The sequence below is a fragment of the Ctenopharyngodon idella genome, chromosome 13, assembly GCF_019924925.1.
Source record: "Ctenopharyngodon idella isolate HZGC_01 chromosome 13, HZGC01, whole genome shotgun sequence".
NCBI lineage: Eukaryota > Metazoa > Chordata > Actinopteri > Cypriniformes > Xenocyprididae > Ctenopharyngodon > Ctenopharyngodon idella.
The window spans coordinates 30522477-31099192 of record NC_067232.1 but is presented as its reverse complement, the minus strand read 5'-3'; the positions used below and the strand labels follow the sequence as shown (position 1 = coordinate 31099192).

At 38.7% G+C, this 576716-nt stretch overlaps 16 protein-coding genes, 3 long non-coding RNA genes and 2 pseudogenes across 57 annotated transcripts; 8 read left to right on the top strand and 13 right to left on the bottom strand.

Annotated features, from left to right (window-relative positions):
- Positions 1-10621: 10621 nt before the first annotated feature.
- On the bottom strand, positions 10622-20668 carry prokr1b (prokineticin receptor 1b). The gene is made up of 3 exons (XM_051918174.1): positions 20518-20668; positions 18428-19003; positions 10622-13175 (listed from the first exon to the last, which is right to left on the bottom strand). The coding sequence occupies exons 2-3, from the start codon at positions 18895-18897 to the stop codon at positions 12458-12460; spliced, it is 1188 nt and encodes a 395-aa protein (XP_051774134.1). The 5' UTR covers positions 18898-19003; positions 20518-20668; the 3' UTR covers positions 10622-12457.
- Positions 20669-41287: 20619 nt separating this feature from the next.
- LOC127525199 (filensin) lies at positions 41288-62704 on the top strand. Its single transcript, XM_051917575.1, has 8 exons — positions 41288-41727; positions 43561-43621; positions 44439-44534; positions 51996-52082; positions 55194-55307; positions 57105-57325; positions 57830-57921; positions 60861-62704. Exons 1-8 carry the CDS (start codon positions 41339-41341, stop codon positions 61793-61795), a joined length of 1995 nt encoding a protein of 664 aa, XP_051773535.1. The 5' UTR covers positions 41288-41338; the 3' UTR covers positions 61796-62704.
- Positions 62705-64630: 1926 nt separating this feature from the next.
- On the bottom strand, positions 64631-126112 carry pcsk2 (proprotein convertase subtilisin/kexin type 2). The gene is made up of 12 exons (XM_051917574.1): positions 125689-126112; positions 122133-122237; positions 113302-113415; positions 112797-112905; positions 111449-111486; positions 102677-102753; positions 96910-96998; positions 93384-93559; positions 88464-88679; positions 81873-81973; positions 76527-76754; positions 64631-65800 (listed from the first exon to the last, which is right to left on the bottom strand). Exons 1-12 carry the CDS (start codon positions 125869-125871, stop codon positions 65311-65313), a joined length of 1926 nt encoding a protein of 641 aa, XP_051773534.1. The 5' UTR covers positions 125872-126112; the 3' UTR covers positions 64631-65310.
- Positions 126113-177683: 51571 nt separating this feature from the next.
- Positions 177684-183547, top strand: LOC127524489 (uncharacterized). The gene is made up of 2 exons (XM_051916009.1): positions 177684-178093; positions 180350-183547. Exons 1-2 carry the CDS (start codon positions 177803-177805, stop codon positions 181859-181861), a joined length of 1803 nt encoding a protein of 600 aa, XP_051771969.1. The 5' UTR covers positions 177684-177802; the 3' UTR covers positions 181862-183547.
- Positions 182457-197519, bottom strand: LOC127524491 (otoraplin-like). Of its 2 annotated transcripts, none has more exons than XM_051916012.1 (4): positions 197256-197519; positions 196521-196660; positions 196315-196434; positions 182457-182559 (listed from the first exon to the last, which is right to left on the bottom strand). In XM_051916012.1, exons 1-4 carry the CDS (start codon positions 197380-197382, stop codon positions 182509-182511), a joined length of 438 nt encoding a protein of 145 aa, XP_051771972.1. In that variant the 5' UTR covers positions 197383-197519; the 3' UTR covers positions 182457-182508. The 2 variants fall into 2 exon arrangements, with proteins under 2 accessions (XP_051771972.1, XP_051771973.1); XM_051916013.1 differs by lacking the exon at positions 182457-182559 and adding an exon at positions 195905-196233 and having other exon boundaries at positions 196324-196434; positions 197256-197508.
- A 2461-nt stretch (positions 197520-199980) lies between these two features.
- gtpbp2a (GTP binding protein 2a) lies at positions 199981-221083 on the top strand. Its single transcript, XM_051916010.1, has 12 exons — positions 199981-200347; positions 201671-201697; positions 202080-202264; positions 203388-203496; positions 203593-203790; positions 207350-207524; positions 214606-214825; positions 214953-215088; positions 215419-215477; positions 215557-215728; positions 216975-217139; positions 219278-221083. Exons 1-12 carry the CDS (start codon positions 200171-200173, stop codon positions 219440-219442), a joined length of 1788 nt encoding a protein of 595 aa, XP_051771970.1. The 5' UTR covers positions 199981-200170; the 3' UTR covers positions 219443-221083.
- Positions 204266-214599, bottom strand: LOC127524492 (uncharacterized). Its single transcript, XR_007933064.1, has 2 exons — positions 209492-214599; positions 204266-204605 (listed from the first exon to the last, which is right to left on the bottom strand). It is a non-coding gene; the product is annotated as an uncharacterized LOC127524492 (long non-coding RNA).
- Positions 221084-222723: 1640 nt separating the features above from the next.
- Positions 222724-236514, bottom strand: polh (polymerase (DNA directed), eta). Of its 3 annotated transcripts, none has more exons than XM_051916007.1 (10): positions 235710-235968; positions 234745-234879; positions 232820-233046; positions 230747-230916; positions 229060-229163; positions 228850-228969; positions 228349-228472; positions 228210-228275; positions 227660-227832; positions 222724-224299 (listed from the first exon to the last, which is right to left on the bottom strand). In XM_051916007.1, exons 1-10 carry the CDS (start codon positions 235844-235846, stop codon positions 223612-223614), a joined length of 1944 nt encoding a protein of 647 aa, XP_051771967.1. In that variant the 5' UTR covers positions 235847-235968; the 3' UTR covers positions 222724-223611. The 3 variants fall into 3 exon arrangements, with proteins under 3 accessions (XP_051771967.1, XP_051771966.1, XP_051771968.1); XM_051916006.1 differs by having other exon boundaries at positions 230747-230919; positions 235710-235966; XM_051916008.1 differs by lacking the exons at positions 234745-234879; positions 235710-235968 and adding an exon at positions 236358-236514 and having other exon boundaries at positions 230747-230919.
- Positions 236515-244311: 7797 nt separating this feature from the next.
- On the top strand, positions 244312-349965 carry gsta.1 (glutathione S-transferase, alpha tandem duplicate 1). 19 transcript variants are annotated; one of them, XM_051918154.1, is made up of 7 exons: positions 304390-304613; positions 304770-304981; positions 305172-305223; positions 306170-306302; positions 306430-306571; positions 306669-306794; positions 307526-307927. In XM_051918154.1, exons 2-7 carry the CDS (start codon positions 304895-304897, stop codon positions 307655-307657), a joined length of 672 nt encoding a protein of 223 aa, XP_051774114.1. In that variant the 5' UTR covers positions 304390-304613; positions 304770-304894; the 3' UTR covers positions 307658-307927. The 19 variants fall into 19 exon arrangements, with proteins under 19 accessions (XP_051774129.1, XP_051774124.1, XP_051774111.1 ...); XM_051918162.1 differs by lacking the exons at positions 306170-306302; positions 306430-306571; positions 306669-306794; positions 307526-307927 and adding exons at positions 347747-347879; positions 347988-348129; positions 348227-348352; positions 349818-349965 and having other exon boundaries at positions 304392-304613; XM_051918156.1 differs by lacking the exons at positions 306430-306571; positions 306669-306794; positions 307526-307927 and adding exons at positions 347988-348129; positions 348227-348352; positions 349818-349965 and having other exon boundaries at positions 304395-304613.
- Positions 265878-289476, bottom strand: LOC127525547 (uncharacterized). Its single transcript, XR_007933364.1, has 3 exons — positions 289327-289476; positions 268866-269002; positions 265878-268702 (listed from the first exon to the last, which is right to left on the bottom strand). It is a non-coding gene; the product is annotated as an uncharacterized LOC127525547 (long non-coding RNA).
- LOC127525540 (NACHT, LRR and PYD domains-containing protein 3-like) lies at positions 308657-331615 on the bottom strand (annotated as a pseudogene).
- Positions 332285-338820, bottom strand: LOC127525548 (uncharacterized). Its single transcript, XR_007933365.1, has 3 exons — positions 338553-338820; positions 335813-335990; positions 332285-332412 (listed from the first exon to the last, which is right to left on the bottom strand). It is a non-coding gene; the product is annotated as an uncharacterized LOC127525548 (long non-coding RNA).
- Positions 349966-350024: 59 nt separating the features above from the next.
- tmem14a (transmembrane protein 14A) lies at positions 350025-352435 on the bottom strand. Of its 2 annotated transcripts, none has more exons than XM_051918170.1 (5): positions 352272-352435; positions 352077-352166; positions 350800-350901; positions 350626-350713; positions 350025-350174 (listed from the first exon to the last, which is right to left on the bottom strand). In XM_051918170.1, exons 2-5 carry the CDS (start codon positions 352150-352152, stop codon positions 350141-350143), a joined length of 300 nt encoding a protein of 99 aa, XP_051774130.1. In that variant the 5' UTR covers positions 352153-352166; positions 352272-352435; the 3' UTR covers positions 350025-350140. The 2 variants fall into 2 exon arrangements, with proteins under 2 accessions (XP_051774130.1, XP_051774131.1); XM_051918171.1 differs by having other exon boundaries at positions 352266-352420.
- A 4217-nt stretch (positions 352436-356652) lies between these two features.
- si:dkey-286j15.1 (uncharacterized protein LOC796378 homolog) lies at positions 356653-374345 on the top strand. The gene is made up of 11 exons (XM_051918149.1): positions 356653-356970; positions 360251-360321; positions 360403-360518; positions 363929-364063; positions 364176-364315; positions 364407-364491; positions 368613-368772; positions 371449-371639; positions 371814-371967; positions 373404-373531; positions 373766-374345. Exons 2-11 carry the CDS (start codon positions 360255-360257, stop codon positions 374075-374077), a joined length of 1488 nt encoding a protein of 495 aa, XP_051774109.1. The 5' UTR covers positions 356653-356970; positions 360251-360254; the 3' UTR covers positions 374078-374345.
- Positions 374346-374455: 110 nt separating this feature from the next.
- LOC127525366 (heat shock protein 30-like) lies at positions 374456-375043 on the top strand (annotated as a pseudogene).
- Positions 375044-375709: 666 nt separating this feature from the next.
- On the bottom strand, positions 375710-473372 carry nrxn1b (neurexin 1b). 17 transcript variants are annotated; one of them, XM_051917745.1, is made up of 22 exons: positions 472896-473372; positions 465460-465541; positions 464078-464915; positions 457563-457592; positions 448694-448998; positions 448081-448104; positions 445631-445792; positions 443590-444031; positions 439918-440301; positions 436807-437010; positions 432103-432129; positions 424840-424962; positions 421874-422255; positions 419328-419518; positions 418930-419103; positions 414473-414592; positions 401315-401496; positions 390112-390283; positions 382504-382593; positions 381120-381442; positions 378380-378467; positions 375710-377081 (listed from the first exon to the last, which is right to left on the bottom strand). In XM_051917745.1, exons 3-22 carry the CDS (start codon positions 464772-464774, stop codon positions 376777-376779), a joined length of 4425 nt encoding a protein of 1474 aa, XP_051773705.1. In that variant the 5' UTR covers positions 464775-464915; positions 465460-465541; positions 472896-473372; the 3' UTR covers positions 375710-376776. The 17 variants fall into 17 exon arrangements, with proteins under 17 accessions (XP_051773705.1, XP_051773704.1, XP_051773707.1 ...); XM_051917744.1 differs by having other exon boundaries at positions 464078-465541; XM_051917747.1 differs by having other exon boundaries at positions 378389-378467; positions 464078-465541.
- Positions 473373-478685: 5313 nt separating this feature from the next.
- Positions 478686-488817, bottom strand: LOC127525243 (cytochrome c oxidase assembly protein COX15 homolog). Its single transcript, XM_051917654.1, has 9 exons — positions 488588-488817; positions 486662-486843; positions 484540-484662; positions 484223-484409; positions 483794-483961; positions 483624-483705; positions 482278-482432; positions 482089-482202; positions 478686-479271 (listed from the first exon to the last, which is right to left on the bottom strand). The coding sequence occupies exons 1-9, from the start codon at positions 488660-488662 to the stop codon at positions 479140-479142; spliced, it is 1218 nt and encodes a 405-aa protein (XP_051773614.1). The 5' UTR covers positions 488663-488817; the 3' UTR covers positions 478686-479139.
- A 3895-nt stretch (positions 488818-492712) lies between these two features.
- On the bottom strand, positions 492713-516252 carry abcc2 (ATP-binding cassette, sub-family C (CFTR/MRP), member 2). The gene is given in 33 exon segments (XM_051917218.1): positions 492713-493004; positions 493482-493676; positions 494423-494589; positions 494930-495088; positions 496352-496495; positions 496987-497088; positions 497173-497299; positions 497382-497581; positions 497729-497884; positions 499204-499358; positions 500388-500607; positions 500708-500807; positions 501657-501810; positions 502219-502402; positions 502959-503126; positions 503902-504078; positions 504175-504301; positions 504440-504506; positions 506021-506105; positions 506257-506403; positions 506608-506745; positions 506871-506936; positions 507042-507296; positions 508135-508312; positions 508842-509017; positions 511117-511339; positions 511542-511597; positions 511686-511808; positions 512843-512983; positions 513095-513151; positions 513153-513239; positions 513753-513923; positions 515928-516252. Coding segments are annotated over 33 exon segments (4683 nt in total). The 5' UTR covers positions 515970-516252; the 3' UTR covers positions 492713-492868.
- A 7830-nt stretch (positions 516253-524082) lies between these two features.
- On the bottom strand, positions 524083-534770 carry cutc (cutC copper transporter homolog (E. coli)). Its single transcript, XM_051918028.1, has 9 exons — positions 534594-534770; positions 533312-533381; positions 533106-533165; positions 531207-531416; positions 529335-529370; positions 529093-529226; positions 525927-525954; positions 525742-525847; positions 524083-524389 (listed from the first exon to the last, which is right to left on the bottom strand). The coding sequence occupies exons 2-9, from the start codon at positions 533379-533381 to the stop codon at positions 524278-524280; spliced, it is 756 nt and encodes a 251-aa protein (XP_051773988.1). The 5' UTR covers positions 534594-534770; the 3' UTR covers positions 524083-524277.
- Positions 534771-537549: 2779 nt separating this feature from the next.
- Positions 537550-550434, top strand: fbxo28 (F-box protein 28). The gene is made up of 5 exons (XM_051917351.1): positions 537550-537801; positions 540640-540749; positions 542182-542320; positions 546583-546778; positions 549226-550434. Exons 1-5 carry the CDS (start codon positions 537613-537615, stop codon positions 549696-549698), a joined length of 1107 nt encoding a protein of 368 aa, XP_051773311.1. The 5' UTR covers positions 537550-537612; the 3' UTR covers positions 549699-550434.
- Positions 550435-562337: 11903 nt separating this feature from the next.
- Positions 562338-571746, top strand: degs1 (delta(4)-desaturase, sphingolipid 1). The gene is made up of 3 exons (XM_051917352.1): positions 562338-562596; positions 567352-568094; positions 570863-571746. Exons 1-3 carry the CDS (start codon positions 562515-562517, stop codon positions 571007-571009), a joined length of 972 nt encoding a protein of 323 aa, XP_051773312.1. The 5' UTR covers positions 562338-562514; the 3' UTR covers positions 571010-571746.
- Positions 571747-576716: the final 4970 nt, after the last annotated feature.

The following is a 576716-nucleotide window of genomic DNA, read 5'->3' as shown; positions in this document are numbered from 1 at the left end:
GTTATATAATCATCATCATCATCATCATTATAACAATGAAGAGGGATCCAGCAACACTTGTGGTGAAGGGAACTTGCTTGTATAAAATATCATATCATAAATAAACAATAATAGATGCTTTTATTTAAAGCGATTTACAGTACATATGAGGAAAAATCACAAGAAGTTTTTCATAGTGCCAACAATTTTCATAGTACACAATGACAAGTTTAAAGTATAAGCTACATTAGAACACATGCTACAGCAGAACTGAAATGCAGAACAAAGACAAAGATTTTTTTTTCTCTTTTTTTTAAGATAAATAAACAGGAGTGATAGTAAGTGCCCTTGTCTGATGTTGTAGATTAGTGAAGTGCTTGTGCTTCTTGAAGGTTGTGATGGTCTCAGCAGACAATGTGGAAGTTGGCAGCTCATTCCACCATAAAGGAATATACAGGGTGAACGTTTTGGAATGCGACTTTATGACTTGTTGTGAAGGAACAACCAGGTGGTTAAGAAACCGTACAATTGTAAGAGTGGAGAATGCATTTCCAGTGGCAATCCTGAAGCCAGCATCAAAAAATTTGACTCCGGGAGGATCTGGTAGCCAGTGGAGTGAGATCAGGAGAGGTGTGACATGAGCCCTCCTTGATTGATTGAAGACCAGATGTGCTGGCGCATTCTGGATTCATGTTGTAATGCATGAGCCTGCACAACCATTCATAATAAAGCTCAGCAGGTCATCAAACACTACTCCCAGGTTCCTTGCTGTCTTGGTTGGTATTAGTGTCATCATAGAGCCCAGCTGAACAATGATAATGTGGCTGGCGTACAGAGATTAAAAGGGGCTCTGTATTTGTGAGGTTGAGCTGAAGCTGAGGTTGTGTTTATGGAGAAAAGGAGGGTACCAAGCACCGAACCTTGAGGCACCCCAGTGATTAGCTGGTGTGACTCACACACCCCTCCTTTCCTGGAAACCTTGAAAGATCTGCCTGTGAGGTAAGAATAAAGCCACCAAAGTACAGTACATGTGATGCCGAAGTCAGAGAGGGTGAACAGGAGCAATTACCTCACTTGCAATGTTTTATAGGAGTGACCAGGTCGCTGCTAAGCTCCTTTTCCATTTCCATGGTTACAGTAATTTGGTGGTTCACTCTTTAAGGATTGCGAGTAGTGCAGTTCTTCACCTGAAATTCAGCTGTTACCATGATTTCATTTTTAAAAACTTCGCTTTACAATCTTTTGCTTACCTTTTTCCTCGCCAACATTTTATTTTTAAGCACCAGCATTTTTGATCATATTCATGAAACTTTCATGTCCCCCAGAATATTTTGTTGCATGAATATAACAGAGCCTCTGCTTTTAAACAATTCTTCATTCATTCATTCTTAAAAAAAAAAAAAAAAAAAAAAAAAAAAAACTTCATTCTTTTTTTAGCAGCACTTAAATGTGCTTAAAAACAACAGTTCGAACAAAAAGCTGAGAAAATCACTTTTTTTTTTTTCAAAAACTTTGACAAAAGACATTTGAATTTTGTCTTGGCAGTTTTGATTTATATGCTGTTGAATGTTATATCACGTTAGCTTACTTAAACATAAACAACTTATATCTGCTCCTTGCAGATGTTCTTGGATCCAGAAATGCTGTACTATTTCAAAAGATCCATAACAGCGCCCCCTACCATATAACAGTGAAAACACAGACTGCCAAAAAAACTTGAAGAGTTGTGTCATAAATGACAGAAAATCTAGTCAATGACTGGGAAAGAGTTAAGAGTTGCCTAACAATCCCAGAGCGTGGTAGGTCTGTCCGGATTTATACATTTTGGCTAAAAATCAGTTTTTCTTTAGAGAAAATCAGGAGGATTTTTACTTCCAAACCCCCTCCATATAAAATTCACCCATCCTTCTCATCTCCCTGTGAGAGCCTGTGTGAAGTTTTTCAGTGGGAACTTACTCAGCAGTGGATCTAGAAAAAGCAGGTAAGATAATTAAGACAAGACTCATTCATAATTCAAGGTTTCTGCAGGTTTCTGTGACACCCATAGCATAACCAGCTTTTAAATCTGACATAATTCTGTTGCTATGTGAGTCAGTGCATGACTGGATCACTGCGGTTTAGGACTGCTTTCAAACAGACCCCCCAAAACATACTTATTTTTGTGTAAATTAGCATTTTGACTAAAAGCATGAAAGACTAATAGGAGTAATATGAGTTGCCCATGACAATAACAAATCCTCAGTTCTGAGATTTACACAATTATCTCAGACATGACTAGCATAACGAGCTGCAAATCTCATTAGTCTAAAAACAGTAAATAAGCATCTCTAAATGAATCAGGGATGTTGTTACATTCAATGCCAGACGACTCTTAAAAAGGTCAATCCTTGTTAGCTTGAAATGAGAAGGTAAAAATAATAATGTCTGTTTAGCATTCATACATTTGTCTATAGCAGAAGTGATTTACTATAGCAATAAGCCATGACAGGCAATGATTTGACTGTGGGGTTGTTGCTATGCATGATGAGAAGTGGAAAAACTGTGGTAAAATCACAGTATTGCATGGCTTCGAATGGTTTATTGGCTTTAAAAAATGGTGCCAACATGCTAAAATACATCAGTGTTCCATTAATATATTAATCATGATGATCAAAATAAACTATTTTCTAGTAATATACTTCTATAGTCTGAAGGCCCGTCTACACCAAGGGTGATAACTATAACAATAATTATAACTTTAAAGTTTTAATAATCGTTCTAATTCTCGGAGAATAGGGAAATCCACATCCACAGCTATGGGACGGGCAGTATTACAGATACATGTATTTGAAATACAAAATACTATTCTCATGTCTTTGTGTCCATCTCTGGTTATAATGATAACAACAAAACACAATATTGTTGGAATCACTTTCAGAACAATTTTTTTCCAGCTGATGAAGGATAAAAACACTGACAGCCAATAAGAATCCACTGTCTTCAAAGAGCTTGAAGTGGCAGACTACAAAATTTGTGTCATCGATAGCAACCTGAATTGTAACAAAGCACTGTTGGCCAGAGGAGAACTGGCACCCCGACTAAGCCTGGTTTCTCCCAAGGTTTTTTTCTCCATTTTAACACCAATTTGCCACTTGTCTGCCACCTGATGTCACCTGATGGAGTTTGGGTTCCTTGCCGCTGTCGCCTCTGGCTTGCTTAGTTGGGGACACTTGACTTGACATTTGATATTCAACAGTGCTTTGATCTGCCTGCATTGACACTATTCTTTAAGAGCTGCTGTGCAGCCAAACAATGTACCAGTTATCAATGTAAAGCTGCTTTGACACAATCTACATTGTAAAAAGCGCTATATAAATAAAGGTGACTTGACTTGACTTGACTCATGTCAAAAGTGATAAGACAATTTTTTTTTGTTTTTAGTTCCCTTTCTAAAGGGAACTCAACTCTGCGTTAACCGCTATGGGGAACCGTCACTCGTGACAGGTGTCCGAAATGCCAAAGAATCACATCACTCCAATCCTATTGGCCGGCGACAGCCTATGACGTAAACATGGCGCGAACCCGGAAGTATAAAGGGGGCGCCCGAGGAAGCAGTCAACATCTTCTCGTCTTTCGGGACTGTCTTGTCTTTGCCATCAATCTCATCTCCGGTAAAGAATTACTTTCTATCATGACTGACAAACGTTTCAGGAAGTGTGCTGATCCTTGTCCCAGGTTTCTAACACCAGAGGACTCACACGACCTGTGTGTTTTTTGTTTGGGCAAGGAGCACGCGCGGACAGTGCTCGAGGGCGCTGTCTGCGTTAATTGTGAGCGTCTTCCTATGAGGACGCTCCGTTCTCGTCTGGCCCTCTTCTCGAGGGAAGAGGCGTCGGCACCTTTGCCCGGTGGTTCCGGCCCTGCTCGTGCTGAGGCTGAGCGGCGGCTGAAATCATGGGGCTCACAGGTGGAGCTCGCTGAGAAATTTGAGAAGGGCGTAAACCTTTCTCAAACCGAGGCGGCTGACGAGGACGCGCTCCTGAATGACGATGACGTCTTGTCTTTGACGTCTTCGGATCCAGGAGCGAGTGCTCTTCTGGCTGCAAGCCCCAGAGAGCAGGAGATGGCCGTGGAGGGAGAAGCGGGCGAGCCCACGGCTCCCTCCAGGCCGCCCTGCCCGGCGTATATGGAGTTATTGGAGGTTATGGAGCGCGCCTCGGGCAGGCTGCAGCTGCCTTGGGAGCGCGTTAGGAGGGAGCCTGTTCGCGGCAGGCTTGACGAACGGTTCCTTTCGGACCATAACCCAGTAACTCCAGTGAGCCTTCCATTCCTCCCTGATCTGCATTCTGAGATCGAGAAGGCATGGAAGAACCCACACTCGGCCCGAATTCATCGATATCAGCGGGCTAATTTCGCTGATGTTGAGGGATTGGGCCAGCATGGGTATGTGTCGATGCCACCTGTTGATGAGATGTTTGCGAACTATCTTGCTACAGGGAGCGCACCGACACTGAGAGCTCCGGTCCTGCCATCCAAAGCACTGAAAATGACATCACGTTTGAATGGCAGGGCTTACGCCGCTGCGGGTCAGGCTGGTGCAGCATTGCACACGATGGCAGTGTTGCAAGCCTACCAGGCTGACCTGCTTAAGGATCTGGATCAGGGGCAGGGTCTGTCCCCTGAGGCAGTGGCAGAGCTGCGCCGCACCACGGATCTTGCTCATGGTGGCCACAGAGCGACATCTGTGGTTGAACTGTGTGGACATCGCGGAGAAAGAGAAGAACTTTCTCCTCGATGCCCCGGTATCGCCTACTGAGCTTTTCGGTACCTCCGTCGAGGCGGTGGTCGAAAAATTCAGGGAGGCGAGGGCGCGCTCTGCAGCATTTAGATCTTGTATCCCGCTCAGATCCAGCTCTGGGCCCAAACAGCCGGGAGGTCCGGGCCCGTCTCGAGTCGAGGCTCAGAGACAGGCCCAGAAATCCAATGTCGCCGCTTGTGCGCCTCCTCCTCCTCCTCCTCGGAGTAAGTCGCAGAGACGGCGGGATGCTAGGAGGAAGAAGCAGGACCTGAGGGAGGTGATCGATCAGAGGCGCCAGCAGTACCGCTGATCGATCTCCTCTCTCTCGCGGGGCATTTCTTTTGTTTGCCCTCGCTCTCTCTTCTTCCTCCACCTCCCGGGAGCATTTCAGACATCTATGTGCTCAGGCTTTTGACAGTCAGGCTGACGGTTGGGCCCATGATGAATATTTTTCTGAAGGCCCACCTTCTGGCTTGATAGTGAAAAGTACTTTTAGGCTTAAAGAACTTTGGATTTTATCCTTCTTCATTCTAAGAAAGGAAGGGGAATCTTCATTCTATGAGCCGCAGGAGGTAAGATGGGTCTAATTTTTATGTTTTTAGACCTTATTATCCTGTATAGTTTCCTGAGCATATAGTCAGTAATTGTGAAGGGGTTTATTTTGGGCAAAATAACTGAATCAATAGGCTGGCTAGTTTCTTGCAGGCCTTGTTTTTGGCCGCTAGGTTTAGCTCCCTGTGTTAAGTGCAGCTTTTCAGCTACATGAGCCCCTTGATATTATTCAAGTTGAGTGTACGATTCTTAATGATTTTAGCTCTCGTTCTCAAGGGTTCATCACAGATCTTAGTTCTGCTGTGAAACATTTATCCTGTTGGATGGCATGTTTTACAAAGCTTGTTTACTTTGGGTTCTTAGCCGCAGCCCTACATATCTTCGATTATGTGAGCTTACTTAGTGCTGCCACAGGTTATCACCTGTCTCTGGATTGTAGGCTTGGGTTAGCTTCTATCTAAGTGCGTGGTGTTTTTTGTACTCCCTGGTTAGGGTTTGTGCTTCACTGAGTGCATCACCTGTTGGACTGCACACTCAGGTTGAGTGTAGACGGCCTTATTCTGCTTAGAATAGATTTGGTCTTTGTTCACTCCCGGTTGATCCTGACCACAGCAACTGTTTTACATTTACTGTTAGATTGTTGGCTCTTTTGTTAGTAGCCTCTCTTCCAGGTACAGCTTGTCCTGGGCGCTGTTGGTTCGCAATCATGAGTTTGCTCACATATCTTAGCACTGCCTCAGGCTTATGCGCATGTCGTTTGAGGTAGTAGGCCTTGTGGGCCTCCCTTAGGCCATGGTAGCATATGTTTTTTGTACCATGTACATTTGCCCGTTGGATTGTGCAGGCTTAGCTCGGGTTGTGTAGCTAGTTACCCACAACTAACTTGTTGGGTCTAGAGCTGGTCCCCTTGGAGCTTGGTCCCTATTATGACCACTGGTTGGCGCCACATGGTGTTAAAAGTAGTAGGCCCTTTCAGGTCTCCTTTTTAATTCTCATGTTGGCACGACTGAGTTGGTTATTTTGCACTCATTCCATGGTTGAGTCTTTATTTTTCTGACTTTCACCGCCATCGGCCATGCCCACCTCTGTAAGAGTAGGCCCTAGGTCAGGCCTCTCTTAAGTGCGTACTCTTCCAAATGTTGGTTTTTTACGAGTACTTGGCCTGCTGGCTGGTTTAGTCATTTAGTTGCCATTGGCTGGTGCCATATGTTCTTAGGTTGTAGGCCCCGGTAGGGCCGTCCTTTAGTTTGCATGTTGGCTCAGTTTGCTTTGGTTTCTATTTGACTCATCACCATGGATGGGTCTTGATCGCCACTAGCTGACGCCACGTGTTTCGAGTCGTAGGCCTTTGTAGGCCTCCTATGTATCATGTTGGAGCTCGGCTTTGTACTCCTCTCGCTTAGAGAGTAAAAGGTGCTTTTACTGAGTACTTTTTCTGAGTGGCTTGCCTCTCAGGGTAAGTTCTTGTGTTAAAACCAGCTATTTGTGTGGTTTTATGCATTTACTTCCTTGAGCTTGGTCTCCTTTAGCTCTAGTTGAGCTAAGTAGTTACCATTGTTGTTTACTTGGTTCTATTTTTGCTCCTAGAACTTTAGTGGCTGCTAGCTGACGCCGCGTGTGACGGGTAGGCCCTTGGGGCCTCCTTGACTAACATGCTGGCTTACACCTTTTTTGTGTTTTCTTTAATAGTTTTTACTGAAAACAGTAAAAGGGCATTTATGTCGCTGGCTGGCCAGGGCTCCGGCTGACTCATTAACCTCCTTCGTAGTCGGTTTGTCTTGCCTGGAGCTTGATAACACTGCCACGAGCTGATGCCACGTGCCTGCTGAGGTTATAGGCCCATGGGGCCTTCTTTAGCGCTTGATGGCGTACGCTGTACTCCTCTTGCTTAAAAAGTAAAAGGTTCTTTACTGAGTACACTGCTCGCTGGATTGTGTTGGGATAGACTGTTTGTGGGCACCCACAGTAGCCTTATTGTATGGTTGGTCGTGCGCTACGGCACATTTGTTCTAGGCGAGTGGCTTCTTGCCACCCTAATACCACCATCTGTTTTACGTCTCTGGTGTGATTCTAGTTCTTCTTCAGAACTTCATTTATGTTGTAGGCTCTTTCCGGCCTCCATAATTATGTGCCTACAGTATGGTCTATCTGTTAGGTTGAGCTTCGTACTTCCCTTTGGGTTGACCTTGTAATTGTGCTTAGCTCCCTAAGCTGGTCATTGGTTGTAGACTTCTGTGAAGTCTCCCGCTGAGACCAGCCCCCTAGGCTGGTTTGTGTTCCCCTGTTCCAGGGTTTTTTTCTAGCGCACAGCCTCCTCAGGTGCGTTTGTCAGACACTAAGTAGATCCCAGGATGAGCGGGTTTTTACTCCCCTCAATACAAGGGTTTATAGCACTCAGCTGAGTTCTGCTCTCCGGGATGCCCATCTCTGCGAGTGGGTTTGAGTTGCTCACTGCTCTTTCGCAGTCGCTCTTACTTGCTCTCTTCTCTGAAGAATGCGCTATGGAGATTCTGTATGACAGACAGGGCTGGCCCAGACTAAATCTGGCCTGCGCCAAGTTGGTACAGTCTCCCTGGTGGCGTCGAGGGTGACTCTGTTCCCCTCTTGTGACTGGCCGGGGTTCCCTTTGGTTTCCTGGCCACATTCCCTTTAAGGGACCACTTTCCACGGAATGCTGGTCCCAGATGCCCTAGGCATCCTTGGAAGGCTTTCTACGGAGAGCCTCTTTAGGCTCAGCTTGGGCTGATGGCCGTAGGGAATGCTATCACTGACAGCCTTGCGTGACCCGAGGGGGAGTTGCTCCCAGCGTTTCTCTGGAAACTGCTGTGCGTTTGTCTAATCATTTTGGCATGCACTCTCCTTAGCATGGCGGCGTGGGTATATCGTTCCCCATAGCGGTTAACGCAGAGTTGAGTTCCCTTTCGAAAGGGAACGTCTCAGGTTACGTATGTAACCATGGTTCCCTGAGAACAGGGAACGAGACTCTGCGTTCCCATGCCATGCTTCGGGCTGCCTGCTGGACAGTCCCTCAAGACGAGCAGGTGTTGACTGCTTCCTCAGGCGCCCCCTTTATACTTCCGGGTTCGCGCCATGTTTACGTCATAGGCTGTCGCCGGCCAATAGGATTGGAGTGATGTGATTCTTTGGCATTTCGGACACCTGTCACGAGTGAAGGTTCCCCATAGCGGTTAACGCAGAGTCTCGTTCCCTGTTCTCAGGGAACCGTGGTTACATACGTAACCTGAGACGTTTTATGGACATCGACATCTTTGATGTTACTTAAGTCATTGTCGCTATGGTCCCTGGTAAGGGGCTTGAATCCCGTTGCACATTCAGTATTTGAGACACTACTGTAAGTTGCTGTCTGAACTGGACATTCAAATAAATGCAACTGTGAATCCCAAAAACTGACCGTGTGAATGTAACCTTGGTGCAGGCCCAGCATCAAGGGGGTTTGGGTGGGGGTTGATGATCTTAAGTCTCCCTCCTTCCTCTCCAGCAAAGCCTGGTGAGAGAACAAACGGGACCCTTTCCCCGGAATGGGGATCAAACCAGTTCTCAGGTGGTCGCATTTGTCGGCCACATATGTCATCATGGATGTCTCATTTTGCAAAAGCAACCATTATAAAATTGACAGTTATTCCTCATGAAGTGTAAAGTGTTTTAATTTCTTTGGAATGTGAAGGTTTCTTGAATGAAATAAGGCAGCCTCAATGACGTATGTGGCTGACAAATACGACCTCCAGAGGAAGCAGCCTCTGAAATGAGACACAGCTAATGTCATTGTGTGTTCAGCAAATTAGCATTAATCCCCAATAATTCAAGCATTTTATGATTATGAACAAGTTTTAGAGGGGTCTGTGACTGCTGGTCTGAAGACCTGTTTTGACAGCTGCTTGCTTAATCCTGAGACAGGTTCAGCAAGGTTTAAGCCAGCAATCTGATGATAAAAATCTTTTCTGTTTTAACAAACAATACTGAATAATAACAGTATTGAATGCCTCAAAACTCTTTATGACAAATCTATAATATACATGATGAACAAACGGTTGTTCTTGTGTGTGTGTGATTCAGGTAAACCTATGTTATGAGGACAAAATGTCCCCAAAGAGATGGCTATATCCAAAATCGTTGTCCTTGTGGGGACATTTTTTTGTCCCAATAAGGAAAACAGCTTGTAAATAATACTAATTAATTAGGGTTAGAGGATAGAATATACAGTTTGTACAGTACAAAAAATCATTATATACCTTTTACCCATCACTGGAATTACCAATGGCAGTCCTGGCATAAGACACGACAACAGAAACAGAAAAATCTTTTAACAATTTAGTGGTTCCATATAATGTAAACATATACAGAAAGAACTACTAGTTTAGGAGAAAATTGTTCCTTTTGTATGGAAGGGAATCAGTGCTCAGATGAAACAACGTTGTATTTTTGTGTATCAAAACTGCAGCAGAACATGACAGCCAGTGATCGGCATGCTTTTTATTGTATGTAAAAAACCCAAAAAAAAACAAAACAAAAAAAAAAAACAGTAGCGTTGACATTTTTATTATACCTCCTTTCATGTTTCAAAAGAAAAAAAGGCTGAGTTCAGAGCTACATGAGGGGTAAATGGTGGCTTTTACTGGACTGAACAAACATAGTCAGAGAAGAGATGATTGTACTGCATTGTAGAGAAACCTTTTTTGGTCACTTTGGTCACCTTATGTTGATTTTGTATTACAAAACTGCTGCTATTGAGGTGGATACGGGTAAGGCTAGGACAGGTTTGGAGGTATGGGCAGGTTTATGGGTGAGTTAAAGGGTCAACAGTGTAATTGCAGAAATTAAGATGTAAGAAATAGATGTAGCTAATTACAGAAATTAATTACAGCTGTACATGCAGGCATTTTTATGAATGTAAAAACATGAATGTACAATACGTGCACTGCATCAAATCATTTTCATATATAAAGACACTTAATATAAAGTGTGTCCCCTTTTCCTAAATAAATAAAAATCATTAAAGATACAGTTATTTTGTTGAAGTTACATTAAAATTCACTACTACTGTATATTCCAAGTCAATAATAAACAATGACCACAATTCATATTATGATTCATGTTTTGAGTTCAGTATCGACAGAATCTGTAAATTATGTATGAATTGTCCTTGGACTTTAGATAAATAGAGTCCCTGCTTCAAGAGCAAAGAGAAATATAACTCACAGGTTATGTGAGATCGAATGTCCCGACATTACCACTAAACTGATCGATATTGTTTCTTGAATTATGACTGTAAAATTATAGGACATGACACATGGCTTGGTTCTCAGGTTCAACTTTATTTGGCTAGAATGCATGCAGACACTGTATTAACAACACAAAAGACAGCAAATGTCCACATTTCCAGAGCTAGGGAAAAATGAAATTCTTCCAAAAATAAAACATCCACATTTTCAAATAATCTATAATACATAATAGTAAATTACTGAGTGGTGGTTCGATGAGGCCTTAATTGTATTTGTAGAAATACTGCTGAAAAATATTATATTTAGGGTTTTTTCATCAATAGAGCAAAACAGTAAAAATCCCACTCATTTTCTCCATAGAGAAATTGATTTTTAATAACATGATATGAACCTTTTGAATGATTAAAACAAGTTTAAATTTTCATGTAAATAACTACACTACCCATAATTCAGAAAAAACCCTGTTACCATGACAACATAGATAAATAAAAAGGTCAGCATACCCAGCAAATGTCACAAAGAATTGTGAATGGTGTCCAGTCTCCTTATACATGCTTATATATTTGTATTTAAATATTTAGCTATAAACGTAAATAAATAAATAAAAAAACTAACATTTTGCATTAAAACCTTTATGTATAATGCATTATAAAGGTATTCATAATGTATGTTATAATGCATTATATTTTTTCATAAATAGTTAATCAAAGTTAAAATGCATTATAATATAAATTGCAGATTCCTTGTATCTAAAATTGGTTGTTTGTCATGTATATTAATGCATTATACTTTCTAAAGGTGTATAAAAGTATTGTAACTGTGGTTAAAATTATTCATGAGACCATACAATGCATCATAATGTATTAAAAATACTTTTATAATGCATCATACTGTATACTGTATAAAGGCTTTAGGTAAAGTGTTACCAAAAAACAAACAATATATTGTTCTATACTTATAATCAATAACTATACGTCAGTAGTTTTACATTTTACCATTCTCTTTGATTCACTTAAAGGATTAGTTCACTTCGAAATGAAAATTAGCCCAAGCTTTACTCTCCCTCACCCATCCCTTTATAATGGCAGTGAACAGGGGGCATGAGTATGAAAGTGCATCCATCCACATCCATCCATCATAAACATACTCCACACGGCTCTGGGGGTTAATAAAGGCCTTCTGAAGTGAAGCGATGCATTTGTGTAAGAAAAATATCCATATTTAACAAGTTATGAAGTAAAATATCTAGCTTCCTCCAGACCGCCTTCCATATTCAACTTGCTCAAAAAGTTCAAAAAGCTTACGCTACATCCTACGCCTTCCCTATTCAACTTAAGGAAAAAGCTTAATTGACGTGACACCAGTTCCATTTTTTTCGTACATTGAATATGGAAGGCGTTCTGGCAAAAGCTAGATATTTTACTTCATAACTTGTTAAATATGGATTTTTTTCTTAGACAAACGAATCACTTCACTTTAGAAGCCGTATAGAGTACGTTTTGCTTTGGATGAATGCACTTTCTTGAGCTTCATACTCGTTGGTCCAATTCACTGCCATTATAAAACTCGGATGCGTCAGGATATGCATTAATATAACTCAGATTGTGTTCATCAGAAAGAAGAAAGTCATATACACCTAGGATGGCTTGAGGGTGAGTAAAGCTTGGGCTAATTTTCATTTGAAAGTGAACTAATCCTTTAAGTCATTCAGAATGCTTTATGGGTTGAGAAGTTAATTTACTCATAAACTAAATTTGTGCAAAAATCTGAAATGATTGGTTATACGTACAAAGAATGAAAATGGCACATTTGACAGGAAAAAACTAACTCTTTTTACTAAAACCACTAGAGCATAACATCAGTCACAAGACTTTCATCTGCAGAACAATGCCAGTATAATCAGGACTCTTTAATCATCTGTAATATGAGTGACATGAAAACCACTCAGTTCGGCTCCCTTCTTACATTCGGTGAGGTTGGGATTCACGTCTGTCTCCTCTACGGTCTTCCTGGAGGTGTAGGTGGATTTCCAGCGCAGAAGAACGATCCTTTTGAAATATTTCACAGTGTTGTTCTTTACACTGACAAAGCAGAATGTGTTGATCATACTGTTGCTCATGGCGATGCACTCGATGATGTAGAAAGCCACCAGGGAGTTCCGCTCTCGGGAGATGAGCGTCGGGTGGAAATCTCGCAGGATGGTGTAGCCGTAGTACGGAGCCCAGCAGAGGATGTACGCCGTGAGAATGCCGATGAGCACCATGACCGTCTTTCTCCGGCAGCGCAGGCGTTTGCGGATCTGCTCCGTTTGGAAACCCGGCACGCTCTTGAACCAGAGTTCACGGGAAATGCGCAGGTAGCACAGGGCCATGGTGAGCACCGGCCCGACGAACTCCACGGCAAAGATGAACAGGAAATATGAGCGGTAGTACAGCTGCTGGTCCACCGTCCAAATCTGGGCGCAGAAGGTTTTGCTGCGGTTGGCCCCGTTAGGGACTTTGGTCGCAGACGCGAAGTATGCAGAAGGTATGGAAATGAGCACTGGGACGATCCACACCCCGGTTATGAGACAGTATGCGGTCTGGTGCTTCATTCTGGGCCTCAAGGGATGAACGATGGCCATATACCTAAACACAACAAAGATGATATTAGTCAATTATACGGGGAAAATTCTCATGCAAAAACATGCATTTTATTCACTAACCACCCACAATCCTGTTTAACCAGGTTCGGCTCTCTGCACTGGTATAGTGCTGTGCCATGCAAGAATCACAAGAAGATTTTGTTTAAAAATAGAGATCACAATTCTCCCAAGACTCTGAATAGGCAACTAAACAAAATTACATTATTTACTAGAGGTTCTTACAAAATGTTTATTGCTGTAGTCTATTTAAAACATATATTTAATTAATTTAAATTAATTATTTTTTTTAAAGGGGACTTATAATGCCCCTTTTACAAGATGTAATATAAGTCTCTGGTGTCTCCAGAATGTGTCTGTGAAGTTTCAGCTCAAAATACCCCACAGATCATTTATTATAGCTTGTCAAATTTGCTCCTATTTGGGTGTGAGCAAAAACACGCCGTTTTTATGTGTGTCCCTTTAAATGCAAATGAGCTGCTGCTCCCCGCCCCCTTTCCAGAAGAGGGCGGAGCTTTAACAGCTCACGCTTCGGTTGCTCAACAACAACAAAGCTGGAGAATCTCACGCAGCCAAAATGAGGATTGTCAGTAACGGTGTTCAGCCTTACATTGTTCAAACCGGAGTCGACACTGATGGAGAGACTCAGGAAGAAGTTACAACTTTTAGAATGAAACTGGACGTTTCTGAACTGTTAGTGGATACATTTATGTAGTTGCTGTGGAGTTGATTCAACTCATCAACTAGCATGTGCCGTCATGTTAATCTTTTGTGCAAAACCAGCGTTGAATTGACCCTCGTTTGTGAAGCAGTCCGGTGTAAAATGACGGCATGTCAACAACACTCTACTACAACAACTCTTCCTCTTCTCTAAAGCAGCCCAACATGGCTTCATCTTCTTTGTTGTGTGTTCTTAGGGGTGGGGTTTATGTAAATACAAGGGTTTGTGATGTCACTAACCCGGGAAGAAGCTTTTTGTAGTCTCTACCAGCTGTTTGGTGTAGTCCATAAACAGATTTCTGTAAAAGAAAATATCTCCCTTTGCATTGAACTTTGAGCGTCGTAACTTTGCAGATGTTGTTTATGCTCAAACAGAAACATTACACACTAACTAAAGTTAAAAAAGTGAAATCATAATCAACCACCCCTTTAAAAAATATCGGTTCAAGTGGATGGAAAGGATGGAAACCCCAAGATGCACATAAATTCTAAAAATGCACATAAAAAAACGTATGCGGATATTTTTTCTTTTATGCGATATGAAAACATGCGCATAATCTACGATGGAAACATTGTTACTGAATAAATTCTTTGATGTGCATCAAAAAAAAAAGACACGTGACTTTGCGTTGAAACGGCTTAACTGGACCAACCAGAAGACCGATCTCGTTGCACAGCATCTGAAATGCTGTTTCATCGTTATCTGTCGTTAAATTGGTTCAGTATAATTCCCTCCCAGAAGCACCTCACACGATTGCGTTCACAAACACCAGGCATCTGAATGCAACAGAACATGACAGCGTTTACTGCGTTTCGTCTGCACACTCTGAGGCGCAAGTAATGTTTATATGAAAATTATTATAAGCAGTGGCTTCTACTGCAGCATCTTCCATTTTTCGTAGTGATATATAACACCAGTGTATCAGAAAATTATGATTTTGTTCTCTTCGACTCACTTGATGGAAACAGTGCTTTATTTATAAATGTTTTATGTAATATTCCAAATTTCTGCACAAGTACTTCTGTGATAATTTGAATTATTGAAAGACAAAAATAACGATACTGTGTGGTTGAGAAGACTGTTCGTGAAGCTGTTTCTTATATTTATACATGACAACTGCTCTCTCTGTATCAGAACACAGATCTGAATGTTCGCTGTGATCGGACTTGGCAAAGGATTAAGAGATACGAATCGCCGTCATTTAGGAACAAGATCATGTGGGTGTTTGAACTGAGACTGTGATCTTTTAATGATTAATCGTGCAGCTCTGCCTCCTTTTTCTATGAATTTGCACAATTATGGATTGTGCCCTCACCAATGTTAGTAAATGTCAGTGATACCAGTAAAGTATACTAGCTTGTGGACAGAATTTTCAATTTTGAGTGAACTATCATTTTTTTCACACTGAATTGTGAATGGTCTCGTCTTTCTGGAAAACATTATTTTAACAACTTTACTCTGCACAGTGACTGAGTTGAGCCTTGTGTGAAAACCTAAAGCTCTCTAACACACATATATGTATTAATATTACAGTATTTATAATAAATGATTTAACTGTGCACATCATTATTTTTTAAATTCATGTTCCTTATAATCTTGAATCAGTATATGTTCCCCTCCCTCTTGCAGTGACATCTCTTCTCTTCTCTGAGGGCGGGGCAACCTGTCACTCACATGAGATCCACCAATAGCAAACCACAACCATCCAATCAATTCCTCACTGACAAAATCAAGCCCCGCCCTACGTTTGTTCTTGTTCTAGAAGCCGTTTCACTTGGATATATCTCACAATAGGGAAGAAAAGACGAGCTCAACTTCCCTTTCTAGCCAACTTTAACACACTTCTTTTGCTGATCTGTTGCTTCCTTCAGGAAATGCTCATCTAGTACAGCATGTTCTATTTGTGTTATTTAAGGATTTTTACCAGTAGATCAGAAGCTTGTAAGCCATACATAATTGAATTTTGCTTAATTATGTTCTGTCATTACAGACAAGTCAAACATCAAGACAAATTTAATCACGAGTGGTTTTCATGTGGCCTTTATCAGAATTAAAAAAACACTGTGATGAGGCTCAAACAAACTCAGTCCCGTCAGAATTTAACTGTGTAAAATGACATCTTTAGATGAAGTGTTAGGGGAAACTTCAAAAGCTATTTTTAACTGCGGTAGACATAATACAGGAACCGAAATGTACTCTTGATTCTCTTCTTTTAGCAAAATTGCCATTCTCTGATATAGGACAAAACTGATCATTAATATTGTCAATGTTTCCGCCTGCTTTATTCCATTTTGAGCTGTTAGGAGGGAGCGTATTACAGCTTATGTAAAGGACACATAATTGTTGTTTCATCAAGCCATTTTTTATACATTCATTGGAAAAGGATGTTAAATAATACCCGCATAGAGACAACATTTTAAACAATTTCTTGCCCGAGGGATTCACTCACCCAAACAGTCTCCCATATGTCACCATTAGCACTGTCTCTACATTTTTTAAATGTATTGTGAGATTTTGTTGAATAAAACAGGGTTCAGACTTCATATTCTAAATGGATGAGACGTGTTTGAAGCTGGTAAACACACTTTCAGTAACACTTTCTATGAAGCCTTTATTCAAAATTCATTATAAAGGTATTCTTATGGCATTATAATGCATGCATAATTCCTTATAAAGCCTTTTTGATGTTTACATGAAGACTTTGTATTTGCCACCTTACAGTAAGATGTAGTAATATACTCTGCAAATCTTAATCAATGTCAAGATGTGAAACTTATAATACATTATGGGAACTATAATCCACTGTAACCTAAAATGATATAATGTGTTCAATGTGTTTTATAACTGTTATTATGAATATTAAGGTTTTTATAATGTATCCATTATAATGCTTTCAGAATATATTATAAATACAGGCTTCATAGAAAATTCATCTACAAATGAAACTTACATCACCATTTACTCATGTTTATGTTGTTCCAAACATGTATAGTACATTTTGTTAGGGCAAGATTATGAGTGAATAACAGCTTCAATTTCTGTCTCTTTATCACACAAAGCTATTGTACGACATCAGAAGACTGCACTAACCCTAACACTTAATGGGTTTGAGTAGGACAAACTTAAATTAAACAAATTAGTTCAGTTAGATTAACTGTTATGAGTATTAAGACCTTTCTTTTTCTTTTGAGTTCACAGAACTGACATATTTCAAGTAAACTGAACTGTTTCATTGTTTTGAGTTGTATGAACTCATTTCTTTTAATTTAAACTAACTTAAGTTTAACTGAAACTGAGCTGGGATTTCTATTTCCCAGCATGCTTTGCCCATGGCACTCGAAAGGGAGAGTAAATGTTAAAATTAAGTGTTATAGAATGTTATAGAATTGTTATAGAATTTTTTGTGCGAGATTAATGGTAAGGGAGATTTAGTAGTGATTTTTTTTGTTTTGTTTTTTTGTTATGCTAATTTAGAAGAGTTCCTGTTAATGTGGGTTTTTGGAGATTTTCCATCATGATGACAAGTGGTGCATGTGGCTTGGGTTGAGCAGGTAAGTTACATGTTTTAAGTTGCTGTACTCATTTAATAAGTGCTATACCATGCTATTGTTAACATGTTAGCAAATTAGCAAGTTGGCGTTTTCTGAATTAGTTTGTTATAGCTAGCAAAATATTTACGTTGAGAAATCTAACTTAAACTTTGTTTTTTAACTCAAAAAATTCTCATTCAACTTTCTGTTCTGACAACTTATTAGGGTTTACAGTGAAGTAAATAACTCATTTGATTTGCAAGAACTCAAAATAAAAAGTGAATTAACTAAATCTTTCATGTTAATTGCAATCAAAATGTATGAGTTAGCTAACTCAGTACTTTAAGTTAGGAGCAATTGATATGGATGAGCACTACAAACTCAAAACTTGATAATTCTGCTTACTTAAAATTGGGAACATCATAACTCAAAAAAAAAAAAAAAAAAAAAATTAAACTGATTACCTCAATTTTTTTGTGTTAGCCCAACTTATTCATGTTTACAGTGAATACTTGTATGTACTATTTTATCACACAAAGCTTTTTATGCTGCTTTTGAAGTGTTATACTTATAAAGTCTTATATAATGATTCTTCAAAATCATAATACAGCTGTTTCATTGTTCGTCTGCCTTAAACAGCTTAGAGTTTGAATGAATTATTTTAATTGCCAGATATTGTTTATTGTGATTATTAGGCTGGGACCTTATTGCCTTTATATTTGGGTTTTTACTTTGGTTTTTACTTTGTTCTCAATACAGGATAATTAATGACAAATTATTAAATCCTACTGAACAATTGGAAAGCTTTTGTTGCAGAATATTAAATATTTTCTCAGAGTTTCCCATATAAGCAATACTTAAAGTGTTTTTTTTTTTTTTTTCAGGAGCATCAATGCATAATGCATGAATCTGAAAGGCAGGAAGTATGCAGCCCTGGGCTTGATTTACTGCAGCAGGAGAGAGAGACAATATCTAAATCACACCAACCTGTCAACAGCGATGGCCAGTAAGGCATTGGTAGACACATACAGAGACACGGTCCTGAGGTAGTTGACAGAGGCACACAACACTTTCCCGTGGTCCCAGGAGAGCTGTTTGACCACGTAGTAATCCACCAAGAAAGGGCAGCAGACCACGGCCACTATGAAGTCGGAGATTGCCAGGTTAGCGATCAGCAGGTTGGTGAGGTTCCTGAGTTTTTTGTATCGGGCCAGAGTGGCTATAAACACGAAGTTGCCGAAGCCGCACACCAGCATAATACAGACCAGGACCGCTCCGATGACAATGGTGGCCACGAAGTAGGCCAGTCCCTGTGTGGTATCTGGCATCTCATCTGCAGGAACGCCATAGTCCATGTCGTAGAAGTCCGTGTAACTGTCATGGACGTCAAGAACGGGCACTTGACTGTGAGGGTTCACGTACACGGCTGCCACGTGAGAGATGTTTGCATCCTCCATGGCAGGAAAACGAGAGGAGTGAGTGAGCTCTTGTAATTTCTGTCGGGTTTCTCGTGTCGTAAAGATTCTCTAGCAGTCGGTGGTCATGATCCAGGCTTGTTCTTGTCTTTTGAAATGTTTCAGATTTCATTTTCAGTAGGAGAAAGCAGCCACACATGAAACACAAAACATAAACACAGTTAACCAAACACTGTGGTAAACAATATTACCTCTATCTGAGTTTAAAGAGTATTTCACCTAAACATTAAAATCATGAAAATCCTTACATCTGCCCTAGATCTCTTTCATGTGTTCATCAAAAAAGAAGTAATGTTTGATTCAAGAACAAATCACAAAACCATTTGACTCACAGCGGTTCTCGAGTAAATGTCTCACTGTGGAAATTTAACAGTGAATACAGTGAACTTAGATTTCAGAAGACTTGCAATATAGCTTTTAAGAATGTTTTATAGTGCTTTTAGTTAATTGAAAGGTTAATTTCCCTTTCACTGAACAGCAACCAGAGTATTATTCAAAATAGTGCCTTTTTTGTTCAAAGAAAGAAAGAAGTCATACAGAGTGGGAACAATTGGGTGAATAATGACAGAATGTTAATTTTGGGATAAGCTGTTCTTTTAAATAATGAACAAATTTTCATGTTAAAGGAGTCCTGTGGATAAATACAGCTCCAGTACTGCAATACTCTCTCCTGCTGTTAAATAATGTGCATGTCGCAGTGTGTCTGTACAATTACTTTACAGCAAAGTGATGAAAAAAGTGGACGAATGTGAAAACGTTCACTTTGAGAGAAACATGAATGGATGATATTGAAAAGCATACAAACCTCTTACGACCTTAAGATCTTAAGGCAACAAAGCAGTAAGAGAATGATGCGTCTTTGCTAAGCAAAAGCATTTAGATTGTAAAATATGCCATTTTAGAAAAAAAAAAAAAAATCTCCTTTGTTGTTCAAACAGTTTGAAGTGGACAGTTTGACCATACATTATACATTCAAGGTTTGATTATAAATGTGTGGTGCATATTTCAAAATAATTTCACTTTTCAAACATTCCTGGCGTCACCACAACATGTAATATCCTATTCTATTTAAATAAGTTTTGCTTCTATGAAACATGTATTAACAATGCATTAAAAGGGTATTCATGATGCCTTATGATACATAATGTAAAGCTTTAAATATATATCATAAATAATTGTAATCAGTCATAATACATTATATACATATAAATAATAAATAGAATAATGCAATATACATTATTCGAACTGTATATGGAACTGTACTATTTTATCATGACTGATTTATTATAACCATGCAGAGGTATCATAATGCAATGCAACTGTGCTTACAATTATTGTTTGTTTTCTTGAAATGAAAAAAATCAATAATTCTGTCTGCTGGCCGTTTACTTAATTACATTAGAACAAGATTGTAAAAAGTTCGTAAAGTAGAATAACAATAACAGACATCAATAATGACAGATATTTCAAACGTTCAGTAAGTATTTACCACTTTTATCCATTATTTGGGCTGTCACCTCATGTTTTATAATATGTATAATATAAATATGACCCTGTGCGAAACGACGAAGTTTTCTCATCTCATGTTGTGTATAAACTTACCGACTTGTAAGAGTTGAGAGATGTGTCATCGTCGCTCGTGCGTGATGCTGCCTGCCTCATCTGTGCACTGCGCGCGATCATGTGTGCAGCTCCGCTCGAGTCCTTCACACGGATGAGCATCTTCTCTCTCCCTCTTGTGGCAAATGTGAAAGTCTGATCATTGACGTCTTCAGTCCTCAAGCGCGGATTCATTGCGCCGGTGTGACGCGCTGTTTTGAGAAAGTGTCACGTACTTCTAAGAGTCTCTACAATACGGCAGCTTACATCAGTACATCAGTCAATATATATATATTAACAGACACATAGCTATATTAATAGCCTATATAATATATTTAATATATAGTAAAATATAAAATTGTAGGTGTTATTTATTAAAATTAATTAGTTTATTTGTTTGTTCCCTGATTTTTAATTAGGCTACTATAATGTATTTTGATTTTAAAATACTTTTTTTTTTTTTAGTCCTCCACTTTTTTAGTCCTCCACTAGACTAGGAACTGCTGGTGGTCAGTGTTGGGGGTAACGCATTAAAAGTAACGTGAGTTACGTAATCAGATTACCTTTTCAAGTAACTAGTAAAGTAATGCATTTCTTTTAAATTCACAACAGAATATCTGAGTTGAATATGATGGATACTGAAGATCTACATTAAATGTGAACATGTGAACATGCATTTACTCATCTCACTTGCACAAAAACATATTCAGTATTCCTCAAAATTAATAAAAACAGTGAAATAAAAAATCAGAATATTACGCAAACCTGCACTAATGTGCACTAATTTAATATTTGTTATATTAGACAAGGGAACAACTGTTTGGATACATTTATAGTCAGAAAACTAATCATTGTTATCAATCGTTCTTCAAACAGCTGTGGTAAGTCGGATCAGTCTACAAACACGGTGAGTCATGTCATCCTCTCCCAGCATTGCTACCTGTTCCATTTGCCACATGTTTACCATAGCTCTCTCTGTCAGTGATGAGGGATTTACATGTCATAAATGTAGGGAAATAGTCAGGCTGACAGAGAGAATCTCAGAATTAGAGACACGCATCCAAACTTTAATCGAGGATAGTAAGAATGCAAGGGCTTCAGATACTGTTTTGGATGCGACTAGCTTAGTGAACTCTGTACATTGTTCGGTTCCGGCTGTAGAGCCCGCACAGCAGGGCACTTGGGTAACGGTGAGGCGGCCTAGCCGCGAAAAACACCACTCTTCCGTTCCAATAAGAACATCAAACAGGTTCTCCCCACTCAGTGATACACCCACTGAGAATCCTGTTGAAAGTGCCCTAGTTATTGGCGATTCTATTACACGGAACGTGAAAATAGAGACACCAGCCACCATAGTCACATGTTTGCCGGGAGCCAGAGCACCTGACATCAAAGCAAATTTAAAAGTGCTGGCTAATGCTAATCGTAAATACTCTAAGATTATTATTCACGTCGGCACTAATGATGTTCGACTTCGCCAGTCGGAGATCACTAAAATTAACATTAAAGAGGTGTGTGAACTCGCAAGTACAATGTCAGGAGAAGTAATTTGCTCTGGCCCCCTTCCTGTTCGTCGGAGTGATGAGATAGTTAGCAGATTATCATCACTCAATGGCTGGCTGTCTAAGTGGTGTCCGCAAAATAATATAGGTTTCATAGATAATTGGAAAAGTTTTTGGGGCAGACCTGACCTGTTAAAAAGAGATGGTATTCATCCCTCCCGGGATGGTGCTGCTCTTCTCTCTAGTAATATGGCACATAGTCTTAGAACTGAAACATGACAAACTGGGGCCCAGGTCAGAAAGCAGCAGACAAACTGGCTAAACCGACCGTCTGCTAGCTGCCTCACGTTACAGAAGTCAGAAAATTCAGATAACTCTCAACACATAGAAACTCTTACACCTAGATATTTTCAAATAGAGACTGTGTCTGTACCCCGAATTAGTAAAAACAAAAAACTTCCAAACCCATTTAATGGTAAAAATTTAATTGATGTTCAACAAATAAAAAATAGAGATAATAATGCTAAACAAATGATAAAACTCGGGTTGTTAAATATTAGATCCCTTTCTTCAAAATCACTTATTGTTAATGATATTATCAAAGATAATAATCTAGATGTGCTGTGTTTGACAGAAACTTGGCTAAAACCGGACGATTACATTACTTTAAATGAGTCTAGTCCTCAAGGTTATGATTATCGACACAATGCCTGTCAGAAAGGCAAAGGGGGAGGTGTTGCTGTAATCTATAGTAATATTTACAGTATTAGTCAGAAGTCTTTCAAATATAATTCCTTCGAAACTATGGTACTTTACGTAACATTATGTAAGTTGACATTTGTGCTGGCTACTGTATACAGGCCACCAGGACACAATACAGACTTTATCAAAGAATTTGCTGACTTTCTATCAGAGTTAGTACTAGCTGCAGGTAAAGTCCTTGTTGTTGGTGATTTTAATATTCATGTAGATAATAAAAAAGACGCATTAGGATTGGCATTTGCAGATATTCTAAACTCTATTGGTGTTAGACAACATGTGTCAGGACCCACTCATTGTCATAATCATACTTTAGATCTAATATTGTCACATGGAATCGATATTGATGCTGTTGAAATTCTGCAGCAGAGTGACGACATCTCAGATCATTATCTAGTCTCGTGTATACTACATTTAGTCAAGGCGGCTAAACTGCCTCCATGCCATAAATATGGTAGAACCATCACTTCTACCACTAAAGATTGCTTTATAAATAATCTTCCTGATCATTTTCATCGCCTTAGCATACCAGACAGCTTAGAAGACCTCGATGTTGCAACAGAAACTATTGCCTCTGTCTTTTCCAGCACATTAGACTCAGTTGCTCCTTTGCGTTTAAAAAAGATTAAGGAAATTAATCCAATGCCATGGTACAATGACCACACTCGGGCCCTAAAGTTAGCAGCCAGAAAAATGGAGCGCAGCTGGAAGAAATCAAAACTAGAAGTATTTCGTATTTCGTGGAGAGAGAGAATGATTGAGTACAGAAAGGCCTTAAAATCTGCTAGATCTGCCTATTTTTCAAAACTCTTAGAAGAAAATAAACACAACCCTAGGTATTTATTTGATACAGTGGCTAAATTAACAAGAAATAAAGCTTCAACTTCTGATGTTTCCAAAGAGCACAGCAGTAATGACTTTATGAACTTCTTTACTTGCAAGATTGATAATATTAGAGAAAAAATAATAACCATGCAACCGTCTACTACAGTATCGTGTCAGATAGTGCATTGTAGTGTCCCTGAGGAAAAATTCAATTCATTTACTGCTTTAGGAGAGGAAGAATTGTCTAAACTTGTTAAATCATCAAAATCAACAACATGTATGTTAGACCCTATACCGACTAAGCTATTGAAAGAAATGCTTCCAGAGGTCATAGACCCTCTTCTCAATATCGTCAATTCATCTTTATCATTAGGATACGTACCAAAAACTTTTAAGCTGGCTATTATTAAACCTCTTATTAAAAAACCACAACTTGATCCTAGAGAATTAGTCAATTACAGGCCGATCTCAAATCTCACTTTTCTGTCAAAAATACTAGAAAAGGCAGTATCATCACAGCTATGTTCCTTTTTAGAAAGAAATGGTATCTGTGAGGATTTCCAGTCAGGATTTAGACCGTACCATAGTACTGAGACTGCTCTCATTAGAGTTACTAATGATTTGCTCTTATCATCAGATCGTGGTTGTATCTCTCTATTAGTGTTACTGGATCTTAGTGCAGCATTTGACACTATTGATCACAATATTCTTTTAAATAGACTCGAAAATTATGTTGGCATTAGTGGAATTGCATTGTCATGGTTCAAATCATACTTATCTGACCGTTATCAGTTTGTAGTAGTAAACGAAGACATGTCATATCGATCACAAGTTCAATATGGAGTACCACAAGGCTCAGTACTAGGACCGTTACTGTTCACTCTGTACATGCTACCCTTGGGAGATATCATTAGGAAGCATGGCGTTAGTTTTCACTGTTACGCTGATGATACTCAGCTCTATATTTCTTCGCGCCCTGACGAAACTTACCAATTCAAAAAATTAACGGAGTGCATAGCTGATATAAAAAATTGGATGACCAGTAATTTCCTACTACTAAATTCAGAAAAAACAGAGATTCTAATTTTTGGACCAAAAACTTCTTCACGTAATAACCTAGAATATTGTCTAACACTTGATGGCTGCTCTGTTAAGTCTTCGTCGTCAGTTAGGAACCTGGGTGTGCTCTTTGATACCAATCTTTCATTTGAAGGCCATGTTACTAGCATCTGTAAAACCGCATTCTTCCATCTTAAAAATATATCTAAACTACGACATATGCTCTCAATGAAAAATGCAGAACAGTTAGTTCATGCGTTCATGACCTCAAGGCTAGATTACTGTAACGCTCTACTGGGTGGTTGTTCTGCTCGCCTGATAAATAAACTACAGCTCGTACAAAATGCAGCAGCTAGAGTTCTTACTAGAACCAGGAAGTATGACCATATTAGCCCAGTTCTGTCAACACTGCATTGGCTTCCTGTTAAACATCGTATAGATTTTAAAATCTTGCTAATTACTTACAAAGCACTAAATGGTTTAGCTCCCCAGTACCTGAGCGAGCTCCTAATTCATTATAGTCCTTCAAGTAAAGCTGCTTTGACACAATCTACATTGTAAAAAGCGCTATATAAATAAAGGTGACTTGACTTGACTTGACTTACTGATTGAATCTCGTTTTTCTTGATTTACCGCGAGTACCATCTTTTACCACGACTAATATCTAAGATCTTACAGCAGTGTGCAACAAGTGTCTCAAAGCAACTGTCGAGCAATGTTATAATATCATTTTCAACACACTCAAATGTATCTAATATGATAAACAGCACTGCTTTACTTCACATACACTTGACCGGAAGAAGCACAAGCGGCGACTGTGGCATAATAAAAGTCCCGCTGCTCTCGAACCTCTCCTATGAATCAGCGTTCAATCTCGGCATCATCACGCTATGCCTTTGTTCTAAATAGGTGACCTCTAGTGGTGAAAAACTACATAGTGTGCCTTTAATCTCACTTATTAACCAATGATGATGATCCAATTCAACCGTAAGCAAAAAATGACTTTAAATAAATATCACATTTGTGTTTCTTTTTTTTTTTGTTTTTATTGCTGAAGTAAAAGTTTCTTCTCCTGCATTCTATTCTTCTGCAGTACTGAATGGCAGCACAGCTGAAAGGTTTGTTTGAGCTGCGCCCTCTACTGTACAGATGTTAATTTGCATTTCTTTCAGCCTGAGGCTTATTCATTTCACTTTTGGTGTGAAAGGGCCTTCACATTTGCCAAAAATAGAGCTTAAAAAACAAACAAGCAAGCCCAACACAGGTGAGAAAAAGTAACACAAAAGTAACATTACTTTCCATAAAAAGTAAAGCAATTAGTTACTTTTTAGGAAGTAATGCAATATTATAGTGCATTAGGGGCTGTTTACATGACACCACATTCAACTAAAAACTGAAAACTTTTGATGCGTTTTGGCCGTTCATTTGCACGACAATGGCGTTTTGGCCTGAAAATGCAAAATTTTGAAAACAGTTTCAAAGTGCAAGTTTTTGAAAATGATACCGTTAACATCTCCGTGTAAACTGCAAAAATGTGGGCTGTGTTCAGCCCTGACAAAACGTTGCAAAACGTTTTTTAAACAGAAACGGTGGTGCGTTGAACACCCCGTACTGATGACGCAAGAGTTGCAACTATGGCAGCTGAGAAGGCCATTCTTTGTGTTCTTTTTGAAGAATTTTCGGAGCCTGATGAAATCGGTATAAATACGTGTTTATACTGCAAAATACGCTCGATGTTACAGTCACTGCCATTGCTGTCCAGAATAAAAGAGAACACCCCAATCGAGTGAAGGGATTTGTGGAAACTGTGGTTTCTAATTATTGTGATCCAACATTTGTCTTTATGTTTATGAAAGTTTATGAAAGTATCCACAATACAATAGCAAAATATATAAGTATAGTATTTTTATGTTACATTAATCAGTGTCTAGCACACCTTCCTAAGGAAAGGATATGGACCAGAAGACATTGCAATTACTAAATGATATTTAGACAGACGTAAAGAAGTTCCAGATCTGTACTTGTGCTCTTATTATTTAAGTTATTTTGCCATTAATGTAAATAAACATGTGCAAACAATATACTTACTCTTGTGAATTTATTTTGATGTTAATTACATTTACGAGCTATTTCTTTAATACCACGTGGTTTATATGCATGTTGATGCTGATTGGGCTGACATTTATGACACACCCACCAAACAAGAGAAAATGTATCTCAAACCCGTTGCACACCGTTTCCAGGAAACATGTCGTTCAACCCGGAAACCGTAGCAAAACGTTGCGCACCGGTTTGAGCTTGAATGTGCCCGTTGATCTGTGAAAATGGTGACGTCATGCACATGCGTATTACATGTTTAGTCTATACACCTTATTTGTCAATGCGGAATTAAGGTATTTCTGTGAATGTGTGAGACTTCCGATGTATTAGCCGCTATAGGGAAATAACGAGGAGAATATCAAAGTGCAGTAAACTGTAAAAAAAAAGGTGGATAGGCATGCGCGAGGCGAGTAAACTTTTTTTAGAAAGTGACATCACCAACTACTTGTCTGGCATGCGCAATACAGCGATTTTAGACATTTCGCAGACCCATGTGAACGGGGATAGTTTTGATAATGTTGTCATCTGTACAAAGAAAAAACATTTCAGTTTTTAGTACATCGTTGTAGTGTAAACGTACCTTTGGTTTTAAAAGTAACTTTCCCCAACACTGATGGCTGTGGAACAAAATATATTTCAATGCATTATTGTTCTCTCCCAAAATGTTTTGCATTCCCCCGAGAAATTTGCATTTGCTCGCAAAAGCATTAACATATAATTTTTCCTCCCATCTCATTTTTTTTTTAATCACCATTTAATCGTCCCTTTAGAAGCTCCTTAGGGAATCATGTAACTTGTTGATTCAAAATTGTTCTAATACATTTAATAATAATAATAATAATTAATAATAATTTGTTATATTTATATAGCACTTTTCTGGGTACTCAAAGCGCTTTACATAAGGAAGGGGGAATCTCCTCAACCACCACCATGTGCAGCATCCACCTGGATGATGCGACGGCAGCCATATTGCGCCTGAACGCCCACCACACCCCAGCTTATTGGTGGAGAAGAGACAGAGTGATGAAGCCAATCAGTGTAAATGCGTAACATTTAAATGTTTGAATAAAGGTTGTGACTAACCATTCAGTTCTTGTGAGATTGATTAAATAAATAGTCAGAGCCACTTCAACCACCTCAGCTGAAGTAGACAAACAATGGCTTGTGTCACGGTTCTCCTCTTACTTTCAACTTAACGGCTCAGCTTAAACAACAGTGTCATGTGTGAGACAACAGTCACTCCATCAGCTCCTCAGCTGTGTAAATTAAAGACAAAGACTGCAGACGGTATAGCAGGACTGTCTAATGAGCAGAGGGACTGAGGCTGTTTTTCCAGGTAATGAGAAATTGATCTGTGAATATCACCACCACATCATTCTTTCATTAAACGCATTTACACTGTTAGAGAGCAGACAACTGCTGTTTCTGGAACCACATCGACTCCTTGTTGCTAAAGATGTTTTGACACATTCTGTTGATATATTTTCATTGTTGAGTTTTTTTGTTCTAAGAAACTTAAGATACAATGAAGCATCTGATTTATTAAAAAGCTATAGCTAGCAGGATAAACAATATTTTCTCCACCTGAGAGACAATATTTTCAGTAAAAAGACTTACTTGTTGCAAAATAAATAAATAAATGCATGCAACAACAACAAAAAAATGCTTTGTCAGGACAGACAAGCTGAACAAATTTTGCACACAGAAAGCTGGTGTACAAATCTAGCTCGTTAGGTGATGCCCCTAGTTGTGCCAAGTTCTTAAAGTGATATGCATATGCTAATGTGCTCAGGGTATTTCCTGAGTCAGAGTGATGCTTTCATTATAAGAATCGTGAGGAATGCTTCAGTTAAAGAGGACAGTAGGAGGAATAGGTTTGGTTAAGATCATTAAGGGAATCCTTGTGGAAAAAGAAGAACACTTCGGCATACTTTTAAAAAAGAATACTTATTACAGAAATAATATACTTTATAAGAATATAGCAGTAGGCTAACTGACTGCATGTTAATTGCAATTGAATGAAAATCCAGCGTTAGCATCAGTTCTGGCAGATCACGTCAGTCAAGCTCGCATCAGCTGACTCCCAGGTCACTCACGTCTACCTATAGGAATACGACACCTATCACAACATGCATATATAAGCTCCTCAGTATTATCAGCAGCTATTGCATTCTCAGGAGCTAATTACGCTCCTCCATCCCCAGCTCCTCCTCTCTTCAGTCAGGATTGGCCTTATGATTCCCCTGAATCAAACTAATTCTTGAAATATGTGTACATGTTAAATTATTGACATTAATTATATCAGCATATTGGTTCTGTTCTGTTTAGCCTAGGGGGTGTTATTGCTGCTCTCCCTGCTCTTATCCATGCTAGGCTGCATTGATGCGCAGGGAGTTCTTGCCCAGAACAGAACCATACCGCCAATGCAAACTCTATGTATTTTAGTTTACATTTATATTAAATACAATTAACTGAACGTTACAGTGCTTTTTATATAATTGTAATATTTTGCCTTCAATTTTTTGCCATGTCCCTTCCCTTCTTTATTTATTAAAGGAATATTCTGGGTTCAGTACAAGTAAGCTCAATCAACAGCACATGCACATAATGTTGATTACCACAAAAATTTATTCTGACTTGTCCCTATTCTTTTATGAAAGCAAAAATCTGGGTTACAGTTCCAAAGGAGGTTAATAGGGCCAATTTTGCAATGTTGTTGCCATGATAACATAACGCCTAAAACCACCCAAAATAGCCATAAAAATGACCAAAACTTTAAATTGGTGCCATTTACGTCCATTGTAAGTTTCTCACTATACCTTGTGTGCCGCAAACGCTGTCGATTGATCTTAACTGGAAATGATCCCGAAGTATTCCATGTGCTCCATTGTTTTTAAGTTGGTATTAGTTGGTTTGTGTCTCACTAAGACATCCCATCCTGCTTGATAACATTATAAAAACAGCATGGAAATAGATCATAAGTGTTATTTCTGGCTCGTAATCCTTTAATCATTCATTCATACAATTCTACCCTATCACAGTGCTGCTTTAGCTTTAAAAGTTCGTGATGGCCTACATTTAGCTGCGTTCATTGAGCTGTCATGGCAACTGCCACCAGTCTCGCCCCGTGCCGACCCCCCCCGGTCAGGCTCGCATCCCAGTGAATTCTCTCGATGGGATCTGACGGTTCGATGGGATTCTATCAATAAAGCTCTATCAAGCCCTTGTGCAGGAGTCACACCAAAGAACCATACGTTTTCCTTCGATTTATGCTCTCTCAGTCTTTCTGAAATTTGTATGATAAAAAGGTAAACATAATCTAAATCAATTTCAAGCTGGCATCTCAAACAAACTTGGTCATAAACTGTCCCATCCCTCAATGACTAATCATAGAATAACTGACTCAATTTTAAAGAACCCTTGATGCCAAAAAGGTTCAATGTCTTAAATGATTGCATAATACTTTCATGTTTAATGGGTTATTTAAATTTAAAATGAATCATTCAAAATGAATAAATTAAAACTAAATCCATAAAATTATCCCATGATGGAACCCTTAAAAGATTCGCCTGCACCTTTTCTTCTAAGAGTGGCAGGTGGTACAGTAAAATATTCTTATCACTTTTTGAGTGTGCGCTCCCATGTGGAATTCTATGCAGATTGTGGTTTATATTTGCAGTCTTGAGGATTGAGGTAGACTGCGTGACCTAAATGGCAGCGCTGCAACCCAGTGGGTGAGTGCTAGAATGTCAGCAGGCATTACGCTTACAGGGTCAGATCACAGATCAAGTACCTTCAGAGGCCAACGTGAGCTACACGGAGCAAATGATAACTGAGAATAAAAGATATGGAAAAGGGATGAAGTCATTGCTGGAGTTGCCCACTGCAGATGAATGTAAAAACAAAGCCATAATTGTTCACATCTTTAAAGGGGTCCTTGATTATGATTTCAATTTTAACTTTAGTTAGTGTGTAATGTTGCTGTTTGAGCATAAACAACATCTGCAAAGTTACGACGCTCAAAGTTCAATGCAAAGGGAGATATTTTCTTTTAATAGAAATCGCTTTTTAAGGACTACAACAAACAGCTGGTAGGGACTACAACAAGCTTCTTCGTGGGTTAGTGACATCACAAACCCTAAAATTTACATAAACCCCGCCCCCAAGAACACGCAACAAAGGGGGTGAGTCCATGTTGGGCTGCTTTAGAGAAGAGGAAGAGTTGTTGTAGTAGAGTGTTGTCGCCATGCTGTCATTTTACACCGGACTTCTTCACAAACGAGGGTCAATTCAACGCTGGATTTGCACAAAAGATTAACATGACGACACATGCTAGTCGATGAGTTGAATCAACTCCACAGCAACTACATAAATTTATCCACTAACAGTTCAGAAACGTCTAGTTTCATTCTAAAAGTTGTAACTTCTTCCTGAGTCTCTCCATCAGTGTCGACTCCGGTTTGAACAATGTAAGGCTGAACACCGTTACTGATAATCCTCATTTTGGCTGCGTGAGATTCTCCAGCTTTGTTGTTGTTGAGCAACCGAAGCGTGAGCTATTAAAGCTCCGCCCTCTTCTGGAAAGGGGGCGGGGAGCAGCAGCTCATTTGCATTTAAAGGGACACACATAAAAACGGCGTGTTTTTGCTCACAACCAAATAGGGGCAAATTTGACAAGCTATAATAAATGATCTGTGGGGTATTTTGAGCTGAAACTTCACAGACACATTCTGGGGACATCAGAGACTGATATTACATCTTGTAAAAGGAGCATTATAGGTCCCCTTTAAATATTTTAAGTCAGGTTAGGTTTTATTGACATTGACAATAATACTTTAAATATGAGGCCATTTGGGCACAGAATATATGCTTTATTGTTTTGTTAACAAACAAAAAGTTTGCAGAGTGCAAAAAGCTGGCAAAGTGAAGTTTTTTTTTTTTTTTTTTTTCTTCAGGTAGCGATCAAACACATGTAGCATGCAAACCTTCTCTGTTCTGGTTATTAAAGTTACGTTATTAGAGTTATGTTCTTTCAGAGCTGCGTGTGAACCTGGAGAGGCTAGTTTTGCTTTGATTTTCTATGCTTGTATCGATCCTTCTCTTCTGAAGAGGACTGAGCAGTAGATCTGTCCAGTCAATTATTCTTGTGGTATTTTTAACAAAATATTAATTTAGATGTAAAGTTTTAGTCATTTTTATGACAGTTTTATAGCAATGCAGTTGTAAAATTGACCCCATTCACTTCCACTGTAAGTGCCTCACTGTAACCCAGATTTTTTCATTTTTCAGGAAAAGGAAGGACAAATTAATTATTGTAGTAATCAGCATTATGCCACATTGAGCTTAACTTTTATTGAACCCAGAATATTCCTTTAATAATAATTTATGACTCTGACAACTGCCTGACTCTAATATGTCCTGTGATTAATGCTGGAAAACCTGTAGTATAGGGCCATTCGTATATACAATGCGAGCAGACATTTTTCATATTTTAGTGAGATTTGTCAGTTCCCTAGTTATAGGATTAAGAAGGACATGAGGCCTCAATATGTCATGTCGATGTTTGCAGGATTTCTCTTAATGTAATATGTAATTTGAGGCGTGCAAAATATAGGCTGGTGTCAAAACAAATGGATTAAATTGCACTAACAAAGGGATTTATCAATCCTGAAAGTCGTTTCAGAAACAGAAACTGCGGCTGCAAATTAATATCATGGAAAGACAGATATTTATCTGCAAAATGGACACTTTGAGACTCTGTTCAAAGGCGTATTGAACTGCATTGCTACATCAACTGCTGTCAGGATTGTATTCATTTCTGTGGACTCTTAAGGCCCATTCACATCAAGAACGATAACTATAAAGATAACCATAACGATAACTTTATTTGCGTCCATACCAACAAAGGATAACGGTCTATTTATTCTAATCTCGCGCGCTGCGGTTACAAAGTGTGTACAACATGTCAAAAAAAAGAAAGTGTTTTTGCTGTTCTTGTTGCATTTACACATTTTAACCAGCAGATGTATAACATGTGTTTAACATAGCATGCTATGTTTCGAGTGAATAGCTAGTGTAATCGATCTAATCTAATAGTGAATTTAGCTGACAAAGTCAATATAGTGGAATAAATACAACACCTAGTCTTTTTCACTGCAACTTTAAAGGAAGCAAGACAATGTTGTCGAAACTAGCGCTGGATACCTGAGGTAATTGTTACTCTGTTTGCTAGCCTGGCATAATGATCTCATCTCTGTTAATACTTCTCACCATTTATTCAGAGAGTATGACCGGTTGTTTTCCATATCCATTTTCTTTAAAGTATCCTTGAAAAGGGGATTTGACTTGTCAAACAGTGGTGGATTTTTCTAGACCTCGGCTGAGAAGTTTTTCCTTTGAGTTTTCTGCGTACAGATGACACCATTGTCAAAACAATCCCCATTCATACGAATCCATGAAAATGACTAAAATTGCAGTATTCTGCTGGCAGGCCATTAGATGGCGATGCAACACTATAGACTGAACATGTAATGCACATGTGCATGACGTCATCGTTTTCACAGATTTGCGTTTTTGTTGTTTACTCGAGACCATTTTCAAAAACTTGCACTTTAAAACCCGTTTTCAAAAGTTTGTGTTTTCAGGCCACCAAAACGCCGTTGTCGTGTAAATGAACGGCCAAAATGCATAAAAATTGTTCCGTTTTTAGTTGAAAACGGTGTCGTGTAAATGGCCCCTTAGTTTCTGTTTCCTTAGTTACTGATTAGTCACTCATTGCCTTCACCTGTATCTAGTTCAGTTCCCTTGTTTGCCACTAATATATATACTCCTTAGTTACATGTCTAGTTTGTCGGTTATCATTAACATTTAGTTTGTATGTATCTCTTGAGTTTTTGATTTATGAATAAAGACTGTTATTTGATTATCTATAGTCTCAGGCGTGTATGACAGCTTCCTTCAAAATGAAGAAGATCATAAATGACCGATTTTGAATGATCTACATAGGCAGAAACTAACAGAAATAATGCTCAAAGAAGACTCTGGTTATGTAACGCTAAGATCCCAATGAAGAAGAAGGCGATGATGGTGATAAAACTCACAAGGTTTATTAATGTAATCCAAACTGATAGCCAACATGCGAAACACAGTGTCTAAACACAAACGATACCGGACAACTTAACAGAACACAGGCAGGAACTTGAATACACAGTGATGATTAACTAAAATACAAACAGCTGTGATGATGAATGTTAGTGTCCATGGTAACTGATGAGTGGCGGGAAACTAGAACAAAGGAACACATGTAACTAATAACAACAAACGGAAAGTCCATGAAAACCAAAACAAACTGAACGTGACTGTGACCACCCAACCCCCACCACCCGCAAGCCGCGTCCTCACGTCATAACAAAAAATGACACATAGGGAGGGATGAAGGAGGCTCTGGAGAGGGACGAGGAGATGGCGAAACGATGCAACGATGCTGGTGTGAACGAGGATGGCGGCGAGACTGAAGGGAAGGAGGAACCCGCTGCAGCAGAATGGGTGGAAGGTCGTGGCACTGTGGATGACGCATAGGTCCGTAGCGGAAGTGGTGTGACGACTGACCAAGGGGGAGCCGGTGGGACGAGGGAACCCGGTGGAGTCACTAGGCCAAGGGTCTCCGGTGGAGCCGATGGTGGGAGGAGCCACAGGCCAAGATAGAGCAAAGTGATCAGAGGCCGGAGGCGGAGCCGTAGGATCCCTTTGCAAGGGCGCTGCTGGTGGTTGCATGACCTGCAGCTCAACATCATAGCAGGGACTCCCTGGAGACGGCACAGGGCTGCAAACATCCGGTAGCGATGGGGCTGGAGGACTATGCAGATAGCCACAATTATTCGGTCCTTAAAATTCTCTATAAGCAATAAAGATTCAAATACTGGGTGGGATAGGGTGGGAGTTGTCAAGTCGCCATCAAAGTCCATCAGCCAGTTCTCTGTCTCTGTTCCCTCAGCCGTTGGTGTCGCACATGCGATTCCTCCATGGTCGATGGTGTTGAAGATAGCTCTGGGTCTGGCTGTTCTCTGGATCGGGGCGTGACGCTCTCCAAACACCTAATAACGGCCTCCTTCCAGTCAAGTTCTTTGGTGTCTGGGAGGTCGACGGGATGATGGAAGTTTGCCCCGATCCAGAAAAGTAACTTCAGGGCCTCGTCGTCGTAGGGGCAGGTGAGTGCAAGACAACAAAATCTCTCAGAAAAAAAATGTAAAAGTTCTGACTCTCCCGAGCCACAGCAGCAAATTGAGCTAATATCAATATAAAATTGACATAACAATAAGCAAATTGCCAGTGATATTCTGGAATCTATGCTTGCGTTCACACACATTCCGTTAAGATCCTGTAAAGACACGTGACATCAGGATGTGATGTGTAATGTCTCCGCAGCGTCTTAAGTTTGCTTATGATCTGCGATTTCTCTCTCAAGTAACCACACTTGTGCATTTTTTTTCTGATTCGATCATAAACTAGCGCATTGTGTACCGTTCCACTTAACTGGCGAATGATCTCATGATCTCAGCTTCAGTGTCACCACTAGGACACACAGCTGGTCCTGCCTTTTGTTCACAAAGGGGGGATTTCGGGACTGATCTCAGCAATGTTACTAGGTCCCCATCCCGGGATCGATTCCGGAATCAATCCCGGGATGTGTTTGCATTCACAAAGAAGGCACTTTGGCAATTTTATGGCAATTTTCTAGGATCAACGCACTGTGCGAAAGGAGCTTTAGTGTCCATGGTAACTGATGAGTGGTGGGAAACTAGAAAAAAGGAACACATGTGACTAATGACAACAAACAGAAAGTCCATGAAAATCAAAACAAACTGAACGTGACTGTAGAGTCTTTTGTTATAGCCCTAATCTTGAATATTTCTACTAACATCATTGCACTTCAGTATGGGATTTAGCCAAATAGAAGACATCTTTGAAGGCAGCATATATAAGCATACTTAGTACATACAAAAGCCACCTTGAAATATGGCTCTCCAACATTTACTTATGTGGCTATCTGCACAGTTATTCATAGTAAATTAACTGCATATGTTCATGCACATACAATTATCATTTATTTAGGGTGTTATTAGACCAGAGCCTAACCATCAAGGAGTTATATGTGCATCTAGTGTTGCTCTGTGGAAGTGCTCTGAATGTGTTTATTCACTCTTTGAAAAATGCTGTCTGTTCAGCTGTCATGTTTCTGCAAAGTTCTGCATATCACTGTGAAAGCTAAACGCAGCCAACACCAGAATATTCCTCATTGTGGAATATTAATTCCAAATGACAAAACCCCCATTGATCTCCCAGTAAAGATTCAATAGCCAGGCACACACACACACAACACACAATATGTACAAGGAAGAGAATGTACAAACATCGAATACAGCTCTGTTCATTCGACACACTCATACACCATCCTCCCATTTGCTTTTAGCCAGTCACGTCTCTCTCACAGTCAAAAGAGAGCGTGTTCATTTAGAAAGCTGTTCCCCCCCCATAAAGTAAAGGAGAGGGGAGCTCTGCCAGCTTATGCTTTGGGCAATCACTTGAGGATACTCCAGTGTGATAATAATTCATCATGACAGAGAGTAGCTCCATCTCCAATCATGGCATGGCAGAGACCCCAAAGCCCTGATGTGGATGACTCACCTTCACCTGAACGGGGCCACAGAGCCCTGGTGTGCCAGACAGATTGCAGATAGTTACCAGCTGATTAGCTCCAAACGCCTTTTAACAAAAGTGGATTAAAAATGACTGGGTGAACAGTTATAAAACACTTACACTAGTGGTCAAAAGTTTTTTCAATGCAACTCTTCAACTGATGCCCATCAAGTCTGCATTTATTTAATCAAAAATACAATAGAAACAGTAATATTATGAAATATTTTTACAATTTAAAAAAATATATTTTCTATTTAAATATAGAATATAGGTATGCAAAGTTTCAAATATCAAAGTGCAGATAAATGGAGTTTTTGTCTCCCAAAAGAAAGAATCCATTCTGAACTGATTCTGAACTGCTGAAACGAGTCGTCAGTAATTCCAGTTTCACTTCCTGCTGAACCTACGCAGGTTTGTAACTAATTTGCATAATGCCAGTCTATGCTTATTGGCTGCCAGCGAACAGCGTCAGCTTTGCCCCGCCCTCAAACACTGTAGTTGTAGCTGAGACTGGAAGAGTTAGATTCGTGTTGTTCAAGACAGTGTTTTCTGCTGCCAAAACAAATACATTTTGATCCACTTCAAATCCATTTCGACGCCAAAGGATGAGACTTGTGCTGGAATTGATACGGACGCCATCATCACTGTTCATATCACTGTTTATCAAGTGCTGAGGAAGAGCTGAAATTCAGATATGCTAATGAGTGTTTGGTTTCTGCCCAATTACAACAGACTGGGCCATCTGACCAATCAGAGCAGAGCAGATCTCAAAAAGGTGGAGTTTAGAGAGACTGAATCTTTGATCGAACCATTTCAGACACTGTGAGAAAAGAGCTGATGCTTCAATGGAAATAATGAGAAAATTAAAGTGTTTTTTGACCTTGGATGCATGTGAACCTGTTGTAGGAGATTCCAAAACTAAACTAGAAACCTTTAAAATAGCACAATAGGGGCACTTTAATCTATTCCTGTGAATTTTCAGCAGCCATTACTCCAGTCTTCAGTGTCACATTTGTCACATTAAGTAGAGACACCCTGAAAGGGGTTTGAGATTTTAATCATCAATATCTAATCTGATGAAAAATATTTATTTGCAATCTGCAACAATATTGTGAACTTTTATAAAAATACGAACAGTAATAACACAATAGCAAAACAGACGTGTTTAACTTTTACATGCATCGCTATGCAAAAAACTGCATGAAAGATCCATGACTGACCAATAAACATGATACTTGTTTTCTCTCCAGTACAGTAGGTAGTGTAAATTTAATGAAATAAAATATGCAGTGTGGAAATGAGGATGACAGGATGATTGACATGCCAGTTTATGGTGACAATGTACATAATTATGCGATAGCACAATGTAGTTCATCCCAAAACTTGAGTACTCTGAACTTCTGCTACACACTCAAAAGTATCCACATTTTCACCTCAAAAAGAGCACTTTTATGGAATTTGAATGTAGCATAGATCTCTGAGTGTGTTTCCATAGTTACCCATTAAGTTCACCTGTTTCTTGTTTAATCCCTCGTTTACTCTGTGTATATATAGGCTTGTGTGAGTCTTCCTTTGCCCATTATTGTCTTTGTTTTGCCAAAGCTGTTTTAGTGCTGTTTTCCCACTGTTGTACTTTCATCATCTCCTCGTCTTGGATTATGTTCTTGTTTTTGTTTAAGAAATTGCTGCATAAAGATCCATGCCTAAACTACTCCTTACCTGCAGTGTTACACATGTGATCCTTCAGAATAGATATTTAATGTTGAAAACAGTTGTGCTGCTTCATATTTTTGTGGAAACCATGATGACTCTACCATTCAAAAAATTAGATTTTACAGAAAAAAAGAAAGAAAAAATAAATGAATACAGCCAAATGTGGGATCTACTTAAGTTTATAACCTTAGGAACTACTTAGAAAAGTCTACATCCATTCAACCTTCAGATCCCTTTTAAAACTGCCCAAGTATTCATAGTACAGATGGTTTGCTGTATATCCTTCAGGCTTGAAACTTATTTTCAAACCTAAATGTTTGAACTACATAAGGATTAAAACACTCAAGGCTGTGTGTTACATTGATTTTACCATGAGCAAGGACATTTAAAACACCCCTTACCCATCACTTTCCATCAACCTATTTTTAAGCAAATTTTGGGATATTGCCCAAAAAAAAAAAAAAAAAAAAAAAAAAACTGTCAGCAAAATTATTTGGTTTAATTCCCTCCCTCATAACAATGTTTAGTGTGTTTCATCTGTATGCTCTGATGCAGAAAAAAAGAGCCACAGTTTCTTCCCAGATTGCAGCAACTTCCATTTTTATTGCTGATAATTTGCACTAATTTCCAAAGAAGATACGTTTTGTTTCTTTGAACACATGGCATGGAAACATTGCTTTATTCGCAAATGTTTAATGTGATATTCCAGTTTTGAGGATAAGTTAAATTTGTAACTTTGGATAAAAAACATTGCTACTGTAACACATTCTTATAGCTTATAACTTTCATAAAGCTCACCTCCTATTGGTCACCATCTTGACTTTTAAAAGAGCCAAAACATCCGGATAGATTGGGTGAACTATCTTAAAGGGATAGTTCACCCAAAAATGAATATTATCCCATGATTTACTCGTCAGGTCAGAGATTACTCTTTTGGTGTAAGTTGATTTGTGTAGGCCGTCTGCCGGAAGCTATAGATATTTTGGTTTATAAAACCAAATTATTTAAATATGGATTTTTTTCTTACAAAATCCCATCACTTCGCTTCAGAAGGCATTTATTAACCTCCTGGAGTCGTATGGATTACTTCTATGATGGATGGATGTGCTTTTTTGGACTTCAAAATCAGGAGCATCATTCACTGCCATTATGAAGCTTGGAAGAGCCAGGATATTTAGGGCCCGAGCACCGATGGTGTGAGGACCCTATTGTAATTGCTATTACATGTTTGATAATAGTCCTGAAGACATTTACATGGCAATATTCAGTTATAGTCAAAGTGCCACCTGCTGGCAGCAGGAATTGTGGTGCATCAAAATGACAAAACTTCTCCTCTATTTATCCGCTTAAATGAATATCGCCCACTGTTCACTGTTTTCCTAAGGCCACCAGGTGGCGGTGAGCCCGGGTGTGAGGGCCCTTTCATCTCTGCTTGCAGCTTTAATTTTTTAATATAACTCAAAATGTGTTCATCTTAAAAAAGATAGTCATATACACCTCATGTGATAATTTTCATTTTTGGGTGAACTATCCCTTTAAGTGTTAAGACATGACTTCCTGTTTCACAGGACACACAGGCCAAATTCCTATAGTCATCCATTAAAATTTGGACAATTGCAGCTGCTAGTTGGGTCTTAGGGTCAGAAAGACTCCAAAACTATGATCAGACCTCACCTATATAGCCACAACCTGTTTGGGAAGGTTGCAGTAAAAAGCCTTTGGTGACATCAAACAGCATCTCATGCACCTAACGCCATGAGTTGTGCTGCAGGTTTGTTGTCTGTCTTTTTAAATTCTAACGCCAGGCATTACTGGACCTTTCAGTGGGACTGGGTTAAATGGTCAGATGAGAACAAAATAAAGCTTTTTGGAAAAACACCAGATGTGGGTTTGGCGTACATAGCCATGTATAAAAGTACAGCATGTGAAGTATGTAAAGTGGCGTATGGTGCTGGATCGTTAATGCTGTGGGCCTCATTTTATTCCAAAGACCCTGGAAAACTTGTTAGGACACACGGTATCATAAACTCCATAAGTACCAGCAGATATTAAATCAACACCTGACTGACCCTGTCAGGAAGCTTAAACTTGGCGGCGGTCGGATCTTCCAGCATGACAGTGATCCGAAGCACATCTCAAAATAACAGCAGAAGAGTTCACTGACCACAGAATGAAGGTTTTGCCATGGACATAGCAGTCCCTGACCCAAACCCCATAAAAAATCTGTGGGATGAGCTGAAGAAAAAAGTCCACAAGCATGGACCTCTGAATCTGAAGGATCTGGAGAGATTGTGTATGAAGGGATGGTCTCAGATCTCTTGCTATATGTTCATCGACCATTTTATGAATTATAGGAGAAGATAGAGCTGTTATCTTGGCAAATGAAGGTTGTACAAAGTATTAAATTAAGGGTTGCCAATAATTGTGGAATACATATATAAGATAAAAATTTTTTATTATTATTATTTCAACTATCTGACTTTAATCAATTTTGTGAATATTTTGAATGAAAGACTAAGAGGAGAAATTGCAAAAACAAAATTTTCACAGTCCGTTTTGCTCATATTTACCAAGATGCCAATATTTTGTGGAGCCCACTGTAGGCTACTGAGTCTTTGAATGAAATTAATTTTAGAGTGGCAATAATTTACAATCTTATTTCCATGCAATAAGATATCAATTTCATGAGGTTTATCAGTGGGTACACCAATGGATGTATTGACATGACGTGTAGTAAAGTACTGGCTGTGTGTGTGCCATTGCCAGACTGTAGTCGAAAAGTTTTGTTTTTTCGTGTGCCCTAAAACAGCAGGCCCTGCAATTTTTCATTGTCAAACAGAGGGCTGTGGAAGCGTGTCATTGTGATCATAGACAGAGCTGCTGATCTGGAAACAAAAGCAGAACTCAAAAGATCATTCAACACGGCAAAGCCCTCGACAATGATGGTGCTTTTGCTGGCCTTATGCACACAGGACTGCACTGGAAGAATCCATTGGGACACCATGTGAAACACCAGTGTTTTAGCTATTTGGCCCCGTGGCCCGAACGGGCAGAGTTTAGTCTAGCATGAGACAGCGGAGGGTGAGCACCCTAGTTTTCACACACTAAAGGTACTGAGGGGTAAAGCACTTAGTTGAAGATTGTCGAGGTGGAACCATCACGCACACGGTATGTTGAAGACCAGCATCCTGCGTGAGGTGCGCAAGGAGAAGTACGAGCGCTCCGATGTCGTCGAGGAGCCCAGCAGCCCAGAGACAGAGTCGGCTCCGGCCGGCGGGCCCTCTACAGCGACTGTCCCGGGCTGGGAGAGCCTGCAGGAGCTGAACAGCCGTTTTGCGCGTTACATCAACCGGGCACGCGTGCTGGAGCAGCGCAATGCTGTGTTCCGCAAGCAGCTGGAGACCCTTCAGCGCATGGAGGAGGTGGCCGGACTGGAGGAGGCCTTCAGCGAGCAGATCGGCGTCAACAGGCAGCGCATCCGAGAACTGCTGTCTGACCGGGCCAAGCTGGAGAGAGAGCTGAAAGATGCCGAACGCATGCTGGATGAGTACAACAACAGGTCAGAAAATGTGACAGATGAAGAGCGTATAAGGTTGTGGTTAACTGTTAAAGACTTTTTGATGACTGATAACCAGAAGGGTAGTGGGAATAATGCAAAAATGTGCCAATTAATAGATTTAAGACAAGAAAATTATTAAATCTGTTCATTGACTACTACATTGGTACACTCTAAAAAATGCTGGGTTAAAAACAATCCAAGTTGGATTGAAAATGGTAAAAAAAAACCAAGCGGTCGGGTTTTAGAGTGTAGTATCTGAAACCAAGACAAGGGAGAGTTAAGGCCCGTTCACCCCAAGAATGATAACTATAAAGATAACTATACTAGCGGCCATATAATCCGATGATATTCTTCTGTTTATTATAAGCATGTGCTGCAGTTTTATCGTCTGTCTCTTTAAATGCTCAAGCTCTTTAAAGCAGGATGGATTCTAATCAATGTTTTTAGCGTTCATCAACTGGGAAAAAATGTCATTGTGAAAGTGATTCCAAAGATATCGTTTGTCTGTGTCGTTATCGTTATAGTTGTGGTGGGGACTCTGCTGATTTTTAGAACCATGTCTTTATCATTATTGTTAAAGTTATTGTCCTTGGTGTGAACGGGCCTTTGGCATGGTTATTGACCAATGCCAATAATATCAAAATGACCAAATATCAAGATAAAGGGATATAAAGAATCAAAATCTACAGTCGACTTTATGAAACTGATAAAAAAAAGGATGCCAGAATACACTCTATGAGAAATATATTGTCAATTGACTTACTCATGTGGTAACATCTACATAAACTGATCTATTCAAGCCATTAATATTATTATTAACAATACAAAATATTAAACTGATTGTTTTTTAGCAAGTATGACAGTCAAACAGACCTTTGACTAAACAGCATAAACTCCACATTGCAGTGTATTCTGGTCAGGAACAAACTCCTTAAACAGAAAGAGACTGTCTGACTGACACGTACATTCAAAGACGTTTTAAGGACCGTTTAGGGGCTGGTTTACCTGAAATAGATTATATAATATTAACAGAGAAGAGAAGAAACACTATTTAAGAAAAAATAACACAGCAAAATACAGATTAATTACCAGACATAACCTCAGAAAACAAAATATAACATAAAGTTATGATTTTCAGATTGTTAGTTTACATGCTACTAAGTGCCTTAAAACTCAGATTTGATTCCGCTAACCTAACTTTGGAAAACCGTGGGTCCCACTTTATATCAAGTGCCTTAAAATACTAATAAGTGCATCATTTGATACAATGCACTTATTGTGTACATGCATGTTTTTGCATTGTACACAAGTATACTTACATTTAAAAATACATTTAATATCTGTAATTACACTGTAAGTCCACCTTAACCCATCCTTTAACCTATGCATACCAGCAAACCTGTCCTAACCTTACCTGTATCCACCTCAAGTGTTTTACAATATAAAATCAACACAATAAGCACATTGTACATAACATTTTTTTATGTAAGTACATAGTACTTAAAGACACCTAATATAATTTGTGACCAAATTTTGTAATTAATTTTTCCTCAAAGATGCTCAGTGATTCAATAAGAAAACTTTGTTTCCAGAGTGGCAATAATTAACTTTTTAGTAATAAAAATAAATGAGAATCAGTCATGTTTGCATGCTTCATAACACCCAAGAAACCTCTGAACTATGGACAATAGAAATGACATCAGACTCCACTGATGAAAGCAGAACAGAGCAGATCAATAACACTCCCTGGTTAGAAAGAGCCTTGAAATAAAACCGTGAACATACATGATTGCTGTGATGGACTGTACTTGAAATACTCTCTGTTGTCCACAGATACAGAAATGAGTGTGCATACCAAGAGCAGATGCGGCACACGCTGGAACAGCTCAATAAGGTACAAATATACTGTGCCATTCTCTGACCTGCAATTTCTCAGGCGATTATAAAGCAATAATCTCCAGTGATATAACCACAGGAGAGGGCTGTTCACAGGCACAAGGTGAAGTGCTTCAAACCCCCTTAGCAGCAGTAAAATCAATGAAACACAGACTCAAGTGACTTGTAATTTTTTTATACATGCAATACTGTAAGCTACTCAGGATGCTTTGCAACAAGCCTAAGGTCAGAAACATGATCTATACCAGTTCTTGCAAATCCAAAGGCTTTTAGTTGTCTAAACTTGAATTTGTGCATTGTTACAGTTTGTTTTGTAGCACATTGCATTCTCGGCAATAACAAATGGGGTCTTTTAGCAGACATTAATTTAAAACAGAGTGTTACTGACAGACTGGGAAAGATCAAACTGCAACAATGTCAAATATAGGAAAAAGAAGGTTTTTGAACATGGTAACACTTTATTTTACAGTGTCATTGTTACATATGTTACATGTAGTTACTAATAACAGTAAACTTTGCATAATTACATGCAACCAACCCTAAACCAAACCAAACCCTAATCTTACCCCTATAGTAAGTGCATGTAGTTACTTAATATTCCTCAGTAGTTAAGTGTATAATTACAGTGTAACAAAGACACATTAAAATAAAGTGTATCCTAGGAATCTTAAAGAGGAACATGCTAGAAACCATTTCATTGAAAATCAGGGAGAGAGATGTCTTGCTGAACCAGATGTTTCCACCACCACTGTTCTCTGCACAACGTTTTCCAGAGAAAGTTTCAATTATGAGTCCATTTGCTCTTGTGTTTGCAGGAAGCCGACACAGTGCTATTGAGGAATCTTGAGTATCAAATCCAACTGCAGTTCCTTCAAGACGACGTCAATTCTACCAAAGAGAGGCACAAAAAGGTAGGAGGCAACTATAACCCTTATTTCTACTTCTGTCTTTTCAAGTAGCTTCTTGAAAGTTCTTCTGCAAAAAATGTCAGTTGCCAGCAGAAGTGTACAGAGAATGACACACCATGGTACAGTAAATGCACCTACTAATAGCATTTGAAACAAATGATGTTTTAAAGCGCACACCAGTGGATGTTTCCAGCACATCAAACTGAAATGACAACAATTATTCCTTTACAAAAGATCACACCATCTCTCACGCACAATTTGTCTTGCACAATAGTGAGTCAACATGAAATCAAAAATGACCTTTTTTTCTGCATGTTTTTCTACTTCAAAATGTCACGTTTAATTCAATTTGTTACTTGGTTTTTCTTTGTAATTGTAATTTGTAATTTGCAATTTCTGAGTGAAAACTGTTTACACCAGATTTCTTTCAGTGCACTAGATGAAACCAAGTATTACATTTTTGTTCTCATTGAATATCTTGTTTCACAGAAATGCAATGTATTATTAATGCTGTTGAAAGGGTTTTCTTTTTTTGTGCTGAGCTTACATTTGTTCTCTCAGAGAGCAGAATTTGGCACTGGACCATCTTTTAAATGTGATGTCAGCAGTGTTTTTCAGAGCCGTACAGTGACAGTCCATTGTGTGGCTGTGCATTGTTTAATCAGCAGTGCTGTACATCACATTCAGCATCTGAATGCCAGAATATTCTCATCAACATGTAGATTATTTCAGAAACTTTGACAGAGCAGCCAGAAGCACACATAAACATGACACAGCAGCCAAAATGCTGCTTTTAGCAGTGATTGAAGTCTCAATGGTATTATTGTTTAATATACTGTAAATGTATAATTCTGTAATAATCTTAATGCTTGTCAATAAGCTTAATGCTGTCCAGTGACCCCAAATAGTATTTGTACGCTTAAGACAGATTAAAAGTATGAATATCAGTAATATTCTCCATCTGACATTTATTTGAAAGACTCCATGAAATAGCTTGACGAGTGCAGTTTTCTTTCTTGTGTTGGCATATTTCCTATTGAAACAGGAAGTTGGGTTTGGGTTTATAAGTAAGTATTACTGTTTTATAAACATATTTATAAAGAATTATTAAGACCTATACTATATTATAAGAACAGTTATAGTTACATTTATATTATTTTTATAATTACTTATAAGTCATGCATTTTCCTTTTCAATGCATGTTCATAATTCATTATACACTGATTTATAAGTATTAATTAGTCAGTCATATGGTTCCATGAATGTATTTATAAAGATGCAGCTGGCATTGCCCTAATGTTATATTATAGTTACAATGACTTTTTATTCAGATTTATTTCTGTCAAATTAGTGAATATATTGTTATTAATAGCCATGTTGTGTTCTTATAAATACTTTTTGTGAGTAATAATAGTTACTAATCTCTATAAATGCATCATTGTTGGCTTTAAGTAAAGTGAAAACATAAATCAAATGTTAAGAAATCACGAATATGTGCTTATTTTACATTTTAAGTTGCTTACTTGTAAATGTAACTAATGAACAACAATTCCTGTAATAAAAAAAGAAAAAGAAATCATTAATACAAACAGTTAATACAAAGTAACTTTTTTTAATGTTACATACTTGCAAAACATTGCAACAATATTTAAGTATAAAATATTTAACAATATTTAAAGTATAATTCCAAACTGCTATAAGCAATACCATGTGAATGGCTGAGGAGATATAGATTTTAACAAATCAAAATTACAATTCATCACCTCTAATGCAAACTTTAGCCATTAAAGACATGATAACTAGTTGATACAGCAAACAACTATTTTATATTTGATCATTTATAAATCAGTGTATAATGGATTATGAGCATGCACATTGAAAAAGCAAATGCATGGCTTATAATTATAAAAAATAATGTAAATGTATCTATAACTGTTCTTATAATGCAGTATAGATCTTAATGAGTCTTTATAAATATATTTGTAGGATAGTAATACTTACTTATAAATAAGTATAAATATGACTATAAATCATTATAAGCATGGTCTTCATAGAAAGTGTTACCAAAATGTTTTTTACTACATTATATAGATGTTAGCCTCAAAGCTAATAGACTGAAAGCCACAAAAAGCTACCAGATAAGATGACACAAGTGCACCATTCAACTACAACAAAGAAGTTTTAAATGACAAAACAGTAGATATACTGCTATACAAAATGTAGACATACAGTAAAGACATTATTCACAAATCTGATTTACATGCTGTTGGACTGACACTCGGCACTGTCATTTTAAAGTTGATGAATTTGGATCTGTTTGTTGTCAGTAGTTATTTTACATCCAAAGTTGTGAATTTAACTAATGCCTAAAATTAGAATTCCATCCCATGTGTTCAAGAGAAAACCATCACTTCCTGGGAAATTGGCACAAAATATTAATAATGAAAATGTAAGTTGCTGCAATCAGGCTCTTTTTTCCTTCATCATAAATGAGTTGGTCTCAGAGCGTCAGATGAAACACAATAAACTGTCATGTTCTCTTGCGTTCGGATGCTGGTGTTTGAGAACACAACCGTGTGAGACGCTTCTGGAGGGAATTAAACCAAATCATTCTGATGACAGACTTTGACATTTTAGAACCACCAAACCAACATTTGAGATGCTGTGATGTGATTGGTCCACTGGTGTGCAAACACATCCTCTGCTGAGGCAAAGTTTTTTGTTGTGCATCGAGGGATTTATTTGATAAATGTGTTTCCATCATAGTTTCTGCGTGTCTCTTCTTTTTGGATAAAACATGTATCTGACTCAATTGGGTGCATACATAAGTCTAAGCGCCTGTAAGTTGCGTTTCCATCCAGCGTTTTTATGCAAAAGTTTGCACATGACGTCATGTGGTGGCAAGGGATGCAGATAGGATTGCAGGAAGTGATTTTCTTCATAGGGAAGCACTATGAAATGCCTATGTTTTGCGTCGTTTATTGTCGCTCTAATCGATCAAGCCGAGAAACCACAAGGAGCTTTTATCATGTACCAAAAGTTGTTAATCAAGGGGAAAAATGCAAGAAATTGACTGAAAAAACGCAGGAAAAAGTGGCTTGTAATCCTGCGTCTGCGGTCGGGAGGAGCCGATAATGCTTGTGTGTGCAGTGACCACTTTGTCAAAAGTTAATACAACCTGCATATGAAACCACTAACAAAAAAGTAGTATTCCTCCATAGCTTTGTATGCTTACATTTATTTTCTGGAGTAGGATGATGTCTGTGTCCAGCTGCATAAAGCACCTTAAGTGTAATTTTCCTTAGTATAACATATGTTTTGGAAAACTTCACCTTAAAATTTCTGTCATTAATTACTCATCCTCATGTCGTTCCACACCCGTAAGACCTTCGTTAGGTTCAGCGCTTCCAGGTTCTTCTTTTCCCTGTCATTCTCCTACACTGTTTACATTGTACACACAGTGCAGTGCTTCTGTGTTTATGTCCGAATGCCGGCTCAGTATTGGCTAAAGCTGATCACGTGATCAGTACAACGCATGAGTGTGATGATGACGCAGGAGCCGGCCAATAATGAGTCGGCGTTCTGACGTAGAACCTGGAAGTGCTGGACGTAAACAACATATGAGAATGACACAGAAGAGAAGATATTGTTGAATATAGTGCGCACAAAAAGTATTCTCGTCTCTTCATAACATTAAGGTTAAACCACTGCAGTCACATGACTGTTTTAACGATGTCTTTAGTACCTTTCTGGACCTTAAAAGTGTTGATTATATTGCTGTCTATGGGCGAGTCATATACCTCTCAGATTTCATCAATAATATCTTAATTTGTGTTCTGAAGATGAACGAATGCCTTACGGGTGTGGAACGACATGAGGGTGAGTAATTAATGACAGAAATTTCATTTTTGGGTGAACTAACCCTTTAAGTGTTTCACGGAGTGAGCAGATTCAGTCTTCAGTCTTCATGATCGGCCACTTCATATGATAAACATTTTAATTTAAGCATTTATTCACATAAACATTGATCACATTACATATGTACCATACGTACAAATAACGTGTCCATGGCAACAATCGAATTTTATTACAGCAAAACCTGGGTCGCTGTTGTGAAACACTTAGCGGTTTAAGGGATTATATCAAATATATAAATGCAACACCCTTAAGCCATTCCCATAGGTAAGGGGAAATCACGCCTTAAGTCTCATACTTAAGGGAACAACTTGAGGTGCTTTATGCAACCGGGCACTGGAGAAGTTGCTTACAGCCTTGATTACAGGCAAATATTCCAATTCAGTAGAAAAATCGCTCCTCTTTATAACGTAAGGATCACGTCCAACATATGTTGTGATTTTCTGTTTATACCTCTCTTGTAATTGTGTCTAAACCAGTACATTAAGAACTCCATCTTTCCTTCATCTTGTTCATTCTGCTTTTCACTTCCTGCCCTCCACCTGAATTTTGCACGTCATCAGAATCATGTGATTGCAAACAAGCTATATCCCAAAATTTGCATAAAAATAGGTGGATATGGAAACATAGCTAGTGTTGTCAGTATTTGTCAGTTGCCAATGTATAGTAATTATATAAGCATCAGCAAGATGCCAAATGATTTTCTCATATGCAGGGCTTGACATGAACTTTTTTTGCTCACCAGCCACTGTGGCTAGTGGTTTTCCAAAGTTACTAGCCTTTTGACATCAATACCATGGGGAGAAACTGCCATATAGATATTTTTATTATCTCATAATTTGGCAGCAGGTATATTAGCTAATTCACTGATCCATTATTCTGTTACACATGCGTTAAAACATAACTGACTGGGTTTACGTGAATACTCGCTAAGACCCGCATTTTGACATTATTTTGTGTGTATTTGACTGTTTAAGTGCAATAAGCAGCGAAAAAGAACTCAGTTTAATACTGAGAGGAGGCTTAATGCTCGGTCACTTTGGATGTGAGCGCAAAATCTGCGGGAATGAGTAAAATTCTGCACAATATGCACAATCTCATGCTGAAATTCAAGCCCTGTAACTCCAACAATATTCATCCGGAGCAAATGAAACGAGTGAGTGAGGGGAGGAGGGTTTGTGTGTCGACTTGCTGTCGGAGAGATGAGAGAGAGAAAGAGCAGCTGGTATCGTGTAACTATTCTACGGAAAATGAGTATTGGAAGCGTTTCAGATGTTTCAGTATCGATATGTTTCGAAAAATTGATATTTTTGACAACATTGCTCTTAGTTTATTATTTCAAATGCCTTTTAAAAATGTATTTTTAGGCTATATATAAATTAAAATTTAACCCGCCAAAGTGGCTAGTAGTGACTGCGTTACACACCACTGCTGAAATACACTCGTATTTGGCAGGTTGACAGGTGTTAATGTCAAGCCCTGCTCATATGACAACTGAGAGTACAGTAGATGTCATTGTGGAAAGTGAGGATGGGAAACCAGAAGCTGTTCGTTCTCCTGCTCATGTCTGTCAAGACATCTCATGAGGCGCATGAGAGAACATAAATGACAGATGCTTTTTGCGCAGTCATGCATACTGTGTCTAAAGCCACTGACTCGTTTAATCATTCACTGTTTGCTACACATGAATATCATATGAGGAAAGAGTGAGTAAAATGTGCAAGTGTGTTTGGATGCAGTTTCAGACAATATTGCAAACTTTGTTTGCCATCACATATGCGTCACATCAACTACTTGTGATCTGAATGTTCAAATTAAGATGCATTGCAAAATATTCGGTTTTAATCCAAATCTCAATTGTACGGAGCCCCAGACATGACATGCAGGAAAAAAATAGTAGGCATCTGCATGATTTATAAATCGAGGGAATGAAATAGTAAATCGTGTGCATGTTTTAGTAAATCGAGAGAACGCTTTAGTAAGTCGTGCACACAATTTGGTAAATTGAGGGAACAAATTAGTAAATTGCCATTTAATTTTTTTACTTGCATGTTATGTGCGGGGCTCCGTACAATTGGACTAGGTTTGCACCAGACTGTCTTCCAAAAACAAACAAACAAAAAAACTACCCTATAGGTCATTTTTTCAAGCACCTTATTACGACCTATATTTACGTTTTAAAGTCATGCGCCCTCTTTCCATTTAGCAAAACTCATTTTTTTATTACCGACTACACCTACCCCAACACTAAACCTACCCTTAGTGATTTATTGAGCATATACACTATGAGCATATGCATTCCCTGGGATCGAAATATGACGCAGATAAAAAGGGTACAATGCATTAAAATGAAAGTGTCCTGTTGTCGATAGGGGCGCAACTTTAGCAAACGCTCCTATGGGTCGTATTTCATAGAAGTGACAAACAACCTACAGTATATGGGCGTATTGGTTGGAGGACATGTTGCAACTTGCACACATTGAATATTATATGGTTTTTCCAACACAACTTCATGGTAATTCGTAACTAATTTAATTTTTTGGAGAACTGGTGGCTAATTCAAATGAATTCATATGAACCCTTTCTGCCAAAATTAATAATTAAATTGTACATAGAAATATTATTATAAATAATAGTGATGCTAATAATAAATAAAATGTAACATAAATGTACACATTCACAAATAAACATGTCCATATAAAAAAATAATCTCTATTATATTTGTGGTCTGTACATATAATATTATGACTATTTAAAATCAAGCATGACACAGGTGATCCTGGTTAAACCAAAGCGTCTTTCCAAACCTTTTAGTTATATTTATTAATGTAAGGAGGAGAGTCTTTATCTTCTCAAAATATGTAATCATGGGTTTCCAAGCTCTAAAAAAATAAATAAATTAATTAATTAATCCATTCATTAAAATCACCATGAAATCAAAATTCACTTTTTTGCAGTATTGCAGTAATTATTATAAATCATTATACATCATTATTGTTTTAAATTCATGTTCCTCGTAATCTTCCCCTCCCTCTTGCAGCATCTCTTCTCTTCTCTGATGATGAGGGCGGGGCAACCTGTCACTCACACTAGATCCACCAATAGCAAACCACAACCATCTAATCAATTCCCCACAGACAAAATCAAGCCCCGCCCTACATTTGTTCTTGTTCCAGAAGCATTTCACTCGATATACGTCACAATAGGGAAGAAAAGACTAGCGCAGCTTCCATTTCAAGTCAACTTTAAACATTTAATTTTAATTGAGTAATGTAGCATAGTGGTTCTCAACTGGTTTTGAGACCCTATCATTGGGACAGAAGCACTTAACTAGATGCTTTGATAGTTTGTTTTTCAATCACATGTAATTTATATCTATATATCATTTTCTTCATATTGTTCAAGGGAAACAATACCAGGTGTTAAAGGATGTGCATCCTCTAACACCTGGTATCTCCTCCTGTAATGAAATTGACCTTTCAACAGTCTCTCTCACTCATGATGTCCACCTACATTGATCCCTGTCCATGTGTTTGTTTTCCTCCACAGAACCTTGCTGAAATCCAGACGTATCTAAACATCCTGCATCAGATCAACCAGACTATTCCCCTCATGGCGAACGCGTCCGTCTCAGAGGTAGGGTGACCTTGTGGCTCACAGCGCCTCAGGCCCGTTCTGACTCTCTGCGTGTCACATGGAATAAGAATTGTGCGGCAGCGGTGCCAGTGAAATTAGCGTGGCGCTCTGAATGTGCCCTGAGTGATCAGGCTCCCTGAGCGATGACACCCTTTATCTTCCTTTATCGCCGTTCTTCTGCGCTCGAGAGCAGCAGGGCTTCTCACTGTCTTCCTCACAGACATGAGACGCACACGTTTACTGCAGTCTGTCTGTTGTGTTCATTGTAGAACCCATTTTTTGCTTTTTGGTTTGTTTTTTAATTGTATTTGTTCATATTAGTTTTAGAAAAGAAAAGGGCAAACTTTTAAGGAGTCTCTATTAGTGGTCAAGTTACTCTCAGATTGTCTCAAAGCAGCTTCACATTAATAAACAAGAAAATAACAGTGTTGATGTTGCAGAATTCATCAATTATGAAAAATTTCAATTTCAGCTGTAAAGCAGCTGAGCAGAACACAGCAGTGTTGTTATTCAGCTCAAATCAGTAATGTTGATTCAGTTCAGATCAATAAGTGTCGATGCTGCAAAGTAAATCAATTATGAAAGAAACTTATTGTCTTCTGTAGAACTGCTTATAGCTGAATTACTGTCATTATCCAGATCATTTTAGTTCAAATTTGTTCTCATCTGATACTGTCATTGCAGATTAATCGATAATATTACTGAATATTAATTGTCTATAAATGATCTGAATATTAGTGGCCGATACAATAATTAGGGAGTGAAATGACCAGTGCAACACCAGTATGTGATTTATGCTGCTTACACAATTTAATTGCAGCAGTTGAGATGTAAACATATATGCTGAATTTAAATTAACTTTTTTTGTTATAAAATATTTACTTAATAATTGAAAACTCAAACTGTTAGATTTTTTAAACCACCTCAAGGGGGAAAAATTGGTCAGATAAATTTGTACCTGTGATTTTTCTTTGTTCTTTCTTTTTTTTTTTTTTTTTTTTTTGGTCCTGCAGAAAAAAAGAATAGGTTACACTTTATTTCAGTTGTTCACTTTAGATATTCTACTACCTATAAGTAACTTGACAACATTTCAACCAGCAGTCATTGGAGTATGATGTAGTAGACTGGTTGGGGTTTGGGTTAGTAGAATAAGTTGACATGTAGTTGCAAAGTAAAATGTCTAAAGTGGAATAAATAGTTACTGAAGAATAGATAAATGATAAATATCGCGATATAATTTTCCTCGATAACAATAACAAGAGATTGATAAATATTTTCGATATAATGTTTACATGGCAAAAGCGAAACGGACCATTTTCTTCTCAGCTCAAAGTTCAAACGGCAGCGCAAGCTTACTAGAACAGATGTGTTTACATCCGTGTCGCAATGGCTAAAAGCTGTCTACATTGGACGCGACAAAGCACCCGTTGCAAGGCATTTGTCCTTTGTGTCATTACATCATAAATAGAACGAGGCATCTGTTTACTGTCGAAGATTTGTTGCTCGCGCCGCATCCAGTGTAGACAGCGTCACTGATTATAATGGACTCTATTAACTTCTGTCATGTCGCATCGCACCGCTCGCGTTCAGTGTAGACACGGTGTTACTCTATGATCGGTCTCAGTGACTGTCATGCAACCACTAAACAGCGCTGTGAGATCCAATGAGAAGCGCTTGAATTCAGCAAAAAACACAAATGTCTCGTTGATTTAAACTAGTTCAAAGCCAGATGAAACAGGAGAAACACTGCGCAACGATACAGTCAGAAGGCTTTTCAATCTACAAATCACCATCATTTACTATGGATTTACTCTAGTAACACTAACTGCACCATGGTATTGTGGCAGAAATGTGAGATATTCATATTGAATATTATTGATATATTTATATTGAGTGATGATTATCGATATCGACTGATATGAAAAATGTTCTTGTGATAATTTTTTTGGCCATATTGCCCAGCCCTAAATCACACCGTCTTGTATTCTCTCGTGAGTATAACTGTTTGTACAGTATTAGTACACACTAAATGATGACATGTTCTGAGCCAAATGTGAATGGTGCATGCCTTTGCAAAGCACACTGCTAAAGTGGGTTGCTATGTCCTGATATGGTTGCTAAGCTGTTTTAAGTTTGTGTGTATGTGTTGTTGTGTGGCTGATATGGTGTTGTTGACGGTTGTTTACTGGCCCGAGTCAAAAGGTCCCTCTTTCATTGAAAGCCTGTGGAATAGTTTTGGTTGTTTTATAGTCTGACAGGTCAAAGTCTGATTGCTTAGAAAAGAAATAGCACAAAAAAGCCCAAATATTTTGAAGTATCATGTCTGTTGCTGGGTATGTTATGAGCTAAAATTGAGCCTAATACTTAGTTTTAGGTGTTTGTTCAAATGAATAACACTTAATAATAGCAATAATAGCAATGCTTGCCTTAGCAAACATAAAATACAAGCATTTAAGCTAATATCTTGTTCATTGTGGTAATGGGTGCTGCGACTGGGTGACAAACTATTAAAACCAATTTCCCTTTCATGTCCTTGACATCTCCTTGTTTTTTAAAGGACAAACACAACCATGAAAACCTGTAATAGCTTTATTAGGAAAATTAAATCTGGATTCTGCAGGTTTATTGCTTATGATTTGTAAGTAGGAGTTATAAAAAGTGGAGTCTGAGTTGTCAGTTTAGGCAGTTTTAAGAGATTAAATGTAATAACAATTGCACTTTCATTAGTTGGTGGTACAGCAATGAATAATATATATATATATATATATATATATATATATATATATATATATATATATATATAAGATATCATTCCCTTAAAATTGTCTTAAATGTCTTATTACTTGTCAGTTAGTGATTTACCTTTTTCTTTTTAGTGAATACTTTAATAATTGAATCCTCCATGTGGTAATCATTCTTCTCTTAATAAAGACTCGTGGGCATGTTTGACCTTCAGCGTCTCAGCCCTTTTAGAAAAGTCAGTGTCGGGATTTGAAGGTGTACAGTGACATGAGTCAAAGAGAAACATGTTCGACCTATATGTGATCAGATTACAAGCGTACTTTGATCATAACTACACTAAAAAGGGTGTCACCTGCTGCTTTTCTGCAGGATCAGGAGCGGCTGATCGCTCAAAGGCGGGTGCCGGCCCTGCGGAGCCAGCTGGAGGAGTACAAGAGCGCCATCTGTCAGCTGCAGGCTCAGAAGCAGCGACTGCAGACCGAGGTAGGAGAGAGATGGATTCAGAGACACAGCAATAACCATAACACCATCAGAGAATGCTCTAAGCATTAAGTGAACTTCAACAAAGATACAATGCTTCAGTTGTTGGGCGGTGATACAGTAGGCAATATAATCAAATTAATGATGGACAGAATTTTAAACCCTTTAATTAATTTTCTATTCAAACATGTAGGAGACTTCACCCAAAAACGAAAAAAAAAGAAAAGGCATCAGTTACTCACTGTCATGTCATTCCAAACCCATAAGACTTTCGCAACACAAATGAAGTAATTTTAAATTAATCTGAGAGATTTCTGAGTCTACGCAACTACCACTTTGACACATCAAAAAGTTCATAAAGAGATCGTAAAACTAATCCATATATGAATTAAGCCGATACCGATAACGATACAGATAGTTTGGGGATTCTGCCTTTTATACCTTCTTTTAAATGAATGATAATTTCATTATAATTAATAATTAATCTTTATATTTTTAATTATTATGTTTTGAAAGAAATGCAAATAAAACCTTTATTCTCTCCATTTCATCAACTTGTATCAGTTATAAACAAACACATTACTCAAATTAATAATTAACACACATTAACTACATTCTGAAGATTAAATTAACATTTCTTACCTTTCTGAATTTTATTAATTCATATAATTACTATTAATATTGAACATCAAACTGGTTTCTTAGCATTTTCTTTACACAAAGCACAAATGCAGTGCATTTTCCTGCCCTCTTTAGATTGACATGATATATCGGCCCTGACTATCAGCTGTTTTTAAACTATCGGCCAATAATCGGTATCAATTATTGGTCAATATATTGGTGCATCCCTAATATATATATATATATAGAATAAAGAATATATATATATATATAAAGAAATTTATCATTTTATTCAGCAAGAATACATTAAATTGATCAAAAGTGACAGTATAAACATAATGTTACAAAAGTTGTCAAATAAATACTATTCATCAAAGAATCCTGAAAAAAGAATCCTGAAAAAAAAAAAAAAAAAAAAAAAAAAAACATTTCCACAAAAATTTGAAACAGCATAACTGTTTTCAACATTGATAATAATCATAAATGTTTCTTGAGCAGCAAATCATCATATTAGAATGATTTCTGAAGGATCATGTGACACTGAAGACTGGAGTAATGATGCTGAAAATTCAGCTTTGATCACAGGAATAAATTACACTTTACTATATATTCACACAGAAAACAGTTCATTTAAATTGTAAAAATATTGCACAATATTGCTGTTTTTACTGTATTTTGACAAAATAAATGCAGCCTTGGTGAGCAGAAGAGACTTCTTTCAAAACAATAAACAAATCGGTAACACTTTATTTTAGGGTCTTTTAACTAGTTGCTTACTAGCATGCATGTTACTGTAATATTGGCTGTTTATTAGTAATTACTAAGCAGATATTAATGTCTTATTCTGCATGACCATATTCTACATTCTTAATCCTACCGAATATCTAAACTTAACAACTGACTTACTAACTATTAATAAGCAGTAAATTAGGAATTTATTGAGGGAAAATTCGTAGTTAACAGTGAATCTTACAAACCAGAAATCTTACAAACCTAAACTTTTGAACAGTAGTTTGTATATAAGGTACATTAGTCACTATCAAGTCTGCATCCCATCCCTATAGAGGCATACTTTATCTTTCTTCTACATGTCTTACTCTCACTAAACATTTGTAAACTAGACTGTGTAACATCACACGTCCCTTTCATGAGTTATCAGGGTCCTATGTGTTTTTCTAGACCTCTGCGTTGGAACAAACCATCAAGACCACACAAGAGAGCTACGACGACGAGATCCAGCTGTACAACGAACAAATCGAGACTCTCAGGAAGGAGATCGAAGAGGCTGAGAGATCACTGGAGAAATACACCAATAAGTGTCGACAGCTGGCCATATACCAGAGCTCTCTGGAGAACGAACTCGAGCGGTACACGAGGATCATCGAGAATGAGGACAACAGGTTAGTCTTACACTCATATGAGGCTCATGAAAACATCCTGAAATGACAGTCATGCTCCACACAGTTTTATATTTGACACCTGTACATATAAAATCTGTGATTTATGTGTAATTCTGTCACATTATCTTATTATGACGATTAAGCACCAGTGTTTCTTATTACTGTACTGGCCAAAAAAAGTCATCTTCATAGTATTAGTTGCACAAATGCATGAAGACTTAATTATTTAAAGCAAAAAAAAAAAAAAGGATTCTTATTTGTGTCAGGGCAGGCTAGCTGCCACATAGTGGCAGTATAACTACATCGTCATTTTACCCTATAATCTCAGCAAGATGTTTTTTCTTCTTAACCTGTAATTAAAGCCTATTATAGATATTTTAGCTAAATGTATTCAAGCATCATTCATTAACACACTCTGTGTTTGATAAGCTTTGTATATTTTCAGATGTTTTAGAATCTTTTAATATGGCTGCTTAATTGTATTTCTCCCTCTCACTGGCACAGATTGAATTCAGCGATAATTGGGACACCTATTACTCTCCTCACAACCAATTATAAATGCACCCACAGTCCTAGCATGAACAGGAAAGGAAAAGGTGAGAGTCTGGTGGTGGGGGTGGGACAGTTACGTAACATGACTGCATCATTGTGATAGTCTTTACAGGCAACAAATTAACAGCCAGCAGCTGCTGGCCTGAATGAAGATTTACGCCCACTCAGCTGTCAATCAAGCCCACTCTGTCTCACTCAGTCTCTCTCAGGCTAGCTGAATCTAGAAGCATAATAAAATTGCCTTTAAGATCTTTGCATTGGCCCTGTTAACAATGATAAATGACAATGACCTTTATGTCTGCGCTCATGGTACCGTAGCGAGTAACTGCTGTTTGTTAAGAGCCACAACACGTAAGAAGAAAGAAAATGGTTTATGTCACACTTTGCCCATGTGTTTGAATGTATAATGTTTTTGTTTCCGGGTAAATCTTACTATGCAGTACATTTGTCGGTATCAATTTTTATATTTGTATAAAATATTACCATTTTCATATTTAAAATTCACAGTTTTAAATAAAAAATAAATAAATGAAAAGACACCACACAGTCTCTAAAAAAATAAATTCCACTTTATATTAAGTGGCCTTAACTACTATGTACTTACATTTAAATTAATCATTTGATACAATGCACTTATTGTGTACATACATGTTTTTACATTGTACTTATATTTTAAAAACACCTGCATGTAATTACATCTGTAATTACATTTATAATTACACTATTGACCCATCCCTTACACCTTACCCCTACCCTTAAACCTACCCATACCACCAAAGCTTTCCCTAACCTTACCCATATCCCACCTCAATAGCAGCACAAGTGTTTTGCAATTCAAAATGAACCCAATAAGTACATTGTACTTATTTTTTGATGTAAGTACATAGTAGTTAAGGCCACTTAATATAAAGTGTGACCGTAATGTGTTTTCCATGTGTTTCTCTAATGTTTCTAATGATTGTTATGATTAGAAATGATTATCTCTAATGATTATTTTGGTAATAATCAATTGTAGGCTCGCCCTAAGTCCTCAATATCGCTTTCCATCCAGTTAGTTCCCTTTAACTAGTCTTGTGTAGCCAGAACTTTGCCTACTGACGTAAGGTTTGGGCTCTATAGCTGCTGATATTGGCCAAGGACCGCCCACTGTAAAGTATGGAAGCTTGTTTCCACCACTGAATAAAAAATAAAAAGGTAATTGCAACTTTTTATCTCACAATTCTGACCTTTCCTCTCACAATTGCGAGTTTACATCTTGCAATTCTGACGTTTTTTTCTCAGAATTGTGTGATGTAAACTCACAATTGCAAGTTATAAAGTCAGAATTTCGTGACATAAAGTCACAATTGCATGTTATAAAGTCAGAATTGTGAGATATGAACTCGCAATTGCAGGTTATAAAGTCAGAATTGTGTGATTATAAAGTTGCAATTGTGTGTTATAAAGCCAGAATTGCAAGATATAAACTCACAATTCTGACTTGATATCTCGCAACTGCGAGTTTATATCACGCAATTCTGAGAAACAAAGTCAGAATTGCGAGACGTAAACTCACAATTGTGAGAAAAAAAGTCTGAATTGTGAGATAAAAAGTCGCATATATATATATTTATTATTCTGTGGCAGAAACAAGCTTCCATAGCAAAGTAACCATTCGTAGTTTTGCTATAACAGACTCTTAGTACTTTCATGTTTACCTATGCCGCAGATATCCCTTCTCAGTGAGGTACTTGACCCGATTTTCCATTGTAGATGTGAGACGATGCGCAAATAATAAAATAAAATCACCTGGAAATCCAAAATGTCAGCCATGAAAATAGTACTTTTATGTATCCCATAGGTAAATGTGTTAACACATCTCTTTTAAATTAAACTAGGTGCCTTCAACAAAATGCTTGAATGTCTTTTAAAGCCGTGCACTTCACAAACCTATTTAAATTCAGCATTTAGTTGCTCATCTAAAGTGTTCATTGCTGCAGTCCCGGAACTTGTAAACATGTCTTTTTGTTTCCTGGTGGACCGTTAAATATCGTTGCACACTAGGTTTACAGAAAACCTGTAGAAGTCGGCCAATCAGACTTAGAGTTTTGCTTTCGCAAAAGTGTTTTCAGTTTAAGCCCAAAGTAGACTTTAGTTCTGACGTTTCATCCTTGTTCATTGTCTGCACTATTTCTCTCCAGAAGTTATCACAGATAAAATGTCTTTGTACTTGTTTAAACTAGAGTTTCAGGTATCGCTCAATCCCCTCACACAAGCGCTCATCAATGTGGCCATCTATTGTTGTTATGTCGTTGTTGTTGTTACTCATTGGTTTCTTTTTCGACTGAGGAAACAATGGGCCTGGGCAGTGTTTTCACCTTGTGGACAAACTAATTATTGTAACATTAAGGTGCACATGTGAGCTGAGTGTACAGAGCACGAGCGGTTAGAAAAATCTAACTGCGTGTGGTTAGATGTGTTCTAACTTGTTAAGTGGGAGTCTCTTCAAATAGATGCTCCACCATAAGACCTGAAAGAGAAAACTGGCAGTAGAAGAAGACAGTATACATTAATGCCTGCTATAACACCCCCATGAGGCAGTGTTGAGAATACAATCGAGAAAGAGCTATCAATCTGTCAATCCTTTCCGTGTCCGGGCTGGGTGAGGTTTCCCATGTTGAGTCAAATTAAGCTGCAGGCTCCACTCTTGGTGGTGTCCTTCCATCAATTCCTTTAAGTTTCAGCTTTGCAACCATACTCCCCCCGGAACCCAATTGTATTCATACCATTGCAAAAATATGAGTTGTAGCTACAATTGTTTGAGAGTATGTTTCATGCCTCAGATTGGCCAGAGCATATTTCCAAAAGACTGATATGCACCTTGATTGAAATACTTTAGTAATTGTTTAAGTTTCAGAGTTCACACAGTATTTGCATAACAAGACTGACCCTCAGATTACACCAACATTTCTTCAAAATCACATCTGTTATTTGCTTTTGTTAGATATCACCCAAGCCATCCAAGACATCACCAACGTAAAGCCTCGTCAGAAGCACTTGGCTAAGAAAGTGTTTAAAAAGAAAGAGATCACTTCCAAAGGAGCTAGTGGACTTGAGGAGAAGGCAGCAGAGGAATTTGAGGAGGAAGAGAAAGAACAAGTGATTGAGGAGCAGGGGGCGAGAAGAGAGGAGCATGATCCTCGTGAGGATGTGCCTGATGGTGCACAGATCAGCAAGGCCTTCGACACACTCTGCAATATGATACGTGATCGCATGAGACGGGTGAGGAGACCCGAGCCGATCGCTGACTTCTTCACCAAGGGACGCTACGTACTAGTGACAGGTGACTCTAGCTACCTGGACCCCTGCTTCTGTTCGACCACCCCTTCTGCCAGTCACGTCTATGTTACAATCCAAGATGACATGATGCCTTACGATCCTTACTGGAAAGGTACACCTTCACCTCCCCCTACCCCCCTATCTGGACCAACACCCCTAACCCCTTCCACACCTTCGGAACCAGAGAAGGGAAAAGACGATGAAGACAGGGAGAAGGGTGGAAATGGTGCGAAGGAAAAGTCCAAAAATGGAGAGCCTCATCCAAAGGTGAAAGAACCAGAACCAAGCCCCAGTCCACCACCAGGCCCTCATGACAACAAAGGCCCCAGTCCTCCTCCAGGCCCCAGGCAGCCCTCACCCCAACGTGGCGGCAGGAACAAGTCCCCAGAGGATCCCAAAAGTTTCCGAGGCCCTCCACCCATGCCATCGCACAGTTCCATCCCCCCTGACTCCATGAGTTATGAGAAGGTCGAAGTAGTGGAGTCAGTGGAGAAGCTCTCGCCTGACAAAAAAGTGAAAGGCTATGAAGAGACAACCACAGTGGTGGAGACCATGATCGAGAAGACTAGTAGAAAGAAACATGCTGATAGATCTTCTTGAGCGATGCCCGCCAATGAAACATTCCGAAAGTTCTATCCATTCTTGCCTCGGACCTGCTCCGGTTTTGCCTCCTGCCTGCCATTGACGAGATTCCTAGTGCTGCTGTTAACTTCCTGCACCATTGCCTTTGGCCTTTACTGTCTGAAAACTTGGGAAGCCAAAAATGAATTGCCCCATCTCCCCCCTCACACAAAAGATGATTAAGAACCGTGACATGGAGAACCTTACTTGGCCGTTCCAATTGGATTCACAGGCTCTGTTCCAAAACCTTGTGAGCTGCCTTTGCAGCAGCAACTGGTATTGAACTTCATAAATGGTTGACTTGAAATGCTCTACCTAGGCAGCTACCTGTGCACAGGTGAATCTGTGCTTTAAAAAAAAAAGATTTCAAAAGAGTTTGGTGTTACCATGTTGCAAAGCTAACAACACAATGCTCACAAAACCGAACCATAAAAATTTATGGCTTACAAATACTAGGTTAAATAGTACATTTTTAGTTTTATATTTTAGATTTTGCATTTCCTCTTGCTTCATTCACCATCTTGGATGGATATTTTTTACTCTGGGATTGCCTTCTCTGCAAAAGATACTTGCAATGCTGCAATTTTTTGAAGTCCTGGTATCATAAAAGGCAGCGAGCGAAAAGCTGCCTACCTTTTGGAACAGCAATTGCATCTGGTCTTAAAATGCTGCCTAGGCAGGTAGTATCCTAAGTTCTGGAACACAGTCATACATCTACCCCATTAACATGTACACTATCACCCTCTTTTGCTCTTACCCTGAAGTCAAACTACAGCAAATGTTTAGAGTTTTATTTGCTATTATTTTGTTCAATTAAGGATGCCAGCATTGCCCACCACAGTCTTGATGTGTAATAACTGCACCACAAATAAACATCGAAACCACAAATCTCACCTTGTGTTGTCTGTTAGTTGAGTCATTACATGGCACTGTCACTGTTCTTAGAATCAATGCAATGTTGTAGAAACCATTGGATTTTAAGGTGCAGTTTTACACTGAAACAAATAAAATGATTTTCACTCACTCAAGATTACTTAGTCATATGAGTGTTCTAGGAAAAGTTGTTTTATTCTACATAAGGTCACTGCCATGTTGAGATCATGGCATTCTACTCACTCTCGGCACCTCAGTTTAACCCCCTACTTTATTCTGTAGAATAAATCAATTATGGGTGACGAATAAGTTTGTGAAAACAGTATTTCTTCACTGCTATTTATAACTTTGTATGATGCTGCATCCACACCACCAAGACCACTATCATATTAATTTTAAATGAATGAGAGCCGACAAAAATGACAATGCAGCTTAAACATATAAAAATTTTGATTACACTTTATTTCGATGGTCCATTTTAGAGATTCTACTAACTATAAGTAACTTTGCAACTACATGTCAACTAACTTTCATTATGGTATTAGTAGACTGTCTGCTTTATATCTGCTAACACTTAATTGTAATGTTCACCCAACAGACATCGAAATATAGTGTTACCAAAATGTTTAGTCAGAAACACTGGAGTATCTGTATACTATTAACAACAGACCTTAACAGGGTTCAGTTAGTTCAAAATCAGCAGTCTATCTCTTTCACTCCTCTGTGTGAGGTTGCTCCTCTGCGTGAGCCAGTTGCAAAATGAAACTCATCCATTTTTCATTAAACTGACCTTGCGGGATACAGACGTGACCTCTGCATAATCTACTATCCAAGGTCCAGAGAGCAAGAGAGAGAAAATACTGAAGTATCACATTCAGAATTCAAAGGAGGCCTCTGACTTGGGCACAATGCACTTTTTTTGCCAGAGATGATCATACCAGTTTACAAAATGGCTAGTTTTAAATTCAGATAAGCCAGGTACAATGCCTATAAACACACCTGTGACTACAAATGTACATTAAAGGGTTAGTTCAACCAAAAATGAAAATTCTGTCATTAATTACTCTCCCTCATGTCGTTCCACACCCGTAAGACCTTAGTTCATCTTCGGAAAACACAAATTAAGATATTTTTGATGAAATCCATGGGTTTCTGAACCACACATAGGCAGCAACGTCATTGTACCTTTTAAGGTCCAGAAAGGCATTAAAGACACCGGTAAAATAGTCCATGTGACTTCAGTGGTTCAACCATGTCAACCACCAAGGAGACTGACAGGGGAGAGAAGAAATTGTTGAATAAAGCTGTTATTTTTGTTTTGTTTTTGCACACAAAAAGTATTCTCGTCGCTTCATAACATTAAGGTTGAACCACTGTAGTCACGTGGACTATTTTAACGATGTCTTTACTGTGGAATGACATGAGGGTGAGTAATTAATGACAGAAATTTCATTTTTGGGAGAACTAACACTTTAACATAGCAACTTGCTTCACTGCTTGGCAACCAAAAACAGCCTACAGTTAGGAAAATGAAATATATTACCTAGGAGAAGAATTGTTTATTCTGATTATAAACAATAAATGTACCTACTTATGTGTATCTATTTATTTTACATTACTTATAATTCTTACTGAATGAGTCATGTTCAAAGATTTTGTTGTAAGCCTCTTGGGAACCACAAACCACAGTTTGGAAGTTAGACTCCAACTCTAAAACATTGCACCCCAGATCACCCAACCCAATGGGGAAATTATTGTCTTAATCACTCAGGTGCTTTAACAAACAGCTAAATAGATTTATTATATACAGACAATGCTATGAAATATGCTTTGTTTGGCCATAAGCAGTATAATGACTCACATTCCATCTCTTCATAATAAAAACTAATCTTCTCCTCGCAAAATATATTTAATATATTACAGAAAGAAATATCACTGCTCTGTTTGCAAGATACTAAACTTTAAGGAGAACAACACAAAATGATTTACAGTCACAAACTGTACAGCAGAGGTGGGGGAAAGCAGGGTAAACAAGAACATAATAAAGTGTAGATATATTTGGTTTATATACATTTCTGTAAAGAGTAAAAAAAAAAAAGAACATCGAAAGTAAGATGTAATATTTTTTTTTTCGTTGGGACATACAGCGGTGGCAAAACATACATTTGGACACTTGAGTCACACTTTAAAGTTTGAATGTCACTGGGTTAAAAAACAAAATATCAAACCAAGACAAATGATGCTGGAGGTTTTCTGATATATTTTTGCAACGACTTTAAACAAACTGCTGTTGAGAGATGATTTACTAAATGTACAAACTTTACTGTTGTTATTTGAAACCTGACAAACTTCTATTTGTGAAGTATTTTGCTTGTAAAATGTGCTTGTGCTGTCTTTCTTTACAAAAACTGACACTTGCATTGATATTTTGTGCAATGACATTTTTAAGTGTGTCTTAAGTGTCCGAATAGTTTTCAGGGCCACTGTATCATTCAGAGAATACACTTTAATATGAGAGACTCACATCAGACATTCATCAAATAATTACAAGAAAAAAGAGAAAGCCGAGAGAGAATGGGCTAGGAATATATGCTAATACACAGAGGATATCATGCACATGGCTAGTTATTTTTACTCAAAAGGCTTTTCAAGCTTCTCTCCACAGCTTCGTCTAATTCCTCCTCAAGCTCTTCTTTTTTGGACATGGCCAGTTTGGACTGGTAGTCCCTCACCACTTGGTCTATGTAAGGGGCACTTTGTGTTCCGTGCAGCATGACGGTCCACTCTTTCAGCAAGCCGCTCTGCGGGGTTTCTCCCTGGAAACCCACCTCCAGCAACCAGGTTCCACGAGGGTCCTCACCCCACGTGTGGGTGGTCATGAAGGGCCATTTGTCGAAGCCCACCTTGGCGTCGTCGTCCCGGGGTCGGCGGCTCAGCAGGATGGACTTGGTCCCCATGGGTGAAGTCATGTTGATGTTGAGGTCTCCGCGGCGACTGGCGTTGACGGTGATGACGGCCTGCACGTGCTCCAGATACCGTACGAAATTGTCCTTTCCCTGGCAGGCATCGGTTGTGATGCTCAGCACCAGTTTGTTTCCCGACTGTATTTTACTGCACAAAGAAAGAGAGCAAGAGAGTGAGATATTATAAAACTTGCATTTAATACTGCTAGAAAGCCAGAGGCAAAAGAAAAAATTGTATGCTATGATCGACGATGGAAGATACTGTCTAACTGGCTCGTTTACAGACAACAGATGACATTTTATCAGGTGCACTATATGTTAACCACTGCTGTATCACCAGCACCATGCTAACAGGGGTTGATATACATGCTATAATTCCACGGAGGACCTTTAGGCGAGCTCTAAGCATTTAAACTGGGACAAATGTTATGTTCTTCCATAATCACTTCTCTGGAACAATGGAACGTCCTTACTGATAAATATTTCTTTAGGGGAAAAGGCAGCGTGGAAAATTTCCGCAGATTTCTGTAGGATTCAAACTTGACAAAGTTCTACATCTCAACCCTTGTATGTTACGCATTTTATAAACAATTCTGGTTTTGATTTGATTATCAATTGATTCTACTATCGATAAGAGTGTAGTACTCTCAGCTCTATGTGAATTTTGAAAAATTAAAAACCCATTTACTTCCCTAATCTGACATATTTCATAGTCTAAATGAATATTTAATGAGGGAAACATGTAGGATACAATAGTTGTTTTTATCCATTGGGAATTGGTTGCTGAAAGGTGGGTGTTACATACCGGAATAAGGAGGGTTTAAAAATAAGATGACATTGTGATAAGGAAATATGTTTTATTTGGATAAAACATTGCAAAGGTGTTTAAATAACACCAAGAACATGCAGGACGAGAGGACGTTGTTTGTTTATTGTATATGATTAAAGTTTGTAAAACGTTTTCCGGTTCTCGCCTTCTTCTTCCCTTATTAACAAACCTCATTACACTGGTGCCGAAACCCGGGAGGAAGAAGGGACATTCTGTCGGAGAGCCCTCTCTGCTGAGAGGGATTGCGGTGTTGAGGGGGTCGGGCAGCATGATGGAGCGGTGACCGCCAGTGGCTGGCCGAGGCGGTGGTGCTGGACTGATGGAACAACAGGTAGGATGGGGAGCTCGCTGCCATGCTCCTGGGGCGAGGAAGGAATTGCCGTCGTTCACCGGAGGCCAGGACTGCTGCTGTCCGCCATGATAGGGGAGGAGCAGGAAGACCAAGGGAATGGGGAGCTCACTGCTGGGCGTCCGTAGTCAGAGGACCCATCGCTGGCCATTAGGCAGCAGGGGAGTATCGAGTCGTCCAACAAGGAGTGTCCAGTATCATCGCATTGCACCGCGAGCGAGAGTCTCTCAGCAGCTGGTCGAGGGCCGAGCAGCAGTGTGTCTGGGAACCGGATCAAGATTTTTTTCCCTCTCTCGTCTCTGTCTATACTCGTGCTTCTGTCTCCTTTTCCCTCGCCTTGTCTGTCCTTAACCCCCCGCCTCGTCTGTCCTTAACACCAGGTGCTGCAGCCGCCATGACTGGCTGAGAGCAGTCCCATGGGTACCCCCGGCCTGCAAGGATCAATGGGGGTTCACGAGTATAGTAAAAGTTATGCATATTTGGTGTGCTGTCCAGGGGTGGGCCGAACCCAGAGTACTACCCCCGGATTTGGTAAAAAGAGATAGAACTAGAAGTGAGGAGATGGGCTGGAGAAGAGATGCTGATGAACTCTCAGATGAACAGCGGTAAGTCTGTTGTATTTATACCTCTTGTCATTGGTTGAGTTGATTAACTGAATGTTCTCCACTTCTGCTAATTAGGTTAATTATCTGAACCTGTCATCTCGAACTTTGTTAATAAAACATCATTATGTGTCAAGCAGGGCGGGGCTGAGAGCCGTGAGAATGGAGTGATTCCAGTGGTGTGATTGTTAATGAGTGTCACCTGCGCACCACACCGGCTTCGTATCTCTCACGGAGGAGCTCTGGGAGCATAAAAGGAGGAACGAAGACAAGAGAGGACCAGGCCTGGATTTTACATTGTGTTTTGTTTATGTATTTGTTTTACTTTCATTTTGTTGTTTGTTTATTTTATATGATTAAAGTTTGTGAAATGTTCGCTGGTTCCCACCTTCTTCTTCCCTTCTCAACAAAAAAACAGGGGATCTAACAAGATAATTAATCAGACACAGCTGGGACAAATGAACTCAATAAGGGTAAACATAGAAACAAAGCAGTGGTGGGAAACTGAACAAAGGAGCTGATCAAAATACAAAAAGTCCAAAACAGACAGACATGTGACAATTATCTCCCCCTCCTGGAAGGCGTGTCCTCGCACCTAATAAGAGTCCAACCAGGGAGGGAGAAGTCCTGGAGGTGACAGGCTATGAGCAGGGCAGTGCCGGCAGGTCAGATAGCCTCCAGGGTGCTCGGGAGGACAGGGCGGAGCCAGGAGCTTGGGAGGCCATGGCGGATCAGGCAGTTCAAGGGACCATGGCGGTGCAGCCTCCGTGGCCTTGGCCCGGACCCCAGACTTGGCCACTATGACTGACTCAGGGACTGGAGCGGAGTCTGGAGCTGACTCGGGGACTGAAGCGGAGTCTGGAGCTGACTCGGGGACTGGAGCGGAGCCTGGAGAAGACTCTGGGACTGGAGTGGAATCTGGAGAAGACTCTGGGACTGGAGCGGAGTCTGGAGAAGATTCGGGGACTGGAGCCATCACCGGACTCTGGTCAGGGGCTGAAGCCATCACCGGACTCTGGTCAGGGGCTGGAGCAGACACTGGAGTGGATTCAGGGGCTGGAGAAGACACTGGAGCGGACCAAGGGGCTGGAACTATCTCTGGGCTTCAGGACATCCCCTCATACTCGACCAAAATGCCTAAGGGCACAAGTGTGGTGGCCATAATGGCAGAGGGCTCAGGAGTGGTGGTGGCCATCTTGACCGAGGGCTCAGGCGTGGCGGAGGCCATCTTGACTGCTGGATTGAGGACTTGGATGGTTTTGGGTCCTGCAGATGGATGGAGGCAGGCTGACTTCAGCGCTGACCTGACTGATATAATTGCTGGGTCTGCCACTTTGGCCCACAGGTCAACGCTGTAAGAGACCCATTTAAGTGCTCGGGGGAACGCCAGGGGACAGAAATGGACCGATCCATTGGAGCGGTATGTGGAGGGAACTGGCGTGGGGTGAGCTGGTGAGGCCACGTGTGTTTTTGATGGGGCTGGATGAGGAAGATACTTTTCTTTCTTAACTTCTTCAACTTCAAAATTAGAACCATTTAAATAGAGAATAAGATTAATAGACTCGACTAGAGAGAAATAACAAGCAGGTTCACTATACCAAATTGTATCCTCATCCAGTCCCATTTGAAAACACACACAGAAAGAGGTGTCAGGCCAGCTCACCTGATGGGAAAGCTCAAGGAACTCCTCCACATTCCTCTCCAAAGAACGACCATTCTGCCTAGTGATGAGCGCTTTCGAACACTGCTTCATGAAGCTACGAAACCTTTACGATTCTTTGTTTTGAATCAATGGTTCGGAGCGTGTTTCAAAGTGCCAAAGTCACGTGATTTCAGTTCATTATGTCATAACTGTTTCGAAACGTTCAGAAATTTCAATGGTTCACTGCTGGGGGTGATCTCTGTGAACCCATGAATCATGCGAATTCACTGAGAACATTGAACAAGTGTCTGTCTATTACCTGAGTATTAAGTGTCTAAAAGTGTCTATTACCTGATCTCTGATGAGTTTTACACAACTGTAGACGTCTTAATGAGGTATTTGTATAATTTAAAGGAATAATAGTAGTTAATAGTCTTTGTTTAGCTGACCCATCCATAGAATAAACAAAACAAGCTCTGAAAATTGATAAAAGAATACATATTATACAGACACTTAATATTTAATGGTATTAGATGATTAGTTAATTCCATCTTATAGATTATACTTTCAATAAAACATTTGCAATGAATTTGTAAAAGCTGTTTTTATGCATGTTTGGCATGAGTTTTTGTGGCATTTACACGGTTCTGACCAGCAGGGGTCACCAGCGTGTGGTGTTTCGAACGCTTCGAAACAGTGAATCATTTTGCGAAGCAATTGGTTCAATTGATTTGAAGCTTTGAAAAGCTTCGTTTCTCTCATCACTAATTCTGCCTCAGGTTCCAGAGGTGGTCCTCAGCTAGGATCATGTCTTGTGCTGCAAGATCCATTTCTGTTGGTCTGTCCTTCTGTCACGGTCGCTGGTTGCAGTACAAAGGAATATAATAAGGATCTTGATGCAGCAGCTTCTTTATTCAAACAAACTCAAAACTCTGTAAAATACTCAGAACCAGGAACAGAACAACCAACTTTACAATGATGAGGACAGACAGAGAACTGAGAGAAACACAGGGTTTAAATACAAGAACAAACAGAGGAGCTAACAAGATAATTAATCAGACACAGCTGGGACAAATGAACTCAATGAGGGTAACCATAGAAACAAAGCAGTGGCGGGAAACTGAACAAAGGAGCTGATCAAAATACAAAAAGTCCAAAACAGACAGACATGTGACACTTGTATGTTCAAGTGTACTTCTTTTTCACAAGGGTTAAGAAAGAAAAAAAAGGTTAGTTTATATTTCACACTGATTTCCCAATAAATCAGTGCAGGAGAAAGTCAGTAGATTCTATCTGGGCTTTGCTATTAGATCACATTAATGTTCCCAGTGACATTTACAGAGTTAATATTAATTCAGCAACATTAGCTAATAAACAAGTATAAATGTGAAGACTATAATGTGAAAACCATATCTGGCTATAATGGATAGGCAACAGGCTTAGACAAATGTGTTATGCTACAACTACAGAAATGTCAAATAAATAAACACCAAAATTAGTATCTGTGCAAGAGCTAGAGCTCTAATGCAAAGCTTCTGTTTTCATTTCAGAAATAACCTTACAGTTCTACCACAAGCAGCAAAACTGGGCCATGGGGAAAAAAAATGATTATATGTTCCTCTATTTTCAATGGCACACCATCGTGGTGCCAACAATTGGTTTGGCCAGATGATGTTTTTTTTTCGCCTCCATAAGGCTTTCTTTGTTGTGGCGTGAGCACAAAGGCCCGCCACTGCTGACTGGCTGTTTTGTGCCTCTGCGATGATAACGGCGGAGGACTTGAGTGAGCGGCCGTAAAGTGGATGTAATGGCATTATCAGAGGCAGGTCTCCCAGCCTGGCCCATTACGGCACTCAGATTAGTGGGTGTGTTTGTGTGCGCATCAGTCTTTGAGAGGCTAGTGTTTCCCGGGAAACTAGTTAATAGAAATATCCGAAGGCCACACAAGAGGACACAAGGGTCTGGATGTGTTTGGTGCATAAAGGCGAGACAACAGTTATTAAAAGAGCCACAGGAAACTAAGGAAATGTAAGATCCGTTGCGAGGCAGTGTGTTTGTGAAGACCTATTTAGCACATAAATGTCATACAGCTAGGAACAAATGTGAAGACTTTCATGTTAATCAGGTTGTTGGCAACTATTTCATTTGTAATTATGAACATCATTCATAAATCGTAAATGTAACTATTTTTACGTTAATTAAATGCAGCAATTTACATAAGAACATACATAGAACACAGTTCATTAATGGAAGCTTGTTTCCACCACAGAATAAAAAAGGGGAATTGCGATTTTTATTTCTGAGTTTACATCTTGCAATTCTATTTTATTATTTTTTTTCTACCACATTATAAAAACATAAAAAATATAATTGACTTTTTATCTTGCACTTCTGATTTTTTTTTCTCATAATTGCAAAATTATATCTTAGAATTCTGAGTTTATATCTCTCACAATAGAGTATGTGTACCAAATTTTGTTTCAAAATTTAGGGTACCTTAACTTGGCAGTGATCTGACAACATGCAAATGTAATAAATGGCTTTGCTTATAACAGTAGACACATCAGCGAACAGAGAACTCTGTCTGGGACAACAAATTGAGCCATGACCTGAAGCCAGTGTGAGTTATAAAGAAAAATGCTGTTGGTAGCTATAGCTGACACTGAGACAGCACTGTGGGACTTTGGGGGAGATCATTGATGAACGTTGTTATAGATAGAACAGCTCACAAACAAGAAGTAACATGAACTGATGCTTTGTTTTTAATTACCATTCTGGAAAAAAAGGTGGTACACTGTGTGTCAATTGCTGCCTGTGAATTTTTTTTTTTTTTTTCTGCATAGCTTCGTGGGAGCACTGCGACAACTACTGTAATCAGCGTGCCGGCAAAACAACATTCCGTATGTGGAAAATGCAGACAGATTATCTACCATATATTTGTACTTGTTTTTCAACTATAGTCCTAGTATGCAATGCAGTTTTATGTCTTCATCATTTTTTGTCACCTCTATCTATCTATCTATCTGGCCCTGTTTACACCTGGTATTAAGATGCTTTTTGGTCGATTGGATCACAAGTAGATGAGGGAGACACTTTTCCATTTACACCTGGTATTTTAATCCTTTTTTTTTTTTTTTTTTTTTTGTCCACTTTCAACCTGTCCTGAATTCTTTGAGGGAGTTTTTCCAGATCTTATCTCTTAAAATAAGCTCAAAATAAGCAATTTAAACATGAATGCGCCCGGAGATGATGAAAAAATATACAGAGAGCATTAGCTTTTGTTTCCACGGTGAACGCTGTAAGTGCGAGTTAGAAATTAGGAATGGTGAGAGAACATTGTGCTTGGTACATTTTTCATCTTCAAACTAAACTTGGGTCTTCAGCTGACAAAGTTTAAATCCCGTCTGGCTAGCGCGCTTCAAATAATGGTTACGTATTAGGTCAGTAGGCGGAGAGTAGGTGGTCTTTTGTGGCTGTTCGAACGGATTCGACCACATGAGCATTCACACTACGAAAGCAATCCGTTTTTGACTACCTCTGGAAGTGATCGAAAGTGGACAAGCTCAAAACATTTTAGACCTGTGTTTAGACCCATTTACACCTGTATTTAGCATCTACTTGTGATCCGTTTAACCAAAAACACATCTTAATACCAGGTGTTAACAGGGCCTCTGTCCGTTTGTCTGCCTGTCTGTCTATCTATCTATCTATCTATCTGTAGAGGAAACTGGCATTGAGATAAAGGAAAATGCTAAGGGATAGCATTTCTTGCTGTTGGTTTAAATATACTTATAAACTATAAATTATATTGGTTATAATGAATGAAAGTACTGAAGATAAAGGTTCTGAAAGTTCTGAAAGGTATATAAAATTGTTTTATTAAATATAGATGTTGCTAAATCTTCTAATAGCCTAGACAATCATACATTTGGGGAACTCGAGCTAAATCAATTAAAACCTGATATTTTCTGACTAGAGTGACACTTGTTGTTTTGTTCTGTAGTTAGTATCATATACTGTACGCTTGGAGGGATTCATTAGCCAGTGCGGATGGGGGTCTTATCACACAGCAAATGCTCTGCATGCTTCTACTCATTACCCTTCACTCACATCTTTCCCTCTACCGCTGCTTAATTGCTGTTCTTGAATTGTGCCTCGGCCAGAACTTCCACCAACCCTGTGTTATGGGTATGATATGAGTGTTGACGCTTTGTCGATGGGGGTTTTGACAAGGACACCTACATAAATAAGAGCACACACATACACAGAGACAAATCTCTCTGCGCCAGAGGAGCTCAGTGTAATTGCGGCTGTTGCCATAGCTTGCAATGCCCAGCAGTGAGTGGGAGAGGACTAATTATAGCAGATGTGAGAATGAGAGGCAGAGAGTAGCAGAGTGAGTGTGGAGAGTCAGGAGGGCTGACACATGCAATATGCCATCACACAGAGTACGGAGGGGGTCAGACCTGAGCCGGACAATCGGACAATCAAGCTACAGCTATCACACATACACAGAGACACACACATTTTTAATACATTTAAATTAATATTATTACATTTAAATGTAAATGTAATAATATTAACACTATAAATACAATATGCAGTTCTTCACCTCTGATCTTTAGAAAAACGGCGAGTGGCGAGTGGAATTTGCATGTCGAGACACTCCCCCATACATACGGGTATATAAGATGGCGTCACACATCTACTCAGCCAGTGGGTTGCAGTGGAGCCAGTGGGTTGCATAGCGATCACTCTTACAATCATGAATCAACGAGTGCGCTACTGAGATCGTTCTACGCTGGTAGAGAGGGCGCATTCAGTGGGTTTAGCCATTCTAAAAGAGTAGTGCACAGTTAAGTGCAGCGAAATTCCCATTGGTGCTTCAGTGCAAAGAGCAGATTCCCCTAAAAGAGCAAGCACGCTCAGCAAGCGTCTTTTTAAAGATGCCTTTCTGTCCGTGTGTTTCTGGATGCGGTCATCTCCTGTCTTCATTTGACGGCCATGATCACTGCATGTCTGGGGCAAAAGCATGCTGAGATGGCATTCATGGATGGATCCATGTCGATACTGCAGTCGCGACTCTCCTTCATTGTGAAGGTTGGAGTCCCCTTTGCTGTTACTCAGTATGCAGCCTCTGCACAATGCAGAGCCACGGGCATGGTTAACATACTGAGATCTGAGAGTTAAAGTGGGAGAATTCCCGCTGGGCCAGTCCCTATGGACCTCCCGCTCCTCTGCAGTGTCGTGTGCCATCAACCTGGCTGCTAAGGCTTACAGTGTCACTGGACAGGCATCTCCGCCTTGCATGTGATGACTAGATGATGTCCATCCTATAATCTCTGTGGTCCTTTCTGGTTTGCAGAGAGCTCCCTTTGAGCTGCTGGAGTCAGTTGAGCTTAAGATCCTGTCTCTAAAGACAGCACTCCTTACTGCGCTCACTTCCATCCAGAGGGTGGGGCACACGCAGGCATTTTCGGTCAGCAAATCATGCCTTGAGTTTGGGCCGGCTTCTTCTCACATCATCCTGAGACCCGAGCCTGGATACTTGCCTAAAGTTCCCACCACTCCCTTCCAGGACTGGGTGGTGAACTTGCAAGCGCTGCCCCTGGAGGAGGCATAACCAGCCCTGGCATTACTGTGTCCCGTTTGTGCCCTGCGAGTTTACATGGACCGCACGCAGAGCTTCAGAAGTTCTGAGCAGCTCTTTGTCTGCTTTGGAGGTCAGCAGAAGGGAAAGGCTGTCTCCAAACAGAGGTTGGCCCACTGGACAGCGGATGCCATTGCCTTGGCCTACCAATCCCAAAGCGAGCTGTGCCCCCTAGGAGTGAGGGCTCACTCCACTCAGAGTGTTGCCTCCTCCTGGGCGTTAGTGCACAGTGCCTCTTTGGCAGACATCTAATATCTTTGTTAGATTCTACAATCTCCGGGTGGAGCTGGTTTCTTCCCGTGTGTTGGGTACAAACAGGTAATGTGCGGGAAGGCTGGCTCGGTGTCTTGCTTGCAGCACCATTCCCCTCTAAGGGGGGACACAAGAGCTTTGGCTCTCCAGGTGAGTTCCCCACTTGGTGAACCCTGGATTGAGTTTCCTCCAAGCATCCTTCGGCAGTCAGATGCGGCGGAGGCGTCTGATGGCAGGCCCAGTACTCAAGTACATACCTGCTCGGTCAGCCCCTGTACTGGGCTAGATGCCCCATGTGTTGTGATTCCCCCTTGGTTATTCCATATGTGTATTCTTCCATGGTATGGTTTACCTGTCAGTAAACCCATGTCTTTCCCTTGGCAGATTTTGCTCTGCCCCGCCTCCATCCCTCTCTAGGCAGGATGTATCACAGAGGTCTTTCCATATGTAGCACTGCACCACGCGTCAGTCCATATGTGTGTTTACACGTTTCTCCTCAAGAAATAACAATGTAATGGAACAGCTGCTACAACTGTCTCCCTTTCATCCCGTTGGGGTGGAGGACTATCATTCTGGGCTTATGTGGGGCGCTGGGTAGGTAACGACTCAACGGGAGTAGTTGCCAATTGGGCACGCTACAGCTTGCCAGCATCTGCATCTCTATTAGTCATAACACAGTTCAGTGGTTGTGGCGTTTACCATAGAGACCCCATTTGTCAGTCGACATAACGTTGTAGTGACTGACAGATAGTGATCTTCTTGGTTACTGATGTAGCCTTTGTTCCCTGATGGAGGAAACAGAGACGTTATGTCCCCCCTGCCACAACCCTGAACAACCACTGAATGGTGGGGCCCTCGTCTTGGCTTCTCAGCATGAAAAATAATTTTTATTACACTTTATTTTGATAGTCCACTTTCGACATTCTACTAATTAACTTTGCAATTACATGTCAACTACCAGTCATTAGACTATTAGTGACTGTAGTAGACTGTTAGGTTAGGGTTAGTGTTAGGGTTCGGTTTAGTATAATAAGTTGACATGTCTTTTTGCAATATTTGCATTTATTTACATGTATGCATTTAAAAGACACTTTTATCCAAAGCGACTTAAAAAAGAGGAAATAAGTAATTAGTCAGAGAGCTAACAATATTTGTAATAAACAATGCCAGAAAACTACATTATGGAGGAAAGCTAGCAAAGAGGAGATATGAATTTACAGGTCAGAGTTTACAAAAACTGACTAATGTGTGTTCTTATATTATTACAAAATGTTTGTCTTCATAATCTTTTATCAAAATGTAATAAATTGCGCCGACTTTGTGGCCTTTCCTTTCCGGCTGACGTCACTAGTCCCTTTTATTTTTTAAACATTTGGCTCACTTCTGGAAAGAAATGCTCACAATCCAGCCATTTCCCACCCTATATTCTTCCTTCATCATCCTGTTCACTTGGAAATATTACTGTCAGATTGCTGAAGTAAAATGGTTGCAAACAGCATTACATGTTGTAGTCTTATTGGTTGCTTTTCTGGTGTATTTTCTGTACTCACTGTATCTCCTGCACAGATCCAGCTACACAGTGGAATCGTTCCGGAACAGTTTTCCACTCACGGGCGAGTTTGACCATTCCTCCGGCATCTAACACGCCATAGCCGAACAGATGGTTGAACTCCAGGCCCACACCGTTCCTCCTCCACTGATGCACCTCGTCATGCAGTTTGTTCCTCTTAGAGGTGAGTACTGTCAGATGCTGCAGGTCCCTCCAGGTCAAGTTTGGACTACAGGAAAACACACACACACACACACACATAAAAATAAAGGAAATAAAGTCTGTATAAATAAAAAAAACTGCTATGATAATGGCTGCTTGTCATAAACTTGAATCATTCAAGCCTCCTTTAAAATAAATGTGCTCTGTTGAGTCAATGACTTCCTGTAAAGAGCACATAGCAACGGAACAACAAAACCCTTACAGTCGCATATGGTTTCTCAAGAGTCCTTGATTCAAGATGAAGAGCAATGTGCACAGAGCGGTAGAGGAAGCGGATGTTGACTACACTGTTTTACTGACTACTCTCTGACTATTAATCCAAGAGATGGGCAGTTAAGACTAAAATCTGGTATGAGTGAATGGTTTATATTTTATAATTACACAGCTCTCTGGAACACTTCACCCTGATCAATCACAGCATTCAGCGGCAAAACATTTCTGAATAACCACCGCTTACCCCTGCTGTATAACTGACCGCTCATCTGGGCAACCAGTCTTACAAAATGATCACTGAGTATAGTAAAAATAGGCTTGGAGGTCTTTAGCATTACTGTTATGGTAATGTTGTATTGTCTAAGTGAAAAAGAAAAAGAAAAAACGTAGGACAGGACTTGATTCTGTGCATCGATTGTTGACTGGATGATGAAATGTGAGCGTGACATTCAAAAGTATATGCATATGAGCGTGAGCTTGCAAGGGTGGAATTAAAATGGAGTAAATGACTGGAGAATCCAACATACGCCACCAGAGAGAATTATGACAGTTAACCAGATCCAATTATGACATTTTGATTAAACATTACGAAGTCAAACAAAAAAAAAAAAAAGAAACACATACATCGATGAGTGGTTCAGAATAAGATCTATAACATGCATTTAGAAAATGGATAGTGTGAACTGTCATTTCATGTCGACAGTAAAATAGAGGAAAACAAGTAACTTAGACTGCAGATTAATAATAATACATAAATGAATGCAATATTGTTGCAGTCTAGTTTGTGTCTAGTTCATATGGTAATTGACTACTTTTCTTGCCCGAACCTTTATGCTACAAGTAATATAACAAATACTCCAATCAATATTTTACACATGTGTGTTTATTCCTTTGGTAAGTATTGATTGAAATGGATTTTATTTATGCTACCTCCCTGACCCTAGAACAGGGTCGTAACACAGTGTATCATGAAACCTCCCAGCCCTATACTGTACAAAACCCTTCAACCATAGTTCTGGTGCTGCTCAAGTATACAGTACAAACACATGCAAATGAACCTACAGTTTACAATGCGTATTTGCTTTTGGCTGAACAAAGAGGCCGCTCTCTTGCCACCTACATCATTATTTAGTACTGAGCAAACACAAAGACTTTACTCAGGAAAGGCCGTGTCAACAGTTATTAACACCAGTCCTAACATCCTACTAAAATGTGTGAATGGAAGCAGAAACAATGTGGCAAAACTGCCACTTTGATTTTTAGCTCTGACTTTCGACAACTAGCCTTGACTCGTCTAGACTGAATACTGGGGCAAAACTCTAGGCAAAATGTGTGTAGTGTATTATAGCCTTAAGCAGTAGCAATTTATATCTCTGTAGTCAACTACAATTGTTGTAGTATGTTCGTTCTCACAGCTCTGCCTGTTCCCCCTCCAAAGTGCAGTTCTTCATTTGTATTTGTAACTTGCTCCTCATCTCTAGTACCCTATTAGTTCTCTTTTTGGATTCTGGTTGTTTCTCATTTCTGCTCACTTGTGGCAATTACTTTATCTGTGATTCCTGCCGGTCTCATTGAGAAGAGCTCTGTCTGTTTCTGACCTAGATCCTGCTTTCTGTTATTGGCTTGTTTCTAATTAGAATTTACCTGTTTTTTTTTTTTTTTTTTTTTTTTCTTTTTCTTTAAAATTTATCAATTAATTAATTTGTAGCAGTAAATGAAGAGATGTCATATCGCTCACAAGTTCAGTATGGAGTACCACAAGGCTCTGTACTAGGACTGTTGCTTTTCACTCTGTACATGCTACCCTTGGGAGATATCATTAGGAAGCATGGTGTTCGTTTTCACTGTTATGCTGATGATATTCAGCTGTATTTTTCTTCGCGTCCTGATGAAACTTACCAATTCACAAAATTAACGGAATGCATAGTTGGTATAAAAAAAATTGGATGACTAGTAATTTCCTACTACTTAATTGTGGAAAAAAAAAAATAGGTTTTAATTATTGGACCAAGACCCCCATCACATAATAACTCTAACACTTGATGGCTGCTCTGTTAAGTCTTCGTCGTCAGTTAGGAACCTGGGTGTGCTCTTTGATACCAATCATTTGTAAAACCAAATTTTTCCATCTTAAAATAAATCTAAATTACGACATATGCTCTCAATGTCAGATGCAGAAAAATTAATTCATGCGTTCATATCCTCAAAGCTAGATTACTGTAAAGCTCTACTGAGTGGTTGCCCTGCACACTTAATAAACAAACTATAGCTGGTCCAAAATGCAGCAGCTAGAGTTCTTACTAGAACCAGGAAGTATGACCATATTAGCCCGGTTCTTTTAACACTGCATTGGTTCCCTATTAAACATTGCTTGCTAATTACTTGCAAAGCACTAAATGGTTTAGCTCCCCAGTACTTGAGTGAGCTCTTAACGCATTATAGTCCTCTGTGTGTATTGTGGTCTCAAAATTCTGGCCAGTTCATAATACCTAGAATATTAAAATCGACTGCAGGAGGTAGATCCTTCTCCTTTTTAGCACCCAAACTCTGGAACAGTCTTCCTAGCATTGTTCGGGAAGCAGACATACTCTGTCAATTTAAATCTAGACTAAAAACACATCTCTTTAACCTGGCATACACATAACACATTATTAATTTCTATTACTCAAATCAGTCAAATGATTGTTAGGCTTCTTAAATTAGGTCAATTGAAACTGGGAACATTTCCTATAACACCCGATGTACTTGTTACATCGTAAGAAGAATGGCATCTACGCTAATACTACTAGTCTGTCGGTCTCATCTTTATCCCAAGGTTACCATAGTCAGCCAGATCTGGGTCATATGCAGATCAGATGGTGGACCTGCATCTAGACCTCACCACAGCCCTGAATGTCAGCAGAGACCGTGTCTACTAGAACAATCCCCTGTGAGGATATACACTGTTCCTGGTTGTCAGAAAACTGCATCAATGCTTAAGCGTCTTAGGAAACAATTTTAGGAAAGAGTTCATGGCAAGGTTTTTTTAAAAAAAAAAAAGTTGCCAGCCAGCATCAGCAGTTTTTATGTTTTTCACGAAACTTTCACAATATTTTATTGTATGAATATCTGAACATACAATATTTCAAAAGAAAGAACAGATACTCTGTTTTAAACAACAACACAATCAACAAACATTTTATTCTAGCTTCATTCATTCATGCGTTAGACATTTCATTCAATAACATAAGGCAGTTTGGATTTAAGTGCTCTTAAATGTCTGATGATCGTGTTATTTTACATGTGCCTCAGCAATGCTTCTATCGCTTGTTTCTGCTTCTTCTTCACTTATTTTTCGATCAGAAGATGTGTAATAGCACCCCCTACCGTATAACAGTGGAAACATGGATTGCTGGAAAATTCCGGGGAAAGAATTAATAACTGCAGGAGAGTGAGAGAAGGCAGCCAACCCACTGATACGAAATTTGAGTTCCACACCTTTCTAATGAGCCTGAAGTACCAGATGCAGGCCAAATATGATTTGTTTCCTGGCATTCAGCGAAACATAGGGTAATTGTTGGCTTAAACCAAAAGCAACTTTCAATTTCTTTTTCATGAGGCAATCAGCAACATTTATGCCAGTCTCATTCCTCATCAACAGCTGAAAGTATGAAGTGCCTCATCCGAGGGTCTCAGAAATGAACAGTGATACCTATTTTCCACCAACAGGGTAACAGTGCTGGCGCCAGAGCCCAATCTCATCCTGTACCACACATTTATGCTGAAGAAAAGCGTTTTGTATTTTTGTCATGTTGCACAGTGCTCCAGCTACTATATTTTTTTCTGTTTATTTCAACTACAATGAACTTTTATCATTTGTGTGAATTAATTTCTTAATTTTATTTGCCTTAAATTTAAATAACTGTTACAACAAAACTGTTCTAGACTGGCCATCTGTCCAGGGAGTTTGGAGAATGGAAGGATGGATGTTACAACAAAAGCAGCTTATTAACTCTTTCCCCGCCATTGACAGAATTTTCCAGCAATCCATGTTTTCACTGTTATACGGTAGGGGGCGCTGTTACGCATTTTTGAAACAGTACAGAATGTTCTGATTCAAAAACAAGCGAAGAAGAAGCAGAAACAAGCAATAGAAGCATTGCTGACACGCATGTAAAACAGCATATAAAAAATCAAAACTTTACTGAATAAAATGTTGAACCCATGATGAGGAAATGACTGTAAAGCTTTGAGGGTGTTGATGGACTCGATCTACTCCATCTGTGTTTTGATCATCGTTCCGAATCCCATCCAGATGTAATCTTTGATAAAAACACAATTTTCCCAGCTTCTTGTTTGAAATGTTGCTTTTTTATTAAACGTACCCACATTCAAGTGTTGATAAAAAAGAATGCATGAAGCTAGAATATATTTTTTGTTTGTTTGTTTGTTTGTTTAAAAGCAGAGGCTCTGTTCTTTCTTTTGATATATTGCATGTTCAGATATTCATACAACAAAACATTATGGGGCCATGAAAGTTTTATGAAAATGATAAAAAATGGCTGGCAACTTTTTTTAAGGATGCTGTTGGGGAAAGATTTAAGGAACGTGATGCAGAATGTTTATTTGTTGGCAGGTTATGCAGTAACATCATCATTCAACTCTCAATTAATTGTGAATGCAGGTTTGGCTATGGCATCAGCACCATTTTGGTGTTAAAAGGGTATCAATCATGCATGAGGCAAGGCTTTTTAAAGCCAGAGTTGTGCTTGCAGTGCTGCGCTCTGACACAAACCTCGTCAGCAGTAATCTACGATCTCAGCTGGAGTCTGCCAGCACCGTGTGTTCGCGAGCTGCCTTATTGTTTCATAAATCTTTCATAGTGGCTCACTACTCATCAGAGCTGTACGCTGGAAAACAAAAGTGTACATACTTGGCCTCCAACGCCAAGGCAAACACGCCAGCAGCCTCAGGGGCAGCAGCAGATGTGCCTGAATGACGCAGTGTGCAGTTTCCATACAGATCCGTGGTGGCCTGGAGACAGAGACAGACAAAGAGAAAGTCTTAATTAAACATTAGTGCCAATGATATCCTAATTGCACTTTCCTTTGAAATTCTAATTCGGGTACTAAATTTGAATTGAATTAGAGGTAGCAAACAGGATGCATAATTCTAGTTTAAATTTAAAATTTAAGAATGCAGAAATTCAAATGAATTTAACTACTTTTTCACTGATTTTAATAATGTTATATATAAAATATATAATAATATATTATATTAATTATTATACTATAATAATTAAAATTTTAATATAGGCTAAATTACTCATAATCATCTTAATCATCATTATAATTTTCATTCGAAATTGAATACTTTCCTACTATATAGTAGTGAAAAACAGTATGCGACAAGAGTCATATGTCCGAATTCATGGTATTTATAAAACAGTAGGCGAAAAAATACCTACTACTTCCGGCAAGATTTTGAAATGTGCATTCGATGGACACTTTACTGTCTTATGGAATGGAAGTGAAGCGACCCAACTGACGCTGGTAGATCACAGGACAATGACAGCATGGGGAATGTAGTATGTAGTACGTCTGAATTTCATTCATACTACATACTACTTCATATATATACCGTTTCCATAAAAGGGTGTATGTGGTCTGCAACAACGCTTAGGTAGGTGGTACGTGTCAAAGTAACATCCACATGGATGGCAGGAGCCAAGGTTTCTCAGCAGAACATTGCCCAAAGCATCACACTGCCTCCGCCGGCTTGACTTCTTCCCGTAGTGCATCCTGGTTCCATTTGTTCTCCAGGTAAACGACGCACACGCGCCCGGCCATCCACGTGATGTAAAAGAAAACGTGATTCATCAGACAAGGACACCTTCTTCCATTGCTCCGTGGTCCAGTTCTGATGCTCACGTGCCCACTGTTGGCTCTTTCGGCGGTGGACAGTGGTCAGCATGGGCACCCTGACTGGTCTGCAGCTATGCAGCTCCATACGCAACAAACTGCGATGCACTGTGTATTCTGACACCTTTCTATCAGAGCCAGCATTAACTTTGAGCTACAGCAGTTTGAGCTACAGTAGTTCGTCTGTTGGATCGGACCACATGGGCCAGCCTTCGCTCCCCACGTGCATCAATGAGCATTGGCCGCCCATGACCCTGTCGCCGGTTCACCACTGTTCCTTCCTTGGACCACTTTTGATAGATACTGACCACTGCAGACCGGGAACACCCCACAAGAGCTGCAGTTTCGGAGATGCTCTGACCCAGTCGTCTAGCAATCACGATTTGGCCCTTGTCAAACTCACTCAAATCCTTACACTTTCCCATTTTTCCTGCTTCTAACACATCAACTTTGAGGACAAAATGTTCACTTGCTGCCTAATATATCCACCCACTAACAGGTGCCGTGATGAAGAGATAATCAGTGTGATTCACTTCACCTGTCAGTGCTCATAATGTCATGCCTGATCGGTGTACATAATATACACATACAAATAAAGCAGGTTTGTTACTGTAACTATTTCTTTAAGGAAGGAAAATCAAGTCATTTGTTTGCTGTTAATGGTGTAATATTTCATACTTGTGGGGATTCGATGCTTACATTACGAAGCAATTGACTTGATAAGTCCCATCTGGATTTCTTTTATAAATAATTTTGTCATTAAGGAGGTGTATTATTTTTCTTCTTTAACATGCTACCTTTGGCAGCTTTAGGAAAAAATATACACAAGATTTATTAACCAACATTTTTCTCAGACAATATGGTATTTATTAAAATATATTTACACAGATTAGACCCACATCAAATAAAACACTAAATGATTCCCTTTTTGCTTTCATCTCATTGCTTTTAGTAAGGTTTGCTTGCATCAGTCCAAATTGGTCACAAGTACAAACATCCATCCATCAAATATGGATATTTCTTTCATCTCCTGCCTTTGATAGATCATGAAATGCTGGGCAACTCCAATGTCTACATCACCTCAAAGTGTTGTGTTGGCGAATAAAGCTTTGAGATTTTTCAGGGTATTCCTAATTGCACTCAGCCGAACCAAGAGTTTCATTACAAGTTCTGTTTGTGGTGAACAGAGTTGGAAGAATTCAGAAATTTAATATTTGGCTTCTGTTCAGTTGATGAGCTGGAATGTGAATCACCAACAACTAAAAGGATGATGAATTTGAATTTGAATGACTGGAATTTTCTGAATTGCATTTAAACAAATTTAACAGTCACACAACAGAGGAATTTCAATAGTCCAACAAAACAAGAAATGGGTGGTGCATCACTAGTATCGCAGAAACTACATACTTCCCCTTTAAACGGTATGGTGCATCGGGTTAAAGACACCATGGCTGATGTCAATTTTAATGGATGCTAGAAGTATTTTTTTAAATTAAGAATTAAAAATAAATATAATATAATACATATTAGGAGCCTATTATAAATGAAATATTAGTAAGAAATAATTCTAATAGAGATAAGTATAATAAATACATATTAATATTAAATATAAATAAATATTAATAACTACCCTTAAAAAATTGAAATAATGCAAATTGTTGCACATTTAAAATTGCAACGCAACTGTTTAGTGATAATTCCCCTTTTTAATTAAAAATGAAGAACTTGCCATTACTTTTGGTTTTATTATTATCGCTCATTGCTGAATCAGAGTGAAGCGATAAACTGAAACACCAAACCACAGCAACCCTGATCGCCCTGACTGAATCCAGACTGACACGAGGCAATTCCCGCTTTTCCATTGACAGGATCACCTCTGACAGACTAACCACAGTCTTCATCTCAGATCCTTTCTTTGCGTCTGCAGATATACTCTGATTAGGTTCCTAGCTGAATGCATCCCTCCGATTCCATTTTCAAGTCATTGTTCAGACACAAAATGCATGAAACAATTAACTCCCTGTCATTTTATCACTGTCATACTCTGTATTTTCACACAGCGCAATAAGGGATTGCATTTCAAAGGGAAACTTTAAAGCACCTATGAATTGCACACTCTTGAGCACCAAATTGAATCTTGTTGTAAAAACGTCCAGACAGGATCAGACTCAACATCACACAACGAGGACAGATATATCCCACACTTCATTGCCTTTCATTACATATTTTAACTTGTTTTTTGTGATAAAAATAATAAAATAATAGATAAGAATATAGAGATAATAAAATGGTAATGAAAGAATAAGAAAGAAATAATAAATGGTAATACTGTTGTAATAAATGTCATTATAATAAAACTCATAATAATATGTTGGAATTATACTTCCATTATAATAAAAATCATAAAGGTATTCAGAACGTACATTATAATGCATTTCATCTTTTCATAAATAATTGCAACCCAAGTTAAAATGTATTATAATATTTGCAGATTCCTTGTATCTGAAATTGGTTGTCATGTGTTTTAATGCATTATACTTTCTAAAGGTATAACAATGAATATTTATGTACTATAATGTATTATAACTCTGGGTTATCTAGATATCATACAAAGCATTATAAGGTGCATTACAAAGTGTAATACTTTTATAATGCATTATACAACGATCAGGCATAACATTATGACCACCTTCCTAATATTGTGTTGGTCCACCTTTTGCTGCCAAAACAGCCCTGACCCGTCGAGGCATGGACTCCACTAGACCCCTGAAGGTGTGCTGTGGTATCTGGACCAAGATGTTAGCAGCAGATCCTTTAAGTCCTGTAAGTTGTGAGGTGGAGCCTCCATGTATCGGACTTGTTTGTTGAGCACATCCCACAGATGCTCGATTGGATTGAGATCTGGGGAATTTAGAGGCCAAGTCAACACCTCAAACTCGTTGTTGTGGTCCTCAAACCATTCCTGAACCATTTTTGCTTTGTGGCAGGAGCATTATCCTGCTGAAAGAGGCCACAGCCACCAGGGAATACCGTTTCCATGAAAGGGTGTACATGGTCTGCAACAATGCTTAGGTAGGTGGTACGTGTCAAAGTAACATCCACATGGATGGCAGGAGCCAAGGTTTCCCAGCAGAACATTGCCCAAAGCATCACACTGCCTCCGCCGGCTTGCCTTCTTCCCATAGTGCATCCTGGTGCCATGTGTTCCCCAGGTAAGTGACGCACACGCACACGGCCATCCACGTGATTGTAGCGTCTGGATAGATCCGGCGTAGTCAATCAACTTTGGAAATTTCAGAATGCTTTTAGCCTGCTGAACTGTGTTTGTGAATCTCACATCGGCCCCGGCCAGGTCTGACAAAGACGAGCATTTTGGCACTTTCATGGACCCTCTGAGGTTAAACAGAGAACCCCATTTCCTAGCTCTTGAAACATCAAAGGGCCCCTCATGTGGACTAAGTGCCAGATCACATTCCGACACACACCACACACACACAGACACACAAACATGCATTGAAGACTGTATGTGTAAAATATATAATTAGATATAAATGTAACCGCCGTTGTATTGTCAAATTGCATATAGTTATTCCCACTGTATAAGCTTAGCTAGGATTGTAGTGATACTAGTGTCATTTCTAACGGTTACATTTGACTGTAAACTATAACTTCTTTTATATGCTTCTCTTATGGCAAGTTTAGTCTCATTGTAAAGCTTTCGTTGTACTCTAATTGAAAATGTATGTCACATGACTGTAAAATGCATTCTTCTATTTTTAATGGTACTTTGAAGAAAATGTACTCAGATCTGACACTTCATAAACCATGCAAATTAGGTCATAAATGGAGACAAAGGAAGAGTTTGCCCGCCAAAATCGCACCCTCATCATTGGCTGATGTACCCCAGGAGGCGTTCTGGTCTGTTGTCCTTAAAACACAATGACACGCATCTCTCATTTGTCTCTCGATTGTCTCTCGCCATTTCACACCCGTCTCTCCCGGATGTCTCAGCGACCGCGCTTCCATCACGCGCCCCCTCTCTTCAGGACGACCATCTTTTGGCAACAAGTTTCTTTGTCAAACCCTCTTCATCCGTCGCCCTAAGTCTTCACTCTTCATCGCCTAGGAGACGGACTCTTTTTCTTTATTTTCCGGTTATCTTACTCTTAAGTTAAACCCTTGTTTGAAAATCCCGCCGAAGAACACCTTCTCGGAAAAGGACCAATTGCTTCAGCCGCACGCAACGAAACTCCTGCAGAAACACGAAACGACCACAGCACCTGAACCTATGCAAGTATAGAACCATTCTTTCCAAAGCGTTTTAAGCTCGATGTGTAAGCTGAGTTTCCTTGCTGGCTCTCAAAGGTTTTAACTGTTAGTAAGTTGCCATTCCTTTGATCACCTCTGTTTTCTTGACTTTACTTTCGTTTTCTATATATGTGTATTGTTTGTGTATGTTTAGTAGTATAGTCTCTGTATCCGTAGTTTCATATATTAAATACATTATATTCATGCTCGATTGTTTTTTTTGCTCATGCAACAAACCCAGGTCACTTTAACGTTTCGATCCAGTATCCTTGCTTTACGCATTGATGCTAGAATAGGAAGTCTTTCTCGTGGCCAGAGAAAAACCTTTCTTTTATAATCGGCTATGAAGAGCTAACGGTTTGCTGGACAAACTAGTTTCTCTAAATTATTATCAAGCCAGAACTAATCATATATGTAATTGATTATAATTCGTTGTAATTAATTCACAATATATGTATAATTCCCTCTCGGGTCGGTATATGTATTATAATTAATCATAAAGCTTTATGATTTATTATATTCATATATTTCACCCATAAATTAATTAAATACCTGTACAGATTCGCTACATGATGTAAAAGAAAATGTGATTCATCAGACCAGGCCACCTTCTTCCATTGCTCCGTGGTCCAGTTCTGATGCTCACATGTCCACTGTTGGCTCTTTCGGCGGTGGACAGGGGTCAGCATGGGCACCCTGACTGGTCTGCGGCTATGCAGCTCCATACGCAACAAACTGTGATGCACTGTGTATTCTGACACCTTTCTATCAGAACCAGCATTAACTTCTTGAGCAATTTGAGCTACAGTAGCTCGTCTGTTGGATCGGACCACACGGGCCAGCCTTCGCTCCCCACATGCATCAATGAGCCTCGGCCGCCCATGGCCCTGACCCAGTTGTCTAGCCATCACAATTTGGCCCTTGTCAAACTCGCTCAAATCCTTACGCTTGCCCATTTTTCCTGCTTCTAATACAACTTTGAGGACAAAATGTTCACTTGCTACCTAATATATCCACCCACTAACAGGTGCTGTGATGAAGAGATAATCAGTGTTCTTCACTTCACCTGTCAGTGCTCATACTGTTATGCCTGATCGGTGTATATAAAGACTTTAAGTAAATAAATGTTTTTTAGATTTAAAGAAAAAAAAATGTGTTTGGAAAAATAGCTTTTTTATTGTTTAGCAAGTCATTTTTGAGGATTGAGTTGGTGCTCCTCACTTCAAAAACCAAATCCCGTAGGAATCTGATAGGCACACACACACACACAAACAAACAAACACGCACACACTCACCACGCCAGCTTCAGGGTTTCGTTTACGTCCATTGCTGAAGGTGGAGGCAAGAGTGGAGGAGCAGCTTTCATCATAGAGCGCCGTGCGTCCGTCATTGATGGCTGAGTTAATAGAGATGGTCCACATGCTGGAGGCGTATCCGTCGCAGTTACAGTCGTCATAGCTACCACCGTCTCCGGAGGCCCACACATAGATGCTGCCTTTCCCACCTCGGCCCTGTTGGACACACAAATCGGTGCGATTACGACTCGTACTCATGCCTGCTACAGCTCAATAAGGGGCAGTCGACTCTCTTTGATATTTTTCTTTAAGAGCTTTTGAGATTCACTCCATTTATCATAAAAATTACACTCACATAACCAGAAGTAATTGAACAGAGACATCAGAGAGGCGTTTCAAGACCTTTTAAAGACTACAAGCTCTCTTCTGAGTGTCGATGATTCAGGCAGAGGCATTGTGTTTAAGGTTCTTGTCTGAACATATAATTTTGATGCTTTTAGCTGAATGCAAGAGCGTTCTTTTCTTTAGGCTTTGAATTTTATAGTGGCAGGCACCTGACAGGAGGAAATTTGTACAGTGCAATTGTGATCTTAAAAGGGTGCTTGATTATTGTTATTTGAACAGTACGTGGTTATTTTACCATGCTAACAAATCGAGGACCGATTATGGTCCTTTGAGACCTCTGGACACCAGCAGCTTTGGAGTAAACAAATAAGAAAATAAGATGGTGTCTTTACATTCTGCAATCGCTACAGAAAATCTCTGAATTTTGACTTCATTTTCTGATAATTGAGGCTTTATATCAAAATGACTCATTCAGCTTCTAATAACCCCAATGTGACTTGTCAAGGGACTAATAAAGCTGAATTTATGTAGTTTGCAATATCTGCTAATATGAGAAATGAAGTCTCAACTGTGTAATACAATAAAGTCACAATCAGACTCCACGTTTAATACATTGCAATTGTAAAAACAATTTAGACTTCATCAACATCTAAGCTACAGTATGCTAAGGTGTTATTAGAGCTGAGGAAGCGTCAGGGACCAACTAACTGGAAAAAACTTGCTTCTTGCAAGTTTCGTGACACTTTGAAAGCGAAATGTCCAGTGAGTGCTGTTAAAAGTGTGTTCAGTTTTACCCGAAACAGATGAACGTGAATCTGACAAAGTTTTAGTACGTAAATAACGTAGCGCCTACGCTAAACCCTACACTAAACATAACTGATAGAGTTATCAAAAGCAAACATGAGAATAAAAAAGGCCTTTTCTGAAGCAACCATGACATTTTAGCTTGATTCTACAAGTCTTTAAGCTGTTGTATCATGACTGTACCAGGTGAGCTCCTGAGCAAGTTTACTATGCCAGAAAAGCCAAACCTGTGGAGTTGGTGATGTGATGCAAATGTCAAAAACTATTCGTTTACAAATCATGCACTACGGTAGAAGTATTTTGAGGCCATAACATGGTATTGTGCAAGTAAGCATGCAACAATGAATATTTATTAGTTGACAATCTGCTCCTGTAATCATAATTTGTGTAAAAAGGAAGAAAAATATATTGTTGTTGGTGTTTAATTGCCATTAGTGTTCATTTCAGCTGGAAACTGCAGTGGATTGTATGTATAGGTAAGTTTTGGAGTTTTGCAAAAAAAAGAAAGAAAAAAAAAGTTGTAGGTAGAGGCATGTTTTTCCAATGAGCCTAAGTTGAGTTGCATTGTGCCAACATCGAGCACTGTTTGTCTATCAAAATCAATTTTACATTTGCACTGCCTTGTTTTTGGGTGTCAGACATCTAAGTGCACTGGCCCCATTGGTCTGGACCATGATCCGGCCTTTTTACACATGATTAAATTAATATTCTGGTGCTCATTTTAGTGAACATAACCTCTCCATCTCTGTATTTCTTTCTTATTTCTCTTCCTCTCACAGTCTTTATGAATGGAGACCCACCAGCTGAACTCTGGAACAATTAACTAAAACAAACGATTGAGCTTTAAGCACTGCTGGTTTTGTAACAAGCTCTGTTTAGTGTGAGACAGAGAAAATTCCTTCCGGACAAATGAAGGAACATTTGGTCAAAGAGCAGGAACAGAAGCGTCTGTGCAGCTATTCACAGAATGCAGTGTCATGACATTGACTTCATTATGGAAATATGGTTATGGGTGGTTTCTAGCACATTGCTGTGTGGTTTCTTCTAAGTCCCTATGATATTCTGGTCTCTAGATGTGACTCAGGGTCCCTCCTTTAATGCCAAAAAGCACTTTTTTTCAGAAAATGACCGATTGTCTCACTAGAGAAAACCCTTATTCGTCGGCTGGGATCGTGTGGAACCCTTTAAAGCTGCCTAAATATAGATTTTGGACTGTCAAAAATGGACTACGGTGATCCCCGTTCACTTGCATTATGGGGGAAAAACAAAATCATATACATCTTGGCCTGGGGGTGAGTAAAGAATCTAAAAACTTTCATTTTTGATTTAGCTATTCCTTTAAATTTAGTTGCATTATATGTGTAATACTCGTTATGTATTTAATTATTTTAACTACACTGAAACAAATTTATTAATTAATGAATTTGGCAGTTAATTACAAAGAGCAAGCAAATAAAACAATGAATTAAATATGAAATATTAAAGCAGAAAGACTGAAACAGTGTTTTCTTGTAAAATGTACTGCAATAATCTGTTTTATTTACAACTTAAAAAAAAAAAAAAACAATGACAGTGTATTTACTGGTCTGGTCGATCAAAGATCAGCTGGTTAAAGGAATGTTCTGGCTTTTTTCCCCCCTAAGCTCTATTGACAGCATTTGTGGCATGATGATTACCACAGAAAATCATTTGGACCTTAATTTCAGAGGGTTTAAAAGCAGAATAAGTAGGCTGTCCTTTAGGTAGGCACACAGACATGGATTCTAGAGTTTTCTCTGTGTAAACAGTCTCTTTCTTGTATAATTACATGGATTTTGTGCATAATCGTGCCGTGTTTCAAGGTCATGACACAGAGGTTTAAAGACTGGATATATCACTGAAAAAAGAAATTGTTATAGAAATGTTCACAATTAATTACGAAGAAATGGCAAATAAAACATTGAATTAAGTTTTGAGGAATTAAGTTGAGTTTTGAGGTAGAAAGGCAGAAAGAGTATTTTCTTGTAAAACACACTCCAATAATCTTTATGTTTATTGCAATACCCCATTGCACTTGCTGTATAGTAACCACAATTTTTGACTGACAAGACATTATGCTTATATTAAACCCAGAGCATTCCTTTAAGCTGCGACAGCAGCATCAAAACCAAAATGCTGAACTGTATCTGGCATTTCATTAGCACTCTCTGTGGCATCCTACATATAAATACAAACGAAGTGTTTGCCATCTGACCCTTAAAATAATTAAACAGCGTTCAGTATTACTCCCAGGCTCAACCTCAGTCCTCTCTAACTGCAATCAGAACGCCGGGGGGACAGACGGAGTCTTCACCCATCACTGCTATTCTTGTCCAATCTGATTTCAATTGCAAAAGGGCTGGTCAAAACACACAGAGATTACTTAGTGCGATGCCTCGTCTTGACAGGTGGGTCACCCTCATAAATCCTGCTCAGCAGAAGAACGCTCAGCTCCATTTATACCCATTAGCTGAGGCAATTTGTGAAGGCACCAGTCACAGACAGAGGATGTGCAACTAAATGACACGTATAGTGTGAAGTAACGACAATTTGCAAGGTTGACAAATTACATACTGTATGTTAGAGAACTTCTGGAGGGGTGGATGAACAAAAAAAAAAAATACTGTACTTTATTTTACAGATCTGTTCCATATGTACATACTATGTACTTATTATAGTGATTGCAATAACTGTGTAATAACTAGGTAGTAACCCTGAACCTACCCCTAAACCTAACCTTAACCCATGTAGTTGCCTTATGTTACCCAGTACTTTCTTAGGTAAGAATGCTGTATGTACACGTAAGTGCAAGTACTGTAAAATAAATCATAATTTTAATGATAAAGACAGTAAAAATTCTATGGTAAAAACTTTTTAATTTGTTAATGGTAAGTTCCCTTACTCTATACGGTGAAAAACCGTAATAGATATAATGAGAACTTTGATGTAAAAAGTTTTTGGAAGTGACAAAGAACAAGTCACCTTATAATTTACAATGAAAAACCATAAATTGACATTCCCAAAATTCTCTGTGTGACACTTCACATTTGACAGGTTTTCATTGAAATATTTCTGTTTCTGCTTAGTTTTTTTCTTATCAGTTATGTACGGTTTTATGTTACATATTATGTTGTTGATGAATGTTTATTACATTATTTTAGTGCCATGTGTGTTACCGTGATGGTGTTTTATATTTCTGTGTAACTTTACTTTACTGTAAATTTAAGTTCAATCTTGGTAATATGTATTGCTAATGATATATTACTATATATATAGGAAAACGCAGCTGTGATTACCAAATTTTTTAATATATATTACTTTAAAGTTTTGGTATGCACAGCTGCGTTTTTTTTTTTTTTTTTTCACTTAGATAACATTTGCATAATATTTTCATATTTTGAATTGTGATTCCTGGGATATTTGGATATATGGGGATATTTCCTTATGGAAATGCAAATTCTATTAGTTAATCTTGTTTTATATTGAAGCTGAATCTCTGAATACACTGATATTTTCAGAACTGCACAATTATTTGCCACGGTGGCTGGTGTTACAGTTGATCTAAAGTGGCAGAGGACTCTGAACTCCAGGTTTTTATCTGATTGGACCAGATGTTACAATTCTGTACCTGTCTATTTTTCTTCTCTTTTTTTTTTTCTCTCCACAGCACCAGGTGATTCATGAGGGAATCACTTTGGCTATGCTGCAAGAAAACTCTGTTGCTTTTAAACAGGACTGCATTAGCTTAGGTACCTTATTGACTCCATCTGCCATGGCCTGCAGGGTGAGCTCACGAGGGCCGTCCACCGTTTTGCCGTCATCGGTGGGACCCCAGCTGGCACTGTAGATGTCAATAACCTGTGGCATGTGGCTGATGGAAGAGGCCTCAATGATGTCCGTCATGAAGGGTTGGTCCAGCATACGAATACCTGCAAAAATGGCAAGACTGAGAACATGGGAACAACAGGAAAAGCCTTGATGCCACTCCAGCCATCATGATAATTGGAGGGGTAAGAGGGTATGAGATTCATTGGTGACATATGGAAGAGAAAGCAGAAGATAATTGCCTTGGTTCTGCATCAAGCACTTCACAAGTATTAACCTTAACTTTGCTTCTGTCTCTCTCTCTCTCTCTCTCTCTCTCTTCTGACTAACTGCAAAGTTCTTTTTTATTTTTCACTTAGGGGTAAAAAGAAGTTCACTCTGCTGAGACCGACATTTAGATGAATATGTAAAATATGTGCTCGCTTTCCTCTCAATAACAAATAAACATAACAAAAATGCCAGCAGTGAGAAAATAGCAGATCAGAAAGCATCTGATCATAGCAATGTGGATATGTTCACACCAGCTCTGCAATTCAGAACTCCAGTCACATCACGTTCATTTATACAGCGTTTTATACAATAAATCGCTTTAAATCAAGCAGCTTTACAGTATTAAACATGAAAAACAGTGTCAGTGTCGCTTTCAATTAGAATTACAGCTTCCGTTTCTACTATAAAGCGGCTCACCAGTGTGTTCATGATTTTACTCCCGTCTGACCTCGATGAACAGAAGAAATGAACCAGAGAAGATTTACACCTCAAAGAAAGCAGATCCTCAGAGCCACACCCACCTATTACGTAATCGCCATGGACAAATTGACCGTTCACAAAGACCCGTCGACTTTAGTTACTGTTGCTATGTCTGACAAGCCATGCCGATCTCTCGCCACACGTTCTCACGCAGTGAAAAATAAAGGGGGCACTGACAATGTGTCGACAGACAAGACAAAGCAGGTTACTTTTGATATGAAACAAAGTCTCAAATTTCAAATTTTGTCAGTTTTAAAGAAATTTAAACAATAAATACCATTTTGTGGCTCTTTAATGTGTCGTGACAGATCGCTGTAGCTCCTCAGTTCAAGCAGCTTGTGAACCAATCATCTCTTCCTACTAGTTCATTTATAGCATCAAATGAACATCATAAGGAATGTTGTTTCAATCATGGAAAGACGTCAGTACACACCATTTTTCAAGTTCAAGTCCACCTACGTTAATCTGCTAACTCCCCTGACTGCTTTGTCGGCATTATGATTGGTTAGATCACCTGTCAATCAAACTCCTGGCGAAGGGTCAATTGTAGCTCCGGCTGGTAAACCCCTTTTCCTTTTCTGGAAAGTTCATTTTGGCAAGCTGTTTCGAACTCAAAACGTTTTGTCCTGATTTTGTTCGAAATTACATCACACCAGTTTGTTCTTCGATTTCGCTTGAGATATTAAAGCTGGGCAACCAGCATGATCATTCTGGTGAAGCTGATTGACCAAGGCAGTCTTGCTAGTTAAGCAGTCTGATGGGAACACCAGCATCCTGTGATGGGGACCAACAATGCAACTTATGCTGGTAACCAGCAGAGCTTTTCAACAGGCAAAATGAGAAACACAGCCTCTGTCTTTTCATATATATCTGCACACATTTAAGCCTGAAGCTCTGTATGAGTGCACTCTAAAAATACCACTGCTGTGTAAAATAAGATATCAAACACACGTGAGACCAACTGGCCTCTTCCTGGAAGGTGATTAGAAAACCTTCCAAGAGCTGAAGTGGTGAGACTAGATACACACAATGTGTGTGTGCTTTTGTGAGAGACAAAAGCTAAACAGAAGATATTCTCTGGCTATTAGTTACTCTCCTTTACTTTTGTGACCTTTTGAAAAGGAAAAAAATCAATGTGCTGCAGAGCGTAAATTATGTTTTTATTGACGCTGATGTTTGTGCTGGGTGCTGGATATTGTGAAAGAGGGGAAGGGTAGAAGTTATCAATTTGATCAAGGTCTGATTTTCAATTAGGCTAAGAAACAAAGGGATCATTCATCATAGTCATTCAAAGTAATTTATCATATTTATTGACTGCACAGAACAAACCTGATAAAACAAAAGTGCATATAAATATTTTAAATAAAACATTGTCTTGAATCTTGATAGTGTCTAAACACATTAATATGAATACTGTTTCTTAATTTGATTGGCTTCCTGATTGTAATTTGAAACATGCATTCATGTAAAGCTGCATTGAAACTTTTCACTTATTGTGAAAAGCGCTATACAAATAAAATAATTGATATTTCAATTGAATTGAATTTGTATATACTGAATTTGTAAATTTGTATGCACCATGTGCTATGGAATTTATGTTCTTTATATTATTAGGCTTGTTTGAGAAGAAACTTTTTCTGAAGCTTCTGAACTATCCCTTTAAGAGACTGCTCCTGAAGCCCCAAAACATAGAAAAAGAAACAAAACCACCAGCCTTGGGAGACCTGGGACCACTGGACTTGGGAACACCAGACTTGGGTGATCTGGGACCACCAGATTTGGGAACACTGGACTTGGAGCCACCAGACTTGGGTCCACTGAACGTGGGATCATTGAACGGGGGAAAACTGGACTGGAGAGACTCGGGACCACCGGACTTGGGACCACTAGACTTGGGACCACCAGGTTCGGGAACACTGGACTTGGAACCACCAGACTTGGAACCTCCAGATTTGGGATTACTGAACTTGGGATCATTGAACGGGGGAAAACCGGACTGGAGAGACTTGAGACCACTAGACTTGGGAGACCTGAGACCACCAGACTTGAGGCCACTGGATTTGGGACCATCGGACCTGGGATCCCCGACCTGGGGACCACCAGTCTTGGGATATCTGGGGCCACTGAACTGGAAATGCTGAATGGAATCCGGGCTAACATCAACAACCTCCAACATAAACTGTGATCCACTGAGATGTAGGGCGCTGTCAAAGTATACTGCTTCAGACTCCATTCAATGCCATTGATAGGCACCACTGATACCCCATTGATGCCATTGATACCCCTTTTCTGGTTCCTCCCTTGACAGCAACGCCTACTTTCAACTACTTCCTAGGCGATTTGCTTAACATCTCAAATGAGACATTGTTAGGAACTTTGGTAGCACTTTAATTCAATAGCACTTTAATTCGACATTCTACTAACTATAAGTAACTTTGTCAACGAGCAATCATTAGACTATTAGTAGACTGTCCGCTTAATGTCTGCTAATGCTTTATTTTGATGGCCCCCAAACAGACATTGTACTACAAGTAACTTTGCAAGTACATCAGATTATTCTACCAAACCTAACCTAACAGTCTACTAATACTCTAATGAGAGTTTGTTGACATGTAGTTGCAAAGTTAGTTAGTAAAATGTCTAAGGTGGAACTTTCTAAAGTAACTGGAACTTCAAAGTTATTATGAGGTCATCAGAAACGTACCTGCTACCTTGGAGTTGTAGGCCACGCCCACCCCACAGATGTTGTTGTTAGAAACTGCAGATACCTCACCAGCACACCTGGTTCCATGACTGAAAGAAAAAGGATGTCTAGAGTTATATATTTCACAATGATTTACGTGATATAACAATTAAATAAAAAACTATTAAATATCCCTGTTGTGTAAGTGTTGCTCATACTGGGGGGATGTGGAGCAGCAGCTCACTTGCATTTAAAGATACATGCATTAAAAAAAACAAGATGTTTTTGCTTTCACTTATACACTATCTTGTATAAAGGGGCATAATAGGTCCCCTTTAAAAGTAAATGAAGTCATTGATGTTGAACCTTGCTCTACTTAAATAACAACACGTAAATATACCAGACAAGCTTCTAAAAGGGTCTCTAGAACAGAGAATCCTCAGGAAGATCCCCGGCATGAAGCACAGCAATGAGTCCCTCCTCTCTTCCACTCAGACAGACAGCGCTTCTATTTATATAGTATAAGCGTCTGATTATGCTGTGAGTCTGCAGCTCAGATAATATTACTGCTGCTCTCACCACACGCCCCAGCATGCTTCACACCCGCAACGAACGCTGGAAAAACAGAAGAGGCACTTGTCGTCTTTCTATTAGATTGTATCTGTCCTTGATGCACACTGTAAAAAATATTAATTATGACAAGGTTTAACCTTAATATCTTTCTACAAAATCAATGCAGGTTACATCATTTTCTGTGGTAACCATGGACCTGCACAACTAAATATTTTCAAAATCGGCTAGTCTGCGGGTTGCCTGAAAGACTAATCGGTTTTAAGAAAGCCCTGTATAAGGCTAGTTTCAGGGTCACCTGACCTCGATCTGACATGTTTTTACAGGGGTGTTTATCAAATCTTGCATCTAAAGTCTAATCATAATTGTGGCAATATTTTAGGTTTCAATACAGAAAATGTATAACGTTTTATAATCAACGATTATATTAGTATGGGTTCTCAACAAGAAAGGCTCATATATATTAACACAAAACATGGCATACAAAAGACGGTATATACTGTGATTTGATTGACAGTTGTCATTTAACTACAAATGTAAGAATTTTCTATAAAAGCACAGCAGCTAGTAGCCAGATTCATGCTGTAAATTTGCATTTTTTACTTTGTGTGTGGTACAGTAATAGTCTTTGAAGGTGTGATAGTGTGATGGGGGTCTTTGAGCAGTGCAGCACGGCAACAGAAGGCTTGCCAATCTTCAATGACCTTCCTCCCGTAGGGCACCTTCTGTCCAAACATACATATGCAGGAGAAATATCTCACCACACACTCATGAAAGCGTAGGCTGCCTGCTGTACAAATCTCCACAATAAACAGCTCTGCATCAAAGCCAAGAAAACTTCTTAGAACATACTCTGTTGTTTTTTATATATTTCAGTTTCGAACAGGTTCATACACTATATTGCCAAAAGTATTGGGACACCCCTCCAAATCATTGAATTCAGGTGTTCCAATCACTTCCATGGCCACAGGTGTATAAAATCAAGCACCTAGGCATGCAGACTGCTTCTACAAACATTTGTGAAAGAATGGGTCGCTCTCAGGAGCTCAGTGAATTCAAGCGTGGTAACGTGATAGGTTGCCACCTGTGCAATAAGTCCATTTGTGAAATTTCCTTACTACTAAATATTCCACGGTCAACTGTTAGTGGTATCATAACAAAGTGGAAGCAATTGGGAACAACAGCAACTCAGCCATGAAGTGGTAGACCACGTAAAATCACAGAGCGGGGTCAGCGCATGCTGAGACGCACAGTGTGCAGAAGTCGCCAACTTTCTGCAGAGTCAATAGCTACAGACCTCCAAGCTTCATGTGGCCTTCAGATTAGCTCAAGAACAGTGCGTAGAGAGCTTCAAGGAATGGGTTTCCATGGCCGAGCAGCTGCATCCAAGCCTTACATCACCAAGTGCAATGCAAAGCGTCGGATGCAGTGGTGTAAAGCACGCCGCCACTGGACTCTAGAGCAGTGGAGACGTGTTCTCTGGAGTGACGAATCACGCTTCTCTGTCTGGCAATCCTATGGACGAGTCTGGGTTTGGCGGTTGCCAGGAGAACGGTACTTGCCTGACTGCATTGTGCCAAGTGTAAAGTTTGGTGGAGGGGGGATTATGGTGTGGGGTTGTTTTTCAGGGGTTGGACTTGGCCCCTTAGTTCCAGTGAAAGGAACTCTTAATGCTTCAGCATACCAAGACATTTTGGACAATTTCATGCTTCCAACTTTGTGGGAACAGTTTGGGGATGGCCCCTTCCTGTTCCAACATGACTGCGCACCAGTGCACAAAGCAAGGTCCATAAAGACATGGATGAGCGAGTTTGGTGTGGAGGAACTTGACTGGCCTGCACAGAGTCCTGACCTCAACCAGATAGAACACCTCTGGGATGAATTAGAGCGGAGACTGCGAGTCAGGCCTTCTCACCAACATCACTGCCTGACCTCACAAATGCGCTTCTAGAAGAATGGTCAAAAATTCCCATAAACACACTCCTAAACATTGTGGAAAGCCTTCCCAGAAGAGTTGAAGCTGTAATAGCTGCAAAGGGTGGGCCAACTCCATATTAAACCCTACAGATTAAAAATGGGACGTCATTAAAGTTCATGTGCGCATAAAGGCAGGCATCCCAAAACTTTTTCCAATATAGTGTAGCTAGGATTTCAGGGTCTCTTGAGATTATATTGCTCTGGGCCCTCATCTGTTTAATAAGGTTCATTAGGCTAGTGGGTAACACTTTACAGTAAGGGTACATGAATAATCATGTACTAATACCTTAATTAATACTTTATTAATACTGAATTCAACATGAGCTAATGATTATTGAAGGCATGAACTAATCATGAACCAAAAAAAGAAAGCACTTTAACTCCCAAGCACATATGTGAATACAAATGCTTTTAGCTGCAAGCTCACTTTTGTGTGCCACTGCGTTACAAAAAGCTCAATTTTGTGTGCCACTGTGTTACGACTTTGTGTGGAACTGCGTTACGAAAAGCTCCATTTTGTGTGCCACTGTGTTACAAAAAGCTAAATTTTGTGTGCCATTATAAAAAAAGCTAAATTTTGTGTGCCACTGCGTTACAAAAAGCTCAATTTTGTGTTACTGTGTTACGAAAAGCTTGATTTTGTGTGCCACTGCATTATGAAAAGCTTGATTTTGTGTGTCACTGCATTATGAAAAGCTTGATTTTGTGTGTCACTGCGTTACGAAAAGCTTGATTTTGTGTGGAACTGCATTATGAAATCTTGATTTTTTTTGTGTCACTGCACTACGAAAAGCTTGATTTTGTGTGTCACTGCATTACAGAAAGCTCAATTTAGTGTCACTGCGTTACAAAAAGCTTGATTTTGTGTCACTGCGTTACAAAAGCTTGATTTTGTGTGCCACTGCATTACGAAAGCTTGATTTTGTATGCCACTGTGTTACGAAAAGCTTGATTTTGTGTGCCACTGCATTACGAAAGGTTGATTTTGTGTGCCACTGCATTACGAAAGCTTGATTTTGTGTGCCACTGTGTTACAAAAAGCTTGATTTTGTGTGCCACTGCATTACGAAAGCTTGATTTTGTGTGCAACTGTGTTACGAAAAGCTTGATTTTGTGTGCCACTGTGTTACAAAAAGCTTGATTTTGTGTCACTGCGTTACAAAAGCTTGATTTTGTGCCACTGCATTACGAAAGCTGGATTTTGTGCCACTGCATTACGAAAAGCTGGATTTTGTGTCACTGCATTACGAAAAGCTTGATTTTGTGTCACTGCATACGAAAAGCTTGATTTTGTGTGCCATTGCATTATAAAAAGCTTGATTTTCTGTGCCAATGCATTACGAAAGCTTGATTTTGTGTGCCACTGCATTACGAAAAGCTTGATTTTCTGTGCCACTGCATTACGAAAGCTTGATTTTGTGTGCCATTGCGTTACGAAAAGCTTGACTTTGTGTGTCACTCTTACAAAAGCTTGATTTTGTGTGCAACTGCATTACGAAAGCTTGATTTTGTGTCACTGCATTACGAAAAGCTTGATTTTGTGTCACTGTGTTACAAAAAGCTTGATTTTGTGTGCCACTGCGTTACAAAAAGCTCAATTTTGTGTCACTGCTTTACGAAAAGCTTGATTTTGTGTGCCACTGCGTTACGAAAAGCTCAATTTTGTGTCACTGCGTTATGAAAAGCTTGATTTTGTGTGCCACTGCGTTACAAAAAGCTCAATTCTGTGTCACTGCTTCACAAAAAGCTTTATTTTGTGTGCCACTGCATTACGAAAAGTTCAATTTTGTGTCGCTGCGTTATGAAAAGCTTGATTTTGTGTGCCACTGCTTCACGAAAAGCTTGGTTTTGTGTGGAACTCCATTATAAAATGTACAGAGCACACACACGTATGTTACCACTGTGTTTTTGTGTGCCACTGCATTAGGAAAAGCTTGATTTTGTGTCACTGCATTATGAAAAGCTTGATTTTGTGTGCCACTGCATTACGAAAAGCTTGATTTTATGTGCCACTGCATTACGAAAGCTTGATTTTGTGTGCCACTGCGTTACAAAAACTTGATTTCGTGTGCAACTGTGTTACGAAAAGCTTGATTTTGTGTCACTGCGTTACAAAAAGCTTGATTTTGTGCCACTGCATTACGAAAAGCTTGATTTTGTGTGCCACTGCATTATGAAAAGCTCAATTTTGTGTGGAACTCCATTACAAAATGTACAGAGCACACACACGTATGTTACACTGGACCGTATTGAATGGTGAGATTTTTGCTTCTTTTTTGTCCAAACAACTCCCTCCCTCACATAGACATCTCTCATTTGTTCTGTTTCAGAATGCACAGCAGAGAGGAGGATCAAATGATTTATTCAGAGAGACTGGAGGAAAACATTGATTCAAGTATTAAAACCACTTGCATCACATAGAGCATTAATGAATGTTTATTGTAATGTAAAATCTATTTTCTAAGAATCCTTGATAAGTCCTACTGGAGCTAGCAATGCTAAAACACAACACAAAATGATGGCACAATTTTCCTCTTAATCTTCACCTCTAGGTGGTTTTGGTCAGTCCTACATTGCTCTGATAAGAGTGTAGAAGGAAAGACTCTGTGGAAAGTGCGCTGTGGCACGACTGCTGTGTTAATGCAGCTGGGCTGAGAGCCAGTGAGAGATGACTTAATGGGGTTACGTGTAAGGAAAATCAATACAGAGAGGCAAGGAGTCCTTCATCCAACCACTGCTAAGAAACGCAGTTGCAGGTCAATGCACTGCCTGCCTACTAGGGGTGAGCGTCAGGAGCAAAATCTTTTATGAGTAGTTTTATATCTTGTATAGTATGCAGTGTACACAACCATTCAAAATTTGGGGTCAGTAAGATTTCTCTCTTTCAAGAGATTAATACTTTTTTCAGCAAAGATACATTCAGTTAAGAAAAATTGACAGTAAAGGCATTTATAATGTTACAATAGATTTCTATTTTAAAATAAATATTGCTCTTTTGAACTTTCTATTCATAAAGGAATCCTGAAGATACCTGTGGCATTCGCGTCTATAAGCTTCGCATTGTGTCCACTCTGTATTTTCACATTTCTGCATGATTCTTGCTACTTTCACATGAAAATAACAAATCTGTGCTGGCCACTGATATCCATTCTAACAACTACAGAGGTACACATCAAAATACTGTCATACTGAAAACCAACTGTGAGAAACGGAGGCGAGCCGCTGACACGGAGCTCATTACCTGTTAAACCAGTCATCCGTGTAGCGAGGGTAAGGGAACGGGTCGTTGCTACTGAAGTCAAAGCTGGCTTCTGCGTTCTGGAATATCAACAAGAAATAAAGTATCCGTCATCAAGCTTTACAGACTTATGAATTAGTGCCAATTATGTCAAAACAAACAATGAGCTTCATTTCAATAATTAGTCATTCATTATTTAGAAACCATCGCTGGAATTCCCATTGTGCTCATCCCTCTGTGTGTTTTGAGTTGGCCCTCATTAAGCATTCGTCTAGCTATTTGTTAATTAACTATCCACCCACTCTCAGAGGTAATATATTTAAACATTGCGGGAAACACAACACTGACACCTAAATTATGAGAGGAACTTCATTCTGGTGTGGTGAAAACTTGCAGAGAAATGAAGTATAAGATGAGGAAGAAAAGGTTGGTGTGGGTGGTATGACCAAAATCTAATAGGAGTCATTTTGTCAGTTATGATATATATCATGATATACAGGAAATTCAATGAACAAAAAATGTGTAATTATTTGTTTTATTTTTGAAAGAAGTCTCTTCTGCTCACCAAGGCTGCATATATTTAATGAAAAATACAGTAAAAACAGTGAGATATGTGAAATATTACTACAATTTAAAACAGCTGTTTTCTATGTAAATATGCTGTAAAATGTAATTTATTCCTGTGATCAAAGCTGAATTTTCAGCATCATTACTGCAGTCTTCAGTGTCACATTATCCTTCAGAAATCATTATTAATGGTGCGAAATTATTAATAGTGGTTCTTATTATAACAATGCTGAAAAAAGTTTTTGCTACTTAATAGTTTTGTGGAAAAAAATTCAGGAATCTTTGATGAATATTTTTGAACAAATGCCCTCTTCAGAGCAGAACCAGGCAGAACCGTCTGGAGAACCTTCCTCGTGCTCATCAATGGTCGGTCGCTCTATCGCTCTGGTCTTAACGGCTTTTCTCACCATGGTCCTGCCAACCATACACGCTCTTTCATTATCCACAGCATTCATTACCCGGAGAAGCCTGAGCGTGGTCTTCATTAGGCCAGAGTTGAAAAGATGGTTCACTTGGGTAGTCAAAGGCTCCAGGCTGATGAGGATGCAGCCTGGCATTTACCAGCGTGACTCAGTGGGAGACAAAAGGGAGGCCTTTCGTTCCCGAGACCCGACTTAATGACGTGTTTGGAGCAGGTAACTGGGAGGATGGAATGGCTTGGAGGAGGTTTTCATAAGGATGACACTGGACCCTCAAAAATGAGATTCACTGGTTCATCCAAATTCAACTGGTCTCCTAGTGGAACCATTGGTGAGTTATATGGTTATGACAAAATGACTTCAGTGCAGTTATTGTTCTGACCATAAACTCATTGTTAACTATTAAGAAAAGCCAAATGCATGCAATGTGAAATCCCTTCTTGACTGGTAGAGAGTTAAGTCACAAATTCAAGTCACAAATAATTCTCAAGTCCCTACAATCAAGTCTCAAATCACAGTACCAAATAACAGAAACAAGTATTTAATTTATATTTGCCACAACATATGTATTTTCCCCACAGAAATGAAGTTTCTTAATTATACATTTATTATAATAATAAGTAATGCTTTATAAATGCCACACTTCCTGCTGCCAGCAGGTGGCGCTATGACTAACTGAATATTGGCATGTAGATGTCTTCAGGCCAGGACTCTTATCAAACGTGTGAAGTTTAACATCGTTAAGGTCTTTAGATTAGATTGATCAAATATGATGTTGCTCTGATTAAATCTCTAGGAGGAGTTTGTTAAAGTACAACGTCTGGAAATGGCAAAAACTGCAACTAATTTGCAAAGAAAATTCAAAATATCTCACATCCTGTTGGGTTTTCAGATTTTGCTCCAAGAGACTTTTTTGTAGGTATTGAGCTGTTACATGTGTCTACAGAATTTTATATTTGTATGTGAAATGTAGCGCGAAGGGCACTTCATTGAAATTTTGTAGGTGGCGCTATCAAGCCATTTTGCCACACCAAATTCTGAAACCCATATCAGACGTAAATTTTCACCACTTCTGATGTGTGTGCAAAGTTTTTGAGCATGTTTAGTTTAAAACTTGCCCCCATATATAGAATTTGGGGGTCAAAATTGGAATATTTAATTAAACATTTGCGAATAAAGCATCATTTCCATCCAATGTGTTCAAGAGAACAAAATCGTCACTTCCTGGGAAATTGGTGCAAAATATCAGTAATAAAAATGTAAGTTTCTGCAATATGGCTCTTTTTTCCTCCATCATAAATAAGTTGCGTCTTAGAGCGGCAGACGAAACACATGACAGACTTTGACTTTGGCGTTTCAGAACCACCAAACCAGTGTTTGATATGCTGTAATGAGATTGGTCCGCCGGTTAGTCCAGTTATCCAATCACAGCCTCTGCTGAGGCAAAGTCATGTAAGTTTTTTTGTTGCGCTTTGAGGAATTTATTCAGTTAATGTGTTTCCATCGTAGTTTATGTGCCTGTCTTCTTATTAAATAGAAAATGTATCCACCTCAATTGAGTGCATACGTTTTTATGTGCTTCTTGGCGTTTCCATCCAGGTTTTTTTTTTTTTTTTTTTTTTTTAATGCAATATCCCAAAATTCACATAAAAATAGGTGGATGGAAACATAGCTAGTGTTACTGCCATATAAAAAAGTCTACTTTCTCAGAGTGTGCGCTCAGAGAAAGTAGAGCACGATAATGGACAGCAGTCCCCGAGCTAACGGCTCCCAAAGCCCCAGCACACAGTGAGGGTAGGAAGAACAGGAACAAATGACACATCAGTTTGCTGTGCTCTAAAGCAGTGCGTCTGTCTCCATAATCCATCAGTGCAATCATGGAGATTCAGATTCTGCCGTTCATGTCGGCCTTCACTTCAGCTCTCCCAGAGGGGAGGAAATATTCTTCTCTCTGCTGCCCAAGAGAGTTCATTAATGGAGAGCAAGACGAAAACATGAAATTGCATCAGTGCTTCAAAACATCATCAGTTATACTGAATTGCAATGTGTGTGTGTGTGTGTGTGTGTGTGTGTGTGTGTGTGGCAAAATCACTGTAACACACAGCCTCAAGTATTTTTGTCTTGCTTTTGGGTAAAGATATCTAAACATCAATCAATATCTAAAAAATCGAGATCAATTTACTTAAGAAGCAAAGTGACTTAAGATATTAAGTTTTGTTTATGTATCTGCCAGTGGGATCAGAAAAATAAACTTAATTCAAAGAGAAAAAAGTTTATTTTTCTGATCCCATTGGCAGATATTTTGCAAATAAATTCAATAAATTCTTATTTTAAGAATAAATTAACTTAATTTTGATACGTTTTTCAGAATCAAGATGTAATTTTACTTCTTAAATAAGATTTCAAATCTCGATTTAAGATTTTTAGATATTTGTAAATGTAAACAAGACAAACAAACCGAGGAAGAACATAAATTGTCTTGCATTGTATAAAATAAGATTAATGTTCACTAAATAGTTCCACTCATGCTATATCTGTGAGGTCAAAGTTTAAAAACGCTAAAAATCTCTTGCGTGTGTATGACATCATTTTATTCACCATGGAAACCGAATACCAGAGAGGAAAGCACACTGAAAGATAGACATAAAGCACACTAAATTCAGCAGCAGCTGAGAGTGTTGCGGTCTGTTCTTTGGCAAGTCTCCATTTGGCTGCCGCCTGGAGACCGCAGTTAGCAAGCGATGAATTAAATCCAGTCCCCTGTCAAAAAAATCCTTCAAACGATTATGCTAATTCACCCCTCATCCCACATTAGTCCTTATTAGGCAAATTATCCTGAATCTATTTTTAACTTTACACACTTCAGGCACACACAAACAATTGTTTACATTCTGTCTTTCAGCGGGTATAGTTCTGTTGCACTCTGTGTATAAAAACACAGAGCTTATGTGAGTAACGGGGAGTTCTGGAAGGAATTGATGCTAAATAAAACAGTAGCAGGGGAGGACATGGTGAATTATGCTTCAGCTGGGCCCGGTTGGAGACATCAGACGAGCGGAGCGTGCAGCAGCATCATCCCCCACCGCAGTTAAACCCAGGTTATTTTTGGGTTAAAACTCATCTGTGGTGCACATTCACGGCTCCTGCGGCTCACAGAGCTCAGCAGGTCTCAAAACAATAACAGCTCTATTTCACTGGCAGAGGAGCATTTGCAAAATATTCTGCAGGGTTGGAAATCTGGTTCCGACTCCCACAAGAACTTCCGCAATAAATACTGTATATACTAAACAAAAAATCTATTTTCAACTGGTCAGTCAAACAGATAGTCCTGTCCCAATCTCACACCATTGGGTCAATGCTGCTGTGACAGGTTCCCTTTTTAGGGAAATTCGAAATGCGTCATTGCGTTGACACTATGGGAACATCTGTTCTGGATTTGGAAGCTTGATCTGCGATTTCTTCCAGTCTGGACAAGTACCTTCCTTCCATTAAGTCTAGCTTCGAGGAGTTGGACTTAGAGGTTTCCAGTCGGGTGCAGCTGTTGGGCAGCCTTCATATTCTAAATCTTATGAACAGATGCTCAAGGTTGTGATTCGAGCGGTGGCTAAGTTAAGCACCAAGTGGCCTGATCAAAAAAGGGAAGCACCTCGTAGTAAACTGGATGAGCGTTTCCTTATGAGTGGAGGAGCTTGCAGCTATCTCTCTCCCTCTACTGCATCATTTTTTGAAAAAGGTAGCCTTGCCTTCCGGGCCATGCTGTATAATATCAGCACTGGTTGGCAAGGCCTATGAAGAGGCAGGTCAGGCTGGTGGTTCTCTGCACACCATGGCGGTGTTACAGGCCTACCAAGCTGACCTGCTGAAGGAACTGGATACCGGCGAGGGCCTTAGCACTAACATGGCTAAAGAGCTCCGCAGAGCCACAGACTTGTCTCTTCGGACTTTCAAACAGATGGCCCACGCTATCGGCCGTTCAATGGCAGCCATGGTAGCTATAGATAGGCACCTGTGGCTAAACCTGTAGGGGATCAAGGAAAGAGAGAAAGGCCCTGTCCCAAAAGGGACTCTAAACACTCGTGGTCTTCCTACGAGTCTGCACTTTCGTGATGTAACACCACTTTGACTGTCGGGAAGAAGTCTGCTGTGGCTCAGGAAAAGTGTGCATCAAGGGCTCATATCGACCGCAAAGGAAACACCCTTCTGAAACCTCAAATGACAAATGGGACACCCTATGGTCTCATGGACTTAACTGACATGCGCACATGGCAGCCACTGTAAGTCCACAAGACAGAAAGTGCATATGAAATGTGCCATTTGGGACACCTCAGACCTATCTGCAGACAACAGGTTCCTTCATAGGATCTTTCTATTGTTTGGAAGGGTTGTCAGATGCTCCCTTTGGACCTCTGGAGTCAGCCTCAGAGAAGCTTCTGACTCTCAAGGTAGCTCTGCTAGTAGCAATAAAAGACTATAGGACACTTGCAGGCCCTTTCAGTAGCCTACTCCTGTCTTGATTTTGCCCCTGGACTGGTCAAGGTGATATTGCACCTAAATCTTATGAACAGATGCTCAAGGTTGTGATTCGAGTGGTGGCTAAGGTAAGCATCAAGTTGCCCAATCAAAAGAGGGAAGCTCCTCGTAGTAAGCTGGATGAGCATTTCCTTATGAGTGGTCAGGCCCAGCCACCGAAACGGAACCTCCCTTTCTTTCCCCAACCTCAAAAATCAGATCGCAAGATTGTGGAAATCCCCTTATTATGCCCATGTGGCTAAACCTGTAGGGGATCAAGGAAAAAGAGAAAGGCCCTGTCCCAAATAGGACTCTAAACACCCGTGGTCTTCCTACGAGTCTCCACTCTCGTGATGTAACGCCGCTTTGACTGTTGGGAAGAAGTCTGCTGTGGCTCAGCAAAAGCGCATATCGAGGGCGCATATCGACCGCAAAGGGAACACCCTTCTGAAACCTCAAATGACAAATGGGACACCCTACCGTCTCATGGACTTAACTGACATGCTCACACGACAGCCACTGTAAGTCCACAAGACTGAAAGTGCATATGAAGTGTGCTATTTGGGACACCTCAGACCTATCTGCAGACAACAGGTTCCTTCATGGGATCTTTCTATTGTTTGGAAGGGTTGTCGGATGCTCCCTTTGGACCTTTGGAGTCAGCCTCAGAGAAGCTTCTGACTCTCAAGGTAGCTCTGCTAGTAGCAATAAAAGAGTATAGGACACTTGCAGGCCCTTTTTAGTAGCCTACTCCTGCCTTGATTTTGCCCCTGGACTGGCCAATGTGATGTTGCACCTAAGGCCGGTCCAAAGGTGCTTTCATCGCCATTTCATCCTGTTATTCTTCAAGATTCCTCCCATCCACTGTTTGACTCATTGGAGCAGGAGAGGTTGCACAGTACGGGTCCTTAGGATTTATGTCTACCACTCAGGCCATTGGCATAAAACCGATCAACTCTTTGTCTGCTTCGGGGGGCACAACCGAGGCTCCACCGCTACCAAACAGACTATATTGCATTGGGTTTCGGATGTAATTTCTCTTGTCTACGAGGTGTGCGGTATCACTTCTCCTCTAGGTGTCAGAGCCCATTCTACTCAGAGTGTGGCTGCTTTAAAGGCATTGTCAAGAGGTGCGCCTTTGCAGGATGTTCGTGCCGCAGCAAGCAGGTCCTCTCCGCACACATTCATTAGTTTTCATAGTATGGATGTTTTATAGGCATCCTCCCAGTATGGAGGCATGGGTATTATGTTCCCATGGCATCAACACAATGATGCAGCATCAAAGTTCCCATGAAAGGGAACATCTCAGGCTTACATACTATATCTAGCCTGGGTCCCTGAGAAGGAAAGAAGATGCTGTGTCACGTTACCATACTTCAAGTAGATCTGCAAGGCTTCTTCAGACAAATGAATCTGGTGATGTCGTTTGCAGGGGCCATTTTATGGATGTAGTCACATACTACGCAACATCACCTGACTTCATCCAATGGCTTGTGTTTACACATGATTCAGACATCGGAGCACACTGATAACATTCCCAAAGTGTCAATGTAATATTTTGAACATTTCATATTTGATAATTTTGAACATGGTTTTTCTATTAAAAAAAAAAAAAAAAAATGATGTATGGATAATTAAGTAACCCTAAGCTGTTTCAGTCCAGTAAGTGTTCATTTTGAAATATTACTAACAATATAAATGTTATTCTTAGGTTTACTTTATAAAAATCAGAAAAGATTTCACAACAAAAAGACACGTGCACCACGAGCTGAATGTGGATGTTTGTACAATTATACTAAAAGGTTTTTTACTTGCTAAAAATAAGTCTAAACTATCAATCAGATGACATAAGGTATGTAGTAGATTCAGTGCAACAGGTTTTTCAGGAATGTTTTGATCATATTGATCATTTAGAAATTTCCATATCAATTATGATATAGTAGGCTTTACAGGGTTAAGATTCATTCAAAAGAAATGGTTCATAAAAGTCATTTGTTCATGAATGTGTTTGTTGCTGCGTGCAACTAGTAAAGACAACAAAAGGAAAATGCATTAATTATTTATAGTTGTTGTATTACTTTATGGCACCAAATCATTCTTTCATCACATTCAATTCAGACTGACAAGCTCACAACTCTAAACATCATAACTAAAACATCATTGCCTTTGCCTTGACACAGTCACTCACTATAAGTGCAGGAAACACTGTATGAGTGTTTTAGCATATCCAGCGTTTTTTTATTGAAAGTCACGAAGGACTGGCAGAATGAAAATAGTGCATCTCTTCTGAGAGACACAGGGTGAAGTAAAGGTGGAAAGAGATCTGTGTATGCAAGTAAGGCACTGATGTATGATGTGTGGCAGCATTTCTTAATTGCCAAGGTGCAGCAAAATCCCATCTCAGCGGGGAAGCGAACTCAACCATTAGCTGCATATTTAATTGCGCACAGGATGCAAATGTGTCATCTGTTTGAAGAAAAGAATGCCTGTCTTTGCAAACCTTTTCAACAGGGATCATTGCCATACATTAGATTTAGTCCACTGTCTACATGCTGTACTGCTTCATAAGCCGTTTGAACATTAAACATTAATTAGGCTGAGAAAAGGAAAACAACACATTATTTTGCCACAAAGGGGTTTGCTTGGTTAGCGCTCGCTCCACATAAACCGATTAGTTAATCTGCCTCTAAATGAGTTCTAGACGTGTGAGAGGAACTCAAGACTGTGTGCAGCATGACTAAAGTTTCAAAATATCAGAATCATTTAATATCACTGTATATATGATAATACAATTATTTTTGCTGAGCATTCAATTAAAATAGTTTATCTATTAAATAACCATGCGGCAATGATTGTTTTTGGACAGTTCAGTAAAATAAATACTTCACAGATGAAAAGTAACACATTACAACAAGGATTCATTAGTTAACAGTAGTTAACTGCATTAGTTAACATGAACTAACAATGAAAAAACTTCATTTATTAAGCATTTATTAATCTTAGTTAATATTAATTTCAACATTAACCAATGCATTAAAATCCAAAAGTTGTATCTGTTAATGTTATTTCATGTACTTGAGCTAACATGAACTAACAATGAACAGCTGTATTTTATTAACTAATTTTAATAAAAATTAATAAGTACTATAAAAAATGTATTGCTCATTGTTAGCTCATGTTAGTTAATTGCATTACAAATCGGACCTTATTGTAAAATCTTTCAAATATATTGTATAAATATTTAATATAAGGATCAAATGAAGAAAAAAAAAGTACTTACGTAATTTGAGGCGAGATCTGGATGTAGATAATCAATACCTGCAAGGTGATGTCAAAACGGTACGTTACTGGGCATTCAGTCTTACATAATGAAATTCACTAACAATACTGAACATTATCAAGCCTTCATTATCAACCCTATTATGCTATTTTAAAGGCTCATCATTTTGTTTTGGAGTCTCCTTAAAATAAGTTTACATGCATCCAAGGTCAAAAAACACTGCATTTTTCTCATAATATTGCAGCATCAGCAACACTACATCAAAGTGGATTTGCTTTGGCAGCAGAAAACAGCATCTTCTCGACATGAACAACATGAAACAAATTCTTCCAGTCTCAGATACAACTACAGTGTTTGAGGGCGGGTTTTCAGCCAATGAAGACCATAGGCTGGCATTATGCAAATTAGTTACAAACCTATGAAGGTTCATGTAGGAAGTGAAACTGGAATCACTGACGACTCGTTTCAGACAGTTTAGAATCGCTTCTTTCTTTTAGGAGACGATAGATATGTTTCCATTACAGATTTGCGCAGAACTTTTGCGATATTTTCTGAATATCAATAAAAAAAACTATTGCGAAATGACACGTTTCCATTAACTGATGTTATGCGACTAAAACTTTTTTTTTTCCTCTCGCAATAAGCCATTCCAAAAATCATGGCAACAGATGTTGGTAGGTTTACGCCTATCCCAGCCACTGCACTAGCCATTATGTTTAATCAAAGGAGACATAGGCATGTTATCCAAGCATTTATGAGAAGGAAAGCCCCTTATATTTCGGAGTGACCACGTATGAGGTGTTTCTGGGTGTTTCTCCCTCCTATCTGCTGCGAGGTTTTGATAAATTAAAATTGTGGCATTTCTTTGTTGTTTAGAATCCAGTAGTCTCGGAATACTTTTGTCTTTTATGAGTTTAATGAAGAACTCTCGTCTTCTGTCCAAACATACCGCTCCCTTTTTGAAGAATGACCGACTTTTACATACGGTGGGTGACCTGTAAATGCAAAAAAACTGTTTCCATTGCAGTTTTGCAAAGTATTTTTACCTTTTTTGAATGGCCTGAAAAAAAAACCTCCTCATACAAGTGTAAAAACTTTTTTGTGATATATCAGAGTTTTTGCGAAATTGACGTGTTTCCATTGGGCGTATTTTCAATTCGCAATTTCAATTTGCGCAATTTAAAGGGTAATGGAAATGCGGCTAATAACTCCATTTATCTGCACAGACCTTTTACACTCACAAACAGCTGCTATATTACACACTACATGAAAGGATATATCCAATAAAGCATAAAAGTGGCACTTTAAGTCATATATAACTGGTCTATGGTGGACAGACTTAACTCACCGTCGTCCATGATGGCGATGGTCACACCTTTGCCGGTGAAGCCCAAGTTCCAGGCTTCTGCCACGTTGAGGTCCAGCCCTGGGGTTCCATCCGCTTGGCCTGTATTTATCTAATCAAACAATACAGAAAGCGTCACACGAGCTGAGCATCCAATGCACTGAAAATTAGATGTTGTGAGGGAGGAGGCGAGGTAGGGAAAATAAATGTCACACAGATATTACACTTCGCTGAAACCCTGCTGTGGAGTGTTTATAACTGACAAACTAAATTAAAGAACGTTCTCCTTGGCAAAGCAGACAGGGATGCCTGTCACGATAAGCCCTGGAGAAATAAAGAAGATATCAATGTATTTTGACTCTGGCTCGTGCACCAATGTTGACGGTGATGGCTAATGAGGAAAATCATTTAAATAAAGAGTCATCAGCAATCACGACTAATACAATACAATCAGTTCCAATGCTGAAGGTCAAATGAAATGAAGACATTACGAACAATAATTACTTACAAGATACCACTGCTTGGTGAAAAGCGGGTCACTTATATTGACGTCAAAGTTACTGATATCTCTGTAGCCCCTCTTTTGACGGCCAAACCCCTCCTGAGGAAACACATTTTTCACCTGAAAAACAAAGCAAAGGCAACTTACATTGGATTTCAAGCTTCAGACTCACACCTCTTTGCTTGAATACCGTGTTACAGCCCACGAATACTTGTAGCAATAAGGTAGCAGAGTATAATCATAATATAGCATGGCCCTATGCACCTTTTTGCTTATAGTAACACTTTATAATAAGGTTTCATGTGTTAACTTTAGTTAACTACATTAACTTGAACTAACACTGTTTTCGACAGAGCTGCTTTATAGCTGAATCAACTTTGTTTCATAATTGACAACAACATCAACATTGTTATTGAACAGAACTGAATCAACTCTTAACTGAACTGATCTGAATAAAGACACTATTACCTTTTTAGAGCTGCTTTACAGCAGAATTTGAAATTGTCTCATATTTGATTCTGTTATTTTCCTTTATATTACTGCTTTGAAAATCTGTATTTTATAAAGCACTAAAAATAAAGGTGACCTGACGACATAAACAACACTTTTACGGCATTAATTAAAGGGGTGGTTGATTATGATTTAACTTTTTTTATCTTTAGTTAGTGTGTAATGTTGCTTTTAGAGCATAACAACATCTGCAAAGTTACAACATTCAAAGTTCAATGCAAAAGAAGATTTTTTCTTTTACAGAAATCGTTTTTTAAGGACTACAACAAACTACTGGTAGGGACTACAACCAGCTTCTTCCTGGGTTAGTGACATCACTAATCCTAAAATTTACATAAACCCCACCCCTAAGAACACACAACAAAGGGGGTGAGTCCATGTTGGGCTGCTTTAGAGAAGAGGAAGAGTTGTTGTAGTAGAGTGTTGTTGTCATGCCGTCATTTTACGCCGGACTGCTTCACAAACGAGGGTCAATTCAACACTGGATTTGCACAAAAGATTAACATGACGGCACATGCTAGTGGATGAGTTGAATCAACTCCACAGCAACTACATAAATTTATCCACTAACCATTCAGAAATGTCCAGTTTCATTCTAAAAGTTGTAACTTCTTCCTGAGTCTCTCCATCAGTGTCGACTCCAGTTTGAACAATGTAAGGCTGAACACCGTTACTGACAATCCTCATTTTGGCTGTGTGAGATTCACCAGCTTTGTTGTTGTTGAGCAACCGAAGCGTGAGCTGTTAAAGCTCCGCCCTCTTCTGCAAAGGGGGCCGGGAGCAGCAGCTCATTTGCATTTAAAGGGACACACACAAAAAAGGCGTGTTTTTGCTCACACCCAAATAGGGGCAAATTTGACAAGCTATAATAAATGATCTGTGGGGGATTTTGAGCTGAAACTTCACAGACACATTCTGGGGACACCAGAGACTGATATTACATCTTGTAAAAGGGGCATTATAGGACAATGTTAAATGTTATTTTCAATATTTACTAATACATTTTTTAAATCTCTGTGAACAAACATGAACAAACAATGAACAATTATATATTTATTAAAAACTAAAAAGATAAAAAACTCTTAAAAAATATATTGTTCTTTGTTAATGTTAGCTAATGCATTTAAGTAATGTTTACAAATGAGATCATATTGTAAATGTTACTGCTTTTATAAAACAGTGATTTTAGTCACACTTTATATTAGGTGTCTTTAAATATTGCATTGATTTTGTATTGCAAAACACTTGTGCTGTTATTGAGGTAGATAAGGGTAAAGTTAGGACAGGTTTGGTGGTATGGGTAGGATAAGGGAAGGGTCAACCGTGTAATTCTAGATGTAATTGCATGCAAGTTAAACAACATCTTCTGGTGATCATCCATGAAGTCTTATCAGTAGACACAAACAGCAGAGTAGAGCCCAATATTCGCAGCTTGTAGAGTTTCAAAGTGCAGGATTACTCATGGTTGGATCGCTGTCCTTTAAACCAGCACACTAAAGAAGCTTCACAGCGAGACCCTTTACCTCAACAGCAGCAGAAACCCCCGAAGCCCGTCACTACCAAAGCGTGACGTCAGCCATGCCTCACAGACAAAGAAACCCCCAATTACGCTCTTACATCTGCATGTGCGCACGCTCCCAAAATAAAGACAAAACAGATCAAAGTCTGCACTCTGTTTCAAAGAGCGCTTTGATGGCGGCTCAAACCGGCCCTCTAGACAACACAAAGCATCAAATGAGCATTTTTCATTTTCATGGCCATTTTGCTTGCTAATTTACATTGTGATCTTGATTGTATTGGCAAGTGTAAAGACACACAGATTAGAGAACATTTTAATGCTCAAAACACTGCAAACTGATGACATCTGAATTATTTTCATGAGCAGTTGGGATTCTCAACCTTATATGAGAGTGTACTACGAAACATATAGTTCTGGTTCTGCATTCTGATCTGAAACAGAATTACAGTTGTGCTAAAATACACAATATTCTAACAGCTATTACGTTATACACCTGCTTCCTTTGTAATTGTCTGCAATCACTGCAAAAATAAAATATTTGTATTTACTTATAGCTAATACCTAATAAAATAGCGTTTTCAAGAAAAATATTAAGGGCACATATTTTGTAGTAACATTTTGTGAAAAATCTGTTCACATTCATGTTGGAATAAATCTCTTAATCCAGCACAATATGCAGCAAATTTGCTACTTTGCACCTATTAAATTTCATTACCAAAACAAAAAAGCTATCAGCTGTCTGCAAGGGTACGATTAACTCTCAGTCGTGCAAATACTTTACAGCAGCATTCTTGCTAGAGACCCATGAGAGGTCAGAGCTCTTTGACCCCATTGATCCACTGCGACAGTAAATCAACACATGCAACTCCCAGTCATTTAAATAAATTAATTCAGACAACATATCACCCGTATTTGGTGTCTCTGCAAATAAGGGACACGGTAAGATACACAAAACATATACACAAGAGTCCAGCATATTATTTAGAAAAATTGGGCCATTTTTTGAATTGGAATCTTCCCATTTGGAAAGATCTTCACAGATACAGAGCCATGTGGTAGTACAAATATGACAATTCTGAACAATATAAAATTATTTCTAATGCATTATAGAAAAATATGACTTGAGGTTGTGCTTAATGTCTGTAATAGCTCAATAGAGATGATTAAATGTAATAATGCAGACTACAAAAAACAATACAGACTTAGTCTGATCGACATGACAAGTAAAGGTAGAAATGTAGAAAACATTTTAATTTAGCAGCCTTATCAAGTAACTTGTTAAATTTCTATAAAGAATTCAACTGATGTGCTGTTGTCACATTTTGTCTGAGTTTGAGTTTTGTTTGAGTTGTATTCTTAGTTGATTTTGCACTGTTTTCTTGTGACAGTGTTTTGTTTCCATGGTTATTCATTGATTGTTTAATGCACTGAACCTGTCACTCGTTTCATTCATTGGTTTGTGTAGTATATATTGAGCCTGTTTTCTGACAGTCTTTGTTCTGTCTTCATCACATTAAGTTGCTTGTTCTGTTCATGTTTCCTGAGAGCCTTTGTTTTATTTTGAGTTTGTAAAAGACATTGCTTCAGCTGACAGAAGTCAATCAGAATTTAGTGTCTGAATTATCGTTGCCATTAGTTTTACTGTTTTGAATCTTTTGTTTTTTAACTCAATGGACTGTATGCACGGAGCTTAGAACTTCCGCGATAACATAAGCCAGCTCGAAAACTTCAGGTGAGATGTCACTTGTGTTGAGCATCAGTTGTGTAATACTTAGTACTCAGAATATAGTCACTTAAATAGTCAGGCATAGCATTGATTTAGTTATTCAAACGTAAGACGGCATAAAAAATAAATAAATAAAGACGTACCTCAGTGTTCCTCCTCGGCTAAATTCAATTCGACCATCAGTTTTTGATGAGAAAAAAAAAAAACCGTCAAATTAAATATTTACTGTGCACTTTAGTTAGATTAATTGAATAAAATGTGTTTTCACAAGTGTGCCAAAATCATTGATCTTGCGCTGCACTGACTAACAGCTGCTGTGATTATAATGGGAAAGCGCGGTGCATAATTCATTCTGTGTAATTCATTCACAAGAAAAGTTATTGTTTTTCATAAGATTTTGTGAGTACTTCATACTTCACATTGACTAAATGTATTTTTAAATCTAGCTATTTTATAATGTTTAATATTTTGTCAAAACCGAAACCATTAGAGGAAATGGCTGATATATGCACAAATTAATGCTACTTTGCCGCCACCTGCTGGTCATAGTGGTAATTATTGTCTTTTTATTTTTAAATAAGTGTTTTCTATCAAATGTTGAATTTCCTACATCTTTAAACATTCGGTTTTACAATGGGGACCATTTTAGAAGGATGAACAAGTAATGTTTGTGGTCATCACATTAAAAATAACATTTGAAGTGCTGGGGGAAAAAAATGTGTGTGTGTGTGTCTAATTACAGACACGGCATTTTTTAAACAGTCCCAATAGCTTTGTCTTTATTGCAATCAATAAAACTGGTTTATTGGCAAATTAGGTAAATGTGATAACTGCATTAAAAATATGAATACAACATTAAAAAGTCAACCACTGATGGTTTCGTGTCGATGTACAGCGAGTACAGAATGAACAGCTAACAGTTCACCGGAAATGCCCGAGCTGGCTTAACGACAACCAGGAAGTAACCGCGCATATAGTCAATTTGTTATGAATAGTCTTATTAAATATGCAAGTTCCAGATAAAAAGTTAAAATAATAAAAGGAAATGAAGAACATTTCATTTGTAAAGTATTTAATTCACTGGTTTATCCACAAATTTGCAGTACAACATCATTAAATGTATAAAACTTGTTCCTCATATTTCCAGGAGAAATGTACATCATGATATTACTGTTATAAAAAATTACTCATGCTGCGATGCATGTGCTTCTTTCTGTAAAAGATGACAAGAAAATCTAGCTCTACCAGGAACTAGATTCAAGGACATGATAATTGAGTTGAACGAATTTGAGCTGAAGGTGGGAAAGTGACAGGTACAAGGATTAAATTGGCTTCACGGGTTTATGGCTCGATTCGGTCTATTGTAAAAATTCACATAATTTGCAGAACAATTTCTACACTACCGTATATGGGTTTTGGAGGACACATTACCTTTCATTTACCAATTTCGCAATCAGTTGCATTGTGTTTTACCATCGGTGATCCCAAAAAACATCAGAATGATTTATTATGTTTCCTGATTAAGGGAACAGACATATGTTCTTAACCCTGTCTGTTTCTCTGCTCTGTGTATGTGGCGTTTCCTGTGGGACTGCGCTCAGAACAGCCTGTCTTATCTCCTCGCATCTGACATACTCGTGACTCAGATGTTGCTGCATCTCAAAATGGCACCGCACGCTTCATATGTGCATCACCCTGAACACTTTCCTTTCCCTTTGCAGCCAGATCTTCATATGCAATTATATTTTAATCATTTGCATATATTCATTTAGAAGACTGCTTTATCCGAAGTGACTTTCAAATGAGAAAAATACAAGTTGTAATGATTAATCCAAGAGAGAAAATAAGTAGTGCAGCTTTGCATTCCCTAAAGAAAATAAAGAAAAGTGTTTCCGTGGTAGCAAAAGTAAGAGGGTCTTTGCATAAATATCCTTCTAAATTTTATCCATGAAGTTCTAAAGAACACATTCTTATTTAAAAGTGTCTTTAAAGGTGAAGTGTGTAATAATTTCTCCACTAGCATTGTTAATCAAAACCCCAATGGTACCAGTGGTCCTGTGTATTAAATTGAACATGACATAAAAATTGACCTTGTTTCATTAGCACAAGTTCCTGGTCTTAGTGTGCACAGTTCAGTACACTCTTAAAAATAAAGCTTCCAAAAGGGGGTTTTACATAGTAGAACCATTTTGGGTTCCATAAGCTGAACCCAAAACTGTTCCTTTCAGTAAACCTTTCTCCACTTTTTGTGCAATGAAAAGGTTCCATAGATGTTAAAGGTTCTTCATAGAACCATACAAGCCTATGAAGAACCTTTATTTTTAAATGTGTAGCTCATGTCCTCTTTGCAATCCTTTATTTAAATGTAATAACTTGCTTTGGATTAAGAAAAATGATCCACCCGTGTTGACTTTCAGCAGCAAAATGAAGAATGCTGTTATGCAACATCTGAACAGGACAGAAAGGGAGAGACTGTCCAAATGAAGAGCAAAGCAAATATTAGCAGTGCGTCAGTGTAAACAACCTGAGAGAGAGTGTGAATGAGCAGAGCACAAAAACAAGAAACAGATCAATACACAGCGCTCTGTGACAACACTTGAGCTGAAAATGATTGTGGCGATGGAGAAACCTCTCCTTCATTCTTCTGTATCGATTCTGAAGGGCCTTCCAGGGTCATTCGAAGACTCTTCTCTTGAATATGAATGAGAGAGATTGAGGTAAAACCTAAAGTTAAGGTAATTCCATCATAAACTGTGATGCTTTTGCTCCAGGATTCGGATTTACTCACTAGACATTAGTTTTGAACAATGTTGGGTCACCACTTCAACAAAAATGTCCTTAAAATCAAACACTGAATTTTAATTTCACAACAAACCCAACAATACACAAAATCAATGCAAGGAGGATGTGCATTTGGGTTTCTAAATGCCTCTTGAATTTCATGCAATTCACATCCCAAAACATGCTGTGGTTGGCACAAACCAACACAATGTTTATTCCCATTGCAATAAACCTGTGTTTAATGTAGTCTGGGTCATATTTTCCTTTACTTTGTGTAGTTTTGTTCACGGCTATACGGATGTCTGTCTACACCAAGAAAGTCAAAATATTACTGAAAATCACTTAATACACCTAAACATATGGATTTATATAGCTAATTGCTAATTAAGATAACAATTGCAAGTTACCATTTTTTACAATGTATTTGGCTAAATTCTACCAAGTAACAGATCATATTCACCAAAATACAGTAGAATTTGGACACAAAACCTTTGACGGCAACAGCATTTTTCTTCTCCTTTGTAAAAGCTGATAAGCCTTTTTTATAGCATAATTTTATAGTCAGTTGTATTTTTTTATTATTTACATTGCAATTGTTTTTTTCCCCCTGCTGTCCATGACCTGATGTCCATTTTTAGGTTGTGGCCATCAGTAGAGACCCTCTGAGCCAAAGCACATCACAGTCTGTTAATGAGATGCGTGTTATTTGTCAAGATGATGAATGGATTGAATGTGATGGGACTGTCATTTCTGAATTTATTACCCTGGTCAATGGAACGGCCTTTAATTGAATCAAAACTCTAAGTGGGGAAGTTTTCACAGATATCATCCATGTGATAGAAGGAAACAGGCATAGAAAAATAGAGGCATTAGTGACTGGTGAGCTTTTTCTTTCTAGTTTAAAGTGAATTAAATGAAACATAAAAGTCAGGCTGCATCCAAAATCGCATAATTCCCATTATTTCTAATTTGACATGAAATACGTCAGATTAGGCAGGAAAAATGACTGTTTATGTGAATCAAGTTGAAATCAGTTTGTTTGCCTGATGTCCAGAGAAGCTTTGACTGGCAACGGCTTAATTTAATGCATCTTCATGCTTTGAAGATCTTTGCAAAGCTCAATATGTCGATGAAAGGCTGTTGATGGTTGGGAAACATTTTATGCCAGTGGATGAGTTAACACACTCCAGTCGGAGCGATGCTTTTGAGAGGTTCAGCCCTGATGAACAGACTAATAAATAATTCAACTCCTCAAGCCCGATTGAAACCCACAATTGAACATTAATAGCTGTTTAGTTATTAAAAGTGCAGAAACTGAACAGATCCTCTCATGTGAGTGCAAATCGGTGCTGCACCGCCTCACAGGATTATGGAGGATGATTATAGGCTTAAATCTTACAGATTGAAATCTTCCCATTTTCTGTCTCAAAAATACATCTATGGTTCATTTAGAGCAGAATTATTTCCTTATGAAATAGTAGTCTCTGCTCCAACAGAAAGTGTAGTCTGTACTAACAAAACTGTGTTTAAATGGTACCGTCACAGCTGAATATTTCACTGTTTCGTGTTTGTAAAATAACTGGTACTTATTGGATGTTCACACTATAGCATAAAAACAAAACAAACATGTCTCCTCCTATCTAAGCTGGCAGCTGTTGGTCAGAATATGCTGAGCCTGACTTTATGTCCCAAATCAATCAACTTTGATCAGCTTTTTAAAGTGCAATTCATCTTATGCTGATATCAAAACATACGTTTTATATATATATATATATATATATATATATATATTCATCTTATGCTGTACATTTATTAATGTGAGAGAGGCTGTGCTACATGTGATATATATACTGATATTGTCATGACACAGTATAGCACGACCTTGACACATGACATTATGGCATAATTTTAAATAATAAAATTCAGATGCCACCTTTCTTGCCCTAGACATGTAAACTAATGTTAACAGTTAGCCTCAATGGGTCTGTGCAGCAATATACACAGTAACAAGTGTTTCCCGTCAGAGCTGTTACTATATTGTGTATTTTAGCACTGCATTGACCAATCAGTATCCAGGATTATAACAAAGCATTTTTATAAATAATAACGTAACCTCATTCAAACTGCATGATGTCATAATACCCGATAAAACAGCACTTAAATATCAAGCTGAAAACTTGATTGACATGTTAGCCTTTAACAAGTACAACAAACAATTTATCTGGCATCAGATTAGCCATTGTTTTCCAATGACTGGCTGGTTTCTATGGGAACAAACACACTGTGAGATTGTGGTCTTACCCGATGATCCTTCGCCAGGCGGTGGATGTGGTGAAGGCTGCGTTTCCTTCGAGTTTTAGGGATTTCCCGTGGGTAGAAGTGAAAAAGCCCCTCACCAAAAGGAAGCTGAAATGAAACACACCTCTATTAGAAGGACTGTAAAGAGTCATGTGGAATAAAACAAACCCAATAGATGCACTTGAGTATGATTGATTTAATGTAATGTTAATGTTCTGTTTTCAAAGGTCAAAATACAGAGTTTCTGGTTAAATGACAATATTTCATCTCACTGTGTTGTTCATGTGAATTCATAAACTGACACTCATACACTTATCAGCATGAAACTGTTTTGAAATGGGCCTAGAAAAGATGCTGAGATTGTTTGTGCATGCAATGTTTGCTAATATTAGATAAAGTAAGGTGTTTATGGGTCGAAATCAATGCCACTAATGCTCCCCACAGCAATGATCATAGTGATGTGTATTACTATATAGTATAAACTGACACTCTTTGAACATTATAAGCAAGAACTTTATTGGCTTACACTGATCTACAAAACCTGGTCTGACACCAACTAATAAATATTCACTGTAAATCCTAATAAGTTAACATTGAGGAAATATGTTAGATTATTTTTCATGATAATAAACTCCAAGAACTCATACAGTTTGTTTGCAGAATATGTTAAAATGTTTGCTACAAATCAGATCCAGTTACATCCTTCTAAATGTAAAAATCCACTCTGAATAGTGAGGGGACGGGAAGGACATGTCCCCTGCACTTTACATAAAATGTAAATTCGTCCCTCACACTTTTTACGTGTTTACTTAGAGGCCAATGTGAATAAATCTAGATTTAAATTCAAAGAGACAAGATAGATTTATTATTATCCAAAAGGAGGCGATCTGAACATTATGGAGCGCTAACACTCTTGTGTAATGCATGTTTCATTTATATTTGAAGCCAGAGGGTGCTCTCTCACTGAAAGTCCAAAACAGATTCATAGAAGTAATAACTTATGACGTTCCAGGAAATCCCTTATATGAACAAAGGCATCCAGCTTTTCATTGTAGCAGCAGCTGAATAAAAAGCCGAAACTTTTTGACTGATGAAACGTGACGATTCAAACACACAATTGCGACGATATATGGTTTATGTGTGTTTTTCAAGCCATCTCAAGGTATTTAGTGACAATCAAGTACAGTATATGAATAATGCAGTGTTAATTGACAGCCTTTTACTGTGTTTGAAAGAAGTCTCTTCTGCTCAACAAGGCTACATTTATTTAATCAAAAATGCAGTAAATTTTGTAATATTGTAATACAGTAATAATAGTAAAAACAGTGAAATATTATTACAGTTTAAAATAACTGTTTTCTATGTGAATATATGTTAAAATGTCATTATTCCTGTGAGCAAAGCTGAATTTTCAGCATCATTACTCCAGTCTTCAGTGTCACATGATCCTTCAGAAATCATTCTAATATGATGATTTGTTGCCCAAGAAACATTTATGATTATTAAACAGTTTTTCAGGATTCTTTGATGAATAGAAATTTCAATGAACAGCATTTATTCATTATATTTATTAAATCTATTAAAGCATTTATTAAATAGAAATCTTTTATAACATTATAAATGTCTTCACTATCACTTTTGATCAATTTAAAGAAATTTAATGCATGCTTGATAAATAACAGTATTAATTTCTCTCTCTTTTTTAATCTTACCACAGATGTTCTAATGGCATCATTGTTTCCACCAAAATATGAAGGAATAAGTTACATTACACAATAAATTCACATAGAAAAATGTTTTAAATTGTAATAATATTTCACAATATTGCTGTTTTTACTGCATTTGTTATTAAATAAATACAGCCTTGGTGAGCAGAAGAGACAAAAACATTTTCCAAAAACATTAAATGTTTCCAAACTTTTGACTGGTACTGTATATTGGTACTGTATATTTTCTGCCTTATTCTGTGATAATCTGAGGACTTAATGCACAAGTGTTTGTAGTACATAAATCAATCGTAAAATTGACATAAAGTAAAAAAAAAAATTATTGATATCATTGGTTATTGTTCAGCAGTGTATTTAATTTCTTACCGAATTAAAAGCAAGAGATAAAAAAAAAAAAAAAAAAAAATTGTCAACTGGTATTACACCTGACATTTCTGTCCCCCTCACCTCTGAAATGATGGCTACACCCCTGCTGCTCTGAAACCATTACATCTAAACTATATTTTGGCAGCTGCGTTGTATTTTTCATTTTAACTCAGCTATCTAGTGTATATTACACTATAATTTATCTTTTATTGAATTGTTCCTCTTCCCACAACATCTTTGGGCTGTAATTGTTTATTTCAATCTTGTTCTTAAGTGATTTACAAGCTAAGTTGTGATTGTGAAATTCTGATCAAGGAATTGAAGTAAAATAAAGTGAGTGACAATCTCCAGAACCTCCAGTAAAACAAAGAGAGGCTTCATCCCAGAGTCCAAACATTGTTTATCAATTTCATCATTCAAAGGGAACGTATATTGGTCCAGACAATGAGTGCATGAATTAGAAGGACAAAATCTCTCTCTCTCTCTCTCTCTCTCTCTCTCTCTCAAAAAAAAAAAAAAAAAAAAAATTATAATAAGGTGTTATTCCAATGCATGTCCACACGTGAGCCTCAGTTCCACACCAGTGATGTTTTGACATTTCACAAGGCTGATTTGTCAAGCTAATCAAGTCCTCTGTTCTGTGATAAATGGCCCTTTATGGAGATGGAATAAATAAACATTGGGATGTCAGATGAAAGACATGTTTACTATTTACACTAGAGTAATTCTCAGTCATTTTCTTACTGCTCCTGATAACATTATAGAATAACATAAGCATAATCAAAATGACAAGCTAAGCTATTTTCAGCAAATTTGAGGGGTTGATGTTTTGTTTATATGTGAATATTCCTCTTGTGCTGCAAACAAGAAATTATGTGATTCAGTTGCGTAATGTTTTGACAATCGCCTGCATAATTGTATATCTACAATCTCCACTAGTCAAAAATATCTGCAGAATTTCTATTGGAATCATAATTTGGAAACCAATCCTAATAGGATCAAATACATGCCCTCCAGGAATTAAATAAACCCCTACTGGATAAATTGAAATTCTTTTCAAGTTTTATTATTTCCACATTTTTATTTTAAGTTAGGATTGGCAGTTCCAGTAGGAATCCTGTACATGCTCCTTTAGGGTTTCTGAAGGAAAATGAATTCCAACTAGTAAAGCCTAATGATCCATATGACCATTAAAAAACAATAAACTGTAGTCTGCATGACTTTGTAAATTGATGTACCTCTCAACTTCTGAGTCTATATTTTGCAGAATGAATGTAGCACTTAATTATTGTTGTTGTGTTTCTGCTGTAAACAAGAACACCTTGTACTCAGATTTACATGATGATTTATGTGCTTCTATATTATTGCATAATTATTTTAAAAAAACTGCCTTTGTGCCTGAAGCAAACATGCATGCATCAAATTGGCAGTTTTGAAGCCATTCTGAGGTGCATATTGTTACTTGCCTTCCTTGCACTCCCAAAGCCATGCTCCAGGGCAAGTTGATGAGCATCTTCATTCGTCCCCTCGTGCAACTGGACCAGAAAATGATTGGTAAAGATGAGCTCCTCGTCTGCTGCAGCTATGAGCGCCCATGCACTGAGCAGTATGAGAGCCACCGCTGTCCCATCTCCAAAGAATCCACGCATCGTGTGTTATTTCTTCGCCGTGCTGTCTGTGAGTGAACGCTGTCAAACGGAGATCGCTGTGAACGCTGGACCGCTTCAGCAAGGCTCGTCAGGACGCATCTCCTCAGTCATCGATGGATGAGGTGCGCGGAGTCGGACCGTTCGTCGAGCGAGCTCCGTGTTTGTGTGTGGGACCGAATCTGCATTTTCAGCCTCCCTTTAATCTATAATTCATCGGCATAAACGTGTGGCTCTTTTGCATGTGACGTTCCACGGAAAGATGCCCAATAAGCTGAAGCGGGTGTGGCTGATCGCCTCTCTCCCTCCCTCAGTAGAGTGGATGAAGTGCTGTACTTTCAGCACCCTGGAGAATTCCTCCATCCGACTCGGGGTAGTTTACTTTACCCAGCTCGGATTCATAAGGAATCCCAACAGAAAATCATTTTGACGCGTTCCTCAGTTTGTAAACAAGACTTCAGCTCGTATTTCTGTTAAAGCGCATAAATTAGCTGATCATTTGAAATGTAAATGTGTCTATATGTTTGATTTTACATGTAAACAGTCCTGGTAGCCTATTCTAAAAGTTATCTCGGTTACCCTACAAGGTCATCATTCAGCTACTCACTTTGTTCCACCAATTCCAAACCTTTTGTTTGTTTTTCACATTAAAATGAATGAGGTCAGTTCCTGTCAAGCTCCATAAAAAATAATAAGCAAAACCACAAAAGGAGTAGTGAAGTATTGTGAAGTTACATGATTTCAGTTCTCAGATCAATTAGCCTAATCTCGCGTGTCTCAGTAAAGTGCCATTTTAATTTGAGGGCAAGATTTTCAGTGTTTTCTAGTAGGCTATACTTCAGAAATGATGTGTATTGAAACACTTCAAAGTAAATGATTGAAACCACTACATATGGTGAATTCGGGTAAAGTGGGCCACTTTTTGTTTAATGTGTAATTTAGTTTAGTTTTTTTATTTTTAGGGTAGGGTGGGGGACAGTGTCATTTTTTTTTTTTTCTGTGAAACAAAAGCTAAATGTGTCCAGAATAGCTATCATAGTTTTAGTGACATTGACATAAATTATAAACCAAGTATTAAAAATGTCCAGAGTTTTCATGTTATTAGATTTTTATCAAAATTTTTTAATTTGTACCAGTTTGCCCCACATGCTCCCAGTCTGACAAAGCAAGTTGCTTTATACATTTACAGCAAAATCAGAGTACAGGCAGTTTTAGCTTAAAATTAAAAATAAAATAATATTTAATCAATAATTATGATTTACAAAATTATAATATCTTATTTGAAAAAATATTGTTAGCTGATGCTAACTGGCTAGCTAACTAGCTACCTGATGCTAACTTGAGGTAATTTTTTAAAATAAGGTCCAAATATTTTTTATTAAACCACCTAGTTAATTACATTAGACTATGTTTGAAAAAAAAAAAAATGTCATTCTGAAAATATAATTATATTTTCCTTAAATAACACGTACTCCCTATCTACATGCCTTACTATTCTCATATCATATATAACTGTGATGTTCTACAAAACAACAAGCTTTAAAACGCTTTTTTCTTACTGCTGAAAATTAGATAATTTACAGTGAAATCCATTTTATTTCAGGTAAGTCACCAGTGTAAGCCTCACTGTACTCTACATCACTCTTGTTAATGTAGTCCATAGTTGCAACAAAAATGTATCCTGAATTTATCTAGTGGTTATTTTGGGAAAAACAGTAGGGGGCGTTTTCCCCCACTCTACCCTTCTTTTGTTAACTCTAAGGTCTATAATAGTTTTATTTGAATTCAGTTTATATAATGTGTTATTTGCAAGGTATAGACCTTCTGCGCCAGAGAAATATAATGTTAGCCATGAAATAGAATGCAGCAATCTTGAGAGTGTTGTGTTTGAACTTCCGTTTTTTGCGGTAGCTCTGTATATTTATATGGCATTGTTGTTGAAGAGTAATTAGCTGGTGAAGTGGATTTACTTATTGTAGAGTTAACAAAAGTTATCATAAGCATTGTAATGTTTGCAGCAGATGTCATAACAAATGTCAGTATACGGGGAAGATTTTAAAAAGAGCAGTTCATTCATAAATCCGTAAGATCTTACCTTCATACTGTGGAAATACAAACCAGAAGACAGAACACAATGAGCGCAGCGCTGAAAAGGGACGGGGCTAAATAACATTTTGAGATCATGCACTTCAGACAAATATCTTTTCAGGTAAAGTGGGCCATCCCTGATTTAACAAAAAATTATCTTGTATCTTAATTAGAAATGGTGAAAAAACACATAACACATATTATCAAACAAATGTATTAAACTATTCTGAAACAAAACAGGAACTGCCTTTTTTACATTTAAGTTCAATTTCAATTTCCATTCAACAAAAATTCTTAATTCCTTGTCACAATTATTGTGAACAATATGACCAGGAATGTGTTACAAGGGTTTGATTTCATGTTGACATTCAAGATTTTATACCAGTGCTGGCTTGTCTTCTTTTTTACATGCAAATGAGGAACATCTTCATTCAGACTGAAACGCTTCAGTATGTGAGTTTCCATAGAGGAGCACAATTATGAAGGCAATGAGGGGCTAAACGTCCATCATCTTCACTGCGGTGTTTTCCGACTCCTTTCAGAGCTGAAGGCTTCTTTTCACAGAACGCCCATTACTAACACCAATTAAATCCAAACATGAGGTCAGGGAGTGATGCATGTACAAACAGATGTTGTACTTAGCTGTCATCTGTAGAGTACATGCTACAGACCCAGGAAAAACTTCTGTGTGAAACTGTTCTGTGATTGAACGTAGATGTGATGCTGTATAGTCACTCGTTATTGGAGTTTCTATTGAAGTGACCTTTTCAGTCTGTGTCTCTGAATAGGCTCTCGGTGTGAATGTGTCTGAATATCGTTGTGTGTTCGGCAGAAGCGCTGTGGCCTTGTGCTGGAAGGACAACTGTCTAACAGCTTAGAAATTAATCAAGGTCTGTGTTTAGGTAGTTAACATGCTATTTCACTGTCTTCAAAGGGGAAAAAAACATTGTTTTTATTCTTCTTTATATTTTAATACTCCACTGGACAGCCAAAAAAAAATAAATAAATAAAAAATAAAAAAAATACAGGTTTTGTCCATAAACATAAAAAGTACCTTTTCAAATGTGTTTTATCTATTTAGTAATGTGAAATAAAATGTGGAAATTATCCTAAAAACTATTCAAAAAAAAAAAAAAAAATTAAAAACTTCCTTGTTAGTCCAATAAAAGCTTTTAATGACACCAGACGAAAGACTGATCCAGTCATAGATTGGTGAAACTCCGCCTCCGCAGAAGAAATCAATGCCTACTTCATCAGTGCAGCGTTAGCCCCGCCCACTGGCGTGTTAGTGAGATGAGGAGGAGAGAAGAGCAATACAGGACTAAAATAATATTACCTTTCAAAGGATCCTAATGCAAGGAATATGGTTATTTATTTGCAACAATGTGAATGTCTCAGCTGAGCTTTATTTATTTGTATTCGGTGCATTTCACTGTGGATCAATCGCAATTCGGCGCAGGCTTTTACGCAAACAGACTTTTACGATATGGACTCGACAGTAATGCAACAACAGTGTTAATTAACTGTGTTAATTCTAATGCCTGATCTGATATTAATGATTCATGTACAGTCAGATGTTCTTGAGTTACAGTGAAGAGATCACTGCTTTCATGCGCTCAACATCATGTCTGTGATCGACTACAATGTTCTAATGTCATAGATCTAAATGTAATGCAGCACTTTTCACGATTAGTTAACCTTGAGAGCTGTAATAGTAAAAACATGCTAAAAGTTTTCAAGAGAGCTATTTTCATATGCAAAGACATTAGCCAGTCACAGCAGTGGGCGTTTACACTGAAGTCTCACAGCAGACACGTCGCTTAAAACAGAGCGTTCAAATCAGAGGGCTAAAATCAGCGTAGGAAAAATGCCTTTTATTTCTAAATTAGCATGATTGTTGATGTAAAAAGCATACTAACATTATAAGTGCACACCAGGAAACATTATAAAATAATAAAACAACGCAGTTCATGACCCCTTTAATTAAATATATTGGCATTAAAGGTAGAGTAGGCAATTAGAGAGGCTAGCAATAGCAAGCTAGCTTTGAAAGCATGAGATCCCACCCTCTCTTCAGAGCATCTCCAAAGCCACGCATCCTTCAAAACACATGAACACCTACAGCCTGAGCAGAGTCTGCAGAGACGGCGTTAAATTACCTCATGTCTCAAAGCACATAACATTACAATAATAATGAACGTAAACAACTTACAAAGCTCTTACTTTTACCACCTGACTGCTACAGATGCATTTCACCGTTGATAGTGTTGACAGAAAAACACATAAATCCGAGTCTGAGGACGTGAACAGCTGTGGGTTGCCGTCTTGTAATTACGGTTACGACATGACGTGAACACAGCATAAGCTCGTCATTTTGGTTCAGGAGGAACTGTAAAAGGCGACTGCTGTTTGTCTTAGGCAAAGCGCTGATGACGTGTGATGTCTGCATGTGGAGATATCCAAATACGTATGTTGACAGGCAGACCAAATGCAATGATTGGACAAACATTTTTTTGGTCCTGAGACTTCCACAGCAGATATATGCACATGTTTTAATATTTAGAGCACTTATATTATTGATTTCTCTCAGAATGTGAAGAGAGTTTCAACCAGAATAATAAAAAATGTTTATGAAAAAAAATGCCTACCCTACCTTTAACTATTCATTGCTCATGAATTTGCATTTGACCGTAAAATGTAAAAAATGTAAAAAAAATTGACTAAAAGTGGAGTAAAACGTAATGATGACCAGACACAGCATTTAAAAACATACACTCTTCCTTATACAGATATATCAGTTTTAACCTTAAGGTTTGATGTTGAAAAAGTCAACCTATTTACTTGTTTTTGCCAACACCTGATTTGTCACCACACTGGACTAATGCGTCTACATATCTCATAATGACATATACTCCAGTTAACTCATAACTGGTTAAATGGTTAACCCTCTTTTGCTCTGGCTGAAGGATAACAGTATAGTGAGACAAGAGAGATCGCTCAAACATCCTCAGATAGCATAATTTTGTGGAAAATTAATAGAAATGCTCATTCTTTCTAAAGAAATATGACGTAAACATATGATGTTTTATTAATATGTTTCTAAATGTGTAAGTCTTTGGACTTAAAAGCCTTAATGGAGTTGTTTTGTGCATTCCTGTGATCACAAATAAATTAAGGCAGGTATGTGTTCTCTTTTTATATCAAATAATGATAAATACCAGTTTGATTCAGAATTATTGATGCACACTCCTGACACAAATTAATAAATTCTCTCACTGCAACATTTAATCGTTGGTCAAATATTGATGCTGGAGTCTTAAAGGGATAGTTCACCCAAAAATGAAAATGACCCCATGATTCACTCACCCTCAAGCCATCCTAGGTGTATATGACTATCTTGTTTCAGATGAACACAGTCAGAGTAATATTAATTAATGCCCTGGCTCTCCCAAGCTTTATAATGGCTGTGAATAGAAGATGAGATTTTGAAGCCAAAAAAAAGTGCATCTATCCATCATAAAAGATATCCACATAATAAAAAATAAATAGATATGATGCCACTTTTACATTAACCCTTGTGCATCAGTTAAAAAACATTAAACAGGTCAATAGAGGACAAAAATGTCAGTGCCAAAAAAGCTGCCATAAAAATTTGAAGCTTGGGAGCACAAACTTAAGTTTGGACTCATTTTAAAGAAGACCCTTGGCAGATTACTAATGAAGTAAAAAAAAGTGAAACCAAAAAAAGTTATAGCGGTTTAAGTTTATGAAAATGATTTATGAACATTATTTTATATAAAATATATATTTTATGAAGCATGTTGAACTCTAAAACATAAATCTAAACAAGTTGTGTTCCAAATTTGAGGTTGATATCTCAAAAAATGAGCTTTCAGTAAGATTTTATTTGGGTGCAGTACCAAATTTTCCCCATTAGATGCCAGCAAAACTCACAGTGGTTGGATTTGTGATTTGCAGTAGAGTTTTTCTAAAAAAAAAAAAAAAAGGCTCCATCTGGTAAAAAAAAATAATAAAATTAAAATTTTGAAGCCTTGCCAACAGAATGAAAGCCTATTAACAATAATTGCATCATTTTATAGTAAAATGGCCCTGGGATTAAAAATCACAGTTTTAATGTGTTTCAATGGGGACATTTTTGTCCTTAAGGTCCTGAGAGGAACTATTTTGTGTACCTAGTATAAAATAGATTTATTAAAGAAAATGTAGGTGAAATAATAAAATTCCAATAAAAATGCACATGTGCCAAAATGTATGCATTTGGCATTAACATGTTAAAAAAGGTCTCATTTTGGTCTCATTTTAAAGAAGACCCTTGTCAGATTATTGTTGAAGTAAAAAAAAAAAAAAAAAAAAAGTTAAATAAAGTGAAACAAAAAAAAGTTTTAGAGGTTTAAGTTTATGAAAATGATTTATGAACATTATTTTATATAAAATATATATTTTATGAAACATGTTAAAACATGTTGAACTCTAAAATTGCTATAGAATAAAAGCCATTAATCTAGTTGTGTTCCAAATTTAAGATTGATATCTCAAAAAATGAGCTTTCAGTAAGATTTTGTTTGGGTGCAGTACCAAATTTGCCCCATTAGATGCCAGCAAAACTCCACTGGTGCACACAGTGGTTGGATTTGTCATTTGCAGCAGAGTTTTTCTCTCTCAAATATTACAAGCACACACATGCACACACACACACACACACACACACACACACACACACACACACAATTTTTACACACATACAAACCACACTCTGCATCCATACCAACACACCCACACAATTATAGCTGCATAATTTATCTAATTGGTTCTATAATATGTATAAGCAGAAAACAGGAATAAAGTGAGTATTTGCTTTATAGGCCAAACCTGAGAAAATGGCACCATCTGGTAAAAAATAGAAAAAAAATAAATTTTGAAGCCTTGCCAACAGAATGAAAGCCTATTAACAAAGATACCATAATTTTATAGTTAAATGGCCCTAGGATTAAAAATTTCTGTTTAAATTGGTTTCAATGGAGACATTTTTGTACTTAAGGTCCTGAGAGGCGCTATTTTGTTTATCTAGTGCAAAATGGGGGTGAAATAGTAAAATTCTAATAAAAAATAATAATAAAAATACACACCTGTGCCAAAATGTATGCAGTTGGCATTAACACAGGCAAAACGATCAAAAAAAAACAAAACTGAAAAAGACAAAAATGACCATAAGGTCGCACAGGAGCTAATGCCTGTTCATTGATTGTTTTGTTCATGTTCACTGCATTAGGAGGCTTTTTGCTAATGATCCCCTTTCATTCACAATCTCACAGCATACGCACCTTCCAGCTCATTACCGTACACTGTTGCTCCAGGTATTATGTTGGTAAATCATGCATGTGTCCTCGCATTACAGTAACAGTAGGAACAACCAGGCAATTGTAAATCAGTCTGAAAGGCGGGGTGCTAATCTTGATGAGCGTGTTTGCGTGCACTTGAACAAATCCTCGCACACCTGCAATTTACAGGGGAGAGATAATCATTTGTGCTTGTTTGAGTTCTTCTGTCCTTGTTCGTAGAGAGGAAAAAATAAGGCTATTTTAAGGAATTTTGTTTAAGAGTCCATCAGCATGAGAACTCCAAAGAGTCAGGAGTTAATAGCAATAATAGAATCATTATTACAATATTATTTTATTAATTATATTATAATTACTATAAACATTTATAATTGTAAATACAGAAAATTTCCATTAACTGCATTGCATCAACGGCCATATCATTGAGAATCTTTTATATTGTTTATTGTTTATCTTTATTACTGTTCAAGGCAGTAGACACAATAAGAGGTATTTGTCGTCCCAATATTCAAAATAGTTCTCTGTGATTATGGGTTCTTTGCCTTGATGTCCACTTTATTACCAATTTATTTAAGAAGTATTTAAAACTTATTTAAAACAAACTATTTAAATTTTAAGGCGGTACAACAATTTTGGGAGAAAAGTACTTAACTGTCATGAAAATAATGTCACAATGTCTTAACAAAAATTGCTTACAAAGTGGTAATGGCCCTAAAAACAGAATTGACTTTTTTATTATTATTATTATTCATTTATTTAATTTATAAAGCACATTTAAAAACAACCCAAGATTGACCAATTTGCTGTACACAAAATATTAGAAGACAAAAATTAATGAATACACATTAACAATCAGTGCTGTACAATGGTAAACTCACACTAAACACATTATAAATCGAGCTGTAAACTGCTGTTTAAATAGGTGAGTTTTAAAAACCTACTCTCTATCAAAGATTGCCGATCATAAAAAATTGTTGAAGAGCTAAAGTTAGTCGTCTTGCCAAACACAACGGCACCATCTTTTATCTATAAATAAATCAGAGTTTATTTTGTTCTTTAGATTTTGAAGTGAAGAAGCTTTGGGCAGTTCAAGCCTTGCATGCGGGCTTCCATCTGACCGCTCCCAGGAATCAGCCATCAACTCCGGCATTCTGACAGTGCTGGAAGTGAAGCGGAAAAGCTATGTCAGCACTGACCTTTCACTGTATCAGATCCACTCACCTGGTCACTGTGACCTTTTAAACATAACAACATATCGATCTGATGTTTTCACTGAGAATGCATCGTTTGATATTCTAGAGAGCTTTGTTTTATTTTGCATGCGGTTTCTTTAAATCTTTCCTAGACATGGCAGAGGAATCACTGAGAAGAAGCCTGATGTCAGATGTACAGCAACATTGCCAAACAGCATCCAAATAAAAACTTGTGAAATGTAATCACTTTATGTTGCCTGGGAAACAAGCAAGATGTCTTTAACATCTGGAAAGACTGAAGCTTGTATTTTCTCCTGTGGTTCCAAAGGCTCTTCTTTGGAGACGTCTGCTTCTTTCTCTGTCCCTGAATGGTAGATTAAGTGAGAGGTGAGGGTTCAGACTGATCTCTGTTTACACACTGCCACTTAATCACAGCCATTACATCCACACTGATTGTAGGTTCGCATGTGCATCAAGGCCTTCGCTGCTGCTCAGAGACTTTGCATCTTTCTTTGGGTCTACTGTTTCTCTCACTGTCTCTCTCCAGTGGGGATCCTAGGGTTTTTAACTTTCACAATGCATTTAAAAACTGCCAACACCTTTTGCATTCCCTGGTCAGCTTTGACTGGCTGGAACACAAGCTTATAAAACATACTTATCATTAATAAATGCATTTGTGAATTAAAAATATCAGTTTCAGATATTACAGTGTTATTACTAGGTTATTACTACATTTACCCTTTTTAATAATTTAAAAAATGTGAAATTGTTTGAAATTTCAATGTTTAAACTATAGCAAAACCATCGTGATGCAAGAAAAATATATGTTTTCCAATATTCATGAAAAACTGTATTTGAATATATCATTATATGAAAGTTTACAGGAACATGTAAGAATAATGCCAGTATCAACGTCGTTAAAATCAATGGATTCATTAAATTTCTTTGAACTTATAACTGCTTACAAACAGTCCAAATTTATGAAACATACATACTGTTTTTCTAAAAAAAACAACAACATATTATTCTAAAAAAAAAAAACTCTGAAATGTAAATGTATATAATTTTACTTAAATATATTAATTTTACGTGCATAACTTTTTGATGATATGAGATGATAAAATTTTCTTTGGCTGTAGTTCATTGGATATAGTTTATTTTTTATGTCACTTACATCTTTTGTACGTCTGTAGTGTATTTGAATGTGCGTATTCATGTTTACCAACAAAATTCAGTCCTAAAAGTGTGTAAGAGATATGGGAAAGAGACTGAGGAGCCATTTATACAGCACATGTTTTTAACTGAAAATGGAAAAGTTTTTATGTGTTTTGGCCGTTCATTTACATGTCAACAATCTTTTGGGGACCTGAAAACACAAACTTTTGAAATCGGGATTCAAAGTGCAAGTTTTTGATAATGATACCGTTGTCATCTCTGTGTAAACTATGAAAATGTGAATTTTGTGAAAACGGTGATGTTTTTACCAAGTGATATTGCCAACTACTGGCTTGGCTGCATAATACAGCGTTTTTAATAGTTTTTGTAGATCGTTTTGACATTGTCATTTGTACACATAAAACGTAAAGGAAAAACGTTTCCGTTTTTGTACATGGTTTATGTGTAAACTTACCCTAAATATATATTTACAAAATTATTTTTGAGACAAAAACCCCCACTTTTAAAAGTCATAATGCATAAAACCATGTGTAAAGCCTCAGTTGACACCTGGGTCAAAACTGAGCCGGAACGCAAGTGGTGTTACAATGTACAATTTTTTAATGTTTATAGCTAAAATACTTTGAGAAAATCGGAAAAAATAAATGATGTAAATTTTGATAGTTTAGATAGAGTTTTTTCTTGTACTAAAAACTATGATTTTTTTTTACATTTTTTATGTGCCTCTTCCGAGTCAGAACTGACCGGAATGCAAGTGGACGGTTAATGGCGGCGCTAAAGAAGGTCCAAACTAATATTACATGCCATTATGAATCTATGTTCTTGAAAATCAATAAAATAGCCATCACAATATTATCATGCACTTGTTTTGTGATCATCCGCCCCGTAGTGTGTTGTCCAGTGGCACCTTATGTCTTTTCTAGCTGCCAACTGGAAAACAACTTTGCATCACTCCTCTAGAGCCATATCACAAGATTGCATGACCATTCAGACTGAAGAAAGCACCTGTTAAAAAGTTTGTAGAGGCAGACAGTGACTGACGATTTGCCATGTGACACAACACTGGCTGAGGTAGATTAAATTAAATCCATCCGTCTCGCTTCCCTCTCTCAGGAAACTAAATTGTCCTGCCACAGTGTCAGAGCTATTTATATTTTCCGCATCAGGTCAGGAATCAAATGACAGATGAGTCCCTCGCATTGCTAACTCAGTGATTTGCTGCATGTGTTTAGCGCCCGCTGAGGTATACGCTTCCATCACAAACCGATGTCGTTTTGATGTGAGGACACTGACACGTCTCTCACATCACGAATATATCATGACGGCCTATACTGAAATAACATCATTTAAAGTTCAGCATTATATAAGTTGTTCCTGTCCAGTTTCTATCACAGTTGTGACTTTATTCAAAGCAGACATTATGCATGTATTATAATGCATGATAAATGCAGGCTTCATCTGCTGTTATAAAGCATTGCACTCGTAAAAGGTATAACCACAGATATTAACATATTTTTTAATGAAATCCAAGAGCTCTCTGACTCCTCAATACACAGCAATTTAATTACCACCTCCAGCAAGAGCCGGCCAATAATGAACTGGAACACGAAACACGGAAGCGCTGCACCCCGTTCACTACATCAGCTGCATAGGAGACTGACATGGGAGAGAAGAAATTGTTGAATGAAGTTTTTTATTTTGTTTTTGCACACAAAAAGTATTCTCGTCTCTTTGAACCACTGCAGTCACATGACTGTTTTAACGATGTCTTTAGTACCTTTCTGGACCTTGAAAGTGTTGATTATATTTCTGTCTATGGATGAGTCATATACCTCTCAGATTTCATCAAAAATATATTAATTTGTGTTCTGAAGATGAACGAAGGTCTTACAGGTGTGGAACGACATGAGGGTGAGTAATTAATGACAGAATTTTCATTTTTGGGTGAACTAACCCTTTAATTGTCTTGAGTTGAATTCTTAAATTAATTTAAAATAATCTACTTTTCTGCTATTTTTGAAAGAAAGAAAGAAAGCGACAGAGAGGAAAATTCCCAGAAAATGATGCCCCATTGTTATTCTTTGCATGCTCTGCGTGCAAATTTAAGATAATTGATGAAAAGAAAACGGGATTAATGCATAATCAGACTAATTCGCAGCACTCACTTCACGTCTTGTTTAGCGCTGAGCACTTGTGGCTCTAAAGAATGAACCGCTGATGGACAGAGAAGGAAATGAGTGATTCAGAGTCAGCTGGAGTTCCTCAGGACACAATTCATATTTAGGAAAAATCTAGGCTAATCAAAGGAAATTGCCTTGATAAATAAGACAATCAGAGTGAAGATTTTTAAAACCACCAAGAGAAGGGTTGAATAACGTTGCTGTGATCCTACAGAGAGAAAGTAACCTATGGCATATTTCATTCCTTCAGTAGGCCAATAAAATTGCAGATTTTTAATGTATTCTCAGAGTTTTGGAGCCAATATACATCAGTTGATCACGCTGCAAATGCCTTATATGATCACAAGCTCTTTTACTCTGTCTGCAGCTATAAAATTGATTTCATGATCATATGTTGTCTTTGTAAGTCAGAAAGTGAGATGAATTCTGACCCTTTCACATATGCTGTGAATGCATTATATTGTGCTCTCATTCAGCACAGGCTTCACTGCAGTCACTGAAGGGTAATGCTGGTCATAACTCTGAGACAGCATGGGTGGAACGACTCAAAGGCGAAGTGTCCTTCGAGCTCCATCTGTGTTGTGCACGGATGAAAGAATACGACACATTAGGGCTGCTCTTTGAAAATGACTCCTTTAAAAGTAGGTGAAATGTGACCACCATGGACAGGCTCACTCCGTCAAGATCAAACTGACACCTGAGAATATGCTCCAAGAAAATAATCTCATTCAGTGGCAAGCAGATAAAAAACAAAACAAAACAGTAATATCCTGTTAGGTGGATGATAAGATGCTTGCTAAAATGAAAGCACCTTAAATTAAAAGGACCCAAAGACTGCACCCATGATTCACATGTTGCAAAACCATTTCACATGAAGGAAATCGTGTTTACAGTAATGCATTCACAAATTAAGTCTATGGGGCAAGGCATTTTGGAGGGTTCAAAAAGCAAAAACAGTGCGTCATACAAAAATATATTATTCGAGCAACTTATAACTGAAAAAAATATATATATCATATCAGCCTTAACTGTAAAAAAAAAGTTTTTTTAAAGTTGTAAATAAAACAAATATTATTGGACAACATTATACAAGAAAATGCAATTTCAGTCTTTCTACCGCAAAAAATAATGTTTTATTTAGTGTGTTACTTGCCATTTCTTTGTCAAGTCAAGTCACCTTTATTTCTATAGCACTTTATACAACAGAAATTGCTTCAAAGCAGTTTCACAGTAATAAACTGAAAAAGAGCAGAATCAATTTCATCAAATATGAGATAAATTCAAATTCTGTTCTAAAGCAGCTCTACTGAAGACTATATTTATATTCATATGTCATTATTCAGCTTCATCCGATAATGTCAGCGCAGTCAAATCTAATTATTTGTGAAATTTAGTAGTAATTTCTGACTGAAAATTGTTTCAAAGTAACAAATAACACAAAAAATGTATTTGCATTATTCTAATTAAAAATATGTATTTTTTTCTATACAATTTATATACATGCCAAAGCCAGCTCTTACTCAAAATTGTTTGACATGCCGTCAGTGATTATAATGGCTTCAGAAACCGAACGCACATCTGTATACTGTATCAGCGTAGACAGCGTCAGTGATTATAATGACTTCAGAAACCGAACGCACATCTGTATACTGTATCAGCGTAGACAGCGTCAGTGATTATAATGACTTCAGAAACCGAACGCACATCTGTATACTGTATCAGCGTAGACAGTGTTAGTGATTATAATGACTTCAGAAACTGAACGCACATCTGTATACTGTATCAGCGTAGACAGCGTCAGTGATTATAATGGCTTCAGAAACTGAACGCACATCTGTATACTGTATCAGCGTAGACAGCGTCAGTGATTATAATGACTTCAGAAACCGAACGCACATCTGTATACTGTATCAGCGTAGATGACGTCAGTCATTATAATGACTTCAGAAACCGAACGCACATCTGTATACTGTATCAGCGTAGATGACGTCAGTCATTATAATGACTTCAGAAACTGAACGCACATCTGTATACTGTATCAGCGTAGATGACGTCAGTCATTATAATGGCTTCAGAAACTGAACGCACATCTGTATACTGTATCAGCGTAGAAAGCGTCAATGATTATAATGGCTTCAGAAACTGAACGCACATCTGTATACTGTATCAGCGTAGACAGCGTCAGTGATTATAATGACTTCAGAAACCGAACGCACATCTGTATACTGTATCAGCGTAGATGACGTCAGTCATTATAATGACTTCAGAAACCGAACGCACATCTGTATACTGTATCAGCGTAGATGACGTCAGTCATTATAATGACTTCAGAAACCGAACGCACATCTGTATACTGTATCAGCGTAGATGACGTCAGTCATTATAATGGCTTCAGAAACTGAACGCACATCTGTATACTGTATCAGCGTAGAAAGCGTCAATGATTATAATGGCTTCAGAAACTGAACGCACATCTGTATACTGTATCAGCGTAGATGACGTCAGTCATTATAATGACTTCAGAAACCGAACGCACATCTGTATACTGTATCAGCGTAGATGACGTCAGTCATTATAATGACTTCAGAAACTGAACACATCTGTATACTGTATCAGCGTAGACGGCGTCAGTGATTATAATGACTTCAGAAACCGAACGCACATCTGTATACTGTATCAGCGTAGATGACGTCAGTCATTATAATGGCTTCAGAAACTGAACGCACATCTGTATACTGTATCAGCGTAGACAGCGTCAGTGATTATAATGACTTCAGAAACTGAACGCACATCTGTATACTGTATCAGCGTAGACAGCGTCAGTGATTATAATGACTTCAGAAACTGAACGCACATCTGTATACTGTATCAGCGTAGACAGCGTCAGTGATTATAATGGCTTCAGAAACTGAACACACATCTGTATACTGTATCAGCATAGACAGCGTCAGTGATTATAATGACTTCAGAAACTGAACGCACATCTGTATACTGTATCAGCGTAGATGACGTCAGTCCTTATAATGACTTCAGAAACTGAACGCACATCTGTATACTGTATCAGCGTAGATGACGTCAGTCCTTATAATGACTTCAGAAACTGAACGCACATCTGTATACTGTATCAGCGTAGACAGCGTCAGTGATTATAATGGCTTCAGAAACTGAACACACATCTGTATACTGTATCAGCATAGACAGCGTCAGTGATTATAATGACTTCAGAAACTGAACGCACATCTGTATACTGTATCAGCGTAGATGACGTCAGTCCTTATAATGACTTCAGAAACCGAACGCACATCTGTATACTGTATCAGCGTAGATGACGTCAGTCATTATAATGGCTTCAGAAACTGAACGCACATCTGTATACTGTATCAGCGTAGAAAGCGTCAATGATTATAATGGCTTCAGAAACTGAACGCACATCTGTATACTGTATCAGCGTAGACGCCGTCAGTGATTATAATGGCTTCAGAAACTAAACGCACATCTGTATACTGTATCAGCGTAGACGGCGTCAGTGATTATAATGGCTTCAGAAACTGAACGCACATCTGTATACTGTATCAGCGTAGACAGCGTCAGTGATTATAATGACTTCAGAAACTGAACGCGCATCTGTATACTGTATCAGCGTAGACAGCGTCAATGATTATAATGGCTTCAGAAACTGAACGCACATCTGTATGCTGTATCAGCATAGACAGCGTCAGTGATTATAATGACTTCAGAAACTGAACGCACATCTGTATACTGTATCAGCGTAGACAGCGTCAGTGATTATAATGACTTCAGAAACTGAACGCACATCTGTATGCTGTATCAGCGTAGACAGCGTCAGTGATTATAATGACTTCAGAAACTGAACGCACATCTGTATGCTGTATCAGCATAGACAGCGTCAATGATTATAATGACTTCAGAAACTGAACGCACATCTGTATACTGTATCAGCGTAGACAGCGTCAGTGATTATAATGGCTTCAGAAACTGAAAGCACATCTGTATACTGTATCAGCGTAGACAGCGTCAATGATTTATAATGGCTTCAGAAACTGAACGCACATCTGTATGCTGAATCAGCATAGACAGCATCAGTGATTATAATGACTTCAGAAACTGAAAGCACATCTGTATACTGTATCAGCGTAGACAGCGTCAATGATTATAATGACTTCAGAAACTGAACGCACATCTGTATGCTGTATCAGCATAGACAGCATCAGTGATTATAATGGCTTCAGAAACTGAACGCACATCTGTATACTGTATCAGCGTAGACAGCGTCAGTGATTATAATGACTTCAGAAACTGAACGCACATCTGTATGCTGTATCAGCGTAGACAGCGTCAGTGATTATAATGACTTCAGAAACTGAACGCACATCTGTATGCTGTATCAGCATAGACAGCGTCAGTGATTATAATGACTTCAGAAACTGAACGCACATCTGTATACTGTGTCAGCGTGGACAGCGTCAATGATTATAATGGCTTCAGAAACTGAACGCACATCTGTATACTGTATCAGCATAGACAGCGTCAGTGATTATAATGACTTCAGAAACTGAACGCACATCTGTATACTGTGACACTGTCATGTCATGACCCTTTTGACGCTAAATAATAAACACAGAACATGCTGACTGATTTGATCATTTTTTAGCATTACTGAAATTAAGATGGTGAACTAATGCTTGGGTTTATGAGAGAAATCATTTGCAAAGTCAGACATCTGACCTGTGGTTTGGGTCAAAGTCGACGATCTCATTCACGCAAGTGCTACAACTCACCAGAGCCATGTGTGCTTGTGTGTGTGGGTGATGTTCTTTTCCACCTTCAAATTACATTAGCAGAAACGGTAATGATACCTCACTGTTCTCAGCCTGCGCTGTACTTAGCCTATCACAGAGGCAACACCTGACCCAGCACAAGAACACACTCCATTAGAAAAGCAAACACGGTTTTTTACAGACAACCCAAAGGCACAAAGCTTAAGTAGGTTTCCACTTCTCCCCACCGCAGTACACAGACACTGGATGTTTGTTCAGCCGGCACTGATAAGCCTGTTTATAAAACAATGGACAAAAAGAACCGAGCCAGAAATGAAAAGTGTGTAATATATAGTACCAGTCAAAAGTTTCGAAACATTACTATTTTCAAATTTTATTTTTAAAAAGTCTCTTCTTCTCATCAAGTCTGCATTTATTTGATCAAAAATACCGTAAAAACAGTAATATTGTGAAATGTTTTTACAATTTAAAATAACTGATTTCTATGTGAATATATTGTAAAATGTAATTTATTCCTGAGATCAAAGCTGAATTTTCAGCATCATTACTCCAGTCTTCAGTGTCACATGATCCTTCAGAAATCATTCTGATAGTAAATATTTATATTCTTAGAAAAGATTTCTATTTTGAATAAATGTTGTTCTTTTTAATTTTTATTCATCATCCTGAATCCTGAATCCTGAAAAAAGTGTCCAAACTTTTGACCGATACTGCATATAAGTAAATGATAACATGATCATCAGGTTTTACACAAACCTGTGGAGTCCATGCCAGCTCCAGTTTGGCTGTCATTAAAGCAAAATGATGATGACGGCGTAAGGTCAGAGGTCAAGCCTGCAGGTCTGTGAAGAAGCAACAGTGACACTGAGGCGTTCTGACAGGAGGAGCTCTTAGCAGAGAGGTGTGAGGCTGTCAGATTAAAAACTCTCCATCTGGATGGATGGTGTCCCTGTACGACCTCTTTCATGATCGCTGACATGTGCTACACTGCAGATCTAAGCAAATGTAGTTGGTCATCAAGTTATGCAGTTGCATACTTTAATACATACATAAATGTAGGGCGGGGCTTGAATTTGTCTGTGGGGAATTGATTGGATGGTTGTGGTATGCTATTGGTGGATCTCATGTGAGTGACAGGTTGCCCCTGCCCTCGTCATCAGAGAAGAGAAGAGATGCTGCAAGAGGGAGGGGAAGTTATTCTGACTCAAAATTATGAGGAACATAGTTTATTCATTATTATCAAAAGTTAAGACAACAGTTCTAAGACAACTGCATATCACTACCTGAATAAATGTGCAAGGTAATAAGTTCATATGACAATTTTATTTGACATTATGTTTTAAAGACATCATATAGTACATAATATGAAGTATACTAGCTGTTCCAAATGAGTATTGTCATACATAAAACCATATTCATGAAACGTGAGCAGAATAAACAATGGCTATATAGGGAAAAACCAGCAAACAGCAACAGCCTACAGAAATATAAATAACATTTTTAAATACTGTATAGTCATCAATAATTTTTACACATTCGTAATTCTCTCATTGTGTAACAAGACTGACTCATATGCCAAATCGAATGAACAACATGCTCCCTCTCGTTCGGTCGCTGTAGGTCAGCAGATCCTCATTAGCCAATATGAAATGTTAAGGAAATTGTCTGGGATGTTACTAATACTAATACAACACGCGGTCCAGCTGCGGCACAAGGAAAGACAATTTCATTATTGAGCTGAATCCTGTTGGTATGCTCAGCAACTGATGAAAGACGCTGGTTCAATACCCTCTTCAGAATCCAAGCTTAATCAGACATCTGCCTGAATAAATAACGCTCTCATAAAGGCACTCAAAACAAACCGTGCATTAAACACAACCTGAGCTATAAAACCACAGAGCAAAAGGTGCCTAGATGTCCTTATTTAAAAGAATATTGCTCTCGTCCAGCAAGTAGGCACACAAGCAACTCAATCAATGAAAAGCCCATTAAGCTTAACAAACCTGCAGGATCTATAAACTCTCTATTGACTCTTGAAAATAAATAAAAGCACAACTGGGGTAACAGATAGGAGACATTTACTCATGCATGAATTTGTGATCGTTTGAGGGGTGTTCATGTGCGTAGGCACTAAACATAACCCTGGAGCTTGTCAGGGGTGCATTTCCTGTACAGCGATGTAACTCACTGTTTAACCACCATAGAAACTAACCAGCTAGTCACGAGGGTTTCCCGAAACCGGTCGCACCTCTGCCGTTTGAACCATGTTACTTCAACAATATAGGACTGTCGATAATGACGTCACATGCAGGTGGTGAAGTAATAACTTCTGATAATTAATCGATTCGAGATCCCAATTAATGCATTTAATATTTATATAGTTAATTTACTTAACAGAAAGCTGTTAATCACGTTAACATGCAGTATTTGCAGTATTGCAGTATTTGATACATATATTGACAGAGAACCTGCCCTCGAAAAAGCAGTGGCTGTAGTTAAAGTCGTGATGAAAGGGAAGTTGAGCTTGTCTTTTTTTCTCTATTGTTACGTTAAGAACAAATGTAGGGCGGGTCTTGACTTTGTCCGTGGGGAATTGACTGGATGTTTGGATGGTTGTGGTTTGCTATTGGTGGATCACTTCTCCTGGGCCAGGCTCTATGGGAATAGAAACAGGAGAATGGTGAGGTTTAAGGTGAGACACTTGGAAAGATGAATGTATCCTGTAGTGTGAGGGGAGTTGGAGCTGATACGTGATGGGGTTGATCTGTCTGATGATGGTGAAGGGGCCAATATATCAGGAACTAAGCTTCTTGCAGGGCAGGTGCATCCTGATGTCCCGGGCTGACAGCCAGACCTTCTGACCAGGTTGGTAGGAGGAGGCTATAGATTGACAAAGGTCAGCTGTCAATGAAGGAGAAGGAGTGTTAGAAGGGGGAAGATCCGTGATGAAGTCCACTCCTAGGTGTGAGTATGGCCGGTTGGGAATGGGCAGTGGGTGGAGTTTGCCAGTAGGTAGGTGCTCTGGTGGACAGAATACAAAATTCTGGTGGACGGCCCGGCAGAGCGGTGATGGAGGCATTGGAGGAGGTGGCTTTGAAGACCACTGAATGGGACTCACGATCAGTTCTTTAGACAGGATGGGCTTGGGTTCTTTGTTGACTACTTCTGGAGTGTGCAGGCAGGAGAGGGCACCAGCCTTAACATTCTTTGTACCTGGACGATAAGAAATGGAGAAATTAAATTGAGTAAAAAAATAGAGATGCACTGATACTAAATTTCTCCCCTGATACGATAGCCAATTATTCAGAGTGATATCTGCCAATACCAATAATGATACAGATAGTTTGGGGGTTCTGCCTTTTATATCTTTTTTTTTTTTAAATTAATGATAATTTCATTATAATTAATAATTAATCATTATATTTTTAATTATTATATTTTGAAAGAAATGCAAATAAAAACTTTATTCTCTCCATTTCATCGACTTGTTTCAGAGTAACTGGTATCAGTTATAAACAAACACATTACTCAAATTAATATTAACATTCCTTAACAATTCTGAAGATTAAATTAATATTTCTTAACTTTCTGAATGTTATTAATTAATATAATTACTATTAATACTGAACATCAAACTGGTTTCCTAGCATTTTCTTTACACAAAGTACAAATTCAGTGCATTTTCCTGCCCTTTTCTGACTATCAGCTGTTTTTAAACTACCGATCATTGACAGATATATCAGTGCATCTCTAGTAAAAAAAAAATAAAGCCCAACGTGTCTGGCGAGGATTGAGTCTTTTTGTTTCTCTCAAGTATTCAAGGTTTTTGTGATCAGTTAGTAACATGAAGGGATGTTGTGCACTCTCCAGCCAATGCCTCCACTCTTCTAGGGCCAGCTTGATGGCGAGGACTTCCTGGTGTCCGATGTCATAGTTCATCTCCATCGGTTTTTTGGAGAAGAAGGCACATTGATGGAGTCTGGGTGGGGTCCCCTGCTGCTGAGACAACACCACTCCTACCCCGGTAGTGGATGCATCCACCCTCACAATGAATGGTTTATCTGGGTCTGGGTGGATGAGGAACAGTGCGCTGGTGAAGGGCTCTTTCAGTTGATGGAAAGCTTCGGTAGCAGATGGTGACCAGGACAGAGACTTGGGCTTGTTCTTCAACAGACTGGTAAGCAAGACAGGTGATGGAGCTGTAGTTGTGGATGAATCATCTGTTTAATGAAGTTGTGTAACTTTTTTTTTTTTTTTTTGAATCTTTAATTGTCTATCTGTGTTGTTTATATTGTGTAATGGTGGCAAATGAGTTTCCCCTTACAGGGATTAATTGTCAGGGAAAAATACGGATTCAGTTGCAGGGAACAGAAAAGTTTATTTAGCTCTCACTAAGCACAGGGAAAAAACAACAGGAACACAAAAGAGAGGAAGTCCAAATCAAAGTCCACAGGACCAGGGAAGAGCCTCTCAGCAGGGACAGATCATAGCACCATCCGTGACGCAGCGTGGAAGTCACACCAACTAGAGAGTTGTCCATGACGCCATCTCACTAAGTTCCCCGATGAGAGCGTTGAGCATGCAGAGAGGGGCTGGAGCGGTGCATCCGAGTCTCAACAGGTAAAGAGATAGCCAGGGAAGGTAGCAGAACAAATAAAGTCTGGCAGGATGAGAAGGAGCAGTTCAAAACAAAAAAAACAAAACAAAACAGCACTTGGAGCCTAAAAAGACACAACACGGCAAGACAAGGCAAACAAGAAAGGATGGTCAAGAGCGAAGCGTTTGCACAACATACAACAACGGTCTGACAACAAGAGGATCTAAAATAGGGGAAAGCTAATGAGGAATGAGTGGCAACAGGTGTGACAGAGAACACAAATGAGGAAAAGGATAACGAGTGGGAGGGGAAAACGCCACACTGACAGCTGAGCACAAGGAGCGCTGTCAAAACAAAACTAATGTGCTCAGAGACAACAAAACATGGATCAGACCGAAGTCATGACAGTCCACCACCGTCAGAATCACAGTGTTAGCTCTCGACGGGGGAAGACCAGTGACGAAATCAAGGGCCAGGTGTGACCATGGATGAGGAGGATGGGCAAAGGCTGTAACAGACCAACAGGAGACTGGTTAGACGTCTTATTTTGAGCGCACACTGAGCAAGCCAACACGAACTGCCTGACATCTCAGGCCATGGATGGCCACCAAAATCGCTGACGGATGGCAGCCAGCGACCTTCGAACCTCAGGATGACAGGCTACTCTGGATTCATGCCCCCACCAAAGGACCTCAGGACGCAGCACAGCTGGCACAAACAACCGACCCCCTGGGCACCCCCTCGGGACATCCCAGGAAAGGGACCCTACCACCACCTCCCTTGAGAGAATGGCTTCGGGGGTCGCCACCTCCCCGGGATCCTCGAACAACTGAGAAAGGGCGTGTTACGACACGAGCTGCCTCTAATATAACAAACCAAAATATATTGCTACTACAGCCATCTAGGGGTTTTTAATTTTGTAGTTATCGGTTGTAACAACACACAACTTTCCCTACATGGTAAAAAAAATAACACGTGAGAGTCAGTCCTAACCAAGATGCAGTAATGCAAGGGTGTGTGTCAGCTAGCAGCTACCCAGGAAGAGGTCACTCACCTTCATTTTTCCCCAACCTCACTCTGGGCCCGGCGACATGCAGCATAGATCCCGTGTTCTCAGTCCAGCCCAAGCATGGATACGGTTTTCGTTCAAGTTTTCTTTTTTTTCCCTTTTTTTTTAATGTTAAAAACACTGTGATAGTCATAGTCCCAAAACAAAAATAAATCATTAGCTAACACAAGGAGGATACATGATTTGAGGTGAGAGCTTTAATCCACGTGTGTACACACAGGCAGCGTTTTTTTGTTTTTGAGTCTAAAACCCCGCCTCTTATACGTGGCAACCTCATCATTCACAGGTGAGTGACGTCATCTGGGCTCTTACTTTTTGTGTTAGTCAGCACTATCCCTGCTTAAATACCTAACAGGGCGTCAGGCTTAACATTTTTGGAGCCTGGCTGATACGAGAGGGAGAAGTTAAACCGCCGAAAGAGGCGAAGACGCCCCACTTGCATGGGCTCAGGGTCTGCTGAAGGAGACGAGGAGGTGGAAGCAGCACTGGAGGCACCCTCCTCAAACATCCAGGGAGATTAAGCTGTCCACCACTGGCGTCAACGTTGAAGACGCCCCTCCACACGAAGCGCCATCTCCACAATGGTGTCAAAATCATGAGGCAGCTCGTGAGTGACAATCTCATCCTGGATGTCAGCGTCCAACCCCTCCCGAAACCTTGCACGTAAAGCCGCCTCGTTCCAGTCACAGGTGGCTGCAAGAGTTCTGAACTGGATTGAGTAATCAGTAACTGAACGTCTGCCCTGACTCAACCGCGCCAACTGGGAGGCTGCCTCATTGCCTTGAGCAAAGCGGTCAAATAGCTTGATCATCTCAGCTCTGAAGTCCTTGAATGTTGCACAGAATAGAGCATGAGCGTCCCACACAGCCGTTGCCCAGTCACGGGCCCTTCCTTTCAAGAGGGTGATAACAAATGCTACCTGGGACTCCTCTGTAACATAGCGGCGAGGCTGGAGTGCGAAGACAAGAGAGCACTGGGACAGGAAGGCCCAGCAGGAGTTGGGATCCCCATCGTAGGGCGGCGGATTATTGGCATGGGGTTCAGGCTCAGCATGAGATGGAGAATGGCCAAATGTGGCAGCTGACCTGCTGGCCAAAGCTTCCCATTGGAGTTCTTGTGTCTGTAGACTGAGGTCTGCTACTTGAGCTGTCAGGCACTCAACCTCCCTTGAAGTGGCAGTTAACTGACTGGAATGCTGTCCCAGAAGAATTCCCTGTTGATTTACTGCAGTTCTGACTTGGTCTGCACCTGCTGAATCTATCTTTTGGTCAGACCGTTCTGTCAGGGAAAAATACCGATTCAGTTGCAGGGAACAGAAAAGTTTATTTAGCTCTCACTGAGCACAGGGAAAAAAAACAACAGGAACACAAAAGAGAGGAAGTCCAAATCAAAGTCCACAGGACCAGGGAAGAGCCTCTCAGCAGGGACAGATCATAGCGCCATCCGTGACGCAGCGTGGAAGTCACACCAACTAGAGAGTTGTCCGTGACACAGCGTCGAAGTCTCACTAAGTTCCCCGATGAGAGCATTGAGCATGCAGAAAGGGGCTGGAGCAGTGCATCCGAGTATCAACAGGTAAAGAGATAGCCAGGGCATGTAGCAGAACAAATAAAGTCTGGCAGGATGAGAAGGAGCAGTTCAAAACAAAACAGCACTTGGAGCCTAAAAAGACACAACACGGCAAGACAAGGCAAACAAGAAAGGATGGTCAAGAGCGAAGCGTTTGCACAACATACAACAACGGTCTGACAAAAGACTGAGCACAAGAGGATCTAAAATAGGGGAAAGCTAATGAGGAATGAGTGGCAACATGTGTGACAGAGAACACAAATGAGGAAAATGATAACGAGTGGGAGGGGAAAACGCCACACTGACAGCTGAGCACAAGAAGCGCTGTCAAAACAAAACTAATGTGCTCAGAGACAACAAAACATGGCAGATCAGACCGAAGTCATGACATTAGTAAAGTTTTCTAATCTAATCATCTAATCTAAGGAAAAGTTTGCGAAGCCTAGGAAGTGTTGGAGTTCCTTGATGGTGGTTGGAGTGGGCCAGCTCTTGATGGCCTCCACCTTCCCCTTGTCCATCTGGATATTATTGCTGCTGATGTTGTAACCAAGGAACTGCACTGAAGGTTGATGGAATGAACACTTATCTTCTTTAAAGAAAAGGTGGAACTCTCTCAGGCGTTTCAAGACCTCCGCAACATGGTGGCGATGTTCGGCCATGATCCGGGAGTAGACGAGGATGTCATCAATGTAGACAAGTAAACCGGTGGAGATATTCCCAGAGCACCTCATGCATAAAATCCTGGAATACAGAGGGGGCATTTACCAGTCCATACACCATAACAAGGTACTTGTAGTGGCCATTAGGGGTCCCCCTCATGTATCCAGATGAGGTTATACGCGCTGCTGAGGTCTAACTTGGTGAATACAGTGGCTTTGCGGAGGTGTTCAAGTGCCGCTGGGATGATAGGAAGTGGATATTGAAACCTTACTTTCATCTTGTTTAAAGCATGGTTATCAATATAAGGCCACAAGCCTCCATTCTTCTTGGCCACGAAGAAGAAACTCGATGCAGCAGGGGATGTAGAAGGGTGAATGTAGCCTTGTTGTAATGCCTCTTCTATATACTCCTCCATGGCCTTCTGCTCTGGAAGTGACAGGGGATAAATCTTCCCACAGGAAACTGGCTCACCTGGAATCAGATCGATGGCACAGTCCTTTGGCTGGTGTGAAGGCAGCAGAGAGGCTTTCTTTGTGCAAAATACATCACTGAAGGGGGCATAACAGGCTGGAATGTTGACCGACTGCTTCTCAATGGGGCTCTTGATGGAGGTGGAGTTCACCGGAAGAATCTCTGTCTGAGATGGAGCAGGATGAGGAACTTGTGGAAAGCAGTCTTTTTGCCCCACTTCAGGACTTCGCCAGTCTTCCAAGAGATGATGGGATCATGCTGCACATCAGCGGTGGAGTTCTCCAGAACCAGGAGATGGAGTGATTCCACATGCAGCTGTCCAACTTGTAGCATTAAGTCGTACGTGTTTCTTGCATAAAGGTTTTCCAGTTACTGACTGGACCTGGTAGATGATTTTAGTTGCAGTCGTCAGGTGGTTGAGCTGGCGGCAGAGGCTTCCAGAGATGTAATTCCTGGCTGACCCAGAATCGAGGAGGGCATGAACTGGAATAGACACACCAGATTCAGTAAGCATTACAATCGTAGTGAGTGGTCGTAAATTAACAACTGGAGTATGGAGAACACTCACCATAGGGTGTGGAGGACGAACTGGGCATGCGGAGATGACATGCCCATTAGCATCACAGTAAAGACAGAGGTCAGCTGCCTCTGCGGCTCAATGAGGGTCAGTCTTGTAGAATCAATTTGAATGGGTTCATTGCCTGGTTCTGGAGTGCTGATGGCCTCAGGCTGGCGGAGGAGGTAGGAGGATTGTTGGCCCTGGTGTTCTTCGAGACACGACTGCATACGGGTGGCGACTCTGATAGACAGCTGGATGAAACGCTCAAGGCCGATGGAATCATTGTATGCAGCGAGATGCAGCCAGGGTTGAGAGGAGGGAGCGCTCATTCCATCCCCTGGCTGCTGCGAGAGTTCTGAACTTGAGAGCATAATCATTAATTGACATTTTTACCTGACGGATATAATAAAGTTTCTTACCCACTGATGAATCTCCCATATGCTTCTCCTGGAATGGATTCAGCAAGCTCATGATGCTGTCAGACTGTAGCAGGTCCGGTCTTCTGTTACAGAAGTATACTCAGACGCAGAGATGGCAGTTGACAGGAGGTTTTATTGACAACTGAGCAGATCATGGAATGCAGGTAAGTTGGCAAGTCTGGTTGGTAATTCTTTTTCTTACAGGACTAGGAGATTGTGGATTGATGGAAGGGATGATCATTGGATGCACACACTTCGCTGGATGAACGGTGAGTATACTTATCTTGGGTCAGGGTGTGTCACCAGTTCTTCTCTGTCATTTGTTATGGTCCTGTCATTTTCTGCATTCCGTGATCTGAGCAATCAGCGTTGCCTTGCAGCACTGTGTGCACAATCACTAGCTGATCTTCCACACCTGCCCTATTTATTCCCAGCTGTGTCTGCCCCTTGTTGTCAGTTGATCAATATGTTGCGTCGTGTGGATGTTTCTTGTCTGTGCTCTCATTCTTGTGTTTTTTGCTTTTGTGACTTACCTGCTTGATTACTGTTGTGCTCAGGACCCTAAGACGAGGAGTTTGTAGCAGGGCATTATCACTTGCTGGACTCAGGCTCGTCATCTCTTGGTAGTCCTGCTTGCGTTTCCTCTCAGTGGTCTCCTCAGTCTGTGTGTTCGCTTATGGTGTGTGGAGAACACGGGACCCACCATACAGAGCTTCTACATCTTCACTGTGTCACATTGACTGTTCACGTTTGTTCCTCAAGTTTTCCTAATAAACTTTTCACGTTAGTTCACTGCATTTGAGTCCTCCATTAATCTGACATCCCTGACAATACTTGCAGGTATAAACAGAAGACTTGAGGAAGGGGAAGACACTGGTGAGGATCGGAGGAGGGAACGCTGGAGAATACACAGGAGGTAACGCTGGAAATAATCTTTGGAGAAACGCTGGAGAAACAAGGTAAGAGTCCACTTCATAAGAACAAGACCGGACAATGAGCTGAAGCGAGGTGTGTGCTTAAATGGCAGAGATGATGATGGTGCAGAAAAGGTTAGGTTGCATGGTTAGTTTTCAGGAGAGGGAGTGTGTTGTGATTGGCTGGTGCAGGAGCCTGGCAGATCTGTGACAGCTATATTCCATAGAAAAATACAAGAACTGTCCATTTTGACTTCATGGTTAAGTAACCGCTATCGTAAAGTCAACTGAATAGCTGTTGTGTGTTGTTATTTTTCAGTGGAGCACAAAAGCACAAAACGTTGGTGATTTTTTCACGCAGCTTTTATCCATACAACACGAGGTCATGGTGACCAGGGGCTGTCAAGCTCCAAAACGACAAGAAAACATTAAAATAGTCTGTGCTGCTGTATGACTCATTCTGAAGTCATACAAATCCAGATTCTCCATTTGTGTTCCTTAGATTAAAAAAATAATAATAATAACAACATATAGTTCTGGATTGACATGAGTGGGTGAGTAAATAATGACAACTTTCATTTTTGGCTAAAATATTATTTGAAATTTTTTTAACAAGAGTGATTCCCACTTGCATATATCCACAACAGTCTCATTTGGAACAGTTTTACTGTATTGCTTCTACCATCCATCCACATAAAGGGCACTTGTGTGGGTCATGCATGTTTGTAAAGTGTTAACCAGAGTCTGACTCAACGCTCTCAATCTTTCCACTGGATTCTTTTCCTCTAATTACTCCTCTTCAAGTGAGCAGAAAAATTAAATATCAGTCACAGCCGTGAGCACGCAATTCGGCATCAGCACTTAATTGCTTTACTTAGGCTTGTTCTTCTTGCTATGTTTAATTGGTTGTCATGACAAACTTCACATGCAGCAGCGAGGGAGGGAAATCGGAAAAGCCACCGTGACAAAAGAAGATTAGAATAGCCAAGAGAACTGACGCTCCCACGTCAGCCAGCCAGTGCTGAAGTCCTCGTGTTTTTCTTTAAGCTTGTTGTTGGATTGTTATGTTTTGGTTCAGCTAAATTCAAGGATAATGCAGCTGTGCTTGTGGACCTTCTGACACTCGTCACTAGTGAAGAATGGCTCTCATTGTGACTGATGTTCTGCTGTGAAGCAGACAAACACCACCTGATGTTTCCGCAGTGTGTTAAAAGTTAACCGTGGTATTTAGGGTCACAATATGAACGTTTCAGTAAACTTTAAAAAACCTATAATAGCCTGCTTTATAACATAATAAATAATATTTTTTTTAAATAGCATATGTTACATGAATATAAATATTGAATTAAAATAATGGAATTCATCGTTTTTGTATTTGTTTGTACATTAATTAAACAATGAGAAGCGAGTGCTTTTATTTTTTCTTTCTTGTCAGAATTGTTGTTTGACAGCAGAATAGACAGAAGCAGATATATTAGACTGCATTTGCTCCTGATGCACAGGTCCAATATTTTGACACAAATCTGATTTTATCTGGTTTACAGTCAACATATCAGACTGTGTTTACTTTAATAACTTGGCCAAACAATTAATAACATTTATGATGCACATGCTCTTCTCTTGGAAAAAAAATCCACATGCAAAAGCACAAAAGCAGCCACCTGTCAGTTTAACAGCACTTGAATAGTAAATTGTGTTGTTTTAATACCAAATTTATCATAATATGTTAATATTAATATATTTGTTCTGACTTGGTAATGAAGGACTGGTACTAAGCATAGCCAATCATACTTTATTTAAATGTAACTATGTTTATTATGCTTTTCATCCTTTAAGGTGAAGTTTGTTTTCTGCTCCAGTAGCATAACTACAAGAAATAGCAAACAAAAAAAATGCTATTTCTTGTAGTTATGCTTCTATATAAACACAACTGCAGATGACCCCAATTGCGGCAGTTTACTGAAGGTGTGGAATATTACAAATGAGTAAACAGATCAGCAGATGACGACTGTAGAACGTCCAGATTACATACTGCACACATTAATACTGTATAGAACTATATACTTAAAGAACTATATATATATATATATATATATATATATATATAACTATATACATTTCTACTATATACTTTTTTAGAGTTTTTTTAGCTCAAGAGAGTATGCGATTTGGGACGCAGCCAAAAACTGCCGCAGGCAGCGTTTGTGTATGAAGGCCCCTCCCGAAACTGATTTCGGACAGACTTCTGTGGCAGTTTAATGATCTTCAACAAAACAGAAAGAGCTTTGGTGATAACTAAGCAACTATTTAATTACTACAATAGAGATTTATTTTAATCCAAAAATCTTACATATTGTTCCTTTAATGAAAATGACTGCCTATTTTTAAATTGGTTGCAGTAATGTATATTATAAGTGATCTTGATTTGATTCATCCTGATGTTTTCATATCCGTCTAACAGAGTGCTTTGGGGACTTTAAACGAGCGTGTTTTACGGAGAGAGTCCTCATGCTCTGAATCAGATTCAGGGTCTCCATAAGCATTTTAAAACAGATGAATGTGATGAACGCATTAGTGAGACATGTGAAATCCCCTCAGAATGAATGACTCACCTGTGTTCTCTTCTCTTCTGTACATCATGAGATGTCAGTACTTTAGATTCATGTGCTGCTAATGCAAACCCTGCAGTCATGATTCATTCTCACACAGAACAGAGAATAAGAGAGTGAAAAATGAAAAGAGAGAATTGAAAATAGAAAGAAAGTATATGAGAAACTTTTGAGGAAACAAAAGCAAAAGCTTAGTTTAATTAACACTTGGCTATAAATTAAAAGAGCATACAGTGTGACAACTGAACAGCTTATCCTAAATGTTAATTAACTGCAGCTACTTGTCATTTCTCAGGGCCTCTATTTGCTTTAAAGATATCAGGACTTCTGATGTCCCCTTAATGCAATGTTCACTTAAAGAGATGTTTCTGTCATTTTCTCACCCTCATGTTGTTCAAAACGTGTATTATTTTTCCGTTAATGTAACACAAAGTTATTTAGCCGACTGTCTGAGCTGCTTTACCACATTTGTCTATAATAAGTCCTCTAAAACCATACAGTTTTGTGTGATAAACTTTATTCACTGATTTAACCTCATACATTCATTCATTACTCGTGTTGGATGATATGTACTATATAGCAAATCTCAACAACTTGATTGCTTGTATCGTTGCAAAATGTAACTATATTATCGTCCAGCTCTAATCTGCTAAATGCAACTATAAGACATGAAGATATCAAGATATTGTAAACATGAACATCATGATTTTCTGTAACGCTGATGTGAAACAGTGTATTGTGAAAAGCGCTATACAAATAAATTGGGGGAAAAAGTGAAATTTGATAAATAAATGAGAGCTGTATTATAGCTCTAGGTGGGTGAGCATGTAAAGGTAATTATTAAATTAGTTAATTCAATCATTAGTTAAAGGTGCAGTAAGCGATTTCTGAGAAATGCTGTTGAAAGTGGATTGAACCGAGCACCAAAACACTCTTGTAGCCAATCAGCAGTAAGGGGGGAGGTGCCTGTGTTGCATAGCGTGTTCGTGAATTTGGGGGCGGAGCTATCAAGATAGGGGCGTGTTTGTTCTGGTGATTTCAAATATCAACAGCATTTCTCAGAAATCACTTACTGCACCTTTAATGAAACCTAATGATATATTTAAATAAAAATTATTTGTAAAAATTTGCCTCTTTTTTTATATTACACTCCTAAAAAAAATACATGTACTTCAACATAAGTATTTTCACAATGTTGCAGAAATGTTGTTAGCACATCCCCTTGCAACATTTTAGAAACCTCATTACCGCAACTTGGTACTACAAAATATCGCCATGTAAATCTTTTCAAGTAAAGTGTTTATACAAATAGCATAACATAATAGAATAGGTTAACATGCTTTAATGTTCAAAAACATTATTTTTCACATACTGTACATTATTGCAGCTCCTCTATTCCCAGTCTGTCTGAAACGCACTGATTTCTACAAAGCCTCGCCTTCCGAAAAGCTCAGAGTGCTCTGATTGGCCAGCTGACCCAGTACGTTCTGATTGGCCAAACACTTCCAGTATGTGACAGAAATGTAACGGCTCTTACGATAACCGCGAGTTTCAGCTTCCAAGGCCACGAGAGTGATTAGACAGCTCCATCTAGTTCAACACACCTAATGTTGTTGGTTTTAACGTGTCATTCTGAAAATGCCGAACCAACTTTGCAAGCATGACTTGAGCAGAAGGTTTGACAGTGGTCAGTAGTCTTTGTATACAGCTGGTGTTTTACTCTCCCAGGTACAGGAAACTGTCCTCTGTATAATGTGTTGAGAACAAGCAAACCTTCGCTCAAAAACAGCTTTATTAATAAATGTCTGCTCTTAACCTCTGATTTCTAATTTGATCCATTTTTGGAAGGCCAAAAAAGGCATCACCTTCTTGCTTTGCGTATGCCTTTGAGCGGCATTATGCTTGTATATCACATTGTGACATGGATGTTTGAGGAAGTAATATCCGGACTTAAATCAAGGTGTTTTAGGCAAATCTGGATCAGTGTTCTCTCCGTTAGATAACCTTTATGTGAGACTATGAACTTTGCAACTTTGCAGATGGTATACATGCACAAACAGATACATTGAAGGAAAAGGAAAATATTAAAAAGCATCATATGACTCCTTTAAAATGTCCCACGAATGTTGCACTTTGGCTTGGTTTTGTTTTTTCACAGCAAATATATTTTATATTGATGTTTTAAATGTACCTAAAAGCCTAGAGTACCAAGGGAGTGTTTTGTTTGAGATTCTTTATTGGCATTGATGGTTCCACGAAGAACCTTTAACATCTATTGAACCTTTTCTTTCTGCAAAAGGTTCTTTAAATTTTAAAAAATGTTCTTCACACTAAGAAATAAAAGGTTCTTCTATGACATCACTTCAAAAAAACCCTTTTGGAACCTTTATTTATCTGAACATTCTACTTTGGTTACACTTTTTTCAAGGCTATAGGTATGGTTTCTAGAATGAAACCATTTTACTGCAGCGTGATCTAACTGCAACCAAAATGGAGCATCGTGAAACATTTAGTGTTCTCTAGGAGCATATTTAAATGATTTAATGTCATATTTATGATGGCGTTAGCGTGGCGAGATATCAGTCTTATTTGTCACAGTCGTTGTCTTGGCCTTCAGTTCATGTCACTGTGGAACAAACGAGCCCTGTTTGCAATGCAAATCTCTGGCAAAACCCACAAATCAATATAATGTGGTGTCTGATGTGAGAGAGAGCAACTGTTTTGCAGTCCATTCAGATTTCACAGGTATGATACTTGCTCTCTTTGTCACTCCTGCAGAGAAACAGTGGCCACATGCTTTATTTTGGCAAAAGCTTAACGACGAGTGACTTAACGAAACGGAAGAAATTATTTCACTCGCAAAACTGCCTGTAATGACTTTACCCTGACGACCGTGGTGTTTTGCATTGGTGGAGGAGAGCAGTTAAGTGGCGTATGGCACCGTCTCGGAAGTAGTCAAGCCTGCCATTACCTGTTTCTGGCCCATTTCTCTCAATGACCATAGTGCATTTAAGCCATGACGCTTTCTCAAACACAGCGGTTACTATGGTGATGACCACAGCATGGTCAAGGAGCACAGGATCTCATCAGGTGTAAGTAACATTGTTTTAGAAAATAACACCCATAATATATCCAATAAAGCCTTTTTTCCATGTCTGTATCTCTATTTGTCTCTCCCACTCTCCTATAAACACACACTCATTTTGTATCCTTCTTCCCGCCATAAAAAAGCTTTAGTAGGCTCCTGCAAGCCCCAAAACATCGTTGTTTCTTTTTAATGGACATTGCTGGGTCATTCGATGCTCACGGTCACATAATGATTTGAGTGCTGCATACTGATGATTGTTTTTCAGAGGACAGTTTTCCTGCTCTTTCAAAACGTATTTATACTGGAGATCTGGAAAATGTTACATTTCAACATACAGTTGCAAGAAAAAGTATGTGAACCACTTGCAGAATCTGTGAAAATGTGCAAAATTTTAACAAAATAAGAGAGATCATACAAAATGCATGTTATTTTTTATTTAGTACTGTCCTGAGTAAGATATTTTACATAAAAGATGTTTACATATAATCCACAAGACAAAAAAATTAGCTGAATTTATTAAAATAACCCCATTCATAAGTATGTGAACCACTGATTCTTAATACTGTGTGTGGTTACCTGGATGATCTACGACTGTTTTTTTGTTGTGTGATGGTTGTTCATGAGTCCCTTGTTTGTTCTGAGCAGTTAAATTGAGCTCTGTTCTTCAGAAAAATCCTCCAGCTCCTGCAGATTCTTCAGTTTTCCAGCATCTTTTGCATATTTGAACCCTTTACAGCAGTGACTGAATGATTTTGAGATCTGTCTTTTCACACTGAGGACAACTGAGGGACTCAAACACAACTATTAAAAAAGGTTCAAACATTCACTGATGCTCCAGAAGGAAACATGATGCATTGAGAGTCGGGGGGTGAAAACTTTTGAACAGGATGAAGAGGTCCAAATTTTTCTTATTTTGCTTGAATATCATTTTTTTTCATTTAGTACTGCCCTTCGGAAGCAACAGAAGATACTTGCATGTTTCCCGGAAGACAAATTAAATACTATTTGCCTTGATCTTCAAATTCCAAAAGTTTTCACCCCCCGACTCTTAATGCATCGTGTTTTTTTCTGGAGCATCAGTGAATGTTTGAACCTTTTTAATTTTTTCTGAAGAACAGAGCTCAGTTTAACTGCTCAGAACAAACAAGAGACTCATGAACAAGAATCACAAAACAAAAAAACAGTCGTAAATCATCCAGGTAACCACACACAGTATTAAGAATCAATGGTTCACAAACTTATGAATGGGGTTATTTTAATAAATTCAGCTATGTTTTTTTTTTTTTTTTTTTGTCTTGTGGATTATATGTAAACATCTTTTATGTAAAATATCTTACAGTACTAAATAAAAAATAACATGCATTTTGTATTATCTCCCTTATTTTGTTAAAATTATTAACATTTTCACAGATTCTGCAAGTGGTTCACATACTTTTTCTTGCAACTGTAGTATCAGTGTTGTCACATGATTTGTCTCCTAAAATGCTTTCGCCCTCTGGTACAATGAATGTACTATATTTCATTTGAATAATTTTTTTTGGGAATATTTTGTAATTTTGGGGGATTTCATTATACTACACAATATTCAACAAAACATGAAAACCCAACTTTGTGTGTGTGTGTGTGTCTGTTTTGCACTCTTGATTTTGTCAAATTTAACCCTTTCATTGCTGTTTTAGCAAGTGGGACAAAGGTCAATAAGTTTTGTACCATTCTGATAAAGAAAAAAAAGTTTAAAAATTAAATGCTAAAATGTCAGATCCAAATGGACCCAATAGTATCAGAGGGCTAGAAGAGATAAAGATTGACACAATAGTTGACAACAAAGCTTCATGCCACTTTACGGCATCTGACATCTGACATGAACTGTCCCTTTAATGTTGTTTCTTATGCACAAATAGCTGCAGTGACGCAGTGACTTTATCAATCAGCGACCGGCTCTTTTATTTAGAAGGCAGGACTTATTGCACGGTGCACTTTCTCCCATTCATAAGTAATATAAATGCTCCATCTTTGTATATATAAAGTCTTTGATACGCCTCGTGTAAGCTGGTCAGGTGCGCAGGTGGAAGTTGATTAGGGTTGGCAGCGATCAGTACCTCAGAGAAAGGGGTCCTTCTTAAACCTCAGTGCTGAGGAAATGCCTGAGACAAAGGCTTGCATGATAGGCCTGCTGTGAGAAATGAGCTGTTCCTGCTGGAATAACACCTCCACTTGTCATCCTGCAAACAAGCCGGAAAGTTTTGGCGCTAGAGCAATCGCTTTAAATGGTAGTGTCTTCAATGCTCATCAACTTCTGTCTTTGTGCAGAGAAAAGCTTCTACCAGCCTAATCCAGCCTGTTTAGGTGTATGATGTGATTTTTCCAAGAAAAGGACACGTTCCTGGATCAAGTGCCAGGTCTGAAGTGCCTAAAGTTCATTCACTGACCTTCTGATGCATATTGCACATGCTGTGCGATGTAATTTACAAGGGCCAGGTTGTTACAATAAAGGTCACTGGATTTGCCAAAGCTCAAATATTTTCCAGGTTAGCAGTTGGCTACGCCTCACCAGAATTGTAGTCGAGGTCAACTTAACCTGAGTAGGTTGAGTCAGAGTCAAAACCAAGACCAGAAGAGGGTCATGTCCGAGTCACGACCTAGTCCAAATGCTTCCAAGTCCATGAATGTCCATGATATGGTCTTGGTCTCAGACCTAATCTGGTTTCAAGTACTACAACTAGGGCCTAAAACTAACTTTTTGCCACACCTGCCAATGGCCAGTGACTTAAGAAAATTTACCGGCCATGCAAAAACAGGCAGTTATGACACAAAAATTTTAGATATCAGTGAAAATTCACAATTCTCTATTTCAATTCCGATACCACAGCTAAAACTACCAGCCTAACTAATATTCATTGAAAATGTTATTAAAGACAAGTAAACAGTCAGTAATAAAATAAGAACAAATAATCCAATTACAAGCAATAGCACAAATAAATACAATAGAACAATGATACAAATGAAATAAACTGTGCTTTTTAGATAGTACACTATAAAAAAAAAAACGCTGGGTTGTTTCAATCCATGTCTGGGTCAAATATGGACAAATCCCAATCACTGGTTTAAAATTTAATTAAAAAATTTAAACCAACTGTTGGGTTTGTCCATATTTGGCCCAAACATACAGGTGCTGGTCATATAATTAGAACATCGTAAAAAAGTTCATTTTTTTATTGTAAATTATTTTAAAAAATGAAACTTTCATATATTCTAGATTCCCTACATGTAAAGTAAAACATTTCAAAAGGTTTTTTTTTTTTTTAATTTGTTGATTAGAGCGTACAGCTAATGAAAGTCCAAAATCCAGTATCTCAAAATATTAGAATATTTACATTTGAGTTTCATTAAATGACCATCCCTACAGTATAAATTCCGGGTATCTTTTGTTCTTTGAAACCACACTAATGGGGAAGACTGCTGACTTGGCAATGGTCCAGGAGACAATCATTGACACCCTCCACAAAGAGAGTAAGTCACAGAAGGTCATTACTGAATGGGGTGGCTGTTTACAGAGTGATGTATCAAAGCATATTAAATGCAAAGTTGACTGGAAGGAAGAAATTGGGTAGGCAAAGGTGCACAAGCAACAGGGATGACCGCAAGCTTGAGAATACTGTCAAGTAAAGCCGATTCAAACACTTGGGAGAGCTTCACAATGAGTAGAATGAAGCCGGAGTCAGCGCATCAAGAGTCACCACACTCAGACATCTTCAGGAAAAGGACTACCAAGCCACTTCTGAACCAGAGACAACGTCAGAAGCATCTTACCTGAGCTAAGGAGAAAAAGAACTGGACAGTGAACAGTGGTCAAAAGTCCTCTTTTCAGATAAAAGTAAATTTTGCATTTCATGTTGAAATCATGGTCCCAGAGTCTGAAGGAAGACTGGAGAGGCACAGAATCCAAGCTGCTTGAAGTCTAGTGTGAAGTTTCTGAAGTCAATAATGATTTGGGGGGGCCGTGACGTCTGCTGGTGTTGGTCCATTGTGTTTTATCAAGTGCAAAGTCAATGCAGCCATCTTCCAGGAGATTTTGGAGCACTTTATGCTTCCATCTGCTGACAAGCTTTATGGAGATGCTGATTTCCTTTTCCAGCAGGACTTTAGCACCTGCCCACAGTGCAAAAACCACTTCCAAGTGGTTTGCTGACCATGATATTACTGTGCTTTATTGGCCAGCCAATATGCCTGACCTGAATCTATGGGATATTTTCAAGAGAAAGATGAGAAACAGTCGATCCAACAATATACAGATGATCTGAAGGCTCAATAGTGCCTCAGCAGTGCCACAGGCTGATCACTTCCATGCCACACTTCACTGATGCAGTAATTTGTGCTAGGAGCAAGTCATTTGCTGTAATATGTCCTGCCGATCAAGTATTGAGTGCACAAAAGAACATACTTTAAAGAACTTGAACTTTTCTGTTTTGCAAATCCATTTTTTGATTGATCTTAGGAAATATTCTAATATTTTGAAATACTGGATTTTGGACTTTCATGAGCTGTACGCTCTAATCATCAAAATTTAAAAAAAAAAAACTTTTGAAATGTTTTACTTTACATGTAGGGAATCTAGAATATATGAAAGTTTCATTTTTAAAAATAATTTATAATAAAAAAATGAACTTTTTGATGAAATTCTAATTATATGACCAGCACCTGTAGATTGAAACAACCCAGCATTGTTTAGAGTGTAGTTTTAAGAATTTTTTCAGTAGTTTTCAGGTACAGAAATTGTATAGTAGGCTAATTAAATGTAAAATAAGACAGCATAGTCTTAAATCCAGGAAAGAAGACAATTTTAGGGACTGAGCAAGGACAGTTTGATTTTTAGCGCGCACGTATCTGATCGAGTGCGAGAGTGAAGGAAATCCAACTGCGAGTTGAGAGATTTGTGCTCGCGCAACACTTGGATGTGCTCTCGACGTTTGCCATTAAAATAACATCATAGAAACGGCCTTAAATATACTATAAAAAAGTTAAGATCGTTTCTGATAGCTGCAATCGATTTTTTATTGGTTAAAATCAATGGAGAATATCTCGTCATTTTCCGTGGGTGCTCAACCATTTCCGTGGGTGCTCCAAAGGGATCGGCGCCTATGTCTCACCAGAAGATGATTAAATAACTCTGAAAACAGCATTACCATATTCACTTATTACAAACCAGTTTGGCTTTATTTACTTTGGTACATGTACAAAGGTTGTTGAAGTCTGTTTGAAGTCACCGTTATGGTGATTAGTGTTCCCTTTAGTTAGGCAATTGGCTATCGACTTTGGTTGAATTAATTATCTTTCAGCAGTTGATGAAAGTACATGCTATCACTATTGTCTACAATATTTCATGCTCCTGACTGCAATGACATACTGTTTACTATGTACACTTTTTGTCATCAGTGACTGACAGCTGGATTATGACACATGTGAGTTCCCAAATGATCATGAAAATCTTTAAAAACAGTAACTTTCCGTTTTGAACTTTCAACGGGACAGTTAATAACAACTTGATAATGAAAGAGCTCTTATAACCCCTGTTATTGAACAAACTCCTTATGTTTCTCCTTTTTTAGGCAATGTTCTTGGTTTTCATATCTCTAAATGTTTTTGTTTTGCAATGTACACAAGCTCTTTTTAACTGATTTGTGTACAGATCTTTTGAAAGAGGAAACAATTCCTTTGATGCCTTGAATTTTTTCCCCCCAGTTTACCAGTGACATTGATTAATAATGTAATCATAACTAAAACTATTTCAGCAGAGGGAGCAAAAGAAATTACAAAGTTACAATCATATAATTCAATAAATCATATGTTTTAACTTTATATTGTTCTTGTGTTAAATATAGAAATATGCAAGCAAAAACTATGCTTGTCCTCAAAACACTGCTTGCATACAGATAGCTGGCCTCAACATATTCAACCCTGCAAGACCGTTCTGGTGAACCAGCTTCACCAGCTCTGTTTTGCTTGAGAACTGCATGAATATGCTGGTCCACCAGCTCTATACCAGCATAAACTATGCTGGTTTATGCTGGATTTTTCAGCAGGGTATTCACTGGCGAGTCGACATCTGCCATGAGCCTGACCTTTTTTCTTCTGGAAGATTCACATCACTTGCTCTGATCCATCCATTGATTCCCATGCCTGCCGAAATAGGATTTACAGCCCCGCTTCTGACCTTATGTTTTTCTGTTTTCAAACCGCAGACTCCCGCCAGGTCATTGTTATCGGCTAGATCTCATCACTTTACACACAGAGACTCTCTAGATTAAGCTAGATCTAGATAGAGACTAGAAGCAACTGGCAATTACTTCCCAATTGCAGACATGCCAGCTACATTGTCGCACCACGGTCCATTATTGTTAGTGTAATAGTGTTTGAAAAATATGTGTGGCAGTTTTGTGGCAGTACTGTTTGACTATGTTTTTTTCACTTAATGTTCATTCGAAGTTATCTGGTCTTTCATAACGTTCTGAAAACATTCAGATATAACATTTTCATAATGTAATAGGAACATTATCAAAACATTCTCAGAATATATTTTTGTTAGCTGGGTAATAGTCCTGACACACTATAGTGTGTGTGCATACAAGTCCCTTTGGTAAGAAAGTGTGCATGTTAAGACAGAAACTAAAAATGTGCTGGTGAATCCAAGGATAATGTCGACTATAGACCCAGGGATTTGCTAGTATTTTCCCAGCCCAAGTACAATCAAAGACTCAAATAGCAGAGTCCAGTGAATAGCATATTTACATCAGCCCGACTGTAATAGATGCTTTCTGATGAGATTCAGATTGATTTTCTTTGTGAGCTCCTCAGTTGTGGACGATGCAGGCTGAAGGAGCACAGCTGCTGCCCTCATTTTCACAAACACACACATCGAGGTCTAGCCGTCACTCCGTCACTCCGCTGTGCACAACGGACCCCTCCGTATCCATGGAAACCCTCCAATGCTGATGCTGGCCAACTGGTGATCGACTTCGGGTTGAAGGAGATGTGGCGTGCTGTGATGGGATATTGGGTAAATCAACTCAGATACAGGGACGGACAGGGCTGTATCACACAGAATGTGAACAGGGTACGGCTCTCGTTTCAGAGAAATCGACAAAAACCCAAATACGAGATGCTCTCTTAACAAGAAATGATGCATTTGTTGCGTATATCAAGCATGTGGAACTTTGAGGATTGGGAAACAGGATCTGGCAGCAGCAATGCTGTCATGTTACGACTGTATTAAATGATATACTTGAGAAAAACTAATGTATTTAGCCATAACTGCTACTGAAAAGCATCATTTGGGTTTTTTGAAGGTGGTTAAAAGAGTTGTTTTCTCATGTAGATGCAAACCATTAAATACTAAACAAGTTAGCGCCCTCTAGAGGCTGAATAGGTGAACAACACAACATTTACACAGAAATCATAGCTGGGTCATTCTGAAATGACATTTTGAAAAGGTCATTTTTACATTTAAGTACAGGGTTCATAGCATTCTGTCTGAGAAATAATGTTCAAGATAATTGTGGCATCTCAAGGTAAACTAAAATTACATTTTAACGTGTTGGAATAAAATTGCATTTTAATTTGACATTACAAGCCCAAAGTTTTTGGTTACCAGCAAGAGAATTTAATGCTGATATTTGTGCAGATGTTCATTTTGAATCAGTTGTTTACTATAGAGTCTCCTACTGCCAAACATAGCATGATAAAAATAATGATGATTAAAAGGTTGACACAAGTCTTTTTAGTGATTCATTATGCCAACTAAAACAACGTATAGAGAGGGAATACTGACAAAATGCTAGTTTTCATTTACATAATTTGGAGTTGTTTCATAGACAGAGTCTGACCCAAAGCTTTTAAGTAAAGTGATACACATCAGTTGTCCTGAAAGGATAGAGTGAATAAGTAAGTTAGTCTCTACACTAACATTATAAAACATGGTGGAAGAATGTCAAAATCAGCCAAGAATCAAAGAACAAGTCAGTTAATAACTTTCATAAAAATCCTCGTTACAGTCACTCGGTTGAATATGACTTCAGGCAGATTGAGACGATGTTAATAATTATATGCACTGAGCAGACATAGATCTGACACCCCAGCATGAATGACGCGGGTGGGAAATTGAAAATTCAGTGTTAATCAACATGGAGGGGAAATGTAATAATGATCCAGTACGCTCCTGTGGTAGGTCTCTTAAATAAACCATGAAATGTCAGGCCATGTATAAGCAGCCTTGAGGGCAGACGATGCCTCTGCATTAATCTCTGCGGTGTGTGAAAGCAAGGGCTTGTGACTCATATCAAGATGTCACTTGACACCCATAAAATCAGCTACCTAAAAGTTATTGCTTTTACAAACCACGTCAGCATGTTTACTCCTCTCATGCACTGGCAGTATTTTCAGTCGCACATGATGAAAAGTCTATTTGCCAGACGGGGTTCCAGATAACACAATTTTTATTTCATTATTATGTCATTATTAGCAGTGTTGGGGGTAACGCATTACAAGTAGTGTGAGTTATGTAATCAGGTAGCTGTATGTATAAAGCCGCTCAGAGTCAAAATTCTAAGAATTATGTAATTTTACTCTTATTCCTAGACTTAAGAATAAGTATGATTCATAAAGGTTCCTAAGTGTCAAGACTAGGTCTCAGCTCCTAAATTATTTAGGAGAGCTGGAGAGGGATCTTAACCTAGTTAGGAGTAACAAGATGGCAGCAGAGAGGAGGAGACACACGCTCTCCAATAAAGATATGATGTATTGGGGTTATATGAATGCATGGAGTTGATAAAACGATATAAACTTGATTGACAATTCTTTTTGTAACTGAGCTAATAAGAAATAAATTTAAAGTAATAACTTTAAATAAATGTAATAAATATTACTTAAACAATAATTAATACGTTTTAATAATTTTTGCATGTGTTCATAATTTCTTTGTATGACAGCCTGGCCAAAAATAATTTGAAATCATTTTAAATAATTTGAAATTTCATTTCATTATCACACATTAAACAATTGACTCCACGATATGCTTATATTTTGTAACACATTTTTAAAAATATTTGAATTAAGGTTGAAGATGTCAATTTTCATATGGCTGGACATCACATTTGGCCACTACTCTATGGCAGTTCATTGACTTTCCAACTGACCATCAAAGCAAGCTGCTTTTATGTTGATAGTGGACTTCCCTGGAGTTGTTGGAGCCATTGAAGGAACTCATGACACATCATTACTCCAACTGTAAATGAGGAGACATAAATCAATAGAAAAAGATTCCACACCATCAATACTAATTTGTGATAATTTTGCACAATGCAAAAGCTATTTTTAAAAATAAATGTAAACATTAAAATGTTTCAGTGTACTTTTTTTTTTTATAATAACATTAAATTATTGGTGTTGTGCTGCTGTGACTTCACCCTTACAGGCTTGCTATTGGCTGATTCAGAGGTTGAGGGCGGCCATTTTGAGTTTACATCATTGTAGTCCTTAGTTCACAACACTTAAGTCAGCACTTAAAGTCTTAGACTTTACTAAAAGTTGCTTTTAGCTTCTTTATAAAAGTCTCCTACTCTTAGAAAAGTCTTACTTTCTACTAAGAATTTTTTGACACTGAAGTCAATACTTAAGACTACTTCTGAGAAGTTTTATACATACGGCCCAGATTTTTTTTTTTCAAGTAACTAGTAAAGTAACACATTACTTTTAAATTTACAACTAAATATCTGAGTTACTTTTTTCCCCCATTTATTGACTGACACCTCTCCTGTCCTCATGTTCAGAGAAATGAAGGTCAGAGGTGTTATGTGCGCTGTGTGAACATGATGGGTATTGTAGTTCTAGACTAAATGTGACCATACATTTACTCATTGGCTGAATCCCAAATGGCACCCTAAACACTTGCAGTCTTCCTACGAGTCTGCACTTTCGTGACGTAATGCCGCTTTGACTGCCGGGTAAAGTCCTCTGCGTAGTTTGCAAACTTGCGGGCTCAGCTGAAGTGCGCATCAAGGGCGCATAGCGGCCGCAAAGGGGTGCTCATGAGCACCCTTCTGAAACCTAAAATGATGAATGGGATACCCTATGGTCTTGTGGACTTAACGGACATGCGCACATGGCAGCTATTGTAAGTCCACAAGACCGAAAGTGCATAGAGGTGTGCCATTTGGGATTCAGCCATTTACTACTTCCCCTGCGTCCTGTTCTTCTGTGTTCCAGAATGGCAGCACAGCTGAAAGGTTTGTTTGAACTGCGCCCTCTGCCGTACAGAAGTGAATTTGCATTTCTTTCAGCCTGAGGCTAATTCATTTCATTTTTTGTGTGAAAGGGCCTTTACATTTGCCAAAAATAGAACTTTTTTGTTGTTATAAAAACAAACAAACAAACAGCCCAGCCCAGATGAGAAAAAGTAACGCAAAAGTAACATAACACATTACTTTCCATAAAAAGTAACTAAGTAACGCAAGTAATGTCATTGTGTACTACATCACGGAAGTTAACATTTTTTGTTGTAGTCAAATGCATATGTCTGTCACACTGGAAGCACGTTATTTTAGTTTCTAAAGGTTTAAATAAGGATATTTGTCTTACACAAACGCATCAATTCACTTCAGAAGGCCTTTATTTAACCCCGGAGCTGCGTGGAGTACTTTTTATGATAGATAGATGCAGTTTTTTGGGCTCCCATTATAAAGCTTGAATGAGCCAGGATATATTTAATATAACTCTGATTGTGTTCATCTAAAAGAAGAAAGTCATGTGCACCTAGGCTGGCTTGAGGGAGAATTATTCATTTTTGGGTGAACGTCTAGTGTGACGTCGTTTTGGAAAAAAATCAGGCCAAAACGTTTTGAGAGTTCGAAACCTCTTGCCTGAGAAACGTTTGCTCCAAACACCTTCAAACTACCATTGGTTCGTGGTGATGATATAATAGGTGGGTGTGGCTCTGAGGCTCCAGCCGGTTAAAATCAGACGTGAGCAAAAGCACTGAGAGCTGCTTTATTTCAGGTTTGATGTCAGGAACATGAGGGTGAGCAAATGATGGTAGAATTTCCATTTTTGCTTGAACAACTATACATTTAAAGTTTAAATACAGTAAATAAAAAAACAGGTCATTTTTGGACTTTCACAGCATCTTTATCTCTGTTCCTTCTGCTGCGGACAAATTATGTTCCACATACAAAACATGAAGTAAGGTTATGGTTGCCTACACAGCAGTAAGTAATTGAAAGGCTTGACACTGGAAAACAAAAGCGCCATTCAAGACTGCAAATTGAATTTGGTAATATCCATTAATGTCACTACAGCAAGAGGGAGAGAGGGAGAGAATGCTCTTCAAGGTAATTACCTTCAATTTTCTGCTATTAAACTCCATCAGAATGGACAGAGCACACTGCAGAGATTAATCCACACACATACAGACCGCTGCCCTCTGCTGTTTCCAAATATAACACGGGTTGTTCCAGGAAAATCTTTATTTACGCATATTTATGCGGACTGCTGACATCTACGAACTAATGAACTAGTGAGCATCTAGGAGTACATAATGATAACGTTTAGAATAATAAGAATAGATGCATCCCAAATTTGAAACTAAAGGGATATTTTGCTATATTGCTTAGCATCGGGTTAAAGTCACCATGAAATCAAAATTGACTTTTATTTTTCTATGGAATATTGCAGTGTTTATTATAAATGATTTATCAGTGCACATGATTATTGTTTTAAATTCCTGTTCCTCGTAATATTGAATCAGAATATCTTCTCCTCCCTCTTGCAGTGTCTCTTATCTTCTCTGATGACGAGGGCGGGGCAATCTGTCACTCACATGAGATCCACCAATAGCAAACCACAACCATCCAATCAATTCCCCACAGACAAAATCAAGCCCCACCCTACATTTGTCCAGAAGCCGTTTCACTTGGATATATGTCAAAAGACTAGTGCAACTTCCCTTTCATTCTGATTTTAAGTTTATAAAATGAGTTACATAAATGATTTGAACAATTCTGTTACTTAATGGACCTTTCATAAGTGATCTGTTAAAGAGGTCATTCAGATACACGGGGCTCTCAGGAGTTTTCATGCATCTTGTTTACTGTGGCGAGAAGTTGTGTACATAGTCAAAAGGTACATATTAAAAACTTTATACTGCTGGTACAACTTTTGAGTTTTACTTGAGTGGCTGCCTATTCCAGGCAATGCCATTTAGTCACATCATTCATTTTAATTTAATCAAATACTTTCTGATTATTTAAAACCAGGTACAACTCATTCAACTCTTGCTCAATAGCCTACTGAATTTCAAGGACAGAAAATTAAAGGTCCACTATGAAAGGCTACAAGCTAGTTTTCAGATGTTAAGTAAAATATTTTGATAAAATGCAAAAAGAAATCTTATATAAAGCAAAGAAGAACAGTATAGTTCAGCAGTTCTCAACCAGGGGTCAAAATGACTTTAAATGACTTAAAATGAGCTAAAACAACTAGGTTTTAATTTCCCCCCTCAACAACTTTTTCTTTTCTTTGAAAAATAGTCTTGGATAACATTGTTGGGTAGCCTAATAACAAAAGTGTGATTTCTAGACTTTGAAAAGCCATGTAAAGGAATAAAATCTTAAAGGGGCCATAAAATCCTTTTTAATGTTTTCCTTTAATGTATCTGTTTGTGCATGTATACATCTGCAAAGTTACAAAGTTCATAGTCTCGCACAAAGGGATTTATTCTATCTAACAGAGAACACTGATCCAGACCAGCCTTGATTGAAGTCCAGATATTACTTCCTCAAACGTCCACGTCACAATGTGAAACATTAGCATAATGCTGCTCAAAGGTGTGTGCAAAGAAAGAAGGCGAGGCTTCGGTGAATTGTTAGTTAGATACTTTATTTATCCCAGTGGGAAATTCAAAATTTCCAGCAGTATACACAACCAATACATCATACAATGTTATTAAAGTATAAAAAATAATAAATTTAAATAAAAAAAAATAAAAAAAGTCCTGTGCAAATCACATTTTATGCTACCTAATGTACAGTGTATAGTACAGTTCAGATGAGTGACAAATGTCTGCCTTGAGTGGAATTAAAGAGCCGCATGGCATGGGGGAGGAACGACCTCCTCAGTCTGTCTGTGGAGCAGGGTAGTGACAGCAACCTGTCACTAAAGCTGCTCCTCTGCCTTGAGATGACACTGTGCAGTGGATGCAATGGATTGTCCATGATTGACAGAAGTTTGCTCAGCGCCCGTCACTCTGCCACAGTTGTTAGGCTGTCCAGCTCTGTGCCCACGACAATGCCCGCCTTCCTCACCAGCTTGTCCAGACGTGATGCGTCCTTTTTCTTGATGTCGCTTCCCCAGCACACCACCGAATAGAAAAGGACACTCGCCACCACAGTCTGAGAGAACATCTGCAGAAGCTTTTTGCAGATGTTGAAGGATGCCAGCCTTCTGAGGAAGTACAAGCGGCTCTGTCCTTTCCTGCACAGAGCATCCTTGTTAGCAGTCCAGTCCAGTTTCTCATCTAACTGCACACCCAGGTATTTGTAAGTCTTTACCAGCTCCACACAGTCGCTGTTGATGGTCACAGGCTCCGGTTGAGGCCTGGGCCTTCTGAAGTCCACCACCATCTCCCTGGTCTTGGTGGTGTTAAGGTGCAGGTGGTTGAGGTCGCACCACGTAACAAAGTCCTGGATCAGTTTCCTGTACTCCTCCTCTTGTCCAATAATCTTAGCGTAAATTGAAGTGCTGTCGTCATCTCGCAGAGACGCTGTGTGTTTGGACGCCAAAACAAAACCGCTTCTGCTTTCAGAGGTTAATCAGAGGTTAAGGTTTATTAATAAAGCTGTTGTTGAGCAAAGGTTTGCTTGTTCTCAACACATTATACAGAGTACAGCTTCCTGAAACTGGGAGAGTAAAACACCAGCTGTATACAAAGACTACTGACCACTGTCAAACCTTCTGCTCAAGTCATGCTTGCAAAGTTGGTTTTAATTTACCAGCATATTCAGAATCTGACTGGGGCTCGAACTGACATGGCAAAACCAATGACATTATTATTAAAGGGATAGTTCACCCAAAAATAAAAATTTGATGTTTATCTGCTTACCCCCAGGGCATCCAAGATGTAGGTGACTTTGTTTCTTCAGTAGAACACAAATGATGATTTTTAACTCCAACCGCTGGAGATTTATGATATAAATACTGTTCAGTTTCTTGCACAAACCGATCGTTTCATGTCTTAGGACGTCAATGTGTCGTCACGAGCTGCAGGGTTTAATTTAGATTTGTCTGTGCTTGTTTTTTTGACTCTTATAGATGGAGTTACCATTGACATGCATTATACAACTGACAGACTGCAACGATTGGAGTTAAAAATCATCATTTGTGTTCTACTGAAGAAACAAAGTCACCTACATCTTGGATGCCCTGGGGGTAAGCAGATAAACATCAAATTTTAATTTTTGGTTGAACTATCCCTTTAACTGTGTTTACAAATAGAGGGTTATGCATATTTACCGTCTTATTTTTTGTCAGTGTTTATTAAAAAAGTGAAGTTATTAAACGTAATTTCGGGAGGAGTACGCCCATCTAATCTTCCAATTAATACCAAGGTATAAAACCAGCATCTTACCTCTTCCTGTTGTTAGTTCTTTCGGCATCCCTCCTCCTCCCATTCTCCTCATTTTTGTACAGTTTTGCCTGTAATCGGGGGCAATCGGAGCTCGAGTAGAATATCCTCTCCGAGCCCCTCTATAGCAGACAGCAAGCCAAATCTTTTTACCACTTATGCTAAGATTATATGGGCACACAAACTCGTGAACATCCACTATGATGAGCGGCTGGTAGTTATCCAGATAAATTTAAAAGTTTCTACAATACTTAAACAACCAGAATAAGCATTGATGTCCTCGTCACTTTAATTTAACCATCAAATCTCGACTTGAAGTATGACCATATTTGTATAGCACTTCACAATACAAAACATTTCCAAACCGCCTTATAAAGTCATAATGTTATAATGACTTTGTACTAAACTGAGGGCCAGTGATTAATATGTTAAGTAAAGTTCTTTTTGTGTAATAGTTCATTTGCTGTTGTTATTTAGTCAGGCGTCAGTCACTTGCCTATTGTTAGGACCTAGAAGGTGCAAAGGACCCAGGCGTTGACGCAGTTTAGTTTCAGTTATGATCGCCATTATTATTACTATCGTGAGACGGTGACGATAATGCCAATTCTTCCACGATATTGAGTAATCGCATGTGTGCGTGCTTCAAAGAGTCAGTTTGTTTCTTCATTATACTGTGTGTTTTACATTTGATCTTGAATTTGTCTTTCAAGACGTGCTTATCGCATCTGCTGTAGCACGTGTCTGTAAGCTAATCTCTAGCCAATCTTATAATCGGTGTTGGGGAGTAGTTAACTACATGTAGTGACGCTACTAGTTTAACTACATTTTTCAGTAGCTTGTCAGTAGTTCAGCTACTTTTAAAACAGTGTAGCTTTTCTAGTAGTTAACTACTTTTTCCAGCAAGTAGCGGTGTAGCGCGACCAAAAGCTACAAGCTACATTGCGTTTTGCGTTCTGACCATAGACTGTGGTTCTGACGAGCCTGCAGAGCACTGAAGCAGCACAGCGTCTTCAGATCACGAACTAAAATCGTGCATTACCGCCATCTATTGTTATATCACGCATCTTGCGGCTTTACAGTTCATCGAGAAGAGATCGTCTGATGATTATGTAAAGGACAGGAGTGGGTTCACACTGCACGAATCGATTAGTAAAGGTTACGCTTAATTTATAAACAAGTGATTCGAAGACTTCAAGCACATACAGGTGAATGATAGCCTTTTTAAATTGATTGTCCTGCTTTATTGCAGTCTATATCAAATGTATACGACTCCAACATTCTGAATGTATTATATATAAAGCGTGCAAAGAGCACTTCCTTTATAATGACTAAAAAGTTATAACTCATCTCAGTTATAGCTGTGTACACTGCACAATGAGTCTCTTATATCCTGTCTACACTTTGTTAATGGGAGGCTTCGCAAGCGTGCAGACTCAGTGCTGAACAAAAACTCTGGCGTTTCTTCTGGTGAGCGAATTCTAACTAACTTAAACACCCCTGATTTGGCCATTGTGTTCAAGAGGTCAACAGCTATGTCTGTGATTGGCTACGTTGCTCACCGCTGCAAAATCATGTTGTAAATAGAAACATTTGACATTCTCCAGAGTGCAAACACAAATACGCACTGGAGCGTTTGCCAAATCTGTTTCGCCAATATGATATTATACAGTATTAACTGAGGGTGCTTAAGTGCGTAGAACCGGGCCTGCATTGGTGTGACATTTGTAGCAATTTTGCGCTTTGACAGTCAGTGTGAGATATATAGGCTACATTTGAGTATTCTTTTGATAAAGATTACAAAATAAAACAGTACGCTTTGAAATCATAATTGTAGTGCACTGCGTTGTTTTAAACCCCAAACATCTTACTTAAACATTCTTCATTAACAGTTATCCAGTTATTTGTAATAGACTATGTCATTTAAAAAAAAAAAATTAAAAAAAAAATCAAAGTAGTTTCAATGTAGCTAGCTACTTTTTGATAATAACTTGTAATGTAGCTAACTACTTTTTCAGAAGGGTAGCATGACTGTAGTTTAACTACTTTAATTTATGAGTAGCTTGTAGCTTGTCAAACTACAGTTTCAGAGTAGTTTCCCCAACACTGCTTATAATACGATCGCTGTAAAGACTTATTTTCAGTATTAATGTCATAACAAATGCGGATTGTATTCATTTGCATGTTGATGTTTTATTAGTGTGTACATATTTTATTATTGTTGTTTCTCTCTCTAGAACTACACACTTAATTAAATACAGTTCAAGTTTGCAATGAGTGGTCTATGAGTGGTGTGTGCATCTAGCTTCTCCTAAACGGACATCACTTAATTGTTCTGATCGGACAATCTTTGGTGGTTGCCACTGGGTATTAATTAGCACCTAAGAGCTGAACAATTCTTTACAGACTTAGTGCTTTTAACAAGTTTTAGGGCTGGGCAATATGACAATATACAGTGCCCGGCCAAAAGAAAAAAGTCGCTGTTTGGATTTAAATAGGCTGCTATTCTTAAGAGTCTATGACTGGATCATTATTGCAGTGATTACTATGTTTCTATCATGTTATATGTTTGGGAACAGTTCTTCTAACCCTAATTGATGGAGTGTGCAATACAGCATTGTCAATACAAGATCTTGATCAAACATTGATTAAACATTATAAACAGGGGTGCACATAAGTGGTACGCAGGTGCGCATGCGTGGTAAAAATAAACGATGCGCACCAGAAAACATGGAGGGAAGCGCTTTTGAGTACCAACATTTTTGAAGGCCAGTTAACAGGGACACGTTTACTTACTGGAATAGGATTTTTCTCTGTCTCTGGTAAGATAGCAATCATGATGATAAGTGTGTTCTTTAATTATTAGGTGTGCAACGGATTGCAGTTAATTCGTGATCTGTACGGATAAGGTCAACAGGTTCGGCACGCACGTGATTCGCGGATTAACTGCTAAATTTAACCATCATAGAGTGAAAGTTTATCATTTGGGCGTGTTTTGTCTCGCTAATTAACACATTCAAATGATTTTAAAAGCGGAAGAAGAGGCAAAAATCGGGACTCGCGAGCTGTTATCTGTGCGCACAGCCTCACACCCCCAAAACGCGCACACGCAATCAGACAGCGCTCGAACACCGAATTAATTCCTCTTTCGCATTTACTTGCACTTGAACGGACGCATACACACAAAATTATGTCAAAAATACCTGTCTTGGCAAGTATTCTCGGTTATGTCATAAGTGAACAGTTGAGAAAGAAACCAGATGTGTGTCAGTTATTTGGTCCGTGCTTTCTTAAAGTGACAGCAGCCTAATATTCTTGCTGTTGTCTGTGTCATTAATGTTAGTAAAATAAAAAAAATCATTATCATCATCTACCATGTTCGAGAGAATGGAAGATAGTGAGGAGAGCAGTCAGGAGGAAAGTGATGAGGACTGCTTTTAGTATAAGTGTGTCGCATAAAGTGTGAGTACCAAGCAACATCTCCAGGTGCTCCCTTGAGAACAAGACCAAAAAAGTTATGCACACCCCTGATTATAAAACAATAAAACAACACATTTCATGACCCCTTTAAAACAAGTACAGAATTGTGAAACTCTGTGAAGCTCATGTGGTTCTTCTTCTTTTGTATCAAACTTGGAACAGATGCAGAAGTGAAACTGGTGTTCCTCACTACCTTGAAACACAACACAGTTTCTTAGAGTTCCACAAAAACACTGGGTGGTACACAAAAGTTCATAGACTTCAGCATCTTCCTCTCTGTTAGTTGTAGTGTGTATTTGAGCTTGGTCAGATAATATTCAGAGCCTTGGGTGATTTTCTCTGATTCGCTTTCATAACCTCCTGAGCTTTAGGATGAGCACATTTTATTGGTGTTCTGTGCTGAGATTAAATTGTTATAGATGTTTGTGTGTGCTCTCCTGTTGGGTGTGCCCCACCTGAAATAAAGAGCCAGAGATGCCACTTGTTTGTTTGTGTATCTGTTCTCTACCAACAAAAATAGTCACAAATGAACCCAAATCATTGAGGGTGTCACCAAAAAAACACACATTTGGGAACAGAGTGAGTATGATTTCTCTAATGCAGTGGTTCTCAAACCTGTCCTGTAGTACCACCAGCTCTTCACATTTTGTATGTCTCCGTAGATCTGACACACCCATTTCAGTCATTTTGCTCAGAGAAACACACTCTGAGTGAGAGAAAACTAAGAAGCTTTCAAAAAACCTGCTCCTCGCTCCAGATGCAGAAGTGAAACAACATGTATTAGAAAACTGAAGTGTAAATTGCAAACACTGCATTTATACTACTGAGCAACAGCTGTATTTGTTTTATTTTAAATACAATCTTCTGTACATGTGATAGCTCTAAAATTAGTCCCATATGCATGATGAAGCTAAGGTCCCATCATATTCCTCATTTCTTCTCATTTGTTAATTTCAGTCACACCCACAACAACATCTCTGACTGGGTATTTAAAGCAGCTGTGTTTCTAGTGTCTCATTAACACAAGACCAGCTTCACACCATGTTTGTTCTGGGTCTGCTCACCTGTATTGTGCTGAGAGCATTCAGTGCTCAGGCAAAAGTGGTCACAAGCTTTGATGAGTGCAGAGATTTTTTCTACAAAGGCACAGAACCAGGAGGAATGGATCAGAATGCCAAGAAAATCTGCCAGATGTACGAACAAGGAGGCTCTTATTATGCTACACTATACTACTCACTCCCTCACAGGATTCCTCTCTACAGTGCCTACACATTTGACCCTTCATGCTCAAGCACCACTGGAAGGACAGACAACTGGCACATCGAGCCTCAGGTGAATGACTCTGAGCTTAAGACAAAAGACTTTGGTAACACTTTACAACACTGGTGCACTAATATGCATTAATTCATGCTTAACTAATGCACAGATAATCATGTTTTCATGTATGACTCATGAAGAACTAAATCATTAATTAATGATTACTGCATCAGCAACTAATAAAGTTTCTATATGATTAATAGATTAATTAATATATGAATTGTTATTAATTAAATGTGTCATAATGTATTAATTCCTTAATAATATATTTTATTAACTAATAGTGTAAGTTAATGTGTTAATTACCACAGTGGTTTGAAGCCATGTACTTCAACTTCCAGTTGTCTGCTTTAATTAATCATTAACTAATGATTTGCAAATGGGAGAGGGGTCGTTACTTTACTTGTAGAGGCACATGAGTATTAACTAATTGTTAAGTAATATGTCATTACGGTTTTGACATCTACACTATGCCATGGATTTCAATTTCCAACTATCTACAACCGTGACTCAACTGTACCAGATGAACTGCCGCATCCAGAACCTTGTTGTTCATGGCACAGGAATGTGTCAGGTTAAGCTTGAGGTCTAGGATTCAAAGGTGGAACACTGAGAACATGTGGCCGGACACTGCTATTTTGTAACACAAGACCGGACAAAGAGAATAGAACCCATTATAATCAGTGATAGTGATACTACACTGGATGCTGGCACGACGCAACACAACACAACAAAACGTCACTTCTGTTATGAAGGACAAATGGACTTGCAATGGTCCGTCATGTCCAATGTAAACAGCTGTTGTGGCATGACTCCATAATGGTCACATCCAGTTCAAACACAGTGCAACATCAATCTGTAGTTCAGATTCTGATGTGCTGATATTTGTGTGCATGTGCAACTGTCAAAACCCATTAATTACATATTACTTAACAATTAGTTAATACTCATGTGCCTCTACAAGTAAAGTCATAACATAATGATACATTTTCAACTCATTAGTTAATGATTAATTAAAGCAGACAACTGAAAGTTGAAGTATATGGCTTCAACCCATTGTGGTAATTAACACATTCATTTACACTTTTTGTTAATAAAATATGTTATTAAGGAATTAATACATTATGACATATTTAATTAATAACAATTCATATATTACTTAATCTATTAGTCATATAGACTTTTTATTAGTTGCTGATGCAGTAATCATTAATTAATGGTTTAGTTCTTCATGAGTCATACCTTAAAACATGATTATCTGTGCATTAGTTAAGCATTAATTAATGCATATTAGTGCACCCGTATTGTAAAGTGTTACCACGACTTTCATTAGCAGTTTAAGCTCTGCATTCCATAAGAAGCAGTTCAGTTAATTAACTTATTGGTCTTCGTTCTGTTTTGTCATTGCATATAGTATAAAAAAAATTTATTTTAAAATTGTTTTGTTCACAATCCATTATACACTGATTTATAAATGATCAAATATAAAACAGTTCCAGAGACACTTGTTTGCTGTACCAATTAGTTATTAATTATGTATTTAATGGCTAATGTTTGCATTAGAGGTCATGAAAGGTAATTTTGATTTGTTAAAATCTATATCTTCTCAGCCATATGCATGGTATTGCTTATATGTATATGTATAATGAGCACATCTTCATGATTTCTTAACATTTTCTTTAGGAAAATTGCATCCTGTGTTTTTACTTTACTTAAAGCCAACAATGATGCATTTATAGAGATTAGTAACTATTATTACTCACAGTAAGTATTTATAAGAACACAACACAGCTAAGCAGCAATGCAGGTTACGTCTTTATAAATACATTCATGGAACCATATGACTGACTAATTAATACTTATAAATCAGTGTATAATGGATTATGAGCATGAGCATTGAAAAAGCAAATGCATGACTTATAATTAATTATATAAATAATATAAATGTAACTATAACTGTTCTTATAATGCAGTATAGGTCTTAATAAGTCTTTATAAATATGTTTATAAAATAGTAATACTTGCTTATAAATAAGTATAAATGGAGCTATAATTCATTATAAGCATGGTCTTCATAGAAAGTGTTACCGAATATTCTTATACACTAATTGTACAATAAACATTGAAAATGTCCACTGAAATACAATGTAGACAGTAAGAACAGAACCTTTTTCCCCTATGAAATTTAAAAGAAAAAGAAAAAAACACAAGTCTTTTCTTACAAGTGGTAAAATGTCAAAATAACCATCTAACATAATATTTCTTCTGTAGATTTCCCAACCTCGATCCCAAACTGACTATATGGTCCTTGAGAAGGCATCTAATGAAAACGTTATTAAAAGAAATCAAGCCATCAGCAGCGACTACATCGACACCGGATATGATCGTGGACACCTGAACCCCAACAGCTTCCAATGCAATGAAGGCCGTGAGGCAACATTCACACTGACCAATGCAGCACCTATGGATGCGTGTTTCAACCGTGTCCACTGGAAGAATTGGGAGAGCACTTTGAGGACTTTTTTAAAATCCAAGCTTGTTATTGATGGTTTTGCTACAGCCTACATTGTCACTGGTACGGTACCTGATGTGAATCTACGAATACCACAAAGGGGAACCTCTGGAGAACCTGAAAGGGTGACGGTGCCCTCTCACATCTGGACGGCTGTCTGTTATAAGCACCCTCATGACAGAGAGTCTTTCTCATTCGGCTATATGGGGAAAAACCAGCCGGAAGTTGACATAAGCCTGATGAGCATCTCAAACCTGAATGATCGACTCAGTGAACTCTATAGTGAGCGGTTAAAAACTTATCAGTCAATTAAAATTTTTGTTGATGATTGTTTTGGTGACAATAATAAATTAAACATGGTCCAGGTTGCATTTCAGAAATTAATTAATCTAGCAGTGAACCAAGGGGTCCAAATGAGCTCAGGCATAGAAAACATGTATCGCGCAGTGAAAAGGACCGTCAGCAGTGACAGCATACCTGAAAAGAGAGTCAAGGTGAGTGAGATGACAGTAAAATTAGCCTTTGACAGCATGAGCACTTACCACAATGTAGTAGAGGATCTGAAGACTTTTGCTGGAAGTGCTTGCCTTATAACTCATGCAAAGCCACTGTTAAAGAAAATTGTGCATGATGAGCTCAGAAAAAGGGAGGTATCTGAGGGGAGAGATGCTGTCGAATGCCTGTTGGTCCCAGAGAAGCAGAAGACTGCAGCTGATGGATCGCCCTGCTCAAGTGTCAATGACTTTAGTTACAGCTGCCAATGTAACTCAGGAAGTCAAACTAAGCCCTGTTGCTCCTCTCCCTGCCTGTACCAGGACAATCTCAATTCCTACAGGTGTTACTCAGGCCAGAGGCAGATAGAGTGCTCACCCCGGTACTCACTTGTCACGGCTATTGGAGACAGATGTTTGGATGATCACCCCTGCGGCACATACGGCAAAGACTACTACTGGTGCTGGACCAGTTATGATCTAATTTTTGGCTTCAAGTGGGATTACTGCAGCCCTCCGCTGTGGAGAAGTAAGGCTAAAAATGGGAAGTACTGCCGCAGCAACCATGCCTGTGCCAAATATGGTTCAGGATATAGGTGGTGCTACACGGATGATAAAAACAATTATGATAAATGCTGTACTTCTGATGACTGCTTCTCCACTGTGACTGATAAAACATGCAGGTCTAATCACTCATGTGGCTACCATGGCAAAACATACCTGTGGTGCTACACAGATTATAAAAACAACTGGGATTATTGTTGCACAGATTGTAACTAGTTTACAAAGTTTATTACAATTATTACTAACACAGAACTTTCTAAAGTTGATTGTGATTGTAATTGGAGCCCTTACTACCCTAGAAACTCTCTAACATAAAAAAGACTCCTATGTGCTTCTAAAATTAACAGCAGCCTTAAAAGTTCTCTAAGTTACACAACTGCGGCACCAGATGGCAGTATAGAGCCGAATATAACTGATGGGGAATATATCCATCTTACTGTAGTAGTGTCATACTGGCCCAGATTGCATGTGTTTGGGACAGAGTGAAGACTGTTCTTTGTGGTCATTATAATTTGTGCAGTATTGTGTGCGTTATTAACAAGTAACTTGTAACTGTTGTAACACACTGCTAAATCACTAAGCAGTCATTACACAATAAATGGGAAACTGTCCCGTTTCAAACATTGAAACAACGCTGGAAGGAAATAACAGAATACAAACCGACGTTAAAAAAATAACCCAAGTGTATTTACACTCAAATAATGTGCGCACCATACAACAATAATCATAAATATCTCCAACACGGTGTGTGTGTGTGTGTGTGTGTGTGTGTGTGTGTGTGTGTGTGTGTGTGTGTGTGTGTAAAATGTCTCTCAGTTCATTGTGTGCTATCTGTAAAGTTCAAAATAGGTCTCACCGGCTGATTATACTCTGGGAGCAGTATCCTGCGTGAGTCCGGCTGCCTTTAATGTCCTCTGGAGAGAGCAATAAAAAAGGGAAAAAAAGAAAAACGTGAAAAAGATATACTCCACAAAGAAATGGTAAAGCACTCCAAAAACAGCCAGAAGGAAGTAGAAGCCAAGAGGCGAAACTCTGATGCTTTTTTGGTAACAACCACTAGGTGGCACTTCGGTAGCGCGGTAGCCATTTTGGGGTGAAAATGCCAACTGGACAACAACACAGATACACAGAAACAGACAGAATGGCAACGAAAGAGAAGTCAAAGTGGAATAAAAGATTAAGTCATCAGTAAATTTTATGACACCTAGTAAATGTTGTATTGTCTTATATATGTTTTATGTTACCAGTTGTGGAATCCAACCATTTAGTACACATTTGAAGTAGTTTTTGCCTACTTTATTGAATATTTCCATTTCATGCAACTTAACACATTTACTATTACTATTACTCCACTCAGACTGAAATATATATTGTACGATTTTAACCCCTTGGATCACGCTATAAACATGATGATCTTATAGAACATGATGCATTGCTGTGTCTGTTATCCCATAACTCCCACTTTTGGACACAGTGACTGTGTTTTGTTGTTGTTGTTGTTTTGTTTTGTTTACATAGTCTTGCTTTAACGGACATTAATAAAAGACAATACTGCAAAAACAGTTTACTGTCAAGCTGTTATTTTCCTGTAATTTGTCCAACATTCCCAACTTTTATGATGCATCATGCATGTAGGCTACTTAATTTAATTTCATATGCTGGTATTAATTCAGTGTTTATAATGCTAATACTTGAACTTCAAAAAAAATTCAAGCCAAACTGACATTGTTTCTAGAGAGCAAAAGTTTTGTGAAAAAAGGGGTAGACTTAAACACAAAGTCTGTAAAATAAACTGTTAAAAGAATTTGTTGATCACTAGTCTAGTGATTGTACGTTATTGATGGCTGTGTTGTCATCATTCAGGTTGGATTTCAGCTTTAATGTACTTTTTTTTTTTTTTTTTTAAACAAAGAAGCTGATATTGCCATAGAAGCTAGTGGACTGCCAAGCAGTGGCGGAGCCAGGATTTTTTCATAGGGGTGGCCAGGCAGGGGCCAGCAACCAGTCTGGGGTGGCACAGAAATCTTCATTATTTCAACATAAAAATGAGTCTGACTATAATGTACTGGACTGTGCCTACAACACAACTGAATACAGTTAATTTGTACTTAATGGTAATTGAATTAGATCATGGAATGCTGAGTGAATTGGACTATTAAAAATAAATAAATAAATAAAATAAAATCATTCCTCACATCCAGGCATATTAATAAAGGAGCTCACACTATAGCTAAATTTCAACTTGCTCAGTCGGCTTGTTCTGGTTCTCAAAACCCCCATAGCTTGTTCTCCATTGTTGCATCTTCATGGATGAGACATGCAGATAACTACATACTGTAGTTCAAAGATTATTCAACCTTCATTGAATTTTATGTATGATCAATGAACTTCAACAATTCTGAGTTTGTCTGTTTCAAAAAACGAACCAAAAAAGTAAACACAATGTTTAACTTTCTATATTGTCAAAATAAATAATTGCAACAGTTCTGTCATACCTAAATTAAACTCAGTACAAAGAAAAATAAGTGTTCTCTTTTGAATTCCCATTTGCTAACGCCGAAGCGGAAGTCAACAGCACATAAATGCCAGAATGTAAAATTAATTATTTTTTGCATTTAAATGTGATAATTTTTTTGTTTGTACTTTTAACGCAAAAGTAGCATCTTCTAGTACAAATGCACAATTCTCACATTTATTTATGCAAAATTACATATCAGCTTGAGCCTTATATTGTGACCTCATATAGAATATTTTAGTCCAGAGACATGTGATGCATATATATCAAATAGGCCTACATACATTCATGCACAGTTTTAATGCAGCTTTAATCGCCTTTTGGTTATTTCATGACTTAATTGACGACACAACTACGACGTTGCATGCTCGTAGTTTCTTTTGTGCTTTATTTATAGTGAGTATACAGAGTATACCTAATAGGCTATACAGCACACCATATTTGTGCGTGGTTGAAAAGTGCGCAGTCTTGCAACCCACCAGTTGAGAAACATTGACGTAAGCTATATATAATGTTCTCCATTCACTGTTGTTCTGCTAAAGCTCATTCGGCACCTGTATCATATCTGCATGCGTTTGACTTGCGCCTGGCACTGAGGCGAAGTTAGAGTGTGCGTCTGAAAAGTCTCCCGTTTTTTGTGGTCTTAAAGAGACGGTTCTGTGTTTAAATAAACACAATTTTTGTCAAAAAAAAAAAAAAAGGAGACAGAAACAGCAGTTGTGAACGGAGTGGCCAAAGGGGTGGCCAAGCTTAGGCCACCCCCTGGCTCCGCCCCTACTGCCGAGTCGCTTTCACCCAAAATGGCGGAAGCGTAGGGCTGCTGCTGAGTGCTGGTGTTGCAATGGAACGTTCTATTGGCTTTCACTTTTCCATTGTAGAAGAGTGAAGCCGCCAATGTCCCAATATGGCGTTGACATCTTGTGCTGATTTGGGACTGAGTCTGCACAGTTACTGCAGAACAACTCATAATGTCGGTGTGAAATAAACATTTCTGGAAATGTAGAAATTAAAGTTAAAGCTCCAATCTTTTCCCAAAAATCCCAAAAAAAGTCAGTTGGTGCTTTAGTGACTACTTCGCTCAGAGAAGCTGTCAATCACAGCTGTCAATCATGATGACACACCTCTGAGATCGAAGTAAAAGAAATAAAAGAGTAAGAAGTGACAATGAAGAAAGATCTGAAAGCGAGGACGAGGAGCCAGAGCAAATTCCACTTGAAAGCCATGAAAAATCTATAGTAATACTTAGATTTAATGAGAAAGCTCAAAATTATATGAAGAAGATTAACGCATTTGTGTTAACTACAGCTCTGGCAAATTGGTGATATTAGAAATGCAAGAATCCTTAGAGATGGCAATTTACAGATTAGATGTGCAAGTGAGGAGCAAGTTGAAAAAGCACTTCGAGTTAGAGAGATTGGGAAAATAAAGATAGAAAATTCATGGTGGGCGGGAAAGAGAAATGTAGGTGGATGTAAAAGGGTAATAACAGGAGTGCCAATAAGTGTTGGTATGGAGGAGTTAAAGAGGGATGTCAAAGGAGGGGCAATAATAAATGCTCAAAGATTGAAAACAACAAAAGAAGAAAGAAGGAGGACACTGAATCAATACTGATTGAATTTGATGGAGAAAATTTGCCAAAGAAGGTTTTGAGCTACCCAGTGAGAATGTATATACCTAAACCTTTGAGATTCTTTAACTGTCAAAGATTTGGTCATACAGCAAAAAATTGTAGAGAACAGAGAAGATGTGCGAGGTGTGGCGGGGACCATGAGTTTGGAAAGTGTGGAGGAGGAGTACAACCAAAATGTTGCAATTGTGGAGGAGCTCATAATGTGGCCTATGTGCGATGTGAGATGATGAAAAGGGAGAATAATTTCCAAAAAATAAAAACAGAAAGAAGGATCACTTATGCAGAAGCTGCAAGGGTTGCAAAAGAGCAGAATAGTAACATGATTGTTCATGAAGAAATGAGGGCACAAGAACAACAAAAATGTACAAATGACATGATTTACGTGGAAAAAAGGGACTTGGTAACATTCATAGCAGGGATAATTAACAGTACAGCTGAAGTAAAATAAAAAAAATGATAAAATACAGCTGGTAGTGAAAGCAGCAGTGAAGCACCTATGGTTGGTAGGACTTAAGTGAGGGAGAACCGCACAAATCAGTCAAGTCTGGAAACACCATGGAATGGTTGATTTTAATAATGGCAATCCTCTTAGAATGGAATGCAAGGAGCCTAATGGCAAATGGACAGGAATTCAATTCAATTCAATTCAATTCACATTTATTTGTATAGCGCTTTTCACAATACATATCGTTTCAAAGCAGCTTTACAGAGAATGCATGTCGACATTACAATTTAGAGAATCTGGTATCGTAGGTGACTGTCCTATGTATGTGGTTTCGGAAATGTACATATAATCATGCAGTTAGCTAACAATGTAATAATTTAGGCAATTTAATTTACAATCACTGTTAACAGATTAATTGAAGGTAGAAGCAATGAGCTCCTGGAAATAATGATTACATATTAATAATTAGGATATATAGAAATTTGGGAATGTGCAATTCAAACAGTTTATTAATAAATTGACTGAAAAAATAAAATATAAGTCAAAAAGACACATATCTTGCAACATATGATACAGTATTGGCACTTTTCCACTGCGTGGTACTACTCAGCTTGGCTTGGTATGCAGTTAGCACCGCTTCAAAGTGGGCGGGATTATAGACTGATTGTTATAGTTGCACCACCTCTACTGCTGTGAATCAGCTCCTCGGCTACCAATGAGTCTGCACCTCATCTACTGACCACAATACAGCCATTTCTTTTTTTCAAGTTGCGTGCAACAGTCGTTTAAAGCAAGTTGTTTCGTGAACAAATTATACTGCAGTGGCTGTTACTGACTATTTAATTGTAGCGGGTTTGGTGTCTTGTGTTTCAAATCCAATGACGCTGCAGTGACGATTCTCTCTGACCAATCATTGATCTGCGGTGTTTAATGTCACAATTAGTATTGGTTCGGCTTGCTTGGAGCCTCCACCGTGGTGGTACTATTCAAGTGAGCAGTACCGTTCCGTACCAGACCATACCATGCAGTGGAAACGTGCCATATAAGAAGGCACAGGCAACAGAGGAGAACAATACCTCAGGCGAAAAGGGCATGCTGGAGAAATGTTTGTGACAAAATAAGAAGAACTACTCCTGTTGGAGAAATATGGGGAATGATTAAAAGAATGGGGGGTGACAGAAGGGAATACGAATTCCCAGTTATAGCTACTGAGGAGGAAGTGGCAGTGTCAAGTATGATCCCAGTCTGTCCTCCCATGCGATTGGCCGCATGGTGTGCCCATCCAAATAAAGTCCCGCCCCTGCCTGCAGCTGAAGATTTGGCTCTCCCCGACGGGAGTCGGCTCTTCTCGTTCGCTACAAAAGAATCGGCACTTAGAGCCAGCTTGTTCGCGAACGACATATCACTACGCCATTCCAGAGTCTAGTCCTATCATGGCCACCATTCCAGCGTATCGTCCCATCATGCCCTCCATTCCAGAGTCTAGTTTCATCCCATCATGCCCGCCATTCCAGAGTCTAGTTCCGTCATGGCCGCATTCCAGAGTCTAGTTCCGTCATGGTCGCCATTACAGAGTCTTGTCCCATCATGGTCCCCATTCCCGAGTCTCGTCCCATCATCGCTGCCATTTCAGAGTCTCGTCCCATCATCGCTGCCATTCCAGAGTCTCGTCCCATCATGGCCGTCGCACCTGAGCCCTCAGCCAAGATGGCTGCTGCATCTGCACCCTCAGCCCATAAGCCCACTTCAGCTCCTAAGCTCAGCACCGCCATGGTCGCCTGCACCGCCATGGGCCCCTGAGCTGCCCGCACCGCCGGCTCTGCCCTGGCCCCCTGAACTGCCAACTCTACCTTGGCTCCCGGAACTGCCAGCTCCACCCTGGCCCCCTGAGCTGCCTGTGCTGCCTTAGCTTCCTGAACTGCCAGAACCTCCCTGACTTCCTGTAGAACCGGTACTGCCCTGGAGGCCTCCTCTTTGGACTAAGCCACCCCTCCTTGGCATCCAGGGTGCCCACCCCTAGGAAGTTTATCGACGTGAGGACATGCCTTTCGTGGAGGGGGGAGTAATGTCACGTTTTGAGTTTGATCTGTTCTGTTCTGTTCATGTCTGTGTTTCTAGATAGGGTTTTCCTGTTTAATTAGTTCAGTTCAGTTCTCCTTCGTTGTCTCCTTGTTTGTTTCTATAGCCACTGATTGTGTTAGTTTAGTTCAGGTGTGTCTAGTTAATTTACCTTGTTTATCATCCCATTAGCTCCTGTTTGTCCTTGTATTTATACCCTGTATTTCTTTCAGTTCTCTGTCAGTCCTAATGTTTTATGTTGGTTGTCCTCTTCCTAGCCTTGTTCATGTCTCCTTAGATTCTGTATTTGTGAAGTTTTGGAGTTTGTTTAACAAATAACTGCTGCACCTTAGTCTTGCGTTATCTCTGCTGCAACCAGCATGACAATTATATGTTTGGCAGCAGTTCTTCTAACCCTAACTGATGGACTGTGTAGCTTTTCATTTCTTAAACAACCATGTTGAAAGTATCATGGTCATATTCCAGGATGACAATGTCAAGATTCATCAGGCTCAAATTTTGAAAGATTTACCTAACTAAGATTGAGATTTTAATCTAACAGCTGGGGGCTCATCCAGGATATTCCCAAGAAACACAGGACTGAGAGGTTATCCTTCATCACAGGTAAGTTGTTTTTAATGATTTCCTTTGGTGGTAGGATTGATTGATCTCATAATAGGTAGTGTTATCCTTGGATGGAGCTCTGATAGAGTTAGTCCATGAAGATTTGTCTGTAAGGGTACTGTTTAAACGCACAGCTACCTGACAAAAATTTTGGTTATCCCTCCAGTGCGAGGAAGATCCGTGCAGATCCGCTCTGATGGATATCCGTTTAGATCCGCTCTGACGGAAAACAAAGTGTTGATGTGAATATTCCGTTTGACGAATTAATAAAATTGGCTGAATAATTATATTTAAAGAATTATAAAGAGACCCCTTTGGTGTGGTGTGGCAAATTAAAAATCTAAATTATGATTAAGTGAAGGGTCAAAAGATATCAAGACCAATACACGATGAGACGCCCCGAACTTGGATTTTTTAATAATAATTGTGGATATTGGACTGAACCCTATTTATCAAATTTAAAGGGGTGGACTCAGGGAAAAATACAATTGGATCCTTTCCCCGAAGAGGGCTCTTTTAAGCCAGGGGATATGGAAAGTGCAAATTCGATGATTAATGGGGGCTGGAGAGACCCAGAGTGGAATTATAAGCACATGAAAGTAGAGGTCTGCATTCCCACGGCTCTCTCGCGGGAACCGAGGGACCCGATAAGATTTCTTGCTGCGTGGGATTAAATTTGAATGAAAGGCGGATTGCAGTCGGTAATTATAGTGTACTGTAGGTGGGAGCGGGTATAATTTTAGGCGGGAGCGGGTGCGTGCGGAATAGAAACTTGCGGGAGCTGGTGGGAGCGGGATGAAAAAAACAGTCCCACGCAGACCTCTACATGAAAGAGTCGTACAATAAATGGAAAGAAATGAAAACATATTGGGATAAAGGTCCAGAGAGGCCAAAATTAAAAAAGGGAAAAAAGGGGTACCCATACCAGCCCAATGCCCCAGCATCCCCATCAAATATTTGTCAATATAAGGCTCCTACAGTAGAGGAACTGAAACAACCTCTCATTCCACCAAAATTAGCTGATATCATAGAAAAGGGATACACTCTGCAATTTGCTCACAGACCGCCCCGTTTCAACGGCGTGATAATGTCTGCAGTTCACGATCTAAACGCCCCGTTTCTGAGAACGGAAATTCAGAATCTGCTGACAAAAGCAGCGGTAGAGGTAGTGCGTCCCGAAGAGCGCGAGAGTGGTTTTTACAGTCGTTATTTTCTGGTTCCCAAGAAAGACGGCAGGCTGCGCCCTATTCTGGACCTGCGCCAACTGAATCGAGCCCTGGCAAAGCGCTCATTCAGAATGATTACATTAAAATAAATCCTCTCGCTCGTCAGACCCAGGGATTGGTTTGCTTCTGTGGATCTAAAAGATGCATATTTCCATATCCAGATAGTCCCTCGACACAAGCGCTTTCTGAGATTTGCATTCGAGGGAATCGCGTATCAGTTTACCGTCCTTCCCTTCGGTCTGTCTTTAGCTCCATGCACGTTCACAAAGTGCATGAATGCTGTTCTCTCCCCTCTACGTCTGAACGGAGTGCGTGTTCTAAACTATCTGGATGACTGGCTGCTCACGGCTCATTCAGAGAATGTGCTGGATAGTCACAAGCATATGCTTATCAACCACCTGCAGTGTTTGGGGCTTACGATCAATTTTCAGAAAAGCAAACTCCAACCCACACAGCGTATTTCGTTCCTGGGGGTAAGCCTCGACTCTCTCTCTATGCAAGCCCGCCTGACTCCGGAGAGCGCGCAGACGGTCACGAACTCACTCGCAGTGTTCAGGGAAGGGAAATTTTTACCGTTAAAACGCTTTCAGAGAGCACTTGGGCTGATGGCGGCAGCCTCAGCAATGTGTCGCTTGGGTATGCTACACATGCGCCCACTCCAGATTTGGCTGAAAGCCCTGTGTTCCGGCGCGTGCTTGGCATTCGGGATCAATGCGCGTATTGGTGACTCGCAATTGTCTGGAGGCGACAGCCCCTTGGATGAGCGACACGCTATACAGACGGGGCGTGATGATGGGGCAGGTAAGCAGACGCAAAACTGTCACGACGGATGCATCATGCACGGGCTGGGGTTCCCTTTGCGATGGCAGCCCAGCTTTCGGTGTTTGGACAGACAAGGAGAAAGCGTGGCACATAAATTGCATAGAACTGAAGGCAGTTCACCTGGCCCTGGAGCATTTTTACACTCAAGTCCACAACCATCACGTTTTCATTCATTCGGACAACATGGCAGCTGGTAGCGTATATAAATCACCAAGGCAGCATCAGCTCGCGCCCCCTTTTGAAGCTTGCGACAGTTCTTATGGGCAGACCAGCACCTTTTATCTATTCGAGCTGTCCATGTCCCCGGCCATTTGAACTGCGGAGCGGACATGCTGTCGAGACAGGGTGTTCTCCAAGGAGAATGGAGATTACACCATCAAACAGTGAGTATGATTTGGAACATATTCGGACCAGTGGAGGTGAACCTCTTCGCGTCAGCAAAGAACACTCACTGCCCACTATTTTACTCCCTAAGGGAACAGTCCACGCTGGGAGTGGATGCGCTCGCTCAACGCTGGCCGAAAGCGCGCAAGTATGCATTTCCACCAGTAAAAATCCTGCATCAAGTGCTGTGCAAAATCAGGGAGGAGAGGGAAACCGTGCTGTTAGTTGTGCCGAAATGGCCCACTCAGCCCTGGTTCCCGGACTTGCTAGAACTGTTAACGGGACCCCCCTGAATAGTCCCGTTAAGGAAGGACCTACTGTCTCAAACGAGGGGCTCGATCTGGCACCCAAATCCAGAATTGTGGGATCTGCACATCTGGCCGCTCAGCGGAGTCAGCCAGTAGCTGCACTCCCTCAGCACGTGCTGAATACTATTGCTGAAGCGAGAGCCCCTTCTACGAGGCGTCTGTACGCTCATAAATGGAAGGTTTTTGAGAACGGGTGTACCTCAAACATGGAAGACCCTGTAAACTGCCCAATTTTAGTTATACCATCTTTTCTTGCAAGAGCGCTTAGACGGTGGCTGCGCGCCTTCTACGCTCAAAGTGTATGTTGCTGCTATTTCAGCTTTCCATGAGGAAATTTACAATCGACCCGTTGGCAGGTACGATCTAGTGGCAAAATTTTTACGTGGAACGAGACGAATGAACCCTTCTCGCCCACCCACTATCCCACTTGGGATTTAACTTTGGTACTGAAAGCTTTGTTGTGCCCACCATTCCAGCCACTGCAGTCGGTTTCATTAAAAATGCTCTCCTATAAGACGACGCTTTTGCTAGCACTCGCTTCAGTTAAACGAGTGGGCGATATACACGCTCTTTCAGTCAACGAGTCCTGCATGGATTTTGGCCCAGGTGACTGCAAGGTTGTTCTCAAACCGAGAGAGGGTTATGTCCCTAAAGTGCTCTCAACACCGTTCAGAGCCCAGGTTATAACTCTCTCAGCTTTTGTCTCTAATGAGCCTGCGGCAGGGGAAACACCCCTCCGCAACCACTCTGTCCTGTACGCACTCTGCGTGTCTATGTTGAACGCACTAGACAGCTAAGACTTTCAGAGAAGCTCTTCGTCTGTTTTGGCGGCCGCACTAGAGGATTGCCTGTCTCAAAACAGAGGCTTTCCCATTGTATTGTGGATGCAATAGCTCTAGCTTACAGTTCACAGAATGTAGAGTGCCCTGTAAGTCTCTGAGCACACTCTACAAGGAGTATCGCTTCATCATGGGCATGGACAAACGGTATACCCATTGAGGACATTTGTTCTGCAGCAGGATGGGCTTCATCGAACACTTTTGCCAGATTTTACAATCTGGATGTTTCTTCGATAGCCTCTTGAATTCTGTCTGTACAGGAGAGCTAGGTTTAATATGTAGCCTATTTAGCTTGCTGTATACTGCTATACACCAAGTGATATGCTGCTTCGGAGTACAGAGCTTGCATGTATACACGCTCCGCCCTCCGCTCATGGGTGCGGTGTTAGTTTGTACTAATGAACCGGTATTAACCGCTTCTTTTAGCAAGTCAATTTATTATTCAATAAGCGCCGCATTTCATCGCTTTTTTGTCTCTTAATAAGCGGTCACTGACCCCTTTTCATCAGCGAGATATGGTTGTGGTTTACAACATTCACAAGCTCCCTGATACTGCTCAGAGCGGCTGAGTAAGGCCCGCCTCCTCCTCCCCCTTTCGATGCGGTGTTTCAACTAGGTTCGCTAACTTACACGTCACAATTGGGCGGCCTAATCAATCCATAATGGTTGACCTCAGAGAGGCTGGTGTTCAACTAGGTCCGATGGTCTTACGCCTATGTGCTTAATGCAAATTACTTGAATGCCTATGCAACTTCACTGCAATGACTGTTATATGACACAGTATTCGCAAACATGTTTATGGCTGTCCGCTCTGCCTACGCTGGACGCCCTTCATAGTAACACGGCGTGATTTGACACGTTCCCCAATGCGTCAGCATCTGATGCGACGTAGAGAGACCGATATTGAAAGGGTAAGTCTTTGGTTACTGGCGTAACCTCGGTTCCCTGAAATGAGGGAACGAGACGTCGCGATCATGCCGTGTTACTTGTTCTCAGGATTTTTCATCACTTGCTTATTCAGTCGAAAGATTCTGACGTAATGGCACCAAGCGTTGCCTTATATAGAGGGGTGGTGCCGCCCCACATTAGCACGCTTGAACGCCATTGGCTATTGCAGTGCAATAGCGCGATTCAATCAGGCTTCAGTATTTCTAGGAGAAAGGTGTTTCCCCAGTGCGTCAGCATCTGACGTGACGTCTTGTTCCCTCATTTCAGGGAACCGAGGTTACGCCAGTAACCAAAGACGTTTTCCTGCGATACGACCAGAGCTGAAGTTTTGGTGCATGTGGCTTGCTTTGCTGTGATCTACCAGCACAAATACGTTCGCAAGAGATTGCATTTCAGCGGAGAATTCAAATGTCACAAAAGTGCTGTTCATTCACCTCTGCGTTAGAACACGCGAGCCGTGTGTAGGTTTCCCTCAGCACAGCTAGCACATGTGTGTTGTTTGTATTTTGCCTGCAATGTGGTCAGTTTAACAACACTAGCCACGTGGATCATAGTTCATATACAGAATAAAGTATCTGTGTTTAAAGTTTCTATAGACATATTTCACATATTCTCCTGCACCAAACATGAACCAGCATGGTGTATGCACACACCTATTTCAGTCTTCTTCAAATGAAATGTGCAAACTGGACACTGATACAGTGGTGTAGCCTATGACACGATTATAGACAAAAGACTGATTTAGATCGAAAATTCAAAGAAAAATGGACAAAAAATAAACTACGTCTTTATTCTTTCTGTGTTAAACTATGTGTTGTTTATCATGAGACTGCAGTGCTCATAAACGTAATGAACGTATTATTAGCCCTTTTAAATATTCTTTCGCATTTCTCCCTTGTGCTTGGGAGTTTGTTGTCATTTTCTCCATGCTCATATATTAATATTCATTATTCTGTATAATGAGTGTGTTGTATGTCTGTGTTTCATTGGTTGTTCTCTTCCCTCTTCCCCCCCTCTACGCTCCCACTTTTCCAGAGCTTTACATGCCCATTTTCACAGTTTTAAGCTTTGAGGTATGAACGACCATACTAAAACAGGGGTTTATCATACAAGCGTATGATTTGATGCTCAAGCTATCCTGGAGATTGTTGTTTGACCTATGTCTATAAATATGACCCTTCTTCCTGAATAAGTCTGAGAATGCTTTGTACCACACTTGATCTGTGACTGCTTGGTCATTCTCCTGAGATCTCACACATCACAGGGGTTGAGGCGCCTGTTTCTAAACTGATGGCTGAGACTACAAATATTCTACCTATGATTGAGATTTTAATCTAACAAAATGGTTGGGAGGGAGCATAAAGAATCTTTTTAACACATGAATTGGCACCTCTGAGTCCAGACCTTAACCTCAGTGTAAGTCTTTGGGATGTGCTGGAGTAGACTTAACAGAGTGCTTGACTCTTGCATTGTCAATACAAAATCTTGACTAAATACTGATGCACCTCTTGATGTAAATAAATGTTGCATTGTGAACATTGACAATGCAAGAGTCAAGCACACTAGTCTACTCCACAGTGATTCCCAACTTCTTTTTACCCCTAAAGAAGAACGAAATAAAGGAACTTCGCTGTGAGTATATCAGGGCCTTAAAGGATTAGTCCACTTTCAAATAAACTTTTCCTGATAATTTACTCACCCCCATGTCATCCAAGATGTTCATGTCTTTCTTTCTTCAGTCGAAAAGAAATTAAGGTTTTTGATGAAAACATTCCAGGATTATTCTCCTTTAATGGACTTCAATGGCCTCCAAACGGTTGAAGGTCAAAATTACAGTTTCAGTGCAGCTTCAAAAGGGCTTTAAACGATACCAGACGAGGAATAAGGGTCTTATCTAGCAAAACGATCGGTCATTTTCGAAAAAAATACAATTGTATATGCTTTATATAAACAAACGTTCGCCTTCTAAGTGCCTCCGCCAAAACCGCATTTCCCTATTCAATTTACGGAACGAACGGAGCGCCAGTTACATTTTTTAAGCCCTTTGAAGCTGCACTGAAACTGTCATTTGGACCTTAAACCGTTTGGTGTCCATTAAAGTCCATTATATGGAGAAAAATCCTGGAATATTTTCATCAAAAACCTTAATTTTTTTTTTCAACTGAAGAAAGAAAGACATGGAAAGGGAAAAGAGGAAATAAGAAATGATCTTAAACAAACCCTGACTGCATCACAGCACAGTAGGTGGCGATATGCACACAGGAGGATGCAATGCGCCTAAAAACCAAGAAGAAGACTGGGAATAGAGGAGCTACAACATACACATACAATGTACTGTATGTGAATTTTTTTTTTTTTTTTTAAACATTAAAGCATGTTAACCTATTCCATTATACCCAATAATCAAAATAACAAACTTTTAAAATAGCATCATATGACTCCTTTATAAGGTCAAGGGCATTTTTGTAAAGAATATGTATTTTTCTTATGCCAATCTGTTAAATATTTTACTGGATAGAAATTGTGAGTAAAAATGTTTTTAAAGATCCTTCTCCTTAATACTTATTGTGAACAACTGGAAAAGTCATGTAAATCCATTGGTTAAAAAGAGTGAGTTCCCTAAAGAACATTCATTCATAAATTCATTCATAATTAGTGAATTATTTTACTTTATATAAACAAGGAGTGACCATAGATTAAAATAAGCTTTGAATACACTAGAGGGCCTTCAAATATTGTTGTGGAGAAATATTGTTGTGCTATCTTTAAGCACAGAAGAAGTCCATGTCCTACAGAGAGAGAAATATAATGCATTATCAGAATAAAAAGTATAATGTGAATTTTTTTTCAAGATCAGTGGATTAAATTACCGGACTTACCGTCGTTGGGATCTCAACAGTGTTCTTCTCAAAAACATGTGTCTCATTGACATAGTTACTGGGGAAATATCCCATGACACCCATCTGGTCTACATAGCGGTCACCGTAAACCTGCAAAAGCAAAGCTGCCATGATTTATGTGCTCGCACAGATCAGCTAGACACAAATGTCAAATGGAGAATAAATGTTAGACGCACACTTCCAGACCAGAAGACTCCAGCTCCCTCTACAGGCTTGAGTTTAGAATACACATAGATCATCTGGCCTCTTCTCAGGTTTATGTACCTGCAGTCTGAAGCCACATAGTCTTCAAGAGCTTTAGCCATTGAAATAACATCTATGAGGCAGACACATATAACAATGTGTTTAAAATAACTGAACAGTTATAATTTAAGGGGGTAGTTATAGCACATTTTATCATGGCTATAAAACAAACAAAAAAATAATATTTTCACCATTATTCACTTTTAAAAAATAAAGGTTCGTTATTTGCATCAATGGTTCCATGAAGAACCTCTCCATTCCACAAAAAGCTCTTTATAGTGGAAAAAAGGCTCTTTAGTTTATTAAAATATTCTTCACACTAAGAAAAAACATGGTTCTTTTAAGAACAGTTTACTGAAAGGTTCTTTAAGGAAACAAAAATTGTTCTTCTATGGCATAAACCCCCTTTTGGAACCTTTATTTTTAAGAGTTTTGCACAGGAGAGAAGATAGTTTGTTGAAAACATGTTGACCAACACTGGGGAATGTTGTCACTATGAAACCTGCCACTTCACAACAAAATGTGAGCTTCAAATCAAAAACACAAAAATGGTTTTACACAACAGTGATTGTAATTAACAACTAGCTGATAATTGATTTCAAACTCAAAATACTGAATTATAAACACATTGCTTCTCCATATCAGTGTCATAAATAGTGGAAACTCACATGAACAGTCCTTGTCTGCACAGATCTTGATGTTTGCCAGTTTCTCCATGCGAACAGCATGTGCCATCCTGTGACACCCGAGTCCGACACAGATGAAAAGGAACATCAGGCCGTGTGTTTTGTCCATCTTCAAATAATTGTACAGGAGGAATCTCTTCTTACTGCCACATTCCCCAGTGAACAGCAGCACTGAGAGACTTACAGAAGCAGTGAAGCACAACCAATCAGAAGAGAGTCCAGCCGCACATTCCAGCTTCAGGGAAAAACAACCTGTTTCCGGAGTCACACTCACCAGCTAAAACTCTCTTGAAGCCACTGACTCTCATTTCTGTTTCACATGAACTGCAGTGTTGTACTATGGTAGAGCACTTTCTAATAACTTCTCATTATTATCTATATTATTATTTTGAAAAATCTTCATCCAGTAATCAGAAATGACTGGAAAAGTCACGGGAATTCTCATCTAGTCACAGACAAAGCATGAAATAAGGTTATGGTTGTCTATACAGAGCAGTAATTGAAAGACTTGACACTGAAAAACAAAAGTAAAGACTAACTCTAAAAGTGTAACTCAACACTTACATATAACTTTTACATACAAGTCATTAACATAATGCTTTAGATACACTGATCAGGCATAACGTTATTGTGTTGGTCCCCCTTTTGCTGCCAAAACAGCCCTGACCCGTCGAGGCATGGACTCCACTAGACCCCTGAAGGTGTGCTATGGTATCTGCACCAAGATGTTAGCAGCAGATCCTTTAAGTCCTGTAAGTTGCGAGGTGGAGCCTCCATGGATCGGACTTGTTTGTTCAACACATCCCACAGATGCTCGATTGGATTGAGATCTGGGGAATTTGGAGGCCAAGTCAACACCTCAAACTCGTTGTTGTGCTCCTCAAACCATTCCTGAACCATTTTTGCATCGTGGCAGGACACATTATCCTGCTGAAAGAGGCCACAGCCACCAGGGAATACCGTTTCCATGAAAGGGTGTACATGGTCTGCAACAATGCTTAGGTAGGTGGTTCATGTCAAAGTAACATCCACATGGATGGCAGGACCCAAGGTTTCCCAGCAGAACATTGCCCAAAGCATCACACTACCTCCGCCAGCTTGACTTCTTCCCATAGTGCATCCTGGTGCCATGTGTTCCCCAGGTAAGCGACACACACGCACCCGGCCATCCACGTGATGTAATCATCAGACCAGGACACCTTCTTCCATTGCTCCATGGTCCAGTTCTGATGATCACTGTTGGCTCTTTCGGTGGTGGACAGGGGTCAGCATGGGCACCCTGACTGGTCTGTGTCTATGCAGCTCCATACGCAACAAACTGCGATGCACTGTGTATTCTGACACCTTTCTATCAGAACTAGCATTAACTTCTGGAGCAGTTTGAGCTACAGTAGTTCGTCTGTTGGATCGGACCCGGGCCAGCCTTCGCTCCCCACGTGCATCAATGAGCCTTGACCGCCCATGACCCTGTCGCCGGTTCACCACTGTTCCTTCCTTGGAGCACTTTTGATAGATACTGACCACTGCAGACCGGGAACACCCCACAAGAGCTGCAGTTTTGGAGATGCTCTGACCCAGTCGTCTAGCCATCACAATTTGGCCCTTGTCAAACTCACTCAAATCCTTACGCTTGGCCATTTTTCCTGCTTCTAACACATCAACTTTGAGAACAAAATGTTCACTTGCTGCCTAATATATCCACCCACTAACAGATGCCGTGATGAAGAGATAATCAGTGTTATTCACTTCACTGTCACTGATCATAATGTCATGCCTGATCGGTGTTAAACTACACGTCAATGTCTGTGACGCTTGATTACTGGAAAAAACAAATGCCAATCAGCCAATCAAATTCGAGAACTGACACTGTATAACTCATTGTATAACATCTTGTAGAAAATATATATGTTATAATAATATTTAATAAAAGACAAAACAACCAAAAAAAAAAAAAAAAATGTTAAAAATATGTAGCTTATTACCTGGAAAGAAAACTTTTTTCTTTAGTCATTTCCATATTTTCCAACTCTGAGAATGTTTCCTATTCCTCTTACTGCAGAGAGGCGGCGCTGTTTCGCCGTTTAATTGGCGATCACTTAATCAAAGACTATAAACTTAATTTAATTCACTCAGTTTTTGAACTCTGTCCACATTTTAACAGTTTTTAACGACTTTAAATGTTACAAAACTAATTATCCTACAAAACACTTTCAGAAAGGTAAATAATAATAAAAAAAAAGGTAATGTAGACAGTGTCAAAATATCTATCTTCAAAGTAAATTTAAAGCCAAATATCCCTGGAGAAAATGTTTGATTATTTTTTTGACTCATGTTATTGATCATCGTGTTTTAAATAACAAAACTGATGCAACAGCAGTGCAAAGTTTCGTTTCACTCTCTGTTATGTGTGACACAATACAAATGGTAGATAATTCATGTAAAGTTACATAGTGATTGCAGCATGCCTAAATCATGAATATTCAGTGACTCAAATTATAACAATACTTCCTTCTTCCTTTACAGAATCATTTCTGGTGTTCTCGCGGGATCTATTCTACTCTATTTGATTCTATTCAATTCTATATAAACCATGTCAGAGTTTCAAATAGCTTTAATTTTATTCAATACAGAAACAAATGAGAAAATATATATTATTTCCCTTCGCATGACGTAATGAATAGAAAGTTTCATGACGCACTTCCGCAAACTTAAACCGGACGTCGAGTTGTTTTTGTTTAGTGTGTGGGGGGGTTGAGCCCTACCGGCTCGAGCTTATATGGGATGTTTTACTGGCTCTCTTCGTATTTCTATCTATCTGAAGCAGGTGAATGCAGCGGGGCGAATGGCGTAGGACAGACTCGGTAGTTTATCAGGTTATTTCGGGGTTTTGAACAGGGATGGATACGCGGGTGTCGGAGCTTTTCGGGACCGCTGCCACACAAAAGTCCAGCTCTCAGGCGGCGACTAATGGTGCTGCCAGCAGAAAAACCGCCAAAAATGGCAGCAAAAAGTCCAAAAACCGGTCAGCCCGGTATCCAAAAGCAAGCAATAATCCGCCTTATCTACCTCCAGAGGTGAGCCGACATAAAGTTAAACACATCTGCCTGTTTTAAAGCAGCTGCCTCACTAACATTACTTCAGCTCTTCTGCTTTTATTATATTTTCTCTCAGTATTTCCTTCGAACAAGGTTTTATATTTTGTATATATGGTTTTGTGACTTCACTGATTATTTATTTATTTATTATTTTGTTTACAAAAATACAGTGTTGCAAGCATTACGTGATGAAATATTGAAGACATAAATAGATGGAACCATAAAGTGTGCAGCCATTACAGTATGTCAATAATATATCAACCTATTCGAGATATTAAAAGTTTATTAGTTTTATTACTGTAAAATATATTAATAATAATAACTCAGGTGGTACAATGTGATACAATTAGCCTCTCCAGCAAAAATAGCTTAGCATGTTGATACACTATATAAACATTATAATCTGAATAAACAATCTGATAACGTAAAAAATATGCTTTTCAGTAAAATATAAAGAAATGTAATGGTTTGCTTTCCTCATAAATATTCATATTAACTTTTTACAGTAAAATTTCATGTGCTTTTAATTTTAAACAAAATACAGGCATCTTTTCTAAATATCCATGTGTTGTGACAAATAAATCTTTTAAGGTACATTTATTTTAGTCGGTCAGCTCATGAAAGTGCATTTATGTATAATAATTACATAAGAATTTGTCACACTGCAGAAAAAATTAATTGGAAACTTTACTGTCAGTGTTTGGCTGATAATGAAGGCGAGTTTCTGTAGAAAGAAATAAACACGACTATCATTAAATAAGAAAGAAAAAGAGGCGTTGAGCTGTTGTTATGACATCTGAAGTACTACAACAGCTGTGTTTGTAAATATGAGAAATACAGGCAGGAAAAGATGATGTACGACTGATTCATTGTTGTTTTTATACTAGAAGTGAATCAGATGACTAATGTAGTCATTAGCTGGGCTTGTTGAACAGGATTGTTGTAATTATAATGGAATGAAGTGAGCTATGCTTGTGATATGCACTAAACTCTACTTTTTTGTTGTTTTTTTGTCTATTATGAGTTTTGTTTTTAAGTTTGTAATAGCAAAGCTCACTTTATCGTATCTGACATGCCATGAAAATGCAGTAAGAAAATGTTTTTTCCATCATAATCACAGTATAAAAGCAGCAAGACATGTATAGGAAGAGACTATTCTGAATGAGCCGACATATTCGTTGACCTTGTTCGCACGGCTCTTTTCTCTACAGATGTAGGCTGAAGTCTTTGTGCTTTTGAATACTGAACTGTGTGACTTTTGAGCTTCATTCAGCATTAACTCTGCCCTGTCTTTTGTTTCAGGCTGAAGAGGGAAACATTGAGTACAAGGTAAACTCTCTGCAAGCTCACATCTCTGTGTTGTACATCACCGAACACAACAGAGTGCTTCAGATGGATATTTGTTTAATGATCTTTTGTATTGCTTGTATTTCATGCATAGGTTACCCACAATTGATTGTCAGTAAACGCTCAGAGAGTCACTTCTGTAAACGTAAGCGGGCGGCAGTAGATTAGCAGAGCTTTTTATACACTACAGCTGTTGTTCATTTAAATGTCTGCAAACAAAGCAGCATCACATTTAGTCACACGGACACTCCCATCATTACCTTTGTGTTCCTGAACTCAACGAATACTCCCATTTCTAAATTCAGCCACACAGTGTTGTTGCTGCTGTTGTTATTTTTAGCTTTGGCTGTGTTGTGTGATCTAGCTGAAGCTGGTGAACCCCACTCAGTACCGCTTCGAGCACCTGGCCACACAGATGAAGTGGAGGCTGCAGGAGGGCCGCGGCGAGGCTGTGTATCAGATCGGCGTGGAGGACAACGGCTTGCTGGTGGGCCTGTCAGAGGAAGACATGAAAGCCTCTCTCAAAACTCTCCGCAGGATGGCTGAGAAGTGCGAGCATAAACACACAACACACACACACACACTGCCATAACACGTTTAGTTCATTATGCATGATAATAAAATGTATTATTTTGTCTTATAAATATATCAAATCCTAGCTCTGTATTTGGGTGAATCTCAGAAAAATGCATAGGTCATATTTTACTTCAAAACAAATGCTGTGTTCAAAATCACCCCCTATACCCTCATACACTATGCATTAGTCCACTAATATAGTTCACTTGAAGGAGTGAATGAAAACAAGTGAGAGAATTCGGACACTGAGGGCTTCCGCTTTTACATAGTTTGTGCTGCTGTTTAATAAGTATTAGAAACTTAGCAAACTGGCAGCTCCGGTAGTAATGAAAAGATTTATCTTGAACTCTGTCATGAAAACTAGCATGTATAAACCTTAAACAATTTAATAATCAAGTAAAAATGAATTTATACTTGTATGATATTACGCTGTAGCCACATTGGGAAGTGGAGAGATGGATGATTCAGCTGCGGGGCCATCCTCTGGTCAGACGCGGAAATTCATTTGGCGCGCAGCGCGACTCTCACATTGCATTATGGGTATTCTCTAGCCAAAAAAAATTCATTCATTCAGATGAATTAAACATTTTTAAATAGACTGCAGCAATTAACATTTTCTCAGAACCTCTAGTAAATTATTTTGTTTAGTTGTGTGTTCAGAATCATAGGAGAATCTTATACTTTTTTATTTCTCTATTTTAAACAAAAAAAAAAAAACTGATTTTTTTTTTTTTATTTATCCAGAATCGTGCAGCTCTAATGTTTTAACAAACATACTAAAGCACATGTAAAGTACTTGATTATAATTTAAACTGTAGCGTGTTATTCGATATTACATTTAAAGTTAATATATTTTAAATGTACTAAATTGCAACTTCATTACAAATGTGGAATTAAATATATTAAAGTACATGGCATACAAGTTTCATTAGAAATGCCATGATTAAAGTATATGAAAACATTACATTCAGTTCGCACTTAAGTATATTCTTTTAAAGTATATTATTACTGTAATAAGTTCTCTTTTTAAAAGTATGTGCGGACATGTTCTTGGCAGGTTTTGTGAGGTAATGTTGTGTGTTTGTGGTCTGTCCAGGGTGGGTGCAGACATCACAGTTCTCAGAGAGAGGGAGGTCGATTACGACTCTGACGAGCCACACAGAATAGCCGAGGTCCTGGTCAGAAAAGTGCCAGATGATCAGCAGGTAAACGTCGGAGATGCGTGTTATCCGTGTCATATGCGTCTGATGTGTTTGACTGTCTAAAGTGTATGTTAATGGCATTATTTGACGCGTCTCCAGTTCTTGGACCTGCGGGTCGCTGTGCTGGGTAATGTGGACTCGGGGAAGTCCACTCTGCTCGGTGTCCTTACGCAGGGAGAGCTGGACAACGGGAGAGGGAGAGCGCGACTCAATCTCTTCAGACACCTGCATGAGATCCAGACAGGACGAACGTCTAGCATCAGCATCGAGATATTGGGCTTTGACAGCAAAGGAGTGGTGAGTTTAACAACCTTAAAGCAGTTTTAATTCAAGTTGGCTTAGGGAAAATGGTCAGCTTGATTGGCTGAAGAGTGTAAACACTGGAGGTTTCCAGTGACCACACATCAATTGAAATCTGTTAGTATGTCAACTTGTGATGTTGCTTGACAACTGTGAACAACGCAGCTCAGAATGTGCCTAACAGCACTTCTTAATGACAAGTTTTTTCTTGCCTGGACTTGTTTGGGACGTGTCCCGATTTGCAGTAGTTCTTGCCTCTCTTATAAATGCTTTACATATTACATTTATTCTGCCCAGCCGTAACTTCACAACTTCACAACTTCGTAAGGCATATTATGGATTATCATCAGCACATAACACGCATTTAAAGGATTAGATTGTAACAATCAGCCTATCCTTTAAGTTAAAAAGGGGGTCAGATTAAACTGTGTGAGGTTGGGAGTGTTTAAAAAGATGAGGCGAACAACAGTAATAAAGTGAATAAATGAAGTGTATTTACAATATTCACATGAAACAACACAATAAAACTAGAAAAACATATATTTGCTCCATACCATAATAAAACACTTCTTAAGAATCCCAAAGTGTTGTCAGTACAAATGTGAAAGTGTCCACCGGTGTATAAACAATCCACAGAAGTGATAGTCTGTGTGATAGTACCTTTCTGGAAAGGTAAGGTAAGGTACTCCACAGTCCAGTAAGTGATGATCATTAGTTGTGTTTGTGACCCTCAGTTGACTGCCATGCTGCCTCCTTTTATTCTGGTCTACTTCCTGCTTCCTGTCATGTGATCACTCACATGACAGGCAGACCTAGTATCATTTAAAGACATACACACATTAAAACAGATAAGAGGAATAAAATGGCTAAGACAACATGTACACCTATAAAAAACCCCAATAGTCATAAAACTATTATAAAATATTGAGCAGGGTTAAACATGTCATATGTGGCAGTGTCACAACTTCACCCAAAAGACATATCAAGATATTTTTAATGAAACCTGAGAGGTTTCTGTCCCTTCATTGTCCAGGTACCCAAAACTTAAAGGGTTAGTTCACCCAAAAATGAAAATTCTGTCATTTATTACTCACCCTCATGTCGTTCTACACCCGTAAGACCTTCGTTCATCTTTGGAACACAGATTTTTGATGAAATCTGTCTGCTGTCTGACTCCTCCATAGACAGCAATTTAACAACCACTTTCAAGGTCCAGAAAGGTACTAAAGACATCGTTAAAACAGTCATGTGACTGCAGTGGTACGGTGGTTACAGTGGTAACTACTTTATTCAACAATATCTTCTCTTCTGTGTCATTCTCTTATGCTGTTTACATCCAGAGCTTCCAGGCTCTACGTCAGAACGCCGACGCTGTTCACATGAGCAGCACGACGCATGCGTGTGATGATGACGCAGGAGCCGGCCAATAATGAGTCGGCGTTCTGACGTAGAACCTAGAAGCAGTGGACATATTTTTGTTTTGATTTTGTGCACAAAAAGTATTCTCGTCGCTTCATAACATTAAAGTCCCCCTGAAATCAAAATTTAAGTTTTTTTTTAGCTTTTAGTATGAATATGTTCACCTTAAGGTTATGAATGAGCTGGTGTGCTCCACAACAATGACAAAATTCACATTTAGGAGGTATAAGCATTCAAAACTTACAGTCTCTCACTTCCGCTAAAATGGATCACGGATTTTCATGACATCATTGCAGACTTCAGTTTCTCATCAAATCATCTGTCCAATCAAATGCTGTCTAGAATCTGAAGTCCCGCCTCCCCCTACACTCTTCCAGACGCTGAAGCTGACATCAGTCATTTGCTCACACATTTACTGGTTTCTACATGATGAATGGCACATAGTGCACTATGTAGAGAATAGGAAACGATTCAGACGGTGTAAATATGCTTTCCTTTGACACGAATGAAGTCCGTTTTCGCGTTAGTGTCACATGAACCACCGCAACGCGAGCAGTCTGTTCCGGTCCAGAGACACGAGAGCACAGAGCGGATCATATGCGCGAGTCGGCACAGACCACAAAAGGTATCGGACCCATTTGAATTCTGCACAGAATGCTGTATATTAAAGCGATAAAAAAGGACATTAGGAGGAGAAATGGTTAGAGATTAGAAGGAAACTGAGGTTTTACAGAGTCTAACGGCTCTGGCCGAGCTGTAACATAAACTAAACGCTATTGGCTGAGCGTTCCAACGCTCTTCAGTGGGCCTTTAAGGTTAAACCACTGCAGTCACATGACTGTTTTAACGATGTCTTTAGTACCTTTCTGGACCTTGAAAGTGTTGATTATATTGCTGTCTATGGACGAGTCATATACCTCTCAGATTTCATTAAAAAATATCTTAATTTGTGTTCTGAAGATGAACAAATGCCTTACGGGTGTGGAACAACATGAGGGTAATTAATGACAGAAATTTCATTTTTGGGTGAACTAACCCTTTAAAAAGTTTACAAATGCATCGTAAAAAATAAAAAAAACATATGGTTAAACATGGGGTTAATCACGGAAGTGTTTAACCCTAACCTAACATGTAGTTGCAAAGTTAAAAGCCTAAAAATTAAATCTGTTCATCATATAAAGCAATCGTTTTCTCACAACTGGAATTAAACCTCTCGATTTATATGGATTTGTTTTATGACGCCTTTATAACCTTTTTAGATCTTTTAACGTGACCCTGTTATGCCTTTCTGATATTTCCTTTCATGTAGTGTGTATTAGAGCTGTTTGTGAGTGTAAAAGGTCTGGAAAGTTAAAAGATCAGATAAATGTTAAAAAGAAGATAAAGAAGTTTTTCATCTCCTAAAAGAAAGAAGCGATTCTGAACTGCCTGAAATGAGGCAGTTCAGTAACTCCAGTCTCACTTCCTGCTGAACCTCTGTAGGTTTGTAATTCATTTGCATAATGCCAGCCTCTGGTCTTCATTGGCTGAACAGCGTCTCTTTGCCCCGCCCTCAATCACTGTAGACTGGAAGAGTTTGGTCCGTGTTGTTCATGTCAAGAAGACGCTGTTTTCTGCTGTCAAAGCAAATCCACTTTGATGAGATTGATACAGTAAAACCGACGCCATTTTTACTGTTCATATCACTGTGTATCAAGTGCTGAGATTCAGATATGCTAATGAGACTGGGCCATCTGACCAATCAGAGCAGAGCAGCTCTCAGAAAGGTGGGGTTTATATAGACTGAATTCTTGATCGAACCGAGAGAAAAGAGCTGATGCTGCAGAGGATATTATGAGTTACTTAAAGTGTTTTTGACCTGGGGTGCATGTAAACCTGTTGTAGGAGACTCCAAAACTTAAATTAAAAAAATTAGGAACCTTTAAAATAGCATAATAGGGGCTTTTTAAGTTTTGGTTACATGAACTGTCAATGGAGGAACAGAAACCTCTCAGGTTTATTTATAAATATCCGGATTTTTTCTTTTGAAGATTAACAAAAGTCTTATGGGTTTAGAATGACATGAGGGTCAGAAATGATGACAGATTTTTCATTGAAAGGTTTTTGGTGTTACTAGCCTTTGGTGTCTTTTATCTAGGTGGTGAACTACAGTGAGTCCCGAACAGCAGAGGAAATCTGTGAGAGTGCCTCAAAAATGATCACCTTCATAGATCTGGCCGGCCACCACAAATATCTGAAGACCACCATCTTTGGCTTAACCAGCTACTGTCCAGACTTTGCCATGCTTGTCGTCAGTGCCAACACGGGCATTGGTAAGCATTTACAGCACGTTTGGGATTGCATAACAGTTTATGCAATTGGACTGCCGCTTGCTTTAACCTGTTTATCTTAGATTAGTGCCAGCGAAGCAGACTCTGTTAAATGTCAAATCACGCAGGGCAAGTGACACAAATAAACCTCGTAATGTTTGGACACGTCAATCCTTTTTTGGCATGGAGTGGTAAATCAGCTGTTCTCCTGGCCACTCAATAATCCTACCATATGATCTTATGTAACGCAGAGCAACACTCTTAAGTGTCGCCCCCCATTCCTTCTGTCTTCCACACCCCAAAATACCCCAGTGCTGCTCTGGTCCAGGACCAAAGGGGGTCTTGAATGAAAGATGTGTCAGTCTAGTTGTGACTGCAGGCCACAGTGATCAGGCTCAGGTGTCATTTCACTCTCACCCCCTATAAAATCTAAGCCATATGTGAAACGCAGTTGTGTTCCAAATTTGAAGTTGAGATCCCAAAAAATGTAGGTTCCTGTTATGAGATGTTGTTTAAGGCACTTAATAGCCGCTGGGTGACAAACACACTCCGTTGAAATTGTTTCTGACGTGTTCTCCTGATTTATCTACCTTATTTATGATGGTTACTAAAATATGTGATAGGGAAGAAGGCAATAAAATAAGCGCGTCAGGTGTCCCGAGTGACAGTTAACAGGTTAAAATAATTTCTCCTGTCCAGGTAATATGCAGAGACCGCTGTAAGTAAGACATTTGTAGGTTACTTACCCTTAAAAGTAGTGGTCGACCAATATTTTTTTGATGGCCGAGGCTGATATCTTAGAGAGCAAGTGGGCCGATGTATATGATATTACACTATTTAATTTAAATTACTTAATATTTACTCAATTAGAAATAATTTAAAAATGAATTGCATGAAAAAAAACGATTTGATAAACTAAACAGATTTATACTTTAGATGTTCACTTCTTGATTCTCTAATTTTTTTTTTTTTTCAGAATTAAAGAAATTGTTATAAAAATTAATTAAAAGGAAGTAAACACTGTGACCAACAGTGTGCTCGGTAATCTGGTTAGTCTGTGTGCACTGGAATCATATTTTCTCAATTAAAGACCAGGTGATGTTTTTCTTTTTCTTTTCATACAGTACACAGTGAATTTGACATAAATATAATGTAGCGGACGACTGGATAATGGCGCAGAAAAGTTTGAAATCAAGGATTTAAAGTGACCGCTGAACTGTTACACACAGAGTTTACGCATTTTCCAAATGCACACTTCAGAAGATCTCACAGCAAAATAAACAATGTTTGTGAAATTAAATGTTTATTAGACTTATTTAAGTGATATAAATGCATATATGCTGAGTGCTGATGATAGGTGACTAAGTAGGATAGCATTTGTTTTTCTATTACTAATAATTATACTTTTTTGTATACCGCTGTGCTTACTTTATTTGCTAAACAGTTCTGTCTTGTGATTTATTAGACGGAACTGTTAAACAGAGACAGTACACTAATGAAGATGGAGAATGGGAGATAAGACGCTCAGGAGCTGACTTTCTCAGTGCTGTCAAAATAAAAGTCCTGCTTCCGACACATTGACCAAACAGAAAATCTTACCTGCCGATAATTTAAAAATGCCAAATTTCTGCCAAAGTATCGGTCGACTCCAACTTAAAGTGTAACTTTGCTGATTTTTAACCCGTTTTTTATTGTTACAGTGTCAGTAGTATATGTAAATGAACAATGTGTTACCTCATTCTTCATGTTACCTGGACTGAGAAATTCACGTTTATTTATCAGCAAAAGTCTTTTGACAGCTACAAATTATACTTCTGCATGTTTGTATCCCTGCCATGAACAGTTGGATCGACAGTGTTATTAACAGAACAGTTATAGTGGGTTTATCACTGAAAATTGGATCATACTTTGTCTACTCTTTAAACAGCATTATAGTAAAAAAATAAACACTATGGCAACAGCTTTCTTACCTGTACGTGAAGGCATTTCGCTTCGGGCAGAACTGACAGAACAGCCATTTCTTTCAGTTTTTTTCCCTCTGTTTGGCCTAAAACATGATTTTTGTGAGCATCCAGCTTGAAATGTTGACTACAAACACAGAGGTTTTTCAGATTGTCCGTTGCAGCATTCTCTCCATATTTACAATAATCTCTGCCTACAACATACTGGATCCTTCACTGAAACCGAAAGTAACTCGCTCCCACTAAATGTTTACTCTTTGAATTCAATAAAGTCGACATCATTATGACTAAGTTTGCTAAGTAGTAGGTTTGAAGGTTTGAACACGGATGTGTTACTTTGGCAATGCTAATGCACAGAAATTGAACCTTTAAAGATAGATATTTTCAAACATCAGTGTTAAAATCAGGATGTATGGTCTACGAACACTGCAGTCAGAAAAACAACATACCACACAATACCAAATATACTTCACAGAAACATCATGTTCTAACTTAGCACGATGGAGGAACATGGTGTTGCAGAACTTATGTCCTAACCACGCTAGGACGTTTTGTCCATCATTTGGTTTCCATTTCCGCAGTGTAGATCCATTCACCCTGAAATAACATTGGCCCAAAACCCTGCTGTCCATAACTGCCTGTTAAACATCAAATATTTTCTGATAGGCTGTGATTGTGTCACATCATGGAGCATTTTCATGTGCAAATGAAAAGCTAAATTTTCAAAGCCGACCAGTTTAGTTTTTAGGAGTGATATTTTGCAAATTTTGTGCAAATTTGTGAGGCGTCTACAGGAGGTGTGCCTATGTTGTGGTCCTGGAACATATGCTGACATATCACTATGTTGTTTTGTTTGGGGAAGGTAGTGTGTCAGAAATAGGAGAAGATATTTGGGCAAGTGGGTTATGCACGTCTTTCAAGGAGAACACGAAGCCCTGTCTGCAACTCGACACCAACCACCTAAATTATGCAACAGCACACAGACGATGGTGTACAGTGTCTCCTGCACCTCCCTGAGTTTGACTTTTCCATAAGCAAATCCATGCAAACCGAGACACAGCCAGTTCTCCAATCATTAACTGCAGATGACGGGTGAACTTTGGACAGATTTGTCTGCCCTGCTGCCACACAGGCAGATCTCTCTTTGTGTGACAGCTGGACGTGACCTGCTCTGCGTATTTTCATGCTCTTGAGTGTGTGTGAATCAGCTGATGTGGGCACGTCAAAACAAGTGATGCTCAACACCTTTGGCTGTCAGATGACCTGCAAAAGCTTATCACACACCTAAATAAGTAACCCTGGGTCACATTCTGATGAGTGTTGCATTGGCCTGAACCATCTGCTGAAAGGTGGAGAGTGCAGTTTCTGCACCATCAAACAGTAGACCAAAAATAACCACTTAATTATTACTTGGAAAACCAAGAGTCCCACCCCAAAATTACACCATTGGTTGAGCCGATGATATGTCATGTCAACACAAAAAAACATATTTAAATTCTGCTCAGAATTGCACACTTCACCTTTATTTATAGATCTAATCTTTATCTATGAAGCTACTATCTCAGATATACATGTGCTTCTCTTTCACTTTAGTGTAGCTGGGATTGTTGGCTGCATGAAATATGATTACGTTTTTTGTATTTGAATAAAGGCGATGTGTGTAAATTCTAAACTAGTGACCCTAAACGATATTAAAATATTAATACAAGTTTTTGCATGCGGATTTTTAGAGTATGAGTTAAGTAAATTCACTTATGAAATTAAGTAAAATCAACTTAACTAAGTTAAATGTGGGCTATGTATTTTTTCAAAAACACTGTTTGAAAGTTAGTCAGGCCGACACCAACAACAAACGTCTAACCAATCAGCATTAGGGGGCGTAGCTATAGCAGTCGAGGAGACAGAACGAGCAAGAGGGAGGAAAAAAAAAAAACCCAGGAAGAGAGTTGATGAGACACAATACAAAAGAGCTCAAAAGAATATCACTGGAATGAAGGTTTATGACTGGGCAAGCGCTTTAGGACCCGTGTTTATATTAGAAAAGCTTTCCAGCGCTGGAGAGAGCTAAGTGGGAAGGCCTGAAAACAGATGAGGAGGCTGCTTTGATTCCTTCTCATGTGAGTAACACTGGGTTTTGATTGTCTGGAGCTGCTGTGCTGTTTGCGACTAACAATGAACACTTTGTATTTACTCTTGTGTACTGTACGTTCAGTTTTTGTGCTTCCTTGTCGTTCGTTCATCATCTGCGCTTTATTTTTCGTGAAGCATTTTGTTGCGCGTCAGCTGTGATAAACAAACATTCACTCTCGTATTGCGTGTGTAACAGCGGCCAGATAGTGAGAGTTGAGCATGTAAACTACTGCACACTGTTGACCGCTAGAGATTGAGGTGTTTAGCGTGTTTAATGCACTCGCTTCGCCTGCCAGCAGCGCTCGGGCCGGGGTTCGAGGGTCAGAGCAGGGTGATTAGTATTGGAGTGTGAGTTTTGGAGGCGGAGCAATGAAGAGAGGGGTGGGTTTGTTTGGGTTGATTTCAAATATCAACAATGTCCAAACAGTGTTGTTGAAAATCTACTTATCCCACCTTTAAGTAAAATTATCAAAGAAAATAAGTAACTTTAACTTGACCAGTAAAAGTTTAAGTAACTTCTACTTAGTTGAAGTTTACTTACAGTACTTTGTTTCAAGTAAATTTTACTCAAACAGTATAACACTGAACTAAGGCATATTTAGAAACATCTAAGTAAATAATACAATAGATATTGTGTAGACAACACATCTACACAGAACGTGGCACTCACCCGAACATAGAGATCTTAATACTTGGTACACAATGCACAGTGACGGTAACATTCAGTGGATGGTTTTTGAGTATGAATGTGTCATTTTGAGTAGAAAATGAACTCCAGATGTCACAAAATGGCAAGTTACTAAACCTAACAACAAAAGCAATAATAAAACAGTGTAAATACAGCTGGAAAACAGAGGAAAAAAGCAACCTTATTAATTATTTGTGCCACAGTGCATGATGGGAGCACCAGTATTGGAAAATTTTCAGAGTAAGTTTTACTTAATTCTGTAACATTGATATTTCTGCAAGCTTGAATTGAGTACTAATATAGAATTTATTTTGTTTTTTTAACTATCTTTTTCATGTAGAAATTACATTTGTTTTTTCTGTAGTATTTACTTCACCACAGAATCATTTTTATCAGTGTGTATGTCGTGCACTTACAGTGTACTTACTCAAAGTACTGAGTAATTTAAGGTAACTGCACGGGTAGATTCAGGGTTTTTACCTAGTTATTACCCAGTAATTGTAATTACTATAATAAGTACATAGTATGCTCATGCAGAACAGGACTCTTAAATAAAGTGTTACCAAAATATTAATAATAATATTTTTCATACAAGTTCCATATACTTCCCACAAGATGATGATGGTGTGTCACTTCCACCTTGACCTGGTCAAATTACAGTATGTCTCATTCAGGAACATCTATTTATGCATCATAATGTACACCAGCCTTGACCTCCATCTTTGTTTACATGTTGCTGCCGTTTTTGCATGCATAACATGCTGCGCTGGAGCTCCATCACACTCAGAGCCCTCCTTCTGTCAATGCCTACACACTCGCTCATAATGATATCTTAACAACCCACAGACGAGAGGCACACAAGCTCCCCTGATAATGCCCCGTTGACATTCACAGCAGCTGTTTCTGTTGCACGTTGATTCTTGGTTTGTGAGAATTAGTTAATGGCTGACATTTTTTAAAGACAAGTCACCTTTATGTGTTTTACATAATATGGATTGTTTCAAAGCAGCTTCATAGTAATAAACAGGAAAATAACAGAATTAATTAATGATGCAAACTTCATCAAATATGAGACTAATTCAAAATCTGCTCTAAATCAGCTCTAAAAAGACCATAGTGTCATTATCCAGATCAGTTCGGTCTAAGTCCTCATCCTTTGGAAGCACATCAGAATGGATTTGTTTTGGCAGCAGAAAACACGAATGACACAAACCAAACTCTTCCAGTCTCAGATACAACTACAGTGCTTGAGGGAGGGGCAAAGTAGAAGAGAGAGACATTAACACTCGCCAAATGCGGGTGGATTTCAGCAGTGGTGTGTGACACAGTCAATTTTTCAGTTGTAGTCTTTTAAAAGGCATCTGAAATAAACCATAAGTTCAATGTAGTGTTGTCAAAAATATCGATTTTTCGATACATATCGATACTGAAACATCTGAAACGCTTCCAATACTCATTTTCTGCAGAATAGATACACAATACCAGCTGCTCTCTCTCTCTCATCTCTCCGACAGCAAGTCGACACACAAACCACCTCGTTTCATTTGCTCCGAATGAATATTGTTGGTGTTACAGGGCTTGAATTTCAGCGTGGGTTTGAGCGTATTGTGCGTAATTTTACTAAATTTTGTTCTCACATCCAAAGTGCGCACACATTAAGTCGCCTCTCAGTACTAAATTGAGTTTTTCGCTGCTTATTGCGCTTAAACAGTCAAATACACACAAAATAATGTCAAAATGCCAGTCTTGGTGAGTATTCACATGAACACAGTCAGTTATGTTTTAAGTGAATGTAAACGGTTGAGAAAGAAAACATGTAACAGTGTAATGGATCCGTGTGTCAGCTCTTAAAGTGACAGCAGCCTCATAAACCTGATGCCATATTATAAGATAATATTAAAAATGTCTATATGGCAGTTTTTCCCCATGGTGTCGATGTCAGAATTGTGGCCAGTGAAAATGTTGAGTGACTAGTAACTTTGGAAAACCACTAGCCACAGTGACAGAAAAGTTAATGTCAAGCCTTTGTGACGACTCGTTTCAGGCATTTCAGAATTGCTTCTTTCTTTTGGGAAACAAAAACTCCATTTATCACAAACAGCTGCTATATTACACACTACATGAAAGTTAATATTCAAAAAGGCATAATAGTACATTAAAGTACGTAAACCTAAGAGTCTGAAAATATGCGACTTGGTTCCTTGTTTTCCGAACCTTTTGTGTTATCCACACAAACTATTGGCTACTCTTTAATCGCCCCATGTAAGAAGTCTGAGGTTTCGCATACTCTCTCTTTTTTTCCCAGCGGGTACGACACGTGAGCACTTGGGTCTGGCCATGGCGTTGAAGGTGCCCATCTTCATTGTCGTGAGTAAGGTGGACCTGTGCGCCAAGAGCACCGTGGAGCGTACGGTCCGACAGCTGGAGCGGATTCTCAAACAGCCTGGCTGTAACAAAGTGCCCATGCTGGTGTCCTCGACAGACGACGCCGTCACTGCCGCCCAGAAGTTTGCACAGTCACCTAGGTACATCTAAACCCCTAAAACCACAGCAAAGCTTGACAATGAGAATCGCAAAAGATGAAAGAAGAACATGGCTTTAAACCTCTTGATCACAATCTGTTGTCTTCCCTCTTCACTTCTTCTCTTGCAGCATCACACCCATTTTCACCCTGTCCAGCGTGTCTGGAGAGAGTCTTGATTTGCTGAAGGTCTTCTTTAATATTCTACCTCCCCTCAGCAACAGCAAGGAGCAAGAGGAGCTCATGCAGCAGCTCACTGAGTTTCAGGTACAGTTTACACTTAATACAAGCTCAGATGTCATCACGAATGGTCTTAAATTGTTCTTAAAGGATTTTATTCTTAAAATTGTCATCATTCCACACCTGTATTACTGACTTTCTTCTGTTGAACACAAAGGGGGAAGTTAGACACATTGTCAAACCCCTAAAATTCATTTTTGGTCTAATATTTTATATTGCATCACTACTTATTTCCATTCAGTGATCACTGACTGTCTGCTTTTCTTTTGATTTTTGTATTCTCTGACTATATAGAGATAATCCACCCAAAAGACAGACAGATGAATAGTTGTCTAACTCTGTTTTGTGATCCTGTAGGTTGATGAGATCTATACAGTGCCAGATGTGGGGACAGTCGTTGGTGGGACTCTTTACAGGTACATCTTCCTCTCTCCTCTATTGACTGTGGTGTCCAAATAGACACCGTTAGTGGCTAATGACTGTGTCCATGTGCAGTGGCATCTGCCGCGAGGGCGAGCAGCTGGTGGTTGGACCCACGGATGACGGGAAGTTTCGGGAGCTGACAGTCTGCAGTATCCAGAGGAATCGCTCTGGATGTAGGGTGCTCAGAGCTGGACAGGCAGCTACTTTGGCACTGGGCGATTTCGACCGTTCGTTGTTACGAAAGGTGAGCATTTCTATTGGTGGATGCAGAAGGTCTAGAAGGATTGTGAAAATTAAACTTCCTCTCTGTGAACTTCTTCAAACTGAATCTGAGCTGTTACACTAGGGGTGCATCAATAAGTATTTAAGAGGACCGGTTATGCTTTTTTTACAAAGTCTTGATGTTGTTTTTGTCTCTACTAGAACAGGTTTTCCTGCTTGAATGTTCATTATTTTCCTCATATTCTCTATTGTTCAGCTCCTCTCTTCCCAGTCTGTCAGTAACTCTCTGTTTAGTTCCTGTCTCTGTGAAGCCCCTCCTTCTGAAAAGCACACTGTGCTCTGATTGGTCGGCTGGAACAGTGTGTTGTGATTGGTCAAGTGCTTCGAGCGTGTTTGGGAAATGTCCCGCCCCTTACCATAGCCGCCAGTTTCAACACACTACTAGCTAACTCAACCAGGCCCCGCCCCTTTATTCTGCGTATGAATTATTTAAATGAGGAATATTGTGACGTCTTCCATTTCTTTTTCGATTGACTACCAGAAATTCTCTCTCTGACACAAGCAGCTCTTGAAAATAAAGGGAAAAAATGTGTAAAACACCAACTGTCTTTATAAATACTACTTGGAGAAAGCGTAAGAATAAAGGGATGATCAAGTGCTGTAATAAACACCTCTCTGAGACCTGATGCCACACCTACAGTTTCTGTTTTTGTTCATTCAGCAGCATTTTAATTGTAGGTGATATTTTATTATTATTATTATTATTATTATTATTTAAATCAGTCTTCACCTGCAAGTTTGAAGTTAATCCCTAACTGAGATTTAAATCAGAGTTTAAAGTAATGGAGCAGCAGGATTAAAGTCAGTCCATCTTAAATGTAAATTAAAACCAGAATCATAATCATGGTTTAAATGTAAGTGCTAATTGCCCTATTGTGGCGTATTTCCAAGTAAAACGGCTTCTAGAACAAGAACAAATGTAGGACGGGGCTTGATTTTGTCCGTGGCGAATTGATTGGATGGTTGTGTTTTGCTGTTGGTGGATCTCATGTGAGTGACAGGTTGCCCCGCCCTCATCATCAAAGAGAAGAGAAATTTAAACAAATTTTAAAGTTCGGTGCTACAGAATTAATAGATAAACCTTGATTAAATCTAGGTTTAAACTTAATCCTTATTGGCGCATCCCACCCTAGGATGAGTGTTTAATTGTTAATTCAGTACTGCAGCCGGTGTAAATTGTTTTGGTGTTGTTGGTTGTTCTCTGGCAGGGTATGGTGATGGTTAGTCCAGAGATGAACCCCACTATCTGCTGGCGCTTTGAGGCAGAGATCGTTTTGCTGTTCCATGCCAAAACTTTCCATAAGGGCTTCCAGGTGACTGTTCATGTGGGCAATGTTAGACAGACGGCCACAGTTGAGGCTCTGCAAGGAAAGGTGAGTAATCTTTATCTGTCTGATAGATAGCTAGATAACCAGTTAACTATAGGGGCTTTCACAACGGAGGAACATTTTTTTTTTTTTATAGTTCCTATAACTACTGCTGAAAGTAACCACTTTTGACGTGTTCACACCACAGCATCTGGGAATGATTTTAGTCTTTTGGGGGGACTAAATTATCTCCTACTTCAGAGTAGGGTCTAACCCAGCACAATGTGAGCTACATGCCATACGAAACACCGGCGTCTGAGAATTTTTAAAAAGCTGTGTAAACACACAGTTTATATATACTTACTCCACAAGCTAACATACAGAAATGTAATGGTAACAGCGTTGTGTTCTTTTTCTCAGCCTCGATGATATGTAGCACTGCAAGTTGTCATAGATTGTGTCTCTTAGCCCTCCTTTTTGCTCTTTCAATCACATAACATACATCTACACTCCATCTCCATTATCACGAAACACACAACAAACACAACTCTGATCACGACGTCCTCCATTCTCAAGTTGTTTAAAAGATGTCGCTGTCTGTTGGTCTATCTCGCTAAACAGAAAGACTGCAAGCAGTCTGCATTTCCTTTTATTTTATCTGTCTAGCTTTACAGACACTGTAAAAAACTCTCAGACTCGCTGGTGGCTTATATTAATAGATAGTTAGCTAGTTAGAAAGATGCTAGCCAGCTGTTGGTTGGTCTTTCTAGGGCTGGAGGATATATCTGCAATACACCAGTAGAAATTTTGCAGTATCACCTCAATTACGGTTAAGTTCATGTGATGTATGGCTGCTTACATCCTCTGACTCGTAATTATGCATTTCTATGGCAACACTATCAGCACCAACATGAATCTGCAGCAGTCAGGTGGTACAAATTGGATGTCTCTGAAAAGTCGAGTTTACAAGTTGTAATTACAAGGACGTGAATGCTTTTTAAAGGTCAGAATCTCATAACTGCAGTGATTCCAACATGGCGTGAATTAACCTATAGAGTGCAACAGTCAGTTTCAGGAAGTAAAAACTTCTCCATAGGGAACTTGATTTTTAACAATACCTTATAAACTTTTAAAGACGGACCTACTGTGAGCTAGAGGTTGTTAATTGATGGAAAGATCGATTAAAGTCTTCAGCCTGCATTATTTCAGCTTATTTTTTACAATAATCATGTTTAACAGCATTTATGGTGGAAAAACTACTGCTGTACAGAAAATTCCACCAATCAGAGTCGCAACATGCAAAACAGCCCAAAAGATCTTGTTAGCTCCGCCCACTCCCTTGAAGCACTGTGAATAACGTAATCGAGTCGATCTCTCTACGTTTTCAAAATACTTAAATATTTGTATGTGTTTCTCCATTGTTTTTAGTTCGATTATGCTGTTTGCAATGCTTCATGGGATTGTAGTTCTTTCACTCACTGAAGTACACAGTAGATTTTCCGAAACTTTGATTTGAAGCAAAAAAGTATGTAATGCTGTGATTCTCCACATATCTGGTTGGTTTGGTTCATGGCTTAAAACACTTTAATGAAGACTTTTTTTTTTTTTTAATTAAAAAATCCCTTTGGGAAAAATGAATGGAAAAAATATTTACGGAACCAGTGCAGTTGAAAAAGTGTGCCGGGACTAATGCGCTTTATTATGTGAGTAATATAGATCTTGACTGAACAACTTTTGTAGCTTCAATAAAGATTAAACTATATTTAATTTATCCAGTGAAGACTATCCAGTGATACTTTACATTAGATTACTTTATTCAGTTTCTGTAGTTTGTGAGTGTATATAAAGCACTCTTTATTTCAGCTGTATCTTTGTTCAGTTGTATTTTATTTGTCCTATTACTAGTCATTAGTTTCTTTGTTTTTGTTTTAATACTGGCGTGTACTTGTCTTTAATAAGACTGAGAACTTTTTACTTGTATTAGTTAGGCTAGTATTAGTTTTTGCCGTGATATTAAAATAATCACGAATTGTAAAATTTGAATGTCATCTAAAATGTTCCAGCAAAAGTAACTATATTGTGATGGTGAAATAAAGTTTTGGTCACATTGCTCACCACTAGATGAAAGCAAAGATCAGTGTCTGTATCAGTAAGAGGTTCACTAGTGTTTCATGTGATCTTGTGCTTCATCCGTTCTCCTTCAGGACGAGCTCCGCACCGGTGAGAAAGCTGTGGTTCGCTTCAGGTTCATCAAACACCCGGAGTATCTGAAGGTGGGCGCCAAGCTGCTCTTCAGAGAGGGAGTTACCAAAGGCATCGGGCAGGTGACCAAACTACAGCCGGCGTCACAGTACCAGCACCAACCGTGACGCGCATCCACCGCTTTCTTCTGTTCCCGTTCCGTTTGCTCGAGCCTTAGACACCAACCTCACGCCGAGACGAGCAGCTGTTCTCATTCGAGAGGATTCGCCTTTTCATGTCATAGTTTTATCCACTTGTAGTGCGAAAGCACAGATGTCTTTATATCAAACGATGCACTGCAAAATGATCTTCTTCCTCCTTTTCCAGTACAATCATCTAAACATTATTTAGTCAAAATACATTTACTGGAGAAGTAAAATGATATTAACTCTTGTTTTCTGAAGCAAATGAAGTGCTTAAAGCAAGAACAAAAATAACAGAAATTAAGATTACTTTTGGCAGATATTTGTTCTTGTTTTAAACTCAATTTTGATTATTTTTTTCAGTAAACAAGACTTTGTATCTTGATTTAAGAATGTTTAGATATTTGTGCTGGAAAACAAGACAGAAACACTGAGGAAGAAGATAATTTTTTGCAGTGTGTCTGCACAGCATTCAGCTCATATCTTTCTTTTTAGTATTCAGACGGCACTGAATAACACAGTTCATGACACATTCACTGAAGCAGTCATTACTCAGTAACCAAAGGACACAGATTGTGTATTAAATGTGGCTGCCAAAGATTTTCATTTTGTTTTAAGAGGACATTTTTATAACTGATGTCAATGAAGAATGGTTTCTTCTCATGGCAGCTAGAGTTTGAAATCATCACCTGACCAGGAAACTCTGCTGTATCAAATGCCAGAAACTGTCTCTGATATCTTTTTATTTATTTTATCGTTTTGTAACGAGGTTTTTTACCGAAGCGGCGCCATCCGTCTTGAACAGCACAGCCTTTAGATCTCTGCTAGATATAAATACGCTGCTTAACCACCAAGTGTCCCTCCGTTCTCTCGCCATCACCGCCTCTGAAAGCATCAGAAGCGACTCTGCCTTGAAGTGACAGAATGGCACGTGTCCGCCTGCACTCCAGTGCTTTAGTAGCTCAGGAAAGCTGTAGTTCTTCAGAAAGTTCACGCAGATGATGCTGAACTGGAGAATTATATACACATCATTATTTTGACAAATTATGCAAAGGAATCTTTTATCTCTACTGTCTCCCTTAGGTCCTAGAGTTTATTACACCTGTGTTTCCCACATGAACACTTGGTTTGGTGCTAACGCTTTTGATTGACATGTTTTTAGATGTTGGGAGGGGGTGGATGAGGGTTGTTAGAAAAACGTTCTTGCCTAAAATCTGTCCTGTAAGCATTGCATGCGTGTACTGAATACTGAACAGCATATCAGGACACATGTTGTGTGTAACGTTCACTCTTTCAGGTTTCTACTCTTTCACTGTTCTGTGTTGCCTGTGCAATTTTAGGAGAAAAAAATGTATTTGAACCAAAAAATTAAGTTTTTGGAAATTTATAAAGAATGTCGTAGGATGTTTTAGTTACTTAGATTTGTAATAATTTCCATTCTAATATGCATTATTTTGAGTGACGTCTAATTTTTACACCAAATGTCACTTTTCTGGCTTCGGATTCTAGAAGTTTTTTTGAGATATTTTAAAATATTTTAGCCTTACTTTTTGGTGAATTGGAGTATTTATGTACAGATTTGTTTGTATATTGTGATGTACATAAATAAAAGTTTATTATAGTTTATGATTGACAATGATTTTATTGTTTCAGCTTGTAGTTGAGGTGATGCAAGACACTGAAATGACTGGGAAATCCCAGCTTGTTTTCTATCGACTCTTACTGTCCCAGTGTAGACAGTCATGCTGAAATATAAATGGATAACGCCGCAAAAGATGCATTTCTTATTTTGTATTTTTGTCTTGTTTCCAGTTCAAATATCTAAAAATTCTTAAATCCAGATGCTTTTACTACACAAGTAAAATGACATAAGATATGTTTTCTAAGATACTATTTTTCTTACCTCATTGGCAGATAATTTAGCTTGTTTTAAGCAAAAAAACACTTCATTTTGATTTTTTTTTTTTTTCCTCCAGAAAACAAGAAAAAAATGTAATTTTACTTATAGTGAAACTCGAAGGGGACTGTTCATGATTTACAAAAAAAGAAAAGAAATGTCTGTATCGTAACACTTTTTCTGCCACATAGTTACAAAAAGTGAAATTCACTTCAGGCCTTATCTGTCAGAAAGCAGCAACATCTGTCAAGACTGTCACTATCTCACACTGGGCCGCTGCAGTGAGGTCTAGAAACACTGTAAATACATCTCTTACTTCAGGAAAGGATCACAGCATGTAAAAAAATATGTCTTAGATATACAGGTGATTATATAATTGCACATAGCTGAAAATCATGAATTCCTGTTGTCCGAATTAGTGTCAGTTCTGTTACTGCCAAACTCTGTTACCAAGGTAGAGTAACAGTGTTGACAGTCATACACAGAGAAACACACACTCCCTCACACACACATACATGACTGTCAACACTGTTGCTCCACCTTGGTAACAGAGTTTGACTAACAGAATTGACACTGACTAATTTGGACAACAGGAAATTATTCAGCTATAAGACACTTTACAGAAAATATTATACTGTTATGACCTGCGACATCTTGAGATCCATGACAATGAGTAATAATTAAAAATATAACCATTTGAAAAAAAATAATGACACAAAGTGTAACTGGCAATTATATAATCACCTATACATATTCCAGAGGAAACTGATTACCTTCGATGTCTTGGACTTTTCATATTGGCAACAATTACCACTGTATTAGACTGACTGTAAAATATTACCAAGGTGTTGTATGTCATCATTTCTTATGACAAAACATCTGGTCACACTTTATATTACGTGTCTCTGTACTAACAAAGTACAAAATCTAGGTGCTTATTGTGTTGATGTATTGTAAAACACTTGGTGGATACGGGTAAGTTAGGACAGGTTTGGTGGTATGGGTAGGTTTAAGGGTAGGTTAACAGTGTCATAGATGTGATTACAGAAATTAATCACAGATGTAATTACATGCAGGGTTTTTTTTTTTAAATGTAAGAACAATGTAAAAACGTACACAATAAGTGAATTGTGTCAATGATTAATTGTAATGTTAGTACATAGTAGTTAAAGAGACTTAATTTAAAGTGGCACCAAAATTTCAGTGGTAATGCGTCGCCCTCTAGTGGTGTGAAGTGAATAACGTGTAAACCATCCAGGCAGTCCTCGCAGCACCCAAAACACCTCAGAAGCTGCAGGAGCACACATTATTTCAGAATGTCACTGTATTTTAAAAGGGATGCACAATAAACAAAACGTCATACCGGAAGGATCATGGCATGGCTTTTTAATTATTTTGAAATTTTGAGATTCAGTTATAATGTTGGCAAAGTTTTTTTTTTTTTTTTTCCCCACAAAAAAAGTCATAATAATAAAACATGATTTTCAACAAATGCTCTTTTTGAAATGAGGACAAATATATATTTTATAGTTCAATGACATATGTATGAAAGCCCATTTTTGCCACATAAGAAAAAAAAAAAAAAAATGCCTTAGTAAACAAGTCAAAATTATGGCATAAAAATAGTCATAGTATGTCCATTTCGACTTTTTATTGCTTTGGTGGCTTTATAAAGTGTTTGCAACTGCCTGGATGGTTTTGGTATTATTCACTTCACACCACTAGAGGGTGAAGCATTACCACTGAATGTTTGGTGCCACTTTATATAAAGTGTTTTTAACTACCATCTCTAACAACGTTACAATTAATCAAAATTACCCAAATTAATAATTGATCTGTATGGTGGTACAAATGGCAGTTCTCCCTGTGGTATCAAAAATGGTATCGAATATCCATATTTTTCAAGGTATCGTATCGAAGTTGGAAATTCCAGTATTCCAGTATTAAATTCCACTATTAATAACACATTAAATTAAAAACATCTTAAATTACAATTTACAAATCATGATTTTTTTTTTTTTTTTTTTTTTTTGTGTAGCAAAAATGGGCTTCCATACATGTAAACAAAAAATGAGTTGTTTATATTACAACCTAGTGCACTTCAATGTTTAGTGGGAGGAAATGGCTTTTTTACAATATTCTGTATAACAACGTATTTATTATTTACATTAAGACAGGAAACGTATTTGAAAAGGCACAAATATCATTTAAAAAGCTTGTCACAGTAAAGTGCTTGATCAGACTGCTGTTGAACACATCATGTCTTTTTAAAGAAGGAGTCCAATGTGCCGGTGTTTCCCTGCACTCTGGCTCTCTTGGCCTGCGGGCCGCTCTGAGTCTTCGTTCTGCTCTTCCCGCGGGACGACTGAGGAGCTCCGGCCAGAACTGGACTGTCACTGGAGACCGAGGAACTGAATGATTTCTGCAAGTCCAGAGCGAAGTGATAATCCGTATGCTCAGGCATTTCCCAGACCAGCACCTTCTTCCCGCAGCGTTCACAGACATGAAGATCCTCGGAGGAGCTCGGCTCGCTCGCCTCCGCTGGAGCACAGCAGCTCTCGTCTTCAGTCATCGACCCGTTTCCATCAGAGAGCGAGTTTGTGACCTGAAGGTTTTTCTCCAGGCTCTTTCTTTGGAAGAAGGAAGAGATTCCAGTGGCTTTCTGAGAACTGCACCGGCTGGATGTGTTTTCCACAGGAGTGGGTGACGCGTCTTCATCTTTACTAGCTTCCTCCAGTCGCCGTTTGTTCTTTTCAGCTGCTTTCTCGAACAGAGACCGGATGGCCCCTGGACTCTTGGGGGTCGGCTGTGTTTTAGGGGTTTGCGTAGAGGACTGCGTTGAGCTTGCGTCGCTGCACAGGAAGCTTGCTATTCCTCCTGATGAGGATGAAGGTATGTCACTGAACTTACTGGCTGACAAATAAAGGCAAGTCAAGGCCGGAGACCTAGGAGAAAACAATGAAGCCTTAGTGAAGTAACTCAACTGCTGTAACAACATCAAGATCACGGGTATGATGCCCGTACGCATGTACTGGTAATATGTAGAGCAGGGCTATTCAACTGGCGGCCCATGGGCCAAATCCGGCCCGAGGGCACCCCAACCTCCCTCCTCCACTTTTTCTGGCGGTGCAGCTAAATTTGGTTAGATATGTGGCCGCAGTGGCGCCTGCAGCTGTACGGCTATATACTCACTGTTCATACCATGCACGCTCCTCCGTTTTCCGTGCAAATATTTCAGCAGTTATGATGTGTCGCGTATTTCTGTCGACTGAAACAGCGGTACCGATCATTCATGAATTAATCATTCTTTTGTCTCGATTCTTTCTTTTCCCTGAATTGTCCAAACACGCTTGCATAACGATCTGAAACGATTTGAATTCATTCGGACCGCTCTGTCACTGAATCATCTGAAGTTGTTTCTCAGTCAGTAACAACAAATACAGAACAAATAGCGCTGTTTTCATTTGAACTACGCAGTACGGCCCAGTGGATAACGGAACGAAAGCTTAAAGGAGCCGCTTTTATTCCCGGTCACCATTATTAAACAGCGTTGCGACATCCACTGAGAAGCGTTTCAATTCGAGACACACCTCTCGGTTACAAAATCACTCGATGATTAGGCCTGTCATGATGACTACTTTTTGTTGTGCAATATATTGCCCCAGAAATAATTGCGATATGCGATATTGTCATTTTAAGACCATTTTATGCCACTGAATATATCATCATAATATAGCCGCATAATAATGCAAGTAGGCCTACACACTTTCAAATGACAACGAACTGAATTGAAGAGTCAAAAAAAATAATGTTAAATAAATAATAAATAAACCTTTGCTAACAAAAACTGCAAAATAACAAGTATAAAAAAACACTTGCAAATGCACAAAAGGCACTTACATGGAGATTTTCCATCTACAGGTTTTTCCCTGACCTTATTTTCTCAGTAAAGTAAGGGTGCACGCTATTGTCAGATGTCCATATGAACAAAGACACAGATTTAGGAGTCAGGTATGGCCTGTTGAGGCATCTGTTTTTCTAGAGGCGTGTTTGAAAAACTTCTTTTAACTTGAGCGCCGCATTTTGGCGCCGCGTCATGCACGAGATGCTACGAAAGATGCGAGTGCAACAGTCAAACAAACATGTTTCCATGGAAAAACGGCGCAGTGGGATGCAAAAACGCGTTTTCTATGAAAACGAACTAGACACTCACGCCTCTGCCGTGTCCTGTGTGAAACTAGCTGTGAGCGTGCACCATTTCGCGCTGTCATGTTTATATTTACACCAGTGGATTGCGGAAACTGAGTGCATTTGCACTTATTCTTCCAAACCGTCTGTAGTTGTCAGGAAAACACTATAACGACTCGAATGGCGCATTTTTCCGCCTGTTGATGTCAGCTCTGTGTATGAAGGAGCTGAGCCCCGCTTTGCCTCAGAGAGCGGACGAGATGACAGAGGCAGCATGATCGGCAAAATGTCGGTGACATTTATTTTTGTGTAAACACAATGGGCAATATATCGCATCACCAAAAATTATCAAGGTCATGTCCATATATCGTGCGATAAGTCGATATATTGACTATCACGACAGGCCTTTCGATGATTAAACTAGTTTTAAATGTTTCGGATGAAACACCCTCAACATTCCCAACAAGACTGAATTTGGGCTGGACTGAAGATTATTAAATCCGGCCCTCGAATGAAACTACTTAAATAGCCCTGATGTAGAGTTTGAATGTATTGGAAGATGCAGTGCAAACATTGCCACCATGAAAATAGGGTGTTCTGGGTGTTTGATTAGTGGCTCAAGTGAAGATCTGCGCTCCTGATGAGACTTGAGTTCCTCCTTCAAAGTCTATGGGACTTTTTCAGCCATTTTTGAAAAATCTGTCTGATCCCTTAGAGATTTTCCCAAACTGAGGTTTGTGAAGGACCAGCAGTGGGTTCGTGAGTTCATGAAAAGCTAATAATTAGCAGATTTACAGAAAGTACTACAAATACATACAAATTTAAATGTCAGTTGGTTTCATTCTCCTTCATAACTCCTTGTCTACACCGGATGCGAGCAGCGCAACGCGTCAAAAAGACAACAGAACCCATTATAATCAGTGATACTGTCTACACTAGATACGGCACAACAAATTCCCGACAGTAAACAGATTCCCCGTTCCATTTCTGACGTAGTCCAAGTGCTTCGCAATGGTCAGTTTGTCGCGTTCAGTGTAGACAGCTTTTAGGTGTTGCGATATGATGCGACAACGACGGTCGTGTCTAGTGAAGGCATGGTGTTAAGAGATTTAAATGTCAGTTGGTTTTGTACTATTAAAAAAAAAAAACAATGTAAATGTCGGTCGTTTTTGTTCTATTAAGTATGGAGCCCCTAAAGGGACATAAGAACAAAATGAGATGGGAGGAAAAATATTTGGCAATGCTTTTGCGTTCCACCGAGAAACTTGGCATTCGCTTGCAAAGAACACAGAAGTTTTGCGAGCTAACAAACATTTGTGAGAGAATGCAAAAGCATTGCCAAATAATTTTCCTCCCATATCACTTTTTTCCACCACCATGTCCCTTTAGGGGCTCCATAATTAAGAGATTTAAACGTTGGTCAGTTTTAGGTCAAAGAGGTTCGGCTGAAGATCTTAGCAAGCATCTGAATAAACTCTATTTGAATTTAAATTAATTTCCAAAGCCAGAAGTATACATCGGCCGACATGATTTTCGTCATCAGGAGGGTCCGCAGACGCATCAGCGCGTACAACAGCACATGCACAAGATTAATGTTAAGACAAAAGAGTCCACCAGGTGGCAACACGCAGTTGTGATGTATTGTGCAGTAGTTGAAGAAGAGCGATACAAAACAACACGCTGTTCCAAGAACAGTAAACAAAGCAGCATATCCTTCTCCATCGTAATTGTTTTAGTTCTTGTCCTAAACTTTGCATGGAGTGGCTACATTTCTTCTTCTATCCTTCCGAGTAAATGTCCTGTAAATGACACAGCTCAGTGCTGCCCTCTGACGTCTGGTAGAGTATAGAAAAGCAATTGTACTGCATGTGTCGAACATGTCTATCCGCGGTTGAGCATACTTTAAAAGCTGTGCGGACGCGAGAGAGCAGAACGAAGTATGCTTTTTATTTGTTTATTTTGACCTTGTGTCATTAGCGACGTGAATATGAGAACGCAAAAACACAAAGATTTTAATAGCATCAAAATGACCTTTTTATCTACATATTATTTTTTTTAATCTAATTGGCTGCACTGGTTGTTTGTTTGAACTGATGGTTCCTCGTATTGCTACTCACCACGCCTCCTGGTGACTTCCTGCAGTATTGAGGCTCTTGATGATAGCCAAGCTGTCTGATGTCATCTTCGTAGCATCATAGCGCGCAAGAGCACAGCAGCGAGAGAAACTGCTGGCTCTATCATCTCCAGCCTGCCGGACGCCCACGGTCAGCTGTTTGGCCACTCTCCCATTCTGCAGAGAAAGACAATAAATAATAGGGCTGGGACAATAAATCGATTCTGAGATTTTCCAAATGCATCGCGATTCTCTTTGTAATCGATTCGCTTAGTTTTTAACAGCAGATGGCGCTCTAGACCAGTTTTTAACCACACGCTTAAATGCTCACAAAGAAGAGCGCTAATAATAATGGGAATAAGCAAAGCATTATAATTCCTCTAATAATGGGAATAAGCAAATCTTCCAGCTATTTGGGGTTGGCAAGCAATACAGCAACTAACTGAATGTGCAGTCACTGGTGTGCATTTAACAGCATTTTACATTTTCATGTTCGAACGTCATCCAATCAGAATTGAGTTGGAATTACTGATTTGCTTTGTAAAATGACTCACCATGTCTCTGTCTTTGTTCAGTCTTTCCTCTAATTCAAGGGCGAGCTGATGAAGCCAGTGCTGCACCTACAGTCACACAAGAGCGTGAGCATCACGAGCAGGAACCCACAGACACCAATCTCAGATTTGCCAAATTCACCTGCTGTTTTGTAGCCAAACACGTTTTCCCTGGAAAGTTTTTGCTGCAGCCGATGGATTTGGGAAGCTGTCGAGGCTTCACCGGCTCAAACTCAATCCCTCTGCACAAGTCATACAGCCATGACCTGAAGGACAAATGAAGTTCCCACACTTTTTGATCAATGAATTTCCATGACTTTTCCAACAATCCTTTGTGATTATTGCAAAAGGTTTTTTAGAATCATTACACAGAGATAAAATGAGCATTCAAAGAGCAATTTCTAAAAGAAATGGTCTGAAATTGCGTCAACCCAAAATATTAGACCGAAAATGAATTTTTGCTTTTAGCCAAAACAGCTCTGCGGTGCGAAATCATTGGCCGAAACAGTGACGTTCAATCAGAGCTTCTCCAATGGCGCGTTTTGTGTCATGAAGATTATATTTATTTACTTGAATTTTTCAGGCCTGAATCTTTTAAGGACAACTTTTTCTGAATGTGTGAAGCCGTCGTGTTGGTTCTCACCCAGTCTTCTCTCCAAAGTGCTGCTCCAGCTGGACCTTGGTGAATTGAGTGAGATCTCCCATGTTTTCCACCCCCAGAGTCTCTGTAATGGATGTTCCCAGCTTCCCTCCCAGATTACGACTGAAGATCAGGAACACATCATGCATGTTATCACCGTTATGGGACACAAAGGGAATCATATAATATCATGGTACAGGTGGATCTACTTACATTTTACTGATGGGAAGGGTGCTAAAGAGTTGTGGAACAGATCCCAGCGGCAAAACTGTTTGGCGATTGGGTTTGTTCAAACCACATGCCAGTTTGGCTAACACCTATGAAATAAAAAAAAAGAGAAAAAAACTATTTTGATTGACTGAACCAGTGTTGAATGTACCAGTGAGACTTCAAGGAAAGGACACAGAAATTCCTCACTGTTGCATTCTGGGATGCATCTGGACACATTAGCATGTACATGTAATTGTATGTGTTTCTGAGTACCTCCAAATGTGGTTTTAATGATTGGATTACAAAACATTTTGGACCATATTTACAAATGTTACTGCTAGGGCTAGGCTGAAAATCAAATAATCAATTTTAATCGATCTTCATTTTGATGAACCAATATTGATTTTTTTAATTCTAAAATCAATCTTTTAGTCTGTGCTGTTTTCAGTCGATGTGTGAACAAAACATTATCTGTAGCTCCTGCCATCCAATAATCATGATAAGTTTTGTGCTTTGATTCTTTTGATATCAAACAGTCTCATTGTTTTTTTTAAATTTGTCAGTTTTATTACAAAATTCAAACAATAAATGCCATTTGGACTCTCTGTTTATGTGACAGATCGCTGTAGCCACATGTGAACTGATCATCTCTTCCTCTTTACTACTAATTACAGCAGCAAATAAACATGAATGAACATCAGAAGATACAGAACAACTTACTGAATCATATGATCCATCAATCAGTGTTTCAACCACGGAAAGACGTCAATAAAACAGTTTGAGAACAATGTGATCCAGTAACGTCACATTTACCTCAGAAAAGACATTCAATCACCATAAACTATAGTCAGCTGGCAAAATAACTCCAGAGGTGCATTTTGTGCACTAGATTACACATTCATTATATTTCATTTTTACTTAACCTGTTAGTGATGTCTCATTTAATGTATGTTTGAATAAATCTGTCATAAGTTTTTATTAAAGCCACCATTTAAATGTTCATATTTCAACAACGAATTGGAGTAGAATCATAATTATATAATTAAATATAAAAGCTGCTTTATGAGCAATTTAAATATTTGTATACAGCCTAGTTTTAGATTGATGATTATTATATATGTAAAAATAAGTAGTAATTGTATTTAATAGTTTGGACTCTTGTTAATTTTAACCTTTTTAGTAATATACAGATTGCCAAGGCGACAATTCTATTTTTCATTTAAAGTTTTTCAACTAATGTTTGAGTTTTATTTTAGCTTTACTTCAATTAACAGAAATGTTTTTAATAGTTTTAGTTAATGATAATAACCCTGTATAGTTTACAGCTTTAGTTGAGAGATTTTTTTTTTTTCTAATAAAAATTGAGATACCGTACCTGATATATATCCAAATGAATCGCATCGAGATCGGAATTGAATCTAGAGCTTATGAATCATAACTGAAACGTGAAATCTGTGTCAAAACCCAGACCTAGTTTCTGCTATTCAGTGCTGACCAGGGGTGCATTTCCCAAAAGCAACTGCGGTCACAAGTACCATTGTTACCAATAGAATTCAACGAAACTTGCGACCATAGTTGCTTTTAGCAAACTCTTTTAGCATTTTAGCATCCCCGATCATCTGAATGGGAAGTTGTAAACAATTCCTGAATGTAAATGTGAAAGGTAGTTTGTGGTTTTCATCAGGCAGACCTTGTTGTGTGAGATCCCGGCGGAGCAGCGGAACCCAGTGTGTTGCTCCACGGCGGCCCTCATCTCCTCCACTATAAGAGCCCCGACCGCCAGACGCAGCTCCGCACAGACAGACTGAGAGCTGGAGGACAGAAGCTCCAGCCACTGCAGCAGACCTCCAACCCGCTGACCTTCTGCACAAACACCATCACACTGATCCAGTGCATGCAGACTTACACTCAGTTTTCAGCATTTTACAACTATGTTTCCATCCAAAGTTGTGAATTTAAAGGTACACTATGTAACTTTTTTTTGTTCAAAATTGACAAAATGCAACTTGCTGTGTACCACCTGGGGTATTCTGGAATGTATATCACATTATATTGATAACTCAGCAGAAAAAAAGAAAAACTTCCATTCTATTTTGTATTACACAGTCACTAACAGTGAACACACTGGAATGTATAAAATGCATATTGTGTAACTGAACACTTTTAACTAAAGATGTAGATGCCAAAAAAATCATATAAATATAAATTGCATGCAAAATTTATAAAGCTAGCTGAAATAGTCAGGATGTAATAAAAAAAATTAAGTGCATTAAGTAAACATTCATAAAACTGAAATAGTATTGTAATGAGTGGAATAGAGGCGTGGCCCCTTTAAGAATAACCGTTCTCTACTGAACTGTCTACATCGCATGTGCGCCACGAATACTGCATGTATGCGGGTATATTCCGTTTTTTTGTTGCTCATTTAAGTTGTTTTTATTTAATAAGTAAAGCTGTTGACAGTGGGACGTTTGTGGAAGACAGCTATACGAGTTCATCTTGAGGTTGGAATCAACCACGAACTGTGAAAATGGTTCTGTGAGTCTGACTGTCCCCTGCTGTAGCTCGAGTCCGCTCCGAGACCGCAACGCGAGCACTGCCTCAACTACACAAAATTCTTCCACAATGAGAGAAAGCTGCAGTCTTATATTTTCTACCATGCTCACTCCTGCTTACTTCTGATAAAACGGCCTTATGTATATGACGGGCAACTGTTAGCTTTGTAGACAATGAGTCGGTGACATCTGCGGGAGCAGAGGAGGAGGTCGTTTGACACACAGAGGGATTTGATGAAATTTTGACGTAATTTTAAATCCTTTTAAAACATGATTTAAAAAAAAAAAATTAATTATCGATAGTAGAGGTTGGAATATCGATACACTATCACGATAGTTAGCTGTATCGATATTTCTGCACAGCCCTATTGTTGTAGATGTGCTGCAATTTATTTAGGAAGTACCGTGTCTATTAATGGGTAAAGCTACAGTAACATCTTCAACTAGTCAGCTTGAGATCTTTTCCATTTAAACTGGTTATATCTCTAGTAGTAGTAGTGAATGTTTTATGAGCAGCAGAATAATCTTTTTTTAGTTTTGAGAAAGAATCATATTCATCAACACAGTCACACAGAGCCGAATCACAACCAAAACAATGTCCTTCCGCAAAATACATGCAGTTTTGTTTTTTTTAACCGCTAGAGGGCCAAAAGTTACATAGTGTACCTTTAACTTATGTGCAGAACTGGAATATAGCATAAAACTTTTTCAAATAAAAGAGTTTCCATCCTATGGGTTCAAGAGAACAAAATTGTCACTTCCTGGGAAAACAGTGCAAAATATCAGTAATAAAAATGGAAGTTGCTGCAGTCAGGCTCTTTTTTCCTTAATCATAAATGAGTTCGACTCAGAGCAACAGACAAAACACAACTGTCATGTTCTCTTGTGTTCGGATGCTGGTGTTTGAGAACACAATTGTGTGAGACGCTTCTGGAGGGAATTAAACCAAATCATTCTGATGACAGACTCTGACTTTCAGAATCACCAAACCAACATTTGAGATGCTGTGATGTGATTGGTCCGCTGGTTAGTCCAGTTATCCAATCACAGCCTCTGCTGAGGCAAAATCACCAGAGTTGAATTTATGTGCATCTTACTGTTTCCATCCAGCATTTTTTTATGTGATATCCCAAAATTTTCATAAAAATGGGTAGATGGAAAACATACAGATTAGGTGGATGGATTTGCTGTCATTTTCAAACACACACCTTTATCTAGCACCGTATTCTCACTCTGGTCATCAGTGCCGGTCTGTGGAAAGCCTTGAACGTAGGTTGTTTTCAGCTGCTCTGGTGTGATGTCCCAGACACTCATGTGTTTCAGTCTGTCCTCCACACTGGCCGTGAGGTCCATGTACGCCTCGTCGATGCTGGCTCTCTCTATGACAGCGAAGCGTGACATCACCTCGATCACCTCCACACTGGCCTCCCTGTAACTGATACAGAGAAACTAGTGTTCATCTTGTTAATGGACTCTATGACGAAACAATGTCATGTCATGTCTATGACGTGAAACAAACGTTGATGACCTTTTTTTCCCATGACTAAGACGAGACGACAGCAACGTCATTAAACGATATTGACTATATCAACATGGAATATCATTGACGAAAAAAGACGAGACTTAAATGTAGTTAAATAAAAATTTTACCAAAACCTCTCTTTGTTCAACAAATATGTGTTGAGACAAAATATTACAGACTGCTGTGCAAACCTCTACGATCTTTCATGTTTGCGGTTGCCAGATGTCAACGTTTTAAATCCCCCAATCAGAGCTTTTCTATTGAAAGGATCAGTTCTTCCCGGTGTTTTACTTAATCTTTGTAATCTGGCACCATGCTGCCTGTCAACCTCTCTCTACACTGTGAAAGAAGCACCGCTGATGATCGGAAAACACAGACAAACAAGTAAGCTGGAGTTCAGCGATCTCATGTGAGATGTTCTGCTTAAATGAAAGTGTCGTTCGGTCAGTCTGTGTTGGTTCATGAGCCGCTTGTGCTGTTTGCTGCGAATCTGCGATTGAACCTTCTCTGTGATGAACTGTAATAAATCCAAACATGATCTCGACTATATTTGCGATTGCTGAATAAATGCACTTACGCAACCTCTGTGTGACAATACAGTCTTTTTGCTGTTGTTTTAATAGAAAAACATTAATGTCATTTGGAATTACTATTAGGAATTTCACTTTTTGAGAAAAGCTTCTTGTTTTAACAGTTTTCATAATGTAGACAGAGAGTGTGTTAATGTATATGATAAACAGCCTATAATAAATCAGTACACTAGATGAAGTACAACAAACCATGCATGAGTCATATTCTCTTGATTTATGCTTATGGTGAGAGTGCAATAATTCTGATCAAATGACAACAATCGTTGCGATTATAATTTTGAGCAAAATAATCATTATTATCAGTTTAACCATTATGCAGCATGACAAAAATGTGACTAAGTTTCCATTGACTAATACTAGACTAAAATGTCCAGACATATACCCCCGGTTTCACAAACAAGGCTTAAGCTAGTCCCAGACTAAAATGCATGTTTGAGCTTTTTTAACTGAAAGCAACTTGTACTGACATATCTCAAAATATGTCAGAGCCATTTTTTGTCTCAAGATGCACAACGGTAATGTTTTTTTTTCTAGTGTACGTTTATAAAAGCTACTTAAATACCCTAATTGAAATAAGGCTTAATTCTGGCTTAGCCTAAGCCCTGTCTGTGAAACCGGCCCTTAGTTGAATAAAACTTGCAAAAGCAGGACATGGTTCATTAAATATGATAAAAACTAAAAAGTACATTTGATACAGGACTAAGACTAAACTTAAAAATAGCTGACAAAATCAGCTTTATTACTAATTTAATCAAAAAAATACAAATGCACTTTTATACAGGCAGAGAGCTGAATACACCTTTGTTGTGAAAGACATATGTTAGGGTTAGTCATTACATCAAAACCCTCTGTTGTAAATGGTTACAGGGTTTTAGAAAAATATATGAAACCAACATGAATAGAAAGACTCCATATCTAATTTGTGGCATTTTTAAAATATTTGAAATGCATATGTCGTTTCCTCATTTTGAATATGCTACATAAAGACTGAACAGCATAAAATGAAGAGATGTGCACTTACTGGGTGAGATCAGCCTTCCCATGTGACTCTCGGACTCGTGTCACCTCTAGATCAGGGCACAGCTTCTTGGCATCGTCTGCCCACATATTCCTGGTGACCCCGTGTGCCCTGGCTTCATAACTCACTGCTATAATGCTAATAGCAAACACATCATTGGGCTTTAAATTACCATGAAATCAAATTACACAATCAAACAAAATAATATGTAGGGCTAATTTACTTGAGGTTCTGACAAAATGTTTTATTTATTGTTCAAAATTAATTTATAAATGTCTAAACTGTTATAGAGGAGTCTAATATTTTTTTATTATTATTATTAATTTAAAGAATTCATCAAGTAAAAAAAAAAAAAAAAACAAATGAAATTAATGAATGAAATACATTTTAACAGTCACTGGTCGCCACCTACTGGCATAACAATATAACAGATACAATGTTTATTTAAAGCTTAGTTTCAAAGGTCGTCTACTCATTTTGATCGCGGCTACCGCAGCGTCTGTATAAAGTTTACTTTCACATAAAAATACAGATATATATATATATATATATATATATATATATATATATGAGGCCCCCTCATTTTTAGATGGGCCCCCCCAAACATAAAATTCTGGCTACGCCACTGATTAATCCTAAGGTCTCTGAGACCAAAAACAGATGACCTATGAATAACGGCAATGAAATCTCTCCTTCAAGTTGTTTAAATTTGTTTAGTGGCACTTTAGTGTATTTTGGTGTATTATAGAAATAATAACGGTATTTAAAGGGAAAACATTGAAGAAAATAATATCTGTAGTTACTCATAGCATTGCAGTCTCTGGGACCCCAAACATAAACATACAGTCAACATCAACAGAACATCACAGTTAGACTTAAAAAATGACATTATTTTGACAGTAAATGTGTGACTGTAACACTGGCTCTCTAAAGAATGAAAGCGATATGTCATACTGTTCATGTCTCACCCTCCGCCTTTCCATGTCTTGTATTGAGCAACAACGCAGGGCTTGTTCTTGAGTTCGGGATTGATTCTTTGCTCCACTTGCACATAGAAACAATCCATGTCCACCAGCGCGACCACTCTTTCCTTCCCAAAATCCATCAGCACAATAACTGAAAGTCACTTATGAAACAAAACTTCGCGGCCACATCCGCGCTCTTCTTCGCTCTCTGTTGAGTAACGCGCGCGCTGCGCTGAGTGCGCGCACTGCCCTCTAGAGGATGATAGCGCAATAACTTTGGTGTCTAATAAAAATAGACATTTATAATCCAAATAAAGGTAAATACACAACAGAGCAAATACAAATAAAGACACTAAACATAAAATCCATTTGTATTACCAGATTTATTTTATTATTAATCATGCATGAATAGATTGAAACTGACCAAAGCAAATTATTTTTGAGTATAATTTAACTTGGGAAATAAACTACTTTGATATATTATATTATATTATATTATATTATATTATAGCACAGTATGTATTATATAATATGACTTTGATATAAATATATATATATAAATTATATGCTGTTTCCTCATTTTGAATATGCTACTGAACAGCATAAAATCATAAAGACTGAACGGCATAAAATGAAGAGATGTGCACTTACTGGGTGAGATCAGCCTTCCCATGTGACTCTCGGACTCGTGTCACCTCTAGATCAGGGCACAGCTTCTTGGCATCGTCTGCCCACATATTCCTGGTGACCCCGTGTGCCCTGGCTTCATAACTCACTGCTATAATGCTAATAACAAACACATCATTGGGCTTTAAATTACCACGAAATCAAAGTTCATCAATTATTATTTTATTGCAGTAATTACTATAAATGATTTATCCGTGGCCCACACATCATTATTGTGTTAAATTCATGTTGCTGGTAATCTTGAGTCAGAATATCTTCCCCTCCCTCTTGCATATATATATATATATATATATATATATATATATATATATATATATATATATATATATATATCTGTGCTATAAAATAAATGTCTTTACAACTTTGATGCAGAGTAGGGTATAACTGAATATATATTTCTGTATATATATATATATATATATATATATATATATATTTCTTCACATTTTGAAATTAAAAGTTTATATGTAATATGTTGAATCAAAATATTTCTTTTTTAAAGCTACTTTTTGTCTACTAAATTATCTTCTCGTTTAACACAATAATGACTTTAAATCAACTTTTGATGTTAATTTCTCAGCCAAAACTGATTTGTGATTAATTCTGTTAATTAATTGACACATCATGTAATTTATTAGATTAAAAAATTAATTGCTTGACAGCCCTACTTTAAAGTCACCATGAAATCAGAATAGACAATTTTGGTTATTATTCTGGAGCCCGTCCACACGGAGACACGTTTAGATGTATGCGTAAAAATTTTGTATCATATCGGCGTTTTGTCCAGACAGATCTAGCGTTTTGGGAGCCTGAAACCGCTATTTTTTGAAACCTGGTCCCAGAGTGGATAAATCTGAAAATGACACCCTTGCGTTTTGTGTGTACAGCCAATCTGTATATTCTGTGAAATGATGATCATCACCCCATGCCTCGAAGCCACGTCTCGACGTTAGTCACGGGCAGGGCGGGATTTCTGCTGAACTGGTTTGGGGGAAAAAAAGTCACGCACCCAAGGCTGAGTTCCACTCCACTTTTAGACACACATTCGCAAACTTCCCTAAACACTTCTCCTCGGGGGAATCCCTGCCGCCATTTTGAAGTGCGTTCCACTTCGTGAAGTGAACAAGGGAAGTTTATATGGACAGACCCTCATCCCCTCGATTTTGACTGAGGGAGTGAGTCTACTCTGATGTACACTTCAAGCAGCTCTACATCCCACAATTCAACTTAATTTTGACATCACAGCAGATCGCGCTTAACTGAAGTGTATGATATATTGATTAGGAATTAATCACATAATAGTGTATAATATATTAATTATGTTAAAATTTAATCACATAACACTTGTAGTTACCTTATATTCACAGTCAAAGTTTATACTATTGATATACTACTGTCTCATTTAGCTCATAGGATTTTATATATTTTCTCCAACAACTTATAAGCATAAAGAAAGTTGCATAAAACAAATTCATAAGTAGAAAAATGGTTTAAATAATAAATCAGCTCCATAGTGAATTCCAAGTGATCAAGGCCTTAGTGCGTTTCACTTAAACCTTATGCACGAGTTCCGCCAGTAGTGGGCACTCATGCAAAGTAAGCAATGACGCACATCCGAATCCATGAGACGGAAGGAAGTTAGCGAGTGGAGGGCATTATAATTTGGAGTGGAATGCAGCCCTAGCGAGACACCGCTACACATGCTCAAAGTCTTCTTCTCCGTTTTTACTGTATCTCTGTGGCAGAATTACAGCGCCACATGCTGGTCTGGCATGTATACTACATCGTTTTGAGTCATTTTCAGTGGTTTATTGTGTACGCAGATATTTCTTAAGATGACGCCATGTTTATGGAATTTTTTTAGAACGAGGGGAAAAATGTCTATATAGCTTTTATTTATTGACTACATCAAGTTAAACCAAATTAAAATGAGAAATGTTGCTTTGGCAAATAGCTGAAAAAAAAGTTTCTGTGGAGTTAGTTTATAAATTAAAGAAATTGTGCACATATTTATATTTTGGCACCCATAATTTTCATGTAAAGCCATGGTTTGACAATACAAATTATATTTTAGATAGTTATTGTATTTTGACGAGTCATAATTATAATTTGACTAGTCATATGTGTCACAGAATCACCAGGCTGTCTTCTGAAGCTATCTTGGGAAACTGGTGAGATAAGGAAACGGAGTGATCGTTGTCATCCTTCCTGTTTTCCTTCACTTCCTCTTCATCCACAGAAAAATCAAGAAATGTTGCTATGTGTTCTACAACCATCGAAAGTCCTACCAATCAGTTATCTGTTGACATCCCAGAATGCTACTCCCAGTATCAAGATGTCTTCTGTCCCAAGAGAGTCTCCCAGTTACCACCTCATCGGCCATGGGACTGCGCGATTGATCTCCTTCCAGGTGAACCAGTACCCAGAGGAAAAATATACCCCTTGACCATACCTGAGCATAAAGCCATGAAGGAGTACATCCGGGAGGCGCTACAACAGGGCTACATTCAACCATCAACCTCCCCTACTGCTTCTAGCTTCTTTTTTGTGGCGAAGAAGGACGGAAGCTTGCGGCCATGCATAGATTACTGAGCTCTCAACAAAATCAAAGTCAAATTCAGATATCCCCTTCCTCTCATCCCAGCGGCTCTGGAACAGCTCCAAGGTGCTCGGATCTTCGCAAAGTTGGACCTCTGCAGCGCGAATAACCTTATCTGGATACGTGAGGGGGATGAGTGGAAGACAGCCTTTGTGACCCCTACTGGCCACTTTGAATATTCCTTTATGCTGTATGGCCTGGTCAACGCCCCCTCCGTATTCCAGGACTTCATGCATGAGGTGCTCCAGGAGTTTCTCCATTGATCTGTCCTGGTATACATCGACACCTTGATCTACTCCCAGAGCCTAGCCGAACATCGCCGACATGTTGCGGAGGTCCTCCAACGTCTTCCAACTTTGTAAATTCATCCTCTTCCTCAAAGCCAAGAAGTGCCAATTCCATCAGTCTGAGATCCAGTTCCTTGGTTACATCATCAGCGAGAACGGTATCACCATGGACAAGAGGAAGGTGGAAGCTATCCGCAACTGGCCCATTCCCAAAACTGTGAAAGAACTTCAAAGATTCCTTGGTTTCGCTAACTTCTATCGCCGCTTCATCCTCCACTACAGCTCCATCGTCAATCCACTCACATCCCTTCTTCATGGTCTCTGTCCTGGCCTCCTGAAGCCGACTCTGCCTTTAACATCCCTGGTCACATCTAGAAGTGGATTTTATTACGGATCTCCCACCTTCACAATGTGACACTTGCATTCTGGTGATTGTGGACCGGTTCTCTAAATCAGTCTTCTTCCCCTCAAGGGTTTACCCACAGCTATGGAAACCGCTGAACTTCTGTTCAACCATGTATTCAGATACTTTGGAATACCTGAGGACATTGTATCTGACAGAGGCCCCCAGTTCATCTCCAGAGTATGGAAAGCCTTCATGAAGCTCCTAGATGTGACCGTAAGTCTGTCTTCAGGTTACCGTCCTCAGCTCTTCCAGCTGCTCTTCTCTCTAGTAATATGGCACATAATCTTAGAGCTGAAACATGACAAACTATGGCCCAGGTCAGGAAGCAGACAGACTGGCTAAACTGACCGTCTGCTAGCTGTCTCAGGTCACAGAAGTCAGATAAATCCCAACACCCACAGACTCTTTCACCTAGATATTATCACATAGAGACTGTGTCTGTACCCTGAATTAGTAAATACAAAAAACTCCCAAACCCATTTAAGGGTAAAAATGTAATTGATGTTCAACAAATAAAATACAGAGATAATACTGATAAACAAATGATAAAGCTTGGGGTGCTGAATATTAGATCCCTTTCTCCAAAAGCACTTATTGTAAATGATATTATCACAGATAATAATCTATATTTGCTGTGTTTACAGAAACCTGGCTAAAACCAGATGATTACATTACTTCAAATGAGTCTAGCCCTCAAGGTTACTACACAAACCGCGTCGGAAAGGCAAAGGGGGAGGTGTTCCTGTAATTTATAGTAATATCTTCAGCATTACTCAAAAGTCTTTCAAATATAATTCCTTCGAAGTGATGGTGCTTTATGTAACATTATGTAATATAAGTGACAAATCCCATTTGACATTTGTGCTGGCTACTGTATACAGGCCACCAGGCCACCATACAGACTTTGCTGAGAATTTGCTGATTTTCTATCAGAGTTAGTACTGACTGCGGATAAAGTCCTAATTGTTGGTGATTTTAATATCCATGTAGATAATGAAAAAGACGCATTGGGATTGGCATTTATAGATATTCTAAACTCTATTGGTGTTAGACAACACGTGTCAGGATCCACTCATTGTCAAAATAATACTTTAGATCTAATATTGTCACATGGAATCGATATTGATGCAGCTGAAATTCTGCAGCAGAGCGATGACATCTCAGATCATTATCTAGTCTTGTGTATACTACATTTAGCCAAGGCTGCAAAACCGCCTCACTGCCACAAATACGGTAGAGCTATCACTTCTACCACTAAAGATTGCTTTATAAAAAATCTTCCTGATCAGTTTCATCGCCTTAGCATACCAGATAGCTTAGAAGAACTCGATGTTGCAACAGAAACTATTGACTCTCTCTTTTTCCAGCACATTAGACTCAGTTGCTCCTTTGCTCTTAAAGAAGATTAAGGAAATTAGTCCAACGCCGTGGTACAACGAGCACACTCTGGCCCTTAAGAGAGCATCCAGAAAAATGGAGCGCAGCTGGAAGAAAACAAAACTAGAAGTTTTTCGCATTTCATGGAGAGAGAGAGAATGATTGAGTACAGAAAGGCCTTAAAAACTGCTAGAGCTGCTTATTTTTCAAATCTTTAAGTAGAAAATAAACACAACCCTAAGTATTTATTTGATACAGTGGCTAAATTAACAAGAAATAAAGCTTCCAAACAGCATAGCAGTAATGACTTTATGAACTTTATGAAGATTGACAATATTAGAGAGAAAATTATAACCATGCAACCACCTACTACAGTATCGCGTCAGACAGTGCATTGTAGTGTCCCTGAGGAAAATTCCATTCATTCGCTGCTATAGGAGAGGAAGAATTGTCTTAAATTGTTAAATCATAGAAATCAACAACATGTATGTTAGAACCTATACCAATTAAGCTATTGAAAGAGATGCTTCCAAAGGTCATAGATCCTCTTCTTAATATCATTAATTCAACTTTATCACTAGGATACGTACCGAAAATACTAGAAAAGGTAGTATCATCGCAACTATGTTCCTTTTTTAGAAAGAAACGGTATCTGTGAGGATTTCCAGTCAGGATTTAGACCATAGTACTGAGACTGCTCTCATTAGAGTTTGCTCTTATCATCAGATCGTGGTTGTATCGCTCTATTAGAGTTACTAGATCTCAGTGCTGCTTTTGACACTATTGACCACAATATTCTTTTGAATAGACTCGAAAATTATATTGGCATTAGTGGAATTGTATTGGCATGGTTCAAATCATACTTATTTGACGTCTGTAGTAGTAAACGAAGAGATGTCATATCGATCACAAGTTCAATATGGAGTACCGCAAGGCTCAGTACTAGGACCGTTGCTGTTCACTCTGTACATGCTACCCTTGAGAGATATCATTAGGAAGCATGGCGTTAGTTTTCACTGTTACGCTGATGATACTCAGCTCTATATTTCTTCGTGCCCTGACAAAACGTAACAATTCAAAAAATTAATGGAATGCATAGCTGATATAAAAAAATTGGATGACTAATAATTTCTTACTACTAAATTCAGAAAAAACAGAGATTCTAATTATTGGATCAAAAACTTCTGCACATAATAATCTAGAATACTGTCTAACACTTGATGGATGTTCTGTTAAGTCTTTGTCGTCAGTTAGGAACCTGGGTGTGCTCTTTGATACCAATCTAATCTTTCATTTGAAAGCCACATTTCTAGCGTCTGTAAAACTGCATTTTTCCATCTTATATCTAAACTATGACATATGCTCTCAATGACAAATGCAGAACAGTTAGTTCATGCATTCATGACCTCAAGGCTAGATTACTGTAACGCTCTACTGGGTGGTTGTTCTGCTCGCCTGTTAAACAAACTACAGCTGGTCCAAAATGCAGCAGCTAGAGTTCTTACTAGAACCAGGAAGCATGACCATATTAGCCCGGTTCTGTCAACACTGCATTGGCTCCCTATTAAATATCGTACAGATTTTAAAATCTTGCTAATTACTTATAAAGCACTAAATGGTTTAGCTCCCCAGTACCTGAGCAAGCTCTTAATGCATTATAGTCCTTCACGTCTATTGCGATCTCAGAATTCAGGCCAGTTGATAATACCTAGAATATCAAAAATCAACCACAGGCGGTAGATCCTTTTCCTTTTAGCTAAACTTTGGAACAGTCTTCCTAGCATTGTTCGGGAAGCAGACACACTCTGTCAGTTTAAATCTAGACTAAAAACACATCTCTTTAACCTGGCATACACATAACACACTATCTACTTCTATAGTTCAAATCATGTAAATTGTTAGGTCAAGTGGGAACCGGGAACACTTCCCATAACACTTGATGTACTTGCTACATCATAAGAAGAATGGCGTCTACGCTAATATTAGTCTCTCTGTTTATCCCGCTGCTGTAGTCTGCCAGATCTAGGCCGTATCCAGTTGAGATGAAGGACCTGCACCTAGACACGACGAAAACGCAACCCTGATGTGTCAACTAAACTATCCCCTGCAAAGGCCTCCTTCCCTTTCCTTTCCCTATGTATAGATAAAACATTATAAAAATTATTCCAGTTCGCATAGATCTGCGGACACGACTAGTTTTTCTGTATTATGCAGCCCAAGGAATCTGGTGATATCACTTTGTAAAAAAAGACCAAGCTTCTGCGCACATACACATTCAAATGCGCAAACCTATAGACTAAACATGTAAATGAACGGCAAGAATGCATTAAAGGTATTCGGTTTTCAGTTAAAAAGGTGTCATTTAAGCGGTCCCTAAGTTAATAATCAACAATATTTACAACAAAAGTGATTCAATCAAAAACCTACTTTAGCTCGATAACAATATTTTCTTAGAGCTGCTGTAAAGCCAAAACAATCTCTATCCATTAATTTTCCTATTATCACTGTGAAGCTGCTTTGAAACAATCTGTATTGTGAAAAGCGCTATGTATATATGAAGATGACTTGACTTAACTTGACTTAATCACAGAAATTAATTACAGCTGTAATTACATGCAAGTATAGCAGTCAACATTTGAAATGGATCAAAACCTTTCATCAAAGTTGTCCCAAAACCTTCTTCTTAGGACAACTTTGATTAACTTTTTTGATCCACTTCAAATGTTGACTACTGTATTTTAAATGTAAGTACAATGTAAAAATGTATGCTCACAATAAGTGCAAATGATTCATTTAAATATTAGTACATAGTACTTGACACTTTTCAACATGTTTTAGTAGGCTATAATTATGACTAGCCATATTAGTAGTGAAGTGTGGGGCATAAAATTATAAAACGTCTAGCAATAGTATTTCATGTCATAAACTAGCATGATATAGCATTTTTTTTTTTTAAATCTAAATTAGTCTTTACATGCACAAATTAACGTTTTACCATCACTGCTGGAGCATTTTTACTTTATTTTTCATTCATTCGATCAGCAGACGCTTGTCTGAAAAGCTTGAACTGTAGAAAACTGATCCATGAAATGGAGTAATTATGTATTACTTATATCTTGAGTGTGGATTATTGATATCAGCATTTGTATTTATTATTTGTGTAGACGGGTGTGTTAGTGGCATGGTGGATGAAAGTTTGTGCCCTTTGTCCCGAATGCCCATTTAGCACCACCCACAAATTTCACAACACCCTGAATAGTCAATATAAAATACACTACACAATGGACACATTGCTGCACAGCAAAGAGTTTTGAAGTGTCGCTTTATTTTGTGAAAATGTCTGAGAAAGTTGTGCTGCATTACTTCAATGGAAGAGGGAAAATGGAGTCGATCCGATGGCTTTTGGCCGCAGCTGGAGTCGAGGTTTGTTGCATAAAGTCTAGAAAATTTTACACATCTATACAAATAAGAAAAAAGTGGAAAGCGATTGATACTTTACATATATGTAACTTTTCCTAAGGATGTGTAATAAAAATAGTTTGTATATGACAAACAATCACAAAACTTTAGAAATTAAATGTTGTAATGAGATCTTGAGATGAATTTGCTTTTTTCACCTTGACTTTATTTTGGTGTTGTGTTCACAGTTTAAGGAGGAGTTTTTGACCAAAAGGGAGCATTATGTTAAATTGCTAGATGGTATGTTAACTATTCATTAAATTCCTCATCAATCATCTCTTCTTGTTTTATGAACCTATATATTAATGTGATTCCTATGTTTATTGTAGATGGAGCCCTGATGTTTCAGCAGGTGCCTTTGGTTGAAATAGATGGGATGCAGCTTGTGCAGTCGAAGGGCTATCTTGAATTACATCGCTGGAAAATACAACCTCTATGGAAAAGACCTTAAAGAACGGGCTTTGTATATATCAACTTTTAATAATACTTTTTTTTTGTAACTTATGAAACTAGACTCCAGTAATCAATTATTTTAAATAAGATTCCTTGTTTTTCCACCACACCTGAGCAATTATCACTGTATTTTTGTCCTGAAGGATTGACATGTATACAGAGGGTACCCTCGATCTAATGGATATTATCATGCTGTGGGCTATTGAGACACCCGAAAACAAACAGAAACAGCTCAGTAATATAGAGCAAAAGGCAAAAGAGCGCTTCCTTCCTGTGTTTGAAAAGGTACTGAAAGCTCTGACTTTTCATTCCTGCCATTATGAAGCATGATTCTCCACATTGGATAAATGAAATCATTCAATTTCTGGTATGACTTTTTTAGGGTCTTGCAAACTCTGATTTCCTGGTGGGAAACCAGTTGAGCCGCGCTGACGTTCACCTTCTGGAAGCCACTTTGACACTGCAGGAGATATTCCCTACAATACTGTCAACCTTTCCCAAAATCCAGGTGCTGTTCCACACTTTCCCATACAGACCATCAACCACAAAACTGACTTAACTTGCTTAATACTTTACAATTTTTGGTCACAGTTTATATTAAGTGTCTTTAACTACTATGTTCTTACATCAGAAAAAAGTAATTATTATGTACTTACTGTGTTGATGTTGTATTGAAAACACTTGTGCTGTTGTTGAGCTGATACGGGTAAGATTAGGACAGGTTTGCTGGTATGGGTAGGTTTAAGGGTGAGTTAAGAGTTTAACAGTGTCATTATGTGTCAAAGAAATTACTTACAGCTGTAATTACATGCAAGTATTTTAATTATAAGTACAATGTAAAAACATATGTTCACAATAAGTGCAAATCATTAATTTAAATGTTAGTACATAGTACTTAAACACACTTTTTCAACATGTTTTAGTAGGCTATTACAACTTATTAAAAAAAAAACTCTTTAAACATTGGTGTACGAACAAACAGTCAGAATAGAGTGATGTTAAGTTTAATTGAACAATCAATTTTATTTTTAAAGTGCCCCTATTATGGATTTTTGAAAATTACCTTTCATGTAGTGTGTAACATAGGTCTAAGTGAATGAAAACATCCTGCCAAGTTTTAAATCTGAAAGTGCACCGTATATAAAGTTATTGTCTCTCAAAAGTAAGAGTCGACTCAGAGTCAATTAAACGAGTCGTTTGTAAAACAAATATTAAGCCGTTTCGTTGTGATGTCACAACGAAACATTAGCATATTGCCCGCCCACTTATTGTGCGCGCAGACGCCAGGGAAAACTTGAAACGCGAACCTTGTGCTGCGTGTTCCCGTCATTTTACTGACGACTGCTACTTCAACCTAAATGTGTTCAATGAGGGATTCACAGGCCGGTTGTTATTGAAGGATGGGTCAGTACCCAGTGTATTTGGACCAGCTCTTTCCTTCTCCGAATCACAACCTGTAAGTACGATTAATAATTGTTGCCACATTTGACAGCAGGGACGTGCACAGACATTTTGGGGGGCAGGGGCTCAAGTGGAAAAAAGGGAACTTCTCATAATTATTTATTTAAAAAAATAATAAACCCTTAAATATATTAAGACAATTTTGACTTCCTTACCAATTTATTTTAATTTCCTTACACTCACGCAATTGTTTTATACTCCACAGGTTTCTACAAAATAATCAGTTCACACAGAGACCATGGTCTTCTTTAGTATTCGCTAGGTTTATCACAAGAGAAGTCAACAGCAACTATTTTCAAGTAGCTATATATTTAGAATAAATGACTGCACCAAGGAGAGGGACATAGTTTCACTAATAATTTGTTTATTTTGCACAAATCAATAAATTGTTTTAATTCTTTCGGTGTTATTGGAATACTTCTTTCATGTAGTGGACAATTTTAAGATTGTGGTCCATTTTTGCTTCCATGTCTTTTACTCTAATGGAAAGAAAACTTAACCCTAACCCTACACATTTAGATGGAGTTTGTTTTAAGCCTACTACCCTCCATCTGTTTAATCTGTAGATTTCTTCTAAATTAACCAAAACAGGCTAATCTGCATATTTAAACACATCAAGAGGTTTTTACCCTGTAACGTTACAAGTATATAATATATATTATAACAAATGCCTGCAGAGGGCGCCAAACGCCTGCTGATTTTTGTTGTTACACAGCACAGCACGATCAAATCCAACCACCATAATTAAAAATATATTATTAGTTAAATAATAATATTCGGACACTTTTTTTATAGAAATGCTACAGCCACTGTAATTTCTTCAACAAGAATATGTGGACATCAAACATGCAAAGACAGAGCGAGGGTTTAAACTTTTATTGATGTATTATCCTGTGTAAGCGTAGATTTAAGAATAGCATTATGTAATGCGGTATTAAATAGTTTTAATTGGAATAATGCGGTTCATGGATGCTCGTCCGTGGAATTCTCCTCTTCTGGTATTGATAGCCCTACAGATTATCTTTACCATGGTTCAAAACGCAATGCATGGCACATTAAAATAATTCACATGTTTGAGAACATACATAGGCTACCTGAAAGAAATGCACGGGATGGATCCATCTGGGGCTTTTTTCTTTTTCGCTTCTTATCGCCAGACAGCAGTTGCATTTTCCCGGGCATAGTTGTCACAAGTTTTCAGCCAGCAGCAAACACGAGGTGGGGTGGGGCGGGGCGCGCATGGGTGCGGGAATGAATGGCGTGGCGAGGAGGGAGAGCATCTGAAGCCGACCTGATATAGTTTTTTTTTCTTCTCTTTTTTTTTTTTTTCTCAGTAGCCTAAATATATTTGTTTGACATGGAAGCTGTGCGCAAACAGTAATATATGTTCATTTATTTTAAAAAAAAAAAAAAAAAAAAAAAAGCACCCCAGAAAAAAAGGCACTTTCTCTCGAGGAAGAAAAAGGGCAGGGGCTCAAGCCCCTTTTATTTCTATGTGTGCACGTGCCTGTTTGACAGACTGACTGTTTTGTGGGAAAGAATGTAATTATAATTCTCACAGAGAAAATAATTTAAATTAGTTAAGTTTTTAAGGAGCCAAGATATAAAACTGCCCCCAAACAAAAAGCCTCACCTGTTCTGATGTGCAATCCAACTGAAACAGCACAAGTCTATATGTCCTCTAAGTAAAAAAAAATCAATAGAAATCTTCTGGACAAATATGCGATTAGCAAGGACTAAAATCCAGTGTCTAACATCCACACGGTTCTGAGTTTCAGTTCAATGGCCTAAGTAGAAGAACGTTACTGGACTGAAACCCTTATACGGTTCAGTCCGAACATGTCAGTGACGTCTCCGCATCCAAATTCCGAGCCAGAATCACCACATTTTCTGTAGCATGCACAAATACGTATTTAGCCTGTGTGTATGTCGGTCTCCGGCTAACCAGCTAACAGCAATATCTATTCACTCGCAATTTGTCAAATGTTTTTCGTTGTAATTACTTGGAGTTATGATAAAGAATAGAGCAATACGTTGGTGTACAACTGCAGTGCTTTATCAATACATTTCTGCGTTGGGCTAAGGCATATACCATGACTGTTTGAGTGTTTACCACCGAGCTGTGGGCTAGGTTCGCTAACATAAACGCAAAACAACTTAATTCCTCTCTGAGTCCTTATTTTTAGAACAGAGCGGAGCGCTATCATTATTATATAATATAATGTAAGTGATGCAAGCACTGTATACTGTACTCCGTGTTAACCAGCAGAAGTCATCTGACCAATCACCGCAGATTAGCGTCGCGCAAACAAGGGGTTCGGCAAAATGAATCGTTGAGCGAATCTGGAAGTCGTTGAGCAAATAAGGTAAAAATAAATGCATATTATAAGACAATTAAAGTGTTTTCTGACCTTGCATGCTTTTAAACCTGTTCAAATGCCATAATTTTACTTTAATAATAAAAAAAAAACACAGTACTGATTGTCGGATATACAGTAGGGAGTGAGAGAGTAATCTGGTTCAGTTTAGTGAAGCAGTGTGTTGCCTGACCAATTCAGTCCATGAATCAAACCGATAATTCCTGTGATCTGCCTAATAAAAAATGTTTATCTTTTTTATCAATATTATTATGAATTTCATATAACCTTTCATTTGTTTCTCAGGCGTTTCAGGAAAGAATGAAGGCCTTACCAAGAATCAGCAAGTTCCTGCAGCCCGGCAGTGCAAGAAAACCTCCACGTGATGAAGATTTGATACCAACCTTGAAGGAAGTGTTGAGCCACTACTATAAGTAGAAGGACTGCCAAAAACAAATTTTTTATTAAATCTGAGATGCTAAAATGGACCAATTTATTTGGAAAGTACAAGATACAGTTTGGATAAAGTGATAATATTGTGATATGAACATTGCAGCTGTTCAGTGCACGTTGTCAGGAAGTGTGTGTCTGTCCATGAGCTCTTAGAAGATCAAAAGTTGCAAAACCATCAGAAGGTAAAACACAGTCAGATTGACCATCAGAATAAACTCTCAGACAGATCATCATCTTTATCATGCCACATCTGTACCTGTCAATCTGATTTAACATATCATGGTCAGAATCATGGCCTAAAACTAACTTTTTTGCCACACCTGCCAATAAATATTTTTTTACCCGCCATGAAACTGGTACAGAAAATTTTATAAAGTAATCAAATGTATAATAACACTGCATAGTCTTCACTGTATAAATTAAACAGTTTAATCCTTATTAAATTACAAAAGTTATTCAGTCAATAGCAGTGAGTGATTTTTCTGTCTTTTGTTGTTTAACATTAAGGACACAGACGGCAGCAGGTTTATTAGGCTGCTGTCACATTAAAAACTAATGCACGGATCCAATATACCGATACACATGCGTTTTCTTTCTCAGCTGTTTATGTTCACTTAAGACATAACTGACTATGTTTATGAAGATACTCGCCAATACGGGCATTTTCAAGTGAAAGAAGACGAGAAAGAGAGCTCAATTCAGTATTTGCGTGCTGTCTGAGATGCAGATTTCTGGGAGCGCGCTTCAGATTTTTGCACACAGAAAACTTCCCACACAGTGAGTAATGAAATGAATTCCATTTCGCATCTTCTTGCGTTTGAATATTTCAATTGGCATGCCTGAGAAAATAAATCTGCATTGTTAAGCCTTTTGGTCTTTTATTTAAAAAATTCACAAAAATCTAACCTTTCATTGAAGTAAAATAATTGAAAATGGGGGGAAATCTATCTGTGAAATAAATGTTTTTCTCTAATACACGTTGTCCACAATTAATGGCACCATTTTATTCAATACTTTTTGCAACCTCCTTTTACCAAGATAACAGCTCTGAGTCTACTCCTATAATGCCTGATGTGTCACCAGCTCCATTCACCATGCCTGTCTCCTCAGCACTACACTTCCCAGAATCCTCCCTGCTCACCACCTGCACACACTCCACCAGCACACACTCTTCAATCTACTCACCTGGTTATTCTCCCGCTCTCTGCCACCTGCTATAATAAAATTTCTTGATCTTTCCAGTCAGGTACCTTGGAATGAGGAAACCTTAAAAAAAACTTTCAGCAACACTTTCTATGAAGACCATGCTTATAATGAATTATAGCTCCATTTATACTTATTTATAAGCAACTATTACTATTTTATAAACATATTTATAAGACCTATACTACATTATAAGGACAGTTATAGTTACATTTATATTATTTTTATAATTACTTATAAGTCATGCATTTTCCTTTTCAATGCATGTTCATAATTTATTATACACTGATTGATAGTATTAATTAGTCAGTCATATGGTTCCATGAATGTATTTATAAAGATGCAGCTGGCATTGCTATAATGTTATATTATAGTTACAATGACTTTTTATTCAAATTTATTTCTGTCAAATTAGTGAATATATTGTTATTAATAGCCGTGTTGTGTTCTTATAAATACTTTTTGTGAGTAATAATAGTTACTAATCTCTATAAATGCATCATTGTTGGCTTTAAGTAAAGTGAAAACATAAATCAAATGTTAAGAAATCACGAATATGTGCTTATTTTACATTTTAAGTTGCTTACTTGTAAATGTAACTAATGAACAACAATTCCTGTAAAAAAAAAAAGAAAAAGAAATCAATACAAACAGTTGCAAAAAAAAAGTATCTTTTTTAATATTACATACTAGCAAAACACTGCAACAATATTTTTAAAGTATAATTCCAAACTGCTATAAGCAATACCATGTGAATGGCTAAGGAGATATAGATTTTAACAAATCAAAATTACCATTCATCACCTCTAATGCAAACTTTAGCCATTAAAGACATAATAACTAGTTGATACAGCAAACAAGTGCCTCTGGAACTATTTTATATTTGATTATTTATAAGTCAGTATATTATGGCTTATGAGCATGCACATTGAAAAAGCAAATGCATGGCTTATAATTATAAAAAATAATGTAAATGTAACTATAACTGTTCTTATAATGCAGTATATATCTCATTGAGTCTTTATAAATATATTTATAGAACAGTAATACGTGCTTATAAATAAGTATAAATATGACTATAAATCATTATAAGCATGGTCTTCATAGAAAGTGTTACCAAACTTTTTTTCTGGAGCGGCTTAGATGATCATCTTTATCAATGGATGTCGACGTCAGCTACCACCTTTCCCCTGGAGGGCTATCTTGATTACGCTCTGTTGCTTAGTGGTTCGTCCTTCACTGTGGGTGAAGCCAACGCCAGCTTCCCTCCTCTCGTTATTCAACGGCAGCTTTCAGCACCATCACGGAAAGTGCTCAGGTTTTTCCTCAGGCTAGGAAAGCTGTTTCAAACAGCGTGGACCTGCAGGCAAAGCTAACAGACCCACCTATAATGGCCGTCAAGACAGCTCTTCAGAAGATTTCAATCTTCGGTCCTCATTTTCAGAATCTGTCCCTGAGAGAGAAAGTCACCAGTCTGTTCCATTGAGAAATCTTCCCCAGTCAGTTTCAGTGAGTCCTTTTCCCAGTCTGTTCCAGTCTTCCCTCGGACTCGGAAGGCAGTTTCTAACAGCCCTGACCTAACAGCTAAAGTTTGGTCAGAAAGGCTCTAAGGAAGTTCTCCATTGCTCAGCCTTCATGTCCAAAACCCACCATTCCAGAGACTGTTCCTGAGTCTGTTTACGTGAGAGAATTTCCTGAGTCCATTCCTGTGTATGAAATCTCCGAGTCCATTCCAGTGAGTGAAATCCTCGAATCCGCTCAAGAGAGTGAAATCTCTGAGTTCGTTGTAGTGTGTGAAAACTCCAAGTCCGCTCCAGTCACCATGAACCAGCAGATTCAGGATATAACTACTGCATGCTTCCATCTAATACTCCTCACTCAGGATGACTGGCTTCTTGAAACCCACACTGCAAACTTTTTGGAACTTGGCCCTCAGACCCATTACTCTGACCAAGACTTTATTTCCTTTTTTCATGCGGGGTTAAATGAACAGTTAAGAGACAGAATCTCTATTTTGACTTAGGATTGTCAACTTTGTGTTTTTGGCTAATGGTTCGACACTCCAGAGTCCAGTGCAGGCTCCAGCCCCTGTGCTCGTCCCAGTCCCAGAGCTCAACCCAGGGCTTGTCCCAATCCCCCAAACTCAGCCCAGTGCTCGTACCAGTCCCAGAGCTCAGCCCAGTGCTCGCTTCAATCCCAGAGCTCAGCCCAGTGCCTGCTCTCGTCCTCAAGCTTACCCATGAGCCAGTCCAGAGCCAGCTTCAGATCTGACATCGGACCTGACAGGTGAAGGCTGAGATAGGACAGCGCCCGTCTCTAACCCCTCTGTCAGATCCATTTGCGAACCCCACGACCTGAGACGCCGCTCTGCCTCAGCAGAAGCGGAACACGAGCCGCGAGGAACGCGAGCCGAGCCACTCTGCTCAAAGAGGGCTCGGCGAGAGCACGATGCTCACAGGCAGCCCCTTCGAGAGCTGCCTGGGCGTGCTGCGCTCCCAAACAAACAACACACATTTGTTGTGTATCCCCACCGTAATAAAGCGAGGGCAGGGATGAACACACTTCCTGAAATGTTGTTCGCTCGCCATGGTGTGTGTGTGTATATATATATATATATATGAAGAGTTTGGTTCCAAAACGCTATAACTCCATTTTGATTAATTTGAGTAAAGAGCTGTTTTCTTTACCAAGAAAGTGGCAAGATGAAAACCACTATGAAGTGCACCCAAAAGTTGTACATATGCCACAAATGTGGTTTGAGGATGACTGTAGTCGACTAATTTCATGTAAATTCAAGGCGAGGTGTTTGTCAGATCTCAAACGAACTTACCGATCGGCGAGATTTGCTGCTTGAAGTCGGAGGAGGAGTTGAATACGGAGCGCTGAAGCCGTACACTTTCTGCTGCCCGTAGTAACATGCAAACTTTGCTGTCTTTATTGCAGATGAAGCTGTTTATATGTATTTGTCAGTATTTGTGAAATAAACGCACGTTTCCGACATTTACGTGCAGAAAAAAACTTTTCATTCAATGTTTAATGTGTATATATATATATATATTCTGATTTGTCATATCAAACTTTTGGTTAAGATTAAGCTTACAATAGGTTATTTTTTATTTCTTTACATTTGTTCTGCCATGTCTGTGTAAATCAGTTGAGGCAGCATACTGAACTACTTGGTTATTCTTCACATTATTTCAACATAGCCAGGCTGCTATTTTAACAGTTATCGAATTTTTTGATAATGTATAATTTTGTATTACAATTAAACTAGGCCTGATAGTTTTATTCCTTTTTTTGCTATAATTGACACACACACACACACACACACACACACAATGGTATGCTCTCCTTGTGTCATGGCGACATCATGTGGTCAACATGTGAATCGTGACGTGTAATGACTGGAACTCACTGAGATAACTTTAGTCATAAAGTCTGCCTGGGCAGAAACGGCTTGCGAGAGTACGGTTTAATGTAATAAACTAGCACGATGTAGCATTTTTTAATCTAATTTATTGTCCCGATCATGCCCATTTAGCACCACCCACAAATTATGCAACACCATGAATAGTCAACATAAAATAAAACTAAAAAAAAAAAAAAAAAAAAAAACCTGCATAGTGCACACACACTGTCTGCTGCACAGTAAAGAGTTTTGAAGTGTCGCTTTATTTTGTGAAAATGTCTGAGAAAGTTGTGCTGCATTACTTCAATGGAAGAGGGAAAATGGAGTCGATCCGATGGCTTTTGGCCGCAGCTGGAGTCGAGGTTTGTTGCATAAAGTCTAGAAAATTTTCCACGTTTAAATGCAAAAAAGAAAAAAGTGGAAAGCGATTTACACTTTACATACTATATGTAACTTTTCCTAAGGAAAAGTTAATAAAAATAATTTGTATATGACAAACAATAACTTTATAAACTTAATGTTGTAATGAGATCTCGAGATCAATTCGCTTTTTCGCCTTGTTGTGTTCACAGTTTGAGGAGGTGTTTTTGACCAAAAGGGAGCATTATATTAAACTGCTGAATGGTAAGTTGACTTCATTAACCCTCATCAATCCCCAGATAGCAAACAGACGTCGATCAGCGTCTATTTTTGGTTGTAACGGTCAGTATCAGTCGTTGATCAAATTTCAATGTTGAATCAACGTTCACTATTTGGTCGGTAGGCTACATCAGACCGTTATCAGGCCTATGTCGAAAATAAAGCATCGATTCAACGTCGAAATTGACTCATCAACAGATACCGCCGACGTATTTGGTCTAATATTGAAACTTCGGTAGGTAACGTTATCGGAGATCTGCGGTGATCCTTTGAACTCTCAGTGAAAAGTGTAAGCATAAATGTATTATTATTATTAGGCATATTATTGTTATCATTAGCTATTTACATGAATAAGCGAGAGCCGTGAAAAGATATTTGGTTTCATTTCTTTGACATGTTCTAGGCTGTATGTGCGCCGCGATTTAGCTCCGAGCCTCCGACCGACCACATAAAACTGATGATTCATTGTAGTTGGCCAGCTACAATGAATCATCAGTTTTATCCCATCATGTTTGCAATGTCAATAATAAGATGTAGTGTCATTTCGTGACATGGTCTATCTGTAGTCACGATTTAGCTCTGAATTTAGCTCTGCTTTTAGCCCATCCGGTGAAATCGAGGCAATCAGTGGTTTAATTTTAACAGCTATAGATCATGATCAACTAAACCATCCCCTGTCAATAGCCCTGTATCTGACCATCTATGAGTATAGCCAAAATAGTCTTAAAATTGTTTACAAGTAGTTTTCGCCCATGCAGCTTGTGGGATGCATGACATTATCAAATGCAAGTAAACATTTGAAAAAGAATTATTTTTACTGTACAACCTATTATAATTTGTTATGAAAGACACAAATATCTTTTTTTCTTTAGATCAGTGGTTCCCAAACCTGTCCTGGAGGACCCCCAGCCCTGCGCATTTTGTATGTCTCCCTCATCTGTCACACCTGATTCAGCTCATCAGCTCATTAGTAGAGACTGCAAGACCTGAAGTGGGTGTGTCAAATAAGGGAGACAAAGGCTGCACCCAAAAACCTAGGTAGCTGACTTGCTGCCTCGCTGCCTTATTAAGCAATGACTTGTAAGGCAGCGTTTGTGCACGAAGGCACCTCATGAAACGGATTTCGGACAGACTCCTGAGGCAGCGTAAGAGTTCAGTGATCTACAGCAATATAGCGCGAGCTTTGGTGAGAACTAAACAAATATTTAATTACTACAGTAGTAATTTCTCGCTAGAAATTACATCAAATTTGGAAAATGTTGGTTAAAAATGTACATTTACTCAAACTGGTCAGCAAACGCAACTTTCGGACACCATCTTTATTTTTCTAGCTCAACTGTCACAGAATGGAAAGCACAGGATTGTGGGATATCAAAGGCAGCTAAGGATACATCTATGCTGCCTTCAAAAATCGATCAGATGAAGGGATCTTAGGAGACGTGAAAGTGAAGCTAACATTGAATTCGGACGTGCCTTGATGCACTTCATCATTTAAAAGGAAAAGTTTAGGACAGCATGATATGTCAGTTTCCAGAATGTCCTTCAGAGTAGTAGATACCCATCTCCAAAAATTAACTTCAGGACAATCCCAAAAAATATACTTGTATGTGCCTGCCTACCAAACCTCCCAAACTGAAATTACAATTGGAAGATGAGGAAAGCTTCATTAAATAATGTTTTCTAGGGGCAAGATACATTAATTTTGTAAATTTGTAGTGATTTATTTCATGGTTAGGGTTTTTTGAAACAAGTTTAAAGTCCCCTGTGGTGAAAATCAAGTTTTTAATGTTGTTTATATGTCTATCTGGTGTTTTTAACATGCTTTAAGACAAACCATGTGCAAATTCATAAGTAAACACCATTGCTGAGTATTTTCTCCTTAAAACTGCAGTAAACCAAAGACACTCTCAAACCCACGGTTTGAAATCGCTGGTGTTTCTAATGTCACAAACTACCTTGTAACCAGTCTAGAGGTGTGATGACTAGGCATAATCATGTTGCGATTAATTGCTGAAGCTTTTATCATGGTATACAGTATTATCACGATATTGAAATAAGTTGCAAAAAAAAAGTGTTGTCATAGTGTACCAAGTTTAAGAACTCTTTTTGTAATAACAAAAAAAAAAAACTCTGAATGTTTAAATACAATAATACAACACACAAAAAATATATTAAGTACAGATCAAACAGATTAAAGTGCAAAAGAATTAGGCTATAAACAGGTAACACTTTACAATAAGGTCTCATTATTTAATGCATTAACTAAGATTGAGCAATAGCTACATTTGTTACAGAAAGTATTATTTTTTGTTAATGTTAGTTAAGAAATACAACTGATCATTGTTAGTTTTATCTCAGGTCCATTAAATAAGTTCTTTTGATTTTAGTAATGTTATTAAACAGTAACTAAGAAATTAACATTAACTAAGAATAATTAATGCTTTATAAGTATTTTTCATTGTCAGTTTGGTAATAATGAATTAACATGTTAACTAATGAAGCCGTATGTCTCAAAGTTTTACTGAACAATAACAAATAATCAGAACATTTCTAATCATTAGGGCATGTTGTAGTCCAGATTAAAATATAAAAATGTTTAAGTTTGAAAATAAATAGCCTATTAAGTCTTTAAGTATTAAGTATTTGGTGCTGTGATGAACAACATTGAGATTACAAATAAATGAATGGCTGTTTGAAGCATTTAAAAAAAAAACGTAACTAGCTCAGTTGCTTTGTTTGCGGGGTTTCCGGGGTAACCGCTGCACTTCTGCTGTTCCATCAGCGCCCTCTGCTGTCAGAGAGTGAACGTGCACATTAAATTCAGCGCGTCTCCTTCACTCGTTCCGCCATGTGCTTCTCATGCATGTTGGGTGCGTGTCCCTTTGACGCAGAATACAGCGGTGTTGTGCATTTTATACAGTTGATGGGGAAAGTGTTTTTAAATGCATTATAAAAATTTTATTAATCGGCAATAAATTACTATTTACGATATTTTGAAGTGCCCACGATAACAATATTGTGCATATTCATTATCGTGATATATCGCATTACCGAATATCGGCACAAGTCTAAACCAATCACGTCAATGTGCCGGCGGGCTTTAGCATAGCATTAACTGACCGCGCAAGGGAGATTTGGGTAGATTTAGCCATATGGCGGCTGTATGATGCATACTACGATGTTATAATGAAGTATATGCCTTTCTCCACTGACGTTCTGAGTTGTTCAAAGTGTTTGTAAGGATATTGATTGTTAGCATGGTTTGTGTAACATTAGCTACACATCATTAGCTGTTTGGTAACGTAGTCAAGCAAAACGCTAATCATATTAATTACTGTTATGTGTCCGACGTTGTAAAAAGAGATACTAGTGTGCAGCGTTTACCTCAGTAAGTTGACCAAGTGCATCTCGTCTGAGCTCGTGCGAGTGAGTGGAGGCGGGGCTAATTATCATATTCATATTAAATGAGGCAAGGGTGTACAGTTACATTCAAGCTGTTTTAAGGCATTAAGAATTTTTTTTCACAGGAAAAAAATGTTTAAATATGTCATTTTGGTGATCAAAGATGAGTTTTAAGGGATAAAATTGTTCATTACAGGGTGACTTTAAAATTGGCCCATATTGAATCCCAACAGATATCATTATCTTTTATTTCTGTACCATATAGATCTCTGTACCAGACGTCTAAAATTGGTAACTGATTATAAGCAGCTTCCAAGAACAAGTAGAATGAAGATACTTTACACCTTGTACTTTTATTCACTGTCAAAATTTAGTGCATAGTAAGACAAGAGATATTGGAACTCTTTAGGTCATTATGATATGAAAATATGAGTTTTTGACTTGGTGAGGCAAGTTTATTTGTAATAACAAAACCATTCAAAGTGCTTTACATAAAACATAAAATGGCGATATATAAAATGAGCAATTATAAAAAGTATCCAGCAGTATTAAAAGGGCAAATAGCTCAGATGTGCAATGCAGCAAGTTTGCAACTCCTAAAACATTTTCTCAGTGACTTAACTGGAATATTCTCTACACCTTCCACTGTCACAGGTGCTCAGTTTTGCTACAATAATACTAGATATAATACAGTTAATGCATAATTAGAGTCGATATTCTGATCTTTTTTTTTCAAGCGCATTTTACCAATGCCAAACCTAATCAATCTTATTAACTACTATTAATTTTGTATATAATCTACATACAGTACCGGTCAAAAGTTTGGAAACAGCTATTTTTAATATTTTTGAGAGAAGTCTCTTCTGTTCATCAAGACTGCATTTATTTGATAAAAGATACAGAAAAAGATAAAATAATGGTTTTCTATTTTAATATACTTTAAAATATAATTTATTCCTGTGATCAAAACTGAATTTTCAGCATCATTACTCCAGTCTTCAGTGCCTTCAGAAATCATTCTAATATGATGATTTATTATCAATGTTGGTGTCACGTAGTGTTGCAGGAAGGCAGACGAGGAAGACGAGTACAATCCAACACGTAGTTTAATATATTAAAGATCCAACAGACAGGCGAGCAGGCAGCAACACATACAAATAACAATGAACTGAACTCAGGCAGGAAGTTAAATACACAAAGGTAAATGACGAACAGCTGTGAGGATCGATAGTGTCCATAGTGACTGATGAGTGGCGGCAATGTGGAACAGGGAACACAAGTGACAACAAACTGAAAGTCCTAGAACTGAACATAATGGTGACAGTTGGAAACAGTTGTGCTGCTTAATATTGTTTTTATAACCTGTGATACTTTTTTTAGTGTTCTTTGATGAATAAAAAGTTTAAAAACAACAGCATTTATTAAAAATAGAAATCTTTTGTAACAATATAAACTACCGTTCAAAAGTTTGGGGTCAGTAATTTTTTTTCTTTCTTTTTTTTAAAGAAATTAATACTTTTATTTAGCAAGGATGTGTTAAATTGATAAAAAAGTGATAGAAAAGACTTATATTGTTAGAAAAGATTTCTATTTTGAATAGATGCTGTTCTTTTTAACTTTTTATTCATCAATGAATCCTGAAAAAACTATCACAGGTTATAAAAACAATATTAAGCAGCACAACTGTTTCCAACATTGATCATCATATTAGAATGATTTCTGAAGGATCATGTGACACTGAAGACTGGAGTATTGATGATGAAAATTCAGCTTTGATCACAGGAATAAATTATCTTTTAAAGTATATAAAAATAGAAAACCATTATTTTAAATTTTAAAATTATTTTAAAATAAACTTTTGACCGGTACTGTATAATCTAGTGATATTCAATAATTAACAAGGGCTGGACCCTGCTGACCAAATCAGCATTTCTCTTCCAATGGTCACAGTTTAATGTTCAAATTTCAATAGTGACTTTTCAGTGTGGTTAAATCTCTTTTTTGGCCCATTTTATCTGTGAAAGAAAACCTGCTTAATAATTATGCACACCTGAATAAAGGTGCCCTTGTAAACAATTATATCACTTATAAATTATTATATACAAAATGAACGGTAGAACGGTATTTAGATTGATTTGGAACTGATAAAATGTACTTTGGGGGGGGGAGTATGATCAGACTATAGACTCATAATATGTACGCACTTAAAATATGCACTTTTTCACGTGTCTATTAAAAAAAAAAAAAAAAAAAAAAAGCAATGTTTAAAATATTTGAATTTTCATATAAATGTCAATAATAATAATTATAAAATAAATCTAAAATATTCCTAAACTTCGACAAAAAGTAATCTTTAAATGTTATAATAGAGATTTTATAATGTATAGTTATGATACCACAAAAAGCGAAACACGTAGAGAACTGTTAGGGTGTGAAAAAGGCGAGAGCTAATAGGTGATCCTCTGCTGCCATCTACTAGTTACAGTGGTAATTACTGGTCATTTTCGAGTGTTTGTTTTCCACCAGGTCATAGAAATGTTCACTAAATAGCACAGGGCATACTTTACATGTTATCTCCATGAATAAAGAAATGTAAATTTTACATAAAAGGTTGCCATTTTATATGAAAATGTACAAAAGATATTAACAGTTTGAGGCAAATAAATAAAAAACTGAAATTTTGGGTTACATCTTACTCACCTTTTTCATCCCTGATGAGTTTATTACAAAAGCAAGGACCTTACATTTTAATTGCAAAGGAAAAACCAACTTATCTGTTATATTCTTCTGTTCTCTATTTTCAAGGGTAAAAATTTTTTAAAAATCATCTACTGACCCATATGTCTTTATTATGTGACTCGATCCTTTTGTGTTCCACAAATCTCAGTCACAGTTAGAAAAGAAGCAGCGATAGTGAACTGTGACTCAGGCTGTCAGTCTTTTAATGTTCTGCCTTACATCTGCTTTTGTGCCCCAATGAAAATAACACAAAAGAATATGACCTGTTTTATTCTTGAGTAAATATTGCTTTTAATTTGTAACTTGAGACTATTTATAAAAGCCTGCCCTGTAATTTACTTTTATACCTCTTTGTGTGTATTTGAGTGTAAATACCTTTTCTACGTTAGTCTTGTATAGAAGGTTTGTATGCTCTAACGATGTAGGCTATATGTAACTGTATTTTGTAATTATTAAAGCAATGTGTGATTATTTTGTAAACAGACTAATTTATCTTTTAGTATTAAGTATTTGAGATTTTTAAAACAAGTAGAAAATATGTTTATTGTTAATAGATGAAATCAACATCAACGTTGGGTTAGATCGATTTCAAGTTGATTCTAGAACATTGTTTCACTCAACTGAAATCAACATCGCTTCAATGTTAGCTAAGCAAACCAGTTGCGTCGATTTTCTGTTAGTTTTGAATGGCGCGTCTGACGTTGATTCAACATTACCCCGATGATCAAAACGATGCCGGATCAGCGTCAGAGATCAACGACGTTTCGATGTCACTCATGAGAAACGTCGTTTCTATGTTAATTCTATGTCAGTTTGCTATCTGGGTCATCTCTTCTTGTTTTATGAACCTATATATTAATGTGATTCTATGTTTATTGTAGATGGAGCCCTGATGTTTCAGCAGGTGCCTTTGGTTGAAATAGATGGGATGCAGCTTGTGCAGTCGAGGGCTATCATGAATTACATCGCTGGAAAATACAACCTCTATGGAAAAGACCTTAAAGAACGGGCTTTGTATGTATACACTTTTAATTAAACTTTTTTTCGTAACTGTTGTGAAACTAGACTCCTGTAATCAGTTATTTTAAATAAGATTCCTTGTTTTTCCACCACACCTGAGCAATTATCACTGTATTTTTGTCCTGAAGGATTGACATGTATACAGAGGGTATCATCGATCTATTGGATATTATCATGCTGTGGACTATCGAGACACCCGAAAACAAGCAGAAACAGCTCAGTAATATAGAGCAAAAGGCAAAAGAGCGCTTCCTTCCTGTGTTTGAAAAGGTACTGAAAGCTCTGACTTTTCATTCCTGCCATTATGAAGCATGATTCTCCACATTGGAAAAATGAAATCATGCAATTTCTGGTATGACTTTTTTAGGGTCTTGCAAACTCTGATTTCCTGGTGGGAAACCAGTTGAGCCGCGCTGACGTTCACCTTCTGGAAGCCACTCTGACGCTGCAGGAGATATTCCCTACAATACTGTCAACCTTTCCCAAAATCCAGGTGCTGTTCCACACTTTCCCACACAGACCATCAACCACAAAACTGACTTAACTTGCTTAATACTTTACCATTTTTGGTCACACTTTATATTAAGTGTCTTTAACTACTATGATACTATGATCAAAAAAGTAATTATTATGTACTTACTGTGTTGATGTTGTATTGAAACACTTGTGCTGTTGTTGAGCTGATACGGGTAAGATTAGGACAGGTTTGCTGGTATGGGCAGGTTTAAGGGTGAGTTAAGAGTTTAACAGTGTCACTATTGATGTAGTTACAGAAAATAATTACAGCTGTAATTGCATGCAGGTATTTTAAATATAAGTACAATGTACAATATGTTCACAAAAACTGCAAATCATTAATTTAAATGTTAGTACATAGTACTTAAAGACACTTTTTCGACATGTTTTAGTAGGCTATTACAATTTATTACAAAAGACTCTTTAAACATTGGTGTACAAACAAACAGACAGAATAGAGTGATGTTAAGTTTCATTAAACATTCAAATTTATATTTAATACAAATAAAAAACACAGTACTGATTGTCGGATATACAGTAGGGAGTGAGAGAGTAATCTGGTTCAGTTTAGTGAAGCAGTGTGTTGCCTGACCAATTCAGTCCATGAATCAAACCGATAATTCCTGTGATCGGCCTAATAAAACATGTTTTTCTTTTTTAGCATCATGATTGTTAATTTCATATAACCTTTCATTTGTTTCTCAGGCGTTTCAGGAAAGAATGAAGGCCTTACCAAGAATCAGCAAGTTCCTGCAGCCCGGCAGTGCAAGAAAACCTCCACGTGATGAAGATTTGATACCAACCTTGAAGGAAGTGTTGAGCCACTATTATAAGTAGAAGGACTGCCAAAAACAAATTGTTTAAAACATTTAGATGATGTTAATTACTAATTTATTTACAAGCTTTTTTATTAAATCTGAGATTCTAAAATGGACTGATTTATTTGGAAAGTACAAGATACAGTTTAGATAAAGTAATAATATTGTGATATGAACATTGCAGCTGTTCAGTACATGTTGTCAGGAAGTGTGTGTGTGTCTGTCCATGAGCTCTTAGAAGATCAAAAGTTGCAAAACCATCAGAAGGTAAAACACAGTCAGATTGACCATCAGAATAAACTGTCCATCTGTCCAAACTGACCATTTGCTCCTGTCAATCCGATTTAACATATACAGTCATGGTCAGAATTATGGCCTAAAAATTTTTTTTGCCGCACCTGCCCAATGGCCAGTGACTTAAAAAATTTACCAGCAATTTTCTACCAGCCATGAAACTGTTACTGATATTTAATAAAGCAATCAAATGTAAAATAACACTGCACTGTATAAATTAAACATAGTTATATAATAATAATCCTTATTAAAGTTACAAAAGTTATTCAGTCAATAGCAGTGAATGATTTTTCTTTGTCTTTTGTTGTTTGATTAAAGAGTTAGTTCACCCAAAAATGAAATTTCTGTCATTAATTACTCACCCTCATGTCGTCTCCACACCCGTAAGACCTCCATTTATCTTCTAAACAAAAATTAAGATATTTTTGATGAAATCAGAGGTTTCTGGACCACACATAGGCAGCAACGCCATTGCACCTTTTGAGGTCCAGAAAGTTATTAAAGACATCGTTAAAATAGTCCACGTGACTACACTGGTTCAACCTTAATGTTATGAAGCGAAGAGAATATTTTTTGTGTTCAAAAATAAATCAAAAATAATGATTTTATTCTACAATTTCTTCACTCCCTGTCATTCTCATACGGTGTTTATGTTGCAGTGCCAACTCATTATTGGCTAGCTCCTGCGTCGGCATCACATGCATGTATCATGTGGATCACGTGAACAGCGTCGACCAATTCACCAGCGTTCTGACATAAACACGAAGCGCTGCTTCATTACGCCAACAGCGTATGACAGCAGTTAAAATTGTTGAATAAAGTTATCTTTGTTTAGTTTTTGCGCACAAAAAGTATTCCCGCCACTTCATAACATTAAGGTTGAACCACTGCAGTCACGTCAACTGTTTTAACAATGTCTTTAATACTTTTCTGGACCTCAAAAGGTGCAATGACGTTGCTGCCTATATGTGGTTCAGATACCCTCGGATTTCATCAAAAATATCTTTATTTGTGTTCAGAAGATGAACGAAGGTCTTACGGTTTTGGGATGACATCAGGGTGAGTACTTAATGACAGAAATGTCATTTTTTGGTGAACTAACCCTTTAACATTAAGGACACAGATGGCAGTAGGTTTATTAGGTTGCTGTCCCTTTAAGACCTAATGCACGGATCCAATATACACATTTTCTTTCTCAGCTGTTTATGTTCACTTAAGACATAACTGACTATGTTTATGAAGATATTTGCTAATGCGGGCATTTTCAAGCACAAGAAGACATGAAAGAGCTCAATTCAGTATTCGTGCGCTGAGACGCGGATTTCTGGGCGCACGTTTCGGATGTTTATGCACAGAAAACTTCCCACACAGCATGTAATGAATTGAGTTCCCTTTCGTGTCTTCTTGCGCTTGAATATTTCAATTGGCAAAGCTTAAACTTTCATGACGATGCAGCGCTGGTCTGTCAACTGTCACGAGTGTCATTCACATTTGTTCACATTCATGTTCTCACAACATTGCATTGTTAGAATTCATAAAAATGGTACCGGCCAGCTGGCCAGCCAGATCTTTTATTTTTTTTAAAAATCACAAAAATCGAACCTTACTTTGAAGAAGTACCTACATCAGTTCATCCTAGTCTACATCGATGACATCATGCTGTGCTCCTGGAGCCTGGCCGAACATCGCCGGCACGTCTCAGCGGTCCTCCAATGCCTACGAGTATTCCACCTGTATCTCAAGGCAGAGAAATGCCAGTTCCATCAGTCCAGTTATTTGGCTACAACATCAGTAAAGATGGTATCCAGATGGATGAGGGGAAGGTTGCTCCTATCCGTGACTGGCCCATACCCACCACAGTCAAAGAATTACAGTTTCTCCAGCTTCTACTGTCGGTTCGTCCGCAACTTCAGCTCCATCATTCATCCACTCACCAACCTTCTGAAACGGCAGCCCCAAGTGAAATCAGAAATTGGGAGCTTCTTACTTCTACATTGTTTTTGTTAGTGAACTTGTAAGGAACCCCGCATCGGCCCAAAAAACGGAATCCGACGGCCTGGGCGAAGGTTAACGCGTGTATGTCTTTTCAGCACCTCTGTGAAGTTCACTCAATTTCACTCGCTTAATCTGACTCCAATTTTAATTGATTATTTCTCTTAGGTTGTGTTTCCAATTAGAAATTAATCATTGGTTATGCATTAATTTAGATTTTTGATTATTCTGATTACCTTATATCTTCAATTATTCGTTCACTGCGGTCCCGGTATCGCTTTAGAAAAGTCACTTCGGCCGACTGAATGCTCTTCTCGGACACAAACTCGTCAGTTCTGACCTTAAACATTGGATGCAGGGTAAATATCTACCTTTAAGTCGGTCGCGCTCTGCTTACTCGTAACAAAAAGCATAGTTTTTATATATTTACGAAAACTGGAACTTATTTAAGGCAGCGATAGTCAGAAATCGAAATGGACTTAATTGATGTGCCCTATGCTCCATCTATTAAACCTTCCGTATGATCAATCCTGAACACAGATTTGCGGTAATACCTTCGCTTTAATCTACTAGAAGTAATGAATCAAAAATAATACAGAATAAACCAAATATAACATTTTATTTGTCAAGTAAAAATGTATCATGCCAATTACATTACAGTTAGACAATTAGAAGCCAATTCAGAAATAATAAATGCATAACATCAATTACTCAAAGAAATATACACAGAGTGATGTGTGAATGTCTTCAGACATTCACCCATCTCTGCACGGAGGCTTATGGCCACAGATGATCCCCCCCGACTGCTTTGCACTTTACCTTATATACAGACCAGAACAAAAGGGTTGTAAATATTTATTACACCAACACTTGTTTTGGGGGGAGAAAGGAGGACAGAATTCTCCTTAGTTTTCAATCTTCTTCATAATACCAGTGACTGCTGTGAAATTGAGACCATTTTACCAATCGCACCGAGACATTTAAAATGATACCAAATATGAAAGGAATAAACAATAGGTAAACAAAACTTAAGTAATGTAAGCAAAGTGGTAAGAAATGTAAGCAAAGTGGTACATTACGTATTTTCACAAAAGAAAGGCAGACTGCCACATGCAGTGCCTCATTTGGATGTGCTTGAAGTCTTGGAGCTCGACTTCCCTACATTTCTCCTACAAATGGGCCTTAAGCTTGTTTGGAGGTTCTAGCAGGGGAGTGCAGCTACTTCTATACCAACGATGCTCGTCCCCCGGGAGAACACGTCCTCTTCAACCGAGCGCGGAGCTTCGGGAGGGACACATATGGAGCGGTGAAGGAGGAAGGGGACACCTGCCTAGCCAGCCAGATCAGCCGAATCAACCCAACAATCAATGGGGTGACAAATTTCGCAGCCAGATCGCCCTCACATCCGCAGAGATATATCTAACTGCAGAACCACACGTCACAGCAGTTTGAGGAAAGTTAGGGTGGTGCTGACGATCACATATCCCGGCAAAACCACTAACCTCACCCTTCACTATAACCTCTACCTTAAGCCCACCCCACCACTAAACCTGCCCTTAATGACACTATAAGCTCCACCATAACACCGGTCTGAGACTGCTGGCCTAGCGCTGCTGTCATCAAATTGCTGTGACGTGTGGCTCTGTGGTTCTGCAGTTGGTTATTATTGCATCCAAAAGCAAGCACACTTTCACACAGTATATATACAGCAGACACGACCGGCTTCAGGCTGCATCAAATATGTATGTATAAAACACAATATGAATACAAATTCTGCTTATTTGTTTATTATACTTTTTTTTTAAACTAAGACAGTCTGTATTTCCCAGAATGCTTAGCTGCTATGCAAACACACAGCACTGCTATTGCCGTACTTAAGGATTACGTAAACTGAAAATCACGATGACTAAGCATAAAAGTGGATATTCGTAGTTTCTGTGATGTTATGCTGCACTGTAAAAAGTAATACGTTATATCTACTCCATAAAATTTTGGCAATAGATTACAAGCAATATTATTAATTAAATTCAACAAATAGAACTGAGTTAGAATTAATCAAATGAATTCCTTAGATGTCAACCATTTAAAACGAGTAAAATTTAAACAAAAATATCTGAATAACAGACAGACGTCAAAGATGAATTAAGAACTCTTTATTTTTTATTGCCAACATTGATGATAACAAGCAGAATCACTGAAGCAAAGAGAAACACAAGAATTAACAAAGGTTTAGATGTTGATTTTATTGAAAATGTCACTATCATGGTGATCAGTGTTTTATTTAGTTGGCCAGTTTGACTCTGCTTTTTATGTCAGTTTGTGGGGTTTTGTAATTGTGTTTGCTAATTTTACACATTTTAAATGGTTGACTTTTAAGGAATTAATTTGATTAATTCTAACTCAATTTTTATATGTTGAATTTAATTAATAATATTGCTTGTAATCTGTTGCTACAATTTTATTGAGTAGATAGAGCGTATTACTTTTTACAGTGTGCGTTCCTTCTAGGAAATAACATCTGGAACACCAGTCAAAGTCTGACATTCAGCGTGTAAACTCAGGGTATATCTATCAACCTCGACCACAGCGAGACATGTCATTTGACATAATGTGAACGTGATGTGTGATTACTGGAACTGAAAGGTCTGAAGTGGGACATTTAATTTGACATATTCCCAGGTCCATGCTCATCTGGAACGCAGCATTAGTTTATAAATTAAACAAATTGTGCACATATTTTGGCATGCGTAATTTTCATGTAATGCTTTGGTTTGACCATACAAATTATATTTTAGATAGTTACAGTTGTATTTTGATGAGCCATGGATATAATTTAATCATATGAGAAGTGCCTGGGGCATAAAGTTATAAAACGGCTTGCAATAGTGCTGTTTAATGTCATAAAGTATACATGCACAAATGAACGTTTTACCATTGGTGCTCAAGCATTTTTACTTTATTTTTCATTCATTTGATCAGCAGATGCTTATCTGAAAAGCTTGAGCTGTAGAAAACTGATCCATGAAACGGTGGAATTATGTGTTATTTACTTAATACCTCGACTGGGGTTATTGATATCAGCATTTGTATTCACAAGATATTGTGTAGACGTGCGTGTTAGTAGGACAGTGGGTGTAAGTTTGTGCCCTTTGTCCTGATCATGCCCATTTAGCACCACCCACAAATTATGCAACACCATGAATAGTCAACATAAAATAAAACTAAAAAAAAAAAAAAAAACCTGCATAGCTCACACACTGCTGCACAGCAAAGAGTTTTGAAGTGTCACTTTATTTTGTGAAAATGTCTGGGAAAGTTGTGCTGCATTACTTCAATGGAAGAGGGAAAATGGAGTCGATCCGATGGCTTTTGGCCTGCAGCTGGAGTCGAGGTTTGTTGCATAAAGTCTAGTAAATTTTCCACGTCTGTACAAAAAAAGAAAAAAAAGTAGCAATCGATTTACACTTTACATATATGTAACTTTTCCTAAGGATGTGTAATAAAAATAGTTTGTATATGACAAACAATCACAAAACTTTAGAAATTAAATGTTGTAATGAGATCTTGAGATGAATTTGCTTTTTTCACCTTGACTTTATTTTGGTGTTGTGTTCACAGTTTGAGGAGGTGTTTATGACCAAAAGGGAGCATTATGTTAAATTGCTAGATGGTATGTTAACTATTCATTAAATTCCTCATCAATCATCTCTTCTTGTTTTATGAACCTATATTAATGTGATTTCCTATGTTTATTGTAGATGGAGCCCTGATGTTTCAGCAGGTGCCTTTGGTTGAAATAGATGGGATGCAGCTTGTGCAGTCGAGGGCTATCATGAATTACATCGCTGGAAAATACAACCTCTATGGAAAAGACCTTAAAGAACGGGCTTTGTATGTATACACTTTTAATGCAGACTGTTTCATAACCGTTATGAAACTAGACTTCTGTAATCAGTTATTTTAAATAAGATTCAGTTGCCTTGTTTTTCCACCACACCTGAGCAATTTTCACTGTATTTTTGTCCTGAAGGATTGACATGTATACAGAGGGTACCAGCGATCTAATGGATATTATCATAATGTATTATTTTACATCCGAAAACAAGCAGAAACAGCTCAGTAATATAGAGCAAAAGGCAAAAGAGCGCTTCCTTCCTGTGTTTGAAAAGGTACTGAAAGCTCTGACTTTTCATTCCTCCCATTATGAAGCATGATTCTCCACACTGGATAAATGAAATCATTCAATTTCTGGTATGACTTTTTTAGGGTCTTGCAAACTCTGATTTCCTGGTGGGAAACCAGTTGAGCCGCGCTGACGTTCACCTTCTGGAAGCCACTCTGATGCTGCAAGAGATATTCCCTACAATACTGTCAACCTTTCCCAAAATCCAGGTGCTGTTCCACACTTTCCCACACAGACCATCAACCCCAAAACTGACTTAACTTGCTTAATACTTTACAATTTTTGGTCACATTTTATATTAAGTGTCTTGTTAAAGATGTATGTGCGTGGATGCACTGGCTTGCCAACATCTAATCCTCAACCTCGATCAGAAGGTTTATAGGCGAAAGTTCAAGAGTTCCAATAGTCCAGCAGTTTGGGTTTGATACAGTTTGTGTGTGTGGTTTCTGAAATAAAATAACAATAATAAATTAAATAAACTTCTCAAATATCAAGTGCAATGCTTGCAAATATACATCACAAATAAAGCAACGCTGAATTGGGAATACAGACTGAAATTAAACTAATGCCCACTAGGCGGAGCTCTTGCTCCAGTAATAGAACAACTGCTGCCTCATGATATCGTGCTGAACACAATCAAAGACTATAGAATAACACAAGACGTGTCACTCGTATTGTTTTGAATGGGAGAAAGTGTAACGCGCAATATGGCGGAATAAGTCCCGCCTTCAAAATAAGAGCCAATCACCGACCTGTAAAGTCATCGCGTCACTGCAGCGGCCGTTAGAAGCACCGGTTTCTATAGAAACAGTCAGATGCGCGCCTCCGAAATAAGGCACAAGAGACGCGCATTTAGGTCTGCGCATGCGCATTAGCTTGATCCAGCCTAAATACTGTTTTTTGTCATGATTTGAGCGTTTGGAAAAAAAATTTATGAGACAGTTGTTGTCACATTTCATTGGTGATTTCAAATATGAAATTTAATCGAAAGCTTGGCAAACAGCTTTGGAGAATTTGATGTTTCCCCATTCAAAGAGATAGGAGCTGCATGATGCCCAGGATGCCCGAGAGGCGTTTCAAAGATGGCCGCCGAGTGAAATGACTTGTCTTAAAGGGACTTTGACACAATCAAATAGGCCTACTCGTTAAACATCACGTAAACAACACAATCGAACTGTAATACAAATATAATATCAGCACAAATATTCCAGCGATCCATTTCAGCATCATTAGTATAGGTATTTGCAGGAAACACAGAACTTTATCACGTATTTGTCCGTCTGTTAATCGAAACTCTTCTTAGCACGTGCATATCACAGCAAAACAATATAGCATTGAATATGCATACAAACGTCTGTATACATACACATTCACAAGGCAATGTATATTAATGTAAACTTACGTTGTCAAGAACGCACACACACCTAACAAACTATGATCTCTCTCGTTGCAGCGGCAGAACAGTCTTTTTACTGAACTTGTTTGGGCATGTCCACGACTCCGCCCACATGAGATGTCACGAACGAATTCAAAATAAGAGTCAACAGGGATTTTATACATGTCTTTAACTACTGTGTTCTTACATCAAAAAAGTAATTGTTATGTACTTACTGTGTTGATGTTGATGAACACTTGCTGTTGTTGAGCTGATACGGGTAAGATTAGGACAGGTTTGCTGGTATGGGCAGGTTTAAGGGTGGGTTAAGAGTTTAACAGTGTCACTATTGATGTAATTACAGAAAATAATTACAGCTGTAATTGCATGCAGGTATTGTAAATGTAAGTGCAATGTAAATACATATGTTCACAATAAGTGCAAATGATTCATTTAAATGTTAGTACATAGTACTTAAAGACACTTTTTGACATGTTTTAGTAGGCTATTACAATGTATTACAAAAAAAAAAACCTCTTTAAACATTGGCATACAGTCATTTTTGTTTGAGAATAGAGTGATGTTAAGTTTCATTAAACATTCCAATTTATTTTTAATACAAATAAAAAACACAGTACTAAATGTCGGATATACAGTAGGGAGTGAGAGAGTAATCTGGTTCAGTTTAGTGAAGCAGTGAGTTGTCTGACCAAAGTCCATGAATCAAACTGATCATTTCTGTTATCGGCCTAATAAAAATGTTTTTCATTTTCAGCATTATGATTATGAATTTCATATAACCTTTCATTTGTTTCTCAGGCGTTCCAGGAAAGAATGAAGGCCTTACCAAGAATCAGCAAGTTCCTGCAGCCCGGCAGTGCAAGAAAACCTCCGACTGATGAGGTGTACGTGAAAACAGTGAAGGAGGTGTTTAGCCACATCTTTAAGTAGAAGGACCACTTCAAAACATTTAGATGATGTTAATCAGTAATTAATTTACAAGCTTTCTTATCAAACCTGAGATGGACAGATTTATTTGGAAAGTACAAGATACAGTTTAGATAAAGTAATAATATTGTGATATGAACATTGCAGCTGTTCAGTACATGTTGTCAGGAAGTGTGTGTCTGTCCATGAGCTCTTAGAAGATCAAAAGTTGCAAAACCATCAGAAGGTAAAACACAGTCAGATTGACCATCAGAATAAACTCTCAGACAGATCATCATCTTTATCATGCCACATCTGTACCTGTCAATCTGATTTAACATATACAGTCAAGGTCAGAATCATGGCCTAAAACTAACTTTTTGCCACACCTGCCAATAAATATTTTTAATACCAGCCATAAATATTTTTTATCAGCCATGAAACTGGTACAGAAAATGTAATAAAGTAATCAAATGTATAATTACACAAATTTGTAATGTACTTAAATCACAAATAAAGTGTACTTATAACACAAATAAAGTATACTTATAACACAAAGTATATTTATAACACAAATAAAATATACTTATAACACAAATAAAGTACACTTTAATATCACTAATCAAGCATGTAATTAGTCCCTACACAGGCATATACTTAAAGTGTACTAAGTATACTTGAAGTTGTACCAATTTAGCACACAAAAGCACACTAAATATACTTAAAGTTGTGTTTTTATACAACTTAATTACAACTAAAATATACTTAGTACAAAATTAGTTGTTTCAAAATAGCACACTTTAAGTTAACTAATCATTAACACACTTGAAATATACTGATAATTATTCTGGCTGCAAGTTTACTTAGCATACTTTTTTCACTAGGGTACCTTCTCTACATAAGCCAGCACTCCTTAGTTCACCTTCGTCTGGTCTCATCGTTCTATACAGAACCTCTACTTGACAACATACCTTTGCAACGAAGTGTCACGTCCTTCGTCGTCTTCATTCATCTGTGTATCATCATCATCATTGTGTTTGCCTGATAGGTTAATGGCTACCACCTGTACAAATTCACCTGTGAGCACTGTCCACACACTGATCGGTGTGTGTCCTGAGGATTCCAATATAAAACTGCAGAGAGAGCGCTGAGAAAGCAGAGCAACATTGCAGCATTTGAGGTTGTTCTGCTCTCCAATCCCAGACGAGTTAGTGCTTGTCGCGTTCTTTGTTGGTTGGTCACAATATGTGTCATAGCGTTTATTTGAGTTTGTTATTTATGATCAGATAAGAGATTATGGGTAACGTAGGGTGGAGGATATCCATAACTTTTCTCCTGTTTAATAGTTAGTTAGGGAGTGAGGGAAGTTATGTTGTTTTGTTTTCTTTCTTTTATGAATATTTAAGTTAATGTTTATTCCCCTTTTAGGTAGAGGTATTTTTGTTTTCTTTTGTTCGGGACCTTCTCCCGAGGTAATGTTTTTGTTTGTATTTTTGGGGGTTTATTCGTAATGCTTTACTTCATGTCAATGTTTTCTTTTGAACCCCTTCTTAATTTGAAAATAAAAGGCAGACATGCCATTTCAAATTGAAACCTGTTTGTTTGTGACTCTGGGGTTGGAGAGGTGGAGATCCTCAAAGTTTCTCCACTGTTTATTGTTTATCTCCACCCTATTATTTACAGCTTCTGGCCATCAAACTTGCCTTACAAGAATGGAGGCATTGGCTAGAGGGAGCCCACCAAATGTTTACTGTATTAACTGATCACAAGAATCTTGAATACCTCCGGGAAGCCAAGAGACTTAACCCCCGACAAGCCTGGTGGGCCTTATTTTTCACCAGATTCAATTTTACCATATCCTATTGCCCTGGTTCCAAAAACACAAATGCTGACACCCTGTTTCGATTGTTGACGAAGTTCCAGAGTCTCCTGAGTCAATCGTTCCCTCTAGTCTCATTGTCGGCCCCATCCAACTGACCTTAGATGAGCAGCTTATCAATGCTCCCAAGGCCACCAGAACTCCTGGAGCTGGTTCCTTGCCTGGGCCGAGTATGCGCCGAACTCCCAGACCACTGGATTAACACCGTTCCAATGTGTACTCGGTTTCCAGCCCCTGTTGTTTCCATGGTCCGGAAACCATCAGACATGCGCAGATGTCAATAACTGGTTCCGAGTGATAGAATCTGAGACTCAGCACACCATCAGGTATTAATATTAAGATAATTAGATTTTTATTTAAGAACACTATCATATATACAGTGTTTCCCGTGGGACTTTGTAAGACTGTGGTAGGTGTACCTCTGTCCCTATAGAGGGGTCTGGGTGCATGGTCCCCCAGAAGAAAATTTTGTACGTTTTAAAAATAAATTAATTAATCTAGTGCACTTTGAGTATTCAAAATTAAGAGCTTCAATCCATGTTCGGTGTGCAAACTGAACAAAGAAAATGTCTTGTAGCTGAACTTTAAAGGGGACTCTATAGGGCTTGTGCACTAGAGATGTGCGGATCAGGTCTAACATCACCCAAATTCACTGTTACAAATAAATCATCCACCCGCCAACCGCCCGAACCTATGATATTCTTTGATTTAGATATCTGCACCTGATCATCAATACAATTATTCAAATTCTCAGTGTTAAGCATGATGATATGGTAACATCACACTGAAGTAGGCTGCTTTTAAATGAATATTTAAAATAAAAGTTCTTCTTTGGCAAAATTACATTTCCTTAGTAGCCTATAAACACAGGTTTTACTCCCTTCAAACTTAAATTGTCACTGTTTTATTACATCATTGTTAAAAAAAAAACACTCTTGTCTAAATAATTTCTGTTAAGCTTGTGTATATTTTTAGTTAAAGTTTTTAAGCATTATCTTATGTGGGGGTTTTCCTTTGTGTTTTATATAATGACCAGTAGGAGGTGCTCTAGGCATATGCTTTCCTTGATTGGTTTCCCCTGAATATAAATACAGGTGCTGGTCATATAATTAGAATATCATCAAAAAGTTGATTTATTTCACTAATTCCATTCAAAAAGTGAAACCTGTATATTATATTCATTCATTACACACAGACTGATATATTTCAAATGTTTATTTCTTTTAATTTTGATGATTATAACTGACAACTAAGGAAAATCCCAAATTCAGTATCTCAGAAAATTAGAATATTACTTAAGACCAATACAAAGAAAGGATTTTTAGAAATCTTGGCCAACTGAAAAGTATGAACATGAAAAGTATGAGCATGTACAACACTCAATACTTAGTTGGGGCTCCTTTTGCCTGAATTACTTCAGCAATGCGGCGTGGCATGGAGTCGATCAGTCTGTGGCACTGCTCAGGTGTTATAAGAGCCCAGGTTGCTCTGATAGTGGCCTTCAGCTCTTCTGCATTGTTGGGTCTGGCATATCGCATCTTCCTCTTCACAATACCCCATAGATTTTCTATGGGGTTAAGGTCAGGCGAGCTTGCTGGCCAATTAAGAACAGGGATACCATGGTCCTTAAACCAGGTACTGGTAGCTTTGGCACTGTGTGCAGGTGCCAAGTCCTGTTGGAAAATGAAATCTGCATGTCCATAAAGTTGGTCAGCAGCAGGAAGCATGAAGTGCTCTAAAACTTCCTGGTATACGGCTGCGTTGACCTTGGACCTCAGAAAACACAGTGGACCAACACCAGCAGATGACATGGCACCCCAAACCATCACTGACTGTGGAAACTTTACACTGGACCTCAAGCAAAGTGGATTGTGTGCCTCTCCTCTCTTCCTCCAGACTCTGGGACCCTGATTTCCAAAGGAAATTCAATATTTACTTTCATCAGAGAACATAACTTTGGACCACTCAGCAGCAGTCCAGTCCTTTTTGTCTTTAGCCCAGGCGAGACGCTTCTGACACTGTCTGTTGTTCAAGAGTGGCTTGACACAAGGAATGCGACAGCTGAAACCCATGTCTTGCATATGTCTGTGCGTAGTGGTTCTTGAAGCACTGACTCCAGCTGCAGTCCACTCTTTGTGAATCTACCCCACATTTTTGAATGGGTTTTGTTTCACAATCCTCTCCAGGGTGCGGTTATCCCTATTGCTTGTACACTTTTTTCTACCACATCTTTTCCTTCCCTTCACCTCTCTATTAAGGTGCTTGGACACAGAGCTCTGTGAACAGCCAGCCTCTTTTGCAATGACCTTTTGTGTCTTGCCCTCCTTGTGCAAGGTGTCAATGGTCGTCTTTTGGACAACTGTCAAGTCAGCAGTCTTCCCCATGATTGTGCAGCCTACAGAACTAGACTGAGAGACCATTTAAAGGCCTTTGCAGGTGTTTTGAGTTAATTAGCTGATTAGAGTGTGGCACCTTGAACCTTATTCTTCAATATTGAACCTTTTCACAATATTCTAATTTTCTGAGATACTGAATTTGGGATTTTCCTTAGTTTTCAGTTATAATCATCAAAATTAAAAGAAATAAACATTTGAAATATATCAGTCTGTGTGTAATGAATGAATATAATATACAAGTTTCACTTTTTGAATGGAATTAGTGAAATAAATCAACTTTTTGATGATATTCTAATTATATGACCAGCACCTGTATGTTGTTGTTGAAAACGAAAGTAAAAGAGTGACACGCATTCCTTGCGTTTTATGCTGGGTACACACTAAAAGATTTCTGAAAACTTATAAGATTTTCAAAGTGTGAGAGACCACAAAACAAGAGGACCAAAAAACCTTAGATTTAACCGTTTTGCTCCTATAGTGTGTGGTGTGCCATGATGTGACAAACACAGCACACCACACACCAACAGATTTTCAACCAGAGTCCCGACTGTGAAATCTCTCGAGACTTGCAGAATAAACATGACGGACGACAGGCAGGAAGAAATTGCGTTGATAGTGTTTGGAATGATTTTGGTATGTTTTACAGGACACTTTGTATAAACACTCGTGCTGTTGCCACAAATCGTCAAGCTGATCCTCTATCTCTCCAAATCCATTTAACTTTGTGCTGTGACATGACTGCGTTTATGCTTTCGTCCTCTGTCAGCTCGCTTTTTGATTGGATATTGTTTCGTTTCACGTCATAATCTCCAGAGCATGCTCCCAGTCTGAGACAAATTTTGAGAATCCTACAAGATTCCTATAATCATAGACTAAAATCTGTAGTCTTTGATCGCTAGTTTGACGTTCACAGACAGCCGATTAATGACTGTTGCGATCAAGTTTTGCAGTGTGACTCCTCCTACGACGAATGTCAAATTGTCTTCGTTTTTCAAGACAAGCCGTGATCAAATTTAACGCTAGAGATGTCTTTGTTAGCCACCATTTCAGTCCGCGTGTAATGCAGCTCACTGTCACCGAATGTGTGTGGGTTGATGATTTAATACTCTGGACAAGGTTTCATGCACGCATCCATTTTTAACGTGTCTTGACTGTCGTACAGTCTGCCGTAAATGACAGCGGAGATCCCACAGTGTGACATGAGGATCATGAACGTACAGTCCGACAAGCAACAATCGTAAAGGACTGTTATAAATCGCACAGTGTGCAACCGGCTTTAGATGTCTGGTAAAGATTCAGAGATCTGGAAAATATCTGCTGTGTAAATACATCTGATAAACATCTTAGAAAGCAGTTTTACATACATTCTAAACCATAAACATCTTACAGACATCTTCACTCTAAAAAATACATGTTGCAGATGTAAATGCAGACATCAAATAGACGTCTCTGAGATGTTCCTGTGCTATCAGGGACTCCAATCACTGCACTGTATTCTGCATGAGATCACATTACACCAGAGAATTCAAATTTCACGAAAGGCTGATTCAGGTCTGGTCTGCATTTCTCAAAAGCATACAGTGAGCTAAGTTGATCGTAGAGACCATTGGTGGGAAATGCATCTCTGACGTCTGTTCAACTCAGCGCTGTTGTCTTTTAGAGATATGGTCACAGGGGTGTGTTGTTTGCGTTCCCCCGCGTGCATTTGGCTACTTACACACATAAGGAAAATATGTATGTAAAAAGCATTTCACATATACACACAAGCACAAGAGCGTATTCTGCACCGTTATGAGTTTAACAACACTCGCAGCACAGATCACAGTTCATATCCAGACAAGCGCGTTTCAAGTTTGATAAATAAAAGCTTGATAGTTTAATGTCTATAGGCTAAATGAAGAAACTAGGAAAATAAAAACTGCTCTAAAGAGAACTAACGTCTCCCACCACCACCCCACATTAATGCTTTAAAATTATTTTGGTGGGTCTTGAGATCAACCCCGATCAACCCCGACCTCTGCGCGTCATTTGACATAACTTCCAAGATGTCGGCAAGTCCGCTTCCAATCAGCATAAACGTAAAAACAAACTTTAACATTAGACATTAAGTTTATGTAACGATACCCTCGTTTTTGCTTTTCGTCAGCTGTTTTCAAAGCGATTTTATGTTTTGTTTTGTTTTATTCTGTTTTTGCCATAATTTTTAACAATTTATTTAAGTCCACTTAAAAGACATGATTTACAGGGACAAAAATATTATAGATGCAGTCAAATACATGTACAACATCATGGACCAGTGGAATACAGCAGATCATCACAATATTAAGCATATCTCTCTGTTTTTATGGGTATAAGTAACAATGGCTCTGCCATATATGGCGGCTGCCTATAATAGCAGACAGAGCACAGTACTTTGCTAGCCGCTTAGCCCTCTTTTTGGGCATCCCAAGCTCTTGAAGCCCTCTTACAACAAGCCTATGTGTGTGTCCTAAGCTGACAAATATAAAAACAAGTAGTCGGGCCTGATAACCTATCTCTAAGATGGTGTTTAGGAGTGGTTGCTATTTAACTACCTTAGTCATAAAGGCTTCCTTTATACTAGAGTCAAAGGTGCATGCAACCTATTCAAGATATACGGCAATGTTTCAGTAATCTGTTCTGTAGTGTGATGCAAACAATAAGGGACCTGAGTTGTAGAGAACCAGATGGAAAGGTTATGTCTTGTAGGAAGTGTTATGTTATAAATGCCACGGGACAAAGACTTGCTGTGATTTCTGATTATTTATTTAGTGCGCACACACATAGAGTTTTTCTCATTGGCCCGGTGCACTCCCTAGAATTGCCCGGTCCGCAACCAGTACCGGAACCAAAGTTGTTATCGGACATAACATTACATCTTCCCCCCTTCAAAAGTAAATAACTTTCCTTTGAAATCTTTTCTCCCAATTGGCACTTGTACCAAAAATAACATTTTCATAACAACATCACAACAAATGCACCACAGAATTTTCACAATGAACTTTTTTTTTTTTTTAAACCCCATTCAACAAATTTCAATTAACCTTTCAGTAGGTCTAACAGTGCGTTTTGGTCTGCAATACTTCCCAGGTGAAGCAGTAAGGTCCTTTGTCAGATCAGAGTCAGTGTGGTCCACAGGACTGTTGTCAGTTTGTTCACTTGTGGAAATGTCAGACACATCTTTGTCATTTGACTGCGACTCAGCTTCTTGAACAGTCACTTGTGGTCTTAAGTCCCCTCTGTTCCTTCTTAGAATTGCACCACACTCGGTCTGAATCTCGTATGACTGGTTCACATAGCAGTCTTTCCCTGAGACCATTATCAGGAATCCCACAGACTATTCTGTCCCTCACTAGTGAATCTCTTAAATCTCCAAAGTCACAAGTCTTACTCAGTGTGTGCAATTCAGCAAGGTATTGATCAAAAGTCATTCCTTGTTTCTGATCAGCAGAGAAAAATTTGTATCTCTCAAATGTGACATTCTTGCTTGGCACAAAGTATTCTTCAAACTTTGTCATGAGAACAGTCATGTTTTAAATTTGCCTCGTCAAGTTGAAAGCTATTATATATGTCCAGTGCATCCTCACCTATGACATGCAGAGAGATCGATGCTTTTAACCTCTCATCATCTCCACCTGCACCACTAGCAGCAAGATAGATGTTGAATCTCTGCTTGAAACGTTTCCAGTTTTCAGCCAGATTACCGACGAGCTGCATAGGCGATGGGGGATTTAACTTCTCCATGACGGGAAAACACTCTGAGTTCTCTTACTTTGTGTCAACTATGTCTTTTCGACCTGCTTTTTCGCTGCGCTGCTGTACTTGGCTTTCCTGCACTCTGCCCGCATGCGTTCGTCTCTTTGGCCGCTCACCGTGGGTCTGGTCTTGCTGGCTATTTTACACAAACTCTCCAGTGTTCGCCAGTCCCTATTTCTGACACCATGTTATGTTATAAATGCCACGGGACAAAGACTTGCTGTGATTTCTGATTATTTATTTAGTGCGCACACACATAGGCTGCATCCGAAACCACCTGCTTCTCTACTATATAGTAGGGGGAAAGCAGTAGGCGAGCGAATAAGTATGTCCGAATCCTTAGTATTCATAAAAGAGTAGGCGAGAGTTACCTGGGTGATGTCTAATTCTCGCGAGATTCGGACGTGCGTCTACTTAAAGTGCGTCCGAATATGCCTACTTACCTACTATATAGTAAGAGAAAACAGTACGTGAAACGAGTAGTATGTCCGAAAACCTTAGTATTCACAAAAGAGTAGTCGAGAAGTTCCCGGATGGCCTACTGCTCCCGCCCAGATTCTGAAGTGTGCATCCGATGGACACTCTTCTATCCCAGAAGGCCACGGGAGAGGATACGTCATAATCGAACACGGAGGAGAAAAGCGGCGCGGATGCTGTCAAATGTGAGTATTGAAAACTAAAAACATGGTTACTTGTGTTAAAATCGCATTTGTTGAACTACTGTAGAGTAAACTGCTGAATCTGTTGAAGGTGTAAAGATGCTAGACAGTATAGTATAGTTGTGACTTTGCTGTAAAAACACGTTTTATTGTGTATAGCTAACAGTATAGCTTCAGTAAGCACACGTTCATCTCCAAAGTGGATTTACATGAATTCTAAACCATATACATCATAAAGTTGATTACTAAATGTTTATTTAACATCTGACAGGAAAATATTCGAAGAAGGGAAAAAGAAAACCAGCGGGCATTGAACAGCGTGAACAGAGTAAATAATGACTGAATTTATGTTTGGGTGAATTAACCCTTTATGCCCCCAAATAGGAATTGTATGAAATGTATGTATGCATTTATATTATAGTAGTACCTTGAAAAAGTAAACTTTAAGAAATAAGCAGCTTTATTGAGCGTTTGTACCCGAGACACTAACAAAAAGAGATTTACAAAAATCACTTTTACATTTATTTACAGTTATGCTTTTGGCAGATGCTGTTATCCAAAGTGACATACAGTGTTCTTATAACAGGGATGATCCCCGTGGAGTAACCTGGAGTAAAGTGTCTTGATCAAGGACACACTGGTGGAGACGCTGCAGAGATCGAACCAGCAACCTTCTGCTTACCAGCTCAGTGGTTTAGCCCACTACACCACAAAAGTAATAAAACTACAACAGAAATTAGCATTTAATTGATGAAAAATATTAAATGAAATGTGGAAAGAAACAGAATGCTGACATGAATTGTAAAACATTTTCATCATGCTCATGGAGAGCAAACGAATGTTTGGAGCAGACACAGCGGCAGCCAGATTGTCCTGCACATCTTCTTCCACTCTTGCTTCAAGGTTGTGGGGTTCAGGGGTCCATCATCATCATCATCTTCCTCATCCTCTGGATCAACGATGTCCCCATTGAGAAGAGCAGCAGTGAGGGACACGATCGATGGCAAAGACAGGCGAAGGTGTTCAACGGTGGTCAGCTGATTCATCAAAATAAAGCCGCAGAATGGGCAGAGCCGTGTTGAGATGGCAGTAGGACTGTAAATAGGTGATTGTTGGTTGTTGACTTATATATGTATTTATTTATTGTGATGGTTACTTTTATTCATTCTTTTACTCATTTATGTTTTCTATTGTTGTTAGTAAATAAAATATATTTATTTTATTAATTCATGCATTAATTCATTGCTCGACTGCAAATTGAGGTTTATTCACCTTGGCTGTATTTGTTTATTGCGTGTTCATGCACAGCTATGTCATATGACAAAACAAATTACATATTGCTTGTTTTACTAATACATCAGTTTCAGTAAAAAAAAGTAATATAATTAAGTATTGGTCAGCATTTATCATTATTATTGTGTGTAAGTGTTGGGGTGTAGCAATGCAACTCATTCTGGGGTAATCTTATCTTTAGTAGTAATACTTACATTTTTTTCTGAGTGTAAAATCATCAGTCTTCTCCAAAGGTGAGATCTTCGAGCAGCTGCCTGACACTGAGGAAAACCATTCTAGGTAGGGTTTGTCGTGTTACTGGTGCTATGAGGTTTTATTGCACCTGTCACTCATATCTTTTTATTATTATTATTATTATTGCAGAACTACAAGATCAGGGTAAATACCATGGTTGTATCTTTAACAATGAACAATAATAATGACAAAAATCAAATATTATGGGTTTGTGTACATCATAGTATGAGATTATATACACAGAAAAAAAGCACAATGACAAGGTTAAATATCTGAATAATTGATCATAAAGCTTTTTTATTTATATGAGGGATGAAACAACAGTTAAATTCAACAAGAAAAAGGAAAACAGGAGATTTAAGCCACTTTTGCTTGTGGATGAAAATGTTTGTATTTAAAATAAAGAAGTTAACAACATATTCAAGAATTCACGATTTTGGGTTTTCATCGTAAAAAAAATATCTTTAAGGATAAAATTGTTGGTCACATTAGTAGGGTTAAAAAAAAAAAAACCCTACTTAATTAACCCCAAATGTTTTGGTTATACTACAATCACAAAATAAATGGGCAGCTGGTTCTTCAAGACCACAAAATGAGCACGTTTAATCAATATCAAGATATTTACAGATAGATGAATTATACCTGTCACTCATATCTTTTAAGTTGTTGCGCTTGTGATAACGTCGTAGGTCACATGATAACGTCAACATGGCGGATGATTTCCAGATCGCATTCATACTCAACGAGATCAGGCTATATAGTACCTACTCTTTTAGCGCTCGTTAAGTAAGTACTATTCAAATTAAGTAGCCTACCTACTCAAGTGAGTATGCGGTTTCGGATGCAGCCATAGAGTTTTTCTCACTGGCCCTGGTGCACTTTCTAGAATTGCCCGGTCCGCAACCAGTACCGGAACTAAAGTTGTTATCGGACATAACATCACAGGAAGAACTTGTAATCTGGCTTTTACTGTGAAAATGGCAATGTCCTTACTGAGTGCAGTATTCTTAAGAAATGAATGAGACAGAGTGATCAGCAGAGGGAAGATGTGCAAGTTTTCCCTGAAGTTTCAGTCCAGCCCAGTGCTGTTTATGATGATGTTGGTTTAAGTCCAACACACACACACACACACACACACAAAAGCTCTCATTGTGTCATGGCGACATCATGTGGTCAACATGTGAAAATGATGTGATGACTGGAACTCACTGAGGTAGTCATAAGTGCCTGGGGCATAAAACGTCTCGGTTACGTATGTAACCCTCGTTCCCTGAAGGAGGGAACGGAGACGTACGTCAGTAGTGACCGACGAATTGGGATATCGCTAGAGAGCCCTATCAGCTTCGAATGAACTACAACAGGCCAATGAAGTTGGCGTGCGATATTTGCATAATGCGCACCGCCCCCGCCAGGTGGTATAAATAGGGAAGCAGATGCAATCGCACTCTGTTTTTCGCTGAGGAGACAACCTAGTCTGCACTACAGCGAGGGTACAGCAACTGTGGCGACAGGACGTACGTCTCCGATCCCTCCTTCAGGGAACGAGGGTTACATACGTAACCGAGACGTTCCCTTTCAGTCGGTCACGTTCAACGTACGTCAGCAGTGACCGACGAATTGGGATCCCAAATAAAGCGCCACAGTATGAACCCCTTCCAGTGCCCAGCGCAAGCTCTAGCCACCCGGCGCACCAGTGGGACGGGGAAGGGGGCGAGCTGACGCCGAGAGAGTCTACTGCTGTTCCGATATACCCACTAAGTAAACGCATATGGAGTCCCTGGAATAGGCTCCACCTGGGTAGGGGGAGACTCATCTGACAGGTGACAGCAGAGCTGGCTCTGCTAAGGGAAAGACACGGGCTCACCGTGGGGAGTTGACCGTGGACAAATACACACATGGGACCACTCACGTGGAGGGGTCACGACATGTGGAACCCAGCCAAACGTCAACGTCAGAGACGGAGGTTTGGCCTGGCATCAGACACTCCGCAATGTCCGAGCCGAAGGGGGAGGCGGAGGAACTCGACAGGGTTCGCCAAGCGGGGAACTCGACTGGAGTAAAAAGGATGCACGTATCCGGCCCAGGGGGCGGGAGTGGCATTGCAAGCCGACACTAGAACGGGCTCTTTGCGTCTACCGGCTGGTGGAAGCGAGTACACGGGAAGATACCGGTTCTACACGAAGGCTATATAATATCTAGCGAACGTGTTAGGTGTCGCTCAGCCCCCAGCTCTACAGATATCTGTCAGCGAGGCGGCGTGCGCCAGCGCCCAGGAAGAGGCCACTCCTCTGGTGGAGTGGGCTCTCAACCCGAGCGGGCAAGACACGCCCTGGGATTCATACGCCAGGGCAATGGCGTCCACTATCCAGTGGGCCATCCTCTGCTTGGAGACAGCCTTTCCCTTCTGCTGGCCTCCGTAACAGACAAAGAGCTGATCTGAGGTCCTAAAGCTTCGCGTTCTGTCCACGTACAGGCGCAGAGCGCGGACGGAACAGAGCAAAGCTAGGGCTGGGTCTGCCTCCTCCGAAGGCAGCGCTTGCAGGTTCACTACCTGATCTCGAAAGGGAGTGGTAGGAACCTTGGGCACAAATCCAGGCTGGGGTCTCAGGATAACGTGAGAGTCACCGGGCCCGAATTCCAGGCACGATTCGTCAACCGAAAATGCGTGCAGGTCCCCTACCCTCTTGAGCGAGGCCAATGCAACCAGGAGGACGGTCTTTAGGGACAGTACTTTTAACTCAGCTGATTGCAAAGGCTCGAAGGGACGACCCCGGAGAGATGTAAGAACCAGGGTCAGATCCCAAGAGGGTACAGAGGGGGGCCGGGGAGGATTCAGTCTCCTCGCCCCCCTCAAGAACCTGACGATCTTCCCTAGCGATTTACCATCAACTGCATAGTGATGTGTGGCGATAGCGGCAACATACACCTTGAGGGTGGAGAGAGACAGCCTTCGCTCCAAGCCCTCTTGCAGAAAGGAAAGCACGGCTCTGACCAAACATGATCGGGGTCCTCTTGGTGAGAGGAGCACCAATCGACGAACAGGTTCCACTTCAGCGCATAGAGGTTCCTCGTAGAAGGAGCTCTAGCGGAAGTGATAGTGTCTGCGACCGCTTGCGGGAGATCACTCAGAACCTCCGTGTCCCATCCAGGGACCACACATGGAGTTTCCACAGGTCGGGACGCGGGTGCCAGAGGGTGCCCCGTCTCTGAGTCAGGAGGTCCTTCCTCAGAGGAATGGGCCAGGGAGGTGCTGTCGCGAGGAGCGTGAGGTCTGAGAACCAGGTCCGAGTGGGCCAGTATGGAGCCACTAACAAGACCTGCTCCTCGTCCTCCCTGACTTTGCACAGGAGCTGTGCGAGAAGGCTCACTGGGGGAAACGCATATTTGCGTAGGCCCCGGGGCCAGCTGATTGCCAGGGCATCCGTGCCGAGCGTGCCGCCGGTCAGGGAATAGAACAACTGGCAGTGGGCAGTCTCTGGGGAGGCGAACAGATCTATCTGTGCCTCGCCGAAGCGCTGCCAGATCAGCTGGACCACCTGGGGATGGAGTCTCCATTCGCCCGGAGACGGAGGCTGCCGTGAGAGCTCGTCGGCTGCACGGTTGAGCGTCTGGGACGTGAATGGCACGAAGCGACCTCAGATGCTTCTGACTCCATAGCAAGAGATGGTGGGCGAGTTGCGACATACGGCGGGAGCGTAGACCACCCTGATGGTTGATGTACGCAACGGCTGCAGTGCTGTCCGAGCAGACCAGTACGTGCTTGTCTGTCAACAGCTCCTGCTCCTGTGCCAGTGTTGAAGCGGCCTCATATGAAGCAATCCGAGCAGCGTGACTGCGTTTGCGGATGCCATATGCCCCAGGAGCCTCTGAAAGAGTTTCAGTGGGGCCGCCGTCCTGCGCTTGAGCGTACTCAGGCAGGTCAACACTGACTGGACGGTCCGGGCGACTGAATCCAGTTCCATACTGAGATAAGAGATCCTCTGCCCGGGGGAGAGTTTGCTCTTGTCCCAGTTGACCCGAAGACCCAACCGGCTGAGGTGAGCTAACACCATGTCCCTGTGTTCGCACAACTGCTCCCGCGAGCTGGCCAGGATGAGCCAGTCGTCAAGGTAGTTGAGGATGCGAACGCCCTGTTCCTTGAGCGGAACAATGGCCGGACCACCATGGTGGACATTGTCTGGCCAGGGGCCTGCGCTATGACTTACATCATGCGTAGCTCAACCCCGACTCAGAACTAGCCATATGCAATGAGTGCTTTGGCCTTCCACAGACTTGCCGGGGGCCAAGACCCATGCAGGGCAGAGGTGGTGTGCCCGTAGCACTGCCACCCCACCACAGAGGATAGTGAGAGAGAAAAAACTTTTAATGCAGATTATGACCCTTTTGGCATTCCATATTTGGCACCAAAAAAGGCTTCCAAACTGCCAAGTTTTTCATGCACGTCCAGGGCTAAGACAGGGGGCGGGGCAAGGCGAGTATGCGTCGCACCACGACCCCAGGGGCCCGGGAAAGCATCTGAATCTGATTCAGCATGAGCACATCACAACCATGGGACGCTTAGCCTCATCTTCATGTCCAGAGCCCAACAACCCTCTCTCCAATGTAGCAGTCGACATCTGATCCTCTGCTGGAGCCCTGACTAAGATGCTAGGTCCCCCATGAGAAGGACCAGCAATCCACCCAGAAGCTACCAGCCATGTGGGAGAGTGAACGTGGTCGTCTAACTGAACGACACACGGCGCTGAGCGCCGACGTGGCCATGTTTTTACCAAACATAAACCACCCACGAACACAGTCACAGCATGTTTGCGATGCATTAGAGGAGTGGGGGGCCCACGGAGATTGGCTCGGCAGGTATTGCCCCACTGTGATCCTCTGGTCACCCTGGCTTATTCACCAAAAGTAGTACTTTTCTGATTCAGAAAGAGAAACTAGATCGGGGACTCCACCTCATTTGAGGCACTCGAGTCTTGACCACGCATCTAGAGCGCCAAACAACGCGCTGGGTTGCCATGGCAACGCGCGCTGTCAGCCGGCAGCTCGACGGCACACGGCGCGCTGAGCGCTCAAGCCCTTACGAGAAAGGCAAGACGAACAACGCGCCGACGTGGGCATGCTCTCTTTTTTTTGTTTTACAAGAGAATATGAACCATCCACAAACACAGTCTCAGCACGCTAAGCAGACATGAGAGAAAGTGATTGTGGCCGTCAGTGAGGATAGGAAACGACCGCCTCCAGAAACGCAGACAGAATGACGTCTTGAAAAAGACGCAGTGTCTGTCTGTGAAGCTCTTTTAGAAGCTCTTGTTCTTTGTGCCGAAGCACACAGGGAACAGCCGCAATGTGACTGCAGGTACACCACTCCCTGAGTCACACACACAGAGGAACCGGCCCAAATCGCAAACCAAACGGGGCAAATAATGCTGTGAAAACAGCAGTTGAGAGCTGTATAACAGCTCGAGAAGCTCACTCTGGGAAAGCTTGCGGCCTCGCTGTAAGGTGCCATAAAGCCAGCACTGTAGAACAAAAGCTCTTCAAAGGCTTGCGAAGTCACTCTCACACTAATAGCAGGAACACACAGGTTGGCTCCGAAGCGAAAGATAGAGTGCGATTGTATCTGCTCCCCTATTTATACCACCTGGCGGGGGCGGTGCGCATTATGCAAATATCGCACGCCAACTTCATTGGCCTGTTGTAGTTCACTCGAAGCTGATAGGACTCTCTAGCGATATCCCAATTCGTCAGTCACTACTGACGTACGTTGAACGTGACCGACTGAAAGGGAACGGCTTGGATAGTACTGTTTAATGTCATAAACTAGCATGCCGTAGCATTTTTAAAATCTAAATTAGTCTATATGTGCGCAAATTAATGTTTTACTGTCAGTGCTCGAGCATTTTTACTTTATTTTTCATTCATTCGATCAGCAGATGCTTGTCTTAAAAGCTTGAGGTGTAGAAAACTGATCCAGAAAACGGTGTAATTATGTGTTACTTGTACCTCGAGAGGAGGTTATTGATAGGGATGGGCGATACCACTTATTTTGTTTTCGATACGATACAGATACTTTCAAGGCCAATATCGCCGATATCGATACCGATATGATACCTCTAATATGAATTTATAGATTTTAACATTTATTCAATTATTGAATTACTAAGAGTAAAATGGGTTATGATACCCACCTAACATTATATTTGAAAGGCATTTTAACATTCAATATGCCTTAATTGCAGTTTATTAGTTTATATTTTTGTTTACACATAGTTAAAATGTTTACTTGGTCAACCAAATCTACAAATAAGCCTACTATATGCCTAGCTGAACTATGGTCACTTTAGTAATAGTTCATTTTCATAAGCTGCCAGTGACAGGCTGTTGCACCCATTCAATGCAACATTTGTATTCTGACAGAACATCAATATGAACTTTCAATGTAAATAAATGTAATTGCACAAAGTATGTAGGCTACTATTTCATTTTGTTTATTGTGAAATAACTAATAATAATAATATTATATTTTTCTGTCTGCTGTTAAGCATTGTTCTGGGCTGCGTTTCCCTAAAGCATCAATGCTTTTGGGAAATTATACTTTCTTACGATACTAAACGCAACCCTGTTTGAATGTAGTGTCGGCAGTGACTTGCAGTATTTACGTGTTCAGATGAGCGGGAAAATACTTCTTCTACAAATTATTCGCTAACATCTGCCCATCCCTAGTTATTGATATCAGCATTTTGTAGACATGCGTGTTCATGGGACGGTGGGTGTAAGCTTGTGCCCTTTGTTCCGATTACGCCCATTTAGCACAACCCACGAATTACGCAACCATGAATAGCCGTCAACATAAAAAGACGGCATAGTGCACACACACTGTCTGCTGCACAGCAAAGAGTTTTGAAGTGTCGCTTTATTTTGTGAAAATGTCTGGGAAAGTTGTGCTGCATTACTTCAATGGAAGAGGGAAAATGGAGTCGATCCGATGGCTTTTGGCCGCAGCTGGAGTCGAGGTTTGTTGCATAAAGTCTAGAAAAGATTTCCACGTCTGCACAATAAATAAATAAATGCAGTTGCAAAAAGTGAAAAGCGATTGATACTTTACATATATGTATATTTTTCCTAAGGATGTGTAAAAAAAAAAAAAAATCTTTTGTATGCATATGACAAACAATCAGATCAACACGTTTTTCACCTTGACTTTATTTTGGTGTTGTGTTCACAGTTTGAGGAGGAGTTTTTGACCAAAAGGGAGCATTATGTTAAACTGCTAGATGGTATGTTAACTATTCATTAAATTCCTCATCAATCATCTCTTCTTGTTTTATGAACCTATATATTAATGTGATTCCTATGTTTACTGTAGATGGAGCCCTGATGTTTCAGCAGGTGCCTTTGGTTGAAATAGATGGGATGCAGCTTGTGCAGTCGAGGGCTATCATGAATTACATCGCTGGAAAATACAACCTCTATGGAAAAGACCTTAAAGAACGGGCTTTGTATGTATCAACTTTTAATTAAACTTTTTTTCGTAACTGTTGTGAAACTAGACTCCTGTAATCAGTTATTTTAAATAAGATTCCTTGTTTTTCCACCACACCTGAGCAATTATCACTGTATTTTTGTCCTGAAGGATTGACATGTATACAGAGGGTACCATCGATCTAATGGATACTATCATGCTGTGGACTATCGAGACACCCGAAAACAAGCAGAAACAGCTCAGTAATATAGAGCAAAAGGCAAAAGAGCGCTTCCTTCCTGTGTTTGAAAAGGTACTGAAAGCTCTGACTTTTCATTCCTGCCATTATGAAGCATGATTCTCCACATTGGATAAATGAAATCATTCAATTTCTGGTATGACTTTTTTAGGGTCTTGCAAACTCTGATTTCCTGGTGGGAAACCAGTTGAGCCGCGCTGACGTTCACCTTCTGGAAGCCACTCTGACGCTGCAGGAGATATTACCTACAATACTGTCAACCTTTCCCAAAATCCAGGTGCTGTTCCACACTTTCCCATACAGACCATCAACCACAAAATTGGACTTACCTTTGGTTTGGTTCCGATTGGGTGAAAAAGTTCACAGTTTGCAAAAGTAGTTTTTGGACAAAATTGTTTTAAAAACATTTTGTTCATCTTTAGTCAGGGATTCCAATGATATAAGGCAATTGAGTCTATGACAAATGGTCTAGGAGTTGTAAGCAGTTAAGCATTTTTGATTGCTGTAGTGCCACCTATTGGCCGATCGGGGTCATACTTTGTCAGTCTCTCTCCAAATTGAGACCTATCATCTGGCCAAGTTTCAAGTCTCTAGGCCTTACGGTTTGGTCTGCACGATCAGTTTTACGGTGGTAAAAGTACAATAGGGTTTCAGCACTACGTATGGAGCCAGATCAGCCTCAAAAATAATACATTTACAAAACAAAATTCATAAATGCACAGCAAAATTCACATTTACAAAATCAGATTCGTAAATTCAAAACACAATTCATAAATACACAAGTAAAAGCATAAATATTTCCCCAAATGCTCACACAAATGCATCTTAAATAAATGTAAAATGTTTACACAAATATGTATATATCTGAGATAGATATATTATGTAGATATATTTTACTAACAATTACAATAAGGTTATAGTGCTACACGCTTGAACCCCTAATAAAAAGGGCCTAAAAAAGGCCTATAAATAAAAAAAAATTATAGGGTCTCAGCACTTGATGCTTGAGCTACAGTTTACAAAATCTTTATCAAGCCTGCAAACATCTACATCAGACAGGGAAAAGACTGCTTTTTGCATTTTCGGGTTATTTATTGTGGAAATGTAGTGATTTTTTTTATTTATTTTTTTTTAACCTTTTTAAAGTGTAACAGCTCTTTCAGCTGATCTCTGAAAAAGTTTCCATGCTTCTTTAGAATCATAAGGTGCACATGCTCACCTCATTTCGTGAAGTTCTAAAAAGAGCAGACCATTTTTCGGTCATTTAAATATAATTTCCACAGGATAATATAGCCATTTTTTCACCTTTATAACAGTTAAAGCGCCACCAATGGCCCGATGTCCATAAAGGTTTTCATGCTTCTTTAGAATCACGTGACCCATGTGCACACCCGATTTTGTGAAGATGTATGCAAATCAAGCAGGAAGCGGGCCACTTTCAGCCATTTCATGGGATTTGCTTTAGAAATTCAGCATTTTTACAGCTTTTTTTTTTTTCCGTTTTAGCCCCACCTTTGGTCTGATGTCCATAAAAGTTTCCATGCTTCTTTAGAATCATATGACATGTGTGCACACCCAATTTTGTGAAGTTATACGCAAATCAGGCAGGAAGAGGGCCACTTTCAGCCATTTCATGGGATTTGCCATTGAACAGCATTTTTACATCTTTTTAACACTTACAGCCAAACCTAAGGGCCGATCTCCATAAAAGTATGCATGCTTCTTTAGAATCATGTGCCGCATGTGCTCATGTAATGATGTGAAGTTCTGAGTTTTCATTTAGGAACGATAGGCTTTTGGTTAGACTTGGCCATGCCTGTTTCTCAGACGATACTGCTATAGCTATCCAAAGGCCAAAGTTCAAGATTTTTTGATAATTACTGACCTAGAGAGTCCCGAGAATTGTGCCACAGTGGTTTTACGATTCGATGGACAGCGGTGGTCCTAGAGGCAAAGTTGCTCAGAATGAGGAGTTCTACTGTGGTACAAATGTCATGGGCGTGCGTGAAAAAAATCGCTCGATACATGATGCTTTATGCACTTGAAAAATGCAAAGGCGCCCCCCGGTGGCCGATTTCTTTTGAATTTCTCACAGGCCTCTGGGGTCATGATTCAAACAGTCCCAGCGAGTTTCGATCCGATTGGCCTACGTTAACCTTGTCTGAGAGCTGCTCAAAATTCAGTGGCCGATAGCGGACATGTTTTTCGAGATGCATCAACATCCTCATAGGCAGTCGTGGCCCCTCAGACAAAGACGCTGCACGCCAATTTTCCAGTAGATCAGACTAACAGTGAAGTAGTTATGTTTTTTCCTGTTATAGCACCACCAAGTGGCCAGTTGCTGCGGCCTTTTTCATGCAACCACAGAATGAGCTCTTACATATGTGTGCTAAGTTTGTTGAAAATATCTCATTCCGTTTTGGCGGTCCTTAGGGACCGTGAATTGGAATTTCAACTTTTTTTTGATAACTTGACAATCAGACTCCAGAGAATCTCGCTGCACTGGTTTGGTTCCAATCGGATCAAAAACCTATGACTAGTTCGCAAAAGTAGGTTTTTCAAAAAAATCCAAAATACCCAAACATTTCACAATGAGCGAATCCGTGCCAAGGATTCCAACTATATAAGACACTTGAGCCTACGCCTAACGGTTCAGGAGTTATGAGCCATTTCATACTTTTGACCACTGTAGTGCCCCCGTTAGGCCGATCGGGGCGAGACTTGGTGATGTTGTAGGCGGTATGAGTACTACCAGCCCTCAAAGTTTCAGGTCTTACAGTTTGGTCTGCCCCATCACTTTTAGGGGAGAATGCAGATCCTTGGAAAATTTAACGATTACAAAAGAGTTTCAGCGCTACGTGCTTGAACCCCTAATTAAGTATACCCATTTTTGAACATGTTTTAGTAGGCTATTACAATTTATTACAAAAAACATTGGTGTATGAACAAACAGTCAATAGAATAGAGTGATGTTAAGTTTCATTAAACATTCAAATTTATATTTAATACAAATAAAAAACACAGTACTGATTGTCGGATATACAGTAGGGAGTGAGAGAGTAATCTGGTTCAGTTTAGTGAAGCAGTGTGTTGCCTGACCAATTCAGTCCATGAATCAAACCGATAATTCCTGTGATCGGCCTAATAAAACATGTTTTTCTTTTTTAGCATCATGATTATTAATTTTATATAACCTTTCATTTGTTTCTCAGGCGTTTCAGGAACGAATGAAGGCTTTACCAAGAATCAGCAAGTTCCTGCAGCCCGGCAGTGCAAGAAAACCTCCGACTAATGAGGAGGTGATGAAAACCGTGAAGGAGGTGTTGAGCCACCTCTTTAAGTAGAAGGACCATGGAAAACCAATTCTTCAAAAGATTTCAATGATGTTAATCACTAATTAATTTACAAGCTTACTTATTAAAACTAAAATGGACAGATTTTTTTGGAATGTACAAGATACAGTTTGAATAAAGTAATAATATTGTGATATAAACATTGCAGCTGTTCAGTACATGTTGTCAGGAAGTGTGTGTGTGTCTGACAGAAACTCTCAGACAGATCATCGTCATCATCATGCCACATCTGCACCTGTCAGTCTGATTTAACATATAGTCATGGTCAGAATCAGAACCTAAAACTAACTTTTTGCCACACCTGCCCATAGCCGATGACTTAAGAAAATTTACCAGCCATAAATATTTTTTACCAGCCATGAAACTGGTACAGAGATTTAATAAAGTAATTGGTAACACTTTAGAATACTGATTCTTCATTAATGACTAACTACACAGGAACAAATGAGTAATGCATTATTAACACTCTAGTAACTACTATTAACTAACAAGAAACTAATGAATTAGTAAGTAATAGTGCTCAGTTGAATGTGGTAGTTCACTATTAGCTAATCAGTAACTACTGTTTTTTCATACCTCCCAGAGAACTACTAAGAACTACTATATACAAGTTCATAATTAACATGAATGATGCATAATGTATAATTAATTCTAAAGTAAAGGTCATGGTAACACACTAGCAATGACTGAAGTATTACCAAATCCTTCAGAAGGAATTACTAATATTTGGATCAGTATTCTAAAGTGAGAAACATGATAACTCTCTAGTAACTACTGAAGTCGTTGTAAACTTTTGAGGGTTTTGTACAGTTTTGTACAATAGTTCCTTCTGATGTATTTGGTAACACTTAAGTAATTACTAGTGGGTTACCACGATCTTCACTTTAGAATTAATTATACATTATGCATTATTCACATTAATTAAAAACCTGTATATAGTAGTTATTCATTAAGGAAGGATCAGTATTCTAAAGTGTTACGAAATAAATCAAATGTAAAATAACACTGCATAATCTTCACTGTATGACTTAAACAGTTAAATCCTTATTAAAGTTACAAAAGTTATTCAGTCAAGATCAGTGAGTGATTTTTCTTTGTCTTTTGTTGTTTGATTAATATTAAGGACACAGATTGCAACAGGTTTATTAGGCTGCTGTCACTTTAAAAGCTAATGAACAGATCTACATGTGTTTTCAATATACACGTGTTTTCTTTCTCAACTGTTTATGTTCCCTTAAGACATATGACTACGTTTACGAAGATACTCACCAATACAGGCATTTTCAAGCACAAGAAGATGTGAAAGAGCTCAGTTCAGTATTTGCATGCTGTCTGAGACGCAGATTTCTGGGTTCACACTTCAGATGTTTGCGCACAGAAAACTTCCCACACAGCGAGTAACGAATTGAGTTCCCTTTCGCATCTTCTTGCGCTTGAATATTTCAATTGGCAAGGCTTAAACTTTTGTGATGATACAGCGCTGGCCTGTTAACTGTCCCGAGTGTCGTTCATGTTCATGTTCTCACAACATTGCATTTTTAAAATTCATAAAAATGTTAATGGCCGGCTGGCCAGCCAGAAATTTCTTTATGAAGTAAATGTTTTTCTCTAATACATGTTGTCCACAATTAATGGCACCCTTTTATTCAATACTTTTTGCAACCTCTTTTTGCCAAGATAAAAGCGCTGAATCTACTCCTATAATGCCTGATGAGTTTGGAGTTCAGAGACCATTCCTCCATACAGAAAATCTCCAAATCCTTCAGATTGCCAGGTCTATGTTGGTGCTTCTCCTCTTCAGTTTTCTATAGGGATCAGGTCAGGGACTGGGTTGGTCATGGCAGAAGCTTCATTTTGTGCTCAGTGACATAGCATTTTTTAAATCTAAATTAGTCTATACATGCACAGATGAACGTTTTACCATCGGTGCTCAAGATTTTTACTTTCTTTTTCATTTATTTGATCAGCAGACGCTTGTCTGAAAAGCTTAAGCTGTAGAAAACTGTTCCAGGAAACGGTGTAATTATATATTTACTCAATAACTCGAGTGGGGTTATTGAAATCAGCATTTGCATTCACAAGATTATTTGTGTAGGCAGGTGTGTTAGGTAGTGTCGGTAGGTGAAAGTTTGTGCCCTTTGTCATGATGCCCATTTAGCACCACCCATGAAGTACAAAACATCATGAATAGTCAGTATAAACCACACTACACAGTGCACACACTAGCTACATAGCAAAGAGTTTTTAAGAGTTGTCACTTTATTTTGTGAAAATGTCTGGGAAAGTTGTATTGCATTACTTCAATGGAAGAGCATTTTTTGTTGCATAAAGTCTAGAAAAGTTTTCCAAGTTTACACAAAAAAGAAAAAGAAAAAAAGTGGAAAGGAATTGACTCTTTACATATATGTAACTTTCCCTGAGGATGTGTAAAAAAAAATGTTTGTATATGCATATGACAAGCACAAAACTTTAATAAATTTAATGTGTGCATTGTAATGTGATCAACACATTTTTTCATCTTGACTTTATTTTGGTGTTGTGTTCACAGTTTGAGGAGGTGTTTATGACCAAAAAGGAGCATTTGAATAAACTGCTGAATGGTATGTTGACTATTCAGTAAATACATCATCAGTCATCTCTTCTTGTTTTATGAACCTATATATTAATGTGATTCCTATGTTTACTGTAGATGGAGCCCTGATGTTTCAGCAGGTGCCTTTGGTTGAAATAGATGGGATGCAGCTTGTGCAGTCAAAGGCCATCTTGAATTACATCGCTGGAAAATACAATCTCTATTGAAAAGACCTTAAAGAACGGGCTTTGTAAGTATCAACTTTTAATGGAATTTGTTTTGTAACTTATGAAACAAGACTCTAGTAATCAATTATTTTAAATAAGATTCCTTGTTTTTCCACCACACCTAAGCAATTATCACTGAAGTTTTGTCCTGAAGGATTGACATGTATGCAGAGGGTACCAGCAATCGAATGGGTCTTATCATAATGTATTATTTTACATCCGAAAACAAATAGAAACAGCTCAGTAATATAGAGCAAAAGGCAAAAGAGCGCTTCCTTCCTGTGTTTGAAAAGGTACTGATAGCTCTGACTTTTCATTCCTCCCACATTTTGATTCTCCACACTGAATAAATGAAATCATGCAGTTTGTGGTATAACTTTTTTTAGGGTCTTGCAAACTCTCATTTCCTGGTGGGAAACCAGTTGAGCCGCGCTGACGTTCACCTTCTGGAAGCCACTCTGATGCTGCAGGAGTTATTCCCTACAATACTGTCAACCTTTCCCAAAATCCAGGTGCTGTTCCATGCTTTCCCACACAGACCATCAACCCCAAAATTGGGTTTACCTTGCTTAATACTTTACTGTTTTTGGTCTCACTTTATATTAGGTGTCTTTAACTACTATGATCTTTCATCAAAAAAAAGTAATTGTTATGTACTTACTGTGTTGATGTAACGTGGTCCACTGTGGCAAACGTAGTGAGATTCCAAGCGCAGTTTATTTAATCCAAGACATGAACAAAATACAAAATAAGCAAATACTTGACTAAGCATAACTTGACTTGACCTAACTTGACATGACATAAACTAACACTCACAAAACAGCAGGGTACACAAACATCAAAGCTAGACAAGAGAACAATTAAACATGAGGGCTATTTAAACAGAGAGACTAATGACAAAACAAGGAAGACCTGTGAACAATCAAACCACATGACTAAATCAACCAATGACAACATGACACATTCACAAGGGGAGCACAGGGCAAGATAAAGGCTTGTTCGACTAAATGCAGCGCTGCACAGACCGATCGGCGGCTGACTTGAAGCAGTGCATGCCGGTAAGAAATTTTGTCCGACTTGAGACAGTGCCAATGCCATGTGACTGTGACGTATGGCTTCAAAGTACCACGAGAGCGATTCGAGATCAGCCGCCTGAATCAGCCAGTGCAGTTTCTCAAGAGGAGCTGCACGAGCTCTGATGACGACACAGCTGTTTCACAATTGGCCAGATTCACCACATGACAACGATCACGTGTTTCGTGTTTATTGTCACGCCTTCAGTTCCACTGATGCTCACAAATCTGTATTTTTATAACAGTTAAAGCTCTTTTCATATAGTCGCGATGTTGTATTGTGTCATGTTTATCAAAATAAAACTGATAAAAAATGTAGACCCCACTACATTGGTATTTAAATAATATATGCTTATGTTGAACTTTATTCTTGTAAAAACAGACGCTGTAAGCAGTACATAAAGTATTGAATGAAAATGTCTCTAAAACATTTGTGTATTAGTCAAATATTGCATTTATTTCACTTCAGCTGTGATAAAGTATGCAAACACAGTGCGAGCGTCACTACGAGAAACAGAAAGTGTCCGACTTCACGTCTCCGTTTCCAGCTCCACCCCGCCTGCACGCGGCTACTCTTGCATCCAGTTGCAGCCGATGTCGAACACACCTAAAATGAGGAGCAAGGGAACCATGACAGTGAGCATGAAAACAAAATAAAAGACACAAACAAAACCCAAAACTAGATATGACAGCTCGCGACGGCCAACAAAAACAAAACTAGACATACAGTCCCGGAGGATGGTGGAGCAGAGGTGGTCTTGGGGGAGGGATGGCGGGCCAGGCCCGTGAAGGGGACATGACCTGGACCATGGCATGGCAATGGCAAGCCTGGATCATAGATCAGAGCCAAGCTCCACATCCACTGGGTGACCTATATACCCCCCCCCCCCTTAGGGGAAAATCTTAGGGGAAACATGAGAGGTCATGGCGTGACTTGACTCTGGCATAGCATTCATGACATGGAGAGGCTCTTGGCTGAGGGCTCAGATGTGGCAGCCATCTTATCTGAAGACACTGGTTTGGCGGCCATCTTTGACACTTGTCATACAGTGCTACTGCTTTGTGCTATAGACGACGTGGATCAACTTGTCAGATGGGATTCGGGATTTTGGCGTTTGCTTGTACGGTGGCTCTGAATTGTCAAAACGTTTCGTAAAAATGTGTGCCGCGGAAAATCGAACCTAATCCGAATTTTTTTATGTCGGACGAAGTTTCAGAGGCAGTGTGTAAATGCGACTCAGTGTGCAAAGACCTTTAGTCTTGGCAGGCCTAATGTGAAGAAACTCAGGCTTGGCAGGCATGACGTAAACAGTCTCTGCCTTGGCAGGCATGACATAAGCAGGCTCAGGCATGACAGGCCTGACATGAAGAGACTCAGGCTTGGTAGGAATGACGTGAAGAGTCTCTGGCTTGGCAGGCATGACGTGAAAAAAACAGGTTTGGCAGGCATGACGTGAAGAAACTCAGGCTTGGCAGGCATGACGTAAACAGTTTCTGCCTTGGCAGGCATGACATAAGCAGGCTCAGGCATGACAGGCCTGACATGAAGAGACTCAGGCTTGGCAGGCATGACGTGAAGAGTCTCTGGCTTGGCAGGCATGACGTGAAGAAACTCAGGTTTGGCAGGCATGACGTGAAGAAACTCAGGTTTGGCAGGCATGACGTTAACAAGCTCAGGCTTAGCAGGTATGATGTGAACAGACACTTTCTTGGCAGGCATGATGTGAACAGCCTCTGGTTTGGCAGGCCTGACTTGAACAGGCCTTGGCATGGCAGGGGTGGCATGAATAACTCCAGACATGACAGTAGGGGCATGGAGATTCTCTGATGTGGCAGACGTGACAAGACTTTGGCGTGACAGACATGATGGTTGAGGGCTTTGGTTTGGTAGAGACTGGAGAATTGTGGGGTTCCTCTTCCACTGTCCCCACAGTAAAAGAAGATCCACTTAACAACAAGGCATGGTCAATATATTCCTCCAGGGACCAGTGTATTTTCCCCCCAGGAAGCCGTAAACGAACAGGTTCATTCAAACCCACGCGAAAAATGTCCTTGAGGGCTATATCATTAAAAACCACTAAATCACAAAGTCCACAAAAAGTCCTCCACATAATAGCCTGGTCACCTTGATGGAGACGCAAAAGACAAGAAACTGCTGGGTTCATATTCTAGGTCTATATTTTCTGTAACATGGTCCACTGGGGCAAGCGTAGTGAGAACTGAAAGTGCAGTTTATGTAATCCAAGACGTGAACAAAATACAAAATAAACAAAGACTTGACTAAGCATTACTTGACTTGACATGACATAAACTAACACTCACCAAACAGCAGGTTACACAAACATCAAATCTAGACAAGAGAACAATGAAACACAAGGGCTATTTAAACAGACAGACTGATGACAAAACAAGGAACACCCGTGAACAATCAAAACAATGACCCAATCACAAAACAGAACTGAGAAACCACATGACTAAATCAACCAATGACAACATGACACATTCACAAGGGGAGCACATGGCAAGATCACATGAGGAGCAAGGGAATCGCATGACAAAAGGAACCATGACAGTGAGCATGAAAACAAAATAAAAGACATGAATACAAACAAAACCCAAAATTAGACATGACAGTTGACAGATGTTGTATTGAAAACACTTGTGCTGCTATTGAGCTGGATACAGTTAAGATTAAAACAGGTTTGTTAGGTTTAAGATGTAATTTCAGAAAGAATTTGCAGCTGTAATTACATGCAGGTATTTTTTTTAAATGTAAGTACAATGTAAAAACATGCATGTACACAATAAGTGCATCATATCAAATGATTCATTTAAATGTTAAATGGGAGCACATTGGAGCACATTTCCTCAACATAATTTATGGTTTAGTAGGCTGTTGCAATTTATTACAAAACTCTTATTGTAAACACGTTTGTATCTTTATACATTGGCGTACGAAAAAACAGTCAGAATGGAGTGATGTTAATTAAACATTCAAATTTAACACAGTACTTATTGTCGGAAATACATTAAGAAGTTTTGTCATTTGCCTTATTATTATATTTGTCTTGCAGACATTTCAGGAAAGAATGAAGGCCTTACCAAGAATCAGCACATTCCTGCAGCCCGGCAGTGCAAAAAAAAAAAACTCCGACTGATGAGGTCAAGTGAAGTCATCTTCATTTATATAGCACTTTTCACAATACATATTGTTTCAAAGCAGCTTCACAGTGACAATAGGAAAATTATTATTGAGTTAAAGTTGAAAATAATGTCATTTATTACTCACCCTCATGCCGTTCCACACCCGTAAGACCGTCGTTAATCTTCGGAACACAAATTGAGATGTTTTTGTTGAAATCCGATGGCTCCGTGAGGCCTACATAGGGAGCAATGACATTTCCTCTCTCAAGACCCATAAAGGTACTAAAAACATATTTAAATCAGTTCATGTGAGTACAGTGGTTCAATATTAATATTATAAAGCGACGAGAATATTTTTGGTGCACCAAAAAAAACAAAATAACGACTTCTTTAGTGATGGCCGATTTCAAAACACTGCTTCAGGAAGCTTCGGAGCATAATGAATCAGCGTATCGAATCATGATTCGGATCGCGTGTCAAACCGCCAAACTGCTGAAATCACATGACTTTGGCGCTCCGAACCACTGATTCGACACGCTGATTCATTATGCTCCGAAGCTTCCTGAAGCAGTGTTTTGAAATCGGCCATCACTGTATAAGTCATTATTTTGTTTTTTTTTTGGTGCACCAAAAATATTCCTGTCGCTTTATAATATTAATATTGTACTACTGTACTCACATGAACTGATTTAAATATGTTTTTAGTACCTTTATGGATCTTGAGAGAGGAAATGTCATTGCGCCCTATGTAGGCCTCACGGAGCCATCGAATTTCAACAAAAATATCTCAATTTGCGTTCCAAAGATTAACAAAGGTCTTACGGGTGTGGAACGGCATGAGGGTGGGTAATAAATGACAGAATTTTCATTTTTGGGTGAACTAACCCTTTAATTATTACTTTAGGGGCCGCTTAAATGACACCTTTCCTACTGAAAAAACCCAGAATACCTTTAATACATTCTTGCCGTTCATTTACGTGTTTAGTATAGGTTTGCGTGTTTGAGTGTGTATGTGCGCAGAAGCTTGGTCTTTTTTAAAAAAAAGTGATATTTGCCAAATTACTTGTCTGGTCCACATAATACAGAAAAATTAGTTGTGTCTGCGGATCTATGCGAACTGGAATGATTTTGATAACGTTTTATCTATACATAGGGAAAGGAAAGGGAAGGAGGCCTTCGCAGGGGATAATTTAGTTGAAACGTCAGGGCTGCGTTATTGTCATGTCTAGGCGTAGGTCCTTCATCTCATCTGGATACTGCCTGGATCTGGCAGGTTGCGGCAAACCTCGGGATAAACAGAGAGAGACTAATATTAGCGTAGACGTCATTCTTCTTATGATGTAGTGAGTACATCAGGTGTTATGGGAAGTGTTCCCGGTTCCTGCTGACCTAATCTATGCAGCCTAACAATTTACATGATTTGAATTATAGAAGTAGATATTGTGTTATGTGTATGCAAGTTTAAACAGATGTGTTTAATGAATTACAGAAATTTAATAAAGTAATCAAATGTAAAATAACACTGCATAGTCTTTACTGTATAAATTAAACAGTTTAAAGGGGGACTTTTAGTATTTCAAAAACACAGTTTAGAAGTTAGTCAGGCCGATACCAACATCAAACGTGTAACCAATCAGCATTAGGGGGTGTATGACGGTCGAGGAGAGAGAACGAGCAAGAGGGAGATTTGAAAATAAGAGAAAAAACTGCAGAATGAGAAATGGGACACATTAAATAAGAGTTCAAAACAATATCACTGGAATGAAGGTTTATGACTGGGCAAGCTCTTTAGGACCTGCGTTTATATTAGAAAAGCTTTCCAGCGCTGGAGAGAGCTACATAAGTCGAAAGGCCTCTTTACAAAGTGAACAGGACTTCCCAGTGATGCCAGCTTCTGTCTTGAGGTGTTAGACTTGGCCAAGTGCATAGCTTTGGCATCCTCTGATGACTGTAGCTCATCCAATAGTGAACACAGGGCTTGAGATATCTCTGGTTTCATGGACGCCAGAGTGCATGATTGTAACTCCGTGCCATAGCTCTGCTTTACAAGCTTAGCAAATTGCTGTGTATGAGGTGAAGCCAAGTGAGAACAATGACGTTTTCTATCGCAGGGGAGAGCTCCTCATCCTCTACGATGGGTTCACCTCCGTGAGTAATGCCAGAGTGTCTGCATAGTAGATTATCTTCAACAAAAGCCAATAATCTCTGGTACAACTTCATTAGACTCAAGTTTATTAGCAGCAAAGTCAATGAAATGTGCACCAGTCGATTGGAATCCGTAATGACTGGGCAGTAGTTAGCGATCTACCCCAGCATATACTCAAGCATGCTGACCTTTTGTTGGCACGTGTGCCGTTGCGCTGTGGGAACATCCACGTCATCATCGGTAAAACCTCTGAATGGTGAAGCCCTTGTCTTCTTTTCCCAGTGCGCACCATCAACTAGAAAGGGAGCGAACTCAGTGTCCAAAAATAAAGTGTAGACAAGGTTCTGACACCAGATCTGAAATGAATTCACAGTCCCAACTTTTGTGAGACACCATTGCTTCGGTACTCTGTGTATATTCGCCATGGTTTAAGTCTCAAGTTTCATCAGCGGAAATAATCCACAAGCGTGAACTAATCTCACATGAGCTCACCGGACAGTTTGGGGAGTGAATATGATAATGCTGCCACCACGCCATAGTGTAGATGAGGTAAAATGAATCGCTGACACGAGATGACACAGTTTAGTCAAGCCTTTAATGGCAACCACATACACAACAACAAGCCATAGCACAGCCGCACGCTCTGCCCAGGTCTGCAGGTCCACGTTCAACATGAAGAACCACGTCACGATCCACGTCACACTCCACACACTGGCGCTGGGCAATATATCAAAATATGTTATATTTTTGATCAGGTGGTATAAATTATATAAATGATACACTGTTAGAGATTTAGCTATAGCCTATTTTTTTTAATTTATCCAGCAGATAAGTCAGTGCCATATTTAGTGAGCAGGACTGCATGAAATTACTGGCATTGCAAAGGAGATTTATATTCTATAGGCCGGTAGTAGACTATATTTTCCGCATGTCATGCAGGGCTCCATAATAGTACATCATTTATTTAGGCTTCTTTATTTTTCCATTAGGATCGGTGGATAAGCACAGATTCATGATTTTACAGAAATGATGATAATTCACCGTATTTCAGTAAGGCATTCGATAAACCCGAAAGTCTGTTTGATTTTACATCTTAAAGTAAAACCGCAGTGACAATTAATCAGACAATAATAGGCTACCAATAGCCCACAAGTCCTGACCAAACTGGGGTTTTGTGCGTACAATGGGAATAAAAACCTTGCAATGATGAAAAAATACACTGATGCGTTTTTTTTTTTTTTTTTTTTACTAAAACATGTTATGTCGATCTATAGCAAAAATGTGTATTTAAGAAATACATTTTCATATCACTTCTCTGCTGGGTAGATTATTTTTATTTATTTTTCAGGTTCTCGCGTTATATTGCACAGATTTACAGCTCCACGTGATTTTTAAGTTATGCAGCTATACAGTGATTGTTAATATTTGAAACTATTTTCATCCCGTTTACACAGATTATAACATGCACACTCAATGCGGGAGTGGTTACATAAATAATTGGATTTTTAATAGGCCTACCTGATGTCACAGTCACAGATAGTCGTGCATGTTAACCCGTTGACATCTATTTAGTCCTACTATAAAATAGGAACCTTTAAAAACTATAACATAGGCATACAGAACCAATATATAGGCCTACATATTTTATTAACAGGTAAACAAGGAAACATGAGTTTGCCATTAAACAGTTTATTAGCACTTTTTACCAAGTAATGCAAGCATTAGACAACAAATCAAAGGTTGTGCTTTAGAAGTAAAATCAGCCGCTTGCGTTCGGGTTTGTCCAATGGCAGGCCTACTTAAAAACATAGGCTATGGAAATATAAAGAAGTCAAATGAATGAGGTATATTTACCATAAATTACTATAGTGTTTTTTAATGTGGGTTCCTGGAGGTGCTGCCACCAAGCGTTCGTTTGTAAACAATAACTTCATCTATTCTGTGTCTTAAGTACAATAAAACATTAGGCAATATATCCTACTAAAATACGTAACAGATAATAAGATATGATTAGAGTTCGCACTTAATATTTCTGTAATAAGGCCAAATCATTCACAAAATCGCACATGCTCAGGCTTGAAGCGCCTACGCCAATAAGAGTTGCTCAGAGCGGTTAACCAATGAAATTGGAGGTATGCCGCCCGACCCCTCGTCCAGACTGCACTGTGTTGCCAAGTTGCCGCGGGTTATTTTTCATGTCCGCGGGTTGAAGCGACTCCGAATAACATCATATTAGCCCCTGGAATTTACCAGGGGAACCCCGACAGAAACGTGGATTTTACCCCTGGAACGCGATTTTACCGGGAGACAACCCGAAACGCGATTGGGCTAGTTTTGAGTAGCAATTGGGCGGGTTTTGTTGTGATAACCTGGCAACCCTGGGGTACTAGAAATGTGGACAAATATTCTTTCGTTTCTTTTAAGTTATAATATAAAAACGGTGTAATTATGTGTTATTTACTTAATATCTCGATATCAGCATTATGTATTCACAAAAATATAAGTGTTACTTAGATTGTGCATTTTGTCTCGATCATAGGTCCCGATGCAGCACCTCCCACGAATTACTGCGCGACACCCTGAATAGTCAGCACAAAACACCCTTCATAGCTCACACACTGCTGCACAGCAAAGAGTTTTGAAGTGTCGCTTTATTTTGTGAAAATGTCTGGGAAAGTTGTGCTGCATTACTTCAATGGAAGAGGGAAAATGGAGTCGATCCGATGGCTTTTGGCCGCAGCTGGAGTCGAGGTTTGTTGCATAAAGTCTAGAAAAGTTTCCACGTTTATGCAAACAACAAAAAACTTTTTTCTAAGGATGTGTAATAAAAATTGCTTGTATGCATATGACAAACAATCACAAAAGAAACTGAATGTGTTCATTTTGAAGTGTTTTTTTTTTTTTTCTTCACCTTGACTTTATTTTGGTGTTGTGTTCACAGTTTGAGGAGGTGTTTATGACCAGAAGGGAGCATTATGTTAAACTGCTAGATGGTATGTTGACTATTCAGTAAATTCCTCATAATCTCTTACTGTTTTATGAACCTATAAGCAGAGCTGGGTAGTTACTGTTTACATGTACGTAATCAGATTCCAAAAATTAAATAGTTGTAATTAGATTATATTACATTTCAAAATACTTGTAATTAGACTGCTTTTCTATTGATTACATGTTATTCTCATGTTATGGCAGTAAATTATTCATAATTCATTGATTCTACTTCTTTGTTATATTTTAAAATTTCTTTTCTATAAAAGTCTACTTCATATATAAGTTCAGAAGTTCTTCCAGGTTTGTGTAATTGCACACACAGACCAGCCCCTAGTCTTGTGACTGTCACAGAAAACAGAAACCCACAGCTTTCAGTTTGATCACTGGATTTACAGAAACCATTTCACTTTTAAGAAGTGTTTTTTTCAACACTGCGTATCTGATCAACTCCTGACGAACACATTAATTATTATTTGAATCATCACTCAGTGAGTCATTTAACCATTTATTAGTGTCTTTGGAAGGCTTTTTTGTCTTTCAAACACATTAAAATGTACAAATTTACAGCATTTCATATTTACATGCAATGCAGGGATTCCCCAACTTTTGTGTCAGCTGGACCTCTTTGACCTTATATATTTAGTTGACGTAACCCCTGAAACTTAAGTTAATAAGTTAGGTCATTAATAAAATTAATTTATTACTTGAATTTGATTACTCTTAATAGCTTTCTTTCATGAATCCCTGCAGTTCCATCGTGAACCCGTATGGGAAACCCTGACATAATGTAATATTTAATGCACTTTATGTTGTTGATAACAAAGAATGCAATATATTTTATTTCTCTTTGTATTTTTATATCAATATGGCAATATTTTGTCATGTAATTTGGAAGAAGTAATCTATGCAGCACTGATTATAACAGTGTGATTGCTATGTTTACTGTAGATGGAGCCCTGATGTTTCAGCAGGTGCCTTTGGTTGAAATAGATGGGATGCAGCTTGTGCAGTCGAGGGCTATCATGAATTACATCGCTGGAAAATACAACCTCTATGGAAAAGACCTTAAAGAACGGGCTTTGTATGTATCAACTTTTAATACAAATTGTTTCTCAACTGTTGTCAATTTTTAAATATGATTCCAGTGAACAAGTAGCCTTGTTTTTCCACCACACCTGAGCAATTTTTACTGTATTTTTGTCCTGAAGGATTGACATGTATGCAGAGGGTACCAGCGATCTAGTGGATCTTATCATAATGTCTGTTTTCGCGCCACCTGAAAACAAGCAGAAACAGCTCAGTAATATAGAGCAAAAGGCAAAAGAGCGCTTCCTTCCTGTGTTTGAAAAGGTGCTGATATCTCTGACTTTTCATTCCTGCCATTATGAAGCATGATTCTCCACATTGGATAAATGAAATCATGCAATTTCTGGTATGACTTTTTTAGGGTCTTGCAAACTCTGATTTCCTGGTGGGAAACCAGTTGAGCCGCGCTGACGTTCACCTTCTGGAAGCCACTCTGATGCTGCAGGAGTTATTCCCTACAATACTGTCAACCTTTCCCAAAATCCAGGTGTTGTTCCACACTTTCCCACACAGACCATCAACCCCAAAACTGACTTAACTTGCTTAATACTTTACCACTTTTGGTCACACTTTATATTAAGTGTCTTTAACTACTATGATACTATGATCAAAAAAGTAATTGTTATGTACTTACTGTGTTGATGTTGTATTGAAAACACTTGTGCTGTTGTTGAGCTGATACGGGTAAGATTAGGACAGGTTTGCTGGTATGGGCAGGTTTAAGGGTGAGTTAAGAGTTTAACAGTGTCACTTTTGATGTAATTACAGAAATTAATTACAGCTGCAGGTATTTTTTTTTAAATGTAAGTACAATTTAAAACATGCATGTACACAATAAGTGCATCATATCAAATGATTCATTTAAATGCTAGTACATAGTAGTTAAAGAGACTTAATATAAAGTTGGACCACATTTTCTCAACATAATATATGTTTTAGTAGGCTGTTGCAGTTTCTTACAAAACTGTGAACATGTCTGTATCTTTATTTAACATTGGTGTACGAACAAACAGTCAGAATAGAGTGATGTTAAGTTTCATTAAACATTCAAATTTATATTTAATACAAATAAAAAACACAGATTGTTGGATATACAGTAATAAGTTTAGTGAGTTGCCTGACCAATTCAGACCATGAATCAAACTGATAATTTCTGTGACAGTCTCTATTTTAGCATCATGATTATGAATTTCATATAACCTTTCATTTGTTTCTCAGGCGTTTCAGGAAAGAATGAAGGCTTTACCAAGAATCAGCAAGTTCCTGCAGCCCGGCAGTGCAAGAAAACCTCCGCCTGATGAGGTGTACGTGAAAACAGTGAAGGAGGTGTTGAGCCACATCTTTAAGTAGAAGGACCACAGAAAACAAATTCTTCAAAACATTTAGATGATGTTATTTACAAGCTTCCTTTTTAAAACTGAGGTGCTAAAATTGACCTATTTATTTGGGAAGTACAAGATACAGTTTGGGTAAAGTAATAATATTGTGATATGAACATTGTAGCTGTTCAGTGCATGTTGTCAGGAAGTGTGTGTCTGTCCATGAGCTCTTAGAAGATCAAAAGTTGCAAAACCATCAGGAGGTAAAACACAGAATAAACTGTCCATCTGTCTAAACTGACCATCTGCTCCTGTCAATCTGATTTAACATATACAGTCATGGTCAGAATCAGGACCTAAAACAAACTTTTTGCCACACCTGCCAATGGCCAGTGACTTAAGAAAATTTACCAGCAATAAATATTTTTCTACCAGCCATGAAACTGGTACAGAGATTTAATAAAGTGATCAAATCTACAATAACACTGCATTGGATAAATTACACTGGATAAATTAAACAGTTTAATCCTTACTAAAGTTACAATGTTATTCAGTCAAGATCAGTGAGTGATTTTTCTTTGTCTTTTGTTGTTTGATTAATATTAAGGACACAGATGGCAGCAGGTTTATTAGGCTGCTGTCACTTTAAGAGCTAATGAACAGATCCAATATACACATGATGCACATTTGTTTTCTTTCTCAGCTGTTTATGTTGTAGCAAATTAACTCAAAGGGGAAATATTAATAATTATTCATAACTCATGATTATTAATTATGACTAATTATGAATATTTGAATCAGTTAATTAGATTAACTTGATGTAGCTACATTAAAATTACAATCAATCAATCAATCAATCAGTTAATTCTGTGAACACTCAGTATTGATTATTAATTCTAAGAGAAGGATATTTTTCATGGCCATAGAAAAATAATTCTTTCTTAGCATTTACAGCACTTAGAGCTGGTAATAGGATCTAAATCTTTTAAGAGACAATTTATTCACAGACAGGGAGTCAGAACCAAATATGTATTGTGCACAAGTTTTATTAACTAAATCACAAACACATAACTAAACTAACAAACACATACATACACAGGTAAAATGAGGAATGAAGCCAAAAACCAGGAAAGAATCATCAGTATTCATTACAAAACTCCTTTGTTAACAAAGGAGGTTTACAACTTTAACTAACTAGCAGCAATTTAGTATATCGTATGATACTTGAATTAGGCCTCAGCCTTTTTGAAGAGCGTCCCAAATATACCGTTGCAGTAGAAAGCTCTGAGGGTTCAGTCCAATGGTGCTGAAGTTGCAATCGATATCTTCTGCGTTGAATGAAGAACCGATGACAAACTTGCATGGTTAGTTTGAATCTTAGTGGGAAAGAGTCCTTTTCTCTCCTAGTTAAGCGCATGGCTGGGGTGCAGATATATATATATATATATCTATCTGTAAAACTACAGTAGCAGTATTTTCTATGCAATATTTGCAAATAGATACTATTTTTACTTATAAATAGTGGTGAATATTTGCACCTCAGTATTGTTGTACATTACAGGATGCAAAAGTGTGTAAATGATTATATTTGGTAACACTTTATTTTGATGGTTCACTTTAGACATTCTACTAACTATAAGTAATATTGCAACTACATTTCAACTTATTCTACTAACCTAAACCCAAACACCTAACCCTAACCTAACAGTCTACTAATACTCTAATGAGAATTCGCTTACATGTAGTTGCAAAGTTACTTATAGTTAGTAGAATGTCTAAAGCGGACCATCAAATTAAAGTGTAACCTTATATTTATTAAAATTATTAAATGGATGCCACCTTATTGGGACAATAAAGCCCTCTTTACACCTACCTCTAAGCCTACCGGATGAATACTTTATTATTAAATGCTCATTAGGCACTATATTTCCATTTTTTTAAAAATATTTTCTTTATTTTTATTGAAAATAAATGCATTTCCAATCTGATATGTGATGGGAGAAGAGTGAGGAAAAGGTGGGTTACTTCCATGTGCCTTACTCTCTACGCCACTGTGGCTGTCGTGTAGCGGGCATCTTTCTAATTTTGTCTAGCCAAACCACACATTGATGGGTGGAGTTAGTGTAAATAGCCTATGCCAACAAGATGGGCTTAGTATACTTAAGGTACTTAGTGCTGGTTCTTAGTATAAATAGACACTGTTTTTTTGTTTTGTTTTTCTGCTAAATGATCAGTAAATTTGAATTTGAATCAATGTTAATTAATTACAGATGCATTTCTAAAAATGATCACCTCTCAAATTTAGTATTTTGGTACCAAATATAAATGCATATATGTTCATTGGATAAATAAATATATACTGATTATACATTACATTCTTTTATGTGGTACTTGGAGGCTTTTAGCAAGAATAGAGTCATATTTAATTTCAAGCAGCCTTCTGGAAAAATGTGGGCAAAATAATCTTTTTTTTTTTTTTTTTTTAAATACTTTCTTTAATCTGAGCGGTACAAGACTTGGCTACTTTTCCTAAATTTGCCACGTGAAGACACACACACACACACACACAAAGGGCTCGATTCATCAGTGTTAGGTGGTTGGGAAAAAAACTCCTTAATTTGGCCTTTGTGGACAGAAATGGGCACCCATAGGAAATATGGGAAATATTATAATTCAGAGCAATTTTTTTTTTTTTTTAATTTGTCCAATGAAAATCAATAAATCCAACACAATGCAGATCATACATACAAATGAAGGGGTGAGCCTATTCTCACATTCTCAATGTGGCAAACACTCTCTCTCACTCTCTCACTCTCTCTCTCTCTCTCTCTCTCTCACACACACACACACACACACACACATCCACAAGAAAGCCATTGAATGAGCCTATAACAGAGCGTTTTTATTTATTTTTTTATTTTGTCAAATAAAAAAGTCACTCACATAAACAAAGGAATTGAATGAGCCAATAACTGAGCAATTTGTTTTTAAAAATATGCCAATCAGCCACTGTGTGAAACACACACACACACACACACACTTCAAAGTCAGATCAAAGTCCTACTGCAAGATATTATTAAATACAGCATAAAAATTAGCATATTTTACATAAAATATGGTACTTTTTGAGGTAGATAAATTCCAAATTATACCCCAAAATAACAACAACAATAAAAAAAATGCATAAATTGATAGCTTTTATTTTTTCAAAGACAGTGATACAAAGTGCCCAAATTTGTCCACGAAGGTACAATTAAGGGCTGCCATACGAAGGCTGCTTGAGGGTTAAATATTTCTCCTGTAGATCCTTCACAGCAAACACTTGTGCATAGCTGAATTTAAAGATTGAAAGAGCAGGGGCCTGTACCATGAAGCCGGATTAGCTGGCTAGCCAGGTATGTTTCAGATTAGTTTGTGCCAATCCTGGGTTTTAGGTACCATGAAAGTGACTTGGCTTTTAGTGGTGTTCATCACCATAGTAACTCCATGGCTAACCTGCTCCGGGGCAGGTTTTGTTCTGGGTTACAGATCTCAAACCGAAATTGGTCCAATCAGATGTGAGCAAAGTGACACTGACACATCCAACGCAATAAAGTCACTCCCCCTGCAATTTCACTTCCTCCAAATTAAAGGTCACTATATAGTAAAAACAAATATTTAACAATGAAATTGTCTGGCTTTAATGATAATTTGAATTATTTTATGATTTATATATGATTAATTATTATATGATCTATATTATTATTAATCCATTACACACAACCAATTTTAGTTTTTCAGTTATTATTAAGCATTTAGTTTAAATAAATAAGCTGTAGAATCAATAGATAACTCTTTAAAAATGACTACATGTGACCTTACATGTTTGAGTTTCTATCGCTACATTATCAACTATATAAACTAACTTCACAAGTTTCTCTTGCACTGATAGAGCAAGATCATTTCTTTTATTTGTCCTCTTTCATGGACAAGTATTTTCTTTAGCGTAAAGGCATTTAAATTCTTCATTTTCTTCAATCTCTTAATCTTCAGCAAAAGAGTTTTGAATCGTGCTGTCTCTCACGCAAGAACTGAATCACAGTTTCTGTTGCAAGGCATGTGATTGGCTGTTTGCCACTGATGTCACAAATTCATGTGCACCCGCTCCACAAACTCAGGATCAAAGCCTGAGTTGACAGAGAAAGTTGATGATGAGCATCATGGTACCAACAAAGCCGGATTGAAGTGGTTTGGTTTTGTCAACTTGAAACTAATCCTATAACCCTAAGTTTGTTCAACTACCATCATGGTACATATGCTGATTCTTGATGTCTGTGTTTGTCTATTTGTCTCACAGTAGTTCAAAATCTTTTATGCACTACACTGTTTTAAAATCACAATAACTGTTTGCTTCAAAACTTTCTCCTCACGCTGTAGTTTCACAGGGTTGGTAATGCAAAACCTAAATGTATAAATGACAAAACATTTGATTAGTTACTTTGGCCCACTCTCGATGAATATCTGTTCACTGTATAGCACTGATCTCACTGCTTTACAACATCATATGCATTGTTGTACAATCACTGAACTGACAACTACATCTGACTTCCAGCCACAGCCTTAGATGAAATTAACTGAAAGGACATTAAATCTCTTTTATTACAAACCAGACTGGCTTTATTTCTGTCATTTGTCTTTTTTTTTTTTTTTTTTTTTTGAGAGAGAGAGTTGAGGTTTAGGTGTCAATGTTTTATTGAAAATGTTTGGTCACCATTATGATGATCAGTGTTTCATTTAGTTGGACAGTTTAACACATTGCTTAATTATGGAAGCAAACACTGATCATCATAATGGTGTCCAAACATTTTCAATAAAGCATCAACATCTAAACCTCTGTTAATTCTCAAAAAGAACTGTAGACGAATGACAGAAATGAAGTCAGTCTGGTTTGTAATAAATGAGACTTAATATCTTTTTAGTTGATTTTATCAGTCATTTCCCACACGATTGATCTGGCACAGAGACAGTGATGAATTAAACAACCTGAATCCAGCATAGAGGGGTTCAGTGAATGTGGTTTTGAATGTGTGTAAGTGTGTGTGTGTCAGAGATGCTGTAGAAGGACAGAGTGCCGGCCGGCCAGTCGAGATACACTCCTACTCTATTAGAGGATGAACTGACACATATGTCAATGTTTTTACTATTGTGCCAGGCAGAATATCTGTTTTCAGTGCAGAAAAGACTCCAGGATTTATCATTGTATCCAAACAAGGTGCCACTCCCTTCTTTCCTGCTGATTCCTTTATATGACACAGCTACATAAGCCCATTTACTCCATTTAACCTCCCAGTAACAGCGTTCAGTCAGACTCTCTCGACACAGAACATGCTCGCAGAAATCAAATCTCTCTGGATGATCAGGATACGGCTGCTTCTCTTTTACATGTGTTGCCTTTCTGTTCTCCTCAGATAGAATGAGACGAGTGTGTGCTGTGTTTGGATCCAGTGTGAGATCACAGGCATCTGAACACAAGAGAGATTAGAACTGTATGAAGAACAGTGTTAGAAACAGTCTCTCTTTCTCTGTGTGTATGTGTGTCTGTGTGCCCTTACATAACAAAAATATATGGGAATATTCTGCAAAATATAATGTAATATATTATTTCTGATTGTTTGGTCAGAAACATTCACACCAGTGGCCTGCTGGAGGTCATTTTGTAGGGCTCTGGCAGAGCTCATCCTGTTCCTAATTGCACAAAGCCCTCTACGGCCCTGTCCAGCTCTCCTAGATTAACTGCCTGTTTCCTGAAATCTCCTCCATGCTCTTGAGACTGTGCTGGGAGACACAGCAAACCTTCTGGCAATGGTTCGTATTGATGTGCCATCCTGGAGGGGTTAGACTGTCTGTGCAACCTCTGTAGGGTCCAGGTATTGCCTCATGCTACCAGTAGTGACACAACCCCTTCTGCTACTGAACTGACCAGATCAATATCCCAGGAGTTTAACTGACTTGATGCTATTCTCTGATTAAAAAGTGATCCTTTAATTTTTTTGAGCAGTGTATGTATATATACAGTATCTCACAGAAGTGAGTACACCCCTCACATTTTTGTAAATATTTTATTATATCTTTTCATGTGACAACACTGAAGAAATGATACTTTGCTACAATGTAAAGTAGTGAGTGTACAGCTTGTATAACAGTGTAAATTTCCTGTCCCCTCAAAATAACTCAACACATAGCCATTAATGTCTAAACCGCTGGCCACAAAAGTGAGTACACCCCTAAGTAAAAATGTCCAATTAGCCATTTTCTCTCCCCGGTGTCATGTGACTTGTTAGTGTTACAAGGTCTCAGGTGTGAATGGGGCGCAGGTGTGTTAAATTTGGTGTTACCGCTCTCACTCTCTCATACTGGTCACTGGAAGTTCAACATGGCACCTCATGGCAAAGAACTCTCTGAGGATCTGAAAAAAAGAATTGTTGCTCTACATAAAGATGGCGTAGGCTATAAGAAGATTGCCAAGACCCTGAAACTGAGCTGCAGCACGGTGGCCAAGACCATACAGCGGTTTAACAGGACAGGTTCCACTCAGAACAGACCTCGCCATGGTCGACCCAAGAAGTTGAGTGCACGTGCTCAGCGTCATATCCAGAGGTTGTGTTTGGGAAATAGACGTATGAGTGCTGCCAGCATTGCTGCAGAGGTTGAAGGGGTGAGGGGTCAGCCTGTCAGTGCTCAGACCATACGCCGCACACTGCATCAAATTGGTCTGCATGGCTGTCGCCCCAGAAGGAAGCCTCTTCTAAGGACGATGCACTAAAAAGCCCGCAAACAGTTTGCTGAAGACAAGCAGACTAAAGACATGGATTACTGGAACCATGTCCTGTGGTCTGATGAGACCAAGATAAACTTATTTGGTCCAGATGGTGTCAAGCGTGTGTGGCGGCAACCAGATAAGGAGTACAAAGACAAGTGTGTCTTGCCTACAGTCAAGCATGGTGGTGGGATTTTCATGGTCTGGGGCTGCATCAGTGCTGCCGGCACTGGGGAGCTACAGTTCATTGAGGGAACCATGAATGCCAACATGTACTGTGACATACTGAAGCAGAGCACGATCCCCTCTCTTCAGAGACTGGGCCGCAGGGCAGTATTCCAACATGATAACGACCCCAAACACACTGCCTTGCTAAAGAAGCTGAGGGTACCTAAACCCTATTGAGCATCTGTGGGGCATCCTCAAACGGAAGGTGAAGGAGCACAAGGTCTCTAACATCCACCAGCTCCGTGATGTCGTCATGGAGGAGTGGAAGAGGACTCCAGTGGCAACCTGTGAAGCTCTGGTGAACTCCATGCTCAAGAGGGTTAAGGCAGTGCTGGAAAATAATGGTGGCCACACAAAATATTGACACTTTGGGCCCAATTTGGACATTTTCACTTAGGGGTGTACTCACTTTTGTGGTCAGCGGTTTAGACATTAATGGCTGTGTGTTGAGTTATTTTGAGGGAACAGCAAATTTACACTGATATACAAGCTGTACTCTCACTACTTTACATTGTAGCAAAGTGTCATTTCTTCAGTGTTGTCACATGAAAAGATATAATAAAATATTTACAAAAATGTGAGGGGTGTACTCACTTCTGTGAGATACTGTGTGTGTATATATATATATATATATATATATATATATTTAATTTTTTCCCCAGTTGAGACGCTTTGCTTGTTATGATATGGAATATCTGCAGAAGTGTTACAAGTATCTCATTTCACAGGATAGATTGCTTCTGTATTGCTTCTATATAAAAATGTCAATACAAAGCAAAGTATTTGCTCTGGATCTTGTTTTAAATAATTTTGTTCCGTTATTAGGCTTGTTGTTGTCATCTGTTGACGTTGTACAAGCAGAATGTGGCAGTTGGTCGGTGTTGTATTTGTCCCACCCCTCCTCCACTGTGATTTAATGGCTGGGTAAAAAGTAGGGGTGCAACGGTTCAGATTACTCACGGTTCGGTTTGTATCACGGTTTTAGGCTCACGGTTTCGGTATGGTTCGGTATGTGCTATGTTCAGGTAAAAAATTACTACTGTCAAATAAAAATAAAGAAAATAAGAACAAATAATCAAATAGCACAAATAAATACAGTAAAGCATAGATACAAATTAATAAAGCTTTTCAGTTTTTTCATGTATCCAGTTTTAAGGTACAGAAATTGAATAAAGTAGCTAATAAAATGTAAAACAACATTGCGTAATCTTCACTGTATAAATTAAAGATCAGTTAGTTACTAATTACAGTTACTATTCAGTCATGAGCAATGAGTGATTTCCTTGTCTTTTGTTGTTTGATTAACATTAAAAACACATTCAGCAGGAATGCAAGGGCTGCTGTCTCTTTAAGACACAATGCACGGATCAGTACACTGATACTGAACACGGGCGTTCTTTCTCGAGTGTACAAGTTCATTTAAGACATAACCGACTAAGCTTGCTAGGATACTCACCAAGACGGGCATGTTGACATAATTTTGTGTGAATTTGTCCGTTCAAGCACAAGACTTGAAAGAGACCTCAATATTTGCGCGCTGTACACGCGCTTCTGCGTGCGCGCTTCGGATGAGTGCACAAATCTTCTCACAGCGCGCACGTAAGTTATCTTTCGTGCCTTGCACTCGAATGTTTAAATTGGCAAGGCTTAAATGAGTTTAGTTTAAACGCAGATAGCAACATGTGTGGTTCAGGTCTCACCCGCGCTCGCGCGCTGTCAACACCCAGGTGATGATGGCGTAAATGACTGGTCATATAGAGCATACGGTACTCGCAGTGAAAAAAGTTTAGGGGAAGCCAGAATGTATCCATCAACAGAAACATACATTAGCCTAACTCTCTCTATCTATTTTATTTATTTTCTACAAACCATATTATAGATGCGTATGCGTCGTCAGATATGAGATGAACCGCGGTGCAAGTGCGTGCCGAACCGAGTGTGCAGAACGGTACGGTTCAGTTTTTTTACAGAGAACCGTTTCACCCTTAGTAAAAAGTGACAGCGTTTTACCCAAAGTTGAAAACTGTTCAACTCTCGCCGACCAGTAAAAAATGCAGAGCCCTCAGCGCTTCAGCGTGAAATAGATGCTCAGCGCCTCGTTACGCTCCCCAGCAACATGTGTTGCTCACTCTTTTTTCTTTTTCTGCAGCAACTCTGAGCACTTTTCATATTCTTTATTCTGGCTGAAGCACTTTTGTTTCAATCTATAAGAATAATATAATCAGCCTATGTTATAGTTTAAAGTTATTAATATTAATAACGTGAGTCTGAGTCATGTTTATTTGACAGTAATTTCACATTTCTTGTTTGTATGAAGGTTAAATACAAATATAAGGTGAACATTAATTGATTTGTACCATTTTTATTTCTAAAATATTATATAGTTTTATAGCAGTAAGTTTCATAGACTCGGTAAATTTATTTTTCAGAAGTTTGTAGGTACAGACATCCATTGTGGGTGTTCTTGGCAGTTTTTCTGAGGCTTTTATATTGTTCATAATATATCGATATTGGAATTATATCATATCGACCGAAATTAAGAAATATATCATGATATAAATTTTGGCCATTATGTCCAGCAATTCCAGTGCGGCAATTCCTTAAGTATTATTCAATATATTGTAACAGGCCGCTTTTCCACTGTTGGGCCGAACGGTTCTTAGAATGATAAGGAACTGTTCCAGTTGTGTTTAAACTGGAGCCTGGTACGGCACGGCACGATTACAAACCATTCTCGGCACGGTTGTCTAACTTTTGCTGTATTCCAAACTTTTGCCAAACTCAGGGCTGCAGAGAGAAAATGGTGCAAATCAAAAGACCAATCTGACCTAGGTAGCCATCAATCTCTGCTCTCATCCTTTTCTGATGATGTTCATGCTGCTAAATCTTCATATTTCCACAACAAAATCAACAGCGCTTCAAACACGCACACTTTTCAAAACATTCAGCTCTCTCCTCTGTCCCCCTCCACCACCACCCACCTCCTCCCTAACTGCTGATAATTTTTTCACTGACAAAACATCTACCATCAGCAGTCAGTTCTCTGCTCCACGAACACAGGAACTCAGACCAATCACACACACAGCCGCACACCTCCTCTCTTCATTCTCTCCCCTCACTGAGACAGAAGTATCCAAACTTCTCCTCTCCAGTCATCTCACCACCTGCCCTCTAGATCCCATCCCCTCACACCTTCTACAAGCCATCGCTCCTACACTTTTACCAGCACTTGCACACATTATCAACACATCTCTCCACACTGGCATTTTCCCTAACACATTCAAGCAGGCTCGGATAACCCAACTGCTTAAAACACCCATCTCACTTGTACACAGTTACAGACCTGTCTCTCTCCTACCATTCATAGCAAAAACACTTGAACGAGTTGTTTTCAACCAGGTGTCATCTTTCCTCTCACAGAGCAATCAATTGGACATGAATCAATCTGGTTTCAAGAGTGGCTACTCAACCGAGACTGCACTACTATCGGTCACTGAATCCTTGTGGATTCAAAATCATCAGTTCTCATTCTGCTCGATCTATCTGCTGCCTTTGACACGGTGAATCATCAGATCCTTCTGCCCACCCTCTCATCACTGGGCATCACAGGTACTCCACTTCACTGGTTTGAATCCTATCTCACAGGAAGGTCTTTTGGGGTTGCCTGGAGAGGGGAGGTATCCAAAGCTCATCAACTGACCACGGGGGTTCCTCAGGGTTCAGTTCTTGGACCCCTTCTCTTCTCCATTTACACTACATCACTTGGTCCCATCATACAGACACATGGTTTCTCCTACCATTGCTATGCTGATGACACGCAACTCTTCCTTTTATTCCAACCAGATGATCCCACAGTAGCTGCACAAATCTCAAGCTGTCTGGTGGACATCTCGGCATGGATGAAAGAACATCATCTGCAGCTTAACCTGGCAAAGACTGAGCTTCTTGTCTTCCCTGCCAATCCGACTCTAAAGCATGATTTCAGCATCCAGATAGGTACATCCTCAATTACCCCATCAAATTCGGCCAGAAATTTTGGAGTAATCCTTGATGACCAACTGACCTTCAAAGACCACATTGCGAAGACAGCTCTGTCATGCAGATTTGCACTATACAACATCAGGAAAATCAGGCCCTTTCTAACAGAACATGCAACACAACTTCTCATCCAGGCCCTGGTCATTTCTAGGTTTGATTACTGCAATGCTCTTCTGGCTGGACTGCCATCACGCACAATCAAGCCTCTACAATTGATTCAGTACGCTGCAGCACGTCTTGTCTTTAACAAGCTCAAAAGAGCCCACGTCACGCCTCTCTTCATCTCTCTGCACTGGCTACCACTTGCTGCTCGCATCAAGTTCAAGGCATTAACGCTTGCTTACAGATCTGCCACAGGCTCAGCACCCTCCTATTTCCACTCACTCTTGCGAGTCTACACCCCTACCAGAAGCCTACGCTCACTAAAGGAGCAAAGGCTCATGGTACTATTACAGAGAGGCAAAAAAAAATCACTCTCCAGAACTTTCTCGTTCACTGCTCCATGCTGGTGGAACGATCTTCCTGCCTTCATCCGGAATGCAGAATCCCTGGCAATATTCAAAAGACAGCTGAAAACTCATCTCTTTCGTGAGCACTTAACCTCATCTTTAAAAAAAAAAAATCCTTTCATTACCTATCCTTTCACTTCCTTTAATCCCTCTCTATTGTAGCTTATGATACTCTGAGCAATGTCTGAAACTTGTATTGTGAGCACTTCTTGTGTCTATTTGCCTCTTCATGATGACTCGCTTGTTGTATTCCTCACTTGTAAGTCATTTTGGATAAAAGCGTCTGCCAAATGAATAAATGTACATGTAAATTTAATGTAACCGTCTTGAATTGTGCTGGTAGAATGCGTGAAGTGATGTCGGCACACAGGATTGGTCACTTGTCTGTTGCCTGGCTACCAGTTTCTCCATAGCTGGCTAAGCGCTCTATTTGAGCGACGTAAACACAAATTAATAATAAAATTAAAAGAAATATCTAATCATCCGCCATAACGCAGTCGTTATTACAGCTCATATCATAAGTAAACCGTTGCGTTACCAAGGCAACGACAGACGCTTTTATATTACATTCCAAAGAGCGGCTGTTATCAGCCCCACAGTGGAAAACAAAACCGTAACCGTACCAGCTGGTCCGGATCGGCCCGGAATGGAACGGTTACGCAATGAGAACCGTTCGGTCCGATGGTGGAAAAGCGGATATGTTTACATAATATATTATTCTCTATGTTTTCGGATATACCATTAAAACATTTAATATATTGATCATTCATATATTAGGAAATATATTTTTTTGCATAAGGGTGCTTTAGGTGAACCCTACGTTATGGGGATCAAATGTCCCCACAAGTATATTAATACCAGACAATTTTGACCTTGTGGGGACATTTTTAGGTTTTAGGTGTTGTTTTTTGAAAATCTAAAAAAGAATGTTTTGTGTGATGTGTAGGGTTAGTGTAGGTGGAGAGAATATGCAGTTTGTACAGTATAAAAACCATTACACCTATGGAATGTCCCCATAATGATAAGAATACCACTGTGTGTGTGTGTGTCTGTGTGTGTGTGTGTGTGTGTGTGAGAAATGACCTACATTTTCTTGGTCCTGGTGTCATTCTAAAAGGGCCTCCATGATCCAAACTAGAAAGAGACAAATATAAGCCACAAATGATAAGTGTTTGATTATAAAAAATAAATAAGAATTTCTCAACATGAAGCAGTGATAACAGTAAAATAGTATAAACAGGAGACCAATTTGGGATTCTAGTTAAAAAACAAACAAACAAAAAAAACATCTATAACACAAGAGGATGTTAATCACATGGGCAAGCATCTAAACGCACAACTGGAGATTTTATAGAGACAGAAAATCAGAGACAGATTAAATCCATGAGAACTGTGAAAACTTCTCCAAGATGTTTGAACAACCTTACAAATAATCGTAAACAATGTGTTTACCTAGGAGGTGTTTACCTGTTTTGAAATTAAAAAGTGGATTTTAGTTTAACATGACATTTTAGTTTTATGGCACCAGATTCTCTGTGAATTAAAATTTGTTGTAATCTGAAAGTATAGCTCACTCCAAAATAAATTGCATCACACTTGTGAATTGATTCGTTTGACGTTACCATCATGGTGATCAGTGGCTGCTTTAGTTAGGCTGTTGACCCACAATAATTATGGCAAGGAAAGCCAAAAGAGAATGCATCCAGGTGATGTTGGTTTGTTATAGATGATAACAAAATAATCATCACCTAGATTCAGTATGCAGTTGTCACGATCACTGTCTGTTCCTGTCAGTTCCTGGACTCCACTTCCCATAATCCTCCCTTCCAATCACATGCACCAATCACCAATTGCCACACACACCTGCAGATCATTACCTGGACTATAAAGGACTTACACACACACCACCTCATTGCGAAGTCTTGATTTGCCCCGGTGATCACTTCTGAGCGTTTTCTTGTGGATTGTATTTCTGTTGCCATTGGACTGTTTATTGGACTGTGTTTGTTTGCCGCCTGCCCTGATCCTTGCCTGTTATTTGGACTGTGTTTGTTTGCCGCCTGCCTCGACCATTGCCTGTCCCTGTTTGTGTCTCTGCCTTTGCCCCTGTCTGCTTTGGTGTTTATCGTAATAAAGCTGCAAATGGATCCTCACGCTGTCAGCCCTTCATTACAGAAGACTTCGCCATCAAACGATCCAGCAGCTTCTACGAGCGCTTCCAGCCCCAGCATGGACCCAGCAATACGTCTCGTCCGCCTTCGGCAAGGTAATTCTACACTCGAGGACCACATTCAGAAGTTTCTAGACATTGCCTATTTATCTGACCTGCCTGACTGTGCCCTCATTGACTTCTTTGGCTATGGATTAAACGAACCATTGAAGGACTACTTACTTATTAATGGTCCCCGAGGGTCGTTCGTGGAATTTCTGGACTTTGCCCTGCTTACTGTTGGTTCACTTTTTACTGTGGGTGTCGCGGAGGAACGCGACACCTCGTTCCCCCATGTAATGGCTGCCTCTAAAGAGAGCATTCACAAAATGGCGGCCACAACATCATCACATCATGTCTCCGCCGATCTTCCAGAGCCAAGTCAAGTCTCCGTTGATCTTCTAGAATTACATCACGTCTCTGGATCTGTTTGGGAGCGGAGTGGGTTGCGTTCCAGTGTGGCTGATCCAGCGCTGACTTCAGTACGAGCGGCTGGCATTCCTAAGCCTCCGCCGGCCGCTTCACACTCAAGCTCGCCGGTTGCTACGCCCTCAAGCTCGCCGGTTGCTACGCCCTCAAGCTCGCCGGTTGCTACGCCCTCAAGCTCGCCGGTTGCTACGCCCTCAAACTCTCTGTATGCTATGGACAAGATGGCCGCTTTGCCAGTGCCCACGGGCAAGATGGCCGCCCCGCCAGTGTCTGGGAACATAGGGGTCGTTCCAGCCAGTGAGTCCACTCCAGAACCAGCTCCAGTCCGCGAGTCCGCTCCAACCCGTGAGCCCGCTGCAGCGCCCTCAGAGGAGGTAGGCATAGAGCCACCGCCTCAACCATGTAAACGGAGGAGGAGGAGGAAGAAGGCTTCCTCCATCCCTCAAGGCCCGGAGGCCTTCCCAGAGCCCGCTGTAGGCCCGGAGGCCTTCCCAGAGCCCGCTGTAGGCCCGGAGGCCGTCCCAGAGCCCGCTGTAGGCCCGGAGGCCGTCCCAGAGCCCGCTGTAGGCCCGGAGGCCGTCCCAGAGCCCGTTGTAAGCCCGGAGGCCGTCCCAGAGCGGTCCGCTGCCGTCCCAGAGCAGTCCGCTCTTCCTGATACGGCCACGGAGACCGTCGCCGAGCTCCTCGCCCTGCCGGCGCCACCCGAGCTCCTCGCCCTGCCGGCGCCACCCGAGCTCCTCGCCCTGCCGGCGCCACCCGAGCTCCTCGCCCTGCCGGCGCCACCCGAGCTCCTCGCCCTGCCGGCGCCACCCGAGCTCCTTACCCACGAAACCGCCACGGCCTCCGTTGAATTCCCCAAGAACTTTTTGGGGGGGGGCCATATACCTGAGGGTGGGGAGCTTGTGGGTGGGGACCCTGCACGGCCGCGATCATCAGCGGCCTCCGAATTGCTTGAGCTTGCGGGTGGGGACCTTACACGCCCACGGTCTTCAACCGCCTGTGAACTGCTGTGGCCGGCTACGGACCCTGACCTGCCGTGGGCGCCCAAGCTACCTGACCTACCGTGGCCGCCTAAGCCACCTGACCTGCCGTGGTTGCCCAAGCCACCTGACCTGCCGTGGGTGCCCAAGCCACCTGACCCGCCGTGGGTGCCCAAGCCACCTGACCCGCCGTGGCTGCCCGTGGCACCTGACCCGCCGTGGCTGCCCGTGGCACCTGACCCGCCGTGGCTGCCCGTGGCACCTGACCCGCCGTGGCTGCCCGTGGCACCTGACCCGCCGTGGCTGCCCGTGGCACCTGACCCGCCGTGGCTGCCCGTGGCACCTGACCCCCCGTGGCTGCCCGAGTTCCTGGACCTGCATTGGAGACCCCGTTCCCGTCTGCCAACAGGTCTCCAATGTACCCACCCCCCCTCCCTATCTGTGCCATTTACGCCGCGAGGACGCGCCTTCCGGAAGGGGGGCGTTATGTCACGATCACTGTCTGTTCCTGTCAGTTCCTGGACTCCACTTCCCATAATCCTCCCTTCCAATCACATGCACCAATCACCAATTGCCACACACACCTGCAGATCATTACCTGGACTATAAAGGACTTACACACACACCACCTCATTGCGAAGTCTTGATTTGCCCCGGTGATCACTTCTGAGCGTTTTCTTGTGGATTGTATTTCTGTTGCCATTGGACTGTTTATTGGACTGTGTTTGTTTGCCGCCTGCCCTGATCCTTGCCTGTTATTTGGACTGTGTTTGTTTGCCGCCTGCCTCGACCATTGCCTGTCCCTGTTTGTGTCTCTGCCTTTGCCCCTGTCTGCTTTGGTGTTTATCGTAATAAAGCTGCAAATGGATCCTCACGCATTCGACCCATCATTACAGCAGTCTTTGATAGATAACATTAATCTTATATTTTTAATTGTGTGATTATATGGTATGAGATCCAGCAGTGTCATAATCATTTATGAAGGACTGAAAAGCTTGATAAGACACAAACATTTTGAACTGGGTCATTTAGACACAAAGAGACATCAAGAATCAGCATTTGAATCTCAACAATGGTGACAATCAAAAGCTTCATGCTGCAATGCATGCTAGGTACCTAGTCTTTGTGCAGTGAGTACAATTTGACCTCACATTGTGACCATAGTATGAGCACACAGTGAGGTTGCTGTGAGGTTACACTTTTATATCACTGTGACCTGTGACCTCACATTGTGACCACATCACGAGTATCCTGGGAGCTCATGAGATCATTGTGAGATCAAATTGTTGACTGGGTAAATTCTGGATGTCTGGATATATATATATATATATATATATATATATATATACACAGTTGCAAGAAAAAGTATGTGAACCACTTGCAGAATCTGTGAAAATGTGCAAAATTTTAACAAAGTAAGAGAGATCATACAAAATGCATGTTATTTTTTATTTAGTACTTAATATTTTACATAAAAGATGTTTACATATAATCCATAAGACAAAAAAAAATAGCTGAATTTATTAAAATGACCCAGTTCAAAAGTTTGTGAACCATTGATTCTTAATACTGTGTGTGGTTACCTGTATGATCTATGACTGTTTGTTGTGTGATGGTTGTTCATGAGTCCCTTGTTTGTTCTGAGCAGTTAAACTGAGCTCTGTTCTTCAGAAAAATGCTTCAGTTTTCCACCATCTTTTGCATATTTGAACACTTTACAACAATGACTGAATGATTTTGAGATCAATCTTTTCACATTGAGGACAACTGAGGGACTCAAACACAACTATTAAAAAAGGCTCAAACATTCACTGATGCTTCAGAAGGAAACACGATGCATTAAGAGTCGGGGGGTGAAAACTTTTGAACAGGATGAAGAGGTCCAAATTTTTTATTATTTTGCTTGAATATCATTTTTTTCATTTAGTACTGCCCTTCGGAAGCAACAGAAGATACTTGCATGTTTCCCAGAAGACAAATTAAATACAATTTACCTTGATCTTCAAATTCCAAATGTTTTCACCCCCCCATCTATTAATGCATCATGTTTTTTCTGGAGCATCAGTGAATGTTTGAACCTTTTTTAAAAGTTGTGTTTGAGTCCCTCAGTTGTCCTCAGTGTGAAAAGACGGATCTCAAAATCAGTCACTTCTGGAAAGGGTTCAAATATGCAAAAAATGCTGGAAAACTGAAGAATCTGCAGGACCTGGAGATTTTTTTCTGAAGAACAGAGCTCAGTTTAACTGCTCAGAACAAACAAGGGACTCATGAACAACCATCACAAAACAACAAACAGTCGTAGATCATCCAGGTAACCACACACAGTATTAAGAATCAGTGGTTCACATACTTATGAATGGGGTTATTTTAATAAATTCAGCTAATTCTTTTGTCTTGTGGATTATATGTAAACATCTTTTATGTAAAATATCTTACTCAGGACAGTACTAAATAAAAAATAACATGCATTTTGTTAAAATTATTAACATTTTCACAGATTCTGCAAGTGGTTCACATACTTTTTCTTGCAACTGTATATATATATATATATATATATTTTTATATATATATATATATATATATATATATATATTTATTAGGGGTGGGAATCTTTAGTCACAGGAGTCACGATCCGATTCCAAAATGATGCTTGATCTACTTTTTTTTTCTTATTAATTAATCAGTTTACTGACTTAATCTTAAAATCCTTACATTTACATATCCTTACACAAGTAATTATAAGTACGTTTTAAAATAATTATAAATTTAAAAAAAAATTAAGCATGTTAAGAATTTTAAACTAATAACTTCAAAACACAAGCAAGTATCAAATAATGATGATACTGAGCAAAGAAACATATTACAAGCAATAAACAAAGAGTGCTTTCGTTTTCAGTATTATCTGAATGTTTTTTTTTTATTCAAGAACTGTGAGTGATTTTTCTTTCTCATCTTTACTGTTGTTTGATTGTTACTATGACATCATAGACAGCGGGAGATCTAATAAGCTGCATTCAAAAGACTTTCAAATCACATGAGCCAATATTTTATTCACAATAGAACATAAATAACATAAATGTTTAAACTGAGAATTTTTACAATTTTATGCACAAAATGAGCTCATTTCAAATTTGATGCCTGCTACAGGTCTCAAAGTAGTTGGGACGGGGGCATGTTTACCAGCATCTCCTCTTCTTTTCAAAACAGTTTGAAGACGTCTAGGCATCGAGGTTATGAGTTTCTGGAGTTTTGGTGTTGGAATTTGGTCCCATTCTTGCCTGATATAGGTTTCCAGCTGCTGAAGAGTTTGTGGTCATCTTTGACATATTTTTCATTTAATGATGTGCCAAATGTTCTCTATAGGTGAAAGATCTGGACTGCAGGCAGGCCAATTCAGCACCTGGACTCTTCTACGACAAAGCCATACTGTTGTAATAGCTGCAGTATATGTTGCTCTAAAACCTTTATATACCTTTCAGCATTCATAGTGCCTTCCAAAACATGTAAACTGCCCATACCGTATGCACTTATGCACCCTCATACCATTAGAGATGCTGGCTTTTGAACTGAACACTGATAACACGCTGGAAGGTCTCCCTCCTCTTTAGCCCGGAGGACACGGCGTCCGTGATTTCCAATAAGAATGTCAAATTTGGACTCGTCTGACCATAGAACACTTTTCCACTTTGAAACAGTCCATTTTAAATGAGCCTTGGCCCACAGGACACAAAGGCACTTCCGGACCATGTTCACATATGGCTTCCTTTTTGCATGATAGAGCTGTAGTTGGCATCTGCAGATGGCACGGCAGATTGTGTTTACAGACAGTGGTTTCTGGAAGTATTCCTGGGCCCATTTAGTAATGTCATTGACACAATCATGCCGATGAATGATGCAGTGTCGTCTGAGGGCCCGAAGACAACAGACATCCAATAAAGGTCTTCGGCCTTGTCCCTTACGCACAGAGATTTCTCTGAATCTTTTGATGATATTATGCACTGTAGATGATGAGATTTGCAAAGCCTTTGCAATTTGACGTTGAGGAACATTGTTTTTAAAGTATTCCACAATCTTTTTACGCACTCTTTCACAGATTGCAGAGCCTCTGCCCATCTTTACTTCTGAGAGACTCCACCTCTCTAAGACATACCTTTTATAGCTAATCATGTTACAGACCTGCTATCAATTAACTTAATTAGTTGCTAGATGTTCTCCCAACTGAATATTTTAAAAATTTCTTGCTTTTTCAGCCATTTGTTGCCCCCGTGCCAATTTTTTTGAGACCTGTTTTAAATAGTCCAAATAGTCCACTGCATTCCAAACGAATTGGAAGCAAGCAGAATACGGGTGTTTCTAAAGCACACTCAGCGTCATCGCGCATTTGGTTAAAAACTAAGTTCAGAATCGATTCTGAAATTCAGAATTTCTCCTGCCCCATATATATATAATGACACACAAAAGTTTTGGACATCCAGAATTTAGTGGGAATGAGTTGAAAAAGTGACCTTTCCTCCTTGCCACAAAAGTGGCACAGCTGGATTTTGAACATCTTCAAAGATGTGCATACTTTTATAGAAAACTATCAAAACTATGAAAACTATAAAAATCCCCTTTTTATCCCACATACTTGAGTATCTGCAGTGAACAGTTTGGATCATTGAGTTTTTCGTTGAGCAGCTTGACTTCTGAATCTCCTGGGTGATTGTAGCTCAGATCCAGCTCTCTCAGAGCTGAAGACACATAACCACAGCCTTCCTCTGTCACCATACAGCCTGACAACCTACAGACACACAAAGTCATCTACAGACATCAACACTATGACCAACTGACAGTACATTATCCATTATATGTTTTTACAAACCTCAGTATCTCCAGCAGACACTTTGGACTCTTCAGTCCATCCGAGAGCAGCTTCACTCCTGAATCCTGCAGGTCATTGTTACTCAGGTCCAGCTCTCTCAGGAAATCATTTGAGGATTGTAGAACTGATGAAAATATTTTACAATCCTGAGCAGTGAGATTACAGTCAGCAAGACTGAAAGAGACAAGACAAACACAAGAAAATTACATTCTTAACTTTATTGTACAACTGGTATTTCAATAATGTCAGCTTCATTCTAGCAAAAACTCAGTTCAATTCATACAGTCTCTTTCCTAAAGAGCTGATGATCTGAATAAGTTGTGTTAAATAAGGAAGAAATACAAAATGTACATAGCAGTGAATCCCTAGGACTGGACTTGAGAACCACTGGCTTAAGCCAAATTAAACAAGAGTTGTTGTTTTTTTTTTTTTTTTTTTTTTTTTTTTTATTATTAATAATTACTTGTTATAAAGACTTATGGGGGGAGAAAAAAAAAAGTACTGTTGATTAAAGTGTTAAATTTGGTATGGACTTGGAGTGGTGGACTTAAACAGACTTGAACTTGGTCCCCAATGCACAGGGCAATGGTGACACCAGAATAAAAATATTCATGATTCTGTTGAAAATGAAGCTGAAAATACAGAATTATGTTAGAGATTATGCTTGTACTCTGTCACTGACTTCCTATAAAGAATGTAGGCCCTGTTTTTACTGGTAAAATCAGACATTTAACATTATCAGGACCCACAAATATTCCCCCATTGCATTATTGTACATACTCAATATGTACTTTAAAAATACAGTAAGCTTGAATAAAATGCTATATGACAAATCATATTGTTTACATCACCGATACGAGTAATGTTAATGACACTGATATCATATCACACCAATATTGTTGCATTTTTAAATTTCAATATAACAATGTATCATTAACACCCCTAGTAAAAAGAGATAATAATCTAAATATACTGAAGATGTATCATTTATCACAACAAGAGAAACTGTAATTGCATTTAGAAATGACTCTTCACTGTAACATTGATTAATCACTCACAGGGCTTTTGTGCAGGTAATCACAGCTGGTATCAGTCGTCTTCTACCCTCATCTGATGTGTTGTATTTCTTGAGATCCAGCTCATCCAGGGCCACCTCTGACATCTGAAGCATGTAGGCGATTGATGAGCAGTGAGCAGGAGACAGTTTATTCTGTCTATAGTGTTTGTCTGATTTCACAAACTCCTGAATCTCTTTGGACAGAGTCTCATCTTTCATTTCCAGCAGACAGAGAAACAGATTGATGGATCTTTCAGTGGAGAGTCCATGTCCATCTTTGATCTTCTCTTTAATGTACTGTGTGGTCCTTATGGTGCTCTCTGAGCTGTTCTCTGTGTGTGTCAGTAGATCCTGTAAGAGTCTCTGATTGGACTCCAGTGAGACGCCCAGCAGGAACCGCAGGAACAGATCCAGCTGTCCATTCTCAGCCTTAAGAGCTTTATCTACTACACCTCTAAACAAATTATGCATTGGATCAAAGACCTTAAGGGTCTCCATGGTGCTGATTAAATAGCAATAAAACACATGGAAAGCAGCGAGAAACTCCTGGACACTCAGATGAATAAAGCTGTAGACTTTCCTCTGATAAATCACAGATTCCTCCTTAAAGATCTCAGTGCAAATCCCAGAATACACTGCGGCATCTGTAATGTCTATGCCACTCTCTCTCAGGTCCTCCTCATAGAACATCACATTGCTCTTCATAAGCTGTTTGAAAGCCACTTCAGCAAGTTTCACAATCACTTCTCTGTTGGATTGCAGGACTTTCTCTAGCTCTCTCTCTTCGTACTTCTGATTCCTCATGTTGATCTGAATCAGCAGGAAGTGAATGTACATTTCAGTCAGAGTTTGAGGGATTTCTGCACTCAGATCTTCTATCAGGAGCTTCTGCAGCACAGTGGATGAGATCCAGCAGAAGACAGGTATGTGGCACATGATGTGGAGGCTTCTTGCTTTTCTGATGTGTGAGATGATTCTGCTAGCTTGATGCTCGTCACTGATTCTCTTCTTGAAATAATCCTCCTTCTGTGGTTCACTGAATCCCTGAATTTCTGTCAGATGGTTGATGAATATTCGGGGGATCTGATTGCCTGCTGCTGGTCTGGAGGTGATCCAGATGAGAGCAGAGGGAAGCAGCTCTCCTTTAATGAGGTTTGACATCAATATAGCCACTGATGTAGTCTCAGTCACATCAAAAACTTTCTGAGCATCTGAAAACATCAGTGTGATTCTGCTTTCATCCAGACCATCAAAGATGAACACAACTTTGCTCTTCTCATAAATCTTTGAGTCCATATCTTGAAGTTCAGGATGAAAGTCCAGCAGAAGTCTGTGAAGACTGTACTGATGATCTCGGATCAAGTTCAGTTCTCAAAATGTAAGCACAAACATGAAATCTACATCCTGATTGGCTTTTCCCTCAGCCCAGTCCAGAATAAACTTCTGCACAGAGACAGTTTTTCCGATTCCTGCAATGCCTTTAGTAAGAACAGTCTTGATTTGGTATTTCTTCTCATATTCTGGTTCAGGTGAGGCTTTAAAGATGTCATTGCAGTAGATTGGAATGTCTTGTGAGTGTTGTGTTCTGGCTGATTTCTCCATCTGTAAAACCTCATGTTCTTCATTCACTCCTTCTCTCTCTCCCTCTAGGATGTAGAGCTGTGTGTAGATCCTGTTCAGGAAGGTTTGGTTCCCATGTAGTTTGTTTCCCTCAAATAATCGCTCATACTTGTTCTTCATGCTGGTTTTGTGTTGGTCTTTGACTCTCTGTAGTTCATCATCTGCTAGTTTCTGTAGGTCTCCAGTCTCCTTCTGCAGGGTTACTTGTGTGCCCTGCTGTGTGATGTGGGTCTGACATGAGTTCACAGATCTGGTCAGACCATCTCTTTCAACTCTTCAGAGGAATTAAGAAACAAAGAAAAACTATAAAACTCCTAAAATGTTACATATATATATATATATATATATATATATATATATATATATATCTCTACTATAAATATTCTAAAGATACCAATCACTTAAAATTTCATTGCATTTCTATATTGCTGTCTTTGTTACATAGCATCTTACTTGGTGTCGGAGGTCAGTGATCCATCACTCAATACAGGAGGTTCCCTCATAGAGTCGTTACTCTTCAAAGACACACAGCTGTACACTGCAGATGATGCCGTCTGTGTCTGATCCACTCTCTCCTCATGGAGACTGATTTTAGAGGCAGCGCCTCCCTCCATTTTATCTAGAATCAGCAATATGTTTGAGGAAACACACTTCTGTTGTCTTGGTGGCAAAGTATGTTTTTGTTTGGTTACTCATTCTTTCATTGATTTCACACACCTGCTCTTTTTCAGTTCATTCGTTAGCTGTGTATATTTTGTCCTCTCCTAGTTTAGTTTATTGTCTGGTGTTGTTTGTGTTAGCTCACACCATTATGAGTGTTTGCCTTCATTGTATCTTTGTTTTGTTTAGTTAATAGTGTTGCAAATTAGATCCCCTGTGCCTCACCTCATCTTCTTCCTGGCCAAAATGTGACAACACTGTGGCTGCATCGGACCTCTGTGGTTGATGCAACAAAATCAAAGTGAACACATTATAATCAGTAATAATGTCTACTCTGAATGTGGCACAATGTGACAAGACACTGACAGTAAACTGATGCCCTGTTCTATTTCTGACATTTTAACTTTCAGATTGTTTTGGGTTGGAACATGACATACACATGGAAATCTACCCTTTAATGTCAAATTAACTACATAAAATGCCTCATTCGGTAATTACAAAACTTAAGTTGAAATGTCATGAATCAAAAGTAATTTAATTTACAAAACACTTTAAATATCTATCTATCTATCTATATCTATATCTATCTATATATATATATATATATATATATATATAGAAACCAATTTAAATATTGATGATATTTTGAAAAGTGTTGATTAGTTTGATTTGTGTTTTGCTGATAAAATTAAGTTTCATTTGTGTTTTAATGATCAATAATATAAACAATAAATATCTTGCTAAGTGAATCATCATAACCAGATTTTGATAATGCAGAATGTTTGTATACTTATCTTATATATTGTCTTTCTGTTCATTTGTAATTTTTCATGACACAACCCCTTCGATAAATGTGCTGTATTGGAGCAGCCCAGCTAACAGATTTATTAACAAATTGTCCTGCCTACTCGGACGCATAAAACGATGTATTGATTTTAAATTTCTAAGACACTTTTTGTTTACATAGGCCATATGTGAAGAGGCGTGAATCTTCATGAATAATGCTGTGATTCACACCTGAGGAGATTAAGACCCTGCCCCTAATGAGCCGCATAATGAGCCATTCATTCAGGAATGTGACCGAGTGAACTAAGAAAGAATGCATGACAAAAGAAATATATCATTTGTTTGAAGTTTATTTAAAATATAATTAACTATATAAATGAGAGTCAAAAACACATTTTGAGTACAGAGTTATATCTGGAAATAAATCCTGTTCAAAGATATAAGCGAACATCACATACCTGGCATTTGGTGTTTCTGCACTGGAGGAAAAAAAAAAAAAAAAGAAGAAGAAGAAGAAGAAAAAAAAAAACTTTACTGCTTATAGTCAGTGATCTCAGTATCATATTCATGCAGTCCAATGTGGGCAAATATCTGGTTACTATGATTCTCAAATCTGTGAGATAAAAGAAAAAAAACCCTCTGTGAGCATGCTGATATCAGGATCATATCAGCTATTGTGGTAACGTTATAATGTCCACTCTTAACAGAAAACATGATTTTTGTGATCTCATGCATGCACTTATTATTGCACATCATGTGAAGAAAATTTTGTATAGGCCTATATTTTTAATTACAGTACCAGTCAAAAGATTTGACACATTACTATTTATAATGTTTTTGAAAGAAGTCTCATGCTCATGAAGCCTGCATTTATTTGATCAAAAATACAGAAAAAACAATACTGTGAAATATTATTACAATTTAAAATAATGGTTTTCTATTTTAATATACTTTAAAATATAATTTATTTCTGTGATGCAAAGCTTCCATCATTCTTTGCGAACGAAAGCTTCATTGATGTGGCACTATATAGGCTATAAACATTCATATTGCTATGACATTTTATGTATCTTATTTGTTATATTATAGAGCCTATAAATGTTAATGTGCAGTTTAATATGTTGTATAACACATATAACACATTTTATTTTAGTATTTATTACATATTTCAGTTGATTTCACTCATCTCAGTATAGCAATATTTTTTGGGAAAAGCCAATAATCATTCACACAGAGACACAGAACATGCAGGATTCATGTTTAAACAGTGTTTTTGCTGCTTAATATTGACAAACACGAGTCTATATCACGATTAGAATAAATAATTTAGGGATAAAAAAAACTTACCTTTCACAATCCTCTGCTTGATCAAGTTGATCCTCAAAATGGAATTGAATCCAGTCATGCTCTTCCATTTAGGTAAATCCTTTTAGAATTATTCCTCAGCGCATCTCAAAATGATGAAAAGTACATGAAACTAGCTTGACGCATTTTTCCGAGCTTACACGGGCGTTCACTCTGTTGCATTGATCGCCTCAAAATTTGTATCTGAAAAGCACTTGCGCTCCGTGGGCATAGCCGCATTAGTGGATAACGAGCTGACTCGCAAATGACTGACATTAGGGGTGTGCACAAATAGTCGAATATTCAATCTGTAATTAATATTCGAAAAATAAAATTGGAATTTTACTACGTTGCTTTGCTGGCCGTAAAGTTTGGCGTTACTTAGATGAAAATGATCTTACAAAATAGAATTACTTTTGATTAAATTAATTAATGAAACTGAGTTATCATTATATCACCACCACAATGAGAAAGCACATGAAATCCAAACACCCGTCGAATGAGCAAATACAGCTGTCCATCACTGCATTCACGACAGGTAAGCTGTAACCCGAGTGAACCAGGAAGATAACTTGTCTTATCTGTTAGCAAAATGATCTCGGTACACATACAGGAAGTACACATAAAGTTTCGTCGAGGGAGACATTTACGAACAGAAAACACAAAGTGCTGCTGTTAGAAACTTAGCTTAGCACACCGTTATCTTTGTGTCTCTGCAACGTGTGTCAGCGCAGCACGTTTTCTCACCCAAGCATGTGGATATTATTGTTTTTCTCAACATGAACATGTGAATCAATATGAACACGATAACCATTTACTGACTCGAGTGTATTATGCACGTTCTGCGCGATAACTGGCGCTGTCTGCTTTATTAGCATTTTTCCCATCCGCGCTGCTTGAGCTTAAATGCTTTTGTTCTTTATATTTTTTGTTTACACATATTGTTTCATGCTTTGAACTAAAAGAAAACCTTAAGATATAATGTAAGCTTGTTCTGTATATTGCCTAATTGTAAGTTTGAACAGAAATGGTTACAAAATCTTGATGAAAAAAGTATTTCTCGTTTAACGTCATTTAAACAAACGAATGTTCGAATATTTTTTTTTTACGAGCCCAAATATTCAATACAATATTTTGGCAAAATGCCTACCCCTAACTAACATGCCTCTCTTTTCAAACAGATTACATAAAGAGAATATTTGTTTTCGATTTGACTTACATGATTTAAACCTGACATTTCAACGTTTCTTTAGACATATGTCTCATGTTTGTGTGATTAGTATTCACTAAGTTGCAGTTCATTTTCTGAGGGAGTATCAGATTGGACTTCATTCAGGGAGAGATGACAGGTCGCGCATCATGTTAGTTTTTTTTTTATTTTGCAAAAAGCACAACATTTAGTTTTTACTGTGAGTGTACACAAATAAAAGAAGACATTCTATAGTTTTAATTGATATATTACTTCTGTCTCTATGACAAAAATTGACGGAGTATTTTAAGTTGATTTTGCTGCTATGTGAAAAAAAAACAGCAAAACGCGCCGGCGTGTTTCCTGACTTCAGAGTATTAAAAATAAACTGCAAGTAAAAGACATTAAATCTCTATTAAATTAGTTGTTGATGTTTGGTTGAAAATGTTTTGTTTGAAGTCACCATCATGGAGATCAGCGTTTTCTTTAGGTGTTTTCAGAAAGTGTTTCTTCATTGATAAAGCAGATCAATATGTCTGATTTAATGGTCAAATGACTTCATTAAAGTGGCTTAAACAACTGTTTGTTTTTTCTGTAATTGTTGACTTATGGAATTGAAGCATTATTGAAAAGTAAAAAATTCAGATCATATAATGTAATAAAGATCATTTGTAACACTGTTGTTGCATTTCAGATGCTTAATGTTGATGTCTGTGAGTGTATAAATAACACTGTCATTGTTAACTTTTTGTTTAAAACATGTTTTGTGTTATTTGTACACTCACAGACATCAATATTGGCATTTGAAACACAACAATGGTGACATGCTTCATGCCAGCATACAAAACAGATTGATGGCTTCTAAGCATGCATTGCGGCGTGAATAAATTAATGTTTTCTGAAAACACCTGCAATTTGCTGAAAAAAATTTTTTTTTAACAAAAGTCAAGGGTCAAGAGCCCAACTAAAGCAAACGAAGATCTCCATGATGGTGACCTCAAATGAAACATTTTTTAATAAGACATCAACATCTAAACCTCTGTTAATTCTCAATAAGAACTTCTGTAGACATGTGACAGAAATAAAGTCAGTCTGGTTAGTAATAAGTGAAGCTGGTAATGCTGTTTGTGGAGTTGTTTAATCAGATCTTCAGAGATTTAATGTCTTTTATCTTCAGTTCATCTAAGGCTGTGCAGAAGAAAGTTGTAGTTTGTGTCCTTATTTCTTATTTTGTGTTCTTATTAGACAAAATTAAGTTGAAAGAACGTTTGAGGAACATCATACCTTTTAAAACACATTCCTCTAATGTCAAGAAATCTGGACATTTTTTTTTTACATTCCCAGAACCAACACTGAATATTTGGAGATTGTTCTTATAACAATATTCTGTTAGCTGGGAGGTACCTGTTATACACATATGACAGTCAGTTAAAATTCCATTCCATCTCTAGGTTATTGTCTTTGTTACATAGCATCTTACTTGATGTCGGAGGTCAGTGGTCCATCACTCAATACAGGAGGTTCCCTCATAGAGTCGTTACTCTTCAAAGACACACAGCTGGACACTGCAGATGATGCCGTCTGTGTCTGATCCTCTCTCTCCTCATGGAGACTCATTTTAGAGGCAGCGCCTCCCTCCATTCTCTAGAATCAGTGATCTGTTTGAGGAAACACAATACATAAATAAAAGATTCACTAAATTTTAACACACTGAAATCTGAAATCTGTAAATAAAAATAAAATTTTTTTGGGTGAGCAAAAGGTACAGACTCATTGGAATCAACCCCATTTTCTGACAGAATCTACAGAATATGCAAAAATGTTCTCTACAAAACTAATCAGATACATTACATCTGATATACTAGAGTAAATGACTTCACTTCTTAGATGAACACAGCATGTTAGCAGCTCTGCAGTGTTTGTCTGCCACAATGTAAGAACAGTGAGAAGTCTGTCTCTCCATCACTAAACTTATATGCAGCTCATGTAGGCCTTTTCTTACCTTTATCTTTCTTACTCATGCAATTAGCCTATTAATTTTTGCTTTTATTTACATTTATTAGCTTTCTAATTACTCTGCACTGATACCTTATTTTATATTTTACGACTATTTTTAATTTAATTTTGCACTACTATCCCAGCTAACAGAATTTTGTTATAAGAACATTCTCCGAATATTCAGTGTTGGTTCTGGGAACGTAAAAAAAAAAAAGTCCAGTTTTCTTGACGTTAGAGAACCGTTTTTTTTTTTTTTAAGGTTTGATGTTCCTCTAATGTTCTTTCAACTTAATTTTGATTTAAAATTCAACATTCTAGGAACTTTGATTTGTAACATTCCAAGAATAATAAAAATGTCCAGTTTCCTTAATGTTAGTAGAATGTTATTTAAAGGTTAGTATGATGTTCCTGAAACATTCTTTCAATCATTCAAACACCTGCTGTGAACAAGCACTGAAAGAAAGAGAAATAAGGACACAAACTACAACTTTCTTTAGCCACAGCCTTAGATGAACTGAAGATAAAAGACATTAAATCTCTGAAGATCTGATTAAACAACTCCACAAACAGCATTACCAGCTTCATTTATTACTAACCAGACTGACTTTATTTCTGTCACACGTCTACAGAAGCTCTTATTGAGAATTAACAGAGGTTTAGATGTTGATGTTTTATTGAATTTTTTTTTATTTATTTACCATCATGGAGATTACAATTGCAGGTGTTTTCAGGAAAATATTCTGCAGTGATAAAGCAGATCAGCATGTCTGTTTTAATGGTCAAATGATTACATTAAAGTGGTTTAAACAACTGCTAAACTCAACTGATGTGATTTATAAAAAAAAAAAAAAAACATTTGTAACACTGAAGCAATTTATGTAAGATTGTCCAAAACTATTTAAAAGTTAAGCACAACACACTTAGACATTTTTGTATTAGAGTTTTGTATTCTGGCATGAAGCATGTCACCATTGTTGTGTTTCATATGCCGAATGTTGATGTCTGTGAGTGTATAACAAAAGTTAACAATGACAGTGTTATTTATACACTCACATCAACATTCAGCATCTGAAATGCAACAATGATGTTACAAATGATCTTTTTCACATTGGTTGAGTTTTATACTTTACAATAATACTTCAATTCCTTAAGTCAGCTACAGAAAAAGCAGTCCTTTAAACAACTTTAATGCAGACATTTGCCTGTTATTAAAAACAGACATATTGATCTGCTTTATCAGTGCAGAAACATTTTCCATAAACACCTGCAATTGCGGATAAAGAAGCAACTCAATAAAAGTCAAGGGTCAAGACCTTAACTAAAGCAAACACTGATCTCCATGATGGTGACCTTAAATGAAAAATTATCAATAAGACATCAACATCTAAACCTCTGTTATTCTCAATAAGAACTTCTGTAGACATGTGACAGAAATAAAGTCAGTCTGGTTAGTAATAAATGAAGCTGGTAATGCTGTTTGTGGAGTTGTTTAATCAGATCTTCAGAGATTTAATGTCTTTTATCTTCAGTTCATCTAAGGCTGTGGCTAAAGAAAGTTGTAGTTTGTGTCCTTATTTCTCTTTCTTTCAGTGCTTGTTCACAGCAGGTGTTTGAATGATTGAAAGAATGTTTCAGGAACATCATACTAACCTTTAAATAACATTCTACTAACATTAAGGAAACTGGACATTTTTATTATTCTTGGAATGTTACAAATCAACGTTCCTAGAATGTTGAATTTTAAATCAAAATTAAGTTGAAAGAACATTTGAGGAACACCAACCTTTTAAAACACGTTCCTCTAATGTCAAGAAAATTGGACATTTATGTTCCCAGAACCAACACTGAATATTTAAAGAACGTTCTTATAACAAAATTCTGATAGGTGGGATTATATTTTATTTCATATGTTACTTCCTTATTGGTACTATCGTTAGTTTACTTCACTGAACATGCACATTGCCATCTCATATGCAGCTGTGAATAAATACGATTCAAATAAAATTTGAAAATGGGAAACATGAAAATAAGAGAAATTTGAAAAGAAGATAAAGAGTTATTAAAGTAAACCAAACTTTAAAAGAGATTTAAAGCAAACCAAAGTTGGAATCAATATCAAACCAAACCAAGGTACCAATATCTGATAGAGTGCTCCAAAAACTTCAGTGCTTCGATATAATTTCAAAATTATATTGAAATTTCACTTCTAGAGAAAATAGTACCTTTATTAAAGAGCATCCAAACCATGCGTCTGTTTACATTCCATGCATTCTCATCCATCTGGAAAATAACGGTAAATTTGGTCACGTCTGTAGTTTGACGTGAATTATGTATGTATTGACCAAGTGGCTCTCTTTAGGCAAAAAAACAAAAAAAAATCCAATATGAGATGTTTTCAAGGAACTTAAGTGATGGTATTTTAGGTTGTGGTTAATATAATTTTCAAAATGTCGTCTGTGGAGGATTGCACTTCCACTTTCGGTTTGAAGAGAGTTAAGCTCCTCCCACAAAGCGTGACAGCTGCGTTGAGTCGCGAGGTTGTTTTTAAAAAACCTGCCCCTCAGCCGATTTACGAGGCCAACCCAATCACCCAGTCGCTTTTTCTTAAAGGGTTAGTTCACCCAAAAATCTAAATAATGTCATTTATTACTCACCCTCATGTCGTTCCACACCCGTAAGACCTTCGTTCGTCTTCAGAACACAAATTAAGATATTTTTGTTGAAATCCGATGGCTCAGTGAGGCCTCCATAGCCAGCAATGACATTTCCTCTCTCAAGATCCATTAATGTACTAAAAACATATTTAAATCAGTTCATGTGAGTACAGTGGCTCAATATTAATATTATAAAGCGATGAGAATATTTTTGGTGCACCAGAAAAACAAAATAACGACTTATATAGTGATGGCCGATTTCAAAACACTGCTTCATGAAGCTTCGGACCGTTATGAATCTTTTGAACCTTTAAGCTAGTGTTCTCGTTTTAAGCTAGTGTGCTGCTTCTTATATATCTTAAAACTACCACAATTATATTTAAGGTCGATTTATGATTTAAAAGAAAAAAAAAATCTGTCCTTAGTGGCTGTGCTAAAAATATAACATGGGCTAAAACTGTGAGGGAAAAAAAAAATCATAAAATAGCCTAATAAATTTGCCACAAACAAATTATTTCTATGGTAAATAACAAATGCATTATTTTTCATAATGGCTCACTTATTCTCTCACCTCAAAGGTAAAGTCATCTGCAGTCTGCCATGTTTCTGTTGGCTGTTTTCTCCATCATGTTCTTCATTCATTTTCTCCCTCCATTATGTAGAGTTCATACTTCTGTAAAACATATAAGGCTGCTGTGTGTCATTTAGCCTATAAGATATTTAGTAGAATTCATAATTCACAATTAAATTATTTGTCTTGCAAAGGTGTCAATTACTCCAGCTCCAGGTGTTTCTGATCCGGTTGGTTATCCTGAGCTTATATAAAGTATGTAAATGAAAGTATTTTAAAGATATACATGTTAAAAGAAACAATGCAAAAGTTCAATCAGTTTTTAAATCTTATTTCAAACCGTTTTCATCATCAGCTCTTGTTATCCCTTATTAAAATCTATTAATTTGTGTGATCAAGCTCTGTCCAGAAGAGGGCGCTAAATGATCAAGAGCACACGCGTTTCAGGCCGGAAGTAAAGGCGAACCATATATGGTTTAGACAGGGGCGGATTAAGGTGGTCAGGGGCCCCTAGGCTGCTCTTTGTGTGAGCATAGTCCACATGCAAATAGTAAAGTGAACTGGCATACGCACACACACACATTGAGACAGCCAATACTACAGCGTTTCCTCTATATTCCTTCAAGTGGTGGAACACCACAGTAAGAAAATTACCACACACCACACAAGTAAATTGAGAAATTTAAAATCATAGTAAATCATAATAATGAGCCTTTAATTGCCTATATAATCAGCGCTCAAGCGCATGCATAAAGTTTGCCACAGCGCACCGGCAAACGTAATGATTATGAGTGTCGTGAAAAACAGTAAGGAGACTGTCTAAACATTTTAATAATTTATTGATAACGTTTTCTGTTTTCCGCAGTGGACGCGCCTATGTGCAGGTTTCATACGGATTACATAATCTGAGAATATTAATTTTCCATTTGAATTGGTTTGTTCAAAAGTAGACAAATACGCTGAGTTTTGGTTCATGTTTGTTACGTGCTCAAGTTCACTGACGGCTGCAAGCGCATCCTGGTTGTTTTCATTATTTCACAAAAGCACAACGTTTGCTGTTATTGTGAGTTTACAGAAAGAAAGGTGGACCCTTTACAGTTTGCATTATCTATGTGACCAAAATGACTTAGTATTTTAAGTTAAATGCAAGTAATGGCCCCGGCGCCTCCATGTCATGCAGCGAGCGCGCTCCCCACACAAACACTTGGATATGCGCCAAATAACAGCACATTTATCTAAGAGGACTAGGCTAACATTAGAGCGAGTGGACGTGTAAAGTTGCTACTACTTACATGTTTCAAGTGATAAGCCGTATCTGAGGTCCTGCCGTTAGCAATCTCTCCCTCACGGACTGCGTGACTTCGCCACTTTCTGTCTTGATGTATTCAATGCCTTGAAGTATCTAGTAAATTTAGGGATTTTTTTTTTTCAGTATATCTTAGTCACGCTGTTCTTTTAACCTTTGTATTTTACGTTTTTGTGCTCCAACAGTTCAAGAACAAAGCGATGGAGCTAGGAGCAAACGAAAGAGGTGAAATGAATGCAAAACTAATTAATTTAAGAACTGCCCATGACTTGAACGTTAAACTCTGTAAAGGGTGGGCCCATTGTGGCCTCTGCTTTTAAAAATCCTAGATCCACCACTGATTAGAAGAGATGTTGAGGTAACAATAATACAACTGTTCCGTGAAACTGAGGAGCTCTAACCAGTGGTGCAGTCTAGTTTTTTGTAGTGAGTATACTGTGATTTTTCCCTCCCAGCCTCATACTCACCTGTCCCAGAGCGACACCCCATAAGCACCGCCACACTCACTAATGCATATAGTATGCATCTGATCTAGGCTGTATGTAATTGAGAGCATTCTGAAAGACTGCTTATGTGTGTTTTATCAACATGTCAATTTATTATAATCAACAAAAGACTTTACCAGCCAATGACATTTACAGCTGAAGAGACTCTGGACTGATTTTCTACTGTTTCGTGTCAATCACCATCTAACTCAGCCCTTAAGATAGCCTGAGATGTTATATGAATATGGTCCCTGGAGCATATTTTATCAGCTGGCAAGTTTTAATACACATTTAAGAGTGCAAGTTGATTACTCTCTAAAAATGTTTGGTTAAAAACAACCCAAGTTGGGTTTTAAAATGGACAAACCCAGCGGTTGGGTTAAATGTTTGCCCAACCTGCTGGGTAGTTTTATTTAACCGAACTATTGTGTAAAAATTGCTGTATTGTTTGCTTAAAATGAACCCAAAATATGTTGGAAATTAACATTTACTAATATTAAATATAATAGTTAAACAATAAACAATAAGTTTATTAATAAATGTTCACCTTTTGATTATTATTGTTGCCTCTAGTAATTATGTGTCTGATTTTCAAATTCCAACCTATTTTGGGTTCATTTTAAGCCAGACGTATAGTCATTTTTAAACAATAGTTGGGTTAAAAAACTACCCAGCAGGTTGGGCAAACATTTAACCCAACTGCTGGGTTAAAACAACCCAATCGCTGGGTTTGTGCATTTTCAACCCAACTTTAACCCAGCATTTTTTAGAGTGTGATAATAATGGAAAGATGAAGCTTATCAGTATGTCACAATATCACCCTGTTTGGACTTTGTTTTCTCTTTTGCACCATTTCCTGCCAGTCTGTCATCATAGTTATGCATTTCAATTCACTAACTTGCAAGTCGAGTCAATATCAGTTATTTTGGATATACTGTATATCAGGTACAGTACATGGCAAATTTTTTCAAGAAAAAAAATCTCAAATAATGCTGTAAAATATACATGGGAATCAGTTGGTTATTGAAGGTTAAAATGAACTGATTTGTATACAAACTTAAATTACACTTAAGGAAATTTTTATAATAATAAAGTTATAATAGGCCTACTAACTTTAAATTCATTTCTACTCCAATTCGTTTTTTGAAATATAAACATTTAAATGGTGGCTGTCAACTTGACGGATTTATTCAAACATGCATAATATAGGCTATTGAAGAACATTAAAAATTATAATTAATATGTAATATGGTGTATATATTTAGCTAAATGCTCCTCTCTAGAGTTCATTTCTCTAGCTTAACGAGTTTATGGTCACTGAATATGTTTGTTCTGAGGTAAATGTGACGTTACGTGACATTGTTTACAAGCTGTTATTAACGTCTTTCCGCGGTTGAAACACTGATTAAGCGATTATACGAGACATGATGGATGGATTTCGTTAAGTTGTAGTGTATCTTTTATCATACCTTGAGATGTTCATTCATGTTTATTTCGCGCTGTAACTGGTAACTTAAAGCGGAGGAAAGGATCAGGTCACGTGCGCGTCAGGCCGCCGCCTCTCTTGAACTGCTACTGCGATCTGTCACGATCACATTAAAGAGCGCCAAAACGGTATTTATGTTTTTTTTATTCCGAAGTAAAATGGGCAAAATATATAACTTGAGACTTTGAGAAATATGAGACTTTGTTTCATGTCAAAATCATATTTTGTGATTTATTGGTTACGTATCCTCGCGCTTTTTTAAGTGGGTATACGGAAATCCTTGAACATTCCTAGTGGGTATACAGGCGTATGCCTGCGTATCACGTAGACTACACCACTGGCTCTAACTACTAACTAAGCTTAATAATTGTTCACAGTATACAATGTGTGTAGTTTGGGCGAAATAAAATAACTATGATCAATAAAATGTGCGTCATAATTATGTAAATACATGTACATTTTTCGAAACGTATTACTACAGATTTGCTGCACTTAAGTCAAGGAGACACACACTTTTCTCTTCTGACCCTATCAACGCCCCTCATACTCATTGCTTAGACTCAAATATCTGTGAATGATTTACCTGAACTATTTACCTCCAGTGTTATCTCTTTCGTCCTTCATGATCATCTCCAGTCTCTACTCCTGCTCTCCACTCCAGCACCTCACCTCTTCAGTCCTGTCATGGTTTCCCTCTGGTCGTGTGGATCTCACTACTCACCGGCAACTGAGGTGTGTGCACTCCATCTTCCTTGGCTATCTCTCGTCACAATCTCCTGGAATCCACCTGAAAGACACAAAGACTCAGTTACCTGTTATATCTCATTCCATTGTGTTTGCATCTGCATCTGATATTCACCTGTTGTACTTTTTCCCCTGCATATTGCCAGAGACTTTATATACAGAAAGACAGCGCACTCTGTGCTACTATGAACAGGAGAAAGTGTAATGCACAATATGACGGAATAAGTCCCACCTTCTAAATAAGAAACAATTGCCAATTGACCCTTCGCAAAGACCAACCCCAACCTCCCTCCCCTCGAGGGAGGCATTATCAGCCTGAAAAATGTTTTTGTTTTGTCATGATTTGAGCGTTTGGAAACAAGATTTGTTGTTGTCAGATTTCATTGGAGATTTCAAATATGAAATTTAATCGCAAGCTTAGCAAACAGTTTTGGAGAATTTGATGTTTCCCCATTCAAAGAGATAGGAACTGCACTTGCGTGCCCGAGAGGCCTTTCAAAGATGGTCGCCAAGTGAAATGACTTGTCCTAACATCCCCCTGAAATCAAAATTTAAGATTTTAGCTTTTAGTATGAATATGTTAGTCTTAAAGTTATGAATAAGCTGGTGTGTTCCAAAACAATGACAAAATTCGCATTTAGGAGATATAAGCTTTTAAAACTTACAGTCTCTCACTTCCGCTAAAATGGATCACGAATTTTCATGACATCACCGTGGACTTCAGCTTCTCATCAGATTTTCTGTCCAATCAGATGCTCTCTAAAATCTAAAGCGTCCTGCCCCCTGCATTATAAATAGATGCGGCTGAAATCGGTCACTTGTTCACACATTTATTATTTTCTACATGGAGAATGGCACATAGTGCACTATATAGGGTATAGGGAACGATTAAGACAGTGTAAATATGCTTTCCATTGAGGCGAATGAAGTCTGGTTTCACGTTACTGTCACGCGAAATGCAGCGCACACAGTCTGCTCCAGTCCAGAGACACAATAGCACAGAGCAGATCATATGCGCAAGTCAGGCTCAGACCAAAAACCTTATCGGATGCATTTGAATTCTGCACAGAATGCTGTATTTTATAGTGATATGGAGGAGATTAGGAGGAGAAACGGAGGTTTTACAGAGCTCAACGGCTCTGGCCGAGCTGTGATATAAATGAAACGCTATTGGCTATTTTAAAAAAAGGGGAAGAGCTGATCAATATGCCCCGCCCTGTCTTCCCGTTTCAGCTGAAATTGCGTCAACACATTGAATAATGCGCGTTCCAAGGCACTTCAGTGGGCCTTTGATATCGCTCAATAAACGATTGCTCAGTTAACTTACCATCTGCTTCTCTCTCTCAAGTCCGATATCATTACAGACACATCATGTAATTAATTAGAAAAATATTTAATTGCTTGACAGCACTACTTTAAAGTTACAATGAAATCAAAATCGAAAATTATTGTTTTTTATGGAATACTGCAGTTTATTTTAGTGTTATTTTAACATCATTGCGACACTATTATAGTTTTTATAAATTTTTTTAATCAGTTTTTATTTTTAAATTTTCCATTTTCATTTTAATATTAGTAAAAGTTTTAGTAATTATGTTGTTTTTTTATTTTTAATAGTTTTTGTTTTTTAAAAATATGTCTATATAGCTTTTATTCATTATGTTTTAGTTTTTAGTTGTTGTTTTTTTAAATGGTTTTAGTTTCAGATTTACTTAATTTAAAAAACGAGAAAAAAAATGTAACTTGATAATTATTATAATAATGAATGATTAATAATTAATACAATATAAATAATGAATAAGCAATTTGAATTTCTCAAAAGAAAGGCAGACTGCCACATGCAGTGCCTCATTTGGATGTGCTTGAAGTCTTGGAGCTCGACTTCCCTACGTTTCTCCTACAAATGGGCCTTGAGCTTGTTTGGAGGTTCTAGCAGGGGAGTGCAGCTACTTCTATACCAACGATGCTCGTCCGCCGGGGGAACACGTCCTCTTCAACCGAGCGCGGAGCTTCGGGAGGGACACACATGGAGCGGTGAGGGAGGAAGGGGACACCCGCCTAGCCAGCCAGATCAGCCGAATCAACCCTAGCGATCAATGGGGTGACAGATGTCGCAGCCAGATCGCCCTCACATCCGAATGCAAGTGTTCATTCACAGAGTATATATACAGCAGATACGACCGTTGTTTCTCTTTGACGGTAACATACAATTTAGGTTGCGATCTTAACAAGTTTGATATACTTACGCAATCAAATATAGATGTATGAAACACGATACGAATACAAATTCTACGTTTATTTGTTTATTAGATTCTTTTAAATCCAAAACAGTCGGTATTTCCCAGAATGCTTTGCTGCAATGCAAATACACAGCGCTGCTATTGGCGTACTTAATGATTACGTAAACTGACAGGAAAAGTGGACAAAGATTCATTTTGCCTCTGTGAAGTTAGTTTATAAGTTAAAGAATTTGTGAACATATTTTAGCACGCGTAATTTTCATTTAAAGCTTTGGTTTGACAAAACAAATTATATTTTAGAGAGTTACAATTGTATTGTGACGAGTCACAATTATTTTGATGACTAAGGTTAGTCATATAGTCCAGAAGTCATAAAGTTATAAAACGGCTTGCGATAGTACTATTTCATGTTATAAATAAGCATGATGTAGCATTTTTTAATCTAAATTACGTGCGCTAATGAACGTTTTATAATCACTGCTCGAGCTTTTCATTATGTTAAATAAATTAAAAGGATTAGATAAAAAGGTAATTAATGTGATCTGTATTTATTTATTTTATAGTATATGCTTTGATTTTAGAGGTGCCCATATCTTTTCAAAATGTATACTTTTTGCTCTTAATTTCCTGTGTTTCCTTAATTTCCTACTCTATTAATTTTACTAACTTTAATCATAAAGCGCAACAGAGGGTGAATATCACGTTTTTATTTATCTCATCCTTTAAATAACTGTAAAATAATTTCCTAAACAATGCATAGTTTTTCCACTATACTCTCAAATGTCTCCATCTCATAAATTTGATAAAATCTTTGAAGTCCTTTGCCAGCCCAAACCTTAAATACATCATCAGAAGTATTTGGTTTAAAATCTGGATCTCTTGCTATTTCTCTCTCTCAAAAAAAAAAACAAAACAAAAAAAAAATCTCATGATCACATATTCATCTCTTTGCAGATTCTTCTCCAACATTTAAAAGTTTTACCTACAATAATAACTAGTATTCACCTTTTCCTTTCTCCCACAAAATATGAATGTACTAATTGCATCAAGTGACCCAGTTTCCATACATTTCCACTTTGATATATTATCCGGTTGCATCCAGTTCAAAATTGGCTTAATCTGGGCTGCGTAATAGTAATACTCCAAATTTGGCAATGATAAACCCCCAATTTCTTTACTAATTTGTAAAACCTTAAGTTTTATTCTTGGTTTCCCCTCATCCCAGATAAATTTTCTAAAACTATATGCCACTTTTTGAAATTAATATGGTTTATATAAACAGGGAGATTTTGAAACAGACAATATCGGGAGTATACTCATTTTACTTTTTTTTTTCAAACAAAGATAATGATATATTATGTGTAGGACAGGGGTTGTGTAAGATTGTGTCCTTTGTCCCGATGCAGCAACACCCACGAATTAGGCAACACCCTGAATGGTCAACATATAGCACCCTACACATTGCACACACTGTCTGCTGCACAGCAAAGAGTTTTGAAGTGTCGCTTTATTTTGGGAAAATGTCTGGGAAAGTTGTGTTGCATTACTTCAATGGAAGAGGGAAAATGGAGTCGGCCCGATGGCTTTTGGCTGCAGCTGGAGTCGAGGTTTGTTGCATAAAGTCTAGAAAAATTCTGGAGAAAAAAAAATCTTTTGTCATCTTTTGTTCTGTGTAATAAAAATAGCTAGTATGACAAACAATCCCAAAACAGACACTTTAAAATTGTGTGTGTGCCTTGCAATGTGTACAGTACGCTTTTTCACCTTGACTTTATTTTGGTGTTGTGTTCACAGTTTGAGGAGGTGTTTTTGACCAAAAAAGAGCAATATGATAAACTGCTAAATGGTATGTTGACTGTAAATTCCTCATCAATCATCTCTTCTTGTTTTTTATGAACCTATATTAATGTGATTGCTATGTTTATTGTAGATGGAGCCCTGATGTTTCAGCAGGTGCCTTTGGTTGAAATAGATGGGATGCAGCTTGTGCAGTCAAAGGCCATCTTGAATTACATCGCTGGAAAATACAACCTCTATGGAAAAGACCTTAAAGAACGAGCTTTGTATGTATAAACTTTTAAAGAAAACTGTTTTGTAATCAGTTATTTTAAATAAGGTTCCTTGTTTTTCCACCACACCTGAGCAATTATCCCTGAATTTTTGTCCTTAAGGATTGACATGTATACAGAGGGTACCATCGATCTAATGGATACTATCATAATGTCTATTTTCACGCCACCCGAAAACAAAGAGAAATATTTCAGTAATATAGAGCAAAAGGCAAAAGAGCGCTTCCTTCCTGTGTTTGAAAAGGTACTGATATCTCTGACTTTTCATTCCTGCCATTATGAAGCATGATTCTCCACATTGGATAAATGAAATCATGCAATTTCTGGTATGACTTTTTTAGGGTCTTGCAAACTCTGATTTCCTGGTGGGAAACCAGTTGAGCCGCGCTGACGTTCACCTTCTGGAAGCCACTCTGATGCTGCAAGAGATATTCCCTACAATACTGTCAACCTTTCCCAAAATCCAGGTGCTGTTCCACACTTTCCCACACAGACCATCAACCACAAAACTGACTTAACTTGCTTAATACTATTTTTGGTCACACTTTATATTACTTGTTTCGTTAAAGTACAATGTCTGGAAATGGCAAAAACTGCAAAAATTTTGCAGAGAAAACTCAAAATATCTCACTTCCTGTTGGGTTTACAGATTTTGCACCCAGGGACTTTTTTGTAGGTATTGGGCTGTTACATCTGTCTACCGAATTTCATACCTGTACATGAAACGTAGCGCGAGGGGCACTTCGTTGAAATTTTGTAGGTGGTGCTGTCAAGCCATTTTGCCACACCTAATTCTGAAACCCATATCAGACATAAATTTTCACCACTTCTGATGCGTGTGCAAAGTTTCATGAGTTTTCGAGCATGTTTAGACCCTCAAAAATGCGATTCATTTTAGAGAAGAATAATTGACAGAGCAATTACAAGATTCCTCACACCATCGGTGCTCGGGCCTTAAATATCCTGGCTCTTCCCGGGCTTCATAATAGGAGCAAATAGTAACTGAGATTTTGAATCTCAAAAAAAAGTGCATCCATCCATCATAAAAGTAATCCATACGGATCCAGGGGATAATAATAAAGGCCTTCTGAAGCAAAACCATGCGTTTTTGTAAGAAAAATATCCATATTTATAACTTTATAAACTAGAATCACTAGCTTCCGGTAACAGTCGTACTCGAGTCTAGTTCCAGTGGAAGACTGACTCGCGTACAATTCAATTCATTTATTCATTTATACAGCTGCTATCAGAAGCCAGTGATTATAGTTTATAAAGTTATAAATACGGATATTTTTTCTTATAAACCGCATCGTCTTTATTAACCCCCTGGAGTCATATGGATTACTTTTATGATGGATGGATGTGCTTTTTTCAAAATCAGGAGCGCCATTCACTGCCATTATAAAGCTTGGAAGAGCCAGGATATTTTTTAATATAACTCAGATTGTGTTCGTCTGAAAGAAGATAGTCATATACACCTCTATTTCTAATTCATAACATGAATAATATGTAAGGATTATTCAAATCAATTTGATGGAATTTTATTATACTACCTTAAAAAATGGCTCAATTTTTTTGAGTGTACAATGTAAAAACATGTATGCATGCAATAAATACACTGCATCAAATTATTTATTTTAATATCAGTACATAGTAGTTAAAGACACTTAATATAAAGTGGGACCACATTTTTGATGTTTTAGTATTACAATTTATTACAAAAAAAGTCTTTGTTAATATGCCAGTGTCTTTAAACACTGACATATGAACAGTTAGAATAGAGTTTTATTAAATTTATATTTAATACAGATAGACAAAACAGTACTAGCTATTGGATATATAGTGATATTCAAGAATATCCATGAATCAAGCGGATAATTCCTGTGATTGGTTCAGTCTATCTAATAAATTTTATATAACCTTTCTTCACAGGCGTTTCAGGGAAGAATGAAGGCCTTACCAAGAATCAGCAAGTTCCTGCAGCCCGGCAGTGCAAGAAAACCTCCGCCTGATGAGGTGTACGTGAAAACAGTGAAGGAGGTGTTGAGCCACCTCTTTAAGTAGAAGGATCACTTCAAAACATTTAGATAATGTTAATCACTAATTAATTTACAAGCTTTCTTATTAAAACTGAGACGCTAAAATGGACAGATTTATTTGGAATGTACAAGACACAGTTATAATATTGTGATATGAACATTGCAGCTGTTTAGTGCATGTTGTCAGGAAGTGCGTGTGTGTCTGTCCATGAGCTCTTAGAAGATCAGAATCCGGAAAACCATCAGGAGGCTGAAATAAGAACACAGTCAGATTGACCATCAGAATAAATTCTCAGACAGATCATCATGTTATATTGATGCAATATTGATGTTTATTACTATTAATCAATCTATTGGAGCATATAAATAAAAGAAAATATTCAATATCTCTCTTCCTTGCGTTCATGTAGTAAAAAGCAGTGTGGGGAAAACATGACTTGATTTTGATACTTATATACAACAAGCTAGATTTTTACTGCATTTTACATCTTGCATTAAACACAAATCTGCTTGGCTGCTTTGTTCCAGAGCAAGTACAGTTTATAAATATAAAATATCATCATGGCTGAGAAAACACTGCCATGTAACTGTAGCTATATCAGCTATATTTTGATACTTCTGGACACAAGAATTTATATGATATTTTACTGTGAAGGCATTAACAATGGAAACAACCTCACAAACTTTACAAACACTTTTACCTCAGTCCTGCCATGATGCCCGCGGGCATTAACTTTCCAGATTTCCTGAATCTCATTCCCATCACAACTGCCAGTACGCCAGCAGACACTAGAGTAAAAAGAAACAGCAATAAAAGAGAAAGTTCAAAGCTGACATATGCTGAGTATTTCTAAAGGGTGGATTTTTATACTTACTCAGAGAGGTCCAGTAATCCTGTGGATCATTTGATATTCGAAACGCTCCATAAGCAGACACACTTCCAAAGAAGAGTCCAGCAATCAATGACACCACACTTCCTGCAGAGGTCAAGCGTTTAAAGCATTTAAATCTGGATATTAAGGCTTTGCAATTGCAGTACTGTACATGGCCAAAAAAACTTGTATTACCTGGTAATATAATAGTGCTATTTTGTTAGTGATACTGTCAAATGTGTCCAAAAATGGTATTAACATGGTAAAATGTTAAAAAAACATGGTAAAATCATAGTGCTATTCTGTTAGTGATGTAATAAAACTGTCAAATGTGTCCAAAAATGGTATTACCATGATATAATGTTCAAAAAACTTGGTACAATCATAGTACTATTCCGTTAGAAATGCAAAACAACTGTCAAATGTGTCCAAAAATGGTATTACCATGGTATAACATTCAAAAAAACATAGTACAATCATAGTGGTATTGTGATAGTGATGCAATACAACTGTCAAAGGTGTCAAAAAATGGTATTACCATGGTATAATGTTCAAAAACATGGTAAAATTATAGTGCTATTTTGTTATTGATGCAATACTACTGTCAAAGGTGTCCGAAAATGGTATTACCGTGGTATAATGTTCAAAAACATGGTAAAATCATAGTACTATTCCGTTAGAAATGCAAAACAACTGTCAAATGTGTCCAAAATGGTATTACCATGGTATAACATTCAAAAAACATGGTACAATCATAGTGGTATTGTGATAGTGATGCAATACAACTGTCAAAGGTGTCCAAAAACTATATTATCATGGCATAATGTTCAAAAACATGGTAAAATCATAGTGCTATTCCGTTAGAGATGGAATACTACTGTCAAAGGTGTCAAAAATGGTATTACCATGGTGTAATGTTCAAAAAACATGGTAAAATCATAGTGCTATCAAAAAATTGTATTACCATGGTATAATGTTAAAAAAAAACATGGGAAATTATAGTGGTATTGTGTTAGTGATGCAATACAACGGTCAAAGGTGTCCAAAAATGCTATTACCATGGTATGTAAAAAACAAAAAACATGGTAAAATCAGTGCTATTCTGTTAGTGATACAATACAATAATGTGAAAGGTGTTAAAAATCTATTAAACAACAATAAACATACATTTTAGATTTAGAAAGTTATCAGAAGTTAGATTTTTATAAAACTATTAGCAAGTAAATATGGGTTTCTATTAGATCCATTTAAAAGGTGCATGAAAACAGCTCAATTCATACCTTTTCTTTTATATCCCATAAATCCTCCCAGAGCAAGAGCTGCAGCATAGGCAAAGCCCCACCAGTCCACTGCCATTTTGTGCTAGAAAACTGAGCATTCACACAATGACTGAATAATAACATATTTCTACAAACATAAGAATTTAAAATGAAAGCTGCATGACAAGTCAAAAACACAGACAGCAATACCATTACCAAATATCGCGTGTGAACTGCAGGAATGTGTGATTTAATAGCTGGAAGTTAGCGTACAAAAGTTGTACATGTACTGTAGGTTAGCTGGATTGATAATCAGCAGCCTATCTATGCAAAAGTCCATAACAAGGAACTGACGTCTGGATGACGCGAGGACGAGGAAGTGAGTTAAGCTCTATGGCGCCAAATCGTATACCGGGATATATTTTAAACAGCATATTGATCCTGACAGAATTCTTTACATATAAAGATAGATTCACCAAAACAAACCGTGTGTGTGTGTGTGTGTTAACGCGGCCTTGGTCTGGCTCGTGGTGCGCAGCAGTCGCGCGGGTTAATTTTCAAATTAGTATTTGTGGTTCCTAACGTAATAAAACGAGGAATAATTATTGTAAAATGTAAATGAATGCAGGTGCGAATAGTGATGGGTGAAACGAGTCTCAAAATGATTTTCGAAGCGCTCCAAAAAAACACACGCTGGCGACGCCTATTGGTCACTATTTATTTATTTAAAACATTTAAGGCATACTTTAACAATCATTCATATGTTTTTTCGTGTTGATACAGAATTTTGGAGAAAATAGCAACAACAACATCAAAAGAAAAAAAGGTGCTTGTCAGTAGCCTATATGGTCCATTCTACAGAACTGAGTTGGAAACATCTTGAAAAAAATGTCTTTTTCCACAAATTTTGTATGTATGCAAATTGTATAATATCCAAGGTACACATAGTAATTGTGCAGTTAATTCTCATATTGTATTTTCAGAAAGTTTTGGAATATTCTTCCTCTGCCCAAATTTGTTACTACTGAAACACAATAATAAATAATTTAATAAGAAGGGTTACATTGACCTATTGAGATTTTGTTCACATCTACCTAGGAAATATATTTTTTGCTATTTTCTAAAAAAGTTTTCACAGGTAAATCAATAACAATTACAATTTTAACAATATTTCAAGTGTATTTTATGAGATTTGTTGTATTTTGAATCCAATCTTTCTTTGTAAAAGTCATACTGATTTCAAAGTGAAGGATTCATTAGTTTGAATATACATTGAACCAAACACTATAATAACATCTTAGTTGATAATTTCTGACAAAACATCCCATGTTTCGGTCATGACTGCACATTTTCGGTAGTGACAGTAATGTGTTGGTAGTGACCACATCACAATACAGAACTTAACTTGCATACTAAAACACTTCTAAAACATATTAAAATACTAATGATTTGCATAACTACCAAAACAATGATGTCACTACCGAAACTTCACCACATGTTTCGGTAGTGACAATTTTCGATACTTTTGAGTCTAGCCCAAAGATGCTAATCAGCACATGGTTAGCTAGCACAGTTCTGAACAGTTGTACACATACAAACACTAAATTTTATCAAATAACACCTAAAGAAGTTGCTTAATTGCAGAAAAAAATGTGTTTGGTAGTGACGTTCCTTAAAGTGACACAGATTTTCAGACATTTGAACACATGTAACTCAAAATGATGGACCTCTCTACTATGAAAGAGAGGCTATGAGAGGGAGGAACACAGGAATATTTCCTGATCAAAAATGTAGAAGTGTGTTAAAATCAGTCTCAGCCAATAGACTCAAACACACACTGTTTCGGTAGTGACATGAAAATGCGAGACACATTTTTTTACATGAAGTTTCATGATTAAAAATAGAAATTTTAAATATTTTTTTAGCTTTACTTTTTAAAAAATAAAAAAATCTAAATATATTTTTTAAAACAACAATGTGAAAATTTGCAAAAATTATTTCAATATCATTTTCACATGTTGAAATTTAGGGGTTAGGTTTGGGACAGTCACCTCCCAATTGATGATATGAATCAAATAAATTAATGGTACCCAATAAATGATGATTTTATATGTATTAATCTTACTGATATTTTAAATATTATTGTGGGATTCAATAGATAATAGAAGGATCTTAGTAAACATCTAAGATTTGAATATTTAAATGCTTTTTAAATGAGTTTTTTGGTTGTGGGACAGCAGTTTGCAGCAATTCTGTAGAATGGCCCATATACAACGAAAACTTAAAATCACCATGAAATGGTATTGTAGTATTTATGAATAATTTATCCATGCACACCATTGTGTTTTTTTTTTGTTTGTTTTGTTTTTATTCATGTTCCTCATAATCTTGAATCAGAATATCTTCTCCTCCCTCTTGCAGCATCTCTTCTCTTCTCTGATGACGAGGGCGGGGCAACCTGTCACTCACATGAGATCCACGAATAGCAAACCACAACCATCCAATCAATTCCCCACAGACAAAATCAAGCCCCGCCCTACATTTCATCTTGTTCCAGAAGCATTTCATTCAGCTATTTAGGTCTAGTAGACTCTAAATGAACATTGAAAATTCATGTTGACTATATTGAACAGAAATGCAGCAAAGCAGTAAAACTATGAGATGTACAGTAGCAGGGCAGACAAACAACCAATGATCGCCATATAATGTACTCTTCTTCGGTCTGTTCAGTGGCGTGTTTAGGTTATTGGGGGCCCTAAGCAAATCTCCAGGAGGTGGCCCTGTGATCGCGTTCCCGGGGGTTTATCAGCTGGCAATTTTCAATGCACATTTAAGAGTGCAGGTTGCAACTATTATTAACAATAATGGAAAGATGAGGCTTATCAGTATGTCACAATATCACCCTGTTTGGACTTTGTTTTCTGTTTCCTGTCTGTCATCATAGTTATGCATTTTGATTCACAAGCTTGCAATTCAATTCAGTATCAGTTATTTTGGATATACTGTATATCAGATAAAGTACATGGCAAATTTTTTCAAGAAAAAAAATCTCTCAACTAATGCTGTAAAATATAAATGGATCAGTTGGTACTACATTAATATTGTAGGTTAAAATTAACTTATTTGTACAAACTTAAATTACACTTATGGAATTTTTTATAATAATAAAGTTATAATAGGCCTACTAACTTTAAAATTATTTCTACTCCAATTCGTTTTTTGAAATATAAACATTTAAATGGTGGCTGTCAACTTGATGGATTTTTTCAAACATGCATTATATAGGCTATTAAAGAACATTAAAAATTATAATTCATATGTAATATGGTGCATATATTAAGCTAAATGCTCCTCTTCTAGCTGACTAATGAGTTTATGGTCATGATGAATATGTTTGTTCTGAGGTAAATGTGACGTTACGTTTGTTTGTTTACCAGCTTTTTTATTAACGTCTTTCCGCGGTTGAAACAATGATTGAGCGTGATTACACGAGACATATGTATTTCGGTAAGTTGTTCTGTATCTTTTAACATAGGCTACCTTCAGATGATCACTTGTTTATTTCGCACTGTAACTGGTATTAAAGCGCAGGAGAGGATCAGTTCACATGCACGTCAGGCTGCCGCTTCTGTGTAGAACTGTGTTACGATCTGTCATGGCACATTAAAGAGCGCCAAATCCGTATCCTCGCGCATTTTAAAGCGCGTATATGCAAATCCTTGATCTTTCCTAGTGGGTATACGGCATATACCTGCGTATCACCGTGGGGTCCCCCTCGGGAGAAATCGCGGGGGCCCCCCAAGCCCGCGGGGCCCCACACAATTGCATGCTTTGCGTGGTGGGTAAACACGCTACTGGGTCTGTTGTAGACTATATGGATGCATATATGGATATATGGATCTGCATCACTTAAGAAGTCAGATTTTATTCAGACACGAGCACTGAGATTTATTACAGGTGCGATTAAAACAACTACAATCTCAGCAATGCAAGTTGAGCCAGGAGAGTCTCCATTAGACATAAGATGTCTAAAATTATCTGTAGCTAACTGGATCAATTTACAAGTGCATAAAACAGATCAATAACAGAGGAGAGTTAAGAGATGACAGCATGTGTAATGTTGGTTTCACTACAGTGGTTCAGGCTGCTGGATTATAATAGCAAAATATGTGGGAGAGCATTGCGATAGTGTGACAATATTGTACTACAATAGGTAGCACATAATCAAAACCAGTTAGCATATCATTTGTAACTGAAAGGGTCAGCACCTCTTGTGCCAGATTCAATGGCATCACTTATCAGCCTTCAAACATTTCAAACAGTTAGATTTGATATGATGTCTTCATAGAATTAATGAATATATTCTATAGATTAAGGCAAGCAGGAATATAGTTAACTTGGTACCAGCACATGTGAGGGAAAAAGGACACTTAAACTGAACAACTCTACTAATACAGTTTCATTTAGTAGACTCAATGATAGACTACTGCCCCTTCGAGACTTGGCCCCTAAATGTAGGTCTCATCCTGCATACAGACTGAAATCACTTCACACGCACAGGAGGGGGCGGTATATGCGCCTAAAGGCTGGTGTGCGACCGGCCAATAAACCCACAGAAGAAGAAGCCGTTGTGTTCCTTTACAAAAATACACGATTCCTGCAAGGATTTTTGTAAGGGTTTCATAGCGACATATCATTTACCAGTTAATTTACTTTATAGAGCTTTGATTAAAAAAAAAAAACAAACGTGTTTTTTTTTTTTACCCCAACCACTGGGTTACACATATTGGGTCATTGCTGGGTTATTTTTACATTGTTGGGTTATTTTTAGTAATAACCCAGCTGTTGAGTTAAATGCGGTTCCCGCGGCGACGGAAAACATTTTAACGGTCCAACAGAAGCCTGAGTATAAAAGGTAAGTCATATCGTTTTATGGTGTATAACTCTTAAAACATTAAGTATTGTGTACGGAAACGTTTCATATCATTGATTCTTGAGTTAAGGGACAAAACATGTCCTACACATAAAAGCCCTCTTTATGTTAGAAATAAATAAATTCATCAAAATAAAAAAAACTGAACTATATCTAAATGACATCCGGATACTCAGGACATTCATTGCTTTTATTTTTAAATAGTTTTGTTAGTATAATTTTAAATACATGCTCTTTATTTGGAAAATACATGTAATTTAGCCTGTCCTCAGCATGAGGTCACGATGTAAAATCGCCAAATTAAGTGTTTAAAAATGCAACAAATTCAAAATATACATTTAAATTGATCTGTAATATATCAAACAATACAAAAAGTAAGTCTTGAATTATATTTTCCATAAAAAAAAAAAATAAAAATAAAAATGCCTCAAAGTTGTGTCCTGACTATGCATCAACATTTTTTTTTTTAATAAATCAGACAATGTCATGGTCATCTTGAGGACCCCTTTCCTTTTTTCCTGCTCATTGTGGATCTCACAGTAGGACACAGTCCTGGAATATTTATATTTTTATATTTTATACAAACAATGTTGAAGTCTCTGCGGTCACAGCTTTAATATGTCAACTCCATAATCCCGGTGTAATAGTTTCTGTAAATAGCTGTGGGATAAATCTTGGCATTTTTGATATGTTTATTAAGGCAGCTGCAACTGAGAAAGAAAATGTGGTTAAGGTAGAAAAAGATTGAGTTTTGTCAACTCCGTCAGGTTTTATAGTTGACTTGTAAGCTGATGGAGTTGACAAATAAATATAGTAATATAATATAATATTATATATAATATATATATATATATATATATAATTTTTTTTTTTTTTTAATTATTCTAATGTTGTTTCATGATTTTATTTACATTTGGCCTGATTTACATGCCTTATATACATAGCATCTTTACATCTATTGTCACCGTGAAATCAAAATTGATGATTCTTATTTATTTATGGAATATTGCAGTTCTTATGAATAAATAATTTGTACACATCTTTTTCTTTTTTTTTTAACCTGTCACTCGCATGAGATCACAGCAATAGCAAACTCTGATGTAATGGACTTCATAGAGAGCGAACATGCCAGTTTTCCACTGCTTAAGATGTGCAGTTCAGGCACAATTAAAATGTACGTAATTGATGCGGTTTAAAGAAAAGCTTCAGATCCTTTGGATTCACATTAGGAAAAGATTTCTGTTGCTGCTACAGGGCGTCACATAATGACCCAGAATGAGATGTACTTTACCGCTAAAAGGAGACATTGTCAGTATTTGTCAACTCCGACAATATTTGTCAACTCCGTCAGTATTTATCAATTCCGTCAGTATTTGTCAACTCCGTCAGTATTTAACACCGTCAGATGAAGGGTTTTGTTAATTTTGAAATAAATATTTTATTCCTTTTTTCATTTATTGTGGTAAAATATTAAAACATCAACTGAACTACATGATATGACATGTGATTTGCATAAGAACATTGGTTATATATGTTTAATATTAAAAAGGAGGTTAGAGAATTAAGGAATTTAGGGACTGGATTGTTCATAATAACTCTAACCCAAGAAAAAAATTTAGAGAATTAATTTTTTTTCACTTATCTCCTTTACTGAACACCATTATTACATAATTGAAGACTTTACACTGTTTTTGAATGGATCAAATTAAAATATCATGCTTTTTAATGCGTCTGACGGAGTTGACACAAATTAAGTTCAGAAGTGAATAAATGTACATTTTTAGAAAAAATAAAAAACATTTTCAGGAAAACCTGTTCCCTTACATGGTTTATTAGCTGAGACCTTTGTCTACAAATATATCAGTTTAAAAATAATGTATTAATAAATAATAAAAACTAACTTCTAAAACATGTTTTGTCCCTTATCTCAAGAATCAGTGATATATGGGTCAATGATGTCCAGATGGTTTAGTTAAATTTAAAAGGGTTAAAATTTCAAAATAAATTTGCAAATTACTTGCATACATTATTTTTTTTGAGGACGAAGTCTAAAATTTCTGGTTTTAATTCATTTTGAGAGAATATTTTGGGGATGTTTGCAAAAACGTCAATGTGGTGTAACCGTAAAAACTTTGTACCAAATAATTGATCTTGTTTAAAAAAGGTGAAATTCTCAATAAATAAATTCTCAATAATAATTCTCAGTAAATAAAAGTAAATGGAACACCATTGTTCTGGATATTATAATTAATTTGGGGAATCATGTGAGTCAAGTCAAATTCCTGAAGTGTCAAGGTGGTGTAACCACCTTTCAAGGAGCCATTTTGTTCAAATTGTGCAAGAAGACCATGTGACATGAGTATTAACTTTTTAAAATATTCCCTCCAAGGCCATGTGCTTACATAGGTGTCCATGATAATGCCTGTCAAATTTGATTTTAAATTGAAATGTCAAATGGTGTATCCGGTTACACCATTTGACTCCTATTACAAACCTTTCTGTTATAGGGGCCAATTTAGTCAAATATCCCTAGTTTATGATGCTGATTAAAGATGTAATATAAACTAACCTACTATTTGGAACTATTTTCAAGTGTTTTTTTATTGAGAATTTCACCTTTTTTAAACAAGATCAGTTATTTGGTACAAAGTTTTTATGATTACACCACATTAACAGTTTTGCAGTCATCCTCCAAATATTATCTCAAAATGAATTAAAACAGACTTGGTAAGTTGTAAGTTAAAGAACTAAACAACTTAAAGACAAAATTAAGTCAATATTGTCCTCTATCGATTGTAAATGAATACAATCAGTAATAATAGAATAATTAATTAGTAAAAAAAAAAAAAGACCAGCGAAACATTTTAGATATTAACTAACTTTAATAATAATGCCTGTTTACATGTATACCGATAGACTAAGGTAATAATATCATTATATAGCATTCCGCCTGTTTTACGGTGTTTGCGATATTCTCTCAGGGCTCCGGGCTGCTATTTTTTTCGTGCTGGTGTGAGTACAGAGTTGCGAGTGTGAAACACCAAACGTCAAACACAATCACCTACATTTATCTTGGATTTACTGTAGTAAAACTAACTGTAACTGTGGTATTTTGGCAGAAATGTGGTATATTAATATCAGATGTTGTTATATGAATATAGTCATGCATGTAATCTATTAAATGTTAGAGTCTCTAATTAAGCTATGGCAGTTTTTGCATTTATATTAAATGTGTTGTACTAAATGTGTGTTTATGTTTTAGAGAAATGGATTCATTTGTTAAGGAACGACTAGAAGAGTGGAACCTCAGCCATTTAATTGAAACATTTCAAGGTAAGCTATTTAAATTAGTGATACGTACAAGTTAAGTTGAGACTTGTGTAATGTTTCTTTTTCTCATTCATTTTAACACAGAGGAAGGAGTGGATGAAGAAAGTTTTTTGCTACTGGATGATGCCAGCATTGCTGCTCTAATTCCAAGAATTGGTGTCAGGGTTAAATTCAAGAAATATCATTCAGAACTTTTGGAAGTAAGTTTACACTAACTAAACAATGATAGCTTTTAATCACACGTTTCAAGTGCAATCAATCCGTTTCAGAGGAAACAAAATGCATTTTTGCACATCCAAGTTTGATGGCGTTAACACTTCAGATTGTTGTAAAAATGGCTATAACAGAACTTTCAATTACTTATGGTCATATAGGAGACACGTATTAAAATTGGTCAAAACAGTATCTTCCACAACAGATCAACATATTCCATCAGAAAACATGAATACATCAACAACACTTAGAGATGACTCTGGGGCTGATGAGGAAACTGAGGACTGGGATGATTTAGCAGAGGAACATGTAACATACAGAGTGGCGTGCTTTTTTGAAAAGCTTAAAGCCCAATCAATTACATATTCTGCAACTAATTACATGGTGAAGTAAACAAATAGTTTGATCACTGATATTGTAATTAGCTTGCAGACCAAGACAGTGGCTCTTTTGCATCGACTTGGTCACTCAGATCACCCTGATGATCACTTTGAGAGAGCAGCTGAACCATTGATGGACTTATATTCAGACTATAAACAGATTAAATATTTTTCTAAAACAGGGATTTTCATTAAGCCAGAGACTTTGCAGTGTCCAGGCTTGTCATATGTCCAGCGTTTGGATGCATTTACTGGCAGTGTGAGACAGATGGCAGTCCAGGACACCTTTCAGTATGTTCCATTGCAGCCTGTTACAAAAAAATACTAGAAAGTCCTGGAAAAGAAATCCTTGCTCACAAGCAAAATGAAGATCATGACTTCATTGATTACACGAGCTCTACAAAACCAGCCACCTGTTTTCTAAAGAACTCTCCATTCCGCTTGTCCTGTATAATAATTATTGTGAAATTGTAAATCCTGTTGGTTCTAAGACTACAATTCACAGCCTGGTCGTAATGTACTTCCAGATTTGATGTTTACCGTCTGAGCTGCTGTCTTCCTTGTCAGCATGCTTTCTGTTGGCTGTGTAAGTCAGATGATGTTAAAGGGATAGTTCACCCAAAAATGAAAATTATCCCATGATTTATTCACCCTCAATCCATCCTAGGTGTATATGACTTTCGTCTTTCAGACGAACACAATCAGAGTTATATTTAAAAATATACTGGCTCTTCCCAGCTTTATAATCGGAGTGAATTGGGGGCGAGATGAAGCCCAAAAAACAACATCCATCCATCCATCAAAAAAGTAATCCATACGACTCCAGGGGATTGATAAAGTCCTTCTGAAGCGAAGCGACTGGTTTTTGTAGGAAAAATATTCATATTTAAAACTTTATTAACTATAATAATCTTCCGGCAGTCGGGTGTACACATCGATTTGCGGCAGAAGCTTAAACCTTACACTGTGTCCTAACCAGACGTGCCGCAACACGCTATAAAATGTATCTTTTCTATGTTAATCTGAGTTTTTGTCCTAACCAGCCGCGACGGCAACACGCGACAATTCTATTTTAAAAACGGTTTCTATTTCTCTGTGACGTCGCGGCTGGAACAGCAACACAAAGTATGGCAATGATATCAGGTACTGCTTATGTGCTTTATTTAATGTTAAAAACATCTAATGTGAGTTTCAATATCATTCTGTGTTCCCAGCTTTTGAGCTGTAATGAAAACAACACTGGCTAATTCACCTCAGATCTTGAAAATAAATAAATGGGCACAAGAACGTGCAAACTGTCAACTCAATGCGAACAAACAAGCATATTCTATGACAAAGATTGGTTCAGTCACTCCGTATGTACTTTAAATAATGTTTAAATGGTGTAATATTTATGAATTTTACTATGTACTCATCCATTTCATTGTGTCTGCTGTGCTCTTGCCGAGAGAGCCCGCCCACACTTCTGATTGGCTGTGGTTTTTGATTGATTTTTTCGCTTCTCATTGTCGCGTCGCATCTAGTGTGGACAGTCAAACTGCTTGTTGCTGGAATCTTGTCGCGTCTGGTTAGGACACAGTATAATACCGATGCATGACGTATTGAGGAATGCAGAAGTGCAGAGGATAGAGCAAAACAAAACACCGGTCACGAATTAGAAGTCTAAAACAAGAATTTTTAAAGAGAAATGTTGTAGGATTTCGATATAAAAGAAGAGGAGCTTGAGTTTGTTGCCCAGCCCTATTTGTTTAAACTGCAAGAGATGTCTAAACTTATGATACTCCAACATCCTGCGTCATACGTCGCGTCACGGGTTACTCTTGTGGCGCAAGTTGATTTGCGCAGTATGCGTAGGGTCGTCTGCCGAAAGCTAGTTATTTTAGTTTATAAATAAAGTTTGAAATATGGATATTTTTCGTACAAAAACCCATTGCTTCGTTTCAGAATGCCTTTATTAACTCTCTGGAATTGTATATGTATTACTTTTATGATGAACAGATGTGCTTTTTTGGGCTTCAGAATCACACCCCCCGTTCACTGCCATTATAAAGCTTGGAAGAGATAGGATATTTTTAAATATATCACCGATTGTTTTAGTCTGAAGGAAGAAAGTCATATACACCTAGGATGGCTTGAGGGTGAGTAAATCATGGGATAATTTTCATTATTGGGTGAACTATCCCTTTAAGACGTGTGGCATGGACCTAGTTCTTGAATACATTGTTAATGATATGAAGGCTTTAGAACAAAATTACTTTCACATTGAGACAGAACAATTTAGTGATACCGTAAAGGTTGGTTTTGCATAGGTATGTGGGGACAATCTTGCCCTGAATTCTCTTTTTGTTTTGTTTTTTCAGAGAGTTTTACTGCAAATAGTGTCTGTTGTTTGCATAATTAACAAACCGGGTAGATAGCCAGACAGCAGAAGATCCAGATTTGCTGTGCAGTGCACTGAATTACAGTCAGGATTTACAGACTAATAATCTGGCACAAACTCTCTTAAAATGGAGGTGGTCCTAGATGATTTGCATTTAAAACCAAAACATCATCTCATGGTTCACTATCCATCTACTTTTAGAAAGATGGTTCCCCTTGTCATCTTTAGGACATTGTGATTCGAGGTTAAGCAGCTTTTTTTATAAAAAAAAAAAATACTTAAGCCATGTCGATTGTAATTTTTTTTTAAAAATGTCACAATGACTATGGCACACAGGCACCAAATGATGCTGTGATTTCAGCTGTTGACAGGCTGGTTGTTCAAGAAGGAAACTGAGATTTGCTGTTGTTCCTGACCAAGTTTTGGAAGCACTTAGTGTCAGTGAACTGTGTGTTCTCACACTATAGGTAGAGTAGGGTAAGAAAATACACGTTTGTGATAATTGGAAAGGGTGAGACCAATTTTGCATTGTTACACTGAAGAATCTTTATTATATCTGCACATAATTGTCATAATTATTATTTTAGTGCTGATAGCGTTTGATATTTACTTTTAATTTTTTTTTCCTTTTAAACAGTCTCTGGGCCATAACCCCGTCAACAATCAGTTATGTCCCAGTCAGTCACCGATAAGGAATGACCCACCGACATCCGCCCCAGCAGAGACAGAAGAGGAAAGCTTCCCAACAAGAACAACAAGCAACTCAACCTTTGTAATAGCATTTCTTTTGATACACTTGAACTTGAATTTTAGGCTGTTATTTTATTAAATTCTTGAACGAATTGAAAGGAATGTTTTTAGTCCATGTATTCTTCTTTTCACAGGATATACGAGAAATACTCCAAAATTCTGGAGGATCAGCGTTAATTACATCTTTAGACACAGACATGCATCTAAGCCTCAAAGAGCGACATAAGATGGTGCGGTTGTTGGTTTCTCATTTAATGGAAAGGTTTGGGGAAAAGTGAGTAGAAGTATTAAATGATAATGAATTAATAAACTGAATTAATAAACTGGCCTATATGAATGATTCAAATGCTTGTTTCTTTCTGTAGCCCAACAGCTGAGATCAAAAAGGAGATGGCTTTAGCAATAATTGACCAGTTTCCTTGTCTGAAAAGCAATGAGGGACACGGATATGTAAGTTGTGTTGGCACATTCTGATTAAAAGATAATCAAGGAATGATAAAGTGAATCGGTCACCACTTTATTTTGACAGTGATTTCTTTATATTATTATTTTTTATTATATTTTTTGTTGCAGGAGGTATGGTATACACCTTGTCGTTCTCGTCACCCTGCAACCTGGGTATCTAGAAGAAAGACTCCGCAACGTGAGGAAACGTCTTAGAGCCCCACAGAAACGACACAGCTATTCACACCCATTTCTCCTGCCAGGTTAGATCTAGGGATGGATATATGTATATGATCAGTATCACACGAGTAGCCACGCGACATGGCTGTATATCAGTACGGCTGTGGCCGAGTGCCGTAGGCAATCACAGTGTGCTGATATACAGCCATATTGCACGGCTACGAGTGTGATATTGCGTTTATACAACAGTTCGACAGGCACAGACTCAAATCTTAGGTTGACAGTTTAACAGTTTAGTCCCAAGCCTCTGTTACTAATTCTAAAACGTCACTTTAGAACTAGTAACGAAGGAACGTTGAGTCGCTTCAGTGAAACTCACTGTAATATGTAGAGTATTATGAGCGAGCGAGTGTATTACCTGCATCTAGCTGATATTCTTCAGGTCAATCTTATATTCATAATCACAAAATCAGTCTGAATGTCCGGTGACTAAAGCGATATCTTTGTCCTTTTAGTATTTAAGACATTTCCATGACAGCGCTAGTCAATGCATTAGTCAGTTGCGTCACGTAAGATGTTGTTTAAAGTAAAAACAACATCCTTGTTTCAGTCCATTTCAAAATAAAAGTCTTTGCGACTGACTGACTCACTCATAAAGGCAGTCTTTGCCGCCATCTAATGGTGTATTAATGTAACTTTCACTGCAGTTGAAATCACTAACGGTCTTTCTCAATACCGAAAAATACAGCATGTAATTTATATAAAACATTATTTATTAAACAATAATATTTAAATTAACAACAATAGCCACTATAACAGTATAAGAAGTAAAATAGGAAATAAACACAAGCAAACAGTTCAGTCAAACGTACAAAAGTAGCGCTCTAGTTAGTACAGGATTTAATTTCAATGTCAATATAAAGTTATGAAACTTAATATAGCCCTTAAGCCAAATCTAATAGCTCTGGAACAAGTAACAGATTTATAAGACCAAAGATTGCCTGTTTGATATACCCAAAACGAATTATACCTCATGTTTAACCACTGTCTACGTAAGAGCCAGCGGCAAATTCCAAAAGGACTGGCCAAGAGGAAGCTGTTCTCTGCGGGTACATGAGTGCTGAGCGGTCGCTGACAGCCTGGAGTTCACATCTCCGAAAGCGTCTAAACAAATTTTCAAATACGCACTATGTTTACAACATTTAAATCGCATATCTGAGGTCCAAACAACTATATCCTCGCCTAAAAAAACTCTTAAAGCTACATTCAGTTACAAAATAACAGTAGTATCTATAAAAATATGGTGGGTTTTCTCATCCGCCATGACATTCGCTGTGATAATGCTGACAGCGGAGTGATAGAAACGGAGAAATGGTTCCCGTGGCGGTACTGGTAGAATATTGCATGGCTGGAAAGACCTCTCAGCCAATCAGATTCGAGAACCAGAAAGAACTGTTGAATAAATATATATAACGATGACTGAGGAAACTAAGGGCTTAAATACACAGACAGTACAATCAACAGAACAAGGAACAGGTGCAAGACTAATTAGAAACTATGGTAACAAACAGTGAACTAGAACTCAGGCAAAAGAACACAGAAAAGTAATAATTAAAAATAATTAAATAATTAAAAGTATAATTTTTCAATAAAAATTTTTACATTTTAATAAGCAATTCTTTTTGGATTGTGAACTTGAAATTCCCGACATCAGAGTACATATGGGGAACACACCATAACAAGCTGATAAGTTGAATCAGGTGTGTTTGATTTGATCAGAGAGACATGTGTGCAGTGCAGTGGAACTCCAGAGCCAGGTGTGAGAAACACTGAGGTAGAGTTTACCACTCAGGTTTTTTGTTGTTGTTGTTGTTGTCTTCACTCATTTTAATGTGTTTTAACTTCACTAGAGTCTGAGTTGTCTTCGACTGACATTCAAACAATGCTTGAGTGGCTAAAGAACAATAGAAGTACTCACAGCCAAGTCCAGGAGTTCATGAGTCATACAGCACCTCCTCAAGGAACCTCTGAAACAAAAACTATTGAAGAAATCAATGGAGAATATCCTAGATTTATCGACTTTTCTGGAATGGTGAGTATAATAATGTGCGGGAAAGGGTTGTCCTGGTCTGTAGTAGTCCTAAAAACTTAAAATGCTTCAGCTTATTCTATTGTTATTTTCAATCCAGTAGCGGCCTTTGCTATGTTTCACCCGTTTCACTTGAAATGGGCCTCACAACAGAAGGGGCCTCCATTTGCGCTTGAAAAAGAGCCCCGTCCCCCACCATCACTGCGCACACACACCTGGAGCGGAAATTAACAGGGGGTTCAGGGCAAAAATACCACCAAAATTAATAAAAATGCCCCCAAAATCCAAGATGTAATGCAAAAAAATGTCTCAACAGTTCAGGAAACAAGACTGGGTTAATATTAGGTGACTTATTTTAGACACCTTCCACATTACCAAAACATTTAGTCTTAACCAGTCTTGTTGGCAAGTTATGTATTGCTCAAGATGTGGTGGCAGCAGCATGGATACATCGCATTTATTAAAAATTCCCAAGCAAAAAGACTGGGTCATCGGCAGAATTGTACAACGCACGAATACCTTTAGCTAGTAGGTATTCATTCAGCAGCAAGAGCAAAATTTGGCCCTGGTGCTTAAACTAGGATAACTGTTATCTGTCTAAATTCCCAAGGCAAATTGTATGTTCTTAATGAGACATTTAGCAATTCATAATGAATTGAGCAGTGTGTTTCATGCACCGTGATATTCTTTGCCTACTTGCTATTGACAAGCATGCACAGTCTTCCTCCGATAGTTTTGGTTGACTTGGCACTGTCACAGTCCAAGCGGATTACTGAGAATCCGTCCAAGTTTATGTTGTCAATCGCCTCCGTCAGCCATGTTTCTGTAATGCAGATCAGGTCGGATCTTTTGAAGTCTCTTGTTATATTTTACCAGTGCTGTAATTTTGGACTTTTTATTTTGGAGCAAGCGAACATTAAAGTTATTGTAGGAAAAGGGAAGCGACTGCTGCGATATTTAAGTCTGTTTTAGTGTTCCATGCACTAAAATCGATGTATTCAGTTTCTCTTTAGGCTTCTTTTCTCCTAGACTGTGCATGGAAACATACATCTCAGTACATACAGTTCTCACACTAGGTAGAGTAGGGTAAGAAAATATACATGTATGATAATTGGAAAGGGTGAGACCAATTCTGCATAGCTACACTGAAGAATCTATTACATCTACACATAATTGTCCCTGTATTGATGACAACGTGATATTTACTTTATTTTTTACTTTCTTTCAAACAGTATCTGGGCCAAAGCCCCGTCAACAATCAGTCATGTCCCAGTCAATCACCGATAAGGAATGACCCACCAACCCCAACAGAGACAGTAGTGGAAAGCTGCCCAACCAGAGCAACAATCAACGTAGCCTTTGTAATAGCACGTCTTTTGATACACTTGAACTTTTGGCAGTTGTTTTATTTAAGAACGAATTGAAAGGAATGTTTTTAGTCAATGTATTCTTCTTTTCAAAGGATATACGAGAAATACTCCAAAATTCTGGAGGATCCGCGATAATAACATCTTTAGACAGAGACAGGCACCTAAGCCTCAAGGAGCGACGTCAGATGGTGCAGTTGTTGGTTTATCATTTAATGGAAAGGTTTGGAGAAAAGTGAGTAGAAGTATTAAATGATGATGAATTAATAAACTGGCCTATATGAATGATTCAAATGCTTGTTTCTTTCTGTAGCCCAACAGCTGAGATCAAAAAGGAGATGGCTTTGGCAATAACTGCCCAGTTTCCTTGTCTGAAAAGCAATGAGGGACATGGATATGTAAGTTGTGCTGACACATTCTGATTAAAAGATAATCAAGGGATGATAAAAAGAATCGGTCCCCACTGATTTCTTTATATTGTTTTGTTGCAGGAGGTATGGTATACACCTTGTCGTTATCGTCACCCTGCAACCGGGTATCTAGAAGAAAGACTCCGCAACGTGAGGAAACGTCTTAGAGCCCCACTTAGACGGCACAGCCAACCACAGCCATCCCAGAATTCCTCTTCCCGATCCAGTTTTCCACTGCCAGGTTCGAGCTAGGGATGGGTGATACATATGAATTTAGAAGTGCAACCTGTAAAGGGTTTTACAGCGATCAGGAACAACATTATGACCAACGACAGGTGAAGTGAATAACACTGATTATCTCTTCATCACGGCACCTGTTAGTGGGTGGATATATTAGGCAGCAAGTGAACATTTTGTCCTCAAAGTTGATGTGTTAGAAGCAGGAAAAATGGGCAAGTGTAAGGATTTGAGCGAGTTTGACAAGGGCCAAATTGTGATGGCTAGACGACTGGGTCAGAGCATCTCCAAAACTGCAGCTCTTGTGGGGTGTTCCCGGTCTGCAGTGGTCAGTATCTATCAAAAGTGCTCCAAGGAAGGAACAGTGGTGAACCGGCGACAGGGTCATGGGCGGCCGAGGCTCACTGATGCATGTGGGGGAGCGAAGGCTGGCCCGTGTGGTCCGATCCAACAGACGAGCTACTGTAGCTCAAACTGCTCCAGAAGTTAATGCTAGTTCTGATAGAAAGGTGTCAGAATACACAGTGCATCACAGTTTGTTGCATATGGAGCTGCATAGCTGCAGACCAGTCAGGGTGCCCATGCTGACACCTGTCCACCGCTGAAAGAGCCAACAGTGGACACGTGAGCATCAGAACTGGACCACGGAGCAATGGAAGAAGGTGGCCTGGTCTGATGAATCACGTTTTCTTTTACATCACGTGGATGGCCGGGTGCGTGTGCGTCGCTTACCTGGGGAACACATGGCACCAGGATGCACTATGGGAAGAAGGCAAGCCGGCGGAGGCAGTGTGATGCTTTGGGCAATGTTCTGCAGGGAAACCTTGGGTCCTGCAATCCATGTGGATGTTACTTTGACATGAACCACCTACCTAAGCATTGTTGCAGACCATGTACACCCTTTCATGGAAACGGTATTCCCTGGTGGCTGTGGCCTCTTTCAGCAGGATAATGCTCCTGCCACAAAGCAAAAATGGTTCAGGAATGGTTTGAGGAGCACAACAACGAGTTTGAGGTGTTGACTTGGCCTCCAAATTCCTCAGATCTCAATCCAATCGAGCATCTGTGGGATGTGCTCAACAAACAAGTCCGATCCATGGAGGCTCCACCTTGCAACTTACAGGACTTAAAGGATCTGCTGCTAACATCTTGGTCCAGATACCACAGCACACCTTCAGGGGTCTAGTGGAGTCCATGCCTCGACAGGTCAGGGCTGTTTTGGCAGCAAAAGGTGGACCAACACAATATTAGGAAGGTGGTCATAATGTTATGCCTGGTCATAATGTTATGCCTGATCGGTGTATTTCTTTAGTGCTAAACTGATCTTAGACAGAATGTCTGAGCATTGATTAGGAATGTGATTTATTGCATTGCTCATCTGAAGCGCATATGCTCTGGAACGGCACTCCTCAAAGAGAGAGCGCAAACATCATTTAAATCACCATATCACATGTAGTTTTAGTAGTATGATTATTCAAAGCATTTTAGATGGTTTATTCTTATTAATCTTATATATGTAGAGCAGAGGCGGCATAACGAGCACCAGGAGAGTCTGTGTGTGCGGCTTGTCTGTGTAAGAGATCAAACGAATGCCTGCATTGAAAGAGTTTCAGTGACATTACTACATTAAACTACTATATATAATGTTGAATATAATGTATAATAATACAATGGGGAAATATTGGTGGGTCCTGGTAATGACAAATGTCTGATTTTACCAGTAAAAAAGGGCCTACATTATTTATATGTAGTCAGTGAGAGAGTGCAAGCATATGTGTGTAACATAATTCTGGATTTTCAGCTTCAGAATCATGAATATTTTTATTCTGGTGTCAGAATTGCCCTGTGCATTGGAGACCAGGACCAAGTCCATACCAAATTTAGCATTTAAATCAACTGTACATTTTTATTAACCATTTACCATATGTCTTAGAAGTAATTATAAATAATAATTAAAAAAAAAAACCTTTTCTTCATTTTGGCTTAAAATATTGCAATAATATCGTATTATGATTTGTATTATGAGTGTATCGTTACACCCGTATTGGTTTTATAAAACAGTTACTATATGTACCTGGCAAAGTTTCATAAAATATTATTATTATTAGGCAACAAAAAATGAATAATTTATTGATAATAAATGATAATCCTTCCGCCAAGCAATGTAATTCTTCAGCAATGTTGAGCAGAATGGTTACCAAGCAACACAAAGACACATTGGTGCAGTAATACTGATGTAATGAGGTCACAGGTGTGTGTTTATAGAGTATTTTACAATGGCTTCATACATGGCTCAGCCAGTCATAATCAAAGGCCGGAACTCTGTTTTATAATGTGGGTTGAAACACAATATATAACTACTGTTTCACTACTGTTGATGCTCTGAGCAGCCATATTGGATTCTGAAGTCATGGTTGTTCCAGTTCCTTTAAGCTTCCCAGTCCGAATTCCGACTTGAGGGGGTGTTCCAGTTAAAAGTTCCTAATGGGTACTCAGAGTTTCCCACTTCAGAGTACAAATAGAACGCACCGTAACAAGCTGGTATTCAGGTGAATCAGGTGTGTTTGACTAGAGAGACATGTTATGCTGGGTGAACTCCATAACCAGGTTTAGGAAACACAGAGATAAAGGTTTTTTTAAATTTATCTTCCCTCATTTTAATGTGTTTTAACTCCTGTAGAGTCTGAGTTGTCTTCAGCTGTCATTCACAAAATGATTGAGTGGCTAAAGGACAATGGAAGCCCTCACAGCCAAGTCCAGGAGTTCATGAGATATACAGCACCCCATCGAGCTGCATGGATTCGATCCACTGGAACAAAAACTATTGAAGAAATCAATAGAGAATATCCCAGACTAAACATTCCTGGAATGGTGAGTATAATGATGGGCAGGATAAGGAATTCTCTGAAGGGTTGTCTTGGCCTGTAGTTGAAATCCTACATTAATTGAGAAAACTAAAATGCTTCATCATTCTATTGTTACTTGCAATCTAGCATATATTAGCAACTTAATAATGTTTTTTGTTTTTATAATTATTTTATTTAGATATTACAGGACTTTGAAGTTATATTCCCTGACCATGCTGACCGCCTTTATGAATTTTGGGCTCCTGTCTTTACTGACCGGATTTTACTTTTTGCAAAAAAAGAACCCAAAGCTTCTGATGTCCTTCCAGAGAATCTGGAAACACTGCCAATAGGTAGGACATCCTATTAAAATCCCACACAGAATATCACATGTTTACTGCAGCACTCTAAAAGGCATTGTTCTGACTGGTTGACTGAGGTTCTAATGGCTCTTTTCCAACGAGCGGTACAGTAGAGTACGCAATTATTTCTGTTTCGATTTACAACCTACCACAGCCAAATAAATTGACCAAGTAAATAAATAAGACTAATCAGATGAAATTTCCTGAGTTACTTTTAATATCTATGAAAAGCACACCCTTTCTCATACGTTGTTGAAACAATAATACAGTACAGTAAAATAATACAGTAAAAATTCTTACAGGAATACTGTATAGACAAAGCCCAAAAATATATGGCTTATCAAATAAGAAACAAATGTAGGTTGGGACTTGATTTTATCCATTGGTTTTTGATTGGACTGTGAAAAGTGGGTGTTCCATACCAGAACGGAGACAGATCTGAATACAAATTTGCAGTTAATTGGCTAAACTGTAGTGCATCCTTTCAAAAATTTAGCATTTACATTTATTCATTTAGCAGAAGCTTTTATCCAAAGTGACTTACAAAAGAGGAAGAACAATTGAAGCAATTCATCCAACAAAAGGGCAACAATATAAGTGCTGAGACAGTTTTTCACTTAGTTTTGCACAGTGCGTGCAGCAAGGATTTAAATTGTTTTATTATTATTATTATTATTTTAAGAAGGTGAAGGTAAGGTGTTAGTGTTAATGGGTCAAATGTTCACAAAAGAGATGTCTTTTTTTCTTGAAAATGGCTAAAGTCACTGCTGTTCAGGTGGAATTAGGCCATGCAGGCTGAGATCAGTGCAGCTATTGTCAGATCATCCGGCTGGAATGAGAGGTAGAGTTGTGTGTCATCAGCATAGCAGTGATAAGAAAAGCCATGTGCCTGAATGACAGATCCTAGTGATGACATGTAAATGGAAAAGAGGAGTGGTCCAAGCACTGAGCCCTGAGGCGCTCCGGTAGTTGGTGCTGTGTCGGTCAACTTGACAACCATCTCACCGTGTTTGATTCATGCAGAGGAAGAGAGGTACATGAGCCCATAAATTTAACCCATTTGTCAGCTTTGTATTCTGTTTTGCGATCTGGTCACCCAATTTTCCACAAATTTACCAATATTTCAGGGCAGAGCAGATGCTTTCAGTTTATAATTGTAGTGTCCGTTGTCCAACTGAACTAAATGGTTTTTATTTCTATAAAAAAAATCAAAAAGATGGGGGGTAACGTGGATTAAGTAAATAAATGGGGTCCATTTTGATTTCATACAGACTTTAACAGAGGCCTGGTTGACTGTTTTGTGTAAAAATGGTTTAGGCTGTTTCTAAGTGCATATGAAAGTAGGTCCACACACATGTTGAAGACATGACACAACTGTAAGCTTAACTTTTTTTCTGACATTTGCTCTGTAAACTTGTCGTTCAAAGAGGTTCGTGGGGAAATTGCCTTGAAAACCCTTCCTGTCATCCTGCCATCATCGCCCTACCGCACAAATGGGAAAGTTGTGCGTCCAACATATGGTGAAATGAAGCGCGGCTTCATTGACATTCAACCTGTAAGTAACCTCTTCTTTCCTTCAGTGATTGCCTGTTAACAGCAGGTGTCATGACAAATGGTCTGTCATCACTTTCAGAGTGAACCTATTTTATTTAGTTCTACACTTCTTCAGTTTTCTTTTACAGTGTAATTTAACACTGCTGACTTTGCTTCGATTCATTTGTAAACATATATTGTATCCATGGGATGTCGTCACAATGTATGCCGACTGAACTCTATTTATTCTTTTAAGGTTGGAACGAATGTGGTAGATTACCTGAGCAGTGACACGAGCCAGGATCCACATGTCTTGGTGCTTGGGGACAAAGAGAACTCCTCCCAAGTGTTTGTCATTTTCAACGGAGAGGCAGTTGAACAGGAGACCTTAATTCAAGCAGTGGATTTATGTTTCAAAATGTTTTATGTCTATGACATAAACTACCCAAAACCCTCTGCTCCCATTTGGGAGTTTTTGCAGCATGCAATCTTTAAAATTCCTGGAGGAGTTCCTTCAGCACACTGCTGCCTCCTTAAAAACTTTGTTTTTAGTGTTATTGACCATTAGTAGATCCAGTAGTCAACAGATGTATTTGTAGTTTTATTACTACTATATATTTACAACTCAATGCATACAGTGTATAGTGTAGCTTTTTTAATTAGACCCTGTAAACCGAAAACTACATTATCTACTGGAGCCCCTCAGTGTTCATCCTTTATCTTTTGAAATATACAATGAAGATCTTGTAAATAACCAAAAAAGTAATATTGGGAATTCTGTATTTATCTGTAAACGGGAATGAACAACATTAAATAAATATAAACAAATAAATTCAGCTTAATCTGTGTTCTTCATTTTTTCTAAAATGAGTATTTACCGGTGTGGCGTCGTCAGTTCTGCCCCCAACTGGAGGAATCCGGGACCACTTGGAGAATTCAAGAACTTGCTGGTGCACGCAGAGCGACTCGCATCAGCACTCGAGTCAAACCTAAATGCCTTGCGAGTCGACAACACCAAAGATAATCAAGAACACAAAAGCCACTGAACATGTTGAGCCTGCATGGATTCCAGCCTTCCTTCGGCACATCGATGGGAACCGAGTGGACAGTGCGCAGATATGAGATCGCAGCTCTTCACAGACATGCAGCCTGGAGAAACTGCAGCACCAGATCTTTAAAGAGAGACCCAGCAGAAGGAGATCTACCCAGTCACCTGCGCAATGGAGAAAGAGGGAAGCGGCTTTGCTTTGACACTCGCGACTTTTCCCCGGAGGAGCTGTCAGTCATTCAGGTCAGCAGGAACCTGCGGGTCTGCGACAAGACCCAGAAGAAGCCAGAGAATCATGGGAAAGTCTTGTACAGAATCCTGGAGTTCAGACGGGTGTTTGATCTGCCTGAAGGAGTGAATCTTGAGGAAGTGTCCTGCTCTATAGCTGATAATGGAAAGCTCTACATACAGGCGCCAGTAAATCAGAGACCTGAAGCAGCTGAGAGGATGATTTTCACTGACTCTGAAAACTATCTGGATGCCTGATACCATGACTGCTCAGAAGACGGAGTTTCATTTTTATATAAATATTGTTCTTGTTAATTGTTTTGTAGTCTTTAAATAATATATGCAAAAGTTTTTTTTTTTTATTGATTATTATTTTTAGTGCACAAATTTACACTTCCTGTTCATGATTACATCTCTTCATAATTAAGAAATGTAAATCAGAAGCTTTTTGTAAATCTATATGAGGGGAAATAATTATAATAAAAAACTACAAAATGATCGCCTACAAAAAGAAAGAAAAAAAAGGATGTTAGTGCTAAAAGAATTTTTTTTAAATACTGTTAGTGGTAAAAATATATATTGTATATTATAAATGAATATTTAAAATGCATAAATAAATAGGTCATCAAATGGAATCCATATTAACAACATAAAAATGACAATCCCTATATTTATCCAAGACAGCACATATTTATAAATTACTTTAGGTAATATTTTATTTGCTTGATCAACTTTTCAAAACCATTTTAATACATACGTTTTGAACGTCTCAGAAATGAAATAAAATACTGTATAAAAAATACTACAGGTCTAAAAAGTCAAACAAATTTGTAACGGTTCTTGTGTTTCGTTCAAAATCAGTTTCCCTGTCTCTTGTGCTAAAAGAAGGAAACGAGACACGCAGACAGACACACAAGACAGAAACAAGTGACTGAATTTGATTTATGATTACATTTTGAGGGTGTGTATGTGCAAATAAACATGAAATTACCCCATATGTCATTGGCTGAGAAAAATTCATGTCTGTGAGTATATTGGTAGTGATTTACAGTATCTTTGGATGGATGTGTCTTTCAGAGAACCATCTAAAACATGAACATGCATGTGCACCTGCACACACAGACAAATATTACTTTTGAACAATCATTTAGAACACAATCTGTGAGTAACATGATGAAAAAACATTGTAAATAAAAAAAAATGCAAGTTTTGATCCTGTCTATAAATTCTTCTATATCTTAATGACATTTAAAGTTTTTTTGTAGTCTTTTCTGCCAAGGAGCAGATATAGTTTGCATCCTCTATGCAAAAGATTATAAAACACAAATTTGTCAGTCCAAAAAGCACACCTTTGAAACATATAGAAACATATTAAATAAAATGTTGCATCCATGTTCACTGAGATGTCCATGTTTGCCAAAGATAATGTGCGATGGCATAATCTTTTCCCTTTCACCATCCGCTGTCAAATTCATATTAGCTCTATAGGAGTTGTAAAGTAAAAACACTGAGAGACTTCTTTCCTTTCTTGATCTTTCATTCTTCAGTGATGCTTTGAGGAGTTGTTTCAGCTTTTTCATCATTGCAAAGTTCCCAGCAACACAAACGGCAAAAAAAGAAAAGAAAAAAAAAAGTCATAATTTGTCATAATTCATCAGTTGCTCTTCATTCCCCTTCTTCTTACACAAGAAACTGAGCTCATTTGGAAAATGCCAGAGTCTAGATGGATTTGGTCATCTTTCCATCACTTATGGATCATTTTTGGACATTTTCCGAACATCTTCAAGTGAGAATCTTCCTGTTCTTTCATCCATTCCAATATGCTGAAATTAAATATTGAAGAAAACATTTTCTTCGCTGCATCACTGTTTAAGATATGATGACTGTTTTTCCACAGTTTCTCAGTTTTTATGTTGCATGAGGTCTTATGTTTGACGTGTGCTAGAACTTAAAAGTGAAAGCAGGTCCTGTAAGGACCAGGAATAACAGAATCACACATAATACTCCTTGTTTTTGTTTTTCTTGCTCTTACTGACACAACTGGTACCGTCCATGGGTTTCTCCTTTACCACTGATCCATTTGACTGGGCTGAATTGCAAATGTAGTTGCGGCTCTCATCCACGTGGTACGATCCCTCGTCACGGTTGCGGTATTTGTACATGGCATAGAGAAGAATGAGGATACAAAGTGCGGCAGCGACCACGATGCCAACCACCATGCCTGTGGTACTGCTGGACTCACGGAAAACATCTGACTGACCAGGATAGCTCTTCACCACGGGGCCTGTAGGGTTAGCTGAAGAATAAAAAACACCAAGGGTCAGTTTATCTAACAGCAATATCCCCAATAACCCAACTATTACACTAACAGCTGTTTTTGAAAGAAAACAGACAAGCAAATCCCTGCCTTTGCCAATGACGAGTTTTCCATATTTGTTTAACAGCAAAATTAAATTCAGGAAAGTCTGGCGGTCTGTTGTGGTATCTTCAAGTATATATATATACAGCCTTAAAGTCAAGCACCCTCTAACTAACTCTCACTTCCCAACAAAAATAATATTGTGTGCAATGAGTTGTATCACCAAACTCTTCTTTTGGAAGTTTGCATCAACACTAACTCATTGTGCACTGCACTTCTCATTTTCCTCTTTTTAGAAAATGTCTGATGGTTTCTCTAGATAAGACTCTTATTCCTCGTCTGGGATCATGTAGAGCTCTTTGAAGCTGCACTGAAACTGACATTTGGACCTTCAACCCGTTGAACCCTAGTGAAGTCCACTATATGGAGAAAAATCCTGGAATGTTTTCCTCAAAAACCTTCATTTCTTTTTCACTGAAGAAAGAAAGACATGAACATCTTGGATGACATGGGGGTGAGTAAATTATAAGGAAATTTTCTTTCAGAAGTGAACTAATCCTTTAATAACAAAAGGTGCTTCAAACAAATATTAGTTGAGGGGTGTGAACACTTGTGCAATCAGGTTATTTAGGTATTTTTGTCCCTTGAATTTGGTATATTTCAATTTAAAACTAAATCAGGGTTTAAAAAAACTCTAAAAAATGATGTCTTGTCAAGAATGATTGGCTGCTGACACACATTACATCATCAAGCCCTTCACTAGTGGCTATTCTCTCAATACGATTTGTCTTCTTTGTCAATTTGTACAAAAAACACAATCATCCACTAAATGTGCCTTAGAGTAAATTGCCACTGGATGATACAGCATATAAACAGAAGCAAAATCAACATTCAAAATACCATGTTATAAAAGTAGAATAGAGTTAAAGTAGTGTTTGAAAGTCCTTTACAGGGGTAGCAGACATTGCTGTGTCTGAATGAAGGAGCTTTGGAGGAAGGTTCTTTAAAGAAACATGCAAATTTACAAAGCAAAATAAAAGGTTTACTGAACAGCTTGTGTTTCTGTTCCATATACCTGTACCTGCACAGTCTACAGATGCAGTGGGTCTCAATTAGACTTCAACTGATCTCATGCTTCAATTAACAGCTGTTACAAATAACAGTCACTAGATCTTGTGTAAAACATTAAATGGAGCTCAGCTTCTCGGGGACGGAATAATAAAGAGATGACTAACCTAACCCACCTGAGCTCGGCTCGCACGGGTCAATGTCCTCATCGTCGCTCGGGCACTCGGCAGATGCCACCAACAAGTCATCAGTAGTCTGGGAAACAGATGATAAAGGAAAAAGGCTGAAAAATATAAAACGAATCATTCCCTCACTGCCAGATCCAACACTACATTACACCTGCAAGCAGGTGTGGACCTCAGATCAAATTTAGCCCAGGAGTGAAAGACTGGACCTGAAATGTACTAAGACTTTGTGTCTAGCTGTGAAGGAACAACAAGGCGCCGCTCGTTCAGTGACCTAAACTGGCGGTAGGAATTAGACACTTAACAGCTTCACTTAATTGCTTATTATGAAACAAATCAGAAACCTCTGTAAAAATCAACCTTGTCCATCCCAAAAGATGGAACTGGTGCCATGCATATAAGGGTCTTTTTTATTCATTAACACAGAATTAAAGACTTACTTTTCTCATTCATAAAAGCATTTACTCAATAATTTGTACAAAGTCTTTTAGCAACAATAACAGCCTTGAATATTCTTGATAACATCTTTCTAATCAGATTTTATTCCACCACCCCCTAAATTTGACATTTGTTTTGTTTTAGAACGAACGGTCAAGTTATCCAAAGATGAAGGCTACTTTAACATGTTAATCATAAGCTAATTATATATTGCAATTTAATTATAAAATATAATGATTCAGTCGTAATGATTCATTCACTAATTACACATCTATTTTCTTTCCAACCTTTTCGTTTCCAAACCATGTGAATAATGTCTATTTGCTATTCCTCATAATGCCTGATTTCACAAGTAGATTAGATTTAAATACACTATAAATATATTATTTTACTAGATAAACATTTAATATCATTATATTTTGTATTGTAAATTGCAAAAATAATATTATTTATTATAAATTGTAAAAACACGAAACAATAATTTAAAACATTTAAAATGTAAAGTATATGGTCCATTCTACAGAATTGGTTGAAAGTCAGAGTTGGAAATGTCTTGAAAAAATGCTTTATGTATGCAAATTGTATAATATCCAAGGTACACATTTCTAGTAATTGTGCAGTTAATTCTCATATTGTTTTTTCAGAAAGTTTTGGAATATTTTCCTCTCCTCAAATTTGTTACTACTGAAACACAATAATAAATAATTTAATAAGAAGGGTTACATTGACCTATTAAGATTTTGTTTACATCTATCTTGGAAATATATTCTTTGCTATTTTTTAAAAAAAGTTTTCACAAGTAAATCAATAACAATTACAATTTTAACAATATTTCAAGGGTAATTTATTAGATTTGTTGTATTTTGAATCCAATCTTTCTTTGTAAAAGTCATAAAGTTTATCATACTGATTTCACAGTGAAGGATTCATTAGTTTGAATATACATTGAACCAAACACTATAATAACATCTTATTTGATAATTCAATATACTTTATTTTTGACAAAACATCCCATGTTTCGGTCGTGACTGCACATTTTCGGTAGTGACAGTAATGTGTTGGTAGTGACCACATCACATTACACAATTTTAACTCGCATACTAAAACACTAATGATCTGCATAATAAAACATACTAAAATACTAGTGATTTGCATAACTGTACTTAAATTTTGTTTACTTCCCCCAAATAAATGATTATATGTTCCCTTTTTTCACTACCAAAACAATGACATCACTACCGACACAGTATATGACAATTTTAGATACTTTTGAACCTAACTCAAAGATGATAATCAGCACATGGTTATCTAGTTCTAAAGAGTTGTACACAAAAAAAAAAAAAAAAAAAAAAAAAAAAAATCGAATAACACTCAAAAAACAATGATGTTACTACCGAAACTTCACCATGTTTCGGTAGTGACAATTTTAGGTACTTTTGAGTCTAGCTCAAAGATGCTAATCAGCACATGGTTAGCTAGCACAGTTCTGAACAGTTGTACACACATAAAAACTACATTTTATGGAATAACACATTAAAAAAAGTTTGCTTAATTGCAGAAAAAATGTGTTTGGTAGTGACGTTCCTTAAAGTGACACACAGATTTTCAGACTTTTGAACACATTTAACTCAAAATGATGGACCTATCTACTCTGAAAGAGAGGCTATGAGAGGGAGGAACACAGGAATATTTCCTGATCAGAAATGTAGAAGTGTGTTAAAAACAGTCTCAGCCAATGGACTAAAACACACACTGTTTCGGTAGTGACATGAAAATGCGGGACACGTTTTTTCAAGTTTCATGATTTAAAAATAGAAATATAAAATAAATATATTTTTTAACTTCACTTTAAAAAAAAAAAAAAAAAAAAAAAAAAAAAATCTAAATATATTTTTAAAAACAGCAATGGGAAAAATTGCAAAAAATATTTTAATATCATTTTCACAAGTTGAAAATTAGGGGTTAGGGTCCAGGACAGCCACCCCCCAACTGAAAGTACCCAATAAATGATGATTTCATATATATTAATCTTACTGATATTTTAAATATTATTGTGGGATTCAATAGATAATAGAAAGATCTTAGTAAACATCTCAAATTTGAATACTTAAATGCTTTTAAATGTGTTTTTTTGGTTGTGGGACAGCAGTTTACACCAATTCTGTAGAATGGCCCATATAATCAGTGTCACCGAGTCCAGTGAAATCCTGATGGGACGGGTAGAACAAATAAATGGGAAGGAAAGGATGGAGGTCAGCTAGGGGAAGGAGTAGAGTTTTCTGACCTGCTGGGGTTCTCCTGGTGTGGTGTGTTTCATCTGGTGCTTGGAGGTGGTTGTGGTGATGATCTCCATAACTGAGGTAGAGGTCTCAGAGCGATGGACCGTAGCACTGGACTGTGGCGTTATGGAGGAAGATTGCGCCTCCCCAACCAGCCTCACGCTGCCTTCGATGCGAATGTTGGGATCTCCTTCCACAGCCATGTTAAAAACTTTCAATCCATTGTAATAGAAACCAGACATTTGGCCCTGGAAGGCACGGCTGTGGTCTCTTTCCCAACCGCCGATCTGGATGGTCATCTGGCTGTTGAAGATTGTGAGCTGGCGGCCTGCGGGAGAACAAAGTTACTGCGATACAACAAAACTTAGTGCAGATTGAAGAGACAAACAATGGCGTGATGGAAAATAATCACGCCTGAGGAAAAGACGGATTATTCAGGTATTGGCCAATGTTTTTATCATCGCCGGTATGAAGGGGTGCTTATGAAACACAGAACAAAACATTGGTAATGCATTTAAGAAGTGGTAATTTGCTAAAAGGCTCTTTAATAAATATAATCTGTGAACTGTTGGTTTAGTTCCTAGTGATATTTTGTAAAGCTCAGTACTGTACAGATTCAGCTCTCAGAAATCCTAGAGAAAAATTATTTATTAGCTTCTGTCATCATGGAGATGAAAATATATCCATGGCAGATGTTTTCAGCTAACAGTCAATCTGAAGGCAACTTGTTGACATTATAATCTTAAAAATGACTGATTTTAATCTTGTTGTGTAGCTGTGCGAACACAATAGTAATATTTACAGATAAACCATTAACAACTATGTCTGCCTTTTAGCAAGAGGAGTTGGATTGGATGCAAAGGTATGATCATGAAACAGAAGAAGAATGAAGAATAATTCAATTAAAATCAACAAGGACAAAACAACAACAGTGGCACATTTCATATAAAAGATCAAATGATTATACATGCACATCAAAATTATTTTATTTCAATGGATATTTTGTCATTTTCTTAACTGCATGTAAAATTTTGTTAAAGGGACTCATGCTAATTCATATTTTATAATTATTATCTAAATACTATCTATTTATTTTTTATTACTAAATATTATCTAATTACTGTGCCTGTCTATTTATTCATCATGACGAAAAATCACAAATGTGTACACATATACACATGCTACAATTAAAAAATATAGTTATACAATCAAAAGAGTCCCTTTAACCGAAAGTTATGACATTAACTAGTTAATACAGATTAATACATTAATACAGTGTCCAATTATTGCAAGTTACATTTATCTATTTAAATTGCTTTAATTTAATGTTTAAATGAATGGTTTATTTTACAAACAAAATACGACTTTAAGTTTTATCAGTGTTTTTACCTTTGTCGAGTAGCCATTCGTCAACTACTCGACCGAGTCGATATGGAATTCGCTGTCTAGCGATCGCCAGCCGTTCGCTATCAATGTTTCCTTTAAAGTTTAAAGAGACATTTCATTGGTTACAATCCAAGTTCAAGGGTTAATTTAAAACTTATTATTCGAGATGTTCAAATAAAAAGATTTTAAATCTTAAGTTTAAAGTTGAGATATTATATTTTACACTCAATTTTAGTTTATATACTGTGTATTTATACAGTTGACTGCATGTTTGTTTATAAACCCCATGCAGAATTTATACAAACATAAGAGATATACATTAAGATCTTATTTTTTATTTAGTATTGCCCTTCAGAAGCTGCATAAGATATTTTCATGTTTTCTACAAGACAAAATAATTACAATTTACACCAATCATCCTGTTTGCAAAAGTTTACCTCGGCTCCTAATGTAGCATTGTTGCCTTCCTCTTCATCAATTAATGTTTGCACATTTTTTATAAGCTGAGACCCTCAACTGTCCTTAATCATTGAGAAAGCCACACACTATAATAAAAACCAAGGGGGTGAAAACTTTTGAACAGGATAATGTGTGTAAATTCAGTTATTTTGTCATACGATACACAGTATATGTAAATATATGATGTATGAAACAGCTTAATCGGGGCAGTACTACATAAAAAAATGCAGATTTATATACTCTCTATTTTTTTTTTTTTTTAATGATAAACAACTACTGTACATACACACACTGTTTACATTAATGTTATACATTATAACACCTAAAGATTAATTTGCAGCATGTGAAAATAGGTTAGTGAAACATACCAATACGCACAATTAAATGTTGCATTCCAACATGAAATTGTGTATGTGTTTTATTTCTTCATTCTGTTTTCTCTTTTACTTTAAGTTAATCTTTTTTTGCACTTTTTTTAAAAAATGTATTATACCCTACATACGCTAACGTTTATTTTAGTGATCATTATTTTAACAAATTAACAGATTCCCATTACCATCTTTCGAACACAAAAAGTCACTTTATGCTACTAACGCTGCAAAATATCAGAGACCATCAAGAATAGTAGTACTCTTTCACTGGTTCACTTGACGGTGTGTCTGTAGCTGACACTATGACCCAAGAGCATCTGAAGCCGGTCTGATTGCCTGAAGCCCGTATAGCAGGAGTCGCAGCCTTTATGGCACATAGGGATGATCACTGGTGTGCGACTGGATGGTTTGTCAGTTATAATCTCACACTTTAATAGTTTTTATAGCTCCCAACTTATTAAAACAAGCTGACTATGAGGAATGATTACCTCAAAATGTATGCAAGTTTGAAGGACTTTATTTCAATGAAATACATACACCTCTTTAGCTATTGTCACGTGTCAGTGATTATCCCTCCGCAAGCCAATGTTGGCAGATTTCTCTTCTTCGGGAAGACGGTTTATCTGTCCGTGCTTTATTTGGGTTAAATCATTGGATTCATTGTGTTTCAGTGACCCACATCAAGTGGAATTATTATTATTTAGGGTGGAATATGATGGCTTTTTGGAAGTGTTCTTACGAGTGAGGACACGCATGGTAAGTTTAGCATGTACAAGCTGCACTTGAATGGACTCATTGAACCGTCCACAAGAATCATCTTCTTTTCAAAGGAAGAAGGGCAATCAGCTGTCCCGTCGCTCTACTTCTGCCTTTGACAAAGTGCCGCACGAGCTAGAGTTTTGGGGATCCGATGTTAAACTTGAGGCTTTGGAAAGTGAGCAGACTGTCTCTTCTTCTCTCTCACTCTCCCCTTTCTTTTAACTTATACAGTATCTGTCTCTGTTTGCTACTGCTGTGACTGATTTGCTAATGGGCTACCAAACATTTGGGTCACTCGATTGCTTCATGTCAGTTCCGCTGCATGCCATGTTTCAGATGACAACAGTAAAACGGTGAATTTTGGATACACTCATGCTCTATGCAATTATGCACTTGGAGCACGATCACATCATGATTACAACAGGACGTGCCCCATGGTGTTGAATTAGGCTATTCATTGTACCATTTCGGGTCGAGCTAATGTCCCAAACGAAGAATCATGCCAGACCTTTTAAGCGGATCTGCCTCGCTTTCCTTGGGATTCTGCTTTGTCAGTTCTGCTGCGTTCTGTGTTTCAGACTACAATAGCTTATCTGTGGGTTTTTGAAGAACAGTCTTCTCACACGTGCACTGCACAATAATGCCCTTGGAGCACAGGAGTTGTACACAACCGTAATGTCAGGGTTATGACAAAGTGTGCCCCCATGGTGCATGCTGGGCCCCTTATATTGAGTTAGATGACGCAGGTGTTAGGAATTAGGAACAGTTAAAAAATGTGTACTAATGGTGTGACTTCAAGAACAGGAGAAATGAGTAGGCTATTATCTGAATAACTGCTCTAGATAGTGATGAAAACAGACCAGAATAGCATGAAGAATAGCATCCAGTCTATAGAATCGAATAAATGTGTGCGGAGAAAACCAGCTGACTGCTGTGCAAATTTCTTGCATAGAAATGCCTCTAAATAGTGCCCAGGATGTGGCCATATCTCTAGTAGAATGAGCTCGCAGTCCTCCTGGGGGCTCTATATTCATGTTATTGTAACATAACACAACAGCCTACAACACTTAGTGGGAAAGGCATTGACGGGTTTCCCTTGTTAGAGTCGGCCCAAGAGACAAATAGCTGGTTGCTCTTACGAAGTGTCGGGTTCTTTGTACATATGTACGCAGAGTACGAACCAGACATATACAGTGTAACCACAAATCCTCTGGAGATAAAGATGGTGGATGAAAAGCTAGCAGATCCACTGATGGAACTGAACCAGCGTGATCACATATTTTAGGCACAAAGTCTGGGTTAGTTCTAAAATTTACTTTTTGAGTGAACTGATAAAGCATGCAGTTCACCCACCCTTTTTGCTATAGTGAGAGCAAGTAGCAGAGCTGTCTTTAAAGAAAGCAGCTTTAAGGCAATGTTATCAGAGAGTGTGTTCAGGACAACAGACAAATCCCAAGGCGGGACGGGGCTCTTTTGATACTGGTTGTAGCCGTTTGTGCTTCTCTCAAAAATGGACAGATGAGAGGGTGTCAGCCAAAAGCACTCGAGTCAAGACCTATATGACATGCTGAAAAGGCTGTGCGCTTATCCAGGAAGCATAGCACATTCGAAACCGAACACAAGTATTGGATGATGTTGCTATCTACGCACCATTCTTTAACCCATTCGCAATCACTTTCGGAGGTAATCCAGCCACATTCAGATTCAACCTCTCACAGGCCAGGCCCAGAGAGCCAGTTTCTGAGGGGAGGGGTGGAATATTTCTCCTTGCTTGTGAAAGGAGATCCTTGTGTGCTGGTAACGGCCATGGCTGGTCGTAGAGCAGTTGCACAATCTTTGCAACCCCCAGTCTCCCCGGCCAGTATGGTGTGATCAGAATCATTATACGTCTACATTCTCAAACCCTCCATAATGTCTGCTTGATTAGGCTCAACTGAGGTATCGCACAAAGTAACAAGTCTGGCCACTGGTGGGCTAGAGCATCCACACCTAATGGTGCATCGTCACCTGTCAGAGAGAAAAAACAGGGATATTACACATTTTCGTGCGATGCGAAGAGATCTACGGCAGCCTGACGGAATCTCTGAGGATCACTGGGGGTGGAGTCTCCATTCCCCATACAGAGGATCCCCTCTGGACAGTAGATCCGCTCCCCTGTTCATTATTCCTGGATCATGCATAACATGCAATGACAGGAGGTTCCTGCTCCTCCACATAATTAGTTTCTTTGCTAACATGTGAAGCTTGTGAGAACGTACTCTCAACTGCCGATTTATGTAGGCTCACCATTGTATTGTCCATCCTGACCAAATATATGATGAATCCTGAGAAAATGGACAAAATGTCTCAGAGCTAAAAACACTTTCAGCAGGTCTAGAAAATTGATGTACTTCTCTCTCAGTGCAGGAGACCAAACTCCTCTCACTGTTCTGCCCGCGAACACTGCTCCCCAGCCCATGAGAGATGCGTCTGTCATCACCACTTTTCTCAACAAAACAGGACCCAGAGAGCAACCTGTCCTGAGAAAAACGGGGCTCTGCAATGACGGAGAGCGCTCATGCATCCTGGTGAGACACGCACTCTGTGGCTGAGACGGCTCTTGAGGCGAATGCCCTGTGGCACTGTCCATTTCTGAAATCCCCTCATCCGCAATAGTCCCAGGGGAACCACTGACAATGTTGAAGCCAACAGACCGAGTAACTGATGACACATCTTAAGAGAGACTGATCTCCCTTGTTGAAAAAGAGAGAGGCAGCTGTGAAATGTTTTGATGTGTTCCTCTGATAGGAAAGCTCGAAACATCACTGAATTCAACCTGAGACCCAGGTAGACTATCTCCTGTGAAGGAGTCAGACAACACTTTGTCTGGTTTAATTTGAAACCTAATCTCTCCATTGGAATTACTCTTATCACTACTTTTCTCATTAAGGAGGATATTTCTTCCTCCAAAGCCTGAGCTGATTCCCCTTGGGCTACTGATATTACCACTCCATTCAAAACAGGGGGCTTTACAGCAAATTGAAGTCTGTATCCACTGTCTATAGTGGTTAAAACCCAGGAATGAACTGCACGAGTGTGCCAGTTCACTGCCTAAGCAGCAAGCAGGCTCTTCCCGTCTTCGCTCACTAGTGGTGGAGAAGGGGAAATACAGCTCCAGTACAGGACTCACATTCTTTTTGTTTGTGATTGTTTTAGTGTTTTGTGATCTTTTTCTTCTTTTATCCCACTCTGCACCCTCAGCCCTTGGCCTGGATGCATCAGAGAAAACTTTTTTTGGGATGCTTGTGTACTTTCGACTTTCCTCCCTCAGAACAAACCTCGTAGGTGGAGGGGGAGATAACTTTTTGGGGGGCACCTGAAGAACATGGGCCAAACTCCTGCATACACTGAACTTTGGACTGTCTACATGAATAATTTTCACATTTAAATTCCTTCTATTTTCCCCACGAGAGGGAGAGAGGAATCGTTCTGAAGGGATGGGACAGAGAAACCCTGAGTCCTTACTCCAAACCCTTCCTAATGCCAAACGGATGTCTCTAGGTCGACCGCCTCTTCTTGTTTCCCTGGGGGGTAGTCGACCGGTGTTTCTGACCATGAAAGACTGTTTTGGTTTTACAACACAGGGCTTTGACTGTGGTGCCACCTTTCCCGACTGTTGTAGTGGAGTGGGATGGGTAGGCTTATAATCCAAATGTCCCCCTTTTCCTGAGGGTCTGAAATTCGGCCAGCTTTCTGGGGAGACAGACCTTGAATGCCTCTCCTTCCTTTTTCTGCAGGTGGCCAAACATGGCCTTTGGCTCAATGGGGGAATTCAAATACTCCACCTTTTCTTTGTCAGAGAGTCCTGACAAACTCAGCCACAGCAATCTCTCTCACACAACTGCTAAGTCCATAATCTGTCCGCAACTTTGAACTGCTCCGTGAGACATGCACAGGTTTAAATCTGCAATTAAACATTTCTCCTCCCTGATCACAGGGTTGGGTGATCCTGAGTCTAGTTGACGACCCATCTTCTCTAGTCAGCTTGATAGGCTGTAAGGAGGGACATCGCGTTCAAAGCATGAACAGCTAATGCCGAAGATTTATAAATCGTTTGAAAAACAGAGGTGGTGAAGTACTCTCTTTCCCTTGACAGCGAGGCTTCGGTTGAATAGAGAGCTGCCCTGTGGCCCGGGTGCAAGTAGTTCGCCACAGATGTTTCCACAGTGAGAGGATCCGTCATCCCTAAATCCTGCATTCCCTGAACATCCAGCCTCAAGAAGCCCTTGACGGGCACTCAATGGGAAATAGGCTTGTCCCAAAACCTCTACATTTCAGCCACACAGGCTGGGACAGCTTGAACTGATCTCTTTCAGATCCTTTTTCTGCTGGTTGGGATGGCCAGTCGATTGACAGGTTGACAGACTGAGTAGATCCGTGTCCATCTGTACAGGGGAGGGTGAGCTCTTAATAATTAAATATGACACTACCCTGACTAAGGCCTATGAATCAAGTACTGTGATGTTATAAATTTCGTGTAAATATAATGTAAGTGTAGGATATTTATGATTGCTAAACACATCTTGGTGCATTAACAGAATTCAACTGTGCAGTCACTATGGGGCAGTCGTGGACTAATGGTTAAAGAGTTAGACTTGTAACCAGAAGGTTGCGGGTTTGATTCTCAATACTTGCAGAAAATGTAAGTGGGGGGAGTGACTGAACACATGGGAGTCTCTTCTACCCTCAATACCCAAGGTATTGAGCAAGGCACCTAACCTCCAATCGCTCCCTGCTGCTCCGGGTGTGTGTGTCCATGGTTTGCATGGTTTTACTAACTGCTCCTAATATGGATGGGTTAAATGCAGAGGATAAATTCTGAGTATAGGTTACCATACTTGGCCTTCACATCACGTCATGTCAATAATGAATGTGTACAGTATATGAGCTATAGTGGTATACAGTATAATGTGAACAGTGGTGAGCAGAATACTGAAAATATGTACTCAAGAAAGGTATTGTTACTGTTTACTCAAGTAGATTATGTACACCAGTACTAAACTAATGGTGGCATAAATGCATTTATACAACAATTACAATTGCATAAATTATGTTTTAAATGTTTTAAATATAAAATTATGAAAATATTTCTCAAGCTAAATTTAAAAATGGTTCTACATTAATATTAAAATATTAATATTAATGAATACATAATTTAAGTTAGGATTAATTTATTTCTAACCATGTGTTCAAGGCTATAACTCTAGGTCCTTATGTGAATTTGATGCTGGCTTTAAATTTAATTTTGAAAATTTAATTTCCAATAAACAGTTGTTTACTAAAATAATGTTAACAGTAGGATTGACAATTCAAGAGAACACAAAGTAAAAGTTGGCAACAGCTTGTCATTTTTTAAGTGATTATTTAGACATATCTTGCTAACACAAAAGCCATCTGTATTGTATAATGACCCATAAAATTCCCTGAATATTCACATAACATTCCCTGAATATGTATTGATTTTTTACTGTACCTAAACAGCTGTGTAAAGGCAGACTTAGTTTGACTTGTTAAAAGTAAGTGATACTTGAAATTCGTCATTGAAGCTTAATTAAAGATATTTTGCTCATTACACCAGTTATGCAACACAAACATACTGCTGACACAACATCTTTAGAAATAAACAAACAAACAAACAAACAAACAAACAAAAAACACCATCTAATATATAGATATGGGACTGATTAAGTCCATCTTTCCATTTCATTTTGAGCATTATAAGTTAACTGAATGACAATTCCAAAATATTAGTGCTGAATTCAACATCTCTAAACAGTCCTGGTGTCAAAACATTCTAGCTTGTTAAATGGCAAAAATTACCTAATGAGCATTCGCCCAATTAACTAAGAGGTGAAAAAAATTCTGATTTTATGTTCAGAAAAGATGGAATTCAATGTAAACACAAACTTGAAGTATTTACAAACTAATAATCATCCAGTGAATCTTGTCGGCTCAGGCAGGTGTTGTTGAGGTGTGTTCTCACCTGTGGGGTATCGCTCAATAACAGGCAGATCGTCCACCTGCAGTGTGGCATTGCCGCCACTCCTCGTAAACTTCACTATGTGGTACTTTCCATCATTTACAAACTTTGATTTCTCCTCGATGTTGATGTCATCTGTGCCCACATTAAATATAGCTGTAACGTAGCCTTTTACCTGGAGAAAAACAAAGAGAAACAGGTTTTTGCATTAGTGACATTATAATATATGCCCTCTATTATATAACTAATGATTGGAGCAAGTCTGGAATATTTGTTTGAAATTAACAATCAATATACAAAATGAAATCATTTTAATCACATGCTAATAATATACAATTAATTGCATTGATTACTCATAAAATGTGGTCTGATCCTCATCAAGTCACAGTTATAGACGAACACAATCTGACTGACACAAAAGCAAGAGATATTGACAGTGCATGCTGGAAAAGCATGTGAACTGAATTTAGAAACTTGTAGATCCTTTGGCATCAACAAGCTCTACCAAATGTTTCCTGTAGCTGCACTTGCACAGCAATGCAGATGAATTTTGGATCATTCCTCCCTATAAATCAACATTTCAGGGTTGTCTCGATTGCACAGCACTCTTCAGGTTATGCCACAGCATCTCAATGGGGTTAAGGCCAGGGCTTTTAATTGGCAATTCCAGAATATTAACCTTCTTCTTTTTAAGCCATTATTTTGTGCGCTTTGGATCATCGTGTTGTTGCATCACCCAGCCTCTGTTAAGCTTAAGGTCAAGCACTGCCCTGGGGCCGTTTGCACCAGCTGGATGTAAAAATAAGTTGGGTGTAAGTCCTGCATTGGGCTTAGCTACATCCAGACTTAAAATAAATATTTACACCCGTTACACCATCTAAACTACAGCTTTAGCTCAGCTTAGGCGATGTGCAATGAGAGACAATGCTGCCTCCAACCTTCCTGTCAGTAAAGAATTTCATAATACTACTATAATCACCTTCAGATTAGACTACATCTTATTTCATCCAGTCACTGAAGGGCACTTCAATGGCTATGCTTACATTTGCTGCTCAGTTATTATCAATGATTACTGCTGCTTATAATTAAGAATTATGGATGCAATTGTGCTCTTGGGAACCTTTAATGCAACAGATTTGTTTGTAGTCATCCCCAGATCTGTGCCTCCACACAATCCGGTCTCCGCGGGCCGTTTCTTTGACCTCATGGCTTGGTTGGTTCATTATATAGACAAACCAAATCCAATCAATTGAATTTGCAGCAAATGGACTCCAGTAAATGTGTGGAAACATCTCAAAGATGATTGAGAGAAATGGGGTGTACCTGAGCTACATTTCACAAGTGTCACAGCAATAATTATGCAATGTGATGTTTCCAGGAACCACATTTCATTTTAATTACATTCACTCCATCTTTACCTCAGAAACTGAGTTTCATTGATATGGAGCAATCTGTTTTCTCTCACTAAAGATCTCTCACTCAAGATCAGCCAGATATCGTGCTTTTTTTGTGTGTGTAAAAAGCAACAAACGGGTAATGTTTCAATAAAGCATGGAATACTTTATGAATACTTTATACAGTGGAATGATAACTGAGGGGAAAGTTGGATAGTATGGAGAGAACATGAAGCATGTTTTATTTTGACAGAAAGTGGGTTTATTTGAATGTATGTGTGAGTGTGTGTGTGTGTGTCTGTGTTAGAGTGCGTGTGTGAGTGTGTGTGTGTGTGTGTTTGTGTGTGCTTGTGTGTGCGTGTGTGTGTGTGTGTGCTTGTTTTCATGATTTATGAGGACACATATTTGTATAATGACATGGGTATTACACTGGTATTACGACGTAAATGTTTTATGAGGACATTTCATGAGTCCTCATATTTAAAATAGCTTTAAAAACATACTAAACAATGATTTATTAAAAATTTAAAAATGCAGACAGTTTTCTGTGATGGGTAGGTTTAGAGGTAGTGTAGGGGAGAGAATGTACAGTTTGTACAGTATAAAAACCATTACGCCTATGGAATGTCCTCAGTAAGATAGCAAAACAAACCTGTGTGTGTGTATATACGTGTATATATATATATATATGTGTGTGTGTGTGTGTGTGTGTGTGTGTGTTTGTGGTTCAGGGTATGCCCTGCGTTATGAGGACAAAATGTCATGTTTTGGTCCCCATGAGAAAACATCTTATAAATCATACTAAATGATGTTTTTTGAAAATGTAAAAATGCAGAAAGTTTTCTGTGATGACTAGGTTTAGGGTTAGGGGATAGAATATACAGTTTGTACAATATAAAAATCATTATGTCGAAGGAAAGCCCCCATAAAACATGGAAACCCAATTTTTGACCTTGTGGGGACATTCCCTAGTCCCTATGGGTGTTATTTTTAAACATGCATGTGAGCGTACCTGAGAATTAATTTGATCCAGCGAGACTGTTGGAATTTTGCAGTAATACCTAGTGAACTCTTATGATACAAGTTTATTCTTTAGGATACAGAGTGTAAACCATACAGGTGTAAACCACTGATACAACATCTAAAAGCAATTTTGAGAACAGACTTGCACGGTTACTATGGAAACAGCAGTGACAGTGATGAGAGGAACGAGATGCTCTAACAGTGAAGCACACTCACCCCTCAAAAACACATCACACACACACGTTTAATAATGTCGCCTGTATGTATGATGGCATCATCGCTGTATCTTGCGAGCCCAGAGTAAACTCGTTGTCACGAGGGGGTCGAACGAGGCAGAATCGCGTGCCAGAGTCGCAGTGCTGCTTTGGGAGCTTGGGTCTATGTGCGTGTCTACGACAAGCACAGCAGCAGGTCTAATCTGGGTGTGTAATGTGATCTGTGTAAGTTCGTGTCAATGGGCAGGTGTTTAATTGGTGAGCTGGGAATTGCGTGCGACAGACTTCCCAGCGGAGCCACAGCAAGAATAAACATACACACGGCATGCTCTGGAAAAACAATGATGGCAAAGAGCCCGTGAAAGAGCTTTCAGATGAATTATCAATCACAGATGAGCACAACACTCTGAGAAGCACAAGATACAATAGTCTCATATGGGAATTTAACGGATTTTTAGCCACTGCAAACTGATATTTTTTTTTTTTTGAAAAGACATTTTTATTTTTATTTTTTTGAAGAAATGTGTGCAGTTACAGGACAGAAAGCAAAATGCATTCACCCTGTCATAATCCAGACTTGAAAACAACCTCTTCAGTGCTCCTGAGGGATGAGAATGGGTATTCACTGTCACTCAATATGAACCTATTGAACAAATCTGCTCCTGCACTGAAATCTGTGAACAAGTTAGCATTCATCATTGGGGAAAAATGTTATAGACTGACTGCCATTTCAAATTGAACAAATTGGGTCATTTTCTTTGTTCTGTAAAAATCTAAGCCATTTTGGATTTAAGGTTCAGGACTTGTCTATAGCTTGTTGGTCAATCTACACTTTACAGTGTGTCCTCACATCATAATGAGACAGACACAATTATGATTTCTATCACTGTCTCATTTCCTTGTCTTGCTCTTCATCTGAATTCCCTACTTTTTCTCTTTCAGCACACTTCACCATTTTCCTAACCATCCTTATTCCACTCAAACACACAGCTGCTGCTGCACGTCATAGACACACACATAGACCCAAGCTCCCAAATGCCCTAAAGGACGATCTCCTCACAGCTGACTGATCTGCTCCAGAATAACTTCACACCTGACATCTCGCTCACCTCTGGATGAGGCACATGGGTGTTCTAACAGCACTCATACACTGTACCTGTCCCTCCACTTGGCCAAACACCCTTTAATTCCCCAGCAATAGAGATGGGAATCATTCATAATTTAAAGGGGTGGTTGATTATGATTTCACTTTTTTATCTTTAGTTAGTGTGTAATGTTGCTGTTTGAGCATAAACAACATCTGCAAAGTTACGACACTTAAAGTTCAATGCAAAGGGAGATATTTTCTTTTACAGAAATCTGTTTATGGACTACAACAAAAGGCTGGTAGGGACTACAACGAGCTTCTTCCTGGGTTAGTGACATCACTAACCCTAAAATTTACATAAACTCCGCCCCCGAGAACACTCAACAAAGGGGGTGAGGCCATGTTGGGCTGCTTTAGAGAAGAGGAAGAGTTGTTGTAGTAGAGTGTTGTTGATGCCGTCATTTTACACCGGACTGCTTTACAAACGAGGGTCAATTCAACACTGAATTTGCACAAAAGATTAACATGACGGCACATGCTAGTCAATGAGTTGAATCAACTCCACAGCAACTACATAAATTTATCCACTAACCGTTCAGAAACGTCCAGTTTCATTCTAAAAGTTGTAACTTCTTCCTGAGTCTCTCCATCAGTGTCGACTCCGGTTTGAACAATGTAAGGCTGAACACCGTTACTGACAATCCTCATTTTGGCTGCGTGAGATTCTCCAGCTTTGTTGTTGTTGAGCAACCGAAGCGTGAGCTGTTAAAGCTCCGCCCTCTTCTGGAAATGGGGCCGGGAGCAGCAGCTCATTTGCATTTAAAGGGACACATATAAAAACGGCATGTTTTTGCTCACACCCAAATAGGAGCAAATTTGACAAGCTATAATAAATGATCTGTGGGGTATTTTGAGCTGAAACTTCACAGACACATTCTGGAGACACCAGAGACTTATATTACATCTTGTGAAATGGGCATTATAGGTCCCCTTTTAACATTTCTGGTTCTTATTTCATAACAATTCTTTAAAGGAAAAGTTCACCCAGAAATCAAAATTCTGTCATTATTATTCATCCTCATGCTGTTCAACACCTTTTTCTTCTTTGGAACACAAAAGGTGAATTTCAGAAGAATATTTTGGCCGCTGTTTTTGATATAATAAAACTGAAGCTGTTAGGGTGCTTTTGGATTATTTGTGAAGCTTGAAAGCTATGGTCTCCTATTCACTGTAATGCATGGGAAAGAGCAAAAAGGAAAAGTGCATTACAAAAAAATCTCATGTAGTGTTTCACAGAAAACAGGCCGTCATTCAAGTTTGGACTGGTACAACAGAGTGAGGGTGAAAAAATGCTAAAAATAAAGTAATTTTTGAGTGAACAAAGTTGTGAAAGTGGCTAGAGCGCTCAATGTAAATGTGTAGAGCCTGAACCAGACACAGCAAATTAATATCTTGTTGTTCCCGAGATGGGGGAGAAAATCAGATGTTATATCCTGTGCCCTGAATGAAGGATATGAACTCAACATCCGTTGGAAATCTGATAATGAGATAATTCTTGCCAATAGAGCAGGCAGCTGTTGGAGCATGATGAGCTACAATAGATGCGACATGAACCTTGAGCGCTGACTGTGTACAGCCATCATCTAAACACTCTTGAAATAAAGCAAGAATAACTGACACTGAGGTCCTCACTGCGCACCAGTTGTAAAACACAGCCCAATTCAGAGAACAGAGGAGCCTGTAGAAGGGGCTCCAAAATAGTGTTTAAAAGATGTTTTGATATCCCTTCTGCGAGCTCATGCAAGTCCAGACATGCAGGCTGAGGATGTCAATCAAGATGCAATCTTACTAACCTGCTTCCAGTCTGCACATCTTCAAGTGCACTTCTCCCTTTTCTTTTGGGGCTCTGAAATTGCCAGTCAGCTGTAAATAAAGCAGGCATATTCTGGCCTTTGCTGCCCACTCAGGTCGTAGCATCTTGGGATTGACAGGGACTTGAATTCGACCCCTGCTTCTCTCTCTGACAGCTTCTCATTCTCATTGGGAGCAGTGGGGGTATAGGTCTGTTCATTTGTTACAGCTGGAAATATTCAACTCACTCTTCTCTGTGCAACAATAATTCCTTTGAGTTTCCTGCAATTAGTCACATTTCCTATGAAACCCCATGTTGTCGTAATTAATTGCCCCACAGGTCAGCTGGGCAACTTTCTAGAGGAGCTGGATGTGCTGCTGTCCTGTTTCCCCACGAATGGCAGCCGATTTTCACTTTCTCCTAGTCTCATTTGGTCTTCAACGGCGGAAGTACTCACAATTTAGGCACCCAGCTAGAACTCCTCTACATTTGTGATGTAGTGTGATCTTGTGATCTACTTTCTGATAATTTCTTTCTGATATTTGTTTTACAACTCCCTGCTTCTCTCCCTCACCCAATTCACATCACTAGCCATAGACACTTTATGCTTTGCATTAAAATCCTGTCTATAGACAATATCTGTCCTCTCTCCTCTAGGCCAGAGTGTGCTACTCCTTCCAACCCCTGATTATTCAATGTTCTTCATGAACACCGCATTCCCTCACAACCTTCTACAAGCCATTTCTCTCACACTTCTACTGGCAATCACACACATAATCAACACATCTCTCCTCACAGGCACTTTCCCCACCATATTCAAGCAGGCCTGGGTAACCCCACTGCGTAAAACAACTACACTAATTACTTCATTTGTAAAAAGTTGTCTCTCTCCTCCAGTTCAGAAAACAACTCGTTCATCTTTCCTTTCACAGATCAACCAGCTGGACAACAACCAATTAGGATTTAAAAGTGTCCACTCAACAAATCCTGCCTTGTTATTGGTCACTGAAGCTCTGCAGATTGCGAAAGCTGATTTCAAATCGTCATTTCTCATTCTGCTAGATCGTTTAACAACCAGGAAATTTTTTCCACACTCTCATCATTGGGCATCACTGGAACTCCTCTTTGCTGGTTTGAATCTTACCTCACAGGTATTTCAAGGTTATCTGAAGGGTGAAGGTATCCAAATCACATCAGCTGGTTACAAGGGTACCTCAAGGTTCAGTTCTGGGACCCCTTCTCTTCTCTATAAATACACTACATCGCTGGGACCCATCACACAGGAACATGGTTTTTGGAACACAGGAACCATTGCTTTGCTAATGACACACAGCTTTACTTTTCATTTCAAACACACAATCCCAAAATAGCTGCACAGATCTCAGACTGACTGGCAGACATCTCAGCATGGGTGAAAGAACATCACCTGCAACTCAACCTAGCGAAAACAGAGCTTTTCGTCTTCCCCAATACAGTGACGATACAGCACAATTTCACTATCCAGATAGGATCACCTACAATAGTCCAAAGCAGATCAGCCAAAAATCTTGGGGTAATCTAGCACTAGCTACTGGTTGCTGCTTGCATTAAGTTCAAGACATTGATGCTTGCCTACAGGACAGCCACAGGCTCCGCACCCTTCTACCTCCACTTCCTCTCCAGAGTCTACAACCCCTTCAGAAGCCTGTGGAGCGAGCGGTGCCTTGTGGTATCATCACAGTTCAGAACAAAATCACTACCAAGAATGATTTCATTTACTGTTCCTTGTTGGTGGAATGATCTTCCCAACCCTATCTGGACAGCCAAATCCCTGACAATATTCAAGAAACAGTGAGCGAGCACTTAAATGTATCCTGCTAAACTAAATTGAGCTGAATAATGACACTTTTGTCTTCTGTAGAGCTGCTTTACTGCTTTTTTACATTAAATTTGTTTTCATAAGTGATGAATTTTACAACAGTTTTCCTGTTTATTAATGTGAAGCTGCTTTGAGTCTATTATTGTATAAAGCACTATATAAATAAATGTGACTTGACTTGCTGAATAAAATCACTATTTTTGTTTAAGCCCTCCCTGTTCTAGCATGTACTATTCTAGAAAATGTTTGAAACTTTGCATTGTTAGCATTTCTTTTGTTATTGCCTCCTTAAGATGAATCGCTTGTTGCTCTAAACAATAGCACCTGCTAAACAAATAAATGTAAATGTTGTAAGCAGCAGAAATGTTACTTCTTTTGCAGAATTGAACTCTGTTTGCATCTCTGATCAGTATTTTCCTGTTTATCATGGTAAATCTGCTTTAAAACAATCTGTATTGTAGGACAAAGCAGTATATGAATAAAGGTGACTTGACTTCTTTTGTCTCTGTTTTGTGTAAATAAACCTGTCTCACTTTTCTTGCAGTGTAAGAACAGTCATATGTGTCCTTGGTCTGCATTTTTTGTGCTGCTGCCTTTGTTTGTGGCATTGTGTTCAAAAAGTGTGTTTTTTAATGCATCTTTTCATATGTGCTGCTCGCGTGTGGTGAGTTTATAATTCTATGGCCACTTCTGCCATCTGATACATAGTGGAGGTGAAACTCTCGAAACCCATATTCACCCAACGGGCCATAGTTGACCTGACAGCCTGACGCTGCAACAGTAACACCAAAGAGCAATGACATATTACAAGTGCACATGCATGTCATTGGGTGTATGAATACTTTTCCCTGCTGTAACAAGTGTTGATATAAATATGTTTCTGTGTACCCTTACGTAAGAAAAATATATGAGAATATACTGCAAAATATAATGCGTTATGTTACATAATACATCTCTATATATGCGGAAACTAGTGCTTACTGTATATTTTTCAATATACTGCAATATATGCATTGACCATGTATGGCTATATATTGATACATATAAAAAATATTGAGATATGAAGACAAAAATAGCATTACTTGTAATATTCATGAAGTTTTATCATTTATTGTGTACATATATTGCACAAACATGTTGCCGTATAAATGTGAATGTACGTACACACATATATACACAATCACGGAATGAGTGTAAATGTTAAAATTAAGTGTCATTTCATGTGTTTTGCTCAATATTAATATAGGGGGAGATCTGTTAATGTTTGAGATCTGTAATGTTCTATTATTTTGGAATTTAAACGGGTTTCTGGTATGTGTGAGTTTTTGGGGTTATCATTGTTCTGAAGAGAGAGTCTGTGGTTAGGTTGACGATTGGCTAAACACTATTAAGACTATATATTACTTTTTAAAAAGTACTGGCTGTGCACTCTTCAGCACAGTGAGAGTATCTTTGCTAAATACTTTAGAACATGCAGGTGTGCTTGTGCTATTGTTTACTAGCTAAATATGAAACATATATAAAGTAAATAATTATGAAATATTAGAAATATATATTACATTATATATTTCTGTTTATACAACAGTTCTTTCTGGTTCTCGAATCTGATTGGCTGAGAGGTCTTTCCAGCCATGCGATATTCTACCAATATCGCCACAGGAACCGTTTCACCATTTGAATCATTCTGCTGTCAGCATTATCACAGCGAATGTCATGGCAGATGAGCAAAACCACCATTTTTTATAGATATCCTACTACTGTTATTTTGTAACGGAATATAATGTAGTTTTAAGAGTTTTTTAGGCAAGGATATAGTTGTTTGGACCTCAGATATGCGATTTATATGTAAACATAGCGCTTATTTGAAAATTTGTTTAGACGCTTTTGGAGATGTGAGCTCCAGGCTGTCAGCGATCACTCAGCACTCATGTACCCACAGAGAACAGCTTCATCTCGGACAGTCCTTTGGAATTTGCCACTGGCTCTTATGTAGACAGTGGTTAAGCATGAGGTATAATTCGTTTTGGGTATATCAAAACAGGCAATCTTTGGTCTTATTAATTTATTACTTGTTCCAGAGCTATTAGATTTGGCTTAAGGGCTATATTAAGTTTCATAACTTTATATTGACATTGAAATTAAATCCTGTACTAACTAGAGCGCTGCTTTTGTACGTTTGACTGAACTGTTCGCTTGTGTTTATTTCCTATTTTATTTCTTATACTGTTATAATGGCTATTGATGTTAATTTAAATATTATTGATCAATAAATAATATTTTATATAAATAACATGCCATATTTTTGGTATTAAGAAAGAGTCCGTTAAGCTGCATTCACACTGGGCGTAGGCTTCAATGCTTGACGGAGAGCGTGTCTGAAGCTTGGTGCTGACGCGACCGTCATAGTAACAACAGCCAATCACATTACTTTCTGGTGTTGCATGAACGCAACTGGCTAGCGACTGCTCTAGGGTATTTGCATAAGGCGATCTGATTGGCTGATGCCTGCATCAGCGCTTGAAAAATTGAGAAATGTTCAACTTCTGTTGCGAGCAATGCGACGGAACCCACAATTCAGTTCGGCAACATGTGACGTCACCCATTCAAAGTAAATGATGTGTGAATGCAGTGTTAGCGATTTCGACTTCAGTGAAAGTTACATTAATAAGCCATGAGATGGTGGCAAAGGGTGAGTCAGTCAGTCGCAAAAGCTTTGTATTGAAATGGATTGAAACAAGGAAAAAAGAATGTTGTTTTTACTTGAAACATCTTACGAGATGCAACTGACAAATGCATTGACTAGCGCTCTCGTGGGAATGTCTTAAATGTTAAAAGGATAAAGTCAAAGGTGGGCTCAACTGTTAAACTGTCAACTTCAGATTTGAATCAGTGGCAGAAGGAAGTAGTTCTTCACAAAAGAGGGTTTTTAAAGACACTCCGTTGTTCTTCTTATTTATTTACACAGTTGTGCTGTCGAACTAAGGCCTGCGGCCTCATGCCTACGGCCGAATCACAGCCGTGCTGATATACAGCCATATCGTACGGCTACGAGTGTGATATTGCTCATATGTGTGTGTGTGTGTGTGTGTGTGTGTGTGTGTACTGCATGAGTAAATATATGTTCAATTTATGAAGTGTATTACTGAATATAAAATTACATACATTGAGCAAATATATTGTAACATATTTTTCAATATATGAAAGCAGCAATTCCTTATGTATTATTCAATATATTGTAATATATTTACACAATATATTATTCTGTATATTCTCTAATATACCGTTAAATCCTTTAATATATTGATCATTCATATATTAGGAAATATATTTTTCTTTGCTTAAGGGTACTTCCATGTTTGCTGTTTCATTTACATTATTTTGTGTGTCAGTTTTACAGTTTACACTTGGTAACATCTGTCTCTGATGTGTAAATACAGCATGTCTTGTACACAGCACATCCAATATAACGTCAGACACAAAGCACAGTAGTGTTTACCATTGTATCTGAAGCCCTGTAATCACATTTACGCTGACATGTGGCTTTCACTGCATGGTGAACACTGAATGAGTGAAGGGATGAGTGGTTTCAGACAGTATATTCATAAAAAAAGAGTAAAAACTCCCGCCTCAGTGGTTTTAAACTTTCTTTAAGATCTGAAGTTGCTCTCTTGTGTATCACATTAATAAATGGATCTATAAATCATTTTTAAGGTAATACTGGTGTATACTTTTTTTTTCTATAGAAAATTCTGTTAAATAGAGAAATGGTTCACTTACAATGTGTAGCTTGAGATAGTCACCTAACCCAGAGGAGCTGTTCACTCGCACCAGTATTGCTTCTTTGAGCTGAGTGCTGAATCCCATCGCCAGCCGGTCTGCTCGCGTGCTGGGCCGTTCATTCGGCGGCCACGTGTATGTGATCAGACCACCATCTCTCCCAAATATATACGTGGTGCCAGCTGCAGGAGACACAGATGTGCAGAGAGAGATTAGAACAAAACTTTTATTGAGCTGTTTACAAATATAAGATTGTCACAAAACAAAACAAATGAAATGTGAAGTCACAAACCAAAATTCTGATTAATCCATGGAGTGTTTAATTGTTTGCATGTCTCTGTTACACGAGAGGAATTAAGAAATGTATTACAACTAAAAAAAAGCTAATTTTGACCCCCTTTACAAAGACTTGGGGTGGTAATACCAAAACGTTATTTTTTTTCTGAACCTGTGACCAACAAATATGTAAAATAACATTACTAGGTTCACATTACTAGGTGATTTATGAGAATACATGGAATATGTGAGGAATAACTGACAACAGGCTGTTGAATTATACACACTCGAGGTGGCGGTGATGTTGCCTTTTTAAGTGTTTTATTTCAAGACCATTACCAAAATTTGGTCTATAAAATACTCTTGTGTGTAGAACTACTTTCTTATGCATCAAACGGAGGCTTTAGCCGTTGCAATGGAGTAATTGGAGAAAGAGAAAGCGAGATCAAAAGAGATGTGAATTGTGGAGTTTCAGTGTTGGGCAGTAGTGTCTCTCTACTAATAGCAAAGCTGTAAGTTTAACAATGCTACAATGCTCCAAGCATATTTTTTCAGTAACAAAACTATTTAGTTGATAAAGTCACAAGACAGCACTGAGTTTTTGTGTGTATAAATGTCTCTCTCTCTGGAAGAGTTTGGTTCGTGTTGTTCATGTCGAGATGACACTGTTTTCTGCTGCCAAAACAAATCCACTTTGATGAGATTGATACGGTAAAACCAACGCCATTGTTACTGTTCATATCACTGTGAATCAAGTGATGAGGAAGAGCTGAGATTCAGATTTGGTAATGAGCATTTAGTTTCTGACCAATCACAACAGACTGACCAATCTGACCAATCAGAGCAGAGCAGGATCTCAGAAAGGCGGGGTTTAGAGAGACCGAATCCTTGACCGAACCGTTTCAGACACTGACAGAAAAGAGCTGATGCTGCAGTGGATATTATGAGAAAATTAAAGTGTTTTTTGACCTTGAATGCATGTAAACCTGTTGTAGGAGACTCTAAACAACATTAGGAGCCTTTAGAATAGCATAATAGAGCACTTTAATTTATCCTGATGAAACAATTTATCCTACTCAGTATGTTCTTCTTCATTCTAACCTGTTAAAAAAGCTCTTTCACTCTGTATTTTGTCTAATAAGCATTTGTTAATGCAAATATTAAAACCTTGTGGCTTCTTTCATTTATGTTCTCTTCTCTTTTTCCCCCCACAACAGCAGCATCAATCGCTCCAGATGAGCACAGAGAGAGGAAGGAATAATCAACAGAAGAAGTCAAGTGAGAAAAAAGAAGGCAAGGCCCTGCATTTCGAGAAAACCGGGTTGAAAAATAGATCGTACGGATCAATCCTGCTATTATTAACAGAAGAATGCACAACATAAATCAAAAGATAACAGACGTGTCCCCAATTTTTGATATACGTGTGTAGGATTGAAAGTAAAGTACTTTGTTTCTTTGTTATAACCTTCCCTTCCTCACCAAAAATGCCATGTTAGTCTGCAATTTGCGCAGCGAGTGCAGCTATAGTCAGGTGATTGGTCAGATTGATTTGGTCATGTGGTCAAGGAAAGGATAAAAGAAGATTATAGTAAAGCTTTTCTCTTTTCTCTGAGCTCTGCATTTCGATCCTCCTTTTGTGCCTTCTGAGCAACTGGGTTAAAAGCCTTTAGGCCAGAATCTTTGTAATCTCTCTCTCTCTCTCCAAATATATATTTTATATACACATTTAATATGGTTTTGACTATCAGCTTTTTCTAATGAACCCAAGGGCTGGGTAAATATAGGACAGAAGACATGTTGGGTTAATTTTACCCAGCAAATTTAGTTATTTAACCCAGCATAATGGATTGATTCATATTTACTATAATACTAGCTTATTTTTTATTTTTCTTCATAAATGAATTACTGTTTACGGATTAACTTAAATCCTAAAAGCTTTTTTTAAATACTCCACACAACCACCGGTTTGCATGATAATTTCTTTATTTTCGATCATATTTTATAGTATAGCATATTTTATATTGGGTTTTTTTGTAAACATATTACCTACATTCAAGCTCGTTTAACAAATATTAGAGATAAAAATTAAACATTTAGAAGTAATTCAAGTGTAATGGACCAGTCTCTGTTGTCCTGTTTCCACCGTAACGGCGCTGGATCTCGTGTCGGAGATGGCTCACCTTCGGCGGGGGAACTGATAACTTCAGACCAACGCCTGCGTTTCACTCATAGCCGAAAAATGGTGTGACTGACTCCATAATCTGTCCATAAATAATCAGTGTACAATTCTGAGAACATATTTTAACATCCTAAGTATTAATATTCTGTTTCTTTTTGAATAAAATCATACAGTTTTATGCAAGACATCTGCCATTTTCCACCACACGAAAAGACCAATGCGACACTCGCTTAGGTGACTCGCATCGCGCCCCTGTATGTTGCTTTGCATAACGTTAAATGATATACAGAACAATAACAATTTTTTGGATAAAATAAAACGTACACAAACCTGCTGCACTGCTCACTCCTGAAGAGGTCGCAAAAAGTGCTAAATAACTCAACCCCTGGGTTATTACGTCTGACCCAGGAGCTGGGTAACACACACAAAAAAAATGGCCCAAAAGGCTCAACCCAGGACTTTTCAGTGCATATGTGCGTATGTGCTCTGGTACGTAAGAACGAGCCTATGAATAAATCTGGAAATAAAGCATTCGATCTCAAACGGATTCATTTAAATAAGTTATTACTCACCACCTGTGTGACGTCATTCACCAACGTGGTTGAACGACAGGTTTACGACAATACGGTTTCGGGAAACAATCGTGACTAGCTAGTTGATTTGTTCAACGATGCATCATACTATTGTAGTGAAGCAGCGAGTTACGTCGTTGTACAGGAAACGCACCCCAGATCTGAGCATTAATTGAGCATTAAGGCTCACAGTGTGAATGTAACCATTGTTATCTCCATTCACACATCAGTGTTGATCCAGGATTCAACAACTTGACCCAACCAAATGAATGACTGCAAGTTGCAAGTCTGTGAACATTTAGAATGACCTGCATTGATTGCTTAAAAAATTAAATCTGATCTTCATCTAAGCCACAATTGGGTGTGTCTTGGAAAAGTTGTCAAATCTTCTGAAGCCTCTCAAGCCAACAATCACAATCACAATCCATTATACAAGTTTGACTTTAAAATAAAAGGAGAACCACTGTAGTACACCAATAACACATCTTTAACTAAAGACACTGAACAATTATTCACAGTGCAGGCTGGAAAAGTAAGTGAACCCTTGAATTTAGTGAATTTAGCAGCAACAACCACGTTTTGTTTAGCAGCTTATAAGATCTGCACAAAGTTGAAGATGAATTTTGGACCTTTCCTCACTACAAATCTGTTTCAGTTTGCCCCTACATTTTGTGGCATGGATTGAGGAACACCCAGTTCTTTCGCGATGCCTTTACCAGCTAATGCATCTCTAAAATGCATCTTCTGAGGTCCCGTGAAAGTTGTTGGGAGCGAGGCATGGTTCACACTAATCAATCTCCCTTGAGCAAAACAGATTTGTCAGGAACCAGACTTTGTGTGCCAGAAATAAACATCACCCACAACATCAGAGGAAATATGTAGATTTAGGAGAGATGTAGTTGGCATTTATAAGACTAAAGTCATAAATATGGCTCAGTTTTGGGGGTGTTTTTGACATGTGTATATTTTATCGGTGTTTGCCAGCAGTTGTGAAGGCTTGCAGACATGTGTCGAGGAGACTGGGGGTGGGTGAATCTACTCAATCCTATTAGTGTGGATTAGAGTTTCTCATGCACCGCTGCACTGCTCAAGGTGCCGGATTGTGCATCAGCAGAAAAAAGAGCAGAGGCATTGCTGACTTCTTTTTTCTTTGCTTTTCGCTAATGGATAATGCTGTCTCACAGAGGATTTATTAGCTTGTAAACCTTTCGAGCTGTGTCTTAGCATATCCTTCTGAAGGATCCAAACCAAAGAAACCAGTTGCAAGTTTTTTATTAAGAGTTTACTTGATTATTTTAATCTGCACATTTCAGCGCCAGTTGTTTCATGCATCTGTCACAATGACTGGGTTTATTTGTGCACCAATAATGTGATTATTTCCAGCGGACTTAATCGTCGTAAGATGTTTACATGACGCAACTCCCATTTACATGCAATTTCATTATTCTGATTATTCGCTATGATATGCGGTTGTTTTTATTGCCATTATTCGCATATGCGCAGCACAGATGATGAACTCACAAACAATAAGTGTGTTAGTGGCCATTGTTTTAATCTACTTATAAAAACATTTCTATGGACATATTGGATTTTTTGTGCTGACATGCTTTAAAGTGTCTTTTTCGACTATCAATATACTGCATTATATTCTGGTCAAGCAACATTGTCAATAAGAACAAAGCCTTCTTTACCGCTATGTTTACAAACCTGCGCATGAAAACGTCATCTGTGTTCGTAACAAACACATGTACACTTCGGCCGGAGTGGAATAGATGCTATTAAAGTCTTTAAAAGCCTGTTTATTGTGATTAAAGTCGACAAACGCCACATATTTTACTATGATTATGAGCTTAAACTTTCATGTTCCAGTTTTACATGTTATAGAACATAGATCGATTATTGGCACATCAATATGTCCCAATGCCATGCCGTCCAACATTCCCTCCAGAATTTCACGTATCAACATACAGATCGTCTTCATTATGGTAGCATATACAGTTTTGGGTGTTTCATTTTTAATTTTATGAAAGCTTCAAGTGCAGATCATTATTTGTCATGCTATATGTGCAAACAGATGACAGCAGATACAAATTCTCCAGCAACAGGCCTCCTCTGGACTTTCATTCGGCAAAATTTTATTCATGCCACCCCGACAAACTCGGAGGTAAGAGGAATATGATTTGTGCTTTCTTGCTTGAAGCCATGCTCTCTTGTTTGCTGTCAAACAGTTGACCATTGCCGTGTTTATGCGGCAAGAAATCCCACCTGACGTTTATAGTGTGATTAAGGTGTGTACATGTCTAAAATACCCTTCAATAATACGACTAAAATAGGAATATTCCACGTCTTAATTCGATTTGTGTTTACTTCGAGTATGACTTTAGCTGGAATAAGGTAATCAGAAATTGCTGTTTACATGGTAGTTTCTTAATCAGAATATTGTCTTAATCTTAATATTTTTGTTCATGTAAACGTACTGAATGTAATGCAAAAAGTATGTTATTGAAGGATGAAGCATCAGCAATTTAAAGGGTTAGTTCACCCAAAAATTAATTTCTGTCATTAATTACTCACCCTCATGTCGTTCCACGCCTGTAAGACCTTCGTTCATCTTTAGAACACAAATTAAGATATTTTTGATGAAATCCGATGGCTCAGTGAGGCCTCCATTGACAGCAAGATAATTAACACTTTCAATGCCCAGAAAGCTACTAAAGACATATTTAAAACAGTTCATGTGACTACAGTGGTTCAACCTTAATGTTATGAAGCGACAAGAATACTTTTTGTGCACTAAAAAACAAAATAGCGACTTTATTCAACAATATCTAGTGATGGGTGATTTCAAAACACTGCTTCATGAAGCTTCGAAGCTTTACCAATCTTTTGTTTAGAATCAGTGGTTCAGAGCGTGTATCAAACTGCCAAAGTCACGTGATTTCAGTAAATGAGGCTTTGTTACATCGTAACGTAAGCCATCATAAATTTCAATGGTTCACGTGACTTTGGCAGTTGGATTCACGCTCTGAACCACTGATTCGAAACAAATGATTCGTTAAGCTTCGAAGCTTCATGAAGCAGTGTTTTGAAATCACCCATCACTAGATATTGTTGAATAAAGTCATTATTTTGCTTTTTTGGCGCACAAAAAAATATTCTCGTCGCTTCATAACATTAAGGTTGAACCACTGTAGTCACATGAACTGTTTTAAATATGTCTTTAGTAGCTTTCTGGACCTTGAAAAAGGAAATGATCTTGCTGAGCCATCGGATTTTATCAAAAATATCTTAATTTGTGTTCTGAAGATGAGCGAAGGTCTTACGGGTGTGGAACGACATGAGGGTGAGTAATTAATGACAGAATTCACATTTTGGGGTGAACTAACCCTTTAAACCGAAAACAAAAAATGCATCAAAGCACTACTGCTCATTTTAAAGGTTTAGAGATCAGCCGTTCATTGGGCATTTACAAAAACGTCTACAGTTCATTTCTAAGGATCAAAAAGTGGCACAAGAACAGCGCTGACACTGATAACCAGTTCAGCCTCCTCAAGAAACTTAATCAGTAATGTCTTACCCATCCTACATACCTCACCAGAGCATATCCGCTGATTTTATACTGCCTCAGTCATATACAGTATGTCTTCCATAGATCAAAACTTCCCAGCACAGACAGATGCACATAATCGTATTTATTGGTTTGGGAAGTGACATCTTTGTACAACTTATTGAAAACAACAGCGGTAGGTGCTTCATAGTGACCCGTAGCAGAAAGTATGCACTCAGTGTCTACAAGATAATGTGAATAAATCACTTTAGGTAAACGGTTGATGTCCTTGGAGAAAAGTTATGGGTAGGTAATGACACTTCTTCATCATGTACTGTTGTAGTTAGGCTCAAAAGCTATGCACTACTTAACTTGTTTTGACTGTTCTGGGATATAACAAGCGTAAGTGCTTCGAGACCAGACGTGCACAGTGGAGTTGTAATTCTTTTGTTATTGTTTTCTATAACAGGTCTATAATAGGAACTGTTATGAATGAGTGTTGCTCTGCTGAGCCAAATCAGCACCACACAAATAATACATGCTTTGTACGTATAATGACACAACATACCGTGTTTTATGTTGTTACAAAAAGAAGCTGCAAGGTTTCTAAGAGGGATATGTTTAGGATGGGTTAGAGGATAGAAAATGTGATTAGCTCAGTATAAAAACCATTATGTGAAACGGACTCCAGTGGAGTGACTCAATTGGTTGTTGTGCCATTTCAGCAGGACTGTAAAAACACTTCCGTCCAATCAGATTACAGCATGTCTAATCCACCCGACACCCAGGCATAACATGTCACTCAGAGATGTGAGCGAGCATCAATCTGTGTAAACAGGAAAATTAGGACACGTCTTCTGATAGTCACAATCAAATCATACATTGGAGTTATAATGCATGAAAACATCTTCCCAGCACACGCTGAACCACTTCCTCTGCATTCATCCTCTATGTTTAATTTATGATATGTCCATAATTAATGTGACAAACTATAGGGAATCTGTATGAATGAATGTCATACCTCTGCTTAAATTCCCTTTGACACCAGCTGGTTATAAATAAATACAAAAAAAAAAGCTCAGAATTTAGTTTTGAGAAAAGCTCTAGCATCATGCCACACATCTAATGCAACAGTTCATTTTAGCTTCCACTGTAAGAGAAATCAAAACATTGAAACAGCACAAATGCTCCTTTAACTTATTCTCATCTTGCATCATGTGACTCTCTAGATGTGTCATAATCTGCTCCAGAGAGAAATGTGCTGATGCAGACACTGAGAGATGAGGCTAATCTCTTTGAGATCAAGGGTGGGAGATGCTGAATAAGAAACAAAACTAACAAATAGGCAAATTGCAAATGCCTTTCCATGAATTTGAGTTTCACCACACTGCATTGTATGTTTGTGCTCTATAATGCTGCTACCCACCATGTCCTGCCCGCAGAGACCCAGGTGATCTGTTAATAGTGAGAGGCACGGTGTGCTGGTTCTTTCCTCCATGGGTGAAGTGTGTTTGATGTGTCCTCGTGAGGGTGTCCGATCCGGCTGTGATGCCCAGTGAGAGAGCTGTAAGGTATAGGGCGAGGCAGGTCACGGAGGCCAGACCCCGGATGAGGGTCTCTAAGCAGAGCTGCCAGTCCACCAGCCTCCATCCACCCAACATCTTCCCTGAACGAGAGAACGCAAAAATGCACGGACGCTTCAGCGCACCTGCCTGCCCATACTCTTCACTTACACACACCGTCTTCAAGAAGAAGCACTCAGAATCCAGGAGAAAGTACACCCGATCCTTGTCTTTTAGTCCTCGGTGATTATATCTGAAATCCAAGCCGTTTAAGATAAAATCCAACTTTCGATAAAGCAGGAAAGAGTGTTTTCAATCAAATCAGAATAAGCAAACTCCAGACACCAGTTACTCCATGTAGCCAAAAATCAAGAAAATGACCTAATATCCTGGAAAAAAACAGCAGATATCAACACGTGCAAGGAATCAGGCGTTTTCTGAATTCGAAGGCGTTTTCTGAAATCAGAATTTCTGCTGTTTTTCGGCTGAACGTTGTCTTCAGGAGGAGAAATCCCCAGAAATCCATCCACAGCTGGCTGAGAGCCTCCAACAGATGGAGAGAGCTTCATTTACACTCTTTCCTGAGGACAATGTTAACTGTTCTCCATGGAGAGAGAGAGATCTCCCCACACACCTGCGCAAGCTGCGTTTCCAGCCACAAGACATCCACAGAGCAGCTCCGGAGGCTGTGCGGGAGAGAGAGAGAGAGCGGGCGGTCTGAGAAAAAAAAAGGAGGAAGAGAAGAAAAGAGAGGGAGGGGGAGCTCTAGCAGTGGAATCAGGGCGCGAGAGCACTGCAAATGTTCAGCCTAAACACAGCAACTCAAGACAGAGAAACACACTGCATAGATGGAGAAATTGGGATGTGTGCTTTATTTTTTTCTTCTCTGATTAAAACCATAAATATCCTACTTTCGCCTGCCACCTTCAATTAAAGGTTTCTGAGTGGGATTCATCCCTCTGTTCCTGAAAGTAGAGCGAGGATTTTCCATGGAGGCTCCAACTTGAAAGTTGACTGCCATACGTCAACTCTCTCTCCAGATGCTCCATCTGCTGCCCAACACCAGGTGACGTCAGTAGCAGCGAAGCGCTGCATCTGCACTGCACATAAAGAGCCGTCTGTGCCGCCGGAGCAGCCAGGCGAACTTGGCCCTCGGCTGTCGTCCTTTGGGAGGAAGTTGCTCTTTCAACCACCACAAAAAAGAAGCACACACAAAGAAAAGGGCTGATAAATGTGTATCTGTGTGCAGTCGCTGTGCAGATGTGACCGGTGCAGATGAAAGCAAAGCTCACAGATGCAGTTAATATGTATGTATTTATGTATGTATTTATTTGCATACATACATACTGGAGCCCTGAATATAACTGCAATCTGCAGCAAAGGGAATGTTGGGTTGGGAATTGCAAACTGGTTCATATTCAGACCCAGATTAAGTTTTTTACAAATATTGCTACCATATGTTTGATTCTATTACATCTACATGGGTTTGATTCAGATTGATTTAGCGGTTTACATGGCAACATTTTTTTTTTCTTTAATCTGATTTTTTAAAGTTCAATCAAAATACTTCAATCAGATCAAAATTTGAATACGATCAAGCTCAGACGGACCGATGTCGGCTTTTCAGTCTGATTGAGCCATCAATCTTATAAACTGATTATTTGGTTACATGTAAACATAGTTAGTGTGAGGGACTCTATAGGGCTTTTCACACTGCGCTTAACCCCGGGTTATCGTCATTCTAAACCCCGCTTTTAACCCCGGGTAAAGGAACGTTTCACACTTTCACTGAAGCGGGGTTAGCACTGTGTTTTACTCTGGGTTATAAAGTCCTGCTCTGGAACAGGATTAGAGACGCTTTTACTCTGTTAACCCCGCATTGCTGTGCTAAACTTGCAGTGTTGTTACGACTAGATGCTTAGCATTCGACAGCCAATCATGTGCCTTGTATTCACATTCTTTGGACAGTCGTGGAAACACCGCGTGTTGCATATAAACAGTAGTTTCAGCGTTTGAGGGAAAACTGTCACATGGTGACAGAAAATGCAACAATTTCAGTGAAGAAGAGACCATTTTCTTCTTACCTTTATAGTCCAATCAGGATAAACTTGATAGGACTAGGTAATATATATATAACATGAGGACGTGCAATGCTGGAGCGTTTAGGCTTGTTCGAGATGCATCGGCGCTGCGCAGACTGATCGGCGTATGGCATCAGAGTACCACAAGAGTGATTCAAAAGCATAAGGAGATGTCTACTCTATTTAATCGCTCTCGCAGTACTTTGATGCCATACGCCGATCGCAGCGCCGATGCATCTCGAACAAGCCTATTATAAACATTTCACCTGTATGTAAAATACAGCTAAAACCAGCCCAGGCTGGTTGGCTGGTCTTAGCTGGTTTAAACTGGTCTTCCAGGCTGGCCAAGCTGGTGTTCAGCTGGTTTTAGCTGGTCTTTTAGCTGGTCTCTCAGCTTGACCAGCTAAGACCAGCCTGGCCAACTAAAAAAAAAAAGTGGCCAAAGCCCCTTAGGCTGGTTTTAGCTTTTTTTTTTTTCCTTCTTCTTTTTTCAGCAGGGATGAAGCAAGATAACCCAGGATTATTTTTATCGGGGGTTTAGAAACACCCAGGTTAACTATTTCAAGTGTGAAAAGTCCTCATGAAGAACTCTCACCCTTCCTGAATGAGATGAACATGATTCTCTCTTCTATGAACACACATTCTCCAGTACAGTTCATAACTACTGAAAGTGATCTGGATCTACCTCTGATTAGCTGCATTTCCACAGTGCTGATGCTCATTTCCCATGTTTTCATATGGGCTACCAGCTCAAATCAACATTTAAGACATTTAAATATATTTTCTCAGCTCAAAACTGACTTTCAGACACCAGTGAGTATAAAAACCCTGCATGAAGGCTGCAGAAAAACATGCTGTCAGTTTCACGAGATGGTCTGATTCAGAAAGTATTGTTTGTGCTTCATGTGAGTGCCCTCAAGTGGTGACAGAAAATATCACATTGGGACCAGCAGAAACTCCATCTGTCCTGAAGTACAGTCAGTTTACTGTATTAAATGTAACCATTTTCCTCCCATAGAAAAGACTCTATACAATCTAAACAATCACTTACAAACAATCTTTAGTCTTCTAGGGAATAGTGTGTCAGAAATATACTATAAAGAAAGTATTATTTATTTATTTCAGAAACACCGAACATTTGGTTGTGTTTAGTTTTGTGATTTCCCTGATTTGAGCAGGTACATTAGCTAAATGGAGATGGAATAGATCAAACCAAAACCAGACTGGAAAATAGAGTGCCGTAGAGTTTCCAAGAAAAGAGGCCTCCTAAAAGTCACATCATGACTGATTAGGACAGCACCAATGACAGCCATGTTTATTTCCAATCACCGTGTTTGTCAAATGTCTGTTTAATGCCAACACATGCCTATTACAAATAAAGATTACATGCATACACACACACCACAATCATCATATATCAAGCTCAGCACACTTCATTCCTACATACATACAAATATTCTAGCAGCAATCGTACAGACACACTCATTCAGTAAAGCTGTAGTTTGTACTGAAGTGCTGATTAGAAGTAAATAAATGTTATCTACAATTTGAATAAGTCGGCAGCACATCAAATAATTAATCTAAAATGCAAAGTGGTGCACACCTAAGGATGAAATTAAGCAACGTTTAGAGCTAATAAAGAATTTGAATTTTATTTGAATTTCAGTTGTTGCACCACTTAATATGAACAAATCAGGGATTTGAATTCTAAACTGTGATTAAATCCTTCATCTAATTGGTTAATTGTCATCGTTAATTGGTTATTGTCGGAAGAAAATCAACAGGCAAAATAAACAGTTTTTGTGTAATTTAAACCTCCTCACATGTAAGTTTAAAGTTAATCGCTAATTGAGATTTAAATCTGAGTTTAAAGTTATGCGAACTAAAACCAGGATCAAAATGATGGTTTAAATGTAAGCTTGCTTATTTTCAAACAAGGTTTAAAATTTGGTGCATCAAAATCACTATATACACTTTGATTTAATCTAGATTTAAAGGGTTAGTTCACCTCTAAAAATTTAATTTCTGTCATTAATTACTCACCCTCATGTCGTTCCACACCCGGAGTTAATGAAATCAGAGAGATTTCTGTCCCTCCATTGACAGTCCACACAACTACCACTTTCAAGCCCCAGAAATGTAGTAAAGACATTATGAAGTAATCCATGTGACTCCAGTGGATTAACTTCAATTTTATGAAGTGCTTTGTTTGCGCAAAACAACAACAAAAAAATGATCACTTTAATTACATAATATTATTCTCCAATGCATGTTCACTCACCTGCTCTCGAGTCAACACGTGATGCTCTCATTAACATGCGTTGGAGATTCATATTTGTGCAAACAAAGCACTCACAACACTTCATAAAATTGAAGTTAAACCACTGGAGTCACATAGATTACTTTATAATGTCTTTACTACATTTCTGGGGCTTGAAAGTGGTAGTTGCATAGCTGTCAATGGAGGGACAGAAATCTCTCAGATTTCATTAAAAAGATCTTCATTTCTGTTCTGAAGATGAATGAAAGTCTTACAGAACGGGTGAGTAAATGATGACAGAAATTTCATTTTAAGGTGAACTAACTCTTTAAGCTTAATCCTTATTGGTGCATCCCACCCTCAGGATCAGCTCACACAGAACACATTTTTGTGCATTTTTATTGTTTTTGTAAAATTGGTAACTACATTTTTGTAGGTAATATTGTGAAATGTTCCATGTTGAATATAAGCACATAATTTTTACAGGTTGAATCTTTACAAAAGAGTTCATAAATTGTAACTGGATGACATGCACTATTATAAACATAATTATGCTACTTCTTTATAACAGCAGTGTCCAGCAGTGGTTACCCTGGGGAACTGCTATTGTTAAATATGATAACACCACATATCAAGCATCTGTTGCACTTTTTAAAATAGGATGCAAAAATTCTCACTTACCATCATTACACAGAGGTCCTCCGTATGTGGTCATACTGCAGTCGCAGGTGAAGCCCTCCCACTGCTGGAGACAAACGCCCTGATTCGCACAAGAATCCTCCTGACAGGTTGTGCTGGGCCCTACAGGAACACCATCAGCATCAGAGAGAGATCAGGCACCACAGATGTTATACCACTACAGTAATATTATGTTATTATGGCTTATTATGTGTAAATTACGTTATTATGTGATGCTTTGTTATTAACACATTAAATTCAATAAACCCAAACGTGCTCCCACTTTATACTGAGTGTACTAACATTTAAATAAATCATTTGATACGATGTGAACACATAGAAGAAATCAGAATAGCAACTACACTTAACATAAACAATACCGGACGAAGAACTGAGGAAACACGGCGCTTATAAACATGAGGAAACGTAATCAGGATGAAACAGTACAGGTGTGTGGGATTAATTAACAAACGAGGAAACTAACTAGGAAATCAGGCAAACAGGAACAGAGTAAAAATTAAACTAGAACAGAACATTCATGTTACAAAAGGGTTCATGAACCATATATTTTAAGAGTAATTTTTCAGTGGAGTACAAGGGCCCTATCACACACCCAGCGCAATGTGACACCAGGTGCGACGCAAGTGTTTTTTGCGAGTTTCAGACCAACGCAGTTATCATTTTCACGTCCTGCACCACATTGTTTAAATAGCAAATGCACTCGCACCCATCTGTTCCCCCATGGGTGTGCTGGTCTGAAAACGAGGTGTGTTCAGGTGCATTGTTGGCGTGTTGCTATTTTGAGGAACTGAAACCGACTGCGCCATTGACCAACAAAAATCTGGTCTAAAGTCAATGGCGCAGTATTTTTTTTGTTATTTAAAGAGCGTGTTAGTAATATGCGCCTATATGCGGGTGCACAACACACGTACATTCTGCTTATTACACACACAGGGACACGCAGCAGAACACAAACATGCCAAATATTAAAAATAAATGGATCACAATGTAAAAGATTATTATTGTGTACATAAAGATAAATATGCTTTGGTGGAATCTGGCTTGTATCGTAGATGGTCCACTTTAACCTCGCACATGAGCAGATCCGTTTCCTCGCTAGAGAAGCGCTCTGTTTTTCCGCTTGCAAATTCCACCATGTAAATAGCAAATACGCCATGGTGCGAGCGCAGCTGACTTTTAGAGGAAATGGGAGATGAGACTCTGATTGGTTTATTGCACGTTATGCCCAAAACACACCCATGACTCATTAACAGAATAGGGACAACCATTTTAGACCATGTACCGGGCACACAGAACATTTTTCCTGTTGTTAAACTAGCAAAAGTGGATTCGGACACGCCCTAAGTGCACTTGCGCTGTGCTCTTTAGTCCATGTGCTTAGATCATTAAAGTAGGGCCCCAAGTCTTCAGTGCCATTTTCAGGGTATTAGCAACACAAATGCTCTGATATATGTATTGTCCGGTTAACAAGTGTAACCTCGGTTCTCTGAGGGAAAGAGTGAGACACAGACCACTCTATGGGAGTAGTGCCCTTGAGTGAGTGCTCTTGAAACTCTGTTTGAATGACTTACTACGGCCACGTACACACTGTAAGTTTCAGGAGTGACAACCGCATTTAAATGCGGGAGTGAATCCCCTAAATTATCGTTACATGTGTGTACAGAACACGACTCACTCTCGAAAATGTGATGATTGACAGCTTGGAAACCATAGCGACGTTCTGGCGTCTATCGTGTTTGGTAACCGTTATTGTGACCAAAGTAATATTACAGTGACAAAATATTCGTTATTTTCAGCAATTTAACTAAACACACTAACACATTCGACGGAGGCGTCGTGTTTTGTTTGTGCTTGTACAGCCTGTTTCACACAGAGCGCGCTCTTTGTGTGTTGCCATGATCACTCATTATAAGCGTTTTTGGGCTTGTTGTTTAAGCTCGTCTCATAAAGCGAACAGGGTTTATTGAGTTATTAAAGTGAGCAGACATAAATCAGATATTTTGGTCTTATTTTCAGCATAAAGCATTTTAATTTATTTAGGATTATTATGGGCTTATTCTTGTTCGCTGATTTTTCTAGCAAGATCTGGCAACTCGAATGAGAAAAGGCTCGTGCTTTCCTTGTGATTCACCTCACATACAGAAGAGAGACACATCTCCGATGAAGGTTAAAAAATGTCATTAACAACTAGTTGTTCAGTTCGGTCCCCTACACACTGCATAAAAATTCTGTAAATGCGGTTGTCACTACCTGTGTTTTTCGGGAGTTAATGCGGTTGCCACTCCCGTGTTTTTCTGAACTGTGTGTGTACAGAACGCGATTAAGCACTAAAAGGTGAACTGACAACCGAATTTAGCTGCAGTGTGTACGTGGCCTATAAGACCAGCCAGCAGCCCATTCATACTTAGGGCCTGTTTATACCTGGTCACTTCATGTGTTACAGATCGGATAGCTATCTGATTTGTTAAAACAGTTCCATTTACACTTGCCCACATTAATGTGTCTCCGCAAAACAGATATAAATCTTCAGTTCCCAAGCTATATGCAAATTTCACAGGGTTCACAATGAAAGCAACAAATATGAGCTGCTTTTTATTTATCATCAGCCGCAATAGAAGAGAGAGCAGTTTTCAACAACCAGATGCATTTACACTTGTCCAGTTTCATCAGTTTCCTCCTGAAGTGGTTTGAGTTCGGATTTAAATCTATCTCGAAAGCGTTTTGGGGGGGTATTTATTTTATTTACCTGGTCTTTTCATGATCAGAGATGCAGGAGAAGGCGGCAAAATGCATAGTGTTACTTGCCTCACTTTTATATTTTGGTTTTTGAACCTTTGGTTTTATTTCCATGCATCAGCACATAACGGCACTTGTATTTATCTGCCGTGTATGTACTGTACTGAATGTACTGTAAATGTTTTACAGAGTCCATTTCTGCTGAAAGTGAGCAGAAATAAGATACATTCTCTCTACTTTTAGTCTGTCAGTCACGCTTGCCAGTAAAGTGAGTGAGACACACACAAACTCACAGTTTTATCTAATCATACCTCATCAATTATGCTTCATTTTCACGATTTAGTACAGTTGACTCCTAGAGAGACTGCATGGCTGATCTGAAAACCCTGCATCCAGAAACAACAGGTGAAGTTTAGCCATAAATGCCTTTGTAAAGCTACCGTCAGCCCAGTTCTCATGACAAACTCCACTGCTGTGCACATCTCAATCTTTCTTCAAACTCAATCTTTTCCTCAATAGCTGTCCACACCTGAGCCTGCAGTTCTGCCATGTAAGCCAACAAAAGCAAGACTTTTGAAGCAAATCTTTATAGACCTTATCCAAAAGCTGCACCGATACTCTTGTGCGGCAGCTGTGGTGTGGAGTTTGATAACAGAGTCGTCCGGTGCCCGGTGCGCAGCCAAGACTATGGGACCTTCCACAAATCCTCTCTCTGTCACCCCATCCATCACCAAAAACGCACTGAATCCCAAAATTGAGACGTCTGCTCTTACTCATGGAGAGTTTCTCAACACCCTAATGAAATTTCACATGAATATCTTGATCCCTTGTGTGCAACTCATGCCACTTTGCAAGCGAGGATATTCCAATATATTTTAAACATTTTTCTTTGATTCCTCCACCTTGTTTCCTTTCCTTATATGCCGCCCTTGAATCTTAAGAGAGAGGAGCAAGGACGCAAGGAAAGGAAATGAGAATGCATCAGTAATGAATTGTGAAACACCCAGATACCGTAAGAGGACAGAGCAGCTGCCAAGAAAAAGGTCAATGTGTCTTTTATGTAAAACAGGGATATAATGAAAACAGAATGGAATATTTATGTTGTTTGTGGTGAAACACTGTGTATGAAAAGTAGATTTCAAGCAGCAACGCAGCAAAAATTATCCTGTCTATTTCAGAGTGTTTCCGGCAGAGACTGAAAACTGCTGCCTTTGCGTGAGACACAATAAACATCTACAGCATGACAGATACAAGAAATCTTATCACAACAGCAATAACACTGAGAGTGTGATATGATTACTGAGGTAAACTGAGTAAATAATGATAAACTGAGATGCTGACAGTGTAGAAGAACTACATGCATGTGCAATGCTATCATATTTCACAAACTCTAAGCCTAAATGTGTGCAGATTAGGGTTAGAATAAGTTGACATGTACTTGCAAAGTTACTTATAGTCAGTATAATGTCTGTTGGTGAGCATCAAAATAAAGTGTTAGCAGATATTAAGCAGATAATAAAACAATTTGAATCTTAATTACATTTATAGGTAATAAGGTAGGTAATAATTGAAAACAATTATGTATTTAAGATATAATCTAGAGCCAGCTAGTCATTGTTGTAAAACAAACCCTCAGATCTTGTAGTATCAATAATTATTACATTATTCCACTTATTACACAGAAAGAAAAAAGATGTTGTCACCTTCACATCCTCTCTCAATCTGTCCAACACAGGCCAGCGCTTCTGACATCAGGTCTGGCAAACGGCCGTTCAGATCCACAGACGCCAAACAGCCTTGAAATCCTTCTTTTGCGTGAACTAACTTGGGTAAATCTTTGTACATCTCCTCGGGAACACCGCCAATATAAAGATCACCTGCAAGGAGAGAGCATAATGTTCATAATGATATAGTTAAATATCATATATTGTTAACATACCTCTCTTTCTCTAAACTGTAAAATGATATCAGTTCACACAGGAACATAATATATTATGCATTTATTATTGTATACAATTCATTTGTGGATCTAAAACATTTATTTTTTAAATCAAAACTATAATTATCATTGTCACATATGTTAAAATCACATGAAATCTACCTTTTAAGTCCAGGTTTTTGGCCCCCACAGTGGTCTGGGTGGTGATTTTGGTGTCGATTTTGACGGTGTGCAGGTTATTTGTGTCTTTGGAGATAATGACATTGTGCCAGTGGTTGTCATTGAGAGGTTTGTTTGAGTTTCCTTTGATGAGATGAGCACCGTTTCCCAGATCTGAGACGTAATGCAGGTAGCTGAACAAAGATATAATGAAATTAAAACAACACACATGCAGCTGCAGAACAGTCAGATAATGACTAATGCTTTGTGATCATAACTGTAATCAAAACTGTACTGTAGAAAGCTGTACCAAATTGTCCATTATCAGGTGCAAGCTGAATACAGTTTACCCATATGGAAAAGAAAATCACAAACAAGATCTCTAATATCTCGATTGCTTTTCTCAGATAGAGATGTGATTACATGGAGACATTTTGCTGAAGAAAATTTGTACTCTTGAGAAAAAGACCTTAAACTGACATGATTCAGAAGAAATCTAAATATCCCTCAAGTTGTCTGCAATGAAAAATTCAATATGAACTCAAGCATTTCTTATCAAAGTCTTCCAGGATTAAAATATTTGAGCTATGTGATCAACTTTCTTTTATTAGCTTTTACATTTGTAATGCACCTTATAATGCATTGTGTGGTCTCATGAATAATTGTAACCACAGATATAATAATTATCTATTCACTGTTACACCTTTAGAAATTATAATGCATTAAAGCATGACAAACAACCAATTTCAGATGCAACAAGGAATCTGCAAATATTATAATGCATTTTAACTTTAGTTACAGTTATTTATGAAAAGATATAATGCATTATAACATACATTATGAATATCTATATAATGTGCTCAATGTCTCTGTCTCAATGCCTCCTTTATGTTTTCTGACCTGTTGAAAGGCAAACCTGAGCAATAAAATCACTGGGTAGGGATGAATATTTTCAATTCTGATAGCACCTCGATTGTCAATATGATTGATTATGGATGACATATGGATGATTTTAAAAATCTAAATGTAAATAGGTCTAATAGAATAAAAGTAATAGTAACAAATATAGCTGCGAGCAGCAATTATCTTGGTTCAAGCGTTTTAAGGCTTTTAAGCACATATGCGTAAAAAGATATTACGTTTTATTTAGCAAGCATGTAACCACTTAAATCATAGAAGGAAAAGACCATTTATAGCGATTACAGGCAATTTACCATAGAAAATATCTGGTTTTTTAACAGTTATAGCGCCATCTATAGTCCGATCTCCATAAAAGTTGGCATGCTTCTTTAGAGTTATATGCTGCATGTGCTCACTTAATTTTGTGAAGTTCCGTGTTTTTGTTTAGGATTTATAGGTTTTTGAGTATATTTGTCACGCCCTTTTTCTAAATGACCCTGTTATAGCTACCCAAAGTGTAAAGTTCAACTTTTTTTTTCATAATTATTGATCTAGAAAGTCTAGAGAATTGTACTGCACTTGTCTGGTTCCGATCGGTCGAAAACCTAGTAATAGTTCGCAAAAGTATGTTTTTTACATAATTGCGAATATTTAATGAACAATTTGATTGACAGCTGTGGTTCCTGAGGCTAATTTTTTCAGTATGAACAGATCTAACAAATTATATGAATATTTTGTGTATGTGTGAAACACCACGTGATTACAGGGGCGTAAAACTCATTAGTGGCCGATTTCTTTCAAAATTCTTACAGACCTCTAGGGCCATGAGTCGAACATGCCCACCGAGTTTCATTCTGATCAGCCTCCGTTACCCTTGTCTGATAGCTACTTAAAATTCAGTGGCCGATGGTGGACATGCTTTTTGAGATACGTCAATGTCCTCATAGACAGTCATGGCACCTCAGACTAAGACACTGCATGCCCATTTTCAAGTTGAACTGTGAAGTAGTTGTAGCCATTTTTATGTTTTTTTCCAGTTATAGTGCCAGTAGCCGTGTCCTGTTTTACACGACCACAGAATGAGCTCTTACATACGTGTGCTGAGTTTGGTGAAAATATCTCATTACGTTCACGAGTTATAGCCATTTTAGTAAAAGTGGCTCCACTCACTTCGAATGTTTTGGCAGCCCTTAGGGACCATGAATCGGGATTTCAACTTTTTTTATAACTATTGACAATCAGACTCCAGAGAATCTCGCTGCACTTGTTTAGTTCCGATCGGGTCAAAAACGTAGGATTAGTTCACAAAAGTAGGTTTTTAAAAAAATTCAAAATACCTGAAAATTTAGCTGAATTTCGCAAATCCGTATTGTCCATCTTGGAAATTTTATCAATCACAATAGGTTTTCAGCGCTACATGCTTGAACCCCTAATAATTGAAATATTCGACTTATATTTCATACTAACATGTGCACATATCTTCATTTTTTCATTTGCAAGGATTATAAAATATTTTGGAAGGAAATGAAGGTGTTGAATGAATGGATTAATGAATAAATTAATTATTAATGCACACATTCACATTTAAACCATGTACAGCAATAAGAGCATCTAACTGTAATGCTCGTGTCTGTCTCTCCACAGCGTACCCCTTAACCAGCTCTACAGCTATGAAGTCATTCCCATCTCCACTGTTGAACAGGATGAGTCCGTCGGATGAGGTGGTCTTGAACTGGAAGAACAGGTGCATGGAGTAGTACGCCTGCAGTGTGCTCAGAGTCATATAGCTTGAGCAGGACTTGAAGGTCACCGGATCCGCAATGATGTTCTTGAAACCGATCACGGCGTTGACTTCGCAGTAGTCGATGTCTCCGTTCTTGCAGAGGTCGATGTACGGCTTGCCGTTAAATGTTAGACTCTGGAGATGCCCAATGAAGTTGGAGGGCATGATGGGCAGGTAGCGTTTCTCTGTAATAATTCCTGTCTCTATGTTATGAAACTCCAGCTGTGTGTGGTCACCTGGTATCTCTCCTGTTTCATGGCAGAGTGTTGAGAAAAATTAAAGGTTTATTTCATGTGGATCATAAAAACACAACAAACTTCTAAATTACAATTGTGAAATGTTCCTTTACCCGGGGTTGAAAGCGGGGTTTAGAACGATGATAAGAAGGATTAGTTGACTTCAGAATTAAAATTTCCTGATAATTTACTCACCCCCATGTCATCCAAGATGTTTATGTCTTTCTTTCTTCAGTGGAAAAGAAATGAAGGTTTTTGAGGAAAACATTCCAGGATTTTTCTCCATATAGTGGACTTCACTGGGGTTCAACGGGTTGAAGGTTCAAATGTCAGTTTCAGTGCAGCTTCAAAGAGCTCTACACGATCCCAGACGAGGAATAAGAGTCTTATCTAGAGAAACCATCAGTCATTTTCTAAAAAAAAAGAAAAAATTATATACTTTTTAACCACAAATGCTCATCTTGCACTGCTCTGAGATGCTCCACGCACTACGTAATCACGTTGGAAAGGTCACGTGTGACGAAGGTGGAAGTACCGATCCAGTGTTTACAAAGTGAAGTTGGAGGAGAAATTTTTTTTTCACCCTACCACGGTACTTCATTTTTATTTTTACTGTAATTAAATTACTTATCCACTGAAAAAGTAAAGTAAGGGATTACTGTTCATTTTTAGGTAATTTAATTACAGTTACTTATAATGTACTTGCGTTACATACTGTAAGTTAGTTCAACAGTTCTGTTTAAATCAATATTGAATTTAAAATCTAAATTTGTCGTCTAAAGGTAAAAGTGAACGCTGCCTCTTTAAAATCGTTAGCTGTAGTGCAGTTGCGCGTGAGTTCGCAACTTCGAACCAGTTGGCTGCGTAGTCACTGTCTGAAGATGTCGGCAGAAGCGAGTGGCTGTTTTGCACAATGGAAATAATCCAATTACTTCACTTTTTTGACACAGGTAGGCAAGAACATTACGGTGAAATGTAAGCTATGTCCTAGAGAGAAAAAACTGTGCGTCTTCAGTCAGCGCGCTCTTGACCAAAGCGCACACACATAGCCGCCTTTGGCGAGTGTCAGATTTTCGCGTTTTTTTACACATAAACGTTCAAATACACACACAGTTTTGTCAAAATGCCCGTCTTGGCGTATATTTGCGTTGGTTATGTGAATGTGAACAGCATGTGTAACAGTGTATTGTCTCCGTCCATTAGGTCTTAGTGACAGCAGCCTTTAAAACATGCTACTGTCTGCTATTGGCTGTCTGTATTATAAATGATAATCAAACAACAAAAGAAAAGCTTTAATAAGGATTAATCTATATTTAATTTATACAGTTATGACTATGCATTATTTTATATTTGATTATTCAATTTCTGTGATATTTTTACTTACTACTATTAGACCTACCTAGAAAAAAATATATGCATTGTTTTATTTGTATTTTTATATATTTTTACCATGGTATCGAGTATTGTGCACTTTTGGTGGTATCGGTACTGACTACTAGATTTTTGGTATAGTGACATCCCTATTTGTTACTAAAAAAAATTCAAGTATTATAAAGTAAGTAAAAGTATTATATTATATGTTTTAATAAAGTTAAAATGTTTTAAAAAGCTATAAAAGGCTAAACTATTCCATGTTTGTCTAAATTATTAAAAGAGTTTCCTTTCTATTGTCTATCTGGTCAAGGTTTATAGGGATTTTAAGAAGTAATTAGTAAGTTACTTATTGAGTAATTAAATTACTTTTCAGACAGAGTAATTAGAAAAGTATTTTAAATACAACATTGATGATGTAATTAGTAATTAGTAATTAATTACTTTTTTGAAGTAACTTACCCAACACTGGTCATGCGTGACCTTTCCAACGTGATTACGTAATGCGTGGAGCGTCACAGAGCTAGTGCAAGACGAGCATTTGTGGTTAAAAAGTATATAAATGTTTATTTTTTTAGAAAATGACCGATGGTTTCTCTAGATTAGACCCTTATTCCTCGTCTGGGATCATGTAGAGCTCTTTGAAGCTGCACTGAAACTGACATTTGGACCTTCAACCCGTTGAAGCCCAGTGAAGTCCACCATATGGAGAAAAATCCTGGATTGTTTTCCTCAAAAACCTTCATTTCTTTTCAAATGAAGAAAGAAAGACACAAACATCTTGGATGACATGGGGGTGAGTAAATTATCAGGAAATTTTTATTCTGAAGTGAACTAATCTTTTAAGTGCAGTGTAAAAGTGCTAATGTTTTACTCAACACTAATAGATATTTAAAATGTGTTTTCCAGCTAGAAATTTTGGATGAATAAGTCCAAATGGATTTGGTTTCAATGCCACATTCCATGCACAGCATCATGAGACAATTAAGCAATGTTAATTAAACTGTTCATGAAAATATGGCAAGGAAAGAATAACACTGCTAGATTATTAATCATGTATGCCCATGTTTTTCAGTTAATCCAATCATAATATCGGGCATTGCCTTGGGATGACACGAATGCACAAGTGAACTTGCACAAGTAAACTATATAGTCAGAATGTGTAACTCCCGTTGTAACAATGTAAAGCAAAAGAACAGAAACCGGAGGAAACAGAATAGGATACCTTCCACAGTGGGCAAATCATCCACAGACAGCTTCAGACTCTTCCCTCTCCTGATCACTCGCACCGTGTGCCATTCATTATCATTCAGATTCTGACCAGCAAACAGGGTCTCAGGTCCCTTGCCTGTGGGACAGCCCAGATCACAGTTAAACATGCACCCAAAACGCAATGGAAAAAAGAACACATGCTCTAAACAGCACAGCTGGCCAACAGTGACATTTAATGTCACCTTTAATTTTAAGGCCACACTCTTCCCTGTCAACTCTTCTCATGTAGGCGATGTACAGTTCAGAGGTAATATTATTTAAAAGTTTTCTGTTTCAGGCGTGGCACTGTATGTTCATCGAGTTATACTGTTTAATGATGCTTCTTAGGCACTTTGCGGCAAGATGCTGCATCTCGTTCACACTTTTTCAGGTAACAGGGTTACAGTAAAGTAATCCGAGACATTTCCTATCAAAAGCTACTCTCAATGCTGCGCTATGCGCTATGGGAACGAGAATACCAACACCACCACACTGGAAAGTGTCTGGACCCCTCAAGGTTGTGTATTGTGTGCACACAAACACAAAAAAAAGTCTCAGACATGAGCTTGGGATGTCGACTCAAGGACGTGTGAGCCCGGAGTAACATGAACATCCAAACTATAAAATCTGATAAATGTGTGTGGAGAGGACCAGCCTGCCGCATCACATACTTGCTGCAAGGGGGCGCCTCTTGCTAAAGCCCTGGAGGGTGCAACCCCCGGTGGAATAAGCCCTAACGCCTAAAGGTGAAGCTTGACCATGCGCCTCATATGCTAGAGCGATGACATCCCTCACCCAATGTGACAATGTTTACTCGGTGGCTGCTGCCCCCCGGTTGCGGCCCCCATAGCAGATGAAAAGTTGCTCTGACTTACGCCACTGGCTAGTGCGGTGGACTTAAGTCTAAAGAGCACAAACTGGGCACAATTAGTGAAGTTTCTCCTGCTCCAGTGTGATGAACAGGGAGAGGACAGAAGGCTTCAAAAATGACCAGATGCACGGTTGAGAATAGAACTTTAGGAAGATAGTCAGGGTGAAGTAAGGGAGGGAGGGGCAAATTCTAAGCAGGATGGCGAAAATCGACAGAGCCTGCAAATTCCCAATTCTCTTTAGCAAAGTAATGGCCATAAGAAAATCCGTCTTTAGAGTCAGAAGCTTGTCAGGCACTGACTCTAGTGGTTCAAAAGGGATCTTGACTAGCGGGAGGCCTCAGCTTCCTCACTCCATGGATGAAGCGGGTGATCAGAGGGTGCTTCCTGACTGGAGCCCCATCAATCAGGGCAAGGCAAGCCGATATGGCATTCACAAATACCCTGAGAATAGGGGGGCATGTGCCTGCTGATAATTTTTCCTGCAGAAACTCCAGCACTAAAACAATCTGGCAGTGAACTGGGTCTACACAATGTGCAGTATACCACCTTTCAAAGACACCCCATTTAAAGGCATAGTCTGTACACCATCAGCTGGAAGCCCAGCATCCTCAGTTTGTCCCCCTCAGGGGCCAAACAGAAAGGTTCTAAAGCTCGAGCCAGGGATGAAATGTATCCCCTGTGCCTGAGACAGAAGGTCCCTCCTATTCGGAATCGCCCAGGGGGAGATGTCGAGAAGGGATATTATTTTTGAGAACCAAATTTTGGTTGGCCAACGAGGCATCAGATTGGTGTAAACATATACAGGCGCAGCTTGGGCCACTTATGCTCCATGGCATTCAGACCTAGTGGGGGCTGGGTGACTCAGAGAGAAGTAGAGGGGACATTGTTGTGGTGAAGAGGTCCACCTCTGCTTTGTAAAATCTTTCCCAAATCTGCTCCCACATTCAAATGCCCAGTGGTGTAAATCACCGTTAGTGACAGGAACTTGTCCTGGGCCCAAAGCAGAACCTGCTGCGCTATCCTGTTCAGATGGTGCGAACACATTCCGCCTTGGCACTTTATGTCAGCAACTACCGTTGTGTTGTCCACCCACACTAGGACACGGTAGCCCCTTAACTGCTGGAAGAAGTACTACAGGGTCAGAAATACATCCATCAATTCTAGGCAATTGATGTGCCAATCGAGATGACAACCTCTCCAGATCCATTGGGCTGGACAGCCATCTATGACCACACCCCAGCCCACGCAGAGCATCTGTCATTAGCATCAACAACAACACTTGCCTAAAGTGGGATCCAAGATGAGGAACCGGGGTCTGAGTCACATAGAAAGGGTACGAAGCTTGCAGCGTGTAACCCTTACCATAAGCATGGGTTTTAGAAAGGGCATGAAGCACTCTGCATGTGCCCTTACCCTTATTTGCCTCTGGGGATTGGCCCCTGGATGAAATCTCCTGGCTCTGCCACAACTGAAATAGTTTCACGCGCGGAAGGCCCAAAGGTATCACCGTGGACACAGCTGCCATAAGACCTAGAATTCTTAGAAAGTGATGGAAAGTAATTTCTTGACCTAGCCTAGACCTCGCTCAAGTTGTATAAGATGGACTCAACACGTGCGGGGGACAGCCAAGCCTGCATGGTGACCGAGTCCCATACAACCCCTAAATACATTGTCCTTTGGGCAGGAGAGAGAACTCTTTTCTTAGCGTTGAGTCTCAACCCCATAGATACAAGATGAGTGAGGACAACATCCCGATGTCAAAGCGCAAGCTCTTGAGACTAGGCCACAATCAGCCCCTCTATGTCATTTAAAATGCAGATGCCCTGGAGTCGCGACGGAGCCAGAGCTGCATTCATGCATTTTGTTTATGTGTGGGGTGACTAGGCTAGGCTGAATAGAAGAAACCGATATTGGTATTCTTTGCCCCTGAAAGCGAACCTCAGGAACTTCCTGCGTTGTGGCAGAATTTTTATATAAAAATATGCATCCTTGAGATCAATTGTGACAAACCAATATTTGTGTTGGATCTGAGGCACAATCATCTTGATCGTAGTAAGCATCTTAACCTTGTATGTTCTTAGAGAATCGTTCAGACCACGGAGATCTAAAATCGGACGCAATCCCCCTCATTTTTCTTTGGGAACCAGAAATTACTGACTGTGAAAGCCTGACTCTGTCTCTGGAAGAGGAACATGTTCGATGTTCCCCTTTGCCCAGAAGAGTTTGCAGCTCTTGTGACAGCAAATGCACCCGCTCCAGTTTCACGTAGTGGGGACAGCGCCACTGAAACAAGGAGGCCGGTGTGCAAACTGTATTCTGTAACCCCTTTCTACTGTCTTTAAGATCCAAGGAGAGATACTTGGCAGTAGTTTCCACACTGCCAACTTCTCTGAAAGGGGCACCAATTTCGATACCTCGTCTTGTTGGGGGGATGTTAAATGTTCTGTGTCCTGGAAGAAAGGAAGCAACAGAACATTCAAAATTTTGCTGCACACCGTTGCTCCCCAAAACACCGAAGGTGGTGAGGAAGGAACAGTGTTGTCATGAGGGTGTCGAGAATGAGCTACTTAATAAATTTTAACGCACACCGTCTCGTACCAGATCAGCCTGGTATGCCTATAACACTGCCATAGTGTGCAGAGAAGCACCAGCCTGACCCGTTGACCAAAACGCCTTCGCCTGCCAGCATGGATGTTGTTCTGCACGGCTTGGTGGGGAGTGCTGACTTTTTTAAGTGGTGATGACCTCCTAGATCGACTCGCAAACCCCACAATCTGAAAATTTGGAGACGAGCGCAAAGCACTTTAATGGAGAACTCACAGTGCTCACACTCACCATGCTGGAACGTAAGGGCAGCATGCTCTTCCCCAAAACACTCAAAGCAGAACTCACACGTATCATCATCAGGGATGGGCCGTGAACATGGCTGCACACATTTCTTGATTGTTTGTGACATGATGTTCTCTCTTTTTTTTTTTTTTACACTGAAAAATTTCTGCACGCTGACAACTGGAACTCTAACTCCTAACAAAGTGGACAGATAGAGAGTGTAGCACACACACACAAAGCGGTCTCTGAAGACAAATAAACCTGAAGGCGCACATGTTTCACGTCTATTTATAGCCTCTCATGAGAAAGCATTCCAATGATGTCATCGTCAGAGGTTTTTAAAGCCAAGATCTTGGCATGTTGGCCACACATACTTCACAACCAGTCAAACAAAGATGTTTTCCCATAGTAGACAGCGCAGCATGTAGAGTAGCTTTTGAGCGGGAACAGGTCTGGTTTAAACTATAAGATGGAAAACTCATGCTGAGAAATAAGCATATGTGTGTGAGAAAATTTGGGCCAGATTTACTAACAGCTTGCGCCAGCGCAAAACCTCTTTTGGCGTTAAAAAAAAGACTGTCAGGATTTACTAAAGACACGCAGTGCAAAATTAGCACTGAAAAGGAGTGGACTGAGTTGTTTTTGCAGTTTCCTTTTCAGACGCAAAATTTATGGGAGGAGAGTATTTAAATGAATCACGCAACACGATTTATTAACGTTTGCACTCTTTAATTTACTGGGATTCGCGCCATTAAAACAAAGCATGTCTTAACCCATTTTGTGACATGGCTGCAATTGTTGCTGCTAGGAGGAGACACCACAGAGAACAGAGGTAGAAGGGAGAAAATATTTTCCACTCGTATTAATTTCTTTGGAATGCCAGAGAAAGACGGTATCCATATATTACATGTAACAAGTTGCGCCTGTGTCGACCCGCACCTGATGAGCATCAGCTCTGTTTATTTGCAAGCCAACGCTAATTTGCCCTGCTCTTGGTAGATTGTGTTGGTCATTATGTAAATGATTTGACTGCGTCTGTGTTCTTTAATTTGCACGTCAGCAGTAGATCACACGCAAAACCTGCCACTCCCATCGGCGCATTTGTGGAATTGCACTTTCATGCTAATTTGCCCTGTTTAGTAAATCTAATTGTGTTTTTTAAACCCATTGTGTTAAAAAAATAAATGATACTGTGCATGAAAACAGTTCCTAGTCTAGAAACATTCTCTTGCCGTTTACTGTCACTGTCAGGGACCATTTTTCTGGTGTAAAGATGGAATTTAAAGACTTTACTTTAAAAACGAAACATAGTAAGACATATATTTTAGGCTTTTCTGTCATGACAACTCTAAGAGTGTTTGACGTGGTAATGGATATTACAATGCTGATATGTTTGGTCTTGGCAGAATAGATCGGTTACGTTGCTGCTGCTGTTGGTTATTGCTGCTGCTGCTGCTGCAGAGCAAGTATGGGACTTGCTACTGCCAATGCATGTACAACACGCTACTGTGAGCAAGTAAGACATACTGCTGCTGCACAATATAGCTACATGAATTACCCGTAGCAGATCTATACAGGTGGAGCTGGGGAAGGTGGAGGGTTGAAGGCATGCTGCAACTGCTACAGGAAATGCTGACCAATTATTTGAAGGTTGAGCAGTCAGCTCATTGGCTACTGATACAGCAGGATCAGCTGTGCCCTATAGAGAATTATGTGATTGCAAGTAGTTAAGGACCTATCAGCCTGTGCTATCTAGATTTTTATGACAGAACTCTGTATTTGTATTGCGTGGCAACTCTGCTTTGCGTCGTGCCTAACAATGACGTTCAGCTGTTACTGTATTCACAATACAGCACGGCCTCTTGTACCTTATTGCTTTACTTAACCAGCTTGTACTTAAGGTTACAGTTAAATTAGCCCTCACAGATGCCAGCCAAAAAGTTTGGGTGGTTGTCTGGAGGCAGACAGGCATGAAGGAGAACTTGGAGAAGCAAGCTCCAGTCCCAGCATATCAATTACCTGGAACTGAATGTGGTGTTATTTCAGATCAGCTGGAACACAAATATGTGCTGATACACTCTAACAATATGTCTGTCATTTTCAACATCAGTCACCAGGGTGGCACAGGATTGTTTAAGCTCCTTCAAGTTGTGCATGAATTATGGTCATAGGCCTATCTACTTTTTTTTTTTTTTTTACCTCAGAATGAACCAGGTAGTAGTAGTTGACCAAATCTGTAAGAATTTCATAGAGGCCCTGAATCCATACAGAGACCATTTGGGCCATAAAACCAGAGAGAAGAACCTACCGAGAAGTCTTATGTATTGTTGAGGATATGTAGATGTGGATTAGGCATTTTGTCACATAACAGAACCAGCCTTGTTAAAGCAACACAAAACCTTTCATATCCCAAGGTCAAAACTCCTTTGGCCCTTTGTGTTGGTGCAAACCAAATCGGCTAATAAGAACATGATAAAATAGTCGATTGACGTGAGGGGAGGATGATAACAGAGTTACACCACAAACTAAAGATGATATCTGACTGATTAAAACACTGTTGAAGTCTGGTCAGTCAGAAAGGCTTAAAAACCCATGAAACAAACAAATCACAAGGCCTACTCAACACTCAATTCACTGGCTTCCCAAGACGTGACTCCAGACTTGACCAGATCCCTGTGAATTAACAAAAACTGGAAATTCCCGTCCTGAAAATGTACACAACCAGGGAATCCCCATTTAAGAAACATGAGGGTTAAATGAATGATTGATGGTTCAATCAGGGGGATTTTATTCACTTTCTATTTCAAAGCCATTCTTTATTTACTAACCTGTGTGTGTCTATAGCCCTGTTCGGATGGTAATTGTTTCTCATGGGGACGTAAGGTATTTTCAACATTTAAGAAGCAGAAACAAGCAATAAAAGCATTGCTGACGCACATGTAAAATGACTCGATCATCAAACATTAAACAGCATATAAATCAAAACCAATCAAGCCTAACGTTACTAAATGAAATGTTGTTGAACCCAGGATGAGGTTTACGACTGTGAAGCTTTGGGGGTGTTGATGGACTCTTTGTTTTTGACAAAAACTCATTCTTCTCAGCTTTTTGTTCAAAATGTTGCTTTTTTATTAATCTTATCCACATTCAAGTGTTGATAAAAAAAGAATGCATGAAGCTAGAATCGAGTGTTTTGTTTTTTTTTTTAAGCCGAGGCTCCATTCTTTCTTTTGATATATTGTATTTTGAGATATTCATACAACAAAATATTCTGGGTGCAATAAAAATTTTTTGTGAAAATGATAAAAAAAAAATGCTGGCAGTATTTTAAAAAACACTGGCGGGGAAAGAGTTAAAGATAATGCTGCAATTGACACAATAATAGATGTTCTAAACATAAGTCTTTTGTCATGTCAAGCATTAGTCAGTCAAACATTAAGCTAGAAAACATCTTTCACTGGAATCTCCCATTGCGCAGGTTAAAAAAATATTCTATGGTAAATGGAAGATATGAAAGAAGAGAAAGTGTCACTTACTCGTGGTACAGTTTATCCTCTCACAGTCTAGATGGGGAAGAATAAATGACATGTAAATTCTGCCTTCAAAGTAACATCTGCAGACACTGAAGCACATAACCCACTTCTCTGGGGACAGACACAAGAACACCAATGACCCTGATGCTCACGCATGCCATTCACCCTTGTTCGTTTCAGAAATTATATATGTACAGAATTGTACTGCTAATGGAAATGTATTTGACTAGGAAAGGAAATGCAAATGCAATCTTAGATTTTTTTTTTTTTTTTTTTTTTTTTTTCTATGGCATTTCTTGCCTGTAATGCGTGTAATTTTACTGTGGGTCTTAAAAACACACATGGCATGTTTTATAGAGCATCATACCATTGGTCAGGCTGTGACAACTGGATGGTAAACTACTAAAATAGTACATTGGATTGCGGCTTTTTGGACTGAAATAAAGATCAGATAAATGTTTATTGAATTCCCTGAATAAAAAGTAGGTAGGAATGTTTCTCAAGTTTCCACTGAAATCAGTATGTCTGTTTTTAGGTAGTGATTTACTGAGATATTTCATCCAAGTTCACCAGCCTGTAGTGTACCATCAACCTCAGCAGAGAAGTGGCTGCATACAGTCAAAGACCAGAGCTGGCTCATCATGTCAGGAAATGCTCTAAACTGACACTGCAAAACCATTGAATTATTTAATTTAATACTCAAACTCAATTCAGAAGGACAGTCGGCCAGGTGAATTGTAGACTCTGCTTAAATATCAGGGGAGAGTTCACACAAAATTTAAAAATCTCTCATTTACTAACCCTCATGCCATCCCCTGTATACAGTGCTGGTCAGTATTATTGGCTCCCTTGGTAGAAGTTCAGGAGAGTGTATCAACATGGAGCTGGGAATAGCTTGTTTGCAATCACATGGTTCTGATGACGTGCAAAATTCAGCTGGAGGGCAGGAAGTAAAGAAACAGAATGGAAGACATAGAGGAAAGTCCGTATTGTAGCGGTTTAGACACTATTTCAAAAGATAGTTACAGTATAAACAAAAAATCTCCACATGAACGTGATCCTTATGTTATGAAGACGATTTTTCTACTGAATTGAAAGACTTGCCTGCCATCGAGGCAGTAGATATAGTCAAGAGAATGTGGAGCTGCCGTCATGCCATGTTGAGTTCTAGTCTGGTTTGTTGTGATGAAAAATGTTGCCATTGTAGGTCATTCATGCTGAATCGAGAATTGCAATAGGAACTCAAATTATTGTTCATGGAAAAAACTGGATGGTGTAATACAATTTTCACCTTTTCTACGTGTAAAAACACTAAGGGAAGCAGGTTGAGGAGGTGACGGGGAGACACCGTATAGCAAATCTAATAATGTCACTGATTGAACCCACTGCCTATCACTCAATAAAATAATCACATTGCTGAGTGTTTTTGAAAGTGTTGTTTTTTGTTTTGGTTTAATAATTAACATTACATTTGCAAGTATGACTCTCACTCGGCTTGTGAATGAGCATAACTTGCACGCAGCCACTTCAAATCTGTTCACAAGCTTCTATGGGTTTGATTTTAATCATCATTTGTTGAAATACAAAAAAATACAGTGTGACGGTGTCTGTCTGCTGAATGTGACCCTCCAATTCTCCTCCTTGGCCATATGGGAAAGTGAAAATTTGAAGAGTTTGGTTCCAAAACGCTATAACTCCATTTTGATTAATTTGAGTAAAAAGGGGTTTTCTTTACCAAGAAAGTGGCAAGATGAGAACCGCTATTTTCTGTTTCAAACTTTCACATAGCATCTTTTGGTTATAAAAACATTAAAAATTCAAATCTACATTTTGATTTTAAAAGGCTTATTATAAAAGCAGATTATTTTTTTCCCAAAATGCAATAAATCCATGACACGTTTTTTTCAAAATGCAATTAATCCATCAATATAAAAGTTATTTTTCATATTGAAAATACACAACAAAGTAAGTTGATTCACATATATGACAGCCTCTGAACTTTGCCAATACTAATCTTATATACAGGCATTTGACTAAAAATACATTCAGTCGTCGCTCCCAAAATGAATTCAACGAGTCATCTTGTTAATGTTATAAATGAATTATGTCTCCGTTTGTCATTACCGATTAAAGAGTATCTGGCGCCACCGCATGGTTAAAATAAACACATTTACAGAGTACATTGGTATTGAAAACGGCTTTTAAAAACTGTCCATGATTCAGTTTTGGGGACCGTGACAGAAGTTTGATGCTGTCGTGGAACAAGCAACAGTTTGACCGAGTGCCTCATCTTCTTAATCTCCTCACGTAAATGATTAGATTTCGATGACTTGCGTTTCTTCCCCACTGCAGAAACCACCACAGGTTCATCAATGCCGTCAAAATTATAAATTTTTCTTTTTTTGTTGATCACAAAGTACAAAGCAGATAAGGAAAACTAGGATGCCGGGTGTATTCAGAGCGCCGCCATTACTGTTTACAGTGCGTGAAGTGGTGCGCTGTGATTGGTTGAGCGGATATATCGCATTCTGCAGAGAAAGGAGACTGGCGTTTGTCGTGTTTTGGAGAGAAAGGGAGAAAACATGACAGAATAACACAACAAATATATCGCATTTTGCGCAAAATTAATAAATGACTTTTCAATACCGACCAGATACAATACTGATTGTGGCGGAAGCTCAATTAAAAAAAAAAAAAAAGGCTTTTATCGTGTTTTGGAACCAAACTCTTTATTTACAAAGACAACATTAAAACTACAGTTCTGTCACGACAACTCTCGGAGTGTTTGGCATGATAATGGTTATGACAATGTTGATGTGTTTGGTCTTGGCGGAATAGATCTGCTACATTATTGCTGCTGCTGCAGAGCAAGTACAGACTTGCTACTGCCAATACATACACGACACGCAAGTAAGACATGCTGCTGCTGTACAATATAGCGTACATGAATTACCCGTAGCATATCTATACAGGTGGAGCTGGGGAGGTGGAGGATTTCTGAAGCGCGCTGCACTGCTAGGCAAATGCTACTCATGTAATTGAAGATTGAGCACGCAAGCTCATTGGCTACTAATACAGCAGGAACCAATCATCTGTGTCCTATAGATAATGATGTGATTACAAGCAAGTGAGTTAAGGACCTATTAGCCTGCCCATTAGAGTTTTATGCCAGAACATTTACACCCTTCCAGCAAAGAAATGGATCGACTTCAGCTTGCTGAACATATTTTTTATTTGGACATTTTCTACCATATGATGGCTGAAGCAGCAGCAGTGACACTGTTTCCACGGTAACCAGATCAACATTGTGAACAAAATTTACAAAACTGAAGTGAAAACACCAAATGATAATGCAGTGGGATAAAATATCTTCTCTTCCCTGCAAACGATACCATGTTAAGAATGTGAATATTTAACCAAGTCAAAAACAAAAAGCAGGTATCCATATTCATTTCGATATCAGCAGATGCAAAACGCTATTAAAGGTGACAACTTTTAACATTAAAAAACAAGTTACGTAAACGATAAAATCTCCTTGTGGTTTCTCGGTTTGATCGATTTGAGCAACCATAAACGATGCAAAACATAAGAATTTTGAGTTTGTGATAGCGATTCCTATATAGAAAATAGGAATTTCCTATTTTCAATAGGCCACTTCCTGCCCTCAAGCCGCATTTCGCACCACAGCAATGACGTCATGTGCAAACAACCGATTTGAAGGATCTGGAGAGGTTCTGCATGGAGGAACAATCTCTGATCTCTTGTCAGTTGTTCTCCAAACTCATCAGACATTATAGGAGAAGAATCTGAGCTGTTATTTTGGCAAAAGGAGGTTGCAGAAAGTATGAAATAAAAGGGTGCCATTAATTGTGGGCAATGTGTATTAGAGAAAACATTTATTTAATAATGTGACTTCCCCATTTTTAATTGTTTTTCTTCAATGAGAGGTTAGATTTTTGTGATGCTTTTTAAATAAAAGGTCAAAAGGATTAACAATTCAGATTTATTTTCACAGGCTTCTTTGTTCATATTTACCAAGGGTGCCAATAATTCTGACCAGGGCTGTATATCTTGAAATTGTGACCTTTTTTTCCTCAGAATTGTGAGATATAAACTCGGAATTTGCAAGAAAGAAAGTCAGAATTGTGAGACAAAAATGGAGAGAAAAGATTGTAAACATGATCTAATAATGTAATACATATGATAATATATTTATTTCACTGGTTTATAATAAATCTAGTGGTTTAGCTATATACTTGCAGAATGAAGCTGACACCTCAGTGCAGAACTATGAACACAAACAGTCATGTAGGTCACAGCATAGGTTTAAATCAGCATTTAGACATGGCTAAATCATGTGCATAACTTTTGATTTCTAAAGTGCACAGCATTCCCCTGTGTATATATTACTTAAAGTGAAAGTGAAAGGGCACGAAGTCTTCATGCTCTGAGAAACGGGTGGTTTTCTGACAGGAAAGGCAAAATAGAGGGCTGCTATTCAACACAGAGCATTGTCCTTTAACACCGAGCACAGCTGAGGTGTTTGAGTGTGTACAGAGCTGCAGACTCTGAGCATTGAAGGGCTCTGAGCATGTCCACCATAAAAGACAACAGTGTGTGTGTTTGTGATGCTGCATGTCATGTGTGTGCAACAGTTTGTGTGTATTTGGTCACAGTTGTTTGATAGGATGTGTTTAGCATTGATACCTAGATTAACCGTGAGCCGGACACGACTTGTCTCCAGCTCCAGACGCAGGGTGTCTGCGGAGTCTCGAGAAGTGGTTGCCATGAGAACACCATATGCCCGCTGGGATCGGAAGCGTAGTGAGACATCTTCAGCCTCTGTATGCATAGCTACAGATAACTGGACCTTCATGAACTTACTGCCATCGTAACTGAGGATGGTGGCATCTGTGGATGAGAAGCAATTGAACACAAATAGTTTTCAGGACATATGTCTCTAAAGTATTTCCTACTGAAGAGGTCCGTAATGTTTATCATCAATTTATCATCAAGATGGTTGTGCCTGCATATACACAGTGCTGACATAATTTAATATTTCTAATTAATCACACATATTGGTAACATATTGCCAGAAATATTGGTAACACTTTACAATAAGGTCTCATTTGTTAACATTATTTAATGTAAATTTTTACAGCATTTATTAGCTTTGTAAATGTTAGTCAATAAAATGTTCATGTTCATGACAGTTCACAGTGCATTAACTAATGTTAACAGATACAACTTATGATCTTAAAAATGTATCAGTAAGTGCTGAGATTCACAATAAGTAACAATGGTTGGATGGGCACTAGGACAGTTTACATGGGAAAACAAACTTGATGGCACAGAATAGGATTAGATTAGTCTCAAAATTTCTCACAATTCCATGATACTGGTAAATGTTGCAAATGAATCTTCAACTTGTGTCTGTGAAATTCAATATTAAATCAGTGTGCAGCGATTTGTAAAAAGAGACACGTTCATGAATGCTAAGATTTGGTACATTCTGCTTCATGTCGTGGCCACATTAACACCTCAGGTTTTTCTGTAAATTATTCACAAATTATGATACACTAATACAAAAGAAAACATTTGTATTTACAAACATGTCTCTATTTATACAAACTGCTGCACATTGATTTAATTCTGAATGTCATAGACAGGGGAAAGCATTTGATTGTTGATAGTAAGGTACTTTCAGGGTTCTGTTTAGTTCTGTTTAGTTTCATTGTGTTTTGGTTTGGTTTTGTTCTGTTCCTGTTTGCCTGTGTTCCCAGTCATTGTTAGTTTCCATGGTTACTGATAATGTTACGCACCTGTTTCTAGTTCAGTTGATTATCCACCCTGTGTATTAAAGCCCTTAGTTTCCTTTGTTCAGTGTTTGGTGTCGTCTATGTTTTATGTGATTGTGCTAAGCTTATTCCTGTGATCTTCTGCATGTTCGTTGTTGCAGTTTGGATTTATTAAAGAGTGTTTTTGTTTCATTCTCCTGTGTCATTCGATTTACTGCAACCACCCGTGACAGAACAACGAACCCTAAAATGAAATGGACTTACCAGCTGTCCGCCTGCTCTACTTGGAGCAGGAGCATCAAACCCTTGAGGACCACACAAGTTATTTTTTTAAATCTGGCGTACTTTACACACTTTCCTGTTTGCTCCCTGTGTTTTATTTTTTTTTCAAGGCAGCGTGAATGAGAGAACAAAGGCCAGGTGTGCCTGGTGATGGTCCTCAGACATTTGCTGAGTTTGTGGAGTGGGTGTCAACTGCGGTCCCCGTTTACCATCAGACTCACAGAGGAGGCCAATGCCAGCCCAAGACCCAGACCAGCCAGACCTTAGTCACGCCCATCACATACATAGAGACTGAGCCCACCACAGACACAGGAATCCGAGCCCACACCGATGCCAGAGCCGACGTCTGAGCACAACATCACTACAAAGCTTGATCCCAAAAGTAAGTCTGACCAGATGCATTAGCAGGCAACAACATCCTGTGATGAGGGCATTTTAGTTGAGTATGAGGGCAGTGGATGGACCTCGCCCATACTCCCACTGCTGAGTGTGAGCTGTGCCTGATCCCTATAAAATAACTTGAGGAATTGGAAGAGGTAATCCCCCAAGGTCTCCTGTCGCTGCCATCCAGCCTCCCTCTCCCGCTTCCTCTGCCTAAGACATCCAGTTTCTTCTGCCCCATCTCCGCTGGCTCCCTTCAGTCCCTGGGCTCCTCCTCAGTTGACTCCACTCTGCTGTGCTGATCTGCCTCAGGTCTTCCGGTCTCCACCTCCACCTTGGCAAGTGGATCCCCTGGCTCCGCCTCGGGCTGTCAAACCCATCATTCCACCTCTGACTGTCAACCAGTTGACTCCACCTTGGCTCCTCGTCCCCTCGGCTCCACCTCCTACTGTTGTCCTAACCGCTCCACCAGGCTCCCTCATCCCTCCGGCTTCGTCTTGGTCAGTCATCGCTCTGCTTACGCCATGGACTTCCGGGCTTTCAGCTTCGCCTCATCCCTACACTACTTCAGCTCCGTCAAGCTCTTCCTTCCCTCCGGTTCTGCCTTGTTTCTCAGTCCCATCGGCATCCGCTTGTCACCGCGGTTCAGTTTGGTTTTTGTTTGGTTCTGTTCTTGCTTGCCTGTGTTTCCGGTCATTGTTAGTTTATGTGGCTACTGGTTATATTACGCACCTGTTTCTAGTTCTGTTGATTATCCACCCTGTGTATTTAAGCCTTTTGTTTCCTTTGTTCAATGTTTGTTGTCATCTATGCTTTACATGGTTGTGCTAAGCTTATTCCTGTGATTGCCTGCATGTTCTTTGTTGGATCTTGGATTAAAGACTGTTTTTTGTTTCATTATCATGAGTCATGGGATTTACTGCAACCACCTGTGACAGGTGGCTTCAATGACACAAGAGAGATAAAAGTGTACGGAGCATGGATGTCAAGATCCGGACATAGAAAATCAAAAACTTGACAAGGACACACAAAACTTCCTGCCCCAAGTAAACATGACCAAAGTGATCGGATACTGACTGTGACATCATCAGCAATCTAGATCTTTTTTTACAGATAAGTGGTTCCGAATGCTGAAAAAGTGTAATTTAATTAAGGATGGAATACCAACTGCATTTAATTCAAAATAAAATGTTGGAAAAGGAAAATGAAGTCAAACTCTGATAAAATAAACACACATAAACAACAATAACAAGGTAACAAGAAACCTCCATCTAATGAAATTACATTATAATACAAAGTTTCTTCAATATATAATAAGAAATAAGACGCATTAGGCATTTAACAGTGCCAGCCTTACCTCTCTCACAGGAGCGACCAAGATATCCCGTCCCAGAGCAGTCACACACATAACGGTTCCATCCTTCCCTGCAGATACCATTGTTTTGGCAGGGGTTACTGAGACACTGCTTCGGTGCCTCTTTACTGCAGGAGGGCTTTACACCTGCTGCTTTCTGCACCTCAGCTATGCGGCGGATATCTTTGCTCTGACCGTTGATGAACAGGTCACGGATGCAGCCTACGAAACCATAATTGAGCAGAGCGGTCCACACCTCAGTAGGAAACACCATGTCAGCTTTATTTTCCGGCAGTCCTCCTAGATACAGGTTATCATCCAGATCTAGAATCTCACTTTCTCCTGGGGCTTGGTATGGTGTGCGAATTGTATTGATAGAGATAGTACCTGCAATTCCACAAAGTCAGAGAAAAATGTGTGAATGATTTAAAGCATCTGGTGACACTTCCTCTGAATACATCTTTATACACTTTTCGTTACATGCGATTATATCTTTTGTTACATTTCACGCATGTACAGTAAGATGATTAAAGCATCTTCCAAAGTTTTAGTCTGGACAAGAATTTTTTTTTTTTAATTTGATGAATTGACTTGAGTGCTTTGTTTGCACAAAAACACCACAATGTGTGCCTTTCACCACATTATTTACAAAATATTAATCTCCAACACAAGTTCACACAACAACGTCTGCTCTTGCGTCAACACAACACGCATGCATCGTGGTGCTCTCGTGAACATGCATTAGAGATTAATATTTTGTAAATAAAGTGATAAATTATGTTTTTTGTGCAAACAAAGCATTCGTCTCTCTTCATAAAATTGAGGTTAAACCACTGGAGTCACATGGATTACTTTTATGATGTCTTTACTACCTTTCTGGGGCTTGAAAGTGGTAGTTGCACAGGCTGTCAATGGAGGGACAGAAAGCTCTCAGATTTCATTAAAAATATCTTCATTTGTGTTCCGAAGATGAACGAAAGTTTAACAGGTTTGGAATGACATGAGGGTGACTAAATGATGACAGAATTTTTGGGTGAACTAACCCTTTAGGAATGTGTCTGAATATCACTTAAGTGATTGTTTGCGTGCCCTGTAATGGAATGACCATCTGTCCAGTGTTTCCCCCCACCTGAGGCCTGAGACACTGGGATCGGCCATGTGGCTATATTTGTGTTTTTTTTAACACTTGTCATTCTTGTTTATAGTTCTAATTTAGGGATGGGCACTTCCAGTCCTGGAGGGCCACTTTCCTGCACAGTTCAGCATCATCTCTAATCAAACACACCTGCCTGCAATTTTCAAGCAATCCTGTTAGATTTTTCAGTTTTAAGAGTAAACTCTGCAGGACAATGGCCCTCCAGGACCAGAAGTGCTAACCCCTGTTCTAATTGAATTCTCGTCCAGTGGGTTGTGGGCAATATTAGCCATTAGAGTGTGCACGGATCAGCTCTTTGGATTCTAACTGGAAAAAGTAGACCATATCTTTGTAATACTCATTTCAGCATACTATGATTTGGGACACACTCATTCTAATTTCAAATACTATTTAGGATGGATAGTATGTGAATTGGGATGCAGCACTACAGTCCTGCCGAGTTCAGCTCCAACCCCAATCAAACACACCTGAAAAAGCAAATCAAGGTCTTCAGGATTACTTGCAAATTTCAGGCAGGTGTGCTGGAGCAGGGTTGGAACTGATGTCTGCAAGAAGGTAGATCTCCAGGAGCAGGGTTGGAGAACCTTGGGTTAGGTGCTCAAAATGTTTTAAGCAGTGTAATGTACATAAAATTATTGTGGCCGTTCAAAATCATACCCCAAGATTTAATTTCATGACAATAGAATTCCCTTGCCCTTCATGTCAGTGTATTGACGCCAAAAGTTTTCTCATTGAAAGCAATGGAGTTGCTAGTTCATTGATAGAGAAGGGGAGGGAAAATTCATAGCTAAAAACTTTTCCCTCCATTGGTAAAAAATAATAATAAAAATAATAACCAATCACCGTTGAGTATTTCACTTATAGCGGTTACAGTGTTGAGAAAAAATACATTGCAGAGGAGGCTAGCCTCTCTTGGGATATCAACCAATCATCTCAGAGACGTAAATTATGTGATATTAGTTTGAACTGCTACCGCTGATAATGTACCATCTACATTAGGTATGAAGAGTACAAATATTGAATATTAAAATTCTACAAATTAAAGATGAAGGAAGACCCTACACCATCAGCTTCGCTAAACGGCTGAATATGCTCTTGGACATATGCTCTTGGACATGGACATTTAAAAGGATAGAAGGATGTTTTTTTGTGTTAAGCTAAGTGATAGGCTAAAAGCATGAAATTATATTTATAAAGTCTGGAAGTGTCATTTTCTTTAAATTGCATGTCCAAAAATGCCATTTTAAAGCAGTTAAGTAGAAAAAAATCCTCATGAGGGGATCCCCAGACCTCTAGAATTTACATGATCATCGTATATACACATGATTACAGTTGGAAAGATGCAATCTCTGTTTCTGAATGGCCAATGTCAATTTAATACACTTTTATTAGCCCAGCAAGTCTATTCACAATGAAAGCCTCCAAACTGCCATTTTTAACTCATAACAATTGCAAAGTGTCCAATATATAAATAATATGATTCATGCACCTAATCCAGCAGAAACTCCATCACAATTTGCATATTTTAAAATGCCCATGACAAACGTCACTACCTGGGGTGCGTTTCCCGAAAGCATCGTTAGTCAACTACGGTTGTAAGTCCCATTGAACTCTATTGATAACGACAGAACTTGTGACCATAGTTCGCTTTGGGAAATGCACCCCTGCACCTCACAACGATTGGCTGCTGCCTGGTGTTTTTCTCTTGACATTGAGCATTTCTGAACTTTTCAACGCTCTCAACATTTTCTTCACTCTGCTGTCAGTCCCACAAGCCACAGCGTAAGCATGTTGCTCAGCTCCGCTAGGGATTAATTAACGCAGTGGCAATCTCTGTGCAGTGATATGGTATCAATTTAATAAACTTTTGTAAACCCAGCAGTCAATTCACAATGAAAGCTTCCAAACTGCCACTGAACATATAACAATTGTAGTGTCCAATATGCGAACATTATGATTTATGCACTAAATCCAGCAGAAACTCTTGCAAATGTTTAAATAATGACAAAAAATACAGTGTAACTATTTCTCTCACAGCGTGAGGCCAGGGTAACAATACATGTTATGTAATTACCAGCTCTCAAGATGGAGTGGAAAACACAGCTGGAGGCCCAATCTAATTTTCAACGTGACATCACAAGGCATTTTGGCCTTTTTCCATGTTCTTTCATGTTTTTCTTTTAAAGCAGCATTTTTTCTTGTGCTTTTTATGGTCTGCGTTCTCAAAAAGTTGTTCAATGATGGAATTTCCTATTTGGCGAATATAAAGTAAAAATGAGTCTGTGCATATGTTTATGCATGTATAGCATGCAGGAACCAACGACAAACCATGCTTCCAACCACAGGTGAAGAGCTGTTGTTCGACCATGCAAGCTTGTGATGCTGTTTGTGAATGGTTGTTTAAACGGTAGATTTAAGAAACACCAAATTGTTGAACTACCACTGTAACAATGGAACGTGACCACAGTTGGCTAAAGACTCCTGTTAAGCAGTCATTTGATCACAGAAATAACTGTTACCTGATTTTCCATCCCTCTGGAAATCCACATGATACCACTCTCCATCATTCACTTTTTTGTTCACAGCCAGTGTCTTGGTTGTGCCTGATCCCATATCCAGAAGCAGGTACAAAAGACCATCCAGCATCTCAATGGCAAAGAAGTCCACCTTCAGTGTGAGAGGGCTCTTGGTCTCTTTGGTCTGTTGCTTCGGTTTCCCGTGGTTAAAGAGCAGAAGTCCATTGGGCTCAGTGGTGCGGAAGTCAAAGGAAATAGAACCGGTCTTCTTAGTGTTCCATTTAAGAAGTGTGATGAAGGATTCAGGTGTCTCAAATGTGATGGGATCGAATGTAGCAACATTCTCACACTTGAAGGCAACAACTCCATGGATCTTCATTTTGGGGTCGCCTTTAAAGGCCAGTCTGGACAGCTCCAGCCGAACGTCATTGTTTTTATACACAACCTGTAAATATATAACAATGTCAGCTGAACAGAAATAATTTAAGAAACCTCTAATCTAAACTGTGTTTGCAGAACCATTACATGAATGGGTGGAAAGATTCATTGATTTGCAGCACATTGTGTCTTTTTCACTAAAATGAAATCAGAACAATTGTGTTCAAATGTATAATTGAAAAGTAAGTCCATAGCCACATATTTAGGATTGTTGGGAAAAGATGGAACAGCCATGCTTCAATCACTACTCTAGAAATAATGAGACAAGCCTTTTTATTGAGGAATGCTGTGATTTTATTTTTGGTAAATGTGATATTATGGTGAGCTTGTATTTTTAGTCTTTCTACCACAAATGACTCACTGACAATATTGTGTTTGAATACCGGCATAATGGGCACAAATAAACAATACAATACACAATGACATCACATGCATGCATGATAGATATGCAATCAGCTAACATATTTAGTTTATGCCCTCCACTTTAGGATATATGAATATAGACAGAGACCCATCTAACTGTCCCATAAAGAGAAGCTTTAACATAATTTAGTGCGTTGGGTTTTTATTCTGGGCTCATCTGCTTGGTTGTATATAGTATGCATAATCAATAAGCCGTATATTGAGTTTGGTCTTTTTATATCACTGTATTAGTCCATTAAGTCACTTTCAGCATTTTCTTCATAACAATTTTCTATGGGGGAGAAAACACTTAATTTAAAAACATTGAGGAGAACCTCAGTGCTCCTCCTACAGTGATTTCCATTCTAACCCATAATGAGTACTGTAGTTAACAAGGTCAATTGCTTACAAAAACATTTAATGGTTAATTACATGCTCTTTGAACCTGTTAATAATAATAATAATATGTTTTAATTATATAGCACCTTTCCAGAGCTCAAGGGCGCTTTACAATGTACATTTAACAAGGAAGGAATAACACTAGTAGAGTAGACAATGATGACAAACAATAGTTAGTAGAAACAGTAAATGAACATTATATGGGCAGGGCAGCATACAGCAGAATAGAATCAAGCACAACGAAATACAAAACACAACTTAAGGATGATAACATTCAGAGAATAAGTGAGTTTTGAGTAATAATTTAAATTCAGAAATATCATTTACACAACAGAGTGAGCAGGGGAGAGAATTCCAGAGTTTAGGTGCAACAACACTGAATGATCTGCCCCCCATTGAAGAGAGGCGATGCCGAGGGACAACGAGAAGGCCAGAGTCAGAGGAACGTAGGGTGTAGGGGACGAGCAGTTTACAAAGATAAGGGGGAGCCAAGCCATGCAAAGATTTAAAAGTGAGCAGGAGAATTTTGAATTTAATACGATAAGCAACTGGAAGCCAGTGGAGATCGTACGAAATTGGGGTGATATGAGCAGAACTTGGTATGGGTGAGTATTCTAGCAGCAGAGTTTTGAATGTATTGTAATCTGGAAATGGAGCTGGAAATGGAAATGTTTTGTCCTGCAAACACAATTTAGGCTATTTCTCTCTTGAAAATGAATTGATCTGTCAGCATAACAGAAACAGAAGCTTCTATAAAGCTCTATAAAGCTTCCTCTGCACTGATATCTTGTAGTAGGTACTTTACCTCCTTCAGGCAACCCATAAAGTTGTTGCTAACAGGTGATCCAGGCAGGTCAGCTGTACTAGGACTTCCTCCAACATAGAAAAAGTCATCAGAGCCAAGCATGGTGTAGTCCTCTTGAGTATATCCTGTGGTGGTCAGTATCCCATCCACAGATATTGTTACCTAAAGAACAAAGCACAGGAAAATGATATACTGGTACCACTTTGCTACTGTCTGGATTTCTGTTTCTTCAGTCACTAAGATGCACTGAACGCTGCATAATGACGCAATGGAGAACACGGCAGTGGTCACAAGGTCTGAAGCTCTGTAGAATCACACCAATTCATTGGCTGATGGTGCCATAAGGAGCTGCATAACATCCAAGTTGGAAGGATCTGGATTTCCAAACTTGTTTGTGTCAGATTGTTGCTGGATTGTATGGAGATGCTCATGTGCCCGCCGGTCAAGCCTCTTTCATTTGTATCAGACAAGTTCTTTCTCTTAAGACAGCTCTGCTGTTAGCTTTGGCCTAGTTTGAGAGAGTAGGTTATTTACATGCATTATCGTTAGTTCTATGTGTATGGATTTGTCAAAAGTTATTTCCTTGCAGTCCTTTTCTTTTCCCCTGTTTGAATCAGAGGAACAGGAAAGACTCTCCAGTTAGTGCTTTAAGGGCCTATGTTGACCGGATGGGTCAATGGCGTAAAGCCCTGGGTATGCATTATTTTTTTACGCGTACGCTAGTGTACGTGCACAGTTGAACACACAGCCTTGCAAAGTATACTTCATTTGACTCGTATGCATACACAGGCGTTCGACACATGCGCAGTTTTGAGCAATCTCTCGTCATGAGTTACAACCCTTATAAACATCTCTGTATTCTTTCATGATAGACTTGTACAAATGAGGGTACTTTCTAACCTCTTCACACAATCTCTCGTCTATGTCGGCCTCCATTGTCACTGTAGCTTGCATGCGATCCGGTCTGTTCTGATTATGCAGTTTTTCTTTGACTACCTTGTGAAGTGATGCCCTCAGGCCTTGTGGATAAACTAATTACTGCAAAAGAAATTAAATGCACATGTGCAACCTGTGCGTACAAGTATCATTGGATGCTATTTCCAAAGCTTATGAGGTGTACGGGCTGCTTTCATTTCTGGGTATTCAGGCACATTCTTCTGAGAGTGGGCCCTTGCTAAAGACTCTATTTTCAGGACTTTTGTATGGCATCAGTTTGGTCCTCTCTTCAAACTTTTGTCAGGTTTTTATATCGCTCCCTCTGCACACGCTTTGTCTTTCTGAGAAGTATTTATGGGTTGCCTGTTAGTTTGCAGCATCTTCTTACTACACAGACGGAGTATTTACATCTACAGTTTGCATGGTGTGATGGTGGATCATTCCCATTGCATCATTATGCAGTGTTGAGTTCCTACAAAAGGGAACATCTAGGTTACTGAATGTAACCCTGGTTCCCTGAGTGGGAACAAGACACTGCATTGCTGGTCATACTGCATAGGTTTCTGCTGCATAGGTTTGTGGCGATGGACCAAATATACACTTAAAAGGGTGCTGTTATGTAACGCCCTATGGGTGGAACTTCAGTGCCATTAGCCAATGAGTTGGTGTGATTCTATAGAGCTTCTGACCTTGTGACCACTGACACGTTCTCCATTGTGTCATTACACAGCGTCTCGTTCTCACTCTGGGAACCAGGGTTACATTCAGGAACCTAGACCTTTTTCCTTTACTTCCTTTAGACTAAAACCCATTTTTATGTCTTTTTTTCTTTAATTTATTGCATGACTTAGAAGGGATATGTTTGAATACTTAATTTAGGTGTTGGTTTATTAAACAAACAATAGCGTTAGTATTGCCCCATAGCAGCTTAAAATTGTTTGACAGACACAAAAATGGTGTTAGTAACTATAGTCTTGTTAGTATATTAAATTGTAAGTAAATTATATAAAAAAAATAAAAAAAACATGCAACAGGGATACAACTGAATGCACGCTATTTTTAGCAGTGCCACAGTTTGGTCAGGAAATCAAAATCTGGCACATGGAGGGGCTAGAGTAAAAAAAAAAAAAAAAAGAGAGCGCCAAAGACAAATAGGTTTTGGATGAATTATCAGCAGAGCATTTTCAATGCAGACCATGCAGAATGGGAGGGAATAGAGTTGAATGTTGCTGTCAGGACATGTTTCAAACCACTGCTGTGTGAAATGTAAGGTGATCCTTATAATGGTGGTAACTTGAAAGTGAACTGGACAAGGAAATAGGAGAAAAGACTGCTGGGGGAAAAACTAAATGAAGATTGAATAGAAAAATCGAAAAAGCCAAAGAGTAGCAACCAGTTTTCCCTTTTTTTTTTTTTGGCAAATGATGTTTACAAATAAAGGAAAGAAAAATGGAACTTATGGCACACCCAAAAACAATTTGAATAATATCTACAGAACAATGTAGTTTGTTTACCATAGCATGTCCAATGCCTGAGTGCTTTGTGGAATAAGAGGGGAAAGGAAATAAAAAAAACTGTGAACAAAATAACGACTGATACTCAAAAAATAAACATATGATGATTATCAGTGTTGGAAATTAGTTTGTTAAACATTAACGGTTAGTAGAATGACACATTCCATGATTGACGTTAGTTTTACAAAGCATATTAGTAGCTGCATAAAATCAAACAAAATAATTGCTATGATACTTTAGACATTCTATTATAAGTAACTTTGCAACTCCATGCCAACTAGCAGTCTAGAGGATCAGTAGACTATCTGCTTAATATTTGCAAACACTTTATTTTGATGCTCCCAAAAGGACATTCTACGGACTATAAGTAACTTTGCAACTACATGTCAACTTATTCTACTAACCCGAACCCTAACCTAACAGTCTACTAATACTCTAATGAGAGTTAGTTGACATGTAGTTGCAAAGTTACTTACAGTTAATAGAATACCTAAAATGGACCACTGAAATAAAGTGTAACCATTATTTCTATGGTAATGTCATTTTGTGTGATGAGATCTTGACCGAATCATTGTTCTGTTTGGCTCCTTCTTAGCTCCTGTAGCTCGATTACCTGACGCAAATTCCGCGTTACTTTCACATCATGCCACTCATTGTCATTAAATTTCCCATTGACCGGCTCCACCAGAGCTTCAAACGCCCCGGAACCCAAATTTATGACAAGAGACACCGCCCCGTTTTTCAGCGCCAGGTTGACATAGTCAGCAGATTTTCCCGTGTGGAGCATCAGTCCGTTTCTCTGAAGCGTTTTGAACGACAGTGTGATTTCATCGCTGCTGCTTTGGATCGGGTTCAGAGAAAGGTCATAGCAGAAGTATTCTGAACCTTTGAATGTCGCCACATATTCTTCTTCTATTCCTAAAAATAAAGAAAACATGATAGATTAAAAAGGTCAGCGAGCCGGACTTGAACTCGGGACTCACCCAAAGCGCAATCACGCTACTTGTTGTAGCGCTGCCCATGAGGCTATTGGCTCCAACAAAAAGCAACATTCAAAGTTTGTTTTGACTAAATTTACTGATTTCATAATACTTTTTCCAGTATATCCCGATTCTCATCCATCATCCAGGGGTTTACCCCGTCATCCTAGCCCAATTTGCCTGGCCCAATGGCCTCTGTCCATCATGGCCTCCTAATCATCCCCATATATGCTGATTGGCTTCATCACTCTGTCTCTTCTCCACCAATAAGCTGGTGTGTGGTGGGCGTTCTAGTGCAATATGGCTGCCGTCGCATCATCCAGGTGGATGCTGCACATTGGTGGTGGTTGAGGAGATTATTAGGGGTGGGAATCCTCACGATCCAATCCGATTCCAATTCTGGGATTCACAATCCGATTCTAAAACAATTCTTGAACTACTTTTTTTTTTATTATTAATTAATTAGTTTACCAACTTAAAAACCTTTAAAATCCTTACATTTACACAAGTAATTAATAAGTAGGTCTACTTTTTAAAATAAATACAAATTGAAAAAAATGTAATTAAAACAACTGTATGTTAAGAATTTTAAACTAATATAACTTCAAAACATATAAGCAAGTAGCAAATAATAAAGAGGAACAACGAAACATATTACAAGCAATAAACAAAGAGTGCTTTCAGTATTTAAGATTATCTGAACATTTTCTTTCTCATGTTTACTGTTGTTTGATTGTTACATCATAGACAGCGGGAGATCTAATGTTGCACGCACGGATCTCTTTTGAAATATAATTCACGAGTTCACATATACATATAATTAGATAGAGAAAAGTAATGCGTATTTGGCGTGCTGTCCAGGGGGAGGGCTCCGAGCTCGGAATTTTGGCCCGAACCCAGAGTACTCCCCCCGGATGTGGTTATGAGAGATAGAATTAGAAGTGAGGAGATTGGGTGGTGGAGGGATGCTGATAAACTGTCAATCGAACAGAGGTAAGTTTGCCGTATATATACCTCCATTGGTTGATTAGCTGAATGCTTTCCACCTGTGATAATTAGTCTAATTATCTGCACCTGCTCCTCCTGAATTTTGTTAATAAAACATCATTTCACGAGTTCACATATACATATAATTAGATAGAAAAAAGTAATGCGTATTTGGCATGCTGTCCAGAGGGGAGGGCTCCGAGCTCGGAATTTTGGCCCGAACCCAGAGTACTCCCCCCAAAAAGCAAAAGAGCAAAAGGACAGCCGCCAGACTAAAGACCCCAAAAGACGCCGAGAATTGGCGGACTGGCATTTCAAGAAGCCTGGTCGCTTGACCAGGAGAACCCGTGTTGCCACTGACAGGAGCGTATCACTGTACCAGGCGGACAGGCCCTACTAGCCTGACAAACGATGAGTAGCTGAAATTTGGAACGACTGATCGGGAGGGCTCTTGCAACATCCGATAGGAGACCAAGGCTCCGGGAGACCAATGCTCGTTGTATCAGATGTGTAAAGCCCTACCGGCCGATAAATGAGGAGCAGTATGATTTAAACTGTCCAACCGGGGGGGTCCGTGTTGCCTCTGACGGGATCGTGCATCGCCGGGTGGACGGGCCCTACCGGCCGATTGACAGGGACCGTGTGATTTGGAGCGCCCGATCGGGAGGGCTCTGGTTATGTCCGACGGGAGACCAAGGCTCACAGCGTCGAACGGGTGAGCCCTACCGACCAAAGTTTCGGAACGACCGACCAATCGAAAAATATTGGTCGATAGTGGGGTGGACGGAATTGGAATGCCCAGCCAGGAGAGCTCTCGCAGCATCTGACGGGAGACCAAGGCTCCAGGAGACCAATGCTCATGGCATCAGACGGGTAAGCTTCGCTAGCAGACAGGCGAAAAATGAAGCGCAGAGGTTCAATCGGGAGGCTCTCGTGGCATCCGACGGGAGACCAATGCTCCAGGAGACCAATGCTCATACCATCGGACAGGTAAGCCTCGCCGGACGACAAGAGAATGAGCACTGACCGGGAGGCTCTCGCGGCGTTCGATGGGAGACCAAGGCTCCAGGAGACCAAATGCTCATAACATCGGACGGGTAAGCCTCGCTAGCGGACAGGCAGAAGGTAAGCATTGAAGATCGACCGGGAGGCTCTTGCTGCGTCCGAAGGAGACCAAGGCTCCAGGAGACCAATGCTCGTGGTGTCAGACGGGTAAGCCTCGCCGGACGAAGAAGGATATCTACAAGGAAGCTGATCGGGAGGGCTCTCACTGCATCAGACGGGAGATCAAGACTCACTGTGTCAGACGGGTAAGCCTAGCCTGACAGAGAAAGGATAAAAGGATGAAAGCTGACCGGGAGGGCTCTCGCTGCGACCGATGGGAGATCAATAATCACAGCATCAGACAGGTAAGCCTCGCCAGACAGAGGAAGGGAAAGGTTGGAAACTTAGCAGGAGGGCTCTTGCGGCATCCGATGGGAGAATCGGCTGGGTTTTTTTTTAAATGAGGTTATCGACTGATAAGGGTTTGGTGGGCTTTTTTGATATGGAAACGGTTGGTCCTGATGTAGCTTTGGAAAGCATCTGAAGACCATCTTCCTAGAGCTTGAATCTGCTGCTGGGAGAGGCCTTTTTGGGCTGCTGATGTTGCTGCCCCGATGCGGAATGAATGACTGGAAAAATTTTGCGCTGAGATGCCGGATTGCTGGAGAACTGATTTGAGGTGTTTTTGAAACCAGAAACGTGTAGCAGGTTTATTGGAAGCATCGATGAGAAGAGGTTCAAGAGGAGATTTAGCCTGGGCATTTCTGAACTTGAGATATGCTAAAACGGTTTGGTATGGTTGGATTGGAAACGAGAGGTTGAAAATGTAATGGATGTGTAATGGATATAATGGCCTTTTTTAGCTTGGTCCGTCTTGCTTTGCTTAATCAGGTAGGAGATTGTTTCGCTGTCGATTACTGAAAGGTAACTTTGAGGTGATTTCGATTTCGGAGCATCTGAGAAAGCCAAAAAACGCGAGAATGAACATGGCGTCGAGGGTGCGGGCGGTATTAAGGGGCTGATAACTTGTGCGAAGGGTATGAATACATTTGGTGAGGATGTCCAGATTTATAGGTTGTCTGGAGTCAGGGCGGGAGGGCTGGAATCGTTGGATCCCTTTGATTAGGAGAGAGGTTTGCGAGTTGTTTATTTCTGCAGAGGGGGCGGCATAAATCAGTTTGTGGAAAAATTGGACGCCGCTCAGATAGCCTTTGATGGACCCGACTTGGAGGCCCTTAACGCTGTTGAGATTGGAGATGAATGACATTACTGAAAGGAGAGAAAAATCGGGGAATTGCAAGTTATATGCGAAATGGAAAGCTTTGAAACATCTCCATGCCATCACGTAGGATTGGATGGTTCTGGGGGAAACAGCCTGCAGGATGGCGTCGGGCAATGCATCGAAAAGGGGTTTTAATGGGTGGTTTACGGAAATATCAGTTCTGAATAAGGAGGTATGGGAGTTGGGAATTGGTCTGCTTCTGGAGCCAGCATCCTGAATTTCTGAAAAAGAAAACGAGACAGGGAGTCAGCAATCTGGTTGAGAGACCCGGTAACGTATTTAGCAGTTATGATAAATTGGTCACATGCTGAAATCCAGGTGAGACGTCTCAGCATGGGCATCAGAGCGGGTGAATGGGAACGGCCTTTATTAATGTACTGGACTGTTGACTCGTTGTCGCAGTGCACCAATATGCTGCTAGCAGACCATTCTTTCCCCCACAGGAAAGCTGCAACTACGAGAGGGTAAAGCTCAAACAGAGCTGAAGACTGTGAAAAGTCTTGTAGCTGCGGTGGCCACGGTGATGTGAACCAGCGACCTTGATAAAATCCCCCGAAACCAATTGATGGGGCTGCTAATCTGTGGGCACATCATAGTAGATTGGGCCACTGACCTGCATATGGCACACGAAATGTTTCTGAATAATCATTCAGTTTGTGCCGCCTATGGGGGAAAGCTGAACAGATTATTTCAGTAAAACAAGAAAAAGCAATAGAAAATTCAGAAAAAGAAAGCAAGCGAGATGAATGTGGATTTGGGTTTTTTAGGGTGACTGAGAAATCGCCACAGTCTATTTGACGGTTGGAATCTGGAGCAGGTATTAGAGAGAGAAGAGATGATAAATCTACGTCCGCACCTGCCAGGATCTGCGCTCGGATGTTTTGAGCCACTAGGGGGGCGCATTCGGTGGGACGGGCATCGCTGCTGCTGTGAAGAGAGAGTATGGTGATTTGGTTTGCAGGAGTGGATTGCAAGAAGCAGGGGCTGGGGCTGCGTTTGTCAGCAGTGGTGGCCTCATGCTTAAATCAGCCTCTGGGGCTTGAAAAGGAAGATTTAATGGAGCATGAAGGTGGGCTGTAAAATCTTGAACTGAAGGCGTAGGCGCCCTCGCGTTAACTTGCGCTGCCTGCCACTGAGAAGGGGCAGGGTTAGAAACGTTCGGAGGGAACTGATGAAAGGTTTGAGCCTGAGTTGCCAGCATACTCGCGCTAGTGTCTGCGAAGGGAGCTGGAGGCCACTGAAAAGAGGGGGGATGGCGAGAAAAGCCTGAGAGGCTGAGGGGAGGCCTGTTGGCCCGGCCGCATACGGTGTTGCGGCGAGAGAAGCCGAGTAGAAATGCTGGGCTTCAGCGAGAGGCGGACTAGGTCTTACGGCGGAGGCATCTGGGAATGGCCCAGGTTCGCCGAAGGCCTGTTGCTGCGGCCCGACGACTGAGTCGAGCCAGATCTAGTGCGGGAGGAAGGAGGAGTTGAGCGAGGCGAACGTTGGACTTTGCGGGCTTTGCTCTGCCTGTTGGCCGTCTTGGGAGCTGGAGTGGACTTTGGAGAGAGGTAGGCTGACTGTAAATTCACATATAGATCGTACAGTTCCGCTTTGTTCAGTTTCCGCAAGAACTGTACATCCGAATTTGCCAGCAATTGCCTCAATCCTACTACTGTCCACTTCCCAATAGGTGGAATCGTTGGGACGGCTGAACGATAGGAGGACGCCGGGAAGGTATATTGGGTTCACGCCGGTGGAGGCGAGGGCTGAGCTCGGCGTCTAGGCGAGCGTGTAGCTGCACGGGCAGGCGGTCGGCCGTGCCTGTAAGCCTGGGGCTCGGGTGCGGTGTCGGGCGGAGGAGGAGTTGTCGAGGGGCCGGCAGGTGGAGGCGCAGGATCCTCGGGGAAGTTGGCTTCGTCGTTGGACGTAGAGACGTTAATTTGAGACTTGATAGCAGAATGGCGAACCGAAATGCTGATAAACTGTCATTCAAACAGAGGTAAGTCTGCCGTATATATACCCCCGTTGGTTGATTAGCTGAATGCTTTCCACCTGTGATAATTAGTCTAATTATCTGCACCTGCTCCTCCCGAATTTTGTTAATAAAACATCATTAAGTAATGCAGTTTGTCCTGTCCATTTAATCCCTTAAGACAAAATTGGCTATGTTTAGGCTAAATTAATTTTGCGTTATAAAACAATTCTGAGACGCAAGCACATTAAACCACTTATCGTGCACAGTCGCATGCGCGAGTACTCTTCACAAACACAGCGTCAGCAAAATTGAAAACAGCCTTCTGTAAGTGAGTTTCATATTTTAAATATATAAGTCTGCTGCATTCCAAACGACATAAATGATGCTTTCGTAGAGCATTTGTAAGGAAAATACAGACGGGCGAAACCACGCACAGCAACATCAAACAAAGCTCGCGTCTCTCACAGCGCATCCTGTGCAGTACTTGAAGCCCGTGAATGTCGTTGTAATTAGCTTCAATCTTTCCGAACTTTATGAAAGATTATTTTACAGAAGGTTTGAGTGGTGTATGTGCGTGAGGAATTTGCAGCAAGCAGAATCCTGGAATTTCTCAAGCACACTCAGCGTCATCGCGCATCTGAATAAAAAAATAAGTTCAGAATCAATTCTGAAATTCCCAGAATTGATCCAGAATCGTTGGGGAGAGAATCTATTTTTTCTCCCACCCCTACTGATTATCTCTTCATCACAGCACCTGTTAGTGGGTGGATATATTAGGCAGCAAGTGAACATTTTGTCCTCAAAGTTGATGTGTTAGAAGCAGGAAAAATGGGAAAGTGTAAGGATTTGAGCGAGTTTGACAAGGGCCAAATTGTGATGGCTAGACGACTGGGTCAGAGCATCTCCAAAACTGCAGCTCTTGTGGGGTGTTCCCGGTCTGCAGTGGTCAGTATCTATCAAAAGTGCTCCAAGGAAGGAACAGTGTTGAACTGGTGACAGGGTCATGGGCGGTCAAGGCTCATTGATCCACGTGGGGAGCGAAGGCTGGCCCGTGTGGTCCGATCCAACAGACGAGCTACTGTAGCTCAAGAAGTTAATGCTGGTCATTAGACCAGGCCACCTTCTTCCATTGCTCCATGGTCCAGTTCTGATGCTCACGTGTCCACTGTTGGCTTTTTCTGTGGTGGACAGGGGTCAGCATGGGCACCCTGACTGGTCTGCGGCTATGCAGCTCCATACGCAACAAACTGTGATGCACTGTGTATTCTGACACCTTTCTATCAGAACCAGCATTAACTTCTTGAGCAATTTGAGCTACAGTAGCTCGTCTGTTGGATCGGACCACACGGGCCAGCCTTCGCTCCACACGTGCATCAATGAGCCTCGGCCGCCCATGACCCTGTTGCCGGTTCACCACTGTACCTTCCTTGGAGCACTTTTGATAGATACTGACCACTGCAGACCGGGAACACCCCACAAGAGCTACAGTTTTGGAGATGCTCTGACCCAGTCGTCTAGCCACCACAATTTGGCCCTTGTCAAACTCACTCAAATCCTTACGCTTGCCCATTTTTCCTGCTTCTAATACAACTTTGAGGACAAAATGTTCACTTGCTGCCTAATATATCCCACCCACTAACAGATGCCGTGATGAAGAGATAATCAGTGTTATTCACTTCACCTGTCACTGATCATAATGTTTTGCCTGATCAGTGTACATATATATATATATATATGGGAGTAACAACCGCATTCTAGCTGAACTTACATCTGTAAATTTTCAGGTCTCACAACTGCATTGTCGAAAAATCCGCTGCTGTATGGACTGGACAACTAGTTGTCAGTCTCGTCATACAGTGAGAGAGAGGCGCTCTGCTCTGCTCAAACACGTGTCTACCGTGACTAGGTTTTTGTGTGCGGTTTCGCTTTTGGTAACTTACAGCGATGGAGATATGAGCTGCGTGTCATCTGAAGGTTTTCTGTTCTTCACCGGAGCGGTTCCCGTCAGTTTTGTGCAACTCAAATATTTCGCTGCGAGTTCATGAAGATTTGACAGATGAGCTCATAGCTCGATTGGACTCTTGTCGTGTCAAAAGTGATAAGACTTTTTGGTTTTACGGACGTCACTACTGTTAAGAGAATACCTGTTTGAATCATCCCGTTGCACGTTCATTCAGACAGTATTCAAGACACTACTGTAAGTTGCTGTGTGAACAGGACATTTCGAGACTCAAACCTGTAAGTAAATGCGGTTAACAATCCAAAAAACTGACAGTGTGAACATGGCTTAATTGGTGGAATTTTCAGTATAGCATTGTGGGTAATGTAGTTTTTCACCACAAATTCCGCTGTTAAACACGATTATTTTAAAACTAAGTTGAAATCGAGCATAGCGTTAGTTCAGTCAGGCCACATAAGCATAGTGCTGCGACCAGCTGATGCGGTCAGCTGTCAAATCGCTCCAATCACTACCATTCTCCTATTAGACACAGGACATAAATACGTGGCATTACTGCTCGGTAAGTATGCTCAAACTGCTCGCAACCCTCCCTCCCTCCCCATTATAAGCATGAGCATATTACTGTGCACCTTCTGGTTGTCGTCTTCTTTTGTTTCAGATCACTAAGGCTTTCAAGTCCCGGCTGGCATGGACCTCACTGCTGAGAGACACTCATCCTCATAACAAGCTACAGTATAGACGTCCCACTGCCATATCTACACGATTACCATGTTCGCTTTTAAAGACAATACTAAGTGTCTTAATTGTCTATGTATTTTCAAGCTGATGGTTCCGGGGGGTTAATGTTAAAGCTCTTGTATGTTCAATTAATTTTGGAGCAAGAACCCCCATAAGGAACCATACCGCCAAAGATAAATTGTGTTCAATAAACTCAAGTAACTTGCCAAAGTGGTCCTGTCTGAAATAATGTGGGCTGATAACTTCAACAGAAGCAAACATCCTCGTAGCTCACAGTAGGTCTGTCTTTAAAGGTTTATAAGTCATCATTAAAAATCAGTTTCCCTATAGAGAAAATTAATGGAGTTTTTACTTCCAGAACTCGAGTGCACAGCTATTTCTGAGGAATATTCCAACCTCAGAAGATATTTGCCCATTATGGAAAAGAAACATGCCTGTTCAGAGGAGAAATTCACATTGCAAGTTGTAGTTCACATTACAAATCCCACATTACAAGGATAGGACTAAGGTGTAGAAAAGAAGCAGAGGCCATACCTTGATCGCCCATCATCAGGTGTGCCAGACCTTGAAGGAAAACAAGAGTACAGTCAGCAAAGAACATGAGCAGGAGTACACTGGGACTGCGTCATCAACAGTGCTTGAGGATGTGACTGAGACTAAAGGAGAGGCAATGAATGAACACAAGAGACACAATTTGAGTTTTATACAAAGCAATAAGCCACTCGAGGATGATCATTATAGTGTAATGTGATGCAGGAATCCCTTATCCATGATATGACCTCGAGCGGTTGAATGCTTTTTAAAAATGTGGGCAAGAACAATATGCGAAAAGACACAATGCTCAATGGGAGAGGCACTTCTAACAAGTCATATGTTTCATTTATCTAACTATGGTCTGTTTTGAACTTTTGACAGCTTTGAACTCTTATCCCATCGAGTCAGCACCAAATCTAGATGAACGCTCATAATACCTTTATCTTATAAGAGAGAAACAATACTGTATTTCCGTTTACAGTATCTTTCAGCTCTTCAAACTTTTGTTTGAATCTGCGAGATCAATTTTGCTTGAAAAAATGTAAATTGCTGTGAAAATATGTATCTAATGGTTACGCCATGGTATCCTGTAATGAAGCACAACTTATTTTACAAGGGATATATTACATTTAGATGTTACAAGAGCACATATACTGTGATTTCATGCAGACAGATGTTTTACATTTTCAAGTTCTGCCTGTAAACAAGAGAAAAAGTACTATTTTCAAATGTTATGCATGAAAATCACTTACGCTGTAAACAGATGCCCTGATATACTATACAAACCAGGGTACCTACTGTTGACTAAAACTATTAAACCATTTTTGTTAACTGAAATAAAGCTGAAATTAAATAAAATATAAGTTAAAGCACTAAAATTATAAAAATAAATTAAACCTAAATAGTAATATTAATTAATAGTTAATAGTTTTATATTAATAGTTTTAAATATTAATAGTTGGTTCGGTAATAAAATTGCCAATCTGAACGCTAATTTATTTATTTTAATTTATTTTTTCTTCTTTGGTCCGGACCAAACGAACCAAACGAACCGAACTACAAGTGTGAACGCACCTTAGAGGCTCTATGTCAACCTTTCTCTCTCGTTGTGACGCTAACCTCTGCCATTCCCACACCAGACACGCGTCAAAGAAGCCAGAGCAACTTCTCTATTTACTGATATGATGAGACATGCTCGGGCGAGTGATGTATGTACACAATTTACTTATACACTTATAATAGGCTTACCATAGTGAATCAGAATTAGACAAAAATATACTTTGGAAGAAGGATTAATGGTGTATTAAATTTTGTTAATTTTGAACAAAAAAATTACATAGTTTAGCTTTCAAAACCTAATAGCCTCTGAATAATACTAAAATAACACTGATACAGATGTACACAAAGTAATGTTTTGTACTAATGCTTATATATTTTGTATAAGACTGATGATTGTGGTATAATGCCCGATTTTATGTTTAGTCAAAGATCTGGCCACATGAGTTTTCTGATTCTTCTTCATTCTGAACCCAAAGTGTCTCGTTGGCAAAGAAAAATATATGCTTAAGTTCATAGTGTGTGTGTGTGTGTGTGTGTGTGTGTGTGTGTGTGTGTGTGTGGTTCATCAGCAACTCTCTCTGTTTGACTCTCTTTTTGATAAATTGTTTACTCTCCACAGAAGACGGCGAGTCTCTTCTCAGCAGGGTTTCTGTTAATCAATGACTGTAAGGATCAGGCCAAACATTTCTGCATGAACCGCATGACAGTTCAGGGACTTGCTTATTTAAAAACTTCTATATTGGAATTCATAGCAACACATATCCATCCATCCATCCCCTATCCCTATCCCTATCCCATCCCATCCTATCCCATCCTATCCTATCCTATCCTATCCTATGCTCTGTAGGATCCTCCGTGGGAATGCTGGTGTCTATTCTTTCAAATGTTGCGGAAGAACTACATTGTTTGGCGGAAGAATTATTATTTGTTATCAATAAATCATCCAGTTGTTGTGGAAATTAAAAGTGCACTCTGATGCAGAAATAGCTGTGCCAGTACATCTGCCCTGAGCTACATTTATTTAAATGAATATAGCTTCAAATAACATATACGCAGCATAGAGTAAAAGATCAAATTAATCTGAAAGAGAGATGTTGAGTAAAAGTTGTCCATAATGTGAGGTTTGATATCTAGAATTACACCACAGAGCAGTGCATCAAAGTAATTATTTTAGCAGAGAGATTTGTGTGTGAGAGATGGAGACAGAGGCCCAAATCCTGTAATCCTTTTGTCTGATCAAAGTAATGAAAAAAGCTTTTAAATCATTTAATGGAAAGGTCGAATTTCAAATAATAAGCAGCATTCTGCATTTTTTCAATATACTTTATATATATATATATACTAGATACAGCAGTGAGATAAACAGACAGGCAGTTCAATTCATCAGCTCTCTGATTTATGGTGAAAGATGTCGCTACTGATCTAACTTTTATAATGTAAGTAATATATAATATATAGTATATAATATATAACATTTTATACAATATAATGTAAGTAAAATAACACCTCAGATTTTCACGCACAGAATCCCAGTATTATTTTATTTGAGCTTGAACCAAATACTCTGAAGGAAAGATAGACCTGCTGTTATATAATGGAACGTGATAAAGAAAAATATTACTGGATAGTTGTATATTTAAAAAAGATATAGATCCATAGTTGTACATGAATAATGCAGAACAAATGATGAGTAAATCATTTACTCCTCAGTCACCAATAGTTAACTAATGTTTAAGAGTAATTAACTAGTTTGTAGATAATGGCAAAATGATGACTGGAGCACTTCACTATTAGACAACCAGTAATTACTGAATCTTTAATACTCACTGATCAATTACAATAACAGCTAAGTCGTTACGCATCACAAAATGAACACATCAAAATAATGCAGTGTTGGTAGTGTACTACAAGCCAACTGGCAATGGGACAGCGATGACAAACGAGACATATGGTCATTTAAGTTACAGTACTTGGATTTGATGCATCTAATGGCCCAAATAACTCACAACCCAACTAAACTGCTTATAAGCTGTATAATGATTGAAATCACCATTAAATCATAAAAAAATAAAATAAAAAAAAAGATAAATAATGGCATCTTCGGCCTTTCGTAATAAAAAGTAGGGGCTGAGTATTTGCTCTGGCATTGATTACTGCTTTTTACTAAATTATGCAATGATGCAAAACGTTGACATTGCATCTTTCTGAAGATGTCATTTGTGTGTTTCTGGATACGGTCGTTACCTGAAATCAGCTTTCTTCCTCATTCTGATGCTCAGTTTGAACTTCAGCAGATCGTCTTCACCATGTCTACATGCCTAAATGCACTGAGTTGCTGCCCTGTGATTGGCTGATTAGATATTTATGTTAATGAGCAGTTGAACAGGTGTACCCTATAAAGTGGCCTGTGAGTGTATGTATTAATCTTTTGTTTGGTAGGGAGCGCTGTCTTTGCCCCCAGAGAATTGGCATTTTTCATTCAATTTCTTCTTTTAATTTTACACTGCTCGACTGATTGTTGGTAACTGGATACTGAAATGTAATGAATGTTTTCATCTGATATTTCATGATGAATACCTTTGTGTAATGAAATATTTTTTATGTGCAAAGTCATCTCAAATGGCAGAGAAATGACTAACAGCAGGCAGATGTAAATGTAATCATATGACTGCATTCCCAGAAAAATACAGAAGAGGATCAAAATTGCTTGTATTACCATATACTACTCATCTCAAAAAACAAAGCCTGAGCATGTTTTTGAAAGTATTGTTATATGTATACTAAACCAGTTAGACATCACAGTGTTACACAACATGATTAATAATGATGGAAAATAGAAATTGTAACGTTTACAGTGTTGTGCTGTTCTCGGTCTGAACAGAAATTAAAATCACATTCTGGAATTGATACTTCAAACTGTTTTATGATGTTCATTAAAGGTAAAACTTACAATAAGGCTGCGTTCATTAACACTATGTACATTAACAAGAACTAGCAAAGAACAGAACGTCTTTACAGCATTTATTAACACTTTATTTCAATGGTCCACTTTAGACATTCTACTGACTATAAGAAACTACATGTCAAATTCTACTAACCCGAACCAAACAGTCTACTAATACTCTAATGAGAGTTAGTTGACATGGAGTTTCAAAGTTACTAACAGTTTAGTAGAATATCTAAAGTGGACCATCAGAATAAATTGTAACCATTAACTTTATCTAATGCATTAGTAAACATGTACAGGTGATGATCAACACACCTTTATAACATTTATTAAGTAAAATACAAATATATTAGTCAGGAGTTTGTGCACTTCTATAATGTTGAGAGAGAAATATGTAAACAGGTTTTGCTTATCCATATTCATATTGTTTTGAGGTGAGATCAGTGGGAAACAGCAATACAATCTAAGGGATGAATCTTTGATGTACAAATGCTAGTACATTTTCTGTTGTTTAATAGTAATAATAAAACATTTATTATTTCTTTTTTTAAACATTACTGTAAAGTGGAATCTATGTTTGCAGGCTCTTTACAAAATAAAAGTATTATGATATGGCTGGACCTTTTTATAATGTGAAGTCTTATGTAAAGTGCATAAAGTCATGAAAACTTTTAATGTTAAAAACTGGATATGTATAAATGACCAAAAACAAAGATTAATTAATAGATAAATTAATTTTAGTAAAGATGTATTGCTCATTGTTAGTTCATGTTAACTAATGCATGATCTAATGTCAATCAAGTTTAACCACAAAACACTAATTACTACAAACATTTTTAGTCAAATATCAGTGATAAGTGTATTAGTCTACTAAGGAGTCTTGAAACAAACACAGCTTACAGGTGTTAATATTCATAATGTGGATAGTTTTGGATGATAAGTCTAAATGTCTACAGTAAAACACCTTCCAGCGTACAAAGAGCGCATCTCTCCTGCCTTTGAACCCAATAAATGAAGATCTGTTCAGTGTTTAATATCTGAACACATCTGCTCAGTGGAACAAGTCAATGAACTCAAAACAAGAGAAAGCGTCTGTAAGAGATTCCAGCTTCAGACATGACCCAACCTCATTATAACTCCTGCTGACTGATCCAATCTATAGCTAATCTATACTCTCAAAAATGACCAGACGAACAGCATTTAATACTGTACTACATATTTCACTCATCATTGAGCTTTTATAGGGAAACAAAATACAGCGTTGTAATTATGATATGCCACATCCAATTACATCACTCACATAACTGCTAATTTATGTTCTGTAATCAAAGCTGACAATGAATGTAAAACTTGAACTCATCTGTCTTCCTATTTTACTGTACGAAAGCAAACCATTGTGCATTGCAAATATCAAAGATCTCTGTGATTTATGTAGGAAAATAATAAATTGGCGATCAAAAGTTTGGACTAATTAAGATTTGTTTAATGTTTTTGAAAGTAGATCAAAAATACAGTAAAAACAGTGAAATATTATTACAGTTTAAAAGTTTTCTATGTGAATATATAGTAAAATGTAATTAATTCCATGTGATCAAAGCTGGATTTTGTAACATTATAAATGTCTTTACCGTCACTTGAATCAATTTAATGCATCCTTGTTGAATAAAAATATTAATTTCTACAATCTCACTTACCACAAACTTTTAAATGGTAGCGAATCACGGTTTCCACACTTCAGCAAATCAGCATATTAGAATGATTTCTGAAGGATCATGTGACACTAAAGACTGGAGTAATGATGCTGAAAATTCAGCTTTGATCACAGGAATAAATTACAATTTATTTATTATTAACCTTTATTTAACCAGGAAATAAAACTGTTGAGATTTAAAATCTCTTTTACAAGAGGGTCCTGGCCAAGACAGGCAGCACATTTAGTTAAACATAAAACAAGATTTCTTCATTTACATATGCAGAAATCTACACAAATCATTCAAAACAATTACAATCAAATAAATCTGAGACCAGATCCTTTAAAATCCCCTTAAAATAATTTAGTGATACCAACTCTTTTAAGCATAATTTATCTTGTAACTGATTCCAATCCAATGGAGCAGCATAACTAAATGCCTATTTAAGCATATTTGTACGAATTTTCGGGATGTTTAAAAGATAATAATCAATCTTGTGAGTGAAGACCATAATTCTTTACAGTTTACTATATATTCACATAGAAAACAGCTATTTACAATGTAATAATATTTCACTGCTTTTACTGTATTTTTGATCAAATAAATGCAGCCTTGATGAGCAGAAGACACTTCTTTAAAAACATAAATATTCTTAACTATTCCAGACTTTTGACTGCCAGTGTAGATGTGACTGCAAATGATTGAAAGGATGTATGAGATCTCAAAAAATGCAAAAATTAGACTTGGTTTATCTTGGTTTACAACTGACTCACACCGTTATCAATCACATGTAATGTTGCTGAATGGAGATTTCTCACCTTCACTGCAGTCTTTTCCCTGATAGCCGGTTTCGGAGCAGTCACATGTAGGCTCGTCGTCGACAACACTGCATACGCCTCCGTTTAAGCACATGTGGTCTGAGCCGCAGAGGTCAGCGTTGACCCCGGCGCTGTTAATGACGACAGGCTCAGAACGGTTCACTTTCAAGTCTGTTATCCAGCCCATAAAGGGAGCATGATCTTTCACAGTGTCCGACGTCAGCTGTAAAGACTCCGCTGGAATCCCGCCCAAAAACAAGTGACTGAAGACAGTCATATCCCGGCGTTTGGATTTAACTTCCACCCACTTTATTTCCCTGTCAACGATGAGGGTGGTGTTTTTGAAGTTCCTCCTAATCGTGACTGAATGCCACTGGTTGTCGCTGATGAAAACATCTGAAAGCACGTCAGCAGGCTCGGCACAGAAAATGGAGAAGCTCAGTCTGAGTTTCCCCTTGTGTATGTGCAGCTCGAGGAAATCGCAGAAGCCTTCGTCATCAAAGTACACCAGAAGTCCCTTCAAATTCTTGGTTTTCACGCTGAAGCTCATTTCGCTCTCACAGCAAGCGTTCCACGTGGGAAACGAGGCCCACTGTCCCTCAGAACCAGTAAAACTGAGCCCGGCTCCAGCGTTCACAGCACACACGACCAGCCCGATCCAGAGCAGATGAGCGCCGTGCCGCATGTGAAGAATCATGATGCAGACGTTGCTGAGTTTATAGTAATCAAAAGGTGTGTTCACACTTGTAGTTCGGTTCTCTTGGCTCTTTTGGTCTGGACCAAAAAAGAAAATGGTCCGGTTCACTTAGCGTTCACACTGTCATTTTTAACACCAAACCTAAAGATAAAAAAACAGCTTTTATGACATATATTTTGCGACAGAACTTACCGAACATTCAAAACAATGTTATGTGTTGTGTTAAATGCACTTGTTGTATGTGCGTACATATGTGTGAACTCAAGAAGAGCTTTTAAAATGTGTAAAGGAGTCAAAACAGCGGCAGATTCCTGCGAGGAGTCACGGTTCTGACACCTGTACTGAATCTTAAATGGGCAACATCACGACTATGATGAGAAGAACCAGGTGCGCTTGAGCATTTGGTCTCGGACTTATTCAAATGATCCGCACTAACAGAGCAATCGCACCAGAGTTCTGTTTAATCCAGCCAGACCTGCCAAGTGTGAACACAGCCTTAGAAAGATTGTTTTTGGGACAAATTAAAATACCAAATTATGAAAACCAAAAGACAGCCTCTTACAGGATGTTTCAACATGATATAGTCCTCATGTTATCAAACTTATTTATGTTGAGGATTTTGTTTTATTTCAACTGTCTTCAAGTATCCATGGTGTTTAGTGATATCCATCACTGTGTTCCTTACTGTTTGTCTGAATTTGTGGGATAAATCCTGTTTCAGATGAAGCAGGCAGCAGACGTCATCTCTCAACATACGGCCATTGACACTGGAGGAAAAAACAATACAACAGTTCAGCTGACAACTTTACTGACATCTTAAGCAGTGCTTAATTTCTTAATTATGAGGTCCTGGAACAATGGGAGGCGACGGACCAGCAAGTTAGTGGGGGGTTCTTCTGCAAATGTTTCCATCACAGTTTATGTGCATTTCTTTTTGTCAAATAAACAAAATTATCCACCTCAAGCGAGTGTACGAGTTTGGAGATTTTGGAGATTTTATTCACATCTTGCTGTTTACAGCTTTGTATCCCAAAATGTGCATACATAGTTTTTCAGAAAACAACCAAAGATGTGTATATGTATCCCATTTAAAGGGTTAGTTCAGCCAAAATTGAAAATTCTGTCATTTTTTACTCACCCTCATGTCGTTCTACACCCGTAAGACCTTCATTCATCTTCAGAACACAAATTAAGATATTTTTGATGAAATCCGATGGCTCAGTGAGGCCTGCATTGACAGCAAGATAATTAACATTTTAAGATGCCCAGAAAGCTACTAAAGACATATTTAAAACAGTTCACGTGACTACAGTGGGTCAAGCTTAATGTTATAAAGCGACGAGAATATTTTTTGTGCGCCAAAAAAAACAAAAAAACAACAACTTTATTCAACAATATCTAGTGATGGGTGATTTCAAAACACTGCTTCATGAAGCTTCGAAGCTTTATGAATCTTTTGTTTCGAATCAATGATTCGGATTGCGTATCAAACTGCCAAAGTCACGTGAACTATTAAAATTTCGAAACACTTATGACGTAAGGAAGCCTCGTTTACTGAAATCACGTGATTTTGGTGTTTGAACCACTGATTCTAAACAAAAGATTCATAAAGCTTCGAAGCTTCATGAAGCAGTGTTTTGAGATCGCCCATCACTAGATATTGTTGAATAAAGTCGTTATGTTTTTTAATTTTTTTTTTTTTTTTTTTGGCGCACAAAAAGTATTCTCGTCGCTTTATAACATTAAGCTTGAACCACTGTAGTCACATGAACTGTTTTAAATATGTCTTTAGTACCTTTCTGGGAGTTTGAAAGTGTTAATTATCTTGCTGTCAATGCAGGCCTCACTGAGCCATTGGATTTGATAAAAAAATATCTTAATTTTTGTTCTGAAGATGAACGAAGGTCCAACGGGTGTGGAACAACATGAGGGTGAGTAATTAATGACAGAATTTTCAGTTTTGGGTAAACTAACCCTTTAAAATATTGTTCTACTTACATTATTCCAACAGCCAAATTGTATGGATAAGTTTCAGAAAACTTCAAATTACAGAAGTGCATCAAAGTTTATATATTCTCTATGCTTGCCATGCGAACATCTGCAAAACATGGCACGGACCACTTTGTACCTGCATTTCTTCCACTTCTTCAGTAATTTTTTTATACATTTAACATGGATATAGCAAGTTATTGACAACATTATTGTTATTATGCTGTACTTAATTTTCCTGAACATAAGTACACAGGTCATAACATAAATATCTTTCAGTGGGGTATAAGATGGGGATCCCCTAGGTCAGGTGCCAGATTAGATTTTGGAGGATCCAGCTTATTCTGGCACAAATTAAGCCCTAATCTTAAGCAAGAATTAGTTGCTTACAGCAGTGTTTCCCAGTCATGTTCCCAGAGACGCATTCTGGATGTCTCTCTATCTCAGATGTGTATTCATTATAAAATAAAAATAACCAAATAATAAGCTTTGTTTTTCATGCTTGTATCATCATATTTAAAATCAATTTAAGTCATCCTTAGGCCCCTGGTTGAGAACCACTGCTCTATCTGACTCTGATCTATTTCAGGTCTTGGAGTCTCTACTAAAAAGCTGCTGAATTGAATCGGGGGTTATGAATTAGGAACAGGGTTGGAAAACTCTGATTAGTAGACAAACATGAGTTTTACTATTGTTTTTACTACTGCCTTCACTGAAGCTCAAGTGTTTGCCAGCATTTGCTGTAAATATGGTAACACTTTTAAAGAACATTAACTAACAATGAGCAATGCGCTTGTTACAATATTTACTAATCTTTGTTAACATTAGTTATTAGAAACAAAGCAGCTCATTGTTAGTCCATGTTAGTGCTGTCAGGCACTGTGTAGGCTGTAGTAAACACACAATCACAAAGAATAACAAAAGGAGTCCTTAAAGGCACAATATGTAAGATTTTTATATTAAAATATCCCAAAACCACTAGAACAATGTTATATATTTTGTTGACTTGTGTACTTCATCTCAAATGTTTCCAACAATGTTTAAATCCAGAGAAATAAGCCATTTTAACCAGCATGTCTGACTATCCGTGCATCGCCAATCAATGACATCATACCCGCGTTACCCTCAATTTACGGTTTTATTTTGTAGAAACCATGGAAACACCAAAGACGCTTTAATATATTATGTGTTTTATTAGACAGGTGAGGAACTGTTTGGATTCATTCATCAACTGAAAACGTCTCAGGTTGCGCATGTAACCGCAACGAGACGCTGCGTCAAGCGCTAGGGGAACCGCCTCCGCGGGAACCGGTGTCTGAAACACATATCCAATCTTGGCTAAATAATATTGACCGGCGACAGCCTATGACATCATCACAATGCGACCCGAAAGTATATAAGGGGCGCCTGAATAACATGTCATCCGCTTATCCGTCTGAAGGGACTGTAAGCAGGCAGGCCCCGAGGCATGGCAAAGAGACGCAGCGTCTCGTTCCCTGTTCTCAGGGAACCATGGTTACATGCGCAACCTGAGACATTCCCTTTCAAAAGGGAACTCTCGCTGCGTCAAGCGCTAGGGGAATGATATACCCACGCTGCCATACTGAGGGGAGTGCATGCCGACGTAAGGCAGTGACAACTGTCAGAATCCGGCGTATTCAATGAAGCGCCAGACCCACTCACCCTATGGGTCACATCTGGGCTGTCAGTGACAGCGCTCCCAGCCGTCAAAGCCTCAGCTATAGCTTTTACCATGCGCACGGATTTTAGAAAGTGCACGAAGCACTCGGCGCATGCCCTCTTCTCCACAAACATTTTACTTCATACAGAAGGGGTTCCTTCCGCCCGACGGACCCCCAGCCAGTCACTTCTCAGGGGACACTGTCACCCTGAATGCCGCCAGGGAGGCTGACCCAGTTTCTAGCTGTACTAGTAACCTAGCAGGACTCAGCAAAGCGCTATTGACCCTTGCAATTTAGGGGAGTATATCTGCTCGATCCTAGGATCTACAAAGCACCTATGTTTCAAAGCACTAAGGAGGCCGTGCACTCTAACAAATGGGGACCCTCGTGAGGGGAATGCTCACAGCCTAGGGGCTGATCTAATCGGGAGGCCACAGGGAGGCCTGCTAATACACAGGGAGACCTGTTAGGGCCAACTACATGATAGCAAGACTAGCTAGCTGTCCAAAGGCCTGCAACACTGGGGTTCACCCACAGGGAGGCCTGCTAATACAAAGGGAAGCCTGCTAGGGCCATCCACCTAATAGCAAACTCGCTAGCTGACCAAAGCTTTTTTTTTTTTTTTATAGCTGCCAGTTACCCACATTGTTGGGACTCGCCCTCAGAGAGGCCTGCTAAGGCCTACTATCTGAAAGCAAACCTATGCGCTTCTACCAGAGAACCCATACTGCTGGGGACTAGCCTCCAAGGTGGCCCGCTAAGGCCAGCTACCTGGCAGCCAGTTCAACACGGCTAAATGCAGCAACCACACTGATGGAGCACACCTCCAGGGAGGCCCGTCTAAGGCCAATGACCTGATAGCAAGACGTTTCTCTAAGTACCCAGAGGGGACTCGATTGCAGGGGCCTGCTAAGGCCACAACCAGCGGCAAATCTTGCTGCTAGCGCACTATTGGGGACTCACTCGCAAGAGGCCTGCTAAGGCCTACTTGTCTAACAGCAAGTCTAGCTAGCTGTTAAACACTCCCCAAGAGACTGGGGCTAGCTAACAGGAAGACCTAGCTGTCACAAGACCCAAAGTGCTGGTGACTACTCACAAGAAGGCCTACTAGGGCCAACTATTTGGAGCATGTTTTATTGCTACCACATCCACACTGATGAGGGCTCACCACAGAGAGGCCTGCTAAGGCCTACTATCTGATAAAATACCCCAAAGCTACCAGAAACCCATTTAATGGGGGCTGTACACAGGGAGGCTTGCTAAGTCCAGCTACCTGACAGCACATATGCTGGCTGCTAGGAGCCCAACATGGTGGGGACTCACACTGAAGGGAGGTCTGTTAAGCCTACTGCCCTATAGCAAGTCTAGTGTATAAACAGCGCCTAAGCCTGGGACCTATCACATTGCTCACAAGCAGTGTACTTAGTAAAAGCACCCTTTACCCTCTAAGCGAAGGGAGTACAACTTACACCAGATGCCCTGAAGGAGGCCCATTTGGGCCAACTACTCCAGACGAACACAGGCGCCAGCTCGTGGCAATGTTTGGGCTACAAGGGAGCGTACTAAATGACCAGCCCGAAGTGAAGGTCAAAATACTGCTTGACCTGAGCCACAATGGTGAAGGGCAGACAAAAACCAGAGCTATAAGCGAAGGACTCATTTAAAACCTTGTATTTAACAAGGAAGTATGGTTCGCATGACCCTGAGAATGCTACAGGGTAAAGGCATACCATAGCGACTCCAAACGCGACAAACAGTGTCTGCGGTCAGCCCTAGGGGAATGGGGGCCTGTTTCCTAGAAACGGCCACACAGGATCAACCCAACGCTTGAACGTTAGTTCAGCGGGCTTAGGAGAGTCAAGCTAGGGCCTAACAATAACTAGCTTCTGAAAATGCGGGGCCACAGCAAAAAGCATTTATTCTATTCACAAAATGAAAAGGGCCTTAAACCGCCTATTCTGCCTCTACACCAGCCTGCATTAAAGCCCCAATGCAGGAGGAGGCGGGCCTTGGCCGAACGACTCTCTATTGAGAGGAGGCCAGCACTAGGGATGCAAAAAAAAAAAAGGGGGATCTACACTCACTGAAGAAGGACCAAAGGTAGAAATGCATAGCAGACTGCCTAAATCCCTAGCGCTTGGCCTAGGCCAGCTATCAAGGCAGCCCTGGTGAGGGCCAGCCCAAAGCATAGATCTACCTGGCGCAGCAGCAGCCTCACAGAACAACTCTCCCAGGTGAGAGGAGGCACAATTCACCAACTGAAACCGCTAAGGTAGCAGAAATCTCCATTAAAGCCTTGGCTATCCTAAATAATATAACGAGTGACGCTAACCAGGTAACAATGTCAGGCGGCCCAGAGGGCCGACACTAGACATTTAATCTGAAGTCAAAGCGCTCGTCTCTGTATACAAAACCACCCTCCAAACCTTGTAGGAGAGGAGACAAACTACTCTGCTCTGAGGTGGCTACCAAGGTGGCTAGCAGGGGGCCAGCCTGCAACAGAGCAGCGGCCTCAAATCCACTCCCAAAATTTTTATTTTGTTTTTGGGAGGAAGCCAACTTACTAAAAAGAGAACATAAAGAGCAGTGGTCTCGTCAGAGAGCATACAATCAGTAAGACCAGCAAAACTCATTCTTAAGAAGACACAATGGTACTTCTCTCTCTCTAAAAATATCGTTCTAGCCAACCTACAGGGACTTCAGGGCCCTAGTAACTTTCACAAGTTAGATAAATGCCCACGCACATCCCACACAGGGAACAGCGGTCTAAACTAAATACATTAGTATTTATTAAAAGTAAAAGACCTGAATTGTAATAGTTCCACCTAGGGCCACAGGGTGGCGACCTCCACCATGGAAACGTGGTGTCTTCCACCTTTACAAGCCTGAAAGGGTCTTCTCACTATCAAAGCCAAAGGCAGACCATCAGAATCATAATACTCATTATCGGCCCAGCCACAGGCCTGATGTAAGAAGCACCTGGGGTTAAAGAAGAACACAGGTGCGTATAACAACACATGAAACTATCTAGAATGAAAATGAAACCAAACCAAACCAGAATATACTCGTGACTTATTAAATAATATTAACAGATACAACTTTTGATTTTAATAATGCATTAGGTAAATGTTGAAATTAACGCCAAGATTGATAAATGCTTTATTTTTCATTGTTAGTTCATGTTAACTAATGTTACCAAATGGAACCTCGCTGTAAAGTGTTACCAAAAATATAAATATCAGGTCAAAGCAAGTTGTCACAGAAATGGTCACAGATTTTATTTGTTGTCATTTCATTAAGTAATTCCTGCTGACCAAAAAGATTTGATATCTGTATAACTTTTTACATTTTTTTGTTGTATCATGATTTTTTTTATTCATAAATCCTTACTTTGTACATTTAAATGGCAATTAATGGATATGTTGTGGGAGTTGGTTTTTCATATTTTATACAAAGATATGTTATACTTTATTTTAAGGTGCTCTTGTTACAGTGTAATTATACAATTTAAATTAAATTAACAACAGAAATTAAGCTCTTTATATATGTAGGGTTAGGGTTAGATGCATGTAATTATGCATAATTTACTGTTATTACTATAGTAAGTACATGCAACATATGTAACAAGGACACTGCAAAATTAAGTGTTATCAGGTCTTATTCTCAGATCACTGCCAATAAACACCAGATGTCCAGTGTGACAACATGCCCCGTGTTCAATGACGTGAATCCTGGGCAAAAGCCGAATAGTTTTGTAAATACGTCTTTAATGCATGTGTCTATACAAAAAAATGGAAAATAAATCTTTCTAACCTGATCTTTACTGGAGAAAAAAAATCTCCTTTACATATTTAAGCATCTGTATAAATAATTTTCCTTATCATTGTCCATCAAGATTGGTTCTTAGGTCTCAACGATAACATGCGTAGCCTAAATCAATAACGCGATCTGGATCACGGGTTAAGGGCGTTGGGTTTGTTATGTTTCCGTGTACAACCGAACATACTTCATAAAGCACAAATGCACGAGCTCATCCTTTCATTTCAGATGGTTAATAATACAGAGGCGCACAATATCCAGCTGTGTAATATCTATTAGTCATGAATGAAGATCAAGATGCGATCAGAGGTGATAGAAACGCCCCATCCGCAAAACTCCCACATGAGCTCATTTACTTCAAGATATCAGATTAAAATCCATTCATGCTGTATAATGTTATAAATCTTTTAAAGCACGCATGCCATCAGCAAACAGCATTAGTCGAGCTCATCCGAATCCATCCAAGAAAGAAAGCAAATCCGTGCAAAACCGAAACTATATTCATCATGGCACAAGCGCATCTGTTTCTGTGAATAAATGTCTTCATGTGTATAGAGAATATAGACTAATGCACGCGCAGCATACACGTCAAGATCGCATATTGTTTCAAATGACATGAAAATCGGTTTACCCAGTTCTCCGTGGCTGTGGTCGGCCGATGAAGACGATAGTTTTAGTAAGTTATTGAGGTGAAGCTGTAAATGTGCAGCTGCTGAAGCTGTGACACACACCGGGTCACGTGACGCGGCTCTGGCTCTGCAGCACCTCGGACAGCGCGCGCGTTCACTTGAGTCAACAACTATATAAAGCCTGAATATATAAAGCCTTTGTTTATATAGCGATTTATACAGTACAGATTGTTTCGAAGCAGCTTCGCTGAAAAAAAAAAAAAAAAAAAAAAACAGGAAAATAACTTCGCTCTGGATCAGGAGACTACATGTTGAAATGAAGTGTTTTTGAGTACAGGGAAAGATCCGTTTTCTGTTATGTTCACATTCTGCCGAAGAGCTTGTCTTTGGCTACATGAATGAAGATGAAGTTTATGAACAATACATCTCAATAGCGAAGTGACTGATCTCAGCTTCAGCATCTTTTATAGGGTGCTGTAGGGGGCGGGACCTTTAGATTCTAGAGCGCATTTGATTGGACAGAAAATCTGACGAGAGGCTGAAGTGCAGAATGATGTTATCAAAACTGCTCCTCTGTGTGCTAGAGGATGCATATTTTTATTATTATTTTTTAAATATGCAAATTTTGTCATTGATTTGTTACAGTACAGATAACCTTAAGGCTAACATATTCATACTAACAGTAAAATAAATAAATAAAAAATAAATAAATAAATAACAATAACAACAACAAAAAAAACGTATATTTTGATTTCAAGGGAAAAGAACAATTGGTAACACTTTGATTTAGGGTTATATTGCTAGGATATTGGCTGTTTATTAGTACTTACAAAGCAGATATTAATGTCTTATTCTGCGTGACAATATTCTACATCCCTTAATCCTACCCAATACCTAAACTTAACAACTACCATACTATTAATAAGCAGTAATTAAGAGCTTACTGAGGCAAAAGTCATAGTTAATAGTGAGAATTGGACCCTAAAGTGTGACGAACAATAAAGTTTGTCATCTGATCAATCTGAAGGATTGTCAGATATTGTTAACTTGTAGAGCCTCTTACTGTATTATAAACAACACTCACAAGTGTAATAAAAGTAATTTTATTAACAAATAGACAAACTACACAACTACTAAATTAATACCATGGATGAATAAGGAAATTAGTGCATAAGACTGATAAATGCAAGTGACAATCTGTTTGAGCTTACACTCAAACAGATTGTGTCACAAGTCAGGTCCGAGGACTGGTTTGTAACAATAAATCTAAAGGACACATACTTCTATGTATCCATCCATCCATCCATCCACAACACAGGAAATTCCTGGGGTTAGCTTTCGGGGGTGAAGCATACCAATATCAGGTACTTCCTTTCTGCCTAGGTTTAGCACCCCTGCATCTTGCATGGATGCAGCTCTGGCTCCTCTGAGACTCCAGGGCATTTGTGTATTAAATTATATCAACGATTGGTTTATTCTAGCTCAATCTGAGCTCATGGCGATTCAGCATCCAGATGTCATTCTCGCTCATATGCAAAAGTTGGGGTTGAGGCCCAACGGCAAGAACAGTGTGAACCACTTTTCTAGGCGTGGTTTGGGATTTGGGACGATGATGCAAGTGCGTCTTTCTCCTGCTTGTATCGAATCGATTCTCTCAGCCGTAAATAAGGTACAACTAGGCCAGTCAGTCACTGTCAAACAGTTTCAGAGACTGTTAGGTCTGATGGCAGCTGCGTCCAACGTGATACCTTTTGGCCTGCTGTACATGAGACCTTTACAGTGGTGGCTCAGGACCAAGGCATTCTCCCCGAGGGGAAATCTACTTCGCATTATCAAGGTCACGCAGCGATGCCTTTGTGCCTTAGTCATGTGGAAAAAACTTTGGTTCCTTTCTCAAGGGCCAGTGTTGGGAGCTCACATAATGCTAACGACGGATGCATCCCTCACAGGTTTGGGGGCGATCATGAGAGATATCATCATGAGCTCAGGGTCTGTGGCAGGGCCATCTTCTTTCTGGCACATAAATCGGCTGGAAATGATGGCTGTGTTTCGAATTCTCAAGCACTTCCTCCCAGACCTGAGGGGCCATCACGTGCTTGTCCGTATCTCCTACATCAACCATCAGGGAGGTCTGAGGTCGCATCACCTTTGCAAGCTGCCCATCAGATCCTCCTGTGGGCCCAAGGGAAGTTGTTCTCACTGAGGGCAGTATACATCCCAGGGCATCAAAATCAGGGAGCAGACATCCTGTCGAGGCAGGGGCTGAGGCCCGGGGAATGGAGACTCCACCCCAAGGTGGTGAAGATCCTGTGGGAGAAATACGGTCTTGCGGAAGTAGACCTATTTGCATCTCAAGAGACAACACACTGTCTGTTGTGGTTCTCCCTTACTCACCAAACTCCTCTCGGACTGGATGTTATAGTACTGTAAGAGCCATTATATCTGTTGTAATTCTGTTTTTTGACCACTGGGTGGAGTGTGGGCCTTAATGAGTATATAGGTAGGCAAAGAGTAAGGAAAGGCAGGTGTGTAATTAGAGGGAAGCACAACATTTTTGACCGTGTCTAGGGGTAAATATATGATGGCATCCGATGGGATGTTATATGCACTGTGCAGAGGAACTGTGAGATAAAATGACCTGTACGAGCTGTGTGATGAATAAATCTGATAAAGCAGTATTTGGAGGACGATTTATATTGTTTGGATCTCACGCGTCAGAAACCACCCTACAACACCTCAAGTGACAAAATGGCTATTTATGCCACTACAATTTGTCAAAAAATGCTTCTTTGTGGATTATCACGCATCACTCTGGAACATTTTGAAATTAATCACTGGATTTTGTATGAATGAATTTTACAGTCTGCAAATATGAGTGTTGGGAATTATGATGTTGTGGCTGCTGGTGAACAAATAGAGACTATTGAGCCATTTGAGAAAGCTGAAATGGAGCCTGTAAGGGAAAAGAGGCCTACTAAGCTCACTCCTAAGGCATTATTGGAAAAATTGGAAACTCTGCAAAAGACAAGAAAGAGTAAATTAAATAAGGCAAAAAAACTTAATGGCTATCATAAAAGACTTTATGTCCAACCGAGAATATGAAAAGGAGGTGCAGTGTTCTTTTGAGAAATTCATCAAATTGAGAGATGAAGCAAGGGAAATGCACAATTCTGTGATGGTTCTTTTGCCCAGCGAAGAAAAGGAAAAACGACAAACATGGTTCAGTGGAAAGATGTTGATTTGCAATGGGTTTATAGATGATGTTGAGAAATGGTTGAGTACTGAAAGTCAAGTAAACCATCTAGCAAGAAAAGTTTGAGCAGTGTGCGTAGTGGGAGATCTTCTGCTTCTTCAGCACGAGTCATGGCAGAGGCAGAGAAGGCTACACGTGCAACTGCCTTAAAAGAGAAACATGCTTTGGCGCTGCGACAGGAAAAGCTGAGACACAGACAAGAACAACTGGATATTGATGCAGAAATAGCAGCTGCTACTGCCAAAATTGCTGTTTTAAATAATTCTAACCATCAGTCTCTCAAAACCTGCACTGATGATATGAATGCATATTATGATAAAGGAACTGTGATGAGTGGCCAAGAAGTTACTCTCAACCCTCATGCGGAGGAATATATGCCAAAGAAAACTTCCCAGCAAGGAGGCTCAAGGAATGTGATTCCACAAACTCACAGTGCACCACAAATTGACCATAATTCTGCGTCATCAGTGCAAACATCAAATGTAATGCAGAACAGGGATGGAACATCAACTCCAAACATTTGCAGTATCATGCAATAACAATATGGCTGGATGTTGAAATTAAGTATTTTTAAATACAGGGAAATAAATTCAGTTTTCTGTTATGTTCACATTGTGCTTGTGTTTGGCTACATGAATTAAGTTTATCTGCTCCACTGCAAAATGCAAACTATGGAGACCACATAACAAAAGCACATAGAACTGACACTGAAACACTGATTTCAGCCTCAGCTTCAGCATCTTTTATAGGGTGCTGTAGGGGCGGGACGTTTAGATTCTAGAGAGCATTTGATTGGACAGAAAATCTGACGAGAAACTGAAGTACAGAACGACGTCATCAAAACTGCTGATCTGTATGAGAATGTAAATGTTGAATGCATATATTTAAAAAAAATGCAAAATTTTTATTGTTTTAGTAAACTATAGATTAACCTTAAGGTTAACATATTTATACTAACAGTCAAAAAAATTGATTTTGATTTCATGGGAAAAGAACGATAGGTAACATTTTAGTTTAAGGTCCAATTCGAACTATTAACTAGTTGCTTATTATTATGCATATTACTGAGATATTGGCTGTTTATTAGTACTGTTTATTAGTTTATTCTGCATGACCATACTCTACATCCCTTAATCCTACCCAATACCTAAACTTAACAACAAACTTACTAACTATTAATAAGCAGTAATTAAGAGTTTATTGAGGCAAAAGTCATAGTTAATAGTGAGAACTGGACCCTGATGAACAATCAATAAATTAAGTTTGCCATCTGATCAATCTGAAGGATTTGTCAGATATCGTTAACTTGTAGAGCCTCTTACTGTATTATAAACACACATTCACACACACACACACACAAAAGTGTAATAAAAGTAATTTTATTAACAAATGATAGACAAACTACACAACTACTAAATGAATATCATGGATGAATAAGGAAATTAGTCCATAAGACTGATAAATGCAAGTGATTGAGCTGGATGGCAGAGTCACGTTATCTCACGGAAAGAGAAACTGTTGTTCCTCTAAAACAAAAAAATCTGAATTCAACAAACCATTAGCTTGGTCTGTCACAGCATGTTTATGTTGTCCACAAAAACTCAGTGAGACTTTTCTACGCCGTTGTGTGCAAAGAAGGTTTATAAGGTTTCTCCGTCCGCTCTCTAGTACATATCTACCAATATGAGCAAAGACAAGAACAGTGAAAATTGGCTACATGTTGTTCTTACACAGGACTTCCTTAAGGACTTCACAGATTTCACGTTGATGGAGCTTTGATTGTTGGTGATTCCACATTCATATAGATAATTAAATGATCCATTGGGATTTGCCTTTTACAGACATTCTCAACCATGTCAAGTTCAAAAAATGTGACTGGTTCCACTTATTGTATTAAATCATATGCTAGATTTAGTTCTGTTCATATGGAGTGGATACTGAAAACAAGTTTTGCTGCAGTGATGATTATTATCTTGTCTCTTATATGTTATGCTTAGTTAGTGTGTGTACAATCCATTGAACACATGGTTAGTTTTCATTACTCTCAAAACTTAATTATGGCGCTGCCCTGATAGGTCTATAATCTATAGTCTATAATAATAATGTAGTCAAACCAGTCTAGTTAACTGAAATCAAACTTTTGAAGTGCATGTAAACATATTTCATGATTACGTGAAAGGAAACATTTACAGTCGGCATGAAACAGAAGTCACGCTAGTCTTTTCTTTATTGTGTCGAGTGAAACGCTTCTGGAACAAGATCAAATGTTGGGCGGGGCTTGATTTTGTCTGTGGGGAATTGATTGGATGGTTGTGGTTTGCTATTGGTGAATCTCATGTGAGTGACAGGTTGCCCCGCCCTCATCATCAGAGAAGAGAAGAGATGCTGCAAGAGGGAGGGGAAGATATTCTGATTCAAGATTACCAGGAACATGAATTTAAACAATTATGATGTGCACTGATAAATCATTTAGAATAAACACTGCAATATTCCATAAAAAACAAGAAATGTCAATTTTGATTTCATGGTAACAACTGTGTTGCAAGAGTAATCACTTTGTTTATTATTATGATCATTTCATTTCATTTAAACCACTATAAATGTACAGCAGGTCATTACAACAAATCGAAAGTACAGTTCTTGTGTTCCATAATATATATTACAACACTTTATCTCATACTATCACACCATACTTAAAATGACTTAATTACTCCATGTGCAATGAATGTCATCATGAAAGCAATGAAAAAAATTTTAATTAGTTGAAATAAGCAGTCATACTGTATAAACTTTTTTTCCATAAACAAAACACATACAAATAGTTTAAAAAAAAAAAAAATAGGTTGATCAATGTATTTCACACTTACATCGTGTGTTGGGTCTATAAGCACTTCATACAAACCCAAAACTCAAGATGAAGCTCTCATGCCATGGCTGCCTAAAGCATCATTTATTAATAAATACCTTCTTATATCATGGGATCTGAGCTCAATCTACTTGACCACCTTCCGCAGCTCCGCCAGGACCCAGATGGCGAAGGTAAGCAGCGCCACGGATCCGGACTGATGCGTCGCTGCCAGCGGTGTGGGAACGTACAGAAGCAGGGTGCTGATGCCCAGAACCACCTGAAGATTTCAGCAAAAACACATTATAATACCACCATTATATCTGAAGGTTAAAGGTGCAATATGTAATATTTTTGCAGTAAATATCCAAAAACCACTAGGCCAGTGTTATATATTTTGTTCACTTGAGTACTTACAATATCCCAAATGTTTCCAACTATTTGTAAATCGTGAGAAAATTGCAATTTTAACCAAGGCTCCGGGACGTGTGAGGAGTCGCCTGTCAATCGCGTCATACCCGCGTTACCCTCGGTTTCCGTTTTTATTTTGTAAAAACAATGGAAACACCAAAGACGCTTTAATATATTACTTTTTAATAGACAAGGCAACAACTGTTTTGATATATTTATAGACAGAAAACTAATTATTGTTATATAGCTCAACACGTTTAGTCTTATTGTTTAAATCTAATTTTCTTGATTTTTTGCGAGTACCATGCTTTACCATGCCTCAGAGAAAAACACTATTTTGTGAAGTAGCTAACATAGCATAATCAGATGCAGCTTTATTTTTAGTAACAGTAATACAGCATTTTCTCCATCATACAATGCGTTTTAAAATTAATTGCATACCATTAATCAACACAAGCCATCCAGCATTTAATATGATATTCTAAAATCGATCTTACTGCAGTGTGTAAGTGTCTCACAGCAGCCGCCGAGCGAACGCACAGAGTAACGTTATAACATCATTTTCAACACTCTCAAATGTATCTAATATGATAAACAGAGCTGTGTTACCTCATACTCATGACCGGAAAAGCGGAAGCGGCGCCGGCGACTGTGTCATAATAAAAGTTCCGCTGCTCGTGAGGCGTGTGTTGCGCAATCGCTCCAGCGGCCTCGTTCAGCTCCCACAACACTCTGTCCTGCTCTGCTTCATACTACAGTAACGTTAATAATCGCATCCATGAAACATGATTTCTTCCAGAGTCCTATCCCTATTGTTTTGCACCGTCCATTGAGGTGAAGACCACATGTCCCAAGATTCCGCGCTCAAACTTGGCGTCATCAAGCTACGTCTTTGTTTTGAATAGGCCTCTAGCGACCTCTAGCGGACAAAAATTTACATATTGCACCTTTAATGTCACTGCTTTTAAAATGTAGCTGGTTTAATCTACCAATTCAAATGTAAAAAAATGAATACATTTATGTCCATAGATCTTGTGGCTAATATTGTGATCAGTGACACCAGTCTAATTTGTATTTATTTTTTACCACAGCTTTATGTTTCCACAGACAAGAACTGATATTTTGTGAAATGTAAACATTTAAGTAAGAGATTTGATATTTCTCACACCTGTCAAAGGTCACTGTGATGCACTGGAAACTAGTAAACACCATGAAGGGTCACAATCTCACAGACGTAATGGTTTTTAAACTGTATATTCTCTCCTCTTACACTAACCCTACCCATAAACCTACCCATCACACAAAACTTTCTGCATTTTTACAATTTCAAAAGGACAGGAAGTGTTTACTTTGTAATACCCATGTATTTTTATGCATTAAATAGGATACTATTGTTTAGTGTTGGAAATTATTACAATATGACAATGTTCTTAAGTTCATAATAATGTAATAAATTTCTCATAATGTAACAACCTTTCTTACATTATGAGTACGAGATTTTATTTAAATTATTCAAGTCTTTTTCGGTATGATGTGGCGAGAGCTGAACTCCTGGATTTGGGGATTTTCTGCCATTACTCTCTGCAGATCCTCTCACGCTCTGTCAGGCTGACCATTTTCAGGTCTCTCCAGAGATGTTTGAGTTCAAGTCCAGACTCTGGATTGGCTACTCAAAGACATTGAGTCACATCAAGACATGTTTCTCACAGTCTGCGAGTCCTTTGGGTGTTTTTAAGTTGCAAATTTAAAGTGGGTTTTCATGTGGAGAGGCTTCAGTCTGGACACTCTGCCATAAGGCGGGACTTATTCTGCCATATTGTGCGTTGCAGTTTCTCTCATTCACAAGTAATAGGAGTGAACTGTCTTTCTATATCTATAGTCTTTGGCAACTCTTTGATGAATCAAGATTCAAATGAGCCTGTAACAGACATTATGTATTACATATCAAGTATTACACCGACGGCTAATTTAGATTCAGTTTCCCCTAATCAATTAAAGTAATTAGTGGATATAATTAAACCACATTTCAAACATACTGTATGCATACAGTGATTGATAATATAGAATCACCAAAGATAAGACAAAGACTGAAACTAAGAAAACACCTTCACGACACAGGTGGTACCTTTTAAAAGGTCGATGTCACTGTAATATTCCAAGAGCTCATCGGTTGTGATACAGATTGATGCTTCGGATCATTTCTGAGTTTCTCTTAGGGATTCAGGAGTCCTCAGGACGACTTCTAAGCTGTGCTGGTTTTAGGAGCTACTTTTAGCGTTAAAATGATTCGTGAATTAGATACACCCCTAATTTTTAAGAGTTGCTCCATATTTTCAGCATTAGGAGCAACTTTTAGACTTAAGATTTTATGTGAATACGGCCGCAGTAATTTTGTAGAGCTTGACTCAAGGAATGGAAACATGTGTGCACCATAAATTTAGGCATCTCTGCAATGTATGACCTCTGACACCCAGATACTTTCAGGGCGAATAATAATAATAATAAAGATAAAGGAAAATCCGAACAAACACAGTAGAGTTCAAGCACATTTAGTGCTTGGACTCCTCAGTAATAATAATAATAGTTTTTTGAAGAGGAGGAAGAAGAAAATCAATACAAATCCAACTGGACCGGAGCCCTAATAAGTGCACAGCCCTGTCTATGGTGCAGTGTTAGGCTTGTTTACTTGTGTATAGGCCATGGCGGTGAGACAGCCGATCGCGATCTTTGCTCTGCGGGGCAGGAGGACGCGTCTGGAGAACAGGTAGAGTCCTGTGATGGCCGTCAGTGAGCCGATGCCCTGCAGACAAGACACACATCAGCTAAATCACATCTGCTACAACAGACTCATTCAGCCGACAGGTGCAGTCCTTACCAGAATGCGGTGGTCAAACTGAACCGTTGTGGGGTTTTCAAACACATTCTTGATGGTTGGGGAAAAAGCCAGAAGATCGTCAGGGATCCAGCGCTCGCCCATCTTTGGGAAAGAGTTATAAACCAAACCTGCGTCCAGTCCAGCAACAAAGGCACCTGTGCAAAAAAAAGCACATTTTTACCTGGACTTACAAACCTTTAAATCAGAATAAACTGCCTTAACAGCTGTTCCTCCTGATGTCATGATGTCACTGTTTTATAGGAAAGCTCTCAGTTACATACTAAAGACATCATTTCCTCCATCTAAACAGTGCTTTATGGATACTTCACTGTACAATACTAATACTACATATTTTATAATATTAAACATTATGTAGTTGTCATTAAAATAAAATCTATAGCATTAAGAGTGGTAGCCTAGTTTCCTAGTACATGAATTAGTAGCTGCTTTATTATTATGAACACTTACTTCACATTTGTCACGAACACAAAACGTTTAAATTCACATTTAATAATTACAAACGCTATGCATTTCAATAGGCTCATATACTTTGAAACAAGAAATTATTCCAAGCCATTTATGAGGTTAAGAGTAAAAGGCCTTTAATAAATTGGGTTCATTCATTAAAAAATAGTTGATCAACGCATTCTGGCTTGTTGGGATTGTTTACACAAGCACTCTTTTAATAATTTGCAATCAGTAGAACGTCAAAACAGCTGGTCAACAAGTGGGAGTGGCTATAACCAACAAACTATATATAGTGATTAAAATTTTCTATGTAATTACGATATGCCGATTAATTAATCTAATCACAAATGAATAGCACATCAAATTTGGCTTAGAAATGACTCCCAAAGGATAATTTAAAGTCATTATTGTGTTAAATGAGAAAAGCATCAAATGGACATTACAAAAAGTAGCTTTAGAAAGAAATATTTTATTTTATTAATCATGAGCCGTGTAGACTGTCATTAATTAGAAATGTGAGTTTTATGGAAAGTGAAGCGTGAGAGAGAGTGAAGTCAGTGTGACTGCTTTCTGTATGTCATTTCATTGCAATATGTATTGCACTGCGTGAAGCGTTCATACACACATTTGACTTCCAACAACCATTATTATAAATGCAGATTTTAGTCAAAATTTTTGACATTCTGACATTACATTTATGCATTAAGCAGACACTTTTATACAAAGCGAATTACAATAGAGCGTTGTCATTTGATAATTGCTGTGATCATTTCAAATTGGTGCACATGGTTTCAAAAAAATTATGTGCACAAATTAATCATTTATAATAAACACTGCAACATTAAAAGTGAAGTCATGTTGTGAGGTCATGCACATACCTGAGAGAGCCGTGAGGAAGACCAGACCGCCTGTAACCTTGGCAAACCGCCTCAGGTGAAGTAAATGTCTGCTGTCAGGAATCTGCAGAGAAAGAGAGGCAGAAGTGTGATCTGAAACCGTATCACAACAGCAGGAGACCGCAGCAGGCAGAGCTGAAATCAAAGCACACCTTGGTGGCCGGCAGCATGAGCGTGAGTCCCGTCCAGAGACTGGCGCAGTACAGCAGCAGAGCCGAGCCCAGGTGAGCCGCCAGTCTGTACTGACTGACACGGGGAACATCATACGACTCGGGCTTCTCCTCCAGGCCGCTCTTCACCATGTACCAGCCCAGAAGACCCTGAACATGTGACCCGATCACTGAGCTTTACTGAACAACACAATCTCAACTGATGGAGACACGTGACAGTATGCATCCATTCCAATTTTAAGATATTTTTAAGTGCTACAGAATCATACACAATTCAATTAAAAAATTTAGAGTCCATTCAGAATTGCAAATTATAATCTCGGAATTGCGAGAAAAAAAGTCAGAATAGTAAGACTAAAAGTCTGTGGTAGAAATGAGCTTTCATTGACATTTCATTGCACGACTGTTTACCTGGAAGACGACAAAGCCACAAAGACCCAAAACACGAGCCTTCATGGAGCGGCTGAAGTATCTTCTTCTCCAGAAATACACCGCAGGAAGAATGTACGCTAATCCCACCAGCCGGCCCCACATGCGGTGACCCCACTCCATGTAAAAGATGAACTTAAACTCGTTCAGAGTCATGTCGTGATTCATGCTGTTAAAACAGTAAAATCAATCTGCATGTAATCAAACACACTATACATACTGTAACTTAAGCTTCATCGCTGTACAGTGTCAGTGTGAATGTTCCTATTGTGAGTGTGACAGAGGAGAAACATACTCACATTTTGAACTCTGGGAACTGTTGGTACTTGGAGAACTCCTCTTCCCACTCCGCTTGAGTCTGTGGCGGCTTCATCTCTTTCACTAAATGCCAGTCAACCATCGACAGACCGGACTCCGTCAATCTAAGACACACAGCCGTCTCTTAGTGAGTGTAATGTCCGTCATCAGAAACATGTTTCGTGTGCATAACATGTGCTCTTGAGCTCCTCAAGGCGGCAGTAGAGTAACCTTCAAATGTCTGTGCCATTAAACCTGTTGTCAGCCAAGATTTAATCATGATCATCTGTTGTAGATGCACCATTTTCAATATTCTGTTTGTGTCAACAAGTAATAATCGATCGCTTGCTCATGAAAACATGAAAAAGATTCAACAATTAAAGGGTTAGTTCACCCAAAAATTAAAATTCTGTCATTTATTACTCACCCTCCTGCCGTTCCACACCCGTAAGACACACAAATCAAGATATTTTTGTTGAAATCCGATGGCTCAGTGAGGCCTGCATAGCCAGCAATGACATTTCCTCTCTCAAGATCCATTAATGTACTAAAAACATATTTAAATCAGTTCATGTGAGTACAGTGGTTCAATATTAATATTATAAAGCGACGAGAATATTTTTGGTGCGCCAAAAAAACAAAATAACGACTTACATAGCTGATGGACGATTTCAAAACACTGCTTCAGGAAGCTTTGGAGCATTAAATGTCATTGCTGGCTATGGAGGCCTCATTGAGCCATCGGATTTCAACAAAAATATCTTAATTTGTGTTCCGAAGATGAACGAAGGTCTTACGGGTGTGGAACGACATGAGGGTGAGTAATAAATGACATTATTTTCATTTTTGGGTGAACTAACCCTTTAAATTAAACAAGCCCAAACACAATGCAACGTGCAAATGTTTGCAAACAATCCCCAGAGTATTATTAGCTGCTAACTTGAACAACACTGAGGGTTTTTACTCACAAATACTTGTATTACTGCTGAAACTTTTCTGACTTTGCCTATTCCTATTATTATTATATTTATTTGATATCACCTCTTCTGTCGCACAAACAAGGAGATTTGTGTTTGTATTGTGTGTGCTGTTGTTTTATGTGTTAAATGTATTCATTGTTTGAATTTGTTGTTCTACTCTGTTTAGCGTTTCATTAGGATAGCCAAAAATTAATGGACACAATGCTAGTTTAATATCATTTATTTCTTATTAAACCAGCAAAGTATAGCTTACCAGTCACTTTAATCATTTATAGTCAGTATTCATAAAAGTCAGTCATCTACAGAGTTGCAATGTTGTAAAAATATTAACTAAGTTGTTGGAGTCTTGATATTATATTAGTAAGAACAAGTGTATATCATTATACAAACTCTCAGACTCAGTTTTGGGTCAGATCTCAAAAGGACGTGTCCAGTCTCAGCTTTGGGAGACAACAAATGATCTCTGTTCTTGCCAAAGTGAACTATCCAGAACAGTTTGTTCCAGCTGGTTAAACACCTCCAAACTATCATTGGTTGGTGGTGATGATGTAATAAGTGGGTGTGGCTCAGAGGCTCCACCTTCTTTGAGGTCGAGGTCAGATGTGAGTAAACACATGAACACACTGGAGAGACTCTTTATATCAGAAACTGAAGCTGTGATTCTAACTGAAAGAGACACTGACACTGTTTTTCATGTTTAATGCTGTAAAGCTGCTGCTTTAAATCAATCTATTGTATAAAGTGCTGTAGAAATAAACGTGACGTGACTGGAGAGCTGAAGCAAACATACATCACTGTGATCAGATGCTTTCTGAACTGCTGTTTTCTCACCGCTGGAGTTGTTATTGTGTGTTTATTCTGATATTGAGAGGAATAGTGCAGCACATATTTACATATTCATCAGGATGTTGACTAACAATATATCACTGCTCAGGTATTTCAAACTTCTTTTTACCCCTAAGCGAAGTACAAAAAAGAACTTCACAGTGAGAATATCGGCGCCTGTAGTCTACTAAACATTAAATGACTACACACAAACACACCTGGATATTTATCTAGTGATGTTTGACTTTGTGCAGGCGACTTTATAAGGTATAGTTGAGATGAGTGAAAATAACATTTATTGTTTGTTTTGTGTTTTTACCTCGTAACTCCTCCCAGCACCACAGCGCCCAGAACCAGCCCACTGCAGCCCAGCAGCCAGCGGCCAATCACACGATCCGTCGCTGCGTTGGGGATCGACACGGATCTGGCTGACGCACTTCCACTTTCTGTGGTCACTGTGGTCTGTCTTCTCTTCAGCAGCCATTGTCTCAAAGGGGTTCGCTGTGAACATATTGACAAAGACACATTTCAATTAATAACATACAGGCAGTGTTGTATAAAAGTATCCAATCATCATGCTTAAGTAAAGTTAAAGACACCTTAAATTAAAGAGGACCTATTATGCCCTTTTACAGTCTTAATGTTGTTTTTGTCTCTACTAGAACAGGTTTTCATGCTTGAATGTCATTATTATTTTCATTATTTTCCCAGTCTGTCAGTAACACTCTGTTTAGTTCCTGTCTCTATGAAGCCCATCCTTCTGAAAAGCACACTGTGCTCTGATTGGTCAGCTGGAGCAGTGTGTTGTGATTGGTGTTTGGGAAATGTCCTGCCCCTTACCATAACTGCCAGCTTCAACACACTACAAACTAACTCAACCAGGCCCCGCCCCTTTATTCTGTGTATTAATTATTTAAATGAGGAATATTGTGAAGAAAACTCAAGACTACAATGGAGGCGTTTCAGGGAGTTCAGAAACAGAATAACTCCCGCTGGAGAGACTTTGGGACTTTGATTAAAACTCAGGCATCTATTTACAAAATTGCACCAAACTGCAACTGAAAGTAATGCTTTATTGCAAGTTCATGCACTTGAAAATATGTATTCAGTATATACCAGAGCCAGGATTGTCTATAACATTCCTGTTATAGACAATATAATGTTCTTCCATATGTTCCATCCTATATGTTCTTCCAAACCCTGTGAAATGCATGATTTCATAACTATCCTTGAATTTGTGATTAAACTATTACATCGTCCACAGATTTATTAAACAGGTGACTTCATTAAACATTCATATTTTTGTTAGTAATCACCAGATGCACTCATGAATCATGATTCATATCACACCAACTATAAAGTCGACGTGAAACGGAAGTTGCGCTAGTCTTTTCTTCCCTATGTGTCGTATATATGAGTGAAACGCTTCCGGAACACAAACAAACGTAGGGCGGGGCTTGATTTTGTCCGTGGGGAATTGATTGGATGGTTGTGGTTTGCTATTGGTGGATGTCATGTAAGTGACAGGTTGCCCCGCCCTCGCGCCAGTAAACAGGTCATCAGAGAATAGGGGAAGTTATTCTGGTTCAAGATTACAAAGCACATGAATTTAAAACAATAACGACGTGCGATAAATCATTTATAATAAACACTGAAATATTCCATTAAATTTAACAATTGTCCATTTTGATTTCATGATGACTTTAACAGCGTGGACGTTTAAACACAGTAAGTGGAGTTTGCAGACGGTCCCTTCCGTACATTTTGACAGCACGTGAGAGCGATTTTGAGTAAATGTTTATATTTTCAATAGTTGAATATTATTATTTTTAAAAACTGTAGAAATTATAATATCTTTTTTTAAAACAGACGCCTCTACAAAACAAATGCAGTAATCTATTGTAAACTCTACATTGTATCTATACTATTTGTACACTGAATTGAGTGTGCAAATACTAGGTATTATTGCAATTTTTTCCAAATAATCGGACATGTGTATGATTATGTGCATACCGAGGGACATTTCTAAAATATGTAACTTTACAGTCATTTAAAAGCTTGAGTTAATATCTCCATTCAGGACATGAAGGTCATGTTCTCTCCAGGACGGGAAACTGCATTAGAAAACTCCAGCGAATCTACACGAACACATTATTACACACTTACACACACGCATGTGTGTTCCTGAGAAATGATGATATACTCATACATGCACGGCTGCTGTATTAATATCCATGTGTCTTACTTGTATCTGCTGCAGGTTCCTCCACGCAGTTTGACAGCGACACGACACGACCAGCCGGAGCACCGGGAGCACCATGATCTCGATCTCAGATAAACGCGTCTTCTTATGAAAATGTATTACAAAACTAGTCACATAACCAACACATATCGAGAACTCGTTGCTCACCCTCTTCTTCTTCTTCAGGTTTTGTTTTCCGCTTCCTCATTAGAGGAATTACCGCCACCTACTGTACACACAGCGCTGATTCTACTGTACATGTGGGACAATCACATGATGTAATTTCCTTATAGTCTTTGTTTAAGCACATGTACACACAGGTAGATAAACAACTGGAGATTTAATTATATGTGTATGTGTGTATCTGTTATGTTTTTATGTGCTCGTTATTGTTCAGCAGAACTCTTTTCTGACATATTGTAAACAATAATTATCTAAGAATATGGTTTGATTTGCTACTTGAGAACCTTTCTAGATCTGAGTTATGTGGAAACTGAAGAGAGGAAGGTGCCAGTTCTGTTTAGTGTTTTATGTTAGCCAGAGAATTGAGTGTGTGTCTGTGTGTCTGTGTGTGTGTGTGTGTGTGTGTGTGGTACTGGTATTCCCTACATTATGCATTATGGGGATCAAAGGTCTCCACAAGGATAGCAATACCAGTAAATTTTGATCTTACAGGGACATTTTTTGGTCCCTATGAGGAAACAAGCTTATAAATCATAAATAATTATCTTATTTTTTTGAAAATGTAAAAATGCAGACAGTTTCCTGTGATGGGTAGGTTAGTGTAGGGTTAGTGTACATGTTCCTTTTTAGAAAGAAATGGTATCTGTGAGGATTTCCAGTCAGGATTTAGACCGTACCATAGTACTGAGACTGCTCTCATTAGAGTTACTAATGATTTGCTCTTATCATCAGATCGTGGTTGTATCTCTCTATTAGTGTTACTGGATCTTAGTGCTGCATTTGACACTATTGATCACAATATTCTTTTAAATAGACTCGAAAATTATGTTGGCATTAGTGGAATTGCATTGTCATGGTTCAAATCATACTTATCTGACCGTTATCAGTTTGTAGTAGTAAACGAAGACATGTCATATCGATCACAAGTTCAGTATGGAGTACCACAAGGCTCAGTACTAGGACCGTTGCTGTTCACTCTGTACATGCTACCCTTGAGAGATATCATTAGGAAGCATGGCGTTAGTTTTCACTGTTACGCTGATGATACTCAGCTCTATATTTCTTCGCGCCCTGACGAAACTTACCAATTCACAAAATTAACGGAATGCATAGCTGATATAAAAAATTGGATGACCAGTAATTTCCTACTACTAAATTCAGAAAAAACAGAGATTCTAATTTTTGGACCAAAAACTTCTTCACGTAATAACCTAGAATATTGTCTAACACTTGATGGCTGCTCTGTTAAGTCTTCGTCGTCACTTAGGAACCTGGGTGTGCTCTTTGATACCAATCTTTCATTTGAAGGCCATGTTACTAGCATCTGTAAAACCGCATTCTTCCATCTTAAAAATATATCTAAACTACGACATATGCTCTCAATGAAAAATGCAGAACAGTTAGTTCATGCGTTCATGACCTCAAGGCTAGATTACTGTAACGCTCTACTGGGTGGTTGTTCTGCTCGCCTGATAAATAAACTACAGCTCGTACAAAATGCAGCAGCTAGAGTTCTTACTAGAACTAGGAAGTATGACCATATTAGCCCAGTTCTGTCAACACTGCATTGGCTTCCTGTTAAACATCGTATAGATTTTAAAATCTTGCTAATTACTTACAAAGCACTAAATGGTTTAGCTCCCCAGTACCTGAGCGAGCTCCTAATTCATTATAGTCCTTCACGTCTATTGCGATCTCAGAATTCAGGCCAGCTGATAATACCTAGAATATCAAAATCAACTGCAGGCGGTAGATCCTTCTCCTATTTGGCACCTAAACTCTGGAACAATCTTCCTAGCATTGTTCAGGAAGCAGACACACTCTGTCAGTTTAAATCTAGACTAAAAATGCATCTCTTTAACCTGGCATACACATAACACATTACCAATTTATATTTTCAAGTCCGTTAAAGGATTATTAGGCTGCATAAATTAGGTCAGCCGGAACCGGGAACACTTCCTATAACACCTGATGTACGCGTTACATCAGAAGAAGAATGGCATCTACGCTAATATTAGTCTTTCTGTTTATCCCGAGGTTCACCGTAGTCAACCGTATCTGGGCCGTATCCAGGTGAGACCAAGGACCTGCGCTTTGACACGACCACAACGCAGCCCTGACGTATCAGCAGAGATTGAGTCAACTAGATCATCCACTGTGAGGGCCTCATCGACACGACAGCCACGACACAGATCCTCAACAACCGTCCATACCGGCGTGATGAATACGATCCTCAATTGGATGGAACTGAAATAAATACTTTTAATGTTGCGATCCTATTGGACTTATGATAGCAACCTGAATTGTAACAAAGCACTGTTGGCCAGAGGAGAACTGGCACCCCGACTAAGCCTGGTTTCTCCCAAGGTTTTTTTTCTCCATTTTAACACCAATTTGCCACTTGTCTGCCACCTAATGTCACCTGATGGAGTTTGGGTTCCTTGCCGCTGTCGCCTCTGGCTTGCTTAGTTGGGGACACTTGACTTGACATTTGATATTCAACAGTGCTTTGATCTGCCTGCATTGACACTATTCTTTAAGAGATGCTGTGCAGCCAAACAATGTACCAGTTATCAATGTAAAGCTGCTTTGACACAATCTACATTGTAAAAAGCGCTATATAAATAAAGGTGACTTGACTTGACTAGTGTAGAGGAGAGAATATACAGTTTGTACAGTATAAAAACCATTACATATATGGAGAGTCCCCATAAACTACATATACCAACATGTGTGTGTGTGTGTGTGTGTGTGTGTGTGTGTGTGTGTGTGTGTGTGTGTGTAAGGTGTTACCACCCCTTTATTCAGCTCGTATCCTATTTGTTTTAACATTGTTTGTTGTTTTGGCCCGGCCTCCTCTCAGAGTTGTTTTGCTTTATTGTATTTTTCTTACAAATAAAGTTCCTGTTTTGATACTTGTACTCTGTAGTTTTAGCGCAGTGGGTCACGAGAAATAAAAATAAACTTCCTTAATCATGCCATAGTTGGGAAAGGTTCAGTGTGGTTCTGTACAGAACTCTAGGGTTCTTGACTCAGTTTTAAAGGGTTAGTTCACCCAAAAATGAAATTTCTGTCATTAATTACTCACCCTCATGTCGTTCCACACCCGTAAGACCTTCGTTCATCTTCAGAACACAAATTAAGATATTTTTGATAAAATCTGATGGCTCAGTGAGGCCTGCATTGACAACAAGATCATTAACACTTTCAGATGCCCAGAAAGCTACTAAAGACATATTTAAATCAGTCATGTGACTACAGTGCTTCAACCTTAATGTTATGAAGCGACAAGAATACTTTTTGTGCACTAAAAAACAAAATAACGATTTTATTCAACAATATCTAATTATGGGCGATTTCAAAACGCTGCTTCATGAAGCTTCGAAGCTTTATGAATCTTTTGTTTGGAATCAGTGGTTCAGAGTGTGTATCAAACTGCCAAAGTCACGCCCCCCAGTGATGAAGCACTGAAATTTCGAAATGTTTCGAAACACTTATGACATAATGAAGCCTTGTTTACTGAAATCACGTGACTTTGGCAGTTTGATACACGCTCCGAACCACTGATTCCAAACAAAAGATTCATAAAGCTTCGAAGCTTCATGAAGCAATCTGCTTAATTCATAACATTTATTCTAAATAAAAATGAATTAAAACAAAATTAATTAAAATGATCCCATGATGGAAGGTTCTATAGATGAAGCACCTGATGGAATATAGAACCTTCTTCTAAGACTGTAGACTGGGAAGGAACGTGACAAAAAGGAGGAATTAGCCAAAATTATTTTTCATCATAACCAGCACAAGAGCCGTCGATCGACCTTATCATGTCTGAACTCAGAATATGATAATCTGATTCTCTAAACTGCTGTCTATCAAATATGTGCACTCTATCTTTATATGAAAAGAGCAAACGTGACATGGCTTTATATAAATATACAGGTGTACACAAAATGCAAACTTTATTGCCACAACACAAACCCATATCAAACAACACATCAGCAAAAATAACAAAATTACATACAAACTGTAATATAAATCTTTAACATTTTATGATTTTGGTCCTCCAGACTAAAGCTTTTTTTTAACAGTAATTAAACATCATAGGCTAGAATACGTATGTTCCTCGCTTCGGATTCCAGCATCCTTCGCCATTGCATAGAAATGTCCCTGTTTGTTAAGCAATTCACTGGGCGAATCAAACTCCACGATTTTACCGGAATCCAGGACCATTACCCTGCAGCAAAGAGAAGAGGAAAGGTCAGGATCACTTCATTTATCACTGACCTGACTGATAAAACCAGACCTGAGAGACGATCTCAACTCCTGCTGGAAAGGTGCCGCTCTTCTTTTGAGTAATTTGGCTCATGTTTGTGGTTTGACTAATGCTGGGATCGGACTACACGATATCAGCCTGATTTTAATATCATAATAATTAATGTTTTAAATTTACTTAATAGTAAATAGTTAAAAGGAGTGTCTTCCAATAACAAATTCATTTTTGCTGTGGTATCAAAACTGGTAAATACCAATATTACTGGTACTGATACCGACTGCAGATATTTTAATATTGTGACAACAGTATGTATTAAGGCATTTTAAGGCAAGCTTTGAATTGAACTGGATAATAAGGATCTTATTGAATTTAAGACGTTATTACTGCAATACATCTCTTTGAAACAAGCTCTACAGAAATAACTTGAAGGCTGCTCACCGTGAACTGTCCAGAATGGTGTTGAGCCGGTGTGCGATGGTGAGCACAGTACAGTGGGAAAACTCTCTGCGGATGGTGGTCTGGATGAGATCGTCTGTCTCCAGATCCACGGCTGCTGTGGCTTCATCCAGGATGAGTATGCGGGATTTCCTGAGCAAGGCCCGGGCGAGACACAGCAGCTGTCTCTGACCGAGACTAGTGAAAACACAAAAACATGTCAAGATCAGAAACTAGACGTACATCTGCAAATTAAAAGAATTAAAGAGGATCTATTATGCCCTATTTTGTTTTTGGGCTCTACTAGAACAGGTTTTCATGCTTGAATGTTGATTATTTTCCTCATTGTTGCAGCTCCTCTCTTCCCAGTCTGTCAGTAACGCTCTGTTTAGTTCCTGTCTCTATGAAGCCCCTCCTTCTGAAAAGCACAATGTGCTCTGATTGGTTGGCTGGAGCAGTGTGTTGTGATTGGTGTTTGGGAAATGTCCCACCCCTTACCATAACCACCAGTTTCAACACACTACTAACTAACTCAAACAGGCCCCGCCCCTTTATTCTGTGTATGAATTATGTAAATGAGGAATATTGTGAAGAAAACTCAAGACTACAATGGAGGCGTTTCAGGGAGTTCAGAAACACTGACACTGATACAGAGAAGAACTCCCGCTGGAGGAACTTTGCAGAGCTTTTTCATGATCAAACAGAAACATTACACACTAAAATCTATTATAGGATGCCCTACTTCTAATTCAAATGGCCTGACCAAAGAAACCAGAACTAAATTAAACTCTATGAGTTTAAACTTTCTATGCTGAAATCTAGACAAACTGAAAAGTATCAATATTACAATTAACCACCCAATTTTGATGCACCCCAAGATGCACTCATTTGAATTCGAAGCACATCTGATCGATGCATAAGAACATGTTCATGTTTATACGAACCTTAAATTCTCTCCCCCCTCCGACACCTCGTGTTGAAGTCCTGTCGGCAAACCCCGAACATAATCTTTCAGATGAGCCAACTCCAGAACATTCCATATTTCCTCATCACTAAACTTCTGGAAAGGGTCCAGGTTCATCCGCAGAGTCCCAGAGAAGAGAACTGGGTCCTGTAATAAAGCATTCATTTTTTTTTGTCAGCATTGCGGGACATTCTCAGATGCTGCTTTGCATTAAATGTATTTTTTTATGACGCTTAGAAGAACCCAGGTCCGTTGTAGGGCCACATTTAATGCATTCAGTCGCTTTGAGAAATGTGACTACAGGCAGATTCATCTGGTGAAGGACGCTGAGACGGCCCATCTGTGCCTGTCCTCCACGGCCATGTGGAAGTCTAGGACAGACTTGCTAATGTGGAGTACATAGCAGCGTCGCACATTGCAACCCTTGGTAACAACTGTGCAAACCTTTGGTGAATGAATGTGAATGAATCTTGTGTACTCAACGCACCTGTGGAATGATGGTGAGTCTGCTCCTGAGATCATGAAGCCCCAGGGTGGAGATGTCAACACCGTCGATGATGATTCGACCTTCACTAGCTTCAATGATGCGAAACAAACAGTTGGTCAGACTAGATTTGCCTGCACCAGTTCGACCAACAATGCCAATCTGGGAAAAGTCAGGAAATGGGAAAAAAAAATATATTCAAGTGACAATGTAGAATAATCAAATACTCAGAAAATACTGAGGTACATGAAATCAAGGCATATTATTACATCATATTGCTGTCTGACGCGTTGACAATGTTTAAATTAATCTTATTAAAAATATACACATGAATACAAGCTTTAGAACATATAAAGCTTTTAAGATGAGAGTGAGCCAATCAGCAGTAGGGGGTGTGTTCACTAATGATGGGGGAGGAAATAGAAAGCCAATCAGCAGTAGAGGGCATGTTTATTCATGATGGGGGAGGAGAGTGAGCCAATCAGTTGTAGGAGGCGTGTCCATTCATGATGGGGGAGGAGAGAGAGCCAATCAGTTGTAGGAGGCGTGTCCATTCATGATGGGGGAGGAGAGAGAGCCAATCAGCAGTAGAGGGTGTGTTTATTCATGATGAGGGAGGAGAGTGAGCCAATCAGTTGTAGGAGGCGTGTCCATTCATGATGGGGGAGTAGAGAGAGTGAGCCACTCATCAGTAGGGGGCGTGTCTACTCATGATGGGGGAGGAGAGAGAGAGTGAGCCAATCAGCATAGGGGGCTTTCCAGCGCCAAGGCCTGAAATGGACGCCGAGGTTGTGTTGTTTCACAGAACCAAGATATGCTGTTGTTGTAATGTTAGTATAACAGAGGCCAGAGGCCACTCAAGAGGCGCACTAGTGACTGACACTAGAGGCTGCGGTCTTTAGCATCCTTGTTAGCGTGTGCGCCTCCCATGCCGGATCGAATCCCACTCGGAGCAGTGTGAGTAGAACCGAAGGGGTTACATGATCTATAGGAGTTTTGAGTGTCATTGTTTGTCTGGAGCTGGTGAACAAAGAACTCTTGCTTGTATATACTCTTGTGTACTTTGTGTTCAGTTTTTGTTCTTCATTGTTGTTCGTTCACAATCTTAGCTTTATTTTTCCACTAAGTGTTATTTTGCTTCGCTACAGCTATGATAGACACCCTTCGGGGGTGGAGCAATGAAGGGAGGGGCGTGTTTGTTTGGGTTGATTTCAAATATCAACAGTGTTTCTCAGAAATCGCTTACTGCACCTTTATCTAACTCTGAATTTGAGTCATCGCTTCTTCCTAAAACCCAACTGTGTCACACAACTAAGGCAGAAACAGAACCAGAGCCCTTTAAGTCTTGTTTGATAATGATCAGTGTATAATACTGTTTATCGCTCCATGTTGGCATTTTCAATATATCATTAAGAATCTCCTCACCTTCTCAGTGCTTTCGATGTCACATGTGATTCCATGGAGAATGAGCTCCAACTCAGGCCGGTATCGAACTTTGTAGTTTTCAAAGCGAATATTCCCGGTGGCGGGCCAGTCGTCAGGAGGACGATTACTGGTGACCCACGGAGCCTGGAGACACAAAGATTATCACTAAATTAACCAAATTTAGAAAAACATTTCAACAATTCCATTTAAAGTTTTCAAAACCGTTGGATTTCATATGGATCTGTTCAAATATGGTAAAACTGGAGAAGAATGTCTGTGCAAATATTCCCTTACAGGTATTTATGAAGTATGATCTACTAATTTTCTAATGTTCTTTCAGGTGATTTTTCATCTAGTAATCTAGCTACAATTGCAAAAAAATGTTCTTCCATTATTGCATATCATGGAAAATGTGATCATACTATTTATTTGGGGTTTTATAATTTAAGCCATTAAGAACTGGAGATGTGTAAATGTCCATGTGAAGGTTTTGACTGCTATAGTAGGAACGTGTTTCTATCAAGCTGTCTGTAGTGTTTGGCTCGTCTATAGTTCATAATGTTTGGGAGATTAAGAAAATCATTATTAGATCATTAACACAAAATTTGACACCTGAAAATGCTTTAATTCTCTACCTCATTTTTGATATTTGTGTACTCGTTCACTCTTTCCACAGCAACGATGTTGGTCTCCAATTCTGATGTCATTCTCACAAGCCAGTTCAAAGTTTGAGTCACCTAAGAAGAACACGAGTAGTGTTACTTAATGGAGAGGTTATTTGACTGCCTATCACAGGTACCTCAAAATCAAAAAAGATTTACATTTAAGGCGTATGAGATGGACAGTCCAACCAGTCCACTATTCAAAGAGTCTCGCGAGATTACAGCAAACAAAGCTGAGAAAAACACCACCAGATTCCCCAGGGACTCCAACCGCATGGCCAACCACCTGAAATCCAACAAGCAACATTATGAAGCAAACACAGATTTATCTCTTGACAAAAAGCTCGATATATAGTGAAAATTCTGACCTATTAGAAACAATCCAAGGATAGACACTTTTGAGATTCTGATCAATGGTGTGCTCATTCTGCTTTAGGAAACGCTGCTGGTGCCCATACGCTCTTATAACAGAGATTCCTGATACGGTTTCTCCAAAGTGTGAGTAAATGGGAGATCGAGATACAGAATCCAGTCGTCGGAGTTGCCTGGATGTAGCAACATAGAACCTCTGAAATACACAAAGCAGGTTTATACAAACTTAATGCAGAATAGCAGAATAGATTTTAATTCTTTTACATACTATGTATGAGAGAAACATGTTGCAAAGTGTCCACAGACTAGTACAGGTTTTTGTTTGTTTTATCATTACTGTTACCTGCACAAAGTAGTAGACAACAGCCATCGGTACAACAACTGCGGTGAAGATTGGAGTAGCCAGACAGATAACAAACAAGGTCCCTAGAACTCCGAGAAGACAGAGAATCCAGGATCTGAAGGACATCGGGATCATCTCATCCACAGTAAAGATATCCTAAATATAAGCCAAATTGAAAACAATATTTCAGTTTTAAAACAGGCAAATCAGAGAAAAAAAAATTGAGGTTCATATCAGATTTTATCATTTTCACAGTCTTGGGATGTGTTGAGATTCCAGTAAGATTACTATGTTTATATGAATCTGCAGAATACTTAATAATATACTTGCAATATACTACAGTCTCTGGTGCTGCTCGAGTGGAGGTCAAAAATGACATAAATGTTTTTAAATGTTATTTCAATGAAATGTACTATATTTTAGTTCAATAATGTTTTTTTATTTCAATGAAATTAATGTACTATATTTTAGTTCGATAAAGTTTTTTAATTAATATTTCGTATTTTTAGGGGATTTCATGGTACTAAATTATATTTATGCAGCAGTTACAATCCATTTATTACCTGTAAACCACTTTTTGAGCATACAGACCTAAAAATTTAATTTACAATTTAAACTGTCGTAAATCTTGAATGCTTTGGAGCACATGCTGAAGTTTGTTCTCTTTTTAAAGAAGACACTTGCTAAATTATTTTAAGTTTAAGTTTATTGTTATGGAAAATGCACAAAAATACTATTTTCCATTTTTAACTCTAAAACTGGCTTGAAAATCAAAGCCTAAACAAATAAATCTAAACAAGTTGTGTTCCAAATTTGAGGTTGATATCTCAAAAAATGAGCTTTCAGTAAGATTTTGTTTGGGCGCAGTACCAAATGCTTCCACTAGATGAAATCCGCTTCCCATTCGTTACCACTGCACTCATTTTTGACAGCGAACAGTACAAGTGTGACTATTTTTTTCAGGACCATTTAACCTTTTGAATCATGTCCATGATTTTTTTCTTTACCAAGTTTCACACCATTCCGATGAAGTATTCAAAAAAAAAAAAAAAAAAAAAAAAACGTAATTTTTTGGAGGGTCAAAAAGGACCAAAGAGCACCAGAGCATTAAAAATTAAGTTTTCTTTTTTTTTATTATTGTCATTGATGGCTCCATGAAGAACATTTAACTTCCACAGAATATTTCCATTGCACAAAACGTTCTTTAGATTTTTAAAATGTTCTTCACGCTAAGAAATAATGGTTCGTTTAAGAACTGTTCACTGAAAGGTGAAAAAATATGCTTCTTTTTTGGCATCGCTGTGAAAACACTCTTTTGGAACCTTTATTTTGTACAGAATGTTAATGAACTTGTCTCTGGCCTTCATACAGGCCCACTAATTATACAATTCATTGCAATTTGTAGATCTTTGATTTGTCTTTATAGCAAAAATCAATAAAATCGTGTTCAGTGTTAAAAGTGGGCCCATCTATACCTTAGCGAAACGATTGACTACTCGTCCTGAAGGTGTGGTATCAAAGAACACCATGGGCACTCTCAGAATATTAGACAGCAGATTTGTGTGTAGAGTCCTGGACGCACTAATGGATCCATCAGCTAGGAGTATAGTGCCTAAAAACACCAGAAATCCTGGCAGAGAAAGACATACCATCACTTAGTCATAAAGGAAAGCTCATCCTGTGTCCACCATTTTTTCTCTGTAAACAAAAGACTTAGTTAGTTTTACCTACAGCCACCAAACTCAGCACACAAATTGTTCTCATCAAGCCGGACAACTTTCTAAATTACAATCATTAGCTCCGACAAACAGGTCATTTTGAATTTAATGTGGATTTATTTATTTATTCATGCGATTCTCACAGACATTAGAGATGCTAAATTGCAAACAGATTTTTGATATCTCAAACGTTGTCAAAAAGTAAACAGGAAAAGTCTCATGTTTTCTGAGTGCTTTATATGATTTAGATCAAATTGGGGCTGTATGTTTGGCTATAGGGACTGATCAAATGGATGTGACTATTGTGGTTCACGGTCACAACGCCACCAGCTGACAGCCGCATGTGTGGCACATACAGACTTTAAAACAGTCCTCTCCTCTTATATTTACTCTACTTATATTGTTTTTCTAGACCAACCAGGTGACGTTGTACTGCTTAGGGCCGTCATCGTTGCTTGCAACTATATTGATATAATTTAAAATGTATTCCAACATTTTTCACTTTATACATGTATAATATCACATTGTCAAAAATACGAAAGAAAATAATCCCAAACTTTTAAAGGGGTCATATGAAGCTTTTTTATGTTTTCCTTTTTCTTTAGTGTGTAACGCATCTGTTTGTGCATGTATAAAATCTGCAAAGTTACAAAGCGCATAGTCTCACACAAAGGAATTTGTTCTACAGAGAACACTGATCCAGGTCAATCACAACGCCCTGAGTCAGCTGGCCAATCAGAGCACTCTGAGCTTTTCGGAAGGCGGGGCTTTGTAGACATTAGCATAAATACTGGAGCTACAATTATGTACAATATGTGTAGTTCACCCAATAATCAAAATAACAAACTAGCATCATATGGCCTCTTTAAAATCACAAAATATCATGTCGTCCATTTCATTCTGTTTGTAAATGTATTTATTAAACCTCTTTCTGCTCATACCTTGTGCTAATCCCAGGCCTCCAAAGACGCCTATTCTCGTGTCTCTAATATGATTTGGGTAGGTTTTGTTGATATAGTTTTCAGCATCATTAGTCCATTCACTGAGCCACAGATTTTGACCAATGACGGCCACATTCTGGATGAAGTAGAAGACGAAACTCAAGGAGACGTAACACCAGCCCATAGACCTCAGATACTGAAGATACACTGAGAACTTCACCTGGGTTATAGATCAAAAAATCATTTGCACACAATTACTGAGGGGAAAATAGACAACAAAACATTGAGAACCAAAACTGCTTTTAGTTGCTATTAAGTACCCTTCCGGTCTCCATTGCCTCTTTCTCAATCAGTCGCTGTCCTTTCTTATCACCGGAGTCTTTTTTACTTCGAAGAGAGCTGTTCTTCCTTACTCTCACACTAAAGACAAAAATATATATACATTGGTCTTGGTGAACACAAAACTGCACTCTTGCAATGAAGTCTGTTGTTGCATTTCAGTAGCTTTTTTGAAAGATCATGACTATAGAGTTTTTTCCATTCATTTCTCCCATAGGGATTTAAAAAAAGTCTTGGTTAAAGCTTTATAAGCCATGAACGAAGCCTACCAGCTCTGAGGAGAATCACAACACTGCAAACTTTGATTTGAAGCAAAAAAGTATTTGAAAATCGGACAAAATACAAAGATACAAGACTGTGAACTTAACGGCTTCAGTGAGTGAAAGAACTACAATCCCATGAAGCATTGCAAACAGCATAATTGAATTAAAAATGATGGAGAAACATAAAACTACTTATTTGTACAAAATGTTGATTATATTTATTAAAATAATGTATTTTAAATTTCATTAGCAGTGCTTCAACTCGATTATGTGATTCGTGGGAGTGGGCGGGGCTAAAGAGATCTTGGCACTTTTGATTGAGGCAACTGTGATTAGTGGAATTTTCTGTACAGCATCATGGGTAATGTAGTTTTTAAACTAAATTGAAATAATGAGAGCTGATGGCTTCAACAGAGGCAAATACTATCAGATTAACATCCTTGTAGCTCACAGTAGGTCCGCCTTGAAAGGTTTATAAGTTATCAATAAAAATCTATTTCCTTGTGGAGAAAATGAATGGAGTTTTTACCTCCAGAACCTGACTGTTGCACTCTATACTTGCTCAACTGGAGCAACATTAAGTTATATTTGAGTGAAATAGTGCATGTCTGGAATAAAATCTTCTGTTCTTCTTGTGGAATGTTATTCAATGGTGTGTTTGGTTTACCTTCCATTTTGTCGAATGTGACGCTGGCTGCTGCGCAAGCTGTTTTCTCTCTTCAGTGTGCTTGAGACGATGTCCTCTGGAGAGCCGTCGGCCTGTGGCTCCAAAACCTCCGGCAGGGTATCGATCTCTTCATAGGCTGCCTCCTGAGCTGCTGCTTTTTGACCAAAGAGAAAAATAAACGAGTTTATGTACATAGAGACTTGTGCACGTTTTGATGCAAGTAGTGCAAAAACACTGGAAAGTTTTTCCAAACTTTTAAATGGTAGTGTACGTTATTGGATATTGAAAAGAGTTTGTGCCCAAATGGTCTACTATTTCCAGTTAATTTTCATAGTGTGGATCCCTGCAGCTTTTTGGCTAATATTGAATAAATGAAAACACAGAGGAAAGACAACTTGCACCAAGAAATAAAGCAAGCAAGAAAGAAAGAACCCAAACTTTAGCAGCTGAATCATGTAGACATTGTAATAAAACTTTCAGAATGTGCTCATATGGCCATTTTAGAATTTAGGAGAATATCTGAAGCTCAGCAGAAAATGCAAATGTTGGATGGCAGACAAACCTTTCTTGGCATCAGCTTTGTTGTTTTCCTCTTTGCCGTAAATTTCCAGGAATTCATAGAAAGCGCCTTTATTGGCCCGAAGAGCGTTGTATGATCCCACCTCAGACACAACCCCATTCACCAACACAACAATCTCATCTACATACGGCAAGAAGCTAATCCCATGTGTTACCAGGATACGAGTCTACAAAGAAAGAGAAGGAGAAAAAAATAGAACAGCAATGCAGAAATTTAAGTCAAGCAGAACACATGCTTTTGACATACATATATAATAATATAGTGAGCATCTGAAGCGTTCGCCCAGAAATCTGCGTCTCAGACAGCCCACAAATACTGAATCGAGCTCTCTTTTACGTCTTCTTGCGCTTGAACAGACATATTCAAACAAAATTATGTCAAAACGCCCATCTTGACAAGTATCCTGTAAACATAGTTAGTTATGTCTTAAATGAACGTAAACAGTGGAGAAAGAAAACGCATGTGTAACAGTATATTGGATCCATGCAGCTCTTAAAGTGACAGCAGCCTAATAAACCTGCTGCTGTCTGTGTTTTTAATGTTAATCAAACAACAAAAGAAAAGAAAAAATCACTCACTGATCTTGACTGAATAACTTTTGTAACTTTAATAAGGATTAATATATGTTTCATGGCTGGTAACAAATATTTGTGGCCAGTAAATTTTCTTAAGGTGTGGCAAAAAGTCCATTCTGAGTATTCACTTTGACATTAGTCTCCTACCTTATTTTTGAGCAGTCCTTTGGGTCCGATCACCCTTTCAAACAGATGTTTTCCTACATGTGAGTCGACAGCAGACAGCGGGTCATCCAGAAGGTAAATGTCTGCGGAGCTGTAAACCGCCCTGGCCAGACTCACCCTCTGTTTCTGTCCCCCACTCAGATTGATGCCCTGTGGCACAGCAGAGGAAAAATGAAAGATTCAAAGTCAGTGTTTCCCAACCCCGTTCCTGGATACACAGCAACACTGCACATGTTTGAACTCTTGAAGAGAATAAGCGGTGGAAATATCTAAATACAGCAAGCACACAAGTGAACATGTATTATTGCAGTTGCATTGTCAGGACCAACAGCCAGTGGTGTAAAGTATTCCAGTAAATGCAATTAGTAACGTAACTTTTTGGCTACTTTGTAGTTTGACTGAGTATTAAAGACATTAGCAACTTTTACTCTCTACCTACATTTTTGAATAAGTATATGTACTCTTTACTCCAATGCATTTGTGATGAGTTTATTCATATGGAATGTAATTGTATTTTAAATGGATTAGGAAAATAAAGTGGTTTGAATTCAAGGTGCTCTAAAAGAATTGCCACCATATCACCATTTGTGCCTTTAAAAATGTTATATACACAAATAAAATGTCTCTTTCTCATTTTCAAAGCTTATTTGCACATTGAATGCACATTATAAAATAAACGCTGCACCCCTGGCCCATATTGCCCATGCCTAAATCCACCATTGAATATACCAACTGTGACTTTACGTTCACCAGTCTCAGTTTTATTATATATGTAAAGATTACCAACCTTACTATGTCTTCCTTTCATTTGTCACGGTTTTGAGCCGGTCGTGACAAATGTGGGGGCTCGTCCGGGATTTAAACCCGGGACCTCTCGTCAAGGACTAAAGGTTGGGAAGCACTGCTCTAAAGAGACACGCTTTACCTTCTCTCCGATCTCAGTTTGATCTCTCCCAGGCAGAAGATCCAGGTCTGGCCCGAGAGCACACGCATCCACCGCAGACAGGTAACGCTCTTCCTCCAGCTTAGAGCCGAACAGGATGTTGTCCCTGAGAGTAGCGTTCTGTATCCACGCCTGCTGCGGCACATACGCCATTGACCCCTGAGAGAGAAACACACGTGACTAATGTCCAGCCAGCAAATAAGAGTTACATTAATCTTTCAAGAGATCTTTTCATAATAAGATCTGTTTGATTACATTGATATTAATGTAGCCCTTGAGGCAGTGCAGTTCTCCCAGCAGAGAGGATATCAGCGATGTCTTTCCAGAACCCACGGCTCCAACCACTGCCACCAGACGACCCGGATGAACGTCCAGAGACACACTGAACAATACAATCATTGGTTAAAAACCACAGTGAAAATTGATAGGTAGAGCACACACTCATGCAAGCACACTAGTACTGTAATAGTGTAAAAATATGATAGTGTTGCGTTGTAGTGAATGAAACGGCAAAACTCACTGTTTCAGAACTGGTTCTGTGTCTCTTTCCCAGGTGAATGTGCCATCATTTATGCTCACTGCAGCACCTAATGAATGAAGAACATTTGAGCACTTTCAGAGATTTCATACTAACCCTGCTAATGTTCTGGCAAGGTTATGAACAAACATCTTCCAGTAACATCAAAAGAATGTTTGTTCAAAGTTATATTTATATTTCAAAGTCCAGTCTTTAACAATGATCTCACAAAAATATTATGCCAACAGGTGGCGCTTTGACTGTAATTGAATATTGCCATGTAGATGTCTTCAGGTCAGGACTCTAATCAAACATGTGAAGTCTGGGACAGATCCGACATTGTATGCCCGAGTTACAACAACTTCTTCTTTCATGGCGAAACATCGCATTTTGTCAGGCCACCACGGACACACCCTTTAGTGAAAACTCTAGATCTTTGCAATTTAATGTCTCAAAAACCTTTAGATTAGACTGATAAAATATGATGTTGATCTGATTAAAGCTCTAGGAGGAGTTTGTTAAAGTGCAACATCGAAAATGACGAAAACTGCAAAAATTTTGCAGAGGAAATTCAAAATATCTCACTTCCTGTTGGGTTTACAGATTTTGCACCCCGGGACTTTTTTGTAGGTATTGGGCTGTTACATCTGTCTACCGAATTTCATACCTGTACGTGAAACGTAGATTGAAAGGCGCTTAATTGAAATTTTGTAGGTGGCACTATTGAGCCATTTTGCCACACCTAATTCTGAAGCCCATATCAGACGTAAACTTCTGACGCGAATGTTCTCTGAAAGTTCTGAAACAAATAGTAACATTTTAAAAATGATAGACGAACTTCCATGTATGAATAATGTTTTTGTGCTAACGTTTTGAGAACATTATTAAAGGCCAGATAACTTTGAAAGATTGTTCTATTAAAGTTACTGGAAGGACGTTTGTTCATAACTTTGAGAGAACCTTGACAGAACATTAGCCAAAGTTCTGAGAATGTCACCTGGGATGTTCATCTAATGTTTTTAAAATGTTACTACTTGTTTCAGAACGTTTAGAGAACACTCAAAAGTAACATTTACATAATGTTTGCAGAATGATAAAATGGAATGTTTCCTTAATGTTAGCACAAAAATGTTATTTATACATTGTTCATGGAATGTTTATTTCTGAAGCATTTCAGTTGAACATTCAGCTAACGTTTTTTTTTTTTTAAATGTTACTAGTTTCGGAATGTTCAGAGAACATTTAAAAGTAACGTTCCCATAATGTTTGAAGAATGATAAAATGGAATGTTCCCTTAACTTTTGCATAAAGAAAAAACATTTTTTTGAACATTTATAGAACATTCTGAAATAACATTTTTAAAACTTACAATGAACGTTAGCAAAACGTTCTTAGAACATAATATGTTAGCTGGGAAACTGCTGTTGTTCGTCTGAAGTATGGTCTTTACAGAACACAACTATTCAAGAACACATTGCTACTGCAAACAGTAATGAGCACGTCAAAAAATGATTTAAGCTTTTCTAAAACAATTTGAAATCAGCTAAGTTTGTCTAAGAATACTGAAATGAGTTCTTGACTTACTGTGGCTGTCATCATGCTTGATTACCGTCGTGTCCAGATCACTGCCACTCAGAAATTTCTCAAGTCTTTTCTTAGATACATTGGTCTAAACATTGAAACAAGTATTGAGTAGTAATTTCAAACAGTTCAAAAATACTTTTAAAACTGCAAACAAAGTTAATTGAAAGGTAGCAATAAAATGCTTCTGTATAAATAACAATATACATATAAAATAATGTATAGATTCTGTATAGTACCTGAACCATGCTAGATATCAGCTGCGGAAGCATGGCCAGCGGGAAGCGCAGGATGTTAAAGAGTGAGATGGAGGTAAAAGCTTTCTCTGCATCCAAGATGTTATCAGAATCCACAGACACAAATACAGCAAAGGTCGCCAGAGACACCTACAGACGATAACACATGACTTCAGTGTCTATAATGGGATGGTAGTGTTGTAGTTGTGCTGCTTGCGTTCTGTGATTCATTCATTCAAGATTTTGAATAAACAGTGTAGATTTTCAACTTTGCTGTCAATCCACTGACAGATACAGTGGTGCCTTGCAATAGAAAATCATTTCACACTGTATATAAAACACTATTATACTCACAATAGCTGGAGCACACGAAAATATGAAGATGGAGACAGATGAGAGGTAGACATATTTCCTCATCACCTTCAGCTCCTTTTCTCGAATTTCCTGAACCTGAGACTCAAAAGATGATTCCCAGGCGTAATACTTGAGAATCTACCACACAGGTGACAAAGAAATTAGCAAATACATGTCAACAAAACAAGATGTTACATTTTCATTTGTCCTGTAAGTGGAAATGTGATTTGAGGCATGCTAGAGGAGTGTAAGACACCACTTACTTTGATTCCATTCAATATGTCGTTCACAATTTTCATGCGTGAGTCTTTAAATTTCATGTTTTGCACCTGAAAAGAAGCATGTTGCACTTAGTGGATAGTGATGCAGTGGACAAACTATATTTCTTTTGTAACCAGACAAGTCTTTTACAAGAGCAATGCTTTATGAATCACCTGGAAGCTCCTGGATTTGGTGGCCAGCCAGCCGTTGATGGGCACCATCAGCACCATGACCAACAGGCCCGCTAGGACAGACGGACCCAGCTCAATCCAGAGGAAAGCTATGGACAGAGCGATCTGCAGTGGACACGACCATAGCAAATGAATAAAGTTGGTGACGTCGTTAAATCTCTGAGCATCCGCTGACATCAGGTTGACAATCTCTCCAGCAGTTGACTCTTTCCTAGAGTCGTTAGATACAACTAATGCCTGAAAGAAACCAGTAAATAATGAGTCATCACAAAATCATCCACTGGCTATGACACAACTAAATGATTAGACTGTTAAAGTGCCCTATTATGCTTTTTTAAAGGTTGCTAATGTTGTTTTGGAGTTTACATTCATACAAGATTAAAAACATTTCTCATAATATCCACTGCAGCATCAGCTCTTTTCTCTCAGTGTCTGAAATTATTCAATGAAGGATTCGGTCTCTCTAAACCCCACCTTTCTGAGAGCTGCTCTGCTCTGATTGGTCAGATGGCCCAGTCTGTTGTGATTGGTCGTAACCAAACGCTCATTATCATATATGAATCTCATCACTTGATACACATTGAGACGAACAGTAACGATGGTGTGGGTTTTACCGTATCAATCTCATCAAAGTGGATTTGCTTTGGCAGCAGAAAACAGCGTCTTCTCGACATGAACAACACGAACCAAACTCTTCCAGTCTCAGATACAACTACAGTGATTGAGGGCGGGGCAAAGCAGACGCTGTTCTCTGGCAGCCAATGGGCTGGCATTATGCAAATTAGTTGCAAACATATGCAGGTTCAGCAGGAATTGAGACTGGAATTACTGACGACTCGTTTCAGTTCAGAATCGGCTCTTTCTTCTGGGAGACAAAAACTCCATTTATCTGATCTTTGATCTTTGAAACTGAACCTTTTACATTCACTTACAACAGCTCTATTACACACTACATGAAAGGTAATATCAGAAAAAGCATAATATGGGCACTTCAGCAGACATCTAAAACCACAAATATTGCAAAAAAAGGAAAAAGGACTATAAATTGATGCAAAGCAGAGATATAACAGTGTACCTTCTTATAAACAGCTGCCATGATAGCTGTGCGTACTTTCATACCCAGGATAAAACATTGATTAAAATACTGTTGCAGGATAACAGACTGTAAAAACGCCACCAACAGAAGCAGCACTGCGTATATGTAGCCGGTCCATGCATAACTTGATTTGTCCTGAATGAAGGCTATCATTAACCTGTGACAAACAACATCATATTGCTCCACCAGTTTCAGAAAGACAATGTAAAGAGGTCAGAAGATAAAAACTGCCCAGCTAACACAAATACGTTATTAAAACTTTGTTCTCTGATCATTAAAAATGTCCAGTTTTCGTGGTTCTATGAACGTTAAGCAAACATTCCATTGTATCATTCTTCAAACATTATGGAATGTTACTTTTGAATCTTCTCTGAACATTCTGAAAACAAGTAGTAACATTTAAAAAACATTAGATGAACGTCCAGCTAAAATGTTTCAGGAATAAAACATTCCATGAATGATGTATAAATATGTTTTTGTGCTAATGTTTTAAAGAACATTATTAAAGACCAGATAACTTTAAACAAACATTCTATTAACGTTACTGGATGAACATTTTGTTCATAAATTTGAGAGAACATTCTGAGAACGTTTCCTGTTAGCTGGGTGAGGTTCTTTTGTAGACCATAAAGTCCAAGTCTTGTGGTACAGATTCAGAAATGAAAAGAATGCAGAAGACCACTTACTTGAGAAGTTGTGGGCTTGCAAATGCTAGAAGATCTTGTATGAGTTTGAAGAAGGCTGACTCTATAAGCACACCTTTGAAGGTTTTGGTAATGGTGGGAATCAGCCAGGACTGAGGATAGTCGGATTCAGAATCCTTCTTCGCTTTCTTTTTGGCTTTCTTTTTTCCTGTCTCCTCCTAATAAGAAATATTGTGCGTGCGTCAGTAAGTGTTTGGTCCTCAGTACAAAACAGGTCATCACAAAACACTAATCAGTCAAACAATGAATTACTTTGAGAGGAAAAAAAGAAAAGAAAGACACAATAGTGATAAAATAGGATTAAATAGTATTATCTCTTGAGTGTTGATGTGAAGAACACATACTGACAGCTTTACTTACTGCACACATTATTGTGGGTTTTATTCATTTTTCTTTCTTTTTTTTTTTTTTGTTAGAACATAACAGAAAATATGATGCATATTTTAAAAAGCGACACAATAAACATTAAGGTCTTTTGAAGTTGTCTTTATTTATATTAAGTAGCCTAAACTAAATTAAACATTGACTAACAAAAAACGTTTTCAGTTTCATCCTAAGTGAAAATTCTATTATTGTAGCTGATTTAACTTTTGTTCATGATGGAATTAAGTTGTAAAAAGGCAAAAATATATTATATTGATTTAATTTGATGACTTCAAAATAACTTAATTCGATTATGATGAATTTACATGAACAAATTAGGCTACGCTTGAGTTACTTAACTGATTCATGTCCATTAAAGGGCATTTATGTAGAATTCAGAAACCCTTGTTATTAGCGACACCGGTGGCCGTTAAGTGAACTACAGCTAGCAACTTACTGCTTGTGCTCTCATGCACAGATCGTGATTGTCGACAGATGAGGTAATTAAAATTACACTGTTATGATGATAGTTTGATCATAAAGTAGGCCTATATTTTAGACTATATAGATCTGACCATGTGAGACTAGTTTGAATTTCTTTGCCTGACACGTTGATATTACAGTACAGGGGTGCGTTTCCCGTAACAATGTAACTCGCTGCCACCATAGTACGATGCATCGTTGAACAAATCAACTAGCTAGTCATGACTGTTTCCTGAAACCGTATTGTCGCAAACCTGACGTTCAACCACGTTGGTGAATGACGTCACGCAGGTGGTGGAGTAAAAACTTCTATAAATTAATCTGTTTGAGATTGAATTAATGCTAGATTTTTTGCTATAAATTACAGACATGGCATTAGAGGACTAATTCTCATTTTCCTCAGTTATTTTGCTTTATTTCCAGATTAAATCAAATGCTTGTTCTTACGTTCTAGTGCACGTACGCACATGCGCACTCTTCAAAAACGGTGCTTTAAATCTCTTGACAAACTAAAATATATAAATGACATTTGTATATATTCGAAATAAAAGATATACATTGTACTTGATGTCAGCTTGCTTATTTTGCTCAAGATAATGATTTATTAAGTCCACATGTCATAAAAACAAGAAACTCTGCTTCTACCCACAGCTCGAGAGCTGTTGTTCCAACCACACAAGTTTGCGATGCAGTTTGTGAATGTTCGTTTGAACGATGGTTTCGGGAAACACCAAATCGTTGAACTATGTTAGTAACGATGTTAGTTGGCTAATGATGCTTTTGGGAAACGCACCCCAGAATGGCTTTCTGCATTATCCTGAATACATTCGTTTCATGCCTCATGGACCCTTTTCACAGACTGTGATGACGCTTCTGAGAAACCTGGAAATGTGAAAAGGGTCTATTGAACGGAAGAAAGGATCTCGGCAGCGCGGGTAACCGTCACATTCCTTTGATTTTCCCGGCAAAAACGTCCCGAGTCCTTAACTTAAAAATCAGTCTACAGGCTTTCATAGACAACCTAGGAAGTCGGGGAAGGTCTTGTTTTTCAAGTTTCGTTACAACCTGTTCATATATTGGCAATGCAAAAAGCGACTGATACATGAGAATTCTTACATATAGCCTGTTTAAATCATTCAACATACGTTTTTTCAGTGTATGGTCTTTATAATAAATAATCGTATAAATGTCTTTGGGAAAATAAATATTTTTGATTCATATTACATCAGAATTTAAGGTTTGAACCCAAACCATAAATATAAATTGAGAAAAACATACATTTGGCTGTACAGTATATATCTTTTTTTTCAGTCTGCTGTGTAAACCAACACTGATAATTAGCAGTAATGCAAAAAAACACTTTTTTTTTTCTTTTCTTTTTTCTAAATCTGCAGAACTCTGATTCTCTTACCATAACTAGAACATCCTGACTGACTCCTTTGGCCAAGCCGTTCTGACCATCATCATTAGTCTTTTGCTTGTTTCGTTTCTTCTGTAGGGCATTGCGAGCTTTTTTCAGCTCTTTGGTCATAATGTTTTCAAACTGCTCACAGATCAAATTAGTGGAATCTTTCTCATTCAGATCCCACATGTCCTCCTGAACCAGAGGCCTCTTATAACCTTTGAACACCATACTGAGGAAAAAGATTTACAAGAGTATTATGCAGAAGAAAGCCACATATATGTGTATATATTATATAGCGTACACAGAATTTGTGTGTCATATAGACACAACAGCGATATGCAGTTAGTAAATAAAATGTGCTAATCAGTAAAAAAAAAAAAAAAAAAAACTACAAAAATGCAAGATGAGAAACACAATAAATTCATATCCACCTGTTAAACCAGTTAAAGGTGATTCTGCTGAGAAACGTTGCTTTTGCTTCGGGATTCTGTGAAAAATTAGAGAAAGTACATTGGAAAAATATACATTTGTTACAAGTGACATTACAAGTGCTATTTCTCATCTGCTTTCTGTACCGTTTTTGAAAGTCTTTTAACTTCAGGTGAAATGTCAGCAATGGCTGATAAAACCAAAGCGATCAGCTGCAGTCCGTAGCTGATGTAGAACAGGCAGAACCGCGGGACATCAGTGACTTCATCCTGAGGAAAAACATGATTATTTCAGTAACACTTTACAATAATGATCAATTTGTTGACTTACATTGATGCATTTGTCACACTGTGTCATGTACTATTAATGAACAACCTTTTACAGCATTTGTCAATATTAATATCAATATTAATATCAATTTAAAAAACTTGAAATCAAGTCAAGTCAATTTTGATTATATAGCTCTTTTCACAATGCTTTTATGGCTCATATAGTATGATATAGTGAGAAAAAACAGCTCAGTTTTATTCAAACATTCAAAATGAGCAGAAATATGCAATTTGGTGCAGATGCTGATATTTATATGGACAAAAAGTAAGATGAAATTCTGAGGCTTGTAATGTAAATCAATGAGATCTCTATAACAGTACAGCAGAAACTGACATAAAATGCATATAAATATCAATATCTGCCAATAATGTCTTAGTAAGATGATATTTTAAATGCTTAGTTTATGATCAAACCTCTGTAGTTTTAAATCATATAATGCAATACAATACAATGATGATTGAGAGATGAACTAATAAATCTTCCTTAAAACACTGATGATCATATTTGATACTTATGATTTTTCTAAAAAATGATGTCTGGATAATCAAGTAAACCTGGGCTCCTTCAGTCCAGTAAGTGTTCATCTTGACATATTACTGACAATATCAAAGTTATTCTTACATTTACTTGATAAAAATCAAGACAGGTGAAGCACGTGCTGAAGGAGGACATTTTGTAGTTTATACTAAAAGTTGTTTAACGTTTTTTAAGCTGCACTGAAACTGACATTTGGACCTTCAACCCCTTGAACCCCAGTGAAGTCCATTATATGGAGAAAAATCCTGGAATTTTTCCTCAGAAACCTTCATTTCTTTTCGACTGAAGAAAGAAAAAGACCCGAACATCTTGGATGACATGGGGGTGAGTAAATTATCAGGAAATTTTAATTCTGAAGTGAACTAATCCTTTAACGTTAGCAAAAGGATGCCATGCATTATCCTGTATGTACAGTATCTGTGAGTGTTTTCTGTACCTGTCCCAGTGCTTCCCTCAGTAAAGTCTGGAACTGGAAAACCGCACACACCACCTGAAGCAGCCAGAACAGGAAGAGGCTTCCGGAGTCCACAGATTTCACCCTGTGCCGCATGGACTCCTGGCACAACATCACAACTATCTACACAAACACAAACTGCTCATGAGCATTTCAAATTATTTATGGAGTACATTTACAGCTCTGCATGTAAATGTAGTGTATATTGCATGTCTACACGAATAATAAACTTACCCATGACACTGCGAACAGAACAGGATTGGTGTACAACACCGCTGGGTGTTTCTGCGCAGGTGGAATCACTCGATGGCCCATAATCCTCACCCAGAGTGAGCGCTAACTCCGCTATCGCTGTCAGCAACAGGAGGCCGGCCACAATCTTTCGGACGAAAATAAAAGTTGGAGTGAACAATGTGATGAACAGCGTGGCGCCAAACACCCGCCATACACAAACCATCCAGGTGAAATGATAAAAAATGTTATTCCATCGAGGCAACCAAAAAAAGTTTAAACAAATATCTCAAAACTTAAGGAATGAATGAGTTAATGTCCATGAATGTAATATATTTTGTGGCTTGATATATAAACTGATTAATTATAAATGATGATATTACAAAGGTCTTGATAATTATTTTAAAAGGTTATAAAAGATAGTTATATTTATGATAAGACTGTAAGATAATGGATTGTAAAGATGCACTTTAAACTTATAAACTGTCCTTTGTATTAATATTTGTTGTATATTTGTAGCAGGATTACTGTAATGTCCTGTCATTTAAATGAACGCAGGTGTGGCACTGATGAAAGGATGTTAGGATGTTGCGGCCCTGATACTGAATTATCTTTTAAATGACTGTTGTTGTGAAATGAATGATATTTGACATGATTTCACCTGTTTGCAGATGTAGAGTCTTGAGGCTGGAGTTTTGGCAGATTTCTTACAGAAACTAGAGAAGTGCCACGGAGCACAAAGCCACAGGAACGCTAAGGGAAGCCAGACCAGCACTGTCCTCTCCACACACAGCGGCAGATCCGGGTCCGGACGCTGCAGGTACGAGGCATTCTGACACACACACACACACACACACACATCAGAGTAAGAGGCACTGAATGAAAGACATGACATAAGTGAAAATGACACAATGGCAGGAGTTCAACTCAGAGCAGATGTCAGCATGATATTGCTGAGTCTGTCAGACTGTCAATGATTAAAGTTATTATTGTAGTTACACACATAAAACAACTTATGACTCTAGTGATTTTATTACTACTATCACTGCCATGAATGAGCTCAGAATGATTTTTTCCAGAAATTACCTATTATCTATTTCACAAACTGCAACTTAAGACATTATGCTCCAGACCTTGAATTCTTTTCAATGGATTTTCAACTTTTCTATGTTATTTGTGTGTGTGTGTGTGTGTGTTGTCATTCATGAATTTGTCCAGTTCTTGTCTGTCACCCACACTTATTAACTGACCTTTATCTTTTGAACATAAAGCATAAAACTAAGGATGGGTAAACATCTAGACATACTGAGCATAGCATGTCATTATATATATATATATATATATAGTCAAACCAAAAATTATTCAGACATTTTTGATATTTTTGATATATTTTTACTAGTGGGTGCAGGACACTATAGTTCATTTATGTAAGTGAGGACAGCAAAATAAAGTAAACTGTGACATATTATACCCAAAAATTCTTCATACAGTGGACTACCAGTAAAATTTGGAACCAAAAATTATGTCAAATGTTATTTGACATAATTAAGATTATTTTTTTTCTGAGACAGTTTAACTCTGAGATCTTGTCATATTTTATTACCATTTTTTTTTAACTATAGCGAATAAACTGTATTAATGAATGAAATGTTCAAGGTGTCTGAATAAATTTTGGTTTGACTGTATATATATATTATATATATATATATATATATAATGTGTGAGTGGCTATAAATGAAAGCAAAATGTAATTCTAGCTATTAGTCTATAATCTTTGTTTTTTTTTAAATAAAATCACTTTCATTAAAACAACTTTAATTTGCAATAATTTTGCCTAAGACTTCATTCATTTTACATTTTCTTAAAATAACTTGCATCAAATCCACATACTGCTCAGAACCAGTGTTAATTTAGTTTTAATTTTATTAATATTTTGAATTAGGTTTTATTTTTAGGCATTTCGTCATGTGCTTTTGTCAATTTATTATTATTATTTAATATTTTTTATATATTGTTAAATATTTTCTTATATTTACATTATTATTTTTTATCTTTATCAATATTCTTTATATTTAGGTGTAATTTATTTTTATTTCAGTTTTATTTATTTTTTTTCAGTTAATTGCCTAGGCAACATTTCTAATTTTCGTTTAGTTGAAGTTTTTCAAATAATATTTTTATTTTATTTCAGCTTCATTTCAATGAACAGAAATGTTTTAATAGCTTTAGTTAACCAGTGTCAATTGTAACGGACAACAGAAAATCTGGTAACACTTTACAATAAGGTTCATTATTTACATTAGTTAACATGAACTGCACTTATACAGCATTTATTAATCTTGCTTAATGTTAATTACAACATTTACTAATTCATTATTAAAATCAAGAGTTGTGTTTGTTAACATTAGTTAATGCACTATGAACTAACATGAACAAACAATGAACAGCTGGATTTTCATTAACTAACATGAACAAAGATTAATAAATGCTGTAACAAATGTATTGATCATTGGTAGTTCATGTTAGTTTATACATTAATGAATCTTATTGTAAAGTGTTACCGAAAATCTTTTACAAAATAATCATAAATTTAAAAACATTGAATTCATAACATTCTGAGCTGCATTTTGAGTAGAAGGCATATTCTGATGTGTCCCAGCAGCATAATTCGACTCTGAGTGGGATAAAATATAATTTGGTCTCTCTTTTCATGAATTTACTACTACTTTAGCATGTTGTGCTGTGGTGAATTGTAGAATCTGACTGTGTTATCATTCAAAACTTGGAAACATGAAAATTCGATATACAAAATAAAACCATAAAACAGAAGACTCACCCAAAACACGGAGCCGCAGTATTTCTCTAGAGCAGCAGACATGTCTCTTCCATCACACTGACCAGCAGCAAACAGAGATGATGCTTTTCTTACACTGATTCTCTCAGTACTGAAGTTATAACGTCACATAAACCTCGAGTCTTCTGAGAGATGTCAGCCACATCGGCTCTTTCCAGCTCATTTAACTGAGTGACAGTGTGGTCTCAGAGCGTCCTGTCCGTCGCATAAAAATGAGTTTAACCTTTCCCCACTTGTTGAAAAAAGAAACAGCCCAGAGATTACTATTCAGTTTTCATTACTCACAGTCTAAAGTCCAGATTCACCATAGTTATGTACATGTGAGGAGGGGGAGGGATGGACACTCTCTCTCTCTCTCACACACACACACACACACACACGCACAATGGGAAAGAGCTTTTTTCCGTTTTCTTTTTTCTGTTGTTTTAGGTAGGGTTTCCTGCCATTATAAAGTCATTAAAGAAATATAAACAAAGGATGGCTGCTCATGGTCAGTGTTATTCTACTAGCACGAACCTAACAGTCTACTTATACTCTGAGTTAGTTGACATTACTTATAGTTTACTCATTTATTTATTTAATATTACCATATTTGTATGTATATTTATTAATTTATTCATATTTAATAAGTTGTTTAGGATATTTTTAAGTCCACAAAAGTGTCAACAAGTTAACAACGTGAACCTAAGCCTCAAACTAATCTAAGTAATTGCTAAAGCAAACACACATAAATAAATAATTGTCAGTACATTCTTGCTTTATAGATAAGATTAGATTTATGTTGTACAAAGAAAACATCACACTAAATTTAAAGTTGGTATAAAACTATATAAAGAAAAACATACAGTATAATGTATATGCATAAAATGCAACTTAAATTCTTCAAAATACTGTAAGACAGGTGTTTTTCACCTTCTGCCTACTGATAATGTTTACAGTTAATCATTACATCCATCAGGATAAGATACAGTGTGTGCTGTGAGTCATTGAAGATTCAAGGACACATCAGCATGACAGGCAAAATGACAATTACACAGCATTTTGCTTCATGATTGTTTATCTAATGAAAAAGATGTTCCAGAATTAGATATGTATTTTTTCCTACTTTTAAATAATTAGTCAGCTGCTGGTCATATAAGTGCTGTATCTGCTGAGTAAAAATGTCTAGGGTTATGTATGTATCCCATGGTTCCCTGAGAAAGGGAACGAGACGCTGCGTCAGCTGCTGACACTATGTGGGCACACCCTGCAATGGTCAATGTAGTGCGATGACGTCACAAGATGTGCCTCAGCGTATAAGAAAGGCGCCTGAGAACATGCCATCAGATTCATATTGTCAAAAGGAAGATGCAGTATCTCGTTCCCTTTCTCAAGGAACCAGGGTTACATACATACATACATAACCCTAGACGTTCCCTTTCGAGGGAACCTCTATGCTGCGTCTGCTGCTGACACTATGGGGACACCATACCAACCAGTTAGCCAATTATCAGTGGGCGAGTGGGCCTTGCAACCAAAACGGCCTGCTTCTCGGGCTACAGTAAGCATTATAGCTCACTCTTCGAGTGAGGAGTGGGCCCAACCTCAGTTTGGACCACCCAAAAATCAAAAGTAGTTCCTTTGAAAATCTTACATCCAACAATAATTTTGTACTAAACAGTGTCACAATGAAAACAAACAAACCCAAATGCAGAGTGCAATTAAAGAGTTTATTTTGTCCACAGTGAAAACAATCACAATAGTCCTGAGGCCTGTTGCATGAAGCTTATTGATCAAACTCTGATAGGCTTTTCACACTGCGCTTAACCCCGGGTTATCGTCCTTCTAAACACCGCTTTTAACCCCGGGTAAAGGAACGTTTCACACTTGTAATTCAGAAGCGGGATTAGCACTGCTTTTTACCCAGGGGTTATGAAACTCTTCTCCGGAGCAGGGTTAGCACTGGTTTTGTGGTGTTAACCCTGCACTGAGGTGCCAAATTTGTACAGTGTGAAATGATGCAGTGTTAGAATGTTACAGCCAGACACTTAGCAACAGACAACCAATCACGTACTCATATTTGCCTGCTTTGAACAGTCACAGAAACACTGCGCAGTGAATTCAACGTTTGAGAGGAAAAATGTCAAATGCTGACAGAAAATATGACAATTTGAGTGAAGAGACCATTTTAACTTAGTCTGAAATGTCCATTCAGTATAAACTCGATAGTACAGTCGGCAATACGAGGATGTTAGAGCTGTAAACAGGCCGCGTGCTGTGTTTAGTGCTGTGTTTATGTGTTTATCCAATCAATGACACTGATTCCGCAAATATGCAAATAAGAACATTAACGCAGGATTTAGGAATGTACAATATGAAACGTCAGTTCATGAATACCCAGGATTAGTTAACCCCCGGGTAAATTATAAGCAGTGTGAAACGTGAAGCAAGATAACCCAGGATTCTGTTTGCCCAGGGCTTAGAATGACCCAGGGTTAACTATTAAGTGTAAAAAGCCCTTAAGTTTCAGAGTATGTTTAGAGTTGACAAATCCATACAAATCCAACCTGGTTTAGATCAGGTTCCGCAGTCTCACAACGCTCGGTATAAACGTTCTTTGTCTACTCAGATTTGATCCAGAGTTTGCGGTTAACTCTGAAGCGCGTGCACCTGAAAGTGTGACACGAGCGGCAAACAGCCAATCACACACTTCTCACAAGAGAGACAGCGAATTCACTTCTCTGCTGAAAATTAAGAGTTCGTTATGAAAAATATCATGAAATTAAACACATTTACAAGGCAGGAATAAATATTGCTGCTGCAGCGAAAGTTTGAAAAGGCAGCTGAAAGAAAAAATATGACCATGTATCAATGAATGTGAATTAAAAAAAAAGCCTAATAATTTATATAGGTTCACAAAGAGCTCAAATGAATGTGTAAACTTAATCTGTTTAAAAGCTTTATATATTAATGCATGTATTATATTTATATTAATTTAAAAGCAAAGTTTAATATTAATTGTCAATTAATAAAATAATTATATGAATATACTATCCCCCGGTTTCACAGAAAAGGCTTAAGCTAGTCCCAGACTAAAATGCATGTTTTAGCTGCTTTAACTGAAAGTAACTTGCACTGACATATCTTAAAATATGTCAAAACCATTGTCTTGTCTCAAGATGCACACGAGTAATGTTTTTTTCTAGGGTATGTTTATAAAAGCTACTTAAATACCTTAATTGAAATAAGGCCTAATCCTGGTTTAGCCAAAGCCCTGTCTGTGAAACCGGGCCTATATGATTCAGGCTATACATAATTATAATTCAAATAATATAAATATAATAAATAATTGACAGCAAAAGATTAGCAATTTTGTCTTTAAAATTCTTACTTTAATTTGCAATTAGATATACAGGGGGATTGGCTTTACTGCATCAGATACATGTCACTTTACTCACAGCTGATTGGTCCAGTTTTGTTCTCCGATCTCTAACCCAGAATAAAACAAAGTTAGTACCCTAAGTTACCATGGCGATGAACACAGCTAAAAACCAATCCACCTTCTTGAGCCCGAAAAAAAGTTTGCTCAAGCTAATCTCGAACTTACCTGGGAAGTAACTGATACCAGCTTCGTGCAACAGGCCACTGGAGAAATATGAATAAATCCAAATAACAGATGATGAGGCCAACTGGAGTAAGACGATGAAATTGAACAGGAAGAAATCAGTCGGACAGTCCAATCTGTATAATCCAGGCAGGTTAGTGATCAACAGGAAATCCAACGTGGAACAAAATTGAAGCACAAAGAGATGGGGGCAACAACAATAAACTCTAGAATATTACATAAACAGTGAGACAATAGCAATGAACTGACAAGGAATGAACACACACACTCAGGGAAACATGGGGGAAAAATCAGCAACAGGTGAGTACAGGTTTGATAAGACTCTTCAGCTAATAAGTTGCTTAGATGTCAAAGGGTGACAGACACGATAGGAAGACAATAGCAATGAAAATACAGACCTGAACCATGGCAATCATAGGGCATTTTACCTGTTGATTGCAATCATCTATCAGAGCCTGATCCAATTTGTCTCTCGCAGGAACCAACTCCTCCGGACCGTAACCTTCCCAATCCACCAAATACTGGAAACCATATCCCCTCCGCCTTGAGTCCAGAATACAAAGACCCTAATATACTGGTTCCCCATCTACAAGACGCAGCAGTGGAGGAACTGGAGCAAGCGGATTAAGGGGAGAATGAAAAACAGGCTTTAATTTGGAGACAATGAAAAGTGGGATGAATTCTTTTGTATGCTGAAGGAAGTTTTACTACTGGACTAATAATCTTGGTGCAGAGAGAAAAAAGCAGAGAGAAATGTCACTGGAAGAAAGACAAACTTTTTGACCAACAATGTATACAGGAGGTTTTGACCGGTGGTGATCGGTCTTAACCTTGGTGCAAGTGTTTGTCTGGCCCTTCTCCATGTACGTCAACACCTTTGGACAAAGGCTTGAGCAGAGAGGACGTTACATCCATTTTTAGTGATTGAATAATGGTGGTTGGAACCGTCAACTGCAAATGGTGACAGGCCCATAGATGACACTGGCAGTAAGTTATGTGCGTACTCAATCCATGAGGGATGCTTAATCTAGAAGGATGGGTTCTGTGAAGCAAGACACTGCAATGTGTGCTCCAAGTCTTGTTTGGCCTGCTCAGGTGGCTCTGTGGATGGAAACCAGAGGAAAGACTAACAGTGGCCTCCAGCACCTGACAAATCTCTTTCCAAAATTTGGAAATAAACTGGGGCCCCATCAGAGACCACATCCGTCAGGAGGCCATGAAAGTGAAAGACGCGATCAATGACCACAACTGCGGTCTCTCTGGCAGAGGGTTAATTTAGGGCAAGGAATAAAATGAGTTGCCTTCGAGAACTGGTCCACCACAGTTAAGATAACCATGTTACCCTGGGAGGGAGGAAGGGCTGTGATAATATCTAAGGAAATGTGGGACTAGGTTCTCGAAGGGACTGGCAGCAGCTGAAGGAACCCAGCAGGAGGTCGACTAGAAATCTTAGAACTGGCACCAACGGAACCGGTCAAAACAAAATGGTGCACATCCCTGGAACACCAGAACTGCTGCCTAATAAGGACAATTTTGTGACTCGCTCCTGGGTTACAAGCTACCTTGGAACAGTGACCCCACCGAATGACAATAGACCGTAAATTTTCTGGCACAAACAAATGACCCAGTGGACAACGAGAAGGAGGCATTACCTTATGTAAGGTATCACGGACCTTCGATTCGATTTCTCACACCATCATGCCCACCAAATTGTGGACCTTCAGGTAGGATGGGAGCAGGGAAAACCGGACACGCAGATAAAAAATACAGGATAGGGCATCGGGCTTGATGTTCTTGGAACCCGGACGATAAGAGCTAGAGTTTAAAATGACCAAAAATCAAAGCCCACTGGGCCTGCCTGGAGTTTAATACTCAAGGTTCTTATGATCGGTCCAGACGATAAAAGGCACCCCCGTACCCTCCAACCAGTGACACTATTCCTCCAAGGCCAGCTTGACTGCCAACAACTCCCGTAATTGCATTCTGCGGGGAATAAACAATGGGAATAAAACGCACAAGGATGCATCTTTCTGTCTGCGGAGGAACACTGGGAAAGAACCACATCTACCCCCCACCTCCTGTCCCAAATGGCACCCAAAACCCTTACAGTCTTCCTCTGAGTCCGCACTTTCATAATGTAATGCCACTTTGATTGTTGGCTAGAAGACGGCTGCATAGCTCGCAGGCTTGCGGGCTTGGCAGAAGTGTGCATCAAGGGCGAATAGCGGCGGCAAAGGGGGCCGCTTGCAAGCACCCTTCTGAAAGCTAAAATGAGGAATGGGACACCCTCCGGTCTTGTGAACTTAACAGATGCGCACGCAGCTGCCATTGAAAGTCCTCAAGACCAAAAGTGCACATGAAGTGTGCCATTTGGGACAGGGCCAAAGTCTTGGCGGAGGGCAAAGAAGTAAGAGGAGCAGCTAGTTGGCTGCACCCAGAATCAACCAATTTACCACATCCTGAATCTTAGCGGGATCCATTCAAAATGATGTACCCCAGGAATTAAACAGACTGTGCATGAAAGATGCATTTCTCTGCCTTGATAAACAACCCATTTTCCAGCAAGCTCTGAAGCACTCGTCTGACATTCTGGGTATGTTCCTGGAAGGATGAAGAAAAAATCAATATATATAAATCAATAGACAAAAAAGAAATGGTCCACCAAGTCCCTCAGTATGTCATTGATGAGAGCCTGGAAGACTGCAGGGGCATTGGCTAACCCAAACGGCATCACCAGATATTCAAAATGTCCCCTGGGGTGTTGAAAGCAGTCTTCCACTCATTACTTTCCCTAATATGGACCAGATGGTAAGCATTGCAAAGATCCAACCCTTGCAGATGCTCAAAGGCCGATGACATCAATGGCAACGTACTGTGATATCATTCAGACCCTGATAGTTTATGCAAGGATACAATGAACCGTCCTTCTTTTCCACAAAGAAGAATATTGCCCCTGCAGGAGAAGAAGAGGTACGAATGAGTTTGACAGCTAGAGAATCAGAGATGTATCCAACCATGGCCTCCCTCTCAATGGCAGAGAACGGATAACGAGAGAGCCAAGGGTGTCCACATTCCAAGAACCATAAGAGTATGAGTAGAGTCAATGAGGAAAAAAAATGGATTTCTTCAGCGTGATTACTAGAAATAGTAAGACCGGTCACCGGACCAGTAGAAAGACAAATGGAGGGCAATGGTTGACCACAAAGCTGCTGGTAACAAACTCACTGAATTCTGCACTCGCTGGGTTCATCTTTGGCCAGTTTGTTCCGTCACACCACAGTGTCCACAGTGAAAACAATTACGATGGTCCTGGATAAATATGAATAAATCCAAATAACATGTGATATGTTATTTGGATTTTCAGTCTTTGAAGGATGTTAAGACATTATTAATAAAGAAAAGATTACCTGTGATAGTCCTAAATTTATTGTTGAATAACCGAGTCTATTGATGCTTTTAAAGTTCACCAAAAAATGAAAATTTCTGTCATGAATTACTCACCCTCATTTCGTTCCACACCCATAAGAACTTCATTCATCTTCGGCACACAAATGAAGATATTTTTGATGAAATTCAAGAGGTTTCTGTCCCTCCTTTGGGACCAACGCAATTTACACATTCAAGGTCCAGAACAATAGGAAAGACATTATTAAAGTAATCCATGTAACTCCAGTGGTTTAACCTCAATTTTATGAAGCAACACAAGTGCTTTGTTTGCACACACACACACACACACACACACAAAACTTTATTTACCACCTTATTTATAATATTGACCTTCAATCCAGCAGGGGGAGCACCACAACACATGCATGTTGTGTTGACTAAAGAGCGGAAGTTGTTACGTGAACGTGATTTAGATAACATTATTTTATAAATATTGATGTACATTTTTTATTTTTTTGTGCAAACAAAGCACTTGGGTCGTTTCATAAAATTGAGGTTAAACCACTGGACTCACATGAATTACATTAGAGGGGACATATTATATCCCTGTTTACAAGATGTAAAATAAGTCTCTGGTGTCCCCAAAGTGTGTAAGTGAAGTTATAGCTCAAAATACCCCACAGACAATTTATTATAGCATGTTAAAATTGCCACTTTTTAGGGGTGAGTGCCATTCCCTTTTTTGAAGGGAATGCACCACCATATTTAATGAAGGTGAGAAATTAATGACAGAATTTTCATTTTTGGATGAACTAACCCTTTAAGAACAGTAAGTCTCCGGGTCCAAATGGACTGACAGCAGAATTTTCACAATGATTTTGCTCAAGATTTAGCACTTTTCTTGCTTGAGACTTATTTATAATGTATTGATTCTGAAACGGTGGCAGTGAAGCTTGTAGTGTTTGTAGTCAGTATTTTCTAGTTAACAACCAAAAAAGCGGAAAAGTTTAAAAAGTGTGTTGAAACGTGATTGCCTCAATTTATAGTGTTGTGTGGAATCCAGAGCAGCAGCATGTTACTGTATCACAGACCGCTGTTACATCATCATCATCATGACTGCAAGAAAAGTTCCATTTACAAAGAGTATCAAAAGTATGAGGATTTATTTCACGCCTGCAAATCATCACAATGTCAAAAGCTAAACAAAACACAGTGCTGCTGATCTTGACATTTTAAAGTTTTTCATTTTGTTCCAACAAAAACTGTCATCACAGGAATATCCTTATTGAAGAATTACAGGAGTTTCCCTCTGGTATCACTGTACAGGATTCTCCATGTATCCTAGAGTGTGTTCCTCGCAATGGCGTTCAGTGTTCGTACTTTAGTCACATCAGCCACTTTTACTGCATATTCTGGGACAGACAGAGAGCCTCCCATACTGACATTACAATTCCTGCAGAAGAAACCATAAACACAAAGAGTCCTTACAAAAGGCATTAAAATAAGTTAAAACAAACTAGAATTCAAGATTACAACAGTCCCATGGTCTTGGAAAACTTGGATATATGCGATAGTGTAACTTTAACATTGTGATTTCATGAAAGTCGTGTAAATTAATAAAATCTTAAACCACCATGAGAATATTATAACGAAAATACATGGCTAACATTTTATAATAAGGTGTCATTTGTTACTATTAACTAATGTAGTTAACTAAAGCTAACTAATGAAACCTTGTTGGAAAGTGTTTCTGATACATTTTTGTAGTTATGCCAAGCCCTAAGATATTTCATCAGGGTAGAAATTGTAAAAATAATATTTTTAAAAATCCTTCTCCTTAATCCTTATCACAAACGACTGGATAAGATTTAAATTCATTGGTTTTCAGTGGGATCCCTGAAGAACATTAAGCCCTTAAAACTTATCCTAAAATGCAATTATTTAAATTATTTTAGTCACTTATTTTACATTACAGAAACAGGTATGTCCACAGATTAAGTTTTGGAAACAAAACTAGGGCCTTGATGAGTGGCCTTAAGCCTCGTTCAGACTCTCAGTCCAAATCCGATTATTTGTGTATCCGATTGGAATCTGATCTAAAAATTTGAATGTCCACACTGTGTATCGCAAGTGTTCAGATCCGATTTGTGTGTCCATGGCGCTTTTTCGTTTTCCGGAATATCTGCATTGGTTTCTATGGCAATGACGTTTGCGTTCGTAGGTATACGCCAAAAACAACAACCGCAACATGGAGGGGTTTGCAATACAGATGTTGTCTTATTTACATCATGACAATGTGCAGCTGCCGGCGCTGGACTACTGCGTTATGATGAGGCAATGGCAGAAACATAGGAGGCAGGTATGAGCGGCTTTATTCCGTGCTGTCGTCTCCGCCGGTCTCAAAACATGTCTCAGTTATAGCCTATTGCTAATTTCTGCTCGTCCGGCACTTTGCAACAACACAGCCTTGTTTCTGCAGCGACTTTCAGCAAGTTTCCTATAACAACGTCTGATGTTTACGTTTTACGTTGCCTGAGAAAGTCACATAAACCACGTGAAATCCGATCAGAGCGGTCAGACTGAAACGGATTTCCAGAAATGCGATTTGAATAGGTGACATTTCATTTCATGTGGTTTTTGGCCGTTCAGACTTGCTCAATCTGATCGGATTTCAATCGGATATGCACAAAAATCGGATTTGGACTGACAGTCTGAATGAGGCTTTAGAGTCACAATGGTAGAGAACTGCTGTCCTACAAGAACAATGAAGTACATCAACAGTGCAGTTTCTTCTCTTACACACACCTAAACTTCATGCTGGAGTCCTTGCTGGAGCGAGCAGAGCAGTGGAACTCCTGAGAGCCAGAGCCTTCTAGAATCCTCTGAAGGTTTCTTTCGGTGATTCCACCGCCTGCACAGCACAAACATCACGCCTGAACCACTGCATGTGTTATTACATTAATGAGGAGTGCTGCTGAATTCAGACATACCTGGCATTATTGCTATTCTGCCTTTTGCCTATTAGAGAGAAGAGAGAAAAATACATTATAGTTGGAACGTTTGTCAAAAGCAAAAATAATATATTTTAATGCAAATGAGTCAAAATATCAATTCATAACTTCTGCTAAAATATGCACCATACTCTTGCTGAGTATCTATATCTATCTATCTATCTATCTATCTATCTTTTTGTCTGTCTATCTGTGTTACGTTCCTCCCAGTCTAGGACAGGAGAAGCAACATTAAAGTTAATGGTAACTAAAGCAAGAACATAAAAGCAAAACTTGACTCCAAAAGTTACACGCCATAAACACAAGAAATGTAGTACAACCAGGTTTATTGGTGTAACAAAAGTGTAGAAAGTCAACAAATTCCATCAAGCAACAAAGCAAACCAACAGTCAACAAGCTCTGTCTTTTCTGGAGAGCAGCCAGGATTTATACACACTTCCTATCGTTGAGATGATAAGCAATCTCATCTGGCTGTACCTGCTCAGACAAAGGAGAAGAAGGGGGAAAGAAAACAACCACTACTGCCACCTAGTGGACTAAGGCCCACATACCATACAAAAAGTAAAAGAATTAAAAGATATTATGTCCTAGGACGTAACTGTCTGTCTGTCTGTCTATCTATCTATCTATCCATCTATCTATCAGTGGCGTGCACAGGGGGGATCGCGAAAGTGCCCTTTGCGGTCGCGTCGCCAACAAAATTTTCTTACTAAATGATCTTACAAAATGGAACCGAGTTATCGTAATATGAACACCACATTGAGGAATCACATAAAATCTAAACATCAGGTGAATGAGGAAAGACAGCTGTCCATCCCTGTATTCACGACTGCAGGTAAGCGCAGTACCCCGAGTGAGCCGAGATGATACTGCTGGAAACCTCAGAAGTGTAGACCAGGAGATTTGTTTGTATCTTCAGCAGGATTCTTTATTGAGAACACGTGCTGTTGCTGTAGGCATCAAGACCGACTAAGGGAGCTGTACATTGTATTTTATAGGCCTTCAGTGGGCAGTCCTTAAAGGTGTTGACCTTACACACAGCCTTAGAAGTGACCACTAAAACAACAACATCTAAAGACAATACAGGCAATTACCCCAATTACTCTGTTGAAGATAATAGTACCCCAAATGGTATAAACAGTAGCTGGTCACGAGAACTAAGACTATGTAAACATTCACACATAGTTTGACTCTCAGTAGGAAGATCAAAGACTGACAAAACCTCCTCACTGGAAACTGATGCCATCATGTTCAGCTTGAATGCCCAATACAGAGTAGTTCAACGTAGTTTTTCATGTGATGTCATGGCAGGACAGGATCAGCAGATCTTAAACAGATTCTTAAATTTGTAATCCCACAATACCTTATATCAGATAGCAAAATGATCGAGACATATGCTTCCTTTAAGTTTCGTCAAGGGAGACGGTTTAAGAAAAAGTGCTGTTTGAAACTTCGCTTAGCACACCATTATCTCTGTGTCTCTGCAACGTCTGTCAGAGGAGAGCTTTTTCTCACCCGAGCATGTGGATATTATTGTTTCTCTCAACATGAATGTGAAACAATATAAACATGATAATCATTTGCTGTCTCGAGTATATATGTTCTGTACGATAACTGGCGCAGTCTGTTTTATTCGCGTTTTTCCCTGTTTGCGCTGCTTGAACTTAAATGCTTTTGTTCTTTATATTTTTTGTTTTACACATAGGGCAATTTTTCTGATTTTTTTTTTTTTATTAATTCGAATTTAATGTTTTGCCATGATTTTATTATTTTTATTCGAGAAATCACGGTTTTCAATAAAAATGTTAGCAAACGTTATAATTAGACATATCGCCCAGCCCTATTTACACATATTGTTTAATGTTTTCAACTAAAAGAAAACCTTAAGATATAATGTAAGCTTGTTATGTTCATTGCCTAATCGTAAGCTTGTTCAGAAATGGTAACAAAAACTTGAATAAAAAAAAAAAACGTCATTTAAATAAACGAATATTTGAATATCTAAGCCCAAATATTCAAATACAATATTTTTGAAAAATGCCCATCATTACTAGAAACCTGTTATATCATGATAGCAACATGCTAAAACTTGCTAGCAGTGTGCCAATTCATGTTAGAAAAGTGTTATTAATGTGCTAAATCATGCTAGCAACATTTTAAAACATGCTAACAATGTGCTAAATCATGACAGCAACATGTTAAAAGATACCAGCAGTGTGTTAAATCATGACAGGAACATGCCTGCTGTGTGCAAGATCATGCTAAAACATGTTAGCAACTTGATAAAACATGCTAACAATGTGTTAAAATATGCTAGCTTTGGCGAAAAAAAATAAAATAATAATTTGCTAGGGTTTGGCCAAAGTGTAACTTGACTGCCCTCTGGCCTACCTGAGACACTGCAGATTTACCAACAGAGCATGTAAATCAGTTTTCATAGAAAGATTTCTAAAATCTGCTTGCTTTTAGACGTTATATGCATGCATTGATTTGTATTTATGTGATATACTGGTTTTTGCCCTTATCAATGGTCATTTCCTCAAATGAGGTGGGATTTCTACACAAAAATGTACTTTTCCTCAAGTATCCTCTTCTGTTGACACAAGTGTTGCTCTTATTTTGCACATCGAGTAAATTGCTTGACTGTCTTGCATATAAAATATGGCAATAAATGCCAAGAAATCAATGTATGTGTCAGTGTTAGATGTCTATGTTCCCCCCTTTTGTTGGTATATGACTATTAAGGTTATAAATGATCAAAAGTTATGAAGGTTTCTATAGCAAATTGGCACTTACATGCCACAAAAATAGACTTGCCCAACATGAGACCTGAATAAATCTCCCATTGCCTACAGCGGATTCCAAAACATGTTGGCATTCGCACATGTTGTTAAGCTGATGTGACAATACATAACACACAATAGTTTACTGTAATGAGACAGCACTTCTCTTTACTTCATCTGCAACTTGGATGAAACATTTTCCGCACTTGTCGTAAAGAAGTGTAGGATTGTCTTATCCATGCAGGAAAGGACGTTTTGGAACATTTTGATGCCAAAATGCTCTGGTTTATAGCCATCGAAGGCTGAAACTGAACTGTTGCAGAAAATTCTACATTATACTGAATGTCTAGATGAAGTCTGACCTGTTCCACCAGTCGTTTAATTACAGGTAAACCTTCCAGAGCAGAGCTGTCACAACCACTGGTCAGAATCCTCTCAAAGCCCAGCGAGACCAGAGCTTCTAACGCAACCACTGGATCGTGGACCATATCAAAGGCTGAAAGGAAAGAGGAGATTTTTGAGAAATTCTTCATGAATGATCTGTCAGCACGTTCCAGTTGTTTATTACAAATATATCAGCATGTTCAATAAAATGATATTTTACCTCTGTGAAACGTAACTGGTAAAGGTCGAGAAACCGCTGTAGAGAAAACAAAAATAAAGCATCCGACAGGTGTTAGTTACACATGCATTACTAAAATCAGATATGTTCAGATTCTGACTAATAAGACTTACTTTGGGAGCAGAAATTAAAAGTAATTAATAGAAAAAATAATTAATAAAAACACATTTTCTCTCTGATCAAATAGGAAAGTAAATCATCAATTACAATTGACCCTTCGCAAAGACCCGCCCCCCTTAGTTACTGTTGCTTTGTCCGACAAGCCATGGCGCTGTCACGCCACACAGAGTGAAAAATACATCGCGGAGCAAAGAGGACACTGACAACACGTCGACAGACAAGACAGAGCAGGTTACTTATGATATGAAACAAAGTCCCAGTTTTCAAGCTGTGTAATTTTTTAAGAAATTCGAACAATGAAAAAACATTTTGTAGCTCTTTCACGTGTCCTGACAGATCGCTGTAGCACCTCAGCTCAAGCAGCTAAACCGATCATCTCTTCCTACTAGTTCATTTATAGCATCAAATAAACATAAGTGAACATCATAAGGAAAGTTGTTTCAAACGCGGAAAGACGTCAGTACACACCATTTTTCAAGTTCAAGTCCACCAAGGTTAATCTTCTAACTCCTGACTGCTTTGTCGGACAAAATGGCAGATTCGGCGTTATGATTGGTTAGATCGCTTGTCAATCAAACTCCCAGCGAAGGGTCAGTTGAAGATAAAACTGGAATTTTGGAAGAGGTTTGTAAATATGCTCAAATGATACAAGTATGTAATCATCCATTCATCCATCCATCCATCCATCCACTTATCCATCAATCCATTCATTCATTCATTCATTCATTCATCCATCAATCCATTCATTCATCAATACATCTATCCATTTCATCCATCCATCCCTTCATTCATTCATGCATTCATCCATCCATCCATCCATCCATCCATCCATCCATCAATTCATCTATCAATCCATTCATTCATTCATTCATCTATCTATCCATTCATCCCTTGATTCATTAATCCATCCATTCATTCATTCATCCATACATCTATCCATTCATCCATCAATCCATTCATTCATCCATCCATCCATCCATCCCTTCATTCATTCATCCATCCATTCATCCATCCATTCATCCATCAATCCATTCATTCATCCATGCATCTACCCATTAATTCATTAATCCATTCCATTCCATTCCATTCCATCCATGCATCCATCCATTAGTCTATTCATTCTATCCATCCATCCATCCATCCATAACTCTGTTTACAAGACAATATTATGGCAAAAAGACAAACCAAGCACAAAATCAGATAAAGTCATGATGGCATTTTAAAATTGTGCATAAAAATATGCGGTATATAACCGGTAAGGAGACTACGACAGAAACTACGAGAGAAACACATTTACTGATAAATCCCTCAATGCGCAACAAAAAACTTTGCCTCAGCAGAGGCTGTGATTGGATAACTAGACTAACAAGTGGACCAGTCACATCACAGCATCTCAAATGTTGGTTTGGTGGTTCTGAAAGTCAGAGTCTGTCATCAGAATGATTTGGTTTAATTCCCCCCTAACTGAAGGTGAAAATCAAAACTGTGTTTAGTCATTTCTGTGCGGCTCAGCAATCATCTGAGCCAACTTTGGTCAGAATTGGACTAAGGGATGGACATTTTTGCACTACTAGATTATTAATAATAATGCATCATCAAAAAAATCTAAAAGAAATATGATTGTTTCAAATAATCCAATCACAATTAATAATGTTGTGCACTGGCAACCAAGAGAACTGAACTACACGTGTGAACACACCCTTAGACTTCAGTGAAAATGCAAGCAGGTTTTACCCAGAAGTTCCATGCAGAGCTCAGTATCCACACGTCCGTCTTCTGTCAGCGCTCCGAACACCAGCCCGTCCGCTCTGTGACTCTTCATCTGCTCAATATCCCTCTTCATCACCTCCACCTCCCAGTCCGAGTACAGGAAGTCTCCTCCACGGGGTCGAATCATGACATACACCGGGATCCGCACGTTCTCTTTGACCACCTGCAACAGACCTGAAACAGAAACAAAACATGCAGACTATTGATGAACTCAATGATACGGAGTTGTGTTTTGTTTCCTACTCTAGCTTTCTAATAAACCCGGCATTGACTGTACACTATGAATATTGATGGCTCTGTCACGAACTGCTCGTTTCTGTATTGCAAGTTACTCTGGATAAAAGCATCTGCTAAATGCATTAATGTGATGTGAATAAGGCTTTTAAAAACCTTTTTTAAGACCTGCACAAATAAAATTAATACCATATGGCCAGGGTAGAGCAATAACTATGGTAACATCCAAACCATAAAATGACGATTTAAACAACTTTACAGTCAAAAAAATACAAGTTTTATAAAATGATAAACCTCGCATTTCAGCCTTTAAACTAATTTTAAATGATTATATTTATACTATTTTTAAAATAAACATTTAGCACATTTGAATCATCTCCTTTTGAAGTTTAATAATCACATTAAACCATATCACGATTCTGTCCCCAAATTTAAGACCTCTAGATGACTTTTCATATATCATTTAAATATTTAACACTTTTTATGGCCTTGGATTTGATACAACTGAATTTAAGGAATCATGGGCATCTTGTATTTACATTCACACTACATTCAAATTATTTTTCCTCTACATCCTCAGTCAGGCTCTTTAAAATATTTCCATTTTATCCATCCATAACATGTTACCCCATTTTGAATTTTCTGTAAAACATATAAGTTAACAAATCAGACTTTCCTTGCAGTTGCGAGTTTATATCTTCACAATTCAGATTTTTTTCTAAGAATTATATTTAAATCAGTTCATGTGAGTACAGTGGTTCAATATTAATATAAAGCGACGAGAATATTTTTTGTGCACCAAAAAAACAAATTAACGACTTATATAGTGATGGCCAATTTCAAAACACTGCTTCAGGAAGCTTCGGACCGTATGAATCTTTTGTGTCGAATCCGCAGTTCGGAGCGCCAAAGTCACGTGATTTCAGCAGTTTGGCGGTTTGACACGCGATCCAAATCATGATCCGACACGCTGATTCATAACGCTCCGAAGCTTCATGAAGCAGTGTTTTGAAATCGGCCATCACTATATAAGTCGTTATTTTGTTTCATTGGTGCACCAAAAATATTCTCGTCACTTTATAATATTAATATTGAACCACTGTACTCACATGAACTGATTTAAATATGTTTTTAGTACATTAATGGATCTTAAGAGAGGAAATGTCATTGCTGGCTATGCAGGCCTCACTGAGCCATCGGATTTAAACACTGTTTAGTTCCTGTCTCTATGAAGCCCCTCCTTCTGAAAAGCACAATGTGCTCTGATTGGTCAGCTGGAGCAGTGTGTTGTGATTGGTGTTTGGGAAATGTCCCGCCCCTTACCATAACCGCCAGTTTCAACACATTACTAACTCAACCAGGCCCCGCCCCTTTATTCTGTGTATAAATTATTTAAATGAGGAATATTGTGAAGAAAACTCAAGATGGAGGCGTTTCAGGGTGTTCAGAAACACTGACACTGATATAGAGAAGAACTCCTGCTGGAGGGACTTCATAGGACTCCTTTAAACTTGAGTCAGTAACCCTAGGGTTCTATATACAGACCCACTGAAGCTTTTTTTTTAAGAGTGCAGAGCTCTGAACGTCATACTGAACATCATATTGAAGTGTCAGGGTGTGTGTGGTGACCTGTGCTGGGCGTCGTCCCTCCCTCCAGCAGGTTACAGCACAGCTCAACACGACCAGCTCCTGAACACACACATGAGAACACATGACAGCTGCCCAAAAACACTCACAAAACACTTAACAACAATGTGCAATGTTCAACGCTACGAATCTGATGATATATTACTGTTTTCATTGAACTATATTCAAGAAGGTGCGTGAAATTGTACCTCCCCTTTCTGCGTTTATGGCTGACTCAACTGAGTCCACACATACCTCCATCAGGAGACCGTCTGACATCTGAAAGAAACAAGCGTCGGCTGTTTACACTGCAAAAGTGGCACAGAAGCGGCATCTGAAGTGGCATATGTACCACAAAAAAGGGGCATTTACACAAACTGAGAAGAGTTGACACATACGTATTTATACAGGAACTGCAATGGAAAAAGTTACAGAAGTAATGTTTGAAGGAAGAAACAATAAATATGGAAACAAAATTGTAAATGAGATTCTAAATAAAAATATGGCAATATATTTATATGCTCTGTTATGACAACAACAATGGTTTAAGCCGGAGCTGATGCTTCAACGTTCCCAGCTAACAGGAAACGTTCACTAATGTTTTGTAAATGTAATGTAAAACATTCTTTAAATAGAACAGTTCTTATAACATTATTATTAATATTTAATACGCATTCTCATTACATTGAGAGAAATGTTCTTAGAACAACTTTCTTGGAACATCTTAATGATATTTTATTTACTTGATCAACGTTGTTGTAACGTTGAGAGCAAACGTTCTGAGAACAACATTCTTGGAACATCTTGATGTTTATTTACTTGAACATTGTCATAATGTTAAAAGAAAACGTTCTTAGAACATTTTTGGAACATCTATATGATGTTATTTGTACTTGATGAGCATTCTCATAATGTTGACAGAAAATGTCTTTAGGAATACATCATTATTATGTTGTTGATTTTTGCTATTCCAACTTTCTTGGAATATTACAAATAAACGTTTAAAGAACGTTATACTGTGAGTAAAAAGGTTGTACTAATATTATCGTATCATTTTACATAGCGCTCTAATCACGACAAGAAAAGTCGACATTTTAACATTTCAGAAACATTGTCAATCACTATTCCACTATCACTATTCTACACAGACCCAAAGCCGCATCAGTGCCGCCTCTGGTGCACCAGCATTGCGCACTTTGTAATGTCAGTTCAGTCTTGGAGTCTCTGCTGATCGTATTAACCAGCTGTCAGAGAAAGTGGCTTTAGTGATACACAATCAGAGACCAGCAGGACTGCAATCCACTTTATTAGCCGGAATACTGCACGACTTTTATGGGGTTTTGTAACGTTTGGAAAGTCAAAGAAAAGCAAATGATAGAATGTGCGAATGTGACACATACTACAATGCCACGTTTATTTATTATTACTAAAATCATTACAATGCTCTTGTATGTATGTTTCACATCTAATGCCAGATCGTGTTTCTGTTACCTCGCGTGAACGTCCAGCGCCGGAAGCATTTCCCACTGTCAAACTCTCGCGAGATTCACATGTGGAGATGCAGATGAATACAATCAGTCCTGTAGAGACTCGTAAACTAGTTTGCAAAGAGTTTGAGGAATATCGGCAGGCGTTGTGCTGTTCGTGAGTGTGGACAAATACACTAGGCGCGAGAGGCGCGTCGCGTCAAAAGCACATAATCAGTGACGCTGCCTAAAACTGTTGTCAGGCTTTATTACAAAAAACTTCCCAGCTAACAAAAATATTAACGTTCGTTCACATCAATTTATGAAAACATTATTTCGGAATGTTCTTTTTTTAATGTAAAACGTTAATGTTTATGCAGGTTAAGGAAACATCCCATTGTATCATTTTGCACACATGATGGGAAAGTTAGTTTTGAATATTCTCTGAACGTTCTGAAACAATGTAACATTTAAAAAACGAACGTACAGTTAAAACCATTAAAGACTACAAAACTTAAATGTTCTATTAACGTTACTAGTACGTTTGTTGTAAACGTTGAGAAAACCTTACCAGAAAGTTTGCTGAAGTTTTGAGAACATTCTTTGTTAGCTGGGTATCTCAAAGGGAATAAAATTAATCGTTAATATAACAACAATAAGTTAAATCAAACTATAAAGCTACAAAGCCCAATAACCCTATAATTATGTCATCATGCTATAAATAAATATAATCATAAATTAGTTTTTATACATGTAATCATACTCTCTCTCTCACACACACACACACACACACACACACACACACACACACACACACACAGAAGCTTCAGTGACAGAAACACAATATATACAAAATTTATTATGACATTGTTTTTAATATTCTTTATGTTGTCACACTATAAGGTGCTTTATATTGGTGTTGCACAATGTGTTTTTTAAATGGAAAAAGTCAAATCAAATAGATTTACAGTATCACATACTGTGACTTCTTAAGTCCTGGACTAAATGCATCTAAACAATAATCTGTTCTGGATAGTTGTATCATTGGTTCATCTTAAAGTCACCAGGAAGTCAAAATGGACAATTCTTGTTTCCTTTAGAGAATATGGCAGTGTTTATTATATGATTTATCATTATTGTTTTAAATTTATGTTCCTGGTAATCTTGAATCAGAATATCTTCTTCTCCCTCTTGCAGCATCTCTTCTCTTCTCTGATGATGAGGGCGGGGCAACCTGTCACTCACATGAGATCCACCAATAGCAAAACACAACCATCCAATCAATTCCCCACAGACAAAATCAAGCCCCGCCCTACATTTGTTCTTGTTCTTGAAGTTGTTTCACTCGTATATACATAACAATAGAGAAGACTCAGTTTCATGACAACTTTAAAACAAATCTCTCACGTATTTCAACAGGGCATCTTGCTTTATTAATATTCATTATGAATTTCTTAAATAACCCAACTTCAACAACATAAGGACAGATCCTTTGAGTGCATCGGATGGCGCTTTGTTGCTTGAGTGTTCAAGAATATTCCAGTATACAAATAAGTTTTCCTTCGATTCCTCCATCCTCGTTTTCTTCCCTCACTTTCTAAGGCTGGAGCTGAGATGCGAGGAAAGCAAATGAGGAAGCACAAACATGTCAGTGATCAGAGAGCCTGTCATGACACCTGAACACAGTCCATCTCTTCTCCAAACCGCTCGATCCCAGCAGACAAAAACATGTTCTAAGAACATTTTGGTAATGTTCCCATTAAGTTATAAAACATTATTTCTGAATGTTCAAAACATCCAGTTTTTTAAATGTTATAAAAAGTTTTTTCTTGGTTAAGGGAACATTCCATTGTATCATTCTTCAAACATCATGGGAACGTTACTTTCGAATGTTCTCTGAAAGTTCTGAAACAAGTAACATTTAAAAACTTCAGACAAAGATCCAACTGAAACATTTCAGAAAAAAGCAAACAAACAAACAAAAAACATGAACGACGTGTAAATAATGCTTTTGTGCTCACATTTGCCACTCTTTTTGGACCCAAGGAGAAAACATCTGAAACATCAAAACATGTTCTGGAGTTTGGGACCAGGAATCGTGGTTTGAGTATTTTATTAATTTTTTCATCATAGTATGTGGTGGTTATGCGCCGAATGGCATTCAGTCTAACAAATAAATAAATAAATAACAAGAGGAAAATCATTCAAAGGTGAGAAAAACAAATAATAACCCAGTGTTAGAGTACAATACAAAACTGCAATATATAATACAATATGCAAGAGGAAAAGCAACAATATCTTGATTGCTCACAAGTTTCAGCTTTACAATTGACATCATTTTTAAAATGAAAAAAGTAAAGTGGTTTGGACTAGTCAGACCATTTCATTTTAAGAGTTTGTATGTATGCAATGGAAAAATAATTCAATAAAATGGTTTCCTGTTACAAATAATTGGCAGCATTCAGATGGGTCATTCCGTGTCAAATCAACCAAATTTCGGAAACTTTCCCGGCTCAAATGTTTGATTTTTGTAAATATTTTATTCTGTACGAAGATAAATAGTGATGAAAGCCAAAATATGAAATGTCACAGATGTATATTTAGAGAATTGGTCATCTTTTCCTTTTCTGTCTTATTGATTGGAAATAAAGGTTCAGTCACTGCCTACTTTTTCTAGAAACCCTGTTGTGTTTGAAAGGTTGTTGGATGACCAAAAAAGGCTGTTTTTTTTCTTTAATGTAATGTTTATAAATGTAAGTGTATGAAAACAAAACTTATCTGTATTTAAAAGTATTCTTTGTAGATATTTTCCATGATTCAATTGAATGAATAGTATGAAACTGTCTAGCAAATTTGTTGGCATGACCTTTGTACTTTTAAATTTATTTGTATGCCTTGCTTTACTGTTATTATTATAGTTACGAATGTCATTATAAATGTTTATTTTGTTTATGTTCCGCGTCATGAGCCTGCAGTCCTCTTCACTTCCGGCCCGTGAGCTCAGTTGTGTGTCGTCACGTCCTGTGGTCTCGAGCTCGGAGAAGATGGCGGCTGTTGCAGTGAGCTCTGACGGAGGAGTCGCGCCGCTGGATTCGGACTCGGTGTCGCCGCGGCTTCCCTCTCCAGCGCCGGAGCAGCCGCACCAGAACAACGCGCTGCTGGGACTCCCGATCGTGGCGATCGAGACCATCCTGAACTTCCTGTCGTACGACGAGATCAGTCTGCTGCGGCTGGTGAGAAAAACAATGAGCTGGACTGCAGTGAAACGGGCTGCGTCTCAACACACAGTCTGCTCACTGCAGCTCAGCTGCGTGTACTGAGTGTGAATCACTGCATTTCCGGGCCTGATCCTGTGGAATCTGGATCCCGACACGGAATAAACATTGTAATTGCGACTCTTTAATTTCACAAATTTTGCCTTTTTTTCTCCCTCAGAATTGCGAGATATAAACAAGTCAGGATTGTGTGAGATAAACTTTTTCAATTGCAAGAAAAATAGTCAGAATTGTGAGATGAAAAAGTTGCAATTACCTTCATTTTATTCTGTGGCGGAAAAGACTGTGAGATGTAAACTCGGAATTCCGAGGAAAAAGTCAGAATTGTGAGATGTAAGTTCAGTTTATAACTTGGGATATAAACTCGCAGTTGTGGGATCAACTAAATTTGCAGTTATCTTTTTTATTATCATTATTTTATTTTTTATTCTGTGGTGGAAACAAGCTTCCATATGGTAGTCTTTTAAGTCAACAACAATCTTGAAAAATGTATTTGATGTATGACTGACTTTATTTGATTTTCCTGTTTTATAGATAAGGTTTTTATGGGTTTATTTTTTTATTCCTCTACTTAAAGAAAACTCGAAGTCTCCTTTAATGAGCTGACTACTTCAGCAGCAGTTTTGACTCATGTTTAGTCCAGCCTCAGTGAGATTTTAGACACACCCTGTGAATCTGATCATATACGTGTCGCTGCAGAGCTTGTACAGTAGCTCAAGTTTTCTGTTTTACTGTACATTATCATTTCTCCTGTTGCTACATTGTACTTGATTACAAAATATTTGATTGAGCTTCATTTGTTTTACATCAGATCATGGGTCAAACACATTTAGATGTCTGCATCAATAGAAATTTACAAAGCACATTAAATGCTAGTAAAACGTCTACTTTTAAGGTTTCAAATAAGTTTTGGGAGAATAAAATTTCAAAATGTGGGTGAAATAATGTTCCATTGTCACTTATATTTATGTAAAAATTGGAACAACATACTTATTCTGACCTGTACGTATTAAAATATATAAAAGAATAAGTGAGCATACTACATTTTGTGGCATTTTAAATGAGTAAAAAATTATTGCTGCTGACAAATGGGCAAAACCTAGAATACTGGCAAAGGTTAAAAATGTAAAATTGGCTTAAATAGATTTTTTGTTGTAAATATGCCTGACAAGATTGTTACACTGAATGACATTTTAGTGGGTGTCTTCTGTAAATCATGGTAAAAATGTATGATATTTAATTTTTGCTCAGAAAAAAACAAACAAACAAATGAATCAGGACCCATTCTGATGTATTTAAAAACAACAACAACAATTTAAAGCTGTATTACACTTATTGATTTGATGCTTGAAAACCCTTTTTTGTCTTTGACCCTCATCCAGCTGGTTTGTAATGAACAATTTTAAGCACGAAACCTCCTGTAGAATGTTTATGACGGGCTGAATATTTAATAATATAGATCTGGGGTACTATATACTATACCAGTGTCCATTATTATTTAGAGAATATTGTGTTACATTAAGTTTTTTTTCTACTCAATTTGCTTCTGTACTGTTAATGTAATCTAGTTTCAAGATATTTTAATTATTTATTTTAATCTAATTTATTAATTTATTTTAATCAGATTTTTCACTTTTTATTTTCACACTTTTCAAAAACTTTTCCGTGGAGCCCAGGTTGAAAATCTGATGGTTTTTATTGCTCAACAGCTGTTTTATTGAACAGATATATTGTCATGTGTTGCTCTCTAACAGAGTTCATTGTGAAGCGTTATCTGTTGTGAAGATCATTTCATTATGGTTGTTGTGCTGGAGTTTATTTTCAAGGAAGTTCCGGGTCTATTAAAGGATTAAGTTCACGTCTGAATTAAAATTCCCTGATAATTTACTCACCCCCATGTCGAAAAGAAATGAAGGTTTTTGAGGAAAACATTCCAGGATTTTTCTCCATATAGTGGACTTCACTGGGGTTCAACGAGTTGAAGGTCCAAATGTCAGTTTCAGTACAGCTTCAAAGAGCTCTACGTAATCCCAGATGAGGAATAAGAGTATAAGAATAAAATCATCGGCCATTTTCTAAGAAAAAATTAAAATTATATACTTTTTAACCACAAATGCTCGTCTTGCACTGCTCTGTGATGCTCCACACATTACATAATCAAGTTGGAAAGGTCAAGCGTGACTTAGGCGGAAGTACCGATCCAGTGTCTACAAAGTGAACGTACAAAGACTAAGTTAAACAAAAGGTAAATGATGTCGGACGATTTTGTTGGAGGAGAAAATGAGATGGAGTTTCTCACTCTACCGCAGTACTTCTGCTTACGTCACACATGATCTTTCCAACATGATTACGTAATGTGTGGAGCATCACAAAGCAGTGCAAGACGAGCATCTGTGGTTAAAAAGTATATAATTTTATTTAGAGAATAGTTTCTCTAGATAAGACTCTTATTCCTCGTCTGGGATCATGTAGAGCTCTTTGAAGCTGCACTGAAACTGACATTTGAACCTTCAACCCGTTGAACCCCAGTGAAGTCCACTATATGGAGAAAAATCCTGGAATGTTTTCCTCAAAAACCTTCATTTCTTTTCCACTGAAGAAAGAAAGACATGAACATCTTGGATGACATGGGGGTGAGTAAATTATCAGGAAATTTTCATTCAGAAGTGAACTAATCAGACTATCATCATGCTGGATGACAAAATAACCTTATAACAGTCATACGCTAGACGGTAGAGTGCATATTAAAAGTATGTATGGTACGTCATTTGAGACACAACTTTTCTTTTGTTGCAGGTGTGTAAACGCATGGATGTGATCTGTCAGCGCATGCTCAATCAAGGCTTCCTGAAAGTGGAGCGCTATCACAGCCTGTGCCAGAAACAGGTCAAAGCCCAGCTGCCGAGGTGAGACGCGTCACGTTAACCTCTGAAAACCTCTTCATTAACTCTTGAGACCAGATCAAGTTCTGGCTTTCTTCTGCAGAACACAAAGGAGGATATTTTGAAAAAAATCTTGGTAACCGAATATGGGCGAAAAAAAACAAGACAATAAAATATTTTCTTTGTGTTCCACTGAAGAAAGAAAGTCATACGGGTTTGGAAAGACATGAGGGCGAGTGAACATCACAGACATGACCTCATTCTTTGGGAAATGAGAGGCTTTTGCTGCGTTTTGCTTTTATACAAGTCATATTAAATCATCACATGTATTTCTATAGCGCTTTATACAATACAGATAATTTCAAAGCAGCTTCTCAGTAATAAACAGGACAATAACAGTGTAAAGGCCTGTTCACATCAAGGACGTAAACTATAGTGATAAAGATAAAGTTCTAAAATATAATAATAGTTAAAGTTCTTGGTGTGAAAGGGTTAATTATGAAAATTACAACTGTATAGCAGCTCTAAAAAAGACAATAGTGTCGTCATTCACCTCAACAAGTTTTGTTCTCATACAGTGTCAGTGCAGTCAAATGAGATTTAGGCAGTATTACGATTAAACTTTACCTCATGTAAACACAATATTTTGATCATGTTGGCGCATTTAAGCTCATAATCACAATAAAATATGTGGTGTATGTCGACTTTAATCACAATAAACAGGCATTTAAAGACTTTAATGGCATCTGTTCCACTCCAGCGAATGAACATGAATGACCTTTTCATGCGCAGGTTCATAAATATAGCAGTAAAGAAGGCGTCACATTTTTGGACTGCTGAAGAAACTGAGTTCATGTTGACAATGTTGCATGACATGAAAATAATACAGTATATTGATGGTCAAACACATCAGATTGAAGACACTTTTAGGTGCGTCACCCAAAAATCCAGTAAGCCCATAAAAATGTGTTTTACACTTGATGCAAGTAGATTAAAACAGTGTCCAGTGACACACTTACTGTGAGATCATCATCTGTGCTCTGCATATGCCGATGATGGCAGCGAAAATAACCACAATTCTTGGTGAATAATCAGACTAATGAAAAGTGCATGTAAACGGGACTGACGAGGTTTGATTGTGTAACATCTTACTGTGATTAAGTCCACTGGAAATAATCACATTAGTGGTGGTGCACATGATGTAAAGCTGGCCATCGACTCGCTCATTCCCTGCATATATAACCGGCTTCTTTCCACTTCTTTCCCGAATTAATTTTATATTCCGGTCCAGGTGAGTTATTGGTTCATATTCAGATCCGAAGTAGTGATGAGGCCCTCTCAAAGGCTTCATGTGTCCAAAAGTGTCTTTATTTCGCTGTCACTTCAAGTATCAGTTCCTCTAGTGATGTTCATGAATGAAAAGTGTGCATTTTTGACTAACTCTTTAACGTCTCAGGAGGGAATCGGAGCGGAGGAATCACTCGTTGGCGCGTCACGCAGACATACTGGCGGCGGTGGAGACGCGACTGTCACTGCTGAACATGACCTTCATGAAATATGTGGATTCAAATCTCTGCTGCTTTATTCCTGGAAAGGTACGTGTGCATTTGTTTTGTCTGCTAAATGCAATTAGAATCAGACGCTAAAAGATTGCGATCTCGATTCAAACACCCTCGCGATCTTATTCCTAAATGACAGCGATTGGGCTCTGTACGATCACAGTGAACGTTCAGGTCTGTGTTCTGATCCAGAGAGAGCAGTTGTCATGTATAAGGTTGAAACAGCTTCACAAACAGTTTTTCAGCCGCACAGTATCATTATTTCTGTCTTTCAATAATTCAGATTATCGCAGAAGTACTGGAATAAAGTTTATAGTTCAGATATAAACACTGATGTCTATTGTAGTGATCAAAAAAGAGTAAATCAACTTTTGAAAATAAAGATTGTATCATTACATTGTTACACCAGTAGGTGTCGACAAGTGACTGTTAAAAATGTATTTGGCATTGAATCATTCATTCAAACACTGATTCATTCAGTAATGAATCATGTGAAGTCTTTAAGTGAGTCATTGAGCTGTTCATTCAAGAGATTCATTCAAGTCTTTATGGGTGATTTTCAATTTTATCCAGAGTTATGCAGCTCTAATTAGAATTTAATTTCATCATTAAAGAAACTGAATGTGCTTTCATGCTGACTGCAGTTGAAGCACGTCTAAATCAAATATGATTGTGATATTCTGTCCATTATATATAGTACATATTCTTTAATTATTTGAAAATGGCTACCTATATCTGCGCAATCCATAAATGGACAAAATTACACAATCTTTGAAAGTTTATAGAATTAATGTCCAAAAATCACTAATCTCATTCCTCATCATAGAATAACAAACATGATAAACCATAATTACTGTAAGACATAATGTTTCTTTTCAGCTATTGAATTTGGTTCATTTTATTTCAAGTAACGAAATTAGTTTTGGTTTTAGTTAACTATAATATCCCTGAGCTGCATTACATTAAAGAAAATGAATCAGTTCACAGCTCTAATATTTGGATTATTTGTGGCTGAAGTGTCAAACGATTTTATTTTTAATTATGGGAATATTTATATTTGAAGTAATATTTACCCAGAGGATAGCATTTGCATGCATAATGCATATTCAATTGTTATGCACTAAAATGTTTACAGGTAATTGTACTGCTATTACTGATAAATAATTTTAAATGTTATTATTCACTGCAAACACACAAACGCTGCAAACAGTATTTCTAATTTTGAGAAAAGCCTCTGGCAATTCAGTCGTTTTTAGGTTGTAATAAAATTCCTACAACATCAGTCGAACTGATCCAGTCATTAGTCAGCTGAGATGGTCATTAATATGCGTCTTCTGTGGTCAGTTTTTAATGAAGGGAGATTCATGAGCATGAAATAACGAGCATGAGAATCAGGGTCAGGTTTGGTCAGTACTTAATGAATCCCAGGCGTATTTATTTTGATGTTTTATAAAGCATGATGAAAGCAGAATCAATCACCCCTTTTTTAATGACTGCTTACATATAAATTTAATTGAGTTGTCCAGACTGTTTTTGTAGAAACAAAATGTCAAACACTCTTAACTCTTTGCCCACCATTGACAAGTTTTTCTAGCAATCTGTGCGGTAGGAGGCGCTGTTACGCATCTTCTGAAATAGTTCTCAGCATCACTGGATCCAAAAACAAGCGAAGAAGATGATCTGTGCAAACCAGAAGTGGATAGAAGTTGTAAAATAATGCGATCATCAAACATTCAACAGCATATAAGTCAAAACATCCTAACGTTACTGTAGAAATGTCGAACCCATGAAGAGGAAACGACTGAAGCTTTGGAGGTGTTGATGGACTCGATCTAAACATGATTTTTTTCAGCTTTTTGTTCAAAATGTTGTTTATTATGCAGCTTACCCACATTCAAGTGTTGTTTTGTTTGTTTAAAAGCAGAGGCTCTGTTCTTTCTTTTGTTATGTTGACTGCTTGCATATTCACACAACAAAATATTCTGAGGGCCAAGTAAGTTTTGTGAATATGATCAAAAATGCTGCTGTTGGTTAATAAACGCTGTGGTGGAGAAAGAGTTAAAGTTCCACACAGTCAACAGATGCAAACCTCCAATGATATGTAAAACTGACAGGAGTTTCTTGTGTTTGTTTTCAGCCCTGAAAGGGTTTGTTCACGCGACAATGAAGGGCTCATCTCAATCACCAGGCGTGCATCTGTATCATCTTTAGTCATCTGACAGTAATCTAAGTTATAAAGAACACTGTGATTGTGGTGATCTTGTAGGGTGTGTCGTAGTTAAGAAATCTTTCTTGAGGAAATGCAAAAACTCAAAAGGGATTATGCAAAAGTCTACAAAGCATGAAGGGCATTAGGCCTGAAGCAGAGAATGCAAATCGGAAGTATTTGTCATTTGTGTGACAGAAGAACAGTGATGTGATTTGCTGTCATCGGGTTTAGGAGATGTATGTTAAATGTTTATCTTAATGTTAGTTCTCAATATATGACAGAATAATCAAAATGTTTGGGAAAAGCCCTACAACGAGCACAGCAGACCTAAAGTTCTTGGTTTGCAGTCAGTTTTTGTCAGAAAAATCACAGTTAGTGCTCACTTTGGTTTGGAGGGAATGCTTCTGTGTTAAAGAGAGTTTCAAGTGCACTTTCTGATTTGTCAGGTGTCATAAATTACTTGTGCAAATTTGAGAACTCTTGGCATTCATTCTGTTTAATAAGTAGAACTAGGTTAATGTAACATGAGTCCAGCCCGCTTCAGTAATGACACTGGAGGATCGTCCACACCGCATTGTTCACTTTAGCTCTTGTGGGTTTCTGTTAAACCTCCGATTTCCAATGGCTGTTTTTCCACAAATGCTCTTAACTGCCCTGTTTTTAAGAAAATAGCATTAGTTGGTAAGTGCTGTATGAGCAGAACCCCAGTCGACAAGTTTTAGACTATTCTAAAGGTCTATTTTTAGAGGCCTCTATTGTATCTGATAGTATTCTTAATCTTTATTATTATTCCTCCCCAGTGGGAGTCTATGGCAGCAGAACATGGGAAAATGATGAAAATTGGCACACTTGTAGTGATGGTAATGAATAGTAATCTGACCAACTTTGGGGTCTCTAGGACCAACTCTATAGCGCCACCACCAGTTCAAACATTCACTTTTCAAACTTTTGAACCCTTTGATACAGAACAATTAAACTTAGTACACCTGATTCCTCCCTTCATGATGATCACATTCAACATCAAGACTCCACCCATCACAGCAGTGGCCATTTTGTCCAGTTCTTACTAAAATTGGCTCAGATGATCTTCAGTCCGAGCCACACAGAAATGATGATGTCACAAACTTGATGTCAACCCAAAATTGGTTCAGAGGCTGATCTCGGCAAAACTTTGATCAATAGTAACGGAACTTGGAACGCTTCGTCAGAGCCATGATCTGAGGGCCTAGTTTGGGAACAGCGCCACCTACAGGTCATGAGATCTGAAAAAAATGGCTATTTTTGCTCATAACTTTTAAATAGTTTGTCAGAATCGTGATCTTGGTGTCTATGGATTCTTTATATCAAGCCGAACACATGGATACCAATTTTGCTAGGATCAGCTGAACCATCGGCCCGCCGTTTTGAAATTTAACATAAATTGCAATATCTGTTAAAAAAAATGACACATCAGGATCATCATCAGCATGTCCTGAAGGTACCTGAGAAGTTTGAACACAGCCACCACCAGCATTTTTGATAATTTCACAAAATTTTCATGGCCCCCAGAATATTTTATTGTATGAGTATCTGAACATGCAATATATCTTGCAAAAAACTTTTATTCTAGCTTCATGCATTCTTTTTTTATCAACACTTGAATGTGGGTAAGTTTCATTTAAAAAAACAAAAACAAAAAAAAACAAAACATTTTGAACAAAAAGCAGAGAATCAGCTTTTTTTTTTTTTTTTTTTTTTTAAAAAACGACAATGTGTATAAGCAATGCTTTTATTGCTTGTTTCTGCTCCTTTTTTTGCCTGTTTTGATCCAGAGATTCTGTACTCTTTCAGAAGGTGTAATACCGCCCCCTACCTTTATAACAGTGAAAACACAGAAAACCAGAAAATTCCTGTCAGTAGCAGAGAAAGAGTTAAACATGCTATCAATTCATGTTAGAAACTTGACTTAGAAACATGCTTCCCTAGCAACCACATAACACCCAAAACACCCTAGCAACTGCATAGCATCAATTGGTGATTTGCTCTTTATTAATTAAAAGACCCATGTGATTTGACTGTTGTTTTCCTCTACCCAATCTGCCTCCTGTAGGTGATCGATGAGATTTATCGTGTTTTGCGGTATGTCAACTCCACACGTGCTCCGCAGCGAGCGCATGAGGTGCTGCAGGAGCTGCGGGACATTTCCTCCATGGCCATGGAGTACTTTGATGAGAAGATCGTCCCCATCCTGAAGAAAAGGCTTCCCGGTGCTGATCTCTCCGGACGTCTGATAGGATCCGCTCCAGGTACGACTGTCATTTAAAGAGCCTCAGTGAACTAATCTTGAAATTTTTATTTATTTATCCAAAACTCAATAGAAAATATAGGGAAATACACAAAAATACAATGTAGAGGACTCAATATACTCATGACGAAGTTCTTTTTCACTCTTCGCTTAGGGGTAAAAAGTTTAAAATACTTCATCAGCGATAAACTGTTAGCGAACATCCTGACAGCATCCATGTTTAGATGAATAGATAAACATATGTAGAATGTTTTTACTCACGTCTGAACAAAAGAAATGAACCAGAGAAGATTTACACCTCAAAGAAGGCGGGGCCTCAGAGCCACACCCACCCATTACATCATCGCCCCGGACCAGTGGTAGTTCTGAGCTGTTTACCAGCCGGAGAGAACTTTATGGACAGGCTGTTTCGAACTCCAGATGAACTTCGTTTTGGCCTGATTTTGTTCGAAATGACGTCAAACCAGTTTGTTGACATCATTAATTGCATTACAGTATTTAACCACTTATTACAAAAGGATCTGATTTATACCCTTAACAGCGATAAATCCTGTACATTTCCTATATGAAAAAAAAGAGTCAAAAAGAATAAAAAAATAAAGAGACACCCAACAATCAAACAAGCAAAGAAACCCGCTACCAAAACATCACTAACCCAACCTTCAGGTAATGTCTGCTGCAAGCCACTTCATAGCTCGTCTTCATTTTATTCCTCTGAACAGAAACTGGTCGTATAGTGGAATACTCAATCCAATCTCTCCATAGTAGTGAAAACAAACGAGACTTTAACCTTAGATGTTAAGGCATAGAGGAGCTTCTCCAATCCAAAAATATCCATACAGTCTACACTAGTAGATAAAACTGGTTGCAGCCATTTTCTTATAATTGCTTGATATACAGTAGACAACATTTGAAGTGGATCAAAAAAGTTCATCAAAGTTATCCTAAGAACTAAGTTGTCCTAAGAAGAAGGTTTTAGGACAACTTTGATGAACTTTTTTGATCCACTTCAAATGTTGACTACTGTAGTTACGATTCTAAACAGGTATTTGTTTGGAAAATCCCTGCAAATCACCTTGAAACTGAAAGGAATTTGAATCTTGAGAATAATTTCCAGATGTCAACTAACTGATCTGTGCTGTGTTTCTCAAAAGCATTGTGAGTTAAGTTGATCGTAGAGATCATTGGTGCCAATGAGATGCTTTTGAGAAGTGCAGCCCTGTGCAGTTAATTTTTAATTTCTCTGACACTAAATGCCACAGTTGTGTTCATGCAGTTGATCAGTAAGCAGAGCATGAAGTTGACTCTGGCTTTCTTCTGGATCATTTTCCAAAAACACCACTAGTTTTTTCTTTCTGTTAAAGGGTTAGTTCACTCAAAAGTGTAATTTTCTGTCATTTATTACTCACCCTCATGTCGTTCCACACCCGTAAGACCTTCATTCATCTTCAGAACACAAATTAAGATATTTTGATGAAATCCGACAGGTTTTTTATCCTCAGTTGAAAGCAAAAAAATGACCACATTCAATGTCCAGAAAGGTAATAAAGACATCGTTAAAACAGTCATGTGACTGCAGTGTTTCAATCTTAATGTTAGAAGCGCCAAGGATAATTTTTGTGCGCAAAAACAAAAAAATAATGACTTTATTTAACAAATTTTTCTCTTCTCTGTCATTCTGTTAAGTAGTTGGCGCAGTGCTGCATTTCCGTGTTTACGTCAGAACGCCGGCTCATTATTGGCCGGCTCCTGCTTCAGCATCGCACGCATGCGTCGTGCTGATCACTTGAACGGTGTCGGCCAATAATGAGCCGGCGTTCTGACGTAGAACCTGGAAGCACTGCAACGACAATAGCGTAGCAGAATGACGGGGAGAGACGAATTTGTTGAATAAAGTCGTTATTTTTGTTTTGTTTTTGCACACAAAGTATTCTCGTCTCTTCATAACATTAAGGTTAAACCACTGCATCACATGACTGTTTTAACGATGTCTTTACTACTTTTCTGGACATTGAATGTGGTAATTCCGTTGCTTTCAATGGAGGATAAAAAAAAATTTTAATTTGTGACTATAACACATCAAAAACCATTGTAATGGAGTGTGTTTGTCACTCGTGGCTATTTTTGGTAAAGTGCCTAAACAAAATCCCACCAGAACCTTAATTTTTGTGACATCAACTTCAAATTTGGAACGCAACTTGGTTAGACATGGCTTTAATTTTCTACCAGTTTTAGAGTCCAAATTATTTTTAAAAATATTTTAGTATAAAATAAAATATTTGCATTACAGTTAACTTAAATTTTACAATTTTTTTACACTTTCATATTTTGAAGTGCTTCAATTTTTTTTTTTTTTTTTTCATTCTTAGGGGGGGTTAAGAGGTTAAACTGTTTTAAATGGCAGCGTTTTTGAACCATATGGCTCTGTCTCACCCCTCTATCTCACAGTGGCCGGTCCCTCTACCTCTCTGACCACCATGTCCTTGTTGGCCAAAAACACTCCGTCACGCTCCGAGATGACGAAGGTGCAGCAGCAAGTGAAGGTGAACGGGGCGTCCATGGCGGCGCTGCGGCGGGAGATGCAGGAGGTGCGTGTGAAGCAGCTGGAGCAGCAGAAGCAGCTGCAGGACCAGGAGCAGAAGCTGCTGGAGCAGTCGCAGGTGATCGGAGAGCAGAACGCGCGGCTGGCTGAGCTGGAGCACAAGCTCAGGGAACTGATGGACAGTGCGGTGGGCGCCGGAGCTCCTGCGGTCGCCTCCAGCTCCTCCTCCACCCCTGCGGCGGCCGTGTCCTCCACCTCCTCCGCCGCGAGCCTGGCCGCCTCCGCAGCCGCCGAGGGCGAGAACGGCCTGTGTCTCAAACGGCCCCGCAAGTGCTCGGACCTCCCACGTCACTCCAAACGCCTGCGTAGCAAGAAATAGAGGGACGTTCTGTCTGTATTTGTTTTTTTTTTAAGTTTTCATTTTGCTTCCTTAAAGCTATATCATTTTTTCCAACTTACGATGACGCGAGTATCACGCGGAGAATGGGGAATTGAAACGAGAGGGGTATCTTTTTGTTTTATCAGACACGTATTACACTAATATGCGTTGACTTCTGTTTCTAAAGGTCGAGCATTTGCCTTTTAATGTTTACCCAACCTTCATGCCAACATTGACCCGAGGAAACATTGCGAGAAGCTTTAGTCAATCAGCCGCAAGAACATTTGAGGAAAACGTGAACCTGAAGACACTGCGATGTGGGAGCGTAGCTTCTTTGGCTCTCAGCGGTAGTCCCATCCATAAGTAGGTTCAGTTGTGTACGAAGTTTCCAAGTTAAGACTTAGATCCCCTTCTTGAAATGGAGAACGCGAGGTGCTCGACACCTGACTACTAAGTTATATTGTTATATAAATGGTAAATATCAGCTTTGTTCTATGTTCTAAGAGTGAAATATTTCATCTGAGATGTGCCTCGACAGTATGAGCAAGTCAGTGGTCTTGCAGACGTCTGCAGTTGTAGCATACATGATTATATTGTTTGTCTAAAGATCATCCATCACTGAGGATAGTGTCTTGTAGGTGTCAATGCCATGTTGTACCTGCCACTGTTTGTAGGTGTATAATTTACTGCAAATAGATCTGTGTCAGTGCAATAAAAATTGTGGAAAGCCTTGTTACTAGGAAAGTAAATCATTATTGTTCAAGTTCGTTTATGCCTCTAAGGCACTTTTTTTTAGTAACCTTAAACGTTTACGTCGTCATTCCAGCTGCACAGTTATGTAGCAAAGATTCAGTGTGATCCTGAAGCACAATATCACCTTTCGTTCTTAACTCCGCTGCTCAAACCAGAGAGATCTGGTCTCGACTATATGAGGAATGAGTTTGAGCAACAGGTGAGGGTCATATTTGATGCTTTTACTTCAACATTGTTGCATATCAGGCATATTTTCACATCATAATTGACACCGGTCCCATTGTTGATGTGCTGTCAGCACGTTTTGGGGTTGTGATTGCGAACATGCTGACTTGAGGAACTGTAGATACAATTTACAAGATTTGCGGTTTATATGTTAGAGGGAGATAAATGGGAGGTTTGTGATCAGGATGAGACGAGCCAGATTAGTACGGAAGCTTGTTTCAGCCACCGAATCAAAAATAACTTTTATCTCTCAATTCTGACTTTTTTCTCAATTTCAAGTTTATATCTCACAATTCTTTTCTCAGAATATAAACTCGCAATTGTGAGGGGAAAAAATGTCAATTTCAAAATATAAATGTACAATTTAAAGAGTAATTTTGACTTATTTCATAATTCCCTTTTTTTCTCGAGAATTCCAAGTTTCTGGCAATTCTCACTTTTTCTCGCAACCGAGTTTAACTCAATTCTCACTTTTTTCTCAGAATATAAACTTGCAATTGCAAGGGAAAAAAAGTCAGAATTGCGAGATATAAACTTCCAATGAAAAAAGATAATTCTGACTTTTTTCTCTCAATACTGACTTTTTTTTCTCCTAATACAAACTCACAATTGTGTGAAAAAAGTCAGAATTGTAAGATTAAAGGCTGCAGTTAGTTTTTTTTATTCAGTGGTATAAACACGCTTCCATAGATTAGAACCTGCAGCTCTGTGAACTTATTGCCAAAAATCATGCTCAATATGTTTTAAATGATTTCCTGAATCATTACAATTCTTACAAGCTGTTCTCCTAGAGCTGCAGTGTGTCTTTCTGTCATTAAATTAGCGCAACAAACAACTGCAAAAAAAATGTTTTTAATAATGAATCGTTTTCTTTCATTGTTTGGACAAACGGGCACAAACTCACCATCAGCCTGTGAATGCTTTACTTGGTTGTCTCTGCTCATTAAACTAGCACACAAGGAAGTGTTTCAACACTGGGGGGGAAATACTATAAAAAAAGACACTATACAACTTTACCAGAATGTAAAAATGAAAATGCATTGTGTGCATATTTCTGCTCTGACATCCAGGGATCCACTGTACTGATTTCACTTCGCAGCATGTTGTGAGTGAAACCTGAGCTGATTTTAGTTTAACCTTGGCTCTTTTACAGAGCAAATCTGCAGTGTTTTCATGCATTGACTGCAATGAGTGAAAGGAACTGACAATAAAAATAAAGTAATTGTTAGATAATATACAATAATAAAATAACATATGATATAAAATCGCAATTGTACAATATAAATCTGTAATTACAAGAAATGGTTGCAATTGTGAGATACAAAGACACGGTGTGAGAGATAAAATAATGGATAAGCTATTTTAAATAGATGGGTTTTTAACAGCTGCTCAATGTGGAAGCATTTCTGACGGTAACAGGAAGTGCGTTCCATAGCCTAGGGGCTGCAAAACAAGAAATTCTCTCACACACAGATTTTAATCTGCTAAAAGGCTGCTGAAGAGAGAGAGAATCAGCAGAACGGAGAGAACAAGGTGTGTACAGGCTTACTAAAGTCACATATAAGAAGGGGCCAATCCATGTGAGAGTCTTAAAATCAGTACGTTATTTAACTGGAAGCCAACGCAAAGTGATCACGTTGCAAGTGTATTACCAAGCAGGGTAACACTTTATTTCGATTGTCCACTTTAGAAATTATACTAGTTATAATATACTGTTATAAGTATCTTGTGAACTAACTGTCATTAGACTGTTAGTAGACAGTTAGGTTAGGGTTTGGGTTTGTGGAGCATATCGTTAGTAGAACATCTAAAGTGGATTATCGAAATAAAGTGTAACCCAAAGCAGTCTCCACTTACTTACAGCATGTTCACTGTAGTATTTTTCAGGACTGTGTCTGTTTATTAAAAATGATTGTTTTAGCAGGTAATGTTTTTCCTATGATGTTCTTCCCTCCCTGCATCTCCTCACATCCCAGAAAGCCAACATGAACGAAGTCTGATCATCTGTGATATGAACACAGTTTTTTTGTAATTTCCTTATGAGATTCTTAAGGCTGTGACTCACCAAGCCGACGGTCGGCCAAAGTCAGGCCGTCATCCTCGCAGCTTCAGAAACGCTTAACTAAACTAGAACCATAAACAAAGGCACTTTTCTTAAAATAAAATCTTGTCATTCTCTTATCTGCATTTCCCCTCGTGTACTAATGTAAGTTATGTTTTAAAGTGCCCCTCGTATGCTATTCTAAAGGTTCCTAATGTTTTGGAGTCTCCTACAACAGGTTGACATGCATCCAATGCCAAAACCACTTTAATTTGGTCATCATATCCTTTGCAGCATCAGCTCTTTTATCTCAGTGTTCGAAACGGTTTGATCAAGGGTTCAGTCTCTCTAAACCCCGCCTTTTTGAGAGCTGCTCTGCTCTGATTGGTCAGATGGCCCAGTCCGTTATGATTGGTCAGAAACCAAACACTCATTATCATATCTGAATCTCAGCTCTTGATACACATTGAGACGAACAGTAACGATGGCGTCGGTTTTACCGTATCAATCTCATCAAAGTGGATTTGCTTTGGCAGCAGAAAACAGCGTCTACTCGACATGAACAACACGAACCAAACTCTTCCAGTCTCAGATACAACTACAGTGATTGAGGGCGGGGCAAAGCAGACGCTGTTCAGCCAATGAAGACCAGAGGAGGGAATTATGCTAATTTGTTACAAACCTACCTTTAAACTTGACGTATATTATGAATATTGTTTGCTCTTATGAAATTTGCTTGGGATGTTATAAGTCAATTTGGATAAATTATATTTAAATAATATTAAATTATCTTAACTTCTCCTCTGAGATGGTGGGCAGATTCTGTATACAGCAACAATTTGAGACATTTGGCTGAAAAACTGGCATCTGATGCCTAAAGACTTCGACATGACAACACTAGAGACTGTTAGAGACGTCTTGGCTTCACTGAAGCATTAAGTGGAGAGAAGAAGCCCACACTGTCTTCTGTGCCGCCCCTGAAATGGAAACTACTTCCCTTTCTGACACTGAAGGCCGGAGAATAACTCGAAGAGAGAAAAGGAGAGAGAAAACGTTCTGGTTTTCACATCGATCTGTGACAAGAATTGTAAACCAATGTTTTTTGTTTATGTAAAGAGGCAACGCACAAATAAACTCATATGCGCCTTAGAATGAAAGAAGAATAAAGATTGACAGCAAGATTTATACTGTGGATGGGTGGTTTGTCACAGTTTGTTTTAGTAGTGTTTTTTGAACTGATTATTTTTGCTTTCACCATTGTTTTGTCTCAAGATGCACACCAGTAATGATGTTTTCTATTCCATTCCGGGTTTTTATGAGCACCATCAGACCAACAGCATTAACCTAATCGGGCTTAACCCACGCAATTCTCATTTATACTTACTCAACTCCAGGACTAACTAAGCCAAATTTAAGCCAAATTTTAACTAGTACACATTAAGGCCTAATCCTGGCTTAATCCAAGCCTTGTCTGTGAAACCGGGCCTTAGTGAACCAAAGAACCAGGTCGAAATCCATGAATCAAACCTACAGGCAGAGCTTTTCTTTATTCGTTCATTTGAAAAGTTCGATTCAGTTCAATTCTTTAAACCGGTTTGACTGGTTTCCCGCTTAAAAGAACAATTCGTTCAAGAATCGACCATCACTTCTTCAAAGAGCATGTTAAGAATCTGCAGCAGTTCGACACAGCCCGTTTTAAGATACACGAAATGGATCAAATAACAATGACCATCATGAAGCTGAAGCTGAATTGACTTCAGGGGGATCTTGCTGAATGCTTTGATGAGTCCCAGGGTGTGGCAAGCCAAATTCTGCCTTACTGTACTGACAAAATGGAGGAACACATGAGAGTGTCTCCAGACCTAAACCCTATTGAGCATCTGTGGGGCATCCTCAAACAGAAGGTGGAGGAGCACAAGGTCTCTAACATCCACCAGCTCCGTGATGTCGTCATGGAGGAGTGGAAGACGACTCCAGTGGCAACCTGTGAAGCTCTGGTGAACTCCATGCCCAAGAGGGTTAAGGCAGTGCTGGAAAATAATGGTGGCCACACAAAATATTGACACTTTGGGCCCAATTTGGACATTTTCACTTAGGGGTGTATTCACTTTTGTGGCCAGCGGTTTAGACATTAATGGCTGTGTGTTGAGTTATTTTGAGGGGACAGCGAATTTACACTGATATACAAGCTGTACACTCACTACTTTACATTGTAGCAAAGTGTCATTTCTTCAGTGTTGTCACATGAAAAGATATAATAAAATATTTACAAAAATGTGAGGGGTGTACTCAATTCTGTATTAACTATTAAGCAATACTCTGAAGTATATAGTTGCCATTGCCCCCTGTGGACTTAAGTTCATCATTGCAATACTTATGACTTCTTTTCTTTACAAGAGATGTTAGGCAGAATGTTAGCCTCTGTCACCATTCATTTTCATTGTAAATTTTGTCCATACAATGAAACTGAGTGGTGAGTGAGGCTAACATTCTTCCTAACATCTCTTGTGTTCCACAGAAGAAAATAAGACATAAGTATTGGAATGACATGAGCAATACTTATGTCTTATTTTCTGAGCAAACAACGACAGTTTTCATTAATCAGTTACCAGTTACCTAAATCCTTAATGCAGTCGGATTATCATTAACAGCACTTGCTCGCACGTCAGTCTACTTACGGTAAAGCTCAGGTCTTCCACAATCAAATTCAGCTACAATTTTTTTAAAGCATATGGGTAAAATAAAAATATTTCAGATTAGATTTAAGCAGCTTACATTGCTTGCCAGAGTACAGTTCTGTCAAATGTTTGCAGTTTTTGTACAAAAAAAAGGACAATTGACTTCCAGCAGCTTTGAGGAGTTTAAATCAGCAATATTTTTGCCCTTTTACAAAGTCTTGATGTTTTTATTTTGGGCTCTACTAGAACAGCTTGAATGTTGATTATTTTCCTCATATTCTCCATTGTTGCAGCTCCTCTCTTCCCAGTCTGTCAGTAACGCTCTGTTTAGTTCCTGTCTCTATGAAGCCCCTCCTTCTGAAAAGCACAATGTGCTCTGATTGGTCAGCTGGAGCAGTGTGTTGTGATTGGTCAGGGGAAATGCCCCGCCCCTTACCATAACCGCCAGTTTCAACACACTACTAACTCAACCAGGCCCCGCCCCTTTATTCTGTGTATGAATTATTTAAATGAGGAATATTGTGAAGAAAACTCAAGATGGAGGCGTTTCAGGGAGTTCAGAAACACTGACACTGATATGGAGAAGAACTCCTGCTGGAGGGACTTTGAAACTTTGCAGAGCTTTTTTCATGCTCAAACGGCAACATTACACACTACAGATAGATGAACATGGGAAAAATGCATAATAGGTCACTGTAGGCATACCCTAACATACACGTAAAAACCAAAGTATACCTTGAGCTTTAAGCTCAATGCATAATTTGGTGTCACTACACAATAAACAGGGCTGAAAAATTCTCTAAAAGTGTAAATCAACAAAAAAGGGTACAAAAGTAGTTCTCAATGCAGAGTCTCACTCCAAGGATTTCTTCAGTCAAATGGCACTCAAGAGATAGGCTTCCTGACTGACAGAGATCAAACCAATCAGTGTGAGGTAAAATCAATTAAATTCTCAACAACCTCCAGCCTTGCACATATAAATCAAGGATTGTACTGACAACCATCACTAGTGTTCTCCTCTCCACTGCCTGATCTGTGCAGTTACAGCCTTGGTTGGTTCTTACTCTGCTGAACTTCAGGCTCTTCTGCTGCTCTGTGCTGGTTCACAAGTGCAACTCTTGATTGCAGGCAAATCTTTTTAACAAGTCTTGTCAACCGGTCTAGTCAGTTCAAACCTCAGCACACCACACAATCCAAACGTGCACACACCCTGCACACCACACAATAATAGTGCTGAACATGACCCTTAAGGTATTATGAGTATTACAGCTATGTGTGAAAAAGGCACAGCACACCAAAATCAAAAATTCATACCATCTGTATAATGCTTTGTAGCCTCAGGGCTCGGACATCTTGCTATCAGTTGTTTCCACTGTCGGACAACAGTGAGCATGCTAGTGCATGCTTGATTGCGCTTCCTCTGGGCCGAAGGCCAAGGGATTTGTGGCGCTCAGATTACCTTGGTTCAAAGAGTTCTTGAGGTGCGGTCATGGTCAAATGAGTTTATATGAGTTAGAAGAGGGTCAGCAACAATGCTCAATTCATAGATAACATCATCATTTAAGACATTTCAAAACTCAAGACTTTCAAAAACCAGCAAGTGTTTGAAATAACATCCAGTTGCGATCTGATATGGATTTTGATCACAGTACGAGGCAGAAATACTGTATATAATTTATAGATTTATATGCAATCAGGGTTGCCAGGTTTTAACAACAAAACCCGCCCAATTGCTACACAAAACTAGCCCAAACGTGTTTCAGGGCCCTGCAATCATGCCCCTGCGGGGTCCATGCTGGCTTTTTGTGGGCTAGGGCCAGCCCACACCAAACCTAAACAGGCCCAGTGTGGGAAATCGTGTTCCAGGGTGTAAAATCCACGTTTTGGTTCCCCTGGTAAAATTCACATTCCAGGGGATAAAAATCATGTTATTTGGGGTCGCTTCAACCCGCGGACATGAAAAAACATCCCGCGGCAAAAGTGTTAAAGTTGCCCAATTCCTGCTGGAAAACCGTGGACTTGCAACACTGTATGCAATGCTAAGTCCTATGTTAACCATGTCCATAATAAATACACATTATTCTTAGAAAGCAACCAGAGACAGCTTGAAGAACATTGTCTGCCACTGTCGTCTTTGGCTTGCTTAATGGGAGCTTAAAGACAATCCATATTCGAGGTACTAAAGATGACCCCTCTGACTCTGGGAGTCTAGGAAGTCCTGAACAGAACAGACTGGACAGGAGCAACAGTGGAGGAGGAACATCAGCCTTAACAGACTCTGTGATGGAGGAGAAGAGCGGTGAGGATTTAGAAGTGAAACATGGAAGGCTGGATTGATTCTGTATTGGGGATGTAACTGGATTAACTTGTTCTCTAATGATGAATGGACCAATCAGGTCAAAAGCCCTGATATCCCGAGTGGAGAGCCAGATCTTCTACCTGGGCTGGTACATTGAATGTGTTTGGGTTCCCAAACCCTCTCGCTCTCTTGGAACCAGTGGCTGATGGCATCAGACATGACATCAGATGATTCTCTGGACCAGGGCTGGAAGCGGAATGATGTTAAGCCCGCAGTGGTTTTGCATAGGGGATTCTGTGCATATTCTGCCCATGGAAGGAAGCAGATACAGCTGTTTTGCTGGTGATGGCAGCATGTCTTCAGGAATGTCCTCATCTCCTGGATCTTGTGTTCCGTCTACACATTCGTTTTATGATAGTATCCTGAAAAGAGGCTGATTGACACACCTAGGAGGGAGAATCGCAGTATTGTCTGTTCCATCATGTCTTCCGAAGTCCTTGATGGAATATTGGAACAGTGCTTCCATGATCTCTAGAGCAGTGGGTAGGCCTTTAAATGGTGTCAGACGACATGCATTGGAAAACCTGTTGACTGCCACTGATGCCTGCTAGCAATCCTATACCTTTAGCAATCCTATACGATCATTACAAATCACTGTATGACATGGATCTAATAAACTTTAGTATGACATGTATGTAGAGTGTACGATGATGACAATTTTGCAAATGGAGCTTGAGGGCAGTAGTTTTAAGTTGTACCACCATGTCGCATTGATCAATACACCATTTCATGTTGCATTTTTATTGGCTAATCAATTGCAAGACCGTTCTCACTGTACGAGGAGCCACAACCACAGAAATGACCACGATTGGTCATCTTTCATCTGGGACAGTCCAAAATAATACACTGTGTACTAACTAAGGTACATCACTAAGGCATAACACACAAAATCCACCCGTAGATAGGTGTGACCAAGGGGTGACAAGGAACAGACAGAGGCAGGAGTTTCTAGCATGAAGACATCAAGGGGATTTGAAGAGGAATGAAGAGGATCAAGGAGGGCATGATGGAGTTGTGCCGCGACATAGGTGCATTCTAGCAGAGCGGGGTCGGCATTGTTTGCTTTTGCGATTTCATCGTCCAAAATGCTGGGTTTGTCCATATTTGACCGGAACATGGGTTGAAACAACACAGCATTTTTTACAGTGCAGGTCCATTGGATGGGAATGGCGATGATGAAAGGTGGAAGAATTATTTTAGGGATAAGAGCCGGGAACCTCTGGAGAATAAAGCTGGTGGAGCACATCAGCTTTGATGTTCTTTGACCCTGGATGATAGGTAACCATGAATTGAATTTGGGTAAACAACAATACCCACCGGGCCTAGTGAAGAGTTCAACCACCATGCCTCCCTGAGATACTCAAGATTCTGATAATCAGTCACTACTTGAAAAGGATGGCGGGAACCCCACTCCTCTAGCGCCTGCTCAATGGCCAAAAGCTCCTGGCTCATAATTTTGCTCCACCAGAGGTAACTTCTTAAAGAAGGCACAAGGATTTTCCTGCCGGGAGCAGACTGGTGGCACGTTCCCAAGCTCAGTGAGGTCGTAATTGGGTCGCTCACTGAGGGCTGAACACGCCATAGAATAACGGGTAGGCTGAGGATTAGTGGGACAGATTTCACTCACTGGAATTTCAATGGATGTGGCACACACCTACACCTGACTGGTCAGTGCCTGATTATTTTTGGAAGTCTCATAATTATCTGATTATCTTTGGAAGTCTGCTGCCTTGGACATGTGAATTTACAGAGCCATAGTGAAAGCCTTGTAGAAACATCAGGGAGAGTTTTGTTCACTTACACTCACTTGTTATCAACTGTAATTACTTTCTAATGAGGCTTTTCTCTTTTCAGTTGATTTTAAGAAGCTTTTGCATTGATTATATTTTGCAGCCTGTGTGGTTTTTAATCAGCACATTACTGCACAATTTGTTTTTATTAATTTCTTTTTTTGATTGAGTAAAAATACTTCACATGACCTCAGTTACTTGCTGAATTTTATTATATAATGTTTGTACTATAGAATTTAATCTCATGAACTAATAATTAACGATTAATAGAAGCCAACGTGTTTCATAACTATTCGACTACATTATGTTATTGTGCGATTCTCTGGTTATTTTAAAGATTTAATCCTTGATGTCAAATAGAATGCCGTCTTATCCTAGTCATTTCTCAATAATAGTTTCTCTACAAGTAACAACACAATTTCCCCCAAATTACAAGCCCAAAGTAGTTCTGGAGCTATTTTAATATAAAATAAATTACCTGTTTTCATCAATTGTGGCTACACCGCTGAGCTCCAGAGAGACAAATTATTGAGTGAGTTTAGCTCTATAGATAATAAAAGTGTATATAAAAACAATTTGTGAACACATGCATCAATTAGTTTTGTCAACTGTTTACTGTGGATAAAAGTCTTTGAAAGAAAATAAATTCCGCCACACAAGAAAAAAAAATCATGCTTATGTAAATCAAGTTATGTGGTGTTGTATATTAAATTGTATGTTGTATACTTTTTGTATTGAACTGATTATTCAATAGAAAAAATTTTGTTCACAAAAAAACAAAATTTGACTTTAAAGTTAAAGTTGACTTTATGACATACTAAGTCAGAATTATGAGATGAAAAGTATCAAATTATGACTTAAAAGTAATAATTACGACAAAAAGTCAACATTATGACTTAAAAGTCATAATTATAAATTATGAAATAAGTGGAAATTGTGACAATAGTATGTCGAATGTCGATGTATTACTTGTGTCATAATCTCAAATTTTTCTCATTTTCGACTTTTTATTGTCAAAATTACATAAAAACTCTAAGTTATGAGGTGGGGGGTTGTATATTAAATTCTATGTTGTATCCTTTTTTTGTATTTAGCTGATTATTTAATAAAAACAATTCACACACAAAAAAGTTATGACATACTAAGTCATATTTATAAGATGAAACGTCGAAATTGACATACTAAGTCAGAATTATGAGATTAAAAGTATGAAATTATGACTTAAAAAGTCATAATTATGACAAAAAGTCACCACTATGATTTAAAAGTAAATTATGATATAGTTATTTAAAACTTTTTATTGTCAAAATTGACATAAAGTTACAATTATGATTTAGTACGTCATAATTTTGACTTTTTATGTCACAATTATGGGTTTTTACTAGGGGTGGCACGGTTCACAAAACCCCAGTTCGGTTCGTATCACAGTTTTAGGGTCACGGTTTTCGGTTCTGTACGGTTCTTGTTGTTATTTTTTCTTTTAATCTTTAACACTCCAGAAATTTCCTTCAGCATATGATATATAGCTTATTGGCTTAATTATCCACAATTTAGGAATACAGTATTAACATTTTTGTAATATAATCATGCACTAACTGAATTTGACTTGACTTTAAGCACATTATTGGGACCATCTCTGAGTAAAAGCTAGGTGAGATTTTGATACAGCAAGAGAGAAGACATTGATGATGACATGCTTTTCGTTTATTTGGCAAAAAAGGAGAATGTGTATTGTTATCTCTACAGGAACTTGTGCCTTTTTAGCACACAAAGATTGAAATTAACTTGCATTTATCAAACTGCCAACTTCAGTGTAGCTCTTACAAAAAAAAATATTTTAAAAGAAAAAGAGAGGAACTCTTAAAGCTCTGTCTTTTAAACAAGTCAAAATACTTTAAACATAAATATATAATATAATGAGGCAATAGCAAAGGCCATAATCATAAAGTCAAGCTTAACCATCTTAACACAAAAACAGTATAAACAATGCTTCTATTCCCTGACAGTGAGGATACATTTCTTTCACTTGAAATTAAAGTGCAGTATTTGGAAACTAGAGATTGAAGTGCCACTGTATATACATATTGCTTAAATGCTGCGGACAGTAGAAGTTGTTTCCTAACCGGCTCTCTCCTGTTTGTGCTTATCGACACATTGGCGTGATGTCTTCTCAAATGAACTGTCATATTAGAAGTGTTTCCATTAGCATATTGAATGCATTTTGCACAATGCTTGCACACAGTCGCAGTTCTATCTACTGTTTTATTTCCGTTGTCGTCGTAAGTAACATGAAATCCAAAATGTTCCCACACACTGGATTTGAACGACGCTTGCGCATCCGCCAACTCCGGGCAGCCTTCATTATCTCCTCCACTTGCCATTTCTGCAGCACTCCTTACTCCACTTTTACTGTCTATATGTATGTTCGCGCGAAACTGTCTGAGGCGAAACTGTCTGAGCACGGGGCTACATTGCGCATGCGTCGAACCGTGCGACGCACACACGAACCGAATCGAGACAAGCGAACCGAACGGTTCGGGTGTTTTTTCATGTACCGTGCCACCCCTAGTTTTTACCGAAGCATTTTTTTTTTTTTTTTTTTTTTTTTTTGTGGCACACATGGCCCTCCTCATTAGTCTCTGGGGGGAAAGGATACTGCTGAAAATGCCACAGAAAACGGCACCATAACGGTTTTGTTAAAGTTAACGTAGTCAAAGCTGGCGTTTTTAGGGGAAAAGAGAGAGAGAGAGAGAGAGAGAGAGAGAGAGAGAGAGAGAGAGACTCCGCCCTCCGCGTCAGCGTTTAGAAATCGAAAGATCTTTTTCGTCCGTGAAGAAGGAGGGCTGAATGAGAAAGGGAAGGATGTGGGACAGTCGCTGCTGTTAGACCCGTGTGAAATAACTTCTGCTCCTACATTCATCTCTTGTGCAAAAACACTTAACGCGAACCAACAACCGAGCTAGCGTAAAAATGGGCAATCGCGTAGTTCGTGAAGATTTCGAGTGGGTTTATACAGATCAGCCTCACGCGGACCGGAGGAAAGAGATTCTGGGTGAGTCCCCTTTTCTCTTACACGATCATTGACTATTAAAAAATAAACTATATATCGCTTCGTGTACATATTAGCGTTGTTTTGATCGGTTTCTCTGATTGGCGCGCTGTTTTAGCATCAACTCGAATGTTTTGTTATGTAAAATGATCTCCTGAGAAAGCTCAAACGAGCTAAGCGGTTATTCGTTCGATTGTCTTATTTTCTGTGCTGTCGTTGATGTGTAAGTTGTGTTTGTAATTAAAGAATCCGTATGGTTGAAGTGTTTGGATGTAGAGATGAAATAAGAGCTCAGGCTGACCGACCGTTATGTGAGGGCCGCTCCCGACATGCTGAACTACAGGAAATATTCGCATGGCCTCTATAATAACACTTGATAATGAATTTATTATATTGTGTAATGTTTGTAGAATAATCTTATTACGTTACACATGAAGCCGTGACAGCTAACTAGTTAAACCGCGTCCTATTTCTAAAGATTATTAGCCGCTAACTGGTTTCATAACTGTTCGAATGTAGGCTAACGTTAGTACGCTATCGTGCGATTCTGTGAATGTTTTAAAGATTTAATCTTGTTTCTGTTTGGTCAGTCATTAATGATGTTTTATTAAATGGTAAAATGGTGAGTTTGGTGGTGAAGTGAGCGGCTGATAGTCACATGAGGAAAGTTAACATTCATTATGTTGGCCTCAGAGCATGGCTCTGTCTGTCATTCAGACCTCACGCTATTAAAACTAATTCAAACTTTCTGATCAGGCTTTGTCAAGACATACTTTTTTACCTAGTTCTGAATGTAAACGAACACGTATGATGTACTGAAGGTACAGAAATCCTTAGGTAGATGCATTATTTTTGGCTTCAAATCGCCGCCCCCCGTTCACAACCATTATAAACCTCGGAGGACTAAGGATATTTTTTAATATGTCTCTGAATGTGTTCATCTGAAAGAAATGGTCATATACACATAGGATGGATTGAGGGTGAGTAAATCATGGGCTAATTTTCATTTTTGGGTGAACTATCCCTTTAATACAAAACAGCTCTGTTGCCAATTCATGATTTATTCATCATGCACTCACTGACACACACACACACACACACACACACACACAAAGTGATCTGGTAAATGATTCTGTAGCTTTTTAATTATAGCGTACAATGGGGCCTTAAGGCACACCTAAAGGAAAATGTGCTTTTCGCTACTCCCACTGCTGAACAATATGTGTTTTTATTGAACCCTGATAGATCAACACATTTTGTAGGAAATTAAAGTGGTATAAATCCTATAACTATACGAGGTGATGCCCAACACTCAGGGTAAAAGGCATCCTGTATTAATACAAATGATCCCATAATCATTTAATATATCTTTACAGGAATACCAGTTATTATATGATATGATTAATATATTTTGTAATATGATGGTTTCATTACAAATATGGTCATTATCTCCAAGTTGGACACCAACTTAATAAATGATATTAACCTTCTGAATCTTATCATGTCAACAAATGGAAAAGTCATCCAGCTATTTATCACGTCAATTATTGTGCCTTTAGCCCCAACAGCCCCAAATATCATACTTTTACATATTCTTCCATTATTACAAAAACTGTTCATTTAATTACTTTGAACAAAACCGAAAATCATTAACAAGACCTTTGCCTGAATTTATATTCAGTAATTTTATTGATTGTGATTTCTTGCATAAATATAATATAAGGTTCAAGGTTGGTTTATTTATATAGCACATTTAAAAACAGCAAGCATGGCTGACCAAAGTGCTGAACATAAAGTGAAGAGTACAAAGCGAAACCATACATTCACACCAGACACTCATACTGAATTACAAGCTAAGGGAAAAAAGTAAGGTTTAAGAGAAGATTTAAAAATAGTTAGAGACTATGCTGATCTGACATAGGCCTGGGAGATTGTTCCACAGCCTGGGGCCAGCAATAGCAAAGGCTCTATCACCTCTCTGCTCGTGATCCGGGGACAGAGAGAATTCTCTTATCACCAGATCTCAGATTTCGTGTGGGATTGTAGGGGTGGAGTAGCTCAGACAGATAGCTCGGTGACTGTTTATTTAAAGATTTAAAAACAAAAAGACAAATTTTAAATTCAATTCTAAAATGTACAGGTAACCAGTGCAATGATTTCCAAATTGGAGTAACATGATCAAATTTGCGTTTTCTTTTGAGAAATTTTTGCACTAATTGAAGACGAGCGATAGAGGATTTGGACATACCATAGTAAAGAGAATTGCAGTAATCCAAGCGAGATATAATAAGCACATGGATCGCAATCTCTAAGGTTTTTTCAGAGAGCGAGGATCAAATCTTAGAGAGGAGATGTAGCTGAAAAAAGCAAGAACTAATCACAGAATTTATTTGCTTTTTAAATGTGAAGTTCTGACCCCAAAAAACAGTTTTTTTGGAGTCCAGGTTGATGCTTCTGCTCCCAGAGCTATGATGGGGGCCAAAGACTATAACCTCAGTTTTTGATTTGTTCAAAAACAAAAAATTTTGAGAGAACCAAATTTTCACTTCATCTAGGCATACAAAAAGAGATTCCAGAGCAGCATTTGTGTTTCATTTCAGAGGTAAATAGATTTGAGTATCTGCATAGCAGTGAAATGATACACCATGTTTTCTGAAGATGGAGCCCAGAGGAAGTAAATACAGAGAAAAAAAGAATAGGTGCAAGAATTGAACCCTGTGGTACTCCACAAGAGAGTTGAGCAGGTGATGAAGAAAAGTTACCTAATCTAACAGAGAAACTTATATTCGTCAAATAAGATTTAAACCAACCGAGGACAGTTCCCTGAATGCCCGCAGAACTTTCCAGTCGGGACAGGAGAATTTTATGATCAACTGTATCAAAAGCCGAGGTTAGGTCTAATAGTATCAAGATCACTGATTCACCAGAGTCAGTCGTTACCAGTATATCATTAAAAACCCCGTAACGAAGCCGACTCGGTGCTGTGTAGAGGCTTAAAACCAGACTGGAAAGTTTCAAAAATGTGATTTGAGCTAAGGAAAGACTGAAGTTGAATAAAAACAGTTTTTTCCAAAGCTTTAGTAAGAAAAGGAAGAGTCGAGAGGTCGAAAATGATTGAAATCACTATCATCAAGTGAAGGTTGAGGTGTGACAGTAGCTTCTTTAAGGCTATCAGGGATAGTCCCTGAACATAAGCATTTATTCAGAAAAGGCCCAACTAAATCAAAAATTTGTTTCAAAAAACGAGGAGGAAGAATATCATTAGGACAGAAAGAAGTTTTCAAATGAAGTTTTCAATAATCTCTCTGAAAGACTGAACACAGATATAACAAAAATGAGCAGAGACGCCAGACGGCATGCCTCAAACATCAGCGCCATCTTGGAAAAACTATATATATAATGCGATAAACTACACCCACACACATATATATATATATAATATATATATATATATATATATATATATATATTGGAAAAAAACATTAAATATTACATAAAATTATCGCAGATTGAACTTTGCGTTACTGCCCAGAATTGAGTCAATAATCAGGCCAATTTCCTCATGCAAAGGGAAACGAGGATGTTTTTGCACCATCTAGTGTTTTAAAGGAGAATAAAATCAAACTGCGCCTTTTGCTCCGTTGTACCCTATTCATGCTTTTAGTTCACACATGGCTCTTTTCCACTGCATGGTTCGGATCGGTACGGCTCACTTTTGGGGGGGTTTCCACTGTGAACAGTACCTAGTACCTGGAACTTTTTTAGTACCACCTCGGTTGAGGTTCCAAGAGAGCCGTACCGATACTAAAATGTGACGTGTAAGTACTGCAGATCAGATCAGAGAGAATCGTCACTTCCAGCGTCATTAGATTTGTGACGCGAAACGCCAAACCTGCTAGATTTAAATAGTCAGCAACAGCCACCGCAATATCATTTGTTGGCACCACTGTTTTTAACGACTTTGAAGCCGTACTAAACTGAAGTGTAAACCGAGCCAAGTCGCGCCAAGCAAAAGCACTTATAGATTCTGGCACAAGATGCAGACACCATTTATGACTTAAGAATAAAGCTGCATAATTAAACTTAATGTATTACTATAAGTTTAAGTGAAACCCACTTGGCTAAATATTCAGTGTGATTATTTCTCCTGCTCATTGGTGTCTTGATGCTAATGGAGATCTGGAGCAATGACACAGCACACAACACACAGTACTGTTCAAACAACACGTCATCTTCACTGTGAGATTGGCTCAAATGTTGAGCTTCATGCGAGTTCATGTTTGTCTGCGTGGTGGATGTTCCCTCCAGTATGCATACCTGTGCTGACATGTAGCCTGTGTTATTGCTAACAGTGCAGCATGCTCGATCCAGACATGTCTAAGACAGTTCTGCCGTACTGCTTGATGTCATATAAACCCTGGAATATCCTCTAAAGTAGCGCTCTCGCCTCAGAGCTGTCATGGCTTGCATTATCAAATGTATTGGATGAAAATTGCACACATTTAAATTCTAATGTGTGTTTTGCATTGTGTTTTCTTGGGAGCTTTAGGCAAATTACATAGGCTTCAGGTTTTACCATATAAAGCATATTAACGAGAAGGGCCGACGTCAGACACCAGAGACACACGAGCCACTGTTCCAGATCCTGTTGGTGTCGAGTTGCATTGTTATGGAAATAGACAAAATTTGAATGAACTTATCTTCCACATCAGTCTGTTTCAGTTTAACAACTTGTTGTCTTTTTTTTTTTTTTGGCAGCTAAATACCCTGAGATCAAGTCTCTGATGGGACCTGACCCCAGACTGAAATGGATAGTCTGTACGATGGTTGCTGTTCAGTTTTTGGCCGCCTTTTTGGTGAAGGACTTGCCCTGGAAATGGGTCTTGTTCTGGACATATGCATTTGGGAGTTGCATAAACCATTCAATGACACTAGCAATTCATGAGATCTCTCACAACACCGCTTTCGGCAACAACCGCGCCAAATGCAACCGCTGGTTTGCCATTTTTGCCAATCTGCCCGTTGGGTTGCCTTACTCGGCATCGTTTAAACGCTACCATCTGGACCACCATCGCTACTTGGGTGGAGATGGCGTGGACGTTGACATCCCCACTGACTTCGAGGGCTGGTTCTTTTGCACCCGTTTGCGCAAGCTCATCTGGATAATGTTCCAGCCCCTGTTCTACGCCATCCGTCCCCTCTACATCAACCCCAAACCCATCAGTCAACTAGAGATCATTAACACTGCCGTACAGCTCGCGTTCAATGCTCTCCTCTATTGGGTATGGGGTGCCAAGCCCTTGGTCTATATGCTGATGGGCTCATTGTTAGGAATGGGTCTCCATCCCATCTCAGGACACTTCATTGCTGAGCATTACATGTTCCTCAAAGGCCATGAGACCTACTCTTACTATGGATCCCTCAACCTGCTGACTTTCAACGTCGGGTACCACAACGAGCACCATGACTTCCCTAGCATTCCAGGATGCCGACTGCCGATGGTAAGAGGAGTTATTCCACTTCATGTTTGCAAAGCCAGATCAGTCCATTTCAATAGTTAAATAATTATTGAAAACTTTTTGATGCCCCCCAAATGTGACAATCCCCTTGTCAATATAGACCAGTAGGTAGCGGATCTGAAGTCAAACTGGTGCTTCAGTAAGTTGGAGAAGCACTGAAGGCCTGCTGTCTTGTCTTTAAAAAGGACTCTCCTCAACCATGTTAAAACAGGCTAAAACAATTCATGAATTAAAAAAGATGTAGAACACTCTACGAATGTTCGCTTAAAGATGAAATAATGAATGATAGGATACTTCCTCCTGTGCCAGCTTAATATAGGAAGGCAAACTAGACATTTGCAGATTTATGTCCCTGAAAAATGTAACACTGGCGCTATCAAAACATTGTTTGTTCGAGCAAACCGACCGGCCTAACACCGCAGCTCTGACTCAACCAGTGATCTGTTTTTCCAACTAGTAGCCAACTATTGGTGGAAGTCATCAGGAAGTGTGTTGAAATGAACTTTTGCCCATACGATTGACTGTTTTGGACTGCCGCCTTGAATTTAATTCCTGTTATTATGAATATTACTAAGGCTGCCCTAACCAAATATATTTCTAGTCGATGGGTAGTCATTCATTTAAACCACTGTCCTGCAGAGTTCAGTTCCAACCCCAATTAAACACCTAAACCAGCTAATTAAGTTCTTGCTAGGGATACTAGAGACTTCCAGGCAGGTTGAGGCAAGTTGGAGCTAAACTCTACAGAACAGTGGCCCTCCAGGAGCAGGATTAGACACCCATGGTTTAAGCCATTAGTTGACTAGTCGCACTTTTATACAGAGCCCCGGACATAACATGGAGGAAAAAATAGAAGGTTAAATCGTGCGCAAGATTTACTAATTTGTTACAAAATTTATACAAAATAGTAAATTGTGTGCAGGATTTAGTAAATCGAGGGAACGAAATAGTAAATCGTGCGCACGATTTAATTTTTTTTCTTGCATGCTCTGTACATTTTATGATATTAATTTAATTACTTAAAGGTGTGGTTGATTATGATTTGACTCTTTTTAACTTTAGTTAGTGTGTAATGTTGCTGTTTGAGCATAAACAACATCTACAAAGTTACGACACTCAAAGTTTAATGCAAAGGGAGATATTTTCTTTTAAAGAATTCTCTGTTTAAGGACTACACCAAACGGCTGGTAGGGACTACAACGAGCTTCGTCCCGGGTTAGTGACATCACTAACCCTAAAATTTACATAAACCCCGCCCCTGAGAACACACAATAAAGGGGTTGAGGCCATGTTGGGCTGCTTTAGAGAAGAGGAAGAGTTGTTGTAGTAGAGTGTTGTTGATGCCGTAATTTTACGCCGGACTGCTTCACAAACGAGGGTCAATTCAACACAAAAGATTAACATGACGGCACATGCTAGTGGATGAGTTGAATCAACTCCACAGCAACTACATAAATTTATCCACTAACCGTTCAGAAACGTCCAGTTTCATTCTAAAAGTTGTAACTTCTTCCTGAGTCTCTCCATCAGTGTCGACTCCGGTTTGAACAAGGTAATGGTGCTTTTCCACTGAATGGTACAGGTTTAGTATGGCTCACTTTTTGTTGCTTTTCCACTCTATGGGATGGCTTGGTACGGCTCGCTTAAATAGTACCACCTCGGTGGAGGTTCCAAGTGAACAGAACTGATACTAAATGTGACGTGTAAACACTGCAGATCACTGATTGATGAGAGAGAATCGTTACTACCAGCGTCATTGGATTTGAAACACGAGACACCAAACCCGCTAGATCCACAGCAGTAAAGGCGGCGCAACTATAATGATCAGTCTATAATCCCACCCACTTTGAAGCGGTACTAAACTGCAGTGGAAAAGCAAACTGAAAGTAAGCGAGCCGAGACGAGCTGAGTCGTTCCACGCAGTGGAAAAGCACCATAAGGCTGAACACCGTTACTGACATTAGTCATTTTGGCTGCGTGAGATCCTCCAGCTTTGTTGTTGTTGAGCAACCGAAGCTGTTAAAGCTCCGCCCTCTTCTGGAAAGGGGGCCAGGAGCAGCAGCTCACTTGCATTTAAAGGGACACACAAAAACGGCGTGTTTTTGCTCACATCAAAATAGGGTCAAATTTGACAAGCTATAATAAATGATCTGTGGGGTATTTTGAGTTGAAACTTCACAGACACATTCTGAGGACACCAGAGACTTATATTACATCTTGTGAAAGGGGTATTATAGGTTCCCTTTAAATATATACTGGGGGCATCAGAAAATAGTTCAAGTTTCAGGGCTGAGAAAGAATATTATATGTAACATTGCTAACATTGTTCTGCATTACAAAGAAATACTAAACCACAATAATGAGCCTTGAAATATAAATAAGCTTTACTTATGGCAAAAGTAATGATTATGTGTTGGGGAAAAAAACAGCAAGGAGACTTTTTGTTTGTTTTTTGAGACTGAATCTTTTAGAGATTGCTCTCAGTGGAGGTATTTATATGATTCTTATCTGTAATTGATGCGACAAGAATCGCCAAACAGTTTTATTGACTAATGGACTAGTCTAGTCTGATGTGAAAGATTAACTAGTCTGCCCACGTGAGCTCAAACTGAAAGACATGTAAAGAATGCAGTTAATCTTTCACATCAGAACATCAGCTACAGATGATCGTGAACCGCAGCCAATGGAAATCCCTAAAGCATTTCTTTGAAAGGTTTTGTGCAAACAGCTTGTCTCGTTCTTTCCTCCAGGTGAAGAAGATCGCAGCCGAGTACTACAAAGATCTTCCATGTTACACGTCATGGGTGAAAGTGCTTTATGACTTTATCATGGACGATGAACTGAGTCCGTACTCCCGTGTGAAGAGACGACTGACAGGAGACATCAAACAAGAGTGACGCTTCTAACCAATCCCTGCTCACCCGCACCAGACCGCAGACTGTCTTAGCCTTCACCTGACTGAGAGTGAAGAAGGTTGTAGTGATTTTTAGTCATAATTCCAGTCTCCGTGACAAAAGGAACGGCCGTGCTACTTTGGTTTTTAGCAAGTGTGCTGATGAATTTTAATTGTGAACCAAAACTTTTGAGCTCTTCTATTGCACATGGTCTGAAGATTCTGACTCTTTTATTTTAGTTTAGTGGAATTTTCATGTTTTGCATTTCAATGCTAATGTTTCTAATTCCTGCGTGGCAGATTTTAAACATTAGGAGATTAAATAGGTCAGCAGTTCATGTAGCTCTACATGCTGATTCAGTGTTCTTCTGCTTATCTGTCTGCTCTCCTGTAAATAAATAAATGAATAACGCTGACCGAGCTCACCAATGCAATATAATGTTCATGTTGTCAAGGCAATGCATCATATTACAATAACTATAGATCTGCATCATCAGATTATGGTCCAGTCCCTGTAATACTGAAATATATTAATGTTACTCATCTCTTATTAATAGACGCCAATGTCAGGCGGTTTGGTGTTCAGGCCTGTGTGTTCGTGCCTCCATTATAGTATATTATTTAAATAAAACAACTTTGGCTAACAGTGAAGAACAGAGCTGTCTGACAACATTTGTATGTTTTATATATATATCAAAAGAACTGAAAAGCCTTAATAAATCTGAGCTGGCGTCTAATAAATGTTATTGTTTTGTTGTTAATCTAATTATATATATATACATATATATTATATATATATACATATATATACATATACATACACACACACACACACACACACACACAATAAGGTTCCAACATTGGTTAACTGCATTAGTTAACCTGAACTAACAATGAGAAACAAATAGTTAATGTTAATTTAAATATTTCCTGATACATAATTAAAAGTTGTATCTGTTAATATTATTGTTAAAACTTAAAATCTAAGGGCTTACTTCAAGTAAATTAATATATTAGATCATTGAGGTTCAGCTGACAAAAAAGTTGGGGTTGCATTGCATGTAAATATGAAATGATGTGAATTTGTACTTTTTAATGTATTTGAAAGACAAAAGCCTTCCAGAGAGACAGTAATGCACGGTTAAATGACTCGCTGAGTGATGATTCAAGTAATAATCTGTTTGTCAGGAGTTGATTAGATATGCAGTGTTGCGAAAAGACTTGTTAAAGTGAAATGATTTGTGTAAATCCAGTGATCAAATGCTGTGTTTTGCTCAGTTTTCAGTGACAGTGGCTAGAAGACCTTCTGAACATATATAAGCAGTAGACTTTTATAGAAAGGAACATTTAAAAGATAAAAAAAGCAGTAGGGAGAATCAATGAATTATGAATATTTACTGCCATTGTGAGAATAACTTGTAATCATGTAATCAGTAAAAAATTAACTCTAGTTTGATTACAAGTATTTTAAAATGTAATATAATCTAACTGGAATCTGATTACATAATCCAGATTACTCGTAGTCAGTTACTACCCAGCACTGATTGTGCATTTATTTCTTTACTGTCACTTTTCATCAGTTTAATGCATCCATAATGAAAAGTATTAATTTCTTTTAAAAAAAAGAAAGAAAAGAATAATTAAAAAAAAAATCTAAACCCTACTGCCCACAAGCTTTTGACTAGTGTTTATACACAAAAGAGCTTTCTCAAAACTCTAAGGATTTCTCAAAACTCAATGCTTCAGTTCACGACGGATCGTTCAGGAACCATATGATCTCATTCTGAAGCACTTCAGCAAAGTGTGCCATACTAGAATCTAATGTACTTCCTGTTGAGTGTCTGTGATTGACAGTTTCAGTGTGACTTTAGTCAGTGTAAAAACAACAACAGGCAAAAAAATATAAAACTAAAGTTCAATCTATTTTAGAAAAGCTACTTGTTTAAAAAGTGAGCTTGACAGCCTGTATAAATTGTTCATTTTCAAGAATTTCTGTAACAGTATTAAACCAGCAATCATCTTCTCATGTAATGTTTCTGTTAAAACACATTCTGAATCCTCCCTTCTTATATATACTTTATTGCATATATAATTTAATTAAACCATTGATCATGTAAAAACGTTGGTCTTCCATGAGCTGAATCGTCCCTCATGCAGGACATACAGCACAATGTTCAGGAGAAGATGCTCTGTCAGTTTATCAGCATCTTGTTTGTTGTTCATCAATGCTTGTCATCTTGTGAGGGTATCCTTCAGGTTTTCATACATTAATTGAGTGATGTATGAAAACCATATGGCTGCAAACCTCGCCGTTCTGCTGTGCTACAATGAACAAGAGCTCCATTCATGGATATTTCATGCATTCTGTTCATACTGAACATGATGGGTCACTTAATATGTTCATAAAAGTAAATTCAAGGAAATAAAGTCAGTAGCGATATGAATATAGGCTTCACATTTAAACATTGACCAATGAACATACATAGAGCTCATTCAACAGAAGCTCAACCGTACTTGCTTGATGCACGAGAACAAACCCTTTTTGGTTCTTGCAGAAGCTCAAAATTACTGCGTAACAAGCAAGAATGAACCTAAATTCATATGGATTTATTTTACCATCTCTTTATGAACGTTTTTAAGCATTTTGGGTGAACAGACTGTCAATGGAGGGACAGAAATCTCTCAGATTTCATTAAAAATATCTTTATTTGTGCTCTGAAGATGAACTAAAGCAGGGGTGCCCAATCCTGTTCCTGGAGATCTACCTGGAGTCCATATGCAACACTTCTCCAACACACCTGTCTGTAATTATCAAGTACTCCTAAAGATAGAGATTTAATTAGTTGGTTCAGTTGTGTTTGTTCAGGGTTGAAGCTGAACTTTGCAGGAAGGTAGATCTCCAGAAACAGGATTGGGCACCCCTGAGCTAAAGTCTTACGGGTTTGGAACAACATGAGGGTGAGTAAATTATGACAGAATTTGCATTTTTGGGTAAACTAACAATTTAATTTGTTAAAATAAAAAAATCCTATTGGGTTTTTGTTGAGGGAATTAGGGTGATGTGAACATACAAAAATACGTCTTAAAAGGGGTCATGACATGCATTTTAATATGTTCCTTGAGGTTCACTTATAATGTTAATAAAGTTTTTTGAACAAAAAAAAAAAAATGCGGAAAAACGATTATTTTCTACCTTCACTTTGACCCTCTGTCTGAAATCATCAGTTTTTAAGGCGCAGCTCCTTCAAGGCTTGTCAGTAAACAGACACTGTTATGATTAGCTAATGTCATTGCATAGGAAACAGTATCAACGCCCACTCACTATTGTACGCAAGTAAGTGTTTTGGAAACATCCATATAAAAATGTAATTTACAAACAAAGAATTATTAAATGAATTTACTTATGGTTTGTGATGCAGCTGCTGTCAGATCCAATACAGTTGGCTACTTCATCTTTCAACAAAAGATAAACAAAATGCTACTAGAACTACCCTGCCATTCACCTCATTTTTTCTGGGAGTTTCTCTTGCTGGCAGTTAAGGTGCATTCAGTGGTGTTTCGCCTAAAAGTGCAAGCACAGATAAGTGCAGCGATTCCATCCTGGGCGCTTCGGCATAAAAGAGCATGTTTTCCTAAAAGAGCAAGCACGGGCGGTGAGTGTCTTTTTCAAGATGCCTTTCCGTCCGTGTCTTTCTGGATGCTGTCATTTCCTGGCCTCGTCTGATCTGACAGCCACGATCGCTGTCTCGTGATCGCATGCTGAAACAGTGTTTGTGGATGGTTCATGTCCTCAGTGTGAGAATATGACCATGGCGACATTGCGATCACGACTCTCCTTCGTCGTGAAGGGTGGAGTCCCCTCCGGTCCCTCTGCACCACACAAGGCCGTGGTGGTTAGCAATCAGGGCGATCTGAGGGTTACAGTGGGAGCTCTTCTGCTGAGCTAGTCCCCTTGGACCTCCCATTTCTCCTGCATGTCGCGTGCCGTCGAGCTCCCAGGTAATGGCATGGGTCCCTCTTATGCCAGGCCTGTTGTGTCATTCGGGGCTCTGGATGAGGAACAGATGTCGATAGCTGCGTCGGAGGGTGGGCTAGAGTCGTCCGAGGATGAAGACCCTGCTGAGCTTCCCCCCTCTGGGGTCATCACTCAGGCGGAGTCTGACAGCCATGCTTTCCAGGGCCGCCGAGGGCATCGGGCTCGAGTGAAACCCTCGAGGAACTTCGCGCCATTGTTGCAGATGAGCTAAAGATGCACCTCGGCTTCGTCAGGGAACTGTTTAAGGAAGAATTCGCCCCATTCGCGGATAGACTTGGAGTCCTGGAAGAGGATGTTCGTCTGATAAGAAACAACTTTGACAACATGTAGGCTGCTCTCCATAATGCGAAAAAAGACACAGTGGAAATCAAGATAGTAGTGGACTCACTTCAGGAAAAGTTGGCGAGAATTGAAGACAAAAGCCGCCAGTCTAATGTCCGTTTAGTGGGACTTAAAGAGGGTGTAGAATGAGATGACCCTCTACGATTTATACAAAATCACCTTCCTAAATGGATTCCCTCTCTCACTGGCAAGGTATTGGAGATCGAAAGAGCTCACCGTATATACAGCAGTGAGCGCGCAAAATCTACCCCTTGTACATTCATCTTCAAGATGCTGCGGTATCAAGATCGGAATGCGATCCTGAATGGAGCCCGAGGTGTTGGACAAATTCTTCATAATGGATCTCCGTTGCTCTTCTTCCCAGACTACAGCAATCAAACTGCGTCCAAGAGGAGATCGATGGCATTGGCGAGGAAGAAGCTAACCCAATTGGGAATAAAGTCTTTTTTGCTTTATCCCGCGGTAGTGAAAGTCATCGATTCACTTTTTGAGACACCGGCGGAGGTTGAAAAGTTCGTCCGCAATCTTTATCCCATCGCAAATTCTTCTCTGAAGGGAGTTTCAGTGCCTGTGTCACGAGAATCCGAGGATAGTGAGCATGAATCTGCAGTTCCCATGGAGGACCTTACTGAGGCGGTTTGACTGACTATTTTTTTATCCGAAAAATGACTGGGTCAGGCGTTGCCGGACGAGCCGGACTGCTTGTTGGCCGCGTATCCAAAGATCGTTACTTTGTGGGCAGGTAGAAGAGTGTGTTTCAACTCTTTGCTTACTGCCCATTTTGCTACTATTCTTGTTTGTGTTTTTCTGTTCTATGCCCAGGTCCGCCCATGTAAGTTTAGCCAGAGTAATAACGTTATTTGCATGTAAATGTATGTGTATGCATATATTTCGTTTACCGCTATCTTTCCTGGGGATTATTTTATGGTCCTTCCACCTGTTTATTCTGGTTGGTCTGGATATCGCTGTTACTCAATAACATGGCTATAAATATATTGTCATGGAACGTTAATGGTCTAAGTAGCCCTATTAAACGAACCAAATGCTTAGATTACCTAAGATGTAAAAGGGTCTCCATCGCCCTTATTCAAGAGTCTCATTTGAAATCAGATGACGTACATTGCTTTCAAAATAGATACTTCAAAGTGATCTCCTCATCTTCGGCTGGCAATAAGACTAAAGGAGTGTTGACACTGTCTAGGCGTTCTACTAATTTTTCAATTATACGTTCTGGTGGAGATACAGAAGGCAGAATTACCTATGTTGTTGGTTCCCTAAATAATACTAAATATGCTTTTATATCTATATATGCACCTAACGAGGGTGATCCCCT

What these genes read in the sequence shown, in the direction of transcription:
- prokr1b (XM_051918174.1), bottom strand. Translation starts at nt 18,897, where the DNA reads ATGGAGGATGCAAACATCTCTCACGTGGCAGCCGTGTACGTGAACCCT. An exon ending in CTGGCCATCGCTGTTGACAG is followed by an intron (nt 13,176 to 18,427) that starts GTTGGTGTGATT and finishes TGTTGTGTTTAG; the next exon opens with GTATATGGCCATCGTTCATC.
- LOC127525199 (XM_051917575.1), top strand. Translation starts at nt 41,339, where the DNA reads ATGTTGAAGACCAGCATCCTGCGTGAGGTGCGCAAGGAGAAGTACGAG. An exon ending in CGAACGCGTCCGTCTCAGAG is followed by an intron (nt 52,083 to 55,193) that starts GTAGGGTGACCT and finishes GCTTTTCTGCAG; the next exon opens with GATCAGGAGCGGCTGATCGC. An exon ending in CATGAACAGGAAAGGAAAAG is followed by an intron (nt 57,922 to 60,860) that starts GTGAGAGTCTGG and finishes TGCTTTTGTTAG; the next exon opens with ATATCACCCAAGCCATCCAA.
- pcsk2 (XM_051917574.1), bottom strand. Translation starts at nt 125,871, where the DNA reads ATGCGTGGATTCTTTGGAGATGGGACAGCGGTGGCTCTCATACTGCTC. An exon ending in GCTTTGGGAGTGCAAGGAAG is followed by an intron (nt 122,238 to 125,688) that starts GCAAGTAACAAT and finishes GTTTCATTTCAG; the next exon opens with CTTCCTTTTGGTGAGGGGCT. An exon ending in GAAACCCTGAAGCTGGCGTG is followed by an intron (nt 81,974 to 88,463) that starts GTGAGTGTGTGC and finishes CTCTGTCTCCAG; the next exon opens with GCCACCACGGATCTGTATGG.
- LOC127524489 (XM_051916009.1), top strand. Translation starts at nt 177,803, where the DNA reads ATGTTTGTTCTGGGTCTGCTCACCTGTATTGTGCTGAGAGCATTCAGT. An exon ending in ACTGGCACATCGAGCCTCAG is followed by an intron (nt 178,094 to 180,349) that starts GTGAATGACTCT and finishes TTTCTTCTGTAG; the next exon opens with ATTTCCCAACCTCGATCCCA.
- LOC127524491 (XM_051916012.1), bottom strand. Translation starts at nt 197,382, where the DNA reads ATGGACAAAACACACGGCCTGATGTTCCTTTTCATCTGTGTCGGACTC. An exon ending in GAGTCTTCTGGTCTGGAAGT is followed by an intron (nt 196,435 to 196,520) that starts GTGCGTCTAACA and finishes TTGCTTTTGCAG; the next exon opens with GTTTACGGTGACCGCTATGT. An exon ending in TCCCAACGACGGTAAGTCCG is followed by an intron (nt 182,560 to 196,314) that starts GTAATTTAATCC and finishes TGCTCTCTCCAG; the next exon opens with AGGACATTAAAGGCAGCCGG.
- gtpbp2a (XM_051916010.1), top strand. Translation starts at nt 200,171, where the DNA reads ATGGATACGCGGGTGTCGGAGCTTTTCGGGACCGCTGCCACACAAAAG. An exon ending in AGGGAAACATTGAGTACAAG is followed by an intron (nt 201,698 to 202,079) that starts GTAAACTCTCTG and finishes TGTGTGATCTAG; the next exon opens with CTGAAGCTGGTGAACCCCAC. An exon ending in TTGAGGCTCTGCAAGGAAAG is followed by an intron (nt 217,140 to 219,277) that starts GTGAGTAATCTT and finishes GTTCTCCTTCAG; the next exon opens with GACGAGCTCCGCACCGGTGA.
- polh (XM_051916006.1), bottom strand. Translation starts at nt 235,846, where the DNA reads ATGGATTTTGGGAAGGAAAGAGTGGTCGCGCTGGTGGACATGGATTGT. An exon ending in AAGACATGGAAAGGCGGAGG is followed by an intron (nt 234,880 to 235,709) that starts GTGAGACATGAA and finishes GTTTGCTATTAG; the next exon opens with CATTATAGCAGTGAGTTATG. An exon ending in TGAACAAAGACAGAGACATG is followed by an intron (nt 227,833 to 228,209) that starts GTGAGTCATTTT and finishes CTTTCTCTGCAG; the next exon opens with AATGGGAGAGTGGCCAAACA.
- gsta.1 (XM_051918165.1), top strand. Translation starts at nt 254,133, where the DNA reads ATGTCTGAGAAAGTTGTGCTGCATTACTTCAATGGAAGAGGGAAAATG. An exon ending in TTATGTTAAACTGCTAGATG is followed by an intron (nt 305,224 to 347,746) that starts GTATGTTGACTA and finishes TGTTTATTGTAG; the next exon opens with ATGGAGCCCTGATGTTTCAG. An exon ending in TCCTTCCTGTGTTTGAAAAG is followed by an intron (nt 348,130 to 348,226) that starts GTACTGATATCT and finishes TGACTTTTTTAG; the next exon opens with GGTCTTGCAAACTCTGATTT.
- tmem14a (XM_051918170.1), bottom strand. Translation starts at nt 352,152, where the DNA reads ATGGCAGTGGACTGGTGGGGCTTTGCCTATGCTGCAGCTCTTGCTCTG. An exon ending in TATGGGATATAAAAGAAAAG is followed by an intron (nt 350,902 to 352,076) that starts GTATGAATTGAG and finishes TGACCTCTGCAG; the next exon opens with GAAGTGTGGTGTCATTGATT. An exon ending in GGATTACTGGACCTCTCTGA is followed by an intron (nt 350,714 to 350,799) that starts GTAAGTATAAAA and finishes TTTTTACTCTAG; the next exon opens with TGTCTGCTGGCGTACTGGCA.
- si:dkey-286j15.1 (XM_051918149.1), top strand. Translation starts at nt 360,255, where the DNA reads ATGGATTCATTTGTTAAGGAACGACTAGAAGAGTGGAACCTCAGCCAT. An exon ending in GACTAAACATTCCTGGAATG is followed by an intron (nt 371,640 to 371,813) that starts GTGAGTATAATG and finishes TATTTTATTTAG; the next exon opens with ATATTACAGGACTTTGAAGT. An exon ending in TCTGGAAACACTGCCAATAG is followed by an intron (nt 371,968 to 373,403) that starts GTAGGACATCCT and finishes TGTCGTTCAAAG; the next exon opens with AGGTTCGTGGGGAAATTGCC.
- nrxn1b (XM_051917744.1), bottom strand. Translation starts at nt 464,774, where the DNA reads ATGATTCTTCACATGCGGCACGGCGCTCATCTGCTCTGGATCGGGCTG. An exon ending in GGGAAAAGACTGCAGTGAAG is followed by an intron (nt 457,593 to 464,077) that starts GTGAGAAATCTC and finishes TTTTCCTTCAAG; the next exon opens with GTCTGGCACACCTGATGATG. An exon ending in CCTGATGATGGGCGATCAAG is followed by an intron (nt 448,999 to 457,562) that starts GTATGGCCTCTG and finishes CTTTATTTTTAG; the next exon opens with GAATAGAAGAAGAATATGTG.
- LOC127525243 (XM_051917654.1), bottom strand. Translation starts at nt 488,662, where the DNA reads ATGGTGCTCCCGGTGCTCCGGCTGGTCGTGTCGTGTCGCTGTCAAACT. An exon ending in GTGCTGGGAGGAGTTACGAG is followed by an intron (nt 484,663 to 486,661) that starts GTAAAAACACAA and finishes TGTGTGTCTTAG; the next exon opens with ATTGACGGAGTCCGGTCTGT. An exon ending in GTGGCTTTGTCGTCTTCCAG is followed by an intron (nt 483,962 to 484,222) that starts GTAAACAGTCGT and finishes TCACATGTTCAG; the next exon opens with GGTCTTCTGGGCTGGTACAT.
- cutc (XM_051918028.1), bottom strand. Translation starts at nt 533,381, where the DNA reads ATGTCAGACGGTCTCCTGATGGAGGTATGTGTGGACTCAGTTGAGTCA. An exon ending in GCTCTGCATGGAACTTCTGG is followed by an intron (nt 529,371 to 531,206) that starts GTAAAACCTGCT and finishes TTTTCTCTACAG; the next exon opens with CGGTTTCTCGACCTTTACCA. An exon ending in CAGAATAGCAATAATGCCAG is followed by an intron (nt 525,848 to 525,926) that starts GTATGTCTGAAT and finishes TGTGCTGTGCAG; the next exon opens with GCGGTGGAATCACCGAAAGA.
- fbxo28 (XM_051917351.1), top strand. Translation starts at nt 537,613, where the DNA reads ATGGCGGCTGTTGCAGTGAGCTCTGACGGAGGAGTCGCGCCGCTGGAT. An exon ending in GTCAAAGCCCAGCTGCCGAG is followed by an intron (nt 540,750 to 542,181) that starts GTGAGACGCGTC and finishes TTAACGTCTCAG; the next exon opens with GAGGGAATCGGAGCGGAGGA. An exon ending in GCTGCTTTATTCCTGGAAAG is followed by an intron (nt 542,321 to 546,582) that starts GTACGTGTGCAT and finishes TGCCTCCTGTAG; the next exon opens with GTGATCGATGAGATTTATCG.
- degs1 (XM_051917352.1), top strand. Translation starts at nt 562,515, where the DNA reads ATGGGCAATCGCGTAGTTCGTGAAGATTTCGAGTGGGTTTATACAGAT. An exon ending in CCGGAGGAAAGAGATTCTGG is followed by an intron (nt 562,597 to 567,351) that starts GTGAGTCCCCTT and finishes TTTTTTTGGCAG; the next exon opens with CTAAATACCCTGAGATCAAG. An exon ending in CAGGATGCCGACTGCCGATG is followed by an intron (nt 568,095 to 570,862) that starts GTAAGAGGAGTT and finishes TCTTTCCTCCAG; the next exon opens with GTGAAGAAGATCGCAGCCGA.